The following is a 576,716-nucleotide window of genomic DNA, read 5'->3' as shown; positions in this document are numbered from 1 at the left end:
GGAGAGATCTAAGCGGGGTATATAGTCTACCCTTCCAAGCAGCCATTTTCTCCAGGGGGAGGGATCTCTGTTGTCTGAAGATCAGCTGTAATTCCAGGACACCTTCAGACTCCACTTGGAGGTTGGCAACCGTCCCTGGCACCCTTATTAATCACTGGAAGGGTCTACATTCATGAAAGCCAATGCTGTGGGCCCACGAAATAGCCCCATCTGCTTTGGAGGCTGTGGACAATGGATTAAGCGCCATGGACTTCGTCACCACAAGGGGCTCTCTTGCTCCTTCGTGTTATTACTTTCTTTATTCCGAAAATGTATAGCCCACTTTTCCACTCCCAAAGAGCCCTCAAGGAGGCTTATGAGAAAAATGAAGCAATTGTAAAGCAACAGCATAAAATCCCTTTAAAATGCATATTCTCGGAACCAAATGCAGCTGGTTTTATTCATTGGCTGCATCTTTCCTTATTGGTTGCCTAGTGTTTGTTGGTTTTCAATTTGATGAATTGTATTACGCTTTTAACTGTTACTATTGGAAGCCACCTCTGAAGTGAATAAGCTAAATGTTTCAGATAAGTAAATAACAGCAACCGTTCAAACCCTCCTCCCTGGTTTTGATGGTGTGTGTGTTTATGTGCTTATATGTTTTATTGAATTATTTTATATATTATTTTAAACGTTGCTTTAATGCTTAAACATTTTAACATTTTTATGTTTGCTGCCTTGGGGACCCTGTTTGGGAGGAAAGGTGGCATTAAAATGTTTTAAATTAAATAAATAAACCAGAAGCACTAAAACCAAAGCAATGATCAAAACCATGGTAGAATTTTTTTTTAAAATCAAGAAAGCAATGTGTTGCTAGAGTGGACAGGTTTTTCCGCAAGCCTAGAGCCACCTCAAAGAAGGCCCTGTCCATAGAACCAGTCTCCTAACATCAGAAGGTAGAGGCACCTGGGAAAGGAACAGATAGGGTCTCCACCAGCCTCCAGGTAGTGACTGGAGATCTCCCAAAATTACAACTGATCTCCAGGCCATAGAGATCTGTTCTGCTGGAGAAAATGGCTGCTTTGAGGGGTAGACCTTATGACATTATACACTACTAGCTTGATATCCGTGCTTCACTATGGTATTTAACTACTTTAAATCCAGTTATAATACTTATGGGTATGTAACATTTTTTGTTAGTTTTTTTTTTAGTTGAATAAAGCCATATCAGGATCATTTGCCATGCCCGAGTGAGCCTTGACCTTCCACAGAAGCGAGCGCCTCTCGACTTGTCTTCCAAGATTGCTTTGCTCATAGAGAGACTCTGCTACTCTGTACACCTCGGGGTGACCTTGCTGGTCCTTGGCCACTGCTGCTCGGTGCACCGCAGGAGCATGATGTGTCTATTTCTTTGCCGCATCTCTAAGTGGCTTCCTCTTTTTAGCGTCAGTGTACTTTGTACAACGTCTGCCGGGAGGCTTCTTGAGGGAAGTAAGAGGTGATGGCTGTGAGAGGTGTGAGGTGGAGTTGGACTGAGTGAGAGCAGTGCGGAGGGCACTTTGGCAGGTTCATGTGAGAGGCTCGCATTGAAGTGGCCCCTAGAAAGGTCGTGCATCATCTCTCCGTGAACATTTAAAAACTGAGTTGCCCTGCTGACTTTTATATAAAACCCCTATTCAGGACTCAGGAGTCTCGTACTGTCTTTCTTCCACTGTCTGCAGTTTCCTTGACCTGATTTTGACCTCAGAACACAGAGTTCCACAGCTGACCAATCAGAGAGAGGAGCCTGTCATCCACATAGGAAAGCCAGGCCCAACAGGGAGATCGGCAACCCCAGGGAACTTCTAGGGGAAGACTGGGAGGGGCATTTGACCTCAGGACACATTCAGTGACTCCCAATAGCAACTGCAGGCTGTTGTAGAGATAGCGATGGCCGCATGCAAAGTGGCTTTACAAGGGGATTAGGCAGATCCATGGAGAAGAGATCCCTCAATGGCTACTAGTAAGAGTGACTAACAGGAACCTCCTCATCCATAGACAATAAATCTCAGATTCCCAGTGCTGGGAGAGAGCCTGAGGGAGCCTCTATGTTCTTTTTGGCCCTCTTGGAAAACTGATTGACCGTTGTGTGGAACACGTTGCTTAGCTAAATTGATCAGTGGTCTGTTGCAGCTAGGGCCAGCGCCAGGGTTTCTGGTGCCTGAGGCCAGGGGCAGCTTCAAGTCTGCTCTTGCCCGCGCACGTGCACACCCGGACTGCGGGGTGGCAGGCAGCTGGGTGGGAAGGCTCCCGCTCAGACTGCCCCGCACTGCTGTCGCTGGCGTGCGCTCCCGGCCAGGCACAGCGGGTGGCTGGGAAGGCGCGCTTGCATCCTCCCAGCCTGCCTGCTCTGTTGCTCCATGCGCCACCCTGGACGCCTGCTGCGCCTGGCCCATGGCCGCTGCTCCTGGCTGGGGGTGCGTCTTGGTGGCGGTGGCAGCGTGGGAGGGCTGGGAATCTGCAGTAGCTGTGGGCCAGGCGTGGCAGGTGGCCGGGGTGGTGCACGGGTGGCTTCCCATCCCTCCTCCTCAGCCACCTGCGCGCTGCTGCTGCCAGCTCCACAGCATGCGCCCTTGCCCTTGATGCCCCCTCCGGTGCCTCAGTGCTGGAGGCGGTTGCCGGACCTGCCTCAATGGAGGCGCTGGACCTGGTTGCAGCTTGTCTTAAATATGTGCTCCTCTGAACGACTTGTGCTTCATGTGGTCTAATGTCAGCCGTAGAATTCCTTATGTTCTGTTTCAGCATTTCTTCAACTCTGTATTGGATTCTTACTAATGCTATGTCTTTGTAAAATTGTGTTTATTTACCCTGTGGCCTTGTTTATGGAAATGTCCTTGACACTATATGGAAATGTCCATGAAATTGACTGTGCTATTCTTAACACTGTGTAATCCGCCTTGAGTCTCAGTGAGACAGGCAGACTATAAATGACATAAATAAAATAAATAAATAGGAGGTGGTCTCAAAGAGATGCTTCGCTAATGAGTTAGGGACCAGAGACTTCACCACTATGTTGCCTTGCCTACTATCTGTTGCTTTAGGTATGTGCTCCTACGTGCTACCTGAGGTTCAAGTATGACCCTACTGAGTAGTTCTATGTTGTCTAAGTTCAGTCCTAGAATTGCTCATGCTCTTTTCCAGTCTTCAACTCTGTATTGGATTTTTGCTAATGTTATGTCTTTGTAAACTTGCATTAATTTACCGTATTAGATCACAACCCACAACAGTAGGGACTAGCAACTTAACATAGGTGCTGGAAAATACAAGACACAATTACAGTAGAAATTACCAAACACTTTTATGAATAATATTTATCACAAAAGGCCAATAGCCTACTACTGTTCAATTCCAAAAAACATATACATGCATCCCTTGTGTTTTTTGGAACTGAAAAGTAGTAGGCTATTGGCCTTTTGTGATAAATATTATTCATAAAAGTGTTTGGTAATTTCTATCATAATTGTGTCTTGTACTTTCCAGTACCTATGTTAAGTTGCTAGTCCCTACTGTTGTGGGTTGTGATCTATTACCTCTGTTACCCCACAGTGTTCCCTTCTGTAATTAATTCTTAATTTACCGTATGGCATTGTTTATGGAAATGTCCGTGATATTGACTGTGCTGATATCACACTATGTAACCTGCCTCAAATCTCAGTGAGAAAGACGGACTATAAATGGCATAAATACAAATAAAATAACGTTGCCTTAAGTCGTATTTCTGTCTGAATGCTCATTATATCACTTTGCATCCAGGCACAAACTAAACCTTAAATTCAGCTCTGATTGGTGGCAGCCCAGTCAGCAGGCATAGACACTGTCTGGCACCTCCTCCCAGATTTTGTTTCCGTGTTTTTTGCAACATGGTGTAGCAAAAAGCTTTCTGGTGCATTAATTAAAGCAGTCGTTCCATGCACGTGTATGAAGATACTTTCATATCAGCAAGTCCCAGTCAACTGTCCCAGCTTCCAAAGTTTGAAGCAGTTGACGTTTTTTAACTTTAAGCTTTCAAGAGTCAGAGCTTTCATATCTGAAAAAGGGAGTTTTGACTCTCAAAAGCTTATACCCGGAAAAATCTTGTTGGTCTCTAAGGTGCCACTGGACTCAAATCCTACTGTTCTATTGCAGACCAACATGGCTGTCTACTAGAGGCAGGCATGAACCGAAATACGAACCGAAGTTCATCACGAACTGGGCTGGTTCATGGTTTGCAAAGCGGCAGTTCGTGGGAGCTCATTTCTCATGAACTGTGACGAATTTTAACCCGGTTCATTTGGTTCATATTTCATTCACCACTGCAGATAGCCTGGCACCAATCAATCAGTTTTTCTAGGCAATGCGGGGGACGGCTCTCTGCAGACCTTCTGCTTCCCCGAAAGTGACGTTTTCACAAACCGAACGAACCGGTTTGTGAACCAGGGCAAGTTTGTGAAAGTTTGTGGTTCATGAAATGTGACGAACCATGAACTGCACCGTCTCTGCTGCCTACCTTTCCTATACTTGCCTATTTTGTGTCTAGTTTGGGTTGCCCATTCTCAGAGGACATTTGTCCAACATATGCATGTAATAAACTCCAAACAGAAACGGGATCTTTATTGCTGTATCGGCTAAGCTGTGTGTTTTGCATTCCAACTGGCTGCCTTGATAATGAGGGTGTTACCAACACTCCCCACATCAATATAGTCCGAGGGCAGAACATTGGATTCATTTCCAGTCATTGACTGACTCTGAAGCTGCATGGCACTGACTTGCCATTGCTTCCATCTTATGATCCCTGATTGGCTGGAAACATTGCCAAAAGAAGAAAACCTCCTAAGGAAAAATAAAATGGCACCGAAGCAGAGGGAGCTGGAAGACTGTGTGTGTATCATGTGCCATCAAGTCGCCGCTGACCTATGGTGACCCTATGAATGAAAGACCTCCAAAACATCCTATCATTAACAAACTTGCTCAGATCTTGCAAACTGGAATACATGAAAAAGAAGAGGGAAAGGCCATTAAAAGGTCTGGGAAAAACATTTTGTGTCTCTCTAAGCCCTTCCTTTTTAATCCTAAAAATGTTTGTGCATGAAAATTCTGCACAATCTTCATGCTAGAAGCACTATGACTACTCAAAAAGACTAAGGATAGTTAGATAACTTCATGACTCCAGCATAGAGCAAAGGGGAGCCTTCCACGGAAATGAACGTGGGATCTATGGCATGTGGAATAGACGGAGTGGATTAGAGTGACTACATTCAGAGGCAGGGCTCATTTTGAGGGGGAACGCACAGGAACGCAGTTCTGGCAGTTGCCCAAAGAGGTCACATGTCGGGTGGCTCCGCCCACCTGACTCTTGGCTATTTTGGGCCCATTTCAGCCTGGATTGGGGCCTCTGATGGGTGGTGGATCACTCTCCCACTCAACAGCAGCCCGATCTTGACCATTTTGGGCCCCTTTTCAGCCATTTTCAGCCCCTTTTTGCCATTTTGGGCCCAATTTTAGTCCTGAATGGCCAGGATTGGGTCCAAAATGGCCAGGATAGGTGATGTCAGGGGGTGTGGCATATGCAAATAAATTATGCTAATGACACACTTCTGGTGATGTCAAGGGGTGTGGCATAGGCTAATGAGTTCCTCCAGCTCTTTTTCTATGAAATGACCCCTGTTCAGAGGAGTCAGCCATGTTAGTCTGTAGTAGCAAAATAGAAAAGACTCCAGTAGCACCTTTAAAACTAACCAACTTTACTGTAGCATAAGCTTTTGAGAATCACAGTTCTCTTCATCAGATGCATGGAGAGTAAGGAGCTGACGAAGAGAGCTGTGGTTCTCGAAAGCTTATGCTACAGTAAAGTTGGTTAGTCTTAAAGGTGCTTCTAGACTCTTTTCTATCTGGCTACATTGTAAACTTTCATTCTTTGACCCGCTGACCTGACCTGATACCTTTCAGTATTTCCAGCAGACTTTGAGATTTCTGGGACTCAAACACCGAATCTTGCGAGCAGCAACAAATTCCTAGACCCCAAAGCCACCTGCAGAGAAGTTAGCCGTGTTAGTCTGTGGTAGCAAAATCAAAAAGAGTCCAGTAGCACCTTTAAGACTAACCAATTTTATTTTAGCATAAGCTTTCGAGAATCAAGTTCTCTGAGCGCTTTTTCAAAAAGGTGGAGTGCGTCTGCTGTTTGTCATTACAACATTCCCTCCCTCACATAGCAACCACATGCTATGCAGAGAGATCCGTACCTCTTCAAATTGATGGGGAGCAGGAGAAGGTTGGCTTAAGTTCAAGATGGGGGGTGGGTGGGTAAAAGGGGCATGTAATCTCTCCCAGGGCTTTGTAAACTCAGGCCTTAACTGCTCTCATGTGCTGTTGCCTTTGAAGAGAATTTGAGTTTGCAGCTGGTATGAAACACGATGGCCTCTGTCCAAGCAAGAGGGGGTGTTGCAGCGAGCACCACACTGCGGGGGTTTCAGCCGCTTTGATGGCTTTCCAGGCCCAACTGAAGACCCAGCGTTGTACAAAGGGAGAGTGAAAAGTTCTCAGCCTCATTCCAAATCCATCCCCACCTGCCCGACACAGAATCCGGCTGTTTGGAGAGAGCGTCCCCCCTGTGATTTAATCCAGGCGCTTCAAATAAGGTGCACGAGCTGAAATGAAACTGCATTTCATCGAGACGCCCCACTGCGTTCAGTGTTGTTAAACTGGCGCTCTCTCTGGTGCGCTACATTCAAGCCGGGGATTGAACCAAGAGATCTTCTACATGCACAACAGGTACTTGGCTAAGGGCTCAGCAGCAGATCTTGAAGACGAGCAAAATTCATGCATGGTGTCACGGCTGTGGTTTTGGACATTATAAAAGTTGCAGGCAGGCGGCTGGAGTCTGCCCCCGGAGGAATGCCTCATAATGCTGTGCCAGTCTTAAGCTTGCTGTGCCACTGCTCCCCATTTCGGTTGTTTACTTGGCCTTTGCCAGAGGTGCTTCCCTACACAGGGCCACTGACGGTGCCCATGGCAGGGTTGGGGTTAGGACAAAGGTCATCACACAAGACATAATGAATGCATGACAAGAGCCACTAGGTTAGATAGCAAAATATTAAAGAGTCCAGTAGCACCTTTAAGACTAACCAACTTTATTGTAGCATAAGCTTTCAAGAGCCACAGCTCTCTTTGTCAGATGCATGCATCTGGACTCTTTACTATTTTGCTCTTTACTCTACCGGACTCTTTACTATTTTGCTATGACAGACTAACATGGCCAACTCCTCTAGGTTAGATAGCTTTTTTATAAGGATTGGATGTATTCATATACAGGGCCGGTGCCAGCGTTTCTAGTGCCTGAGGCAGTTCCCAGCCTCCCAGCCCTCCCGTTCAGTTGCCCCACGCCACCCTGGCCACCTGCTGCACCTGCCCTGCAGCTGAGTGCCGGTGGCGGCAACAGAGAGCAACTGAGTGGGAGGGCTGGGAGGCTGCCCGCTCAGCTGCCCCATGCTGCTGCCGCCAACACACACCCCTGGCCAAGCGCAGCAGCTGCAGGCCAGGTGCAGCAGGCAGCCGGGGCGGTGTGTGTGCATCCTCCTTCCGGCTCAGTTGCTCCGCATTCCACCCTGGCTGCCTGCTATGCTTGGCCCACAGCTGTGTGCTGCCAGCGGTGGTGGCAGCAGCATGGGGCAACTGAGCTCCGTGGCATGCGGCGTGCACCCCCTCCACCGGCACCCCCTCCAGTGCCCCCTTGGCGCCTTGGCGCTCGAGGCAGCTGCCAGCCCGGCCTCAATGGGTGCACCAGCCCTGTTTATATATCTATCAATGGCTGTAAGCCATGTTAAATGGATCCTCTACATCAGGGGCCCACATCAGGGCACCCATGGGTACTGACCAAGATCTTTCCCTGAAGCTGCCAAGGGCTTCTTTAGAAAGTGGGTGGGGCTGGGTGGGGCCCATGATTGGCCATTGGAGATCTGGTTGACTGTGCATATTTTTAAAAACATTGCTGCAGCAGCATCTGTCACTACAGCACAAGGACCTTTGCTGCATGACTACATGCAAGAAAATACTTTTAAACAATATGTTCATGAGAATATGTACGCTCTTTGGCTGATTCCGCACACGTTGGATAATGCACTTTCAATGCACTTTATCAATCGTTTGAGGTGGATTTTTTGTTCCGCACACAAAAAAATCCGTTCCAAATGATCTATGCAGAGGATTGGAAGAGCATTATCCAACGTGTGCGGAATCTCTTAAACAGAGCATTTGCCTGTAATGTTGACGTGTTTCAGTTAGAATTACGCCTGACCTCATTCCATCAGTTTGTGGTTGGCTCTGCCTCTTATGGTAGACATTTTGTGGTTGCGTCAGCCACCCTATGTCCAAACTTCAGAGATACCCGAAGGTTCAAAAAAAGGTTGGTTCAAAAGGGATACCCGGAGGTTCAAAAAAAGGTTCAAACTTCAGAGATACCCGAAGGTTCAAAAAAAGTGTCTCCACAAAGGCCTTCATCTCAGCATTGGGTTTCTTGAAACAGCGGACCTGTTGTCTCGGTGGAGAGAAGAGACCTATGCAGACAAAATGCTGGAGTAAAAGCTGAAAAGTTTTATTGAGACGCATCTTCTCGTGGGAGATCTCCAGACAACAGAGATCATTTCCCCTGGAGGAAATGGCTGCTTTGGAAGGTGGACTCTACAGCTTTATCTCCTGCCCTGCGACTGATTTCCATCCACACTGAACATTAGTTGGCAGCCCCAATGGCAGAGATTTTTCCTGCGCAACGCTTGGCAGCGCTGTGGAAGGAGGAAAGCTGGGGTCAGAAGAGTTCAACTGCTGGACCTAACAATGTGCTAATGAGAGATGTTTTCTGGTGGTAAAGATCCAGAGGAGTTAGCCGTGTTAGTCTATAGTAGCAAAATAATAAAGAGTCCAGTAGCACCTTTAAGACTAACCAACTTTATTGTAGCATAAGCTTTTGAGAACCACAGCTCTCTTCGTCAGATGCATCGTCAGCTTTCAAGAACCACAGCTTGTCTGACAATGCATCTGATGAAGAGAGCTGTGGCTCTCGAAAGCTTATGCTACAATAAAGTTGGTTAGTCTTAAAGGTGCTACTTGAGTCTTTACTATTCTGGTGGTAAACTTGCTACAAAGACAATTGGCTGGATTTCTTTTAAAAAAAAATTATTTTATTTTTATTGTGAAAAAGGTAAAAGATAGAGCAAAATAAAGAAAGTAAAACATAATAAAAACACAACTACATAGAGCCAACAGTGGCCTACATCGATCTACAAAGTAAAAAAAACAGTAAAAAGCATAATAAGCGTATTATTAACCCATTACGGTTTTTCGCCTACAACCCTCCTTTACAATTGGCTGGATTTCTGAGTATCTCTGCTGACAGCAGGGGCAGAGGGGAGTCAGAGTCAACAGCCAACCACCTGGGATTGTGTGTTAGACTTGCAAATATCTACTACATGGCTGTCGTAATCTGCAGCCACCGTTACATGAACAGCAAGATTCGAGTCCAGTTGCACCTTAAAGATCAACTAGATTTCCAGGCTACGAGCTTCTGAGAGTCAGAGCTCCCTTCGTACCTCCTCATACTGTGAAGGGAGCTCTAAATCTCAAAATTCTATACCCAGGAAATCTAGTTGGTCTCTAAGGTGCTACTGAACCCGAATCTTGCTCTTCTACTACACATCCACACATCAACCCATCAGAAACTATCTTACGGCAACAGTGTCTTGAAGATTCCTAAGGACTAGAAACATGCTTTTTTTAAAACAAGGGAAAGCTGACACTCTGAGAGACTGCATGTGTGCAGTATAATTACAGCCCTGTGTCCCCACCTTGGTGATCTTGAGATTCCATTGAGAAGAGACACATGGTAAGCGATTGCAGTCACAAATGAAACTGAGAAGCCTTCCCAAATGTTTCTTTCTATGTCGTATCATTACAAATGAAAAAGGTGGTGCAAGGAAGACCCAGTTATGCAGAATGCATGTAAATATATTTGATTTGCATAACTGATACAGTCACAGAATTCGTCACTTATTGCACTGAACTAATTTTTTTTTTAACAGCAAAGACTGCATTCACAGCTGTGACTAAACAGTATAGCCACCAGCTACCCAGAGAAGACTTTCTATCGGGGTTCTCCATCTGGGAGCTTCTGACATTCCTCCAGTGGATTGGGAAGGAACCACGAGACATCAGGTCCCACTCTGCAATTGGCCTCTCAGTTTATCTCAGAACGACACTTCAGCAAAAGGGCTCTTCGGGGATAGCCTCGAGTGGGTTCTGACCCAGTTTGGCACGCACGGAAGTACGGCGGGAAATGCTCATCTTCAGCATCGAGCCACGTAGGAGCAGATGGCTCCTCGTGTTCCCAGATTGCAACAGCCAAAACAAATCTCCATGCCCAGCTGAAGGGAAAAGAGCAGAAATAGAACATGTGCGTGACTCAGCGCGTGGTGACTCAGTCGGGGAAGGGAGAGAGGAGCCCTGGAAAGGCTCTGTTGAACCGAAACAAAGCATTGCTCATCTGGGAGCAACAACCACCCATTTCCTAAAAGCTCCCTCTCCAGGTGCAAATATACCAAGAAAAACACGGTTTCTATATAGCTATAAAGTAAGTCAGGGGTATTAGGGCCCCGGGACAGCAACTATTTTTTAACGTGGTCTTGGGTAAGGGTTGCCAACTCTGGGTTGGGAAACTTGGGGGTGGAACCAGGGACGGAATCTTGGTTGGGGGTATAAAGTCATAAAATCTGTCATCCAGAGAAACCCTTTTCTCCAGATCTGATCTCTAACCTGTTGTAATTCCAGGAGGTCAACACCACCGTCCCCTGGAAATTGGCAGCCCGAGTAGAGTTGCCAGCTCCGGGCTTGGAAATTACAGGTGATTTGGGGGCAGAACATGAGGAGGGAGGGACTTTGACAAGGAAGAACGCCATATAGTCCACCCTCCAAAGTTTTTAGGGGAAGTGACGTCAGCAGGCCGGCACTGAGCATGCCGAGCCCTGCCCCCAGTTCCTCCCACGGGTTGCCACTGCAGCATGGCAACTCTGCAGCCCGCCTCCAGCAAGATGGATAAGGAGCTGGGTGAGGTGTCTGGTCAGGTTGCCAGACTGCCCCTCAAGGTCCAGCGTCCGCCTCCTGGCAGCAGGTGCATCACGGTGGCTGGCTGTGCCAATCTGAGCCTGGGAAGGCCCACAGAACAGAGCTGCCAATCTGGAGATCTCCTGGAATGACAACCAGAGGAGTTCGCCATCTTAGTCTGTAGTTGTAAAATAGAGTCTAGTCACACCTTTAAGACTAACCAACTTCATTGTAGCATAAGCTTTTGAGAACCACAGCTCTCTTCATCAGATGCATACGCTTTCAAGAACCACAGCTCTCTTCATCATATGCATAAGCTTTCAACATCAGATGCATAAGCTTTCATGAACCACAGCTCTCTTTGTCAGATGCATAAGCTTTTGAGAACCACAGCTCTCTTTGTCAGATGCATACGCTTTCAAAATCAGATGCATAAGCTTTCAAGAACCACAGCTCTCTTTGTCAGATGCATACACTTTCAACATCAGATACATAAGCTTTCAAGAACCACAGCTCTCTTTGTCAGACGCATAAGCTTTTGAGAACCACAGCTCTCTTTGTCAGATGCATATGCTTTCAACATCAGATGCATAAGCTTTCGAGAACCACAGCTCTCCTTGTCAGATGCATACGCTTTCGAGAACCACAGCTCTCTTAAGCTTTCAAGAACCACAGCTCTCTTCATCAGATGCATAACCTTTTGAGAACCACAGCTCTCTTCATCAGATGCATAAGCTTTTGAGAACCTCTTCATCAGATGCATAAGCTTTTGAGAACCACAGCTCTCTTCATCAGATGCATAAGCTTTCAAGAACCACAGCTCTCTTCATCAGATGCATAAGCTTTCAAGAACCACAGCTCTCTTTGTCAGATGCATAAGCTTTTGAGAACCACAGCTCTCTTTGTCAGATGAAGAGAGCTGTGGTTCTCAAAAGCTTATGAATCTGACGAAGAGAGCTGTGGTTCTTGAAAGCTTATGCTACAATACAGTCGGTTAGTCTTAAAGGTGCTACTGGACCCTTTACTATTTTGGAATTATAACTGATCTCCAGACTAAAAAAATCAGTTCCCCTGGAAGAAATGGCTGCCTTGGAGGGTGGACTCTGTGGCATCAGATTCCTGCAGAAGTCTCTCCTCTCCTTTAACTATGCCCTCCCCAGGCTCCATCCCAAAATCTCCAGGAAATTTCCAACCTGGATTTGGCAACTCTACATTCCACAGATGGCAACAGAGACATGCCTCCCCCCCATATTAAATATTGCTAAACTATCAACTGTAGTCTATTTGCTATATGCCCCATGCTTTGCTTTTTTCTCTGCTCATCGCAGCTGAACTCCCCCCCCCCCTTTGCAGATGAAGCCTCTGGGATTGCCTTATCAAGGGGAAGAGCCACGTGGGGAAAGAGGGAAGTGTTAAATGTTTCCTCCCTTATAATTTTCTTACTGGAAAAAGTGACGCCCAGCTGGTTTTAGTCCTGCTAGGGAAATTCACAAAACCCCATATTTCCCCCTTCCCCATCAAGTAGAGAAGTTTCTTTCCAGTGAGAGAGTGACTGGAAGGAAAGGGCTAAGAATCCCCCTGTCTCTTCTCCATTGTTCTCCTTGCTAAAGCAATCTTGGCAGACTAAATTTTTGCAAAAGAAAACAGTTTGCTTAAAATAAACATCACAATAATGGTCAGATGTACTGTCGCTGAGCTCTCGGTTGTCTTTGTAACAGCCACTGCTTTAAAGCCAAGGGAAAGAGTGTGTTGTTTCGCTTAAAGGTATGGCAGAAAAAAACCCTCATTGTCCTACAGTCTGGTATCAAGAATTCAAAATGTACTTCAGCAAACTACAAATGTGAACTGACATTTATGCACGGATATTTTCATATGAGTGTATGAGAGACGGGATACATCATCCAACCCCATCAGGAAATTTAACTTCTAGAGATTGTGGAGCTAGAGATGGACCCTGAAGAAAGGTAACTTGAGCAATGCACACTAACCGTCTATTAATAAGGCATTTCCAAAACAACAAAATGCAGACAAAACAGAATTGGTGGTTTACCGAGGACAAGGTCAGACTCTAGGGACTGTCCCTGGAAAGGAGCGAGAGCGTTGTCTGAGAATTTAGAGTGCTTTTTGAGTTGAGTTTGATTTTTATTGCTTGACATTTTAAAATTGGAATTTCCAGAGAGGTAGCTGTAATAGTCTTCTGCAGCCCGAATAACAAAACTGTCTTATAGCACAAAAACTACTGTATTTCTTGTGACCGAAGGACTTTAAGCTGCCGCAAAATTTTGTTTGTTTCAAACACCTTTCTGCCCCATGGCACTCCAGGCAGCCTGCAACAAACGTACAGATACATAAAAACAAACCTTAATTTAAAATCAGAATTTAAAACTACGAAGAAGTAAAATCACTTACAAGTAAAGAAGTAAAAAAAAACTACGAATAGGTTTAAAAAACTAATCAAGTGCTGTTCTAAATAAAAGCATCTTTAGCTGCCTCCTAAAGATCAAAAAAGAGGAGGCCAGATGTATTTCCGTGGCACCGTAGAGGCCAAGAAGATTCTCAGGATATAAGCTTTCAAGAGTCAAAGAAGGGGGCTCTGAGTCTCGAAAGGTTGCGCCACGGAAATCTTGTTGGTCTCTAAGGGACCCAAAATAACAGGTAGCTTTAAGAAACAAATGCCTTCAGTGGCCGTTGCTAGGCAACCACAAGTATTGCCAGCCTTCAAGCCTTAGTTTCTGTCAGTAAAAGGCAGGCATAGTTCTAATAACCCTTTGAGGAAGGACTTATCAGGGCCAGGCCCACCAGCAAATTTGGAGCTATTTTCTACCACCTGACTTGCATGACTCACCCTCCCCCAGCTGCTTGCCACTTCCCACAAAGGGCAGTGTGAAATAGTGGTTAGAGTTTCAGACTAGGATCTGGGAGGTTTGAATCACCATTCTGCCATGGAAACTCACCAGTGACCTTGGGTGACGTATTCTCAGTCTAACTTACCTCACAGGAGTGTTGTGAGGATAAAATGGAGGAGAGGAAAATGATGTAAGGAGCTTTGGGTCCCCATTGTGGAGAAAGGCAGGGGATACATGAAGCAAATAAATAAATAAACAAAGCTGAAGATTTGGGGCAGCTCAAAGGTAGGATGGGTTGGTGGTTGAGAAGGAGAGAAGAAAGCAGGAAAGTCTGAGGAAACGGGGGTTGCCAGGAAGAAAGAAAGAAAGAGGAAATAGTGTGGGGAAGGTATACAAAGGGGGAATGAGGTGCCCCTCTAAATTTCTGCCAGTTCCTCACCATGCAAATGGGCTGGCAGCTGGCACTGCACAATTGAGCCGTAGTTTTCCCAAGTAGTGGAAGGGAAGAAGGGAAAGCTGAAAACAGAGGGGCAGATAAAAGTAGGTCAGCTGGTGGGGGGGGAAAGGAGAGAAGGAATCAGGAAAAGGGGAGAGGCTGTGAGGGATTTCAGCAAAGGGAAAGAGGAAATAGAGGGGAGGGGAAATGAGATGCCAGGTTGAGTCTGCCAACCGGCAGGAGGGATGGGAGTGGGGACATAGGAGGGGGCATCGGCACAGGCAATAGAGTTTCCCATGATTCCTAGATCATAGAGTTTCTGGTATGACCTAAATTGTCCTGCCTTCACTTCCAGGTTTCCCCTGGAAATGACGTCGTTCCACTTGCGACACCACTGTTTTTTTTTTAAATCCGCCCCCCCCCCCACTGGCCACAGCTTGGAGCCATAGTGGGGAGCTTGGGGCAGGACTTCCCCTACCCCTCCTGGGAGGTTGGCCAGCCTACTCCCCCAAGTCCTTTCAGGTCGTCCACTTGCACCTTTCTAATTTCATGGTCTCTTCTTAGAGCCAAAGTACCCATTAAGACTTTTCACATGCTGGGTCAGGGGTCTCTGACCTGGCTTAGAACCCATCAGTTAGGCAACAAAATGTGCACAGACCCCCAACAGGGTGAAGAATATGCCCCAGGGCCATTTTAGGACAGAAAAATGGGGAGAGCACAGAAGCACTCCCTTCCCCATGCACCATGGTCCCGATCCAAATCTGAGGCTGCATGCTAGGGAAATGAGTTCCCAGGAAAGAATTCCCAGCTGACATGTGCCTTTTCAAATTTTATAACCTGCCTGGAGTCTCAGTGAGAAAGGCAGACTATGAATTAAGTTAATAATAAAACAACAACAACAATCTGAAGAAGGGAGCTCTGACACTTGAAAGTTCATACCTTGAAAATCTTGGTCTCTAAGAGTCTCTACACGAGATGCCTCAGCATGTGTTCGTCAAGTGTAGAGAGACACAATGTTAGCTGGGAAGGGTAGTTTAAAAAAAACAGCTGATGGAAATCACTTCTCAGAGGGTCTGTTAATTTCATCTTCGCCTCCCGAAAGTCTCTGTCAATTTCACCTGTCTAAAACTGTGTGGGATTGGCAACCAAAGGGCAGCGAGGAATGGAAATGGGCTGCAGCTGCCTTCCAGAGCCGAGCTTGGAGCTGGAGAGGTTCTAATGGGCTGAAGTTTCCCTTCTGGCCTTTCACAGCCCCTTCACACACCTGTTCCTGCAGGTGCTCAGACATAGAACTCAGGGTTGTTTTAAAAAGTGGTCATAAGAAAAGCTCAGAAAAATGAGTGCAAGTATAGGTGCACTCAGTGGAGTTTTCCATTGGCTTGATCTTGTGGTCACAAAGATATTTTTAAACGGTGTTAGAAATGCCTGTGGAAATCTAGAGTGCCTGCTGGATGAGATTTCCACTATTCAGTGGTGGTCCATATTCCTTGTCCTTCTCCGTCACTAATGGAAACAGGAAAAAAATTGTGTCCAATTGAGAAAAAAATTCTGCAAAAACTGAAAAATAGTAGAGTCCAGTAGCACCTTTAAGACTAACCGACTTTGTTGTAGCATAAGCTTTTAAGAACCACAGCTCTCTTCATCAGATGCATCATCAGATACAGAAGAGAGCCGTGGTTCTCAAAAGCTTATGCTACAATAATGTATAGCAAAGCCTTTTCCCTGCTGCCAGCTCTGTCATTTTAAACTACCCTTCCCGGCTAACATGGCATCTCACAACATGTGTACTTCATGTGTCAGATGTCTCATGTAGAGAGACTCTACTGGACTCTCAACAAGACATCTTATGCAGGGACACTCAAGTGACTTACTTTCTGTGTGGTCTTGTATTCAAGTGTCCTCTGTCTCTCTAGCAGAGCGTGTGTATCCACAATTGGAGAACAAGTAGAAGATCCTTCACTTGAGCGTCTCCGTGTAAGATGTCTTGTGTAGAGAGACTCTCAAATTCTGCTGTGCAACAGCAATAATAATGACCAATTAACAGTCGGGGGGGGGGGGAGACTTTAAACATCAAACAATGTAACATGTGGTTTCGCCCTCATTTTATTTTCCTGTTCTTCCCCCACCTTTTTCCTTTTGGTATTTTACCTCCTCCTCTTTCTTTTTTACACCTTTCTTTTTTTCATCTCTCCCCCTTTCCTCACTTACAGTGTAGGCTGTTCATTTTGTTAGTTCAACAGTTTAACATCAACAAAAATTATAATACATTCCTGTTACAAGAGAGAGAGAAAATTTAAAGGGCTGCCCCAAGATCTGAGAAATAAATTGTGGGTAGTCTAGTCTTGCTAAATCCCAGCAATGTTGATACGTGAATTGGTTCTTTTCCATCTAGGCTGGGTATTCTAAGCAGAAATCCCCGTCGTCCCCTCAAGAAAAGTGGATCTGGGTACACAATTAGGTTTCAGGGAATTTCGACTTTCATATTTTTTTAAAGGTAAGTGTCTAGTCCTTAAGATATACATGAGAAAAAACACCAGCACTTTACTGCAAGGAAAAAAAATGAATCTCATGATTTGTACACATTATCTAAGCTATACAAAAATCAACAATGCCTTTAATTTTTGCAAAGGAGTTAGTTGTGTTAGTCCATAGTTGCAAAATAGCAAAGAGCCAAGTAGCACCTTTAAGACTAACCAACTTTATTGTAGCATAAGCTTTTGAGAACCACAGCTCTCTTCGTCGGATGATGCATCTGACAAAGAGAGCTGTGGTTCTTAAAAGCTTATGCTACTGTAAAGTTGGTTAGTCTTAAAGGTGCTACTGGACTCTACTATTTTTCAATTTTTGCAGAATTTTTTTCACAATTGGACACAATCTTTTTCCTGTTTCCATTAGTGACGGAGAAGGACAAGGAATATGGACCACCACTGAATAGTGGAAATCTTATGCAGCAGGCACTCTAGATTTACACAGGCATTTCCAACACCGTTTAAAAGTATCTTTGTAATCACAAGATCAAGCCAATGGAAAACTCCGCTGAGTGCACCTAGACTTGCACTCATTTTTTTGAGCTTTTCTTATGACCACTTTTAAAAACAACCCTGAGTTCTATGTCTGAGCACCTGCAGGGACAGCCAGAACAATAAAGAAGAGGGAGTGTAAACATCTCCCCTGATGTGGTTGCCAACTAGAGGTTGGGAAATTCCTGGAGATTTGGGGGGTGGGGCTTGGGGACAGCAGCGTTTGATGAAAGGAAAATATCTCAGCGAGGTTTAATGCCATTTCTTACAGAGGAATGGATCCCTGTAGTCTGGAGATCAGTTTTAATTCCAGGAGAACTCTAGGCCCCACCTGGAGGTTGGCAACGTTTGAGCTAGAGCTCAGTGGTGCCAGCCCTGGGCTGTGTGAAGTTACGACCAAGAGAAGAATGAGAAGGGAATACAGAGACTAAGTTGGAAAGGACGTCGGCTTATTTATTCACTACTTTATTTTGAGCTTTCCTGCTTTACCACCTGAACAGGTTCACCGGATAGCTTCCAGCATACTTCAAATTTCAAGGACTGTGACTTCCAGGCAGGATTCTACATCAAGACCTCAGCACTACACATGTGCTCAATTGTTCACATGCGCATCACACTAAGGAAAGACTGGGAGTGGTTCTGGGTAGACATGGGCATGATCCAAACAAAATTAATGAACCTGCAGTTTGTGGTTCGGTGCCGCCGATGAACCCGAACCAATGAACCGCAACGAACATTTCCCGCTGATGAAGCAGTCCAAGGTTTGTGGTTCGTGGGTGTCAGAATGGCCCCCATTGCACTTAGAGAGCCCATATTCACAGGAAGCGTTTAGCAGGCTCTCCTCCAGCCAGCTCCCAAGTTTGGTCAAGATTGCAATAGCGATCTTGGAGTTATACCCTCTCCAATCCGAGGCCTCCAGGAAACTCCCACGATACAATTAGAGCCACCAGTTGACGTTGGCTTAGTGTACATCAGAACTGCCTATCAGGGTTTGCAGGGATGAGATTGGAGTGCCCATGGCTATAGAACACCCCCCCCTTCCCCTTCCCTCCCCCCAGGTGTCTTCTCCCTTGTAACCAATTGTAACCAATTCGCAGCTCCATGGTGGGAAGGAAGACCTGCCGATCAAGGTAAGCTGGGCTTCAATTCGGGTTTCCAGGGCGACAGAAGGAGTGCAGACAGGATTCAGGCATTCCCCCAGCTCCGTTTCCAAGGGAATTGATTGATGGTGCCTGACTGTCTGGCTTCACGAACTGTGGAAGAACGCAAAAAACCAGACTTCCAACGAACACTGGTTCATTGGCCATGGACCCTCACGAACCTCCAGTTTGTGAACAGACAATCAGGCGGTTCGTGGGTTTTTTGGTTCGTAATGCAGTTCGTGCCCATGTCTAGTTCTGGGGTCCTGGCATGTACTATCCACCAAGCATCCACGAGGGATGGAAAACTGGTTGGGAGTAGCCCTGAGGAAATGGGAACCCGGGAGAGGGAAAGGGTGCCTACCACCAATTTGAGAAGGCTTGGCCACAGAAGATTTTGGAATGTGTGCATTAATTGCCCGCACTTTCACAATAGCAATGGCTAGCCATGTTTTTCACCCTGTGTCAACCGAGGGGACTCTGCAGACTCCACCCAAGAACTCCCCTGGACTGTGGATTTATGGAGAAGAACTGGTGGTGGCAGGCAGTCACCTCTCAGAGAGGTTTGTCTGCTATTCTAGATACTATGAAGCTCCAGATAAGTTTCCAAGGAACTCCTGAGGTGCTCCATCTATAATACACCTTGGAGTCTAGAGCACTTGAGGGCTGCTGTGTAATAGAAGACCCACCCTCAACAGAGTCAAGAGTTACTCGGGTAACAAGCTGTTTCTTGCCCGCCAGGCACTCTGTGTTCCCCACAGGCAAGCGTTTTATGAGCTTCATTGATATGGAGCTGGAAGGAGGGGTGGCCCTCCCTGCCCAATAGCTCTTCTCTCCCTGGCACGAGGTTTTTACAGCCCTCGCTCGAGGAAAATGGAATCTGGGTCATCAAGGGCATTGGCTGCCTTCCCAGATTTCAGTAGCTGCTCAGAAGTGGCGTCCGAGAGAAACTCAGGACAAGTCCAAGCCGAAGGGCAAATGGGAGGTTGGCATTAAGGGCCCACGAGGGGGGTGAACGGGCCGCACCCGAGCCCTTCCACAGAGAAGCTCAAAGAGTTTTTAAAATGTAATTTACATGAACACAGCAAGGGGGAACTCCCTGAATATTCCAGATGTTTTTCTCACCCCAACAGAGGTGCATGCTGGGACAGGAAGGTGGGTGAGTCACAGGAGGTACAGAATGCATTCTTCTTCAACATGCCAGTGCACCAAGGTGCTTTGTTTTCTAAAGTGCACCTTCCATAGTTCCGAGGACAAGGTGCACAGTCCTGCTTGCCAGCCCTCTTATCTTGTCTGAAAACTTGTCGCAAAAGTCCTTTAGGATTCGTACTGCCAACCCTCCCGTTTGGAGTTTCGAACGGACATCCCTCTTCTTCATTATGAGTGCAGCCCTTTTAAGATGTTGTGTCTGTATGTGTGTTATGTGCCGTCAAGTCACCTCCGGCCTATGGCGACCCTGTGAATGAAATACCTCCAAAACATCCTGTCATTAACACACTTGCTCAGATCTTGCAAATGGGAGGACGTGGCTTCTTTTATTGATTCTACTGTAATTTTATCTGCCTCTCCACCAAGGAGAAAAATCACCAAAAAGGAATACCACTGTAACCTGCTAGCTGCTAAAGTATAAGACACAAACTTATACTAGGTTCAATAAATAATTGTTCTAATGTACAACCTGTACATTAATGTACTGTAATGCAGAGCCCCGCGGCGCAGAGGGGTAAGCGGCAGTACTGCAGCCCAAGCTCTGCTCACGACCTGAGTTCGATCCTGACGGAAGCTGGGTTCAGGTAGCCAGCTCAAGGTTGACTCAGCCTTCCATCCTTCCGAGGTCGGTAAAATGAGTACCCAGTTTCCTGGGGGTAAAGTGTAGATGACTGGGGAAGGCAATGGCAAACCACCCCATAACAAAAAGTCTGCCAAGAAAACGTCATCATAGAATCATAGAATCATAGAGTTGGAAGGGGCCATACAGACCATCTAGTCCAACCCCCTGCCCAGTGCAGGATCAGCCTAAAGCATATCTGACAAGTATTCATCCAGCCTCTTCTTGAAAACTGTCAGTGAAGGGGAGCTCACCACCTCCCTAGGCAGCTGATTCCACCTTGGAACTACTCTGACGGTGAATAAGTTCTTCCTAATATCCAGCTGGTACCTTTCTGCATGTAATGTAAGCCCATTGCTTCGCGTCCTACCCTCTGCTGCCAACTGAAACAGCTCCCTGCCCTCCTCCAAATGACAGCCTTTCAAATATTTCAAGAGAGCAATCATGTCCCCCCTCAACCTCCTCTTCTCCAAACTAAACATTCCCAAGGCCCTCAGCCTTTCCTCGTAGGGCTCAGTCTCCAGACCCCTGATCATCCTCATCGCTCTCCTCTGCACCCTCTCGATTTTGTCCACATCATTTTTGAAGTGGGGCCTCCAGAGCTGCACACAATACTCCAGGTGCGGCCTGACCAAGGCAGTAAAGAGAGGGGCTATGACCTCCTGCGATTTTGACGCTATGGCCCCTTTGATACAACCCAAGATTGAATTGGCCTTTTTTGCCGCCGCATCACACTGACTGCTCATATTTCATTTACAGTCCACTCTTACCCCAAGATCCCTTTCACATATACTACCGCCCAAAGTGTATCCCCCATCCAGTATTTGTGGATCATGATGCAACATCCCCCCATGGGTCAGTAATGACTTGGTGCTTGCACAGGGGACTACCTTTACCTTTTTTAATGTACAACCAAAGAATCTAGAGCAAGTGCCATCCTTGTACCACACGACCAACATTAACAATCCTTTACATCGTTTATAGAGCGATTATATGAACCACAGATATGTTAAATTTCTCCACCGAGGAGGTCAGGGCACTGTATGCGGTTCTCCCCTCCTCCATTTGACCCTCAAAACAGCCCTTTGAGGTAGGACAGGCTGGGAGTCTCACAGTGTGCTTTATCGCAGAGCAGGCGTTTTCAGCCTGGGTTTTCCCCAATCTTAATCTGGACACTGTAACTACTATACCACTCTGGGTCTCTGCTTCTAAGCAGCTATATTGAACATGGGGGAGAGGGGGCTTATATCAGCAAACTCACTTCCACCTTACATGCGTTTGTTGGATCTCACATAGAACAGGGGGGCATGTGTCCTGGATCTCTCTGCACAATGAGAAATTGGTTGGCGGAGGGTTGGCGGTCCCAAACATCAAGTTATACTATGAAGCAGCTGGCTTAGTTTGGATTACAGACCGGATAAGAAACCCTAAGGACAGATTAATAGCACTAGAAGCAGCAGGCCTGCCTGATGTCACCTTTGACATCAACAGAACAACAAGGATCCAAACCTGGGACTCCCAACAGAAGGCCAATCAGAGAATTTGAAGACAAATGGGGAAATTATTTTGCGTATAAAGGATAAAATGTATAAGATGTTTTAGTCTTGTAAATTTGAATAGGATTGTATATATATATTATACAATTTATAAGAGGTCATAGCCTAGAAACACTGAAAATGCTTGAATATACAATTGGTGAAATAGATTGTAGGATATGGCGATACAGACGCTGTGTCCGTCCCTGGCAGTTGGGTCCCTCCAGCCCGCCAGAGTTAACACGCAGGTGTTCCAGTTGAAGCAGCTTTATTGGGATCCATTCAGTACAGGTGCAGAAATTGGCAGAAGTGAGAATTCAAACAAAGGTCTGGCTATTATAGGAAAACTTCCCGCCCTCCCAGGTCCGTTGACATTCTGGTGCGAAACCCCAAAAAGGTTGCATGGGAACAAAGTAGTTTAGACTACGTAAAGTACAAAGGAAATTTGTCTCTGGGAAAGTTACAATGTTTGTGGTTAGCAGCTCCTTCAAGGACACTTGCTGTGAAAGGTGAAAGCACATATTTGCAACAGATAATGGCGGGGGCCCCTGGCTCTCTTGCACTTAACATCAGACGTTAAGACACTCTCAGATGAGTACACAGAATATAGTATATAACTCTGGCAAACAGCCTTGATCAGTACAAAATGCAGAATACAATCATGACAGGTATGATGGCCTACATGACACAAAGGCAAGAGGGCCAGTGTAGGGTTGCCAGCCTCCAGGTAGTGGCTGGAGATCTCCCAGAATTACAACTGGTCTCCAGGCCACAGAGATCAGTTCACCTGGAGAAAATGGCTACTTTTGGGGGTGAATATGGAATTATGCCGTGCCAAGGTCCTTTCTCTTCCCAAACCCCAGTTTCTCCAGGTTTCACCCCCCAGATCTCCAGGAATTTCCCAGCTTGGAGCTGGCAACCCTAGACCAGTGTCAGACTAAGTGCTGGGTCCAGAGGCCTTTTGTTCCAGTATGTCCCAGTATCATGACCATAAACAGGTCACTCTGACTCCGCCCTCCCAAGGCCAGCAATTGCATTAGCTGGAGCTGCATCCCATTTCTAAAAGCTGGTTTTTCTCTCTCCTACAAGTCCCCTCCCCCCACCTCTTCCTATGCTGATTGATCTTGCTCCTCACTTTGTGCTGAGAAGTGCATTTATGAGCACTCATAAACACGCCCATGCAGAGTTGCAACTCGGATCCTGCTCTGGCCTGGCTCAGCTCAGAATGCACGCATACACACACACAGGGCTCATTTCGAGGGGGAATGCACAGCAACGCAGCTCCGGCAGTTCCCCAAAGAGGTCACACGTCAGGTGGCCCCGCCCACCAGACTCGGCCATTTTGGGCCTGTTTCGGCCTGGATTGGGGCCATAACGGCCCAGATTGGGCCTCTGACAGGTGGTGGATCACTCTCCCGCTCAGCAGCGGCCTCATCCTGAGCCCCTTTTCAGCCATTTTCAGCCCCTTTTTGCCATTTTGGGCCCAATCTTGGCCCTGAATGGCCAGGATTGGGTCCAAAACAGCCAGGATAGGTGATGTCAGGGAATGTGGCATATGCAAATCAGTTTTGCTAATGACACACTTCTGGTGATTGCAAGGGGCGTGGTATATGTTAATGAGCTATGCTAATGAGTTCCTCCAGCTCTTTTTCTATGAAATGACCCCTGCACACATACGCAGTGCGTTTTGCTAGAGATTGGGGTAGAGGGAACAGGGAGGGCTAAACCCTCTCTGGGCCTGGGTTCCTGCATGCCTGCACCACTGCTCGCCAGCTCCTTGGTAGGCCTTCGAGGGGCAGCTGCCTTCTGAGCAGACATTGATCTGCCTTGGAAACGAGCACTTTGCTTGCTAATTGAGTCCTTCTCGTTGTTGTTGATAGAGGCAACCGGAGTGCCTGCCCAAATGACGGGCAATAGGGTGACCAGTTGGGATCACCAGCAAAGCAAATTGCTCTGGAGCAAGTCACCTACATCTAGTACATCTGGTAGTGTAACGCTCCCAACCTGTTCTCGCCTTGGCATAGTCCCAACCTGACTTTCCCACCCTCGGTCATCCTTGCGCAGCACTTTGCACATTGCTGGTGCAAAATAAATTAAAGAACGCAGATGCCATAATAATAATATTGGCCATTCATGGACGGTTCCTCTGTCCCCCTACTTCCTGCAATTTGCATCCCTTCACTCTGTTGTGTTATTTATATTTTCATGCATCCTATATTCATATTCTGCATAATGAAGAACATCTTAAGAACTGGGCTGTAGTCTGTGAAAGCTTACAGTGGATCAATATTTGTTTGTCTTTAAGGTGCTAAAGAGTCCCACTTATTTTTGTTGCAGCCCAGTCTGTCCCAACTCCTCTTCCGGAAATTTATGTGGTCCAACTGCTTAGCGCCCACATGCTCAGCACCTGGTTGTTATTGTTAATATTTATAATTTATTCTATATTAATATATATTATATATTAATATATAACAACAATACATTAATATAAAATGATATGTTTATTATATATTGATATAGATATATATATTATATAAATATTATATACAAATATATAAATAATATTATTATATATAATCTATTTATAATTAGAACATTTCTGCCTTTGAAGGACACTCAAGGCAGCTTACAGTAATCAGAAGAAATACAGTCAGATGATAGATAGATAGATAGATAGATAGATAGATAGATAGATAGATAGATAGATAGATAGATAGATAGATAGATAGATAGATAGATAGATAGATAGATAGATAGATAGATAGATAGATACCAAAGATTAATATGTATAATCAATAACAAGCAGATGGCACCAACTAACTTTTCTGGTTGCATGTCTCTTTCTAGACTCAGTTCAAGGTGCTGGCAGTTACCCAAAATGCTCTTCAAGACCTGGGGGCCAATTAGGGTTCCCCGTACCCCATCCCCGGAGATTTGCTTGCAGGTGGCAGGGTTTAGGGAAGGGAAGTAGCTGCGTATAGTGTTATAGAGTCCCCCCTCCAAAGCATTAATTAGAGACAAAACACTCTCTATATTCATGGCAAATTGGAAACCTTTATGCGAGAGAGGAAGAAAAATGAATTAATGATTTGTGCTTTTGATTTTTAAGGATCTGGGATCCCAAGAAGATGAGATACAGAAAAGAGATATTAATGAGACCACAAGCTGATTGATACTACAGAAAGAAGTGTTGTAGATGAAAAACTGTAATGGATTAACAATATGCTTATTATTTTTTTTATTGTTTTTTTACTTTGTAGATTGATGTAGGCCTCTGTTGGCTCTTCGTAGTTGTGTGTCTTTGTTATGTTTTACTTTCTGTCTTTTGCTCTATCTTTTAACTTTTTCCACAGTAAAATAAACATTTTTTAAAAAAGAAATGTTCTTCAAGATCTGGGGGCCAAGTAGGTTTTCCCACTCCCCATTGGGAAATCCCCTGAGATTTGCCTAGGGCCAGCAGGGTTTAGGGAGGGGAAGGACCCCAGCCGGGTATAGCGTTATAGAGTCCCCCCCCTCCAAAGAAGCCATTTTCTACAGGGGAACTGATCTTTGAAGTCAAGAGATTAGGTGTACTCCTGGGCCGTTTCCAGATGGCTTACCTGTACCTGGTACGTCGTGCCACGTTGCGGGGAAAACGCGAAATATCGCATTTTCTCATGCGAGTTTTGCGCAACGTCACGCAAAACTCACGTGAGAAAACGCAATATTTCGCGTTTTCCCCACAACGTGGCGCAACGTACTGGGTGCAGGTAAGCCATCTGGAAACGGCCCTGGAAGATTTTCAAGTCATATACGGTCATTGGATTCTCCATCAATTTGTATGTAATTTTCAATCTTGTGTATATTTATTAGGCGTTCTGATATTTTAACTTTTATCTTTTTATATTTTTAATGGTGTTTGTGTGCACAACTTATTATAATAAATATTGAAAAAAATTTAACACTTGTATATGTTATCTCGACCCTCCTAGTTCATTCTCCATTTTGGGATGAGTTTCTAAAACCCTTTCCCCCTTTGTTTTTAGCCAGATCTTCAGGCCCCACCTGGAGGCTGACTAACCTAGGGCCAACACAGTTGTCTTCTTTTCCTCAAAAGCTGCTTCCATGGGCCAAGCTACACGTGACGAACGACACTTGAACAGCAAGTGTATTTCTCCCTGTTCACTTGCCCTCCACTCAATCCACTTGCCGTTCAAGTGTCATTCATCATGTGTAGCTTGGCCCCATGATTCTGTTCAGTAGGCCCAGGTTTCTGCTCGAGCTCCCACTCTATGGATTGCAGAGAAATCTCTGGAGGCATCTTCTCTGCCGGTTCTTGGAAAAAGAATGTCAGCTAGTCCTTCTTTGGCAGCTCAGGGCCAAGCTACAAGTGACGAATGACACTTGAACGGCAAGTGTATTTCTCCCTGTTCACTTGCCCTCCACTCAATCCACTTGCCATTCAAGTGTCATTCGTCACTTGTAGCTTGGCCCTCATTCTCACCTGAGTCTTTCTGAATGCATGGGACTTAAAAAGCTGCTTTGAATATTTCATTACTAGGTTGAATCTGATTATTGCACTTTATTAAGTTAATATCATTTTTATGGCTACCTTTTTAATCAAGTTGTGTTTGTTTGTTTGGTAAGCTGCCCTTGGGCGATTTTTGGCACTGGGAGAAGAAAAGGTGTTTTAATAAATAAATAAATAAATAAAAGCACGGTGCAGAGACTAAAACCAGGTTTCACGAAGCACCAAAACTATATTTTTAAAGTCAAATATTTTAAATAGTCAAAAGGCTATTAAAGACTTCAGTAGAAGGAATAAAACCGATAAATGTCCTTTTAATGATTGTTAGAAGATAAGAGGGGTCCCTGCAAAGGGGCTGACCTCAGCAGGGAATTCCACAACCTGGGGTCAACAGCTATGTTTTTATTTATTTCTTTTACTTACATTATTTATAGACCTCCTTTCTCGTTGAGATTTGAGGTGGATTACACACTGTGGCTCAGCGCAGTCAATTTCAAACACTAAACTGTGTTCGGTTTGGGGTGGTGCATTTTGAGAAGGATATAGACAAGCTGGAATGTGTCCAAAGGAGGGCAACGAAGATGATGCACCGTTTGGAGATCGAGTCCTGTGAGGAAAGGTTGAAGGAGCTCGGTATGTTTAGCTTGGAGAGGAGACGACTGAGAGATGATACGACAACCATCTTCAAGTACTTGAAGGGCTGTCATATAGATGCCACAGAGTTGTTTTCCACCACCCCAGAAGGTCAGACCAAACTGAAATTAAATCAAAAGAGTTTTTGGCTAAACATTAGGAAGAACTTCCTGACAGTTAGAGCGGTCCCTCAGTGGAACAGGCTTCCTCGGGAGGTGGTGGGCTCTCCTTCTTTGGAGGTTTTTAAGCAGAGGCTACATGGCCATCTGACAGCTATGCTGATTTTGTGAACCTGGGCAGATCATGAGAGGGAAGGCAGGAAGGGTTACATCAGTGCATAATAATCATGGCCTCTTCTTACATGCCCAGGGTAAGGTCGATCACAACCTTTGGGTCAAGTAGCAAATTTCCCCAGGCCAGTTAGGCTAGGGATCCTGATAGAGTTTTGCCATCTTCTGGCCACAGAGTAAGGGTCACTGTGTGTGGGGGGGGGGGGATATTTGGGAATTTCCTGCATTTTGCAGGGAGTTGGACTAGATGACCCTTGAGATCCCTTCCAATCCTGTAATTCTATGATTCTATGATTTCAATCAACAATGTAATAAGGTGTATACGTGCCAAATTTGCAAAGATTTTAAACTAACATGAATCCAATACAATAATAAGAACTGCAAAAACAGAGCAGTTTGACGTATTAAACAACATCGGAACTATCCAGAAGGATCAACAGTGACATGCAACACATAGTAGTAAAGTCTATAGTCCCTATCAGTTTACTAATGCATCTCTCCTGACAGCACTCAAGGTCCAGCCACAATTACCCACCAGTTTGTAACGGATAATGAAAGCTCCTCAGACAGGGCACCGCTGGCAGATTTTCTAGGGCAAGCAGAAGCCAAATAAATTATACAAACAAGAAGACATTGCTTAATTTTCCTTACTTAATATCAGTCTGAGAATTTAGCTTTATTTGGCAGAAAACTTGGGCAGGCTTCGTACAAAGTTTTAGTTGTTTTTTTTAAAGCTCAGAATCATAGAATCATAGGGTTGGAAAGATACAGAGGAGTTAGCCGTGTTACTCTGTAGTCACAAAATAGTAGAGTCCAGTAGCACCTTTAAGACTAACCAAGGTTATTGTAGCATAAGCTTTCGAGAACCACAGCTCTCTTCATCAGATGCATCTGACGAAGAGAGCTGTGGTTCTCAAAAGACTATGCTACAGTAAAGTTGGTTAGTCTTAAATATGCTACTGGACTCTTTCCTAGGGTTAGAAAGGACCTCTAGGGTCATCTAGTCCAACCCCCTGCACAATGTAGGAAATTCACAACTACCTCCCCTCCCCACCCCCAAACACAGCCGGTAGCAACAAAACATATAAACACAGTCCTGCAATAATGGTAATTATCAGTCACATTTAACATAATCTTTGGTGAGAGCTAAATACCCCTCACATATTTTCTTTCAGGAATCCTTAGAAAAGTCCTGAAAGAGAAACTCGCGTTATGTAGTAGAGGGAAAACTAGAGTTGCCAATCTCCAGCTTCGGCCTAAAGTTCTCCCAAAATTACAACAGACTACAGAGATCAGTTCCCCTGACTATTTGGAGCATCTTTGCAGCATCACACCCTTGCTAAGCTCTTTTCCTAGACTCCATCCCAAATCTCCAGGAATTTTCCCATCTGGAGTTGGGATTCTTAAAATTCCCCTTAGGTGGATCCAGCACCAGCTTGGTAAAAATGAGCTTTCTCGGCAAACGTTTGGGAGAACCTTGAGAGTTCTCTCTTGGTGCCTCATGTCAGTGCTGATGGAGCCACCTTGTTATTTTGCTTCCTGGGGAATGTAGTCCCCGTCTCCGGTCCTAACAAAGTGGGGCTTGGAATTTCAAATACTCCCCTCCCTGCATTTTGCAAAATAAGCACAAAACAAGGAAAGGGAGTTTCATACCTAATTGGGACGGCACCCACAATACAATGCTTGTGTTAGAATCGCAAAACTTTGAACTGCCCCCTCTAGTCTCAGGTTACAGAGGGGGACTACATAGAGTCAGAGAGACAGAAGGGTCAGGGCCTGTCCTGCCTTTCTTTCTCACTGGTCTGGCACTATCCCTTTGAGGTGCAGATCGCTCCCCTCAGGGACTTTTCCTTCCCTGCTTCACCTTCTCTCATCCCTTCTTCATTTTGCAACCACGAGGGCAGGGCATGCTTCCTGCCTCTCTCTCCATCCTGGTTTAGACAGACAAATTAGAAGGCCGTCTCTACTTCTTTCCTATCTCGAGCGGAGTTCTTTAAATATAAGCGATTCCTATTTCTTTACTAAAGATAGGCAGGCGCCCTGTGGATATGTGTTTCTCTGCGTGCATCCACGTGCTTTGCATGCGGAGAGTGCCCTCAAGTCAGAGTTGACTTATGGCGACCCCTGGTGGGGGTTTCATGGTAAGAGACGAACACAGGTGGCTTGCCATTGCCTGCCCCTGCAACCCTGGTCTTCACTGGAGGTCCCCCACCCAATTACTGACCAAGGCCGACCCTGCTTAGCTTCCAGTCCACTGTTTTTCAGCATGCACAAAACGAATTGAGTGATGAGGAGCAGACAGGGGAGATACGCCCTGCACAAAAAGCTGCTCTGCCCAGCTAGTTCATAGCCATCAGAGACTTTCTTCAAGAGTGAAAACTTCCTATCAAATTAATTCTGCACATGCCTCTCTGAAGCAGCTGGTTCTAGTTTCTTAAAAATCACAAAAGCTCTCCGGGGAGTTTCCCATTAAAGTACTTCTGACTGTGTGCCTTCCAAGCAACAATACTATTTTGCAGGTGCTGACTCATGAGGTTTATTCCTTTCCAGGGCAGTTGGCATTGCACGTATGTCTTTCCTCTTATACTTGCAGTGGCCTCATTGATGTCTTGATCTTATCTGGCCGTTCCTGCTCCAGGGCCTGTTTTTATTTGTTTCGTTGCTACTGTTGTTCTTAGCTGAATGTGGTTTTGGCACACAGCTTCATGGACTTCGTAATGTAATTGGAAAAGCAGTTTATAAATTTTCTAAGTAAACAATTAATAATGCAGCACAGACGGGCTTTGGATGCCCAGTCTGTGGCGTAGTTAGAAGCAGAAGACTCATTTAACATGCTGAGTTGGAGAAAAAAAAATTACCCAGTTTGGCTGCTAAGACAACTGAGCATTACGCATTGGGCATATTTGTGTTATGACGAACACGGTAACTGCAGGCTCGATGACATCATCCGTACCGTTACTGACATATTTTGCTGTGAGTTGGAAGGCCACTCCCAGTGCCAGGAGAGAAATTTACAGGGGAAGCTGGCATCTACTGAGGCCGACCCTTGGCCCGTCTTGCTGCTCTTGCTTCCTGGAACTGGCAGTGGCTCTTCAGGGTCCTGGGCAGAGAAGGGCTTTGCCCAATGTCTGCTACCCACATTGCGATTGAAAAGAAAGACCCGCAAAGCAAAGAGCTGAATTTGCAAAATAAAGAGTCCAGTGGCACCTTTAAGACTAACCAACTTTATTGCAGCATAAGCTTTCGAGAACCACAGCTCTCTTCGTCAGATGCGCGAAGGACATTTGATAAAACCCCAACAACTTGTCTACGGTGGGGGGGCGGAGTGGGCGGGCTGCAGAGAATCACCTCCAGTCAGATAACAGAGTAGGAAAGCTTTCGTGAACTGAAACGCAACCTTTTATGTTTTCCTTCAGGCCACTAATGTGCCACTCCTGACTAACGTAAGCGTGTGTGGTTGAGTGCACAAATAAATAGCAAAGTTGCTCTACCAGCCATTTCTCACCCCATCCTCATTGTCCATCTTTCACTCCTCAGCTTCTTATTACCTCCCTGTGCTTCTCTTTCTCTTTTGGGCAGTATTCATTTAAAAAATATAGATCTACTTCGTGGGGGGCATAAACAGCCTGGATAGCCGGGCTTAACTCGAGCTTGTCAGCGCTTGATAGCTAAGCTGGTTTGGCCATTGCTACTACTTGGTTGGGAGATCACCAAGGAAGACTGGTGGTAGCTGTGTAGAGAAAGGCAGTGACAAACCACCTCTGCTCCTTTCTTGCTTTGGACACCCCAGTGGACTGGGTTTTAGCTTGGTAGCCGTGTTGGTCTACAGTAGAGCAGCAGGATTTGAGTCCAGTGACACCTTAGAGATCAATAAGATTTTCAGAACATAAGCATTCAAGAGTCAGTGCACCCTTCTTCAGACATCAGTGAACTGGGGTCACCAGGGCTTTTTTTCAGCTGGAACGCAGTGGAACAGAGTTCCGGAACCTCTTGAAAATGGTCACATGGCTGGTGGCCCCGTCCCCTGATCTCCAGACAGAGGGGAGTTTAGATTGGCAATCTCAACTCCCCTCTGTCTGGAGATCAGGGGGCAGGGCCACCAGCCATGTGACCATTTTCTCCAAGGGCAACCCACTGAGTTCCACCACCTCTTTTCCCAGTAAAAAGCCCTGGGGGTCACCATGAGTTTCTTGTTTGAAAAAGCTATCCATGAGTACAGTCTGGATACAGAGCTTCCTTAATCACCTGTTTGAGGTGATCATCATCCCTGAGGAGAAGAGAAAACCAAATGACAATACAGAACGGTGGCCAAATTATGACATGAGTATGCAGGTCCCAGACTACAAAACCCATGATGCAGTGCAACCTAGAACAAGACTGTTTATGTACCCTTAAGCCTGCACACCCTATAATGCATTGTACTGGCAAGCAAAAAATTAAAAAGCTGCATAGAAAAACTTCCAAGGACTTTTGACTGACCCTTTGTCAACCCTGAAAGAATTATGACAGCAAAGAAGCGGCCCAGACTGAAACAACAACAACAACAACATTCGATTTATAGTTTGATGGGTTTTCCTGTGGAAGTGCATTTCTCAGGGCATAGAAAACAGAACTGGAAACAAAATTCCTCCTACACATTGCAGGTTAGTACACTAGAAAATTGGAAGGGAACTAAAAGACATCTGCTCCAAAACCAAAACTGGGGCCAAACTGGAGAACCATCTGTTCACTGGGATTCAGCCTCCTCCACGGATCTCTTTTTCAGCCTGCAGGAGCCACAGCCAGAGAGCAGATGCCCTACAGGAAGAGGGATAAACTGCATTGTAGTTTGCTCTAGCAAGGGAGCCAAACTCTCTTACAAAGGAAGACAAAAAAAAAAGTTGTCTCTCATTTCAGGTGGGTGGGAGAGCAACATTCAGGCCCAATAGCACTTTAAAGACCAACTAGCTTTCAGGAGGCAGCTGGTGACTTGGTAAAAAAATTAGGACAGCATTTTAACTGTATTTTAACTGTATTTTGAATTTTGTTTTTGACTGCTCTTTCTGGTTTTCCATTGTAAGTGGCCGCCCTTGAGCAGCTTTGGAGGAAGGTAACTAATAAATAAATACATCAATCAATCTTCCATGGTATCTGCTAGGGTTGCTAACTCCAGACTGGGAAATTCCTGGAAGTTTGGGGGCAGAGCCTGGGGAAGGACAGAATCTAGGCAGAGGAAGCTCAGCTATTCCATAGAGTTTGGGATTTCCTCCAGAGGAACTGATCTCAGTAGTCTGGAGATCAGTTGTAATTCTGAGAAATATCCAGGCCACACCTGGAGGATGGCAACTCTAGCATGTGGCCTGATTGCTCTGGAATTAACTTCCAGCCTAACCCCAAAGATGGCGATCAGTCCCCTATTCGGCTATAATTAATGGTGAAGAATTGGATCCTGCCATCTTTTCTGCAGGAGAAAGAGGAAGGAGTGGCCCTTATTGATCTCTGAAAAGGCTACGTTGCAGATTGGGGCCAACACCACGTAGATGTGTGAGATAGGGCTTCATTGAGGAGGGCAGTCAGACAAGATGGTCCCTGCACCCTCTTGTGCAGAAGGAAAAGCTGGTATCAAACTCAACGTTCATGTTTGAGAGACAAAGAGAGACAGTTGGCGCTGTGGTTTCAGCCTGCAAGATCCACAACCCATTTAAGCCAGGCATACTGTAACTCTTAAGCCCCTTCTGCTAGTGGCTTAAATGGAACCAGCACAGCTTTAAAAACACAGGCCCTTCAATCTAGCGGAGTTTGGGTTCAGGCTTTTTTGCTTTCATACAAGTCAGTTTTGCCGGCGAGAAAGCTCTCTCTCCACTGTGTGCAGGGGAAAAAACACACACACACATACACAGAGAGACACAGTTTCCTGAGCTGTGTTTGTGTCGAAAGCCTACACACTTGTATTTCCTCTGAGGCAGGTTTGCCGTGCTCTGCACATTTGAAAAGCATCATCGAATGTTTCCTCATTAGATAACATCATCACACCCTGATGACTTTGTTCTTTAAGAGTCATCGTGGTCTCTTTTGAAATTCAAACCAAAACAGGCTTCTCTCTGAAGAGCAAAGAGACTTTGCTGCGCTCAGTGGCTGGAGATAGCGTAGACTTGACACTGGGTAATATTTTGCCTCCAGGGGAATTCAGAGCAGTTTGGGGCGGGGTGTGTGTGTTATGCTCTGACAAAACATCTGAGGAATTTGGAAGAAAAGAATGTAGAAAACTTCCTATTGTAGAATCAGAACAGGGATCTTTCTAGCTCAGTACTCTTTCTGTGTCTCTAAAGAACCCGTTTGGTGTAGTAGTTAAGAGGGCTCTAATCTGGAGAACCAGGTTTGATTCTCCACTCCTCCACTTGAAGCGGACCGTGGGTCTGTCACAGCTCTCTCAGAGCTCTCTCAGCCCCGACAACCTCACAGGGTGATTGTCATGATAATAATGACACACTTTGTAAAGCACTCTGAGGGCCAAGCTACACATGACGAATGACACTTGAACAGCAAGTGGATTGAGTGGAGGGCAAGTGAACAGGGAGAAATACACTTGCCGTTCAAGTGTCATTCGTCATGTGTAGCTTGGCCCTGAGTGGGCGTTAAGTTGTCCTGAAGGGCAGTATATAAATCGAATGTTGGTGGAGAGTGCCCTCAAGTCAGAGTTTACTTATAGAGGTGGTTTACTAACAGAGGTGGTTTGCCATTGCCTACCTCTGCAACCTGGTCTTCGTTGGAGGTCTCCCATCCAATTACTAACCAAGGCTGACCCTGCTTAGCTTCTGAGATCTGATGAGATCAGGCTCACCTGGGCTATCCAGGTCAGGGCAAATTGAATGTTGTTGTTGTTTGATGATGATGATGATGATGATCTTCAGGCTCTCTGGCAGAAAGGGGTCCTTTGCAGCCATGCCACTATGGTTGCCAACTTCACCTTCAGAAATTCCTGGAGGTTTGGGAGCAGAGCCTGGGGAAGGTGGAATTTGGGGAGGGGAAGGAGATCGGGGGTGGGGGGATGTGAAGCCCTAAAGTTCACCCTCTGAAGCAATTTCTTCCAGGGGGACTGATCTCTGTGGCCTGGAGATCTGTTGCAATTCTGGGAGAACTACAGGCCCCACTTGGAAGATCAAAAATAGAGAGGTTCCTACCGCAGATGTATTCTACAAGGGTGAAAATCACAAGTGTAGGATAGCACAAAAGTAAAAAAAAAGTCCAAATATTAGAAGTCGAGTGAAAATATAATCACCATATAAAGAATGTACATTGCTCTTCAACTACCAAGAAAATTACAAAACAGTAAACACACCAATCAATGTATTATTGAGTAACACAAAATAATTTCTATTCGGAAGACATCCAGCAGGTAAGCTTCCACAATTTCAAGCAAGCAGATAAACGATATATGTTCATACTCCTGTCCTTCGCAGTATAATTCTTTTTTACTTTCTTGCAGGCGGTGCCAGTGGTCATGGTACGCTGGAAGGCATTCCCTCGTCGCCCGACATACAGGGCTGGCTATAAACCCGACGTTTCATTGTAACAGCCTCCTCAGGGGTGAGAACTAAATCCACCAGACAAGCATTACACAGTAAACATCTTATAGCACCACCAAATCAAAGAGTCAAGCTCAGCGTCCACGAGCTTTGGTAAGACTGGTAGAGTATCTCTACTATGCATATTGTGCCACTATGACAGCCAAGATTTCTGGTGACGGGCCACTGCGATCTTCATGCCTTGTTGCCGGCTGACTCAAACCACCAGCCGACCAGCTTCATGACTGCACGGTAGACAGCACCCCACTTAGCCCCCTTCCCCTCAAACCCACTTACCTGGCCCTTTAAAGATCCCTTTATCAGCTGGCAGGTGGCAGAAGGGGTTCCCCCCTGCCGCCTGCCAGCTGATAGTTTAAAGGGCCCTGTCCTGGCAAATCAGCAATGTCTGCTAGCAGCTAGTTTGAGGGGTTACAAAAGAGACCTTCCCAATGTCCAATGGCCACCAAATTTGCAGGGGACATAATCCTCACTGTCCTCTGAAGACCCCCCAAGTTTCAGAAGGATTGCACCCCGGGAAAGGCATGATCCACGGGTCTCCCCATTGGCTGTCATTTTCTCTTCACAGTGGCAAAAACGGGACTCCCTGCTGGAATTACTTTGAAGGGTTAAAGCCAGAAGGAAAGCCAGAAGGAGTTCAGACAGAGTTCAGTCCCTCCCAGCCTCCAGTTGCCAAGGGATTACAGCAGGCGCCAGACTGTCTGGCTTGCCAAATGGCTGCCGAAGGCAACGAACGAGGCTTGCAATGACCACCTGTTCGTTCAGAATGCGGCCTCACTAACAGCTTGCTCGGGAACAGCAGATTAGGCTGTTTGTTGGTTTTTTTCTGTTCGTAATGCTGTTCGTGCCCATGTCTACTCCACAGCAGCTGCTGCATTTCCATTTTGTTTCCTTCTGCCTTGCGCAGCAGGTGAAATCGATTCTCCCCAGAGTCATGGATACCTGAGTGAGGCCGTGAATACGACTCCTAGAAGGCTGTGAGAAAATACGCACATACACAAAATGTTTTTGACAATATCATGAACTTAAACAAAACACAAACTGTATGTTTAAAAAAAAATAGAAAAGAGCAAGAGTCCAGTAGCACCTAAAGACTAACAAAATTTGTGGTAGGGTATGAGCTTTCATGAGTCACAGCTCACTTCTTCAGATACTGTGACTCACGAAAAGGCATACCCTACCACAAATTTTGTTAGTCTTATAAGTGCTACTGAACTCTTGGTCTTTTCTACTGCTACAGACAAACTGAAGAAGTGAGCTGTGGCTCACGAAAGCTCCTACCCTACCACAAATTTTGTTAGTCTTATAGGTGCTACTGGACTCTTGCTCTTTTCTACTGCTACAGACTGACTAACACAGCTACCCATTTTTTTTTAAAGACTGTCTTCATTTATAAATAATGAGCAGGCTGATTGGCTAAAGCTTTACTTAAACACAAAGCAATGACAGCAGGTGTCGGGGGAGCTCGGATTCCCATCAGGCATTGTGAGGCTGTGCATGTGTGAAAGACATTTTCTGTGTTGTTTGAGCGTGCAAGAACTCACCAGCCAGACGAGCGGGAGCTGCATACAAACAGCCCAACTGCCCAATGGAAAATCAGCTCCCTGATTGTGACCTACAAGCAGAGCATGAGCCTAACTGGTGATTATCTGAGCATCCCTCGTGCCCTCTGGTCATACCAGGAGCCCATCTATAAAGCAGCCTTCTACCATGGCTCCAGCTGTCCCCTTTTCTCCACGAGGAGTGACTTTCCAGGGTGCCTGGCAAGGGACTTTCCAATGATCGTATTTACTCAAATGCAAAACTAGGAGTTTTTTTTTCCAGGTATGCTATAAAAAGGGGGGGATGTCTTGTTTTCACATACAAGTTACAGGTTTGTCCAGTAACGTAAAAGTTTTTGTGTATAACTTTTTAAAGGGAGACTTCTCTTACATTCAGGGTCATCTTCCTTTTGAGTAAATAAGCGGACGTGCAGAATATGCATTCTATTGCTGAGTCATCAGCCATGCCAAAATTTGTCATTGATAGATCCAGTGTGCTATAGTGGTCAGAAAGTTGGAGCCAAATTCAAATTGAACTTGCCATTTACCAGCTAGGGCAGGAGATATTCCATCCCCCGGTGCCCGCTGCCGTTTCAGTGGCCAATGGGAAGGGAAAACGTTTAAAAAACAACTGTCGGGTGATGTTGTTATATCATTTCCAGGGAAAACACAGAAGCAAGCAGGAATCACCAGCAACACTGTGATTTTACCATAGAGTTTCTGCCAATTCCTAGAGAGGTATGACATCACTACCAGTCCCCCGGAAGTGATGCAACACCATGGCCGTTTCCACACGTTGTTAACATCGTGCAACATCGCGCAACACTCAGAACACTAGCATCTTTATGGTGCGATTTCTGATGTCATCATGCCACGAAAACGGAATCATGATGGGGTGACATCAGAAATCACTTCATGAAGGCACCACTATTCTATGAGTGTTGTGCAAGGTTGCACAACGTTCACAACGTGTGGAAACGGCCCATCGTCTGATGGCACCCCCATGTCTCTGCCCTCCCACGAGTTGCTGGCAACCTTAGTTAAAATTTACACTAGTTTGTGAAGCTCACTGCCTGACTTTAGGCCGGTCACTGTCTTTCTCTGCCCAAACTACCTCTCAGGGTTGTTGTGAGCATACAGTGGAGGAAGGAAAAACCATGCAGTCCATGGAGGGATGCAAACCTGAAAGATCTCAGGGAGGGTTTCACCCACCACATTTCCCCTCATTCATTGAACTCAATTTGAAGGGGTCAGCTAAGGTGAACCCACCGACGATTTCAAGAGAAGTAATGGAAAAAAACAGCAACATTTCGGGAGAAGGGGAAAGGCCATTGAGGTTCCTTATAACAAAGCCATTAACATTGAGCAAACATTTGCTGAGGTCTGTGTAAAATAGAACAGCAGTCCGTAGAAGAAAACAAGGAGAAGGGGTGTGATGGGTGTGAGGCTCCACCACGTGCTTACACAGCCGCTACCCACCCCCACAAAACCCTCTGGGTCATTTTTTTTTTGCAAGGTGGCACAGGTGCAAACAGTACCCACTCACCTGCATAACGCTAAAGGGTTTAAACTGCCCAAGGGAAGGTCCCAGCTGGATATTAGGAAAAACTTCATGTTAAGAGTAGTTCAGCAGTGGAGTCAGCTGCCTAGGAGTGTGGTGGGTTCCCTCTCATTGGCCGTCTTCAAGGAACGGCTAGATGACTCCTTGTCGGGGATGCTTTAGGCTCTTCCTGCATTGGGTGGGGCGTTGAACTAGATGGTCTGAAAAGCCCCTTCCAACTCTAGGATTCTATGATCCAATGCTATCCCGCAAGCAAAATCTTACAGGGTGGTTTTCTTGGAGGGGAGGGCACCACGTCATTCATACCATACGTCTAACCGGTGGTATAAGGATAGCTGGCAGTCTGCTCCGGACCTCCCCCATGCTGCCCCACAGGCTCAACCCTGAGAGATTTCCCAATGTGGTTATGTGGCAACTAGAAATCACAAACACAGGGGAAACGCAGCTGAGGTTGTGTTAGTCACACACAGTTAAGCAAGAGGCTGGCATTTCCCGAGCGCCGTCAAATACTGGCAAAGAGGCCAAGAAAAGCACAGGACCTAATAGTAAGACGGGCTGTCAGTGGTGTAAAAGGACTTCCGGTCCTCTTTCTCTGATGCAGTTGCTTTGCAGCTTCTGCTCCACTATGCCATCTGCATGGTTATATAACAGGTGTTCCCAACAAGCAGGCCTCGTCAGGTGAACACAGAAGGATTGCAACAGCCAGTAACTGTTCGGGCTTGCTTTTCCATGCGGTTTTTGCAGAATGTATTTCTGAGCAAGGGGACAGATCCAGAGGAGTTAGCTGTGTTAGTCTGTAGCAGCAAAATAGTAGAGTCCAGTAGCACCTTTAAGACTGACCAACTTTATTGTAGTGTAAGCTTTCGAGAACCACAGCTCTCTTCGTCAGAAATTTCTTCGGAGGCTTTGTCAGAAACCTCTTTGGAGGTTTTGAAGCAGAGGCTGGATGGCCCTCTGACAGCAATGCTGATTCTGGGAACTTAGGCAGATCATGAGAGGGGAGGGCAGAAGGGGTTGCATCAGTGCTTGGTTCTCACGGCCCTCCTTACATGCCCAGGGTAATGCCCATCGCCACCTTGGGGTCAGGGAGCAATTTTCCCCAGGCCAGTTTTGACTAGGGATCCTGGACATGTTTCGCCATCTTCTGGGCATGGAGCAGGGGTCACTGGGGCAGTTAGGGGGGTAGTTGTGAAGTTCCTGCATTGTACAGGGGTTGGACTAGATGGCCCTAGAGGTCCCTTCTAACCCTATGATTCTATAATTCTCGAAAGCTTACGCTACAATAAAGTTGCATCTGATGAAGAGAGCTGTGGTTCTCGAAAGCTTATGCTACAATAAAGTTGGTTAGTCTTAAAGGTGCTACTGGCCTCTTTACTATTGAAGTTCCCTTCCCTATCTTCTCCTCCAAGGTTTAGAAGGAACCTTCCCAACTGGTTCGGCAGTCTGGCTTCTGTTCTCAGTCAGACAGAATCAGAAGGCAGGCTACTAGCAACCTTCCAGCTATCATAGGCTACGGAACTTGTCAATGGCTCAGGGCACAGAACACACACACTCAAGAGGAGACGGTTTCAGGTGGGGAGACGGTTTCAGCTGCTCTGCAGCAGAAGAGCAAGATTCGAGTGCCGCGTCACTCTTTAAAGACCAACATTAGCTTTCAAGAGTCAAAGCAACCTTTGTTTTCTCTCTCCTCCCAGTTCTTAGATATTCAGTTGAAACCATTTCTCGTTTCTGTGGCATATGCAGTGAGAGCTTCAAATGCCAGGCGAGGTTCTCCCAGTTGGAGACTGCCTCTGATTCTGCCCTCTACTGAGTGCCATCAGAAGTCCGGATTAGAGGGACAAACAAGCCCACGAGACAGGCATCTCAGCGTGTTTCTTTTTCCACAGCGGAGGAATCTCCTTACTGCTCCAGTAACATCTGCAGAAGGGGACCTTATAGGACAGCCAATGGCTCGCTCCATTCTTCCCCATGTCCAGCTTTCCTTGGTGGCCTTCTAGATTCCACCCAGGTATGACCACCACCTGCTCCACCAGACTTTCTAGCCCCCCCCCCACCAGAAAGTAGCAAGTACTAAGAAGAATCACTAAATAAGATCCTAACTAGAACAACACTGCCACTGTCAGGGCTCATTTCAAGGGGGAACACGCAGGAATGCAGTTCCGGTAGTTCCCCAAAGAGGTCACATGTCAGGCGGCCCCGCCCACCTGACTCTTGGCCATTTTGGGCCTGTTTTGGCCTGGATTGGGGCCGAAAAGGCCCAGATCAGGCCTTTGACGGGCAGTGGATCACTCTCCCACTTAGCAGTGGCCCGATCCTGACCATTTTGGGCCCCTTTTCAGTCATTTTCAGCCCCTTTTTGCCATTTTGGGCCCAATTTCAGCCCTGAATGGACAGGATTGGGTCCAAACAGCCAGAATAGGTGATGTCAGGGTGTGTGGCACATGCAAATCAGTTGTGCTAGTGACACATTTCTGGTGATGTCAAGGGGCATGGAATATGCTAATGAGATATGCTAATGAGTTCCTCCAGCTCTTTTTCTACGAAATGACCCCTGGCCATCGTGATTTTCTAACTACACTGGTTAAATCAACCTTCAGCCTTCCAGGAAAGTTCTTGCAGGGCTTCTGCTTTGGGTGGCCATTGGAGGCCAAAATCTAGCTGACCCAAGTAGCCTTTGCAATGCCAGCCACAATGCACAATCTGCATGACTCAGACCCAGGTTATATCACTCTCCCTGTTGCCGCTTCTTTCAGCTTGCTGCAGAACTCCCGCTTTTGCCAGGAACTGAACCAAGGATTGCCAGCATGCTGAGAAACTGTGTACACTCCCCAAATGAAAGGGAAACACAGATGGCTCTAACTCCTGGTTCCTGTTATGGAAAGCAACCCCCAGATCACACAGGCACTGGCCAAATGTTATCATTTCGAAAAATCCAGTGGTAGAGTTAAGGCAGAATATAGCCAATCTGGTGATGGATGAAGGCAGGATCCAGAAGGTCGCTGCTTAAAGTTGGCATGTGTTATATGGCTGGCCCGGATGGTTCCTCTATGTAAAAATTAGCAGCAGAGCATGTGATCGGAACACAAGACCCACCTTATCCTGCTAAGCCATAAACACAGGAAGTTGCCTTCCTCTGAGTCAGTCCGTGGGACCATCTCGCCAGGACTATCTGCCCTTCCCAGCCCTGTCCCCTGAAATGCCATGGAGTGAACCAAGATCCTTCGGCATGAGAAGCTGGTATTTTGGTCTCTTGTTCATAAGATTAAGATCTAAGAGACCCAGGTTCAAACCTCCTCTCTGCCACGGCAGTTTGGTCACATTGGTCTCAGCCTAACCTACCTCACAGGGTTATTGTAAGGATAAAACAGGGGAGAGAAGAATGATGTAAGCCATTTTGGCTTTTCTCATTGGGGGAAAAGGTGGAGTAAGGTTTACCAACCCCAGTTTGGGAAATTCCTGGAGATTTGAGGGAAAAGTTTGAGGAGGGACCTCAGCATGGTATAATGCTTAGACATGGGCACGAAGAGAAAAAAAACCGAACATGGCGTTCGTTGCCATCCACGAACAACGAACAACAAACATTGACGAACATGACCTGTTCAAGAACATGTTCATTGTTCGTTGTTCGTGGGGGCCAGCAGGCCCTCCTCCAGCCATCAAGATCCCTACCGCTCCACTCCCAGAAATGTTACCTGAGCAGGCAGCAGGAAAGGTACCAGTAATAAATAATAGCTTGGCCCAGAGCCTGGCAGCAGCCCTGGAACTTGAAAAGGTAGATCCCTATCCCACCACACACAAAGAAAATCCAAGCTCCAATGCACTCTCCCTGTCTCTCTCTCAAAATGCCAACAGCAGCTGTCTCTCCCTCGCTGTCTGCAAAACCAGAGCTGGGAGCCCCCCTCCCCCCTGCTCTTTGCTTCCTTGTAACAAATTTGGAGCTCCACACTTGAAAGGAAGACCTGCCTGTCAAGTTAAATTGGGCTTAGATTGGGGCTTCCAGGGCAACAGCAGGAGTTCAGACAGAGTTCAGACAATCCCTACCTAAGTTGCCAAGGGAATTGATTGCAGGTGCCAGACTGTCTGGCTTGATGAACAGCAACGAACAGCAATGAACGAGGCTTGCAAGGACCACCTGTTTGTTTAGAATGGGGCCTCACAAACAGCTTGTTCACGAACAGCTGATTGGGCTGTTTGTAGCTTTTTTTAGTTTGTACTGTTCATGCCCATCTCTAATAATGCTCCATCCTCCAAAGACCCATTTTCTCTAATGGAACTGATCTCTGTTGTCTGGAGATCAGTTGTAATTCCAAGAGACCTCCAGGACCCACTTAGGGGCAGCTCTAGTCCTGCTAGATACAGAAAATCCAGTCCTGGAGGATTTCTGAAAAATTGCTTTCCAGCCTTTACTTGAAGATTCCCAGCAAGGGAGAGCTCCCTAGATAAGGGAATGCACTGTTAAACTACTCTTTAGAAAGTTCTCCTAATGCTCAACTGGAATTTCCCTTCCTGGAACTTAAGCCCATTAGATCTCATCTCGCTTTCTGTAGCAGAACAAGCCTCTTCCCTCCCCCATGTGACATCCCTTCAGGTATCTGAACATAGTCAATGCTCTCTTTGCAACCTCTTTTTCTCCATGCCCAGTTCCTTCAGCATTTCCTAGCAGGACTTTTCCCCCCGCAAGCTGCCAGCCGGCTTCATTCCCTTCCTGTGACCCAATTTCAATTTGTATACACATCTTTTTTAAAGTGGACTTTTATTCCTCTTTATGTGAATTTATATCTGCAGTTGACGACAACATCACATTGTACACCTGAGTCTTCAAAAGGAGATGCCATAATAAACCTGTTAACGACTCGTGGGACTTTGGCCGTTTCCACACATCCTTAGAGGTGCGGTTCACCCTTGGAACTGTGGTGGCTTTTCCCCAAGCATGCACACGTTCTCGTTTGCCAGCCGTGTGCAAATTGTTTTTTACTAGGTTTTCTGCATATTTATCAGGACTGCACTTGCTCCGATGTTTTCTTTTGTTGCAGGTTTCTGGTGGTTGGTGGTTTGTTTGTTTTTTTGCATTTTCTGGCATATGAAATTGAAGTGTTTTTGAAGAAACCTCCTACTCCTCTCAATCTCTACCCAGTTCTTCTCCTGAAGCTCTTTCCCTTCCTTCTTCACATTTCTGTTCAGCTGCAGAAGCCTGCTTGCAATGGTAGCATGCGCAAAATAAAGAGGGACAGGTTTTAGGGTATGTTGACTAAAATGTCAGACCTCCCCTCCAAAAGTACTTTTTCGGGGAATTAAGAGACTTTCCTGCAACCTCACAACCAAAGGTTGTGGGTACTGCATGTTGAGGATGAGTTGTTGGGGCAACTCAGCAAAATACAACCCAAGCGAGAAAAAGGCAGGAACACCGGGGTGTGTGGAAACAGCCTTTATTTGTTGGGCTAGTTGATAAGGAGTGGTCAACAACACACTAGTAGCATTGCCAACTGATCTCCTGACTACAAAGATCAGTCGTTGTTTATTTATATTTTGCCCTTCTGACAGAGATCCAAGGTAGATGACATGCTGCAAGTGAATACAATGGCCATTTCCACACAGCTTACCTTGTTCTGGAAAAACAGCGAAATCTCGCACGAAATCGCGCAAGAAGACGCTGTTATCACGAGATTTCATGCGAGATTTCGCTTTTTTCGGAACAAGGTAAGCCGTGTGGAAACGACCAACATAATCAATAGCTAGAACTTTCACAGAACAAAAATACAATATGATCAACAGTTGGGATATTCAATGAAAACAGACCCAGTGGGGTATGGTAGCCACAAATTTGAAAACTAGCAGAAAGCCGAACACACAGATGAAACCATTCTGAATTAAAGTGTAAGTAATTAACACGACATCTTTAGCAACAGTGAACTACCCAGTAGGGGAGTATCTACATCAGCAGACAGTACCCAATAGCCGAGTCTATTGCAGTTCATGGTTCATCGAATTTCATGAACCGGTATCTCTTTGAGCTATCATGATGTGACCATGATAGCCTCCGTTTTGTCATTTTAGTTTCTACGGAGACACCGGCAGGAAAGGTGCCAATTTCCTTTGAACTTGTCCCTTAGTCCCTTCACGTTAATCGCATCTGCAAATCATTAGGCGGCTGTTCTACCCACTTGATTACAGCATCAGTTGTGGATTCTGTCAATCAGATCTGAGAACAGACAAAAAGCACAGCAAAGGAAAGGCGGGCTTTGGAAACCAGCCTTGGAGTCGGCTACAGTTCTAAGGCAGAGGAGGAGTTGCAATTTAAAAACATATGTGAGCACTTGCAGGGGAGAGGAAATCCAGTTCCCCCCGACACACTCAATGTTGTCTCCCCCTTCAGATAGTTGTTTCTCCCCCTGCTCCATTCGGCATCGCTGATTCCTCCAGGCTGTCTCATTGACCTCCAGATACATTGTGATCCCTGCTGGGAACTCATAACATTGGTCAAACACTAGCCAGTTTTTCTCTCCTGTCTGAACATGTGCAGATGACACAGTTAAGGGTTTTTTTAAAAAAATCTCACTCCATTGGAGGGATAATTTGAAATCTTTCTGCAAGCCAGAAGGTTCCCTCCAGCTTTGCAGAACTCTGATTGGTAGAGGGTTCCTGTCCCTATTGTACTGATGTCACAATCTGTCTGGCAATCAGCCCTTGGCTGCTCAGACAAAAAATTCCCCAAAGGCAAAGTTGGCTAAACAGCATGTGTTCCAATTTCTCATTCCCACACTCATACCAAAGTGTCTCAGGCCCCGTTCAAAGTGCTGATCTTGACCATTAAAGCCCTAAACAGTCTGGGACAAGATGCCCAAAGGCCTGCTTTCTCCTATATGAACATGCTGGGTAGTTCGTTGCCCGGTTCGTGATCCGGTTTGTTTGGTTCATGAGTACGTCACTTTCGGGTCAACAGAAGGTCTGCAGAAAGCCCATTCCCCGCCCCCCCCCATTGCCTAGGAAACTGATTGATCAGTGCCAGGCTGTCTAGAATCATGAACTGAAAAACGAACCGAACGAACCAGCCTGAAAATCATAGCGGTTCACTGCAGGTTGTCAGAAATGGACTCTGATGAACCGCCAGTTCGTGAACCAAAAAACGGCCCGGTTTGTGATGAACTTTGGTTCGTATTTTGGTTCAAGCCAATCTCTAGTCTTCATCTAAATCCCCTATCTGCTGATGTTAGGCAGGTGTCTGTCTGCGGTGCCTTCTTTGTAGTGGCACCCTGCTTATGGAACTCCCTCCCAGAGGAGATCTGCTGGGAACTTTTCTTCTTATCCTTTCAGCACCAGGCAAAATTAGCTCTGTCTTAAGTGGTACTTAACTGGTTACAGCAGGAGTTTGTGTGTGTGGCTGTACTCCCTGGTATTAAGTACCAGCACTTTTTTGAGGGCTTTCCCGAGTCCTGGAAATAAGTGCAATGAGTATCAGCACTTTTTTCAGAAAGAAAGAAAGCATTGGGTTACGGTGTAAGCATGATGGGTTTGCTCGTTTTTGTATGTTTATTTCAATTCACGCCACTTGAACTGCTTTTCCTCCTGCCACGTTGTCTTGTCTTTATTCCTGCCGGCTGCTGCGCTTTTGATTTGTTCCTGTGGCTGTCTTGCTGCTTCTATTGTGAATTGCCTCCAACCATCTGTGGAATGGCAGCACAGAAGCATTTTAATCAAATAAATCAATCCCCAGTGGAAAAACTGGGTCTTAAATAGCCTGGTGATTTTTTTTTTAAATCCTGAAAAACTGTGCAAGGGGAAAAGAGTTCACCTGGACTTCTGCTGCACCACGGGCCTGACTCAAACATTTTTCAGGCCAAATAAGACAGCCTAAACGGGGTGACCTTCTATCTTATCACTCTACTAAGTGAAAACAGACAGTACGGCAGTGACCTTCAATCGATGGTTCAAGGCCATCCGGTGGGCTGTGGAGCCCCACATACTGGGTCAGGAAACCCTATAGACCGGCAGTTTTCCCCCAATCTTTGGGAAGAAACTGCTGCTAGCTTGCATGCCCAGACAGCAAATGGTCGGTGCCTCCTCTAGGGTTGCCGGCTTCCAGGGTGTGGCTGGAGATTTCCTGGAATGACAACTGATCGCCAGACTACAGAGATCAAGTTCCCTGGAGAAGATGGCTGCTTTGGCGGGTGGCGCCTATGGCATTATACCCTACTGAGGCCCCTCCCCAAACCCCGCCCTCTCCAGGCTCCTCCCCCCAAATCTCCAAGAACTTCCCAGTCAGGAGCTGGAAGCGCTGCTCCTGTCTCTCTTTGCAGGCATGATGAAAGACGCAGCAGGAGAGGCCCTACAGTGGTGGAAAGGATGCCTCCAGGGCTCTGATCTTCTCTTTGTCACTATGGTCCATCTCCTCAGCTTGTGTTTGGATTGGGGCTTCCTGTCCCTAGCTCCCTTGGTCTGCTGTCCAGGGTTCTGGCCTTGACTCCTGCCCCACTCTTCCAGTGATATGACTCTGTTACACGACATCTTATGACATGCTTGCCATTCAGCAGGTTCCAGGTCTGCAAAAGCTGAAGGCCACTGCCCTAGGGTGACTTCAAGTGCTGGGCAGTTGTTCACCATGCATTCAGCCAGGTATCAGACCCTGTACTAGAGGCTAGTGTTCTTTGCTTGACTGGCTGAAGATCTCCAGGGCCTTCCACAGAGAAAGATCATTCCCACTTCTTGCTTCTTGAGATCCTTGAACTGGAAATGTTGGACAAGCAACCTTTTGCAGGTGTGCAACTATTGAGCAATGATTAATCCTCCAGAAGGTGATGGTGTTGCTCTATACTGAATGTCTGGCGCTGGAGGAGAGTGTTGTGGATACCATGGACAGCCAAAAAGGCTTTTTTACTCAGATAGGAGGGCGGTATTGTAGGGAGGGGGGACTTGAATGTTTCGCCAATGAGTTGGGAACCATGGGCCCCACCATTATGTTGCTTTATATAGTATCTGTTGCTTTGAATATGTACTCGTATATATTGCTTGTGCTTCACGTTGTCTAATGTCAGTCTTAGAATGGATTATGTTCTGTTTCAGCAATCCTTCAACCCTGTATTGGATCCTTGCTAATGCTCTGTCTCTGTAAACTTGTATTCATCTACTCTATGACACTGTTTATGGAAATGTCCTTGACACTGTGTGGAAATGCCTGCCCTTGTCCTTGCTACTGATTGTACTGATCTCACACTATATAATCTGCCTTGAGTCTCAGTGAGAAAGGCGGACTATAAATGACATGCATACATACATACATACATAAAAAGAAAAATAAGTGGGCACTAGATCAAATCAAGCCTGAATTCTCCCTGGAAGCTAAAATGACAAAACTGAGACTATCGTACTTTGGCCACATCATGAGATGACAAGATTCTCTGGAAAAGTCACTCATGCTAGGAAAAGTGGAAGGCAGTAAAATGAGATGGCTTGACTCAGTAAAAGAGTCCAGTTTGCATGATTAATGATAGGACATTTTGAAAGTCTTTTGGAGGTGGTTAAGAGTGCGGGACTCTAATCTGGAGAGCCAGGTTTGATGCCCCACTCCTCCACTTGAAGCCAGCTGGGTGACCTTGGGCTAGTCACAGCTTCTAGGAGCCCTCTCAGCTCCACCCGCCGCACAGGGTGCTTGTTGGAGGGATAATAATAACATACATTGTAAACTGCTCAGAGTGGGCATTAAGTTGTCCTGAAGGGCAGTATATAAATTGAACATTGTTGTTGTTGTTGTTGTTGTTGTTGTTGTTGTGTTGTTGTTATAGGTTGCCATAGGTTGGAAGCGACTTGACAGCACGTAACACACACACACTGAATCAAATCACTACCCTGTTCATCTCAGAACTTTCTACCCTGAATGGAAAATATTCTTCAGGATGTTGGAGTCTGAAATCCAGGCAGCTGAGATTCAGCCGTTACCATCAGCATTACTATCAAGTTAGCACATCTCCTTATGGCCAAGCATGACTTTGGAAGACAATCCAGCAGTCGTGACTGCGGTGCCAACAGCTAGTTCACACGTGCATGTAATCGGTGAAAGTATGAGCTGACATCCTCAAAAAACCTTGCATCCGAACATTCTAGCTCTATCTGTGGTGTTATGATTGTGATAATGCATTCACACATACGAATTCAGGCAACTTATAAGAAATCAGCCCTTTTGCAGTTTACGTATTAACCGTCTCTGGCCTAAATTCTTCTTTTCCTCATATTCTCAGTTATGAATTGATGAACACTACTTAATACTTGTAGCTCTGAGGAAGGGAGGGAGGGAGGGAGGGAGGAAGAAGGAAGGAAGAAAGAGGGAGGGAGGGGGAAGGAAGGAAGGAAGAAAGAAAGAAATGCACAAGGGTAGGAAAGCTCTAAGAGGGGTAAATTGAGTCTTGATCTCCTGCCTGTAATTTTAAAGCACCACTTTACTAGGGGTGTGCAAGCCAAAAATTTTCGGCTATAGCCGAAAGTAGAAAGCCGAAAGAAGATTCTCTATCGTTAAAGCCGAAAGCCGAAACAAGAATCTCTTTCGGCTTTCGGCTTTCGGGATTCTTTCGGCATTATTTCGGCATTCTTTCGGCTTTTTTCTATGGGAAAATGCCTCCGTCTTCCAGGACGCCTGGAGGAGGCATTTTCCCACCGAATAAGCCCAAAATTGGTGGGGACCTTCCTCTAACCCTTCTCTAACAACCACCCAAGTTTCAGACAGATTGGACTTTGGGGGGCCATGTTATGGCCCCCCAAAGCAGGTCCCCCCATCCTCCCATAAGAAAGCGAAGGAGTAGCATATTGTTAGCATGCTGCTGCTGATCTTTCTTCATTATTTCCTATGGGGGAAAAATGAAGAGGCAGGCTTCCTTTGCCAGGGGTGGCATTTTGCATGCAAAATGCCCCCCAGCCCTCAGGGGCCCTTCTCCCACCCCTCCTCCCACCCCCCACCAAGGCTCAGCCTGCTCCCACTTGGGGGGGGGCATTTCATGGCCTCCCCAAGTAGGTGCTCTAATCTCTACCACTGACAGCTGGGGGAGTCTTGTGTTGCCAGGGGTGGCATTTTGCATGCAAAATGCCCCCCAACCCTCTGGGGCCCTTCTCCCACCCTTCCTCCCACCCCCCACCAAGGCTCAGACTGCTCCCACTTGGGGGGGGCCATTTCATGGCATCCCCAAGTAGGTCCTCTCAGCCCCTAAAGTCCACCCCTTACAGCCCCACACAAACCCAATTCCCCCCCAGCTGCCACACACAGACCCAAATCCCCACATTAGCCCCTCACAGACCCAAATCCACCCCCACCTGCCCTACACCCATAACCCCAGGAACAGGCTGGCAAAGGCCAGCCCTCTCCCTTTGTTCCCTATGCTGGGAACTTCTAAACTCTCTTTCCCTGGGCAATTCTGCACAGCCCAGGGGTGCCACAATGGTGGGCACACTTCTGAGTGCCAGCTGGTCCCTGTGAAAGAGCACCTGAACCACAGACACCCTCCCTCAAATTCCCCCACCACCTACAGAGATGGCTGGCCAGCCAGCCCCATTGTTCCCTATGATGGGAACCAACTGCACAACAAAGAATAAAACAAGAACAACACAAAATAAAGTTTTAAAAAAATTATATTCTCCCTTCCAAAGTACAAGTAGGCAAAGCATTATGACACATTACACCAGCAGTCCCCCACACAGAAAAATTAAAACAAAACTCACTTAACATCAGAGAATCACAAAGCATGATTCCTGTCAAAAACACTTTATTTCTTGAACAGCTTTAGGTTACACAGCAGGGGGGGAACACCAAAGGACATGGAAGCAGTATCTTACACAAAAATAACACAACTCACTTCACATTAAAGAATCACCCCAAAAATTTTGTTTCGGCATTCTTTCGGCATTCTGAATGCCGTAACGCACATCCCTACACTTTACCCAAGTGAGATCAAATCTCTCTCTCCCTTTTTGCAGAAAAAAAAACCAAGTAAGAGAAAGATTTGAGTCCAGTAGCACCTTAAAGACCAACAAGATTTCCAGGGTATAAACTTTTGTGAGTCTGATGAGGGGAGTTTTGACTCTCGAAAGCTTCGACGCTGGAAATTTTCTTGGTCTTTAGGGTGCTATTGGTCTCAAATCTTGCTCTTCTACTACCCACTTGAAGCCCTAAGGAAGAAGCCATAAATGATAGCGTTTGGGCATTAAGAACTGAAGAAACTCATAAAAAGGAAGACAAATGCAATGCCCTACACGAAAGAGATGGCTGGACTCAATAAAAGAAGCCACATCCTTCAGTTTGCAAGATCTGAGCAAGTCTGTTAGTGATAGAACATTTTGGAGGTCTTTCATTCATTCATAGGGTTGCCATAGATCAGAGATGACTTGTCAATGCATTCAAAGGATGCCCTTTCTTACAGTAGAATCCCTGAGATTCTACAAAATCAGTTGTATCTCTTAAGATATGACAATAAACCTGAGTTGAGCATGCAACTTGTACTTAAGAATGTTAGGTTTCTCTTGCCACCTAGCCCAGCATATATTGTAAGAATCCCAGCAAACAGCGGGTCTTTGAGGGTCCACCAGCAATCGGCCATCGGGCCGCTACAGCCTGGAGTTAACCTTCACCCTCCTCTGTGCCCTAAACTGATATCCCTTCCAACCTACTTAGTTAGACAATTGTTTCTTTGTCCTGAGGTTTGTGTAAAGGTCACAGCCATACCTCAGAGACTCCCTGAAGAAAGGAAGTTGCTAGCGCACTGCTTCTGTGGGATTCATTTCTTAACCGTGGTTGAAGGTTTCCTTTCCTGGAAACCCAGAGAGAGCCGTGCGTCAGCAATTCTCAGCCCAGTTGCTCAGATGAAGAAACCAAACAGAGCAAAGTGATGTTTACACAGGGTCAGACCAGGAGAAAAAAAACTTGTTTACGCTCATTCTTATTTTTAAAAGAATTCCTGCCGGGGGATATCACAGCTGCTAACCAAGAATGCAAAATGTATCCTACCGTAGAGTGATTACAGGTGTCAGCCTGAGTCTTGGAGACCCAGGCTGAAATCCTTGCTTAGTTATCAAACTGGCAGCCACTCTTTTTTAGTCTAACCAGCCTTACAGGATTGTTGTGAAGATAACACGGGTGAAAGTAGAAAAGCGTGTGCCACCCTAACTTCCTTGGTGGAAGGTCAGTTGAAGTTCTCGCAGTGGAAGGAATAAGGGGTCATATAGAATGGAAACAAATTTGCAAGAGAATTTGGACGTAAAACGTTCCCCAGAAAGTTTTGAAATGTTTGCATATTTATTGACTATTCTCCTGACAGTTAATATCTTCATGGGATATTCAGTGAGTCACTGTGGACAGTGCGAACAGCAAGAGAAATGTTTAAATAAGTAAGAAAGAAAGATAAATATTTGGTTCCTAATAGCTGTCACTGAGGAGTATTCAACAGTTGGCATACAATGGTATTCAGTATTTGACAGCATGCTCTGCAGTGTATATATATGGCAGAGCTATTGATCAGCTTTTAAATATAAACTGATCAATATCAGTTTCTCGGAACTTGCAGCAGCGTCCCCAGGGTCATTCGCAGAAGGAAAGTTGACCTGGATGAGATGGCGGAAGATTTATTTATTTATTTGTTTATTTAATTCAATTTATATTCCGCCCTCCCCACATCAGCAGGCTCAGGGCGGATTACAACCGATACGATAATTTAAAATACAAATAGCTTTAAAACCAATAAAACCACATAAATATTTTAAAAACATACAGCAGCAGACTGCTCCAAAAACCACCACTCACCCACCTCCAAAAGTATTTAACAAGGCTGGGCGGTAAGTGCTTCCAGTAGGGGGGGGCACGTTCTCCTCTAGTCGGCCGGCGGAGAGGCCCAGCCAGCGTCAACCGCACGCCTGGCGGAACAGCTCCGTCTTGCAGGCCTGGTGGAAGGATAGCAAATCCAGCCAGGCCTGGTCTCTTTAGCCAGAGCGTTCCACCAGGTTGGAGCCAGGACCGAAAAGGCCCTGGCTCTGGTCGACGCTAGGTGGGCCTCCCCGGAGCCAGGGACCATTAACAGCTGTTTATTGCTGGATCGCCTGTCCTGCTCCTTCCCTGGCCAAACGCAGTTGGGGAGGGCTCCGCGGGCAGCTCACCCGTCCCACCCCTTCCCCGGGCGATCGTGGCTGGGAAGGGTTGAGGCAGCCTGGCAGGGTTCTGCAGGTAGCTTGCCCGTCTCACCCCCTACCCAGCCAGGGTGGCTCGCCTGTCCTGCCCCCTCCCCAGCCATCGTGGAATAAACTGGCTTTTCCCGATGTAACACTTCCAGAAATATAGGTCCTAAGACCAACGGGAAAACAATTATTTATCAATCATATATTACATATACATAATCATTATTTTAATATAGCATATTACAATGTTGCAGCCAATTTTTATCTTCGTTTACAAGTTTCAGCATATAATTTATATTACATATATCATTCAAGAATCCTCCCCAGGAGGATCAAGGGGTGCAGTGGCAAATTAATGACTTGTACTATATCAAAGTCCTTTCAGGAGCTGGTTAAACAAGTTCATGGTTTGTTCCAAGATGAAAAGTGGAACCTTCAATGGTGCCCGGAACTAAGGCCGGCAATTTCCAACTAGTTCTTCGTCCCCACGGACTTCCTCAGGAGCAACCATTTACAACCATCCAAAGTCATTTAACAGGCACACCGTCAGTTCACCCAATGACATGGAAAACTCCTACGTGATGCAGTTCCTAGCGTTCACATTTTTATACCTCCCCAGCCATGGCAGCTAGCCTGTTCCACTGGATTCATCAAGGAATCTTTTTTATGGTCTATGTCAGGAGTCCCCAACTGTTTTGAGCCTGTGGGCACATTTGGAATTCTGACGCGGTGTGGTGGGTGCAGCAACAAAATGGCTGCCACAAAATGACTGCTGCGGGAGACCGAGCCAGTCACAAAATGGCTGCTACAGCTTATCTTCAGTAAATATTCTTGTGCTGTGGAAGCAGCTTCTGCCAAAGCAATGTTTTAAAAAGTCTGCACAGACAATCCAATCTCCAGTGGCCGGTCAGAAGTCATGCTTGGCAAAAGCCCCACCTGGGCCCACCCACTTTCTAAAAACACTTGGAGGGCACCAGGAAAGGTGTCCATGGGCACAATGGTGCCCATGGCCTCCATGTTGGGGACCCGTGGTCAAAACTGATAAACAGCCATTGCAGGCTCCCAATTTGGGTCAGGGGTGCAGTGCAGAGCAAGGGAGTGTAACCCCCCCACCCAATGCCATTTCCTCAATTCCACCCCTCTCCTTGCTGCCTGCCCCACTGGGAAAAACTTACAAACCCCTGTATGTTTTCCCCAGAAAAGCAACAAGAATGTGGTGGTGGTTTTTGATACATGAAAGAGAAGTGATTAAACCCCTTCTGAATCAGGGCTGACATGGTTGCTATTTATTTATTTGTATAAATGTAAAATGTAAACTAAATATATTTATATAAGTACATTTATGTACATATATATATTTAAATACATATCCTATATAAAAGGTGAGTCGTATTGGCGATGACTCAGCTTGGGCAATCGCTGGAGGAAGGAATGGGACAGGCTAGCTGCCATGGCTGGGGAGGCGGCAGGACAGGCAATTCGCCCTGGTTGGGAAGGGGGTGGGATCGGTGAGCTGCCCTGGTTGGGGAGGGGGTGCGACAGGCAAGCTACATGCAGAGACCTGCCAGGCCGCCTCCACCCTTCCCAGCCACAATCACCCGGGGAAGGGGTGGGACAGGTGAGCTGTCGCGGAGCCCTCCCCAGCTGCATTTGGCCAGGGAAGGGGCAGGATGAGTGAGCCGCCCTGGCTGGCGCGGGGGGGTAGGATGGGCAAGCCACCATGGCTGGGGAAGAGGCAGGACAGGCGAGCTGCCCACGGAGCCCTCCCCAGCTGCAATGGGGTGGGGGGGGGTGGCGGGCATGCCTGGCTCGCCTGCACTGCTGTCCCCAAGCCTCAATGAGGTGAGGTGGTGGCAGCAGGCATGCCCAGCCCACCTGTGTGGCCTTCCTCAAGCCGCGAGCGCACCTGCCAGATTTCCACCCATTTGTGGCCAAATCGGACTAGCGCAAGGCGCAGGAATGTTGTCAGAGCAGTGCGATGAGCCCTGGAATGCTTCTGTGCTCCGCACCAGCCCAATTTCTGCCCGCTTGAGGCCCTGCTAGAGCCAGTTGTATTGTTAAACACAACCGGCTTTGTTGCTAGTATGTATATATGTGTGTGTAAATACATATATGTGTATTGTGTGTGTATATGTATGTATATATGTATATATTGCCCTGGCCTGGATAGCCCAGGCAAGCCCAATCTTGTCAGATCTCAGAAGCTAAGCCGGGTCTGTCTTATTTAGTAATTGGATGGGAGACCTCCAGCGAAGACTAGGGCTGCAGTGGCAAGCAATAGCAAACCACCTCTGATAGTCTCTTGTCAGGGAAACCCCAGTAGGGGTCACCGTAAGTCAGCTATGACGTGAGGGCACTCACCACCATATGTGTGAGAGAGAGACAGTATTTTTTAAAGAAAATGAAATCCATCCACATATCCTTTTGCATCTCATCACACTTTTAAAAAATATTTTACTTCATTTATATCCTTCTTACTCAGAGAGATGATTTTGTAAAGGGACAGGGACCTTAGTCTATGCTATTGAGTACTTCTGGCTGACATAGATATGCTTCTACAGGAGAGTTTCCATGTTGTTTAATTTACCATGTCACATCACATTAAATTATTCATGTTTCGCATCATCTCTGTATTCCTGTATTTGGCTTTTATGCGGCTTTTTCAAACGTCTGCAATTTTGTTTATAGAATATCTTACTTGTTGACCATATTATCTTAAACTCTGTAATCCGCATTGAGTCTCAGTGAGAAAAGTGGACTATAAACAAAACAACGAATGAATGAATGAGCGAACGAACGAATGAGCGAATGAACGAATGAATGAATGAGCGAACAAACGAACAAATGAACGAATATCTTGCCTTTCTCCTCAAAGGGGACCCAAAGCATCTTAAACTGTTCTGCTTGCCTTCATTTGATCCTCCAAACAACCCTGTGAGGTAGGTTATGCTGAGGGTCTGACCTGGTCAGCAAGCTTCCATGGCTGTGTGGAGATATGAATCTGGGTCTTTCAGAATGCAGCCCTCCACTCTCACCACTGTGCATGCTATTGACCCTCAGAAAGCTAGTGAGACACCCTCTGGGATTGTTTTCCATCTTCCTTATAAACAGAAACGTTATGCCACATTCTATTGTAGAAGTTCCCTTCTCGAATTAATTAGCGCACCCCACGAAATACTTGCAACTGGTTGGCTTGAGCCCTTTGCCTCTGGCACATGCTGGAATTCAGCGGCAGCTCCAGGTTTATGGTTTAATTCACACATGCAGCCTGCAAAGGGGCCCTCCTTGTGGGGAAAAGTATGGCTGTGTCCCTACTGGGCTCTTGGAGCTGGCGATGCTATGAAACTGGAACCTGGATTTCTGCATGACTTTTGTATTCAGTTCATCTCACTCTGGTCTGAGACTTCGCTCTCAAGAACATCAAGTCACACCTGTCTGATTTACATGATGAATTAATGGGGAGACTGGAGTATGGAGGGTTGAGGTGGATTCAGCGGTTCAGAGGTCTTATGATCTCCACCACACCCTTGAGTAAAGAATGTAATATTTTAAAAGCCCCGTAAAGTAGCACCCTTCCCATGCCACAAAGAAGGCATCAAGGTGGCCGCTCTGGCCTGTGGATGGTCTCCGGAAGAATAGATACTCAACGGCACACCTTGTGCTTCTGAACATGATCCCATTCAGCAATTGAAAGGCTAATAGCCACTTTCTCTTCCATGAATTTGTTTAATCCCCTGTTAAAGCCATCTAAGCTAGTCATTTTTAGAAGGATATAGACAAACTGGAATGTATTCAGAGGAGGGCAACGAAGATGGGGAAGGGTTTGGAGACCAAGTCCCATGAGGAAAAGTTGAAGGAGCTCAGTATGTTTAGCTTGGAGAGGAGACGACTAGAGATGGGCACGAACCGGGAAAAAAACGACCCATGTGATTCGGGGTTCGTCAAATTTCAAGAACCACAAACTTTCATGAACCTGCCCCTGGTTCGCGAACCAGTTTGTTTGGTTCATGAAAACATCACATCCGGGTCAGAAAATAATCACTTCCGGGTCAGCTGAAGGTTACTTCCAGGCCAGCAGAAGGTCTGTAGGAAGACCATCCCCTCTTGCCTAGGAAACTGATTGATTGGCACCAGGCTGCCTGCAGTGATGAACCAAAAAATGAACCAAACAAACCAGCTTAAAAGTTCATGGCGGTTTGTCAGAAATAATTTTGGTTCATATTTCAGTTCGTGCCCATCTCTAGAGACAACTGAGAGGTGATATGATAACCATCTTCAAGTTCTTGAAGGGCTGCTATATAGAGGGTGGTGCGGAGTTGTTTTCCGCTGTCCCAGAAGGTCAGACCAGAACCAACAGGTAGAAATTACATCAAAATAATTTTTGGCTAAACATTAGGAAGAACTTCCTGACAGTGAGAGCAGAGACAGTGGAACAGGCTTCCTCGGGAGGTGGTAGGGTCTCCTTTGGAGGTTTTTAAGCAGAGACTAGATGGCCACCTGGCAGCAATGCTGATTCTGTGAACTTAGGCAGATCATGAGAGGGAGGGCAGGAAGGGCTAAATCAGTGCTTAGTTCTCATGGCCCCTTTTTTCATGCCCAGGGTAAGGCCAATCGCCACCTTGGGGTCAGGTAGCAATTTTCCTGACAGTGTTTTGCCATCTTCTGGGCATGAAGCAAAGGTTACTGTGTCTGGAGGGGGGAGGTATTTGGGTATTTCCTGCATTTTGCAGGGGGTTGGACTAGATTGCCCTAATGCTCCCTTCCAACCCTATGATTCTATGATTCTAGTCCTGTGGAACTGAGTTCCACAAGGTGCATGAAGAAGTATTTCCTTTTGTCTGTATTGACAGCCCATCAGTATCATTGTGAGACCTAGTATTGTGGGGACTGAAAAGTTATCTATTCATGGAGGAGACGTCTGTCAGTAGCTACTTCACCATGGAGAAAGATTTGGGTTCCAGTCGTACCCTAAAGATCAATGAGATTTCGAGGTTATGAACTGAGGGCCAAGCTACGAGTGATGAATGACTTGTACCAGTTCACTTGCCCTCCACTCGATCCACTTGCCATTCAGTTGTCATTAATCACTTGTAGTTTGGCCCTCTGAGTCAGAAGTCCCTTCGTCAAATATCTGGAGCAACTGGTTGGCTGCTGTTGGCTGTGAAACAGAAGGCTGGACTAGATGTTCCCTGGTCTAATCCACCAGGGGTCTTCTTAAGTTCTTATCTATCTCTCCGGTCTCTCCATCTCATGCATAATCTTACAAACTTCTGCTCTACTCTCATTACTCATCTTTTCTCTAAACACCAAGCCCAAACTGCATGGCTTTTTCTTAAAGGGCAGCTGCTCCAACCCCTTGGTCATTTAGGTTGTCTTCTTCTGCATCTTTTCAGGGACTGAAATATCCATTTTGTGATCTGCCAACCGGTACAGGACCCAATATTCCAAACACTGCCACACTGTTAGGGTTGCCAGCTCCAGGTTGGCAAATTTCTGGAGATTTGGGGGGCTAGATCCTGAAGACGGCAGGGTTTGAGGAGTGGAGAGACCTCCGTGGGGTACATTGCCAAAGAATCCACCCTCCAAAGCAGCCATGTTTCTCCAGGTGAATTGATCTCTCTTGCTTGGAGGTCAGTTGTAATTCCAGGAGCTCCCCAGCCATGACCTGGAGGTTGGGAACCCTATGCACCGTAGACCCATACAATGGCATGTTGATATTGAATGTCTTGTGCTCCATCCCTTTCCTAGGAATTCTTCTCCAAGAGCTGGCCTTTTATGCTCCTCCCACACACTGAGTCAGCATTCTCGCTGAGCTATCAGTTCAGCTCCATCTCCATCTTGCAAAGCTATCTGGCAAAACATTTGCAAAGGAGTCCAACACTGCACACACACACACACACCCAACTGCCCCACTGTTTCTGGATCACCAGGTCAGGACGGATGCAGAGTGGAAAAATACCCTCCTTGTGTTTACTACGGCTGAGAGCAAAGGAGACGGTGGGTGGAGGCTAGAGGGGTGTGCACAGCTGCCTTTGCGGCCAGCTTCCCCCTTCACTGAGTGCCTTGCCCAGGTATTTTCGAGCCACGAAGGTCACTTCTAGTTAATAGTTGGCTAGGAATCAATAGCCGCAGAGCGATGGCTGGTGGCGATAAAAGGTTTTGCACAATCAGATCTGAGTGTGTTTCATCTCGGTGACTGCTGATGGGGCAGCTTTGGTGCCGCTCCGGGCACAGCTGAGCAAATTCCCCTGGAAATACCTCCAAGTCCAGAGAGGCTCGTCCAAAGAGGCTTAAACTGAGTCCCCTTTGACTTTTTGCCAAAATGCATTCAATAAAATTCCTTCTCGATGGCCTATTTCGGCCAGTAAGGTGATTCCACGGTGGGGTTGTTTGCCAGAATAAACTCAAATCAAGCCATTCCTGCTCCAGTATGGAGAATGCATGCAGAATTACCATGGGGGATCCACACATGTGTGGATACTGCACTTTTTGTGGTGCCATCCACAAAGGGAGTTCCATTCCATTGTGATAACAACAACAACGTTTGATAATAACATTCAATGTATATATTGCCCTTCAAGACAACTTAACAGCTACTCAGGGTGGTTTGCAAAGTGTGTTATTATCATCCTCACAACAATCACCCTGTGAGGTGGGTGGGACTGAGAGAGCTCCAAGAAGCTGTGACTGACCCAAGGTCACCCAGCTGGCTTCAAGCGGAGGAGTGGGGAATCAAACCTGGCTCTCCAGATTAGACTCCTGCTGCTCTTAACCACTACGCTAAACTGGCTCTCTGATCAGTTATTGGGTTTTGGAGCCCTTCAGGGCCCCCCTCTCTCATATCTGCAGGTCCATCTCTCTCCCTATGCTCCACCATGGCAGCGTTGCTCATTTGAACAGGGCCTTCTGCACATCTCCCCCTCCAAATGGGCAAAATCAACAACTGTCCATACACGTGCATTCTCTGTAGCAGTCCCCACTTTGTGGAACGGCCTCCCAAGGGTATAAAGAGGTCTCCCACTCCACAAACTGGCTTTCCTACACACATAATAGGGCCGTGTTGTAAGGAAATGGTTTAAAAAGATGCTTTGATAAAGGGATTGGGACTGTAGATTATACTACTGTGCACTTCCTGTTACCGTATGTATGTTCTGCAGGGTAATTTCCCCATCATTTCATATGTCATGTCAAATTGTGGTGCAATACATTTTTGATTAAAATTATTGTACTGTTTACAGAATATCCCAGCTGTTGATAGGATTGAATTACACTGTGTAATCTGCCTTGGGTCTCAGTGAGAAAGGAGGACAATAAATAACAGAGATAAGTAAATAAAGAAAAATGAATCTGCCCCAAATGGTCGAAATAGAAATCCTGCCAATTCATAATGGTGTAACAGCACCAATTTCAGCTCTTAAAAAAAAAAAAAAACTGGTGACAGAGTTTCTGTACGCGAGAAGCCTCGATGTGTGTTTCTCAAGCCAGGAAGCGTAGTTTTAAAAAGATAGAACTAGCAGAGATCACTCCTCAGAGGGTTTGTCAATTTCATCTTTTCCTCCCTGAAGGTTCTGTCAATTTCACCTCTCCCATCTAAAACTGTGGGATGGCAACCAGAGGGCAGCAAGGAATGGAAATGGGCTGCGGCTGCCTTCCAGAGCCAGGCTTGGACCTGGAGAGGCTCTAATGGGCTGAAGTTTCCCTTCTGGCATTTCACAGCCCCTTCACACAGCTCCAGTGAATAGCAAAGCTTTTGCCCTGCTGCTGGCTCTGTCTTTTTAAACTACCCTTCCCGGCTACCATTGCATCTCCTGACACGTCTTCTTCATTTGTCAGATGTGTCATGTAGAGACAGTCTGAGGAAAGCAGTTTGGCGGCTGAGAAGCCCTGGACTATGCTTTCAACATGGCCCAAAGCATATCATCGTGAGACAATAGCAAAATTGTCCTACAGCGACCACCCACACACCGCAGAGAATGGGCTTCTATTCAATCAAAACCCGAAAAATCTCAACCAATCAGGTCCTAGAAAAAAAGCAATCTGTAACACGGGAAGAACAAGAAAATGGAAGTGGGCTATTGATTCTGTCATCCAGAACCACCGATATAAAGAACCTGAAAATGCATCGCCGAAATGCCCATAAAACATAACTGAAAGAAGCCCACACATCTCTAACCACAGACCTAATCGCAATAACAGGACTGCAAAACACGGGCTTGCGAACAAGCTGCTGCACCTCTCGAGGCTGCACAGGGCCTCGGATGGTGACCCGGTACGGATGTTTGTGCACCTGACTCAACTCGAGAGGGGCAGCTCTACCCCCGCACGGAGGCATCCTGCTCTGCCACTCCTGCCTGCGCTTCTTATTTCCTCTCTGCTGTGCCTCTCTAGATTCAGGCCTTGCCTGAAACCCAAGACTTTTTTTTTTCCTGGGCCGATAAATCAAGTAGCAGAATGAGTCAAAGGAGACTGTGTGGCTGTTGATCTTTCACATACTCAAGAGTCTAGGCCATGGCTTGTTCCCAGGTAGAAAGGGTTCCTTTGAATTGGGGCGTGCTCTTGGGGAGGAGGCAGCTGTTTGGATACAGCCAAAAGGTCTTCAGAGTTCGCTGTGAACCGGGCAACAGCAGTCTGTTCTTTGAACATTTCAGCCTTGAGCTGCTTTTACTGTTGTTTCTCCCCCAGGGAACCCTGGGACTGTGTCTCTAGCAGAAATCTCGTACTTTCACCCAGTAAATAAACCCATCAGCCAAAGGCTTGCCAACCTCCAGGTGAGGCCTGGCGTTCACCTGGAATTGCAACTAATCTCCAGACAATAGAGGTCAGTTGCCCTGGAGAAAATGGCAGCTTTGCAGGTATACCATATGGCATCTTTGCAATTCAATTCCCTACACAATTCCCTGCAGCATTCCTTCCCTACACAATGCGGCATTGTTTAATTATTGTGTGCAGGTACAACTGAATTTCTTTAATCAACATAGTATTAACAGGAAAGAAGAGACTTTAAGAATGAATAGAGCATGGTTTCCAGTCCTGAAAAACATCAGGCTAACAAAATAATCTACATCCTACAATAGCCCTGCAGAGAAGATTAGCATATCAAGCACCAATCCATATGCAAAAGAACCTCCTCAGGATACAGTGAAGCATTAGCATTCCATTAGCATTCCACACCCTGGGAAACTCTTACAGGATGACACAACCCAAACCCACCTTCCTGAGTAAATATAAATTACCTGCCAACATCTTCTTCACACTGTGACACTGAGAGATCTCTGTCTTTTGGTGCTATACCTCTGAAGATGCCAGTCACAGCTGCTGGTGAAATGTCAGGAACTACAATGCCAAGACCACGGCAATACAGCCCGGAAAACCCCCAACAACCATCGTTCTCCGGCCGTGAAAGCCTTCAACAAAATATAGTATTAAACTGCATGCACTGAGCCCAGGTAAGATATGCCCACCCCCTTTCTTACTGGGAAGACAGTCAACCTTACCCAGCAGGTAGGTCAGGTTGAGATTCTTGCATTGACTCAAAGTTACCATTGTCATAGATTCAGAGGAATTAGCCGTGTTAGTCTGTAGATGCATCTGACGAAGAGAGCTGTGGTTCTCGAAAGTTTATGCATCTGATGAAGAGAGCTGTGGTTCTTGAAAGCTTATGCATCTGACGAAGAGAGCTGTGGTTCTCGAAAGCTTATGCTACAATAAAGTTGATCTTAAAGGTGCTCCTGGACTCTTTACTAAAATCACCATTGAATCTTTAAGAATATAAGAATGCCTGCTGGACTGGGGAAGAGGTGCATCTAGAGTGTCTTTCTCCCTAGCAGTGGCTTGCTGAATCGGACCAGCAGTTCATCTAGTCCAGCACACTGTTTCACACACCAACTAGAGAAGCTCTGAGAAGCTAAGGCACATGACACATGAGCCTGCCATATACTGAATGAGACCCTTGGTCCATCAAGGCCTGTATTGCCTACCTGGACTGGTAGCAGCTCTCAAGGGTCTCGGGTAGAGGTCTGGCACATCCACTCCTACTTGGTCCTTTTAACTGGAGGTGCTGGGGATTGAAACTGGCACCTTCTGTGTGCCAAGGAAAGGCCACCGAGGAAAGGTTGAAGGGGCTCAGTATGTTTAGCTTACACAGGACGTGACTGAGAGATGATATGATCATCATCTTCACATACTTGAGTGGCTGTCATATAGAGGATGGTGTGGAGTTGTTTTCCACTGCCCCAGAAGATCGCATCAGAACCAATGGGTTGAAAGTAAATCATAAGAGTTTTGGGCTAAGCATTAGGAAGAACTTCCTGACAGTTAGAGCTGTCCCTCGGTGGAACAGGGTTCCTCGGGAGGTGGTGGGCTCCCCTTCTTTGGAGGTTTTTAAGCAGAGGCTAGGTGGCCACCTGACAGCAATGCCAATTCTGTGAACCTGGGCAGATCATGAGGGGGAGGGCAGGAAGGGCTACATCAGTGCTTAGTTCTTGTGGCCCCTTCTTAAATGCCCTGGGTAAGGCCAATCACCGCCTTGGGGTCAGGTAGCAATTTTCCCCAGGCCAGTGCTGCTAGATATCCTTGCCATGTTTTGCCATCTTCTGGGCATGGAGCAGGGGTCACTGGGGGATGTGGGAGGAAGGGGAGGTAGTTGTGAATTTCCTGCATTGTGCAGGGGGTTGGACTAGATGACTCTGGAGGTCCCTTCCAACCCTATGATTCTATGAGCTATGACCTCTCCCTGAACTGATGGCCAGGGTACCCATTGCATCTGTATACAGATGTTATATGGTTTTCATGTGGTGAGCAGGTGTTTTATTAGAAAGGTGTGTTAATTTATTGTGATTTTATCTTGTATATTTTATCTTCTGTTGTGACCCGCCCTGAACCCGCTTGCGGGGAGGGCAGGATATTAATAATAATAATAATAATAATAATAATAATAATAATAATAATAATAATAATAATAATAATAATAATAATAATATACAGAGGTTCCATGAAACTACCCACACCCATCCTCCATGCATTTATTTAATCTTTTGCTGAAGCCTTCTTCGTGTATAGCCATCCAGGCTTCTTCCAGGAGTGACTCCCATGACATAATCACAAAAGGACCTTGGCCGTGAATATGTTGCCAGGAAAAACCAGCATAATTCTTAGCAAGTGCTTGGATGTGGGAGTGGAAGTGCAGGGAGGACACATGGCTAAGTTGACGCCTTCTGAGATGGTCTGTGATGGATCAGGTTCAAAGGACGGGCAGGTGAGTGAGTTGCGGAGTCCATGATGCCATTTCGGAAGACCTCGGTGTTCGTGTGCCTCCAGTTCATCTCCCGAGAGCAAAATCTACACTATTGGACCATGACTATTGGAAGAGAGAGTAAACCTAATTAGGTGTAAAAGGAGAGATCAACTGCTCCCCCCCCTTCTTCCCCTTTCCCATCACATTCTGATTAGGTTGCTCTTGCTAGTAGAGAGGAGCCACAAGAACGTGATTTAAAGTCTCGGCTCATTAAGCGAACATGGTACATGAAGCAGTAGGATAATTGGAGGCCATATTTAGCAGTGTGTCGTTAACCAGCTACTCTGATAGACCAAGGACAAATGGGGGCTGTGGATCAGAACTCTGCTGCCAGGCAGGGCAGAGATAAAGTTTCACCTATGGGGGAGGTTGGGTTGCCAACCTCCAGGTGGGGCATGGAGACCCTGTGGAATTACAGCTTATTTCCAGACTACATGGGAGAAAGCAGCTGCTTTGGAGGGGGCATCTAAGGCACTTTACCCCACTAAGGTTCCTGCCCCCCTCAAACTTCTCCCTTCTGGGGTTTCACCTCCAAATCTCAAGGAATTTCCCATCCTGAAGTTGGCAACCCGAGTGGGAGGCTATAGGAGCAGAATTCAGGATATTTCAGGAAAGACAGGGCTACTCAGAACAATACAGGGAATTAGAAACATAGACACATAGAGCTGGAAGGGACCACAAAGGTCATCTAGTCCAACACTGCGGACAATGCTGGAAATTCACAACTACCTCCCCTCCCCACACCCCCAGTGACCCCTGCTCTATGCCCAGATGATGGCAAAACACCCTCAGGATCCCTGGCCAAACTGGCTGGGAGAAAATTGCTTCCTGACCCCAAAGGGGTGATCAGCCTTACCCTGGGCATGTAAGAAGGAGCCACAAGAACTAAGCACTGATGTAGCCCTCCCTGCCCTTTGTCTTTTCCATGCCTCTTCACAGGTCACCTTGAACTGATTTGGACTAGATGAGTCTAGAGGTCCCTTCCAACCCTATGAGTCTATGATTCTATGATGTGCCTGTTCTGCAGCGCACCTGCACTCTCAAAAAGAGTCCAGTAGCACCTTTAAGACTAACCTGCACTCTGCGTTGCCTCTTTACGCAAGCTCAGAGTCACTTTTTCCTCTTGGTGTCAGGAAGGTACAGCCCCCTGTGCAATGACACGCACAGTCAATTCATTCCTGCCGTCACAATTCTGTTGCTTTTGATCCTCCAAATCCATTTAAAACAACCCGAAAATCAGCCCCACACCATGCCATGAAACCTGCAAGACGCGCTTCAGAGAGCCAACTCCAATTACAAATGAATCCAGTTTTTATTTGCAATGTCCGTTTAGGTCCTCAATACGCCACTATCGCTGCTCTGCAAGCCACAAATTGTACTCCTGCTTCATGTGGAGGGTTACTCGGTACATTGGAGCACGCTGGGATATTGGAACACTGCGCTTGATTTATGCTGTATCCTGCAGTACCCCTCTAGGTTTGCCCGGGAGGAAAGGAAACGAAGAACTGGTGATACAGATGGCTTGATGCCAAGATCAAAATGCCGGGCTAATGTGTGCCTTTGAGAAGTCTGCAGTTTCCAATCTGTCATTGGGATTAGGGCAAGAGAGTTACACAAAGATGCCTATGCCCCCCTCCCACCCCCGGGTCATGACATACTGCAGAAGATTAAAAGAAATAGATGACAGATTCATTCTTTTATATATATAATATTTGATTTATAACCTGGCATTCACAGATGATCAGGGTGTGTCAGAGCCTCATGAAAACAACAGGACACGTACCCGGATCTGATTTTCAAACCACCCTCAATATGAATGTTAAGTCCGCATCGATGCATGTGTGACCTCCCAAACATTTGTAGTTTTGCCAGCTCACCAAAGCAGAAGCGCACAGAATCTTGAGAAAGGAAAAGTCATTGGTTAAGATGCTGTGATGTCACAGAAGCCTAAGTGTCAGAGCTGCGAAAGCATCGGCTTCAATTGATTGAAAGGAACTCCACCCACTTACGGGGCCATTGACTGGGTTAATATGTATTCGGCTCATGAGAGAGATTTCTAGATACCATAAATGATTTGGTCATTGAAGTGGAGATAACTCTGAACTTAGTTCTTAGTGGCGTTCAGGCATAATGCAAGATGTACGTTTTGTTGAACCAGATGGGAACCGTGAACTCAGTGCGATTAAGTTCAGCATTTATTAAACAGAAAGTTGCTCGGCAAGCCAACTTGACCACAGTCAAGTTCAGAAAAGGAAACGTCTCAAAAATGAGGGGATTACTCAAAAGGAAGTTGAAAGGAAGAGAATAAAGACGGTCAAATCCCTTAAGGCTGGGTAGAAGCTCGGATAGAATGTTTATTCCAGATTAGGACAGGTGCCACCAAAGCGAAGATACCAGTGTGGTTAACCAGAAAAAGTCAAGAAAGCCGTAAAGAGCAAAACATCTTTTAAAAAGTGGGATGGGCTCTAGCAAAGTGAGGCTGGTGAGAAGCGAATGCCAGAAGGCTATTGCTAGAAAATTTAAAACAGTAAGGATTTCTTTAAATGTATCAGAAGCAGGAAACTAGCCAGGGAGGAGGTAGAGACCTTTTATAACAAAGCAGTAAAGGGACTGCAAGTGGAAGGGTGGGAGAAGCTGAACAAATTCTTCGTGTTGATTTTCAGTGTGGAAAACATGGGGCACTTACTCACACCAGAGTAGCTATTTTGGGGGAGGGTGACAGGAAAAGAGTCAATTAAAGGCAACGAGGCCTGATGGACAAATTTAAAACCAGCACATCTCTGGTTCCAGAAGGCATGCACAATGAGGGCTCTAAAGAAACTCAAATGCAAAACCGTCCATCTCCTAACAAAAATATGCAACTTGTCTCTAGAATTTGGCTTCTCTTGAAGAGGATTATAAGGTAAAGAATAATGCCAACATTTTTTTTCAAAAGGAGATCTAAAGGAGACCTAGGAAATACAATCTAGTAAACCAAAAATTTATTCTGGATCAGTTGGTGAAAAGCTCATAGAGAAACAAGCCCTACTGAGTAAAAATCATCAGGTCTTCCATGGACATTATATACTCAGGGCCAAGCTACAAGTGACAAATGACACTTGAATGGCAAGTGTATTTCTCCCTGTTCACTTGCCCTCCACTCAATCCACTTGCCAGGCAAGTGTCTTTCGTCATGTGTAGCTTGGCCCTAAGTTTCCTAAAAACTGTTGACAAAGTCCCTCACCAAAGGCTCCTAAGTAAATTTAGCAGTCATAGGAAAAGAGGAGAAATCCCCCCATGAATTAGAAACTGGTTTGTGAGAAGAGAGCAGCAGTCCAAAGAGCCCAGACTAGCCCAGACTCATAAGCACTTGAAAGCTAAGCAGGGTCAACCATAGTCAGTACTTGGATGGTAGATCACCAAGGTTGCTATGCAGAGGAAAGCATTGGAGAACCACCTCTGTTCATCTCTTGCCTGGCTGGAACACCCATGAATGGGATCACCAAGAGTTGGTTGCAACTTGACAGTATGTTCTTCTAGTGACAGGAAGCAAAATGGACAGTTCTTCCTATTCAATTTGTTCACAAATGATCTGCAGAACCAACTTAATTCGGTTTGTAAAAAACCAAGTTGGATTATGAAGAACTCCAAGAGGATCTTTCCAAATTGGCAAGTGACGTTGATGGAATCGCAAAGCAAAGCACAGCGGGATAAAAAATACCCTAAACAAAGTTCATCGATAGGATCTGCGATGGCAGCGACTGCGCAAGAACAAGACCTTGGGGTTGTGGTGGGTAAATCAGTCTAAATGTCAGTTCAGGCAGTCATTATGCTAGGAATTATTTGAAAAAGGATTTGAAACAAAGCAGCCAATATCGTAATGGTCTTTTAATGACCTCTGCTGCAGCTGAGTTTCGAATACTCAGTACAGCTTGGATGGCTTTAAAAGGGGATTCGATTCAGAGAGGAAAAGTCCGTCCAGGGCTATCAACCATGATGGCTGAATGGACCTCCAGGGTCAGAGGCAGTAACAGGAGGGGGCTTTTGACTTTATGCTCCTGCTGCGGGCCTTCTGAATTATCTGGGCAGCGGTGATGGAAAACAGCAAGGCAGACCAGCCCGGCTGTTGGTCTGATCCAACTGGGATCTTCTTCTGACATCCATATCATTCTGTGCTGTACCTCAAAACAAGGACTTTCCACTCCAAAAAACTCACACACTCCTCCACAAAAATGCAGGCATGTGGTTCTGTGTAGAGGAAATACACAAATGGATGCTTTATCAGCCTTGGGGATGAGCGCACTCATAGCCTAAATGAGAAAAGACACACAACGCATAACCATCTCATGGAATTCACTGCCAGAAGACACGTTAGGTTCTTTCAAAAGCAGTAAATGTGCTCGTGCGGGTATAGCAACAGGCAACAGCCACGGCAGTCACATGAAACCTCCAAATTAGTATACCTTGGAATATCACAAGCGGGGACATTATCACCTCCCACACACACACACACACACACCACATACTTGTCAGGAGTATCCCAAAAGTGCTTTGTTGGATGAAGCTCCCCATAAAGGGCAAGAGTCTAACACAGGATCTTGCTGAATCTGGGCTGCCCGCCGTGCAAAGCAGCAACACATTCCAGTGTCTATGCATGCACTGATAGATTCCAGGGGGGAAGAGGGCTTTTAAAAAATAATAATTGTTTTTCTGAAACATGGTCGTCGTTCCCCCCCCCCAATTTTGCAGAAGCCAGTATTATAGCTGTTCAATAAACATTAAATTATAATATTCAGCACATGACCAGGGTGTCAGGCATCAGCATGGGCGCAGTTGTGCAGGGCGCCGGCAGGCCTGAACTCCAGCTCCTGGGCCCAGGCAGGGACAACACAGGCTCCAGTTCTGTGGAAGGAGGGGGGTATACATCACCCTTGCTCCCTCTCTACCACTTGCCGGCCTCCTCAACCTGTCGAGCTCCCTTCCGCCCCTGCTTCTTGCTTCCAACCCTCATCCTCTTCTCCTCTCTCCCTCTCATATTCTCCTGAACTCGCCACTCCCTCTCTACCACTACTCCTTCACAACCCCCCCCCCCCCATCCTCCCCTTATATCCCTTCACCCATTCCTGGCTCCACCTGCCAGCCGTGCCCCCCAGCACTCTAGCCACAGCCCAGGCTGTCCTAGGCAGCCACACCTGGTATTGTTCTGCTGGCTGCTCTGGCCAGCCACACCTGTGCCTCCTTTGCTGGCTGTCAGGCTCCCTTGGCTGATAGCCTCAGGCAGTTCCACCTGAGGCTGCCTTACTCCCAGCCTCACCTGGCCCTTGATATTCCATTTTACCCTGCTTGCAGGTTGGGGCATGGTCCTGTGCTGCTTCTGCTGCCTTTCTTCCCCTGCCAGTAAGGTTGCTGGCTGGCTGGCTGATGGCTGGCTGTCCCTATCTCCTGTGCCCTCTCCCTTTGGTCTGGTCTTCTCCTGGCTGTCCCCACTCCCCCTGCCTGGGCTCTTAGCCTCCCACCAGAGGGTGGAGCTAGCTGGCTTCCACCTGCCCCTTCTGACCCTCTGCGGCTTGGGTGCTTCTTTTCCCTCCTCTGTTGCCGGCCTTTGCAGGGCCTGGGTGACTGTCAGGGTGGCTAGGTAGCTGTCTCCCAGCTGCCCCCCCCATCCCCTCCTCCCGGTAAATCTGGGGGCTGAGCCTCAGACCCTGGACACGGGGTGGATTGGTCATTTATTTACCAGGGAAAATTCTGTTGGGCTGCTATGTAGAGCTATGGCCATCTTCGTGGTGGGGTCAGGAGGGAGATGCATGGCACTGGCCTGCCCGGATGTTGTGTGTGGGTTGTCAACTTCCAGGTGGGGGCTGAAGTTCTAGAATTGCCACTGGCCTGCAGAAGCCAAAAGATCAGAAAATAGCAGCTTCAGAGGGCAGACTCTATGGTATACCATAGATTCTAGGTGAAAACCCTCTTCTAAATTCCCCTCTCCACAGGCACCACCCCCCAAATCTCCAGGAATTTCCTAGGCTAGAGTGGGCAACCCTAATTGGGTGGCCAGTGAGGAACAACAGAGCAGCCCTCAGCTTGGCCCTGCGCCAACCCAGGCTTAGTGCACCCCCCAAGGAGGAGAAGAGGCATGGGAGTGCCTAGCTTCACCCTAAGAAGAGAAGCATGGCACAGGGGCACCAGATCTTGCTCTGCCAGCCTGAGTGGTGTGGCCTTCTCCCTGGCCTCTCCTTCTGCCCATCCCAGAGCTGGCAACACTACCTTCTAAAGAAAGGTGCCCCTGAATGTGGCTACTAGGCACAGTCAGGCTTCCTGCCAGGAGGGGCCCAGGATAAGGTTGCTGGTGTCCCAGTAGGGCAGGGGATCCCCCACTCCCACCCTCTGCCTATGGTTGCCAGTTCCAGGTTCAGAAATTCCTGGAGATTTGGAGCCATGGGTTTTGGAGAGGGAAGGGGCCTCAGTGGGGTAGAATTCCATAGAGTTCACTCTTCAGAGGAGCCATTTTCTCCAGGGGAACTGATCTCTGTCGACAGGAGATCAGTTGTAATTCCGGGAGATCTCCAGTTACCATGGAGGCTGGCAACCCTACCTCTACCCCCCACCACTGCTCACCTGGCCAGCAGGGGGGAAAGTGTGGGAACGGGCCTCCCAGGGCATGCTCCCAGTGCAGCACAACCGCGTCACTCCAGGAGTGATATCATCACATGGGCCAAGGGAGAGCTCATGGGCTTCATACCAGGCCGATTCTTAAAGAATCGGGGGCCTAAATTGGTGCTGCACGAAGCCTGGGTGCACTCCCGGGACCTGGACGATGACATCACTCCCAGAAATGATACCATTGTGCCAAAGACATCATACAGGTGAGTGCTGGGTCTCCTCTTCCCATCAGGAGAGTTTGGCAACCTGGCAACCCTAAGGGGGCCCAGCAACGCTACCAGTGACTTTGGAAGAAGCTGGAAGGAGTGTCAGCAAGCCACCACTCATCAAAAATTGCAGGTGTTCTACCATCCTGGTAGCCACTCCTTGGGAAAAATCTGGCCCAGTTCCAAATGTCACGGGGGAGCAAGTCACCACCGGGCATTACAGAGGCTGCTGATGGGCCTGGCCGACTTGCGAGGCATCAAGTTGTCCAGTAGCCACCACTGCACCTGGGCGAGTTGCACAAATTACGTAGTAATGTGGACTGGTGATTGCTGCAGGGCCTGGTACTGATGATGAGTCCTGCCTCATCTAATGGAAGGGAACAGCCCCAGCTCCCCACACGCATGCAGCTGTCTGCTACTGAATCAGTCCCTTGGGCCACCAAGGTCAGCACTGTCCCCTTAGACTTGTGGTGGCTCTCAGGTGGAGGTCTTTCATGTCACCTCCCTCTTGGTGCTTTTAACTGGAGATGCTGAGTATTTTTACTATCAGAAACCAAGGTTTGAAGGCCGGCAATATTGCTGTGGTTGCCTAGCAACCTTCACTAAGGCCAATGAGATGATACTAATTTCTTGTTTCGATTATTTGGTGGGGTTTTTAATCATCCAGGGTCTTTTATTTTTAGATTTCAGGTTTTTCTGCAAACCTGGGGCTTTCTCAGGTTGGTAGAAAGGTCTGTCTTGCCTATTCATGTCCCCAGTCTTTCGATTTAAGTTTCGACAGATGGGGCCGCAATGAGGACTAGTTATATCGATGTGATGAGTATATGAGTTTTGAACATTCTAAGAAGAAAAATAATAGTTTCTCTGGGCTGATAAACTCTTATTTGGGTTCATAGCTTGTAATATTTTCACTCTACCAAATCTGGTCTGGCAGGACACTGAATTTTCTCATTGCATGCTGATTCTGTTGTTCTTCCCAGTATGTTTTCTTTTTACTCCCACACTGGAACTGCTGTCTATGTTTTGCATCTTCTTCTGTTCCCCGTTTGGCATTTTTCAAAAGCCACTACCTCCCCTTGCTTTGTGCTACGGCGTGCCAAATTACCACATAATGCAACATTTTGCGATACCGCCAAAGTCTGTAAATTGTCAAGCTCAGAATATATATATCTGGTAGCTTGTAATGGTTATTGGAAATCTGAGCGGGGGGGGGGGGGACTCTTCCCTCTGACTTGGATTGTCTTTTAACTCATTGCCCTTTCTGGTCCCTACCTCTTTTCCACAAACTTATCTGGGGGCCTTTGCCGCTCCCTCCCCAATTCTACTTCATGCCCTCTGATTTTTAGAATATTGTAACAGCAGCAGCCTAATTTGAAGTCCACACCTACAAGTCAATAATCTACTTTATTTGAGTTGCAGTACACAAAACCTCAGCCAGACATCCAACTAGCATTGCTAGCTTCCAGATGGTCACTGGAGATCTTCCAGAATTATAACTGCTCTCCAGGCCACAGATTTCAGTTCCCCTGGAGGAAATGGCTGACTTGGAATGTGGACCCTATGGCATTATATCTACTGAAGTCCCTCCACTTCCCAAATCCCACCCTCTTTATGCTCCCCCTCCCCCTCCCCAAATATCCAGGAATTTCCCAACCTGGAGCTGGCAACCCTACATCCATCTTGGAATCGCACCTGAACTCATCCCACCTTCCACAGGACAGGAGTGTTTCTAGACTGACAATTCAACAAAGAGTGATTCCGCACACGTTGGATAATGCACTTCCAATCCTCTTTATAGATCATTTGGAATGGATTTTTTCATGTGCAGAACAAAAAATCCACCTCAAACGATTGATAATGTGCATTGAAAGTGCATTATCCAACATGTGCAGAATCAGCCAAAAAGTATCTGTCACTTGGCAGTAGTAGTCGAGAAGAGAGTGCCCTCAAGTCATAGCTGACTTATGGTGACCCCCCCCCCTCCAATGGGGTTTTCATGGCAAGAGACTAGCAGCGGTGGTTTGCCATTGCCTGCCTCTGCAACCCTGGTCTATTGCACATAGGTGTAAGGAGTACCGGGGAATGCAATTTTTCAGGGTTCCATAGTATAGATTCAGGAATCACAGAAAACTACAATTTCCAGGGTTTTTGATAACTATCCTGTTGTAAGATAAGATGCCAGAGAGAGGAATGAGACAGAGAAGTACAGTTGGCATCAGAAGGGCAACAAGATGTAAAATTCAGAATTGGGCTCTAATAATAAATAATAATCCAGTAGCACCTATAAGACTAACAAAATTAGTGGTAGTGTATGAGCTTTTGTGAGCCACAGCTCACTTCTTCAGGGTATGAAGTTGTAGGGTATGAAAGCTCACACCCTACCACTAATTTTGTTAGTCTTGTAGGTGCTACTGGACTCTTGCTCTTTTCTATTGCTGCAGACAGACTAACACAGCTACTAGAGAGGGGCACGAACTGGAAAAATTCCGAACCATTCTAAGATTTGAAGTTCAGCATCCCTGGGAGAAACATATAATGGTTATTTCAGTAGTGATTAGAGATGGGCCCAAACCACAAAAAAACCGAACCATGAGGTTCGTGGTTCATGGGTTTTCACGAACCAGGAACCACGAACTGGCACGAACTGGGGTCAGTTTACGAACCACTTCATGCTTTGTGGTTCGTGGGGTTTAAATGCCTCTTTCCAGCCACTTAGCAGCAGCAGGGAAAGGGGAATTTGACAGTTTAAAGGGCCCTTTCCTGCCTTGCAAGGGGCAGGTCCCCTTAAACTATCAGCTGGCAGGCGGCAGAGGGGATCCCCCCTCACCACCTGCCAGCTGATAGTTTAAAGGGAGCTACCACTTGCAAGGGGCAGGGCCCTTTAAACTGCCCAACCTCCAAAATGGCTGCTGCTGCAGTCATTTGAGGGACAGGGAGGCCATTTTCGGCCTCCTCCACCATCCTGCGGGCCCACACGGCAGCAGAAGAGACCAAAAACAGCCTTCCTGCCCCTCACAGGAGGAGGGGGAGGATGCCACGGGCCCACAGGGTGTGGGCTGGAGTTTGGGCAGTTTAAAGGGCCCAGCGGTTTGCAAGTGGCAGGTCCCTTTAAACTATCAGCCAGCAGGCGCCAAGGGTGGGATCCCCACCACCACCTTCCAGCTGATAGTTTAACTGTAGATCAGTTCATGGAAGTTCGTGGAAATGAGCTTCCACGAACCACTGGTTCACGAACCACGAAGCAGCCTGGTTTGTGCATTTTTTGGGTCGTAATTCAATTCGATAGGAGCATTAGGTGCAATTCCCAATGGATTAACTAAACTCCAAGGTGATATCGGCGTAGACAGTATAACAACGGGCTGTTGCAAACAGCCGCGCTACTTGGAGCACCCTACATACTAGGGAACACCTAACTCCTAGATTCTTGGGTAAAATCTGAGCTGGTGACAGACCAAGAAAAATCCAGCCCAAATATCACACAACAACAACAACAACACCAAACAAACAAACAAAGGGAGAATCAAAAAGAGTCCAGTAGCACCTTTAAGACTAACCAATTTTATTGTAGCATAAGCTTTCGAGAATCAAGTTCTCTTCGTCAGATGCCTGATACAGAAACTGGTCAAATATAGAAGAGGAGGGGGGAGGAGGGGAGGAGAGAGAAGATGCAGTTAGGGGGGGAGAGGGAGGGTGCAACCAAAACATTCCTTTGCTAGTAAATGTAAACATCTCCTTTTGGTGTCCTTTTGGGGTCAGTTGGCTTGGGTGAGGCTTCAAGGGAGTTTGCCCTGTTAGTTTGCAGCGGTAAAACAGCTAGACCATCCAATTCCTATGTAGTATAAGCCTTCGATAACCACAGCTCTCCCCGTCAGATGAATCTGACAAAGAGAACTGTGGTCCCCAAAAGCCCACGCCAGGCGCCACTGGGCTCCCCCAGACCCTGCCTCTGTAAAGGAAATCTGTTACCTGTGATAATGTGATAACCATTCATAGTCCCTATTCAGTCCCAGCTTGACAGAGTCAAATTTGCATATGAATTCCAATTCAGCAGCCTCCCGTTGGATTTTGTTTTTGAAAGGTTTCTGTTGAACTACAGCGACCTTTAAGTCTTTGATGGAATGTCCTGGTAGATTGAAGTGTTCTCCCACTGGTTTCTGGATGTTTCCATTTCTAATGTCAGATTTGTGTCCATTTATTCTTTTGCGTAGAGGTTGGTTGGTTTGTCCAATGTACAGAGCAGAAGGACATTGTTGGCACATGAGGGCATATATCAGATTGGAGGATGAGCAGCTGTAAGAGCCAAAGACAGTGTAGTTGATGCCATTGGGTCCTGTAATTGTATTCCCTGGGTAGATATAGGGGCAGAGCTGGCATCTGGGTCTGTTGCAGGGCCTGGTACCTGTGCTGGTGACTCTGCTGGCCGATTCATGATTGTGGGTGAGAAGTTGTTTAAGGTTGGGGGGCTGTCTGTAGGCAAGGAAAGGTCTTCCACCCAGGGCTTCTGAGAGAGAGGTATCGTTTTCCAGGATGGGTTGTAGCTCACTGATGATACGTTGGATGGGTTTGAGCTGGGAGCTATAGGTGACAACCAGTGGTGTTCTGTTGTTAGTTCCTTTAGGTTTGTCCTGGAGCAGACTGTTTCTGGGTAGAAGAAACAAATCAACAGGGCCAGACTGTTTCTTCACTTCATTTGGTGGGTACTGTAGTCTCAAAAATGCTTGTTGTAAATCTCTTAAGTGTGAGTCTCGGTCGAGAGCATTGGAGCAGATACGGTTGTAACGTAAGGCTTGGCTGTAGACAATAGACCAAGTGGTATGTTTAGGGTGGTAGCTGGAGGCATGTAGATATGAGTATCGGTCTGTTGGTTTCCGGTATAAGGTGGTATTTATTCGTCCATTATGTAGTTGTACAGTGGTGTCCAGGAAGTGTACCTGTTGTGTAGAGTGGTCCAGGCTTAGATTGATAGTAGGGTGAAAGTTATTGAAGTCCTGATGAAATCTCTCAAGGGCTTCCTTCCCATGGGTCCAAATGATGAAGATGTCATCCAGGAATCTTAAGTATAGTAGTGGTTCCAGTGGATGGGAGCTGAGGAAGCGTTGCTCCAAGTCCGCCATGAATATGTTAGCATATTGTGGTGCCATGTGTGTGCCCATGGCTGTGCCATTCACCTGTAGATATAAGTTGTCACCAAATTCGAAGTAATTGTGAGTGAGTACGAAGTGACAAAGTTCGGTGGCGAGGTGTGCTGTGGTTTTGTCCGGGATAATATTCCGTATGGCTTGCAGTCCATCTGCATGTGGGATATTGGTGTACAGGGCCTCCACATCCATGGTCGTTAGGATGGTGTCATCTGGTAGGTTGTCAATGGACTGTATTTTCCTGAGGAAGTCAGTGGTGTCCCGTAAGTAGCTGCGTGTTCTGGTGGCATAGGGCCTGAGGATAGAGTCCATGTATCCCGAGACTCCTACTGTGATGGTGCCTATTCCTGAAACAATGGGGCGTCCTGGGTTACCTGGTTTGTGGATTTTGGGTAGTAGGTAGAATCTTCCTGGTCGTGGCAGCCGTGGAGAAAGAGAGGCCATAAACAGCCTCCAAAATAATTCTGGCATCGTAATCAAGGAAGCTGACAAAGGCGGAGCAGTTGTCATCATGGACAAACATAACTACATACAAGAAGCAGAAAGACAACTCTCCAACACAACATTCTATAACATACTACCTTCTGACCCCACGGAGCAATACAAAAGGGAACTCAATAAAATATTAAAAACACTCCCCATGGACATACAAGAATGCATCCATACGGACACACCCCAGGAACCACGACAACTTATATATAATATAATTTTATATTATAAATTATATATATTATAAATTATATATAACATATAATTTATAGAAAAGCCATACAGATGTATTATAATGAAATAAATAGGCATGTAACCTCGCCTGAAAATGAGACTATTTGAGAGCAAAACAATGGGAACTGGGGACCCCTAAAAAAAAAAAAGTCAAGCTTGTTTTAATGTAATGAAAAGTCTGGTTTTCAGAAAACAGGATAAGGAGGACTTTGTCTTCGTCTTCGTCTTCGTCTTCGTCTTCGTCTTCGTCTTCGTCTTCGTCTTCTTCGTCTTCTTCTTGTCTTTCTACACAGGGCACCTTACATGGGGACACTCAAGTGAAAGATCTTATGCTTGTTCTCCTATTGTGAATACATATGCCCCGCTAGGGAGATAGCATACACTTGAATATAAGACCACTCAAAAAGTAAGTCACTTGAGTGATCCCACGTAAGATGTCTTGTGTAGAGAGTCTCTTCTCCCCCTCCCCCTCCTCCGTCATCCAAACCAAGTGAAATTGCAGCACAGCCCTCTTTTCATTTCTCCCATGTCTCCAGCATCAGCACCAACAGTGCCCTGGTGTGCCAGAGGTCAGAGGAGGACAATTCACTCTGCTTGATTTATTTTAATAACTGCTCATTACATCCATTGACTGCAGCCTTCAGGCTGGAAGCCAGTGCAGGCTTTGCAGAGATAAATGCAAATCAAGGCCATCTTTGATTATGTTTTGCATGCTAAGTGCCAATGCAATATGCATTCCCAGCTGCCTTGATTGTGAATCTCCACAAACCTGAACAGCTATTCAAAGGACATCAGGAGAGGCTGCTCAGTCATCCTGGCGGAGCAACAGGGATCAGCCCGGAACAGCCGAGTCACAAGACGCGTCCTCATGCAAATCTCCCTGTTTTTCACCGTGTGTGCATAAAAGCAGAGTTTAGCCTTTCATTTAAACAAAAAAAATGCCAATGGAAAGCACGCATAGCTCTGTGGGTGAGGAAGAGGGCATTGTCTATCTCAGCAACTTCACCAGCTGCCTGGAAAGTCTGTTTCGGGAAAGGGAAGAGAGGGAGGTTTTTAAAAATTATTTTACTATATTTCTAAAAAGATGCATTCCATAAAGTTCAGGGCAGCTGATGCCTCTGCTGACAGCACGTGGATCTTTGGCTGGGATATAAAGGCTCAGGGATCTCCATTTCTACTTGTGTCTGAAGAAGGGAGCTTTGACTCTCAAAAGGTGACACCCTGAAAACCTTGTTGGCCTCTAAGATGCCACTGGACAAAAATCGTGCTGTTGGACCAAGCAGATCTCCTCTGGCAACTGGGTCAACGTAGCTAGTTGCTGATCTGAGCTAAGCTCGGTGTAAACCTACAAGCCTGGGTTTTGCCTTTAGCTGTCCCAGGCTTTTCTCTGATGGTTACTAGAAGCGGGAATGAAACAAAATACGAACCGAAGTTCATCACGAACCGGGCAGGTTTGTGGTTTGTGAACCAGCGGTTCATGGGGGCTCATTTCTCATGAACCATGACGAGTCTTAGCCTGGTTCATTTGGTTTATATTTTGGTTTGTCATTGTAGACAACTTGGCAATGATCAATCAGTTTCCTAGGCAATGGGCGGGCGATGGGCTTTCTACAGACCTTCTGCTGACCTGGAAGTGACGTTTTTACGAACCGAATGAATTGGTTCACAAACCATGCCAAGTTCATGAAAGTTCGTGGTTCGTGAAACGTGATGAACCATGAACCGCACAGTTCAGAATTTTCCCAGTTCGTGCCCATCGCTAATGGTTACCATTGACAACCCATGTTTCACAAGGTAGTATCGTAACTGGGTAATATGTCAGACTCAGGCCTGTGTTCAAATCCCTACTCAGGCATGGTATGAGCTTTTGGTTCGTGGCTCACGAAAGCTCATATCCTACCACTAATGTTGTTGGTCTTATAGGTGCTACTGGACTCGTGCTCTTTTCTACTGCTACAGACAGACTAACACGGCTACCCATCTTGATCTACTCAGACATGATGCTTAGAGGCCAGAAGGTGGCCTTGGGCTAGTTGCTTTGTCTCAGCCTAACCCAATTCGTGGGGGTGTCATGAGGATAAAGCTGAGGTGGGGTGAACCATGTGCTTGAACTCCTCAGAGAAAGAGTGGGATAAAAAGTCAAGACTGCTGGGTAATTTCATGTACCAGCCTATCTCTCAAAAGGATCTCCCTTCCTCCTCTCTTCAGCATAGCAGAAACAACGATAACATTTCCCCATCTTGCTTTCGTATGACCCAGGCAATGATAATCAGATCTGGATATCTCTTCCTGGTACAGAGATAGAGAAGCCGCTCAGTTCCTCTTGCTGTTATCATAATGGAAGTGTCTCCCGCTGATCGAATCAGCCCTTCTGTTATCCTACTGACCTTTTCATCTCTGTGTTCTTCCTCTCAATGAAGAAAAGACGAGACATCAGCAGGAGCCAGGCAATTTCCTAACAGGTGATGGTTAGAGAAAGCTGTCAGCACAGAGGGTGGAAGAGATCATTGTGCGATGACAGGATGTGTCGTGGCCTTCAGAAGTAGCAGGAGAGGCAGCTAATGCCACAACCATCTGGGGGCAGATGTCACCAGGACGGTACCTATATAGACTGAATCACCAAATGTCTGCAATTGGAAGCCGCTGGAAGAAAGAGAATCTGGTGAGATTCTGTGCAGACAGTCCAAAAGTCTGGGGAGAAGCTATAGGCCCAATGAAGGCCTGGTCGGTATAAATATGAAATGGAAATAAGGTGGTACTGGAGTTCCCAGATAGTAAAACGGACTGCATCATTTGGGACTGCAGGATATGAGCAAGTCTGTTAATGACAGGATGTTTTGGAGGGCTTTCATTCATAGGGTCACCATAGATTGGAGGCGACTTGACAGCACATAACACACACATTTGGACACCATATAGAGGACTAAGTTTTGAAAACGCACCATCAAAAACTAAGCTCCCACAAGTAGACAACTAGTTCCTCAGGAGGCAATCTGGCTGGAATTTGGCTTCACTGACGTGATTGGTTTTTTTTAATTGCAGGGAGCTTTTTGACAGGTTTGCCAACTCCAGTTCAGGAAATACCTGGAGATTTGGAAGTAGATGCCAGAGTGGGTGCAGTTTGAGAAGAGGGGACCTCAGCAGGGTATAATGCCATAGAGTCCACCCTCCAAAGCCGCCATTTTCTCCTGAGCCAGTTTGGTGTATTGGTTAAAAGCATCAGGACTCTAAACCTGGAGAACCAGATTTGATTCCCCACTCCTCTGCCTGAAGCCAGCTGGGTGACCTTGGGTCAGTTACAGCTCTTTCAGAGCTCTCCCAGCCCCACCCACCTCACAAGGTGATTGTCGTGAGGATAATAATAACACACTTTGTAAAGCACTCTGAGTGGGCATTAAGTTGTCCTGAAGGGGAGTATGTAAATCATATGTTGTTGTTGTTGTTGTTGTTGTTGTTGTTGTTCCTGCAGAACTGATCTCTGTAGTCTGGAAATCTGTGGTAATTTTGGGAGATTGCCAGTACCCGCCTGGAGGTTGGCAAGTGGCAACTGTAGTATACTAGAAAATGGCGCACTTTCTCCTGCAGCTGTCCAGCCATCAAAATGCCTCCCCCAGGTGTCTCCATCAAGTGAGAGTGACCCAGCCAGGCAATATCAACCACAAGGTTGCAGTTTTCAAAAACTTCATAGCTATGTTGGATCAGACAATAGCAGCTCTCCCATAGCTTGTTGGGCACATTTATGTGTAAATATTATTTTTATGTCTTCTTCCTATAAACTCAGGTCTCCTGTCCTTTCCTCAATGTTTATCCTCACAACAACCTTGTGAGGTAGGTTGAGACAGTGCCTTGCATCCACAGGAGCTCAAATGAAAACATAAACTGATTTGGTGCAATTCACTTGCGCTAGTGCGCTAGAATGTCTGATTCTGCAACAGGATTTCGCTTTATACCCAGGGCTTTTTTTCAGGGGGAATGCAGGGGAACGGAGTTCCGGAACCTCTTGAAAATGGTCACATGTCTGGTGGCCCCACCCCCTGATCTCCAGACAGAGGGTTGTTGAGATTGCCCTCCATGCCGCTCGCAAGCTAAACTCCCCTCTGTCTGGAGATCAGGGGGCGGGGCCACCAGCCATGTGACCATTTTCTCTGAGGGCAACCCACTGAGTTCCACCACCTCTTTCCCCAGAAAAAAAGCCCTGCTTATACCTGTTGCTTCTGTAGATCTTAAGCTGTAACTTATTCAGCAAAAAAATTATGTTTAGGATATATTGGACACCAAAAGGGCTTTTTTGTAAGAGATTAAGCACAAGTGGGTGCTGCGTTGGTCTACTGGACCCAGACCAATTTCTGTGTCCAGTTGCTGGCATTGTAACTTGCAAGATGGCTCTCTTGAGCATATGCTTTGGACATGTCTAGTTATTCAGTCCCATTGAGAAGCAGTCATTACTTATTAATTTTGTATTAGAATGCTCATTTAATTTTAAGGATGTTTATGTACATTATTTGCCTGTCTCATGGAACCTAACTGACCTTCGGTGCCTTTACAGTTGCTAAAGGACTTATACCACACCACTGGAAAGACAAAAGCCCACTTCCTGTAACTCTTTGAAGACTATAAACTCAGCAACATTTGAATGACAATTAAAGGCAAAGCCCAACAATTATGTACGGACTTAATTTTAGAAATTTGGAGACATTTTATATAAATTTATGTACAGATTTGCCAACATTTTTTGTTTTTGTCTTTTTGTTTCTCTTTTTTCACTTTGCATAAATAAATAATTTTTTAAAAAAAGATTTTGCACAACACCTAACGCTTTTCTCCCAATTATATTATTTCAGTTTCAGTTTACAGTTTATTGTTGTAGCCGTAGGCCATAACATCCCAGCATATACACCAAAATATAACAATATACCACAACAAAAGGGTTAAAACATTATTACATTATTACATTTTTACATGAGAGGGTAGAAGTTAGAAGTTTAAAACTAAGCGAACAAACTCCATGCAACGAAAATAAAGTTACAATTTGGCTAAAATTCTTACAGGATTAACGGATACTAATTTCTTTCTTATATTTATTTTATTTTTTTAATTTTAATTTTAATAAAAAGAAAAGAGAGAGTGGACAGTATTGTAGTAACCTTTAGAATAATAAACTGTGTACGATTTTACATTATTATGAATGATAAACAACAAGAGAGTAATAAACAGTGCAAAGAGTAGTACAAACGAATGAAAGAGCAAAGGATATAATATGTGACTATTTATTGATAAAAAGATAAAAGTTGCCACTTTGAGGGTAACAAGAGGGATAGCATCAGCCAATAAAAAATTAATTCATTCCTCATTCGAGCCAGAAAAATTTACAAAAAATCAATTCCGCAGTTTATTTCGAATGGACCCATAGAAGGAGCAATGTAGAATGTAGTGTACAATATCGTCCACCTGACTAAAACCACAGGGGCAGAGACGTTGTTCCACAGGTATTTTTTTGCAATCTACGCTGTAAGTACTCAAGCGGCCTCAGGGCCGGATCGAGGGGGGGCAGGGGGGGTAGTCTGCCCCCGGCGCCACCAAAGAGGGGGCGCTGGGTGCAGCTGCCAGCCGCCGGGAGTGTGCCAGTGGCAGCACGAGCAGCTGAGCGGCCACCCACACCATGCAAGTGAGTGGCACGGATGGCTGGGAGGCTGCCCGTGCCATTCGCCTGCCCCGCGGGACAGGGAGCATGCGGCAAGCTGGCTGCCCCTTCAGCGGGGCAGGCGAGTGACGCGGGCGGCCTCCCAGCTGCACGCGCAGCCAGACTTGGGTTGTCCCAGGTGCCAGGAACCCTAGATCTGGCCCTGAGCAGCCTACTTTGAAAAGTATTATAGTTCCCCAGAAGTGGCTGCACAAGACCATGAGGAATTGGGAGAAAGACCCTGCCAGGGCAAGGGAATCTAGCAGAGAGGTGGAAGTAGCGAGGAGGAGACGTGAGCTTGCAGGGCCACAGCACGGCCTTTGGAACTGACAATGTCAAGAGACCAAACCATTAAAGTGCAAGCTTTGCAGTTCTGATGTGCTGCTTCAACTGTGACAATGTGGGCAAATGATGTCTCCCCCACCGCCTTTCAAGGATGCGGCCTCCGCTCCGGCAGCTTCACATGCTCTCTGTGATGTTTTTATCCCACTCTTCCTCTGAGAAGTTCTGGTTCTCCATTCTGTTCACAAGGGCAGAGGAAGGGAGCACTTTGGACCCGAGTCTTGCCCGGCCAAGTCTGGCATTCTGAGGTTTGAAAACCACCACACTGCCTTTCAAACCTCAGGAGGAGATTTGAAGGTGTGGTTATGGTTATGGTTACCTGGTGGGAAGGGCAAGAACCTGCCATTAAAGTCAGGTTGAAGCTCTGGTGAAATTAAGCATGTCTGGAAGAGGCTCTTCCAGGTGGATGTTTAGTTAGGTAGGTAGCTGTGTTGGTCTGCAGTAGAACAGCAGGATTTGAGTCCAGGGGCACCTTAGGGCCAAGCTACACGTGACGAATGACACTTGAATGGCAAGTGGATTGAGTGGAGGGCAAGTGAACAGGGAGAAATACACTTGCCGTTCAAGTGTCATTCGTCATGTGTAGCTTGGCCCTTAGAGAGCAGCAAGATTTTCAGGGAATGCAATTTCAAGAGAGCTTCAGATAGTTTCAAGGAGGAAGCCGTATTGGTAGAACAGCAGAATTTGAGTCCGGTGGCACCTTAGAGATTTTCAAGGTATGAGCTTTCGAGAGTCAAAGCTCCCTTCTTCAGATAGTTTCAGGTAGGCAGCCATATCGGTAGAAGAGCAGGGTTTGAGTCCGGCGGCAACTTAGAGAGAGAGCAGCAAGATTTTCAGGGAACGAGCTTTTGAGAGTCAAAGCTCTCTTCTTCAGATAGTTTCAGGTAGGCAGCCATATTGGTAGAAGAGCAGGATTTGAGTCCTGTGGCAACTTAGAGAGAGAGCAGCAAGATTTTGAGGGAACGAGCTTTTGAGAGTCAAAGCTCTCTTCTTCAGATAGTTTCAGGTAGGCAGCCATATTGGTAGAAGAGCAGGATTTGAGTCCTGTGGCAACTTAGAGAGAGAGCAGCAAGATTTTCAGGGAACGAGCTTTTGAGAGTCAAAGCTCTCTTCTTCAGATAGTTTCAGGTAGGCAGCCATATTGGTAAAAGAGCAGGATTTGAGTCCAGTGGCAACTTAGAGAGAGAGCAGCAAGATTTTCAGGGAACGAGCTTTTGAGAGTCAAAGCTCTCTTCTTCAGATAGTTTCAGGTAGGCAGCCATATTGGTAGAAGAGCAGGATTTGAGTCCAGTGGCAACTTAGAGAGAGAGCAGCAAGATTTTCAGGGAACGAGCTTTTGAGAGTCAAAGCTCTCTTCTTCAGATAGTTTCAGGTAGGCAGCTATATTGGTAGAAGAGCAGGGTTTGAGTCCAGTGGCAACTTAGAGAGAGAGCAGCAAGATTTTCAGGGAACGAGCTTTTGAGAGTCAAAGCTCTCTTCTTCAGATAGTTTCAGGTAGACAGCCATATTGGTAGAAGAGCAGGATTTGAGTCCAGTGGCAACTTAGAGAGAGAGCAGCAAGATTTTCAGGGAACGAGCTTTTGAGAGTCAAAGCTCTCTTCTTCAGATAGTTTCAGGTAGGCAGCCATATTGGTAGAAGAGCAGGGTTTGAGTCCAGTGGCAACTTAGAGAGAGAGCAGCAAGATTTTCAGGGAACGAGCTTTTGAGAGTCAAAGCTCTCTTCTTCAGATAGTTTCAGGTAGGCAGCCATATCGGTAGAAGAGCAGGGTTTGAGTCCGGCGGCAACTTAGAGAGAGAGCAGCAAGATTTTCAGGGAACGAGCTTTTGAGAGTCAAAGCTCTCTTCTTCAGATAGTTTCAGGTAGGCAGCCATATTGGTAGAAGAGCAGGATTTGAGTCCTGTGGCAACTTAGAGAGAGAGCAGCAAGATTTTCAGGGAACGAGCTTTTGAGAGTCAAAGCTCTCTTCTTCAGATAGTTTCAGGTAGGCAGCCATATTGGTAGAAGAGCAGGATTTGAGTCCAGTGGCAACTTAGAGAGAGAGCAGCAAGATTTTCAGGGAACGAGCTTTTGAGAGTCAAAGCTCTCTTCTTCAGATAGTTTCAGGTAGACAGCCATATTGGTAGAAGAGCAGGATTTGAGTCCAGTGGCAACTTAGAGAGAGAGCAGCAAGATTTTCAGGGAACGAGCTTTTGAGAGTCAAAGCTCTCTTCTTCAGATAGTTTCAGGTAGACAGCCATATTGGTAGAAGAGCAGGATTTGAGTCCAGTGGCAACTTAGAGAGAGAGCAGCAAGATTTTCAGGGAACGAGCTTTTGAGAGTCAAAGCTCTCTTCTTCAGATAGTTTCAGGTAGACAGCCATATTGGTAGAAGAGCAGGGTTTGAGTCCAGTGGCAACTTAGAGAGAGAGCAGCAAGATTTTCAGGGAACGAGCTTTTGAGAGTCAAAGCTCTCTTCTTCAGATAGTTTCAGGTAGACAGCCATATTGGTAGAAGAGCAGGGTTTGAGTCCGGCGGCAACTTAGAGAGAGAGCAGCAAATTTTTCAGGGAACGAGCTTTTGAGAGTCAAAGCTCTCTTCTCCAGATAGTTTCAGGTAGGCAACCGTATTAGTAGAACAGCAGGATTTGAGTCCGGTGGCATCCTAGAGATGTTCAGGGTATGAGCTTTCGAGAGTCAGAGCTCCCTTCTTCAGACATGAGTGGGCACCAGAGGGATTTGAGCGAGCCGGAGCCCTACTCAAGGCAGCTTTGGGCTTTGTCTGTTCGCCTCTCTTCCTGTTCCCATCTGCTCATAGCTACCTAGGGAGACAGGAGGAGGGAGATGCCAGTTGCGCTGCAAGCTGGCAAGTGGAGAGAGAGGAACTGGAGCGTCATAAACTCCTTCTGTTGCCTCCCCAATGACATCTTCCAGTGGAGATAAAGCGCCCACCTCCTTGATTCTGACTGGCTGCTCCAGCAATTTCCACTGTTGAGAATCCCTTTAGGAACAGGGTCATGATTAGATTTTAAATGGGTGGTGGGTGGGACACTTCCTCCGTGTGCAGCTCGTTCGTTCCCAAATGGTTTTTTCTCAGGCTATTTTGCCTCACGGTTCTCTTCCTGGGAAGCCTCTCAACACTTTTGAGGCTTCAATTTAGTAGCGGTTGCGATGCTTCTGAAACACATTTTACTGATAGAACCGTTTGTTCCCTTCTTTTTTTGTCCGCTGTTTCTGTTATCCTTCTGGTGCCTAATAGCATCCCTCTTGGAGCATTATTTGCCTTTTAAAAACATTTAGAAACAAAAACGGGGACAAAGAGGAAGGACAAAGCTGTTGTGGTGATACTCAAAACCTCCCCGCCGCCAAGGGGACCAAAGAACAGCAGAAGTTTCAAAGAGATCCCTCTCTTGGTGATAGATCCAGAGGAGTTACCTGTGTTACTCTGCAGTAGCAAAATAGCAAACAGTCCGGTAGCATCTTTAAGAATAAGCAATTTTATTGTAGCATAAGCTTTCGAGAACCACAGCTCTCTTTGTCAGATGCATCGTAATCAACTTTATTGTAGCATAAGCTTTCGAGAACCACAGCTCTCTTTGTCAGATGCATCGTAATCAACTTTATTGTAGCATAAGCTTTTGAGAAGCGCAACAATCTCATCTGATGAAGAGAGCTGTGGTTCTCGAAAGCTTATGCTACAATAAAGTTGGTTAGTCTCAGGGCTCATTTCGAGGGGGAACGCACAGGAACGCAGTTCCGGCAGTTACCCAAAGAGGTCACATGTCAGGTGGCCCTGCCCACCTGACTATCAGCAATTTTGGGCCCGTTTCAGCCTGGATTGAGATCAGGCCTCTGACAGGTGGTGGGTCACTTTCGTGCTCATCAGCAGCCTGATCCTGACCATTTGGGGCCCCTTTCAGCCATTTTCCGCCCCTTTTTGCCATTTTGGGCCCAATTTCAGCCCTGAATGGCCAGGATTGCTACTGGACTCTACTCTCTTGGTGAGAGACCATTATCATCAGCCAAACCAATCTGGCCTACCTACAGAGTCCAGACACCTGGAGAATGAGGAAGCTCTGTCCTTCCATGGTGCCATCCTGGTGCGGCCGTAGTACAATGGTAAAGCAAAAATGGATTATCCCAGGTTCATTTTGGGAGACCAATAGGACAAGGAGACCCATGTTCGAATCCATCCTTGACATGAAGTTTCTTGGGTGACCTCGGACCAGACATTCTCATCTTAACCTACCTTGCAATGTTGTTGTGAGGATAAAATGGAGAAGGGGAGATGGTAGTCTCATATGGAACGGCCTGCCTGAGGACATCAGGAGAGCCCCCATTCTCCTGGCTTTCCACAAACAAAGCAAAGTCAAATTATTCGAAAAGGCTTTTTACTCGGATAGGAGGGCTGTATTGTAGGGAGGGAGTCCCAGATCCTTCGCTAATGAGTTAGGGACCAGAGACGTCGCCACTGTGTTGCCTTAAGTACTATCTCTTGCTTTAAATATGTACTCTTATGAGCTACCTGTGCTTCAGGTTGTCTAATGTCAGTCCTAGAATTGTTTGTGCTCTGTTTCAGCATTTCTTCAACTCTGTATTGGATTCTTGCTGATGTTTTTTTAAAATTGCATTTATTTACCATATGGCATTGTTTATGGAAACGTCCTTGACATTGATGGTTGTTGTGGGTTTTCCGGGCTGTATTGCCGTGTCTTGGCATTGTAGTTCCTGATGTTTCGCCAGCAGCTGTGGCTGGCATCTTCAGAGGTGTAGCACCAAAAGACAGAGATCTCTCAGTGTCACAGTGTGGAAAAGGTGTAGGTCATTTGTATCTACTCAGGAGGGGTGGGGTTGAGCTGAGTCATCCTGTAAGAGTTTCCCAGGGTGTGGAATGCTAATGGCGGGAGGCTTCACTGTATCCTGAGGAGGTTCTTTTGCATATGGATTGGTGCTTGATGTGCTAATCTTCTCTGCAGGGCTATTGTCGGGTGTACAGTGTTTTGTTAGCCTGGTGTTTTTCAGAACTGGAAACCATGCTCTGTTCATTCTTAAGGTTTCTTCTTTCCTGTTGAAGTTTTGCTTATGCTTGTGAATTTCAATGGCTTCCCTGTGCAGTCTGACAAAGTAGTTGGAAGTAGTTGGAAGTAGACGACACTTCCAACTACTTTGTCAGACTGCACAGGGAAGCCATTGAAATTCCCTTGGAAACGGAGCTGAAGGAATGCCTGAACTCTGTCTGCACGCCTTCTGTCGCCCTGGAAACCCGAATCGAAGCCCAGCTTACCTTGATCGGCAGGTCTTCCTTCCCACCGTGGAGCTGCAAATTGGTTACAATTGGTTACATGGGAGAAGACACCCGGGGAGAGGGAGGGGGAAGGGGGTGTTCTGTAGCCATGGGCACTCCAATCTCATCCCTGCAAACCCTGATAGGCAGTTCTGATGGCCAACCCCTTGTACACTGGGCCAACGTCAACTGTTGGCTCTAATTGTATTGAATGGGAGTTTCCTGGGGGCCTCAGATTGGTGAGGGTATAACTCCAAGATCCCTTTTGCAATCTTGGCCAAACTTGGGTGCTGGCTGGAGGAGAGCCTGCTAAACACTCCCTGGGAATATGGGCTCTCTAAGTCCAACGGGGGCCGTTCTGACACCCACGAACCACAAACCTTGAACCAGTTCGTCAGCAGGAAAAGTTCGTTGCAGTTCGCTGGTTCAGGTTCATCGTCTGCACCGAACCACGAACTGCTGGTTCATTAATTTTTTTTGGTTCATGCCCATGTCTAATCCCGAGTGATTATGCCCCAGGTTAATCAGGGTATGCCATTTAGATTTGCTGTGTCGGGCACCAAAATGCCAGCCACCCCTATACGCACACACCCAGTCCCAGCGCTGCAGCTCACCCAGACTGTATCAGCCCACTGCCGTTCCGATTTTCCATTTCTCAAGCTGGACCGGCAGCAGAAATACGGTTCTGGTACCCAGAGCAGAGAATGCTTGCATTATTTTGCAAAACTGCCAAACACATTTTTGTATCAAGTTAATTTTAGAGTAAGGCTGTGTTGCCGATATTTACACTTCTTATTTATAAAAAAAAATCCCTTTCGTCTGATGCGGCGGTGTTCTTTTGCAAAGCAGGCTGGAGTCGAATAAGCATCTTGCTATTATCACCTTCTGTAATTTTTCTGGTCACAGGAGAGGCAAACGATGACCTGCTTCTCTGGCAAAAAATCCAAAACGAGCCACAGACTAAAACTGACTTCTCTCCGTGTTTATTTTTAACTAGCTGAGAACTTCTCTGGCGCGCAGGCTGCTGCGTGCTGTGCCGCTCACCAGCGCTCTGAATAGCTCTGATGATGGGCTGCTGTTAGTAGGTGAATTTATGGAGCTGGCATCGCACGCTTTGCTAGAGACATTTGCCTGTATGAAGCAGGCTCCTCCATCCCGTACCAGCTTGTACGTCCTCGGAACAAGGACTTTCCAAGAATACCAAAGGTGGCAGCTGTGTGTTCTCTTTCCCCATGTAATGTCTAGTTCAACTGACTCCTTGTCCCTAATATGTATGTACCTTTTAATGTAGTTTAGTTGCTTGAAATCACTGCCTTTCTGCCCAGTAAGGCACCCCAGGCAGCCCATAGCAGAGATGAATACCTGAATGTAGCCAATGAAGCTGAGGGATTCTCCAGTTGAAGGAAAGTTGCCTAGGATGTCCCCCCTACACACATGAGGTCACATAATCAAATCTGGCTTCCGTTGACTCTCTACCTAGTGCACCACATAAAATTAATCTGCAGTATTGTTACTGCACTGACGACTACCACACTTCCCTTTGCTCCCTGCCTGTTAAGGCGCCTGTGTGTTCCATCTGGTGTAAGTGGAGATGCCAACTCCAGACAATTCCTGGAGATTTGGGAGGGCAGAGTTTAGGGAGGGACCTCAGCAGAGTAAAATGTCACATAGTCCACTCTCCAAAGCAGCCATTTTTCCTGGGGGAATTGATTTGTAGTCTGGAGATCAGTTGAAATTTCGGGAGATCCTCAGCCCCCACCTTCGGGTTGCCAGGCACCCTCCTGGTGGGAGGAGGGACTTGGCACTTACTTTGGGCGAACCACTTTGCGAAGCATGCACAAGTCCCTGGCGGGTATGATGATTTCACTTCCAGAAGTGACATCATGGCGCCCGGCAGACATGCTTCCACCCTTGACGGTGGCAAATTTGAGCACCTGTAAAGCACAGGAGCATGCCCTCTGCCGGGCACAATGACATGACTTATGATGACGATGACGATAACAATGATAAAGATAACAATAATAACATTTGATTTATGTACCACTCTTCAAGACAACTTAACACCAACTCAGGGCCAAGCTACAAGTGACGAACGACACTTGAACGGCAAGTGCATTTCTCCCTGTTCACTTGCCCTCCACTCGATCCACTTGCCATTCAAGCATCATTCATCACTTGTAGCTTGGCCCTCAGAGCAGTTTACAAAGTATGTTATTATTATCCCCACAACAATAATCACCCTGTGAGGTTGGAGGGGCTGAGAGAGCTCTGAGAGAGCTGTGACTGACCCAAGTCACCCAGCTGGCTTCAAGTGGAGGAGTGGGGAATCAAACCTGGCTCTCCAGATTAGAGTCCTGCCGCTCTTAATCACTACACTCTCTGGCAAAAAAAATCCAAAATGAGCCACAGTCTAAAAGTGACTTTTCTCTGTATTTTTAACTAGCTGAGAATTTCTCTGGTGCAGAGGCTGCTGTGCGCTGAAGAGACTGGAAGAGACAAACTGGAAGAGACTGGAAGAAACTGTAGAGACTGGAAGAGACAAACTGGAAGAGACATCATTGCGCCTGCTGGGAGTGTGCTGTCCCATAAGGTTTTTTTGCCTCCTAGACCCTTTCCCCAGGCTCCCCACCCCCCGCCAGCCAGGTGAGTGACAGCAGGGGGCAGAGGCTGGAAGCAGGTGATCCCCCACCCCCACCAGGGGACCAGGCAGCCCTACTCCACCAGGTGGTTGGCAACTCTATTGGCTCAACCTGTGGGCTTCATATTTACCAGTGGAGGCTGCAATTGCCCCACCCCTCTTCTCAGAACAGAGGCCAGAATTGCAACTTGACACCTGCCCCCGTTTCTCTACAGACAAGGGGCTTCACATTCAGGGCCTGAGAAGTCTTTCTTTCCTCTCTCGACTTTTGTTTTATTTTTTAACACCCAACCTGATGGAGAGTTCTAAAGAACTCAAATGCCTGGTGCTTTGCATATTTGGGATTGATCACAAGAAATGAATTACTTTTTCTTCTGTTTCTTTTTTAAAAGTCCCTTATTCCATATCTCTGTGCCCCTCTGTTTCCACATCCAGCAACAGACACTGTAATAACATGGACAGATACTAAACTGAGTTGATTCCATGGGGGGAGAGGCTCATAGCTGCTGCTTTGGTCTTTGCAGCCTGCACTTCTGTCCTGCTCAGCACTCAAACTCTCTTCATTTGTATAGATCCAGAGGACTTAGCTGTGTTAGTCTGTAGTTGCAAAACAGTAAAGAGTCCAGTAGCACCTTTAAGACTAACCAACTTTATTGTAGCATAAGCTGTCTAGAATCACAGCTCTCTTCGTCAGATGCATCATCAGCTTTCGAGAAGCACAGCTCTCTTCATCAGATGCATCAGTGCATCTGATGAAGAGAGTTGTGGTTCTCGAAAACTGACAACACATCTGATGAAGAGAGCAGTGGTTCTCGAAAGCTTATGCTACAATAAAGTTGGTTAGTCTTAAAGGTGCTACTGGATTCTTCATTTGTATAGGTTCAGGTGGGTAGCCATGTTGATCTGTAGTAGAAAAGCGAGATTCAGGTCCAGTAGCACCTTAAAGACCAATGAGATTTCCAGGATATGAGCTTTACAGTCAGAGCTCCCTTTGTTTATCAGCTGGCAGGTAAGTGAAGCCCCCCCTCCCCCAGGTGCCGGATCCTCACCGCCAGCTCCCTGGAGAAAAACTGCCTTGCCAATGTAAGGTGGAAAAATCAACAAATGAAAAAGTGTTGTTGAGATCAACATTTCAAGGTTTTTAAAGTTTGTCTTTTCTTTTTTTCTTTGCTCCATGTGATTCTGTTATGTCACCTGTTTTTATTCTCTTAAGAGACAGATTTCAAAGCTGTTGTTCGTAACCCAGATCCTTGGGAATGAGTGGGATAAAAATAACTTTCCCTGGCGTCTGTTGGGGAACGCACCAGGCACATTGGATCCTGTTTCAGGGCCAGAGGTTGGGCACAGTTTTCCCCAGGGCCCCATCTTGTGCTCTGCCATTCAGGTGGACGCCACGCATCTCAAATCCACGGCCAGCTCTCAGCTCAAGATGCAAAACAGCAATTGGGACACAGGCTATAATTTCCTTCACAAGCACCAAGTAATGGAAGAGGGTGGGCAAGAAGTCCCTCTTTCTGTCAACGCCGTTCATTCTGCTTTGACAATAAAATTACACATCTCAGTAGCAAATGCTCTGGCATTAAAGGCCCAGCGAGAAGAGAATCTGTGTACTTACCTGATTCCAGAGTAGGATCCGCCTTGCCATTCTCTCCATGGGAGGTTAAATACTCAGGATTTTCTGCTTCCATAAGAGGGTGTTCGGCATCTCTTGTAATGAGTCATATTAAGCTGGGGGAATGAGAGAAGAGAAGAAAGAGCGAGTGCAGATGAGTTCTGGACAGGTTGTTCTTTTTTTTTCCTTTCAAATTTGCTATCATGGAAAATTAAATCTCTGCGGGACTTTTTTTTTGTCAAGAAGCAATTATTTTAAGTACTTAGAATAAACAAGGAGAGCCTGACAAACACTCATTATTTTCCCCATCTTGTGCTTGCCGATTATCATGAAACCCTTTATAGGACTGAGCGAGCTCCCTTGGCAATACAAAAATAAGAGTCACAGTGGAATAACAATAATAATAATAACAGCAATAACACAGAGCCATGCAGAGTTTAGTAGGTAAGGACAGACAGGTATTTTATAACGTATTTTCAAAGAGAATGTGTCACGCCTGGGGGTGGGGGAATGGGTCCTTATGGGCTTCCACAACGTACCGCCCAATGTTTATGTATGCATGTACGTATGATTAGATTTGTAGTCTTCTCTCCCTGCAAGCAGGCTCATAGTGGATCACATCAATTTAAAGAGCCAGTTTGGTATAGTGGTTAAGAGCGGCAGGACTTTAATCTGAAGAGCCAGGTTTGATTCCCCACTCCTCCGCTTGAAGCCAGCTGGGTGACTTTGGGTCAGTCACAGCTTCTCAGAGTTCCCTCAGCCCCACCCACCTCACAGGGTGATTGTTGTTGTGGGGATAATAATAACAGGCTTTGTAAAATAGCAAAGAGTCCAGTAGCACCTTTAAGACTAACCAACTTAATTGTAGCATAAGCTTTCGAGAGCCACAGCTCTCTTTGTCAGATGCATCTGATGAAGAGAGCTGTGGCTCTTGAAAGCTTATGCTACAATAAAGTTGGTTAGTCTTAAAGGTTCTACTGGACTCTTTGCTATTTTGCTACTGCAGATTAACATGGCTAACTCCTCTGGACACTTTATAAACCACTCTGAGTGGACATTAAGTTGTCCTGAAGGACGGCATATAAATCGAATGTTATTATTATTACTAGCAACAGAGGCAGTTGTAAAAACAAATGCAATGGGCTCTAGCAGCGGGACTTTGGGATGGCCGCATCAGCGCAGCCCTCCCACGGCCCTGGAGGCAGTGGGAAGGCCACAAGGGGAGGGAGCCCCCTGTGCTGCGCCTCCCCACCAGCTCTGCAGGCAGGCCTCTGAGGACCACAGAGCCAGTAGGGAGGCGTAGCACAGCCCCGTCGATGACGGAGGCCACGAGAAGGCCGTGCAGGGAGAGAGCCTGCCTTCTCCCTGCCCAGCTGAGCGGTGGGCAGGCGAGCTCCACCACCACCCCCTCTTACCCGCAGATCAGCTGAGCAGGGAGAAAGCCTGTCCCGGAATTACAACTGAACTGCAGGCCATAAAGATCAGTCTCCCTGGAGAAAATGGCTGCTTTGTTGGGTGGACTCTATGGCATTACCCCACACATCCTTCCCCTCCTCAAGTTCCACCTTCCCCAGGCCCCACCCCCAAATCTCCAGGAATGTCCTGACTTGAAGCTGGCACCTCTATTAAAAGGCCTGTTCAGCCCTCAGTGCTGCGCCCTTCTGGGATAGCCAAGGGCATTTTCCCTCAGCTCTGGAGTCCGTCACCTCCACTGACCCTTTCTTTTCATTCACCTCCAGTGAAACTGTGAGCCAATTCCACTTAGCGTCACGAGCAGCACAAAGCAGCGGAAAGTCACAGGGGTGGCGGCGGCACACAGCTGCAAACAGGGAATGACAAGGCCGAGTTCCCCCTGTGCAAAGCGGGCCTTGCAGGTCAGACACAAAGTGACCCACAGCTGGCTTTGGCCCTCCTTCTCCAGCCCTCCGTTCCCCCAGGTAGTGGGTTTTAAGTGCCTCTCTTTGGAAGGGGAAGCTTTCTAATCAGTCCGGACAAACGGCACTTTCACCCCCCCAGCAATGACATTTTTAGCAGGAACTCTGGACTCGCAAAACGAGTTTCTCTCAACAAGCTTCTTGCCTCTCAGCCTCTGCTGTTTCTTTGCCTGATCTTTACTTTCACTTTCTCGCACTCTGTTATTCTCCACCTCCCCTCTCTGCTCTCAAGAGCTGCTCCAGTAAATCCCAACAGTTTTTCATGTACAGCTTTGTACTGGACTAAACACACAACCACAGTAAAAAAGAAATAGAGGATGTTACGTGGGTTATGTGACTAATACTGAAGGATAGGAGGGGACCCTCTGTTCAGGAACATATGCACCCTGTGCTCCTGGTACACAATCAGTCATGCAAGCATCCATGCCATTATCGTGTTCTGCATCTTACACTGAGAGTGCCTTAATGCCTATGTCATTTGCATTATACCTTATGCCTGTTCCTTATGCAGAGGCGGTGCCAGGGTTTTCGGCGCTCGCAACAGGCCAGCCGGGCGCTGCCCCCCCCCCTGCACGCGCACACCAGCCTACATGATGATGTTACATGTGACGTCATCGCGCACATGCACGTGCACACACACGCCGCCAGCCCGATCGCTGCAGCAGGTGGCTGGGATGGTGCTTGGGTGGCCTCCGAGCTCTCCCGCTTGGTTGCCTGTGCCACCGCAGACGCTTGCCTGCGGCTGCTGTGCCCAGCCGGGGGTGTGTGATTGTGGTGGTGGCGCGGGGCGGGAGGGATAGGAGGCTGTAGCTCTGTGGCGCGCGCTCCCGCCCCCCGCGCCTCCTCTGGCGCTCCCTCCGGCACCCCGCGCCTGAGGCCACTGCCTACCTGGCCTCAATGGGCGCGCCAGCCCTGACCTTATGCATTTTATAGAAGTCATCTGAGGGTGTCTAAACTGCTAACACTAATTCCAGAAAAGTCAGTGGCTTCTTTATCTCTAAGAAACAGGGCTTTTCTTCAGCAGGAACGCAGTGCAACGGAGTTCCGGAACCTCTTGAAAACGGTCACATGGCTGGTGGCCCCGCCCCCTGATCTCCAGACAGAGGGGAGTTGAGATGACCCTCCGCGCCTCTCAGTGGAGATCAGGGGGCGGGGCCACCAGCCATGCGACCATTTTCTCCGAGGGCAACCCTCTGAGTTCCACCACCTCTTTTCCCAGAAAAAAAGCCCTGCTAAGAAATATGTGCTTTCAGTTCTGAGTGTCCTTGGACAGGAATTGCAGCAGGGTGCAGAATTGTATCTTTCTCACAGGAAGGGACGGTTCCACTCTGTAATTCATCTAGACTAAACTAAACTGTTCTCATGTAACTTCTTGGAGTTTTGTGCCTGAATGCTATCAGCCCAGAGGGCGGGAGAATACCTCGTGTAATTAGTAGTGCTATTGTTTGAATAATCACTTCTGCCAACTTCTACTTTTGAGTGCATACCTGAACTGTATAGATCTCTGAATAAAGTTTCTTCAACCAATGCACCTGAGTGCTTGCTGTGAGGGGCTTGGGGATCTCACTGACAGGGACTGCCACCCTAGGACTGACAGCCATTTTCACACGGTTTACCGGCCACGGAACATCGCGCCAAGCTTCCGGAACAACAGCATCTTCCTGGCACAATTTTGCGCAAGAACTGTAGTTCTCAACGCGAAATCGCACCAGGAAGACGCTGTTGTTCCGGAAGCTTGGCACGATGTTCCGTGGCCAGTAAGCTGTGTGAAAACAGCCCAGGACTCCAAGAAGTGCCCTGTTATTAGATATTCTCCCTCAAAGTATTATAGTATGAATATGTGTTTATGGCTAAATTAACTTCTTTTCTGTATAACAGATTAATCCTAAAATTTTAGAAAACAAAGACTTTATTTAATAAGTAGCAGAAAATTAAGAAAACCCAAGAATGGCTATTGTTGAGGTAGATCAACTGTAAAGTTAATTTTTTAAAATGTTGACTATAAAATGCTATTAAATTGGATGAATATGCCTCTATGGCTAAATTAACCTCTTATATGCATAACAGACCAACACAGGAATTTCAGGAAAAATTGAGAATTTCTTTGTATATACAGCTGAAAATTGAAAAATATGAAGAATAGTTAATCTAGATTAGATCAATCTTAAAACTAAGATTTTAAAAATGTTGAATATAAAATGTGATGTATAGGATCGGCTATAGAATGTTGAGTACAAAACTTTGGGTGTAAATAATTGAGGAGAGGGAGGGGAACGATACTGTGAAAGTTAGCTGTGTTGTTATATATCTTGTTTATATTTTTATTGTAGCTTAAATCTATTATTCTGTACTTTGTTCAAGATACTTTATGCACTGTCAAATGTCTCTTTTTTTCTTTTAAATAAAGTTTATAAAAATTAGAGAGAGAGAGAGAGAGAGAGAGAGCAGTGCCCTGTTGGATTGGGCTAATGTTCATCTCATCTGACGTCCTGTCTCTAATAGCGGGCAGGGAAAATCAAAATCCAGAAGCTGGGCTTCTCCCACTGCTGCCTACCAGTAACCAGCGGTACACGGAGTGTCCTTTTAGCGATCACATTGAATAGCCTTAATAGGTTCCATTTAGCTAACATGATAGACCTTCCATCTCCATAAATTTGAGTAATCCTTTTTAAAAGCTCTGCCGCATCAAACCGAAGGCCAGCCTATTGCCTCGGTTCCCACAACAACAAGATGCAGAGCAGGTTGAACGAGGGCATGTAAGGGAAGAGCTTCCAAAAAAAAATTGCATTTGTTTTTTAAGAGATTTATAACCTGCTTTTCAACAAAACTGCTCACGGGAGACAAGAGAGCTGAGCTTTGCACCAGCAGTTCTAAGGGGTACTCTAAACATTACTTCCTTAACCGGTTCTCCATGGACCCAACCCAGTCTTGCGCAGGCACACAACAGCTTTGAGGAATGGCTTGAATAAAAAAGGAGAGCCCAAAAGGGCTCAGAAAGCTGCTGCCGGGGGAGGGAGAGTTCCTACCTTTCTCCCAAGCTTTTTTTCCCCGTGCAAAAAGAGTGGGGAGTGTTCCCCCCTTTCATCTGCTCCACATGGAGGTGTTTTGTGCAGCAGAAATGTTTTTGCATGGGGGGGGGAGCTTGGGAGAAAACAAGCACTCTCCCTCATCCAGCGGCAGCTTTCTGAGCCCATTTGGGGTCTCCTTTTTTTTGCAAGCCGTTCCTCAAAGTTGCCGTGTGTCTGCACAAGTCCAGGTTGTCTCCGTGGAGAACTCGTGAAGGAAGTAACGTTTAGAGTGACCCTAAGGGCCAAGCTACAAGTGACAAATGACACTTGAATGGCAAGTGTATTTCTCCCCGTCCACTTGCGCTCCACTCAATCCACTTGCCGTTCAAGTGTCATTCGTCACTTGTAGCTTGGCCCTAAGACAGCTTGTCTCAGGAGTTGACGGGCCCCAACCTGCTGTTAAGGACTTTATCTCTGGTTGGACTTCATCCTGTTCTAGCCTTTGTCTGAATCCCTCTCTCTGCCAGCAGCAGAATCCTGGGGAACTAACTACTTTCCAAGCAGCCATTCTATTTCTAAAGGATAGTCCCAGGACCAGTTCAAGGAATTTCCTCAATCCAAACAAGAAGTGAGAATATTAATACATACAACTTTCAAATAACATCTCAATATCGTTTCCCTCCCCCCCCCCTTTTTTTTCAGGACTTCCAACAGCTTTCCAACCCTATATCTTAATCTATTCCTAATCTATCCCTTTTTTCTGTAACTCATTATATCATGTTTACATTCTGTTTTGTTAAACTAAACCCTATCTGTTAGCTTCAAATCTATTATTATTAGCTTAAAATCTATTATCTATTGCTATCTGTTAACTTCAAATATATTTAAATTTAAACTAACAATTAAGTAAAATATCTACTTTATTAATTTTACCAATATCTATTAACTCCAAGTCCGCTTAAATTGAGGCTAACAATTAGCTAATACTTCACTTCATATGGTAAAGGTTCTGTCTCTTCCAATAAAAAAGCCATTCTAATAATTTTCAAATTGCCATAATTCCCCTTTCACGTCCCACTTCTTTTCTAAACATGTTTTCAATCTTCCCCAATTAGTAAAAAATTCTGCTAAGTTCTGATCTCTCAGCTTTCTTGTCATTTTGTCCATTTCCGCCATGTACTGCAATTTATATATCCGGTCTTCAATAGTTGGTATTTCTTGCACCTTCCATTTCTGCACGTATAAAAGTCTTGCTGCCATCGTCATGTAAAATAGTAATGTTCTGTATTGCATAGGGACATCTTCCATACTTAAATTCAGTAGCAATAGCTCTGGGTTCTTCTTTATTTGGGCAGCCCAGGTTCAATGCAACGGTGGACAAGTGCAAAATCCCTCCGGGATATTTTTGCTTTGGCCAGTATCATGTTTAAATCACACTTAAACAAGGTGAGTCAAGGTTGTATAATGATTAGAACAGCAAGCTTTGCTTGGTGAGTCCGCAGTTCAAATCCTCCTCGTCTACGAACACACTGGGAGGCTGGTTGTTTTCTTTGAGCCTAAGGTTCCCCACAGGGAAATGAGGGAAATCTCTTGCATGTCGCTGGGAGCTCCTTGGAGAAAGGTCAAATATAAATGACAGCAGTGATTATTTACAATTTAATAAAGAAAAGCCACGACTCATAATTCAAAGTTCCTCTACAAAATGTCATTACTACAGAAACATGCTGGAGCCAAAATGGATTCCCAAAAGAAAAGAGCAAAGAGAGAGCCGGTGCTGGGTCACAGTTCTTGTGTTGGAGTCAAACCAGAGAGAGCTGGGTTCAAATTCCGCCTTGGTAATGAAGCTCACTGGATAACCTTGAGCCAATTACTGTTTCAGAGCCTAACCTTCTCACAAGGTTGTTGTGAGACCAAAATGGAGGGGGGGGCATTTTGTGCTCTTTGGAGCGATAAAAGAATGTGACAAGTAAGATGCTGCCCTTCATCCTCAGCCAGGGACGGACCAAAGATTTTTGGGGCAGCCTAGATGAATTATAACTTTATCCTCACCCCCATTCAACAGAAAGAGAAGTATTTTACTGAAAGGGCATTCAAAATGAACAGGTAAGTGCTTCAAAAGCTCTCCAGCCCATCATGGCCGTCATAGGACCAAAGCTGGTAAATACAAAGATTCCAGAAGCCAGTTAATGCCGAAGTTCTCGAGTCAGCAGAAGAGCTTCCTCCTGGCTTTTTAACACCCTTCAAAACCTGGTGCCCTGGGCAACCACCTGGGTTTGGCTAAATGGCCAGTCCAGCTCTGCTCTCGCCAGCTAAAGATTTTCCCCCTCCCAATTGTTTGAAGTCATTGGGACATCATCAAAAGGAGATCAACACCAAAGGATCCCCAGGCGCCCCTACGGAGTTAAGTCCAACACTGGCTCCGGAGGAGACCTTTATTCTTCGTTTCATTTTTATTAACTTGAAATTTACAATGTGTCAACTATGGTGGGTAAAAGAAAACTTTTACATTGAACTTTAAACAAGATTAGTATCTATCCATTTAATAACTGAAGACAAAATATGTTAAGATCTTTGACATTTCTAAATTTTTATAATGGGGTTGATTTAACAACAACAACAATAATAATAATAATATATTCATGCCCACTCTGAGTGGTTTACAAAGTGTGTTATTATTATCCTCACAACAATCACCCTGTGAAGTGGGTGGGGCTGAGAGAGCTCTGAGAGAGCTGTGACTGCCCCAAGGTCACCCAGCTGGCTTCAAGTGGAGGAGTGGGGAATCCAACCCGGCTCTCCAGATTAGAGTCCTGCTGATCTTACCACTACACCAAACTGGCTCTCATCAAAAATAGGTCTTTAACAGGGCAATCCTAAGCAGAGTTACTCCAGTCTAAGCCCATTGATTTTACTCTGCCTAGGACTGCACTGTAATTTTCTCCACCTATAATTGTAAAATTGTATATACTTCCTGTCTCCAAAATCTGACAAAGACAAGACATGCCACAGGAATTAAATTTAAAAGAATCACTCGAAGAAACATCTGGGAGAAAATCTACTACTAGATAAAAGGTGAGCCGTATTGGTGACGACTCTCCTTTTATCTTGGCACAGGCACAGCCTCTGCGGCCTCAGAAGGGCCCACAGCAGCCCTCCCCAGCTCCAATATGGCCAGGACCAGTAGCAGGAAAGACAAGCATACCTTTGCAGCCGTTCCTAGCCATGCTTGGGGTAGCGCCAGGGCAGGCAGTCCTGGCTCACCTGCACCACCTCCCCAACCTTGATCTGCGGGGGTGGCGGGCATGCCTGGTTCTCCTGCACTGCCCTCCCAGCCTCGATCAGAGGGGGTGCCAGTGGGCATGCCCAGCTTGCCTGTGTTGCCCGTCCAGCCTCAAATGCACCAGCCCAATTTTTGCCAATTTGAGGCCGAATTGGGCCGGTGCGTGGGACAGGAATGCTGCCAAGGTGGCACGACAGGCTCTGGAGTGCTCCTGCGCTCTGCACTAGTCCGATTTCTGCCTGTTTGAGGCCGAATCAGGCCAGTGTGGAGCACAGGAACACTGCTGGGACAGTGTATGCCCTCACGAGGCCCCACTAGAGCCTGTTGTATTGTTAAACACAATGGGCTTTGTTGCTAGTTTAATAAAAAGGTTTCGATCTGAAGGGTAAATCAAAGCCAAGGCCCCAGTTTGTAATATTTGCAATTTGTTTCCACTGCTTCATTGCTCGTAGGCATTTACACCCACATATGAATATAAACTGCATTAGAACTCTTGCAAAACCAAGACTGACCCGAACCCGATTCGTAATTTTTGCTGTCTTCGAGTTAAATTCCATAGATTAATCATCTTCGTCATGTTCACCTTAACTAAAGAGACTTTTTTGCATTCATGGGCACAACAAAGCCTCCTAGGAAAAAAGGAAAAGATGCTTAGATATTGTCCTAACCAAGATAAAGAGTAATGAAAGAAAAATAGTAGCTCTTGTTATCAAGAAGATTAGTTCTAGGCAGTAAATACAGGTGGCCCTTCAATGAGAACCGTGGTGATTTACTGGCAACTCAATAATATCTTCACTTTGCAAAATCCTCGTGTCCAATTAGAGTTAATTTGCCCTTAAATTATAGTGTGCCTCCCATACGGGTAATCCAAGAGCAAACCACCCAGGAGAACAGAGAAAGGTGTGGAGTTGTCCCTGAGGGAGTATGGAAAAGTGAAGGGCAAATGATAGGTGCAAAGAGGTGAACAGGTGAAAGAATCTCTAGCAAGGCAAAGAAGGGCCAAGCTACGCATGACGAATGACACTTGAACGGCAAGTGGATTGAGTGGAGGGCAAGTGAACAGGGAGAAATACACTTGCCATTCAAGTGTCATTCGTCATGTGTAGCTTGGCCCCCAGAAGAACAAGGCCACTGTGGGAAATTGGAGGACCATATGACTGGCTGGTCAATGAGAGGAGCTAGGAGACAGGGAAGGAAATTAGGAATGCAAACATAGGGTTTGAAGAGGGAAGGAAAAAAGGGAGAAATTAGGTCATACGTTGCCTGTCCTGAAAAAGAGATCTTGCTGCCTTGTATTGGTGGTGGAAGAAGGTTTGGGGATGAAAACCAACTCAAAATGGTGGGACTCCGGATGCAACATTTTATCATATGTGTTGGTCGTGCAAGAAAGGGAGGAAACATGGAATAAAAATACACGAAGAGATGCAAAAGATACTAAAGTTTTGCTTTGTATTGAATGCTGAAAACATGCTATTAAATATTTTACCAAGTAATATCACAAAAATGCACAGCGAACTTTTAAAATATATGGTGACAGTGGCAGGAGTAATATATGCAACAAAGCGGAAGGCAAAATCTTGTCCAGTTTTGACAGAATAGATGAATAAACTATGGCCGTTTACACGTCTTAAACATCACGGCAAATTGCTCAAAACTCGAGGAACGAGGCATCTTCATGGTGCAATTTCTAACATCATCATGCCACAAAGACAGAATCGTGATGGGGTGTTGTCAGATAAAGGTGCCTCGTTCTGTGAGTTTTGTGCGATTTGCCCTGATGTTTAAGATGTATGTAAACGGCCTATATGAATATGTCTAAATGGCAAAATTAACATCTTATATCCATAATAGGTCAATCCTAGAATTTCAGGGAAAAAATTGAAAGCCTTTTTTGATTATGTAGCTGAACATTAAGAAAAACTAAGAACAACTCTCAGTAATGTCGAAGGCTTTCACGGCCGGAGAACGATGGTTGTTGTGGGTTTTCCGGGCTGTATTGCCGTGGTGCCAAGACCACGGCAATACAGCCCGGAAAATCCACAACAACCAACTCTCAGTAAAATGCATTAACTATCAAATATGTAATTTAAGAAGTTGAACATAAAATGCTGAATATAACATTTTAATATAGGGATGGAGGGGAGAATATTCTATAATTTGTGTTTTGCTATATTTAGTTATATTTAGTTATTTAGTTATCTTCAATTTATATAACTACGTTAAATAATTTTCCTTTTTTTCCCTTTCTGTATTTTTTATATTGTTTTTCAAATAAAATATATATTTTTTAAAATGATGGAACCCTTTTTATACTTTTTAGCTGGACTAGTGGCAGGTGATTGCATTGGAGGGATACCTGTAAGCCCCTTGACGTTGTGGGGCAGCCCAGGTAACCAGACGATGTACAATGTTGCGGCTATTGTGGGGCAATCCGGGTGACTATTGTCTAGCCTGTGGGAATACTGCCTTGTCAGGAGATGAGGCTATCTTGCCTGATTCTGTGTGCCAGAGAAGCTTAAAAGCTGATGGATAGTTTTTAGTTGGCTGGATAGCCAGGTTGCTTCTTTACTGTCATGGACCAACCTTGACATGGCCACTTAGCCCCTGCCGACGAGTCTTCCTCAGAAGACAAGGGGCTGGAAGAGCCAGCAGACCTGGAAGCAGAGCTGGCTGCAGCACCAGAGGAGCTCTTGATGGAGCGGCAGGCAGCGCAGCCAGGGACCTCTGGAGAAGCTGTTGGGGGTTGTGCAGAGAGGAGGAGAAACAGGCACGCAGGAGACCCGAGCCTCCCAAGCCAACCTCAAGGTGGAAGAACCGGGTGAGGGAGGCTGTTTGGGAAAGGCACAGGAGCACGTGCTTACAGGCTCAGCACCGGACAGAGCTGATCTCAGAATCAGACGAAGAGGAAACAGCTGTCCGTTGCTCTCTTACCCCGACCTGAGCAGCATGGAAGCAACTTTGTTCACCTCTCCCTGTGACCAGCAGCTCTACGCCTGGAAGCGTGGCCCCCCACCTTGTACCTTGCCCTACTCTGGACTGAACTTTTGAACTCTGACACCAGCTAGCCTTTGGTCTCTCGTTTGCATGCCCCATTGCTGAACTGACTCCTCGGCTCCTGACTTCAGTGTGGCTTTTTGGACTCTCGCTTGCTGACTCCTCCTATTAGACTGACTTCCTGGCTTCTGACCTCAGCTTAGCTGTGGGGCTGCTTGACCCACCGGTGACCCACCTTGGTGCCCCAGTGCCCGGGTCGGGTGCCCCTGGCCCTGAACACAACATTTACATTAATTAATTAATTTGTTAAAGCATTTATGCCCTGCCTTTCCAAATAGCTGTCCTGCAAACATTGGTCAATAATCTTGGGCCAAGGGGCGAGGGTCCTCAGAGGGTCACAGAAAAGAGTCTTGATTAGAGACCCGGAGACTTAGGCCATTTCCACACATCCTTAAAAGGACAGCCCACTCACTGAACGCTGGCAGCTTTTCCCCTTGACTCTCGACATCTCCGTTTTCAAAATGGCTGCAGGCTATTTGGCTTCCGTTTTTTTTTCGGCGTCTTTTTTGGGCCCACACCCTCCCTGGTCTTTTCTTTTGCCACGGGCTGATTGAGCACTTCTTAGGTATGTGAACAGGACGCAATAGAAATCTTCGATCACTGCCTGACAGCTGTGGTAAAATGGCTGAAAAACAACAAATTGGAATTGAACCCAGACAAGACCAAAGTGATGATTGTTGAGAAGGCAGAGATCTTGAAGGACATTGTACTCCCCACTTTCGATTGAGTTTGTCTGACCCTTGCAGACTGAGGGCCAAGCTACAAGTGACGAATGACACTTGAACGCCAAGTGGATTGAGTGGAGTGCAAGTGAACAGGGAGAAATACACTTGCCGTTCAAGTGTCATTCGTCACTTGTAGCTTGGCCCTCAGTTAAGAGCCTAGGAGTTATACTGGATCCAGCACTACTACTAGAAGAACAAGTCAAGGTAGCCGCAAAAACTGCTTTCTACAACCTCACTCTAGCCTGGAAAATGGCTTCTTCTCTCGACATGGCTGACCTGGCCACCTGGATCCATGCTATGATAACATCAAGGCTTGACTATTGTAATGCCCTATACATAGGTCTGCCATCTAAGTTAACTAGGAGGCTCCAATTGGTGCAAAATGCTGCAGCTCGACTATTATCAGGAGCAAGAAGGAGCTTGAACTTGAAGGAGCTCCCATCCTACAGTAACTCCATTGGCTACCTATCAGGTACCGTGCTCAGTTCCAAGTATTGCTTATTACATACAAAGTTCTTCACGGCCTTTGCCCACCTACCTATGGGACCACTTCCCTCCCTATGTTCCTCCACGGCAGCTTCGCTCATCTGAACAGGGTCTCCTGCAGGTGCCAGCCTGCACATGGGCAAAATCAACAGTAGCCCGTACACCAGGTTTCTCTGTGGTGGCCCCTACCCTGTGGAACGGCCTGTCTGAGGAATTCAGGAAAGCCCCCACTCTCCTATCTTTTCGCAAACGATGCAAAACCGAATTATTCAAAAAGGCTTTTTACTCAGATAGGAGGGCTGTATTGTAAGAGCGGGGTCTCAGATGCTTCGCTAATGAGTTAGGGACCATAGACCTCACCATTATGTTGCCTTACAAATTATCTGTTGCTTTAAATATGTACTCCTATGTGCTACCTGGGCTTCATGTTGTTTAATGTCAGTCCTAGAATTATGTTCTGTTTCAGCATTTCTTCAACTCTGTATTGGATCCTTGCTAAGACTATGTCTTTGTAAAATCCTATTACATTGTTTAGGGAAATGTCCTTGACACTGTATGGAAATGTACTTGATACTGAGTGTACTAATCTCATACTGCGTAATCCGCCTTGAGTCTCAGTGAGAAAGGCAGACTATAAATAAATAAATAAATAAATAAATAAATAAATAAATAAATATGGCAGGCAGGCAGGCAGGCAGGCAGGCAGGCAGGCAGAACGAACGAACGAACGAACGAACGAAAGAACGAAAGAACGAAAGAACGAAAGAACGAAAGAACGAACGAAAGAAAGAAAGAAAGAAAGAAAGAAAGAAAGAAAGAAAGAAAGAAAGAAAGAAAGATTCCTCCAATCACCATCCAGCTCCTCTCTCGAAGCTCTCAGTATGTGATCGCACATGTGCAGAGCAAAAAACCCGAAAAAACTCACATTTGAAAGGGAGGCGGGTGACGATGATGAAAGTGCCCGACCTCCCCTCCCAAACTGCAAGGTAAGCACTTTGGGGGAGTGTGTGTGGAAGCTTCATTTTTCATGCAACTCAGCAAAACAAAGAGTGGGAACAACCAACCGTGTGGAAATGACCTGACTTTTGCAACCCTATGCTATAGCTTGTAGCTGGGTCACAATTCTCTGGTTTGATGGATGGATGGATTCTCTGTGCACCTCTGGCTGCCCACAGCTTAAGGATCAAGGTGATTCCTGGTGAAGGTGGGGGACCTCGGGGAAACAAATGTTCTTTCTAATTTAAATGCGCAGCAAAAATAAAGGCCGTGTTTACTGGATATTATCCTGACTCAAAGATGCCCATCAAACCTCATGTGGTGAGTTTCCAGTCATCCTGCCTGCTGGATTTAGCTCCTGATGCGGCTTTAATTTATGGTGCTGATTCAATGTAATCTGATATCTCTGGCTGCTGAACTTGGTGTGGATTGTGCAAGGAGCCAGGACTCGGAGAACTGGCATCACAAGCAGGGGCTGGCCTTTTATCAGGAGGGAGGGGTGCCCCTGATAATCCCTGGCTGGGTACGGGTGTGGATAAAAGAGGGTTCTTTGGCATCATGCTGGAGGGAATTTCTCGGCTTGAAGAAACATGCCCCAGCTTGGGTTCACATCTCCACGAAGTTCCCTCAGCAGCTTTCCACAAGCGACTTTCTCTCAGCCCAACCTAGTTCCTGAGGTAACTAAGGATAAATGTAGGCGCCCTGGTTTTACAGCTTGGCTCTCCATTACAGCTGCAAGACCAGGACGCCTACCTTTCCCATCAAAACTTGAGGGAAGCTGACAAGTGTCCAACCTGGGTCAGGCGTCACTTGTAGTTTGGCTCTCAGATGAACGCTTACGATGGCCAAAGTGAGTGTGATGGAGAGTAATGAGCTGTGAGATTTATTTGTGTGCTTTCCAGATCCTGCCCTGACTTCCTGCCCTCCTCTGGAATTACACTTCTGTTATGAGCTCATGGGATGGCCTCTCGTGGGGTGGGACTCTCACTGGAAAAAGACAAAAGGGGAAGGGAAAAAAACCCAACCTGAAAATCAAGTCAGGAACCAAAGGTTGAGCAACAAGAAAATAAAATGCAACTATTTATTGCACAATGCACAGGATTAAAAACAACATATATAAGGTACCATTAGAAACTCAGATCCTAATATACAGCAACAAGATGAAAGCCATTTCCCCACGTCTTAAAAATAGTGCCCCGCTCACAGAACGCTGGTGGCTCCTTTCACGCAATTTCTGGTGGCTCTTTTTGCCCCCAAATGGAGGCAAGCAGTTATGATCTTGTTTTCATGGTGCCACAAAAATGGAATCAGAACTGCTTGCCTCTGTTTTGGAAATGGTGACGTCAGAAACCATGCGAAAGAAGCTGCCAGCGTTCCGTGAGTGGGGCGCTATTTTAAAGACATGGGGAAGTGGCCGAAGTTACATGTCCAATGACAAAGAATCACAGTAACGGTTATACATGTATATTAATAGGGTTCCCAGGTGCCAGGCAAACTCCCGGGGGTTTGCCCCCTTGCACGCCTATCCGCCAGCAAACATCCCAGGAACACACACAGTGCACGCACTCCCAGAGGGCACAGCGATATCCCTTCCGGAAGTGATGTCATCGTGCCGGCCACAGGAGTGCTCCCACGCTTCGGTTGGGGCTGATTTTGGCCCACAACAGGTGAATCAGCCCTGTACGGGAGCACTGAAGCACTCCCGTGGGTGGCATGAAATGACGTCATCACACCGGTGCCAGATTGTGCACATGCAAAGAAATACCCTGCCACCAGCATGAGGTAAGTGCCAGATTACCATAGGTACCTGGCAACCCTATATATTAATCAAAAGACCCAATGCGTCTCTGCATAAACTGAGGAGCCTTCACTCTTCAGAGATGGTAACAAGGGACTATCTTTCTGTCCTGGGCCATAGTTGAATTCCTTTTGGTCTCTGGTTTGCACATGAACACACACTGGGAATTCAACTATGTGCAGAACAGAATGGTTGTCCTTTGTTACCATCTCTGATGAGTGAGGGCTCCTCACTTTATGCAGAACCTATTTACAACTATTTACTGTAGCTTTACTTTTTTAGGGACTCATATACAACCTGCCTGGCCCCAAAAAGAAATATTTTTATCCTGAAATTCTTAGTTTTATGTGTGTTTTAATCAGGGCTTTTTTTCAGGGGGAATGCGGGGGAATGGAGTTCCGGAACCTCTTGAAAATGGTCACATGGCTGGTGGCCCCGCCCCCTGATCTCCAGACAGAGGGGAGTTTAGAGGGCAATCTCAACTCCCCCCTGTCTGGAGATCAGGGGGCGGGGCCACCAGCCATGTGACCATTTTCTCTGAGGGCAACCCACTGAGTTCCACCCCCTCTTTTCCCAGAAATAAAGCTCTGGTTTTAATAGAATTTTGACCACTAAAGAAGACCTTTAGGACCGAAACAAGTTGGATCTTTAGATTAAAGTAAATGTGTAACCATTGTCATGATTCTTTGTCATTGGACATGTAACTTCATCTTGTAACTGTATATTATGATCTGAGTTTTTAATGGTACCTTATGTATGGTGTTTTTAATCCTAAAATTCTGTGCACTGTGTGATAAATAGGGATGTGCACAGTTTCCCTCTTCGGCATGCTCCATAAAGCTTTGGAGCATACTGAACTGAAAAAGCCGGGGGAAGCTGGGCCCAATTCGGAAATCCCAAATCTTTACAAATCGGGTCTGATTCGAGTATTTATCCCAAATCAGAAACCCAAATTGCACACCCCTAGTGATAAATAGTTGCATTTAAGGACTCTCACTGGCCCAGTTTTATCCAGTCCTACCCCTGAGGAGGTCAGAATGGCTTAGAACCATAGGGTTGGAAAGGACCTTTGGGGTCATCTAGTCCAATCCCCAGAGCTTAGATGAATCTCTTTACCACTTATCTTGTATTTAAGACATTTCGACCCCACATTTACACACAAGGCCTCTGAGATCCTAATCTCCACAACATCCAGAGTTCCAACGTGGTGTAGTTGTTTGAATGAAAGCCTGAGAAGATGCAGGTGCAATGTCTCACTCTACTACAGGATGATCTTGAGCCAGACGCACTGTTATCTTGGCCTATCTCATAGAGGTGCTATGGAGACAAAATAGAGGAAGGGAGAAGCGCACATTCTGCCCTGCACTCTTGAGAGGGATAAAAATGTGATAGACAGAGCTCTGTGAGATAGAACATGCTGAGAAACAATGAATGGCTATTTTTTTTCCTGCAAAATGGCGAATGCAGGTCCACCCTCCTGTAAAAGGGCCCTCTTTCCCTCACTCTGTAGATATTCCCACTACCCTTTTTATCTTTTTTCATTTAGGGATGCTCAAAGACCTGCCAGTTCAGCTCACGTTCACCATTTGCAAACAGGGAGCTGGCTTTGTGATGGACTCTATACGTTCATCGACTATTTTGTCCTTGTCTGGCGGGTCGTTTGCTTCAACTATTCCTTCATAATAATACAGTCTAGCACTGTCATCTTTTTGTGTATGTGCACTGAGTTCTGTTTCCTGGGGCGGCGCAACATCACTCCCAGGAGTGACTTCCTCATGGGACTGTACTCTGGAGGCCTGATCTCCCATCTTTCCCCGCTACCAGCCAGGTGAGTGCTGGTGGGGGTGCGAAGAGTGAGAGTGAGGGATCACCCGCCCCCACCAGGGGACCTGAGATCCCTATGTTAGACCCTGCTGAGGTTCCTCCCTTCCTCAAATCCTGCCTTTAGGCTGTACCCCTAAGTCTCCTGGAATCTCCTAGGGTTCCCAGTTGCCCACCATTGGCAATCTCCCGGAAGTTTGCCTCGCCCATTGATCGCTTGCAATCAGCGGGAAGGGGCAAACCCCTTGGTGATTGCCTGCCACCGACAGTCAACCCAAAGAAGCTCTCACTGGGTGCACTCCCAGCGGGGTGGGATGATGTCACTTCCTGAAGTGACGTCACTGCACCAGCCCCAGGCATGCTCCTGTGCTTTGCTGTGGCCAATTTTGGGCCCAAATGGGCTGAATTAACCCTGCACGAAGCACAGGAGCACACCATGGCCTGCATGATGATGTCACGCCCAGGAAGTGATGTCATTGTGGGAGAGTGCATGCTCTTTGTGCGCTAGTGAAGAAAACACTCCCAGTAAGTGCCAGGTTCCTCCCTCCCACTGGGAACCCTACTCCCAAAGCAGAGTCGGCAGGCCTAGATGTCATACAACTGACTCTCCAAAGCTGCCTTTTTCCCCAGGGAAACTGATCTTCGTAGTCTGGAGATCAGCTGTAATTCTGAGAGAGCTTCAGTCCCCCATCAGGAGGCTGGACGCCCGGTGCAGTGGGTCAAAAATGCCTCTTTTATGGTAACTGCATTAGCTCCTAGCATGTCTCCAGGAGCAATGCAAAGCTGGACCAGAACCAATGGGTTGAAATGAAATCAAAAGAGAGGGGCAGCAAAGATGCGAGAAATGTTCTCCAGCACATATGTGGGGGATATATGGTCACTGACAGTGGTCTTTCTGAGTTGAAATTAAATCAAAAGAGATTTCAGCTAAACGTTAGGAAGAACTTCCTGACAGTTAGAGTGGAACAGGCTTCCTCGGGAGGTGGTGGGCTCTCCTTCTTTGGAGGTTTTAAAGCAGAGGCTAGATGGCCCTCTGACAGCAATGCTGATTCTGTGAACCTGGGAAGAGCATGAGAGGAAAGGCAGGAAGGGTCACATCAGTGCTTAGTTCTTGTGGCCCCTTCTTACATGCCCAGGGTAATGCCGATCACCCAGTTTTCCCCAGGCCAGTTTGGCTACGGATCCTAATCATGTTTGCCATCTTCTGGTTGTGGAGTCGGGGCCACTGAGTGTGTGTGGAGGAGAATTCCCTGCATTGTGTAGGGGGTTGGACTAGATGACCCTGGAGGTCCCTTCCAACCTTACGATTCTATGATTCTATGGAAGTGCTCGCCTTGACCTCCAAAGCCCCAGACAGCTTGGACCCACTTTTACTTTGGAGAGCCTCTTAACAGCAATTGCTATTCTGCCTTTTAAATTGCAGATCTATTGTTATTCATTTTTAACCCTTTGTCTTTAATTCTTCGGTTGTAATTATATTGTACGGAGTGTCAGTCATCTTGGGCAGTTCTCAAACTGGAAAGGCTGTCTATAAATAACCTATATTATAATAATACTGGCTCCAGAGGAAAACTGCAGGCAAATCCAGAGAGGAGACTCGCATAACAGCCCATAATCATCCTTGCCTAGGAAATCAGGTGACGTTGGAAAGCCAGTCTGGTTGGTGCCACAGGAAAGCATAAACATCAGTTTCCTGACATACGCATGCCCATCACTCAGGTGGAGAGTGGAGATTTCCTGGGATTAAAGCTTATCTCCAGACTACAGAGTTCAGTTCCCCTGGAGAAAACTGGTGCTTTGGAGGGGGGGCATTATAACCCACTGAGGTCCGTCCCCTCGCCAAACCCTGCTCTGCCAGGATCTACCACCAAATCTCCAGGAATTTCCCAGTCCAGAGTTGGTAACCCTACTTAAAGGCCACAAAACCTGCTGCCTCCTATTTGCAAACTATTCAGTGTGGAGGTGAAAGAAAACAGAGTTCCCTAAAGTTTTCGCAGGCAATTAAAATGTCAAGACTATTAACTTTATTGGGGAGGGGGGAATCGAGCTTCCTTTCTGCCCTCTGACTGGTGCACGAGCCAGGAGCCACAGAACAAAGGTGTAGAAGTGTCTTTACAACAGACTTGAAGAAATATTTACCCTCTGGAAGGCCACCCCAAGGGATTTTCTGCTTACCCCAAACTGTAGAAATGGGGAGGGAATAAATTGGTTTTAAAGGGGAGTTAGTGGATGGATTTAACCTGTCTTATCCCCTTTTAAACCATCACTACGTCCTCTAGTAGAGAATTCCACTCACTGCTACTCATTGAGTGAAAAAGTATCTCCTTTTGTCCATCCTGAATCTAAGGCCCTGTCAACTTTTGAGCGCCCTCAAGTTCTAGTATTTTGGGAGAAGATGAAAACGTTATCACTGTCCACTCACCCTCTCCATGTATAATTTTATTTACATAGGATCATAGACTCTTACAACTGGAATGACCCAAAGGGTCATCTAATCCAACCCCCTGCACAATGTAGGAAATTCAGAATTACCCTTACTCCCCCCTTTTTCTTTGTAGGTAAAATGCTCCAGCCCCTTGATCATCTTGCTTTTCTTGTGCACTCTGTAATGTCCTTTTCGAGATACGGCAGCCAGAATTATCCTCCAAATGATGCTATGCACAATGTTTCTATACCAGGACATTACAATACTGGCTATTGTATTCTCAATCGCTTTCCTAATATTCTCCAGCATGGAATTTGTCTTTTCTGCTGCAGCCGCACACCAAGCTGGCATTCACACTGAACTTTCTATCACATCCCCAAGATCTCTTTCTGTCTCAGTCTTGGCCTGATCAGAACCCTTCAGTACATATTTACAGTACATATTTAAAGAATTTTTTCTTTCACTGTGCTTCATTCACTGACACTGAATTCATTTGCCATGTCCTTTGGCTTCACAATAGATGCCATTCGCCCAAAGGGAAATAGAAATGCTCCCCTTAGTGGTTTCCTTCTGGAGCTCTGAGCCTTGGCCAGTGCTCCATACTGCTTGACACAGCTCTTACTGGCTGTGAGTGCCCACGGAAAGGAGCAAACTGGATCACAGCTCAACAATATCCCTCAGTGGAACGGGCTTCCTCGGGAGGTGGTGGGCTCTCCTTCTTTGGAGGAGAGTCTAGATGGCCACCTGACAGCAATGCTGATTCTGTGAACTTAGGCAGCTCATGAGATGGAGGGCAGGAAGGGTTACATCAGGGCTTAGTTCTCGTGGCCCCATCTTACAGCGGCTGGACCTTTTGAGGTGTTGACCTTCCCACCAAAGAGTCTCATGGTGGTGTTTTGCTTTTCAAGTGTAACTGTTATCACGAGTCGACTCCTGAGGAAGAAAGATCGAAACAAACTAATTGCTAGTGTCTGAGTCGGGGGGGGGGTGGTCTCTGTGCCCCTTTCCTTGCTTGTTTGCACCTGTGATCATAAGAAACAAATAAGAAAGTTCAGAAATATTTTTGTATATAAGTACCAGACACTGTACCACCCTTGGGTCGAATTGTTGAGCCCTTGTGTGGTTTTCTTGACTGTATTCCTCTCTTTGTGCCTTGTGGTTGCCGCTGTTCCTGTTATATTGCCTGTTGAATAATTTTTGGGTAGCAACATTGCCCCTTTATGCACTTTATTGCTTCATTATTCTGGACTGATATATACTTCTATTTTTTCATTGGATTATCCCTCTTATTTGTTTTTTCAGTTTCAACTTCTGGGCATAGAGCAGGGGTCACTGGGGGTGTGGGGAGGGGAAGTAGTTGTGAATTTCCTGCATTGTGCAGGGGGTTGGACTAGATGACTCTGGAGGTCCTTTCCAACCCTGTGATTCTATGATTCTATAAATATCATTCCGGTGTTGTGGTTCATTGTGGGGGAAGCAAGCCAGGAAAGGCCACTGAACTGTTCGTTTTGAGGACTGGGATTGTCTTCATCTGTCCTCCCTCCTGCACGGGGCTCAGAGAGCAGGCTGGGAAAATGAAAACCTCAAGTGCTCACAGGCGCTCTGCTTTTATAAAAGACAAACAGCCTATATCTGCAGCTGCAAAAAGGCAAATTCTTTGGGTGACGCTGACATGCAACGGGATACCTTAATGTGGATTTGATCTCCAGGAAGCAAAGTTTTTTTCAGAAAGTCCAGCCTAGAAGACCTTCTCCAGGTGACTCACTTTGATAACTGCTGGCCCGGGAACACCTTGCGATTACATTCAAAGAAATAATAATAGACCTGCTCGCTATATCATTAAAGTCACTTGAAAGCCTTCTTCGAGGCTATGCTCGTGTGCATTCCATTCTCTGCTGAACAAGGTGAAAAGAATCTTGTAGCCGGAAAGGGGCAGCAAGAGGACTTCCCTGATGGAGAAGCATCTGCAGATTAGTCAGGAGGTGAGAATGACAATAAGCAACTTATGACAGAGACGCATGGGTGCATGTTCATCAAGTGTAGGGAGACTCAATGTTAACCGGGAAGCATAATTTAAAAAGACAGAGGTGGCAGAGATCGCTCCTCAGAGGGTTTGTTAATTTCACCTTTGCCTCCCCAAAGGCTTTGTCAATTTCACCTCTCCTGTCTAAAACTGTGCCGGATCACAACTAGAAATGGGCACAAACCTAAATACGACCCCAAAAAACCCACGAACCAGGCCGGTTCGGGGTTGGCGAACCAGGGTTCGTGGAAGCTCCTTTTCACGGAACTTCCATGAACGGTATACTGGTTCGTTGGGTCATATTTACAGGGGCAGTTTAAATGGCCATTTCCCCAGGGAAATGGCCATTTAAAGTGCCCCTTTAAGGGACTTGCAAGGGCAGGTCCCTTTAAACTGCCCAAACCCTGCCACCAGAAGGTCCCTTTAAACTATCAGCTGGCAGGCGGTGAGGGGAGGATCCCCCCTGCTACCTGCCAGCTGATAGTTTAAAGGGACCTACAGCTTGCAAGGCAGGAAAGGGCCCTTTAAACTGTTAAGTGCCCCTTTCCCTGCCACTGTTAAGGCCGGAAAGGGGCATTTAAACCCCACGAACCACGAACTGGTTCGCAACTGGTCCAGTTCCGTGGTTCATGGTTCATGAAACCTACGAACCACAAACCCCCGGGTTCAGGTTTTTTTTGTTCCCTGCCCATCTCTAATTGCAACCAGAGGGCCGTGAGGAATGGAAATGGGCTGGAGCTGCCTTCCAGAGCCGGGCTTGGACCTGGAGAGGTTCTAATGGGCAGATGTTTCCCTTCTGGCATTTCACAGCCCCTTCACACAGCTCCAGTGTATAGCAAAGCCTTTGCCCTGTCACTGGCTCTGTCTTTTTAAACATGTGTTGGATGTCTCATATAGTGAGACTCAGAGCCTAAATGACGATCTGGGACTGTGTGTGGAAGGACAAAAGGGTGCACAACAACCACTTCAGAGACTGGTGGACAGCAGGAGGCCTCTTTTTATTTTTTATTTTTAAATCTAAATTATTTGTAGTTCACCTTACTTAATGAGACTCAAGGCAGATTGCACAGTGTAAGTCAATATGATCAGGGGCTGGGAAATTCAGTAAACAATACGATAGAAATCAGAAAACAAGCAAAAATCCGGTACAGAGCTGAAACAAAACAGAAGCAAGTGGGCATGGCCTACAGTACACAGTAGTACAGCGAACAGTCCCTACCCCTTCACCAAAGCATTTGTGGAAACGATTTCTCGTGTAAAAAGCCCTTCCGAAAAATTCAGTTTTGTATAGTTTGTGGAAAGCCAGGAGACTGGGAGCTTTCCTGACCTCTCCAGGCAGGCCACTCCATAAAGTGGGGGCCACCACAGAGAAGGCACGTGTATGGGCAGCTGTTGGTTTTGCTCATTTTTAGGGTGCCGTCTGCACAAGTCCCTGTTTAGATTAACGAAGCTGCCATGGTTGGCACAGGCAGAGAGACATTCCCATAGATATGATGGTCCAAGGCCGTGAAGGGATTTGTATGTGATGGTCAAAACATTGAATTGAGCCTAGTAACTGATGGGAAGCCAATGGGGTGACTTTAGAATGGGAGTAAAATGCATGCTCCGTCCAGCTCCCGATAATAATGGATCTGCGGTGTTCTGTGCCAACTGGAGTCTCTGAGTTGACTTTGAGGGGAGACCAACATAGAGTGCATTAGAGTCTTGAGGTCACCGTGGCATGGATCCCAGTGGCCAGATCAGCCACGTTAAGGAAGGGAGCCATCTTCTGGGCTAAACTGAGTTTGAAGAAAGCATTTTTTTTTTTGCAGCTGTATTTTTTTGTTTCTCTAGTAGCAATGCAGAATCCACTGTACCCAGTTTAGGTGGTTTCTACAAGGCTGAAGTAGCCAATATGGGCAAAAATCCTCTGGACTGGTATTATTTATTTAGACAATTCATTACCTCCCTTGCAACACAGTAATACTCAAGATGGGGTACACAACCATTCAGAGTGCCAATCCAAAACACCAATAAACCCCTCAAAAATGCAATGTCCAGAAGATTAGAGGGCAGTTAGAAAAACCAAAGTAAGCTTTTCTAACTCCCTTCATTGTCAAAGGAACTACTCCCATGGCACTCGGTTTCTCTGATTTGAGGCAACGTGCACAAAACCGCATAGAATTAGACCGAGTGGAAAAATTCCCCATCGGGCTGGGTAATAACTATTTCAGCTACTTCATCAAGAAACTTCATATGCCCAAGAGTTTTAGGTCCTGCAGCCTTCTAGCAGGGCTGTATTATTCATAAGCCTGACTAGGAGTGATTCCGCACACGTTGGATAATGCACTTTCAATGCACTTTATCAATCATTTGAGGTGGATTTTTTGTTCCGCACAAAAAAAATCCGTTCCAAATGATCTATAAAGAGGATTGGAAGTGCATTATCCAACGTGTGCGGAATCAATCTAGGTTGAGACCTAGGGGCCCCGCAGGGCCGACGGGCCCATCAATTTTTTTTTTTTTTTGCTGAGATACTGTTACCTGCACCCTAGGGCTCCAATGGTTAAAGGCACTTTGAACTTTGCACCGTAGCAATATGTGTACATATGTATTTATCCATATATATACTCTCAAGTATACTATATATATATATATGCATTACTTTAATGCTATATTGCTTACCGGTGCCAGAGGGGGCCTGAAATACCTGAAAGCCTAGGGGCCCAGCCACGGGTTAATACAGCCCTGCCTTCTGGGTTTTCTCTCTTACAGTTACTGGACTCGTCTATGCCGCTAGGAAGAAGATTCACCTAGGTGATGTGAAAGACCGCTGTCTGAGACCCTGGAGAGATGCCGTCAGTTGGAATAGACAATACTTTTTTTACCGGTTATAAATTTTAAATTTTATGTATTTAAGCTATAAACAATAAAGATAAAACATAGGGGGGAAAACCACAACAATCTAAAAAAACCACACTAACAATACATATAAACAAGAAATAGCAAAGAAAACAAGCAGCTAATAATAATAAAAAGAAAATACAGTTTAGAAAGATAAGAAAAAGGCAAAAACTAAACTACTAATTGAGTTCTGATTTTCTCTGCAACAATATCTCGTTTTCCAAGTCTCGCTTATTCTATGTTAAACATGAGAGCCCTCTTTTTTCTATTGTTCATAATCCATAAATCCAGGTATCAAATCATTATCTACTTCATGTAAAAATCTATAAATGGTTTGGTTTCCATTCAGCCAAAAATGTTGATAATGTCTTTTCTCTAATCAGTGAAGTAAGTTTTGCCATTGACGCAAACTGACCTTGATGGACCAAGGGCCTGATTCAGTATAAGTCAGTTTCATATATGTTCACATATGAGGAGATTCCAGTCATTTGTTCATTTCTGGGAGTGAGTTATTCTCTCGTTGTCCTCGATCCCCTCTTTATTGTGCTGCCCCAAGCTGTCCCTTGTGTGGCTTGGCTGGAGGTCTGGCCTTGAAAGAGAGAGACAGTGTGTGTTAGAAGTACCTAAGTACTGCATTCCAGGGTGTTTATTTTCAGGGCAGAAAACACAAGTGTTTGCATCTGCTCTCAGTCAGCACCCCTCGAATTTCAGGTCTGCCTTTGACATTCCTTAAAAAACAAACATCCACGAGAACATTGCAGCAAACTGTCGCTGGGTGTTGACATTCTGCCATGTGGATCACTCATCACTTCCTAGCCACTTTCTCCCAAGGGCAGTGGGAAGCTGCAGGGAGAAAACTTTGCCAAGGAAACGTGTTAGCTAATCGGCAGAGAACCAGAGCACAGGAGAGAGAGCGCTGCAGGAGGATGTCGCAACAGTTGTTGATGCCTGCCGTCTTCAGGTGACATTGTGGAAAAGGGCCAAGAACAAGGAGCGAAGAATGGGTGCGGCTAGAAAGGGTGCTCATTTCAGAACGCATTGCCCAATGCGCTGGTAGCATCAGCAAAGCTTTGGTGCTTCCCATATTGTCTCTTGTTTAACTATGATTTACTGTCCAAGCAGTGTCATGTGCCAAGCTCAAGGTTGTGCCTGTTGGCAGGGACAGGCCCCTACTAGTTTATGTATCTTGAGACAAATCCCCCAAGACAGCTGAGCAGAATTTGTCATTGGAATAGGACAAACCGCCGGGCTGGAGATCCACCACACTGAAGATACAGGCCCTGTACACATTAAGGAAAAGAGGAGGAGGGTTTGGGTCCAGTGGCACCTTAGAGACCAACAGGATTTTCAGCATGGAAGGTTTCGAGAGTCAGAGCTCCCTTCTTCAGATACAGGGCTCTAATTCTCAAAGGGAGCTCTGACACTCAAAAGCTTACGCTCTGAAAATCTTATGGGTCTCTAAGGTGCCACTGGACCCAAATCATGCTGTTCTCTTGTAGACCAAACCAGCTATCCACCTATAACTATCTTCATACAGAGGCTTTCCAATTCTTGCTTCACAAATGTGAATGTGAAGAAGAACCTGGTGAGAAGAGGTGTGGAGAGAAGATGCCCGGCCTAGCTCATGGCCCTTGGATGTATCCAATAGCAATTCTGCTGGATTTGTCTTCTTCAACCCTGCTCCACCTTTGCTTCTTCCCTGGTCTCCTACAGAACCTAAATTTAGACCCCATTATGGGACTTGGTTTTAGGTAGGTAGGTAGCTGTGTTGGTCTGCGCAAGAAGAGCAAGGTTTGAGTCCAGTGGCACCTTAGAGACCAACAAGATTTTCAGGGGATAAGCTTTTGAGAGTCAAAGGTCCCTTCTTCAGATAGTTTCAGGTAGGTAGCTGTGCTGGTCTGCAGTAGGAGAGCAAGCTTTGAGTCCAGTGGCACTTTAGAGACCAACAAGATTTCCAAGGTATGAGCTCTCAGGAGCTTTGGCTCTCGGGAGCTCATACCTTGGAAATCTAGTTGGACTCTAAGATGTCACTAGACTTGAACTATGGGACTTATTTCTCCTTGAACAAACTACAGTTTGGTTCCACCAGAGCATCTCCATGGAGGGAAGTAGCAGCATCTCAGGGGGGTCTTTTGAGTTGCAACAAGAGGGGAGAAGTGAGAAAGTCACTCTTGGTGGGCAGAAATCCTTCCCTCTGTGGAAAAGCTCTGGTGGTTACACACTGAAGTGTGGAGGCCTGATCTCCTGCGGCTGCAGCTTTCTGCTTGCGCCAACTCTTTCTACACACCAGTTAGGAGCACAGACCCATGGCCTCGCCAGGAGAACATCAAATGACAGAAAGGCTTGGTGGCCAACTCTAGCAACAAAATACCCAGACTGAGAGAAGGCAGCCACATGGTTTAGTGACACTGAATTGCTCCTCCAGCGTCACCAGGGGCGGCGGGCCTATTGAGGCCAGGTAGGCGGTGGCCGCAGGCGCGGGGTGCTGGAGGGAGCACCAGAGGAGGCTCGGTGGGTGGGAGCGCGCGCCACAAAGCACCAGCCTCCTATCCCTCCCACCCCGCGCCGCTGCCGCCGCCAGCACAAGCCCCTGGCCAGGCGCAGCCACAGCGGGCAGGCATCTGCGGCGGCTCAGGCAACCGAGCGGGAGAGCTTGGAGGCCACCTGCCGCAGCAATCGGGCCGGCGGTGGCGCATGGGCTCCCGTGATAACGTCACGCATGACATCATCACGCAGGCCGGTGCGCGCGCTCATTCGTGCGGGCGCCTGGCCAGCCGGCCGCCAGCGAGGTAAACCCTTGCTCCGCCCCTGAGTGTCACTGATGCTAAGGGAATCTTCCTGGGCCAAGAGGATTATAAATAGATGTAAGTTGCCCCATCTTGACTAGCTTATAGTTGGAGTCCCCTCCTCTGAGCAGCAGCCTTAGGGCCAAGCTAGAAGCAATGAATTACACTCGAATGGCAAGTGAATAGACTCACGTGTACGCCTCCCTGTTCACTTGTGCTCCACTCAATCAGTGATCGAGTGGAGTGCAAATGGAGCGCAAGTGAACAGGGAGGAATATACGTGAGTGTGTTCGCTTGCCATTCAAGTGTAATTCGTCACTTGTAGCTTGGCCCTTAGTGGCTCAGGAAACGGAGGCAGCATCTGAGCCTGTGGTAGCCCAGAAACCACTGGCACCACGCTGGGATAGAGGACGCTGAAACCTGAAGTGTTCTTCCAGAAGGATGCCTCTCTAAGGAACTGGGTCAGTTCATCTTTGGCCTCCAGATCGGTTCCCAGGGAAAGCACAATACAAAATTGCAGTGAAAAGCCAAGATGCATTTCTTTTGCAAAGCCATGTTATGCAACAAGCCTTCTAAATGAGGCGCCTTTTGTTCTTGGGACAAAACGCCAACATTAAGGATGAGGAAATTTCAGAGGATAATCTCTAAAGAAAACAATGGGGGATAACAGCCAGCCAATCCCTTGCCATTCCGGAGCAGTGGATCCCCCCCTCCCTTCCCACCAAACCTAACACCCTTTCTGGGTTTCATAACCAAACTTAAGAGCAAACAAACAAGCAAGCAGTGGGTCCCGTCCAGGAGGAACACAGAGTGAGCGGCGTCGTAAAAATAACTTTGACAAAACTCTCCAAGCCTGGAGCCCTGTTTTGTGTGCCCAAAAGCACTCAAATGGCGGCAGAAAGTTCTCAATAATGCCTAAATTTTTCTGCCATGACATAATTACTTTTAAAGTTACCACAGCATTATCTCTGACCACAGGGCACGCTTCCCTGGAGAGATGCCACTAAACCTGATCATATGCTCTGAACTTGGGAACAGGATGCTTGATAGACGGGCCATTGATTGGAGGGCCCCCCGCCTCGGGCGGCTTCTGTATTCTTATGGCCGGAGCACCTTGGCCGATTCCAGACGGCCCCCCGCCTCGCGAAACGTCGCGCGTCGTCGCGCAGAAAACGCGAAATAACGCGTTTTCTCGCATGAGTTTTGCGCGATGTCACGCAAAACTCGCGTGAGAAAATGCGATATTTCACATTTTCTGCACGACGACGCGCGACGTTTGGCGAGGCGGGGGGCCGTCTGGAATCGGCCCTTCTTTAGCAGTGCAATCCCTATGGACAGTTACTCCAGTCTAAGCCTATTGAAATCAATGGAATTAGATTGGAGTAACTCTCCATAGGATTGCACTGTAAGAGGGAAGGCTCCAGATCTCGAGCTTCTAATCTTGCTAAGAGCCAAGCTACAAGTGACACCTGACACAGGTTGGACACTTGCCAGCTTCTCTCAAGTTTTGATGGGAAATGTAGGCATCCTGGTCTTGCAGCTGTAATGGAGAGCCAAGCTGTAAAACCAGGACGCCTACATTTCCCATCAAAACTTGAGGGAAGCCAACTAGTGTCCAACCTGTGTAAGGCATCACTTGTAGCTTGGCTCTAAAGCTATGGGATGAGGCCTTAAACCACATTCCTGTTGCTACTACGGATCTTAAACTGTGACTTATTCAGCGAAAATTTATGTTAAGGGTATATTGGACGCCACAACATCTTTTTACTAAAAGTTTAAGCACAGTGTCTAATTGTTGATGGTGGAATTCACAAAATGCATCTCTCAAGCCTGACAACTGGGCATGGACTTCTTTTTAGATACTTGGAAATATTTGATAGATACCTACGTACAGATTTGCTAATAGTATTTTTGTAGCCAGCACCATTTTTCTTTTCTCACTTGTTCACTTTTAAAAATTTTGCATGTTATAGTGCATGTTTTTGCACTATAAAAACGAAAAAAAAATTAAAAAGCGAAAAGGCTAAAGTGTTTGTGACTTTTTACTTTAAGACAGGAAAAAAACCTGGGAGGAGAGAATAAGACAGAGTCTGAACTGTTTTTATTGATATGTTATTGTCATTGTTTTGATTGGTTTTAATTGTTTTAAAATGTGATTTTATGATGTATTTGTTAGCTGCTTTGGTGGTCCTTAAGAGGGCAGAAAGGCCAGATATGGATTCTGTTCAATAAATGGGAGGGCTTTATTGTATGGATGGGGTCTCAGATGCTTAGCTAATGAGTTAAGGACCGTAGAATTCACTACGGTTGCCTTACATATTATCTGTTGCTTTAAAATATATACTCCTGTGTACCACTTGTACTCCATGTCGTCTGATGTCAGTCCTAAAATTGATTATGCTCTATTTCAGTATTTTTTCTGCTCTGTATTGGATTCTTGCTAATGCTGTGTCTTTTAAACTTGTATCTATTTACTCAATGGCATTGTTTATGGAAATGTCCTTGATACTGTATGGAATTATACATGATAATGATTGTACTGATCTCATACTGTGTAATCCGCCTTGAGTCTCAGTGAGAAAGGCGGACTATAAATAGCATAGATAAACAAATAATAAATAAATAATCAATAAAATAAATATTACCATTTTCCCAAGTGGATCTGGAGAGCATTTATTCCTTCTCCTGTAATACTCAGAATGGGCATAGATTTAAGATGTACAAGAGAAAGTAGTTCACACAGTGCAGAATTCACTGCCACAAAATATAGTGATGGTTGCAATACCAGATGTCGAATAGGGAATTGGGCCAACTCACAGAGGAGAAGAGATCCTTCAGTGCTCATTAGCCATGATGGTAGATCTAACCTCCAAGCACAGATACAATATGCCTCTGAACCCCATGTGCTGAAGAGCAACAGCAAACAGCTGCGACCTGCATGCTCTATTTGTGGGCTTCCCAGAGGTATCTGGTAATGTCGGCCTCTGTGGGAGACAGAGTGCTGAACTAGGTGGGCCCGTCGTCTGATCTGTTGGAAGGAGCAACGTCTGGTGAACAAGAGAAGGAAAAGAAGACCCAAATGGGGGCAGCAAGGATTAGTGAGATAGGGGTGTCATTTCCTTGTCTTGTCTCTAGATTGGTATTCTCAGGGCAATATCCTGCTTCTCCTTGGATGCTCTCACTCTCTCTTCTAGCTAGCTAGCCAGGCAGATGCCTGTCTCTATCTCTCCTCTTTACTATGTAGTTCCTGAATAAACTTTCCTTACTCTTTAAAGAGTACTACGTGACAATCACTGTATTTGACACTCCACCAATAGGGTTATGGGCCCAGAGCATGCATTCCGATTTAAAGGTGGCAAACCTCCTGAGGCTCTCTCGAGTGCCGGCAGGGCTAGTGAGCATGGTGGAGAACAAAGGAACAAAGGTGGTGATCCCCCAATGGTGCACAGTATGGCTTCTACATAAACAGGCTGATGGATGACAATTATCAGATGTAGAGTGAACATGATCCAGCAGGGCTCACCTTATGTTCAGAATGCAGCATGATTCATGATATCGCATGTGGGCCCATGGAGGACGCTTCCTTTGAAAACAGCACTGCATTATATGCAGTGCAATCCTAAGGATACTTTCCTAGGAGTAAGCCCCATTGAATAGACCCGAGTAAGATTCTGAGTAGACCTGCTTAGGATTGCTCTCTAAGGGCCAAGCTACAAGTGACGAATGACACTTGAACGGCAAGTGGATTGAGTGGAGGGCAAGTGAACAGGGAGAAATACACTTGCTGTTCAAGTGTCATTCGTCACTTGTAGCTTGGCCTTTAGTTAGTTATGTATACCCTGCTTATCTCCCCAGTGGGCACCCAAAGTATCTTACAACACCATTCCGCCCTCTACCATGTTATCCTCACAACAATCTAGCAGGGCAGGTTAGGCAGAGAGTTTGACTGGCCTGAGATGATTCAGCAAGCTCCATGGCAGAGTGGAGATTTGAATCTCAGACTCCCAGACCGTAGTCTGGTATTCTAACCACTGCACATCGCTGCCCATTTTTTCTGCCCAGAAGGATGGAGTCAAGTCACAGGATCCTCACATTCTCTTTTCCACCCTTATCTTGGAATCAGAAGTAAATTACTGCTGCATCTTCTGGAAGCAATTTAAAACCGACTCTTGCAGGTCGATGTAACGGGTGGAACGGGCGCATGATGACACGACATCCAGTTTGCTAAAGGAGGAGCACTATGGAAAAGGGGACTCTCGTTACTAGTCCCTATTAACTGTGAGTGGAAACAAACCATTATTGTCATAGAAGGCGGTTAAATGGCCAGCTAATTTTCTGCTTGCTGTAGATTCGTTTGCTAAAAGCTACCGGTTTCAACAGCGTTTGTCTGTTCCTTGGCTTCTCAAGTAGGCAATTTTCTTCCTTTGACAGATTGTCCAACATTTTCTGGTGCCAAAAAAGGAGGAATCCTGGCTCTCTCTGCCAACGTCACTGCTGTTCCAACAAGCTGCCACTTTTGTTCATCTCCCTGCCACCAGGAGAAGATGGCTGCTTCACGCTTCCAAGACTGTCTTTTCAGTTTTTCACCAGTCTTCCCCACCTCCTCGATTAAGAAGGAAATGCAATATGCTTAATGCGAGGTTCTTCTCGCCTTTCCTACCCTCACCAAAGAAAGGAAAACAGGGTTTATGAAACAACTGGTCACATAAGTATTCGTCCCTGAAAGTGGACAGTCACACATTTCTAAGACTTTTCATTCAAAGCCCAGGCCTGAATCATTTGTAGCTAGAGGTGCCAACTTCCAGGTTGGGGCTGGAGATCTCCCCATTTGGTTTAGTGGTTGAGAGCGGCAGGACTCTAATCTGGAGATCCACGTTTGATTCCCCACTCCTCTGCTTGAAGTCAGCTGGGTGACTTTGGGTCAGCCACAGCTTCTAGCTCTCTCAGCCCCACCCATCTGTGACTTGCATTGTGAAAGGCTTTACAGGGAAAACCTGGCACCTTGGACTGAGCCCATAAATGGATAGGTTTATTACTGATGTCACATGCTTTCAGCAATCCACAACTGTCAGCAGATGTGCAGCCCACAGTATTTTGCAACAGCTGAACCACTTCTTGGATAGCTTCAAGGGCACCCCACCTAAAGTGTGTCACCTAAATCTAGCATTAGAGAGACAAAATCATGGACCTATGTGGCCAGATCAGCCAAGTATAGGAGGAAGAATAACACAAATCTGCTAGTGTGGGTCCAAGGGGCTCATAGCCCCTAAGCCAACTGGATAGTCTCACGACAAGGAGCACCTCCTATTTCTCAGCCAGATCACCCCTTTCTTGTCTGGATTCAGTTTCAGCTTCTTCTTCCTCATCTCCCTGATTGTAGCCTCCAAACACAGAGCAGAGACAGCTGCACCTAGTGGCTTAGCTAAAGCAAGATCCAGTTTGGTGTAGTGGTTAAGAGCAGCAGGACTCTAATCTGGAGAGCCAGGTTTGATTCCCCACTCTTCCACTTGAAGCCAGCTGGGTGACCTTGGGCTAGTCACAGCTCTCTCAGAGCTCTCTCAGCCCCACCCACCTCACAGGGTGTTTTGTTGTGGGGATAATAATGACACACTTTGTAGACCGCTCTGAATGGGTGTTAAGTTGCCCTGAAGGGTGGTATAGAAATCGAAAGTTTGAATAACACCTGTCTAAAGATGACCATGATCAGTTCCTCTGGAGGAAGTGGCAGCTTCAGATGGAGAACTCTACGGCATTGTACCCTGCTGATGCCCCTCCCCAAGCTCCACCCCCAAATCTCCAGGAATTTCCCAACATGCTCTTCAGCTTTCCTTCCCCACTTCCCCCGGTTCTTGCAACCCCGGGTCAGTTTAGTAAGCAAACTCTTGAAGGCTTAAAGGAGTTTTTCACAGACTACTGGGCCCCTTGGTGGGCTGCATTCATCTTGGTGGGGCATCTTATGTGCAAATCAGCTGTAGCCACAGGTGCGGACAATTACAAAAAGCAACACAGAGAGACGTAGTCGGGGGCTCAGCAGGGGTGTGATATTTCAGAGTCTGCCCTCAGAAACTGTCGTTTGGGCTGGATGAGGGGGAACAAACTGAACCTTGATCCTGAAAAGACAGAGGTCTTGGATGGGGACTTGACATCTCTCCTGCCTTGGATTTATTTTTCAGCTTATATTTCCAGTTTATACCCTGCCCTTCCTGTAAGCCAGCTCAGGGCAGCTTCCAACAAAGATATAAAATTAAAAAAATACAATAAAAGCATCATAACATGAACCAAGTAGCATGGAAAAATCCAGGCATCTCTAAGCACCTGGACGGGGTTATGACACAATGGGTTTAAACTACAGGAGGGAAAATACCAGCTGGACATTAGGAAAAACTTCTTCATCCTACTATATAAAAGGCTAAGCGTATTCAAGACAACTCACTTCCTACCCTGATGTGCCTCCAGAGGGCGCTGCTGTGGAGGGAAGCCCAGATGAGGCAGCCAGACCTCCAGAGAGCATGCTGCAGTGGGAAGCCCAGGCCGGGATCAGGAGCAGAGCAGGTGGCAATGCTTGCCCCCTGCCTTCAGCCAGCTAGGATCCAGAGCAGAGCAGGTGGCAGTGCCTGCCCCCTGCCTTCACCCAGCTGGAATCAGGAAAGGAGAAGGTGGCAATGCCCATTCCCCACCTTCACCCACCTGGGATTAGGAGTGGAGCAGGAGGCAATGCCCACCTGCCCTTCACTCAGTTGGGATCAGGAGGGGAGCAGGTGGCAATGCCCGTTCCTTGCCTTCACCCAGCTGGGATCAGGAGTGGAGCAGGTGGCAATGCCCACCCCCCGCCTTCACCCAGCTGGTATCAGGAGCGGAGCAGGTGGCAATACTTGCCCCCTTTCACCCGGCTGGGATCAGCCGCAGAGCAGAAGGAAATGCCCGTCCCACCTTCACTCAGCCAGGATCAGAAGTGGAGCAGGTGGCAATCCACACCCTCCTTCACCTGGCTGGGATCAGGTGTGGATCAGGAGACGATGTCCTCCCCCCATTCAGTTTGCTGGAATCAGGCACAGGGCAGGCAGCGATCCCACTTCACCCAGCCAGAGTCTGGCGCAGAGTAGGAGGTCATGCCCGTCCCTGCTTCATCCAGCTGGGATCAGGAGCGGAGCATGAGGGAATGCCCACCCACCCCCATTCACCTGGCTGGGATCAGGGGCAGAGGAGGTGTCCATTCCCTCCCTCCCCTTCCTTCATCTGGCTGGTATCAGTGATGGAGGAGGAGTGAATGTCCACCTGCTCACCCTCCCCTTTCTAGAGCTTGTTGTATTGTTCCCCAGAACGGGCTAAATTGCTAGTGTTAAGAATAATTCAGCAGCGGAATCGGCTGCCTTGGGATGTGGTGAGTTCTCCTTCCTTGGCAGTCTTCAAGGAGTGGATGGATGAGTACTTGTCAGGGATGCTTTAGACTGTTTGTGCATTGGGCAGGGGGTTAGGCTAGATGGTCTGTAAGGCCCCTTCCAACTCTAGGAGCCTATGATCCCCTTCAAAAACCAGGTTTGCAGTTTGGGAGTTCTGCTCAACACATCAGTCACCTTAGAAAGTCAGGTCGCTTTGTTGGTTTGGCATGCTTTTTCCCAGCTTCAGCTATTGCATCAGTTGTGCCCATTCCCGGCTGTCAGAGGTAGCCACAACGACCTAAGTCTTAGTTACATCTCAGCTGGACTACTGCAATGCATTCTACCTGGAGCCACCCTTGAAGAGTATTTGGAAGCTGCAGTTATTGCAAAATGCTATGGCTAGATTTCTGACTGGGGCCAGCTGCCAGGAACATGCGTACCCGATATTACAGCAATTAGTGGCCACCGATCCATTCCTGAGCCCAATTCAGGGTGCTGATTTGTCCTGTGAAGCACTACGTGGCTTGGGACCAGGGTAGCTGTATCTGAAGGGCAGTCTTCTCCCATATGTTCCTGCCTGGGAGTTAAATAGAAAAGAGTCCAGGAGCACCTTTAAGACTAACCAACTTTACTGTAGCATAAGCTTTCGAGAATCACAACTCTCTTCGTCAGATGCAATTGAACTGTGATTCTCCAAAGGTTATGCTACAGTAAAGTTGGTTAGTCTTAAAGGTGCTACTGGACTCTTTTCTATTTTGCTACTACAGACTAACACGGCTAACTCCTCTGGATCTATGCCTGGGAGTTAAAGTCACAGACAGAGGCCTTCCTGACCATCCCCTCAACCAAATAAGCTCATCTGGTAGGTACATGAGAGAGGGCCTTTTGGGTGGCAGCCCCACAATTATTGAAGACAGAGCCTCTCCAGGGAGAGGTGCCCGGCCTCCTCACTTTCGATCTTCAGGAGTTGGTTGCAGACAGCTTTATTTAGAACTGCATTTGATTGACAGCTCTAGATTTTGATTTTAAATTGAGTGCTTAACTGTCTTTTTATGTCTGTTGTAAGCCGCCCTGAGTGCCATAAGGTAGAAAGGCAGCCAATGAATGTTTTAGGTAAATACATTTAAAGAAATAAAACAAATTTCCTCCAGCGATCTCTGTATTCTGGAGATAATTTGTAGAGCCTAACAATAAATAAACCACCAGAGACCCAAAATCTGGACCCCTCTAACAACAACAACAACAACATTTGATTTATATACCGCCCTTCAGGACAACTTAACACCCACTCAGAGCAGTTAACAAAGTATGTTATTACTAGTAACAAAGCCCATCAAGGAGAAAAAATACAATAGGCTCTAGAAAGGGCAAGGAAGGCAAGAGCGGGCATTGCCGTCTCTGCCATCTCAATCTGGGGGGGGCAAGGTGGCAGGGCCTGTCATTGCCCCCTGTCCAGCACCCCAATGTGGGGGAGGCACTCGAGCACGCTCCTGCACCTGGCAGCCACCCATTTCGGCCCCATTTGGGCCAGACTGGGCAGCTGGCACGACGGGGAGCCCTGCTGGAGGGAGGGGAGCAGGCAGCCTGGCGTGCTCCTGCGCCTGCCAGCCACCCAGTTTGACTCCTTTCGGTCTGGACCGGGTGCCTGGAGGTGCAGGGAGCATGGCAAGAGGAGGGGAGCAGGCAGGCTGATGCGCTCCTGCGCCTGCCAGCCATCTCCGGAAGATGGCAAAACATTATGGAAATGTCCTTGATATTGACTGTACTAATCTCACACTGTGTAACCTGCCTTAAGTCTCAGTGAGAAAAGGCGGACTATAAATGGCATGAATAAACTATACAAAATAAATAACCTATGCAAAACTGAATTATTCATGATAGTATTTTTATAAAGGAAACAAGACTGTGGATTATACCATTATGTACCTGAGGGCCAAGCTACACGTGACGAATGACACTTGAACGGCAAGTGGATTGAGTGGAGTGCAAGTGAACAGGGAGAAATACACTTGCCGTTCAAGTGTCATTCGTCACTTGTAGCTTGGCCCTGAGTTCGATCCTGGCGGAAGCCGTGTTCAGGTAAGTGTTCAGGTAACCAACTCAACGTCGACTCAGCCTTCCATCTTTCCAAGGTTGGTAAAATGAGTACTCAGTTTCCTGGGGGTAAAGTGTAGATGACTGAGGAAGGCCACGGCAAACTTCCTCGTAAAAAGTCTGCCAAGAAAACGTCGTGATGTGATGTCCCCCCATGGGTCAGTAATGACTCGGTGCTTGCACAGGGGGGCTACCTTGACCTTTATGTGTTGCTGTTATGTATTATCCTGTTTTTACTGCAGTGTTTTCTACTTGTGTAATTCCGCATTCCTAGACAAATCAGGTTTAATATTTCTTGCTTTTCGTGTTGTTTCAGGTTTCTGTAATTCTAGTCCTCCAAGTATGTTGTTTATTAGATTTCTCATCCTACTAGTTGAATTGATTTACACGGTGTAATCCGCTGAGTCTCAATGAGAAAAGTATCCTGTAAATAAAATAAAGGCATTCCCCAATTTTGCGCTCAAATATCTATCTATCTATCTATCTATCTATCTATCTATCTATCTATCTATCTATCTATCTATCTATCTATCTATCTATCTATCTATCTATCTATCTATCTATCTATCTATCTATCTATCTATCTATCTATCTATCTAGGACTGCTCATACAGCTGTCGCCTTAAGCAGAAACTAAAATAGGAAGAACCTTACTTAATATCATTTCTCTGGTATTTAATTATTGCCCCTATATATTTTGCCACAGGAAGAGTAACAGAATCATTTCTATCCGATAGTAACCATGTCACCTGCGTTCTCATATTAGGTAGTTCCAGGGCTTTTTTTCTGGGAAAAGAGGTGGTGGAACTCAGTGGTGGAACTCAGGACCGCACAGTGACATCACTTTGGGCAGCTGGAACAAGGGGGGAGTTTTTAAAAGTTTAAATCGCCCTTGGTGAAAATGGTCACATGGCCGGTGGCCCCGCCCCCTGAGCTCCAGACAGAGGGGAGTTTAGATTGCCCTCTGCGCCATGCGATGCGGAGGGCAATCTCAACTCCCTTCTGTCTGGAGATCAGGGGGCGGGGCCACTGGCCATGTGATCATTTTCAAGAGGTGCCGGAACTCCGTTTCACCGCATTCCTGCTGAAAAAATGCCCTGGGTAGTTCCATATTTTTAAGTAGAGGGCTATTTAAGCTAGCCCTCAGTTCATTAAATATGGGACACTGTATAATCATATCTTCAGTGGTTTCAATTTTATCATACGGGCACCTGCATGTTCTGTTAGCATATGATACTTTCTTGTATCTACCCTATATCTACATTTGAATATTTCTCTTTCTCGTGGATATTAGGCGTTCAGAGATGTATTCACCATAACTTTATACTTGAGAATTTTTTAGGAGGTGTTTGCATTTGACTGCATGCGTTTTGCATTTATTTCCAATAAGCTGCATGTGTTTTCTAAGGGAGGGGTTTAATGGGGTTTTATTGTGCTTCGTACATTTTTAATCTTGCAGTTGTAAGCCACCTTGAGCCACAAGAGAAAGGCAGGGTATAAATATTTTGAGAAACAAATGAGTAAATAAATTAAGCTAGAGGCCACAACCACATCTTATGCGACTGATTTTTGCACGTTACTTCCATATTGTATGAAGATGATCCTTCCAAGAGAAAATTCGGTGGGACTCCACGTCAGCCAAAACCTTCTGTCTGTGGGATTCCCTGGTGTGCCTGGATTGTGCTGGACAAAGCCTAGGAAAACTGCTTGTCTCTGGCTGCACCCCAGCACTGCACCTCCTCCTCTGGCCGAGGGTTTCTGGCATCTTCTCCATCTGTTTCCTGAAGCCATGTTCATCTGCCATCCCCCAGGCCTTACATGGTCAAAAGTGCCTTCAGGGAAACAGAGGAATTTGGGGATCTGACGTCAGCCTGCAGCCAAGTGCTCTGGGCAAAATCCAGGGGGAGGCTCAAAGGGGGTGGGGGTGGGAAAGGAGGGGGGAGAGACATCAGCTCAGGAGCAAGGAGCTCAGGACAAGTTTCATTTTTGCTTTGGGGGCTGCTCTGGAAGGCCCCTTCCCCATTGTTCTGGATTCGGCTGATGTGTGAAACAGGCCAGGTAAGTTGTGAATAGGGCATGAGATGGTCTGGGTGGGTGGGGGTGGGGGAGTAACACAGAAGACCAAAGGGCTGGAAGATGAAGGACAGGGGAGAAAACTGGAAGGGCGGGGGTGAGAGGGCAGATCAAAAGGTAAAAAGTTGAGGTAAAGGACGGATAGAGACTGTGTTGTGCAGTGGTTAGAGCATTAAAACTAGGATCCGGGAGATCTGGATTCGAATTCCCACATTGCTAGGAAGCTTGACCTTATGCCGATTACATGCTCTAAGCCTAGCCTACCTCCCAGGGCTCTTGTAGGAAGGGGGCAGCCGCGCATGCCACTCTGAGCTCCTTGCAGATGAGGTGGGATAAAAATGTATTAGAATGAATGGGAAGCCTTAAAGGCCAGGCAGAAACGCTCTTATCATTGACCAAGACGGGATTAACTCTGCTTTTCAGCACCAAGGTTCCCTCCAGCAACCTCCTAGAGCTGAAAACACCCCCGGGAAAAAGCCTGAAGGGAGAAATGCAGCCCTGGAGCCACTGTCACTCCTAACAGTTACCGTACAGAGACACACAGCATTGCTTTATAAAGCTTCAGGTCTCTGCCCCAAGGAGCTTGCATTCTGGAGAGCTGAAAGGTGTCAGGTTGCCATCTTTCCAACAGATATTAAAGCTGTCCCGTTTGATGACAGTTTCAGCCATGGACTGGACCAGGGCAGCAAGATTCGAGTCCAGTTGCACCCTAGAGACTAACTAGATTTCCAGGGTAGGAGCTCTCAAAAGTCAAAGTTGCTAGATAGAACCAGTAGCACCTTTAAGACTAACCAACTTTACTGTAGCATAAGCTTTCGAGAATCACAGCTCTCTTCGTCAGATGCATGGAGGGTAAGAAGAAACTGGCCAGATATATAGGAAGAGACCTCTGGATCTATGACCAAAGTTGCTAGAACATTTGACGAAGGGAGGTCCTCTAAAATGCTTCTGGACTTGCATTTTGCCCCGTTTGAAGTTCTCCATGTCATGAAAAGCTTCGCTTGTCCGTTTCCACCCAATACATCTCTATTAAAGGGCGATCAGAAATCACTCCACTCACCAAGATATAAGAACAGATGGACGCACATTCTAGTATCTGAAGAAGTGAGCTGTGACTCAGGAAAGCTCCTACCCTACCACGAATTTTGGTACTCTTAATAGTGCTACTGGCCTCTTGCTCTTTTCTACCATTAAAGGGGCAGGTTACTCCCCTCCCGGAAATGTTGGCAACCGTGCGGCCAAAGTGGCTTAGGGAGGGGGGGATTTATTGGCTTATTAAGGAAATGCACTCGCTGCAGCTCCGAGGTGCACCTGGAGGAAGGGGCGCGTCAAGGGCTCCGCTCGGGCAGTTGCGCGGCTTTGCCCTCCCCGGACTGCATCGGTTGGTTTTCCGCCTGCCCAGCCGAGGAGAGAAAGGCGGCCTCGGGGAGGGGCGAGGGCTTGCAGCCACGCGGGACGCGCCCCGTTGCCCCAACGCAGAAGCGCCCCGCGCCGCAGCGGGCGTCACGTCTGAACGCCGCGGCCGGTGCAGCAGGAAGCGGCGCCGGCGGCCCGCCCAGCGGGGGCGGAGCGAGGGGAGGCGGGGCGGAGGGCGCCGGCTGGCCCGCCCGCCCCGTCCGGGCTGGCCCGGGCCCCGGCTCCTCCTCCTCCGCCCGCGCCGCCGTCCCGCCGCTGCCTCCGCCGCCGCCTCCGGCTCCCTCGGGCCCTGCCCGGCGCAGGTAGGGGTGGCTGCCCGCCTCGCCTCGCCTCCCTCCGGGCGCGGCTCCTCCCTCCGCCCCCCTCCCGGGGCCTTTCCGCCAAGGGAGGGGCGCCGGGCGGGGAGGGCAGGGGGAGGCCCCCTCGCGGGTCCAAGCGGTGCCAACTCCGTGCCAAGGGTCTGCAGGGCGCGCTGTTGCGCGGCGGGCATGCGGCTCATCCCGCTTGGGGAGATTTGGCCGGGGGGGGGATGTGTTGGGGGCGCCCTCCTGCGCCGTTGCCCCGCGGCTCTTCGAGGGGGGAGGCCGATGCGGGCCAAGCGTTGCACACGAGGCAGGGGGGTCGTTCTTGCGTCACCGTGTTGCAAAATGCCTGCTTTTACGCACGGTCCTGCCCGAAGAGGAAGTACACGTGTGTGTGTGTGTGCAGTGACGACAGATTCCCGCTCCTAGCCCCCTCTCTCCCTCCCCCTTAATTCCGGCCTCCTTGACTTCTTACCCAGAAGAGCATACCTCTGAGCCTCCTCCCGGTACCCCAGTTGGCATCCCACCCGACCTGTCTGACTGCTGGAGGCAAAGGCAGAATTAGTTACATGACAGGGTCACATCAGTGCTTAGTTCCACAACGGTTTCAGGTGGGCGGCTGTGCTGGTCTGTAGAAGAGCCAGAGTCGGGTCCAGTAGCCCCTTAGAAAGCAGCTAGGTTTCCAGGGTATAAACCCTCAAGAGTCAAAGCTCCCTTACCTATAAACTACTTCCAAAGACTCAGGGCCAAGCTACACATGACGAATGACACTTGAATGGCAAGTGGATTGAGTGGAGGGCAAGTGAACAGGGAGAAATACACTTGCCGTTCAAGTGTCATTCGTCATGTGTAGCTTGGCCCTGAGTCCAAATCTTGCCCTTCTACTACACAGCCAGCCGCCTGAAGTTTTTTCTGCTCCTTGTATCTGAGGAAGGGAGCTTTGACTCTTGCAAGCTTTTATCCTGGAAATCTAGTGGGTCTGTAAGATGCTGCAGAATTTGAATCCTGCTCTTATGCATGGCAGTGGTGGGCCCAGATAGTCTCGAGCTGGGAAAGGCGCGATCAGAGTAAGGGGCTGGCAAACTTTTCCTAGGAGAAAAAGACTGGCAAGTGGGAGGGCTTTCTAGTTCAGAAGTAAGGCGGCCGATGGGCCACACAGGTCTCTGCATCTCAAGAAGGCTGTTGAAGCATTGGAGAAAGTGCAGAGAGTCATGCCAAAGATCACCGGATCAGAACATGTGCCCCATTAGGCAGTGGTCTGGGGCCATTATTTTAGGACTATTTTCTCCCTCCCTCATAACAGCAGAACTTGGAATCATCCCAGCAAACCAGTTGGCTGCAGATTTAAGACGATTGAGGAGAGTATGGTTTCACGCAAGAAGTTGATGTGCGGAACTCCCTGCCACAAGCTGTGGTGATGCCCCCCCCCCCCGGCTTCGATGGATTTCAAAGAGGGTTGAGCATATTTATAGAGGGAGAGGTTCGGGTTGGCCCGGAGAGCTGAATGGGAGGGGACTCCAGGTTCAGAGGCAGAAGGGGAGGTGGGAAGAGCAGCGATAGCTTTTGACGTTGGGTCCTGCTTGCAGGCTTCCCTCTGGCATCTGAGAGGGCTCTTTTGGAAATGGAATGCTGAGCTAGAGGGGCCTTAAGTTACGACACAGAGCTTTATAAAATCATCCATGGTAGATAGAACTTTTTCTTCCTCTGCTGTAATGCATAAATTTGGGGTTCTCCAGTAACATATGTGAGCAGTACGTGCAGGTCAGCCGCATATAATTACTTTGTGGAACTCACTGCCACAAGAGACAGTTCCCTATACCCTCCCAGTGGGAGAGGTGGGGGGACCCTGGACTTACTTTTTTCCATTTCCTTGTGTGCACATGCTCCCAGAAAGGCGTGCTGATGTTACTTCTGGGAAGTGATGTCATCACACCAGCCACAGCGTGCTCCTGCACTTCACACGGGGCTAATTCTGGTCCATTTGGGTCCACAGTTGGCCCCAGTGAAAGGTGGGAACATACCTGTGTCTGGTGTGACAACATCACTTCAAGAAGTGATGTTGTTGCGCCTTGCTAGGAGAGCGCCTGATGCGCGCTCTCTCTGGTTGCCTGCTGGTGGTGGGCAGTTTCCAGGGTGGTGGTGGTTGCCACTTCCTGCCAATCACCAGTGATTGGTGGGCAATGGAGCAAACCCCAGGAGATTGCTTGCAACCGATGGACAACTGGGAAGCTTATGTATCTGAGGGCCAAGCTACAAGTGACAAATGACACTTGAATGGCAAGTGTATTTCTCCCTGTTCACTTGTCCTCCACTCAATCCACTTGCCGTTCAAGTGTCATTCGTCACTTGTAGCTTGGCCCTTAGAGAGCCAGTTTGGTGTAGTGGTTGAGAGCAGCAGGACTCTGGAGAGCCAGGTTTGATTCCCCACTCCTCCACTTGAAGCCAGCTGGGCGACCTTGGGCTAGTCACAGCTCTCTCAGAGCTCTCTCAGCCCCACCCACCTCAAAGGGTGTTTTGTTATGAGGATAATAAGAACATACTTGTAAACCGCTCTGAGTGGGCATTAAGTTGTCCTGAAGGGCGGTATATAAATCGAATGTTGTTGTTGTTATAGCTAAGCTACAAGAGATGAATTACATGAGAAGGAGCATGGGAAGGGAGTCACAATGTTAGCTGGGAAGCTGAGTTTTAAAAGAGATCGGAAGGCTTTGTCAATTTCCCTTCTCTACAGGGCCAGCAAAGATCCCTGCTCAGAGGGTTTGTTAATTTCCTCTTAGCCTCCTAGAAGGGGAGGTGAAACTGACAGAGCCTTCAGGTGGCAAAGAGGAAATTGACAAACCCTCTGAGGAGTGATCTTAGCTGGCTCTATAGAGAGGGGAAATTGACATAGCCTTCCGATCTCTTTTAAAACTCAGCTTCCCAGCTAACATTGCGACTCCTTTCACATGTGCGTCCTCGTGTAATCCGTCTCTTGCAGCTTGGCGTGAGAAGGGACTGGGGCAGTTTCTGGAAGGAGAGGTCCAGGAAGTGCGTTTAACTATGATGGCAAGACTCTTCCTACTGTTCTTACAACTGGTGGGCTGATTCGTTTCTTGAGTCAAATGGTTTTAAGTGTGTGGTTGTGTCAAAGAACTTTAGGAATGGGGTTGCCAACCTCCAGGTAGTGCCTGGGGTTCACCTGGAACTGCAATTGCTCTCCAGACAATAGAGATCAGTTCCCCTGGAGGAAATGGCAGCTTTGCAGGGTATACCATACCTTGTAGGTTAAATCCGTCCCCCAATTCCCGCCTCTGTAGGCTCTGTCCCCAAGTCTCCAGATATTTCCCAGGCTGGAGTTGTCAACCCTATCTAGGCATGTGTTGTGATTCAAGGAGGTGGACAGAGTGAAGGCCTGCCTACTTTCCAACTGGGACATAACTGGAGACACACAGATATTTCTGAAGAGAGCAGGTGAGCTCGATCTGTCAGATCTCGGAAGCTAAACAGGGTCAGCCTTGGTTGGTAATTGGACAGGGAGACCTCCAAAGTAGAGATCAGGCAGAGACAGGCAATGGAAAACCACCTCTGTTAGTCTCCTGCCATGAAAACCCTGCTGGGGCCACCATAAGTCAGCTGTAATTTGAGGGCACTCTACACTCCAACTATAGTGTATGTACTCGCTTCTTTTTGTGTTGCTGTTATCTTTGGCCAGTCAAAAGTTTGCTAGCATAAAAAAGCCTGCAACGCCTGTTTCCTGGAGGGTCCAGAGCTCAGCAACAAAGCTCGTGCCAAAGGCCCCAGATCTGTTCCCAGCCCCGCTTCCTGGGCACCATTAGATACATCTCACCAAGCAGAGGACCTTGTCTGGGAAAACCAGCTTGCTCAACTGGGGCAGTCTTCAAACACCAGCCTTTTTATTTCACCAAGTGTTTAACTGGGCTTTAATGCCTCTGTTAATTGATTCTTCTCCCCCATCCCAATTCTGGTGCCTTATTTGGCCCCGCCCCCTCTGGGTCTCTACTGATGCTGCTGTTCTTACATTTGGGTGTCAATCTTGGCTTTCTTTGGAGTCAATCTTGGCTTATTTAAGTGCTTGACAGGCGTGCATTGACTTCATGATGTGAACGGCCTCAGGTGAAAGAGAAGAGGTGGCATTTAAGTTTCTTAAGTCAGGGAAGAAGCAGGCGAGTGCCTAGGCCCGAGTTACCCAGTTTGGCTTGGCTTGTTCCTGGCCGCTCGTCAGTGTGGTCCGGTGCACATGCACAGTGCGCTTGCGCATGGGCCACATTGATGCTTTTTTCCAGGATGATTTTGACTTCCCAGCCTGCCCTCAGCCGCTTCATATGCACTGGGGTGAGAGTGGGAGAAATGCCCCATTAAAGAGTTTTCTCTCGAGCCCTTTTCTCTGAAGACAACCAGCCATCCCCCAAGCCCTGAACCAAAAAGTGGGCAATCGACAATCGGAGGACTAAGCGTACCGGAGATCCCAATCAAGGACAATAAAAAAAGAATCTGCGTATGAATTTATAGGGGGACCACACTCGTTGCTCTTGAAGAAGTTTATTTATGAAACATGAGGCGTTAATAGCCGGCCCCTTGTTGGGCTGGGAGATAGCGGCATATTCTGTGTGTCTCGTGTTTTTGGTCCTACTTGCAGAGGGGAAGATAACAGGGTTGCAGACTGCATGGTCATCATTACAGACTTACCTTGAGTACGGATGTTCTCTTCGGAGCATCTTTTATCAGCGCTCCTAAAAGAGAAGAAAAGATCAAGTTATCTTTAAAACTATGCAAGTGTTAAGCAACCATCATGTATATATAGCTGTTATTTAACAGATACTGCTTATGAATTTGTTACGTATGTGTTTTTGACTGCTATACAGTTGATTTTGTGTTTTCGAATGTTCATGTATCTTTGTATGAATTTTCGGAGTATTTATGAATATGTCAGAGAGTCCCTTTGCACATTTGGATGTTAGTACCTATTAATTCATGCTTGAATTCTTTTTTATTGTCCTTGATTGGGGTCTCTGGTACCCTTAGTCCTCCGATTGTGAATTGCTCGCTCTTTGGTTTTGTGCCTTGCTACCAGAGGAGCCTCCTTGTTGTTTCATCCCCCCAAGCTCTGCCTATTTCCAAGCTGCGTCACTGGTGTGGATTGCATTTATACATCAAATACTAGACCTTCTCTGCTAGATTCATGTTTATCACCGTTTTACTTGTACCAATTTGGAAACTGGAATTCGTCAGTTAGCCAGCTTGAAAATGTGTCTATTTAAGTCACTTGGTAGTGATATCTTATGTGTAAATGTGACAAAAACAGTGTAACTTTGTGATGCATGAATGTGAAAATGTTGGGGAGGGGGGAATGCCTGTTTTGAAATGCTGCTCTCCAGAGTGGAGGTGGGGGACCAGTGGGCAGGCGAGTTTGTCTTTTGTGTGTGTGTGTGTGTTTCTGTTATGTGCCATCAAGTCGCTTCCAACTTATGGGGACCCTATGAATGAAAGACCTCCAAAACATCCTATCATTAACGGACTTGCTCAGAACTTGCAAACTGGAGGACCTCGCTTCTTTTATTGAGTGAAGCCATCTCATTTAAGAGTGAGTTTGTCTTGCCAGTTTGGTGTAGTGGATAAGAGCGTGGGACTCTAATCTGGAGAGCCGGGTTCGAGTCCCCACTCCTCTGCTTGAAGCCAGCTGGGTGACCTTGGGTCAGTCACAGCTTCTCGGAGCTCTCTCAGCCCCACCCACCTCACAGAGTGTTTTGTTGTGGGGATAATAGTAACATTCTTCGTAAACTGCTCTGAGTGGGCATTAAGTTGTCCTGAAGGACGGTATATAAATCGAATGTTGTTGTTGTTGTTGTTGTTGTTGTTGTTGTTGTTGTTATTGCTCCGTCCTTTGTGTAGGAACCCTCCTGCATGAAGCACATGGGGTTAGGGGAGCCTTGGAAGTTTTCCCTTGCAGAAGGCTGAGGTACACTCAGGGTCAGTATTGTGTAGTGGTTAGAGTATTGAATCACGGTCCGGGTTCAAATTTCCAGTCTGACATAAAACTTGTTGACTGGTTAGAGGTCGTACAACCTTTAATCAGTCACTCTCTCTCTCAGACTAGCCTACTTTATAAGGCTGTTGTGAGGAGAAAATATATGCTACCCCAAGCACCTTTGCAAGAGAGGGCAGGATAAAAATTCCCCAGATAGAGGGGTGAAAAGAGAAACAGTCGCGGGTACAGAGAATCTCTCACCAAGGCAGGTGTGCCTGGTTCATAGAGGGATATCGTCTGGACAGAACCAGAAGTTTGCAAAATCAAAAAGAGTCCAGTAGCACCTTTAAGACTAACCGGCTATGGCTTTGGCCATGTCTTACCAAACCATGCGGTTGTGCTACATGTAGACTGACCCGGTGCATAGAATCAGTGAGGTGGCCGGAGATGGGCCTGCTCCAGAGGAATAACTGCGCATCGCTGGTGCTTTGCTCCTTGGGGAGCACTGCATGTTTCTGCTTTGGATGTGACACAGGAAACCCACAGAGGAGGGAGATTATCAGTTGCGTTTCACCCTTGCCCACTTCTGGTGCGCAGGAGGGAGTGCTAGACTTCTCCAAACCGTCAAATGTTTTCTTCTGCCAGTCAGACTTTGTTTTCCAAACCTGCTTTGAGGTTACCGAATCCACTTCTCCTTATCACCCAGCAAGCGTCTCCGCATCCCCCGAGGGGCCTTTGCTGGCGAGTGGGAGGGGTTCATGTGCGGCAAACTAAGCTTGAAATTGCTCTTGTTCCTGTGCTGGAACCTGAAAGAAACGGGGTTTGCACCGTTCTGACTGCGAAGGACAGCTGGGGTTATCCTTTGAGGTTGCCGCTGCGCACGAGTCTTACTGGCTCTGTGCTCTCCCGGTCTCCTCTCTGCTCACCCCCACAGTCCCTGCAAGCTTGCAGTAGTCTGGTGGCAACAATCCTCATTCTGTCCATTAAGTGAATTTGTGTGGAATAGTCTTTTGAGTTCAAAGCAGCCATTTGCTTCCACAAATTAATTGCAGAAAGTACCAGAAGTAATCTTAAATCATGAACTCAAGACTTCTCCGTGTGGATTAGTTCTTCCTTAACACTCTTTAACCACGTAGTCCTAATTAGAGATGGGCACGAACAGCAATACAAACTACAAATCTCTCAGTGTCACAGTGTGGAAAAGATGTTGGCAGGTCATTTATATCTACACAGGAAGATGGGTTTGGGCTGAAGATTAGCACATCAAGCACCAATCCATATGCAAAAGAACCTCCTCAGGATACAGTGAAGCCTCCCGCCATCAGCATTCCACACCCTGGGAAACTCTTACAGGAGGACTCAGCTCAACCCCACCCCTCCTGAGTAGATACAAATGACCTGCCAACATCTTTTCCACACTGTGACACTGAGAGATCTCTGTCTTTTGGTGCTACACCTCTGAAGATGCCAGCCACAGCTGCTGGCGAAACGTCAGGAACTACAATGCCAAGACCACGGCAATACAGCCCGGAAAACCCCCAACAACCATCGTTCTCCGGCCGTGAAAGCCTTCGACAATACATCTAACCAATTTTATTGTAGCATAAGCTTTCGAGAATCAAGTTCTCTTCGTCAGATGCCTGGTACAGAAACTGGTCAAATATAGAAGAGGAGGGGAGGAGAGAGAAGAGGCAGTTAGGGGGGGGGGAGGGGAGGGTGCAACCAAAACATTCCTTTGCTAGTAAATGTAAACATCTCCTTTTGGTGTGGGGGTCAGTTGGCTTGGGTGAGGCTTCAAGGGAGTTTGCCCTGTTAGTTTGCAGCAGTAAAACAGCTAGACCATCCAATTCCTATGTAGTATAAGCCTTCGATAACCACAGCTCTCCCCGCCAGATGCATCTGACAAAGAGAACTGCAGTTTCTGTACTATGCATCTGACGAAGAGAACTTGATTCTCGAAAGCGTATGCTACAATAAAATTGGTTAGTCTTAAAGGTGCTACTGGGCTGTTTTTGATTTACAGACTAACACGGCTAACTCCTCTGGATCTATAGAAGTTTGCAAGTAACCCTTTTCACCCGAAAATCAGGTCTTTGTGATTTGGGTATATAAGTTTCCAACCCTCTTGAGTCCCTCACTTATTTTGGCATTTCCTCTGCCGTTCGTGTGGTCCTGGGATGGTGGTTGCATGATATATTTCTGTTGGGTGCTAATTTTTCTCCTCTGCTTTTAAACCGAAGGATGTCTGAATGATGCCAGGAAGCTGCGCCCTCCCCATTTTGACATCTAACATCCTCATTGCCGTGACGCTGAAACCTGGTAAGGGGACCTGCTTCCTGGCATCTCTCGGTTTAAAAATAGAGGGTGAAAGAAAAGAAAGATGCCCTGCAGGAGTGGAAAGGACAATTGCTGTTGCCGATTGTTGGAGCAAACGCTCCGTCTGTGCTCCCAGATCCTCCCTCCATTAAAAAAAAAACGGGGGGACATTTTTGGCTCAGCGCCGGATTCCACGCTGTTGGGTGTCTTTCCTCAAGTGCCCTTTCTTCAAGGTTGCGTCGGCCCGCGTTGCGGTTTTGCACGGTTTTTGCAAGCTTGCATTTACCGCAGTAAATGTGTCAGTTGTGGAGAGCAGAGGAGACATTCCTGAACCTTAGGCATGCAAATCTGTCCTGCATCCTCCATGAATTTGCTTTCTGGTGGAACAGAGGGGTGGCCCAGCAATGTAACTTCCTTGTTAGATGGAGCTGCCTTTACACAGTGCCAAAGCCCAAAGAACCAGAGCAAGGGAGAGTGAAAAGTGTGATCTTAGTTTATGTGACTGAAGGTCAGGAAAGGACAGGTCTGTCAAGAGGGGTAGGTTATAACAGCTGAATAGAACCTCCATGTGGAAAGGCAGTGTATCTCTAAATACCAGATGGTGCAAACAAATGACAGAGGCCTTCGTGCCCTCTTTGTGGGCTTCTGGCTGTCTGCAGCTGCCAGGCTAGGTGGTTCTTTGATCTGATTTAGTAAGGCTTTTCATAGGATCCAGGTAAATCTGATATTTGCAGATGAGATTTCTCAATCACAGTTATTTTAGTTTCAGAGGCTGTGAGCTCAAGGACCAATCTAATTTTTGCTTAAAAAAGTATCCCCGATGGTCCCTGAGTTTAAGCAGTTGAATGACAGAACCATCGTTGTATGAAGCAGCAAAAGGACCAGATCTGGAAGGCTCAAGAGTTCAGGTCTCAGCACTTGGTCAAAGCTGTGGGGATGACCTTGGGCCATTGGTTCCCTTGTGTGTTTGACCTACTTTATTGGGTCACTGTGGAGGTAAAACGTGTCTGTGTTGGGGGACACAGGCAAGTATCCTCCACTGAATTCTTTGGAGGAAGGTACGATATATCTGCGCGTGTGCATGTGTGTGATGTATGGTGCATATATGTATATGGGTATATTCAGGGGTCATTTCGTAGAAAAAGAGCTACAGGAACTCATTAGCATAACTTATTAGCATATGCCGTGCCCCTTGACATCGCTGGAAGTGTGTCGTTGGTATAACTGATTTGCATATGCCACACCACCTGACATCACCTATTCTGGCTGTTTTGGACCCAATCCTGGCCATTCAGGGCTGAAATTTGGCCCCAAATGGCAAAAAGGGGCTGAAAATGGCCGAAAAGGGGCCCAAAATGGTCAGGATCGGGCCACTGATGAGCAGGAGAGTGATCCACCACCCATCAGAGGCCTGATCCGGGCTGTTTCGGTCCCAATCCAGGCTGAAATGGGCCCAAATGTCCGAGAGTCAGGTGGGCAGGGCCACCTGACGTGACCTCTTTGGGGAAGTGCCAGAACTGTGTTCCTGCATGTTCCCCCTCGAAATGAGACCTGGGTATATGCCCTGATCTGATAGCCCAGGTGAGCCTGATCTTGCCAGATCTCAGAAGCTAAGCAGAGTCAGCCTTGGTTGGTAATTGGTTGGGAGACCTCCAACGAAGACCAGGGTTGCAGAGGCAGGCAATGGCAAGCCACCTCTGTTAGTCTTTTGTCCCCACCAGGGGTTGTCCTCTGTTAGTCCTCTGTTAGTCTTTTGTCATTTTGTACCCACCAGGGGTTGCCATAAGTCAGCTATGACTTGAGAGCACTCCCCTCTACCATATGTGGTCAAGTATATATGCGTGTGCATATATGTATGTATAAATCAGAGGGAGATTGCAATTACTGATTATAATCATGGGTTAAGAATGTTTGCTCTAAAGAGAACCGACTTGTGCCCTTGGTGAATGTACCTCGTACTGAGGCCCATTTAATCGCTTATAAAAATATCCAGAGGATGACTTCACAGATAATGCCCGGCTCTGCATTTGTTTTGTATGACTAAGCTTCGATGGTGTGAGCTGCCCTCTCAGGCTCCAATGCAACAACCTCATTCGGCTTTAGTTCAAATTGTCCGGCCTGATGAAGAGTTCTGGATGGCTGGGAAGCTCAGCTTGTTGCCTTTGTCTCTTTTGGGCTGCTCTTAATAAAAGGTACGATACAGTATTTGCTTTTAGATTTTGCTTTTTTTTTTTAAAGATTTTTGTTGGTGAGTACAAAATTAATACACATATTCCCTATCTTACCTATATTATATCAACCCCCACCCTTTCCCTCCCCACTCCTTATAGACTTCCAACAGCTTTCCAACCCTTAACTTATCCTATTACTTATTTTCAACTAAATTCTTCTAAATCATTTATGTATTATGTCTCTTACTCTAAACATTTTCAAATTCTTTTATATATACTTTATCAAATCCACTAATATATCCATTCTCTACATCACTATTTAAACTGTATATTTTTAATAAAATCTCCTTAATAGTAATACTAGTTTAGATTAATCAATAGCTAACTTTTTCATTACTGGTAAAGTTACTTCCCCATTCTGTTTGTAAAGTCACAAATTAATAGTTCTCAAACTGCCACAGTCCTCCTTTCACATCCCATTTTTTTTCTAGGTATTGTTTCAATTTCCCCCAATCTGCAATGTATTCTCCTGGATCCAGATCTTTCAGTTTTCTTGTCATTTTGTCCATTTCTGCCATGTACAACAATTTGTAAATCCAACTTTTTTACAACAATATGTAAATCCAAGCGTTTAGATTTTGCTTGAGATGAGCGTGGCCATGTGCAACCTCTGCAAACCGTGCAGTAGCTTGCAAGAAAGGATTGCACACCAAGGTTCTGTTGGGCAAACGAGACGTTTAATGGGAGCATATAAAGCTGTGTGGTCCCTCTAGCTCCGTGTGACCTACTTTTCTTCTCAATCTCTTTAGTTAGGGGGACTCCAGGGACTGAGTCTGGGCCTTCCTGTATGCAAGCATGGGGGCTACCGCTGAGGCCTGGGCCAAGAGGGAAGGGAAAGTGGGAAAAGAGCAACCGGCTATGGCTTTGGCCATGTCTTACCAAACCATGCGGTTGTGCTACGTGTAGACTGACCCGGTGCATAGAATCAGTGAGGTGGCCGGAGATGGGCCTGCTCCAGAGGAATAACTGCGCATCGCTGGTGCTTTGCTCCTTGAGGAGCACTGCATGTTTCTACTTTGGATGTGACACAGGAAACCCACAGAGGAGGGAGATTATCAGTTGCGTTTCACCCTTGCCCACTTCTGGTGCGCAGGAGGGGGTGCTAGACTTCTCCAAACCGTCAAATGTTTTCTTCTGCCAGTCAGACTTTGTTTTCCAAACCTGCTTTGAGGTTACCGAATCGACTTCTCCTTATCACCCAGCAAGCGTCTCCGCATCCCCCGAGGGGCCTTTGCCGGCGAGTGGGAGGGGTTCATGTGCGGCAAACTAAGCTTGAAATTGCTCTTGTTCCTGTGCTGGAACCTGAAAGAAACGGGCTTTGCACCGTTCTGACTGCGAAGGACAGCTGGGGTTATCCTTTGAGGTTGCCGCTGCGCGTGAGTCTTACTGGCTCTGTGCTCTCCCGGTCTCCTCTCTGCTCACCCCCACAGTCCCTGCAAGCTTGCAGTAGTCTGGTGGCAATAATCTTCGTTTTGTCCATTACGTGAATTTGCATGGAATAGTCTTTTGAGTTCAAAGCAGCTGTTGGCTTCCACAAATTGTTTGCGGAAAGTGCTCTTAAGTTTGTGTACCAGAAGTAATCTTAAGTCATGCACTCAAGACTTCTCCGTGTGGATTAGTTCTTCCTTAACACTCTTTAACCACGTAGTCCTAATTAGAGATGGGCACGAACAGCAATACGAACTAAAAAAAGCCACGAACAGCCCAATCAGCTTTTCGCGAACAAGCTGTTCGTGAGGCCCCTTTCTAAATGAACAGGTGGTCGTTGCAAGCCTCGTTCATTGCTGTTCATCTTGCTGTTCGTCAAGCCAGACAGTCTGGCACCTGCAATCAATTCCCTTGGCAACGTAGGCAGGGATTGTCTGAACTCTGTCTGAACTCCTGCTGTTGCCCTGGAAACCCAATCTAAGCCCAATTTAGCTTGATAGGCAGGTCTTCCTTTCAAGTGTGGAGCTCCAAATTTGTTACAACAAGGCAGCAAAGACCAGGGGGGAGGGGGCTCCCAGCTCTGACTTTGCAGACAGTGGAGAGGGAGAGAGACAGTTGCTGTTGGCATTTTGATAGAGAGAGTGCATTGGAGCTTGAATTTTCTTTGTGTGTGGTGGAATGGAGATCTACCCCTTCAAGTTCCAGGGCTGCTGCCAGGGTCTGGGCCAAGCTATTATTTATTATTGGTACCTTTCCTGCTGCCTGCTCAGGTAAGGTTTCTGGGAGTGGTGCAGAAGGGATCTTGACTTGGATGATGGCTGGAGGAGAGCCTGCTGGGCCCCACGAACAACGAACAGCAAACATGTTCATGAACAGGTCATGTTCATCAATGTTTGTTGTTCGTGGAGAGCAACAAACAACAAACACCATGTTCGGGTTTTTTTCTGTTCGTGCCCATGTCTAGTCCTAGTTACAGCGGAGGTGGCTAAAAACTGGTGGGGTTTTCTAATCCGCATTGCTGGTGATATATAAGGGACGGGGGTATGGTACTTCCTCAAGATCAATGAAATACTGCTTGCTCACATTGAGCACTGGTGTACCATACTTGATGATGAGCTGGGAAGTGCCTCCTTTTGGGTCACAAACCAATGGCCTGTGGCAAGTCACAGTCTCTCAGCGCCCTGTCAGTAATAATTGTCTGCCTTTCGGGGCTATTATGAAGATTATAGAGAAGCTGGCTGCCATCCTATCCTTCCTAAGATTTCAGATCTCTCTGATCTTGAGTGTGCTGCTGAATTTCATGTTCAGTGATCTGTGCAAGATAGCTGCATATGACCCATGGCTGCTTTGCACCATTAGCAGCCCGCTTTAAACAGCATACCGCATGAGTGCATAGTCCCACAAGGGGTGTGCGTGCTTTTTCCTTATCTTGTGTCACATTTCCCCAATGTGGGTTGTGGTGTCTTATTTTGGAGCAGCGGGGGAAGGGGAGGGCCTCTGGCTCAGTGGCATCTCCAGCTAAAAAGGTCAGGTGATGGTGATGTGAAAGACTTCTACCTGCGACCTTGGAGAGCCACTTCCAGTCTGACCTTGATGGACAGAGCGGGTCTGATTCAATAATAAGGCAGCTTAATGTGTGTTCATGTGAGAGGAAAGAATTGAACAGCAGGAGAGCAGCAGACTGGCGGGTTGGTGATCGAAAAAGGGAAAGGCAGCCTTCCCCTCTCACTTTCTCCCTTGCATTTACAAAGTATCTGCATCTGGTCACCTGCAGCTGATTGCAACTCACCTAAGGCGACCAGGGGAAAGGCTGCAGGGGAGGCCTTCAGTCTTGGATAGTTTGTACCATGCAACAAGTGTTTCCTTGTGCTTATGGTTTTAGGTGCAGGGCCGGCCCACCCATTGAGGCAGGCCCAGCAGCCGCCTCGGGCACTAAGGCGCTGGAGGGGGTTCTGGCCCGGGGGCAGGGGCGCACCACAGAGCTCAGTTGCCCTGTGCTGCTGTGCCCGGCCAGGAGTGTGTGCTGGCAGCGGCAGTGTGGGGCCACTGAGCGGGTAGCCTCCCAGCCCTCCTGCCCAGTTGCTCTGTGCTGCCACTGCCGCCAGCACACAACTGCAGGCCAGGTGCGACAGGCGGCCAGAGCAGCGCACAGAGCATCTGAGCCGGAGGGCTGGGAGGATGCACACCACCGTGCGCTGCCCCAACCACCTGCCCCGCCTGGCCCGCAGCTGCTGTGCCCAGCCAGGAGCGCATGCTGGCAGCGGCAGCGTAGGGCAGCTGAGCAGGCAACCTCCCATTCAGTTGCTCTGCGAGCCAGGCGCAGATGTCACATGCAGTCCGGCGCATGTGCATGCGTGCACGCAGCAGCAACCCTTAAGCTGCCTCAGGTGCCAGCGATGCTGGAGCTGGCCCTGTTTAGGTGGGTAGCTGTGTTGGTCTGCAGAACAGCAGCATTTGAGTCCAGTGGCCCCTTAGAAACCAACAAGATTTTTGAGAGTGTAAGCTAAAGAAGGGAGCTGTGTGATTTTCGAAAGCTTATGCACTGGAAATTTTGTGGGATCCTGAAGTTCTTATGCTTGTGCTATGGGATGGTGGCGTACCTGCATTCTCCCATTCTGAAGAGGCGGAGTCCCACAGCCTGTTGAGCTCTTGTGTGTTTTCCTTGGTGCACACTCAGTTGCCTTTGTGAACACCCACACGGCCATTAAGGTTTGCTCTTTATTAGAAGTGTTTTCGCTGGCGGTGCTCTGCCCGTGGCTACTGTGGTAGTTCATGGCACGTAGCCAAAGTAACGAAACAGTGACTTGATAAAATCGGTGCTCTGAAGCTTTCGATTCACAGAACTAGAAGGTAACCTTGAGCTAGTGTTGCGTATTGGTTAGAGTGTCAGACTAAGATCTGCAAGGCCCCAGTTCGAATCTCCACGCTGCCATGGAAGCTTGCTAGGTGACTTTGAGCCAGTCACACTCTCTAAGCCTAACCTACCTCACAAGGTTGTTGTGGGAATAAGATGGAGGAGAGAAACGCCCCATGGGGGCAAAGGAGGGGTATAAATGAATTTTGTTAATAAGTCTGACAGCAGTTTGCACAAATTTATATCCACCATCACAGCAAATGAAAAACGAGGAGGAAATGAAGCAAAATTCACCAAGCAATCATGCCCCCATCCAAAAGTCTTAGGGGGGAAGGAAAGAGAAGCCTTCTCCTGGTGTTAGACAAACATAGCAGCAGGCAAACGCTGGTGTGTGGGATTTGCAAGGCGAGGTGCCATCATCAAAAAGGCCCTGGGGCTGTTTTTCTGCCCGCAAGGTTGAGCACACGGGAATTGCGTATACATGCTCAATCTTGGTCCTCCAAATTAGAAGACTGGCCCTGGAGAAATGAACGGGAATTGCGTATACGTGCTCAATCTTGGTCCTCCAAATTAGAAGACTGGCCCTGGAGAAATGAACGGGAATTGTGTATACGTGCTCAACCTTGGTCCTCCAAATTAGAAGACTGGTCCTGGAGAAATGAACGGGAATTGTGTATACGTGCTCAACCTTGGTCCTCCAAATTAGAAGACTGGCCCTGGAAAAATGAACGGGAACGTGCTCAACCTTGGTCCTCCAAATTAGAAGACTGGCCCTGGAGAAATGAACGGGAATTGTGTATACGTGCTCAACCTTGGTCCTCCAAATTAGAAGACTGGTCCTGGAGAAATGAACGGGAATTGTGTATACGTGCTCAACCTTGGTCCTCCAAATTAGAAGACTGGCCCTGGAAAAATGAACGGGAACGTGCTCAACCTTGGTCCTCCAAATTAGAAGACTGGCCCTGGAGAAATGAACGGGAATTGCGTATACGTGCTCAATCTTGGTCCTCCAAATTAGAAGACTGGCCCTGGAGAAATGAACGGGAATTGCGTATACGTGCTCAACCTTGGTCCTCCAAATTAGAAGACTGGTCCTGGAGAAATGAACGGGAATTGCGTATACGTGCTCAATCTCAGAAGTGCTCCTATTGTGAGATGAATGAGAAAGACTATAGGGGAGAGGTCCCTCATCTGAGCATAGTTGTAGTGGGTTGAAAAAGGTAATCTCCAAGTGGGGCAAAGTCAAGAGCAGTGGTGTGGCGCCTGCACTGACCTCCAGGAGTTTGGGATTGTGTGTATTTCTCCCCACTGTAGCAAAGGCTGCATATATTGGGGGCTTCCTGCATGCAGCCCCAAATCCTGAATCCGCTTCCATACCCCCCCCCCCCAGCCCTGATATGGCTCGTAGGGACATAAGTATGTCCATAAGTATGTCCATGCGGACCGCTAGCTTGAACTGGTTTTGCTGGTTTTCCATCCTTGGGTGTGCCGCAGGGTAGTTGGGCTGTGCATGGGAGAGTCTCTGTAAACTTCCAGCAGTGGCAACTCACCCAACTTCACACCCCTTCCGATAGCCCTGGGCTGTTTACACGCCTTCCCGGGTTGTTTAACTGTTAGTCCGGCTCTGTGAACTTCTTTTAAAACAGCCCTTTGCAGCGGATATTCTTTGCTCCACCACTCAGTCCCTTCTTCTCTGGCTTTTTTAGGGATTTATGGATTTCTTGGGTTAAAACGTGGTGTGTGGATCTGTGTTTTCCTCGAGTGGAGGAGAATATCCCCTACCGTTTCAGGCCTTTCTAGAGAGATGCATCGTCTGAATTCTTCCTCCGGTTGGATTGAGATGGGTAGCTGTGTTCATCTGTCTGTAGCAGTAGAAAAGAGCAAGAGTCCAGTAGCACCTCTAAGACTAACAAAATTTGTGGTCGAGTATGAGCTTTCATGAGTCACAGCTCATTTCTTCAGATCTTCTCCCTCTGCATAAGGAGGCTCCATTATGATCACAGTTCATAGCTCTTAATGGATCGCTCCTCTGTGACTTTGTATAATGAGAGCCAGTTTGGTGTACTGGTTAAGAGCGCGGGACTCTAATCTGGAGAGCCGGGTTTGATTCCCCACTCCTCCGCTTGAAGCCAGGGGTGACCTTGGGCTAGTCACAGCTCTCTCAGAGCTCTCTCAGCCCCACCCACCTCACAGGGTGTTTTGTTGTAGGGATAATAATGACATACTTTGTAAGCTGCTCTGAGTGGGCATTAAGTTGTCCTGAAGGGAGGTATATAAATCAAATGTTGTTGTTGTTATTATTATTATTATTAATCCTTTGAAAAGCTGTCTGAGAGAGTGGACTTATAAATATCTGAGCATTGGGCTTAAAACTCAAATCTTCTGTTCCCCATATTGAGCTGTGTTCATTAAAGAGAGCCTCCATATCCAGGGGCAGCAAATCTCTGACTCTGTGCTAGAAGGCAGTATCAGCGGAAGGCCTTGGCGTCTGTCTGTCTGTCTGTCTGTCTGTCTGTCTATCTGTCTGTCTGTCTGTCTGTCTGTCTATCTATCTATCCCTGTGATTTCTGTGATTTGTCTGTCTCTTATTTCTGTCTGTCTATATCTGTCTATCTCTGTGATTTTTGTCTACCTACCTACCTGCCTGCCAACCTACCTACCTACCTCTCTGTCTGTTTGTCTCTCTGTCTCCAAGTATGTTGCTTATTAGATTTCTTATCCTACCGGTTGCATTGACTAACACTGTGTAATCCACTGAGTCTCAGAAAGGCAGGTTGTGAATAAAAAAATAAATAAAGGCATTCCCTACTTTTGGGCTCAAAATATATACTGCATGTCTGTCTGTCTGTCTGTCTGTCTATTCCACTCTCCCTGCACAGCAGCTTCAAAGTGGATTACATCACAATATAAAATAGGTAGCGTAATAAAACCAAGTTCAGTTTATAAAATCCAGCGGCTCTCACATTGTCCTTCCCTCACTAAAACCTCACTATTGCCCTGTTGTTAGCCCTCTAGAGTAACTGCTTGGCCACCGTGTAAGGCAGGATGCTCGGACTAGATGGACAGCTGGTCTCTTCTTATGTCATGGCGTACGGATGGGCGGAGAAGAGCCGATTTTCAGAAACGGCAAGAGTTTCCCAAATATGGAGACGAATTAGCAGGAGTTGCAAACATTTCACAGTAAAGGAAACCAAGGGTGAAAGTTTTGCGCCGCCCCCGCCCGCCCTGGAGAGCCTTTTGAGTTTTATAAAATCAAAGCCAAGCCAGCAAAAGAGAAAACCAGAATTCATCAACTGAAAACCACAGGCCTGAAAAGCTTTTAGGGTGATAAGTTTTTGGCAACGCGAGTTTGTTCCTGAGAAACTTGCTTTAGGTGGGTGTGAAGTTTCATTGGTATTTGTCTCCTGGGCCTGGAGAAACGGAGAAAGCGGTCAAGTTACTAATCCTGATACGAAGAATATTGCCTGGAATGTTCAGATTAAAGAGCATTTAAAATGAATGTTGGGCACTGGGGCTATAAATCTGCCTTAATCCCAAGAAGAATGCATGTGAGTGGTTTTTTTTTTTTAATGTGTGTGTAGGAATCATAGCAGTTTAGCAATAAAGCACATGTTTTGCATAGAGAAAATCACAATTTCATGGGCTCTTTGGTGTCTGAACTAAATAAATGACAAACAAATAAAGCCAGGACTTTTTTTCTGGGAAAAGAGGTGGTGGAGCTCAGTGGGTTGCCCTTGGAGAAAATGGTCACATGGCTGGTGGCCCCGCCCCCTGATCTCCAGACAGAGGGGAGTTGAGGTTGCCCTCCGCACCGCTCAGCGGCACAGAGGGCAATCTCAACTCCCCTCTGTCTGGAGATCAGGGGGCGGGGCCACCAGCCATGTGACCATTTTCAAGAGGTTCCGGAACACCGTTCCCCCGCGTTACAGCTGAAAAAAAGCCCTGAATAAAACTAATGAACAGCCACTGAACACATTGGAATGGCTGTGAAAGACTGGATTATATGCTTGAATCTGGAGGGAGGGAGGCACTGATTAGTAGCTGGTGTTTTGCTTGTAAAAGTTTCCAGAAAGTTTCAAGGCTCTCTTGTTTCTAGTGAAAAGCATTTCAGGCAACAGGTCTGGGAAAGATGTTCCCGTGTCTGGACACTTTGTGGAGACCAAATGGATATGAATGGACCAGCTTAGATGGGTAGCCATGTTGGTCTGCAGTAGAACAGCAGGATTAGAGTCCTTAGAGACCAAAAAGATTTTCAGAGTGTAAGTTTTCTGACTTGCGAAAGCTTACACTCTGAAAATCTTGTTGGTCTCTAAGATCTAGAGGAGTTAGCTGTGTTAGTCTGTAGTAGCAAAATAGTAGAGTCCAGTAGCACCTTTAAGACTAACCAACTTAAAGCTTTCAAGAACCACAGTTCTCTTTGTCAGAAGAGAGCTGTGGTTCTCGAAAGCTTATGCTACAGTAAACTTGGTTTACCCTCTTTGTCAGAAGAGAGCTGTGGTTCTCGAAAGCTTATGCTACAGTAAAGTTGGTTAGTCTTAAAGGTGCTACTGAACTCTACTATTTTGGTCGCTAAGGACTCCAATCCTGCTTACACTCTAAAAATATTCACTCTGAAAATCTTGTTGGTCTCTAAGGTGTCACTGGACTCCAATCCTGACGAATGGACCAGTGGCCTGACTTCAGTATATGTTGGTTAAGTTGAATCAGTCTCGCTGCTTCTAAGCCTCTATGTTGATCACGGAGCAGGCGATTGTATCAGCAAACTCTCTTCCACCTTACAAGTATTCATTGGATCATGTGCCTAGAACCTGTGCGTGTACAACTGTGCACGTGCAGGGATCCCTTCTGTGCAGTGACAAACGCTGAACCAATAATTCTTGATTAAAAGCGTAAGAAGAGCCCTGCCGGGTCAGACCAGTGTCCGGTTTCACACATCAGCCAGCCAGTTGCCCTGGGAGGCCAAATGGGGAATAGAGGCTCCAAGTGACGCCTGACACAGGTTGGACACTTGTCCGCTTCCCTCAAGTTTTGATGGGAAATGTAGGCATCCTGGTCTTGCAGCTGTAACGGAGAGCCAAGCTGTAAAACCAGGGCGCCTACATTTCCCATCAGAACTTGAGGTAAGCTGACAAGCGTCCAACCTGTGTCAGGCGTCGCTTGTAGCTTGGCTCTGAGGCCCACTCCTGCTGCTACCTCCAAGAACTGGGTTTCAGAGGTTTTCTGCCCTTGGCTGCTGCAGCTGCCTTCAGTCACCGTGGCTAGTAGCCCTCTTCTTCATGAATCTGTCTGACCCCCCCCAACCCACCTTTAAAGCTATCTGTGGTTGCGGCCATCACTACCTCCGCTGGCAGTGAATGCCACAATTTTTAATTAAAGATTTCCTTTTGTCTTTCCTGCTCGTATTGCCTCGAGTTCTAGTATTATGGGGGAAAAGTTCCGGCTACCCACTTTCTCCACCCCATGCATAATTTTATAAACTTGTCATGTCTCCCTATGTTGTCTCTTTTCCGAACAGAAAATTGTTATTGTTCTTTATTTATAGTCTGCCTTTCTCACTGAGATGCAAAGCGGATTACATACTGCAAGTGAATACAATATAATCAATAGCTAGGAGCAAAAATACAACAGTCAGGACATTTGATGAAAACAGATACGGTAACAATAACAACAACAATAATAATAACAACCTTCAATTTATATGACTTAACACCCACTCAGAGCAGTTTACAAAGTATGTTACTATTATCCCGACAACAAAACACCCTGTGAGGTGGGTGGGGCTGAGAGAGCTCTGAGAGAGCCGTGACTAGCCCAAGGTCACCCAGCTGGTTTCAAGTGGAGGAGCGGGGAATCAAACCCGGCTCTCCAGATTAGAGTCCTGCCGTTCTTAAGTGACTGCCCCAAGGTCACCCAGCTGGCTTCAAGTGGAGGAGTGGGGAATCAAACCTGGCTCTCCCGATTAGAGTCCTGCCGTTCTTAAGTGACTGCCCCAAGGTCACCCAGCTGGCTTCAAGTGGAGGAGTGGGGAATCAAACCTGGCTCTCCCGATTAGGGATGTGCGTTTCGGCATTCAGAATGCCGAAAGAATGCCGAAATAAAAGTGTTTCGGCTTCTTTCGGGGAATGCCGAAACGTTTCGGGGAATGCCGAAACGTTTCGGGTAGCCGAAAGAAAAAAGCCGAAACGTTTCGGGATTCTTTCGGCTTTCTTTCGGCTTTTCAATGGGAAAATGCCTCCGTCTTCCAGGACGCCTGGAGGAGGCATTTTCCCACCGAATAAGCCCAAAATTGGTGGGGACCTTCCTCTAACCCTTCTCTAACAACCACCCAAGTTTCAGACAGATTGGACTTTGGGGGGCCATGTTATGGCCCCCCAAATCAGGTCCCCCCATCCTCCCATAAGAAAGCGAAGGAACAGCATATTGTTAGCATGCTGCTGCTAATCTTTCTTCATTATTTCCTATGGGGAAAAAATGAAGAGGCAGGCTTCCTTTGCCAGGGGTGGCATTTTGCATGCAAAATGCCCCCTCACCCTCAGGGGCCCTTCTCCCACCCCTCCTCCCACCCCCCACCAAGGCTCAGCCTGCTCCCACTTGGGGGGGCCATTTCATGGCCTCCCCAAGTAGGTGCTCTAATCTCTACCACTGACAGCTGGGGGAGGCTTGTGTTGCCAGGGGTGGCATTTTGCATGCAAAATGCCCCCAAGCCCTCAGGGGCCCTTCTCCCACCCTTCCCCCCACCCCCCACCCAGGCTCAGACTGCTCCCACTTGGGGGGGCCATTTCATGGCCTCCCCAAGTAGGTGCTCTTTTCTCTACCACTGACAGCTGGGGAAGGCTTGTCTTGCCAGGGGTGGCATTTTGCATACAAAATGCCCCCCAGCCCTCTGGGGCCCTTCTCTCACCCCTCCTCCCACCCCCCACCAAGGCTCAGACTGCTCCTACTTGGGGGGGGCATTTCATGGCCTCCCCAAGTAGGTCCTCTCAGCCCCTAAAGTCCACCCCTTACAGCCCCACACAAACCCAATTCCCCCCCAGCTGCCACACACAGACCCAAATCCCCACATTAGCCCCTCACAGACCCAAATCCACCCCCACCTGCCCCACACCCATAACCCCAGGAACAGGCTGGCAAAGGCCAGCCCTCTCCCTTTGTTCCCTATGCTGGGAACTTCTAAACTCTCTTTCCCTGGGCAATTCTGCACAGCCCAGGGGTGCCACAATGGTGGGCACACTTCTGAGTGCCAGCTGGTCCCTGTGAAAGAGCACCTGAACCACAGACACCCTCCCTCAAATTCCCCCACCACCTACAGAGATGGCTGGCCAGCCAGCCCCATTGTTCCCTATGATGGGAACCAACTGCACAACAAAGAATAAAACAAGAACAACACAAAATAAAGTTTTAAAAAAATTTTCTCCCTTCCAAAGTACAAGTAGGCAAAGCATTATGACACATTACACCAGCAGTCCCCCACACAGAAAAATTAAAACAAAACTCACTTAACATCAGAGAATCACAAAACACGATTCCTGTCAAAAACACTTTATTTCTTGAACAGCTTTAGGTTACACAGCAGGGGGGAACACCAAAGGGCATGGCAGCACTATCTTAGACAAAAATAACACAACTCACTTAACATCAGAGAATCACAAAAACACAATTCCTGGCAAAAACACTTTATTTCTTGAACAGCTTTAGGTTACACAGCAGGGGGGAACACCAAAGGGCATGGCAGCACTATCTTACACAAAAATAACACAACTCACTTAACATCAGAGAATCACAAAAACACAATTCCTGGCAAAAACACTTTATTTCTTGAACAGCTTTAGGTTACACAGTAGGAGGGCACAACAGGGCATGATAGCAATGTACTACAAAAAATGATACAACCCACTTCACTGTTTTTGACAGCAATTGTGTTTGTGTGATTCTCTGATGTAAAGTGAGTTGTGTTATTTTTGTGTAGTACACTGCTTTCCTGCTCTGTGGTGCCTTCCTACTGTGTAACCTAAAGCAGTTACAGAAATAAAGTGCTTTTGACAGCAATTTTTTGGGGTGATTCTTTAATGTGAAGTATGTTGTGTTATTTTTGTGTAAGATACTGCTTCCATGCCCTTTGGTGTTCCCCCCCTGCTGTGTAGCCTAAAGCTGTTCAAGAAATAAAGTGTTTTTGACAGGAATTGTGCTTTTGTGATTCTCTGATGTTAAGTGAGTTGTGTTATTTTTGTGTAAGATAGTGCTGCCATGCCCTTTGGTGTTCCCCCCTGCTGTGTAACCTAAAGCTGTTCAAGAAATAAAGTGTTTTTGACAGGAATCGTGTTTTGTGATTCTCTGATGTTAAGTGAGTTGCGTTATTTTTGTGTAAGATAGTGCTGCCATGCCCTTTGGTGTTCCCCCCTGCTGTGTAACCTAAAGCTGTTCAAGAAATAAAGTGTTTTTGACAGGAATCGTGTTTTGTGATTCTCTGATGTTAAGTGAGTTTTGTTTTAATTTTTCTGTGTGGGGGACTGCTGGTGTAATGTGTCATAATGCTTTGCCTACTTGTACTTTGGAAGGGAGAAAATAATTTTTTTAAAACTTTATTTTGTGTTGTTCTTGTTTTATTCTTTGTTGTGCAGTTGGTTCCCATCATAGGGAACAATGGGGCTGGCTGGCCAGCCATCTCTGTAGGTGGTGGGGGAATTTGAGGGAGGGTGTCTGTGGTTCAGGTGCTCTTTCACAGGGACCAGCTGGCACTCAGAAGTGTGCCCACCATTGTGGCACCCCTGGGCTGTGCAGAATTGCCCAGGGAAAGAGAGTTTAGAAGTTCCCAGCATAGGGAACAAAGGGAGAGGGCTGGCCTTTGCCAGCCTGTTCCTGTGGTTATGGGTGTGGGGCAGGTGGGGGTGGATTTGGGTCTGTGAGGGGCTAATGTGGGGATTTGGGTCTGTGTGTGGCAGCTGGGGGGGAATTGGGTTTGTGTGGGGCTGTAAGGGGTGGACTTTAGGGGCTGAGAGGACCTACTTGGGGAGGCCATGAAATGCCCCCCCCAAGTGGGAGCAGTCTGAGCCTTGGTGGGGGGTGGGAGGAGGGGTGGGAGAAGGGCCCCAGAAGGTTGGGGGGCATTTTGCATGCAAAATGCCACCCCTGGCAGGACAAGCCTCTCCCAGCTGTCAGTGGTAGAGATGAGAGCAGAGCACCTACTTGGGGAGGCCATGAAATGGCCCCCCCAAGTGGCAGCAGGCTGAGCCTTGGTGGGGGGTGGGAGGAGGGGTGGGAGAAGGGCCCCAGAGGGTTGGGGGGCATTTTGCATGCAAAATGCCACCCCTGGCAACACAAGCCTCCCCCAGCTGTCAGTGGTAGAGATTAGAGCACCTACTTGGGGAGGCCATGAAATGCCCCCCCCCCCCCAAGTGGGAGCAGGCTGAGCCTTGGTGGGGGTGGGAGGAGGGGTGGGAGAAGGGCCCCTGAGGGTAAGGGGGCATTTTGCATGCAAAATGCCACCCCTGGCAAAGGAAGCCTGCCTCTTCATTTTTTCCCCATAGGAAATAATGAAGAAAGATTAGCAGCAGCATGCTAACAATATGCTGCTCCTTCGCTTTCTTATGGGAGGATGGGGGGACCTGCTTTGGGGGGCCATAACATGGCCCCCCAAAGTCCAATCTGTCTGAAACTTGGGTGGTTGTTAGAGAAGGGTTAGAGGATGGTCCCCACCAATTTTGGGCTTATTCGGTGGGAAAATGCCTCCTCCAGGCGTCCTGGAAGACGGAGGCATTTTCCCTTAGAAAAAAGCTGAAAGAATGCCGAAATAATGCCGAAAGAATCCCGAAAGCCGAAAGCCGAAAGAGATTCTTGTTTCGGCTTTCGGCTTTAACGATAGAGAATCTTCTTTCGGCTTTCTACTTTCGGCTATAGCCGAAAATTTTTGGCTTGCACACCCCTACTCCCGATTAGAGTCCTGCCGTTCTTAAGTGACTGGCCCAAAGTCACCCAGCTGGCTTTAAGCGGAGGAGTGGGGAATCAAACCTGGCTCTCCCGATTAGAGTCCTGCCGTTCTTAAGTGACTGGCCCAAGGTCACCCAGCTGGTTTCAAGTGGAGGAGTGGGGAATCAAACCTGGCTCTCCCGATTAGAGTCCTGCCGTTCTTAAGTGACTGCCCCAAGGTCACCCAGCTGGCTTCAAGTGGAGGAGTGGGGAATCAAACCTGGCTCTCCCGATTAGAGTCCTGCCGTTCTTAAGTGACTGCCCCAAGGTCACCCAGCTGGCTTCAAGTGGAGGAGTGGGGAATCAAACCTGGCTCTCCCGATTAGAGTCCTGCCGTTCTTAAGTGACTGGCCCAAAGTCACCCAGCTGGCTTTAAGCGGAGGAGTGGGGTATCAAACCTGGCTCTCCCGATTAGAGTCCTGCCGTTCTTAAGTGACTGCCCCAAGGTCACCCAGCTGGTTTCAAGCGGAGGAGTGGGGAATCAGACCCGGCTCTCCCGATTAGAGTCCTGCCGTTCTTAAGTGACTGCCCCAAGGTCACCCAGCTGGCTTCAAGTGGAGGAGTGGGGAATCAAACCTGGCTCTCCCGATTAGAGTCCTGCCGTTCTTAAGTGACTGGCCCAAAGTCACCCAGCTGGCTTTAAGCGGAGGAGTGGGGAATCAAACCTGGCTCTCCCGATTAGAGTCCTGCCGTTCTTAAGTGACTGGCCCAAGGTCACCCAGCTGGTTTCAAGTGGAGGAGTGGGGAATCAAACCTGGCTCTCCCGATTAGAGTCCTGCCGTTCTTAAGTGACTGCCCCAAGGTCACCCAGCTGGCTTCAAGTGGAGGAGTGGGGAATCAAACCTGGCTCTCCCGATTAGAGTCCTGCCGTTCTTAAGTGACTGCCCTAAGGTCACCCAGCTGGCTTCAAGTGGAGGAGTGGGGAATCAAACCTGGCTCTCCCGATTAGAGTCCTGCCGTTCTTAAGTGACTGGCCCAAAGTCACCCAGCTGGCTTTAAGCGGAGGAGTGGGGTATCAAACCTGGCTCTCCCGATTAGAGTCCTGCCGTTCTTAAGTGACTGCCCCAAGGTCACCCAGCTGGCTTCAAGTGGAGGAGTGGGGAATCAAACCTGGCTCTCCCGATTAGAGTCCTGCCGTTCTTAAGTGACTGGCCCAAGGTCACCCAGCTGGTTTCAAGTGGAGGAGTGGGGAATCAGACCCGGCTCTCCAGATTAGAGTCCTGCCGTTCTTAAGTGACTGACCCAAAGTCACCCAGCTGGCTTCAAGTGGAGGAGTGGGGAATCAAACCCGGCTCTCCAGATTAGAGTCCTGCCGTTCTTAAGTGACTGACCCAAAGTCACCCAGCTGGCTTCAAGTGGAGGAGTGGGGAATCAGACCCGGCTCTCCAGATTAGAGTCCTGCCGTTCTTAAGTGACTGCCCCAAGGTCACCCAGCTGGTTTCAAGTGGAGGAGTGGGGAATCAAACCTGGCTCTCCAGATTAGAGTCCTGCCATTCTTAAGTGACTGGCCCAAGGTCACCCAGCTGGCTTCAAGTGGAGGAGTGGGGAATCAAACCCGGCTCTCCAGATTAGAGTCCTGCCGTTCTTAAGTGACTGACCCAAAGTCACCCAGCTGGCTTCAAGTGGAGGAGTGGGGAATCAGACCCGGCTCTCCAGATTAGAGTCCTGCCGTTCTTAAGTGACTGACCCAAAGTCACCCAGCTGACTTCAAGGGGAGGAGTGGGGAATCAAACCCGGCTCTCCAGATTAGAGTCCTGCCGTTCTTAAGTGACTGACCCAAAGTCACCCAGCTGGCTTCAAGTGGAGGAGTGGGGAATCAGACCCGGCTCTCCAGATTAGAGTCCTGCCGTTCTTAAGTGACTGGCCCAAGGTCACCCAGCTGGCTTCAAGTGGAGGAGTGGGGAATCAAACCCGGCTCTCCAGATTAGAGTCCTGCCGTTCTTAAGTGACTGACCCAAAGTCACCCAGCTGGCTTCAAGTGGAGGAGTGGGGAATCAGACCCGGCTCTCCAGATTAGAGTCCTGCCGTTCTTAAGTGACTGGCCCAAGGTCACCCAGCTGGCTTCAAGTGGAGGAGTGGGGAATCAGACCCGGCTCTCCAGATTAGAGTCCTGCCGTTCTTAAGTGACTAACCAAAGGTCACCCAGCTGGCTTCAAGTGGAGGAGTGGGGAATCAGACCCGGCTCTCCAGATTAGAGTCCTGCCGTTCTTAAGTGACTGACCCAAAGTCACCCAGCTGACTTCAAGGGGAGGAGTGGGGAATCAAACCCGGCTCTCCAGATTAGAGTCCTGCCGTTCTTAAGTGACTGACCCAAAGTCACCCAGCTGGCTTCAAGTGGAGGAGTGGGGAATCAGACCCGGCTCTCCAGATTAGAGTCCTGCCGTTCTTAAGTGACTGGCCCAAGGTCACCCAGCTGGCTTCAAGTGGAGGAGTGGGGAATCAAACCCGGCTCTCCAGATTAGAGTCCTGCCGTTCTTAAGTGACTGACCCAAGGTCACCCAGCTGGCTTCAAGGAAAGGAGTGGGGGAATCAAACCTGCCTCTCCAGATGAGAGTCCTGCCACTCTTAAGTGACTGACCCAAGGTCACCCAGCTGGCTTCAAGGAAAGGAGTGGGGGAATCAAACCTGCCTCTCCAGATGAGAGTCCTGCCACTCTTAAGTGACTGACCCAAGGTCACCCAGCTGGCTTCAAGCAAAGGAGTGGGGAATCGAACCCGGCTCTCCAGATTAGAGTCCTGCCGTTCTTAAGTGACTAACCAAAGGTCACCCAGCTGGCTTCAAGCGGAGGAGTGGGGAATCGAACCCGGCTCTCCAGATTAGAGTCCTGCCGCTCTTAAACACTGCACCAGACTGGCTCTAGTCAGTCTAGACTCTCCAGCCTTTCCTCATAGGGAAGGTGCTGCGATTCCTTAATCATCTTAGAATCTCTCTACACGAGTTGCCTCACGTGTGGGGAGATGTAATGTTAGCTGGGAAGCGTAGTTTAAAAACACAGAGACGGTGGAGATCGCTCCTTGGAGGGTGTGTTCATTTCATCTTCGCCTCCCCAAAGGCTCTGTCAATTTCACCTCTCCAGTCTAAAACTGGGTGGGATGGCAACCAGAGGGCAGTGAGGAATGGAAATGGGCTGGAGCTGCCTTCCAGAGCTGAGCTTGGACCTGGAGAGGTTCTAATGGGCTGAAGTTTCCCTTCTGGCATTTCACAGCCCCTTCACACAGCTCCAGTGGATAGCAAAGCCCTTGCTCTGGCTCTGTTTTTTTAAACTACCCTTCCTGGCTAACATTTTTTCTCCTGACATGTGTTCTTCACAAGTCAGATGTCTTGTGTAGAGAGACTCTTAGTCCTCCCTCCTTTGTCTTTTCCTTTTGGAGTGTGTGTGTGTCTATATTGTAGCTCTTATGGGCTTGATTCTGCAGGTCCGTTCTGCCAATGCTGCTGTTTTCCCCGTTGCAAATTGCTTTTTGCTGTACCCGTGAACGCCCCTTGCTGCTAGAAAAAGCCCATTGACTGGTAGCAGAAGGCTTGAGATCGGAGAAGGAAAAGCCACCTTACGTTGTGTTTGCTCAGCTTGCGAGTGCGGGCCGCTTTGGCAGGCAACACCTCTCAGCCCTGCTATCTGTGGTCGTTTGAGATAAAGCTCAAACCGGGGTTTGAGATACGTTCTTTGCTTTGGGGAGGGGGGGGGGCTTGAGAGCAAAGAATAGAGAATCACAAAACCTGTTTGCTAAGCCTGAACCCGTAAGAGTATTTTTACTGTTCAGAGAAAGCATCATCAGCAAGCACATTGAACGAGAAGAGCTGCTTTTCAGCTCAGAAGATTTAACCTATTGATAGTAAACGTCTTCCTGAAATAAGTAAGAGCTGCCGGCAGTTCCCCTGGCCCCTTTTTGGACGGTAATAGAAGCAGAAGGGGATTTTTTCTTTATGGGATCGCTTCATAGCGATCTCGAGGAATCTTGGTGAGGAATCTTGGGTAGTTCAGGCGGGTGGATGCTTGAAGCATTTGCCAGGGAGACCACAAGAACTAGACACGGTTGCTTCTTGTACATAAAAATGATCCTGTTTTGACGACTCTGTCTTTTAAAGGAAGTTGTGGGGCCACACTTGAGGCAAATTAGTATTTCAGAAGGAGGAATGTGTCTGCTGGCTACGGCCCTTCCGGGAACTTTGTACATGTAAAGCACGCACGCACGCACACACACACACACACTGAACTGTGGCTACCTCCTGTATCTCCTGGAGCATTCTAGCTCCAGTGCTAAAACGTTGGGCAGTTCTGCTATCGTGGGTAGAGTCCTGAGCTCTGAGCAGGTAGGCTTTTGGGTTCAGATTCTTGCTCAGCCGTAAGCTTCCTAGGCGTCCTTGGAGAATATTGCCATCTTGCAGCCCAAATGGGAGAGGGGCCTTCTCGGTTGTGGCACCGAAACTTTGGAACTCTCTCCCCAGAGAGACTTGCCTGCCCCCTTCTGCAGCCATTTTTTTTGCCAGTATATGAAGTCTTTTTTGTTTTGTCTGGTGTTCCCTCTGTTGTGCCCTTTGGTTTTAATTGCCCCTTTTATTTTTTTTAATGTGTATTATAGCATTGGTTATAACTGTTTTAATGATGTGTTTTTGTTTGGCTTTAATGCTTTTTAAGATGGGATTTTATGATGTATGTTTTTAATCTGTTGGCTGCTTTGGTGGTCCTGATGAGAGCAGAAAGATGGGGTATGAAGTCTGCCAATAATAACAATAACAATAAACTGTATCGTGGACTTATACTATAGTATAGAAGGCTGAATTGGCAAGGCTGGGCTCCAGTGAGACAGGGCAGATAATTTAGAGTGTTTCATAGGCATGATGTAGGTAAATGCCCAGAGGCTTTCGGGGAGCTAAAATCTTGGTGCCCTTTGCCTATTTGCAATTTTAAGGTTAATGACCCTGCTCCTCTTTGCAGGATTGTTGTCCCGTATTTAAATTGTGATACTTGCTGGGTTGCAACTTGGTTTGTAGGCTCCCCATTAGAGCAGTACTTGGCTTGCAAATCACGACTGGCCGCTTGGCATGCTTTGGAAAACATCTGGGCTGTGGTGAGTAGTGATCTGACAACATGGCAGAGTGGGTAATCGGCAACTCTGCCGTGAGCCTGAAATAGAATCAGTCTGGAGAAGATGGTGCTTTTGGTTTTCCTACCTACATCCAAGTAGCTCCTGGATCTGTGTGCCTCCTCTGTGCTGGAGGTGTCAGCCTGTCAAAAACCTGTTGTCTGATTAATCTTATGAGTTGCAGTGGATTAATCAGTCAACTATATTTTGCAGACATTAGCATATGAGTAAAAATAAAAGTTCTGAAAGAAGTATTGTGCGTTCTTTGTTTTTAGGGGGTGTACGTTTCAGTGCGTAAGAGGAATGTATTAAAAATCTGCTGCTAGATTAATCAGCCGGCACCATTTTAATTGATCCATACGGTTTGAAACACCACAGCTGTTCATGATCTTGAGAAAAGATATTCTGCAACGAAGTACCCCAAAGTCTGTGCCAAGATAGTTTCTGCCTTTCTGATTTGGTGCACAGTTGGAAGCGTGTAGCCAGAATGGGCAATGGATGACAGAGGTGAACGGGTTCCCTCCCTCCCCTCTCCCGAGATTGGCACGGTTGCAAGGGTTTTATAGTCCTTTTTTCTCACTGAGACTTAAGGCAGATCACGTAGCGTGAGACAGTACAATCAATATCACGGCATTTCAATATACACGTAATGGGTATATACATGCAATTGACTTGCTGTCGGCTCTCACTGGGTACTTCTATGTTTAGTAAGGACTGGAGGTGGGCACGGACTGAAATACGGACCAAAGTCTGTCATGAACTGGGCCAGTTTGTGGTTCGTGAACCAGCGGTTCATCGGAGAGAGTTTCTGACAAACTGTGATGATTTTTAGGCTGGTTTGTTTGGTTTGCTTTTCCGGTTTATCACTGCAGACAGCCTGGCACCGATCAATCAGTTTCCTAGGTAATGGGGGGGATGGGCTTTCTGCAGACCTTCTGCTGCCCCGGAAGCGACATATTTACAAACCAAATGAACTAGTTCCCGAACCAGGCAATTTCATGCCAGTTCGTGGTTCGTGGTTCATGAAACGCGACGAACCACAAACTGCAACAAACCACTGTTTTCCCAGTTTGTACCCATCTCTAGTAAGGACTAAAATACATCTTATTCTTTTACGTGTGGTTGCCATGGGGAATTCACAGCTGGCATCTTGCTGCAAGTCCCCATTGGGACTACATGTTAAAATGTAACTAGTAACTTTTCCCTAAGAAGCCAACTGCACCTCTCCTACATGAAACAGTCGGGCTTCCAGAGTTCCTTCTGAAGTGTAGGGGTCCCACAGAACGTAGGCGCTCAGTCCTATGACCATGATGCAGCTGGCCCCAACTTGGATTTTCAAGAGTCCCTATAAAGTGGCAAAATCAAAAAGAGTCCAGTAGCACCTTTAAGACTAACCAACTTTATTGTAGCATAAGCTTTCGAGAATCACAGTTCTCTTCGTCAGATGAATGGAGGGCAAGAAGAAACTGGTGCATGGAGGGCAAGAAGACCAGTTTCTTCTTGCCCTCCATGCATCTGATGAAGAGAGCTGTGATTTTCTAAAGCTTATGCTACAATAAAGTTGGTTAGTCTTAAAGGTGCTACTGGACTCTTTTTGATTTTGCTACTACAGACTAACATGGCTAACTCCTCTGCACCTATAAAGTGGGTGAGGGTTGATTGAAAATGCAGCAGGGGTGGGGCTGTCCCACTGCTTTTTTCTACCTGAAACTTCTTGAAAACAGTTTTGTCTTTCTGGGGATTAATTCCAGGTTTGGAGATGCACAAGGGAGAATCCGGCGAAGAAAGTGTGCATGGGAAAAGTTAGCTTGTGTTGTCGCATAAACGTTCGCTCTCTACCCCACAGCTTCCTAGGGACTCCCAAGTCTCTCTGCATGAGACATCTTACACAAGAATGCTCAAGTGTAGAAAGGTGCAATGTTAGCCAGGAAGCATAGTTTAAAAAGACAAAGGCACTGTCAATTTCACCTCTCTACAGAGCCGGAAAAGATCGCTCCTCAGAGGGTTTGTTAATTTCCTCTTTGCCTCCCAGAAGGGTCCGTCAGGCGAAGAGGAAATGAACAAACACTCTGTGGAGTGATCTTTGCCGGTTTGGGGGAAAATGCAGCATATCTGTGGAAAACCCAGAAGGCCTGCAGTAGTTCAGTAGTGCTATCTGGAAAAAGCTGCTTGGGGGTGGGATGGGGACCGTGGTGTCAGGGCTTGCCGCGGCTGCCGCTGGGCGTGGCACTGGGCGGTCTGCTCCTGACGTCACAGGGGGGCCAGGGACTCTGCAGGACCCTGCTCTGTGGAAGGAGGGGCGGTATACCTCACCCAGACTCCCTCTCAGTCCACTCGCTGGCCTGCTCAACCTGGCCTGCTTACCCTCTGTGTCCTCCATCTCCTCCTTCCAGAACTCTCCTCCAAGCCTCCACCCTTGCATCCTACTGCTCTCATTCCACATCATCACTCCTCACTCACACCCACCACCTCAGAGCTCTTCCCAGCCACCCTTTATAGGGCTTCCTATCTCCACCCCGCCCTCCTTCCAGGCTTGTTCCCTCTCCTGACCGGGCCCAGCTGTGCGTTCCCCCAGGTGTTTCCCTCCAACCACTAATCCCTTCTGGGCTCCTTTGCCTAGCTGGCAGGGTGGGGTTGAGTGTGAGCCATCCCCAGCTGAGGGCTCCTTGGCCTTGCTCACGAGGGGCTGCCCCAGCCAGCCTCTGAGCTACTGAGCTTGCCTGGCCTTGCTCACGAGGAGCTGCTTTAGCCAGCTTCCGTGCTGCCTGCTTGGCAATGCTGGGCGGGGCTACCCATCTCCTCCCGCAGAATGCCGGTGGCAGCCCCCCCTGTAGAGGCTTGGCTTCTAGCAACTCCTGAGCCAGGCTGCTGTCTTCTAGCCCTGGCGTGGCCATGGGCTGTCTCAAGCTGCTGCAGCAGGGGTAGCTGGCTGGGCTGCCGGGATCAGCCACAGCTGCACCCTGTTGGCTGGCTACTGGGCTTCTCTGGTTGAGCTGATTAGGGAAGGTGGGCCCAGCTGCGGCCCCTTGGCTGGCTGCCCAGCTCTTCCCACAGAGTGCCCTCAGCAGCTCTACCCGGAGGGGCTGGCTTCTGAGCACCTCCTGAGTCAGGTTGCCATCTTCAAGCTGGGGTGGATGCTGGGGCATGGCTCTGAGTTGCTGTGGCTGCTTCTCCCCCTTTGCAGGTAAGGGACCTGCTTGGGCTGCTGCTGGGTCCCAATTCTTCCTGCCTCTGCCCTCTCCCTTTGGTGTAGGCAGGTTCTGGCCCTGGCTGCTGGCTGAGGTGGCAGGACTGCTGTCTCCTGGCTGCCTCCCCCTGCTTCCTCTTGTTGAGGCCGGGGGCTGTGCCTCAGACCCCGGACACGTGGATCAAGACCTGTGCAGGGAAGCAACCTATATTGGCCCCGATTCTACAGAAGTCTGCAACCTCTAGAGCTTTACTGAAACATCCTATGCAGCGTTGCTTCAGTCTAAGCCCTTTGACTTCTGTGAGCTTAAAGTGGAGTAACTGCAATGGACTGTGTTTGCTTGTGTACTCCTTGGCAGCAGGTAGAAAGAATCAAATTCCCGTCCACTTTATGGATGCTTCCCTCCTAGTCTTGCTGCAAACACTTCTTGTTTTGCAGCAAGGCTTATTTAGAGAATGGCCTGTGTAGTTTTGTGATTTAGGGCAAGGCAGCCCCTGAAGTTGGGCAGTTTTGGTGGCCATGTTTTGATTTCCAGGCCGTTTCCACACGGCTTACCTTTGCTCGTAATGACCCGAAACATCGTGCAAAAAACATGGAAGATTGTGTTTTCTTGTGCGAGATTTGTGCGATGTTCCGGGTTGTTACAAGCAAAGGTAAGACGTGTGGAAACGGCCCAGGTTATGGCCATCCAGTCCTAGGCAAGGGATCAATCCGGTAGCATCAGGAGAGGGGTGGTCCGGCAATTTCCTTCAGGAAGTAAAAGTGACCAACTTGCCCTAATGATCTTTTTAATGCCAGTTAATGGTCTGGGCATAATTTGCTTCCTGGCTGAAACTGAGCAGAAGTTTTTGGCTATCCCTTTTTTTGAAAAAAGTGGGGCTAAATTTGCTTGTTGCTGTAAGAAAGGAATATTCAGTTAGCCTCCAGTGAACTCCCGAGAGAGGAACAACTTCTTGGTGTACTGATCAATGAGGATAAACAGCCATGAAATGAACAGCATTCATTTCCTCAAACCCAGTTGGGCATAAGAGTTTCTCTTGGAGTCTCCGAAGCTATTAAGAGCCTCCTTGGGGAATGCAGAAGAGATGTTCTTTTGGCTCCTCTTCCAGCGGGTGCTTTTTGTAGCGAGCACCTTTGTATATTAACTCCACTTTACTTCTTCCTTAATTCCAGCTTCTTAACCACACAGATTTCACACTGTTGGCTGACCCTTTGTGGTCCAGGATAAAAGCAAAGGAGAAGAACTTGAGTTAATCTTTCACGTTTTATGGAAACCATACCTAATCTTCCTCTTTTGAATCATAATAATAGCATTCGATTTATATACTGCCCTTCAGGACGACTTAACACCCACTCTGAGCAGTTTACAAAATATATTATTATTATCCCCACAACAAACACCCTGTGTGGTAGGTGGGGCTGAGAGAGCTCTGAGAGAGCTGTGGCTGACCCAAGGTCAACCCGCTGGCTTCAAGTGGAAGAGTGGGGAATCAAACCCGGCTCTCCAGATTAGAGTTTCCTGCTGCTCTTAACCACTACACCAAACTGACTCTCATAACAACAATAATAATCCCTTACTTTTTTTTTTAAGTCAACTTTTGTTTCAAAATAATGGTTAACTAATTTGTTTATGTAAATCTGCATAAAATCCAGACCTGATTAAACTTTCTGTGTTCTAAAAAAGAATGCCTTAAAAATACATGACCCCTATTTACCCAGACTGTTTTGAATGTCCATATGGCCCGTCTTTGTGAAATCTTTCCTTGTGTGCAAAATGCGTATTGCTGCGGTTTGTGCTGTAGAAAGTCAGATGAGCAAAGACAGATCTCTGCCCCAATGAGCATGCAATCTCAGTGGAGGGCAATGAAGGGTTGAGAGAAAAAGAAATGTACAAAGGGAGTTGGAGGAAAGATATGAAGAAAGATTACCCCCAAAGGGGGAATTGTACCCCCTGATTCTGGTGAATGAGCTGTGGCTGGATCAGTATTTGTATAATTGTATCCAGGGCTCATTTCGAGGGGGAACACGCAGGAACGCAGTTCCGGCAGTTCCCCAAAGAGGTCACATGTCAGGTGGCCCTGCCCACCTGACTCTCAGTCATTTTGGGCCTGTTTCAGCCTGGATTGGGGCCGGATTGGGCCTCTGACGGGTGATGGATCACTCTCCCGCTCATCAGTGGCCTGACCATTTGGGGCCCCTTTTTGGCCATTTCAGCCTTTTTTTGCCATTTTGGGCCCAATTTCGGCCCTGAATGGCCAGGATTGGGTCCAAAACAGCCAGGATAGGTGAAGTCAGGGGGCGTGGCGCATGCAAATCAGTTATGCCAATGACACACTTCTGGTGCTGTCAAGGGGTGTGGCATATGCTAATGAGTTATGCTAATGAGTTCCTCCAGCTCTTTTTCTACGAAATGACCCCTGATTGTATCCAATGGCTCACCTCTTCTCAGTCTTCTGTTCCTGACTCCTGGGGATCCTCTAATCCACCCCCCCTTCCCTTGGCCACCAGGCATTCCACTTTGATGTGAGCTACTTCATCTACAGCCTAAGGTGAACATATGAACCTGCCTTATACTAAATCAGGCCGCTGCTTTCTCAAGCACAGTCCTGCTTGCTATGACTGCTGGCGGGTCTTTGGCAGAAATCTTTCACTTCACCTGCTGCCTGATTCTTCAGCTGGAGACGCTGGGGATTGACCCTGTGACCTTCTGCGTGCAAATCAGATGCTCCACCACTGAGGAAAGGGCCCCTCCCACCTTATTTTGCATGCGGTAGCCGGGGCATGCCCTGACCTGGATAGCCCAGGCAAGCCTGATCTCGTCAGAACTCGGAAGCTAAGCAGGATCAACCTTGGTTTGTAATTGGATGGGAGACCTCCGAAGACGACCAGGGTTGCTGTGCAGAGAGACGCAATGGCAAGCCATCTCTGTTAGTCTCTTGCCTTGAAAGTCACAGCAGAGGTCGGCTATGACTTGACAGCACTTTCCACCAGTCAGGGCATGCTTTCCATGATCCCGGAGGGCGCAGTAAGGTGTGAGCACATGTTGAGAAACCTTCTGTCTACCAGTGTCTTAAGTCTGTTGCCAGAATGGCATGGCAAACAGTTTCCCCTGACCTCCACGGGGCTGGGTGTTGTATCTGCTTTCTGACGTAGTTGGCCCGTGGGCATTAAATGCGTCTGCACTGCATATCTTCCTCCGTGGCAGGTGCTCTAAGTCCTCTCCCACGAATGGCAAGATAATGATGTTGCAACTGGCCCCCAGTGTCTGAGGAGCCAGACTGTCATCCTCGAAGGGTTGCGTTCGCCCCAAAGCCACGAACCATTTTAGCGGCTTCTGATAGCTGTTCCGGACCTTGCACAAGGCCAGGCTTGTAGCCGCTTGCTTGTCGATCGTTTCGAGGTTGTCTAGGTTGTGACAGCTCAGTTTAAATGCCATTCAGACTGGGAAAGAGCCAGCCAGGGATTGTTGGAAATGAGTGCGGCATCAGTGAGGGAAGCGGAAAGATGGCTGGCTTGTGGGGGAAATGTCATACTGGCATTGGAAGGAGAAGGTTAGACCAGTGTCTCCTTCCCTGGCAATCCGGGTATTGAAAGAGACAACAGAAGTAAACTGGAGAAGTCTTGATGAGAGTATAAGAAGAGCTGTGCCGCAGCCCGTGGAGTTGTGCTGGAGCCATGGTCCGTGGAGCCCAGCATCCAATCTCACACAGAGGCCAGCTCTGGAGGGCCGACAAACAGGATACAGACAGGCCTCCTGGCATTGGTAGTCAGAGGTTTGCTTCCTTCCATCTAGTCTCCATGGCTAAACAATCTTGACCTCTTCTCTCTGGGCGTTTGCTTTTAAAAACCAATTCCGTAATCAAAATGGCAGGAACTGTGGCAGACCTTCAGCGGTCGAAGTTTAGCCTTGATCTTGACTGCAGGCAGATTGTTTGTTCTTGGGGGGGATAACGCAAGACGTCTGTGTTGGAGATTGGCTTTAGGTTACAAGGTACAACCAGCCATGAGTTATCTTTATTTGTTGTAGGGCATGGGTTTATGATTGCTTTATTTTTTGGTTTTACCAAGCTGCAGTTATTTTAATGTCAATGCACCACTCAAAATTTAGGAATAGACTTTGACACAAAGAAGCCTTTCTCACCTGACGGTTTTACTGCCTTGGCTGTCAACTAAGGTCTGGCTTAAATGTGATACCTGCTAGGCCAAGGGATAATACGCAAATGGTGTCTTGTTGAAACCAAGCTTCCATCCACGCAAAAAAGCTCCGTGTGCCATGTAGCTGCTTTGCAGAGGTGGGAAGCAAGCCCAAGTTTACTGAGATGCCTTGCCAGTCGAGAGTTCCGTAACGGAGTGCTTTTGCCCGACTGGCATAAAGTTTAATCGAGCCTGATTTTGCCAGGAGAGACTTAATGAGTGAGTCAGCCCCTGTGCTCTAGCTTTTAAAAACTTCCATTATTCCCATGCTTCTGATCTGGCAGCTGGCTGAACTCGGAAGCATCTCTTGGGCAGGAAGAAAGATTTGGATGGATATTTGTCAGAGATGCTTTAGGCTGATCCTGCACTGGGCAGGGGGTTGGACTAGATGGTCTGTATGGCCCCTTCCAACTCTATGATTCTATGGTCCAAGGCAGGCTAGTGGCTAACCCCTGTTCTCCGTCTCAGAATAAAGAAATTGGCCTTTGTATTGTTTGGTTGAGGAACTTCATATGCTTGAACGTGTGGATGTGCCTATGCAAAGGTGTGGTGGAATGCTAATAGGGATGCCAGACTCCTGCTGGGGGTGGGGGATCCCCCACCCCCCACCCCTGCCCCTGCTTACCTGGCCAGCGGGGGGGGGAGTGAGCATTCCATACGCACTCCCCTGTGGCGCTGCACGCTCCTATGCACTGCTGCTGCCTGGATCGGGCCCGTTTTGGCCCAGATTGGGGCCACTGCAGAGCACGGGAGCACTCCTGCCCTCTGCAGGGGACCAAAATGCGCCCGTTTTGGCCCAGATCGGGCTCATTTTGGGCCTGTTTTGCTGCGGATCGGGCCCGTTTTGAGCCGCTGAGGAGCGCGGGAGCACTCTGCTCCTCAGTGGCCCAAAACGTGCTCATTTTTGCTAGGATCGGGCCCGTTTTGGGCTGCTGCAGAGAGCAGGAGCGCTCCCATGCTCTGCAACAGTTCAAAACGGGCCCGATCCATGCCAAAATGGGCCCAAAACGAGCCCAAATTGGGCTGAAACGGGCACATTTTGGGCCCCTGTGGAGTGTGGGCATGCCCCCCGCAAGTGTAATGATGTCACTTCTGGGAAGTGATGTCATCACACAGCCTGTGGGCACCCCCACCAAAATAGGTAAGTGCCAGGTTCCAATCGCCTGCCGGCAGGTTGAGACAGCCTGGCAACCCTATCTGCTAGCCTAGATTTTCTTATCATGACTGGTGTTTTCAGGGGTCCCAGTTTGGGGATGATTACACACTGGTGAAATGCTGCACAATTGCCAGCATTCACGCACAAAATTTTAACAGAGGTCTGGAAGGCATTATCTTTAGTCCTTGGCCTTCCCGTTCTTTCCTTATTTTGGCCCTGATCTGTTGTCGTTATTCCCTTCTACTTTTGTGCAGAATGGAAACACAACCTCTGTGGCTGTGCCCAGTCGTTGCGCTGGTTGCTCAGTGTGTCCTCAGGATGTTGTATGCTTTTGTGCACTAACTGGAATTATGCTTCCGATCAGCTTCCTGCTGTGCCAGTGTTTACCTTAAAAAAATATTGGTGCTATTACAACTTTCTGCTATGGAGATTAGATGTCGTTTCAGTTTCTAGTATTAGACAGCGTTCCTGGTGTCATGATGTCATGGTGCTAATTGGATCAAACTTTTTTTAAAAATGGTGTATGCTTCCAGTGATATCAATAAACAGAGAGGGGAGTGGATTCATTATCATTATAGAATTAACCTTAACAAATAACAATAATAACAACAACTGTGCTTTTCTCAGCTAAGAGGGCAGTACTGTAGGAAAGGGATCCCAGATGTTTCGTTAATGAGTTAGAAACCATAGATTTCACCATTATGTTGCCTTATATATTATCAGTTGCTTTAAATATCCTACCTGTGCTTTATGTTGTTCAATGTAAGCCCTAGAATTGATTATATTCTGTTTCAGCTATTCCTCAACCCCATATTGGATCCTTGCTAATACTGTATCTTTGTAAACTTATATTCTTTTACCCCATGACGTTGTTTATGGAAGTGTTCTTGACACTGTATGGAAATGCCTGCCCTTGTCCTTGTACTAATCTCACCCTATGTAATCCGCCTTGAGTCTCAGTGAGAAAGGCGGAATATAAACAGCATTAAATTAAATAAATAAATAAATAAATAAATACTGCTCTTCTAGACAGATTAGTGCCTACTTAGAGCAGTGAACAAAGCAGGGAAGCTGGGCTGAGTGGAGTGGCTGCAGAGCTCATGGCAGGAGTGGAATTAGAACCAGCAGGGTTCTGATTTGCAGCCCAAGCACTTAACCACTATGCTACAGTAGTTCTCCCTTCTCCCTAGATGCTACTTTTTCACAGACAGATCTTAATGTGGGAGTAGGAAGGAGATTTTCTGGGCAACTCCCGGCAAGCCTGATTCGGATATAGGCATGTAGTTAGCTTTCCTATCCCAGACCATTAATCTGGCAAGATGTATATCTCAACAAGGTTTTGTTTTGTTTTTGGGTATAGTACACAGGTAACCAATATTATGAGTGACTCTTGCCTCCATTTTACCTTTTTATTAAAACATTATTATTTACATTTTAAACATTGACTAACTTAAAAGACTATAATACCATACATTGATCTTACATAGATAATTAAAGGACAGCAGTTTCTTCTTCTTTTTTTCATTTTAAAAGCAAGCAAGTTAAGGGCAAGGAGCATCGTCAAAGAAAACATTCCAGATCAGTTCAGACGCCCATATTTTCAATTTTCAAAATAATCTTCCGACACTAGCTAGTTGTCTCGCCTGATAGGGCTCACATTCTTGACTAGCTAATTATAACTTGAAACACCCTACAAAGTAATATCTGATATCTTTTAAAATATATAAGAACTGCTAGTTCATTCTTGTTACTTTTCATCATAACACAGAACATTTTAAAATAATAAAGGCTTGTCATACATCACACACCTGTTGGCCCCTGTGTTTGAACTTTTCTGTATTCAATTGGGCGTTCTTGCCATTCTCGAACACTTCTCGCACCTGGGCCTCAACACATATGATCCGCTGATATGGCTTAGACTGTTTCTGATCTGCTAAAAGTTATTGTTATTCCTTTGATCCTTACTCTGTCCAAGGCTGTTCCATTCTGGGTTTCTGCACTCTTTAATTGTTTTTTTTTAACCGAGAGTCCCAAGCCAACGCCAATCCTGTCTTGCAGAAGCATTCAGAGTCGAAATGTAGAAAAGAGAACTGCACCAATGCAAAATTGTAATGCTGGCTACCTTTGGAGGTCTCCCATCCAATTACGAACCAAGGCCAACCCTTTCTGAGATCTGACAAGATCGGGCCTGCCTGGGCTATCCAAGTCATGGGGTTATCTAATCTGCTTGCTATTTATTTATTTTTTTTACCGTGCCATTCTGCCCCAGTAGGGCCACCAAGGTTTGTTTTAGTTTGTTAAACATGCAGATTAAAATTCCGTCCTAAAAGCTATTAAAACCAGCACACAAATGCATGATTAAAACAATTTAAAAGCAGAGCTTAAAGTAAATACAGAAGATGAGCAAGAGTCCAGTAGCACCTATAGGACTAACAAAATTTGTGGTAGCGTAGGAGCTTTTGTGAGTCACAGCTCACTTCTTCAGCTACAGCTAGCTGTTTCTACCACAAATTTTATTAGTCTTATAGGTGCTACTGGACTCTTGCTCTTTTCTACTACAAAAGATAAAAGAGTTAAAAACATTGGGGAGGAAGGAGGAGTCATTGAGGGAATGTTAAGCATAACAAAAAGGTATTTGCTTGTTCATGGAAGATGGCAACAGAAGGGGACAGGTAAATCACTCTGGGAAGACAGTTATAGAGTTTTGGTGCCGCTGATGAGAAGGCCCTTTCCTGGGTTGCCACCCGCCTATTCTCAGAAGTCAAGGGACTTGAAGCAGAGCCTCTGAAGATAACCACAGAGAGAGGTTTGTGGAGTGTGAGAACCTTGTCGACTGACCCTTGGATGCTGCCTCTGGAATAACTTACCTATCCCTGGACTCAGAACTGACACTAGAACCACTGCTGTTAGAAACCTTGTTGAAGGTGGGCTTTGCCTGCTGCACAGGACATGCCCAGAGCTCTTGGAAGAAGGGTGGGATGATAATGTGCCTGATAGGTAATCTGTGGAACTCCATTCCGTGTGATTTTTCTGCCTGTGAAAGTGGGATCTAAGGAACTGGAGAAACCTTGGAGGACAAAGTGCCAAGTGACACTCAAGATGCCCTAAAAGAGGTAGCTAAACCGAGATTTCCACAAAGAGTATCTCTTGTGGGCAGGGGTCATTTCGTAGAAAAAGAGCTCCAGGAACTCATTAGCATAACTCATTAGCATAACTCATTAGCATATGCCATGCCCCTTGACATCACCAGAAGTGGTTCATTAGTATAACTGATTTGCATATGCCACACCCCCTGACATCACCTATCCTGGCTGTTCTGGACCCAATCCTGGCTGTTCAGGGCCGAAAGTGGGCCCAAAATGGCAAAAAAGGGCTGAAAATGGTCAAAAAGGGGCCCAAAATGGTCAGGATTGGGCCGTTGCTGAGTGGGAGAGTGATCCACCTCCCATCAGAGGCCCGATCCTGACCATTTTGGGACCAATCCTGGCTGTTTTGGGCTCAATCCTGGCCATTTTGAGCCCAAATTGGGCTGTTTCAGCCCTGATCCAGGCCAAAATGGGCCCAAAATGGCCAAAAATCAGGTGGGCGAGGCCACCTGACATGTGACTTCTTTGGAGAACTGCCGGAACTGCATTCCTGTGTGTTCCCTCTCAAAATGAGCCCTGCTTGTGGGGATGCATTATGGGAGAGATGAACAGAGGACATAAATGTCAGCTGAGTGATCTCAGGAGGAGCCCTGGTGAGGATTTCAGAGCAATGCTGCAGCCCCGAAGCAGTGGCAGGAACTGATTGTGCTGTGGGATGCGCTGTGTAGCTGGGAGATGCGCCGTTTTGATGCACAAGAGCTTGAAGCCAATTGGTGAGCTTTGTAAACAACGAAGAACATCTGTTGGTAACGCAGGTGCCAGATGGCAAGATTGGAATGGAGGAGGAGGAGATGACCGGGAAAAACAAAGTGACGAATGTCTCTGTGAAGAGGAAGGCCTTCCAAAATGGCACCTTGGGGCTCTGGGAAGTGTGCCTGGCATGCACAGCTGGGAGAGAGAGAAGAGGAGTGTTGTCAGCCTTTGAATTAATTGTTAGGCGTCTGGATCTGGGAATCCCTTTTCCCCAAAGGCAGGGCTTTTATTCTGGGAAAAGTGGTGGTGGAACTCAGTGGGTTGCCCTCGGAGAAAATGGTCACATGGCTGGTGGCCCCGCCCCCTGATCTCCAGACAGAGGGGAGTTGAGATTGCCCTCTGTTTAGAGGGCAATCTAAGCTCCCCTCTGTCTGGAGATCAGGGGGCGGGGCCACCAGCCGTGTGACCATTTTCAAGAGGTTCCGGAACTCCGTTCCCCCGCGTTCCAGCTGAAAAAAATCCCTGCGCAAAGGTATCTGGCTGGCCACTGTATGGGAAGCAGGTTGCTGGGCTCTTTAGTCACTAATGTATTCCAAGTATTTCTGTCCTTTACTCACCCCGACTTTCTTCTTCTACCAGTGAGGGCCAAGCTACACATGACGAATGACACTTGAACGGCAAGTGGATTGAGTGGAGGGCAAGTGAACAGGGAGAAATACACTTGCCGTTCAAGTGTCATTCGTCATGTGTAGCTTGGCCCTGAGAGGGGTGGGATTATATAGGGCTGTAAAGCCCCGCCCTCTCTCCATTTTGGCCTCTGTAGTAGGAAAGATTGGACCCCATGTATGAATGATTTACCCCACCAAGTGGAATGATTTCAGGTGGACGAGCTAACTCCTCCTGATGGCTGAGCTGGCACTGCACAGTTGTTTATTGCAGATCAATATCTTGAGCCAGTTTTTGAAAGCCTCGTTCTGTCCCTTGTGGGGTTGGCTGGGGGTGGGAGGGAGGCCATGACTCACTGCTGCAACTCTTGCGAAATGGAGCCAGTTGCCCAGCCTCTGCATTTGAGCGGAGCGGATGTGCAACAGCTAGTCGGGGCTTTGAAAATAGAATTGATGGCGTGCCAGTCCTCAACCAGTGCTTTGGGATGCATGCTTGCCTGCCTGCCAGAGTATTCCTGAACATGCAGTTTGGAAGGCCTGGGAAATTTGGAAGGTTCTGCACGGCTCTCTCTGTTTGCCAGCCTCTGGCTGTAATGTTGCAATAAAGTTCATTAACAGTTTGTCAAACTGAAGTCAGTGTCGGTGTGGCCTCTTGTGCGTTTTCAGCTGCATGTTTTGTTGGAAATGTAAAAGTTGTCTCTTGTGGAAGCCATCTTGACAGCAGCTGCGCAGGAATATTCTCGGGTCTATCAACATTTCTGGTGTGCATCATAAATAGATGCTGGCAGGTCTCTACTGGCCTAGATCGGTCTGTTTATTAATGCCTTGTTTCCCAAGCAGTGTCGTAATTGCATGGTTGTAAGGTGAGGCAGGAGTAGGATGGAAGCAGGTTACTAGATCAAAGCCTCCCCTGGGGCATTTCTATTTCAGATCTCTATCAGCCCCCACTATCCGTGAATCTCCAGAGAGGATCCTGGTGGGCGCTGGCGATGCAACCTCCTTGGGGCAGAGAACTTGGCTTCCTTTCTCGAGGAGCATGTGACATTTAACCGACGAGGTGCTACAGTGCCCCAGTGTGGTGGAGCTGGGAAGTTGCAGTTCAACAGAATGGACTGAACTAACAGTTCAGTTCTGTATGGAGTTACTCCTGTCTAATCAATGCACTGAGACTGAAATAACTTTGCACAGAATGGACTGTAAGTCAGTCACCCAGCAAGCAAGGTGTAAGTTACAGCTGATTCCCATGTTAAATGTTTTGAACTTGGAGTCCAGAAATGACCATAATTTCAATGGCAAGAATTACTGGTTATACGGTTAGCTGTGAATGATGATCGTGCATTTAAACGGACAGGTTTATCCCTTGCAATAAACGCTAAGCCAGAGAGGAGAAGCTGGTCTTTTTTCCATGGCTGCTTTTGTCGGAAAACTCCACTGTTTGAACATGCACAGCTCACCATCAGCCTCAGAGCACAGCTTGTTCTGGATTTATGTAAAAATAAACAGTGCCTTTTAAATGTGGAAGTAGGCCCTTGCTAAGCTTGGGCCTGGTTCTGTCCTAATGTGAAACTGCAGCTGAATTAAACTAACCCTAGGTAATTGCAAAATAGTAAAGAGTCCAGTAGCACCTTTAAGACCAACCAACTTTATTGTAGCATAAGCTTTCGAGAAGCACAGCTCTCTTCATCACATGCGTCATCAGACTAACCAACTAAACGTGGAAGTAGGCCCTTGCTAAGCTTGGGCCTGGTTCAGTCCTAATGTGAAACTGCAGCTGAATTAAACTAACCCTAGGTAATTGCAAAATAGTAAAGAGTCCGGTAGCACCTTTAAGACTAACCAATTTTATTGTAGCATAAGCTTTCGAGAATCAAGTTCTCTTCGTCAGATGCATGATACAGAAACTGGTCAAATATAGAAGAGGAGGGGAGGAGAGAGAAGATGCAGTTAGAGGGGGGAGAGGGAGGATGCAACCAAAACATTCCTTTGCTGGTAAATGTAAACATCTCCTTTTGGTGTGGAGATCAGTTGGCTTGTGTGAGGCTTCAAAGGAGTTTGCCGTGTTAGTTTGTAGCAGCAAAACAGCTAGTCCATCCAATTCCTATGTAGTATAAGCCTTTGATAACCACAGCTCTCTTCGTCAGATGCATCATCAGCTTTCAAGAACCACGGCTCTCTTCATCAGATACGTCATCAGAGTAACCAACTTTATTGTAGCAGAAGCTTTCGAGAACCACAGCTCTCTTTGTCAGATGCATCGTTAGATGCATCAGCTACAATAAAGTTGGGTTAGTCTTAAAGGTGCTACTGAACTCTTTACTATTTTGCAACTACAGACTAACATAGCTAACTGCTCTGGATCTATGACCTAGGTAATTGGTTGTCTGAATGCGGGCTACCACAGTTAACTGTGGTCAGAATCTGTGAAACCAAGCTGTGAGGTGGGTTTAATAACCAGAGTTACACTTAATTATGTTTTTACATTATGTGTGACCCTGAGAATTCTGACTGAATCCTGGCTTTTACCTATTAACACTTGGCAGCTGCAGATGTGCCCGGCAGGAACAGCTCAGAACCAAAACAGCTCTTGCTCATGCTTTCTCTTGCTGGCAGTTCTTCCATCCATATTACTCTATTCCTACACTTAAAAGCTCAAGGCCCCCTGCATGGGTCGTCGCTATGTGTGGCATTCAGATCTGGGGGCTGTGCACTGTCCAGCTGGGATCCAAGATGGGGTGCAGAGGAGCTGCGTCTGCAGCCCCGTATGCTGTGGCAATGCAGGATGGAGATGAGTTGCCCTTGTGACCAGTTGTGCCACCACTGGCAGAGCCCCAAGAACACAAGCTCTAGAGACAGCTGCAGTGCCACAGTCAGAGGGCTGGAAGGTGCAGGGCTCTTTCCTGCCAGCTGTGCCCCTGCCCGCTATAGGGCTGCAAGGTTGCCAGCAGTGGGGTGAAACTTGCGGGGGCTGGGAGTGTCTCACTGGAGTATTCGGTGGTACTGTGTGTGTGTGATTCAGTTTAATCGACGTGTCTTCTGGTTCAGTATGCAGAAAGGGTTAAAGTCAGGAAAAGGGGGCCTGGATTTCTCTCCATGGACTAGTGACTGGCAGAAAGGGGTAGGCACAGTGAGCTCTTTCAGTCAAGAGCTTCAAAGCAGGCGGCATTTTCTTAAGTGACTGAAAAAGGTCCGAAGGTAAGGAGTTGCCAAGGGAAGCTTAGGGCCAAGCTACACATGACGAATGACACTTGAACGGCAAGTGGATTGAGTGGAGGGCAAGTGAACAGGGAGAAATACACTTGCCGTTCAAGTGTCATTCGTCATGTGTAGCTTGGCCCTGAGACTAGCGGATCGGAATCCTGGTATTGCAGAATAAGCGTTGGGAAAATAAACCGTTCTTTTGCATTATGTCCGAATTGAGTGATAGATTCAAATCCGTCTCCGCCAACCTCCCCCCGCCCCCTTTAAAAAAAAAAAACAACCACTGCTGGCTACTGCCTTTTGCTGACTGTTCCATCAGCTTGTCCTCCAAAACTAATTTTATTTTTGGTGGGGGAATAGGGAAGAAGATGCTCGTGCGTACCGTCTGGTGGGTTGTTACTTTTCAGGATGTGAAGAAATCCCCTTTCCTGGTTTCAGCCTCTTGCTTCACTTGTGGGCTGCATCCAGATCTGTTGGCTTCTCTTTTTCCTTGCTTCTGGTTCTGGTTGGTCTGTAAGGAGACTGGTGAATGGGCTCAATATTATGGGGTCCAAGTCAATGATATAAACATGCAAGGAGTTCCGAACTAAGCCACCCATTAGTTGCTTGGATAGAGGCCAAATCTACCTGCTGTTGACTAGGGCCTAATTTCCTATAGGTAGACCAGGCCTCCCTGTAGCTCGTAAGAAATAATGAATTGTGTTTTCCAATGGCAGGTACACCTGGCCTCTGTCCAGGCACTGTAGATTGAGCTCTAGTCTTTTTACAATGTAAAGAGTCAGGAGACACTGGCTAACAGCTGTTTGTTGGGTCAGCTTCCTCTCCCTTCTTCCCTCTCTACCTCCCTTCTCCTGCTGCCTTGGGGAAGGGATGGAGGAACTGGAAAAATGGTCCCAAATTTTTGGAACGTGAAGAATATCCTGCAACAGTAATAAAAGTCTAGAAACTTCAGGGTAATAAAAAGCGTGCCTTCCCTGAAATCAACACAAACATATTTTGAAGATCCAGGTCCAATGGTACCTTGAAGACCAGCTAGATTTCCAGGGTATGAGCTTTCCAGAGTCAAAGCTCTCTTCATCAGATACGAGGAGGGGAAAAAGGAAGGAATCTTTATAATCCAGGCCGAATGTGGGAGGGGTATTGCAAGTTAGAGTGTCAGAAAGCAAGCTAAAATACTGTACCCTTAATAGAACCTGGTTGCAAAGTGCAGGAAATTTGTATCTGTAATGCGAGAAAAAAAATCTTACGTCTGATTTAACCTCGGTGGATCCATTGTTCCAAATAAATTCAATTTCAGCAGTCCTGTGCTGTAATTTTCCTTTGCCCTATAAAGTAAGCCTGACTCTGAGCCCTTTGTTTTCCTCTACTTGTTTTATAGTGGATTTTGCACATTGCTGGGTGAGGGGCTGAGATGAGTTTTGGGATTCCCTCTTCTGGACCAGGGTGCGTTCATTCTGTGCAACCTTGCACGTGCAGGCGGGGGCACTCACTGGTAGAGGCAGAAGGGATGTCCATACCCGAAAGCTCACGTTCTTAATCTTGAGCTAATTTGAAGAAGGGCTTCAAGAACCCCTTGGAACTTAAGCAGATGGACGTGGGACTGTTACGGCTTTGTGATGTAGGGGTGACCAGCTGCAACTGGTAACGAAGCTCAAGACAATGCATCCACCTGGACTGAATCAAGACTTAGGCTTCCTGTCTCATTACCAATGCTGATTTCTGCACCCCCACCACCCCTCTGCATACTCCACCCTATCCAATTACGCCTGCTATTGTCATTCACCAGCTATTGTCATTCGCCTTCTGTAATCACTCCACTCTCCAAGATATAAGGACAGATGGACTCACATTCTAGCTGAATCTGAAGAAGTGAGCTGTGACTCATGAAAGCTCATACCTGACCACAGATTTTGTTAGACTTATAGGTGCTACTGGGCTCTTGCTCTTTTCTACAGCTGCCTCGGAACAAAGATTCTTGGCAGGAGCATCTGCCTCAATCACTTTTCTCTTTCCTCCTTTTTCCAACAATGTTTTCAACAGCCAGAATTCATAGCTGGAGCAAAGGGCAGGTACAAATGTGTTTTCCTTCTTCCCCTTGTGCAGCCTTTGCTAATAAGAGACTAGCGTTGATTTGGTTATTGCAGCTAATTGCAAGGCACAAGGAGAGGCGTGCTTTTCCACAGTAATTATCGTGGATAAAAAGAAGAAAATTGCACCTATTACCAATTTGCTTCCTAACTCCTACTGGGCCTTGATCTTTAGAGCCCAGGAGAAGGACATGGTTGCCAGCCGTCTCCATTATAAGCCACACAAATTGAATGAAGCTGTATCCCTCCCTCCCTCTCCTGGTCAATGGGAAGCATATTTTTGCCCGGAGCACCAGTGGGCATGCAGCTTAGCTCTTGAGCACCAGGCCTGGAGCTCTGGTGGGAAGTCAGACTGCTTTCTCTAGCTGGATGTGATTGGCTGTTGTGGGTTTTCCGGGCTGTATTGCCGTGGTCTTGGCATTGTAGTTCCTGACGTTTCGCCAGCAGCTGTGGCTGGCATCTTCACTGTGACACTGAGAGATCTCTGTCTTTTGGTGCTACACCTCTGAAGATGCCAGCCACAGCTGCTGGCGAAACGTCAGGAACTACAATGCCAAGACCACAGCAATACAGCCCGGAAAACCCACAACAGCCATCGTTCTCCGGCCGTGAAAGCCTTCGACAATACATGGATGTGATTGCTTTTTCAAAATGCAAAAAGCCCTGCTTTTTTAGTTTTGAAAAAAACAGACACTTGCACACCTAAAATTTGGAGACTCAGGGCCAAGCTACACATGACGAATGACACTTGAACGGCAAGTGGATTGAGTGGAGGGCAAGTGAACAGGGAGAAATACACTTGCCGTTCAAGTGTCATTCGTCATGTGTAGCTTGGCCTTCAGGACCTATTATTTCCCCTCCAGGGTGGTAAGACATCTGTGGACATTTGCTCCTTTCTGATCTTTAAAGCAATAACATGGAATCCTTTCTGACATGGATCTACTTATTCCCGCCCCCCCCCAACTTCCCGCCTATCAGTAGCCCAGTGAGAAATTCAAAAGGTTGACGCTTCACTTTCCTGCTCCAGTCAGTAATTTCTGCATCTTCTTGACTATGCATATAAAGTTGGATGAGATATAATATATTCTCTGATCCAGAGGAGTTAGCCGTGTTAGTCTGTAGTTGCAAAATAGTAAAGAGTCCAGTAGCACCTTGTAAGACTAACCCACTTTGTTGTAGCATAAGCTTTCGAGAAGCACAGCTCTCTTCGTCAGATGCATCATTGACAAAGAGAGCTGTGGTTCACAAAAACGTATGCTACAATAAAGTGGGTTAGTCTTAAAGGTGTTACTGGACTCTTGAATATATTTTCTTTCTCTCTGTGTGTGGGTATGTGTGTAGGACTTTGTGAGATCGCTGCCATCACAGTTTATGTGCCAAAAGCTTTTCCACCCACCTGCTTGCTTCATCCAAATGTCAATCGAAGGGATCTCCCAAGCCCCATATCTTTCCCCATCATATTGAGAGATGCAGCGGGATTGTAAAGCTCCTATTCGTGATCTTTGGTGGGACGCTGTTGCACAAAAGGCCAATTGTGTTGGGCTGATGCAATATTTTGGCATGGAGTTTGATGTCTGGTGCCGTAATCGTGGAGGGATTTTGGCCCCCTTCCTAGTGCCATCTCAGTACATGCAGATAGCTGAGCCCTCCTTGTTAATACGCTCCAGGATGGAGGGACGGGCCAGCAGGACCAAGGAGAGCTCCCAAGGAAAGCAGAAGTTGACATGTGGGGGCTTCGTCTTTGTGAAACAGCGAGGCACAGGGATATAACTCAGAACACAAAAGATCTAAGAAGGCAACTCCTATGAGAACAGCCTGAAGGAGTTGAGTAAGTTCTAGCTTGGGGGGTAAAGGAGATTAAAGAAGGTGTTGTTGTCAGTTTTCAAGTATTTAAAAGGATGCCAGAAAGGAGGAAGGGACCACGGTTGGCCTGTCAAGTCAAGCTAGGACAAGGAGGAGAGGATTTAAGAATCAATGTTGTGGTTACTCGGGGAGAACAACAGTATCTCCTATAATAAATCACAAGCCAGCCCCTCTCCTCAAATTAATGTGCAGTTGGGCATGCTGGTGTAGTTTTGGTATTCATCTGTTTAAATCTCAGGTGGCTAGAATATGTTTTCTACTAGCACAAAAAAACTGGCAGCTGCCTGGTGAGCACCTCTTTCCATGGAGTTTGCGGAGGAAAGATTATATTTTTCTGGATGTACTATAAGCCAGGCTGGGGTGGAGTGACTAAGGAAGATGCGCTGGAGAATAACATAGAAACATCTAGTCCAGCCCCTTCCACAATGCAGGAAATTCACAGGTACCTCCTCCCCCCTCACCTCCCCCAGTGACCCCTGCTGTACACCCAGAGGTAAATAAAAAACCTCCAGGATCTCTTGCCAATCTGGCCTGGAGGAAAAAAAATTCCTGGTCCAAAGCGGCAATTCGGCATGTAAGAAAAGGCCACGAGAGCCGAGCACCGGCTCCTCCCTTCATGCCCTCCCTCTCTTGATCTGTGTACATTCATATTAAGTTGGAGAATCATCATAGCTGTCAGATGGCTATCGAGCCTCTTCTTAAATATCTGCAAGGAAGGAGAGCCCACCACCTCCTGAGGAAGCCTGTTCCATGGAGGAACTGCTCTGTCAAGAAGTTCTTCCTAATGTTTAGCCGAAAACTCTTTTGATTTATTTTTAACCCATTTAACCTTGAGGGAATGCCATCCATCAGCGGAAAGCGGTTGGGGGGAAATGCAAGGCGTAGGAACGGGACCTGGGAGAGCCTATAGGAATCAGACCAGTGCAAACTACAACTGAGTCCCTACATTCCCAGCAGGAATGGAACGGGGATGCGGTTTGGTGCCGGACACTCTGGGGCCATTGAACGGCCTCAGGTTGGCCCCTCTACCATGCCAAAGCAGTGATCTTTAGGAGAGCAAACAGGTTGGGGGCGGGCCAGTTTAGGCTCCTCTCTCTCTCAGGTAATTTTTTTGGAGTTGCATAGTCTGTGTGTGTGTGTGTGTGTGTGTGTGCATGCTATGTGCCATCAAGTTGCCTCCAACCTACGGCAACCCTATGAATGAAAGACTTCCACAGCGTCCTATCATTAACAGACTTGCTCAGATCCTGCAAACTGGAGGACACGGCTTCTTTGATTGAGTCAAGCCATCTTATTTTGGGTCATCTTCTTTTCCAACTGCCTTCCAAGCATTATTGACTTTTCCAGAGAATCTTGTCTTCTCATGATGTGACCAAAGTACGATAGCCTCAGTTTTGTTATTTGAGCTTCCAGGGAGAGCTTGATTTGATCTAGTACCCACTTATTTGTATTTTTGGCTGTCCGTGGTATTCACAAACTCTCCTCCAGCACCACATTTCAAATGAATCAATTTTCTTCCTGTCAGCTTTCTTTACCGTCCACCTTTCACATCCACACATGGCAATGGGGAATGCCATAGTTTGGATTATCTTGATCTTGGTTCCCAGAGAGACATCTTTATCTTTAAGGATCTTCTCTAGCTCCCTCACAGCTGCTCTTCCAAGTCTCAATCTTCTTCTGATTTCTTCATTGCAGTCCCCCTGTTGGTTGATGACTGAGCCAAGGAATAGAAAATCTTGAACAATATCAATTTCCTCATTGTCAGCTTTGAAATTGTGTAATTCCTCAGTAGTCATTACTTTTGTATTGTCGAAGGCTTTCACGGCCGGAGAATGATGGTTGTGGTGGGTTTTCCGGGCTGTATTGCCGTGGTCCAAGACCATGGCAATACAGCCCGGAAAACCCACAACAACCATAGTCATTACTTTTGTCTTCTTGCTATTCAGCTGTAATCCTGCGTTGACATTTTCTCCTTTAACCTTCATCCGTAGTCATTTTGAGTCTTTGGTACTTTTTGCCAGTAACATGGCACACCCTGTGTTTCTCCCCAAATAGGCCTTTGGGAAAATCCCCCTTCAGGCCTTGTAGATTCTGGGCCTGTGAGACTTTCTGGGTTGAAGGCTGTTATTGAAGGAGCCCTAGACTGACAAGCCGAAAGTTGGGATCTCCTGGGGATTTTAAAATCTGAACTTCAGGGTGTCTCGGGAAGGTCGGGCGAGGAGTCCAGATAGCCCATCAGGTCCTTTCCAACTGAGTTTGTTCAAAGGCAACATCCTAATTTGGACAGCCAAACAGCGGAACAAGCTACTTGACAGATCTTTGGTTTCTTATGGTCCTGCTCTATCAGAATAGGTCTGAAAGAATATCCCTCCACCCCCTACGCCTATATTAGAACCAGTGTCCCAAAAGCAGATATCTAAGAGCCAAGCTACAAGTGATGTCTTACACAGGTTGGACACTTGTCAGCTTCCCTCAAGTTTTGATGGGAAATGTAGGCGTCCTGGTTTTACAGTTTGGCTCTCCATTACAGCTGCAAGACCAGGATGCCTACATTTCCCATCAAAACTTGAGGGAAGCGGACAAGTGTCCAACCTGTGTCAGGCGTCACTTGTAGCTTGGCTCTGAGATAGCAGCTGTCATGCTGATTTGTTGGTGACAGCATGGCAAAGGCAAACTCCTTGAAGCTGTTTGGAGTTCTACACTAGTGTTATCCCAGCTGGGTCTATGTTGAATTCCACAGAGACTTTTGCAGTTGAGAAATCTGGTTGGGGAAAAATCTGATGGGGAAGGGGCTCCTATAGCAGTCTCTTGCAAAAGAGTGTGAGACAGCACAGATTTCGCCCCCAGCGTTTAACGATTTCTCAGTGCCTGGAGGATGGCGGTTGGAAGTGAAAATCTCTATCTCCAGGGAAAGGGCAAAGTTCAACCATGTCGTCATCGAGCATTGCCAGTGCCAGGTGAAGTATTAGCTTTCCTAGAGGGACTCTCTGACCCGGCCGTACTTGGCGCTTGCTGCGTTTTGGATTCTCTTTCACACTTTCACACTTGATTTAATTTTACCTTCTGGAGCCGACTCATCTGAGCTGCCTCTTTAACGTGAGGGATGTCTGGCGGAGCGAAGCAAGGAGTCCCGGTACATCTGACATTGACACAGTTGGAGCTGAGATGGCTGCCGACTTGGAACATAGCAGAATAGTGCCGAGCAATTTAACTCAGAGAATGTACATTTCATCACTAATGAGGACCAATGCCGAATTCTCAGCTGTTTGCAAGGTGGTTCATACTGGACGCTGTCCAATCATAAGTTTGACCCCTGTCCCTGTCCCGTAAGCCTATCTTTATCTCTTAAGTGAGTAGCACTCTTATCTGTTTGGGCCATGTTATAGAAAATGTAGGGTGTGAGGCCATTGGATTAGGCCATCGTCTTGGAAGAGACTATGAGAGCCGTGGGGACAGCTGAGAGGAGTTAGCCGTATTAGTCTATAGTCGCGAAATAGTAAAGAGTCCAGTAGCACCTTGAAGACGAATTGACTTTATTGTAGCATAAGCTTTCGAGAACCACAGCTGACAGCTGTGGTTCTCAAAAGCTTATGCAGTGGTTAGTCTTAAAGGTGCTATTGGACTCTTTACTATTATGGGGACAGCTGGAGTCCTCCCTTTCAGCCGGGGGAGGAGGTTTTCGGACAACTCAGCATCTACATCTGCCTTGATCTTTGCAAAGTGTCTCAGTAAATCAGTTCTGCTAAGTGAACAGTGCACCTTCTAGAAATGAGCAAGAGTCCAGGAGCACCTATAAGACTAACAAAGTTTGTGGTTGGGTATGAGCTTTGGTGAGTCGCAGCTCACATTTTCAGATAGAGAAGCCCAGAGAATGAATGTTTCACAATAGATCATTCCAAGATCTTGGAAGTGTTATATGTTGAACTTTTAAGTAGGCAGTGAATCAGCTGTTTTGTCCAAACCTCAAGGAGCCAGTTTGTAGTGGTTAAGAGCGGCAGGACTCTAATGTGGAGAGCCGAGTTTGATTCCCCACTCCTCCACTTGAAGCCAGCTGAGTGACCTTGGGTCAGTCACTTAAGAACGGCAGGACTCTAATCTGGAGAACCAGGTTTGATTCCCCACTTCTCCACTTGAAGCCAGTTGGGTGACTTTGGGTCAGTCGCAGCTCTCTCAGAGCTCTCTCAGCCCCACCCACCTCACAGGGTGATTATTGTTGTGGGGATAATAATAACATACTTTGTAAATCGCTCTGAGTGGGCGTTAAGTTGTCCTGAAGGGCGGTATATAAATTGAATGTAGTAGTAGTAGTAGTAGTAGTAGTAGTAGTAGTAGTAGTAGTAGTAGTAGTAGTAGTAGTAGTTGTTATTATTATTATTATTAAAAAGCATGTAAGATCTTTGCTCAAGGTGCATTTGGAAATGGTTTCCTTTTCCTTATAAAATAAAATGTAAACATATTTATTTTTTCGCACAGTTGGATTAGAATTTGTCCCCCCCCCCCCGGGCGTCATGACAATCTGTGACTTCCGGAGGCCAGATCTGCCCTTCGGGTTTCCAGTCCTCCATTCTCTGCTGTTTTTGTTCCTTTGTTTCATGGCTTTCCTTGGGCTTGAGTGAAGAGCATGGATGGGGCACAGTGTGAAGGGGGAGGGGCACCTATAACAGAGCCCTGCCCCGTTTTAGACCCTGCTCCACCCCTCTTGCTGGCAAGAAGGGGATTCATGCCACCTCTGGGACCTCCACCCAATGCAGCTTGGATGGGGTGGCCGCCTGCCTGCTGACTGGCTGACTGATTGGCCCCTTTGCAAGGGTATGGTGTCCTGCCATTTCCCATCCTCTCATGCAGAATTGTTTTCTCTTGAGACGTCGGACAGCAATTCTGCTGTGAGGTGCCCGCCTCCGGCTCTTTCTGCTGGCCGGCCTTGTTTGAGCCCCACCACAAAGGCTCTCGGAGAGGCTTTGGCATCATCTTGGAGCCGCTGCCATTTGAGTGGGAGAGTCCAGGCCCCAGACACACCAAATACACTCTGCACATGCACAGATCCCAGGCTTTACCTGACCCTTCTCTTGGATGAGGCTGATGGGATCAGTCTGGGTGAATCTCCCCCCCCCCCATTTTTTTTTTTTTGCAAAGGAGCTCTCCCCCCCCCCCCGATGTGCTTTCACACTCTCTTTCCACTACACTGGTGTGAGCATACTTAGATTTCCTGCAAAAAATGACAAGTTGTCTGGGATGTCATGTCTGGTGCAAAGGGTTATGTCAAACATGGAGGAAATGAAGAGCGGCCATCTGAATCATTTCCTTGTACTCGAATCTTTCGTGATGGACGAATGGGAAACGGGAGAATGAATTGGTGGCCCGAATATTTGTGCAACAAAGAGAGCTCAGCTGTGACTCATCTCTGTCTTCAGATAGGGACCGGGAGTGGTCTGTGCTGCTTTTTGACATTTGTCTACACTTCTGGAAGGGAAGGAAGGCAGGAACTGTTTTGCTAGAGAGAGGGAGAGGGAGAGAGAGGCAATTGCCTTGGGTGATCTTATGAGTTTGGTGCCTCCTTGTAGGTTTCTTTGGCAATGCTGTGTGAATCCTGCTGCACCGTGAAAGGCCGAAAGCTTAGTAGCTGAGAGCATGCGTTGCCAGCCTACGATCCTGGGTTTAGTCCTTGGCAAAGACCTCAGCTGGTGTTGAGAAAAACCTTTCTCTGCCCAAGATCCTAGAGTGCCACCTCCAGCCAGAGCAGCGAATGCTGAACTAAATGCTCCAGTGGTCTGGCATGGAGCAAGGCTACTTTTTTTGTTCATCCAGCATGAATTGCAGAAAATCACGTTTGCCAAACAGGGCCCAATGCGCAGGGAGGTTCTCTTATGCCTATACTGCATAGAGTAGAAAAGTACTTGGTGTGACTTGTGGGAGTTTTAATGTTAAATATACGACTATGACCTAAATTACCAGGGTACCTCTGAGCATGTGGCATTGTCTCTCCCCACCACTGTTAACTTGATCCAGCCTTCCTGTCCCTAGAGTGAGGGGAAGGGCGTTCCTCTCTGCCTTCCCATTTTCTCCTCAGCAGTTCTGGAGAAAGAATGAGGGCCAAGCTACAAGTGACGAATTACACATGAATGGCAAGTGATCAGACTCACGTGTATTCCTCCCTGTTCACTTGCGCTCCACTTGCACTCCACTTGATCACGTAGCACAAGTGAACAGGGAGGAATACACGTGAGTCTGTTCACTTGCCATTCAAGTGTAATTCAAGTGTAGTACATGTGAAAGGGATCTTGGGGTAAGAGTGGACTGTAAACGAAATATGAGCAGTCAGTGTGATGCGGTGGCACAAAAGGCCAATTCAATCATGGGTTGTATCAAAGGGGCCATAGCGTCGAAATCGCAGGAGGTCATAGCTCCTCTCTGTACTGCCTTGGTCAGGCCACACCTGGAGTATTGTGTGCAGTTCTGGAGGCCTCACTTCAAAAAGGATGTGGCCAAAATCGAGAGGGTGCAGAGGAGAGCGACGAGGATGATCAGGGGTCTGGAGGCTGAGCCCTACGAGGAAAGGCTGAGGGCCTTGGGAATGTTGAGTTTGGAGAAGAGGAGGTTGAGGGGGGACATGATTGTTCTCTTTATTTATTTGAAAGGCTGTCATTTGGAGGAGGGCAAGGAGCTGTTCCAGTTGGCAGCAGAGGGTAGGACCCGAAGCAATGGGCTTAAATTACATGCACAAAGGTACCTGCTGGATATTAGGAAGAACGTTTTCATGGTCAGAGTAGTTCAAAAGTGGAATCAGCTGCCTAGGGAGGTGGTGAGCTCCCCTTCACTGGCAATTTTCAAGAAGAGGCTGGATGAATACTTGTCAGGGATGCTTTAGGCTGATCCTGCACTGGGCAGGGGGTTGGACTAGATGGTTTGTATGGCCCCTTCCAGCTCTATGATTCTATGAATTCGTCACTTGTAGCTTGGCCCTATGACTGCAAAAGTGCCTGGAGGAGAAGTTAGGCCATGAAGAAAAGAGATCTCCATGGCCAGCTTGTTCTTCTCCCAGGGCTACTGCCATGGAGGTGGTTTTACTCTATCTGTGGCCAACTCGCTCTCCTTCTGGCAGCCACCTGGATGCTGGAATGGCCGTGAAAAAGCTATGGAGACGGTTGAGGGCTTGTTGGAAAGGACAGGCCTTTTCATCCATCCATGGCATGACACTGGTAGCTCAGGGAGGCTAATAGCTTACCTGTCTTGCAGACTCTCTGGTGGCAGCTGTTTCAAGGTGGGAGCCACCTGGCGACCAGAAGCCCTGGTAGACCAGGATCTGACCCACTTTCTTCAGACATGGGGCTGGTGCCACATTGGGGAACGGTACTTAGAAGAGCCACAGGCAGCTTGTCAAGGTGCCACCTGTGTCTCCCGAGCCACTGAATGAGTATCACGGCTTTGGTGTCTCAGGTCTTTGACATCACCTGAAATTTGATCCTTGTAGCTGGAGATACCGGGGTTGAACCTTTTTCTGACCCTTCTTCAGGCTAAGCAAATGCTCTCCACTGAGCTGTGGCTGATTACATGCTCTCAGTCTAACCTACCTCACAGGATTGTTGTGAAGGCAAAATGGGTGGGAATTATGACCTCGGAGAAAATGTGAGATAAAAATGTTGATAGAAATGTCTAGCTGCTGAATAACGTGGGCAGTACTGAAAGAAGGCGCTTAAAGAATAGAATGTGCAAGGACCCAAAAAACGTACAAAAAACTTGTGAACCAAGGGAGACGATAATGCATATATATAGCCATGAAGCTGCCTTATACTGAACCAGACCTTTGGTCCATCAGGACCAGTATTGCCTGCTCAAACTGGCAGCTGCTCTGGAGGACCTCAGGCGGAGATTTTTCACAGTACTTGGTTCTTTTAATTTGAAATGCTTGGGATTAGAGATGGACATGAACTAGAAAAAAAACGAACCATGTGGTTCGTGGTTCATCACGTTTCGCGAACCACAAACCACGAACTTTCACAAACCTGCCCCGGTTCACCAATCGGTTTGTTTTGGTTCGTGAAAATGTCACTTCCGGGCCAGCGAATCACCACTTCCAGGTCAGAAAAAGGTCACTTCCAGGTCAGCAGAAGGTCTGCAGGAAGTCCATCCCCTGTTACCTAGGAAACTGATTGATCGGCGCCAGGCTGTCTGCAGTGATGTACGGAAAAACGAACCAAATGAACCAGCCTAAAGTTCATGGCGGTTCATCAGAAATGGGATCTGATGAACGGCTGGTTCATGAACCACGAACTGAATTTTGGTTCGTATTTCGGTTCGTGCCCATCTCTACTTGGGATTGAATCTGGGGCCTTTTGCATGCCAAGCAGAGGCTCTTCCACTGAGCAGCTTTGTTGGACTTCTAATGTTGTGACTTCGGGGGCAGCAGGAAGTGCTGTGCAGAAGTACTTTCACTTTCCCCTCCAACTTGTATTGCCCAGAGCAGATGGGGGTTTTAAGCTTCATGAGGGCCTCTTTGTAAGTCTCTTTGCTGGAAGCCAGAAACCTTGTTTGCGTTTTTTCTCCACTCTCCTTGGCTTGCTTTGACACGAAGGTTTTTGCAGCAGAAGGAAGGTCCCAATCTCAGTCCGGGCCAAGACTCTCTCATTGTTCTCCACCCACATATCCAGTGGGGCCATGCAGAATTTCAGAATCGGTGCAGAGAAATGCTAGTGGGAAATTCTTTAAGGAAAGGCCTCTCACCCAAGATGTTTTCCCCCTTTTCACAGGGCTGAAAGACAAATTGCAAGGTCGTGACTCAAGAGAAGGGGGGAAAGCCTGCATTGCTTCCAAGTGCCCCTCTTCATCTGTCTACTTTCTAGAAGGCCGAGCTCTTCAACGAAGCTGCTGGTATGTAGGCCAACTTCTTCCGTGCGCAAGAAAAACACGTTCAGTCTCTGCTTTCAGGACTCTCAGTTCTCTGATTTCTCTCTATTCCTTGCTGGGAATTATGTAGAGGGTCAAATGTCAGGATTTGTAGCTACTGTGGTTGCTCGTTTGCAGTTTTAAAGATACCATGAGGTGGGTCCGTTTCCAGAGCTCGGGTCAGGTTTCAGTTAGTCAGAAGTGGATCCTGGAAGATTTATTGGGTGTACCAAAGGGGGAAAGTTGATGGGGTTTGGTGAGCCAAGATCAAGTCATTAGCGTTATCTGCCAACTCAGAATTCCCGCTGTATGGGATATTTGATGCAAAGCCAGAAACACAAATGCTAAACAGTCAGATAAAATACCTGTCGGTAGGCAACCACAGTGACATCTTGAGGCTTAGCTAGGTTAATGAAAGGGGTTGTTTTCTTTTGTGAACGGAAAATGCTTCGTAATCCTTCCGGACCCCCACCCTAAACCCACTGTTGTGAGAGCAAAAGGGATATTTTAAATCTCACAATAAAGTGGGATAGGTAAGAAGGTGGAAGTGAATTTGAGAGATGATTGTTTTCCAGGAGTTGTTCAGGATTTTCCATTTGGGTTGGACGGGAATATTATTTATTTACTTATTTTATTTGTAGACTGTCTTTCTTGCTGAGGCTTGTGGTAGATTACAAAATTTAGCAATGCGACAGGAACACTATAAAACCTATAATAAACACTGTAATAAGACTGCAAAATAATAAAGGGTCCAGTAGCACCTTTAAGACTAACCAACTTTATTGTAACATAAATAATAACATAATAATAACTGCGCTTGTATACCATTCTTCTAGATAGATTAGTGCCTCACCCAGAGTGGTGAACAAGTCAGTGTTGTTATTTGGGGGGCGGGGGGCACCACTTGTGCCCGTACCATCGGTCAGAAGTTTGGGCGTGATCTTGGATTCTTCCTTATCTATGGAGGCCCAGATCGCGACGGTTGCCCGGGCTGCTTTTTTCCATCTTCGGCACACCAGGCAGCTAGTCCCCTATCTCTCAGCCCAGGACCTAACGACAGTGATCCATGCAACGGTCACCTCCAGGTTGGATTACTGTAACTCGCTCTACGCAGGGCTGCCCTTGGGTTTGATCCGGAGACTACAGCGGGTCCAGAATGCTGCTGCATGTGTTTTGACGGGTGTCCCTTACAGGACACATATTACACCAATTCTGCAGCAGCTCCACTGGCTCTCCATGGAATTCCGGATTCAGTTCAAGGTGCTGGTTTTGACCTATAAAGCCCTAAACAGACTGGGACCAGCATACCTGAGGGACCGCCTCTCCCTGTATGTACCCCAGAGAATGCTCCAATCAGCTGGAAAACATCTGCTGGTGGTCCGTGGCCCCAAGGAGGCTCGGTTGGCCTCGACCAGGGCCAGGGCCTTTTCGGTCCTGGCCCCAACCTGGTGGAACTCTCTCTCTGAGGACACCCGGGCCCGTCAGGATCTTGTATCATTTCAGTGAGCCTGTAAGACGGAGATGTTCCACCAGGCGTATGGTTGAGGCCAGCATGAGATCCTTCCTGAGCCTCCCACCGGTCTCCCACTAAGTGTGGGGCTATACAGTGTCCACTGTGCCCTTCGTTAGCTGACCCACGAATGGGTTGCAGTATGCTATCTGTCCGCTTCCCTCTCCCTGTATGTTGATGGGCAGGAACGTGGAATTGACCCTGTCTTGGGACAGTTATTATCTGTAGATTTTATTATATGAACTGTTGTTTTTATGAACTGTTGTTTAATATTTGTATTGTATTTTATAACTGCTGTACCTCGGCCTGAGCCTGCTCATGGGAAGGGCGGGTTAGAAATGTAATAAATAATTATTATTATTATGCTCACAATACAGCTGGGGGGCTGGGCTGAGAGGAGTAGCTGACCCAAGGCCACCTACTGAGCTCATGGCAGGAGTGGGATTTGAACCAGTAGAGGGCTGATTTGCAGCTGAACCATTTGCTACAGCAGCTTTTGAGAACCACAGCTATCTTCATCAGGGCTGGCAGGCAGAGGAGGCATGGAAGGGCTGGCGGGCAGAGGGGGCAAGGGACGGCTGACAGGCAGGGGGCATGGAAGGGCTGGCTGGCAGGAGGGCAGGGAAGGGCTGGCGGGCAGGGGGGCATGGGAGGGTTGGCAGGGAGATGGGGTATAGAAGGGCTGGCAGGCAGAGGGGGCTTGGAAGGGCTGTCAGGCAGGGGGCATGGAAGGGCTGGCAGGCAGAGGGGGCATGGGAGGGCTGGCAGGCAGGGGGCATGGAATGGCTGGCTGGCAGAAGGGGCATGGAAGGGCTGGCAGGGCTTGGGGGGGCAGCGGGCGGTTCTCTCTTCCCTCTTCGCACCCAACTCGAGTGGGGCTTGAGGGGGCAGCAGGCAGCTCACCCTTCCCTCTCCGTGCCCAGCTCAAGCGGGGCTTGGGGGGCGGCAGGCAGCTCACCCCTCCCTCTCCGTGCCCAGCTCGAGCGGGGCTTCGGGGGGTGGCGGGTGGCTTGCCCTTCTGCGGCTCAGTTCTGGCCACGGATCAGCTGGCAGGGAGAAAGCCTTCTCTCTGCCCACCTACAGGGGACGGGGGACAGGCGGGTGCTCCGCCGCAGCCCCCCTTGCCCGCCGGCCAGCTGATCCATGGGCAAGGGAGGGGGGCAGCGGCCTTCTTCTGCCTCTCCTCTGCCGAGCCTCCCCGCAACGGGCCTGGCAGCCCTGCATTACAGCGAGCTGCCAGGCCGGGTTGTGCTGCAATGGGCTGGGCCATGCCACCTGGCGCCACAATGGGCCAGGCAGCGCCGGCTTGCAGCGCACTACTAGGCTGGGCCGTGCTGCAATGGTTAGGACAGCCTGATGGTGCAGCATGCCGCCAGGCCGAGCAGCCCCACGCCTCAGCGGAAGGCGCCTTCAGGCCACCTCACAGCGCTTCTCCATTGGCCTTCCAGCCCCTGAGTGGGTACCCACTCGGCAGCTCTCCATTTCAGCCCTGGGTAGGCTGGATCGGCTGTGGAAGGCAGTGAGCACTGCCAGAGGTGACTCTCCCTTTTCCCCACTAGGGGCTCACTAACGCTTCTGCACCTTGGGATCCCAGTGGGTCGTTGGAAACCCGTTTACAGTATTATATAGTAGGACAAGCTTTCGAGAACCACAGCTCTCTTCATCAGATGCATGATGAAGAGAGCTGTGGTTCTCAAAAGCCTTTGCTACAATAAAGTTGATTAGTCTTAAAGGTGCTACTGGACTCTTTATTATTTACAACTACAGACGAACATGGCTATCTTCTCTGGATCTGTGCTTCTGTTGTGGAATCAATTTGTTCCCCCGGCCCGAGAGAGAGGATGGAGGAAGGGCTTATGTTGCAAGTGGAACTTTTATATTGGAAAGAGGTAAAGATTTTTGCCTGTGTTTGTGTCCCCCTCGCCCATCAATCCTTGAAACCAGGAGTACATGGTGGGGGAGACCAGATTTTTGTAGAAGGTGAAATGCTTTCCAAAAAAGGAAGCCCCTATTTTGGCGTGGCCTGAATTCTAGTTCGTAATTGAATGAAGTGACCTCTCTGAGGGTGAGTGGCGGGTTGTGTAAAGTTCAGTTTTGCAAGAATCCTAGGTGGTGCGTGCCGCTGGTGGGTCGTCATCCCCCTGCGCTCCGTAGGGATCATTTGTACTGACTGATAACATCCCAGACCAACACAGCTCTCTTGCTTCCAGCCTCTCCCTTCTGTGGAACAGCAGCCACTGTGTGCCTGTACCGTGGATGTCCCAATCTTGGCTGCCTCCCGCCCCCGGATTCTCTGCAGCGTTGGGCTAAGCCACAAGCCCTGAAGTACATCGTGAGGTCACTTTCTGAGCAGATCCTGGCCATATATGGCCAAAGCCAGCGTCTTCTGTCCAAGCCTACAGAACTGATAACTTGCTTGTTTAAACGAATGGCATGCCTCCACCCCCCAGTCTCTGCAGCTTCAGACAGGACTGGCTAGATTGTGCATTCCGTGGATTTTACGGGCTCAGATCTTGGAGCAGTCTGTTTGCATAGGGAGGATTATCTGGCCTCCCCCAGCAAAAAAAGGGGGCTGTAAAGATTACAGTCCCACTGAGAGATATCCCACAGGGCATAAGGATGGGAAAAGTCAAAGCTTTCCCTTCTGCTGCATTGAAGGAAGATTCAGTTGGGAGAGGGCAGCATTTGAGCCAAAGTTCGGGCGGAAAGAAGAGGGTGTTGCAGGAGCTTCTTGCTTTCAAATCCAGTTATTTCATGCAAGAGACTGACCCACAGAGGCACAGCCTTAGAGAATTAGGGCCCAGGCTCAAATCTTTGCTCCGTTATCAGCCCTCTGGGGATAGCGCTTGGGTGAGCCATTGTCACAGTTAGAGCAATCCCTCAGTGGAACAGGCTTCCTCTGGAGGTGGTGGGCTCTCTTTCTTTGGAGGTTTTTAAGCAGATGGCCACCTGACAGCAATGCTGATTCTGTGAACCTGGGCAGAGCATGAGAGGGGAGGGCAGGGAGGGTTGCATCAGTGCTTAGTTCACGTGACCCCTTCTTATATGCCCAGGGTAATGCCAATCGCCGTCTTGGGTCAGGTAGCAATTTTCCCCAGGCCAGTTTGGCCAGGGATCCTGACGGTGTTTTGCCATCTTTTCGGCATGGAGCAGGGGGTCAGTGTGTGTGTGTGTGTGTGTGTGTGTGTGAGAGAGAGAGAGAGAGAGAGAGAGAGAGAGTCCCAGCTGAGCTCTGTGGGGTTCTTAACCAGTAATGGTCTGCAAGATGCAGTGCGGGCAACTCAACGGTCTGTCTGCTAGCAACCTTTTCCTGTGGTTAGTGCTGGTTGGCGGACTGTTGGGCACATTCTAGGTGGCCAGATGTTTGTGGAGGGCAACATCTGGCTCCAGCAAGCCAGACCAGAGGCCATCTTCGAACGTGTCTCAGAATCCTTTGCCGTGCACAGAGGACCCTGTATAGGATCGCTTAGCAAATACAAATGAGATGGAAACGAGTCCTCTGAACGTAGAGAGTTTTCAAAGCATGGACTCAGGAGACACTGCTGGGTAGGTTTAGACAGGGAATAAAGGGCAGGAAGATGGAGGGATGGCGTTCTAATTGCTGCTTTTCACCAAATGCATCAACAACCCATTCTGGGAAGCAGAAGAAATTCTGGAGAACTGCCGGCTCCACTCCTGCCAAAGTTTCACTCCATCAGGCTGAGGATTTTTTAAATTGCAGTATTTATAGACCTCATAGCTGTGGAGCTGCATTTCAGAGGCCTTGTACTGTGGTCTGAAACTCTTTGGAGAAATGTGTCCCAAGCTCTGTGCCCCTCGAGTCCCAGAGGCAGGGCTCCCTCATTGACTGGAAAAACCTTTTGTGCTTTTCCTCTTGTAAAGATCGCCGGCTGGCTTCCAGATGTTCTCAGGCTTGTGTGTTTTGCTTGTGGTCACAGCACAGGGTGGAATTTGTATTGTTTACGATGTGGGAAGGCAGAATTGCAGGGTGTCGCTTGTGATCGGCCTGTAGCTAAGTGGACTGGCAAATCATTGCCAGGTCGTAAAGTCCCTGGTTCGAACTGTGACACTTCCCCTTTTTTGGTTTTTAAGCCCTCAGGTAGCAGAACCAGGAGAATCCCTGCCAGTCAGTGTTGACGGGAGAGGGGCTAGATGGACAGTGGTATAATTCGTGACTTGCACCTTCCTATGTTATGCATAGGAGTTCGATCGCCTTCACACTGCAGCATGGGAATGGTAGTGTTTCTGTGGGGAAAGAGAAGCTTTGCTGTAAAGGACAGAGTTGAATCTGCAGGGGTGAATGGATTCTGGGGTGCGAGGAAGGACATTTCAGTGGGTCTGATAGAACTTGAACAGGCTTGTTTTCAGCCTGAGCTTTTATTTGCAAAAATCGCTTTTGCTGGATTCATCTAGTCTAGTGTTCAGTCTCCAGCGGTGGACAGTCATATGCAACTGGCCACTCACAAGGGGTAGGGGCATCATAGCAACAACCTCCCTTGCTGTCTGTCCTGGTACTCAGAGATATACTGCCCCTGGTTTTGGAGGTTCCATGTAGCAATCTTATTTAATAGCTCCTGTTAAACTTCAAAGATTCATCTACTCCTTTATAAGGTCATGCGTGCGAATTCCTTTCCTGGCCCTCTCTGTGAACTCAGTGTCAGGGAAGTGTTGTCTGTGGGGAACCCCTTTGAAAGAGACTGAAATGGAGATGGTGCTCATTTCTTCAGGAAGCTTTCAGCTTTTCAGAGGGCTGTCATGCTACTCCAGCGTAATGCAGCTGGGAGTTAAATATTGACCCGGAACGGGGAATTCTATCTCCAGCCTGCCAGAGGAAGGGTGATTTTCCTGACATCCTTTTGTACTGATCTCCATATTTGGAAATGTTTACCCGTGCTCTGATCTATTGGAAAGGGAGGGGAGGTGGTGACTCAGGGCCTGGTGGACGCAAGAATTGAATTCCTGCAGTGGGGAAGGCTTCAGCCCCCCCCTCTCGTTCCCTCTTCCACGTTCCCTCTGGCTGTGGTCAGTTTTGGACTTTCCCTGCTTCTGGAGCCGGTTCCAAATTTGTTCTGCTCTGCAACGGAGTGTCCCCGGGGAGAGCGAGGCGCTGGACTTGAGTAAGTAGGCGCGCATTGGCGTAGCAGACGGGTTGCTTCCAGCCATGTGTGTTTGGTTAAGGAGGAGGCAAATCAGGCCAGGCTCAGCAATGGAAGGGGAAGCAGGAGCGGTGCTTGGCAATCCTGGCGGAGGCGGTGCTCTCGGCCACCCCAGACTCCTCCTGCGACGGAAGACCCTCTCGGTGGGCATCGGCCATGTTGGGAAGCCTGCCTGCAGGGGCGTGCGGGGTGTGTTTTGCTTGGGGTTCTGGGTGAACCCAAGCAGGGCTTCAAACACACTTTATGGCTTCTGACCCACTTTCTCTTTGAAAGAGCCGTGTGCCCGTTTACGGGGCAGCTTCGCCTGGCAGTTTGTTTATCCGCCTAGGTTAATATTTGTCTCAGATTCATTGGAGAACTGAGGAAATTGAGATGTCGACGGGGCAATCTCTTCTTCTCCCGTGTTTGCCTTTCCAGAGTCATTGCACTTCCTGGTCCTTTATTTCAGTCCTTTCTGTTGGGTGCTTTCATAGAGGAGATCTTTGAGGCTGCCTTTCCCGCCCCTTCCTTTCTTCCTGACAAAAGGATATGGCAGGGCTGGAGCCGGCGGAATCGGCATTGCAAGTCCGAGATCCTTCGGGCATGCCTGGGAAGTTGCGGCCACCAGATTCTGTCTGTCCGGACTGCCGTGGCTTCAGTAGGGTTGCTACAGACAAAAGAAGGTTGTGTAATTCATTGGTGGAATTTGCTGTCCCGTGAAGTAGCAGCGGGCTGAGATAGCTTTGAACAGGGAGGAGGAGAATTCTGCCAGTGGAACCTCCAGATTCAGATGCAGTATACCTCTTTCTGGCATCCTCCTGTTTCATTCAGGCACCGCCTTTTGGGCCTCCCCAGGGCTGACCAATGCTGGACCCCAGACCCTGGATGAACTCTTGGGTTTGATTTGGCAGGGTCCGTTCTTATATTCTTTGAGTTCTGTTGGCAGCACAACTGAAAAGGTAACGCAGGCGGGACGAATCGCTGTCACAATAAGTCATGTTGCCTGATTGACTCATGTGTCCCCTGACAAATCCCTCCTGGAAGAATTGCTCCCCAGCAATGAGAACAAAGGGGGGTTGAACTCTGCTGGGGGAGCAGGGAAGCTTTGGGGGAGATCTTTTCCGACAGAGTTAGAAACATAGAGCTGGAAGGGATCCTCAAAGGTCATCTAGTCCAGCCCCCTGCATATTGCAGGAAATTCACAGCTACCTCCCACCTCACTTTCCTCACTGACCCCTGCTCTATGCCCAGAGGAATACAGAAGACCTCCAGGATCCTGAGCCAATCTGGCCTGGAGGAAAATTTCTTCCTGACTCCAAAGTGACGATCAACATTACCCTGGGCATGTAAGAAAAGACCACGAGAGCCGAGCACCGGCTCCTCCTTTCATGCCCTCCCTCTCTTGATCTGTGTACATTCATACTAAGTCAGAGAATCATCATAGCTGTCAGATGGCCATCCAGCCTCTTCTTAAATACCTCCAAGGAAGGAGAGCCCACCACCTCCCGAGGAAGCCTGTTCCTCTAAGGCAGGGGTGGGCAATTGTTTTGGCTCAGGGGCCACTTTGTGGGAGCGGAGGTTAGCGGAGGGCCGCACCTTTTAAAATGATTGCATTCATTAGTTAACTTTGCATTTCAGAAAAGGTATAAATTGTATCATAAAAATCAATAAATATAAATTAAATAAAACAGTGGTAGTTTTATTCAATTTATTTATTGTGCTAATTTCATATCATCTACAGCTGCAAGCACATTTAATTTTAGAATCAGTTTAATGAGACAAATGTACCCTATCACACTTTTCTACAATTTTTTTGAAATCAGGAGTGAGATTTTTTGAAATCAGGAGTGAGCGAATCTTCGGTCGCGCACGGGAAGGAAATCTCGGTTCAAGGTGGATTTTTCTGACTGTCTTGGCGGGCCACAAAAAACTCTGTAGCGGGCCGCATGTGGCCCGCGGGCCGCAATTTGCCCACCCCTGCTCTAAGGAACCACTCCAACTGTCATGTAGCTCTTCTTAACATTTAGCCCAAAACTCTTTTGCTTTCATTTTAACCCATTGTTTCTGGACCAACCCTATGGGGTTCTTTGCCCCAAGGAACCCTGGGAATCATAGTTCTGGGAGGAATAGGTTGTTCTAACTGCATCTTGGCGAAGCTACTTCCCAAGGTTCAGCTGGTTTATAATTGACAGAGCCGGGCTAATTCTTTCCCCCTTCTGTCTGGGCCTTTGCATTGTCTTGGGACCACTGCTCAGTTGCTGACCTCCAGCGCCGCTGACTGACTCTGCAGCTTGTCTCTGTGGCAGAGGAAAAATGTCCGGTAGGCGCTTTTGGCTGGCTAACTTTGGCTTTCAAAACTTCAGCTGCTTTGGCCTGGAGGCTTCTGAAAACGTGCAGAGTCCTTTTCAAAGGGGAGCAAGATTTGAAGAGTTTCAAGTGGATAGCCGTGTTGGTCTGTTGTAGGAGAGCAGGACTCGAGTCCAGTAGCACCTTAGAGACGAACTAGGTTTCCAGGGTGTGAGCTTTCGAGAGTCAGAACTCCCTTAGTCAGATTTGTTATCTGATGCAGGGAATTTTGACTCTCAAAAGCTTCCACCCTGGAAATCTTGAGGTGCCAGTGGACTCAAATCTTGCTCTTCTGCTGCAAACCAACATGGCTATCCCCCCGAAACTTTTCAAGGAAGGTTTTCCCCCTGTATCAAAAAAAGGAAAAACTAGTTTGTGCATTTTTATCTTATCCTTCTTCCAAGAATTAAAGGTGGACTATAAGGATCTCCTCTTCTGTGTCCTCACAACAGCCCTGTAAGGTATGTTAGGCTGAGATAATGGCTGGTCACCCATCGAGTTTCGTGGCGATTGGAAGATTTGAGCTGCTCTTACAAAATGACATCATACTGATTCTTGCAAGTATCTCGGCACAGACAGGGACTCTCTTTCTATTGTGGGCTAGCTTCCATTTTATTTTAAAAAGATGGAACAGAGACTGTAAGCATGAACAGAGGATCTTTCCTTCTGTGAAAGGAACCTGCTTTGAATGAGATCATCAGTGTAAGGACTTGAGTGCTTCTGAGCATGCACGAAGAGCTCCTCTCCTGAAAGGCATCTTCTTGCCAGTTTGGAAGTAGTAGCGCAGAATCTGAACAAAAGCCCATCTTGTTCACGCCTTGCAGATGGTCAGGGGTATTGCGTGGCTTGAATGCCCCGTGTCCTTCTCTGGTACCTGTTTGCTTCAGGGGTATATGCACAGCAGTTGGGACAATACATGCAGAAAGTCTCTCGGCATTGCTTGCACCGTCACTGGGATATATTTCTAAGCATCCAAGCACTCCATTTTCTGGTTGCTCTTCCCCTGCCATGGGGACATGCATCTTCCATGCTGTACTTCTGCTTTGGCTCTTCGGCTGACCACTTCCCCAGGCCTGGAGGAGCGGCGTTAAGGAAGCACGTTGTTCAATTAAAGAGACAGACATCAAATGTAAGGAGCTGCCTTGGGCATAGTGAGAGAGTCTTTTCCCAGCTAGCTTAACAGACTCTGCTCTGACTTGAGGATTTTTTAAAGACAGTGTTGGAATTGCACACTGATATGGGACAGGAATTGGCGCACGTCACCGTATTGTCGGAGGGGTTTTGCTGGAAGCCCCACACACCTGATGTAAAACCAGCAGTTGGTGCCCTGTTCTGCATGGCCATGTTAAGAGAAGTGAGATGGGTAGGAACAAGGGCCAGCGCCTTTGACGCTCTGGTGCCCAGACTGTGAAATCCTCTGCTTCAGCAGGCCATGAGGCCAAAACCTTCTGGAGATACGTGAATATTACTCAGTTCCGGCAGATATTTGAAATTTTCGTTCACTGCCACTGTCAGGGCCATATTAACCTATGGCCAGGCGGCCCCTAGGCTTTCAGGTATTTCGGGCCCCCTCCAGCACTTCAGTCTTTCACCCCACTACAGCTGACAGCCTGGCCCTGGTATGGAAGGCGCTAGACCGCAGTACATAGCCCTATATCCATTTTGAGGGTCTCCGGAAGAATTCTATTTAAAATTATTTTTATTGCGCAAGTAGAACTCTTCAGGAAAACACATTTTGGAGGTATAATTGTTCAATCCTGTAATATTTTGAAGTGAATAAAGTGTTTATTATTAATTAAAAATATATATATAATTTATGGATAATTGTTTTAATATAAGAGACAATTTGTTTCACTTCAATAAGGAAGCAGTTAATTATCTTATAAATAGAGGTTATATAAAAGAATCAATTAACTGCAATTTATGTGGGGAGTTAGGGTTGCCGAGTCCCTCTGTCCTCTCACCAGGAGGAGTGGGACCTAGCACTTACCTTGAACTGGCTCCCCGTCTGTCCTTGCACGCACGCTCTGGAGTGGGTGTGATGACGTCAGTTCCAGAAGTGACGTCAGCACGTTGGGCGCACGGCAATGTCACTTCCATACGTCACGTCGTTGCTCCACCCGCAAGAATTCTCCTGCACTCTGTACGGAGCTGATTTGGCCTGTTCGGGGCCCAAATTGGCCCCAAACGAAGCGTGGGAATGCTCCTGCAGCTGGCGTGATGACATCACTTATGGAAGTGACCTCATTGCGCTGGTTGGGAGCGCGCATGCGGTGGGCGCTCCACAGGTGCCTGCTGATGGGGGGCAAGCTCCAGGAGTTTTCCCCCTCCCACTGATTGGCAGATGAGGGGGCAAATCCCTGGGTTTTTTCCCCGCCTTTGGAGGGCACCTGGGAAACCTAGTGGGGGGGTGCCTCAGCAAAGAAATTGACAGTCCCCCAGTCCCTGCAAGGCCCCTAGGCTTTCACCCAGTCAGCCTTTGGAATAATACGGTCCTGGCCATTGTAGCTGAACAAATGAAACAACCTTCTTCTGAGATGGCCTAAATGGCTAATCAAGCAGGGCTTTTTTTCCAGCTGGAACGCGGTGGGACGGAGTTCTGGCACCTCTTGAAAATGGTCACAAGGCCGGTGGCCCTGCCCCCTGATCTCCAGACAGAGGGGAATTTAGATTGCCCTCCACGATGCTCCAGCGCCACGGAGGGGGATCTAAACTCCCCTCTGTCTGGAGATCAGGGGGCGGGGCCACCGGCCATGTGACCATTTTCTCCGAGGGCGATTTAAACTTTTAAGAACTCCCCTCTTGTTCCAGCTGACCCAAAGTGACATCATTGGTCCTGGGAGCATGCACGCACTTTGCGTGGTCACATGTGGTACCAGGGCCACCACCTCCCACCAAGAGTTGCCCCCTGTGCTGGCAACCCACTGAGTCCCACCACCTCCTTTCCCAGGAAAAAGGCCCTGCCCTGGTCAGACTTGCCTTCTTTGACTGGCAGTGGCTCTCCAAGGTCTCAGGTGGAGAACGTTCCTGTTACTTGCTGCCCGGTCCTTTTAACTAGAGATGTTGGGTATCAAAGCTGGGACTTTAAATAATAATAATAATAATAATAATAATAATAATAATAATAATAATGCCCTTCAGGGAAACTTTATTCCCACTCAGAGCGGTTTACAAAATGTGCTATTATTATCCCCACAACAATAATCACCCTGTGAGGTGGGTGGGGCTGAGAGAGCTCTGAGAGAGCTGTGATTGACCCAAGGTCACCCAGCTGGCTTCAAGTGGAGGAGTGGGGACTCAAACCCGGCTCTCCGGATTAGAGTCCTGCCGCTCTTAAACACTACACCAAACTGGCTCAGCAGATGCTCTGCTGCCTGTGGTTTTAATTGATGGACTTTGCTGTTGATTGCTGATTGCTGTTAGTAATGCTTTGATGAATGTAATGTTTTTATTTATTTTTAATTTTTAAAAACATTATCAAACGCAGCAAAAGACCCCACCATCTACACTGCATACTTAAAATACGATATTACATAAAAGAATAAAGAAAGGAGTATATAATACAACAAAGAAAGGATTAAACAAGAAGGAAGAAAAAGGAGAAAGAAAAAAGATAAAAAAGAAAACAGGCAATGTTGTATTGTTGAAGGCTTTCACGGCCAGAGAATGATGGTTGTTGTGGGTTTTCCAGGCTGTATTGCCGTGGTCTTGGCATTGTAGTTCCTGACGTTTCGCCAGCAGCTGTGACTGGCATCTTCAGAGGTGTAGCACCAAAAGACAGAGATCGTGACACTGAGAGATCTCTGTCTTTTGGTGCTACACCTCTGAAGATGCCAGCCACAGCTGCTGGCGAAACGTCAGGAACTACAATGCCAAGACCACGGCTATACAGCCCGGAAAATCCACAACAACCAGGCAATGTTGAATCAAACTGTTAATGGGGGACTTTTAAAATGTATCTTGCACAGTATAAAACATAGGAAATTTTTAATGGCATATGGGCGTTTCCCCCCCAAAAATATTTCTTTATATACTATGAATCTAATCTCTTTTCCATAACTTGAGGAGGGGTTCAGATACATGTTGGTATTGGGCACTGTTCTGATTAGTATATGAAATCTTGCCATGTTTCATAAAAAAATGACTTTCTGGCATTACCTTTAACAACTCTTAAGTTGATGTGTCAATTTTTCTGCCAAAGTTATTTGCCATAACTCAGAATGCTACTCATGTAGTGATAATGATTCTCCAGATTTCCAGCGCTGCTATTACCTTACACGCTGCCATCAACATGAGCGCTATTAATCCCTTGGGTGACACTTTTCTATTTTGTTCCCCCCATATTTTTAGCAGGGCCACTGCTGATGTGGCATAGATAACTTGATGTGTGATATTTCCCATTTCTATAAATATGTTCCCTCCAAATTTTGATACTACAGAGCATTGTAAATGTATTGTAATGGTTTTAATGCTCTGTTTTTTTTCCCTGCCCTGCTGGGATGGTTTCTGTTCTGGAGGATAGGTCTGTCCTGGGATCTTGATGGTGTTTTGCCATCTTCTGGGCATAGAGCAGGGGTCACTGGAGGGGCGGTGGTAGTTGTGAATTTCCTGCATTGTGCAGGGGGTTGGACTAGATGACTCTGGAGGTCCCTTCCAACCCTAGGATTCGATGATTCTGTCAGTGGCTATGAGCAATGGTGATCCCCGGTCATTTAATTACAAATAAAGCAAGGCTATGCTGGTTTTTATCTGATAATAATGCCATGATCACATGTCAAATTGCTAAATTCTGTGCTTTAATTCTTAAACTACAGGAGTTGCATTTTAAAAGCTCCTAAACTGAATTTTCTTAGCCTTCTAATGGTATTTTCTCTTTGTATAATTTGTATGCTGGTCTTATGACTATAATAACAATGATGACTATGATGATGACTAAAGGGGACCTTCACATACGGAGGCTCGTAGACAGCACTGGAGAAGGCCTCAGCTTTCGTTCCCTATTTATTTGACCTGCAGCCAGCGATATGGTCATTGTCTGAAACAAGATGTTGAACCAGATTGGACACCCCCCTCCCAGTTGAATCTATCAGGGCTCCTCTTATGATCTGCTCTTGGCTGCTTTTTAGGCTTTTGATTTTCCTTTTTAGTTTATAACAATAATTCTGTTTTGTTTTAATTGTTTAATACAGTCTGACTTTATTTTCGTGTTGTGTTCTGCCCCGTGCTTCGTTATTTTGAGAGAGTGAAACGGGGTATGCATCTTCTAAATGCATAAAATTGCAAATTGTCTCCGGAAAATTTTCCAGGGGACTTTGGCGCACCTGTAACTGTGACACTCTTTGCGTAGCACCGGACCGGCTTTATCTGCAGACTACTTGTGTATTAAAAATACCGCCATCTTAAAAGTGAATGATACCGCATTATAAAGCAGCGCCTAATGAGATGGCTGGTTTTATATAGCATATAAAAGTGGTTATGTGTTCTGTTAAAAGAGCTGCATAGGATAATGAGGGTGATATATTAGAATAGTGCAGTGTGGTTTGGCTGTGCTGGGGAAGAGCTGCTTTGTACCTCCACCCCTTCTTGTTAATTTATTTATTTTGATCTTAACCTTGAAAGCCCTTAGTGGATTGGGACCAACATACCTGTGGGACTGTCTCTCACCCTATGTCCCCTGGAGAATGCTCTGGTCAGCGGGCAAACAGCCGCTGGTGGTCCCTAGCCCCAAGGAGATTAGCTTTGCCTTGACCAGGGCCAGGGCTTTTTCTGCCTTGGCGCCCACCGAGTGGAACTCTTTGGAGACCTGAACCCAGCAGGCCCTATTGTCGTTCTGCCAGGCTGGTAAGACAGAGGTGTTCCGCCAGGCTTATGGGGGTTGAGGCAGGCGGTTTCTCCAACTGGTCTCCCACCTGTGGGGGACGGACGGATATGTTACCCTCCTGATTTAGGTTGTCAGCAGGTGCGTGGCCACCCTGCCCCACGGGCCCTGATACTTAGAAAAATGGGACTGCGCTGAATGCTCTGTATTATTATGACGTTAATATAATTGTAACTGCTGCCACTGTTTTTATCTTTATGTTTACTCTCATGTCGTGCTCCGCTCTGAGCTTGCTTGTGGGGAGAGCGGACAAAAAGTCTAATAAATCAATATTTGACAAAAAGTCTAATAAAGAATAAATATTTATTTATTTATCATCTGCTTTTCTCACTGAGACTCAAGGTGGATTACGCAGTGAGAGTCAGTACAGTCAGTTTCAAGGACATTTCAATAAACAAGGGAACAGGATATATAAATGCAAAGAGTGAAAACCAATACAGAGTTGACAGAATGCCGAAACAGACCAGTGAGGATTGTACCCAAAGCAATCGATAGCACACCGTAGCACAGAGAAGTAAAGTCTATGGTTCCTGTCCCTCTACGGGTGCATCCCTTTGAGACCACTTCCTTACAGTACAGCCCTCCTAGCTGAGTAAAAAAACAGTTTTGTCTAGTTTACAGGAAGCCAAAAGAGTGGGAGCTTTCCTGACCTCTTCAGGTAGGCCGTTCCATAAAGTTGGTGCTACCACAGAGAATGTATGTCTACGGGCAGCTATCATTGGCACCTACCGAAGGCTCCCTTCAGACATGTGAAACTGCCATGGTGGGACATACAGAGGGATGTGGTCCCCTTTGATATGCTGGACATTGTGGAGGAATCAGGGAAACACCTACCTAGTAGGAATGCTAAGCAACATGCAACTGTCCCCAGTAATATCTCCTGTGGAACAGGTCCAGGGCTTTTTTCCAGCTGGAATGTGGTGGAACGGAGTTCCGGCACCTCTTCAAAATGGTCACATGGCTGGTGGCCCCGCCCCCTGATCTCCAGACAGAGGGGAGTTTAGATTGCCCTCTGTGCCAGTGGTGCGGAGGGCAATCTAAACTCCCCTCTGTCTGGAGATCAGGGGGCAGGGTCACCGGCCATGTGACCATTTTTGCCAAGGGTGATTTAAACTTTAAAAAACTCGCTCCTTATTTCAGCTGACCCAAAGTGACGTCATTGTGTGGTCCTGAGTTCCACCACCTCTTTTCCCAGAGAAAAAGCCCTGGACAAGTCTATTCACACCATGCCATAGCTGAGGGCATGCACCTTGGTCAGATTTTTAAACGCCGAGGCAGACCAGGGTGTCTTCCTTCTTGCCTGTTCTCATTGCCATCTTCCACGTACTCCTGCCCTTCCAAAAGGTGGAACAATGGTTGTAACTGTGGTTTGTCAATTCATATGTCACTGTTAACTGCAGTTGGCACAAATCGTCATTTGCCAGCCCCCTTTAGGTCCTGGTTTCTGATTCCCGTTTTCCAGCTTAAGCCACAGTTGTCAGTTCAGACGGGATGCCAGACCACAGTTAAGCCTCCTAGTTATGGCTTGGTGCGATGGCTGCCTCGTTCTTCGCTCTTGCCTGCTGGGTGCAGATTTGATGTCTTGTGGAAGCCACCTGGAGTTTATTTGCTTTGCAAAATACCTCCTCCATGCAAGAGGGTTTTTGCATGTGTCAGATTGGGAAATGAATTATAGAGATTCTTTGTTTTCATGAATGTACTGGAATAGGAATATTTTATACACACAACCAAGATTTGGATTTACTTTTAGAATTTTACAGTTCACTTAAAAAAAAAAATTGGTATGGAACTGAAATAAGGATTGGGGGGAAGGATGCTTACAGGGGGAAGGTGGGGGGATCACTGGAGTTGGGATTTGTGCTCACACACACACACACAGACACACAGACACACACACAGCTTCCATGGGCTTTCTTTGCTTGCTAGCATCCAGTGAAATTCATTCATGCATACAGAAGAATAGGCTGCAGGAACTTGTCATGGATTCGTTGTCCATGTTTATTTCAATAGTTTGTTATTTTAAAAAGTTGGTTTTCTGCATCCATGAAGTCATTTGAATCTTAAAATGAAATTTAGAAATTCTTCAACATTGTTAACCAAATCTTGCATATTGTGCGATTTCTGGCAGGCTTCTGCCAGCCCAGAGATGCTTCACTGACCAGCTGCCAAAAGAACTCCGCTCCTAACCTGTGATGTCCTGGTATCTTGGGAGGAGGGAACCAGAATGTGATTCTTACGTACTCCCATAGGCCGTGGCATGGCCAGAAAGGGTGCAAAAGATTTGCCCTTCACTCTTTCCTCCAAGCCCTGGAGTCTGCTCTGTTTTGAGGGTTGAAGCCCTTCCAAATAGCTTGCTCTCCCATTCGGGAATTGGTTCTCTTGATTTGAGCCAGTTTGGTGTAGTGGTTAAGAGTACGTGATTTGAGCCAGTTTGGTGTAGTGGTTAAGAGCCGGGTTTGATTCCCCCCTCCTCCACTTGAAGCCAGATAGGTGACCTTGTGCTAGTCACAGCTCTCTCAGAGCTCTCTCAGCCTAGGGTTGCCAGCTCCAAGTTGGGAAATTCCTGGAGATCTGGGGGGTGAAACCTGGAGAAAGTGGGGTTTAGGGAGGGAAAGGACCTTCGCATGGCATAATTCCATAGAGTCCACCCCCCAAAGTAGCCATTTTCTCCAGGTGAACTGATCTCTGTGGCCTGGAGACCAGCTGTAATTCCAGGAGATCTCCAGCCACTACCTGGAGGCTGGCAACCCTATCTCAGCCCCCCCCCCCACCTCACAGGGTGTTTTGTTGTTGGGATAATAATGGCATACTTTGTAAACCACTCTGAGTGGGCATGAAGTTGTCCTGAAGGGCGGTATATAAATCAAATGTTATTATATAAATCAAATGTTATTTTGCTTTAACCTTTGTTCACTTTCACCTTCTTCAGAGTTCCCTAGTAAAAGTTGTTAACAATTAAGATAAACCTTAATTTTGCAAGACAGTCTCAAGACTCGCTTTGCGATTCCGATTGACGCTCTTGATAAGACTTGGTTCTTTTGCAAGTTAATTCAGGTAAACGTCCTTAAACCCGAACACTGTTTATTCAGATGAGCTTGCTTCCCAACCAACAGTGCAGCAGAGGCCACGATAAAAATTTTGGGGGGGGGGCCTGCAAATGTCTGCATCTTCCCTATCTCCTCTCCATCTACACTGGCATATGCGAGAACTTGGGGAAGAGCGGAGCTCGGCCTTTGGTTTAGTGCTGAACTCAAAAAGGTGGATTCTTCCCTGAGATAAGATGCTTGGAAGCTCCCAGGATGTAGACATTATTCACCATTTTCATAGCTGAGCACCCTGACCTGGATATCCCAGGTGAGCCTGATCTCATCACATCTCAGAAGCTAAGCAGGGTTGGCCTTGGTTAGAGATTGGATGGGAGACCCCCTAAGACCAGGTTTGCATAGGCAGGCAATGGGAAATCACCTCTGTTAGTCTCTTGCCATAAAAACCCCACCAGGGGGCGCCATAAGTCAAATCTGACTTGATGGCACTTTCTTTCCCCCCTTTCTTATTTTTTTATAACTTTATTTAAAAGAAAAAAACTTGAAAGTGCATAAAGAATCTTAAACAGAGTACAGAATAATAGATTCAAGCGACAACAAAGAATATAAGCAAAATATATAACAACACAGCTACAATTTGTAATATTACTCCTCTCCCTCTCCTTAGTTATTTATACCCAAAATTTTATACTCAACATTCTATATTCAGTCATATACATCACATTTTATGTTCAACATTTTTGAGATCTTAATTTTATTATTGATCTATGTCCATATTGACTATTCTTGGTTTAACTTAATTTCCAGGTAAGTAATCAATGAAATCTCTCCACTTTTCCTAGTATTCCTATGTTGGTCTGTTGTGCATATAAGAAGTTAATTTAACCATAGACACATAGTCATACAGTTTATTCATCCATTCAATCACATCTGGACATAATTTTGTCTTCCATTTTTCTGCATATACAACTCTCGCAGCTCTCACCATATACTTAAAAAGTTTGCCATGTGTTTTTTGATATTAGTAGGGGTCATTTCGAGGAGGAACACGCTGGAACGCAGTTCCGACAGTTCCCCAAAGAAGTCACATGTCAGGTGGCCCTGCCCACCTGACAGCCATTTTAGGCCCGTTTCAGCCTGGATTGGGGCTGAAACGGTCCAGATCGGGCCTCGGACGGGTGGTGGATCGTTCTCCCACTCAGCAGTGGCCCGATCCTGACCATTTTGGGCCCCTTTTCGGCCACTTTCAGCCCCTTTTTGCCATTTTGGGCTCAATTTAGACCCTGAATGGGCAGGATTGGGTCCAAAACAGCCAGGATAGGTGATGTCAGGGGGTGTGGCATATGCAAATCAGTTATGCTAATGACACACTTCTGGTGGTGGCAAGGGGACATGGCATATGCTAATGAATTATGCTAATGAGTTATGCTAATGAGTTCCTCCAGCTCTTTTTCTACAAAATGACCCCTGGATATTGGTAAGATATTCAATAACATAGTTTTAGGATTCAGCTCAAATGCAAAATTGAATCTTTTTTTAATTTCTTCATGTATTTTTATCCAATATCTTCTCGCCTTGATGGGACTTTCCACCACCATTACTGACACAGTGCAGCCAGGTCCCCAGAGACCGGGACACTGTTGTGGGAGTGTACCGTGTCTTGCTGTACAAACACGCACAACGTCTCCAAAGGTACAACCTCTCCACTCCCTGAAGACATACAGTCACACCTTGTGCTAGTTTTTAATAGTCTCTGGAGTCGTTTCACACCAGTGCTAGGAATGGCAGGCGTTATCACAAGACCCTGTGACATTCCAGAGGAAGAAAACAGAGACGCGTTGCATCTGGTTGGTCTATCAGAGTGCTCTTTTGCAAGGAACATATTTCATATCTTTGGGCCGTGGGGTTCTCTGTTGGGAACAGTTTGGCACAGTTCCTCTACTGTCTCCGAGTCCAGATGCGTGGCTGATGGAGGCCTGGCCAGCTATTTCTGTGCATTGCGGAAGGATGAACAAAACCGGGTCAAGACAGTGAGCTTTTCCACTTGTTCAGACCTGATCTTTTATTTATTGCCACTTTGTGGTGAGTGAGTTTGTGCAGGGCATAGCATTTCACAGCCAGCTTCACAGATCATGTTAATCTTTTATATCAAGCTTTCCACCCAGGCAATCCGAACAAGAGGTTAATTTTGCAATCTGTAGCACAGGTAATGCCTAGCCCAGCATTCTCTCACTTCCAGCCGTGTCCAGTCAGATGTTTTTGGGATCAGCACCCCCCCCCCCAAATTTGCAGCACTTGGCATTTAGAGGTACACTGCCTCTGGCAATGGAGGCTCCATTATCACGACTAGACCTCTCCTCCTTGAATTTATCCACACACACCCCTTAAAAAACCATCTCAGAGAGAGAAAAATCATCAAAAGAATGTGAAATCCCCCCTGGAAGTAAAACTTCTGAGTAACAGAAGCCCCAGTGAGAAAATCCCCCAAATTCTGTGTATTGAACTAGGCAATGAGAGATGATGAAACCCCCAGCGACTAACAGAAGGAAAGGCAAATGTTTGTCACCGTTTCCAAAGTTCTCTCTCTGAACTGTATATTTTTAACTGTCTTAGACTGTATTATTACTTTTGTAATTTAATTTTTTTAAAGCCTGTATCTGCCAAATCTTTGATTTACTTTAAAGATTCAAAAAGGAAAAAAAAAATCTTAGGGCAGTGACCTGGAGTGAATTCCATTTGCTATTTACACATGTCAATCCTAGGGTGTCAGTCCCTTGCAGTTCGATCCCCAAGCCCCTACAGCAAGCAGGCAGGTGCATTGGTTGAAGAAACTTTATTTAGAGATCTATTCAGTTCAGGTATGCACTCATAGGTAGGCAGAAGTATTTAGTCAAACAATAGGACTACTGATATAGGGGGATGTTCTCCCACCCCGTTGCATTCAGGCGCGAAAACCTAAAAAGTTACATTGGAACAAAGCAGTTTAGTCTAGACAAAGTACAGAGTGGACTCATTCCCTCCTGTGAAAAGAAACATTTTAGTACACAGCTGCAGCTTCGGCCCAAGGCCACTCAGAAGTGAAAATGCATATTTCTAGAGATAACAAAGAGGCTGCTGGCTTCTCTTGAAATTAGTAATAGCAGTCTGGACACCTTCAGATGAATTATATAAAATGCATAAGATACAGTACTGAACTTTGGCATTATCTCAGTAGTTTAAGATGTAGTGTAAGATGATGGCATGGATGCTTATATCACTCTCAGCATAAAATGTAGAATACCATAATGTCATGGATGCTTGCAGAACACAACAATGGCATATAACACAACAATGGCAACACAACAATGGCATGGATGCTGGCAGTCATATAACACCATAATGGCATGGATGCTGGCAGACATGACAACACGTTGTGCGAAGCTAGTGAGCTGTGACACATGAAAGCTCATACCCTACCACAAATTTTGTTCGTCTTATAGGTGCTACTGGACTTTTGCTCTTTTCTGCATTGTGCAAAGAAATTTTTCCTCCTTTTTGGGCCTAAATCTACTATCCAATCAATTTCTTGGTGACTCCAAATTCTAGTATTCTCACGGAAGGCTAGGAATATTTCTTTGTTCAGGTTCTCTACGTAGCATATAATTTTACACCCCTCCAAAGTGCAGCAATTTCCTCAGATCTCTTTCCTGGAAAACACACATTTTCTGGGCTAGCTGAACTAGGTGGTGGCCTCCAGGTAGCTCAGAGTGTTTGAGACGCACTCCAACCTTGTGAAGTTTTCAGGAGTTATTTGAAGCTGTGCACTGGACTCTACTGCCAAGTGAGAATTCGGTCCTGGACTTCCAAGGTATGAGCTGCATCTTTTGTATCTTAATTACCTTCTGGCCATAATTAGCAACACGATGATGCGCTTCAAGTGCAGTGGGTGCCGCCGAGGAGTTTGTGGATGTGTGTGATTCTTTTCATCTTTTGGATGATTGATCTTTGCTACAAGTGCCCGAGACCGATTTCTAGCGCCGCAATAATCAGCCGGCCTGCAATTACCTCCTCTCTTGATTGCAGCCCTGAAAGTGGCATTTAGCCATTTATGCTTTTGGACGTTGGTGCTCTTTAATCCCCTTTGTGCGATCTGAAGCAAGCTGCTCCCAAGGTTGCAAGATGATGGCCTTTGCTAGACAATAGACATTTTATCACTCTCCCTCCACGCATCTGCTGTCGGTGCAAATGCCTTCTAAAGAATTTACCGGGCGAGAGCCATGAATAGCAAACTTCGGGAAACTTGTGGGGCAGTTGGCAAGAAGACAAATCTTCCCTTTGGTCTGTTGTGTGTGAAGTGAGCTTCCCGCTTCCAGCCAGCCTCCTTCCTAGGGCTGCAGTCCATGTGTTTATGCCCACGCACTGCAAGATAGACTAGATAAATGAATTCTGCGCAGAGGAAGATTAACACATGGAATGCATTGCCTCAAGGTGTAGCGGTGGCCAATGGCTTCAGAGAAAAAGGAGCTGAGACTAATTCATGGAGGGGAAGCTTATCTACAGCTATGAGGCAGGAGCCAAACGTGGAGCCGCTGTGTTAGAGTGTTGGACTGGAATTAGGAGTCCCGAGTTCAAATCTCCACTCGGCTGTGGAAGCTCACTGGATGACCTCTGGCCAGCCACTCTCTGTTCATAGAATCGTAGGGTTGGAAGGGACCTCCAGGGTCATCTAGTCCAACCCCCTGCATCATGCAGGAAATTCACAGCTATTAGCCTAACCCCCTGCACCCTGCAGGAAATTCGCCATTATTAGCCGAACCCATTTCATAGGATTGTTGTGGCTGATTGCAACTGGAAGGGTGAGCTATGAGCACTACTCTGAGCTTGGAGGATAAAAACGTGCTGGCTAGCTAGCTAGCTTGTTCGACTGATTTTGGCGGTATACCTCTGATGTCCAGTTGCTGTTTCGTGCCTCCTTTTGATGCCTCCCTAAAAAGATCTAGCTCGACTTGTTTGGAAACGGGGTCCTGAGCTCGGTGACTCTCAGCTTCAGTCTAATTCAGCGTTGCTCTTGTGTGCAGGGAGCAGCACAGATTTCCGTTCCCTTTTTCCCTGCCCCACCTGGCTGAAACAGATCGGCATGCGGAGTCTTTAGAGAACGCGTGCAAAGCACTTGCAGATGTTTTATTTTGTCTGTTGCATGTCTGTGAGAGTTACCATGGATTAGAGATTAGAGGGCTCTGGCACATAGGGCAGCGTTCCAGCATCTTTGGACGTTGGGCTGTCCTTGTGTTCCCTACCGGGGACGTTACTGCAACTCCAGGGGGTTGGAAGGAGACAAGCTAATGAGAGTGAAAGGGAGGACTCCAGCTGTCCCCATAAGAGTAAAGAGTCCGGTAGCACCTTTAAGACTAACCAACTTTATTGTAGCATAAGCTTTTGAGAACCACAGCTCTCTTCATCAGGTGCATCGTCAGCTTTCGAGCACCACAGCTCTCTTCATCAGATGCATCCGATGCTAACTCCTTTGAAGCTAATGAGAGCAGCAATCAGAGCATTTCAAGGCCTGGAGGGCAGTGGTTGTCTGAATTACAAGGACTGGCACGATAAAGATGCACAAAGTTGTTGTTTTTGATCATTTTGTGTGTATATGATCATTGTGGGTGGTGTTTCAACCTGTCTCCCCCCCCCCCTTTGCAAGTGTTCTCATTTTGTGTATTTCGGATGGGTGGCCATGTTGGTCTGTAGTGGAAGAGCAAGATTTGTGTCTAGGAGTGCCTTCAAGACCAACTAGAGGTTCTAGGTTAGGAGCTTTCGCCAGTCAGAGCTCCCTCCGTCAGATATGATGGTTACAACATTTTCACACCTTATGTGCGTCCTGCACCCTTTCTCTGCCAAATCAGATTGTCAACTTTATTACGTTATCAGTTTGATTATCGAGTTTCACTATCTAAAATTTTGATCATCCCCAGGGCCAAGAAAAAAATGCAAGAAACTTTTGAATCGAACCAAAGCAGTCATTTAATTTGCCAGTACCTGAATTTTTTTTTTTAGTCTATTTCCAATGCTGTAGGAAAAGGCGGACTCCAGAGGTCTGGAGGAATAATCACCTTAACTCAGCTCTTTTATTTTGGTCTAAGCTAAATATTATTTTTAAGACAGTTTTTTAAAAAAAATGTTTGGTTCCCCACAAATTCGGATGCAGGATGGAAGTCTGAGACCGCGTGACTTAATGTTATAGGTTAAGGACTGGGGCTCTGGTAAGCAAGGTTGCCTGGTTATCTTGGTGCCCAGGCATAGGTGATAAGAGGGGCCTCGTAGACTGATAGCAAGCAGAAAGTGGGCTTAAAGGTTGCTCAGAATAACTCTGGAATGCTGGGATTATTTGTTTTTCACTTTACTGCTAAAAGCCCCATAAATATATATGGCATTGCACAAACAAAAGAAGGCTCGCAGTCACAAAACACAGAATGGGGAGATTAACAACCACCCTAAGCACTATTTCTGCTCTCCACCCGACCTGTCTGAACTATGATAACAGAGATTCTGAGAACCAGCAGTTTGGAAGCGGGGCAGAGGTGAGGTCCAAGGTCCAGATTCAGGGGAGATGGGAGGCCCGTTCTCCTTAAAGCGGCTGCATCCTGTGAGTCGGGGGCTTACATGAATGAGTGCTCTTCCAACAAAACAAAACAAAACCCTAACCCTGCACATAGTAAGCTAGCTTCTCAAGGTTGTAGCACTACTTTCTCCCTTGACACGCTAGTTTGCTTTGTGCTGTGGAAATTATTTGTGTAGCCTTCGATGATACGGCTTTAGCACTGGAACATTTTTAAAAGGTTGTGCTTGTTCGTTTTGTGTCTGAACGTGCTGTTTTAACTGCTGGCTGTTTTGCTAACGAGTGTGTGCACACACAGAGAGACATTTTGGGTGTTCATTAAAAAAGTGCCTGTGCAAAATAGCAGCTTCACCACGTCCCATCAGACAAGCTGTTGGGGGTGCAGCAGGCATTCTTTCATAGCACTACCAATGAGATTTTCAAAAAATAATTTTACAATCTTATTTGTTTGTGTCCTGGGACAAAGGAAAAGTGGTGAAGCGATACTTCTTCAGTTTGTTCTGCTGAGATCTTTTTCTTTACTTTTCTTTACTCTTCCCATCTCTCACATTCACTGAACAAGAACAGTGAACAGTAATCCAGCAGGGGAATCGGCCTCACTGGCAGTCTTCAGGGAGCAGCTGGAGCAATACTTGCATCCAATGAAGAGAGCTGTGGTTCTCGAAAGCTTATGCTACAATAAAGTTGCACCTGATGAAGAGAGCTATGGTTCTCGAAAGCTTATGCCACAATAAAGTTGTACCTGATGAAGGGAGCTGTGGTTCTCGAAAGCTTATGACACAATAAAGTTGTACCTGATGAAGGGAGCTGTGGTTCTCGAAAGCTTACACTACAATAAAGTTGTACCTGATGAAAGGAGCTGTAGTTCTTGAAAGCTTATGCTACAGTAAAGTTGGTTAGTCTTAAAGGTGCTACTGGACTCTTTACTATTTTGCGTCTACAGACTAACACGGCTAACTCCTCTGGATGGATGAATACTTGTCAAGGATGCTTTAGGCGGTTCCCGCATTGGGCAGGGGGCTGGACTGCATGGTCAGTAAGACTCCTTCCAACTTTAGGATTCCATGATTACCTGTTTTGCAATCTAGAAACGTAGAAAGAAACATAGAGCTGGAAGGTACCCCCAGGTTCATGTAGCCTAACTTTCTGCACAGTGCAGGAAATTCACATCTGGATGTCGATGCTTCCTAATCTTGCAAGTCATCCAGTTTGCATTTTATACCCAAATGTTTTGAAAATTTATATCTTTTTCTTACCCATTTGATGATGTTTTGCCAGTCACTTTGCTAGCATTGGAATACAGTTTCCAGCAACCAGGCAATGCATATTTAAGTTTATCAAAGCACTGTGCTTTATGTAAGCTTCGTATTTAGGGCATGCAAGCCGCTAATCTTTTTCTTGTTGGCAAAAATTCTGCTTCTTTGGTTGTCATGGAGTAGTATTGGTACCGCTTAGTTTGTGGTTTCTTTTTGACATTTTGTGTAGTGATGGCCAGTGTATTCTTTGCCATGGCTGTTTTCACATCAGTTGCGCACATGAGCTATTATTACAGCATTGACCATGGAAGAAAATTATACCACCGACTTTCACTGGGCCCCCCAGCTCCTGTTTCTGACCCCTCCGCTGTTGAATTTCTGGACAGATACCTTCCTTGGTTTAATCTAAATGTACCCTGAAATTTTAAATACATGATAGATATGTCTCTGCATATGTGCTGGAGATAATGATAATAGTAATAATAACAACATTCAATTTATATATCGCCCTTCAGGACAATTTAATGCCCGCTCAGAGCAGTTTACAAAGTATGTTATTATTATCCCCACAAAAATCCCCCTGTGAGGTGGGTGGGGCTGAGAGAGCTCTGAAAGAGCTGTGACTGACCCAAGGTTGCCCAGCTGGCTTCAAGCGGAGGAGCGGGGAATCAAACCCTGTTCTCCAGATTAGAGGTCTGCCGCTCTTAACCACTACACCAAACTGTCTCTGATGTGCCCATAGATGACATTTACATGAAGTTTTGCACCTTAACTTATACTCTTTCATGAATAAACAGTGCTAAAATGAACAGGGTATGTCTTTGCATGACCAAATTTACATCTTTTTTCCTTACTGGGATTGATTTATAACTTACTAGTTGGTTTGTCCATGGTTTTAGTTTAGTTTAGTTTATTCAGTGTTTAACCCGGCCTTCCCACAAGGATAGTGTACAACAGTCATAAAATACAATAAAATACATAAAATACATAGCAGATTCTACAAGAAAATCCAGCAATTAAAATTATGTATATACAAAAACCTGATATAGTTGGCTACACACTCCTGCCCCCAGCATACAAAGAGCTGCACTCGAATACCGGAGACCGAATACATGACATACACGAATACATGAAAACGCTCACCCTTTTCAAAACACCGCTCCCTCCCTGTCTGAATTGTTGGACAGAAACCTTCCTCGTTGTAAACGGCAAATTAGATTAAGAATCCTCTTTCTTGATCTTAATTTTAAGCATACAAATATATCCTTTTATTGTTTGGCGTGGCTTAAGTAATCCCTAGAGTGGGAGTGGCGATTTGTCGTCTTTGGTTTTAGATTCTCTTAGTTTTTTACCTGAAAACTAGTAAAGGACGGGGCATGTTGGCTTCCAGAAGTGGAAAATCTCTCAGGGTTTCTCCTCCTACCCCCTACCCGCCGCAGCTACCCCAGCTATGATTGTTTTTTCTAGGTATTCCCTTCTGCTGATGGGACGTTTCGTGCTTATCGGTGGTTCTGCTGTTTTGTTTTGTTTTTAATTTGTAGCTTGTGATTTTTTTAATACCTGGAAGTAGCTTTGCAGATCTATTTTTTCAAAAAGCAGATTATGCATGACATAAATAGATTACTGCAGTGCATGTATACATAATTGCGCAGAATTCGGTTTTTCTTTGTGTGCAGTTTGATTAGAATTTGAATACTTTTCAGGAGGGAGTATCTCTCTGGTCCAGAAGATATGTGCACTTATATTTATAATCTCTATAGCTTTAGATATAGAGATTACTATGTTTTATGCTGAAAGGCTTTCTTTGTCTCACTACTGGCGAACGACTGGCCCCCATGTAGGTAATGAAATGTGTTCAAAAGCCAGCTGTGCCTACCATATAAGGTTCTGCAAACTTGGTGGAAATCCTGGCTTGCTGAAAAAGGAAGGGGGAGTGACTCCCCCAAGCTACCCACTATGTCTGCACATGCTCAAATGTCTTAAACAGGAAATGTCTCACCTAGGGTTGCCAGATCCAAGTTGGGAAATTCCTGGAGATCTGGGGGGTGAAACCTGGAGAAACCTGGATAAAGTGGGGTTTGGGGAGGGGAAGACTTTGGCATGGCATAATTCCATAGAGTCCACCCCCTAAATAGCCATTTTCTCCAGGTGAACTGATCTCTGTGGCCTGGAGACCAGTTGAAATTCCGGGAGATCTCCAGCTACCACCTGGAGGCTGGCAACCCTAGTCTCACCTTTGAGGGCCGTTTTGGGTTCCATTAAGCTCAAGGACTGTGTGGTGGCAAGGAGCAGAGCTAATGATAAGAATGAAGCGCAGGTCGCAGTGAGAGTGAGACGGAGGGATCACGGGAGCTCTGGTGTTGAAGTTCATGCAGGAACCAGCCTCAGCTAAGTTTAGGTTTATTTTATTTTACTTTATTTATGTTATTTATAGTCTGCTTTTCTCATTTGGGACTCAAGGCTGATTTCACTCAGCGAGTCAATACAATGGATTTGGATTTTAGAAAATCTGGAACCAACCAAAAAAAATCTGAAAATAGAACGGAAACAAAAGCAGAAATATTAACACAACATATTTTAAAAAATGCCTAGTAGGATCCTATTTATAGCTAGACATGGGCACGAACAGGGGGAAAAAACCAACATGATGTTCGTTGTTCATTGCCATCCACGAACAATGAACATTGACGAACATGACCTGTTCACGAACATGTTTGTGGTTCGTGGGGGCCAGCAGGCCCTACTCCAGCCATCAAGATCCCTACCGCACCACTCCCAGAAACCTTACCTGAGCAAGCAGCAGGAAAGGTACCAGTAATATATAATAGCTTGGCCTCAAAGCCTGGCAGCAGCCCTGGAACTTGAAGGGGTAGATCCCTATCCCACCACACACAAAGAAAATTCAAGCTCCCTGTCTCTCTCTCAAAATGCCAACTGCAACTGTCTCTCCCTCACTGTCTGCAAAACCAGAGCTGGGAGCCCTCCCCCCCCCCTGCTCTTTACTTCCTTGTAACAAATTTGGAGCTCCACACTTGAAAGGAAGACCTGCCTATCAAGCTAAATTGGGCTTAGGTTGGGGTTTCCAGGGCAACAGCAGGAGTTCAGACAGAGTTCAGACAATCCCTGCCTAAGTTGCCAAGGGAATTGATTGCAGGTGCCAGATTGGCTTGACGAACAGCAACGAATGAGGCTTGCAACGACCACCTGTTCGTTTAGAATGGGGCCTCAGGAACAGCTTGTTTGTGAACAGCAGATTGGGCTGTTCGTGGCTTTTTTTAGGTCGTATTGCTGTTCATGCCCATTTCTACTTACAGCAACTGGCAGTGTGAACTATTCATATGGTTAGGCTGAAAATGTGTGGCTGGGCCAAGGTCACCCAATAAGCTTCCATGGCAGAATGCAGATTCGAACTTTGGTCTCCCAGTTCCTAGTCTGGCACTCTAACCACTAAACAGCACAGGCTGTGGTACTCAGAGGTATACTTCGTCTTCCCATGGAGGTTCCATTTAGCTATGATGATGACTAATAGGTATTGCTAGAAGTATCCTACTATTCTATTCCTTTTTGCAAACCATCTGAGCCAGTGGCCTTCGCCACATGTTCTGGAAATGAGGGGCTTTCCCCATAATGAAAATTGGGCCCGTACTTCTGCATCTGATACTTTTGCTTGGGGAAACATATTAATTTCCAGGGCAGTAAACAGCAGCAGGGGCAAATTTTCTGTTACCCTCCCAATAATTCAGCAACGGAAAGCTTGGGCTTCCCTGGTTTGTATCTGCTGAATGTTTTTAGTTCCTCAAAAACCGCGACTCGCTTCTACCCAAAAGCTTGCTGGGTTTCCTCGAGTGAACATTTCCATGTCTGACAAAATAAGACAGCTAATCCGTTGCAGGGACTGGAGCGCGTGGGCTGGCACGCTGCCAGCCGGAGACAGCGAGAGCCCGGGTATGCAGATTTTCTTTCCTGGGGGTGGTTATTCGATAGATAACTGATGCAGGAATCAGCGTGTCAACCTGCCTCCCTAGACTGCAGTTCTTCCTGTCTGAAATGCTGATAAGGTCTTTGATGCTTCTCTGACAAAAAAGAACAGGGCGTCGGAGGGGGCGGGAATTGCACACTGTTGTTCTTTCTCAAAATAAATCCATCTCCGAGGGAACACGACATTCGCAGAGCTACCTGGGGGGAAGTTGTGCTGTTGAGAACCACCGGCGGTGCTGAGTTTGCCGGAGAGTTACTGTGTGACCCATTTATTTTCCATCTTTCGAATAAATAAGAGGGTGGGGGGAATCAGAATGTTCCTTTGTGCATTACTAGGCTGCGGCTTTATCTGAGAGTGTGTTGGGAGGGTGATGGTGGTGGATATAAGCCAGGATTACTTTCAGCTTGGCTCGTAATTGTACCACAGCACGTACGTTGTGGAGATTGTCATTTTTTCCCGAAGAGTCATTTTTCTATTCCTCGTGAACCGCTTGAAATTACGTGCACACAGTTATGATCCTAAAGAATGGACCAAGGATGTGTCCTTTGTTTTCATCTTAAATATTATGTTTTGAAGACCAGGCACAAGACAACTAATCATAGCGGGGTGGGGTGCGGGAGATAACATAAGAACATGTTGTTACGGAACTAGGCAGATAGGTGAGAGGGTCTGCTTAGGGATTTGGTTGCTGTGCTGTGTAGATTTGCAGATGGGAGTTTGGCATGACGTCTCAGCTGAAAAAACACACTTGGGTCTCTTTCTCTGCCCTAATCCCGACCTGGTTTGGAGATTGAAATTGCCTTGACGAGACTATTTTTGCCACCAAATTGATGGCTGCAGTTTGTCCTTGTGGATTCTTCAGGTCCTCTTGGTGGCTTTCACGACTGTTGTGCATGATATCCGTATTTTGTTGGCTGAACCTCCTGTTTGGGAGGCACTGACACAAATGATTGACCGGTTCTGGGTCATGGTACTGGGGGATTATTTTGCCTTGACGAGACTATTTCTGCCAGCAAAAATAGCCTTTGAGTGGTTGCTTGCAGATTTTGGGGGAATTTGCAAGTGTCTGATGACACTCCACCGTCCTTCTCCTTCTCTTCCGAGTCAGTGGAGGTCCTTAGTGAGTGTTTGGAGTCATAGAGGGCCAGTCGACTGAAGTTCAGGCCAGATGAGACTGACAGGGGAGTGAGGAGTTGACTTGTTATTGGCTGGGGCTGCATGCCCACTGAAGGAGTTGGTCCGCAGCTTGTGGGTGCTGCTGGATGAAACAGAAGCACGTATCTCCCCTGTGGCATGCTGGGCCTTTGGCCAGCTTCGGTTGGTATGCTACCTGTGGGCTGTTCCCTGAAAAGTATGATTTAGCCCTCCTAATTCACCCTCTACTCACATCCAAGTTAGACTACTGCAGTGCACTTCTCCATGGGCCGCCCTTGAAGACTGTCTGAAAGTTTCAGGTAGTGTGGAATTGCAGCAGGATTGTACCATGTAACAGCACCATTGTACCAGAGTCACCTGTAGGGTACAGAGCTTGCTGAACTGAAAAGACATATGCTGATGGCCAATTTGTTTCCAGACATGATTCAAAGTGCTGGTTATTAGCTACCCCCTTCCCTGGCCCAAACGAATGTTTGCTTTAATGCAAAGCTTGGGGTGGTGGACATTCTCCGTTCACCATGTTATCCTCACAACAGCTTTGTGCGGTAAGCTAGGTTGTGTGTGCGTTCCTGTCCCAGGGTTGCCCAGCCAGCTTTCGTGCTAGAGTGGTTACTTAAACCCGGGTTTCCTGGAATCTTCTCTGGCCACTACTGCACACCGGCTTTCTTCGTATATTCCTAGCTGCCAGACGTGATAGTGGAAAGCGAGGCTCTGTATTTAAATAGGGCACATCTCTGGGGGACGGGTCAACAACGAGGGACAGAGGGTGCCTGTGAGCCCTCTTGCCAACTGCTCAGAGGCTCCTGGCCAGCCACTAACAGACGGTGGACTGCTGAGCAGGATTGGGCCAGTGGGCCTGACCCCACAGGAAAGGGCTCGCTCCACTTCTACTGCTTGCTCACAAGATTATCTGCGTTGTCTGCATGCTGTACATCTTATCTGCGTTCCCTGGCTGTGCACAGATCTATATATAACCCCCCTCAGTGGGAGGTATTTTGGCTGCTGCTCTCGTAGTTGTGAGCTTTGGTGGGAGAGTTAAAAATACCTTGCTGAGAGCCCAGGGTGACAGAAGCCGGCGGGAGAGGGGGTGCGGTGGAGCCCACGGAAAAGGGGCATGCGGAGAAGGAGGCTCCGTCATCGCTGCCCCCGAGCGTGGGCCTTTAGCACTTTTCTCAGATTGCCCGTCGCAAGATGTGCGCAAGCCATGTTTGTTCTTGCTGCGAGGAAAGTTGCGCTTCCGCTTGGGGAGGCGGCTGTGTTCTACGCTCTCCTGAGCCCCAGCTGACCAGTTTTGACCTCAGGGGAACTAAGCAAAGACGCCTGTAGGAGAGAAAGGCTTAGGTGTCCTGTGGGCTTAGCTGATGATGCTGAGTGAGACATGATTTTGACAATTTCTGCCACCGGCCTGTGTGCCTGTCCGGCGTCTTGTCCAGACTTTGCTGCCTCTCACACCAAGCAGCACATTCGACCCTGGCCTCTATGGCAAGGGCACAGCCCAGCGTCAACTAGAGGCTGGTGGACATGACGCTGGACAGTGCCACGTTGTCGTCCCAGGCTTATTTGTGTCCCGAGGAGAAGCAACCTGTTCCTCAAAAGGTGGCTTGCTGTAAATCACCACGTCCCAGGAGCACGTCGGGCCTCGATGAGGCAGTGCTCAGTTGACTCTTAAAGAATTTCTACCAGAAGGCCTGACGAGTGTAATCGAGCCTTTTCATTACAGCCCTGGAGATCTCATGGTGTTTGTAGACAACTTTGAGGTCTTGTCTGTCTTTAGGGTGTTGTGTCATCGATACTTGAGGCCGGTGCATTTTTAAAATGTGGACTGAGGCCAAGTGTGCAGGCTTGTACATATGCTGCTGGCCTGGTTGCCTTCAGATAACTAATTACCAAAGTTTCTGTAAACTAGAAGAGAGGTGGCTCTCCGTCTCCGTTGCTGTCAGACGGCCATCTAGCCTCTGCTTAAAACCTCCAAAGAAGGAGAGCTCACCTGATACTAACTCTAACCCTGCTGAGCTTCTAAGATCAGCCTGTACCACGCTGCCTTCCCTCCTGTGTAGTGTATACATCTATACCTGCCTTGTATTTTGGTTATGGTACGCAAAAAAGGATACTGAGTTTATACAGAACTCTCTGGATATTCCCATTCAGCTCTTCACGTTCGTCAACTGTTGTTTCCCAAGCTTCAGTTACAAATTCTCCACTTGCAGGTGAATTTTATTTTTACTTAACATTTCTTGCTGACATTATGGGTGGATTACAAAATTTAGGAGCATCAGAGCAATAGAACTAACAATAGAAAATGGTGCAGTAAAAACAAGATAATACTTAACTAAATTAAACAATGCGGTAAAAACGGCCTCACTTTTCCCCACAGATGTCAGACCTACCACCCTATTCCTTTGATCGAAATTCTCTTCCATTTTCGATGTCCCTATTCTCTAAGCGCATCATTCCTTAAAAAGATTCATGTACTCATGGTCATAGATCCAGAGGAGTTAGCTGTGTTAGTCTGTAGTTGCAAAATAGTAAAGAGTCCAGTAGTACCTTTAAGACTACCCAAACTTATTGTAGCATAAGCTTTTGAGAACCACAGTTCTCTTTGTCAGATGCATCGTCAGCTTTCGAGAACCACAGCTCTTTTTGTCAGATGCATGGTTCTTGAAAACTGACGATGCATGCGATGAAGAGAGCTTTGCATCTCGAAAGCTGACAATGCATCTGACGAAGATGGTTGTGGTTCTTGAAAGCTTATGCTACAATAAAGTTGGTTAATGGTTAGTCTTAAAGGTGCTACTGGACTCTTTACCGTTATGTACTCCTGGGGCACCCTTGATTTAAGAGCTCAAGTAATGCAGCTTTAAAGAGAACAGTATCATACTTTGGCTTATTATCCTATTTGTTTTGTCTAATCCACATGCATCTATCACGAGGCACATACACCACAGATGAAGAACACAGATGTTCATAAAGGCTGCCCTGCCCAGCTGATGTGCTGTAACACACGTGTTTTTTTGCCAGCCCTCCATGTCCGCCTGGAACATGTGAGGCTGTTTTTCACGGGGTCAAGAACACTGATCCATCTAGCCCAGCGTTCTCTGCTCCGGTGAGCAGCAGTTTCTTCAGGATTTGGGGCTGGGGTCCTTTTTTGGACCTTGCTGCCAAGGATCCCTTTGAACCTGGGAGCTTTTGCTTGCAAGATGGAAATTCCATCAGTGATCTGTTGGATCCCCTTGCTCACAATAAATAACATCTGTTCATGCAGAAGAGCCACTGTCCCCAATTCTGTTATAGCCGTGCGGGATCAGCAGCAACGAGCCTCGAAAGGGCTATTTAGCAACATGCAAAATGCTTCTTAACACACCCCCACGGTGGCTTCCAGAAAGGCCAGCAATGTGTTTACTAGCGGCCGGCATGTGGAAACCAGATCCTGTTTTCCATGAACTGCACAACCCGGCTCAAGGCGTTCCCACGTCGCAGGCCTCATCGAGAGCGAGCCGAGAAATGCCTTTGTGATCAGGGAGATGTTTGTATTATCCCTGCCGCAGATGAAAAGGCTGAGCTTGTGACCAGCCATCACTTTCTGTTTAACGCAGCGTAAGACAGCCCTCAGCCATGCTGGACATCCCTGTACCTTGTGCGGAAATAGCCCGAGAGACGGCAGCCCCAAATAGTTCCAACTTACACGACAAGGAAGTTCAGCAAAACTAAGGATCGAGTTCCTTCGTACCTCTCCAACATCTCCTGTTTAGGCTGTAGGTTGGTCTAAAAATATGAGAAGCGGCATTATGTAGCCAGCCCTCAGCAGTGGGGCTTGCACAGGAGTTGATGTATTCTAGCCACCTCTATGATTAAATGAGGGATAAAACCCAGGTTGGGTGTCCAAGCAAGTCCAATGTCATCAAATCTCAGCAGCTAAGCAGGGCCAGCCCTGGTTAGTAGCTGGACAGGAGTCCAGGGTTGCTATGCAGAGACAGGCATCATCATCATCATCATCATCAACGTCATCATCAATGTCATTCATAGTCCACCTCTCTCACTGAAACTCAAGGCGAATTACACAGTGTGAGATTAGTACAGTCAATATAAAGGACATTTTCGGTCCTGGCTCCAACCTGGTGGAACTCTCTATCTGTAGATTCTTGGACCTTCCAAGATCTCTTTTCCTTTCGGCAAGCCTGTAAGACTGAGATGTTTCGCCGGGCATATGGTTGAGGCCAGTCTTGTATTCATCTTGCTGAGACTCCCTACCAATCTCTAGTTGTGTGTGTGGGGGGGTGCTGTATAGTCATCTCAGCCCCCCACATGAGTCATAGCGTGGACAGTAACTGTATTTTACAATAACTATGATGTGGTTTTATTGTGTTTTTAAAATGTATTTATACTTTGCTGTGACCCACTCTGAGCCTGCTTGCAGGGAGGTCGGGCTAGAAGCCTAGTAGATAAATACATAAAATAAACAATACCATAGGATAAATAATCACAATATTACAAAGACATAGCATTAGCAAGAATCCAATACAGAGCAGGAGAAATGCTGAAACAGTACATAAGCAATTCTAGGGCTGATATTTGAAAACATGAAGCACAGGTAACTCATAGGAGCAGGTATTCCAATGCATTCAAGCAAACAGAACTTCCCTACATGGGGATATTTTTTTTCGTGCATTTCTACCACATGTGTCCCCTGCCTCTGCCACCTCTTTTTATCCTTAAGAATTGGAGGAGGAAGGGACTGAGAATTGGTTTTCTCTTTGGCTCCCTGCCAGTTTCTATTTTCCATAAACAATGCCATAGGATTTTACGAAAATATAGCATTAGTATGGATCCAATATAGAGCTGAAGAATTGTTGAAACAGAACATAATCAATTCTAGGACTGACATAGATAACATATAATACATATAATACAAATAACAAATAATATGCAAGGCAACATAGGAGTGAAGTCTATGGTCCCTAACTCATTAGCGAAGTATCTGAGACCCCGTCCCTACAATACTTCCCTCCTATCTGAGTAAAAAGCCTTTTTGAATTGTTCGGTTTTGCATCATTTATGGAAAGCCAGGAGAGCGGGGGCTCTTCGGACTTCCTCAGGCAGGTCATTCCACAGGATAGGGGCCACCACAGAGAAAGCCCGTGTACGAGCTGCTGTTGATTTCGCCCATGGGCAGCCTGCAAGAGACCCTGTTTGGATGAGTAAAGCTGCCGTGGAGGGACATAGGGAGGGAGGCGGTCCTGTAGGCATGCTGAGCCAAGGCCATGAAGAGCTGTGTATGTAATAAACAATACCTTGAATTGAGCACGGTAACTTTTCCATTTGCTAGACTTCAACGTCCAAAACTTGGAGCTGTTTGCTGCATCGTAAATGGAAGTTGCAGAAAGTCATCCTAGCTTTTAATGTGAATTTATGATCCTGGGGAAAGCCAACCAACACGGAGACAACACAAGTCGTCTTGGTGTTTGCTAAGTTAGTGTGCGCCCCGATAATCCTTTGACAGTGTGGGGGATTTTGCTCAGGCGACTGGTGAATTTATTACACTCTCTGGATCCCTACACTCGCTCATTCTCTCCTGCTTTCACCCCAGTTTCGCCTCCTAGGCCACGCAGTTCCAAAGGCTGAATGTAGGACTGGAAACAGCAGTTGCTTGGGACAGATGCTGGCCGCTGGGGCAGGGGAGAGAGAGGTTGGCCCATCCCAGAATTCAACTGAACACAGGGCAATGAGGAAACTGCTCAGAGCAGCAGATTCTGCTCTGCAAAACTGCAGAATTTTTCACATGGAAGAACCCCAGATATGCATACCTGAGAGACAATATGGTGGAGCTGGATAAGGAGCTTCAAAATCAGACCACACTCCGCCATGAAGTGGGTGGATGACTTTGGGCCAGTCCTTCCTTCTCTGTCGACGTAGCCTTGGAGGGCTGTTGCAAGGACAACATGGAGGGTGCAGAACCATTTGGGCTGTCCTGATCTTGCTGGGAGGGTGGGGTAAAAATGGATAGCTAGCCCAGACAGTATTTCTGTAGAATGTTCCAGCCCTGTCCAAGCTGTCTGCCAGGCTTTGGAAGAAAACAACGACAACAACAACAACAACATTTGATTAATATACCGCCCTTCAGGACAACTTAACACCTGCTTAGAGTGGTTTACAAAATGTGTTCTTATTATCCTCACGACAATCACCCTGTGAGGTAGGTGGGGCTGAGAGAGCTCTGAGAGAGCTGTGAGCAACCCAAGGTCACCCAGCTGGCTTCAGACGGAGGAGTGGGGAATCAAACCTGGCTCTCCAGATTAGAGTCCCGCTGCTCTTAACCACTACACCATCTTGTCCTCAAGTCATAGCTGACTTATGGCAACCCCTGGTGGGTTTTTTGTGACAAGAGACTAACAGAGGCGGTTTACCATTGCCTGCCTCCACAACTCTGATCTTTGCTGGAGGTCTCCCATCCAAGTTCTAACCAAGGTCGACTCTGCTTAGCTTCCGAGATCTAAGGAGGGACGGGCCATTTTTTCCTGCCACTCTTAACCACTACACCAAACTGGCTCCAATCGTGAATATAAGAAGCGGCGGAATACTGAGTTGGACTTTTGCTCGGTCAGTCTGGTACTTTCAAGTCCAGTCACTGCTGGGCCTACAAGGTGATTGCCGGCCTTACTGCCAAAGATCCTTCAACTGGAGAGCTGAGGGACTGGTCATGGGACCTCGCATGTGCCAAGCTGGCACCCTACCGCTGAACGATATCTGCTCACCAACCATGAAAGCTTCAGCTGCTTCCTGAATTGTTAGGGCTTCAACACCCCCCCCCCCAAAAAACAACCCAATGGCTGCTGCTCGTCCTGCTCTTTCTAAGCTCAGCTCCTCGATTTTTTTAAACCACTGGACGTGACATGTAAGCAAGTCGTTTTTAAATGGGATTATTTTTAGTGCTAAAAAATTGCTTTGCCAAGTTTGCTAGAATATGGGAGCTATTTTTAAAATCCCACATGCCCAATAAGAACAGCTTCTGGTAGTGGAGATCTGGCAGGGAAAGAGCACCACTGGCAGATGTGGGGGGGGGGCAAGCTAATTTGATACATTCAAATTGCTAGAATAGTATTTTTGTTCTGCTTTTGTGAATTGCACACTGCGTTGAGCATCCTTGGGGTAGAATGGCCGCACAAAAATGTATCCCTCTGAGAGGGAAGCAGAAGAGAGCTGTGGTTCTCAAAAGCTGACGATGCATCTGACAAAGAGAGCTGTGGTTCTCAAAAGCTGACAATGCATCTGATGAAGAGAGCTGTGGTTCTTGAAAGCTTATGCTACAAATAAGTTTGTTAGTCTTTTTTCATTTTAAGTGATCTGTTTCCTTTTTTAAAAATAAATTTTATTGCATGATTATCATCAATACAAGGAAAGTAGAATAGTAACCATAATAACAAGAACATTCAACTGTAATACAGATAAAACATGACAAAAACAATAGAACAGCTATATATATATATATACGTTGAATTGTAGATATACACAAATAAAAAGATCGCATATTCAATTAAGTTTCTTTCTCAGTAAGTTGTGGTTCAATAGTAACAAATATAAAGTTGACAATAAGAGTTTAACTATACGATTCCTTCCTTCTTATAAAATGAGGTTATGTATCAAATATAGATTGATATATTTGGCTAGGGGCTTGTAATTCTTTTTCTGTGATATAATTGTAAAAGGGGAGCCGTTTTTCATAAAACTGTGAGCTATTGGAAATTTTATTTAAGTTATGTAGATTCTTAGTTATCTTTTCTATGATGACATAATCCCAAATTTTTAGATACCATTGCTTAATTGATGGTTGTGTTGGTTTGTCCCAATTTAGTGTATTAAGTTCTTTGCTGCAATTAGGAGTGTTGTTAACTCTCGCATAAGCATAGGAATTTCAATACCTCAGGGCCAAGCTACACGTGACGAATGACACGTGAACGGCAAGTGTATTTCTCCCTGTTCACTTGCCCTCCACTCGATCCACTTGCCGTTCAAGTGTCATTCGTCATGCGTAGCTTGGCCCTAAGGGCCTAAGGGCCCTAAGGGCCAAGCTACACGTGACGAATGACACGTGAACGGCAAGTGTATTTCTCCCTGTTCACTTGCCCTCCACTCGATCCACTTGCCGTTCAAGTGTCGTTCGTCACTTGTAGCTTGGCCCTAAGGGCCTAAGGGCCCTAAGGGCCAAGCTACACGTGACGAATGACACGTGAACGGCAAGTGTATTTCTCCCTGTTCACTTGCCCTCCACTCGATCCACTTGCCGTTCAAGTGTCGTTCGTCATGTGTAGCTTGGCCCTAAGGGCGTAAGGGCCCTAAGGGCCAAGCTACACATGACGAATGACACGTGAAGGGCAAGTGTATTTCTCCCTGTTCACTTGCCCTCCACTCAATCCACTTGCCGTTCAAGTGTCGTTCGTCATGTGTAGCTTGGCCCTAAGGGCCTAAGGGCCCTAAGGGCCAAGCTACACATGACGAATGACACGTGAAGGGCAAGTGTATTTCTCCCTGTTCACTTGCCCTCCACTCAATCCACTTGCCGTTCAAGTGTCGTTCGTCATGTGTAGCTTGGCCCTAAGGGCGTAAGGGCCCTAAGGGCCAAGCTACACATGACGAATGACACGTGAAGGGCAAGTGTATTTCTCCCTGTTCACTTGCCCTCCACTCAATCCACTTGCCGTTCAAGTGTCGTTCGTCATGTGTAGCTTGGCCCTAAGGGCCTAAGGGCCCTAAGGGCCAAGCTACACATGACGAATGACACGTGAAGGGCAAGTGTATTTCTCCCTGTTCACTTGCCCTCCACTCGATCCACTTGCCGTTCAAGTGTCATTCGTCATGTGTAGCTTGGCCCTAAGGGCCTAAGGGCCCTAAGGGCCAAGCTACACATGACGAATGACACGTGAAGGGCAAGTGTATTTCTCCCTGTTCACTTGCCCTCCACTCAATCCACTTGCCGTTCAAGTGTCATTCGTCATGTGTAGCTTGGCCCTAAGGGCCTAAGGGCCCTAAGGGCCAAGCTACACATGACGAATGACACGTGAACGGCAAGTGTATTTCTCCCTGTTCACTTGCCCTCCACTCGATCCACTTGCCGTTCAAGTGTCATTCGTCATGTGTAGCTTGGCCCTAAGGGCCTAAGGGCCCTAAGGGCCAAGCTACACGTGACGAATGACACGTGAAGGGCAAGTGTATTTCTCCCTGTTCACTTGCCCTCCACTCAATCCACTTGCCGTTCAAGTGTCGTTCGTCATGTGTAGCTTGGCCCTAAGGGCCTAAGGGCCCTAAGGGCCAAGCTACACATGACGAATGACACGTGAAGGGCAAGTGTATTTCTCCCTGTTCACTTGCCCTCCACTCAATCCACTTGCCGTTCAAGTGTCATTCGTCATGTGTAGCTTGGCCCTAAGGGCCTAAGGGCCCTAAGGGCCAAGCTACACATGACGAATGACACGTGAAGGGCAAGTGTATTTCTCCCTGTTCACTTGCCCTCCACTCAATCCACTTGCCGTTCAAGTGTCATTCGTCATGTGTAGCTTGGCCCTAAGGGCCTAAGGGCCCTAAGGGCCAAGCTACACATGACGAATGACACGTGAAGGGCAAGTGTATTTCTCCCTGTTCACTTGCCCTCCACTCAATCCACTTGCCGTTCAAGTGTCATTCGTCATGTGTAGCTTGGCCCTAAGGGCCTAAGGGCCCTAAGGGCCAAGCTACACATGACGAATGACACGTGAAGGGCAAGTGTATTTCTCCCTGTTCACTTGCCCTCCACTCAATCCACTTGCCGTTCAAGTGTCATTCGTCATGTGTAGCTTGGCCCTAAGGGCCTAAGGGCCCTAAGGGCCAAGCTACACATGACGAATGACACGTGAAGGGCAAGTGTATTTCTCCCTGTTCACTTGCCCTCCACTCAATCCACTTGCCGTTCAAGTGTCGTTCGTCATGTGTAGCTTGGCCCTAAGGGCCTAAGGGCCCTAAGGGCCAAGCTACACATGACGAATGACACGTGAAGGGCAAGTGTATTTCTCCCTGTTCACTTGCCCTCCACTCGATCCACTTGCCGTTCAAGTGTCGTTCGTCATGTGTAGCTTGGCCCTAAGGGCCTAAGGGCCCTAAGGGCCAAGCTACACATGACGAATGACACGTGAAGGGCAAGTGTATTTCTCCCTGTTCACTTGCCCTCCACTCAATCCACTTGCCGTTCAAGTGTCATTCGTCATGTGTAGCTTGGCCCTAAGGGCCTAAGGGCCCTAAGGGCCAAGCTACACATGACGAATGACACGTGAAGGGCAAGTGTATTTCTCCCTGTTCACTTGCCCTCCACTCAATCCACTTGCCGTTCAAGTGTCGTTCGTCATGTGTAGCTTGGCCCTAAGGGCCTAAGGGCCCTAAGGGCCAAGCTACACATGACGAATGACACGTGAAGGGCAAGTGTATTTCTCCCTGTTCACTTGCCCTCCACTCGATCCACTTGCCGTTCAAGTGTCGTTCGTCATGTGTAGCTTGGCCCTAAGGGCCTAAGGGCCCTAAGGGCCAAGCTACACATGACGAATGACACGTGAAGGGCAAGTGTATTTCTCCCTGTTCACTTGCCCTCCACTCAATCCACTTGCCGTTCAAGTGTCATTCGTCATGTGTAGCTTGGCCCTAAGGGCCTAAGGGCCCTAAGGGCCAAGCTACACATGACGAATGACACGTGAACGGCAAGTGTATTTCTCCCTGTTCACTTGCCCTCCACTCGATCCACTTGCCGTTCAAGTGTCATTCGTCACTTGTAGCTTGGCCCTAAGGGCCTAAGGGCCCTAAGGGCCAAGCTACACGTGACGAATGACACGTGAACGGCAAGTGTATTTCTCCCTGTTCACTTGCCCTCCACTCAATCCACTTGCCGTTCAAGTGTCATTCGTCACTTGTAGCTTGGCCCTAAGGGCCTAAGGGCCCTAAGGGCCAAGCTACACGTGACGAATGACACGTGAACGGCAAGTGTATTTCTCCCTGTTCACTTGCCCTCCACTCGATCCACTTGCCGTTCAAGTGTCGTTCGTCATGTGTAGCTTGGCCCTAAGGGCCTAAGGGCCCTAAGGGCCAAGCTACACATGACGAATGACACGTGAAGGGCAAGTGTATTTCTCCCTGTTCACTTGCCCTCCACTCAATCCACTTGCCGTTCAAGTGTCGTTCGTCATGTGTAGCTTGGCCCTAAGGGCCTAAGGGCCCTAAGGGCCAAGCTACACATGACGAATGACACGTGAAGGGCAAGTGTATTTCTCCCTGTTCACTTGCCCTCCACTCAATCCACTTGCCGTTCAAGTGTCGTTCGTCATGTGTAGCTTGGCCCTAAGGGCGTAAGGGCCCTAAGGGCCAAGCTACACATGACGAATGACACGTGAAGGGCAAGTGTATTTCTCCCTGTTCACTTGCCCTCCACTCAATCCACTTGCCGTTCAAGTGTCGTTCGTCATGTGTAGCTTGGCCCTAAGGGCCTAAGGGCCCTAAGGGCCAAGCTACACATGACGAATGACACGTGAAGGGCAAGTGTATTTCTCCCTGTTCACTTGCCCTCCACTCAATCCACTTGCCGTTCAAGTGTCGTTCGTCATGTGTAGCTTGGCCCTAAGGGCGTAAGGGCCCTAAGGGCCAAGCTACACATGACGAATGACACGTGAAGGGCAAGTGTATTTCTCCCTGTTCACTTGCCCTCCACTCAATCCACTTGCCGTTCAAGTGTCGTTCGTCATGTGTAGCTTGGCCCTAAGGGCCTAAGGGCCCTAAGGGCCAAGCTACACATGACGAATGACACGTGAAGGGCAAGTGTATTTCTCCCTGTTCACTTGCCCTCCACTCAATCCACTTGCCGTTCAAGTGTCGTTCGTCATGTGTAGCTTGGCCCTAAGGGCGTAAGGGCCCTAAGGGCCAAGCTACACATGACGAATGACACGTGAAGGGCAAGTGTATTTCTCCCTGTTCACTTGCCCTCCACTCAATCCACTTGCCGTTCAAGTGTCGTTCGTCATGTGTAGCTTGGCCCTAAGGGCCTAAGGGCCCTAAGGGCCAAGCTACACATGACGAATGACACGTGAAGGGCAAGTGTATTTCTCCCTGTTCACTTGCCCTCCACTCAATCCACTTGCCGTTCAAGTGTCGTTCGTCATGTGTAGCTTGGCCCTAAGGGCGTAAGGGCCCTAAGGGCCAAGCTACACATGACGAATGACACGTGAAGGGCAAGTGTATTTCTCCCTGTTCACTTGCCCTCCACTCAATCCACTTGCCGTTCAAGTGTCGTTCGTCATGTGTAGCTTGGCCCTAAGGGCCTAAGGGCCCTAAGGGCCAAGCTACACATGACGAATGACACGTGAAGGGCAAGTGTATTTCTCCCTGTTCACTTGCCCTCCACTCAATCCACTTGCCGTTCAAGTGTCGTTCGTCATGTGTAGCTTGGCCCTAAGGGCCTAAGGGCCCTAAGGGCCAAGCTACACATGACGAATGACACGTGAAGGGCAAGTGTATTTCTCCCTGTTCACTTGCCCTCCACTCGATCCACTTGCCGTTCAAGTGTCGTTCGTCATGTGTAGCTTGGCCCTAAGGGCCTAAGGGCCCTAAGGGCCAAGCTACACATGACGAATGACACGTGAAGGGCAAGTGTATTTCTCCCTGTTCACTTGCCCTCCACTCGATCCACTTGCCGTTCAAGTGTCATTCGTCATGTGTAGCTTGGCCCTAAGGGCCTAAGGGCCCTAAGGGCCAAGCTACACATGACGAATGACACGTGAAGGGCAAGTGTATTTCTCCCTGTTCATTTGCCCTCCACTCGATCCACTTGCCGTTCAAGTGTCATTCGTCATGTGTAGCTTGGCCCTAAGGGCCTAAGGGCCCTAAGGGCCAAGCTACACGTGACGAATGACACGTGAACGGCAAGTGTATTTCTCCCTGTTCACTTGCCCTCCACTCGATCCACTTGCCGTTCAAGTGTCGTTCGTCATGTGTAGCTTGGCCCTAAGGGCCTAAGGGCCCTAAGGGCCAAGCTACACGTGACGAATGACACGTGAAGGGCAAGTGTATTTCTCCCTGTTCACTTGCCCTCCACTCAATCCACTTGCCGTTCAAGTGTCGTTCGTCATGTGTAGCTTGGCCCTAAGGGCCTAAGGGCCCTAAGGGCCAAGCTACACATGACGAATGACACGTGAAGGGCAAGTGTATTTCTCCCTGTTCACTTGCCCTCCACTCAATCCACTTGCCGTTCAAGTGTCATTCGTCATGTGTAGCTTGGCCCTAAGGGCCTAAGGGCCCTAAGGGCCAAGCTACACATGACGAATGACACGTGAAGGGCAAGTGTATTTCTCCCTGTTCACTTGCCCTCCACTCAATCCACTTGCCGTTCAAGTGTCATTCGTCATGTGTAGCTTGGCCCTAAGGGCCTAAGGGCCCTAAGGGCCAAGCTACACATGACGAATGACACGTGAAGGGCAAGTGTATTTCTCCCTGTTCACTTGCCCTCCACTCAATCCACTTGCCGTTCAAGTGTCATTCGTCATGTGTAGCTTGGCCCTAAGGGCCTAAGGGCCCTAAGGGCCAAGCTACACATGACGAATGACACGTGAAGGGCAAGTGTATTTCTCCCTGTTCACTTGCCCTCCACTCAATCCACTTGCCGTTCAAGTGTCATTCGTCATGTGTAGCTTGGCCCTAAGGGCCTAAGGGCCCTAAGGGCCAAGCTACACATGACGAATGACACGTGAAGGGCAAGTGTATTTCTCCCTGTTCACTTGCCCTCCACTCAATCCACTTGCCGTTCAAGTGTCATTCGTCATGTGTAGCTTGGCCCTAAGGGCCTAAGGGCCCTAAGGGCCAAGCTACACATGACGAATGACACGTGAAGGGCAAGTGTATTTCTCCCTGTTCACTTGCCCTCCACTCAATCCACTTGCCGTTCAAGTGTCGTTCGTCATGTGTAGCTTGGCCCTAAGGGCCTAAGGGCCCTAAGGGCCAAGCTACACATGACGAATGACACGTGAAGGGCAAGTGTATTTCTCCCTGTTCACTTGCCCTCCACTCGATCCACTTGCCGTTCAAGTGTCGTTCGTCATGTGTAGCTTGGCCCTAAGGGCCTAAGGGCCCTAAGGGCCAAGCTACACATGACGAATGACACGTGAAGGGCAAGTGTATTTCTCCCTGTTCACTTGCCCTCCACTCAATCCACTTGCCGTTCAAGTGTCATTCGTCATGTGTAGCTTGGCCCTAAGGGCCTAAGGGCCCTAAGGGCCAAGCTACACATGACGAATGACACGTGAAGGGCAAGTGTATTTCTCCCTGTTCACTTGCCCTCCACTCAATCCACTTGCCGTTCAAGTGTCGTTCGTCATGTGTAGCTTGGCCCTAAGGGCCTAAGGGCCCTAAGGGCCAAGCTACACATGACGAATGACACGTGAAGGGCAAGTGTATTTCTCCCTGTTCACTTGCCCTCCACTCGATCCACTTGCCGTTCAAGTGTCGTTCGTCATGTGTAGCTTGGCCCTAAGGGCCTAAGGGCCCTAAGGGCCAAGCTACACATGACGAATGACACGTGAAGGGCAAGTGTATTTCTCCCTGTTCACTTGCCCTCCACTCAATCCACTTGCCGTTCAAGTGTCATTCGTCATGTGTAGCTTGGCCCTAAGGGCCTAAGGGCCCTAAGGGCCAAGCTACACATGACGAATGACACGTGAACGGCAAGTGTATTTCTCCCTGTTCACTTGCCCTCCACTCAATCCACTTGCCGTTCAAGTGTCATTCGTCATGTGTAGCTTGGCCCTAAGGGCCTAAGGGCCCTAAGGGCCAAGCTACACATGACGAATGACACGTGAAGGGCAAGTGTATTTCTCCCTGTTCACTTGCCCTCCACTCAATCCACTTGCCGTTCAAGTGTCATTCGTCATGTGTAGCTTGGCCCTAAGGGCCTAAGGGCCCTAAGGGCCAAGCTACACATGACGAATGACACGTGAAGGGCAAGTGTATTTCTCCCTGTTCACTTGCCCTCCACTCAATCCACTTGCCGTTCAAGTGTCATTCGTCATGTGTAGCTTGGCCCTAAGGGCCTAAGGGCCCTAAGGGCCAAGCTACACATGACGAATGACACGTGAAGGGCAAGTGTATTTCTCCCTGTTCACTTGCCCTCCACTCAATCCACTTGCCGTTCAAGTGTCATTCGTCATGTGTAGCTTGGCCCTAAGGGCCTAAGGGCCCTAAGGGCCAAGCTACACATGACGAATGACACGTGAAGGGCAAGTGTATTTCTCCCTGTTCACTTGCCCTCCACTCAATCCACTTGCCGTTCAAGTGTCATTCGTCATGTGTAGCTTGGCCCTAAGGGCCTAAGGGCCCTAAGGGCCAAGCTACACATGACGAATGACACGTGAAGGGCAAGTGTATTTCTCCCTGTTCACTTGCCCTCCACTCAATCCACTTGCCGTTCAAGTGTCATTCGTCATGTGTAGCTTGGCCCTAAGGGCCTAAGGGCCCTAAGGGCCAAGCTACACATGACGAATGACACGTGAAGGGCAAGTGTATTTCTCCCTGTTCACTTGCCCTCCACTCAATCCACTTGCCGTTCAAGTGTCATTCGTCATGTGTAGCTTGGCCCTAAGGGCCTAAGGGCCCTAAGGGCCAAGCTACACATGACGAATGACACGTGAAGGGCAAGTGTATTTCTCCCTGTTCACTTGCCCTCCACTCAATCCACTTGCCGTTCAAGTGTCATTCGTCATGTGTAGCTTGGCCCTAAGGGCCTAAGGGCCCTAAGGGCCAAGCTACACATGACGAATGACACGTGAAGGGCAAGTGTATTTCTCCCTGTTCACTTGCCCTCCACTCAATCCACTTGCCGTTCAAGTGTCATTCGTCATGTGTAGCTTGGCCCTAAGGGCCTAAGGGCCCTAAGGGCCAAGCTACACATGACGAATGACACGTGAAGGGCAAGTGTATTTCTCCCTGTTCACTTGCCCTCCACTCAATCCACTTGCCGTTCAAGTGTCATTCGTCATGTGTAGCTTGGCCCTAAGGGCCTAAGGGCCCTAAGGGCCAAGCTACACATGACGAATGACACGTGAAGGGCAAGTGTATTTCTCCCTGTTCACTTGCCCTCCACTCAATCCACTTGCCGTTCAAGTGTCATTCGTCATGTGTAGCTTGGCCCTCAGTTGGTTAGTCTTAAAGGTGCTACTGGACTCTTTACTATTTTGCAACTACAGACCAACACGGCTAACTCCTCTGGGTCTGTGACCCTGGAAACCAGCCTGCAATTTCCATTGCAGAGCATGGACCGGCATGCCAGTTAGGAGCCCAGCCCCCATGCCACAGCATGAACAAGGTCACCAGCATCCCTGGAGATGAGCTCACGCAAAACACATGAGATAAATTATTTCTGAGTGCCAGCTCTCCTTGGGAAGAGGGGGGGGGTCTAAGGTTACATTTCAAAAGCTAAGCGGAAACCCCAGAGCCCATCCTGTTTACAGGTCGTGCTGCCCGGCTGGGTAAACAAGCCCAGCGTCTTGCTCGGAGGAATGAGAAACTGAGCAGCGGAGCAGGTGTCATCGTAATTAAGTCTTGGTTACGTTATATGCCTGAGAGTGGAACATAAAACTGCCATCGCCACTCTTGTTTCCCCGCTTGACTCGTGCCCTCCTACAACATCCAGTGGATGGGTTACTTACATCATGGCCTCCGAGAAGGCGAGGGAATGTACAATATGTGCTGTAGGTCTCCCAGCTGCCGCCAGCCTTCGAAGCAGCCACAGACAAAAGGGAGAAAGGGCACTGTGACATGGCAGGGGGCTGTTATTTAGGAGTTCTTGCTGTCTCTCTGACCTTATGCATCCTGGCACTGCCACTCCGGTGCTCTGAGGATGTGGCCGAGTAATGTTCTCCACCCACCTCGGTTTTTATTCCACCTCCTGCCTTGATTTATATTCACACCCCAAACCCTGGGAACATCCTTTGTATGTTTACAGCTAAGCAGATTGGAGTCAGTCATTGGGGCAAGGCGAAGCTAAGATTCAAGCCCTCTACCCTTTAGAAATGTCCTCAACTGCCTCCGCTAATGGGGCAAGTGGCAAAGACGGAAGACAAACCAGGGAGTCCCTGTGGCCAGATATATTTGCAAATACCGTGAATGTTATGATTACAGGACCTGAGAAACTGGCTTTCAACTCAAGCAGGCATCGTGGAGTAAATTGCACGCCACTCGTAGAACTTTGCAACTGTTGAGCTCAAGCTGGGATAATTTTACTTAATTTGGTACTCTCTTGGCCCACCCCAGTTTCATCTTGAAAGGACATTGCTACATTTTGGAGCTGAGAATGGGGGAGCACCCGCTTTGCATGTGCAGAGTCCCAGGTTTGTTCCTTGGCATTGCCAGAGAAAGGATCCTAAGAGCAGGCGTAGGGATTGGGGATGCAAGCCAAAGTGTACAGTACACGGCTAGGTAGGCCAGCTGTCCACCTTAGCATAAGGAAGCTGCTGATAGAACAATGTGTTTGCGGATTACAATTCACCTCGTTTCCCAACTACAAAGCAATAATGTTGAGCCCAACATTGGAACTTTCTAGGGCACAACAGACACTGCAAATACAACATGGCTTATGAACTGTACATTACTATGTATGGATATGAAAGTTGGACAGCTGGCAGAAAGAAAAGCTGACAGGAAGAGAAATGATTCATTTGAAATGTGGTGCTGGAGGAGAGTTCTGCAGATACCGTGGACGGCCAAAAAGACAAAGAAGTGGGTACTCGATCAGATCAAGCCTGAATTCTCCCTAGAAGCTCAAATGACAAAACTGAGGCTATTGTACTTCAGTTACATCGTGAGAAGACATTCTCTGGAAATGTCAACAATGCTAGGAAAAGAGGAAGTCCCAAAATGAGATGGCTGGACACAATAAAAGAAGCTACATCCTCCCGTTTGAGCAAGTCTGTTAATGATAGGATATTTTGAAGATCTTCCATTCACAGGTCAGAGGAGACTTGACGGCACACAAAACACACATCAGTGTTAGAAACTGGTTCATCTGCTGTAATACATGTCGATACAGATATGATTCTCATTCCTGAATCTCCATTCCCTACCGGGTAACGGTTGTCCATCTTGCGGCAGCCGAGCCGTAGAGTTGGAAGGGGCCTCTCAGCCCGTCTATTCCAACCCCCTGTGCAACGCAGGAAATCCAAAGCTTGAGCATTCCTGACGGGCAGCTCTCCAGCTGCCACGGAAGACTAGGAACATCCCACGACCCCCAAAGGTCATTGGATCCGTTATCTCACTGCTCCGGCTGTCGGGAAGTCTTGCACTTTATAACAGCATCATAAGAACACACCAAGCCAAGGACTTCTTGTGATGTTGCCTGCTCGGACTGGGATTCAGAGATTTGCTGGCTCGTATGGATAGTTTCAAGCGGGTAGCTCTGTTGGTCTGCAGTAGAGGCTCCCTTCAGGCATCATGGCTAGCAGCCATTGACAAATCTCTCCTCCAGGAATCTGTCTCATTCTCTTTTAAAGCCATCCATGACGGTGGTGGAGAGAGCCCTCAAGTCAGAGTTGACTTATGGCGACCCCTGGTGGTGTTTTCATGGCAAGAGATTAACATTGCCATTGCCTGTCTCTGCAGCCCTGGTCTACGTTGGAGGTCTCCCATCCAATTACTAACCAAGGCGGACCCTGCTTAGCTTCTGAGATCTGACGAGATCAGGCTCGCCTGGCCTACCCAGGTCAGGGCATCCATGTTCGTAGTCATCCTCCGGCAGTGAATTCTACAATTTATATTTGTGGAGCAAAGAAGTATTTCCTTTTGTCTTTCCTGAACCTATTGCCCATCAGTTTCATTGGGTGCCCTGAGTTTTAGTATTATCGGAGAGGAAGAAAAAGCTCCCCCTATCCACTTTCTCCACCCTACGCATAATTTTGTAAACCTCGATCACGTCTTCCCTTAGCCATTTTTTTTCTAAACTGAAAGTCCCAGACACTCTAGCATTTCCTCATAGGACAGATGCTCCCAATCGACACCAGTTTGGTGTCATGGTTAAGAGCGGCAGGATTCTAATCTGGAGAGCTGGGTTTGATTCCCCACTCCTCCACTTGAAGGCAGCTGGGTGACCTTGGGTCAGTCACAGCTTTTCCAGAGCTCTCTCAGCCCCCCCCCCACCTCACAGGGTGATTGTCGTGAGGATAACCATAGCACACTTTATAAACCGCTCTGCGTGGGCGTTATGTTGTCCTGAAGGGCGGTATATAAATCAAGTGTTATAATTATTATTATAATCATCTTAGTTGCTTTCTTCTGTATTTTTTCCAGCTCTGCAATATCCTTTTTGAGGTACAGCAACCAGAACTACGCATGGTATTCCAAATGAGGCTATGCCGTTGATTTATACAGGGGCATTACAATATTGTCCATTTTATTTTCAATTCCTGTTTTAGTAATTCCTAGCTTGGAGTTTGCCTTTTTCACCGCTGCCACACTCTGGATTAACATTTTCGTTGACGTTCCTGTGACAGCCCCTTCCAATTTTGGTCTTGGTCAGTTCAGACTCCATCAGCATTGATTTAAAATTAGGATTTTTTTTTTGTTCTGGTGTTACGTTATTTGCCACATGGTTGCCCAGTCACCCAGTCTGTGAAGATCCTCCCAGCGCTCTTCGCAGTCGGCCTTGGTTTTCACCATCCCGAATAATTTTTCGTCATCTGCAGCCTTGGCCACGACACTGTTCACCCCCAGTTCCAGATCATTTACGAATGAAACATAGCACCTGTTCCAATACTGATCCTTGGGGGGGCCCAATGTTTACTTCCCTCTATTGTGAGAACTATTTATTCCTACTCTCCACTTCCTATCATTTCATTGATTTTTAATCCAAAAGAGGACCTGTCTTCTTATCCCATGACTCCTAAGTTTACTTCAGGAGTCTTTGGTGAGATACCTTGTCAAAAGCGTTGTGAAAGTCCAAGCACTGGATAATAGCTGTCCTCTTAACCTGCCCAAAAAACTTGAAAAGGTTGAAGACCCAGGGCTTCTCTTTTCAGAAGCCATTCTGATTTCTCCGTCAGCAGCCGATGTGCTTAATGATTTAGGGCCAAGCTACACATGACGAATGACACTTGAACAGCAAGTGTATTCCTCCCTGTTCACTTGCCCTCCACTCAATCCACTTGCCGTTCAAGTGTCATTCGTCATGTGTAGCTTGGCCCTTAGTCTCTAGTAACTGTAGTTCTGTTCACAAGTTACTCTGCATGCATGTACAGCCCATGTACAGTATGCCCTTGACTGTTCTTTATATGAGCAGTGAGCTGCTTATTTTACATTCCATGCATGTATGTGGGTTACAAACCCCAAATTTGTCCAGGTACTAGTCCCCAGTTTCATTTCTAAAATGGAGATAGATAAAGATGGGTAGCCTTGTTAGTCTGCCTGTAGCTGTAGAAAAGAGCAAGAGAACAGGAGCACCTAGAAGACTAACAAAATTTGTAAAACAGAAAAGAGTCCAGTAGCACCTTTAAGGCTAACCAACTTTACTGTAGCATAAGCTTTTGAGAACCACAGTTCTTTGTCAGATGCATGGAGGGCAAGAAGAAACCGGCCATATATATGTAGGTGGTGAGGGGAGGGGGGAGTAGATGCAAATCGGTTAAGACTAACAAAATTTGTGGAAGGGTATCTGAAAAAATGTGCTGTGACTCATGAAAGCTCATGCCCTACCACAAATTTTGTTCATCTTATAGGTTCTACTGGACTCTTTCTCCTTTCTATTTCTGAAGTGAACACACATTCAGGGCTGGATATACAGTTGCCGGCACCCAGAGCAACTGAAGACCGGCCGCTTGTGTGTCTGTCACCACTTCCGTGATGTCAACACTCAGGGCAGCGCGTGCTGCTGCGTGGCAAGCTGGCTGTCCTGGCGGTCCGTGGACCTGGCGGCAGCAGCACGGGTGGCTGGGAGGCTGCCTGCACCATTCGCCTGCCCCGCAGGACAGGGAGTGGCCGGCTTGCCATGTGCCCCCCATCCTGCGGGGCAGGTGAATAGCGCGGGTGGCCTCCCAGCCACCCGCACTGCCTTCCGCCTGCCCCGCAGGGCAGGGGGCACGCGGTAAGTACGCCCCCATCCTGCTGCCTCCATGCTCCCGGGGCTGGCAGCTGCGCCCAGTGCCCCCTCTTTGTCGGCGCTGGGTGCAGACTACCAGCCCCCCCCCCCGGTCGATCTAGCCCTGCACACATTGGCTCTTTCTTACAAACATTTCTGTGCAAATTCAGGCAGGATGTACGTGCGTTTACTGCAACATGTGAACAGGGCTAGTTTCTACTAATTTACTTGGGACGGATGTTAGGCTAACTGGCTTGTAATTTCCTGGATTTCCTTTTTAAAGATCTGTGTGACATTTGCTGCTTTACAGAACGTGATTTGAGTGACCGGTTATGTCCACTGGTTAGTACATCAACAGTATTTGCATATGAGCTCTTTAAGAACCCTTGGTTATAAGCCAGCTGGACCTGGAGACTTGTTAGTAGCCGGTTTGCCTAGTCACCTCTCTCGTCACCTTGTTCTGACTCTGTTCTACGGACGACCTCTGCGGCCCCACTCTGAAAACAGATGCTAAGAATCCATTCCGTTTATCTGCCATCTCCCCATCTTCTTTAAGCAATCTTTCTATTCCTTTGCCGTCCAAAGGCCCGGCTCCCTCCCTGGCTGGTTTCCTGCTTCTGATATATTTGAAGAAATGCGTATTGTTTGTCTTCATGTTCTTAGCAGTCTGCTGCTCAAATTCTCTTCTTGCTCAGCTTGTTGTCAGCTTACATTTGCGTTGCCAGAACCTGTGCGCCGTTCCACGTGCATCATTTGGGAAAACATTCCACTTTTTAAAGGAAAACTTTTTGCCTTTTATGGCTTCCTCGTCTTGTGTTAACCACGCAGACATCCCTTTAGACTTGCTGGTACCATTCCTGATTTTAGGTATGTGTTCTATCGGGGCTCCTGTTAGTGTTGTTTTAAATAGTTTCCACATATCCAGGAGGGACTTGGCTGTCTTAATTAGCTCTTTTAACTTCCATCTGACTAGTCCCCTCATTTTAATAATGTTCCCTCTTGAAATTCAAAGGTTCAAAGGTGGTTCTTCTGGACGTCGGGTGCAACTTTCTGTTTGCATGAATAACATTGTGGTTACTATTCCCAACCAGTGCAGATATCTGCATCTCACATCGGGTCTCAGGCCCCACCCCAAACCAAGTCCAAAGTTGCTACACCTCTAGTCGGTTCCGCGACCAACTGCTCCAATGCAAACCCATTGATGATATCTAGACACCTTATTTCTACTGCATGACTTGAGTACACCTTTGTCTAGTCAATGATAGCAAAGTTAGAGTTACCCACTATTACAACATTGTCCACTTTAGTCCTTCATTTGTTTCCCTCTTTATTTTGAGATCTGCCTTATGGTTTTGATGAGTGCGCTTCTACTTTTAGGGAACCCTTAAGGCTTAGAGCCAGTTTGGTGTCGTGGTTAAGAGCGGCAGGACTCTAATCTGGAGAGCCAGGTTCGATTCCCCACTCCTCCGCTTGAAGCCAGCTGGGTGACCTTGGATCAGTCACAGCTCTCTCAGAGCTCTCTCAGCCCCACCCACCTCACAGAGTGATTGTCATGAGGATAATAACAACACACTTTGTAAACTGCTCTGAGTGAGTGTTAAGTTGTCCTGAAGGTCGGTATATAAATTGAATGTTATTGTTGTTATTATTGGTATTTCAACCTGTAGCAATTCAGTGGGAGAGTTTATTCCTTGTCCTACCATCATGGGTTCCGTCTTTGAATCCCTGGGATAATAATAACATAATAATAACATTCAATTTATGTACCACCCTTCAGAAACTTCTCTCCTTCAGCATTTTACCCTTCATACCACCTTGTGAGATAGAGTAGGACGGGAGAGAGCACTTAGATATCGGAACCCGGGTCCCCCCCCCAACCCCCAACCCCCCAGTCATCGTCTGGCATTCTAGCAGCTTCCCCCACTGGTTCTGTTCGTTGATCCCGAATATCTATTAAATATTACAACTTTTCTCACTGAGGAGATAAACCTGGGTTTGTGCCAGGACAGGTATGGCCTCGTCACATGTTTCTGAAGCATTTCGTTTTTCCTTTTGAGTGCAAGATGGCACTTTAGGGAACAGTTGTGTTCTTGGATAAGAGACCCTTCAGAGAGAGAAAGAGAAAGAAAGAAAGAAAGAGAGAAAGAAAGAAAGAAAGAAAGAAAGAAAAAGAAAACCATTCCACAAGGATCCAGAGGAGTTAGCCGTGTTAGTCTGTAGTAGCAAAATCAAAAAGAGTCCAGTAGCACCTTTAAGACTAACCAATTTTATTGTAGCATAAGCTTTCGAGAATCAAGTTCTCTTCGTTTGGATCATGCATCTGACGAAGAGAACTTGATTCTCGAAAGCTTATGCTACAATAAAATTGGTTAGTCTTAAAGGTGCTACTAGACTCTTTTTGATTTCATTCCACAAGGCTCATCTTGAATGGAGCTGTCTTAACTTGTCAAAGTGTCTCCCTCGGGAGTACTGCTCCCTACCTTCCTTAGGTTTCCATGGCCTGTGTGCATATTACTCTGCTCTTTAAGAAGGTAAATAATGCCTGTAGGATGCAAATGGGAGCTGAAATTTTAGAAGAAGGGATGAATTGCATGTTTTGCTGATCTGGCCCTCTGATTACAAGCAGCACATCCCCGGAGGAGGAAATGACTTCTAGTTTTTTATGAAAATGCATGGGTTATTTTTGGGTCATTTAGCTGCTGCTGCTGTCTGTGTGTAAGGGGGAGAGGAGGAGGGAGGATTCCTTGGAAGCAAAGGGACAGCTTGCGGGCATCTCTTTGACTCTTGGATGCTTAAAGCCAGTAGCCTCCCTTGATCTTTCACTGCTGATCATGCAAAGACAACAGAAAAGTCTCAGGCGTGTGCTCCTCTCTCTCACCCACTGACAATGAGACTTACGAGGGGTAATTTAGACACTAGATGCTTGCAGTCGAGTTGCAGATGAGGCCTGCCCTCCTAGTGTGGATTTCCAGGACTCGGTGGTATGAGGCAATGAGTGTTTAGGTCACAACTCCTCATTGACCCGGCGCAAAGTGCAGGATTGCAGCAGACTATGCAGTATGAACGGAATTGCTCCCAGGGCATGGTGGCCTTTCGCCCTCTCCCCCTTCCCCTTGTTCCGTTTGCACGGATAGAGAGAGGGGACTGCCCTTATGGCTATGCTGGAGGAAGAATTAAATGCATTTCTCTCCCCATACAAAGCCCAGTCTACACACACACAACGGTGTAGGGTTGCCAGCCTCCTGGTAGTGGCTGGAGATCTCCCAGAATTACAGCTGGTCTCCAGGCCACAGAGATCAGTTCACCTGGAGAAAATGGCTACTGTGGGGGTTGGACTCTATGGCATTATGCCATGCTAAGGTCCTTTCCCTCTCAAACCCCACTTTCTCCAGGTTTCACCTCCCAGATCTCCAGGAATTTCCCAACTTGGAGCTGGCAACTCTACAACAATGTGGATTGTACAACTTCAGATATCAAGCAGGAGATGCCACTTGTTGTTCTTTCTCCGTGCAAATAAACACCCTGCAAGTTAAAAACAAACACATGAGCACATGTTATGTTTGCATGCTAATGTTTTCTTAAACACGAGGGATCTTTCAAACCTGGCATATTTCAGCTAAAGTAGTACAATCTGCCCCCCCTCTCCCCGTCCAAGCCCATCGCTGTCTTGCTGCATGGACTGACCCAAGGCCAAAATACTGGGTGGGGGGGAGCAACCTACTTTTGTCTAGGGTAGGAGAAACAGGTAGCAATTTTCCCCAGGCCAGTTTGGCTAGAGATCCTCACGGTGTTTTGGCATCTTCTGGGCATGGAGCAGGGGTCACTGGGGGTGTGAGGGGAGGAGATAGTTGTGAATTTCCTGCTTTGTGCAGGGGGTTGGACTAGATGACCCTGGAGGTCCCTCCCAGTCTTATGATTCTGTAATTCACAGGCATGGGGAACTGAAGCCTACTGGAGATGTTGACAGCATTCCAGTGATCTGTTGGGTTGGTCCATCTCTATGGTTGGGGCCTGCTGGGTTTGCTCAGGATCGGAACAAATGAGATCCTCGGAGATCCACCTTGGAATTTCTTTGGTAGGCTTCCAGTTCAGATTGGATCCCCATGAAGACAGTGTGTTGGGGGGGGGGGACCTTCCAATCTTCATCATTCTGCCAAAGAAAACTGACCCTTCCTGGTAGTCCCCCAAACATCTGCAATATGTGAAGAAGACAATTCGCCTGCCTTGTGGAATTCTTATACTCTTTGAGCCAAGATACTTTCCCTGGATTTTTAAAATGCAGCTAAGGGGGTTCAATGCCGCAGGTGGTGAGAGTGCATTGTGGGGAAGCCCTCTGAATTTTTCCCTACCTGGGGATGTTTTAATAAAAAATACCCTTTCCCATACTGCTTTCCTCCTATTTAAGAAGCTCAACGTCCCCTTCTGGGTCTCCTATTGCTGCTGGCAGCCTCTATGGCTGAATTTTGTAGTAGTAGTAGTAGTAGTAGTAGTAGTAGTAGTAGTAGTAGTAGTAGTATGGCTGAATTTTGTAGTAGTAGTAATAGTAGTAGTAGTAGTAGTAGTAGTAATATGTAAAAGGACAAACTCTAGGCCCTGTAGTATTCCCTAAGCTATGTTGTGGCTTAAGCCTGTTGTTTTTGGCTACCGGCTCCCTGCTGCTCAACAACAGCAGCAGCAGCAACAACAACATTCAATTTATATACTGCCCTTCAGGACGACTTAACACTAGACATGAGCACGAACCAAAAAATCCCCGAACCATGAGGTTCATAGTTCGTGGGTTTTCACGAACCACGAACTCCCACGAACTGGTGCAAGTTCACGATCACAAACCAGCTTGTGGTTCGGGGGGATGTTAAATGCCCCTTTCCTACTGCTTAGCAGCAGGGAAAGGGACATTTAATCGTTTAAAGAGACCTTGGGGCAGGTCCCTTTAAACTATTAGCTGGCAGGGGGAGGAATCCGCCCTTTAAACAGCCCCAGCCCCTGCCCCACATTTACCTTGCTGCTAGGGTGGTGGAGGCCATGGCCCAGCTGCCCTGCGGGCCCACGGCCTCCTCCTGCGAGGGGCAGGAAGGCTGTTTTCGGCCTCCTCTGCTGCCCTGCGGGCCTGCAGAGTGGCGGCTGAGAAGGCCTCCCGCCCCTCAAATGTCCGTGCAGGCCCGCAGTTAAACAGCCTTCCTGCCCCTTCCAGGAGGAGGCCGCGGGTCCATAGGGCGGCTCCACCACCCCAGCAGCAAGGTAAGTATGGGGCTGGGGCTGGGGCTGAGGTGTGTGGGGGCTGGGCTGGGGGCTGGGGGGACTCGGGCTGTTGAAAAGGCCCTGCCACTTGCAAGCAGCAGGTCCCTTTAAACTATCAGCTGATAGTTTAAAGGGCCCTGCCGTTTGCAAGGGGCAGGAAAAGTTTAAATGGCCATTTCCCTGGGGAAATGGCCATTTAAATGGCCCCTTTAATATGAACCAAATGAACCAGTAGACTAGTTCGTGGAAGTTCGTGGAAACGAGCTTCCACGAACCACTGTTTCGCGAACCACAAAACGGCCTGGTTCGTTCATTTTCTTGGTTCGTATTTAGGTTCGTGCCCATCTCTACTTAACACCCACTCAGAGCAGTTTACAAAGTATGCCATTGTCATCCCCACAACAACACACACCCTGTGAGGTGAGTGGGGCTGAAAGAGCTCTGAGAGAGCTGTGACTAGCCCAAGGTCACCCAGTTGGCTTTAAGTGGAGGAGTGGGGAATCAAACCCGGTTCTCCAGATTAGAGTCCTGCCCCTCTTGTGGGTAATGCATGTGGAGGATGAGTTGTCAGGGCAACTCAGCAAAACACAGACCTAAACTGAGGGAAAGACTCTCATCTTCAGATGAGAGTCCTGCGCTCTTAACCTGTACATCAAACTGGCTCTCAACCTTTTGCCAGGGTTCTTGAGGTCCAGAAGCTTGACTGTTGGGAAACAGGAGATGGTCACAAGGGGAAGTTTTGAGCCGGATCCCAGATTCTTTGCTTGCAGGGAAAATGGTCTAGTCTTGTTGGTAGTTTTATACTCCTGGAAACTTAAAACGGCAAAAAGTTAAAATGGCCAGATGTTATCTAATCCCACTTACTTAAAAAAAAATTTAAAAAATCAATTAAAGCTCTTCAGGGTCGGTCGCCTGGATACCTCCAGCTTTGCAAACTTTCCCTGGACAGAGGCAGAAATCGGTTGTGCGTGGTACACAGAGATGGCTGCTGAAGTAGCGTTGGGGTAGGAGGAGAGAATGGTAGAATTTTATGAAGTGGTGGCTGCTGTGGGGAGAATGAATGGAGGCAAATTAGTCCTTCTCCCACTTGTCAAATCACTTCAATTGTCCACTGATTGGCAGTGGGTTCAGGACAAACAAAAGGGAAAATGTCTTCATGGAATCCTTGGGAATTAATTGCCGAAAGGGTGTTGCTATGGTCACCGTAATAAGTGACTTAAAAAGGACTAGAGAAGCTCATGAGCGTCTTCTAACTGTGCTAGGTGGGAAGGGAGCCTCCCTTTATGCATTTACCCTTTAATGGCAGGGTATTTGGGACAAACGGCAGGGGTGGAGCCTCCGTGTTCAGAAGCAGTTTACCTTCAATTGCCACACATTTGCCGCAAACTGAAGGCAATTGGGAGGACCTAAGGCAGTCTAGGAAATTTCACCAGTCTGAGTGAAGCTGTTTGTTTGTTTGTTTGTTTATGTCATTTATAGTCCGCCTTTCTCACTGAGACTCAAGGCAGATTACAGAGTGTGAGATTAGTACGATCAGGATCAAGGACATTTCCATTAAAAACGTCATAGGATTTTACAAAGAAATAATATTAGCAAGGATTCAACACAGGGCTGAAGAATGGCTGAAACAGAACAGAATAAATTCTAGGACTGACATAGATAACATGAAGCACAGGTAGTACATAGGAGTACATATTCAGAGCAACAGATAATATGCAAGGCAACATAGGGGTGAAGTCTATGGTTCCTAACTCCTTAGCGAAGCACCTAATAGCCCCTCCCTACAATACTTCCCTCCTATCTGAGTAAAAAGCCTTTTTGAATAATTCAGTTTTGCATCGTTTGTGGAAAGCCAGGAGAGTGGGGGCTCTCCTGACCTCGGGGAGGCCGTTCCACAGGGTAGGGGCCACCACCGAGAAATCCCATGTGGTTTTTGCTTCCCTTGAGTTCCTTAGGGATTTCACTTGAGCAGCAGTCTGCAGTTTTACCTTGAGAATTTGCTTTGGGTGAAATGTGGTTTGGCACCAAGGGAGCATGGCTGTATCTTCTTCTGTTTACGAGTCGTCTGGAGGCACATACCTGACCGCTGTTGGAGACATTTAGTTTGGTGAAATATCCCTTTGCCTCGACCCCCTGGAGATTCTTGAAGGTCACTTCAGCCCTTCTGCCTTGGCAGGTCTTTTCCTTCCCTGCGACCTTACAGATCTGGCCTGTTCCTAGAGGGAGCTGTTGGATTTTCAGGAAAGACAAACCAGGGCTGGAAATCCAGCTGCCTTCTTTGCCATTTGGTGACCCGTCCTGGCTGTGCTGAGCTCCATATACGGCCAGGAACAAGGCCTGTGGAGGAGAGAGATCAAGGCGACGTGAATACCAGACATGCCCCGAATTCTTCCGAGCTTGCTTCCCTCTGTAGGCAGCCACTCTCCTTCCCCATTAATTCCGAACATGTGCTGGGCGTCGCGTACAGAGAGAATCCAATGTTCTGAGTGTCACCTCTAGGGAACACTTATGCTTGCACATCAATTTTTTCCCCCTTTTAAAAAAAATACACCCCATTGTTCCTTACATCAGTGGGCCAGATTGTCCCCAAATGTGCTTCAGGTTCTTGGCAAGCGGTAGGCAGGTAGTCTCGCGGGAAGTTTAATCTCTCCGTCTTTGCTTCCTTGACATTCATTCCCGTTCTGCTCCTCTTGCTGCCTTTCAGATTCTTCCTTTTGTTGGCAACTGCCATGAGTGTGTGTGTGTGTGAGAGAGAGAGAGATAGAGAGAGAGAGAGAGAGAGAGAGAGAGACCTTCACTCGGAAAACTCAGTGGGTGTCAGTGGAAGGTCCTGAGTGAAGCTAGGATATCTCCCCTCCGCAAAGGTTAATTCTTAAACTACAGAATCAGTACTGACCAAGGAGGGCACAGCACCTGGGGGGCACTTCCACCACCCCAAAGAGAGGGCTTTGCCCCTCTTTTGAGAGCATCTGATGCACCTTTCCTCTTGATTCTCAAGGTATCCTTTAGGACGGTGTGCCAAGCTCTTGTGGGAGCTGGGAAAGCACCATTGAGCATGTGCGGCTTGAAGCTTTGTCCTTAATGCTGTCTGGTGGTGAGGGGAGCATTCTCTGGTGGCTCGGACGATGATGGTCAGATGTCCAGCCCTAGTTCAGCTGGCACTATAATAATAATTGTTACCTAAATAGGGGGTCTCCTTAATTAGTTGGGAGAATTAGGAATTAAGGAGACAAGCAAGAAGGGATAACTAGGATTCTCTACCTATGTCTACGAGGATTATTCAGGAAGCAAGGTTGGGTGTTGACGGGATGAGTTAGGATCTTCTGTGGAGCCTCATTGTCTTAAGTTATGCATCTCTCTGGGGCAAGGAGGGTGGCATTGGTCAGCTAGATAGTGAAGAGTCCAGTAGCACCTTTAAGACTAACCAACTTATTTGTAGCATAAGCTTTCAAGAATCACAGCTCTCTGTGTCAGATGCATCTGATGAAGAGAGCTGTGGTTCTCGAAAGCTTATGCTACAAATAAGTTAGTTAGTCTTAAAGGTGCTACTGGACTCTTTACTGTTTCGCAGCTACAGACTAACATGGCTAACTCCTCTGTATTATTGGTTAGTTAGCCTCTCTGAATCACCTCCTGGTAATTTTCCAGGCTCTTGTCCGGTTGGCATCCGTTCTGCCTTGGGCCAAGCAGTGCCTTTTGCTTATGGAATATGAGGAAGGGGGTTTATGATGTTTCATGTGTAAACTACCCCTCAGAATGAGGAGGGGTCTGACTGGTAACATAACAACAACAACAACAATAACAACAGTCTGCTTACATACAGCCCTTTTGGACAGATTAGTTCCCACTCAGAATGGTGAACAAAGTGTTTCTATTATCCCCACAATATAGCTGGAAGCTGGGCTGAGAGGAGTGGCTCACCCAAGGTCACCAAGTGCTGAGCTCATGGCAGGAGTGGGATTTGAACTGGCGGAGTGCTGGTTCACAGCCCATCCGCTATGCAAAAGCAGCTCTCTGTAATATTAACTGTGCTTATATACCGCTCTTCTAGATAGATGAGTGCCCCCTCAGAACAGTGAACAGAGTCATTGTTGTTATTATCCCCACAATACAGCTGGGGATCTGAACTGAGAGGAGTGGCTGACCCAAGGCCACCTGCTGAGCCCTTGGCAGTCATGGGATTCCAACCAGCAGGGTGCTGATTCACAGCCCAACCACTGTGCTAAAGCAGCTCTCTGTAATAATAACTTTGCTTATATATCACTCTTCTAGACAGATGAGTGCCCCGCTCAGAGCAGTGAACAAGGTCAATATTATTATTATCTCCACAATACAGCTAGGGAGCTGGGCTGAGAGGAGTGGCTGACCCAAGGCCACCTGCTGAGCCCTTGGCAGTCATGGGATTCCAACCAGCAGGGTGCTGATTCGCAGCCCAACCACTTAACCACTCTGCTACAGCAGCTCTCAACTGCTCTTTTCTCTGGGGTTTCACATTCACACAGCATGCCCTTTTCACTTGTGCACAGCAGTCCTGTGTGCCACGTAGCCTCCTTTCCTGGGTAGCAGCCCCGTGCGACAGAGACACCGAGAGAGTGCCAAGCTTCGCACCTGGGTGCTTGGCTTCTCCAATGCCACATTTAAAGCAGGCCTGCACAGGTGTTCAAAAGCACGTGTGTGTATGGGGGGGGGGCTCCTGTTTGTCTTAGAACTTGAGCAGCCTCCAAGTCCCCCGATTGCCGCCTGAGCGAGCGGATGGGAGCACAGGTTAGCCAGAAACCCCTGCTCCGCTCGAAATCAATCGAGGCAAAGGCAGACCTCTCATTACCGTCTCATCCCGCCTGCAGCATCGATGGGTGGTGAAACGGTGCGAGGAAATTAATCACAGAGCCAAACCTTATAACCGGAACTGTGGAAGGTAATTAGCAGGTTTGATGCTCTCCCGGGTTCAATACGAGATTAGGTGTGTGACGTAAATGGGCTTTGTTTCTTTGGGGGGGGGGGGCTGTGTGTGTGTTCGCATGTCCTTCGACGGGGTATATCTGAAGGAACAGTTTGCTCTGAGATTCAACAGTGTGGGTTCTGATTTAGCCTTGCAGGGAGAAAAGAATACATATCCGATTTTGTCTGTGGCAGTCCAAAATTGAATTCTCTCCCCCCACTTGCCTTGTGAAACCTTGTTTTCTCATGAGTCACTCCTTTAATTTAATACGGTGAACTTGAGGACCTTGTCTAGCGAGAGAAGAAAAACAAAACTTTTTAAGGAGAGAAAGCCTGAACCCAAAGTTACTTCTGCCAGGCTGGTCTTACAGATACCGACAGGCGTTGCAATGCTGGGAAGAGAACTGCGTGTCTGCCTGCCATGTTTTATCCCACCCTTCCTCCAACAACAACAACAACATTCAATTTATATACTGCCCTTCAGGACAACTTAACACCCACTCAGTGCGATTTACAAAGTCTGTTATTATTATCCCCACAACAACAAACACCCTGTGAGGTGGGTGGGGCTGAGAGAGCTCCGAAGGAGCTGTGACTGACCCACGGTCACCCAGCTGGCTTCAAGTGGAGGAGTGGGGATTCAAACCCAGTTCTCCAGATTAGAGTCCTGCCTCTCTTAACCACTACATCAAACTGGCTCTCCAAGAAGTTCAGAGCAGCTTAAAGGCTTCCTTCTTCCCAATTTTATTTTCACAACAATCCTGTGAGGGAGGCCAGGCTGAGAGAAATTGAATGGCCCAGCGTCAGACTGTGAGCTTTGTGGCTGAGTATGCACTCGAACTCATCTCGCATTGTTCTTAGTCCGGCACTCTAACCACTAGGCTGTGCTGCCTCTGGCGCAATAGTTTGACTGTATCCCTGGGCATGCTGTTTTCAACTAAGTACAGCTTTGAGCTGACAGGACAGAAAGGAGAGAGATTGCAAGGGGGCAGAAGCTCAGTGTATGCGTCCCTGGTCGGTGGGTCTGTGCAGGCTCAGCCTTTGAGAATGGGTTTATTTATTTATCTATTTATTTTTACTTTTGCTGCATTTATACCCCACCTTTCTTTCCAGTGGGGACCCAAAGGGGCTTGCATTGTTCTCCTCTGCATTTTACCCTTTCAACAACCCTGGGTAGATCCTATGTTGTGCCAGTCTTAGAATTACTTGTGCTCTGTTTCATAGACTAGAATCATAGAATCATAGAATCAAAGGGTTGGAAGGCACCTCCAGGGTCATCTAGTCCAACCCCCTGCACAATGCAGGAAATTCACACTTCCTCCCCCCCCCACAGTGACCCCTGCTCCATGCCCAGAAGATGGCAAAACACCCTCAGGATCCCTGGCCAAACTGGCCTGGAGAAATTTGCTACCTGACCCCAAGGTGGCGATCGGCCTTGCCCTGGGCATGTAAGAAGGAGCCACAAGAACTAGGCACTGATGCAGCCCTTCCTGCCCTCCCTCTCATGGTCTGCCCAGGTTCACAGAATCAGCATTGCTGTCAGGTGGCCGTCTAGCTTCTGCTTGAAAACCTCCAAAGAGGGAGAGCCCACCACCTCCCGAGGAAGTCTGTTCCACTGAGGGACTGCTCTAACTGTCAGAAAGTTTCTCCTAATGTTTAGCCAAAAACGCTTTTTGATTTAATTTCAAGCCGTTGATTCTGGTCCGACCTTCTGGGCAGTGGAAAACAACTCCACACCGTCCTCTATATGACAGCCTGTCAAGTACTTGAAGATGGTGATCATATCACCTCTCTGTCATCTCCTCTCCAGGCTAAACATTCTGAGCTCCTTCAACTTTTCCTCATAGGACTTGGTCTCCAGACCTCTCACCGTCTTCCTTGCCCTCCTCTGGGCTCGCTCTGTTTCGGCATTTTTTCAACTCCGTTGGATTTCTGCTAGTTTTGAATCCTTGCAAAGTTGCATGCATATATCATATTACATGTGTGTTGAGGTGTCTTTGAAATGGACTGTACTTACCCATGTTGTGTAGTCCACCTTGAGTCTCAGTGAGAAAGGTGGACTATAAATAATGTAAACAAATAAAGTGTGTGTGATTGGTCCAGGGCATCTTGGAGCTTTCCGTGGCAGAGCTGGGATTCGAACCTGAGTCTCCCAGATCCAGTCTGACACTCTAAACATTACACCAGACTAGGTTGCTTGTAGCATCCGGGATGATTGGAAGGGAACGGAGACTGATTCTGTTATCTTTGAGTGCACTTAACTGGGGAAGCGAGGTGTGGAGCAATGCATTTTACTTTGGGGTCTTGGGCTCTTCCAAAAACTTCAACCTGTTCTTTTCAAAGGTTTTTCCCTTTCTTAGCTGAGAACCGTCAGACAGGGAAGTCAGGTCAGTTGCTCTTAAAGCTGCACCCCGCCTGGCCTATAGACTTGCAGATGGCCTGCCTGCACAGGGCCAATGTAGTGGTCATAGGCACATAGCGAGACAGAGAGATTTGGGAGGTGTAGAATGCAAGGAAGCCTCCAGGAAAAGCTTCTTTGGCCGTCCCACTCCCAAGGGAGGTGCAGAGATATTAAAATCCCTTGGTGCAGAGGGGAAGGTCTCTTTTTGACTGATTTCATAAAGCTAGGAGGATCTCTCGCCTGGCTCCTGCATGTGGCCACTGACGGCAATGGTGGACTGCAGGCCTAAACTGGGACTACAAGGTAAATGGGAGGTTTCTAGAAAGCTGTGCCTTTTAAGGTAAGGAGCCTGCCTTAGAATAGCGTAAGCTAGGGCATGAACAAAGTCAGGGGCAGAGGAATTGCATGTTTACAGCTTTCTTTTGGGATCCCTTGCTCAGTCTGTGATTGTGCTAGAGAGTATGCATGTTAACACTTTTCTTTTAAATAGTTTTAGGTGGGTAGCCACGTCGATCTGTAGTAGAACAGTGGGATTTGAGTCTAGCGGTACCTGAGAGACCAACAAGGTTTTCAGGGTGTAAAACACATTCGTGTCTGACGAAGGGAGCTCTGACTCTCAAAAGTTATACCCTGGAAATCTTGTTGGTGTTTAAGGTGCCCCCAGACTTGAATCCTTCATGTTCTTTTTAATAAATGCTTTTTCATTCTTTAACATTGGTAGCTGTTCTCTGTACCACGTGGACTTCCACCACTCAAACATGCTACTTAAAATGGGCGCCAAGGGAAGGGGGTAGTCTTTTGGCAAACTGCTGATCCCCGAGCCACGCGCAAGGGCAGCAAGCAGTCTCTGCTGTAACCAGGTGCTGAGTAGCAAAAGACTCAGGGCCAAACTACAAGTGACGCCTGACACTAGTTGGACCCTTGTCAGCTTCCCTCAAGTTTTGATGGGAAATGTAGGCAGCTTGGCGAAATGAGTGACAGCTGGAAAGTCCATTGGACAGCAGTCGGAGAGCCAAGCTGCAAGACCAGGACGCCTACATTTCCCATTAAAACTTGAGGGAAGCTGACCAGTGTCCAACTAGAGTCAGACGTCACTTGTAGTTTGTCCCTCAGGAATGATGTGGGGGCTTAGAATGACAAGCTGATGTGGGGCAGCTGGGAGTCTTGGCCCTCTCAGGAGGTAATTCCTACAAGGAGCAGTGTTGGCATTGGTGTACCAAAAGGGAGAGAGAAAAGCCCCTGTGTGGGTTTGGAAGCCAGGTGGGTGGCACGTTTCAGGCAGAGACCTGTACAGCTACTGATGCTTAGACACCTAAGAGGACAAGTGCCTACACGTCATTTGATGCTCTCTTTCTGGTGTGCCCATAAAGAAGTTTTTTTTCCGGGATAAGGCAGCTGTGTTACGGAGCAGGAACAGCTGTTCCCCCAATGATGCTTTCCTCTGTGCCGAGGACTTCCAGAAAACCCAACACATTTGGAATGCAGCTTTTTGGTTATATGAATGGATAGTTGGGTAATTCTACCCTTGGCTTGGGTTTTCTCTGAGCGCAATAATGCCTATTTTTTGTTTCAAAATCTAGAGCAGGATTCTCTGACATTACATAACTCTAATAAAAAAGACCTTAAGCTCCCGGGAGGGAAGTCTAGGCACAACAGACAGCAGTAGGAGAAAAGATAGAGCCATTTGGGAAAGTCAGAGTGTCAGTGGACAGCCCAGGCTGGTAGAAATGGGAAGAGTGAAAGTGTAAGCGGTGTGGCTGATGGGAAACATCAAGCAAGTCAGAGAAAGGGAATAGTCACCTTGAATTGTAAAATCAAGGCCTGTGCAAATTACTTAAGACATATTGATTCTCTATATATTCGCCTGTTAAGCAGGATGCTTAAAATGCCATATCCATAAATACGAATGGAGCTCTCTGCTTCCAATTTTCAGGTAAGATTAGCTTATCACTGCTCCATCTGTTATGTGCATTTAGATCCGCACAGAGTTATTAACATAATTGGGCTTCTTAAGAAACAATATATATATATATATATATGTATATATGTATGTATGTATGTATATATGTATATATGTATATATGTGTGTGTGTTCATTTGCTTCTCAAACAGCATCTTTCTTTGGCAGTTTATCATTGCATGCTTTTACTTAAAGATGTCCCAAGAGCGTTGTTTATGATCTTACTAAAATTAGGATTATAAATTATCGGTTTTGTGTGGGATAGGACAGGTGCCAAAATAAAAGCCAGCCTGCAAAATGCTTGGAGAAGTTTAATCCTTTTAAAATACCCAAATTAAATTTTTTAAGGGGGAGAAAGGAGGAAGGCGCAGCTTTGAAAAAGAGTTACTTTCTTGTGCCATTTTTTTTAAAGGAAAGGAGGCCAAGGTTGTTTTAGGGCAGGAAATTGGCTTCTGGGTTTGCCCTGTGTGCAAGAACTTTGGGTTTGGGTTGAAATCTAACCCCCCAGCCCCCACAAGAGAACTGGGGAAATACTAGGTAGAAGAAGCAGCCCTGGTGGAGAAATGCTCAGCCAACCAGATCTTGGGTTTCACCAAAGCAGCAGGTGTCTGGTGCGTTGCGGTCCTGATCCAGCATCCGTTGGGGTGCGCTTTAGGGTTTCTCAAGTGTCTTATATCTGGGCTTTTTTGGAATTAAACTTGGAGTCTTGTTCAACTCCCCCCCCCCAAGCTTGATTTTCGTAGTGTGTAAGAGTACCGCTAGTCTGCAAGGAGCTCCCCTCTCCAATGGTTTCGCTTCAGTCAGTCCGCAGGGTGTGCCTCCCACCTGATATCGATGGGTAGCTCCAGGAGGACCCAGTGAAGATTTTCTCCGTGGCTGGCCTTGTGGTGTTGCCTTTGAAGATGGAGCCTCCAGTTATCATTGGTAGACCCCATGAACTTACGTGCTCTTGATCTATCGACAATGGATGGCTCCTGTCTCTTCCTATCTCTTACATTCCAAGGCCACCCAGAGCAGAACCACAAGTGACAAAAGGCACAGATTGGACACTTGTCAGCTTCCCTCAAGTTTTGATGGGACATGTAGGCGTCCTGGTCTGGCAGCTTGGCTCTCCGACTGCTGTCCAATGGACTTTTCAACTGTCACTTGTCCCACATTCTGCCAAGCTGCCGACATTTCCCATCAAAACTGGTTCTGCTCCCTGTCCCCAAGAATCTCAGAGCTGCCTCCTTGCTTCCTCCTTCCATTTCATCCTCAGAACCTTTGGGCTGAGAGAGACAGCTGAGTTGCTTGGGTTCCAGCGACAGAGCCTTCTCTGCGATGGCACCTTGCCTCCACCGTGGCCTATTTTACCCACTAGGTTGAGGCCTTTTCATTCTCCCGGGCATTGGGTTGGTTTTGGTTGTCTGTTCTCTGTGTGTGTGTGGAGGGAGGGATATGTGTGTTTGTACTGTTCGTAATAATGATTTCTTTTCGCTGCTGCAGTTTGTGTAGCTGGCAATTCGTTGCATTGTTTTAATGGCTGTTTTTCGGTAGAAGTTTGATGCAGTTGATTGTTTTTGTTATGACAAATGGAGGTGAGCAGCTATGAATCCGGGATGAAGAGGAAAGAACCAGTGGGTTCTCTGTTGCTGTTGAAATGGGATGTGTAAATGCTTTGTGTGGACTCGGGAAGGAAGCTCATTATAGTAGGGGAGGGGGAGCAATGCAGAAAGCGGGAAGGCGGATCTGCCCCTTGAGTTAAACTCGAAAGTGCCTGCCAAATCTCTCCAGTTTCTTTTGCACATGCACAAATTTCCTGTATCAACCAGAGTCCTGTCTTGTTGGTTTCTTTAGAGATTCAAACCGAGTATATATAACTTACTGTACATTCAATATATATATATATATATATATATATATATATATATATATATATATATATATATATATATATATATATATATACACACACATACACATACACATATACACACACGCATATGAAACTGCCTGATTTGTTTAGCTAGACTTTCATATCCGCTGAGAGCAGGTGGGAAAGCCCTCCTGCCATGGGGACCTTCTGCTGAGAGCTTTGCTCATGGATGAAGTTTCGCACACACCTGGGTGCTTTTTGCAAACCTTCACATTGTTATAACATGACATGTATTTCACCAAATGGATTAGAAGGGTGGTTTGCTGTGGTTTGTCTGCCTCTAAGGCAAGAGATATCCCAGGTGGGAAAGCATGACAACGGCGTCTACAAGGCCCTTCACTTTTTGATCTCCTAAAGGCTGATGCCTCTTTTGGAGCACATTCTCAGCATCTCTCTACACGAGACGCAAGAAGAACATGTGTCGGGAGATGCAATGGAAGCCAAGAAGGGTAGTTTAAAAAGATGGAGCCGGCGGCAGGGCAAAGGCTTTGCTATACACTGGAGCTGTGTGAAAGGGCTGTGCAATGCCAGTGGGGGAAACTTCAGCCTGTTAGAACTTCTCCAGGTCCAAGCCTGATTCTGGAAGGCAGCTCCAGCCCATTTCCATTCCTTGCTGCCTTCTGTTTGCCATCCCACCCAGTTTTAGACTGGAGAGGTGAAATTGACAGAGCCTTTGGGGAGGCGAAGATGAAATTAACAAACTCACTAAGGAGCGATCTCTGCCAACTCTGCCTTTTTATACTATGCTTCCCGGCTAACATGCCGTCTCCCTACACTTGACCGACATGCACCGAGGCGTCTTGTGTAGAGAGACTCTCAGAATTAGTCACTGTGGATTGGTTCACCTTTAAGAGCTCATCTTTCGATGTAACATTTAGATTCTCAGACCAGGATTGGGGAGGCGTGGGTTTAAATCCTCAGTTAGCCATGACTTTCACTGGGTGGCCTTGGGCCAGTCGCTCTTGGTCTCACCCTAATCTACTTCACAGGGTTTATTTATTTATTTATTTATTTATTTATTTATTTATTTATTTATTTATTTATTTATTTATTTATTTATTTATTTATTTATTTATTTATTTATTTATTTTCGATTTATATTCCACCCTCCCCACATTTCCAGCAGGCTCAGGGTGGATTACAGATACATAGAGGTTATAATATATATAAAACAATGATTATAAATTAGCAACCATAAACACATTCAGATTTACACAATTTAAGATACATATTGTTGTGAGGATAAAATGAGAGGGGAGAACCACGTACTCTGCGTTGTGCTCCTTGCTCCATACTCACCATGATGAACTTTTCTTTCTCTTCCAATATTTTTAATATATGTTTGATAAGGCTTCATAGTCTCTTTCTCTCTCTTTCAACGCGCGCGCACACATACAATTCCCCTTGCATAAATAACAATATGTACATTTAATTAAAAAGGAGTAGCCAGAACAAAACAAGATGGGAAGAAATAAAGGCTGTCAAGAGCTTAAAGAATTTTAATTCTCTAAAGTTCTGTATTACTAGAGGGTTTTTTTAATGCTATATAAAAGCTGAAGGGGGGGTGGAAGGGGCGTTAGAACGATGGTGTCCTCAAACTCTTGGTGGCTGTTGACAGGCAGCATTATTCGGAATAGGTTCTCCTGAATTATGGCCTCCTTATTCTGAGTCAGACCATTGAAAATGTTCCTTCTTCCAACTGCCTTTCCAATGTGTTTGAAACGTGGACTTTTTCCAGGCAAGGTAGGCAGGCTACCCCCATGCAGGGCCAGTTCTGTGGCCAAGCTGCCCCATCGATGGCTTTGGGGTGGCACAGCTGTGTGGGCACCAATGCTTCATAGAGGCTTTGCTTCTTCCCGGCAATGAACGGCACAGGAGGTGGCTAGCATCTCCCCCTGTGCCTGCACTGGCCAGGTCCACGCCAGACCCCTTATATCTCCACAATGGAAAATCAGGGAGAATTTTTTTAAAAAAAATAAACAAGCAGAGCTGGGAATTAGAGAAACTAATAGATTGTTGCAATAAATGATTATAATGCGATAGCAATCTAGCAAGGCTTAGCTTGGCCCCTGATTGGTGGTGATTGTGCTGTAGCTTGATACCTTGCTTGGGGTGACAGAATGCCTTGAACTGGCTGTGCCCTTCAGCCTTCCCTGAGCAAAGCCTCTGTTGGAAATATTTCAGCCGATAGCTGGGACAGCGAACTTAAAAAAACACCAAGCATCACTTGAAAACATCCAAAGAATCTGGGACAGTCTCCGGCAGCAGAAAGAAAACAAATTCCAATGAAAACAGACTTCCATTTTCAGGAATTCCTACGGCAGGGAGGAAGATTTGGCTTCGAAGAGTTTATTTAGTCTTCGGGGAGAGGTCAGACGGTTCCCAGATTGCTCGACAACAGTGCTTTCCCCCTACACTGAATCTCAATGTTGCTTTGCGTTTGGGCTGAGGAGTACAGTTTTCCCCTTGTCTCCCTGAATGGGGGCATGAGGGGAATTGTCCTGCAATTTCAAAGCTATCTTTTTAAAGGAGATTCTTACCCAGAAATTCTCCTCTACGGGTGGGAATGGCAATATTGTAGTGTTGGAAAAACTGCTGAAAAGGGCATTAAAAACGATCCAGAAATCGGAGGAAAGGATTTGTGCAGCTTTTCACTTGTGTGGAAAGGTGACTGAGGGTGGGTGCGACAGAGGCCTGTAGGATTATGCATATTAGGAAGTCAGTGGATAGAACTTTTCCACCCTAAGTACTAGTTTTGGAGGCACCCTATGAAATTGATGGGTAGTAGACTCAAGACAGGCCAAAGGAAGTATGTATGTATGTATGTATGTATGTATGTATGTATGTATGTATGTATGTATGTATGTATGTATGCCATTTATAGTCTACCTTTCTCACTGAGACTCAAGATGGATTACACAATGCGAGAATTAGGACAGTCAATATCAAGGACATTTCCATAAAGAAGATACTCATGAAGAGCCCCATGGCGCAGAGTGGTAAGCGGCAGTACTGCAGCACAAGCTCTGCTCACGACCTGAGTTCGATCCTGGCGGAAGCCGAGTTCAAATAGCCGGCTCAAGCTTGACTCAGCCTTCCATCCTTCCGAGGACGGCAAAATGAGTACCCAGTTTCCTGGGGGTAAAGTGTAGATGACTGGGGAAGGCAATGGCAAACCACCCCGTAACAAAAGTCTGCCAAGAAAACGTCATGATGCTACGTCCACTCATGGGTCAGTAATGACTTGGTGCTTGCACAGGGGACTACCTTTACCTTACCTTCCATAAACAATGCCATAGGGCAAATAAATACAAGTTTACAAAGTCATAGCATGAGCAAGAATCCAATACAGAGTTGAAGAAATGCTGAAACAGAACATAAGCGATTCTAGGACTGACATTAGACAACACAGAACTGCCCTGTAGGGTCATACCTGAAGCACAGGTAGCACATAGGTGCAGCACATACTTAAAGCAACAGACATAAGGCAACATGGTGGTGAAGTCTATGGTCCCTAGCTCATTAGCGAAGCATCTGAGATCCCCTCCCTGCAATACAACCCTCCTATCTGAATAAAAAAGCCTTTTTGAATAATTCGGTTGTGCATTGTTTACGGAAAGCCAGGAGAATGGGGGCTCTCCTGACCTCCTCAGGCAAGCCCTTCTACAGGGTAGGGGCCACCACAGAGAAAGCCCGTGTACGGGCTGCTCTTGATTTCACCCATGTGCAGCCTGGCACCTGCAGGAGACCTGGTTCAGATGAGCGAAGCTGCCGTAGAGGGACATGGGGAGGGAGGCAGTCCCATAGATATGCCAGACCAAGGCTGTGAAGAGCTTTGTATGTGATAACCAATACCTTGAACTGAGCATGGTAATTGATAGGTAGCTAACTGAGTGACTGTAGGATGGGAGTGATGTTCAAGCTCCTGCTCGCTCCTGATAACAGTCGAGCTGCAGTGTTTTGCACCAATTGGAGTCTCCTGGTTAACTTAGTGAAGCTAGTTAACTTCAGGCAATGAGGATATAATTTCTGGAACTCGTTGCTGCGGGATGAGATGATGGACACTCGCTTAGGTGATTTTTGAAAAAGGTTTAGCCAGATGCATGGAGAGGAAGTTGCTTATGTTCAGAGACAAGTTTCTCTGGCGCCTTCAGTGGGGGACATGCAGGGCTTCTTAGAAGCGTAAATGACTGGTATTAATTCCATTCTATACGTAAGATTCTGAAATATTGTAATTTACATTAATATGGATGGGGGGAAAGTGACCCAACCTCTGAGCGAGACAATCTGGGCCATATTTTATTTTTACAGGGGCAATAAACTTGCCAAGAAGTTGTGACTAGGGATGTGCGTTTCGGCATTCAGAATGCCGAAAGAATGCCGAAACAAAAGTGTTTCGGCTTCTTTCAGGGAATGCCGAAACGTTTCGGGGAATCCCGAAACGTTTCGGGTAGCCGAAAGAAAAAAGCCGAAACGTTTCGGGATTCTTTCGTCTTTCATTCGGCTTTTCAATGGGAAAATGCCTCCGTCTTCCCGGACGTCTGGGGGAGGCATCTTCCCACCGAATAAGCCCAAAATTGGTGGGGACCTTCCTCTAACCCTTCTCTAACAACCACCCAAGTTTCAGACAGATTGGACTTTGGGGGGCCATGTTATGGCCCCCCAAAGCAGGTCTCCCCATCCTCCCATAAAGGAGCATCTTCTTCATTATTTCCTATGGGGAAAAAATGAAGAAGCAGGCTTCCTTTGCCAGGGGTGGCATTTTGCATGCAAAATGCCCCCTTACCCTCAGGGGCCCTTCTCCCACCCCTCCTCCCACCCCCCACCAAGGCTCAGCCTGCTCCCACTTGGGGGGGCCATTTCATGGCCTCCCCAAGTAGGTGCTCTAATCTCTACCACTGACAGCTGGGGGAGGCTTGTGTTGCCAGGGGTGGCATTTTGCATGCAAAATGCCCCCCAACCCTCTGGGGCCCTTCTCCCACCCCTCCTCCCACCCCCCACCAAGGCTCAGCCTGCTCCCACTTGGGGGGGCCATTTCATGGCCTCCCCAAGTAGGTCCTCTCAGCCCCTAAATTCCACCCCTTACAGCTCCACACAAACCCAATTCCCCCCAGCTGCCACACACAGACCCAAATCCCCACATTAGCCCCTCACAGACCCAAATCCACCCCCACCTGCCCCACACCCATAACCCCAGGAACAGGCTGGCAAAGGCCAGCCCTCTCCCTTTGTTCCCTATGCTGGGAACTTCTAAACTCTCTTTCCCTGGGCAATTCTGCACAGCCCAGGGGTGCCACAATGGTGGGCACACTTCTGAGTGCCAGCTGGTCCCTGTGAAAGAGCACCTGAACCACAGACACCCTCCCTCAAATTCCCCCACCACCTACAGAGATGGCTGGCCAGCCAGCCCCATTGTTCCCTATGATGGGAACCAACTGCACAACAAAGAATAAAACAAGAACAACACAAAATAAAGTTTTTTAAAAATTATTTTCTCCCTTCCAAAGTACAAGTAGGCAAAGCATTATGACACATAACACCAGCAGTCCCCCACACAGAAAAATAACACAACTCACTTAACATCAGAGAATCACAAAGCACGATTCCTGTCAAAAACACTTTATTTCTTGAACAGCTTTAGGCTACACAGCAGGGGGGGAACACCAAAGGGCATGGAAGCAGTATCTTACACAAAAATAACACAACTCACTTAACATCAGAGAATCACAAAAGCACAATTCCTGTCAAAAACACTTTATTTCTTGAACAGCTTTAGGCTACACAGCAGGGGGGGAACACCAAAGGGCATGGAAGCAGTATCTTACACAAAAATAACACAACTCACTTAACATCAGAGAATCACAAAAGCACAATTCCTGTCAAAAACACTTTATTTCTTGAACAGCTTTAGGCTACACAGCAGGGGGGGAACACCAAAGGGCATGGAAGCAGTATCTTACACAAAAATAACACAACTCACTTAACATCAGAGAATCACAAAAACACAATTCCTGGCAAAAACACTTTATTTCTTGAACAGCTTTAGGTTACACAGTAGGAGGGCACAAAAGGGCATGATAGCAATGTACTACAAAAAATAATACAACCCACTTCACCGTTTTTGACAGCAATTGTGTTTGTGTGATTCTCTGATGTGAAGTGAGTTGTGTTATTTTTGTGTAGTACACTGCTTTCCTGCTCTGTGGTGCCTTCCTACTGTGTAACCTAAAGCAGTTACAGAAATAAAGTGCTTTTGACAGCAATTTTTTGGGGTGATTCTTTAATGTGAAGTGAGTTGTGTTATTTTTGTGTAAGATACTGCTTCCATGCCCTTTGGTGTCCCCCCCCTGCTGTGTAGCCTAAAGCTGTTCAAGAAATAAAGTGTTTTTGACAGGAATTGTGCTTTTGTGATTCTCTGATGTTAAGTGAGTTGTGTTATTTTTGTGTAAGATACTGCTGCCAAGCCCTTTGGTGTTCCCCCCTGCTGTGTAACCTAAAGCTGTTCAAGAAATAAAGTGTTTTTGACAGGAATCGTGCTTTGTGATTCTCTGATGTTAAGTGAGTTGTGTTATTTTTCTGTGTGGGGGACTGCTGGTGTAATGTGTCATAATGCTTTGCCTACTTGTACTTTGGAAGGGAGAAAATAATTTTTTAAAAACTTTATTTTGTGTTGTTCTTGTTTTATTCTTTGTTGTGCAGTTGGTTCCCATCATAGGGAACAATGGGGCTGGCTGGCCAGCTATCTCTGTAGGTGGTGGGGGAATTTGAGGGAGGGTGTCTGTGGTTCAGGTGTTCTTTCACAGGGACCAGCTGGCACTCAGAAGTGTGCCCACCATTGTGGCACCCCTGGGCTGTGCAGAATTGCCCAGGGAAAGAGAGTTTAGAAGTTCCCAGCATAGGGAACAAAGGGAGAGGGCTGGCCTTTGCCAGCCTGTTCCTGGGGTTATGGGTGTGGGGCAGGTGGGGGTGGATTTGGGTCTGTGAGGGGCTAATGTGGGGATTTGGGTCTGTGTGCGGCAGCTGGGGGGGAATTGGGTTTGTGTGGGGCTGTAAGGGGTGGACTTTAGGGGCTGAGAGGACCTACTTGGGGAGGCCATGAAATGGCCCCCCCAAGTGGGAGCAGTCTGAGCCTTGGTGTGGGGTGGGAGGAAGGGTGGGAGAAGGGCCCCAGAGGGCTGGGGGGCATTTTGCATGCAAAATGCCACCCCTGGCAACACAAGCCTCCCCCAGCTGTCAGTGGTAGAGATTAGAGCACCTACTTGGGGAAGCCATGAAATGGCCCCCCCAAGTGGGAGCAGGCTGAGCCTTGGTGGGGGGTGGGAGGAGGGGTGGGAGAAGGTCCCCAGAGGGTTGGGGGGCATTTTGCATGCAAAATGCCACCCCTGGCAACACAAGCCTCCCCCAGCTGTCAGTGGTAGAGATTAGAGCACCTACTTGGGGAGGCCATGAAATGGCCCCCCCAAGTGGGAGCAGGCTGAGCCTTGGTGGGGGGTGGGAGGAGGGGTGGGAGAAGGGCCCCTGAGGGTAAGGGGGCATTTTGCATGCAAAATGCCACCCCTGGCAAAGGAAGCCTGCTTCTTCATTTTTTCCCCATAGGAAATAATGAAGAAGATGCTCCTTTATGGGAGGATGGGGGGACCTGCTTTGGGGGGCCATAACATGGCCCCCCAAAGTCCAATCTGTCTGAAACTTGGGTGGTTGTTAGAGAAGGGTTAGAGGAAGGTCCCCACCAATTTTGGGCTTATTCGGTGGGAAAATGCCTCCTCCAGGCGTCCTGGAAGACGGAGGCATTTTCCCATAGAAAAAAGCCGAAAGAATGCCGAAATAATGCCGAAAGAATCCCGAATCCCGAATCCCGAAAGAGATTCTTGTTTCGGCTTTCAGCTTTAACGATAGAGAATTTTCTTTCGGCTTTCTACTTTCGGCTATAGCCGAAAATTTTTGGCTTGCACACCCCTAGTTGTGACCCTGTGGCTTTTTTTTTAATGTCCCCTTCTTAGCTTCTGCCCTGCCCTGGATAAACTGCTTTTTGAGAAACCATTATCTAGTCCCAAGAAGAAAAAGAAGAAGGAAGCAAAGTAGTCATAGAGCAGATGTGTTGATGACTCAGCAGGCAATTTATGATTCTGGCCTATTTCTGTCCCATTTTAAAAATACAGCCGTTTTCTTCTCTTTAATATTAGGTCACTGCCGTGTAATGTGCGACTCCAAGCTGCACAAATCGAGGATGCTCTTTATTCCTTTGAAAAGCCATCTTTGCGCAAGACTGCTGGGGGCCAGTCACCCCTCTGCGTGGGCTTGCGTTGTCATGCATTAATTTGAGCTTCGCTTCGGAATAACTTGATCCCGGGAGCCTTTGTCACTTATCAGACGGTGCTTTGAATCCGGGGTCCCTGTTTTCTTAAGCGGGAGGTTGGAGTCGGATAAGTGCAGCAGTTTAGCAGACACAATAGTCCGTGGAAGGAACAGACCCGGGGCCCGTTCGCAGCGTGTGCAAATGAACGTTGAAGTCGATGAGTTGAAAGGAAGGGCAGACTTGAGAACAAGTAAGCACACAGGCTCTGGAACTGATCAGATTGGCAAGGCTCGCTGAGGAGCGAGCCGAGTTCGCCAGGGAAGAAGCAGCTCCGTTTGAGAGGGGAAGAAGCAGAGTAGGTGATACAGATCTGGAAGAGGACTTCTAGACCATCTGCTCAAGGGAGGAAATGCAAAGCTAGCACATGCCCGATAGAGGGTTGTCCAGTTCTGCCTACTCGCCTCCTCCTCAGGGTCACTGGCTCCACTCTCACTGCTAGAATGTCTTTCTGAATATACAACCCTTTTATGACTTCATGCCATCTAGACCTAGTCCAGCCCTCTGAAAAGCTGAGAGCAAAGCTCCCCTGCGATCGTTGAAGCCCGCTGCAGTTGTCTCTCCCCTCAGTCTTCTCTTCTGCAAGCTAAACACAGAGAACTGCTGTAGCATAGTGGTTGGGCTGTGAACCAGCACTTTGCTGGTTCGACTCCCACAGCTGCCATGAGCTGAGCAGGTGGCCTTGGGTCAGCTGCTCCTCTCCGCCTGGCTCCCCAGCTGCATTGTGGGAATAATAATAAGACTTTGTTCACCACTCTAAGTGGGGCATTAATCTGTCTAGAAGAGCTGTATATAAGTACATTGTTATTATTTTTATTAGTATAATCTTATTATTAGTTTAGTATTATTATTAAGCAATGTTTTCTAGAGCTACCACCAACCACGTTTGCCACCCTCCTCTAAACTTGCTCCAATTAGAGCCAAGCTGCAAGTGAGGAATTACACTCGCCTGGCAAGTGAACAGAGGGCCAAGCTACAAGTGACAAATGACACTTGAATGGCAAGTGTATTTCTCCCTGTTCACTTGCCCTCCACTCAATCCACTTGCCATTCAAGTGTCATTCGTCACTTGTAGCTTGGCCATGACTCACGTGTATTCCTCCCTGTTCACTTGCCATTCACATAGTGATCAAGTGGAGAGCAAGCGAATGGCAAGTGAACAGGGAGGAATACACGTGAGTCTGTTCACTTGCCAGGCAAGTGCAATTCCTCACTTGTAGCTTGGCTCTTAGTTTATGTTCCCAGTGAGATCTGACCAGAGCAAAAAAAAAAAAGTGGAGCTATCACTTCGGGTGTCCCAAATCCTCCAAGCAAGCCTAAAATCACATTTGCCTTTTTTGCAGCTGCGTCACACTGCCAACGTGCGTTTGCTCAAATCCTTTTCACGTGATCATCAGAAGAGCCCTGCTGAGTCAGAAAAGTGACCCTTCTCATCCAGCGTTCTGTTTCACACAGCGGCCAGCCCATTCCTCTGGAAGGTCAATAGGCCCTTCCCTGATACTTCCCAGGGTCTCGGAGAGAGAGCCTCAACACCCGCTCTCTCCTTTCCTTTAACTGGTGATACTGGCAATTAACCGTGTCACCGTCTGCCTGTCAACTCCTTGAACATATGTGGGAACATATGAAGCTGCCTAGAACTGATTTCAGAGCCTTGGTGCATCAAGGTCGGTGTTGTCTTCTCAGACTGGCTTCTGTGAGAGTACAGAGGGTGGAAGGCGAGGCCGTTTGCTCCTTCTGTCCAGAGACTTCACCAGACCCCATAGATAATTCTCTGCTTGCATTCAGATTGAGGGGCAGGTTGAGGTTTCCTTGATCTTTTTGTAGAGACAAATCCAGCCCCTTCTGGACACAGTTGGCAATATGGGAGCCACCTGTGTTTCCAAAATACCAGGTGCCGAGGCAGAGAGTGTCACACTTTGCCGCTGAGCCATGCCCCCTCTCCGTGCTTTAGTGTGGGCAGTCCCCAGGAGCAAGGGGCAGCAAACGGCTGGGATGAGGTTGCACAGGTAGGCTGTGTGGCAAATGGGGGGCTGAGCAAAAGAGACATCTGGGCCGGAGAAGCAAAGGAGCCAGGGCAGACAAATAAACCAAATCTGACGATGGGAAGGGCTCGGTGCAAAGTCCAGAAATTCTGAGCCAGAGTTCTTGGCTAGCATCCAACGGCCTGGACCTGCCCGCCCCAGTGATGAGCAAACAGTACCCAAGTTGGACCCAGCTATTCAGGTTCAGCCGGGTCAGGTTGAGCAGGGGCTCTTGATAGCAATCGTAGCTGTCTGCCCGACTGCTGATAAGATTTGGGAGCAAGAGGGTACAGTGCGGGGAGGCTGTGTTTGTTTACAGTCTGAAATTGCACATGCTGGAGCCAGCTGAGACACTTAGGTCACATTTCCACTCAAGCCTTCTTCCCTTTGACGTGGACGTTCTTTAATGTTCTCCCATCTAGAAGGGGGCATTTTGACAAGCAGAAAGCCATCATGTCTGCCAGGGGGAAAGTTAGGTTTAGAACTCTGGTGACCTCTGTTTCTGGGAGCAGGGAATATACTCCATGAGAGGAAATGCACTCCTGCCATTTCAGCCACCGGAAGCCAGAAATAGCGCAGTCCGGGAACCTGTTTTGCATTTGATTCTCATGTTCTGCAGCTGCGAATATGCTCATGGAGGCATCCCTGAGGCACAGCCAGCGAAAACACGGTCTTGTGCAGTCCGCTCACCCTGAAGAGCGGCCAGTGCTTGGCTTAACCAACTGACACAATATCCCTCAGGTCGCCTGGAGCTTGATTTTCCAAAGCAGCAGCTGGAAGGAATGTAGAGTTCTGTAAGCTAGCCTGGCCAGATGGGTGCTGGGGCCCGAGTATCCGCAGGGGTCTGCTGCAGCTGGAATCCCATGCTACTCCTCGTCATCAATGGTAATAGAAAGTCTCTTGTGTTTTCCCTTTGGAGATTTGCAGGTGTCTTGGAATGGCTGTAATGGAGAGAAGCTTGACAGCCTCTGGGGTCCTGGGAAGAATGGAACGCGACCTTTCTTTAGACAAAAGCCCCCACCCCATTGCAGATGGACCAGGAGGCATGTGGGAGTACTCAACCCGCCTGTCTGCATTATATCTGGTGAACACTGTAACCACTCAGGTGGGTTGGTGGAGTGGGAAGTTGGATGCATCTTTGCCACCATTTCAGGAAGGAGAGAAAGCTGCATCTGCCTGTCCACCCCCCGCCCCTCCCATGGTTGCATTTGCATAGGTACCAGAGCGGCTTGGTGTAGCCTCGAGTGTGAGTAAAGGGATGTAACAACCACAAGGAATACAGAGATCTAGTAACAGTGTAATTATCCCAGACAGGCCAGTGGAAGTGGAGAAAGAAGGAGATAGTTGTCAAACAGAGTACATATTTGGCATGTGGAAGGCCCCAGGTGCATTACAGTCTGTCATAGAGTTGGAAAGAGCCTTCTATGTCATGCCATTCAATCCCATTTGTGTGTTACGTGCCGTCAAGTCACCTCCGACCTATGGTGACCCTATGAACAAAAGACTTCCAAAATGTCCTATCATTAACAGACTTGCTCAGATCCTGCAGACTGGAGGACGTGGCTTCTTTTATTGAGTCAAGCCATCTCGTTTTAGATGTTCCTCTTTTCCTGCTGCCTTCCACTTTTCCCAGCATTATTGACTTTTCCAGAGAATCTTGTCTTCTCATGATGTCACCAAAGTACGATAGCCTCAGGGCCAAGCTAGAAGTGACGAATGACACTTGAATGGCAAGTGGATTGAGTGGAGGGCAAGTGAACAGGGAGAAATACACTTGCCGTTCAAGTGTCATTCGTCATGTGTAGCTTGGCCCTCAGTCTTGTCATTTTAGCTTCTAGAGAGTATTCAGGCTTGATGTGAGCTGGTACCCACTTATTGGCCTTTTTGGCCATCCATAGTATCTGTAAAACTCTCCTCCAGCACCACATTTCAAATAAATCAGTTTTCTTCCTGTCAACTTCCTTCACCATCCAACTTTCATATCCATACAAAGTAATGAGGAGTGCCATAATTTGGATTATCTTGATCTTGGTTCCCAAAGAGACATCTTTATCTTTAAGGACCTTCTCTACTCCTTCACAGCTGCTCTTCCAAGTCTCAATCTTCTTCTGATTTCCTCATTGCAGTTTCCCTTTTGGTTGATGATTGAGCCAAGGAATAGAAAATCTTGAACCATTGCAATATCCTCATTGTCAACTTTAAAATTGCGTAATTCCTCAGTAGTCATTATTTTTGTCTTCTTGAAGTTCAACTCCATACTCCATGCATTAAATGCAATGCTAGAACACCCCCAAAGATGGCTGCTTGGCCTCTGCTTTGCGATCTCTACTTGGAAAGAGACAACCACCCCATTACAGTAAACAATCTCATTGCTGTCATAATCGGGAAGTTTCTTCTAACATCCAACTGAAATGTCTTCTCCTGGAACTCAAGCACATGAGATCTCGTTGCCTTGCCTTTCTGGAGCAGCAGAGACAAGTTTTGGCTGTCTTTCATGTAACAACCCTTCAAGTATTTTAAGACTGCCACCAGGTCGCCCCTCTTATCCAGGCAAAGTATACCCCAATCCTTCAACTTTTCCTCACAGGTCTTGTTCTCCAGAACATTTTTGTTGCCTTCTTCTGAGCCCAGCTCGATCCAAAAGGTGGCGTGGCAAAGGCCCTGCAGAAGTTTTCTTGAGAGAATAACACTAGGTTCAATGGACCCGTGGTCTCGCTCCATGATACAGAAAACTTTGTACATGCATAGGGTTCGTTTGCGCATGGCGTTTCTCCTGTTCTCGCCTTTTGTTTCCTGGGCCCTTCTTCCCAACCAGGTCTCTCAAAGCTTTCACTTGTCAACAAGTGAATCTAACACTTGCAGCAGCGATGTTCTTTGTTGAATTTCCTTTTTTCTGTTCCTTTTTTTGGCATATATTTTATTAATTTTTCAGAAAGTCATAACGGGGTGGGGGAATGAGAGTAGAGAGAGGCAGTAGGAAAAAAAGGATAGAGAAATATGCTTTATACTCTGCTTACAACATTACTCTACATATCATTTAGTACTCCAAATGGGTAGACTGTGCTGACTGAAGCACCTCACATTAAAACCTTTATATCTTTAATATATTTGAGTTTTTATACTTATTTTTGGCCCAAGCATAGAATAGAGTCCAAGGTCCAACAAAGTCTTCTTCCATTTGTCCTTTCAATATCGAAGTCAATTTGTCCATTTCTGCATTTTCCAGTATCTTCACCACTAGTTCTTCTTGCATAGGTAGGGTTGCCAGCTCCAAGTTGGGAAATTCCTGGAGATTTGGAGAGTGAGACCTGGAGAAACCTGGAGAAAGTGAGGTTTGGGGAGGGAAAGGACCTCGGCATGGCATAATTCCATAGAGTCCACCCCCCCCAAAGTAGGCATTTTCTCTAGGTAAACTGATCTCTGTGGCCTGGAGACCAGTTGTAATTCCGGGAGATCTCCAGCCACTACTTGGAGACTGGCAACCCTATGCATAGGTGTTGTTTGACGTTTCCAATAGTATGCTAGTAAGATTCTAGCCACCATTACTGCATGTATTATAACATATTTCTGATCCTTACCGAATTCGTCTGGAATACAGTTCAACAAAAATAGCTCTGGTTTAAAAGGTATTGGCGCCTGTAGGATTGCTTGAATTAGCGTATGCGCCATGACCTTTTTTGCTGAATTTCTAAAGTCCTCCCCGTGAACATTTAAAGAGAGACAGTGTGGAGCAGTGAGCAGACTGTCTAGCAAGAACCGGCAAGACCTGAGTTTACATCCTGTCAGCCACAAAACTCACTTGGTGATCTTGGAAAAGTTCCAGAGGAGTTAGCCGTGTTAGTCTTTGACCAGTTTGTATCATGCATCTGACGAAGAGAACGTGATTCTCGAAAGCTTATGCTACAATAAAATTGGTTAGTCTTAAAGGTGCTACTGGACTCTTTTTGATCTTGGAAACGTTGTCGTGCTGCTGTCCTCATCCTGTTATATGTCACCAAGTTGTGAGGATAAAATAAGCGAGAGGAAACCTTGACACAGGCCACGCTGAGGTCCCTGGTGGGACAGAGATGCAATTAGGACACATGGCTGCTTTGATAGTTTCAGGTTGGCAGCCATGTTGGTTTTCGGTAGAAGGGCGAAATTTTGAGTCCAGCAGTTCCTTGAAGACCTACAAGGTCTCCAGGGAATAAGCTTTCAAGAGTCAAAGCTCCCTTCATCAGCCATCTGCTGAGTCTCAAAGGTGGAGGCGGTTGCCACCATAATGACAGTCAGGTGAGGTGTTATTGAGGCAGCCAGAATTGGTCTGGACGTCGTCAGTAACTGGTGACTCCAACACTGTCCCAGCCTGTCTTGATGACGGCTGAATTGGAAACAGGCCTTACTTCTGGTAAAGCTCTGGGATTTGGGGAGATGGCCACCTTTCTGAGAGACTACTGAATGGTCAGGGTGGGCGCCTTTCTCATTGTGAGTCCCTTCTGGGCACCAGCAGAGGTGAACCTCATTGGAGGTCCCAGTCCTGGTCATTGCACTTGAGTCAGCATAGCATAGAGTCACTCCCTCTGTTCCATGAATAGTTCTAGGTAGTTGATGCCTTCATAGTCTGTTGTGGGCTTGAAGGTCAGTGTTGTCCTTTTATCTGCTGTGACGGTCTCTCCGGAGGGGACAGACTCCCGTCTCGGTCCAGATCTCTCTTAGTAAGGCTTTTTGATGTGTGGCTGATGACTGGTGGCGGATCTTTTTCTGCCCATAACCTTTCTGCGTGTGCGGTTTGTTTTCATGCAGACTTTATTTTTCATCTCGCTGATGATTTCTCCCAAATGTTTTTCTTTTTTTAGAAGATGGAGTGCTGTCTCTTTGAGACCTTTGTTCGCAGCTTTTCTGCTCGCTAAATGTCATCTCATTGCTTTGAAAGGAAAAGAAAAGAATTAGAAGAAAGAAAAGAATTAGAATGGAAAGGTGTGTGCCGTACTGAAGGAGGGGGGCACTTGCGGATTCTGTGGGCTGGCCTTTCAAAGTCCCAAGTGCAGAAACTAATTTTTCCAAATTGTATGAGATTTTAGTGACCACTGAGCTGGGCAGGGGGGTAGACTGCATTTCTCAGGGAGAGCCCCCAGGGAAATGTAATGTGAGTGGTTTTAGTGATTAATTCGCCTCTCTGGGTATCTTGTAATTGCCATGATTTGCATACCATTTTAATAAATTTGGCTTCCAGCCCTCTGGTCTCAGAAGTTTAGAGCCAGTAACAGCACCACCAAGAGTCTCTTAATGCATTACGATGTTAGGTGCAAATCTAAAAATGTAACTAGTGAATCGCAAGAAAACTTGTCTCATACAAGAAGGAAGGCCAGGACAGGCCACCGCTTTGTGGTGTAAAACCCAGGCCACGGATGCTTGATGTGCTAAAGCGTTGCATGTGGGTGACAGGAAATCCAGTGTGGATGTGAAGCAGGACATTTGGAATGCTGCAGGAGTAAGTTTATTTTTAACCCTGTCCAGTGTCAAATTTAAACCACCACCCCCAAAGGCGGACGCCAGCAACCCCGCCCCAACATACAATTTTTTCCTGCTTTTTGATTTTCATGCCCACCATCAAGTGGCTCAGGGCCCTTCTGAACAACTGTGTCAAAATACGACCTCCCTTCTTGTCCTTCAAAATAATAGCAATAATGAGGCAGATGAGGGAAATCTATGGCATGCAGTTGGCTAAGGGTGAAACATGATTTCAGGGTGGGGTTCATGGGAACCGGGCCAAAGGTGATTCTTTTGAAAGTGACTTTGGTTTGTTGTGGGTCCCTGCTGCAGATAAAGCATCAATCCAGGATTAAAAGCAGCCATTCCCTTTGTCAAGAGAGGGTGGAGGGATCATGTCTGCAATATATAACCCGATATATAACCCGCCTTCTCGCTGGCAGATGCAATAACCGATGTGGTATGTGGAGGACTTCATTGTTAAAACTGACTTCTTGTGTCTGTTGGATTAGATGGGGCAGTCGGAGAATTTCTTTTGCAAATAATATTTTTAATATATTTTAATTATTTGAGCAATAAACAATACGTAAAAGATAAAAACAAAATCGTCTAACAAACAAACCAAACTAACAATACATATAAACATTAAAAAGGAAAAAAAAAGGAAAGGGAGAATAACAACAACAAAAAAGAAGACGACATAGAGAAAGAAAATAAAGGAAAAACTAAATAAACTACAAGCGGGGTTCTAATTTCCTCTGTGACTAATATATATCATTTCCAAATTTTGCCGTTGACGCAAATTCCAACACCTTTATCAACCATTCCTCCATTGTACGCACAAAACTGGAGTTTTCCAGTTTTGTGCGTACAATAGCCTTGCTGCCGTAATCATATATAAAAATAGAGTTCCAAAATTTCTTTCCAATTGACTGTCCATCATTCCTAACAAGAAAGTCTCTCGTTTCAAATAATATTTCTGAAGGTTGCAGCCCCTCCTTCCCCCAGTTTGCCTGTTCGAGAATCCTAGTGATATTTTCACAAAAGTTAATTTTTTTTCTGCTTGTATTTTCGACTTGGGGAAAGGCTGTGGCTGAGTGGTGCAGTATCTGCTTAGCATGCAGAAGTTCTGCAGTTAAAAGGATCAGGTGGTAGACATTGTAAAAGATCTCCTAAGCCACTGGAGGGATGCTACTAGTCTGAGTAGAAGATACTGACCTTGGCCGTTTTCACACGGCTTGCCTTATTCTGCAAAATAGCAAAATCTCGTGCGAAATCTCGCGAGAAGACGCTGTTATTGTGCAAGAAGATGCAATAACAGTGTCTTCTCGTGAGATTTCGCGCGAGATTTCGCTATTTTGCAGAATAAGGTAAGCCGTGTGGAAACGGCCCTTGCTGAACCAATAGCCCGATAGAGTATAAAGCAGTTAAATTTCCTTGGAGAGGACAACATGATCGAATGCTTTCACCATTGGTAGTTTGAAACTAACTGGAACATCTTACACCTGCCTGGTCCCAAAATTCGCTATAGTAAGATAGGACAGGCAGTGTGCTTTACAGCCATGCGGATCGTGGCCAGGTGAGTTCCGCTTCTACTCACAGCTATGACTCGTATGTTTCCAAAGACAGGGGGAAGCAGAGCATGTTCAAGGACCCATTAGAAGCTCAGTCACCAGTGTCCAGCGATGGGTCTACCAGCATGGTGGTGGTGAAGCTAAACATTTGTGATCGCCCAACAGTGACAGATCCCACTACTGCAACAGCCCCTCCCCCCCAATTTTCATATTGGTCCGCAGGGCCTGTAAAACGGAGATGTTCCGCCAGGCCTTTGGTTGAGGACCAGCAGGTGTCCCCCCAAGATTGCAGCCTCTTCTATGACTGCCCTCCGCTATGCGTTCTACCCACAGCAATGTCTTATGTAGGCCTTTCATTAGTATCCAAAGTAGCCTATGTATAATGGTGGTGGAGTATTTTAATATAAGTTTTCAAGTGGTTTTTTGTTGTTGTTGTTATTATTATGATTTACATTTCTAACCCGCCCTTCCCGCAAGCGGGCTCAGGGCAAGGTACAGCAGTTGTAAAAATATAATACAAATATTAAAAGCAATTCATAAAACAACAGTTCATCATAAAAGCAACAAAGAGATTGGTACCCCCTTTCCATCCAGACTGCTCATATGGATGGCCCAAAACTGTCTCTTGCTGAAAATGCTGGGGGAAAACAGGTTTGGGAAAGAGCATAACATGGACAGAGAAAGGACAATTGAAACATGATTAGAAACCATGCCTCATGAATGCTTCTGTCAATTTATTTAGTGGCTTCTTATTCTATCTTTCCTCTGGAGCTCAGGGAGGCATACGTGGGTTCTTCCCACCTCTGTTTTTATCTTTCCAACAACCCAGTGAGGTAGATTAGGCTGAGGGTGGGTGGCTGCCTCAGATTACCCAGAAAATGTTGTGACGAGAAGATATATAAACCCAAGTCTCCCCTTGATGGGAGCTCTGGCTCTCGAAAGCTCACCCCCTGGAAATCTAGTTGGTCTTTAAGGTGCTACTGGAGGCAGATCTTGCTCTTCTACTACAGACCAACACATCTGCCCACCTAAAACTACTATAACACAGTGTCTCTCAGTGTATTGTCTCTCAGTATTATTAGATCAACATGGGTAGCTGTGTTAGTCTGTCCGTAGCAGTGGAAAAGAGCAAGAGTCCAGTCGTACCTTTAAGACTAACAAAATTTGTGGTAGGGTATGAGCTTTCGTGAGTCACAGGTCGCTTCTTCAAATACAGCTAGAATGTACGTCCATCTGTCCTGGACTCACATTCTAGCTGTATCTGAAGAAGTGAGCTGTGACTCACGAAAGCTCATACCCTACCACAAATTTTCTCAGTAGTATTATAGTAGTATTGTATCTCCAAGTGCCTGAAGCACCAAGTTCCCTGAGAGTCAGTACTACTATTCTTATCCATCTTCTAACTTCTCTACTTCCCCACACCTGTTTTCCATGAACTGGACTCTTGACATTAATTCTCTGTGGATTTTGGTGGCAGCTTATTCGTCCCCTAGCAGCGAAGGACAGAACTGAGCACAGAGTTCTCAGCAACTTGTGTCATGTCAAAAACTTCCTTCCCCGGACCATAGCCTCAAGAAACCATAGCTTTGTACACAGAAGGTTCTCAGTTCAGTCCTCAATGTCTCCGATGAAAAGATCTGATGGCAGGAAGGAGCTTTCTTCTCCTGAGACCTTGAAGAAGACCATTCTGAGCTGGAGAGACCAGTGGTCGAACTCGATATATGGCTGCTTCATTCATTTGTACGATGCAGATGCATCTGACGAAGAGAGCTGTGGTTCTCGAAAGTTTATGCCACAAGAAAGTTGGTTAGTCCTAAAGGTGCTACTGGACTCTTTGTTATTTTTCAACTACAAACGCTGCTAACTCCCCTGGACCTCATACATTTGTGTTTGCATAACACGGTGTCATTTTCTCCCCATAATGAAAACAAAACACTCTCCACCCCGACCACTGGTTTCATTTTGAGAACTACGGGACGGATGAGAAAGTGAGGGGCTTTACTGTAAGTCTCGGCTTGTCGGTGACAGAAACTTGGAGCTCAGAAGTCTCTGCATCTTGCCCAAACCACCCACTTTCAGATCACAAAAGGAAAAGTTGAAGTTGTCTCAGAAACCACAGAAAGTAAAAGGGAGCTGTTCCCCCGCCCCGTTCTGTTCTTTTTTGATGTGTGTGTTATGCACCATCAAGTCGCCTGCAACCCAATGAAGAAAAGACCTCCAAAACTTCCTATCTCGAACAGACCTACTCAGATCCTGCAAACTGGAGGATGTGGCTTCTTTTACTGAGTCCAGCCATCTCGTTTTCGGTCTTCCTCTTTCCCTACTGCCTTCCACTTTTTCCAGCATTATTGACTTTTCCAGAGAATCTTGTCTTCTCATGATGTGACCAAAGTACGATAGCTTTAGTTTTGTCATTTCAGCTTCTAGGGAGAATTCAGGCTTGATTTGATCTAGTCCCCACTTATTTGTCTTTTTGGCCGTCTATGGTATCCACAAAACTCTTCTCCAGCACCACATTTCAAATGAATCAATTTTTTTCCTGTCAGCTTTCTTTACCGTCCAACTTTCACATCCATACATGGCAATGGGGAATACCATCGTTTGGATTATCTTGATCTTGGTCCCCAGAGAGACATCTTTATCTTCAAGGATCTTCTCTAGCTCCTCACAGCTGCTCTTCCAAGTCTCAATCTTTTTCTGATTTCTTCATTGCAGTCTCCCTGTCGGTTGATGATTGAGCCGATATAAGGACACTAAAATGCCCAGAATATTGAAAGGTTGTTGTGGGGATAATAATGACATACTTTGTAAACAGCTCTGAGTGGGCATCAAGTTATCCTGAAGGGCGGTATATAGATCGAATTATTATTATTATGATAAGGTTGTCACCTAGAATTACTTTTGAATTCCACCCTGTTCTAAGTGCTTTTGCTGTCTCCATAAAGGATTAGAGCAACACTTCAAGACTTTTGAGAGGAAAAGGCTGCGTAGAAGAGCCCCTCTGTAGTTTGCAAAAAGCCTTGGGTTCAGTGCCTGGTGTCTCCAATTGAAAGGGTTTCCAGTACCACCTGCTTTTAAATTGGCATGGGGCTGTTGGGACTTGGACCAAGGGCCTGACTCTGCTTTGCATGTTCTGGGAATAGCTCAGTGGCAGAGAACATGATTTGCAGGTAGAAAGTCCCCTGGTTTGGTCCCCAAAGGGTCTCAAGTAGCAACAATTAGAAGTTTTTTAGACTAGAGGTTTTTTCTTTGGATGTTTTGAAGCAGAGGCTAGATAGGCATCTGACAGCAATGCTGATTCTGTGAACCTATGCAGAGCATGAGACAGGAAGGGTCACATCGGTGCTTAGTTCTCATGGCCCCTTCTTACATGTCCAGGGTAAGGCCAATCACCACCTTGGGGTCAGGAAGCAATTTTCCACAGGCCAGTTTGGCTAGGGATCCTGACAGTGTTTTGCCATCTTCTGGGCATGGAGCAGGGGTCCCTGGGTGTGAGTGGGGGAAGGGGAGGTAGTTGTGAATTCCCTGCATTGTGCAGGAGGTTGGACTAGATGACCCTGGAGGTCCCTTCCAACCCTAGGATTCTATGATTCTAGACCACTGATTCAAGCCGCTGCTGGTCACAGAAGATAATGTGGAGGTTTAAGGTGGCTTACAGTTACAGTGAAATTTTTCAGGTGGTTTCCTCCCATGGCATGCTTCGCGTCCCATACAGAATATGGCTTCTGAATTAAACCAAGTTTGGGAATTCTCCTAACTGAGCCTTTGAAATTAGGCCATTTAAAGATGCATCTTGCTTTGAAAGATGCATAAGGGCTGGTGCTGACATTTAAATCTCTCTAAAGTTTGAGACGAACTGTAGTTTGAGACCAACTCACCTGGTTAAAAAAAATAGTGGTATATTTATGTGTTGGTTTTAGTGGCTATTAAGATGGAATTTTAATTTGTATGTTTTACTTTGTTAGCTGTCTTGGTCACCCTGTGAGGGCAGAAAGGTGGGGTAAAAAATCTTAATAATAATAACAATAATAGTAACAATAATATACAAATGCAAGAGTTTCTCTAGAATAACGTGTACTTTTTTATGGATTTTCTTTTTAAAATCCTCATTAATTCTTTTATTTCATTAAAAAAATTTTTTTAAAGATTTTATCTAAAAGGAGAAATAGTGAATGTACAGTATTACAGTAATGATAAGAATAGTAAACCGTGCACAATTTAACATTGTTATGAATAGTAAATAACAAAAGGGTGATAAACAGCGCATAGAATAATGCAAACAAAATAAAGATCAGCTGCAAGAAAATAAAGAGCAAAAGGTATAACACACGACTGCAGGCTATTTCTTTTCTCCATGTCATTACTTGCATATATTCAGCAAGTATATTGTATTTCATTTTTTCATATACACAAGTCTCTTAATGTTTGGTAAATTGCCGGGTGTAATGTAGCAGCTGAGGTGCAAAGGGGTTGCCAACCCCCAAGAGGTGGCTGGAAATCTTCTAGAATTACAACTAATCTCCAGGCATATCTCCAGGAATTTCCCAACCTGGAGGCTGGCAATCCTAGCTACAGAAAAGGATGTCACTAATAGAGATGGGCACGAACCAGGAAAAAACCGAACCATGTGGTTTGTGGTTCATCAAATTTCACGAACCATGAACCATAAACTTCCACAAACCTGCCCCTGGTTCACGAACTGGTTCGTTTGGTTCATGGAAATGTCACATCCAGGTCAGAAAATTATCACTTCTGGGCCAGCAGAGGGTCACTTCTGGGTCAGCAGAAGGTCTGCAGAAAGTCCATCCCCTGTTGCCTAGGAAACTGATTGATTGGCACCAGGCTGTCTGCAGTGACGAACTAAAAATGAACCAAACGAACCAGTCTAAATGTTTGTGGCGGTTCGTCAGAAATGGGATCTGATGAACTGTGGCTCACGAACCAGCCTGGTTCATGCTTAATTTTCGTTCGTATTTCGGTTTGTGCCCATTTCTAGTCACTAGTTCTAATCGTCCTCAGCCTCAACCACCTTTTTTTTTGCAATATGAGGAAAATAATAGTAGCCTACCATACTGACCTCTTACACAGGCTGATTTGTTTTCTTGTTGCTCTTGAGAACCAGAAGTATTAAGGACGCTTTCTCAAGTGCAATTTACCATTCTTTGCTTCAGTGATTCCTTGCCTCCTTTGACATCCCTAGGCAAAGGGTTATATTTTTTTCCACCTTGAGAGAGTCACTAAAAAGCCCCAGAGAGGGACAATATGGTGCATGCTGCTTTTAGGAAAGTGATTTTAAAACAATCCTTTTTTTTCTTCCCAGGTGACTTTGTGCATTGTTTGATGACTGAGAGAGCTCCAAAGAATTAGAGATTTCAAGAAAGGTCAATGAGAATTAGGAGGGGGGAGTGTGCGTGTGTCTGGATGGTTTTTTTTATCTGCATGGCTGTAGAGATTTCCCCTGTGACACCAACTGGGTCTGGAGAGAGTTATAAACACTCCCTGTTAATCACTGCATGCCATGATTAAGTCACTTGAAAAGACTGACACGGGCGTTCTTTGAGCTAGAATGGCAGGAGAATCATGGGGGTATAAAATGTCTCACTAACTGGGGTGCGAGAGCCGCTTCTAGAAGGGGGATGGCACAACAGTGGCTTTCGGGCCAGAAAGAGCTTTTCTCCTGGTATCTCCATGTGTTCCCAGGATACCAAAATCATAACGTGGAATTGAATGGACCACTAAGCACCCACCAGGCACCTGCTGTCTGCAGCTTTCTCCCTCCCCAGCTGCCTGTCACCAAGAAAGTGATTGGCATTTCCAGGATGTGAAGTACAAGACAGCAAATTTGGGTGGTGCTTTAACCAAGGAATTCTTAGAGGTAGAAACAGTTGCTTTGAGGGTTTCTGGAAACAGCTTAGGTGAGAATTCATTGGAAAATTACAAGTCTATATATTTAAATGCATATGTTGTTAATTGTTCTCCAGATAAGACAAAAATGAACCCAAAATGGAACATCAGTTTCTTAGAAAGAAAACTATGCACAGAGATCAGTAAGTAAGAGTATTAAAAGTGCTGATAAGTAAACCATGTAAAACATAGCGTATGATAATCCAAATTTAAAACAAGAAGAGAAAAACCTTTCCAAAGTTCTTGATGGTTCTAGTTAACTAGCAACTAGCAATTATCCCCAAAGAATTCACTTTTGAGAGAGGTCTTAACAACTTTCATTACTACAGAATAAGAACTTTGATGATTTGTCAGTGAATTGATCAGACTGCGAGTGTCCATCTATGCACTGCACATGTTTCATAGAATCATAGGGCTGGAAGGGACCTTCAGGGTTATCTAGTCCAACCTCCTGCACAATGCAGGAAATTCACAATTACCTCCCCCCCCCCACACACACACCTCCAGTGGCCCATGCTCCATGCCCAGAAACATTATATTTGCCTTGCACCCATGGAAGAGTTCAGAACATCACAGCATCAGAACCCCAAAGTTCCATCCATAGAAGTTTTGCTCTTTGCTTGCAAGCTTGGGCTGTTTCCTTGCTAGGCTGCCCCACCAGTCCTTTTCAGAGCAAGCTGTGTGTTCTCATTTCATCCTTCTCTCCACCAGTTGCGATTGGGGGAGAATAAGAGCTAAGCTACACGAGACAAATTACACGAGGAGGAGCACGTGAAGGGAGTTGCAACGTTAGCCGGGAAGCTGAGTTTTAACAGAGATCGGAAGGTTTGGTCAATTCCCCCTCTCTACAGAGCCAGGGAGATCTGAGCTCAGAAGGTTTGTTTATTTCCTCTTTGCCCCTTAAAAGGGGAAGTGAAACTGACAGAGCCTTCCGGAGGCGAAGAGGAAATTAGCAAACCTTCTGAGCAGCGATCTCCCTGGCTCTGTAGAGAGAGGGAATGAACAAAGCCGATCTCTTTTAAAACGCAGCTTCCTGGCTAACACTGCGAGTCCCTTCACATGCTCCTGCTTGTGTAATTCATCTCTTGTAGCTTGGCTCTAAGACAGACCCACATTACAAGGTTATTGTTCATATTTACATGAAGGTTATGTTCATGTGAAGTGCTTGCAGCGTTGTATAAATGCTATGGCTTTCCATTATTAATCTGTTGTAGATGCAGAGCTATATATTTTTTAAAAGCATCACAAAAGACATACTGTCTTTCAGTGTAACCTCCCAGGTTTGTTGGGAAGGATAAAATAGGAGGGGGCTTATCTTTTGAGAAAGGGCAAAATAGAAATGCGATAGATCGTTCTTAGCCTTGGCCATCAAAAGCCACACCAAGTTTTCCCTACTGTCGTGTGATGGACCCGTGTGGTGTGCAATGCATCTGGATCCATTTTTATCTGGGGAGAAGGCAGTCAGAATTCCCCTGTTGTGCCAAAGGAAAAGTGTGAAGAGATGTTTCAAACCTGCACTGCCTTTTGCAGGGCTCCTAAAAGAGAAAGCACTGAATGTCCTTTGTGATTTTTTTCAGCAGTGCCCCAGTTTTTACGCTCACCAGGCCTTAATGTGGGGATGTCGGTGTGAGCCCCTCTCCTCCGTCACAAACTTACTGGCACCCTCACCCTGATCTCTGACCATGTGGATGCCCAGACTGCACAGTCTCTCCACCTCTGGGAAGAATTGTGCAATTGTGTTGCCCATATTGTATGTTGTGTTTTTTGCTTGGGAGGGGGGGGGAGGAAATGTTGCTCATTCACCTGTCAAAAGACTTTTTGAGTGCACCAACTGAGCACTCGGGGCATGCTCATCTTTACAGTTAACCAGTTTAAAAGAGGGGGCTTGTCCCGTGAATCCCCCCTGGGTTCGAAAAAACTCATCCCAATTCTAGTTGAACCCAGGCACCTTTGAATTCAGGTCTGTTTGAAATGTGTTTTTCTAGTTGCCCCTCCTTCCAAGATGCAACCCTCTGCTCCTTTCAGCACCCATCTCCTCAATTTAACTTTGAGACATGGAGGGCTCCCTAGGTGCATATCCTGTGTTGCCCACCTTTGAAATAATGCTTTGCTGGGAGCTTGGGAGCTGTTCGTTTGTTTATTAAAACTTTTTTACTCTGTCTTTCCTTGTGGTTCAAGGTGGCTTACAATAACAGCTTAAAAATGTTTATGCCCAATCTCTCCCCCGGCCCCCCATTAGTTCCTGGATTTATAACCTTTCCGCCCCCTCGATGGCCTTGGGAATTAAAGAAAACTAAAATCCCATCTTTCCACGTTGTTGCTATTCTGTTTCTTCTCCATCCTCTTCTCTTACTCCTTCTGTTTTGACTCTCTCATGGAAAAGATACACAAGGCCTTCACTCTCCCAGCAACTTTCACCCGTAAAGGAGTTTCATCCCGGGATGGCTGCTGGATTGCAGTGGGCTGGGCAAATTTACGTCCTTCTGAATTGAGTGAGACAAAAAGCAATAGAAAGGAAGCAGTACAGATATTCTACTACAAAGGGGGAGGAGCATGGTTAGGCTTTAGCTGTTCCTATAGAGAAACAGGAAAGAATAGGAATACGGTCAATGGAGTTAATCCCGGGGGGCTGCAGTCTGTTTGGGGGCCTTGTGTTTTGCATGGCGGGTTTAGGAGAATGGCACAGATTATATAAGTGCCAAGGTATAAAAGAACAGCAACAACGCCCCCCCCCACGTCCACCCTGAAACATTTGTAGAACTGTAATTAACACAGCTAACCTGTGATTTGAGAAAGTTTGCCGAAAATGAGAATTTCGCTTTGCTTTGATGAATATGATTCAGAAAGTCATTACACAGACGGGAGGTATGGAGACTAAATATAAATACGCAGAGCGGTGTTTCAAGTCTGCCTGCGAGTGAAAAGGAGTGAAAATTGCATCTCGTTTTTTTTTTCTTAATCATCAAAGGGCAGCTCATAATGAAGCCAAAATTTGGCCCTGAAAAGTTCCCGAGAGGCAGGAAACAGCAGCCTTGACAAGAAGCGTGGCAGTCCCTGAGCCTCCTGCTCCTGGCTTTATTGCGTGTTCTTTTGTAAATCAGATACTCGAGTTGTGAGGCCGAATTATTATTGATTATTATTAATAACAACTGCACTTATATACCACTCTTCTTGACAGATTAGTGCCTGCGCAGAGCAGTGAACAAAGTCAGTGTTGTTATTATTATCCCCAAAATGCAGCTGGGAAGCTGGGGCTGAGGGGAGTGACTGACCCAAGGCCACCTACTGATCTTGTGGTAGAAGTGGGATTTCAACCAGTTGAGTGCTGATCCATAGCCAAGTTAAGCACTGGGCTACCGCGGCTCTGCGTTACAGAGCTTGAATAAGTGGGCTCAGAGTGGGTAACATCAATTAATAAAAAATCACATTAAAATACATTAAAGTATAAGAATCAGTACAGATGAATGCAGCTGTACACAGTGGTCCCTACCCAAACCCAGTGCACCCCATGGAGTGGGAGATGATACAGGCATTAGGCAAGTCAGCAGACAATCGGGAGGAGGGGGTTCATTCCCCCCTCAACAAGAGACCGGCAAAAAGGAGCTCATCCATGCCCCAACCTCAGCCATATGCCTGGCGGAACATCTCTGTCTTACGGGCCCCATGGAAGGATAGTCAATCCTGCTGGGCCCTGGTTTTCACAGTCAGAGAGTTCCACCAGGTGGGTGCCAGGACCGAAAAGGCCCTGGCCCTGGTTGAGGCCGGGCGAGCATCCTTGGATCCAGGGACCACCAACAGTTATTTATCAGTTGCAGTCCGGGGAACACATGGTGAGGGGCGGTCCTGCAGATACGCTGGTCTCAGACCACTAAGGGCTTGATGGGTTAAAACCAACACTTTGAAGCTAATATGGAACTCCACTGGGCTTCCTCTCCCCAATCCATGAATGGAAGGAGATGAACCGGCGAAGCTGGCTGCACCCCCTCGTGTGGCTTTCTTTCCTTTCTATCTCCTCCAAACTGATCCTGAGCTCAAATTCTAACCAGGTGTCAGAAGAGAGGAGAAGGAAGGAGCCTGTCGAGGGAGCTGGCTCGCTTTGAAATGTAGCCACCCATGTCACTCCCAGCCGAAGCTAGTCTGGTCTTCCAACCCCGGGCTTAGCAGCTAAAAATCCTGCCTACCTGTTGGTTGCCGTTTAGCACCCCCACCCAATGCAAATATCTGCCTCCTGGAGCGGGGAGAAGACAGCCCACCTCTGCTGCCCTTTGGGGAGGGGCCGTGGCCGAAAGGCAGAGCGTCTGCTTGCCACACAGAAAGTCTCAGGTTCAATTCCCAGCTCAGCCTGAGACCCTGGTGAGCTGCTGCTTGCTGGAGCAGACAATGCTGATGGGCCAAGGGTTTGATTCAGTGTTGGGGTTGGACGTCTGGGGCAGAGACGTCGCCTGGCCGCAGTCCGAAGAGTGTTAGGGGAACGGAATCGTGGCTTGGTCCCTGGAGACTTGCCTCCTCTCCCCACCTGAGTTAGATCTGCGTCTCAGCCGTTGGCCACTTTGCCTTCCTGAGTTTTGACTCCCAAGCTGTCCCCAGCTCTTAGTTGGATAGCCGAGCAGCTGCCCACCCCTTAGCGTTTTCCTGAGCAAACCCATCTTTAAGATCATTCATTGTTTCAGCGGCATCTGTAGGACGCGGGAGAGCAGCTTGCACAGAATTGTGCTTTTTCCGTGAGGAAGGAGGCGAAAGAAATGACATTCTGCCGTGTTACTTTATTTCTTTATTTCCTTTGTTTATACCCCTTCTTTCTCTCCAGTGGGGAGCCCAAAACAGCTTACGTCATTCCCCTGTCCTCCATTTTTATCCTCACAACAACCTTATGTGATAGGTTAGGCTGTGGATACGTGACTGGCCCAAAGTCGGCCACCGTGCTTCCATATTAGAGCGAGGATTTGAACATGAGTCTCCGAGACCCTAACCCTACACTCTAACCATTACACCATGCTGTCTCTGTACGGAGCCTTTAAATCCCCCTCCCCTCCAATAAGCAGAAAGCTCAGTTATAATTTCTGAGACGTAACCCACAAGGAACTGCCCTCGGTACTTGCTTTGTATTGCTGGTCGGTCTTGTGGGTCTCCGAATTTCTAAAATGAAAAGGGGTCTTGTGTGTCCCAGACCTATGGGTATACCATAGTGGCTGTCTTCACGCAACGATGTTTGTCTTAAGCTCAGGCACGTGGAGGCTGTCTGTGATTACTCTGCACATGGTCAGAGATGGTCATGTCAAATTGCAAGCCCGAGGCTTCACAGTGAAAAACAAAAAAGTCCCACGGCTAAGATCTGGTGAGCGGGACCTTATTTTAATGCGACTTGAATGAATCTCACTTTCTGTTTTAGGGAAGTGAAGTGGTATGGTTTTTGAGAAGGTGTATGGATTTTGAAAGAAACGATATGAAACAAAAACTAATCATTCCCAGCTGTTTAAAAAAAACTGCTTTGATTTTCTTTTATTTTTCTTTCTGAGTTCCCCCCAAAAGGCACATATTCGAGAAATATCTTGTGCAGGGCTGAATTCATCATGAGAAGACGATAATACTAGGAAGAGGTGAAGGCAGTAGGAAAAGAGCCTGAGACCGATTGACTCAATAAAGTAAGCCACGGCCTCCAGTTTGCAAGACCTGAGCAAGGCTATCAATGATAGGATGTTTTGGAGGGCATTCATTCGTAGAGTTCCCATAAGATAGAAGTTACTTGATGGCACATAACACACAGGGTTTAGTTTCTAAATGAGAGGCGGAGGTGCTCAGATTTGTCTAGAAGTCTTTTCCCCGCCCTCTTCTATGAACCACATTACCCATATCTGTGGGTGTGTAGACCGTATTTGATGCTTTTCACAGAGAAGGCTGTGTGGCATTCTGCACCTCCTTTCAGGCATTCTTTTATTAGCGTTGTATACATCCTGATGAAAAATTGCACCCCACCCATTCCAAAATGCTGTATGCTACACACATGGCAGTCTCCGGTTCATCCTGAGCTTGTGTCAGAGAGGCCTTCAGCATACCTGCCATGCCTCAGGTGTGTTGTGTGATTGTGAAAGTATTGTGTCTGAGTACATGCAGATTAAAACAAGCATTCTGTTGCTTTGTTGCTAACTGCTTATCTTCCAAGCAAGGTGTTTTGGTTACCAGTTCCTGCTGAAGCCTGGGAAACTGACCTTGGACTTAACACAGAGACTGAGCAGAGCTCCTCTATCCCCCCTTCCCTTTTCCCCAGGCAATGCACGCCAAAACCTCCAACAGCCTCTCCTTCCCGTTGGGTGGGGTGGGGTGGATACAGTGTCCTATAATTGATCCTGCTTTACTACCTTTAGGCATTCCAGTCAATTCCATTGTTACAATTTCTTGAACTGATATCTTTTCTTAATAAAATCATCTTTAACTCATACAACAGAGTGATGCAGTGAAGTAATTGGGGAAGTACTTGGCAAGACCTGACAGCTTAGCTTCTTTTGACTTCTTTAGAAATTAACCGCTGCGGCCAGGTTCTTTGTTGCACGAAGTTGGGTGCACACAGATCGTTTTAGGTGGGTAGCTGTACTGGTCTGCAGGAGAACAGCAAGATTTGGGTCCAGTGGTGCCTTAGAGACCACCAACAAGATTTTCAGGGTATGAGCTTTCGAGAGTCAGAACTAGGGTTGCCAGCCTCCAGGGAGTGGCTGGAGATCTCCCGGAATTACAACTGATCTCCAGGCCACAGAGATCAGTTCATCGGAGAAAATGGCTACTTTGGGGGGTGGACTCTATGGAATTATGCCATGCCAAGGTCCCTTCCCTCCCCAAACCCCACTTTCTCCAGGTTTCACCCCCCCCCCCCAGATCTCCAGGAGTTTCCCAACTTGGAGCTGGCAACCCTAGTCAGAACTCCCCTTTTCAGATAGTTTCAGATAGGGAGCCTTGTTGGTCTGCAGTAGAACAGCAGGATTTGAGTCCAGTGGCCCCTTAGAGACCAGCAAGATTTTCTGAGTGTAAGCTTTTGAGAGTCAGAGCTCCCCGGTGTGTGAAGATGGGAGCTCTGATGCTCAAAAGTTTATACTTTGCAAATTTTGTTGGTCTCTAAGGGGCCACTGGACTCCAATCCTGCTGTACACACAAAGTTTTAAATGCGTTGTTTAGATTCCATGTGTGGTTTTGACTCTTCGATTTCTAGCCTTCAGTGTTCCAGAGATGTTTGAAATATTTTCAGTAGAGTATGCCCAGGGGTGTCTGTGTCCTCCATGAATGTTCGTTGTGTCTTTTTCTCTCCCACGTACGTTTGCTCTCTTTCTGTCATGTAGAAGCCTAATTTGTGTTTAAAAATGTGTTTTGAAACGAACAAATGATGCAAGCGTCCAGTGCTTGATGCCTTTTGACGCCCAGGGATTGGGGCCTTCTGGTGTCTCCATTAGCAAGGTAGCATGAAGTGCTGGCCACAGATTTGTGGTGTGCTGATGTTTCGTCTAAACGTGACACTGAAGGTGCACATCCTTGAATGGGTCAGCTTTATCTGCTTTGCATCAGGTTTAAACTAGCTAATATCTTACCAGCCCCAGGAATGATAGGGCAAATCTAAACATCTTTTCTAAAGCACTTAACGGGGCTCAAATGAGAAGGGGGGAGGAGAGAGTAGGGCAGAGAACACTTATGCAAAGTGTTCTGTCTTCATTTCTGAATATGCACCGAGGGATCTATGAAATTGATAGCATTAGGAAGAGAAAAGTGGGCAGCAAGAAAAAAGGATTCGAGAGCTGCTTGGGCAAGATTGCGGCAGAGACAAGACTGTTGAGAAAATGACAGGCGATTAGACAGGTTTATAAACTTGAAAAACTGCTGCTAGCCTGTTCGCAAATGGTGTCATTTTCACGAGAGAAAGCCTGGCTACAGACCCGACCAGTAAGCAATTTATGAGAGAGAAAAATGTGTATCTAATAAAGCAATAGAGGAACGTCAGCCAGGCAGGAGGATAAAAGAAGCGCGCATGCACTCAGAATGAATGTAGGAAACAAAAAGCGTACAGGCGATCGCTGTTGAACCTGCAGCACAGCTGAAAGGGAGGGACAGAAATAAGCGTCAGACAGCTAGAATACCATATATAATGTGTCGGATGTAGGACAGCAGCAATTAATAATAGTGAGAAAGTAAATGGAAGGCACTTAAATAGGGAGAAATGAAAGAACTTAATGTGATTGCCAAAAAATAAACTTTGGCAAGGGGGGAAAAATGTCGACAGCCGTGCCTGAACCACGCCAGAGAGAAAGAGGCAGCTGCAGGAACCAAAGCCAACGATAAGTTTAAAAAGAAGCAAAAAACGTTCCATTCGAATTAAATTACTTACAAGGAAAGGAACAGCTCGGAAGTTTACAGAATAAGTAAAAAAAAATGAAGGCTTATCTCAGAAAGCTGAGGAATGTACATGATAGAAGGGGCTGTAGAGAGGATCAGGGCCAGATGCAGCTCCAGATGTAAACGGAAGGAGGCACCGATTCACTTGCACGAGCTCTCCTCTCTTCACACGCTGCACAAGAACTGGGCAGTTCCTCCACTGGAACTGGCAAATTTGTGTTTATGAACCAGGGCTGTAAAGTATGACCAACCCTGGTTTGCAGGCCTCGTTCGTTGAGGAAGCACAGATCGTAGGCTGCAGATTCTGAAGTCATGGCAGAAATTACAGGTTGCGTGACGTCTGTCTGAAGCCAGAGCCAGAGAGGCAGGAGCAGAAATCAAAGCCATTTTTTTTTAAAAAAATTAATCAATTCAGATTAGATCACCAGTAACTAAATTCCAAAATAGGGTGACAAGAGGAGCGTGGGGGAAAGATAACTTTAAGGAAAAGAAAGAGGAATACTTTCAGAACAGAGTGTAATTCAGGAGAGGGGAGAAGGGTTGCCAATTCCGGGTTGGGAAATTCCTGAGGATTTGGAGGTGGAGCCTGGGAAAGGCAGGGTTTTGGAGGAGAGGAACTTCAGCAGGGTATAATGCCCTAGAGTCCACCCTCTGAAGCAGCCATTTCCTCCAGGGGAACTGACCGCTATCATCTGGAGATCACTTGTGATTCCAGGGTATTGCCAGGCCGCACCTGGAGGTTGGCAAGCATAAGAGGGAGGTGACCTGGCTTTGAGGAAGGGTAGTAAACTTTCTTTGATTATAAACATCTCCTCTGGCACATTTAACTTTGGAAAAGAAAAAAAATCTTAATAGAAATTGGTGAGGGTATAGAGGTCACTCATTGGGGAATGGCACCGGTGACGTTAAACCCCCTTTATCCAGAACCCCTCCATTGCTGCTTTTTAAGGATGTCTGATCGTGGATCCCACTGCAACATGGAGCAGAAAGCCTCGTGGTCCCTTAAAAGAGTAACACATTCATTGTGGCACGAAAGCGTCTATTGCGAGACATTTGTCGGTTTTCGGGATTTCCCAAGACTGTTTGCTATCTTGGCTGCATCAGGCTAACCTGGCTGCCCGCTGGCCTTTAGCCGCAGGACGAAGTCTCGTGGTTGTACCACTGAAAAATGTACACCTGTCTTGTACAGAATCAGTTCTCTGGCCCATCAACCCCAGAGGAGGTCTTTCTGTAGTCCTGCCCCATGGAGTGCTCCTCTTACAGGTAATGGCAGGAAAACTGCTCCTCTCACCGAAGCACATGGGCGGCTATTGATTCCAGGAACGCATTACGTAACGTTTCCCCCCACTTCACAATGATCATTGGTGTATTTATTGAGTCCAGGTAGATAGCTGCTTATCTCTCTGTCTCTCTTGGCTCCAGCTTCAAAGCCACAGACAAAACTGGGGCCGGACGGGTCAGGCTTCTCTGGTACCTTTCCTTTCTTATTACGTGAAGAAAGAGCTCGCCTTCCTATATCTGTGCTTCGCTTTATGTTATTTTAGGCCCCGTCAAAGCCATAGCAACATGCAGTTTGTAGTGCAGCAAATCGCTGTTGTTGATACTGCTCTAAAAAAAGTTGCAAATAAACAACCCATTCATCTCTGCAAAATTAATCTCTTGGAGCCTGCATGCCCAATGCAGCTGTTCTCCAAAGAGCATGGGGGCCTCTTGTTAGCAAATCTAACTTAGACACCTCCTAGAATGGACTATTTTTCTTTCTCGGCTCATTAGGATCTTTAGACGCGGATGGTGGACCCCTCAGTTCTGGAAAGAGATGACGGCCGACTCAGGGCCAAGCTACAAGTGACGAATGACACTTGAACGGCAAGTGGATTGATTGGAGGGCAAGTGAACAGGGAGAAATACACTTGCTGTTCAAGTGTCATTCGTCATGTGTAGCTTGGCCCACAGATAGCGGAGAGCAGATACAGCTTTTCCGTTACGGACATCCTGCGGGCGTTTGGTTTTTCTCTTGATGTATATGTGCCCCAGTGGACAGTTGCAGAGGGCAAATCCTCTCCTAGGTCCTCCCGACCCATAGCATGAATACTTTCTAGCGCCACATATGATCCTAACAGATACCTGCCTCCGCCAGTGGGTTTTTATGTTCAGAGAAGTGCTTCCTATGGACACAGTGTGGTGTTCGGCTTGCATAGCTTTTTCCTGAGACCATCCAAACAAAAACAATGATTTAGTATACCTTTGACCTGGACCTGTTCCTCACAGAGATGATAAACCTATGTCTGGGCTGAACACCTTTAGATTGCACATGGGGAGTTAAGGGACTGCATATTTTTTTAATAGCAAAGAGTCCAGTAGCACCTTTAAGACTAACCAACTTTATTGTAGCATAAGCTTTCGAGGGCCACAGCTCTCTTCGTCAGATGCAAGGAGAGAGCAAGAAGAGAGCTGCAGTTCTCGAAAGCTTATGCTACAATAAAGTTGGTTAGTCTTAAAGGTGCTACTGGACTCTTTGCTGTTTTGCTACTGCAGACTAACAGGGCTAACTCCACTGGATCATATATTTTTTAAAAAACTCCTTGCACACAGAAAACTAGCATACCAGAAATTGTAATATGAAAAACTATTAGGTTTGTACTTCTTTGAAGGAGGTGTCAGTGTCCTCACCTCCTGCCATGGCTACCCCTGGTGATGGCTGTGACGTTCAGGGTGGGGTTTGGATGCAATATGTGGGAATGTGCATGTGTGTATGTGTTATGTGCCATCAAGTCACCTCCGACCTATGGCGACCCTATGAAGGAAAGACCTTCAAAATGTCCTATCATTAACAGTCTTGCTCAGATCCTGCAAACTGGAGGACGTGGCTTCTTTTAGCGAGTCAAGCCATCTATTTTCCAGAGAGTTTTGTCTTCTCATAATGTGACCAAAGTATGATAGCCTTAATTTTGTCATTTTAGCTTCTAGGGAGGATTCAGGGAGAGGGACCGCGAGCCACAGTGTACAGTACAGGGCTAGGTAAGCCAGCTGTCCACCTTAGCATAAGGAACCTGCTGATAGAACAATGTGTCTGGGGATTACAAATTGCCTTATTTCCAAACTACAAAACAATAAAGTTGAGCCCGACATTCGGATCTTTCTGGACCACAACAGTCACCGCAAATAGAACATGGCTTATAAAGTGTACATTACTATGGATGGATGTGAAAGTTGGACAGTGAAGAAAGCTGACAGGAAGAAAATTGATTCATTTGAAATGTGGTGCTGGAGGAGAGTTTTGCGGATACCATGGATGACCAAAAAGGCCAATAAGTGGGTACTAGTTCAAATCAAGCCTGAATTCTCCCTAGAATTCTCCATAAACATATGGAGCAGAGATCCATCAGTGGCTATTAGCCACAAGGTATAGATGGGACTCTTTGTCTAGGGCAGTGAGGCTCTGTATTCTTGTTGTTTGGAGGGGCAATCAGTGGGAGGGTTTCTAGTGTCCCTTTCCCACTGGCAGACCTCCTGATGACACCTGGTTTTTGGCCACTGTGTGACTCAAGAGTGTTGGACTGGAGGGGCCATTGGCCTGATCCAACATGGCTTCTCTTACATTCTTAAGCTAAAATGACAAAACTGAGGCTATCGTACTTTGGTCTCATCATGAGAAGACAAGATTCTCTGGAAAAGACAATAATGCTAGGAAAAGTGGAAGGCAGTAGGAAAAGAGGAAGACCTAAAACGAGATGGCTTGACTCAATAAAAGAAGTCACATCCTCCCATTTGCAAGATCTGAGCAAGTTTGTTAATGATAGGACGTTTTGGAGGTCTTTCATTCATAGGGTCGCCATAGGTTGGAGGCATCTTGATGGCACATAACACACACTCACACATATGCACATTTCCACACTTTGCATCCGAACCTCAATCCGAGCATCACAGCCATTTCTCACTGGTGGTAGTATAGAGCATTATGCCCCTCTCCTCCACCCTGTTTTCCATTGGATTTGGGAACTCCTCTGGTATCTGCTGCTCTGATTTGATTGCTGGATGGGGCAGGCCCCTGCTCCTAGCCGTGAGAAAAAAAAGCCAGCAGGTGCTACAGTTGGATAGGCGGGGCCAGCTGCCACGGGGGCTATAAGCTTGGTGGCACAAGGACACTGCTGTGCGTTGTTGATGCGCCAGTGCTCAGCACAGACTGCCCACAGTTGAGCCTCGGATGTGATTCCAAGGGGAATGTCCAAGAAGAGAAGATGTGCGACAACTTTTCCTGGAAACATCTAGTACTGAATTTTGGGGGCGGGGTGCAGATTCTTCACCACGTTGTGTTCTGCAAGGTGAGATGGGAATGCCCCTGCTCTCCACAGTATCTCTACAGAGCCGAGCTACCGAGGCACAGAGACAAGAGCTTCTTGTGGCCCTCCCTGCTGGCTGTTGCATCCCCGTCCTTGAGCTGGAGCATATCGCAGAGGAAGGAGCCCCATGGCCAGTGTTGATAAGGGACCATTTCTCCCGGTTCCCTGAGACCTCCATTTGGCAGAGCCTGTTGACTTCAACCCATTTGGCAATTTTAAAAAAAAAACAAAAAAACACCTGTAGCTTATGCCAGTGGTAACCATAGCGATAGGACATCTCTTGCAGCATTTTCTTCTGAGTCAGTCTTGAAATACTGACAATTAAATGGATCCAGGAGGCGCGCGAGACCCGTCAGTCTCCCCTCTGTTGTCTTGACAACCAGGGTATATTTAGAAATGTAACGAGGGGTTCAATCGCACATTTGCTCAGGCGGAGTTCTGTGGTTCGAGAATTGACTTTGGTGCATTGAGAAAGGAGCTGATGTCGGGAGGGCACCACGTGTTCTGCTCTTGCCCCCCCCTTTCTCATGGTGTTTCAGGAGGAGCTTCACCCAGGAGAGAGAGAGAGATCGGAGCATTAGAAAATGACATTCTTTTCCTCTGGAACAACAACCTCCACCTGCCTGCACCCGTCTGTTCATTTTCAGTTCCCCACTATTTATTTAATTTATTTTATTAATGGTATTTTTAAATGGATTTCCAGCAGCATTCTCGTAGACTTAAGGGGACTTACAGAAGTTTTGCGTACAACTATGCGTCTCCTGTAGTGATGTTCTTCATACCTGTGATCTATTCGTGGATCTTCTTTGGGACCCGTCAGAGGGATGCCATCACAAAGCTGAATGGCAGGTGTCTTCTCCAGCAGAGTTTTCATTGATCCAGAGGAGTTAGCCGTGTTAGTCTGTAGTAGCAAAATAGTAAAGAGTCCAGTAGAACCTTTAAGACGAAGCAACTTTATTGTAGTATAAGCTTTCAAGAGCCACAGCTTTCTTCGTCAGATGCTGCATAAGCTTTCGAGAACCACAGCTCTCTTTGTCAGATGCATCGTCAGCTTTTGAGAACCACAGCTCTCTTTGTCAGATGCATTGTCAGCTTTCATGAACTACAGCTCTGTTCGTCAGATGCATCGTCAGCTTTCGAGAACCACAGCTCTCTTCGTCAAATGCATCTGATGACGAGAACTGTGGTTCTCAAAAGGTGACGATGCATCTGATGAACAGAGCTGTGGTTCTCAAAAGCTTATGCTACAATACAGTTGGTTAGTCTTAAAGGTACTACTGGCTTCTTTAGTGTTTTCATTGTATTTGGTTTCTACCAGGGAGATGGAACCACTCATTGATCCAGCCCACAGGAAAAGGCAGTACAGGCTGAATTTGGTAGCCAGCCCCAAAATTTTGCTTGCCACCGACCTTGCTCCTGCCTCTGTCCCTGGCTTTTTCATCTATAGGATCTCAGGTCCGCAGCCCCAGAGTGCCACTCTAAATCAGATCAGAACTCTACTAAGCTAGATGGTCCTCTGGCCTGACTTATTTATTATTAAATTTATATACTGCTCTCCCTGCAAGCGAATTCAGAGCGGATTACATTGCATATCATATATCACAATAAAATCGCATGTGAGAAGCATAAAATTCAGTGAACACAGAACTCTAGGTGGCAGCCCATGGCCGTTTCCACACAGCTTACCTTATTCTGCAAAACAGCGAAATCTCGCGAGAAGACATGATAACAGCGTCTTCTCATGAGATTTCGCGTGAGATTTCGCTATTTTGCAGAATAAGTTAAGCTGTGTGGAAATGGCCCATATTGCGTTAACCAAACCAAATTATCCCATGACATGGGAACTGGCAGACAGTATCAAACGTATCAGTGGGAAGCTGGGGTGAGGGGGTTCAATCCCTGCTCAACAGGAGAGCCCACCGCTGCCCCAACCTCAGCCACGTGCCTGGCGGAACATCTTTGTCTTACAGGCCTGGCAGAAGGATAGCAAATTTCTCTGGGTCTAAATTTCAGCAGAGAGTTCCACCAGGTTGGCGCCAGGACCGAAAAGGCCCTGGCCTAGGTCGAGGCCAGCAGACCTGCTTGGGGCCGTGGAACACTAGCAGTTGTTTTTCGGCTGAACAGAGTGCCCTCCGGGGAATATATAGTAAGACTTGGTAGGAAGGCAACGACACACACTTGGTAGCCAGCAAGATGGAGTTTCAGAGGCGAGTTGGTAATTTTCTAGGCCCAGTGAAAGACTGGCAATGTGTATATGTACTTTAGTGGATGGGCTGTAGCATAGTGGAAAGGTCTCTGCCTTACATGCAGCTGTAGCACTATGGTTAAGTGGTTCGGCTGCGAATCAGCACTCTCCTGGTTCGAATCCCACCACTGTGATGAGCTCAGCAGGTGGCCTTGGGTAAACCACCCCTCTCAGCCCCAGCTCCCCAGCTGTATTGTGGAGATAATTATAACACTGACCTTGCTCACTGCTCTGAGTGGGGCACTAATCTGTCTAGAAGAACAGTATATAAGTGCAGTTATTATTACAGAGAGCTCCCTTAGCATAATGGTTGGGCAGTGAATCATCACTCTGGTGGTTTGACTCCCTCTCCTGCCCTGAGCTCAGCAGGGGGCCTTGGGTCAGCCACTCCTTTCAGCCCCAGCTCTCCAGCTGTATTGCGGAGATAATAATAACACTAACTTGTCCACCGCTCTGGGTGAGGCACTCATCTGTCTAGAAGAGCAGTATATAAGCACAATTGTTGTTGTTATTATTGTTATTGTGGCCAACTGGTTTCTTGCTGTTGCTAGCTGCTCCTCCACCCAGCTGGCTCGGCTAGATCAGGCAGTGTCCGTTATGGAGCACTACATACAGCCTGCCGTTGGCCATGTCAAATGTTGTCTTCTTGGCATTACATATTGTCTGCTGCAATCTGACTTTAGCTTCTTCATAAGCTGCCTTTGGGTTCTTTCTGGGCTGTGCAAGAAAGAGAAGGGAGGATCTCCTTTGTCGGTTAGAAGGAACTTGCACACCTCTGTTGAGGGAAGAACTGCAAAAATGCTTTACATACTGAAAACACTGTACAAGTCCAATTGATAAATATAATGCGTAGTTATGGTGAGAATCCAAAATGCTCATTGTATCGACATGGCCGGGCTCCTCACAGAACTATAGACAGGCCTGGCAGATGCTATCCATGTTGATCCATGGATAATTCCTTGTGCTTTAATGAGATATTCCAAAGTCTGCAGGCGCCGGGAAATTCTACATCTTGTTCCTTTCAGTGCAAGAGGATTGAGCCCCATGTTAGCTAGTAGGTGCCATTTAGCTTTCCCGCAGTAGGCATCCTGCTGCCTTGGCCCAGGGCATCTGTCCTCTAAGCACATATCTCTCACCCCCCTTTTTTTCCTAGTCTGCAGATCATGAAGCACAACAGATGGTTTTTTTTCGGCATCCTGTTTCCAACAGTTGTGGACATTAATAAAGAGTGAGATGGAGAGGCAGGCAGGGGATTAATAATAGTGCGTCAGAATTTGGTTCAAGTCCTGTTCTTCCTAGTTGCTGGGAGACAGAAGTTTAATAGCTCCGTTGCTCCTGCTAATTTTGCTCTCTTGCTGCTGGCTCTAGAGAGAGCAGGGAATGATGTCGCGAAGGCCTGCGCCATTTGGTTTTGTTTTTTGTAACATGGATGAGCATGCGGGTTTTGAGGCTGTGTTCAGAGAACGGAAGTTGAAAACTATGCTCGGAATTCTTGCTGGCCTTACTGCAACACTTCTGGCTTTCCTTGAAATCCCTTGGACGTTTCCTGCCTCCGCAGCTGGAACTTCGAAATTCAAGGCAGAATTCTTCTTTCCGTGAAATTTAGTGACAGTTGCAATCTTGGCTGGTGGTCATGTGGTGTGTGTTTGTGTGTGTGTGTGTGGAGGGGGTTCTGTGTTATCCCAGAACTTCCATCCGGAGCTTGTAAGAGGCCAGCAACACCCACAACACAGCAGGGGCAACAACCAGACATGATCCTGAATCTCTCACGCCAGCTGTTTGACTTTAAAATTCTTAGTCCCAGTTTTGCTTCTCCCTTGTGTATGTCAAATTCGTGCTATTTTTTTTTTAATTACACCATTTTGCTTCCTTGCTATGAATAAGTCCTGTAAAATGCAATGTTATTTCGGGCTCAGTAAATCAGTGTTATACACGATATTCATATTATATGTATAAATACCATAAAAATTCTGACAGTGCGTGGGCACAATGCAAACAAATCTTCAAGGCCAACAATGAAAAAGGAAGAACTAAAATCATGGAGAGAAGTACAACCAAACAGAAAAAGCTGCAAAGCAGAGATTTTGCAGGTACCTAGTGGCAATTGGCATTTTTGGGTAGACTTTATAGGCTTTGTAAACTCCCCCTCCTGATATTCAAAACCGAATGTCCTTGAGAACGGTATTCCTCATTCCGGGTACCACCACCGAGAAGGCCCTGTTCCTAATCATCACCCATCAGACTTCTGAAATAGATCTTGGACAGATTCACAAATTGGAGCCACTGTGGCTCACATGGAGGCTTATCAGATAATGACCTATTCCTTGAATTGGTGTTCATTTGCAGTCAGTGCAGAAGTACAGAGGTTGGGCCAAATGTGCTGCCTACAAGCAGTCCAAGATCAGTGCCCAAAATTCAGTGGATGAGCACCTAGTGCTTTAAATGCAGAAGATTCTAGGTTTAGATTTAAAACCTGTGTCTCCCAGGCCTCCTGCGCTAACCTCTACCCCACACTAGTTCATGCACAAGGCAGTGAGGGATATTTATTATGCGGGGAGTAGCCAAGCTGCAGTGGGACTCAGGTTCGGTCTCCACTGGAAAAGATCTTGAACGGTGCTTATAGACTGCTTTTTCTAGATAGATTTACCACTCATAGTGGTAAATAAAATCAGTGGTATTATCCTCACAATACAGCTGGGGGGCTGGGGCTGAGAGGAGTGACTTCCCCAAGGCCACCTGCTGAGCTCATGGGAGTGGTGGGATTCGAACAGCAGAGTGCTGATTCATAGCCCAACCACTATGCTAAAGCAGCTCTCTGTAATAATAACTGCACTTATATACCGCTCTTCTACACAGATGAGTGCCCCACTCAGAGTGATGAACAAAGTCAGTGTTATTATTATCCCCACAATGCAGCTGGGGAGCTGGGCTGAGAGGAGTGGCTCACCCAAGGCCACCTGCTGAGCTCATAGCAGTAATGGGATTCGAACTAGCAGAGTGCTGATTCGCAGCCCAACCACTTAACCATTAGTCAGTCTGAATCTTTGCGAAGCTGTCCTCTGCCAGAGTAGATGAGAATGGTTCAGGATGATTTGTGCCACTTCAGACTGTCTAGTTGACTCTGGCTGGATGTCCAAGGCCTCAAGTAGGAAAGATCTTTCGCAACTCTTGCAACCTGAGATGCTCTCTAAGTGGAGATGCTGCCAGGGGCTGAACCGAGACCTGCTTCTACAGCGGGTTTGGGCCAGAGCTAGACTTGCTGTCATGGTGGATTAAAAAGCTTGGACAGCCCAATCCAAGCTAAGGCAGCTGCAAAAAAATGCTTACTACAAACTCACTCTAGCCTGGAAGATGGCTTCTTATCTTGACCTGGCCAACCTGGCCACCTGGATCCATGCTATGGTAACATCAAACTTGACTATTGTAATGCATTATGCATTGGTCTCCCATCTAAATTAACTAGGAGGCTCCAATTGGTACAAAATGCTGCGACTCGACTATTATCAGGAGCGAGCAGGAGCATCACTCCCATGCTACAGTCACTCCATCGGCTACCTATCAGTTACCCTGCTGAGTTCAAGGTATTGGTTATTACATACAAAGCCCTTCACGGATGGGACCGCCTCTCTCCCTATGTCCCTCCACGGCAGCTTCGCTCATCTGAACAGGGTCTCTTGCAGGTGCTGGCCTGTACATGGGCGAAATCAACAGCAGCCTGTACACAGGCTTTCTCTGTGGTGGCCCCTACCCCTGTGGAACGACCTGCCTGAGGAGGTCAGGAGAACCCCCACCCTCTTGGCTTTCCGCAAACAATGCAAAACCGAATTATTCAAAAAGGCCTTTTTCTCAGCTAAGAGGGCAGTACTGTAGGAAAGGGATCCCAGATGTTTCGCTAGTAAGTTAGAAACCATAGATTTCACCTTTATGTTGCCGTACATATTATCTGTTGCTTTAAATATGTACTCCTATATCCTACTTGTGCTTTATGTTGTTTAATGTAAGTCCTAGAATTGATTATGTTCTGTTTCAGCTGTTCTTCAGCCCCATACTGGATCCTTGCTAATACTATATCTTTTGTAAACTTGTATTCTTTTACCCCATGACATTGGAAATGCCTGCCCTTGTCCTTGCCACTAATTGTACTAATCTCACACTATGTAATCCGCCTTGAGTCTCAGTGAGAAAGGCAGACTGTAAATAACATAAATAAAATAAATAAAGCCAGTACCAGGGTGATCAGGGAACCAGGTTGAGCTTGCCAAGATAACCTCGGTTAGACTGTCCCCTGGCGTTTCTCCACCGCCAACAAGGAAATCGTCATAAATGCTGCAAATATGAACAGCTCAGTTGGGATCTGACTGTGATTCTCCACCCCCCCTTCCAAAAATACGTCTTGCTCAGTCACTCGTGACTAACAAAATATTTTTGTTTCCTTTCCCTGAAAGCATATGGGGAGCTCCGAGGAAGCATATGGCCCTTTTCAGGAAAACATATTGGTGAATGGACAAATTAGAGTGTTTGCCAATCTGCTTTGGATGTCTGGCTAGACCACCACGGCGACTCCGCTTGCTGGCACGCGGATCTCCTGCAAGACTTCCTGAGGTGGCAGGCGGGCTGAAGAGAGCTCGGTGTAGCTACCAGGGAAGCAGCGGCACGTTCGAGCTGCGTCGAAACATGCAGTGCTTTGGGGGCATGCTTCCAACTGCACAATTTTGGTGGCACAGTAACGGGCAGCCGACGGGCTGCAGGGTCAGGTTGGAAGCTTAGGAAAGATCAGGGTCTTAAGTAGAGGTGGGCACAAACTGGGAAAATGGCAATTCATTGCGGTTCGTGGTTCGTTGCGTTTCATGAACCATGAACCGCCGTGAATTTGAACGGTTTACAAACCAGTTTGTTTGGTTCATTGGTTCATCACTTCCATGGCTGCAGAAGGTCTGCGGAAAGCCCATCCCTCTCGTTGCCTAGGTAACAGATTGATCGGTGCCAGGCTATCTGCAGTGACGAACCAAAAAACGAACCATACAAACCACTCTAAAAATCATAGCGGTTTGTTGCGGTGTGTCAGAAATGAGCGCCGATGAACCGCAGGTTCATGAACTCAAAACCCACCCGGTTTGTGATGAACTTTGGTTCGTATTTCGGTTCATGCCCATCTGTAGTCTTAAGCGATAGCAAGGGATTAGCCAGAGGCAGTGCCGAAGTGAAGGCCCACCTGTCTGGAAGCAGTGGGGTGAATGGGTGTAGCTGGTGCAGCAGAGAAGGGGAGAAGACTGAACTTAGGCAACAATGGGTTCATTGCTTTTTAAATTTTTTTAAAGATTTTATTAAAAAAAATACGTGGAAGTGAAAAATAGAAAGTGCGTAATAAAAGATTATTCAAATACTAGGTTGACAATTAAATTGAGACTTACATATTCTATATAAACAATACATATAGAGTTGCTTTGAGACTTATACAAGCTCTGCATTTTAACGTGCATTGAACTGATACAGGGATACATTCAAAATTTACCATAGCTAAACACAGTTACATAACAGTTCCCCTTCCGCCTCCTTCCCTCCTTCCCTCTCCTTGGTTAATTTTGCCTATACAAACTACCATGTCGGCTTGTTTGTTTTAGTTCTTGTCTTCTTGCTAAACTGGTTCATTGTGAACACATACTGCGGGCAGCGGCAGCATAGATGATTGTGTATGTAGACATCACCAGGTGGCCAATATAGGAACCAAATGCATTACATAATTGGAAGCAGAAGTCCCTAGTTCAAATCATGCGTTATGCACAGTGGAGAGTCCTCAGCAGCCCACTCTGTGTCCTGTTTGCAAATAGCTGTCATAGCAAGATGATGTATGTGAAGCCGATTGAACCTAGGAAGAAGAATCCTGGTGCAAAGATCTTTCCTTGGGTACAGCAGCTGGATTAGAGTCCAGTGTAAGCTTTTGGGAGTCCCTTTTTCAGACATGAGTAGGAATGGAGATCTTCATTCCTAGTGGTGTCTGAACAAGGGAGCACTGACTCTTGAAAGCTTACACTCTGAACATCTTTTTGGTGTCTAAGAGTCTCTCTACACGAGACATCTGACACGTGACGAACATGTTTTGGGAGATGCAATGTTAGCCTGGGAAGATAGTTTAAAAAGACTTAGGGCCAAGCTACACATGACGAATGACACTTGAACGGCAAGTGGATTGAGTGGAGGGCAAGTGAACAGGGAGAAATACACTTGCTGTTCAAGTGTCATTCGTCAGGTGTAGCTTGGCCCACAGTTACTTATAGACGCTACTGGATTCTTGCTCGTTTCTGCTGCTATAGACAAACTGAAGAAGTGAGCTGTGACTCACGAAAGCTCATACCCTTCCACACATTTTGTTAGTCTTATCGGTGCTACTGGACTCTTGCTCGTTTCTGCTGCTCCCGACGGCAATCCATCTTGATCTGAGCAAGGCTGATAATGATAGGAAGTTCTGGAGGTTGTTAATTCATAGAGTCTCCATAAGTTGGAAGTGAATCACCGGCACATCACACACACACACACACACACAAAACAGCATAATATAAATGTCAGGTTTGGAGGCAAAGTTCCTGCTCGTGGGTAATGAGGCAAGAATGTGGCTGTTGTGGGCTTCTTAAGCAATTAAGCAAGTCTGTTAACCATAGGATGTTTTGGAGGTCCTTCATTCATAGGGTCGCCATAGGTCGGAGGCAATTTGACAGCACATAGACACACACACACTGGGAGAGATGGTCATTCACCTCTGATTCCCAGGCCACAACAGCATGCATCTCTGAATGACAAGACACAGCTTGAAAGGCGGACTCATTTTGATGGCATTTGATGCCCAGCACCTGCTGCTTATGATGTGTGAAGTTGTGGACAGATCGCGACACGTATCAACAGAGAAGCTGTTTTCCTTTGGAGGGTTGAGTGTGACTCGCTGGTGGTGGTGTGTCTGTGGCTTCTGGTAAACGAGGTTTTTGTGTTGTTTCCAAAACCTGCTGAATTGGTTTGAGGTGACCGTGGGTGAAAAGCAATGTGTGGGTATGTCACAAAGCAGTCATGCTCCACTCCAGCCACTTTCAGCCCTCTTAAAAATAATACCTGCTTGCCTCTGGCCCCTAAGAACAGCAAAACGTGTCATAAACGCCGTGCATTTAAATGTCTTCTTGAGCAGCTAATATTCTGCACAGCTGGGAACCCCGTGGAAGAAATCTGCCGCTTTCAAGACGAAAAAAATCATCTAGTAAAATCCTCCCCCACGTTCTCCTTTAAGAAACCAGCCCCAGCCCCCCCAGAAGGAAAATATGTATAAAGAGGAACAAAATCTGGTAAATCCTAAATGTTAACAGAACATGAAAAAAAAAATCCACTCTGTTCTTTGTCACAATATTGAACATGAGTTGCTATTTACAGTAATGAATCAAAATGTCAGTTTTAAAAATATGGAGTGTCGGAATGTTCCCACATTGCTGAAAAAGTTTGATATGACAGTTTGTTAATCATATGACTATTACATCAAATGTGTCTCTTGGCAGCTCTGCTCCTCTAGGTGCTAGAATCTTTCTTTCTTTCTTTCTTTCTTTCTTTCTTTCTTTCTTTCTTTCTTTCTTTCTTTCTTTCTTTCTTTCTTTCTGTCTGTCTGTCTGTCTGTCTGTCTGTCTGTCTGTCTGTCTGTCTGTCTCTTTCCTTCCCTCCCTCCCTCCTTCTTTCCTTCTTTCCTTCCTTCCTTCCTACTGAGGCTAAGATCTTTGCCACACATAACCCTCCCACGCCTCAGCCCCTAGACAGGCAAGCCCTGTAGCTTCCTCTCTTGCATGGAGACCGAGTGTGGTATAGTGGTTAGAGTGCCAGGCTAAGATCTGGGAGATTCCACCTTCAAATCTCCACTCTGTTGTGGGTGGAAGCTTTCTGGGGCAATCACATATACTCAACATAGTCAACCTCACAGTTTCATTCTGAGGATAAAATTGGGGAGAAATAGTAAAGAGTCCAGTAGCACCTTTAAGACTAACCAACTTTATTGTAGCATAAGCTTTTTGAGAGCCACAGCTTTCTTCGCCAGATGCATTCGTCATGCATCTGACGAAGAGAGCTGTGGTTCTCGAAAACTTATGCTACAATAAAGTTGGTTAGTCTTAAAGGTGCTACTGGACCCTTTACTTTTATTTTTAACAGCTGTTGTATATCTTCAAGGAATTCACATTGGGTCTAGGGAACCCAGACCCAGCTCTTTAAAAACCTGCATGTCTAGCTTGACCTTTTACAAAGCTACAGGCACGTGTCTGATTCAAAATCCTCGTGGTGGGCCCATTTCGTCCGCGTGGACTTCATAACATACGAATCAGCCCTTAGGTGTGGAACTCTTTCAGGTATTCACTTGACTTCCTCTTCCTGGTATAGACTTCCAGTTTGGTGTAGTGGTTAAGAGCACAGGACTCTAATCTGGAGAGCCGGGTTTGATTCCCCACTCCTCCACTTGAAGCCAGCTGGGTGACCTTGGGTCAGTCACAGCTCTCTCAGAGCTCTCTCAGCCCCACCCACCTCACAGGGTGTTTTGTTGTGGGGATACTAATAACATAGTTTGTAAACTGCTCTGAGTGCGTGTTAAGTCATCCTGAAGGGCGGTATATAAATCAAATGTTGTTGTTATTATTTGTCCCATTTTAAGCACTTCTGTAAAACTCCTTTTTCTTTCTTCCTCTGTCTTCTTAATGATGGTGTACTTTTACTTCCTTCCTGCCTTAGAAGAAGAGCACAGTGCCCCATCTCAACCAACTCATGATAACCCCAATTCTGCGGCATTCCACGCAGGAGAGGAGCAGAGGTGGTTCTTCTTCAATGCTAGCGTAAACCACCTAATACGAATCTCTTTTTTCCCCTCCTCGTTGCATGTAGTTTAGCATGTGACCCTACTGGAGTTTATCCCTGTTAAGGACATAAGCGTGTAAAACAGATGCTAATGGTTATGGCTGGGGCTACTTCGGAGTGGGGTGTGTGTGAAGTCCAGAGCTTCCTGTTTTCGTGGCCTTTGCATCTGTCCAAGGAAGGCCCTGGCTTCCTCCTCTTCTGGGTTACTTCTCTTTAACTGAAGTGGCCACTGTTGAGCAAGAAACGTGAAGGAGATCAGCAGGTTGCGGTCCCCCTGCGGCCTGAGAACAATCCAGGCTGAAAATTGCTTCTAGAATTCATTTGCGGCAAGTTTCCCTCCCCTTTGAGAGCAATCAGACTGTAATTCTCAGCGCCTGTGAAATATGTCCAGAACTGCTAACAAGGGGAAATCTCTCTCGATACGAATTATGATTCCAGGCCGGGGAGAATGGAGTTGGTGACTTCTCATCCTTTGGATTGATTTTACCTTCTGATTCTGGTTGGGCTCAGAGAAACTTACCCGAAGTTTTGAAAATCTGTTGATGGAGGCTTGGATGCTGGAGCACTTAGCATCTTGAGAATCAATGATCAGAAGATAACTCGTAAAGTTCACAACCAATAAATCTAACCTTCAGTATGCATTACATGTCTGTACTACTAACCTTCGAGCACTTGATAGAGGTCCCTGAGTTATGCTAGTGGTACATTTTTCTCCCCTGCTAGATTTTTTTGTTATAATAAGTTACCTTTTACTCAGACTTTGGCTTACATTTCTTTCTATTCCAGCACAGTTTAGGCTGACTGTGCTCATTTTAGTCAGTGGAACATCTGTTATCTGTAATTTAAATGATAAGTTTGTGGCCGAGATGTGCAGCAACTAGAGATGGGCATGAGCCAGAAAAAAACCAAACCATGTGGTTCGTGGTTCGTCAAATTTCACGAATCACGAACTTTCACGAACCTGCCCTCGGTTCACGAACCGATTTGTTTGGTTTGTGAAAATGTAACATCCAGGTCAGAAAATCGTCACCGCCGGGTCAGCAGAAGGTCATTTCCAGGCCAGCAGAATGTCTGCAGGAAGTCCATCCCCTGTTGCCTAGGAAACTGATTGATTGGCACCAGGCTGTCTGCAGTGACGAACCAAAAAACGAACCAAACGAACCAGCCTAAAGTTCGTGGCGGTTCATCAGAAATGGGATCTGACAAACCACTGGTTCGCAAACCATGAACTGGCTTGATTCATCACGAATTTTGGTTCATCATGAATTTTGGTTCGTATTTTGGTCCATGCCCATCTCTAGCACCAACTAACCTCTGAGTAGAGGAAAGGAGAAGCGCCCTCTAGAGGTGTTTTGGGTCCCTGCTGCTGAGAAAAGTGGGATAGAAGTATCTAAATAAATAATCCCACTGATCAAACCATAGATGCACTTCAGCTATGCTGAATTTTCCTGTGTTTGCTTTTTGTACCAAAAGGTGACGTTTCAGGAACCTTTTACTTTTTGTCCAAAAAAGACAACCCTCCCATGTAGGTGGGAGCAGGGTGTGTGTGCCTTTTTCTTTTGAAATTGTGGCCCCCTTTCCTACTCCTGGCAAAAGAGAAAGCGAGAATGTTCTGGACATTTCGCTGCGAATTACCTCCTGCTTCTGCTGTTTTAGAGAAGCCATTTCTCTCTGTGCAGGGAAGTTTTCCTATCAAGAGAGGTAGAAGGTGGTGTTGTGCTTGTCGTTTTTTGCAGTGGCAGATGCTGCACCCCAGGATTGTATGAAGGGGTGGATTCCTTACAAAAGTTGCAATTCTTTCTACTCAGATTATAGGACTGTGTCAGAAGAAATAGCTCTGAGAGACACCTTGGTAAGGAACTGGGACTATAGACTAGGCTACTGGGTATTGTCTGCTGATGAAGATATGTACCTACTAGCTAGTTCAGCATTGCTAAAGACGTCATGTTGATTACATACACTTTAAATTCAGAAAAGTTCTGCCTACATCTTCAGCTTTTTGCTAGTTTTTCAAATTTCCTGCTACTGTACCCTGTTGTGTCTGTTTTCGTTGAATGTCCCAGCTGTTGATCATGTTGTATTTTTGCTCTCTGAATGTCCTAGCTATTGATTATATTGTACTCATTTGCAGTATGTAATCCGTCTGGAATCTCAGTGAGAAAGGTGGACTATAAACAAAAAGAACAATAATCATAATTTAAAGGCTTGGAGGGTTGAGTGAGGCGCGTCAATCTATCTTCTGTGACTTACTCAGAACACACCTTAAAATTATTTCGGCATAATTGATGTGGTTCCAGCCCATCAGTTCTCCATTGTGTTTTTAGTCTGATCCCAAACCCTCACCATTGCAGGAGTAGTAGCACAGAATGTCATATTAAAATGAAACGAAGTTTCTCATAAGCATGAAAATTCCCAAATAAGATGCAGAAATTCTTTTTGGCTCATGTCCAGAATTCCTTCTTTCTAAAGGAGCTTTGTGGCAGGACCTCTGGCAGTTTTCTTGTATTCCTGTCCATTTGGGGTTTGGGTTTGTGTGGTTCTTGTCATTAATAGTTATTGTTTGTCTCATATGGTGGTACTAATGCTGTAAAATATTTTTCTTTTTTAAAGCCAGCCTTCACCAATGGCTTCCAGGTTTTGTCTGCTCATTTTTCACTAACATAAAAGAGTAGGAGGGACAGGGCTCATTTCGAGGGGGAATGCACAGGAACACAGTTCCAGCCGTTCCCCAAAGAGGTCACATGTCAGGTGGCCCTGCCCACCTGACTCTCGGCCATTTTGGGCCCATTTCGTCCTGGATTGGGGCCGAAATGGCCCGGATCAGACCTCTGACGGGTGGTGGATCACTCTCCTGTTCAGCAGCGGCCCAATCCTGACCATTTTGGGCCCCTTTTCAGCCATTTTCAGCCCCCTTTTGCCATTTTGGGACCAATTTTGGCCCTGAATGGCCAGGATTGGGTACAAAGCAGCCAGGACAGGTGATGTCGGTGGGTGTGGCATATGCAAATCAGTTATGCCAATGACACATTGCCAGTGATGCCAAGGGGCGTGGCATATGCTAATGAGTTATGCTAATGAGTTGTGCTGATGAGTTCCTCCAGCTCTCTTTCTACGAAATGACCCCTGAGGAGGGGAGAAGGCGAACTTGAAAGCACAATTCTTCAGCAAGTGAAAAACTTTGATTTCAGTGGGTTATGACAGGCTGTGGTTACTGTCTGTTCAGTGTACACTTCAAGAGCATATTTTGTAACCGTGACCCTACCAGTGCAATCCTAAGAAGAGTTACTCTGGCCTGAGCCCATTGATTTTAGTGGGCTTAGACTGGAGTAACTTTTCTTAGGATTGCACCGTTCCTTATGCAGAATTCCACCTCCCTCATTTTTTTTTTAGTAGGGCCTGGCATGGATGCTGAACAATCCTGATTAATGGCTTTGGGAGAGAGAGTAGCAGGGCTTTTTTTCTGGGAAAAGAGGTGGTGGAACTCAGTGGGTTGCCCTCAGAGAAAATGGTCACATGGCTGGTGGCCCCGCCCCCTGATCTCCAGGCAGAGGGGAGTTGAGATTGCCCTTCGTGCCACTGTCTGGAGATCAGGGGGCGGGGCCACCAGCCATGTGACCATTTTCAAGAGGTTCCGGAACTCCGTTCCCCCGTGTTCCCCCTGAAAAAAGCCCTGAAGAGTGGTATCCTAGATACTGGAACATGTGCTTTGCTTTCGTGTGGACTGAAAGAAGGTGCTTTTGTAGTCTGGATGTGAGCAACAAAAAGGGGAAAAAACAGGGTCTGAGCTCTTGTAATAGAGAGATTGCAGGTAGCCATGGTGTTGTTCCGAAGGGAAGACTGAGTTCAAAACAAAAAAATCCAGATGTTGAATGCATATTATTAAGACTGGTCAAAAAAGCACCAGCGTGGGAGCGTTTCAGTTCTCCAGAACATTTCATCAGGTGAAATGTTTCTTTCTTTCTTTTTCTCTCTCAGAAAAAGCAAATGGAGGGGGTGGGGGAGTGATGTTTAAGGCCTTGAAGAGAAGCCCTCTTGTACCTTATATAAGATGTGCTGCAAATTTTATTAGGTTAAGTGGCGGTGTCTGGAGCTAATACTGTTGCCCTGGGAGCCGTTGGGGAAGAAGGAGGAAAAAGCTGAAAATCAATCCATCAGAGTTAGCTCGAATCAGCTGCAAGGTCTTTAAAAAGCTGAGAGCAGAGGAAAGTAGTCTTGAATTGCCTTCTCACAAGGAGGGTCATTTGTTGACCTTGTGTATGTGTTCTTTCCGTGTGCCTGGGGGAGAGGGGGCATTTGCAACAGCCAGAATTCGAGGCAAGGAAATCCCCTTCCGTTGCTTACTTTATTGGTCACGTATTGCCAATCGGAGAAGTGGAAGATCCAGGCGGCCGTAAGGGTCCTAAAGTGGTGCAACCTGGAAGGAGTTAGCAGGATTTGTGCTTGTCATTCTGCTTGGCTCTTTGCGCAGAGCTTCCCAGTTCATGTGCTGCGTGTGCGCAGCGTGAAACCAGAGAGGTAGCTTGGGCTCCAAACCTTCGGCAAGCTCATCTCTTCATACTGGCGAGTTCTGTTATGCACACCAAGGCGCGGGATCCCTGCTTGTGGAGACTCCGTTTGTACTTCTTTACTATCTGTACATTTTTTTTCCCAAACAGGTTCTGGGGCTGCGCTGTGAGACAAATTAGGCCTTGTCTCAGCGAGGCATCCCTGTTAGGACCTGAACCCAGAGCCACCTTCAGTAGTGGGCCCAAAGGCCGCCTGCCCCAGAACTGCACAACTGAGGTGGAAGGAATTGCCTTGCCCTTCTAAACAACCCACATGTTCCTCCTTCCTTCCCTCTACAGCCTGCCAGGCTAAGCCACACCTGCATCTTTGCCGAGGCAACAGCTGGAACAGCTGGCCCTGCTTGAGTCGCTCCTGAACCCATTCATGGGTTCTCTGCCTTTTAACCTGCCTGCCTTTCCTTCCGCTTGTTTGTTCCTCTTTGGGCCTGCCAGCTTCTCTACTTGCCTGTCGGACTTCTCGGTTCAAACTCCAGCCTGTAACTGATTCAGTCTTCAATAATGGTTAAGTGGTTGGGCTGCAAATCAGCACTCTGCTGGTTCGAATCCCACTGCTGCCATGAGCTCAGCAGGTGGTCTTGGGTCAGCCACTCCTCTCAGCCCAGCTCTCCAGCTGTATTGTGGGGATAACAACACTGACTTTGTTCACTGCTCTGTGTGGGTCACTAATCTGTCTAGAAGAGCTGTATATAAGTGCATAGTGGTTGGGCTGCTTTAGCATAGTGGTTGGGTTGTGAATCAGCACTCTGCTAGTTTGACTCCCACTCTTGCCGTGAGCTCAGCAGGTGGCTGGTGGGTAAGCCCTCTCCTCTCAGCCCAGCTCCCCAGCTGTATTGTGGGAAGAATAACAACCCTGACCTTGTTCAGCAGAGTGTGGCCCGATCTGTCTGTTGTTGCTGTTGTTATTGTTCAGATAGACCCTCCTGTATGGACTTGTCTCAGCGTTTCATTCTGCTTCTTATGCTGGGAGGTGCTCTTTGGGTACTGAGTTTCCTATAGCCCAGCAGTATCTATAGAACTTGGGCGAAGGGAGAAAAATTTGTAATTGTATTTGCTACTCTAACAGCAGTAGCAGATGGCAAAAAAAAAAAAATAGGATTTTTTTAAAAACTTCCTTCAACAACTCATCTTGCTGTTTGGCAATGCATATACTTTTTCTGGCAGTGTGTGGCTGTGTGCTTCTTTTTTATCCCTATTAGGAGAGGCGATTTTGCCGTTTGATTTGATTTCCCTCCCCAAACAATTTGTGGTGATTTAGTAGCAACCGAGAATCCTTGCAGGGAACCTTCAAAAGCTTGTGTTTCTTTGAAAGCCGGGCTGAGCGGAGCCGTTAGCTTCACAAACGACCCTCGATTTAAGCCTCTGCTTTGAAATCTATTCATCCTGTTGCTGCCTTTGGCTGGCAGGCACTTTTGGCAAGGAAGGAGAATACCTCCCCCCACCCCCCATCACTGCAATGTAGAAGAGGTTAGTATAACAAAAGCCTCTATTGCAAATTGGGAAGGAATGGAACTTCTCTCATCTGAAGCACCGAGTCCAGTTCTGAGCAGTTGAGTTCAGGGGGGGGGGGGACTTAAACAAGCTGGAGAGCTCCCAAGATGATAAAAAAGGAGGGTCTGCACGACAGATGTAATCCTTTTAGAACATTCGGAGTTGCCTGCACTGCACCTTCACTGCTGTTTAACCCCAAGGTACCTCTTTCTTTCCGTGGACGAGCACAAGCGAGCAAGTCTGTAATATTAAGGCACAGGGCTGATTGGCTAGCATCTGGGTTGCCACCAAGGAAGCCACCGAGTAAAACCTAGAAAGGTGGGCTTATAAATAAGCTAAAGAAGGTCCAGTCAAGTAAAACTAAGAAATGGGGGGAAAGGTGATGGCGGAACCAACTTTTTGGTAACTTTGAAGCTGGGAGGGAGCTGAACTCTGCTGTTGAGCTGAATACAAGTCCTTTGCAATGAGAGGATGAGGCTGGGAGAGGTCAAAGTCCCGCTTGGTGGTTAAGAGCGGCAGGACTCTAATCTGGAGAGCCAGGTTTGATTCTCCACTCCTCCGCTTGAAGCCAGCTGAGTGACCTTGGGTCAGTCACTTAAGAGCAGCAGGACTCTAATCTGGAGAGCCAGGTTTGATTCCCCACTCCTCCGCTTGAAGCCAGCTGGGTGACCTTGGGTCAGTCACTTAAGAGTGGCAGGACTCTAATCTGGAGAGCCAGGTTTGATTCCCCACTCCTCCACTTGAAGCCAGCTGGGTGACTTTGGGGCAGTCACTTTAGAATGGCAGGACTCTAATCTGGAGAGCCGGGTTTGATTCCCCACTCCTCCGCTTGAAGCCAGCTGGGTGACCTTGGGGCAGTCACTTTAGAACGGCAGGACTCTAATCTGGAGAGCCGGGATTGATTCCCCACTCCTCCACTTGAAGCCAGCTGGGTGACCTTGGGGCAGTCACTTTAGAACGGCAGGACTCTAATCTGGAGAGCCGGGTTTGCTTCCCCACTTCTCTACTTGAAGCCAGCTGGGTGACCTTGGGGCAGTCACTTAAGAACGGCAGGACTCTAATCTGGAGAGCCGGGTTTGCTTCCCCACTTCTCTACTTGAAGCCAGCTGGGTGACCTTGGGGCAGTCACTTAAGAACGGCAGGACTCTAATCTGGAGAGCCGGGTTTGATTCCCCACTCCTCCACTTGAAGCCAGCTGGGTGATCTTCGGTCAGTCACAGCTCTCTCAGAGCTCTCTCAGCCCCACCCACCTCACAGGATGATCGTTATGACAATAATAATAACTCTGAGTAGACGTTAAGTTGTCCTGACGGGCAGCATATAAATCAAATGTTGTTATTATTATTACTCCTCTTGAGCATGATTAACTACAGACTTTCAGACCAGACAGGTGGTTGCAAATATCTTTCTTTCCAAAGCCAGATTTTGGTGGTGTTTTAGGGTTGTAAAGAGCTGAGTGGAGTGCCAAGTGAAAGATTTTGAAGTTTCCATGCAACAACAGAGACAGGTTTTTTTTTTTTTAATCCTGTGCTCAAATGCAGGCTGCATCATTAAAAAACCTTTGTTGTTAGGGCTTGTAAGAGCTCTGGCTTGCGTTGATTGGAATGAGCTTTCCCAAGCTGTCAGTTCCGTCGAGAGCGGTTATGGAATGCAGACGAACATTCCAGCTGCCCAGAAGCAAAGAATAAAATGCTAGTTCAGGAGAGGCAGAGACAGGTGGGGCGGTGTGCCTTTGATGGGCAGGGGTTGAACGGAAGAGGCAACACTGTTATGGTTTGGGTCGGCTGTTAGAGCTCATGTGAGAAAGTTAAGTGTGGGAATGGTAGGTGTGAACACTTGCGAAGCCTTGAGGTTAGCTTGCAGTTTTAAAAAGTGGCCAGTTGGCTTTCCCACCCCCCTTGAATTGAGTGCACAGTATAGTTTTTATTAAGTAGGGGACCTATGAAGACTTGGGGGAAAGGGGAATGCCTCTTAACCCTCACTGCCCCTGCCTCCACATGTTGGCTTCGTGCCCTTACTTCCTATTTTCAGTGCCCCTTGGTTTCCCTTCCTGGTTCTCCTCCTTCCCAGCCCCCCACCCCACCCCGTGCCCTCTGCCCCTCCTTGGCCTCATGTTACTTTCCTAATTCTCCATGCTGTTACCTCTGGCTGACTTCTCATAAGGGTGAGGGGCCTCTGTTGATGTTCAGGCAAAAGAACAATTCACCCAGTGCTTCACAAAAGCCTCTAAGCTCTTCAACAAATGGCACAGAAGTATTTGGCCATTTCCGCACAGCCCTGCCTTTTCCCCAGTTTAGGTCTGTGTTTTGCTGAGTTGCCCTGACAACTCATCCTCCACATGCATTACCCACAAGAGTGGCAGGACTCTAATCTGGAGAGCCGGGTCTGATTCCCCACTCCTCCACTTGAAGCCAGCTGGGTGACCTTGGGTCAGTCACTTAAGAACGGCAGGACTCTAATCTGGAGAGCCAGGTCTGATTCCCCACTCCTCCACTTGAAGCCAGCTGGGTGACCTTGGGTCAGTCACTTAAGAACGGCAGGACTCTAATCTGGAGAGCCAGGTCTGATTCCCCACTCCTCCACTTGAAGCCAGCTGGGTGACCTTGGGTCAGTCACTTAAGAACGGCAGGACTCTAATCTGGAGAGCCGGGTCTGATTCCCCACTCCTCCACTTGAAGCCAGCTGGGTGACCTTGGGTCAGTCACTTAAGAACGGCAGGACTCTAATCTGGAGAGCTGGGTCTGATTCCCCACTCCTCCACTTGAAGCCAGCTGGGTGACCTTGGGTCAGTCACTTAAGAACGGCAGGACTCTAATCTGGAGAGTCGGGCTTGATTCCCCACTCCTCCCCTTGAAGTCAGCTGGGTGACCTTGGGTCAGTCACTTAAGAACGGCAGGACTCTAATCTGGAGAGCCGGGTCTGATTCCCCACTCCTCCACTTGAAGCCAGCTGGGTGACCTTGGGTCAGTCACTTAAGAACGGCAGGACTCTAATCTGGAGAGCCGGGTCTGATTCCCCACTCCTCCACTTGAAGCCAGCTGGGTGACCTTGGGTCAGTCACTTAAGAATGGCAGGACTCTAATCTGGGGAGACGGGTTTGATTCCCCACTCCTCCACTTGAAGCCAGCTGGGTGACCTTGGGGGTCAGTCACAGCTCTTTCAGAGCTCTCTCAGCCCCACCCACCTCACAGGGTGATTGTTGTTGTGGGGATAATAATAACTTACTTTGTAAACCGTTCTGAGTGGGCGTTAAGTTGTCCGGAAGGGTGGTCGATAAATTGAATGTTATTGTAATTGTAGTAGTAGTAGTAGTAATAATAGTTTTGGTTGTGAGGTCACAGGAAAGCCTCCTGACAGTCACCCCCCCCCCAAAAAAAGCGGTTTTGGAGGGGAGGTCAGGCACTGTCATCATCATAGACTAAAAGCACCTGTCCCCCTTTTATTTATTTATTTATTTTTACTTTGCACATGCGTGATTGCATGTGGCAACTAATGCAAGCAGGCTTCGGCGACTGAATGGAAATTTGAAAGAAGGAAGGGAACGAGGTTCAGGGAAAGAGCTGGGTGGAGATTGAGAGGAGTGGGAAGTTTCTTCAGGAACGCTTCAAATTTGTATGCCAGAAAATGCAAAAGAAACCCAAAAAACAAAAACAAAAAAACCACCCACCGGAAACCTGCTACAAAAGAAATAATCGAAGCAGGTGCGGTCCCGGTAAAGATGCAGAAACCTGGTAACAAAACAATATGCACATGGTTGGCAAGCGATGCCGTGTGCATGCTTGGGGAAAAGCTGCCGCAGTTCCAAGGGCGAACCGGCCTTTGTCCGTGACATAGGGTCCTTGCCAGTGTGGTATGCGGTTGCCTACCAACCCGCAATCGGAGGCCACGATGTTGTGACTTGGTCTTGTGATTTCTTATTCAGCATGTGTGTTAAAATCGTGAGCTCTGTGCTTGTGCAGACATCACTTCTATAATTTTAGGAGTTTTTAAACCACATTTTTTGTTGTTGTTTTCAGATTTCCCCCTTGCAAATCTGGAGTTACCCCGGATTTGCAGCAATATCTGCCCATTCTTGCAGTAGCCCCATTATATCTTTAATAACAGCAGCAGCAACAACAGTGTGCTTATATACTGCCAGTCTGGACAGATTATTGAATGGCCTGCCCAAGGTGACTTACTTATTTGTTTGTTTGTTTTCAATTTTTATTCTGCCCACCCCGCACAGGCACGCTCAAGGCAGATTACGCTCAAATAAAACATTACAATATAATTTATGCTTTAAAATAATTTAAAATGACAATAACAATAACTTGCAGCATACATGGCAGGAGTGGGAGTCAAACCAGCAGAATGCTGATTTGCAGGCCAACCACTTAACCACTATGCTACAGCAGCTCTCTAGTCTTATGGTGGGGCCACAGTGGTAGATAATTTGATAATGCTCTCAACTTTCAGAACTCTGTTGAATTGATTGGGGATTATAAACTCTCAAATAAATAAATAAACAAACAAATAAATAAATAAATAAATGGATTAAAGTTAGTTCAATGACATTTCAACAATCTGCCTTCTTGGAGAGGAAAAGTATTCACTTTCGTTGAGTTTTTGACATGCCGCTGCTGGTGAAATATAAGGATATTGAGGCTTCCAGTTATTGGATGTGTCGGATAAAATGGTCCCAGACTCTGTAAGCCTTCTTCCCCAAACTGAGTTTCATGTCCAAATCTCCATTTGATATTTCTGCATTAAGCAAACGTTCACAGCGCTGCCCTGGACCTACTTCCCCAAGTGTAAGGACTTTTGAAACCACAATGACTTTTCCAACCCAAGGAAAGTGTTCCGCACCCAGGGTTTTGCTTCCCAATCGTCATTGTCTTCTTCCTAAAACACAACTTTCATTTCTGCATCGTCTTGCCCTTCTAGAAAATGAATCCATCTGCTCCGACATCGTAAGATGGAAAGTAGAGAGAAACGAGTCCAGGAATTGGTGCCCTGACATGCCGGGTGCTGCGTATTGGAGGGAAGACGCCTCAAGGCACTTGCTCTCATTGAGAGTGAGAAGTGTGTTAATCCTTTAATGGTAGGGTTGGCATGAAGGTTAGCAGGTGTTTTGTGAATCCAGCAAGCGACCAATGCCTATTCCTTGCACACCCAAGAAGAAGAAGAAGGAAGAGGAAGAAGAGTTGGTTTTATACCTCACTGTTCACTCGGAGTGCCTTACAATCACCGTCTTTTCCTCTCCGCACAATAGATACCCTGTGAGGTAGGTACTGAGAGCTCTCTGAAAGAGCTGTGACTGACCCAAGCTTGCCCAGCTGGCTTCAAGTGGAGGAGTGGGGAATCAAACCTGATTCTCCAGATTAGAGTCTTGCCGCTCTTAACCACTACACCAAACAAGGTTGATTTCTGCGATTAAAATGGTTTCTGTGCCACTTTTTCAAGTAAAAGTTGCCTAAAGCGTCTGTCAGTCCAAACTTCTCAATAAAGAACAACCTGCTGTGTGAGCTGAAACAACAAGAAATCCAACATATCCAAACAACCAAAACAGCAGAGGAGAGCAAATATAGATCAATGGAAGGCCTAAGGAAATTTGTTTTTAGCTTATTTATTTTATTCATTTATACCCACCTTTCTCCACAATGAGACCCAAAGTGGCATACACCATCCTCTTTTCCTGTATTGTCACAACAACCCCGTGAGGAAGGTTAGGCTGAGTGTGTGACTTGCTCAACATCATCTGGCAAATGTCCATAGCAGAGAGGTGCAGGGTCTTATAGATCCTAGTCCAGCACTCTGACCATTGCCCCATGCAGGCTGTACCTGATGCCTAAACATCAAGAAAGATACCTGTGGGACATCTCCTGGAGAAAAGAATGTTTCTTTGGCCAGGTGCCATGGCCAAGAAGTTCTTGTCTCAGATCAGATTTCAGTGTTGAAGGAACCCAGTAAAGGGCCTGCAAGGCAGAACTTAGTGCACGGAAGGGTTTGTTTGGGATCAGACAGTCTTTCTAATATTCTTAGTCTTGTGACCCTCGGAGCTTTACAACCAGAATTCTGAACTGTGTCCAAAAGCACAGTGTTTGCCAGACAGAAGTAATACCTTAACCGTAGTCTGTCCTTGCCTGCAATCCTGTTGCAGCATTTTGGACCGCTTGACATTTCCAGAAGGTCCAGAGGGAAGTCTGCATAGAGTGGATTGTAATATTGTGGGCTTGAGCATGCCGGTGGACAGCTGCAGCAAGGACATCCCGTTCCAAGCAAGCACATGGGGGCTATGCTAGCTGTTGTTGGTCAAAAGTGTTATGGGCCCAGGAATTAACTGCGCTTCCTTTTAATGATAGTGGATTACTAGAACCACCGAATAAATTGAGAGATCACTCTCCTTTGATATGAGGGACGTCCAGCAAAAAGCCCTCTTCATGTGCCAACACACACACACACCAACACAAAATCTCTGGTAAAAATAGGAGGCTGCAGGGAAACCTGCCAACAAAGCCTCTGATCCCCATGGAAACATCTAGGTCAGTCTACTATCTGGAACAATTAGGAAAGTTCTAGGGTTTTTGTTTTTGTTGTTTTGGTCTGCAGACCACTGGATTTTTCTCTCTCTCTCTCTCACACACACACACACATGCGCGCGCACGCACGCACACACACACACACATGCACACTTGGCTTTCTTGCCTGTTCAGTATTGGATAGCAACTGCAAAGGAGCACCACCGAGAAAAACAAAATAACGCTGCATTTGAACTAGCGCCAGGGATATGCAAGTTGCAGCTGTCTTGTTTGATCTGTGATAGCTCATGCACGCTTGTATGTCGTCCCTTGATGTTGCAGTCAGGCAGGGGATGAATGTGCATGCTTAGTTTAGCCCTGATGAGCCAGATATGTGCTTGATCTGCAACTGCATGTAACACTCTGGAATTAGTAGAGGACCTTGTGGCTTCCTTGGCCATCCTAACTTTCAAGGGGGCTGTGCTCTAGCAAAGTTGCTCTCCAGCAGCTGATCTCCTGCAAAGTTTATCTTGGTCACATTCATTATCGAAGAGGGACACTTCTGTCGTGTTTTGCCTACATCTGGCTGCGACAAAGGATCCTTCCCCTCTAGTTGAGGAGGCCGGCCCTCCTTTGCTTGCTCCTTGTTCCCTTTTCATGTGGTATTTTCTAGAACGCCTTCAGGGAGGATTTGATCATTAGATGAACATTGCCTACTTGAAGAAGAAAAGAGCCACCATCTGTCTGAGCCAAGAGACGGCATAACGAGACAGATCTGTAACTAAATAAGCTCACATCTGTTTAGCAGAACCATCAAAAGGCAACTGAAGGACCTAATGAGAGGCACATGCTGATAAAACCAAAGAAATATGGAGAGAGATCGGCTGCCAGCGATTTTGCCGTGCTGGGCCAACCCAGGGATCCTGCTGCAGCTGCTGCTCTCTTTGCTGATTTTCAGCCTTCCGGCGGGGTTTCTCTTTTGCAAGCACCAAAAAGAGGCCAGCCAGTGTGGATTTATGGTTACAGTGTGCAGCTAGGAATCTTTGAGAACCGGGTTCAAATCCCCACTGTGCCCTGGCCCAAGGGTGACCTTCAGCCAGTCATGCACAACCTACCCCTACAGAGCTGCTGTGAGGATAAACTGGAGGAGAGGAGGGTGTAAGTCATTTTGAGTCCCAGTGAGGAGAAAGACATAAATGAAAATAAAATAAATGAAAATAAAATAATAAAAGGTGGAGGAGATCTAGATGAACAAAGAGAATCACCTATTTTGGAGCCTACATACTACAATTGGACTGGTAGGATAGAAACATGTGAGGCAGTGCGGGGCTCAGACAGGGATCCCTGATGAACTAGGAAGTGGCTGACTATAACAGATAAAATACAGAGCCTGGCGTAAGGCCCTGTGTTTTTAATTTTACTATTGTGTACACCACGTAATAAACATTTATTTTGATTATATATTATCTGTTGTAGCTTGACCCTTGCAGCTTCTTCAGCATATTTCGGGCTGAGTTTTGGTCCCCCCCCCCTTTGTGTGTGTGTGTTTCTTTGTTAGCTATGCCTCCAGGTCAGCAGGTCACAGAAGAACAGCAGGCATACTCAGCCCTCTAGCCAGTGGAACCAGTCGTCTCCCATGTCTAAGCTAGCTTTTGGGCACCACAATTTAAGAAGGATATAGACAAGCTGAAACGTGTCCAGAAGAGGGCAACGAAGATGGTGAGGGGTCTGGAGACCAAGTCCTATGAGGAAAGGTTGAAGGAGCTCAGTATGTTTAGCCTGGAGAGGAGGCGACTGAGAGGAGATAGGATAACCATCTTCAAGCACTTGAAGGGCTGTCATATAGAGGATGATGCAGAGTTGTTTTCCACTGCCCTAGAAGGTCAGACCAGAACCAATGGGTTGAAATAACATTAGGAAGAACTTACCCACCCCCACTTAAATGCCATTCTGGAGACTCTTGATTGAGCGGAGTGGTTTGTGTTGCTTAGCTCTTTCCCCGCTGGTCATTTTGCTCCTCACTCAAATTCGTTTTGTCCATGTTACATTCTTCCCCACAGGGTCAATGTTTTGTGGATCCCACAGGTGAGAAAGCGGCATAGAGTGACCCTTCTTAAGTCCCTTAAGCGCCAGCCCTTGGGGCCACAGCTCAGTTCAAATCTGGAGACTCCCCTCTCCCCAAGTGGGTGCATTTCAGAGAAAAAAAAACCTCCAGAGAGGCGCTTTGTGGTTCTCCTCCACCATATCATCCAGTTGGGCCCTGAGCTTCATGGTCAAGTGGAGATTAGAACTTGGGTTTTCTCACTTCCAAACCCTAAACCTAATTTTTCCCCCACCATGTGGAGGGAAAGCCTTTCTCCAGCAATACAAAAACAGCAACTTCCTGTCATGTCTGTCCCCCATCCATGCCATTACTTGATGCTGAACCAATGTTTCATGCTATAACTTGATGCTATATTGCCAATGCCGTAACTGTTTTGCTTTCACGGGCTTATTGAAGCTGCAGGTGTCTTATCTAACGGACTGTAGAAGCTCTCAGAGCTTTTGACCTTGTACACTGCTCACTCCCATGCGCTTCTGTGTTTCAACTTTGATCTCCTGCTTTCTCAGTGTCTAGACTTGATAGTGCAAATATGTGAGACGTTCTCAGGGCGAGTTCCCACCAACAGTCCTGTGTTGCTGATGGGAGGGGGAAGGAATGAATGTGTGAGTTAAGAGGAAGAGTTTTCCCACGTGTTGCCATTCCTGTCAACCTGTTCTCACTGCTTAGTTGCTTACTTTGCTTCTGAGTAACTCTATGGACGTATCTGTGGAAATGAGCTGATTCCTGAATGAAACCTTCTAACCAAGAACCTGGATTCTTACTGTGATGGTACAGGGGTCTCTCTGCCACAGCCTGTCATCCATAGCCTGACACTTCCTTAACCTTGTTGAAAAGCTTGTCTTTATGCTTCAAGAGGAACCTACAATTGTGTAGTGTGTGTGTTTTGTGCCATCAAGTCGCCTCTGACCGATGGCGACCCTATGAAGGAAAGACCTCCAAAACCTCCTATCATTACCAGAATTGCTCAGATCCTGCAAACTGGAGGGCATGGCTCCTTTCATTGAGTCCAGCCATCTCGTTTTAGGTCTTCCTCTTTTCCTACTGCCTTCCACTTTTCCCAGCATTATTGACTTTTCCATAGAATCTTGTCTTCTCATGATGTGACCAAAGTACGATTGCTTTAGTCTTGTCATTTTAGCTTCTGGGGAGAATTCAGGCTTGATTTGATCTAGTACCCACTTATTTGTCTTTTTGGCCATCCACGGTATCCGCAAAACGCTCCTCCAGCACCGCATTTCAAATGAATCAATTTTATGCATGTGAGCTTTCTTCACCATCCAACTTTCACATCCATACATGGCAATGGGGAATACCAGAATTTGGATCATGTTGATCTCGGTTCCCAGAGAGACATCTTTATCTTTAAGTATATTCTCTAGCTCCCTCACAGCTGCTCACCTACAATTACATTAATAAATTATCAAAAATTATCTCTTGGCTTTTCAGTGTGGAAATGAAATCCGTGTTCTCAGTGAATGCCTAGATAGAAATTCGGACTGAAAGGGGTAATACTGTCATTGGTTTCTCAGCCATGAACTTCAGTAGTTTGTTATTCAGTATGTTTGTTTCAAACCATGAACAGTCTTCAGCGAATGGGAGGAAATTTCCACGCGGCCTTCTTGGATCTGAGAGGAGATTTGGATTCTGTTGGTAGGGATTGCCTGTGGTCAAAACTGCCATCAGTTGTGGACTGTTAAATGCAGGGCGGGTGCCATTTGGACAGGCAGCCAAGAGCTTCTCTTCCAGGGGCAGCAAAGGCCTGCCAAGGTTTCCTGTATGCACCATTTTTTTTTATAGTGACAAATATGACTGAGAGACAAGATTGCATCTCTGCGGCGTTAGGTCCAATGTCCCTCTATTTCTTCCCATGGCCTACCAGATGCCCACAGATTAACTCAAGATCCAGTATTCCATAAAAAGTGGTTTGCACAGATATACTGCCTCTGAACAGGGCGGTTCCCTGTCTATCACGGCAGCCTCGTCATTTATTTATTAAAATATTTACATCCTGACTTTTTCTGGCAACCACCGTGGCTCAAGGCAGACCTGATCGGCAGGCAAGAGGCAATTCGGGTTGAGATTAGGATTTGGATCACAGTGTTTTCATTCTATCCCCCCTCCCACACAATGTTACACACTTCTCCTTGTATGTATATATGAATGAATAATAACAATAGTAGTAGTAGGAATAATAATAATAGCGACGACAATGATGAGGATGATAATGCAATGAATAATGAAAGTTAGCGACCAAGCAGCTTCCATCCCTTGTTGTTATATTTAATTGCAGGCACATAACATTTATTCTCCAGTTAATTCCAGTTAAACAGATATTCTTCATGGATTATAAGTAACATTGCCCTCCTCTGATGGGAATGCCCCCTCCCAAATGATTCTGAAAATCTTTGGGGGTACGTTTCATCTTCTTCATTGTCCCGAAAGAAACTTTTTATCAAAATACATTTTTGCCTCTTTCTGCTTCTGCACGATGTAAAGTGTTCATCTTGGGCATTCGTATAGCATAAATAATATAAGAAAAACATCAATAATCTTTTGAAAGAAAAAGTCTTATGTAGCATGTCTGGAGTTCACAGAATTGAAATCAATAAACCTTCCGCACAGATTGAAAAGAAAGACTGTAATCAATAAACCAGGTAACATTTCTACATTTCATTAAATTAATCTTGGCAAATGTTTCCCCTAAGTTTGGAGCATGACTGCAGATCTTGCTGGCTGCTTTTACATTTGAGAAATGTTCCTTTTTACTGAAGTATAAGGATGCGATTTTGGCTAGATCGTTTGTATCAGACATTTCCTACCCTTGGTTCAGAATGTAAAGGACAAGGGAGTAAAGAAAACATGAGCTCCTACGGTGGAGGCACCAGAAATGCATGTTCTCTGGGTTGGATTGTGTGGATCTGTTCTGCTTATGGTGGCGCTGTCTTTCTGATGTGAGAGGGATAGCGCACAGATGTATGAGCCGAAGGCTCCTTGGGCCAGAGGAAATGGCCACTGATAGTGGAACAGACCCTTATGAATTAATCTGTTAAAATATTTCTATACTTCCCTCCCTATGTTCCTCCACAGCAACTTCGCTAATCTGAACAGGGTCTCCTGCAGGTGCCACCGTGCACGTGGGCAAAATCGACAGCCGCTCGTACACGGGCTTTCCCTGTGGTGGCTCCTACCCTGTGGAACGGCCTGCCTGAGGAGGTCGGGAGAGCCCCCACGCTCCTAGCTTTCCGCAAACGATGTAAAACTGAATTATTTAAAAAACTGTTGTATTGTAGGGAGGGGGCTCACAGATGATCCACTGATAAATTATGAACGATAGACCTCACTGTTACATGGCCTTACGTGCTATCTGTTGTTTTTAATATGTGCTCCTATGAGCTACCTATGCTTCATGTTGTCTAATATCAGTCCTAGAATTGCTTATGTTCTGTTTCAGCACTTTGTATTGGATCACTTCTAATGCTATATCAAAAAGAGTCCAGTAGCACCTTTAAGACTAACCAATTTTATTGTAGCATAAGCTTTCGAGAATCAAGTTCTCTTCATCAGATGCATGATCCAAATCTGATGAAGAGAACTTGATTCTCAAAAGCTTATGCTACAATAAAATTGGTTAGTCTTAAAGGTGCTACTGGACTCTTTTTGATTTTGCTACTACAGACTAACACGGCTAACTCCTCTGATTCTAATGCTATGTCTTTGTAAACTTGGGTTTATTTACCCTATGGCATTGTTTATGGAAATGTCCTTGACTGTACTAATCTCACACTGTGTAATGCACCTTGAGTCTCAGTGAGAAAGATCCAGAGGAGTTAGCCGTGTTAGTCTGTAGTAGCAAAATCGAAAAGAGTCCAGGAGCACCTTCAAGACTAACCAACTTTACTGTAGCATAAGCTTTCGAGAATCACAGTTCTCTTCATCAGATGCAGTGAGAAAGGTGGACTATAAATGACATAAATAAGAAATAATAACCTGGTTTCCCCCCCGAAAGGTGGAGAGAAGCAGTTTCCAGAGTTGTGTGGTTTGGCCCTCTAAATTTTCACTTGCACTGGGCAATCTACCTTGGATCTCAGTGAGAAAAGAGGATCTTCTAACCTTGGTATCTCTCTTCCTTTCCCTTTCTGTGTTTGCACTTTCCATTCCTCCAAGTGCCCTGTCATGAGAACATGTATATGTTTTACAGATCTCTTTTCGTAGACCTGAGTGATGTCTCACCCATCATGGCTACCGCCCAAGAACTCCAGCGAGCCTGTTGGACATGTGACGGCACGGATGGAGACCACCCACGCCTTTGGGACTCCCAGCATCTCTGTTTCTACTCAGCAGACACCAAAGAAGTTTGCTCCGGTGGTGGCCCCCAAACCCAAGTACAATCCCTACAGACAGGCCGAAGGGGATGGTAAGAAGAGCAGCTTTTATATGCATTTTTTTGGTGTTGGAAGGAAGTATGTTTCTGTGAGTCTGCATTTTCTTCCAAGAAAGATCAATGCTCTCTACCCTGGTAAAGCCAGTTGCAATGTCCAGAATAGATAGAATATGCTTGCAAAATCTTCTCGCTTTGTTTCATGTTTCCTGCTACTAGTAACGAGGAAGGGTTGCTGAGAGACGCTGGGCTTGGAAAGTCCTGCTGAGCCTTCCACGGCTGGTTTGTGAGATTCTAGGGACTAGCCACACATTTTCAAACTCAGCCACGAGGTTAAGAAACCCAAGGGGAACAACAAGAAAGCGGAGCTAGACAATGCCAAATTGCATACTTGCAAGGTGTGTGGTTGTACAAGTAGATCTATGCAAGAAGTGGAAAGGAAAGGGAAAGGAAAGTTGGATTTGTTTTATGGACCTGGGATTCTACGCTCTTTTTTTAGCCCATAGCAGGTGCTATCTCCCTTTTCTGTCGATATAATTAGTTTCATGATATAATAATATTTTACTCAGTAACTCTGCTAGAAGCCATCTGGTTTCTTTTAAAAAAATGTATCCAAAGAAACGGAAGATTTTCCCCTCCTTCCCGTGTCAGTGTTTGTGAGTGTATCGGTTTTCAGAATTCAGGTTGCTGGAAGAAAAAAAATCGGCGTCTTTCTGTGGTTCCTGGGCTTTCACTGGTCCTGCCAAGACCATTCCTGTAACAGAGTGGAGATCGCGCTCCGGAGGCCACACAGGAACTTTGGTTGAGCTGCTCTCTCAAAGTGGCATCCGAAACATGCTTGCTCAGGTTTTGCAGCCATATTTGAAGATACACTTTTCTGTCATTGGACATTACTGAATATAAGTTAATGTTTTTTTAAAAGAAACATTAAATCTCTGAGGTCCACGATTTGTTATAAATATATAATGCAAAAGTGCAGGTTGAAAGTTTCTGAACAGTAATCTGTATTAATTTATTTTATCCTGCCTTTCTCCCCAATGGGGACACAGTGCCGCTTACATCGTGCTCTTCTTCTCCCTTTTATCCTCACAACAACCTTGTGAGGTAAGTTAGGCTGAGAGTGTGTGATTGGTAGGGGTGTGCACCCGAAAAATATTCGGGTTTCCCGCTTCGGGTTTACTGAAGCAGGAAAAAGCTTTGGAATAAACCCTGAAATCCGAAGTGGTGTGCTGCTTCAGATTCGGGTTTCTAAGTCGCTTCGGTATGCTTCGTAAAGATTCGGAGCATACTGAAATGATGGGAGAGGGGGGAGGCCATCCCACCCTTAAACTCCCACCCCCACCCCACTTACCTGGTCAGGCTCCAGCTGGCCTTCCCTGCCGCCGCCGCCGCCACCGGTGTGGCTGTCCAGCAGACAGGGCCTTCCCTGCCGCCAGCACTGTGCTGGTGCAGCTGGCCAGCAGAGAGGGCTGCCACCACCGGAAGCCAGAGGGGAGGCAGTAGGGCCTCCTCCTCCAGCAGGTGCCAAGTAATTGGCGTAGGGAAGAAAGAGTGGGAATGGTAAAGTTTAAAGGGCCCTGCCGCTTGTGAAAGGGCCCTTTAAACTTAACTCCCGGGACCCCTGTAGCTTCCCGAAGTATTACAAATGCTTCAGGAAGCTTTGCTTCAGGATTTCTGAATCTGGCCCCGATTCGGAAATAGCAAAGCTTTCCGAATCGAGCCCGATTCGGGTATTTTACCTGAATTGGATACCCGAAGCGCACACCCCTAGTGATTGGCCCGAGATCACCCAGCAAGCTTCCAAGGCAGAGTGGGGATGTGAACCTGGAAATCCCAGATCCGAGTCTGACAATCTAACCGCTACACCATTCTGGCTCTCTATGGGCTATATTAACTGATTGTGGCTGCAATCCTAAGAACACTTTTCTGAGAGTAAAGACCATTGAATAAAACAGGAGTTTCTTCTAAGTAGTCAGGTTTAGCATTCCTCCCTATGAGTCTAAGAAAAAGGATGTTCTTGCTGTGGCAGAGTACAGTCCACCTAGTTCAATACCTTTTGCCGAATTGCCTGCAGCCATGATAGAGTCCATAAGAATACAGCAGTCCGCTAGGGCGCTGGGTTCTTGCCTCTTACCCATCATGTCTGGGTCAAAGAGTCTCTCTACGCGAGACATCGGACACATGAAGAACACTTGTCGGGAGATGCAATGTTAACCGGGAAGGATATTTTAAAAAGAGAGCTGGCAGCAGGGCAAAGGCTTTGTTATATACTGGAGCTGTGTGAAGAGGCTGTGAAATGCCTGAAGGGAAACTTCAGCTCATTATGACCTCTCCAGGTCAAAGCCCGGCTCTGGAAGGCAGATCCAGCCCATTTCCATTCCTTGCTGCCCTCTGGTTGCCATCCCACCCAGTTTTATACCGGAGATGTGAAATTGATGGAGCTTTAGGGGAGGCAAAGATGAAATAAACAAACTGTCTGAGGAGTGATCCTCGCCTGCTCTGTCTTTTAAAACTATGCCTCCCAGCTAACATTACGTCTACCTACACTTGACGAATACACACTGAGGTGTCTCATGTGGAGAAACTCAAAGTGATGCCTGGCTGCATAGAACTGGATCTTTTATTAAAAAGTCAGAGAGAGAGAGAAAGAGAGAGACAGAGAGAGAGAGAGAGAGAGAGAGAGAGAGAGAGAGAGAGAGAGAGATTGAAGATAGAAAAACATGCAAAGATGTTCAATTTGTGTAATTAATCCATATTACAGGATTTAGAGTTTCCCCCCTCCTAAACGGTGGGTGGTTTTGATCCTGCTTTCTGAAGTCACTCGCTGCTTAAATCTGGTTCGGGATAAGGCTGTCCTCTCCAACCTCAAACAAGGTTAATTAGGCCTCGGAAGCAGCTGACTTAGGTTATATTGTGGAGTCTTGAAAAGGGAAAAATCTAAATTACGTGGCTCCAACAAATCTCATCTGTGTAATTTTTCTTTTCCGAGTCTGAGAATGGATTTGGGTCAAGGCAGGTTCCAAAGCACCACCTCCTGGCCACACTAGCGGTCCAGTTTGGACCCCTTCTGGGTCACGGGATGTCTCCCACCCTTGCTACTTGTCTTTCCAGCACCAGTGTGAGGGTTAAGAACTTGTGTATTAAGAAAGCTGAGTCATTGCTTGCTGTATACTCGTGAACTGCATACTCATGTTTTCTTTTTTGAAAAGAATGAACAGTTGCTTAAAAGGGAAGTGAAAGTGAGAGGGAGGAGGAAAGAGAAATTTGCAAGACTCTGTAGCACCATGTCTTCACTTTTACGAAGGAGATGAATGTGTCTCTGACTGGTTTCATGCCCTTTTAGCAATATGGGGCCAACATGTATCTTTTTTTCTTTTGTCCTGCTTGATGTTTTTCAGATGGGTAATTTTTCACTCAAACATAATACAAAATTTAGCTGGAGCGGCAAGGAGCGAAGCTTTAGAACATTCTACGTTGCACAAGCAGCAGGTCAGCAGCTCAGAGCTAAACTACTCGAGATGCCTGACACGTGTTGTGTTTCCACAAGTTTATCTGGGAAGTGTAGTTGGGCCCTGCCCATGAGCTCCTGGAGGAAAACCCGAGCAGAGCGGAATTTTGCAAGAGTGTCTCTTGCAAAAATCCACTCAGGTTTTCCTCTGGGAGCTTGGGGCTGGCGGAGGGGGGGGTCATGTCAGAGCAGCAGCAGGGCCAGAAGGACGGGAGCGAAAGAGTCAGCAAGGAGAGCCCAAAGCTGACAGATGGCTAGCAGCGGCAGAAAGAACTGCTGAGGCTGCTGCCACCGCATCTGCTAGATTCAACCATCCCTTCTCATAGACATGGCAACATGGATCCAGGGTTGGGAAAGTTTTTAAACATGGTGGTAACAACAACAACAACAACAACAACAACAACAACATTCAGTTTATATACCGCTCTTCAGGACAACTGAACGCTCACTCAGAGCGATTTACAAAGTATGTCATTATTATTCCCACAAGAATAATCACCCTGTGAGGTGGGTGGGGCTGAAAGAGCTCTGAGAGAGCTGTGACTGACCCAAGGTCACCCAGCTGGCTTCAAGCGGAGGAGTGGGGAATCGAACCCAGCTCTCCAGATTAGAGTCTTGCACTATTAACCACGACACCAAACTGGTACTGCTTGATCCTTTTGAAATCTCCTAGTATGTGGTCTGGCTAGATATGAAGGTGACTCACAGTACAATCCTAAAAAGAGTTACTCCGATCTAAGCCCATTGATTTCAGTGGGCTTAGACTGGAGTAGCTCTTCTTAGGACTGCACTGTAAGAATGTGGTTTGTAAACACAGAGGTATGATGATCCCCCCACCGTGGTTTGGCAAATCCTGGACATGCCAAGTCCATAGAGTTGTTCCTGTCTGAAGTGTTTGCCACTGCTCCAACTGGATTATTCTTATTCTGTAGCCAGAATTGTGACTACTAGAGTTTACAGTAATTGGCTGCTGGAGGACAGATTGCCCTAAAAGTGGGGTAGACACAAAGATCATTTATTTATTTATTTATTTATTTATTTATTTATTTATTTATTTATTTATTTATTTATTTATTTTATTAGATTTTTAGTCCACCCTCCCCGACAGGTGGGCTCAGGGTGGAGTACAGCATTTCAATTTACATAAATACAGTTAAAAACAGATAAAATAAAACAGTGTACAAAAAAACATTAAAACAGTATACAAATAACATTAAATACAAAAAACATTTTGTATCCCCCACCCTGGTTTGGGTTTACATGAGCCACCCTGGACTTAGGGTAAAATAAGATGGTTGTCTTCTTCCTTCCACCGACTGGTATCAATGTGCAGTGGCATAGTGTGGGGGGTGAGGGCAGAGGGGTGGCCGCCCCGGGCGCATAATATTTAGGGGGCTCTGCACACAGGAGAGCCTGCGCTGCCTGCAGTGTCCTGGCTGTCTGCTGCAACGACGGGGCGGCCGGCTCACTGGGCTCTGAGCTGGCCAGGCTATCCTGCAGCTGAGGAGCGTGCTGAGCTGGTGGCAGCGGCACAGGCGGCTGCCGTGGAGGGCTGCCTGGTAAGGGGTGGGGAGGTGAGCAGCCAGAATTGTGGGAGAGCTCCCAAGGGGGTGGCCACGCCCTGTGTGATGAAGTGACATCACCACGCAGTCCTGGGAGCGCATGTGTGGTGCCAGGGGCACCACCTCCTGCCGGGTTTTTCCCTGGGTGCTGCCAACCTATGCTATGCCGTTGTCAGTGTGGGAAGGTGCTTTGCTGTATCAGTCATTCAAAGGGAAAACACTAGGGGATATCCCTATTAACCAAGGTAGACTAAAGAACAGCAAGGATATAAAGTGCAGTCAAAAACTATTCAATTAATATATTTAGAGTTTGTTAAAGTGCAAAAATGCAATACAATACACTCAATAAATACAATAGATATATCAATAAATATTGCTATCAGTAAATATTGCTATGCAAAATCAATTCATGTTTGTCTGTCCAATAGATTTCAAAAGTTCTGAAATGTTTTGTAATCACAAGAGAGCACCAGGACGTAAGGGGGGTGGAATTCTGACTCGCTGGTCTCCACTAGGTGAATATAATGCCAAGAGGCGGAATTGCCATTCAACCAATCAAAAACTAGTTCACACTTTTTGAAGCTTCTTTTTAAAAAAGAAAAGCATTGTTTTGTTTAGCCCAAAGCACATGTGGGATTCTGGCTGGAATTTTACCTTGTAGTGTTCCCCCTGTTGTCCGTCCGCTCAGCCCTGGGTACTTTGGCCTCCACAGCAAGCCGGCAAGAAGCAGGTCCTACCGGAGAGTTCACCACCATCCTCTTTCCCATCCAGCCCTGGAACGGGAAAGCAGGAGGGTTGAGCTGCTGCCCCATTCAGGACCCACAAGGACTCTGGGATCAAAAGCAGAACTTCTCTGATGGCCAGACGCCCGAGAACAATTGGCAGGTGAGGGTGGGTGGGACTAGAAGTTCTGCTCCCAGGGGCAGGGCCAGATCTACGGTTGCCAGCGCCCAGGGCAACCGTAGTCAGGCTAGTTGTGCGTGCTCATAGGGTGCGCGTACTCCTGGCGCTGCGTGATGACGTCACTCCCGGCGCGCCACGAAGCTGGCGGCGGCAGCAGCGCGAGTGGCTCGGAAGCTGCCTGTGCCATTCACCTGCCCCGCAGGACAAGGGGTGGCTAGCTTGCTACGTGCCCCTTGTCCTGAGGAAAGGCGAACAGCGCAGGCGGCCTCCAAGCTGCCGCCGCCAGCTCCGTGGCGTGCCGGGACAGCCAGCTTGCCGCGGGGGCGGGGGGAAAGGCGAATGGTGCAGGCGGCCACCCAGCCTCCCGAGGCAGGCAAAAAGCAGTGCGGGTGGCTGGGAGGCCGCCCACGCTGTTCGCCTTTCCCGGGGCTGGCAGCGCGCTCCCGGGGCTGGCAGCTGCGCCCGGCGCCCCCTCTTTGGCAGTGCCAGGGGCAGACTACCCCCCTACCCCTCCCCCCCGGTCGATCCAGCCCTGCCCAGGGGGTTATATTTATAGTAGAGGGTGTCCTTTTTGTTCTTCTAGTTCCTGACCTAGACCAGTGTTAGGGTCGTTGAAAAAAGTAGAAGGTTTACATGAGCCACCCTGGACTTAGGACCAGTCTTGGAGACTTGTGCTAGCCAAGTCTTTGGACTGGCGTTTCTCCTTGCCTTGGAAGAGTGTGGCAATTGCAGTGTGCAGTGTACAGGTTAAAAGTGATGCACAGCATGAGCAATTAGAATCATAGAATCACAGGGTTGGAAGGAAGCTCGAGGGTCACCAATCCAACCCCCTGCACAATGCAGGGAATTCTCAACTACCAGTGACCCCCCTGCTCCATGCCTATTATTTCCTCCCCTTTTCTGAAAGTATCACCCTTTGAAGCTAAATTCGCCCTGCAGTACAAATTCTGTCCCCTGCCAACCCCCCTTTGCCGGCCCGGCCACATCGGTAAATTGGCATGGAAAGCGTATGTGAGAGATTTCTTTTTGGTCAGAATCGTTTGGCTCCTCTGTGGAGCCTTTTTGATCTTTGCAACTCTGCTTGGTGGCCCTCCTCTAACAGGAGCGAAATGGGTTTGGAAAAGAGAACTGACTCGTTCTCTAGGCTCCGTTATGTGGGAGATCTTGGAAAACGAAGCCGGCACACTTTAATGGCGCACGAAGCCCTGGTTTTCTTCCTGGTGTCTTTGCCACCAGCTAACTTGGCTGTTGCAGACAGAAGGCTGAACAATCGGGAAGGGCGGAGATTCCTTGTAAGGGTTTTGTGGACTTGGAGGTCTGATTCCAAGAAACCATTTGGGAGCCTTCATTGATTTCTGCCTAATGATATCCCCTGCTGGTGCAGTGGAATGTAAAGGCGGCTGGTGATTAAAGCTGGTTGGAGTGACAGAGTGCCAGACTCTAGCAAGGGTGAGCCTGTCCTCTGACACACGCGGGTTGCACCCCTGCGCTGCCGATTACTTTTGCACCCTGAGCCTATAAAAACCCGTGTCTCCAATGGTAGAGAGCAGTATGCAGAATCTTAAGGGGGGAAACCAAGCAAGCGAGCAAGCAGGAATATGCTCTGTTCTTGTTGGATTTGGGGCAAAGGGTTAACAAATGGCTACACCTGTCGTTATCCTGCCTGGTAACTCTCCTGACAAATGTTAAGCAGCTTGAATGGCATGCAAGGGGTAGAGAGGGTGGACCGAGAGAACTTTTTCTCCAACTCCCATAATACTAGAACAGAAGGACATACAAGGAAGCTGGAGGAAAGTAGATTCAGGAAAGACAAAAGGAAGTACTTCTTTACACAACTTGTGGGTCAAATGTGGAATTCACTGCCTGAGGATGTAACAATGGCCACAGATCCAGAGGAGTCAGCCGTGTTAGTCTGTAGTAGCAAAATAGAAAAGAGTCCAGTAGCACCTTTAAGACTAACTTTACTGTAGCGTAAGCTTTCGAGAATCACATTTCTCTTCGTCAGATGCACTGTGGTTCTTGAAAGCTTATGCTATAGTAAAGTTGGCTAGTCTTAAAGGTGCCACTGGACTCTTTTCTGTGATGGCCACAGGCATCATTCAACTTTAAAAGGGAATTCGACAGTCATTGAAGATAGGTCTGTCAGTGGCTACTAGCCATGGTGATGGAAGAGATTCTCCATATTCAGAGGCAGTCAAACTTTGAATAGCAGTGCCAGGAAGTGACTTCAGGAGGAGGCCTTGGACACTGCTGGGGTAACTAGTTGGCCCCTGTGTGAGACAAGATGCTGAAGTTGTGGGGTCACTGGTCTAATCCAGCAGGGCTCCTCTTACATTCTTATAATGGGCCCTTTCCACCAGTGGACTACAGTCAAGCTCTCTCACTCGCTTTCTCTCTCTCACACACACACCTCTCCAGAGACGAGCTCAGGACACTTTACAATAGAGATGGGCACGATCTGCATTACGATCGGAAAAAAAAACCACGATAAAGGTGATCGCGCGATCGTGACCCGGCGGATCGTGATCATCCACGGCCAACGATCCAGCGATCGGGAGAGGCCTGGATCGTTGCATTCGGGCTCGGATCGGGGATCCAGATAGACAGGCGCCAGCAATCTATTCCCTGGCAACGGAGCCAGGGGAATGCCTGAGCTCTGTTTGCCCTCCTTCTGTCCTTCTGTCACCCTGGAAACCCGAATGGAAGCCCAGCTTTCCTTGATCAGCAGGGCTTTCTTCCAACCACAGAGCAGCAAAGCAGTCACAAGTTGGGAGAAGACACCCAGGGGAGGGAGGGGGAAAGGGGTGTTCTGTAGCCATGGGACATTCCAGAGATGAGGTGCCATTACTGAAAAACAACCTCTTTGGTCACCATCTGCTTCACCTCTGAAAGCAGAAGCTCGGAGCTTCAGAAGACCATCTTAATTGGCAGGCCGGACAATACAGGCGGAGGTGCGCCTTCAAGTCCACTGGTTCAAACCCATTTAGAACTTTTACGTAAGAACCAGCACTTTGTCTTGTGCCTGGAACCAGATGGGCAGCCACAGCAGATCCTTCGGCATGGAGAGGGTATGACCTCTGTATCCTGCCCCTGACAGTAGCGTGGCTGGTGCGTTTTGGATCAACTGGGCAATTTCCAAAAGCAGCACAACACAAACCACATTTAATGGTCATTCTCCTCAGATAGGGTCTAGACCAGGGGTCCCCGGCCTTTTTGAACCTTTAGGATTCTGATACAGGCTGGTGCGCAGCACCACAAAATGGCTGCCGCAGGATGTGGAGCCAACCACAAAATGTAGGGAGAGAGGTGACACATAACTCTTACCAGTAGCACTTCAACATTTCAGACAGAGGCTTTGTTTTAAAAGATGCATTCTAAAATGCACGCATTGTTAAAGAATATTTTATTGCTTACACTCTGCTTACACAGAGCTTACCTTCAGTCACACAGTAAAGATCCTTGTGCTGTGGTGGCACCTACTGCCAAATGCAGTGTCTTGTTTTTTTAATCAGCTCTGCCAATTCGATCTCCAGCGGCAAATACGGAGCCCTGCTGGGCAAAAGCTCCACTTCGCCCTGCATACTTTCTAAAAACACTTGATGGATGCCATAGTGCCCATGGGCGCCATGTTGGAGACCCTTGGTCTAGAAGTTCTGACAGTCAGGTTAGGAGTAGCTCTGTGTTATAGTCTATCTTCTGAAAGAAGCAAACTGGGTTTGGTGGGGTGATCCACTGGTTTGTAAGCTCTCAAACTTAGTATTCCTGGATGGTGGGAAGGTATGGGGCAAATTGAGGTATATATAGTAAAAGGTCCAGAATAGGTTGGAAAACTTGAGAGAAAACTCTGTTTTACCCTTAAATGATAGACTAGCAGTATCTGGTTGACTCTGTTTCTGTAACAACTTACCGTACGGTAAAATTCTTTAAGTCTCCCCCACAGATACAGTTTATTCTTTAACACTAAAACCTTTCCTTTTCTCCTACAGGGATATAAATTTCTTCCTGGACTCTTCCTTGGGATATATAAACAGACAAAGTTATAGTGGGTTAAATATGAGGGCAAGAGTGTCTCCACAGCATGTAGGAGGCAGTTGTCATGAGCATCAGTTTTTACCTCACCAGTGGCCAACATCCAGTGAATTACATAACATTAATAGGCCAGTTCATGATAAAATCTTTGGCCTCTCACGTTATTTAAGTGTGACATGACGAGGCAGAGCGATGTGGGCGTTAACTTTGCGACATTCACAAACAAACACGCTAGTGACTAGCGCATGATGGTGTTTTATTAAGCGTGGGCTCTTCCCGCCAAAATAGAAAAGAAGCCCCTGAGGGGCTGCATTCACAGACACCCCTATAATTATCACAGAGAAATAACATGGTCCCATCAAGGCATGCCAAAGGAGCGTTACAAAGTGCTGGCAGGGGGGTGGGATATTACAAGAGCCACAGACCTGACAGAAAAGCTTCTTAAGATTAGAAGGATCTAGTGGTGACGAGAAAGAAAGTTCCAACCAGTTTGCAAGTAAACTGTGAGGTGAGATTTTATCCAAAAATTGCCGAAGGAAGGTCACAAAGTGCTGGCAGGGGGGTGGGATATTACTACAAGAACTATAGACTTGCCAGAAAAGCTTCTTGCAACAGACCCAGATGCCAGCTCTGCCCTTATATCTACCCAGGAAATACAATTACAGGACCCGATGGCGTCAACTACACTGTCTCTGGTTTTTACAACTGCTCATCCTCCAATCTGATATATGCCCTCATGTGCCAACAATGTCCATATGCTCTGTACATTGGACAAACCAGCCAACCTCTGCGCAAAAGAATAAATGGACACAAATCTGATATTAAAAATGGCAACTTCCAGAAACCAGTGGGAGAACACTTCAATCTACCAGGACATTCCATCAAGGACTTAAAGGTCACTGTAGTTCAACAGAAACCTTTCAAAAACAAAATCCAACGGGAAGCTGCTGAATTGGAATTCATGTGTAAATTTGACTCAGTCAAGCTGGGATTGAATAGAGACTATGAATGGTTATCTCATCAGAAGTAACTGACTTCCTTAACAGAAGCAAAGTGATCTCCATATCAGAAGCTACTGTTTGCATCTACTCCGCCCTACCCTCTCCACCTACCCTCTCCACGAAGAGAACTGTGATTCTCGAAAGCTTATGCTACAATAAAGTTGGTTAGTCTTAAAGGTGCTACTGGACTCTTTTTGATTTTGCTACTACAGACTAACATGGCTAACTCCTCTGCATTTGTGGTTAGAAGGATCTGGTGGTGATTAGAAAGAATGTACTGACCAGTTTTCAAGTAAATTGTGAGGTGAAATGTTATCCAAAAATTGCCAAAGGAAGGTCACAAAGTGATGTCTGGGTGGTGGGATATTACAATAAGAACTACAGACTTGACAGAAAAGTTTCTTGTGATTAGAAAGATCTGGTGGTGATTAAAAAGAAAGTCCCAACTAATTTTCAAGTAAACTATGACATGACATTTTATCCAAAAATTGCCAAAAGAAGGTCACAAAGTGCTAGCAGGGGGGTGGAATGCTACAAGAGCTACAGACCTGACAGAAAAGCTTCTTGTGATTAGAAAGGTCTAGTGATGACTAAGGGGAATATGGCGAACTATGATGAATATGGTTTCCAATTGGCAAGGGTGTCAGACAAGGATGCATATTATCTCCCTATGTGTTCAATCTCTATGCAGAGTATAACACAAGGAAAACTGGATTAGATCTAGAAGAAGGTGGAGTGAAAATTGGTGGGAGAAACATTAACAATCTGAGATACGCAGATGACACCACGCTCCTGGCAGAAAATAGCGAAGACTTGAAACGACTACAGATGAAGGTTAAAGGAGAAAGCGCCAAAGCAGGACTACAGCTGAACATCAAGAAGACAAAAGTAATGACTACTGAGGAATTACTCAATTTTAAAGTTGACAATGAAGAAATTGAAGTTGTTCAAGATTTTCTATTCCTTGGCTCAATCATCAACAAACAGGGAGACTGCAACGAAGAAATCAGAAGATTGAGACTTGGAAGAGCCGCTTTGAGGGAGCTAGATAAGATCCTTAAAGATAAAGATAAAACTATAGTATTCCCCAGTGCCATGTATGGATGTGAAAGTTGGACGGTAAAGAAAGCTGACAGGAAAAGAATTGATTCATTTGAAATGTGGTGCTGGAGGAGAGTTTTGCGGATACCATGGACAGCCAAAAAGGCCAATAAGTGGGTACCAGATCAAATCAAGCGTGAATCTTCCCTAGAAGCTAAAATGACAAGACTAAAGCTATCATACTTTGGTCACATCATGAGGAGACAAGATTCTCTGGAAAAGTCAATAATGCTAAGAAAATTGGAAGGCAGCAAGAAAAGAGGAAGACCTAAAATGAGATGGCTGGACTCAATAAAAGAAGCCACATCCTCCAGTTTGCAGGATCTGAGCAGGTCTGTTCGAGATAGAAAGTTTTGGAGGTCATTCATAGGGTCGCCATAGGTCAGAGACGACTTGACGGCACATAACACACACAGTGATGACTAGAAAGAAAGTCCCAACTAGTTAATAATAACGTACTTTGTAAACTGCTCTGAGTGGGTGTTAAGTTGTCCTGAAGGGCAGTATATAAATTGAACATTATTGTTGTTTTTGCTGCTGCTACTGTTGTTGTTGTTATTATTATTTTCAAGTAAATTGTGAGGTGAAATTTTATCCAGATAACAAACAAACATCATGGGCCATAACTGGCACATCATCCAAAGGTGGTCAAAGGTGCTATATACCACGGAGGAAACATGAGCCTCCAACAGTAGGTAGGATCTAGCATTATCCCTATTCTACAAACCTACACCATCAGTAGGCTTAGCAGTCTCCTGGAGTTTGCCTGGTTGCTCACCAATTGCTGGCAATTGGCAGAAGGCGGCAAACTTCCCACCGAAAAGCATGCACTGCCCCCTCTCCCATATTAGAGATGCCAAGGCCCGGAAGAATACTGAGGAAATAAGGGGTCCCATTTCCCCCCCTTAGAGTTTTTTAACAATAAAATTTCCAAAGGAAAAAAATCAGAAAAGATTTAACATTTATTCATTAAAAAATTCCAGTTAAAACAGATCTTCATGAATTATAATATTGCCCAAAGTTGGGGGATAATACCTTCCTATTAAATATTTTCTCACTTATAATTTGAGAAATGCTTTCTAAGGCAAGATTTTACTCAAAATATATAATACAAAGCTTTTTATACCACCTTTCTTGTCCCGCCTTGCAAAGGGACAAAAATCAACAACTGCCCATACACATACAAAAATCAACAACTGTGTCCATACACACACATTGTCTGTTGGTGTTGCTATAAAGGTGTTGCTGTATAATTTTGGCACTGTTTAACACATTGTATTCATGCTAGTTTCAGCTCAGTTTAGATTTCTGCAATTCAAATCCTATGCACTGTTTATTGGATGCCCCGTCCTTTTGATTGTATTGACTTACCCTGTGTAATCGGTCTTGAATTTTACTGAGAAAGATGGATTATAAATAATCTAAACAAATTATCAGGGGGGGGGTGGGCGCAGTAACTGATTTAGGAATATGAATAATATCCTTTGTTTCCCTGAAGAGGGTATTCTTTATTTTTAATGGATTTTGTATTCATTATTTTGATATTTCTGTGTAGATTAGCTCCTACAGTATTGCAAAAACCATGGGAGGTAGGCTGTGCTGTGTGAGAGAGCATGTCCTAGGGTTGCCAGTCCAGGCTGGGAAATTCCTGGAGATTTGGGGAGTGGAGCCTGGAAAAAGTGGGATTTGGGGAGGGGGGGGACTCATGGTATAATGCCATAGAGTCCACCTTTCAAAGCAGCCATTTTCTCCAGGGAAACTGATCTTTGTTGCCTGGAGATCAGTCGTAATTCCAGGAGATCTCCAGCCACCACCTGGAGGCTGGCAACCCTACTGTCCCAAGGTTATCCAGAAAGTTTATAGCTGAGTGGTAGGGTTGCCAACCTTCAGCTGGGGCCAGGAGATCTCCCCCTATTACAACATCTCCAGACTACAGAGATCAATCCCCCTGGAAGAAATGGCTGCTTTAGAGGATGGGTTTTATGGCTGAGGTCCCTCCCCTCCCCAACCCCCACCCTCCCTAGGCTTTACTCCCAAATCTCCAGGAATTCCCTGACCCAAAGTTGGCAACCCTTACTTTATGGGGATTTGGTGGTAGGTCATCTCAGAACTAGACAGGAACTCTAAACACTGTAGCACGCTGATGATGTGCTTGCATGGAGGGGTCTGTCTCAATATAGTAAGCACCACAAATAACGTCAGCTGAAGGCATATCAAAACAACATGCTTAAAAACATGTCCCCATCGTGATCCATTAATAACTGGGCATCAGTAAGAATATAAGAGCAGCCATGAAGGAGGAGGAGGAGGATGATGATGATAACTGCACTTATATACTACTCTTCTAGACAGATTAGTGCCCCACCCAGAGTGGTGAACAAGTTAGTGTTATTATTATCCCCACAATTCAGCTGGGGAGCTGGGGCTGAGAGGAGTGACTCACCCAAGGCCACCGGCTGAGCTCATGGCAGTAGTGGGATTTGAACCAGTAGAGTCCTGGTTCACAACTGAACCACTTAACCGCTGTGCTACAGCAGACTACTAGGTCGATCTAGTCCAGCTGTCACATAATTGCCCGGTCTGGCATCCACCTTTCCAGTTCTTTGCACATGTGTGCTCCCGGGCTCTGCGATGACATCACTTCTGGACAGTGATGTCATCACGCAGGGCCTCGTGCTGCCTCGGGAGCACTCCTACGTTCCACAGTGGGCCGAGTTGGGCCCATTTGGGGCCTCAATGGGCCTGCTGTGAAGCACAGGAGCACTCCAGGCCCTCCTGACCGTGCTCCCGCACTCCACAGCAGGCCAAATCGGGTCTATTTGGGGCTGAAATTGGCCCGCTGTGGAGCACAAGCGTGCTGCTGGGATGGCGGGATGGGCCCTGGAGTGCTTCTCTTTTGCCTATATTTTGCTTTTTCTTCACCTCTTTGCCCTTTCATCTTTAAATGCCCTGCTTCATTGGACTAAAGTTCCCAATACAAAGAGTTAGGAAGGCAGCAACCTCACCTGGCTATTTCTTTCTGGTATTTGGTGCTTGGAGGTAGACTGCGCCCAAATGTGGGTGCTCGAGTTAGCTACCATACTTAGCAGCTATTGATAAACTTAGCCTCTACAACTGGTGAGTTAAGCCTCCAGTAGTTTCATGAAGTCCAGAAACCACATAGTGGGTTTTTTTTTGCATTTAGTTTAATCCCTTTTTAAGATCCACCTCAGTTACTGGCCTTTACCACATTAAGATGCTATATATAATGTTTCCACTGCAGACTCTTGCCCAGTGATTCATCTGTGCAGTGTCCTGTTTGTAAACCACAGGAGATTGGGCAGGAAAAAAAAAGAATATTAAAGGGGGTGGGAAGGGAAAATTAAAAAGCCTGACATACTTGATAATGGAATGAAATCATGTGTTTGAACAGCTATTGCCAGAACATCCCTCATCTGCTATATTAAACCTGTTTTGCAAAAGATAAAGGTTACTATATCTATATTTACTTGTGGTGTTTGTGCTTAATGAAGGTACAGCACTCGAGCAAAAAAAAAATAATGCTTTTAATGTCAGAAAGCAGCCGCTCAATCTAAGCTTCGGAGGTGCACAAATACATTCTGCTTTTCTCTTCTCTGACTCCCACTTTTAAAGAGAAATTGGATCCACATACGGTCCTGCTGTGAATGTGCTAGGCAGGTAACAGAGATTTCGAAACTCAAAGTATAAAATGAAAGCGCAAATGGTAAAAACCTAAACAGGGCGAGAGATATACATGGGACTGTCTGAGTGTTGCAATTCTCTCCCCTGGGTGCACAGAATTCAGTGCTTTGAGAATTTCAACCATTATTTGCTGAGTGAACTGGTTTCTAGGCCCTGCCATTTGGGAGTTTTGTTTATAAGTACCTGTGCATCGCTGGGGAAGACGCGTTGAAGGCCTCCAGGAGCGAGAGTGTGGGGTCTGGTACCGTAAATAGTTCCCTGATCCTCTCTCGGACTAGAGATACTAGAATAAATTGTGCAAATGGGTACGCTTTTCTAGGAGAAGCAGGTTGGCGCTCTAAAATACTTGGGGACGGCCACGCCTGTGCCTCATTGGTCAACCTCATTGAGTGGAGGGGGATAAGAGATGAACGGGTGAGAGCTGCTGAACGTTCCCATGAGTAGGATTTCAAACAAAGCGGGAGAAAATGCCAGAAGTTGTGTGTGTAGTGGCAGGGTAAGACATAATTACTTTGCAACTTCTGAAATGTCTGACCTCACACAGCGTAGTCCTTGGAGGCATACTTTTCTTAAAGAACTGGACTTTACTTTTATTATTTTGGGGTTTTTCTAACCGCCAATTTTATTTTTACGGGAAAAAATTAAAAATTCCTCCGGTCGATCCCTGGCTCCCTTGTGTGGAGTTTTTGATTCACACTGTGGTCAAGCTCAGAATTAGATATAATGTTGCATGGGTGGAAAAAAACCAGTTCCCTAAACTCTAGAATATTGGGGCAGAAAATTCAGGACAGGCAAAAATAACACTTCTTAGCTCGAAGGGTAATTAACTTGTAGAAATCATTGCCCGGGATGTAAAGAGGGCCTCTAGCTTAGATGGCTAAATGGGATCTCCAGCTAATTGCTCGGATACCTCTGAATATCAAGAGGCAACTTTGGTCTCTTTGTTTCTATCTGAAAGTATTACAGGACATGAGATTGGACATTGTAGGAAGCTGAATGGTGAATGAGATATTGCAAATGTCAGATCTTTTGTTCTGAGGGAGTCTGGGCTTTTAAATCCAGACGGATTCTTCAATTGCCTTGGTCTAGCTCTTTAATATATTTTTATCAGCGTAACATAAAGTGTTTTTTCCTTCAGTGTAGCAACCTGGTGAGTTAGATGAGGCGAAGAGTAGGGATGTGCGTTTCGGCATTCAGAATGCCGAAAGAATGCCGAAACAAAAGTGTTTCGGCTTCTTTCGGGGAATGCCGAAACGTTTCGGGTAGCCGAAAGAAAAAAGCCGAAACGTTTCGGGATTCTTTCGGCTTTCTTTCGGCTTTTCAATGGGAAAATGCCTCCGTCTTCCCGGACGTCTGGGGGAAGCATTTTCCCACCGAATAAGCCCAAAATTGGTGGGGACCTTCCTCGAACCCTTCTCTAACAACCACCCAAGTTTCAGACAGATTGGACTTTGGGGGGCCATGTTATGGCCCCCCAAAGCAGGTCCCCCCATCCTCCCATAAGAAATCAATGGAGCAGCATATTGTTAGCATGCTGCTGCTCATCTTTCTTCATTATTTCCTAAGGGGAAAAAATGAAGAGGCAGGCTTCCTTTGCCAGGGGTGGCATTTTGCATGCAAAATGCCCCCCAACCCTCTGGGGCCCTTCTCCCACCCTTCCTCCCACCCCCCACCAAGGCTCAGCCTGCTCCCACTTGGGGGGGGGGCATTTCATGGCCTCCCCAAGTAGGTCCACTCAGCCCCTAAAGTCCACCCCTTACAGCCCCACACAAACCCAATTCCCCCCCAGCTGCCACACACAGACCCAAATCCCCACATTAGCCCCTCACAGACCCAAATCCACCCCCACCTGCCCCACACCCATAACCCCAGGAACAGGCTGGCAAAGGCCAGCCCTCTCCCTTTGTTCCCTCTGCTGGGAACTTCTAAACTCTCTTTCCCTGGGCAATTCTGCACAGCCCAGGGGTGCCACAATGGTGGGCACACTTCTGAGTGCCAGCTGGTCCCTGTGAAAGAGCACCTGAACCACAGACACCCTCCCTCAAATTCCCCCACCACCTACAGAGATGGCTGGCCAGCCAGCCCCATTGTTCCCTATGATGGGAACCAACTGCACAACAAAGAATAAAACAAGAACAACACAAAATAAAGTTTTATTTTTTTTCTCCCTTCCAAAGTACAAGTAGCCAAAGCATTATGACACATTACACCAGCAGTCTCCCACACAGAAAAATAACACAACTCACTTAACATCAGAGAATCACAAAGCATGATTCCTGTCAAAAACACTTTATTTCTTGAACAGCTTTAGGTTACACAGCAGGGGGGAACACCAAAGGGCATGGCAGCACTACCTTACACAAAAATAACACAACTCACTTAACATCAGAGAATCACAAAGCATGATTCCTGTCAAAAACACTTTATTTCTTGAACAGCTTTAGGTTACACAGCAGGGGGGAACACCAAAGGGCATGGCAGCACTATCGTACACAAAAATAACACAACTCACTTAACATCAGAGAATCACAAAAACACAATTCCTGGCAAAAACACTTTATTTCTTGAACAGCTTTAGGTTACACAGTAGGAGGGCACAACAGGGCATGATAGCAATGTACTACAAAAAATAATACAACCCACTTCACCGTTTTTGACAGCAATTGTGTTTGTCTGATTCTCTGATGTGAAGTGAGTTGTGTTATTTTTGTGTAGTACACTGCTTTCCTGCTCTGTGGTGCCTTCCTACTGTGTAACCTAAAGCAGTTACAGAAATAAAGTGCTTTTGACAGCAATTTTTTGGGGTGATTCTTTAATGTGAAGTGAGTTGTGTTATTTTTGTGTAAGATACTGCTTCCATGCCCTTTGGTGTCCCCCCCCCCCTGCTGTGTAGCCTAAAGCTGTTCAAGAAATAAAGTGTTTTTGACAGGAATCGTGTTTTGTGATTCTCTGATGTTAAGTGAGTTTTGTTTTAATTTTTCTGTGTGGGGGACTGCTGGTGTAATGTGTCATAATGCTTTTCCTACTTGTACTTTGGAAGGGAGAAAATAATTTTTTTTAAACTTTATTTTGTGTTGTTCTTGTTTTATTCTTTGTTGTGCAGTTGGTTCCCATCATAGGGAACAATGGGGCTGGCTGGCCAGCCATCTCTGTAGGTGGGGGGGGGGGGGAATTTGAGGGAGGGTGTCTGTGGTTCAGGTGCTCTTTCACAGGGACCAGCTGGCACTCAGAAGTGTGCCCACCATTGTGGCACCCCTGGGCTGTGCAGAATTGCCCAGGGAAAGAGAGTTTAGAAGTTCCCAGCATAGGGAACAAAGGGAGAGGGCTGGCCTTTGCCAGCCTGTTCCTGGGGTTATGGGTGTGGGGCAGGTGGGGGTGGATTTGGGTCTGTGAGGGGCTAATGTGGGGATTTGGGTCTGTGTGTGGCAGCTGGGGGGGAATTGGGTTTGTGTGGGGCTGTAAGGGGTGGACTTTAGGGGATGAGAGGACCTACTTGGGGAGGCCATGAAATGCCCCCCCCAAGTGGGAGCAGGCTGAGCCTTGGTGGGGGGTGGGAGGAAGGGTGGGAGAAGGGCCCCAGAGGGCTGGGGGGCATTTTGCATGCAAAATGCCACCCCTGGCAAGACAAGCCTTCCCCAGCTGTCAGTGGTAGAGAAAAGAGCACCTACTTGGGGAGGCCATGAAATGGCCCCCCCAAGTGGGAGCAGTCTGAGCCTGGGTGGGGGGTGGGGGGAAGGGTGGGAGAAGGGCCCCTGAGGGCTTGGGGGCATTTTGCATGCAAAATGCCACCCCTGGCAACACAAGCCTCCCCCAGCTGTCAGTGGTAGAGATTAGAGCACCTACTTGGGGAGGCCATGAAATGGCCCCCCCAAGTGGGAGCAGGCTGAGCCTTGGTGGGGAGTGGGAGGAGGGGTGGGAGAAGGGCCCCTGAGGGTTGGGGGGCATTTTGCATGCAAAATGCCACCCCTGGCAAAGGAAGCCTGTCTCTTCATTTTTTCCCTTAGGAAATAATGAAGAAAGATGAGCAGCAGCATGCTAACAATATGCTGCTCCATTGCTTTCTTATGGGAGGATGGGGGGACCTGCTTTGGGGGGCCATAACATGGCCCCCCAAAGTTCAATCGGTCTGAAACTTGGGTGGTTGTTAGAGAAGGGTTAGAGGAAGGTTCCCACCAATTTTGGGCTTATTCGGTGGGAAAATGCCTCCTCCAGGCGTCCTGGAAGACGGAGGCATTTTCCCATAGAAAAAAGCCGAAAGAATGCCGAAATAATGCCGAAAGAATCCCGAAAGCCGAAAGAGATTCTTGTTTCGGCTTTCGGCTTTAACGATAGAGAATCTTCTTTCGGCTTTCTACTTTCGGCTATAGCCGAAAATTTTTGGCTTGCACACCCCTAGCGAAGAGTGATTGACTGGCCCAATGTCACCCAGCGAGCACCCTACGTGGGACGCCTCAGCACGTGCTTGTCAAGTGTAGGGAGAAGTAATGTTAACCCGGAAGCGTAGTTTTAAAAGGCAGAGCCAATGGAGATCGCTCCTCAGGGGGTTGGTTAATTTCATCTTTGCCTCCCCAAAAGTTCCGTCAATTTCACCTCTCCAGCCTAAAACTGTGTGAGATCACAACCAGAGGGCAGCGAGGAATGGAAATGGGCTGGAGCTGCCTTCCAGAACCAGGCTTGGAGCTGGAGAAGTTCTAATGGGCTGAAGTTTCCCTTCTGGCATTTCATAGCCCCTTCACACAGCTCCAGTATACAGCAAAGCCTTTGCCTTGCCACGGTCTCTGTCTCTTTAAACTGCCCTTCCTGGCTACCACTGCATCTCCCAATATGTGTCAGATATCTCTTGTAGAGAGACTCTGAGTTGGGATTTGAACTTGGGTCTTCCAGATTCACTAAGATCACCACTCCATTCCCATTTCTTAACAGAAATCAAGGGAAGACCTAACTCCTTGTTATAGAATCCCTTAAGACAATAGGTTTGGGGAATCACTGAAGGAATGGAATCAAGAAATCTATACCCATGGAGTGTAATAATTCTCACATGAAAAATCTAATGTTTAAAACTGGGCTGAAGCAGTTACTAGAGGTCCATTCACTTAGAAGGAAAGGCTGACAGACGAAGCTCCATGACCTGCCACAGATCAGATGTTGAAATAACCTTCACAGAACTTACCAAGAGAAGGTTTGTGGTTCAATGTAGAGCACATGCTTTGCAATCTCTACGGGCTGGGCCAGGAAAAGGCTTCTCCAGAGTAGATGGAATTGGGCTAACTAGATTGGTGGTCGGCCTCTGTAGAAAAGCAGCTTTATACGTACGCAATTTGTTCTCTGTAGAAAAAAAATCTCAGAAACAACAGTATCATGATGTCTTTTTAATCAGATCCTCTGAAATACCAGCTGCATAGCAAGTGCCAGGTTTTTTGAGTTTCTGGATCTCTTGATCAGAAGGCGTGTTAAGCCCCCCCCCCGCCCAAATGTTAACTGTGGGGGAGAAAATAGATGCTTCTAGGCATGATGGAAGAGCCCAAAGACACTTGCTTGTATTTTTATTAAAAATGGAAACCAGGATATATTACGTATTTCAAGACTCATTGGTGTCTCCTAGGATGCAGAAGCCAAAAATGGCCTTTCCGTTCTGCGAACACATGAACGATGTTTTGTTCTTCTTGGTTCACAGGATTTTGTAGTCCTTAGAAAAACTGCAAAGCCTGTTTTACAAAACATTTATTTGTTGAGATAGCTTTACCCGACTTCTCCACATTGGGCTCAAAGAGGCTTAAATCATTTCAAACACAACTACGACAAACACTGCTACAAAATATCCTGAAAGTTTCCACTGCCTTAAACACCCCGGTGAACATTTCTGCCTTACAGTACAGAGTCCAGTAGCACCTTTTAGACTAACCAACTTTATTGTAGCATAAGCTTTTGAGAGCCACAGCTCTCTTCGTCAGATGCATCATCAGCTTTCGAGAACCACAGCTCTCTTTGTCAGATGCATCGTCAGCTTTCGAGAATCATAGCTGTCTTCGTCAGATGCATCGTCAGCTTTCGAGAACCACAGCTCTCTTTGTCAGATGCATCGTCAGCTTTCAAGAATCACAGCTCTCTTTGTCAGATGCATTGTTAGCTTTCGAGAACCACAGCTCTCTTTGTCAGATGCATCGTCAGCTTTCAAGAACCACAGCACTGTTTGTCAGATGCATCATCAGCTTTCAAGAACCACAGCTCTCTTTGTCAGATGCATTGTTAGCTTTCGAGAACCACAGCTCTCTTTGTCAGATGCATTGTTAGCTTTCAAGAACCACAGCTCTCTTTGTCAGGTGCATCGTCAGCTTTCAAGAACCACAGCTCTCTTTGTCAGATGCATTGTTAGCTTTCAAGAACCACAGCTCTCTTTGTCAGATGCATTGTTAGCTTTCAAGAACCACAGCTCTCTTTGTCAGGTGCGTCGTCAGCTTTCAAGAACCACAGCTCTCTTTGTCAGATGCATTGTTAGCTTTCGAGAACCACAGCTCTCTTTGTCAGATGCATTGTTAGCTTTCAAGAACCACAGCTCTCTTTGTCAGGTGCATCGTCAGCTTTCAAGAACCACAGCTCTCTTTGTCAGATGCATTGTTAGCTTTCAAGAACCACAGCTCTCTTTGTCAGGTGCATCGTCAGCTTTCAAGAACCACAGCTCTCTTTGTCAGATGCATTGTTAGCTTTCAAGAACCACAGCTCTCTTTGTCAGGTGCATCGTCAGCTTTCAAGAACCACAGCTGTCTTCGTCAGATGCATCATCAGCTTTCGAGAACCACAGCTCTCTTCGTCAGATGCATCGTCAGCTTTCGAGAATCACAGCTGTCTTCGTCAGATGCATCGTCAGCTTTCGAGAACCACAGCTCTCTTTGTCAGATGCATCGTCAGCTTTCAAGAACCACAGCACTGTTTGTCAGATGCATCATCAGCTTTCAAGAACCACAGCTCTCTTTGTCAGATGCATTGTTAGCTTTCAAGAACCACAGCTCTCTTTGTCAGATGCATTGTTAGCTTTCAAGAACCACAGCTCTCTTTGTCAGGTGCGTCGTCAGCTTTCAAGAACCACAGCTCTCTTTGTCAGATGCATTGTTAGCTTTCGAGAACCACAGCTCTCTTTGTCAGGTGCATCGTCAGCTTTCAAGAACCACAGCTCTCTTCGTCAGATGCATCATCAGCTTCTGAGAATTGCATCTGACGATGCATCTGACGAAGAGAGCTGCGATTCTCAAAAGCTTGTGCTATAATAAAGTTGGTTAATCTTAAAGGTGCTACTGGACTCTATTATTTTGCTACTACAGACTAACATGACTAACTCATCTGGTTCTATGCCTTAGAGTTTTTTCCGAAGTCACCTTAAATCGATGGTTGTTGTTGGTTTTCCGGGCTGTATTGCCATGGTCTTGGCATTGGAGTTCCTGACGGCAATACAATACGGGCAATACAGCCCGGAAAACCCACAACAACCATCGTTCTCTGGCCGTGAAAGCCTTCGACAATGCATCACCTTAAATCCTTTGAGCATCTATTCCACAAAGTAGAACCCAACACCAAAAAGTAACAAAACAAGCTCTGATAGATGTCAGGACGGCAACCCTGAGTGGAGGAATGGGTAGTTGGCCTGATAAATGCAGTTGGTGCAAAAGAACATACGTAGAAAGGTGACAGTGGAAGAGAAAGATACTGGTATCTGTGCATGCCACTGTGAGTGTGTTTACATCTTGGGAGATGATGCCTCGGTGATGCCACCTTCCACTTTCAAAGGGTGTGATTGTGTTACAGTGAACCAAGGACTCCTCTCAAAAATCACCTCCGTTCATTTCTCTGTGCTTATTCAGACTATTATGAGCCCCGTGGCGCAGAGTGATAAGCTGCAGTATTGCAGCCCGAGCTCTGCTCACGACCTGAGTTCGATCCCGGCAAAAGGCAGGTTCAGGTAGCCGACTCAAGGTTGACTCAGCCTTCCATCCTTCCGAGCACCCAGTTTCCTGGGGATAAAGCGTAGATGACTGGGGAAGGCAACGGCAAACCACCCCGTAAGAAAAAGCCTGCCAAGAAAACGTCGTGATGCTACGTCCACCCATGGGTCAGTAATGACTTGGTGCTTGCACAGGGGACTACCTTTGCCTTTTACCTTTTATTCAGACTCTCAAAAACGCTTGTGTTTCTCTGCCTTTGCTGCACATTGTTGGCTGCTTTCAGCAGGGGCAGAGAAGCACACGCGGTGACGCATATAAGTTTGGACTACACATTATGTAGGTGGAGGCAGATGTTTTTGGTGGTAACTAAATGTTTCGAGTGGTGTCGTTGCTGTTCCTCCATTAAAAAAAAAAACAGTCTCCTGCCTAAAACTTGGGCAGGCTCACAGATAATAGTTGTCGTTTATCGATGTGATTAAGAAGCCAGTATTTTAATCTCTCCCAGCCGCAGTTTTGAGACGTTCGAAGCACACACTTGTGCTTTACGGGGAGGTGGAACCGTCAGTGCTGAACTTGTGCTCGGAGACCTCCACAAAGGCAGCTACCAGTTGGCAGAGACAGCATAGAGCTTAACGCAGTTCATCACTGCGAACTGAGGCCGGGTGAGACCGTCTTCAAACTGTCCTTGCTGTTCACGCTAATCTGGTCAAAAAATAAAGCAAAGTAATGTTGTGTTCCTTAGCAACCAACCCCAGGAGGAAAGAAGGGTGGGGGGAGAAAAAGAACTACTCAGTTACAAAAGACTACCTGGTGGCAGTGTGGAAATATACCATTTTTCTAAATCTCTCCCGAGAACGGTGGTCGCTGACATTCTTCTTCCACCTGGGAGAGTAAATCAGGCATTTGTCAACAGATAAGTATACCAGTCTGCCTATCCTACTTACTGGCACAATGAAATATCAACACATACCCAGTGGCACAGAGTGGTAAGCGGCAGTACTGCAGCCCAAGCTCTGCTCACAACCTGAGTTCGATCCTGGCAGAAGCTGGGTTCAGGTACCAGCTCAAGGGTGACTCAGCCTTCCATCCTTCCGAGGTCGGTAAAATGAGTACCCAGTTTCCTGGGAGTAAAGTGTAGATGACTGGGGAACACAATGGCAAACCACCCCGTAACAAAAAGTCTGCCAAGAAAACGTCCTGGTGCGACATCCCCCCATGGGTCAGTAATGACTCGGTGCTTGCACAGGGGACTACCTTCACCTTTACCTACCCAGACTTGTCTGATACGGTCTCAGACCCTTGGTCTGGCTTGCTTAGTCTCTGAGATCCTTTAACTGGAAGGGCTGGAGATTGGGCCGGGAGTCTTTCGCTTGTAATCAGCGCACTGCCATTGAACCACAGCCGATCCCCCAAGTTTGCCATAGGAAGAGCCCTCGCCAGGCTTCGTCCTGCATGCAGTTTAAGAGTTGCATCCACGTGCTCTCTGATGGTGTGTGTGACCCTAGGATGGACCGCTTCAAGAGGTCGTGGAGGGGGGAGGTATGCATAATGCTTTTGTACTGTTTTTTCAAACCACGGAAGTTTTCAAATGAGAAATTTAAAAGAGTGGACCAATGTTTTGAGCTTGCCACAATTTCACCTATGAACACTTGAGTCAACATGGGTGCACATTAGTGTTGCCTAATGTGGACGTCATGTGGCACGTGTCCCTCATGCTACTTGTAACGTCTTCAGGGATTTGTGACAAGACTTGAACTATTCAGCTGCCTAGGGAGGTGGTGAGCTCCCCCTCACTGGCAGTTTTCAAGAAGAGGCGGGATGACTATTGGTCAGGGATGCTTTAGGCTCATCCTGCCTTGGGCAGGGGGTTGGACTAGAAGGTCTGCATGGCCCCATCCAACTCTGTGATTCATGTTGTGGGCCTGTATGTTCCTCCAGTTTCTTCCGTGAGTGTGGAAGGGGGAATGCAGGAGCACGATGGAGGCAAGTGTCAGCAAACTTTAGGGCTACAGTGGAGTTACGGCATCGGTAGCTTTTGCACTTGTCACAGCCCTAATTTGAGGCCGTGGATGTTTATATCCACCTATGCATGAAGCCGCCTTATCCTGAGTCAGAACACGGGTCCGGCAAGGACAGAGAGCTAGTTTGGTGTAGTGGTTAAGAGCAGCAGGACTCTAATCTGGAGAGCCGGGTTTGATTCCCCACTCCTCCACTTGAAGCCAGCTGGGTGACCTTGGGTCGGTCACTTAAGAACGGCAGGACTCTAATCTGGAGAGCCGGGTTTCATTCCTTACTCCTCCACTTGCAGCCAGCTGGGGGACCTTGGGTCAGTCACAGCTCTCTCAGACCTCTCTCAGCCCCACCCACCTCACTGGGTGATTATTGTTGTGGGAATAATAATGACATACGTTGTAAACCGCTCTTGAGTGGGCATTAAGTTGTCCTGAAGGGCGGTATATAAATCGAATGTTGTTGTTGTTGTTGTTGTTGTTGTTATAGTACTGTCTGTTCAGACGGGCAGTGTCTCTCCAAAGTCTCAGCTCTTTCACATCACCTGTTACCTGATTCTTCTATGCCAGGGATTTAACTTGGGACCTTCTGCCTGCCAGGCAGATGTTCTACCACTCAGCTGTGGCCCCGGCACAAGTAATAATCTGCAAGATCATTAGGAGCTTTATTTCATTTGTATGCCACCTCTTCTCCAGGGTGCTCTGGGTGGTGTACGCACCCTTCTCAGCACAACATCCTTGACCTTCGCACAACTTCCATACGAAGGAGGCTAGGCTGTGTGGCTGAGTTAGGAGGACCAAGGTCACCAGACATCTCCATGGCAGAGCAAGGATATGAAGCCAGGTTTCATTGATCATAGCCTGACACTCTAACCGTCACTGCTCTGAAATGGCTTCCGTCAACGACATTAAGACCGTGAGAGCGGTCCCTCAGTGGAACAGGCTTCCTCGGGAGGTGGTGGGCTCTCCTTCTTGGTTGGTTCTTAAGCAGAGGCTAGATGGCCATCGGACAGCAATGCTTGTTCTGTGAACTTGGGCCGATCATGAGAGGGAGGGCAGGAAGGGTTGCATCAGGGCTTGGTTCTCTTGGCCCCTTCTCACATGCCCAGGGTTATGCTGACCACCACCTTGGGAGTCAAGTAGCAGTTTCCCCCAGGTCAGTTTGACTAGGGATTCTGATGGTGTTTTGCCATCTTCTGGGAAGGGGTCACTGTGTGTGTGGGGGGGGGGAGGTAGTTGTGAATTTCCTGCATTGTGCAGGGGGTTGGGCTAGATGGCCCTGAAGGTCCCTTCCAATTCTACGATTCTATGAATACCATCCTGACTGAACAAAAGAAGAGTCCTGTAGCATCTTGAAGAGTATCAGATATATTACTGCATAAGTTTCCAAGGGCTAAAGCACCTTTCCGCTTTGTTGATGATCTGGCCTCAATCTCAAGGAAGTTTTTGGCTCAGCAGCTCTTTCGGGAGCTGCCTCGAGACTCGTCTTCTGTTTGGGTCAGGCACTAGGGGTTCTGCCCACCTGCCTTCCCCTGCTTTGACAGAGGTCTCCAAAGCAGCAGCCCCCCCCCCCCCAAGTAGGTGGCCCAAGATGCACCGTGGAGGCCCCAGGCTCACACATGATGTGACTGGAGGCGCAGCTTCAAAGCCAGAAGGCGGCCAGTTCTGCGACTTGGGCACATTGTCTTGACAGCCAGCCAAGATGCCCGCCACCAACAAAGTGCAAGAGCATTGGCCTAGTTGCCAGAAGTGTTGGTGGCAGGGCTGGAAGTTGCTCGTTGTACTTAAGAGCAGGAAAGGGGTGGAGGTGTGGTGACTGAAGGGGACGATTTAAAACCTCGCAGCGCCAAGTCGAGGAGAATCCCTTTGCCATTCATGCCATGACCAGGCTGTGAGAACAGCCGAGTGCAGAGGAGCTGGAGGAAATGGGTGTGCACGTTTCCCCTCTCCTCCTGAGCTAAGGCCCTGGGGCAAGCCAAGTGGGCTATTTGAGGACTCACATTTTAGTGCCCTCAACCAGTCACACCACAGTAGACTCATGCTGCTATTCTGCTAAAATCTTGATTATGTAAGAGCGGGTGAGTCTGTGACAGTTTACTTCGTGCATTGCAGTGCAGGGATCTTGTGGACAAATGTCTTTTTTAAAATAAAAAGTGAACCACAGTTGAACACCATTTTCTTTAATGAGCCAGTTTGGTGTAGTGGTTAAGAGTGGTTAAGTGGGACTCTAATCTGGAGAACTGGGTTTGATTCCCCCCTCCTCCACTTGAAGCCAGCTGGGCGACCTTGGGTCAGTCACAGCTCTCTTAGAGCTCTCTCAGCCTCACCCACCTCACAGGGTGTTTGTTGTGGAGATAATAATGACATACTTTGTAAACCGCTCTGAGTGGGTGTTAAGTCATCCTGAAGGGCGGTATATAAATCGAATGTTATTATTATTGTTATTAACGTGTTGGGGTAGAATGTCTGGTTTCTCTATGTGTGCACGGATGCACATGTGCATAGGTGCATTTGTACATATGTGTGTGTGAGAGAGATCTGTCCTCTCCCAAATAAGAAAGGGGCACGCACAGCATTTCTAAGAGCAGAAAATGTTACTGTTCAGATCAATTTGATAGGAGTTGGTGTGACATCATTGCAGCAAAATAGGAGATGCAAAGTCTGATTTCAGGGGTCTGCGAAGCAGCAGCCCCCCCCCCCCTCAAGTAGGTGGCCCAAGATGCACCGTGGAGGCCGTGGGCTCACACATGATGTGACGGGAGGTGCAGCATCAAAGCCAGAAGGCAGCCAGTTCTGTGATATTAAAATAGGCCCAGGGTATTCACGGGGTGCTGAATCGCCTTCCTTTCCTCCGTTTCTACAATACAACTTTGAAGGGCCGCTATGTAGGCAGGTGTGAGGAGCAAGGTGAAAATGTGAAATCCTGAACTTTCGCTCTTGGCACAACACCTCGCCCACATAGGTTTAAGGCAGCCTAGTTGTGGTGAGCTGACAGCTAATTACGAGTATTTTGAGAATTTGACAGTTGCATCTCTGAAGTACGCAGAGGAGGCCATGTTAGAACAAGGTCAAACCAGAATCTATGCGGGAGTATCCATGACATTTTTATTAGGAAATAGTGGCTTGGATTCAGCCAGCTTTTTTGCCCTAAATGGCCTTTGTACATCTGTGATTCTTAGCGCAGCTTTTTGCACGGTCAAAGGCAATCCCTCCTTCTGTTTCTAAAAGTTGGTTTGCTCCAACCCAGCAGCTTCAGGGCCCAATATGGGACTACGGTGTGCTAGAGGAAGGGCATTGAACTCTTTCCCTGTGCTTTGTTATCCTCCTGACCTGTCCCAATGTTGCCACTTCCCTACTGGCAAAAACATACAGGCCACTTACTTGAAAGCAGGGCTTTTTTTCTGGGAAAACAGGTGGTGGAACTCAGTGATGGAACTCAGGACCGCTCAATGATGTCACTTTGGGTCAGCTGGAACAAGGGAGGAGTTTTTAAAAGTTCAAATCGCCCTTGGTGAAAATGGTCACGTGGCCGGTGGCCCCGCCCCTGATCTCCAGACAGAGGGGAGTTTAGATTGTTCTCCGTGCCGTGGCATGGAGGGCAATCTCAACTCCCCTCTGTCTGGAGATCAGGGGGCGGGGCCACCGGCCATGTGACCATTTTCAGGAGGTGCCGGAACTCCATTCCACCACGTTCCTGCTGAAAAAAAGCCCCGCTTGAAAGCAATTCAGAAACAGTCCCAAATATCTTACTGATATCAGGGCACTGAGGGCCAAGCTACAAGTGACGAATGACACTTGAACGGCAAGTGGATTCAGTGGAGCGCAAGTGAACAGGGAGAAATACACTTGCCGTTCAAGTGTCATTCGTCACTTGTAGCTTCACCCTGAGAGAGAGAGATTCGGCCTCTTGGTGAAATCTGCAGGAAAAATTGAAGGAGCTTGGTATATTTTGCCTGGAGAGGAGATGACTGAGAGGTGATAGGATAACCATCTTCAGGTACTTGAAGGGCTGTCACATAGAGGATGGTGTGGAGTTGTTTTCCCTTGCCCCAGAAGGTTGGAATAGAACCAATGGGTTGAAATTAAATCAAAAGCATTTTCAGCTAAACATTAGGAAGAACTTCCTGACAGTTAGAGCAGTCCCTTCTTATATCCTTTTCACTCTGTGTTGTCGTTTGGAGATACAGACGCTGTGTCCGTCCCTGGCAGTTGGGTCCCTCAAGCCCTCCACAGTTAACATGCAGGTGTTCCAGTTGAAGCAGCTTTATTGAGATCCATTCAGTAAAGGTGTTCACCCGAAGGTGCAGAAATTGGTACAAGTGACAATTCAAAGGTCTGGCTATTATAGGAAAACTCCCCGCCCTCCCAGGTCCGTTTGCATTCTGGCGCGAAACCCCAAAGAGGTTGCATGGGAACAAAGTAGTTTAGACTACGTGAAGTACACAGGAAATCTGTCTCTGGGAAAGTGACAATGTCAGCTGCTAGCAGCTCTTCCCAAGGACACTTGCTAGAAAAAGTGAAAGTGCATATTTGCAACAGATAACGGAGGGGCCCCCTGGCTCTCCTGCACTTAACATCAGAAGTTAAGACACCCTCAGATGATCTGTACAGAATACAGTATATAACTTTGGCAAACAGAATATAACTCTGGTAAACAGCATCGATCAATACAAAATACAGAATACAATCATGACAGGTACGCCGGCATACATGACATGCTGTCTGCTTGTAGAAAGCTGAGTTGGTTAAGATGTTGTTTGATTACTTCCAAGAGTATCTCGTATCCAGAGATGCTCCCGTGGAACTCAGCATGAAATGCATGGAAAGGCTGTTGGGGGTGTATGAGCTCTGTGCTCACGTCGCCTCTCCATACCGGGTCCACTTGCTGGATCAGGGTCTACAAATCTCCATGTTTAATTCGTTACGAGTGGGGCTGCCACCCGGTTAAATGAAATCGCACTTTCTTTAGTTCTGTGGGTTTTAATCAAATGATGGATGGACTAAATGTTGATGTACTCTCTTAGCCGAGATGTTCATCCCTGCTTGAGTGTGAAGGGTAGAGGGTAGGGCTATCTCTCGGAAAACAGCCCTGGAAATTTACAAATATAGAATCATAGCATCATAGGGTTGGAAGGGACCTCTAGGGTCATCTAGTCCAACCCCCTGCACAATGCAGGGGATTCACAAATACCTCCTCACCATCATCCCCAGTGACCCCCCCCCCACTCCATGCCCAGAAGATGGCAAAACACCATCAGGATCCCTGGCCAAACTGGCCTGGGGAAAATGGCTACCTGGACCCCAAGGTTGTGATTGGCCCTACCTTGGGCGTATAAGAAGGGGCCACGAGAACTAAGCACTGATGTAACCCTTCCTGCCCTCCCTCTTCATGCTCTGCCCAGGTTCACAGAATCAGCATTGCTGTCAGATGGCCATCTAGCCTCTGCTTATAAACCTCCAAAGAAGGAGATCCCACCACCTCCCGAGGAAGCCAGTACTTATATTATAAATATTTAGTGTTTTTTTTTAAAATGCTACCAGGCTAATCAGAAGTTGACTGACAGGTTTTCCTTCCATCAGTCTAACCTTCGGAATAATTAACCATTGCAAGTTGCAACCCTACTTTAGAAGTTCATAAGCCGAGGCACGCTGCAGTCAATGGGCAGCCACGATGCAGACGCCGGCTTGCTTGGAAGTGCCGTCTCTCTGGCACGTTGTCAAGAATGAAGCAAAACAAGAAAGCCCCCCTCCTCCCCCAGCCTTCAGCAAGTGAAGAGTTTCCCTTGCTATTTTTGAGATTACCAGTAAGAGAAACTTCCGGATGCTTTCCCTTCAGTGCTGTGCAAGGGCTGCCCAAGAGGCTTACGGCAGAGGCTCAGTCCGGGAAGTCGGAGGCGATTCACTTCCTCATGGGTGCCAAGCAGCGCAGCTTGGGCAGAATGATGAACTTCTGCAAAACAAAATTTGCTTTGTGCCCCCCCCATCATGCCTGCTTTAATCAGAAGTTGTAAAGCAATCAATAAACAAATCTTTCTGTTCTGCTGTTAGCGATAAATGGATGTTCTGCCGTTAGGGTTAAATGGATTTTTCCTGCTGCACATTTTTAAAAATGTGAAACCTGCATTACTGTTGTTATAACATCTGCTGTGCCCGTATACGGACTCCCAATAATTGTCTAAATAGCCTGCCCCTGGACTATTTTAATGATTTTTAAAAAATTATTGTTGATTTTATGTTTTTGTGATTTTAATGTATTTTTAAATGTTGTTTGCAGCCCTGAGCCCATTGGTGGGGACTATTTCAAAAGGGTTTATTGTCTATAGACACAGGCCGTCACAATTCACGAAACATTGACTAAGAAACAATTAAATCCATTATAACAGTTTGTCTAGGTTACTAAAATGAATTAAAACAATACAGTATGCCAAACTATCCCAGGAGTCACGAAACAGCCTCATTCAGTACCACCTCCGATCTTATTTTTTTGGCTGCGAGTGCAAACTGAGAGACTCTATAGGGCAGAGGGAAGGACAGGGTATAAATGGAATAAAATTGAATTAAATAAATAAATAAATCCCTCTTACAGTGATCACGCAAAGTCAGCCACTAGAATTTGTATTTTGCAAACAGAGGATCAGGCAGGCTTGTTCATCCAGGCCTCGTTTTTGCTACACTGGATTATCGTATGACTGGAAGCCCGGCAGAACTGAAAAGCAGACCCCCCCCCCCGATGGAAACAACACAGAAGTTCTGGTTTGGGCCTTGCCTCTGCGATGGCCTGTTCTACCAGGCAGGTCCTCCCTTGGGGATGCAAACTTGACATGGTGAACATGAATGTGAATGTGTGAACCAGGGCTTACTTAGAGCTTGGCCTTGCTTTAGTGGGGGTCTTGGGCAGGGAATCGTTCTTGGGCCCCACTAATTCTACCTGTCCTCTTTTCAGCCGCCTTTGTCCACTTCCTTCCCAGACCACCAAGAGTGTGAAGACACCAACTGAGCTTTTTTGCTCCTGGCCCTAGCCCCCGGGCCAGAACACCAAGATGGTATAGACAGAGGGGAGCTGGTTCCTGCGCATAAAAAGAGCCACAGGAGGGCTTGTTGCTCAAGCACATAAGTGCAGCCTCATGCCTTACAGGCAGAAGAATCCAGTGTCCAGCTTTGCAGGTCAAATGCATCTCAGGCTGCCCATTAGGAAGGGCTCTTTGGGACATGTTGAGCATGCAGGTGGCTCCTTTGCTCAGGGGCTTGACTCAGTATCCATGCCTCCCTATGAACAGAGGAAGAATTGAAACTCTTATAAGCTGGGTGACGGGGAAGAGCCAGTTTGGTGTAGTGGTTAAGAGCGGCAGGACTCTAATCTGGAGGGCCAGGTTTGATTCCCCGCTCCTCCACTTGAAGCCAGCTGAGTGACCTTGGGTCAGTCACTTAAGAGCGGCAGGACTCTAATCTGGAGAGCCAGGTTTGATTCCCCACTCCTCCACTTGAAGCCAGCTGGGTGACCTTGGGCTAGTCACAGCTCTCTCAGAGCTCTTTCAGCCTCACCCACCTCACAAGGTGGATTGTTGTGACGATAATAATAGCAGAATTTGCAAACTACTGTGAGTAGCTGCTAAGTTGTCCTGAAGGGTGGTATATAAATCAAATGTTATTAATGTTACTCTTCCTTCCTTCCTTCCTTCCTTCCTTCCTTCCTTCCTTCCTTCCTTCCTTCCTTCCTTCCTTCCTTCCTTCCTTCCTTCCTTCCTTCCTTCCTTCCTTCCTTCCTTCCTTCCTTCCTTCCTTCTTTTTGTGTAGTGGTTAAGAGTGGCAGAACTCTAATCTGTAGAACCAGGTTTGATTCCCCACTCCTCTGCTTGAAGCCAGCTTGCGTCAGTCTCTCTCAGAGCTCTCTCAGCCCCACCCACCTCACAGGGTGATAGGGTTGCCAGCCCCCAGGTAGTGACTGGAGATCTCCTGGAATTACAATTCCATCTCCAGGCCACAGAGATCAGTTCACCTGGAGAAAATGGCTACTTTGGGAGGTGGACTCTGTGGAATTATACCATGCCAAGGTCCTTTCCCTCCCCAAATCCCACTTTCTCCAGGTTTCACCTTCCAGATCTCCAGGAATTTGAGGGTGATTGTCATGAGGATAATAATAACACACTTTGTAAACCACTCTTAGCAGGCATTAAGTTGTCCTGGAAGGCGGTATATAAATCAAATGTTGTTGTTATTGGGTATGTGAGCCCCAAGCCTCTGAGGTTCTCTCTCCCAGCCCCCTTTCTGGAGGTACTCTTGATGCCTTCTTCTGCTTTATGACATTTCCATTACTCTGATCCCAGGCCCTCTCTTTGGTTTTGTGTGGGGTGCTTGTGTGCCAGTCACATGTGCCAGTCTTGAGACAAGCCCTGTTTCTTGGTTTGAGTTTGGTCTTGGGTCTGCGCCAGGACTGGATATTTTTGCAGGCCAGTGAGTTACAGTCCATCCTCGGCCAGGCACGACACCTTTCCCCGTCTTCCCTCCCCACTCAAGGCCTACAATTAAATGCATAGATTCAATTGTCTTGAGAGTGTTGCATTCATCACTCTTTCTGATTAGGCCCTTGTTCCTATGGAGATGGATAGATGCTTACACATTTTCTTGTCCGTTCTGGAGAGGGCAGCTGGACAGGTGGGTGGATGTGGCCCTCATATCATTAACCTAGCCATGCTGAGAACACTGTTAAAAACGGGCGATTGGCTGGGGAAGAATAGTCGAGGTCGAGAGGTGAAGAGCACTGCTATGGCAACCTCAAGGGCACAAATTAGTGGGCTCATTTTTCTGAACTCTTCTGCCCCTTGCAACAGAGAAAAATGAACCCAGACAATTGCAGCATCTTGGTTTGGGTCTATTCAAAAGTCTTTGTTCTAAAATCAATCTCTTTCTCTTAAAAATAATCCTAAAAGTGTGTTGCCGCCTGTCTACCAGTACAGTTCCTCAGTACTAGCTAAATTGCTGTGATGTCAAAGAACATTCATAAACAGTCTAACTTCTGGGGGGCCAATCTTGGCTTGCTGAAATTAGAGTGACTTTTCTAGGAGGAGTGAAAGGTTCAAATGGATGAAAGGAGAATGGCTCTCATGGGGATGAATGCCAAGTGCTGCGGTAAAGTAGAGAGAGGTTAGACAGAAAGGAGAATTGGAGAGAGCAAGAAAATAAAAAGAAGATGGAGAGGAGGGAACTCCGCCATGTTTGCAAGATGCAGGGCTTGTGTAATTTTGATGGGAAGGAGGCTCAAGTCAATATTATGATCAAAACAAGAGTAGAATCGCTGACTTTCTCCTCTCTGTGCGTGGTGCACTTTAGTGAAATGGATCAGTAGATCATCTTTTTAAAAATATTATAAATTTTATTTGAGAGGAAGTAAACATTAAAGACATTAAACAATGCAAAAAATAGCATAAGCAAAATATATAACAGTACACAAAGACAATAGAAACAGAATATATAACAACATATTATACTACATGCTATTTCTGCTCTATATCCCCTTATCTACTTTAGTGACAGCTATTCGTAGTTTTTCTTAATTTTCAGCTACATAGTCAAAAAAAGTCTTTCCATTCCGCCCCCCCCCCCCCGAAATTCTAAGATTGGTCTATTATGTATGTAAGAGGTTAATTTGGCCATAGATGCAGATCCATCCACTCAGTCACATCTGGGCAGGATTCTATCTTCCATTTTGCTGAATATACTAGTCTCGCTGCCGTCACCGTATATTTAAAAAAGTTCACTGTGTACTTTTGTAATATCAGTAGGTAAAATATTTAATGACATGTTTTTAGGGTTCAGCTCAAAGCAAAACTTTAATACCTTTTGCTTTTCATCATGTATTTTTGTCTGATGTCTTCTTGCCTTCTTACAAGTCCGCCACATATGATAAAATGTTGCATCATACAATGACATTTCCAGTACCTTCTGGTATAGTCTTCGTTAGCTTTTGCAATGTCCTTAGGGGTAATATATGATCCAGATCACCTTTCAGGTGCTACAAGATTCCATTTCCCTTCCAAGAAATCTGTTCTTAATCTTCAAACTATTCAGGGCAAAGGGTTTCCAATTTTGAGGACATAAAAACACAGCGGATTCATGTTAAGTTGAAATTTTGGGCATTTCCACAATTACCTTGTTCCGGAAAACAGCGAAATCTCATGCAAAATCGCGTAAGAAGACGCTCTTATTGCACGAAATTGTGCGAGAAGACGTGATATCAGCGTCGTCTTGCATGATTTCTCTGTTTTCCGGAACAAGGTAAGCCGTGTGGAAACGGCCTTTCTCCCCCCTGAATGAAAGATTCATCAAAAAGAGAATTCTTGAAACAATGCCTTCCATTTGTGTGGAAAGTTTGCATTTTGAGGAGATCCAAGCTCTTCTCTGAGAATCATGTTCAGTCAGGTTTGAAAAACAAACAAAACAAACCTAACAAACTTCATAAAAATATTTAAAAGCAAGCCGCTGGGATGATATGGGGGACTTAAGAATCTCTTTTGAATTTTCAGTAATAATAATAATAAAAAAAATTCTCCCTCTCTTTTAATATTCTAAGCTCTCTATGTATGTACATGTGGTCAATAATCTTGCATCCTCTTTTTTCAAACAGTGTTTGAGGGAAGTGTGTACTTCCTTTGAAGATGATCAGGGTTTCTCATAAATCAACTTGCTTTGCTGTGCCATGAGATAACATTCGGTGGGTTTTATTATCCACAGAGCAATAGTGAGACCCTAAAAGGTTAATTTATCTGGTACATTTTTATTCCTGCCTTGCTCCAAGGAATTTAAGGCAGCATGATAGCTTCTCCCTTCCCCTTTTTTCCCCCCACAATAACCTTGTGAGGTAGGAGAGGCTGGGGGAGGTTGACTGGACTAAGTGAGGATTTGAATTACAGTCTTGCAAGTAGTAGTTACACTCTCTAACTGTTGCTTATCAAAATCAAAAAGAGTCCAGTAGCACCTTTAAGACTAACCAATTTTATTGTAGCATAAGCTTTCGAGAATCAAGTTCTCTTCGTCAGATGCCTGATACAGAGACTGGTCAAATACAGAAGAGGAGGAGAGAGAAGAGGAAATTAGGGGGGGAAAGGGGAGGGTGCAACCAAAACATTCCTTTGCTAGTATATGTAAACATCTCCTTTTGGTGTGTGGATCAGTTGGCTTCAAAGGATTTTGCCCTGTTAGTTTGTAGCAGCCAAACAGCTAGACTATCCAATTCCAATGCAGTATGGGCCTTCGATAACCCCAGCTCTCCCTGCCAGATGCATCTGACAAAGAGATCTGTGGTTCCCGAAAGCCCACGCCAGGCACCACTGAGCTCCCCCAGACCCCACCTCTGTAAAGGAAATCTGTTACCTGTGGTAATGTGATAACCATTCATAGTCCCTATTCAGTCCCAGCTTGACAGAGTCAAATTTGCATATGAATTCCAGTTCAGCAGCCTCCCCTTGGATTTTGTTTTTGAAGGGTTTCTGTTGAACTACAGCGACCTTTAAGTCTTTGATGGAATGTCCTGGTAGATTGAAGTGTTCTCCCACTGGTTTCTGGACGTTGCCATTTCTAATGTCAGATTTGTGTCCATTTATTCTTTTGCGTAGAGGTTGGCTGGTTTGTCCAATGTACAGAGCATTATCAGTTACCATGCTCAGTTCAAGGTATTGGTTATTACATACAAAGCTCTTCATGGTCTTGGTCTGGCATACCTGTGGGACCGCCTCCCTCCCTATGTCCCTCCACGGCAGCTTTGCTCATCTGAACAGGGCCTCTTGCAGGTAGGGATGGGGGTCTCAGATGCTTTGCTAATGAGTTAAGGACCATAGACTTCACCACCATGTTGCCTTACATACTATCTGTTGCCTTATGCATGTGCTCCAACGGGATACCTGTGCTTCAAGTATAATCCTACTGGGTAGTTCTATGTTGTCAGTCCTACAATTGTTCATGCTCTGTTCAGCATTTCTTCAACTCTGTATCAGATTCCTGCTAATGCTATATAGTAAAGAGTCCAGTAGCTCCTTTAAGAGTAACCAACTTTATAATAGCATCAGCTTTCGAGTACCACACTCTCCGGGCCTTCCGTAAACGATGCAAAACTGAATTGTTCAAGAGGGCTTTTTGCTCAGATGGGAGCGCTATACTGTAAGAAACTTGGCCTTAAGAGATCCATCAGTAAAGGGGTAAGGAAGGATGAAAGACTTCACTACTATTTTGTACTATTTCTGAGCCAGTTTGGTGTAGTGGTTAAGATAGCGGGTCTGTAATCTGGAGGACTGGGTTTGATTCCCCACTCCTCTGCTTGAAGCCAGCTGGGTGATCTTGGGTCAGTCACAGCTTCTAGGAGCTCTCTCAGCCCCAATCACCTTACAGGGTGTTTGTTGTTGTGGGAATAATAGTATATTTTGTAAACCGCTCTGAGTGGGCATTAAGTGGTCCTGAAGGGCAGTATATAAATCTATTATCATTATCATTATCATTATCATTATCATTATCATTATCATTATAAACAATGAAGAACCATCGAGTTCACTTCTATAGCTGTAAGTATGATCGTACTGGGTAGTTCCTATGTTGTTTAATATACCAATCATGGAATTTGCCTATGTTCTGTTTCAAACTGCTAAATCTTTAAATCTTTCTTTTCATTCTTTCTTTTGTTTTCTTTAAAATTGCATGTACATTACACGTATATTGAGATGTCGTGATATTGATTGTCCTGACTCACACTGTGTAATCCGCCTTGAGTCTCAGTGAGAAAGGCGGACTATAAATGACATAAAATATGTAAATAAATATGTGGACAGTTGCTAGCCAGTGTTAGTAGAATGCTGAATTTTAGCCTGTTCCAATTCCCAGGCTGAAATTTGCTTTGAGTGGATATGAGATAGATGTTGAAATATTTCTGGGGGAGGGGGGGGTGGATATGATAGTTTTTTGGATGCTGTTCCCTGCCGTTGTTTCTTCTATCTGCTATTGCTTTGGCCCATTTTATTTTTATTGGCTACTTTTCATTTCTCCTTCCTAGAGTGGTCCCAGCCAGTTAGGGATCGTTCAATGAACTGATAATGTCATGATGTTGTACAGCCAGTTAAATTTCCTATATCATGACATCCATTAAAATTCAGTTATCTCCCATCTCCGGAGATGGCTAAACTTACAGCTCTGATCAGAGATAAAACATTGTCTATTTTTATGATTAACTGGAAACCCCTTATGAGGAAAAATGAACTGATGATTTGTGGTTTTGATTTTTAAGAAGAGAAATTTGGGAAAATAAATAGAAGAGGGGCAGTATTGGAAAAGGAAAATTTTGGAGATATCAAAACAAAAGTATAAAGTTTGTTAAAATATGAGAGGTGTTATAGAGAAAAATGGAAAATGAAACATGTATTATTATTTTTTTGTTTTTTAAATCTAATTTATGTCTCCTTTTTTTGTACTCTCTTTACTTTCTTTTATTTTCTCGCCCTTTTTACTGGGCTTTTAATTCTATTAATAAAACAAAAATTTGGTGGTGGTTGTGGGTTTTCTGGGCTGTATTGCCGTGGTCTTGGCATTGTAGTTCCTGACGTTTCGCCAGCAGCTGTGGCTGGCATCTTCAGAGGTGTAGCACCTCTGAAGATGCCAGCCACAGCTGCTGGCGAAACGTCAGGAACTACAATGCCAAGACCACGGCAATACAGCCCGGAAAACCCACAACAACCATCGTTCTCCGGCTGTGAAAGCCTTCGACAAAACAAAAATTTATTGGGAAAAAAAATTAAAATTCAGTTAAACGTCAAAGTTCTGCCAGTACGCCTGAAGAGAAAGAAACTGACAGCTTTTAAACAAGTGTCCATGAAGAAATCGATCATACACCTAAACAAGATGTGTTGATATGTATGAGTGTGAAAGTTGGGTAATGAAGGATGCTGACAGGAAGAAAATTGATTCATTTGAAATCTGTTGGAGGAAAGTTTTATGAGTACCATAGTGGTGGCAGAAAGTGAATTATGGCCATCCCTGTTGGGGTTTTCAAGGCAAAAGACTAACTGAGGTGGTTTGCCATTGCCTGCCTCTGCAACCCTAGTCTTCTTTGGAAGTCTCCCATCCAATTACTAACCAAGGCCCACCCTGCTTAGCTCCTGAGAGCTGATAAAATTGGGCCTTCCTGGGCTATCCAGGTTAGGGCACAAATGACATGGACTACCAAAAAGAAAAAAAAAAGTGGGGTCTAGGAAAAGTGGAAGGCTGTAGGAAAAGAGGAAGACCTAAAATGAGATGTCTTGACTCAATAAAAGAAGCCACGTCCTCCAGTTTGCAGGATCTGAGCAAAACTGTTAATGATAGGACCTTCTAGAGGTCTTTCATCCAGAGGTCACCATAGCTCAGAAGCAAAAAACCACATCATGCCCGAATTCTTCCTAGAAGCTGACTAAACAGAGGCTACAATACTTCAGTCATGCCATGAGATGGTAAGATTATCTGGAAAGTCAATAATTCTAGGAAAGGTGGAAGACAATAGGAAAAGAGGAAGACCTAAAACGAGATGGCTTGACTCAATAAAAGAGGCCACGTCCTCCAGTTTGCAAGATCTGAGCAAGGCTGTTAACGATAGGACGTTTTGGAGGTCTTTCATTCATAGGGCCACTGTAGATCAGAAGCAACTTGACAGCACATAACACACATACCCTTGTTTCCTAAATAGGCAAACCCTTTCACGCCGTTTTGCCACAGTCCCTAAAAACACTTGCCTAACGGGTCTGTGTGGTGGTAGTGGTGGAGGGGCACTGCTGATACTAACAAAAGAGCCTGCGAGTGTCCACCCCACCTCCTTTCTTCTTCTCGGTGCAGCCACCGTCTGTATTATCCCCCAGACACAATTTGTTAGAATAACCCTGGTTTTAGATAGAGACAAAATGTTAGCGCTCTTTTAATCACGGCCCTTCAGGCTTTTCTTACACGAAACTGTACCCATGGCAACTGCAGCTCAGCCTTGACTGGATTGTTTGTTGCTAATATATTACTAATTCATATTTTCAAAAGCTTCTTCTGCTCTTCCACTTTTAAGGTACAGTTTACTTCACCCTTTGCTGAGCCAACTTACTGCTCACCGCTTCATACCGCCATTATTTTCCAGACCACAAATTCAGCATCCCAAGCGCTCTCCTGGTTTTCATCTCTTTCCCATGCAAAAGAAGAAATCCCATCAAGTAGCTTCCTTAGAGCTTCTCTGCGAGCTGCGGCCTTCGATCTGTGGGCAGGGGGTTGCAGAGCCCACCAGCTGAGTCATCACGAGTCCCTATCAGGCGACCTACTTTTATTTATTTGTTTGCTTATTTATTTTCTGCTTTTGGAAGGACCTGCTTTGAGACCACAGATGCATGGAGGGTGGGGGATCTTTGATTTCTACCTCTCTTTGCACATGCACACACACACACATGCAGGAGAAACAGGGCGTGAAGGTGATAGCACTCCACGGTGGAGAAGAGTCCTCCATGTCTCTGGCTCTTCACTGGTTCCGCACTATGGTGCCCTTCCTAGTGCTTGGCTTCTGACTTTGTGTCCTTAGATTCATAGAATCATATGATTGGAAGGTACCTCCAGAGTCATCTAGTCCAACCCCCTGCACAGTACCGGGAATTCACACATACCTCCCCCCCACACACACACACCCAATGACTCTTACTCCATGCCCAGAAGATGGCAAAACACCGTCAGGATCCCTAGCCAGACTGGCCTACGGAAAACTGCTACCTGACCCCAAGGTGGCGATTGGCATTACCATGGGCATATAAGAAGGGGCCACGATAACTAAGCACGGATGCAACCCTTCCTGCCCTCCCTCTCATGATCTGCCCAGGTTCACAGAATCAGCATTGCTGTCAGATGGCCATCTAGCCTCTGCTTAAAAAGCTCCAAAGACGGAGATTCTGCCACCTCCCAAGGAAGCCTGTCCCACTGAGGAACTGCTCTAACTTGACTCGCTTGCTCTACTTCTCGAGATCCTCAGCTTGTCACCTGTGAGGTCATAATTCTGGCTTCCCACCTTCCTGTTGTATAGTTCTAATGTCATGCGTATCCCTATCGCATCCTTGTGGCTTTTTGGGTCTTGAGTCTGAGAGGGTCAAAGACACTGCCTTGGAAACGCTGCTCAATCCCAGTGAAATCTCCTTTTCAACCAGCATTATGTTTTTTTTGCAGTGGCAGCCCCCACCTAGGGCATGGGGTCTCTTGTTAGAAACCTAAACATTTGTCATAGGACTATACATCTTGTGTCTACTGATGGACATTCTTAGCAAGACATATGAAACAAAAAGTCTGTCCTTCTGACTCAAAGGAATACTCTATGGGAACCAGTCATTAACGACAACGACAGTGACAACGACAATGACAATACCTGGCTGATACTTAGGTCTCTAGTGGAAACTTGTATCAGCTGAGCAAGGCCAATCAATGATAGCATGTGATCTTTATTTATTATTGATTGTTGTGTGAAATTTGAATAATAATAATAACAACAACATTCAGCAACTCTTACAGGATGACTCAGCTCAACCCCACCCCTCCTGAGTAGATACAAATGACCTGCCAACATCTTTTCCACACTGTGACACTGAGAGATCTCTGTCTTTTGGTGCTACACCTCTGAAGATGCCAGCCACAGCTGCTGGCGAAACGTCAGGAACTACAATGCCAAGACCACGGCAATACAGCCCGGAAAACCCACAACAACCAACAACATTCAATTTATATACTGCCCTTCAGGATGACTTAACTTCCACTCAGAGTGGTTTATAAAATATACTATCATTATCCCCACAACAACAATCACCCTGTGAAGTGGGTGGAGCTGAGAGCCAAGCTACAAGTGACGCCTGACACTAGTTGGACACTTGTCAGCTTCCCTCAAGTTTTGGCGGGAAATGTAGGCAGCTTGGCGGAATGTTGGACAAGTGACAGTTGAAAAGTCCATTGGACAGCAGTCGGAGAGCCAAGCTGCAAGACCAGGATGCCTACATTTCCCATCAAAACTTGAGGGAAGCAGACAAGTGTCCAACCTGTGGCAGGCGTCACTTGTAGCTTGGCTCTGAGAGAGCTGTGACTGACCCAGGGTCGGCTGGCTTCAAGTGGAGGAGTGGGGAATCAAACCCGGTTCTCCAGATTAGAGTCCCGCGCTCTTAACCACTACACCAAACTGGCTCTCACCAAATTCTAGCAGACCGATCAGGCATTCCTGTTCAGTGATCCACCCAGGATATGTAGAGGAAGGAAAACAGGACCTCTGAGCATGTGCACCCTGTTCTTCCTTTAACATCAAGTAACTGTAAAACCAGCTCCTTTGTATCTGAGATTCGGTGTTGGAGCAGCTTGGGTCATTTCCAGATGGCACTGAATTCTGTCGCTTCTGATTTTTAGGCAAAGCCCTGTTTTCAAGATTAGCAGAAAAGGAAGAATTGCAAAGTGTGCAAGGCTCAGTCCTCCCCAAAGCAGTTTATGGGAATGCGGCATCTGGACTCAACATTCTGTTGAGTCCAGAATGAAAACCTGAAAACTTTTCCAGTTTCCATGAGTGTTTGTTTGTTTGTTTGTTTGTTTGTTTGTTTGTTTGTTTGTTTCTTTGTTTAAGGCCAGTCTAATCCAAAACCATTGCTACTGGGGGTTTTGCTAGAAGATCTTTGACATTACAATTCTTTTTTTATGTGAGAGTAAAGAAAATAAATGGTAAAGACAATAAACAATGGATAAAATAAGCAAGATTTATAACAATACAGAAAAACAATAAAAATAGAAGATATAACAGCCTATTATACTATAGAACTATTTCTCCTCTCCACCCCTCCTCTCCACACCCTTACTTACATACACTCAGCGTTTATAATCAAAATTTTAAAATGTTAATTTTACTGTTGGTCTACTTTAATAGTAGCCAATTTTAGTTTTTTCTTAATTTTCAGCTATGTAGTTAAAAAGATTTTCCATTTTTTCAGAAATTGGTCTGTTACGCATATAAGAAGTTAATTTGGCCATAGACGCATATTCATACATTACAATTCTTGTGTTCTGAGGTGAAGGGGGTGGGGTGGGTTAAGGGTGTGTGTCCATAAAATTTCACAAGTGTCTTCTTATTTCTCTTAAAATAGAAAAGAGTCCAGTAGCACCTTTAACCAACTTTACTGTAGTATAAGCTTCCGAGAATCACAGTTCTCTTCGTCAGATGCATCTGACGAAGAGAACTGTGATTCTTGAAAGCTTATGCTACAGTAAACTTGGTTAGTCTTAAAGGTGCTACTGGACTCTTTTCTATTCTGCTACTACAGACTAACATGGCTAACTGCTCTGGATTTATTTCTCTTGAAATTCTTTGGCCTTGAGGCTTCTGAAGAATGGAGTTGTCTGTAGGTTTTTTTCAAGGAAATGCAGCTCTCGAGCCCCAAAGAAGCTATTCTCCTGTTGTGCAAATACTCCAGTGTTCGGGTACTTTTAAAGCCAGACCTTTTTCTAGAGACGGGGAATTCTGGGCACATTCACCCTTTGGCATTTTTAATGCTAAACATTCCATCTGGTTTTTGAACGCAAAGCTGCCGCTCGGATTATTTCACATCCTAATTAATTTACCCTGTGAAAATTAAATCTGTTGGGTGCTCTGGACAGAGTCAGTAGTTAGAAAGTGTTCTCCCCGTGCCATTGTGATGGTTATATTCGGAGAAGCAGGATCGGGGTCCAGTGGCACCTTAGTGACCAGCAAGATTTTCAGAGTGTAAGCTTTTGAGAGCCAAAGCTCCCTTCTTCAGACATGGACCCTTTTCATACTGCCTACAGGGACTCGCAACGATGCGGAGGGACTTTAAACATCCTTAGTAGGTTGGCCCAATCCCTGCTAAGGTTACCAACCTCTTGCAGGGGCCTGGAGATCTCTGGAGTTGCAAATGATCTCCAGATTTCAGAGATGTGTTCCCCTGGAGAAAATCAGGATTTGAGTCTAGCGGCACTTTAGAGACCAACAAGATTTATAGGGTATAAGCTTTGGAGCATCAAAGCTCCCTTCTTCAGCCGCTTGTGAAAGGAGCTCTGACTCTCGAAAGTTCATACCCTGAAAATCTTTTGGCCTCTAAGGAGCCACTGGACTCAAATCCTGCTGTTCCACTGCAGACCAACATGGCTTCCTACCTGAAACTATCTAAAGAAGGGGGCTTTGACTCTCAAATAGGGTTGCCAGATTTCTGCTGGTTTTCAAATCATATATATATATATATATATATATATATATATATATATATATATATATATATATATATATATATGCACATTATATGTTTATTGAGATTCCTTTGATATGAACTGTACTGACTCACACTATGTAATCCACCTTGAGTCTCAGTGAGAAAGGCAGACTATAAATAATGTTAATAAAATAAATAGAAAGATAAAGATGACATCAGCCGACAGATGTATAATCTGGTGCCAGGTGACACGTCTAGCTCGGCCCATAGTTCCAGGCCTATTGCAGCCATGTGAAACCTTGCTTTCCTTTACTGTAAAAAAGTGAAAGCATCTAACCAGATATTGTTGAAGAACCGTTGAGGCATTGTCTTAGGGCAGAGACTCTGGACCCTCCACACGCCCTCAGATGGCATGTTTCACAGCATATCTGACTGCCCTGCCATGTGCTCAGTGTGCGTGTGTTCTGGACCCTCCACACGCCCTCAGATGGCATGTCTGAGCCCATCTCCCTCTTACCATGAAGTACTGCTCACTGAAGCTCCTCTCCCTTAGAGCGGAACTACAAGCGACGAATGACACAGATTGGACACTTGCCAGCTTCCCTCAAGTCTTGATGGGAAATGTAGGCAGCTTGGCGGAATGTTGGACAAGTGACAGTTGAAAAGTCCGTTGGACAGCAGTCGGAGAGCCAAGCTGCAAGACAAGGACGCCTACATTTCCCATCAACACTTGAGGGAAGCTGACAAGTGTCCAACCTGTGCCTTTTGTCACTTGTAATACCGCTCTCAGACACCCCCAATCTTCTGAACCTGGTAACTATAAACCCAACTCTACAACTCTCGCCAACTTTCTTCCCTGTTTTTTCTAGTTAGCTCTGTGTGTGCTGTGTGTTTTGTGTGCGATTGGTCTATAGTATTTTAAATAAAAAACTCTTTTTGATTGAACATCTGCCTGCTTTATTGAAAGGGTTCTCTAGAGGAAGGGATCCTCGTATGCAAAGGCGCAAAAGATCCCAGTTACCCCCTCTCGCAAGCTACTCATTGCTAATTCCCCTCCCTACTCACAAGAAGACATGATCTTTGCATAACAGATTAATTTTGCGCCTGATAGCACTTTCTATACCTTCCTGGTGCATTTACTCATCTGTGGTTATCCCATGGGCATTTGCAGAAAGTAGGAGGCAGAAGAAATAAGGTTTCACAGATATAACTAAGAGAAGGCTGATTTTTCCCTCACGCGGAGACATTCTGAAACTCATTAACAGCAGTCAAACGAGAGGCCATTTTAGCGATCCTGGCAACTGCACACAAACAGGAATCCTTTTCGAGCTATAAAAGCAGATAATTGAAAGGGGGGGGAGATTTTATAATGGTGAAATTATATATAGGCATGAAAAATTCATCAGGGAATTTAAGCTATTTCCAAACTACATGAAACATTAAACATTTTAGTCAAGAATAGGTTGGCGCTGAGTGTGCCCGTTCCGACTTGAAGCTCTCGCTTTCCCCTCTCTCCGGATCATTAAAATATACCGCATGGTGACCATCGAAGACGGCTCAGGTGATGCGACATTCCAGTACGTGGCCATGCCTCACAGCACGCTGTGGTACATCTTTTTGAGAAGAGAAACGATTCCGTGATATGCACAAATCTCACATGCCCACCCTGGTTCAGTTCAGACATAACAATAACAACAACACAACAATAATAGAGTTTTATGACCGAATTGTATGCCTGTTTATGTTTTTAATTTAAAATGTGAATGCAAATTTTAATACTGCTGTTACCTGCTCTGAGCTCATTCGCAGGGAGAGCGAACTATAAGTCAAATCCAGCCATCCATCCACCCACCACCCACCCACCCACCCACCCACCCGTCAATCAATCAATCAATCAATCAATCAATCAATCAATCAATCAATCAATCAATCAATCAATCAATCAATCAATCAATCAATCAATAGTCTGCTCCTGGACTATTTTAATGACTTTAAAAAAATTATTATTGATTTTATGGTTTTGTGACTTTTAATGTCTTTTTTAATGTTGTTAGCCACCCTGAGCCCATCTGTGGGGAGGGCGGGGTATAAATCAAATAAAATCAATCAATCAATCTAACTGTTGTTAGTGTGACTGTATGCAGGGCTTTTTTTCAGCCGGAATGTGGTGGAACAGAGTTCCAGAACCTCTTGAAAATGGTCACATGGTCGGTGGCCCCGCCCCCTGATCGCCATGTGGTGTGGAGGGCAACTGTAGGATGGGAGTGATATACATGCTCCTGCTCACTTCTGATAACAGTCGAGCTTGCACAAGGTTCTAAAGGGCCGCTGCAGCTAGGGGAAGGCGGGAATCTTCCCTAGTCCTTCCACCAATGGATTGCAGGATGCAACCCGCAAGTTATATAAATCAAATGCTGTGATTGTTGTAATTTCCCCCTGTGAATGAAAACATGGGCAAAGCAGTAAGTGTGGGTTTATATGAAAACCCAGGCGGCACTGAGCATGTTCTCTGGATCCTCTCTCCGTCCTTTTCCTGTTATTTCGACAGTGGCTCAGCCCAGACATCATGTGAGACCGAAGGTCATTTTAACTCTGCTTCATTTTTCAAAGCAGAGTTCAGCTCACAGACGATCGCTCAGAGGCCACTTTGCCTCACAAAAAGCTGGCTTCACTGCTTTCTCTCCATAGCCTGGGAGAGGATTGCCCCAGAACCACCAAGGGTTACACCGGGGTGTCCACATTCATACATTGCACAAGACCATAGTTAAGACTAAGTTTGTGTAATCCACCACCTCCAGATACTGGTTTGATAGACTTCAACTAACTGCGGTGAAATGGCCCTCATCCATACAAGCAGGGCTTTTTTTCTGGGGAAAGAGGTGGTGGAACTCAGTGGGTTGCCCTTGGAGAAAATGGTCACATGGCTGGTGGCCCCGCCCCCTGATCGCCAGACAGAGGGGAGTTGAGATTGCCCTCCGTGCCACATGGCGATCAGGGGGGCGGGGCCAGCCCCAACTCCTTAATCATTTTGCATAGAACATAAAAGCAACTGTGGTAGTGTAGACCAATGGTCGCTCTAGTCCAGCATCATGTTTAACCTGGAACCAAGCAGATGTCTCTGGGGGACCTACCTACTACTCCTATTCAGAAATTCTCTTCTTATGTATGTCATTTCTGGTCTGCCTTTCTCACTGAGACTCAAAGCAGATTACATAGTGTGAGATTAATACAACTAGTATCAATGACGTTTCCATACAGTGTCAAGAACATTTCCATAATGCCATAGGGTAAATAAATACAGGTTTACAAAGTTGTAGCATTAGCAAGAATCCAATGCAGAGTTGAAGAAATGCTGAAACAACATAAGCAATTCTAGGGCTGACATTAGACAATCTGAAGCACAGGTAGCTCATAGGAGCGCATACTTAAAACAACAGATAGTATGTAAGGCAGCATAGTGGTGAAGTCTATGGTCCCTAACTCATTAGCGAAGCATCTGAGACCCCCTTCCTACTATATAGGGGCAGGCCGTTCCACAAGGTAGGGGCCACCACAGAGAAAGCCTGTCTGTGGGCTGCTGTGGATTTCACCCATGTGTAGGTGCATGGTGGTTCCGTTTTAGTCATTGTAGCTAACAGGCACTGAAGAAGCATAAATTTGACTAATGCCCTTTTGATCAGCATTATACCTTGTGGCAGTGAATTCCGCAAGTTAATTTTGCCTGGTGTGAAAGAAGTGCTTGATTTTATCTGTCCTGAATCTGTTGCTTCACTGGGTACCTCCCCAATCCAGTTTTTTTGGAGAAAATGCTTTCTTTGTAACATGCATAATTTTTAAACTTCTATAATGTCCCTGCTTAGCCATCTTTCCTCTAAACTAAAAAGTCCATAACTCCTCATCTTTCCTGCCTAGAGAAATACTCCAATACATTGATCATTCTTGTTGCCCACTACCAGCTCTTACAGTATCCTTTCGGACATGTGACCAGAACTGGGTAAAAGCCAGTTGAATCACACCCCCTTTGCCAAGAGGTAGTGAGACTTCCACAACAGTGGTATTTCAGATGGGGCTGAATAAAATAAGGAGGAGGGGGTAAATTTGAGAAGGGATTTGGAAGGAGGACGGAGAGAATTGCCGGGTGCCCTATGCATCAGTTTCAAATGCAATCCTCTTTATCTGAAGTAGGCAAACACACCTTGTCTAAAAGCTTCTGTGATCTTCAAGAGAAGGAACGTGGCATGCTTGTACCATGGGAAAGAGAGAGGGAGAAAGCTCTCATAGGGATGTCAAGAGAAAGAAAGGGAACGTTTTTTAGCTTCTGTAGTGGCGGGGGCACGGATGTTGAGTGGGAACATTGAAATGGGGATCAATACCCTACCACATGGAAGATGATCTGTCTGTGTGTCCATTGATTGTGGTGCTTAAAATACAATGGAAGTAGAGATGATTATCATAGACTCCTAGAGTTGGAAGGGTCCTTACAGACCATCTAGTCTGACCCCCTGGCCCAATTCTAAATGCATTCCCTGACAAGCATGTGTCCAGCCACTCCTTGAAGACTGCCAATGGGGGGAACCCACCACACCCCTAGGCAGCCAATTCCACTGCTGGATTCCTCTTAATGTGAAGAAGTTTTTCCTAATGTCCAGCTGGTACCTTCACTCCTGTAGATTAAACCCATTGTTTCAAGTCCTGTATTCTGTTGCCAATAGGAACAGCTCCCTTCCTCTAAGCAACAGTCTTTTAATAGATCCAGAGGAGTTAGCCGTGTTAGTTTGTAGTTGCAAAATAGTAAAGAGTCCAGTAGCACCTTTAAGAGTAACCAACTTATTTGTAGCATAAGCTTTCGAGAACCACAGCTCTCTTCATCATGCATCTGGCAAAGAGCTGTGGTTCTTGAAAGCTTATGCTACAAATACTTTTAATATTTAAAGAGATCAATCCTGTCTCCCCTCAACCTCCTCTTCGCCAAACTGAACATTCCCAGGTCCCTCAGTCCTTCCTCGCAGAGCTTGGTCTCCAGGCCCCTGAGCATCCTGCTTGCTCTCCTCCGTGCGTGTGCCAATTTGTCCACATCCCTTTTGAAGTGAGGCCTCCAGAACTGCACACAGAACTCTAGGTGAGGGCTGACCAACACAATATATAGCGGGACAATCACATCCTGTGATTTGGATGTTATGCCTTTGTGGATACACCCCAAGAATCAACAGGGATGCATGCCCGCTGTCCACCTCCAGGCAGAGATCGTCAGTTGGGGCAAACAAGACTGTTTCTGTCCCAAACCCAGCCCTGAATCTGGATTGAAATGGGTTTAGAGACAATCCATTTCCTCCAAGACTGCTTGAAACTGTATAGCCCCAGTCTGCTGTAGCATCCTGCCCAAACAATTGATTGCTGTTTTTATGCTGTGATTATTGTTTTTACTTTGTATTTTAATCAATGTTGTACCTTGCCCTGAGCCCGCTTGCGGGGAGGGCGGGTTAAAAATATAATTAATTAATAAACAAACAAACAAACAGACAGACAGTGGTTGTTGTGGGTTTTCCAGGCTGTATTGCCGTGGTCTTGGCATTGTAGACCACGGCAATACAGCCCGGAAAACCCACAACAACCGTCGTTCTCCGGCCGTGAAAGCCTTCGACAAAACAGACAGACAGATGACAACAACAACAACAACAACAACAACAATTGGAATGTTGGCCACTGGGTGGTAGCTGTTTAGGACAGCTGGGTCCCGGGGTGCCTCTTCTCCACAGCATCTTTCAAAAAAATCTATACCCCACAAAGAGGCATTCAGTATCTCCTAGACCTGCTTGACCAACTCGGCCCAGCTTGATACCACCAGCGATGAAGGATAGGAGTCAAACCTAGTCACTGCACACTTCTAATTAGCTTGTCCACTTCATCAAGTCTCACCAACTAAAATTCATCCATACAAACAGAACCAGCCTGCATGCTAAATAACATACTGAAATTTAACTAAACCAACTGTGGCATTTGAGTTGTGGCAGATGCAAGCAATTTTATCTGAAAACACATTGCAAAAGAGTCACAAGACCAGTGAAATTTGTAGGGTCTGAGCTTTAAATTTTCAGGATCTGAGCTTTCAAAACGCAATGTTTTGAGAGCTTTAACTCTCAAAAGCTTATACCCTGGAAATCTAGTTGGTCATTAAGATGCTACTGGACTCGGATCTTACTGTTCTAGTGCAGACCTGTATGACTACACACCTGAAACAATCTTCTTGGTGGTTGTTGGGGGTTTTCCGGGCTGTCTTGCCGTGGTCTTGGCATTGTAGTTCCTGACGTTTCGCCAGCAGCTGTGGCTGGCATCTTCAGAGGTGTAGCACCAAAAGACAGAGATCTCTCAGTGTCACAGTGTGGAAAAGATGTAGGTCATTTGTATCTACTCAGGAGGGGTGGGGTTGAGCTGAGTCATTCTGTAAGAGTTTCCCAGGGTGTGGAATGCTAATGGCGGGAGGCTTCACTGTATCCTGAGGCGGTTCTTTTGCATATGGAACCGCCTCAGGATACAGTGAAGCCTCCCGCCATTAGCATTCCACACCCTGGGAAACTCTTACAGAATGACTCAGCTCAACCCCACCCCTCCTGAGTAGATACAAATGACCTACATCTTTTCCACACTGTGACACTGAGAGATCTCTGTCTTTTGGTGCTACACCTCTGAAGATGCCAGCCACAGCTGCTGGCGAAACGTCAGGAACTACAATGCCAAGACCACGGCAAGACAGCCCGGAAAACCCCCAACAACCATCGTTCTCCGGCCGTGAAAGCCTTCGACAATCTTCTTGGTCCTAAGAAGTTCTCAGTTTGGAGATTCCCATGAAGGAGTAGGGGCAGACAGGAAGCCAGGCAGTGCAACTGCTCTAAATAATACCCAGATCAGGTGATCAAGAGGAAACGCTGGTGAGCTTGCATCCCAAATGGCTGAACTCTCTAGATCCCTGGAAGGCCCCAAAGAGTCCAAATACTTTTTTGTGGGGATGCATTAGTATCTGATAACCAGAACTGGGTTCCTTTCCATCCCCTTTTTTGTAAATCTGTGCACAAGAAAGAAGCAAGGAACTCCCTGTCTTCAGAACCTAATCCTTCTAGTCAAACCCTGGCTGATTCCGCACACATTGGGTAATGCACTTTCAATGCACTTTATCAATCGTTTGAGGTGGATTTTTTGTTCCACACACAAAAAATCTGTTCCAAATGATCTATAAAGAGGATTGGAAGTGCATTATCCAACGTGTGCGGAATCACTCCCTATCTCTCCATAGTCCCCAGAGGTCCTCTTCTGCTCCAGCACTGGCAGTTCTACCAGGATTGCCACTCATCCACAGAACAGCTCGTGTGGGTGGGGTGGCACAGTGCAGGCAGTCAGGTTCCACAAGAAGAACCACATTTGCATGTGTTACATCATGGTCACATCATGAGAAGACAAGTCTCTCTGGAAAAGACAATAATGCTAGGAAAAGTGGAAGGCAGTAGGAAAAGAGGAAGACCGAAAACGAGATGGCTGGACTCGATAAAAGAAGCCACATCCTCCCATTTGCAAGATCTGAGCAAATAAGTGGGTACTAAATCAAATCAAGCCTGAATTCTCCTTAGAATCTAAAACGGCAAGACTAAAGCTATTGTACTTTGGTCACATCATGAGAAGACAAGGTTCTCTGGAAAAGTCAATAATGCTAGGAAAAGTGGAAGGCAGCAGGAAAAGAGGAAGGCCTGAAACGAGATGGCTTGACTCAATGAAAGAAGCCACGTCCTCCAGTTTGCAGGATCTGAGCAAGTCTGTTAATGATAGGACGGTTTGGAGGTCTTTCATTCATAGGTTCACCCTAGGTTGGAGGCGACTTGACGGCACATAACACACATACACACCTTTTGAAGAGGCCTGCCATGTCAGTATTTTGGTATCGAGGGTGCCAGACTGTTGTGGGTTTTCAGGGCCTAATTGCAGAGAAATATTGTGTTTGAGCGAATTTTTTTTACAGCAAGATCCATCGTTCGCCACCTGGAACCGCGGGGGGCTAACACGGCCACCTACCAGCTGGGCGTGCTTAATTCAGCCTCCCTTGGCCTCGCTGATTACGCCTCTTGATGGGCCTGAAATCACTCAGCTGACTAATTGCAATTCTTTGTGTGTCACGCAGCGTGTCTTGGGGATAATTAGCCCAAAATAAAATTAGGCAAACTGGCCCTTTTAATGAGTTTCCTCCCGTCCCCCTGAATGGCTCTTGCTTCGAAGTTTCCACTCATTGCTGCTGGATAGGCTTTGGAAAGGATGAGGAGTGGCTATCTTTTATCATGGTAAAAATGCAAGATTTCTATTAACAGGTGGTCATGTTGGTGGAAAAAATCCCTTTAAGTGTTAATATTTGGCACTGTTTAGATCTTGAAATATTGTATTGCATTGGTAGGTCCGTGAGAGAGGTCCACATGGATGAGAGCAAAGGTATCTCTCTCCCAGTTTCCTGTTTCCAGCAGTGGCCAGCATTTTCCTAGGGAGGTACATTGGTAGAGCACCACTTTTCATGCCATGGATTCCCAGGTGTTTGTCTGCCACATACAGATCAAGAATCTCTGATACACTGCTTACCGGCCACGCAACATCTTGCCAAGCTCCCGGAATGACAGCATCTTCCTGGCGCGATTTTGCGCGAGAACTCTAGTTCTTGTGCGAAATCGTGCCAGGAAGACGCTGTCGTTCCATGAGCTTGGCACAATGTTCCGTGGCCGGTAAGGAGTGTGGAAATGGCCCAGATGTTGGAAAAGGCCTTTGCTTCTGCTTGAGTGAGTCTATGGAAAGCATCTGCCAGTCAGAGGAGATGATACTGAGCTAGTGGGACTAGTGGTTTGACTTGGAAGTTCACAGGCAGCACGTCACGCAGGCGGCGAGGAGTCTGGCCATGACCTTAGATGCCTCCTTGTCAGGGGAGACCCAAGTCGCGGCAGTCGCCAGATCTGTGATTTTCCACCTCCGTCGGATCAGGCAACTTGCCCCTGACCTTGCTACGGTGATCCATGTGACGGTCACCTCGAGATTAGATTACTGCAACTCGCTCTGCGCTGGGCTGCCTTTGGGCATGCTCCGGAAGCTGCAACCGGTCCAGAATGCAGCGACGCACGTCTTGACCAGGACTCACTGCGCCGGCTGCACTGGCTCCCAGTGGAATTCCAGATTAGGTTCAGGGTTTTGGTTTGACCTTTAATGCCCTTTACGGACTGGGACCGGCATACCTGCGGGACGACCTCTCACCATGTGTTCGCTGGAGGGCCCTTCATTCGGCAGAGCAACATCTGCTGGTGGTTCCCGGCCCCAGGGAAATTCATCTCTCTTCAGCCAGGGCCTTCTTGGCCCTGGCACTGACCTGGTGGAACTCTTTGATGGGCCTGGCAAGATTTATTATCTTTTCACGGGGCCAGTACGATGGAAGTGTTCCACCAGGCATATGGCGGTTGAGATGAGCAGACCCCCCTTTTAACTGGCCTCCTGCCAGGAGGGGAACATTGCCCCCTTTTCTGTATAACATCTAATCGCTCGCCACCCACCCCATGGGTTTTGGTTGTTGAGGGACTGTGCAATATGAATGTCGCCGAGTTTTATAAGCTGGAATTGTTTTATTTATCTTGCTATCTGTTTTTATATTCTGATGTGATCCACTCTAAATCTGCTTGCAGGGTGAGCGGAATATAAGTGCAATAATCAAATAATTAAATAAATTCCTTTCTGTTACTTGTTCCCCAGCATCTGGTATACTACCTCTGAACATGGAGGCTCCATTTAGCTATCATGGGCCTTTCCTCCATGAACCTATCTGGTTCCCGTCCCTGAATCTTACAACAGTGAATTCTGTAACTTAGTTCTGCGTGGTATGAAGAAGTATGCGTGTTGTCTTTTAGCTTACTCTTGACAAGATGAGACTTTTATATGTCATTATCATTTCGGTATACTTATTGTACATTTATTAAATTATACTTTTATATTTTAGAATATATTGGAGCTACAGTCATTCAGCTTTTCATGGATACTGCAGGTTGTCTTGTTTTCTGGCTTTTCCACTCACAGCCACATCCGCCCTGAGCCTGCTTGCGGGGAGGGCGGAATATAAATACGATAAAATAAAATAAATAAATAAATAAATAAATAAATAAATGGAAAGGATTGTGTCAAATAATATGAAGAGCCCCGTGGCGCAGAGTGGTAAACTGCAGTACTGCAGCCCAAGCTCTGCTCATGACCTGAGTTCAATCCCGGCGGAAGCTGGGTTCAGGTAGCCGGCTCAAGGTTGACTCAGCCTTCCATCCTTCCGAGGTCGGTAAAATGAGTACCCAGTTTCCTGGGGGTAAAGTGTAGATGACTGGGGAAGGGCAATGGCAAACCATCCCATAACAAAAAGTCTGCCAAGAAGACGTCATGATGCGACGTCCCTCAATGGGTCAGTAATGACTCACTACTTGCACAGGGGACTACTTTGACTTTTTAATCACCCACTCAGATTTTCAGGGCAAAATGAATGGGGGAGAGGATTCCCCAGGATGCTTAGTATTTTTTTCTCAACAAAAAACTCCTCTCTATCACTTTTGCATTTTCCCATTGCTTGTAACAGCTTCTGCGCCCCTCACGTTCTGCTCCTTGGCCGTTGATCGCTCAGAAATCCGGGATCACTTAATCAGCAACGTGGCATCATGATACAACACAGCTAATCAGATTTGGCTGTGTGACAATGTCACAGCAACAGTGTCACCATGGAGTGCAGTAGTACCTTTGCGGCAAACATTTTTTTGTCTCTGCAGCCTTTCTGAAAAATTGTTGAAATGGGAGAGGGCTGTGACATGCATGTTTGCCCACACACTCACTGTCACATACACACACACACACCATTTGGGCTCAGCTCTAATCATAATATTTTTAAGTCATTACTGTTTTGCAAACATTACTCTGTTAATGCATCCTTATTTTTGATATGAGCTGATAGAAAATAAATCAAGATGGGTAGCGGATAAGATCACAGATCAACTTTCCCAGCGTGAAAATCCTCAGTATAAATTCCCAATTGTCAGAACAATGGTTCATCTTCGTTCTTCTGTGCCTCCACACATGGGGACTGCGCAGGCGCAGGCCAGCCGCCGGAGAATTTTCTAGAGCTTCCATGGCTCCGAAGGGGCCGTTTGTCGCGCGCCTCAGCGACCGTTTTCCCGCCCAAACGGTCACGTGATCCTCCAGCGACCAACGGCCCCTTCCCTCAGTTCTCTTCTTGCCGCCGCTTGGAGAGAACGTGAGCTTCGTTGCTCTGTGCTTTTTTGTGCTTCGTGCTTTATTCTGACTGATTGCTTGGCTTTTGACTTCGGACTTCGTGACCTCGACTATTCTTCGGATCTCGTTTTGGACATTGTTGTGGACTCGGTAATTTGACTCGGACTGTTTTTGACCTTCCTTTCGCGTGCCCCTGAAGATGGCCTCAAAGGCTCTCTTCAAGCATTGCCTCCAATGCCACACGAAAATGGCCAAAACCGATGGCCATGAACTGTGCCTGTTCTGTTTGGGAGAGACCCATAATGTGACGGCCTGTAAAATTTGCCAGGGCTTCACCAGCAAGGCCCGGCAGGAGCGCAAGGCCCGATTGAATTCCTCCCTGTGGCAGAAGGTCATGTCCGGAGGCGCTCCGTTGCCCTCCTCCAAGGCCGGCCCAAGCCCCTCTGCCGAACGGCATTCCAGAGCTGGCTCAGTGGCCTCCGCGAGGTCGGGGTCGAAACCGCGTCCCCCGAGTACCTCGGCGTCGAGAGCGGCCTCTCCAGCGCAGGGACCGGTGCGGCCGCCCCGTAGCGCTTCATCTACCAGGTCGGATCCGAGACCAGCTTCGGAACCGAGGATCCTGGTACCGAGTCCCCGGTCGGAACCGACGGCCGGATCGGTTCCGACGAAGCCTAAGAGGTCGAAGCCGAGGTCCCCTTCGAAGGCGAGGAGCGCGTCGGTTCCGAGTTCTTCTTCGGAACCACCGAAGAAGAAGAAAAAGACCAAGCACCATCGGTCGCCGCGTCCCGCTCCTCAGGAGGAGGTCATCGTGCTTCCTCACACGCCTTCCCCTCACCTGGGCTCCCCGGAGCCAGAGGACATCTCCGTGCAGGTGCCGGATCCGATGGCCTTCGAGACGGTGCCCGCGGAATTCTCGTCGGGGCCGGAGCCGAGCCCGCACCGTCGGAGCCGACCATCGCTTGCCCTTCGGTCGCCGAGGCTGGAACAGAGCCCATCTCCTCGTCGGAGCCGTCCGTCGCCTGTCCGTCCGTCTCCACCTCTGGTCGGTCGTGAGCGGCATGGTTCCGGGGACAGTGTCCGATCAGTCCGGTCCACTGCGTCCCGGCATCGGCAGGCTTCCTACCTCCCCTCGCCATACCGTTGCCAATGGGAGGGGGCACCTGCGGGCTTCTCCGTGTCGGAACCGAGGCCTTCGACGTCGAGGTCGGCGTGGGCTCCCCCTCCGCTCCAGGTTCCGGAATCCCAGCTCGGTTCCGATGAGGAGGATGTGGAGAGCTTTGGCGGCTACCAGTCGGAGTCCTGGTCCGAACCATCGCCGGCTGAGGAGCTAGTGCCATCTGCGGACTCGCCATTCGAGGACCTCCGCATCTACGCCGATCAGATGGCAAGGATGGCCAAGGCTCTCGAGATGGACATCTCTTCGGCACTTCCCCAGACCAAGGACAAGCTCCTCAAACGTATCTATGGAGATAATCCGGCGTACGTAGGCTTCCCCATGCTCGAGGGTATTGAGGAGATTGTGGAGAAGGTGTGGCAGGTGCCCTGTGATCAACCTCCAACGTCCAAGCGCATCGAGCAGCTTTACAAGATCAAGCAGGGCACCTGGCCGGCGTTGGTGAAACACCCTCCACCTTCCTCCTTGGTCACAGAGGAGTTCAACCCCCGACGATCGGGTCACTCCTCGGTGCCTGCCGATAAAGAGGGCAAGAAGCTTGATGCCATGGGCAGGCGCCAATACATCGTCGCTTCGCTGGGTCTGAGGATTGCCAACTACCAGACCATCATGGCAGGGTACCAGCTGTACCTCTGGGAGAAGTTGGCATCCTATACCCGGGACCTCCCTCCTGAGCAGAAGGCTGTGGTGTCCCTGCTACAGACGGAGGCTGTGAGGCTGTCTAAGCAGCAGATGAACGCTGGGAGCCACGCTGCTGACACTGCTGCTAGAGGGATGGCGTCGGCGGTGGTCCTCAGGCGCCACTCCTGGTTGCGGTCTACGGCCCTGTCCCAGGAGGTGCGTTCCAGGGTGGAGAGCATGCCCTTTGAAGGGGACTCGCTGTTCTCCAAATCGACCGACGAGACCCTGAAAAAGAAAAAAGAGGACAGGCAGACGGCGCGGTCCTTGGGTCTGGCTCCAGCGGACAAGCCCTCCTCCAGGTCACGGTACGCTCCCCGGTCCGGCCCTTACCACTACCAGGGCAGATACCAACAGCAGCGGCCGGGCTATCATCAGTATCCTGCCTACCAGCAGCGGCCCTACCCTCCCGCACAACAGCAGAGGAGGCGTCGGCCCTTCAAACCTCGTCAGGCACAGCAACCGGCCCTGCAGAAAGAACAGCAGGGCGCCGGGAGGCAGTACTGACAGGTCACGCCAGCCGTATCCCTGAACTTTTCGGACAGACTTAGTCCACTCCTCTCTGAGTGGGAGTCAATAACATCTGACTCATGGGTCTTAACTATTGTTGAACTGGGGTACGGGCTGGAGTTTGTTGAGCTGCCTAGATGCAGTTCACCCCTGACAGCTGTCAATAACACTATGGCCGAGCTGGATGCGGAGATCGTGTCGCTCTTGGCCAAGGGTGCTGTGGAGGAATTGCCCTATGACGACTCTGTAAAGGGTTTCTTCTCTAGGTTCTTCCTGGTCCCTAAGAAGGATGGGGGCTTACGTCCCATCTTAGATCTGAGGGGCCTTAATGCCTTCCTCAAGGTGACCAAATTCAAAATGGTAACGTTGGCGGCTGTGATCGCCTTGCTGAAACAGGGGGATTGGTTTGCGGTTCTTGACTTAAAAGACGCATACTTTCACGTGGGCATACGGAAGGAGCACAGGAAATACCTGAGCTTTGTTTACCGGCAAAGGGTTTTCCGGTATAAGGTGCTCCCCTTTGGCCTGTCCACTGCCCCACGAGTGTTCACTAAATGTGTGGCCCCTGTGGTTTCCTTCCTACGGGAAGAAGGTTGTACTATCTTTCCGTACCTCGATGACTGGCTCATCGTGGCTGACTCAGAGTCTAGGCTGGTGCAGGACATTGGCTTGGTACTTAGCACGTGCCAACGCCTGGGGCTCCTGGTGAACTTGGAGAAATCCAAACTGGTGCCCAACTGCAAGGTGTCCTACATTGGTGCACTTTTGGACTCTGTGGAGGGTAAGGCCCTGCTCCCCTTGGAGAGGGCTCGGTCCCTAAGGGGTCTAGTGTCCATGTTTAAAAGGAACCGGTTCCAGTCTGTGCGCGCTATCCAGTGCTTACTAGGGCATATGGCAGCGGCCACCTCTGTGGTGCCTTTCGCTAGGCTGCGTATGCGCCCTCTCCAGAACTGGTTTGTGCGGAGGTACGATGCTCTACTGCACCCTCCGTCCCTCAAATTCTCTATCCCGAGGGTCATCCTCTCCTCCTTGGACTGGTGGCTGTCTGATGACAACTTGTTTAGAGGGACCCCTTTTGGGTATCAACACCATGACATCACGGTTACCACTGATGCCTCTCTGATGGGATGGGGTGCTTACTGTGGTGATGTGGCTGTGCAAGATGTCTGGTCTGACAGGGAAAAGACCCTCCATATCAATGTGCTTGAACTAAGGGCCATTCGTTTCGCACTTGTGTCTCTTACAGCACTGCTGAGAAATCGTCATGTCTTGGTGCAGACGGACAACACGACTGCCATGTACTACGTGAATCAGCAGGGGGGCACAGTGTCCATGGCCCTGTGCCGGGAAGCCACACTCACTTGGCAGTGGGCTATCAAGAACGGCGTGTCGCTCCGTGCTATACACGTGGCTGGGTCAGACAATGCCCGGGCAGATGCCCTCAGCAGGGTCCCTTTACTGGAACACGAGTGGGAACTGAACGTAGAGTGCGTTGGGCCGATCTTCCAGATGTGGGGTCATCCAGTGATAGATGTGTTCGCCACTGCGGCGACCACCAAGGCCCACACGTTCTGTTCCAGGGCAGGGAGCGACCCCCTCTCTATTGGGGATGCCTTCCAGTTTACGTGGACGCAGGGCTTGCACTACATGTTTCCTCCGTTCCCCTTGATTCCCAGGGTCCTGTGCAAGATAGAGGAGGACGGGACGGACTGCATCCTAGTGGCCCCCTTCTGGCCACGGCAGGTTTGGTTCCCGAAGCTCCTGCGGATGTCCAAACGGACGTATGTGAGTCTGCCTCCTCGGCAAGACCTTCTCCTAAACGGGAGCCTAGTCCACCACGATCCCAAGCAGCTGCACCTAACGGCTTGGCGGATCGTTCCTCCCCGATAGGCTTTACTGACGAGGTACAGAGGGTCCTCCTGAATGCTCGTCGGCCATCCACTAGGCGCGCTTATGCGGCCAAGTGGCGCAGGTTTGAGCTCTGGGCACTTGCCAGAGGGGTGGTGCCTGACAGCAGTCCCTTGGGGGTTGTATTCGAGTATTTGTGCCACTTGCGTGGTATGGGCTTGAAGGTTTCCTCCCTCAAGGTCCACCTGGCAGCGATATCAGCTGCTCACACCCGAATTGAGGGTGCTACGGTGTTTTCTCACCCACAATCCCGCCAGTTCCTTAAGGGCATGTACAATCTTTACCCACCTGTGTCTGCGCCAGTGCCTCGGTGGTCACTGTCCTTGGTGCTCTCACAGCTCATGTTGCCTCCATTTGAACCTATGGCTACATGCCCCTTGGATATGCTATCCTACAAGGTAGCATTCTTGGTGGCCGTCACGTCGGCCAGAAGGGTCAGTGAGCTGTCTGCACTGCGGTCTGACCCTCCCTTTCTTGTGTTTCATCCCAACAAGGTGGTCCTGCGTCCCTGCCTTGAGTTCCTGCCCAAGGTGGTGTCCGCCTTCCACCTCTCGCAGGATATCTCACTGCCTGCATTCTTTCCTCAACCCTCCTCTAAGGGGGAAAAGGCCCTCCATACCCTAGACTTGAAGAGGGCCCTAGCCTATTACCTGGATAGGACGAAGGGATTCCGCTCCAGTCCTCACCTGTTTGTATGTTTTGGGGCCAAGGACAAGGGTAACAGGGCTTCCTCACAGACCCTGTCTAGGTGGATTGTGACGGCCATTAGCAAGGCCTATTCCCTGGCAGGGGTGGCTTGCCCGCTTCATGTCAGAGCCCACTCCACGCGGTCCCAAGCATCCTCTTCGGCACTCCTCAGGGGGGTGCCCCTGGTTAACATTTGTAAAGCAGCCACATGGTCCTCTGCAGACACCTTTGTCAGGCATTACGCCGTTGATGTCAATGCGGAGCAGGATGTATCTGTGGCCAAGGCTGTCTTACACTCCCTTTTTTCCTGAAGGAGTTTTGGTATGACTTTCTTGGCGTACCTGCTGGGTACCCTTGAGTGAAAGTGTGTATATATGTACCTGGGGGTGTGTATATATGTAAATATTGAGTATTTATGTGTCCTTTCACATTATTTTTACATAGATGTATATATGCATATCTATTTGTTGTTGATCTTGTTTGCTTAATAAAATTGTGTTGGACTTCACCCCCGCCTTCCTTATTGTGTGAAGCTTGGTGCACTCCCATGTGTGGAGGCACAGAAGAACGAAGATGAAAACAGGGTTAACATACCTGTAACTTATGTTCATCGAGTTCTTCTGTGCTGACACACAACCCTCCCTCCTACCCCGCTGTGAACTCCAATGCACAATACTGTGTTGGCTGTAACGGAAATTGGTGTTTTTAAGGTGTTATGGCTGAAGTGTGTTGGTCAAGCGGCGGCAAGGGAGAACTGAGGGAAGGGGCCGTTGGTCGCTGGAGGATCACGTGACCGTTTGGGCGGGAAAACGGTCGCTGAGGCGCGCGACAAACGGCCCCTTCGGAGCCATGGAAGCTCTAGAAAATTCTCCGGCGGCTGGCCTGCGCCTGCGCAGTCCCCATGTGTGTCAGCACAGAAGAACTCGATGAACATAAGTTACAGGTATGTTAACCCTGTTTTTCCGATATTGGATTATTTATTGAATAATAATGTGGAAATTAATGATAAAGTGAAATAATTGTGTTATTCTTTAGCTTATTTGTAAAGCTATGCTCCTTAGCATGTCAAACGTTTGACTAATTCATTGGAGCAACAATTGGTTATCATTCTTTTTCTATCATACGATATGTATTTTGAGATAGTTCATGTTTTGTGGATCATAACTCTCTCCTATTATGTGTTTACTGTTCTTGTTATGGTTTGTTTGTTATTGTTCATAATTTTTTATGAAAAAAATAATATAGAATTTAATTTAAAAAAAAAAGATGGGTAGCCGTGTTAGTCTGTCTGTAGCAGTAGAAAAGAGCAAGAGTCCAGTAGCACCTGTAAGACTAACAACATTTGTGGTAGGGTAGGAGCTTTCATCACACCTCACTTCTTCAGATACCTTTTTGTGTCACACACACTCACCATAGTTAGTGGGTAAATAGATTGCAGAGGGCTTTTCATTCTGAAGAAGTGAGCTGTGACGCACAAAAGCTCATACCTTGCTACAAATGTTGTTAGTTTGATAGGTGCTACTGGACTCTTTCTCTTTTCTACTGCTAGAAATAAGCTTGGCTTTTTCTGCATGCCTGCATACCCCCCCCCCTTTCCACAGCAGAGACCCTCCCCTACATACGCGCACTCTCTTTCCAGTTCCTGTTCAGCAGGGGATTGCCACAGGGGTCTCTTATCTCGGCCCTGGCCTGGATAGCCCAGGCAAGCCAGATCTCATCAGATCTCGGAAAATTAGCATTGTCGACTTTGCTTAATAATTGGATGGGAGACCTCCAACGAAGACCAGGGTTGCAGAGGCAGGCAATGGCAAACCACCTCTGTTAGTCTCTTGCCCTGAAAACCTCATCAGGGGTTGCCATAAGTCAGCTATGACTTGACAGCACTTCCCACTACCACTCTTACCTGGAGACAAAAAAAAAATCAGAGCCCACAAGGTTTGAGTTCCCCAGTGATGGAAATCAACCTGTTTTGACATAATCTACATCTTTAACCATCTGGCGGCCACTAGTCTTCCTAAACCCAGCTTTGGCTGTTTGTTCCAAACATTTATTTATGCATTTAATCAAATCCCAATAAAAATCAGCCACATGTGCTCCAGAGGGTGCAGATGCACACCTCTGCATGAGTTCTGGGCTCGGAGCATGGAACAGGATGGAATGGCGTGAAACAACCTCTTGCTTTGTGCTTTCCTGGAAATTCTACCAGGAATGTTGCTTTTGGTAAGAAGTTCACAGTGTTGGCTTGTTAAATTTAACCAACATGGTGGTGAATTATTGTATTGCGTGGGAGCTCTAAATGTTGTTATATTGATGCCTATGGAGAAGTTTATACAAAACGGGTTTGGATTTTTTAAAAAATATGCTGGCAAAGCCCATTGGCTATCGGATACATCGTCGTTTGGGTGTTCTCTTTGGCTTTCATCAAAGAGATTCGTAACCGCTTTGCTTTGGATTCCACGCGAGTTATAACAACCTGAAAAATAAATAATAACATACTTTGTAAACTGCTCTAAGTGGGTGTTGAGTTGTCCTGAAGGGTGGTATATAAATCGAATGTTGTTGTTGTTATTCTAAATCCGCACCGTCTCTTCTGCCGTTTGTTCTCCCAAGTCTCAGCATGAATGGCGCGTGACATTTCTCCGCCTTGAGCCTTCTTCTTTTTCCCTCTCTGTGTCTGCAGGTGATTTCCCTCCACCGCCACCCCCTCCGTCAGAAGACTCTGGGAACCTCCCGCCACCGTCTAGCTCCTTCCCTCCTCCACCTCCTCCCGATCAAGCCCTTTTCACCGTTGAGGTAAGAAGACGTGGTTTCTGGTGGGCGTCAAGAGAGGCTGTGGGACCTTTGAAGAAGACAGCTAGTTGTTCATGCATATTAAGTTTCAGTGGTGTGCTTGTTGCTGTACAAAGCTCAGGTCCCTGCATAGATTGTGTAACAATGCAACTCTCAGAAGGGTTACTCCAGTCTAAGCCCATTGATTTCAATGAGCTTAGACTGGAGGAACTCTTCTCAGGATTGCACTGTAAGTCAAGTTTGGGGCAGGAAATGGTTAGGGGCTTGCAAAGGAGTAGTAAAAACTGGTATAGCACAGTGGTTAAGTGGTTCGGCTGTGAATCAGCACTGTACTGGTTCAAATCCCACTACTGCCATGAGCTCGGTAGGTGGTCTTGGGTAAGTGGTTGGGTTGCGAATCAGCACTCTGCTGGTTCAAATTCCTCTACTGCCATGAACTCAGTAGGTGGCCTTGATTAAGTGGTTGGGATGCGAAGCACTCTGCTGGTTTGCTACTGCCGTGAGCCTTGGGTAAGCCATTCCTCTCAGTGCCAACTCCCCAGCTGTATTGTAGGGATAATAATAACACTAACTTGTTTGCCGCTCTGGGTGGGGCACTAATCTGTCTAGAAAAGTGGTATATAAGCACTGTTGTTATTAGTATTAAAAACACAGGTCCAGTTTGATGCATTTTTCTCAATAATGATTGCTGTAGCGCTTGAATAAGAATAGTTTAGGTTGGTAGCTGTCTTTGTTTGCAGTAGAACAGCAGGATTTGGGACCAGTTGCACCTGAGATAAATCTTGTTGGTCTCTAAGGTGCCACTGGCCTCAAATCCTGTCTCAGTGTGAGATTGCATAATTTGCACACGGGGGTCCTCGAATCAATCTTGTTTATTTATATATTTTGTTTCAAATTTATTTTCCGCCCTCCCCGCGAGCAGGCTCAGGGCAGATAACAACATATTAAAAAAACAATTAAAAATTCATGTTCATTAAAAACAACACATTTAAAACAGGATGGTTTAAAAATCTTCAACAGCTCCCGTTAAATAAGTTCATAAAGCAGGTGCCAAGAGAGACGTTTTTCTGCCTGAGAACTTGAGGAAAGTATGGTCTGTAACACGCATCTCCAAGATCTCATGACGTGAGGCTTCAAAATTTCTCCCCATCCAAATTTTCCTTGTAATAAAAAAAATTGTGTTTAAGAACCGAATACAGTAGTATCAAACAAAAATAAAATAATAGTCTTAGGGAAATTAAGTAGTAATTACAAAGAAAACCTACAAATGGGAAACCAAAGGGAAAATAGGGGGCGGGGGGGCGGAATAAAGGGCATGAGGTCACAGTTTTGAAAGGATAACATCAACTAGTTGCTTACATTATAAATCTGCAATATAATAAGACTTCTTATCAGTTTGGAGCTCTTTGATGAATTAGGTTTGTGCTTGGGATAAAGCAGGAAGGGGAGTCATCTTATGATAAAACTGTATGTAAAGTGTCTTTGACCTGGATAGCCCAGGTGAGCCTGATCTTGTCAGATCTCAGAAGCTAAGCAGGGTCGACCTTGTTTGGTAATTGGATGGGAGACCTCCAACGAAGACCAGGGTTGCAGAGGCAGGCAATGGCAAACCACCTCTGTTAGTCTCTTGCCATGGAAACCCCACCAGGGGTCGCCCTAAGTCAGCTATGACTTGAGGGCACTCTCCACCACAAAGTATGTAAGGCAAAATATACCTTAAGGACCAGTTATCCCCTTACGGACCTACCAGCCATTACAATAATCTTCAGTGGCCCTTTTTTGGGTGCTCCCATCCTCTTAACTGAGATGGCCTTCATGGCCATAGCAGCCAAATTATGGAGTTCCCCTACCAGGGAGATTTGTCTGTTGTCACCTTCTGCCATTTTTTCCAGCAGGTGCTCACCTTTACATGGCATTCTCTCACTGACCTTGACCGGTTCCAGATGGCTTACCTGAAGCCACTCCATGCCGCAATGTTGTGGATCGTCCCGGGGAAAACGCGAAATATCGTGTTTTCTTGCGCGAGTTTTGCGCAACGTCGCGCAAAACTCGCATGAGAAAACGCGATATTTCGCGTTTTCCCCGGGACGATCTAAAACATTGCGGCATGGAGTGGCTTCAGGTAAGCCATCTGGAAACGGCCCTTCTTGTTTATGTGTTTTGTTTAATAGTCTATGTATTTTGTTATTTTTTATTATTTTTATATTTTGTATTTTTTTTTATTCTTTTAATTGTTTTGCTTATTCACCACCTTGGGAACCCTGAGTTGGGTGGAAAGGTGGCACTAAAATGTTTTAAATAAATAACAGCAATTGGTTGGGCCAGCTTAAGTAACCGTATCTAATGTTCTGTTACCCCAAATATCCCAAATGCAGGGAGTCCGTGCATTCCCATCCATATAGCTGATCTCCAAGGGCTATGTCCTGATTGTGTAGTGCCTTGAATATGGTAATGATCCTTCCAAACTTTGTTCAGATTGCTTTGTTGAGAGCCAGTTTGGTGTAGTGGTTAAGAGTGCGGGACTCTAATATGGAGAGCTGGGTTTGATTCCCCACTCCTCTGCTTGAAGCCAGCTAGGTAACCTTGGGCTGGTCATGGCTCTCTGGAGCTCTCTCACCCCACCCCTCACAGGGTGTTTTGTTGTGGGGATAATGATGGCATACTTTGTAAACTGCTCTGAGTGGGCATTAAGTTGTCCTGAAGGGTGGTATATATATATATATATCAAATGTTATTATTCCCTGGAGGACACTCCGATCAGGAGATAAACAGCTGTTGGTGGTCCCTGGCCCCAAGGAGGCCCACTTAGCCTCGACCAGAGCCAGGGCCTTTTCAGTCCTGGCTCCCACCTGGTGGAACACTCTGTCTAAAGAGATCAGGGCCCAGCTCTGAGACCAGGACCCGGCAAGACCTACTATCTTTTCACCAGGCCTGTAGGACAGAGATGTTCTGCCAGGCACATGACTGAGCTCTGAAACAACAAGGGGTGTATAAAATCTAACCCTCCCTGCGAAGGCTGTCTGTCCACCATCCTGTTTTAGTTTGTAAGACTGACTGTATAACTAGAAATACGTTTTTATTTTAATGATGTTTTTAAATGTTTTATGGACATGGAATTTTATTGTATTTTAATGGGTTGTGATCCGCGGTGAGCCCAGTCACGGGAAGGGCGGAATAGAAATGTGAAATAAAATAAAACAAAACAAACAAATAAATAAAGCTACAGGAATCCATTCATCCCCTCAAAGGGGAAAAGCAAGGAAGTCCAGGCTGTTACAATCTTATTCCTCACCACGGCTGCCCCCATATTTGCCTTCTGAAATTCGGAACTGAGTTTGGGCAAATTTGCAGGGAATGTGGTCTTGCACTCTTACCTGAACTGTGCACGAGAGCACAGTTTTGCCTTGCAACATGAGAAAATCCTTCTCCTTTGTAAAGGCACAGCGGGCTCCAGCAGTAATCCACTTGGAAAAACAGCCCTCTTTTAAGCAGGTAGGTAAGTTCTGTTCAGCGGACAAAACTGTTTCTTGGAGGTTTTAGAAAACATAATGAGAAAGATTAAGAGAGAAATTGGGATGATTGGGAACCCCCGAGTTAGGTTTAATGTACTTCTAGCCCATTTTACTCACCCAGCACTGTTTCAAGGGCATGGCGGATGGACTTTGACAAATAAAACGAGGGCCTGAATGAAAATCTCCTCTGCTTTCTTGGCTTGAGTTCAGTTCAAAGGCTTAGAGAAACGAGACCCCAAATGGATCTGGTAGATGCCAAAAGAGAAAAAGAGTGGTCAGGGAAAGTCTTTTTCTTACTGAGGTTTAATTTTGGGGGGAGGGGGGGCACCAGCATTTTAATCCGAGCCAAGAATTCACACTCCAGAACACGTTTTTTTGCAGGGGAGCTGCTCGTTGGCTTTGCTCTCGCTGAGATTTTAAAGGCACCCCACTTTGGGTGGGGACTGAATTGCCTTGGTAGAACGTGAACCTTGCTGCAGAGGGAGTTTTCCATCTTCTACCGATGGCCCTGTGTGGCCGGGTATATGGCCAGGAGGCCAAACTGTGTAGTACAAAGCCCTGGGTCCAAATTTCTTTTGGCCGCAGTCTCTGTGTTTAGGCAAGTTCCTTTCCCTTTGCCCTCCAACGGCAGATTCCAGAGAGTAATACTGGCCTACCTTGCAGGGGTTTTGTGAGGATTTGGGTAAGATGGCGAGTGTGAAACATTTTGAACGATTGGAAGTGCTACAAACATTCTCCGCATTGCTGCCAGAGATCTGAGATCTGCTAATGGGGCCTTTCTCCAAGTGTTTTCACCCACTGGTGTGGAGTGTGTGGCTAGTGTGGAAAAGGTTTTGTCTGTTGTGGTTCCTCGCTTTGGAACTCCTCCTTAGAGAGAGTGAGCAGGAATAATTTCTGTTGGCAGTTAGACATCCAGATAAATCCATCCTTTTTTATCTCGGCTGTCATTAGTTTATTGTCTGTACCGCACTGTTAGATGTTTTACACTGCTCTTGTAAAGATTTTATGCCACTGCTGAATAGTTTACTGCAGTGGGTCTTTCTTTCTTTCTTTCTTTCTTTCTTTCTTTCTTTCTTTCTTTCTTTCTTTCTTTCTTTCTTTCTTTCTTTCTTTCTTTCTTTCTTTCTTTCTTTCTAAAGACGGAGGTCCTGCACTTGAGCCGTGGGTGTGTAGGTTCAGGACTACGACTCCCAACCCTCAATGGGTCGCTGCTTGGGCCAGTTCCGAAGGTTAGGAGCCTGGGGGTGATCCTGAATGCCTCCCTGAAAAAGGAGGCGCAGGTCGCAGCGCTTGCTAGGTCCTCTTTTTTTTCACCTATGACGGACCAGGCAGATTGTCCCCTTCCTCTCAACCCGCGACTTAACTGCAGTGATCCAGGCAACGGTCACCTCTAGACTGCTGTCACTCGCCCTACGTGGGGCTTCCCTTGAGTCTGATCTGGAGATTGCAGCTGGTTCAAACTGCAGCAGTGTGTGTTATTGTGGGAGTGTCAAGTGGAACACATATGACACCTATACTGTGCCAGCTGCATTGGCTGCCAGTGGAGTACCGAATCAGATTCAAGGTTTTGGTACTAACCTATAAAGCCGTATGCGGACTGGGACCAGCGTATCTGCAAGGCCGCCTCTCCCCATATGTACCCCAGAGGATGCTTCAATCAGGAGATAAACAACTATTGACAGTCCCTGGCCCCAGGGAGGCCCACCTGGCCTCGACCAAAGCCAGGGCTTTTTCAGTCCTGGCTCCAACCTAGTGGAACTCTCTATCTGTTGAGACCAGGGCCTGGCAGGAAGTACTATCCACTGGGCCTATAAGACAGAGATGTTCCACCAGGCACATGGTTGAGGCTGGGCTAGGCCTCCACTGGCCTGGAAAGAGTAGAAGATCTGAGCCCTCCCCATCAGAGTCGTCCACCACCTGGCTGCTGTCTGACGTATTAGCCATTACATTGAAATTTTAAAACTGTTTTATTGCTTTTATGATGTAAATTGTATGAAATGTTTTTATTTGATGTAATCCACCCTGAGCCCTTCCTTCCTTCCTTCCTTCCTTCCTTCCTTCCTTCCTTCCTTCCTTCCTTCCTTCCTTCCTTCCTTCCTTTCTTTCTTTCTTTTTCTTTCTTTCTTTCTTTCTTTCTTTCTTTCTTTCTTTCTTTCTTTCTTTCTTTCTTTCTTTCTTTCTTTCTTTCTTTCTTTCTTTTCTTTTCTTTTCTTTTCTTTTCTTTCTTTCTAGCAGGGCCCTCTTCATTACATGCTAAACGGTTCAAGGCTTCCCTGCAAAGAAACTCCACACAGAATTCTAACACCTCGACATACATTAGGACACTCACATCTGTTAGCACTGAACAAGCCTACATTCCTATTTCCATGTGCCTGAATAGAAGCACCAGGCTACATTTCATGGCCTTTGTAAACATTATGTGCAGAGACAGCCTCAAATTTGCTGTCAGGTCTCTCCCTTCCTGCTGGCTTCACAATATTAATTATGTTGTTTATAGTCCATCTTTGTCACTGAGACTCAAGGCGGATTACGGTAGGGCTCCCAGGATGCCTGCTACGGTAAAACCATAGATTTTCAGGCAATTCCTAGAGCCACCCACATCACTTCTGGGTTTTCTTAAAAATGACATTGTGACATTGCTGGAGTTTCACACCCCTCATGTCCCACCCTTAACTTTCCCACTGGTTAAACCTTGCTTTTAGGAGACCTGCAGCTCGTTTTTGAGTCCCACCGTTTGAAAAACACTTCTTTATTGTTATTGCAAAGCATAGCATCCAGACAAGAATAAAAGAACATGAAAGACACTGCAGACTTGGACAACCTGAAAAATCAGCAGTGGCTGAACATAGCCTAGCGCAAACAGGGCACAGTATCTTATTCCAGGACACCAAAATACTGGACAACACTTCCAACTACTTTGTCAGACTGCACAGGGAAGCCATTGAAATTCACAAGCATAAGCAAAACTTCAACAGGAAAGAAGAAACCTTAAGAATGAACAGAACATGGTTTCCAGTTCTGAAAAACACCAGGCTAACAAAACACTCTATACTCAACAATAGCCCTGCAGAGAAGATTAACACATCAAGCCCCAATCCATATGCAAAAGAACCTCCTCAGGATACAGTGAAGCCTCCCGCCATTAGCATTCCACACCCTGGGAAACTCTTACAGGATGACTCAGCTCAACCCCACCCCTCCTGAGTAGATACAAATGACCTGCCAACATCTTTTCCACCCTGTGACACTGAGAGATCTCTGTCTTTTGGTGCTACACCTCTGAAGATGCCAGCCACAGCTGCTGGCAAAACGTCAGGAACCACAATGCCAAGACCACGGCAATACAGCCCGGAAAACCCACAACAACCATCACTATACATATATACATATATACATATATACATATATACATATATATATATATATATATATACACACAATATATTGTGTATGTGTGTGTGTGTGTGTATATATATATTAAAAAGCCATGAAAAATATGTGATCAGATATAAGCCACATACAACTATCCATAAAATGGAAACAGACTGTTAAGAAGCTGGTAAGATAACACCCCTCATTAAAAGCTTGGGTACACAGATGTGTTTTGGCCTGGGGCCTAAGAGAAAGTAAAGTAGGCGCATGGCAGGTCTAAAGGGGGAGGGTGTTCCAAAGATGAGGTGCCACCGCAGAAAATGCCCTGTCTCTAGTTGCCCACCCACTTCACCTCTGAAGGCAGGGGCACAGCAAGCAGAGTCTGGGAGGCAGATCTTACCTGGAGGGCTGGATAGTATAGGAGGAGACGTGTAAATGTACATAGAAGGTTGTTTTAATTCCTATACATCACTGTGAGACCTTTCAAAAGTGAGAACAGATATTCTAACAAAAGAATTCTCAGGCAGCATTCATATAGCAAGTTCTTTTCCAACAAGGCTACTGAGATGGGGGGAGGAATTTACCCACAAGAAATGCCAGTCCCCACATGAGGGTCGCCAGTGTTTAGTTCACAGCTTAGTGTTTAGTGCTTAGTTCTCATGGCCACTTCTTGTGGCCAGGGTAATGTCGATCGCCACCTTGGGGCCAGGTAACAATTTTCCCCAGGCCAGTTTGGCTAGGGAACTTGTTGGTGTTCTGCCATCTTCTGGGCATGGAGCAGGGGTCATCATGTGGGGGAGCTAGTTGTGAATTTTCTGCATTTGGGGGGTTGGACTAGATGATCCTGGAGGTCCCGTCCAATGATTCTGTGATTCTGTCTTGGCTGGCTCATCATTAGACCTATGGGTGGAAATTTGTCGAACAGGTATTCTGGCTTGCTGGCCACGTCCAGCTGCCTCCCAGGCCCGGAACCTCCCCGCTCCTTTCTCCTCCGATTGTTCAGCATGCCACAATGCCATCCGGGACTGTTAATTCTATTTAATGGCTAATTAAACGTTAATTCGTGCTGCATTTGGGAGAGAATTAAGGTCGGCGGGGGTGGGAGCAAGCATAGAAACGGGAAGCTCAAACAGTGGCCAGAATTATCAATAATGAGCTCAGAGCTGTAATTTTATTAATTAAGAGGGGGAGAGAAGAGGCTTCTCTGAAGTTACACTCGATCAGCAAGAGTGTTTATTGCCTTGGAGAGATTTAATGGCTCTCTCGATAGGCTTTTATCTCTTTCTTGCTCCCCAAAGAGACTGCAGGGCCCTCTTCACGTGGAGCGGGGGGGGGGGGGGGAGATAGTGACTTGCTCCATTTTCTATTGTATATTCAGCTGAAAACATAGCAAAAAAGAGTTTTGATAGCTCATTTTAATTCCTACGGATGTGGAGCTGCAATTGCAGTCCGGCAGTAACAAGTCGGCTTCACAGAAGCAGCGAAGGGAGAGAACTTTTACAAGGCCTTGTTGGTCTTTCCAAGTAAGCAAGGGGTCATTTTGTGGCTCCTGGTTTATTATAACAACAACAACAACAACAACAACATTTGATTTATATACCTCCCTTCAGGACGACTTAACACGCACTCAGAGCGGTTTACAAAGTATGCTATTATTATCCCTACAACAATAAACACCCTGAAAGATGGGTGGGACTGAAAGAGCTCCTAGAAGCTGTGACTGATCCAAGGTCACCTACCTGGCTTCAAGTGGAGGAGGGGGGAATCAAACCCGGTTCTCCAGATTAGAGTCCCGTGCTCTTAACCACTACGCCAAACTTGTTTAGCCCTACTTGTTCCACACCAGCAAAAGGAAGCCTTGGTTTCTGTCGCCCAACTGGTGGCTCCGTTTGGGGGATGAAGCCATTGGAACACAATAACACCACTGAACATGGAGTTATCAGAATAAAAGTTGGGTGATACTGCTATTAAACCTCCTCAACTCCAACTTTTGTTTAATGGAGTTATCATGCTACAAAAGAATATCTAACATCTAACAGTTACCCGATTTGTTAGTTAGCAGTTTGCTAACATCTAGCAGTTAGCTATCCGGGGTAATCAAAAAGAGTCCAGTAGCAGCTTCAAGACTAACCAACTTTATTGTAGCATAAGCTTTCGAGAATCACAGTTCTCTTCATCAGATGCATGCATCTGACAAAGAGATCTGTGATTCTCGAAAGCTTATGCTGCAATAAAGTTGGTTAGTTTTGAAGCTGCTACTGGACTCTTTTTGATTTTGCTACTACAGACTAACACGGCTAACTTCTCTGCATCTATCTGGGATAGAAGCTTGAGAGCTGTCAGGATGATCACAGCTACAGGAAGATTCAAACCTGGGACTTGGCAGCTTCTATTAATGTCATGGCTGACCAACCAATCCTGGCCTGGAGTGACAGTGGTAGAGGAAGGGTACTATCCTGCCTACTCCTAACTGCCTCAAATGCTGGCAGAGAAACAGCCAGAGGCTTTATTAGGGTTTCCAGCTCCCCCAACCCCCCAGGTGGGAGGTCAGAGGACTGGTACCTACCTGATAGCCTTTGCCGTTGAGCGCACACAAAGTGTGCACAATGACATCACTTCCAGGAAGTGATGTCATCACACTGGTCATGTGCCACCCTGGGAGCACATCCCCCTCCCTTACCAGCCAGGTAAGGGGAGGTGAGGATTTGAGGGCGGGAGCGGGAGCGGGGACTAACATCCCTAGGCTTTAATGGGGTGTTTCTATCCAAACCATGGTGCTTCTTGTTTATTGGGATGTGCACAAACTGGAGGTCACAGGAGTGGCCGTTGCTGCCGAGTGCTGGAACCCTCATGCAAATGTCGGCACAGAGACCAGTATTTTAGGGCCTGTTTGTGTGATGTAGCACCCTTTAGGTTGTTAGAGGTGGGTGCCTCCTTAAGCCCTTAACTGCAACTTGAGTTTTATTCTTTCTTTTTTGTTAAATCACAAATCTCTTTTTCTTATCTCCTTTTCGCCCTATTCTCTCTTTCTCTCTCTGTTTCTCAACCTCTAAAAAAGGGGGGAAAGGAACAGTGTCCCCCGGGGCAACCAATTTTAGGCTGGAGCAGTGACCCAGTACTAAATCCCAGGCCACCTGCAGAAGAACAATAAACACATATTCTGCATTTTCATGCGCTGAGAAGGAAGACAGGGAGAGGAAGCGAGTGCTCTTTAAACTGGGGACATGCGCTCTGCTGAGACCTTTCCAAACCATGTCCAAGTCTATCAGATGCGACAGCTCAGGTCTCAGCTAACTGCTGTTGAATGGGATCTAATGGGAATGGATGCCGATCCTGTCGGTTGCTTTGGGCTAGCGTTCGGTCTGAAACATCCCTGAATGAGAAGCAGAGGAGGAGAGCACTTTCTGTTTCTTTCACTTCTTCTTCTTCTTTTAAATAATGGATAGGATTACATAACCCATCACTGGCACGGCCATTTTGAATACTGTTGGAAGTAGACATCCCAATCAACTGTGGAGGAGGGGCTGGCTTGCAAGTCGGGGGCGCGGGGTTGTCTACATCATCCCCGTAAGCCAGCACGCGAAATAAGTATAGGGCATCAGGGTTGCCAGCTTCAGTCTGGGAAATTCCTGGAGATTGGGAAGGGGGCGAACCTGGGGAGAGTGTGGGGTTTAGGGAGTGGCGGGACCTCCGCAGGGTGTAATGCCACTGAGAGCTAAAACTGCAAGAGACGAATCACACAAGGAGGCACACATGAAGGGAGTCGCAGTGTTAGCCGGGAAGCTGAGTTTTAAAAGAAATCGGAAGGCTTTGTCAATTTCCCCTCTCTGCAGAGCCAGGGAGATGGAAGCTCAGAGGGGTTGTTAGTTTCCTCTTCCCTTCCAAGAAGAGCAACGAGGATGACCAGGGGTCTGGAGACTGAGCCCTACGAGGAAAGGCTGAGGGCCTTGGGAATGTTTAGTCTGGAGAAGAGGAGATTGAGGGGGGAACATGATTGCTCTCTTTAAATATTTGAAAGGCTGTCATTTGGAGGAGGGCAAGGAGCTGTTCCAGTTGGCAGCAGAGGGTAGGACACGAAGCAATGGGCTTAAATGACATGTACAAAGGTACCGGCTGTATATTAGGAAGAACTTTTTCACGGTCAGAGTAGTTCAAAAGTGGAATCAGCTGCCTAGGGAGGTGGTGAGCTCCCCCTCACTGGCAGTTTTCAAGAAGAGGCTGGATGGATATTTGTCAGGGATGCTTTAGGCTGATCCTGCACTGGGCAGGGGGTTGGACTAGATGGTCTGTATGGACCCTTCCAACTCTATGATTCTATGAAGGGGAAGTGAAACTGACAAAGTCTTTAGGAGGTGAAGAGGAAATAAACCCTCTGAGGAAGGATCTTTCCTGGCTCTGTAGGGAGAGGAAATTGACAAAGCCTTCCGCTCTGTCTTTTAAAACTCGGCTTCCCGGCAAACATGGCAACTCCCTTCACATGAGCGTCTTTGTGTAATTCGTCTCTTGTAGTTTAGCTCTCAGTTCACCCTCCAAAACTGCCATTTTCTCCAAGGGAACTGATCTCTGTGGTCTGAAGATCAGTTCTAATTCTGGGAGATCTCCAGCCACGACCTGGAGGCTCCAGCCACAGCCTGACAACCCTTTTAGGATCCTTCAGGAAGAGCCTCAGGCACAGAGTAAAGTGATGCACTTGGGAAAGCGGGTGGTGCCAGCTCCCGCGCGGAAGACTTCACACACTTCCAAAAGTACTGAAATCCCATACGTAGAGGAGTCAGATCAAGATGGGTAGCATTGTAGCATTGGAAAAGAGCAAGATTCCAGTAGCACCTCTAAGACTAACAAAATTGGTGGTAGGGTACAAGCTTTCATGAGCCACAGATACCAAAGCTCCTACCCTACCACAAATTGTGTTAGTTTTATAGGTGCTGCTGGACTCTTGCTCTTTTCTACTGCTACAAACTAAGAGGAAATTATACTGTCGAAGGCTTTCACGGCCAGAGAACCGTTGATGTGGATTCTTGGTTGTTGTGGATTTTCTGGGATGGTTGTTGTGGATTATCCGGGATTTGCCAGCCACAGCTGCTGGCGAAACATCAGGAACTACAATGCCAGGATCACGGCGATACAGCCTGGAAAATCCACAGCAACCATAAGAGAGAATTCTCCAGCCTTTTCCCATATGGACGAAAAACTCTCTTCTAAAGAATGAAAACCATCCACAGGTAGCCTGGATAGTGGTTGAGATTGCAGCTGAAATAGGCCTAGATGTCTTTCTGATGTGGTGCCGTGTGTCTTTAAGAGTAATAATGGTAAGGGGCTTGGTCCTCGGCTAGTCGGTGGAAGGACTGGTGGTTGGTGGTGCCTTTGAGGTGTTGGATTTTAGTAGACCAGTATTGTGCTGCTGTCCTATTGAATACATATCTATCCGTCCCCTCCCCACCCACCACTGTTATCTCTGGAGATTCGGAAACCACAGCCAGCTATGTGTGACTTCCTCTCCATACATAGCATGGGTTTTGTGCAAGCTTTTATGCTGGATCAAATCTTGGAATTTTTTTTCCTAAGAAGAAGTTCATCTCATTCCTCTCTTAGGTCAACCCAGGGACCAAGACGCTGGAAGAGAGACGGTCCAGTCTGGATGCAGAAATTGACTCCTTGACCAGTATCCTGGCTGATTTGGAGAGCAGTTCGCCTTATAAGCCACGGACTCAACAGGTAAGAGGGAGAAACTGTGTCTAGTGGGCACTGCGCACAATCCCCTAGCTGTTGTGTTTGCTCTACTACCGAGGGGCATCCTCAGGAGAGCATTTTGGGTGGTCGGGAGGTGTCGAATTAAAAACAGACAAATTGTGCGAGAGGAACGAAGAACATAAGAGAAGCCGTGTTGGATCAGGCCAATGGCCCATCCAGTCCAACACTCTGTGGCACACAGTGGCCAAAAACCAGGTGTCCTCAGGAGGTCTGCCAGTGGGGATGGGACACCAGAAGCCCTCCCACTGATTGCCCCCCCCCCAAACACCAAGAATACAGAGCATCACTGCCCTAGACAGAGAGTGCCATCTATACCTTGTGGCTAATAGCCACTGATGGACCTCTGCTCCATATGTTGATCCAGTCCCCTCTTGAAGCTGTCTGTGCTTGAAACTGCCACCACTTCTGAGGCAGTGAATTCATAGAATCATAGAATCATAGAGTTGGAAGGGGCCATACAGACCGTCTAGTCCAACCCCCTGCCCAGTGCAGGATCGGCCTAAAGCATATCTGACAAGTATTCATCCAGCCTCTTCTTGAAAACTGCCAGTGAGGGGGAGCTCACCACCTCCCTAGGCAGCTGGTTCCACCTTTGAACTACTCTGACCGTGAAAAAGTTTTTCCTAATATCCAGCTGGTACCTTCCTTTTATCCGCAGTGAGACCTGTCCTTATGGAAAATGGGCTTTATGCCCCCCCACATAAACAGCTGCCAAGTTCACCTGCCTATTCTCCCCTGTAGCAGATGTTTGGCTCTGCAGCCACTCCTGTTGTCTATTAAAAGCGAAATCCGTTTGATAAGATCTTAATGCAAATAACACACATGACAAAAATCAACTTCTTACAGAGTTGCTGGAGTGCAAGCAACCTGCAGCATGTTGCGATGCCTCTTGTGTGGTCTTATTGTTATTGTTATTGTTGTGTTTATTTATTGTATTTATTTATTGCATTTATTTGTATGCTGTAATCCACCCTGAGCCCGCTTGTTGTTGTTGTTGTTGTTGTTGTTGTTGTTGCTGCTGCTGTTGTTGTTGCTGTTGTTGTTGTTGTTGTTGTTGTTGTTGTTAAGGGCCTCAGAAAGAGGGGAGGGGATTGTTCCTGTCCCTCAAGTCCAGGTTTGGTTTAGGACACATGAAGCTTCCTTATACTAAAACTAATTGTTGTCTGTCAAGGCTATTGAAGATCTCAGCCAGAGGCCTACCACTACCTCATCCTTTTTAACTGGAGATACTGGGATTTGAACCCAGAACTTTCTGCACCCAAAGGTGATGTGCCACTAAACCATAGCCCCAGCCCCAAGCTAGGAGCTCAGGAGATCTTCTTCCTTGATGCCTCTTATCGGTGATGTGGTTTTAGGGTTGCCAGCCTCCAGGTAGTAGCTGGAGATCTCCCGGAATTACAACTGATCTCCAGGCCACAGAGATCAATTCACTTGGAGAAAAATGGCTACTTTGGGGGGTGGACTCTATGGAATTATGCCATGCCAAGGTCTTTTCCCTCCCCAAGCCCCACTTTCTCCAGGTTTCACCCCCCAGATCTCCAGGAATTTCCCAACTTGGAGCTGGCAACCCTATGTGGTTTCCAGGCAATCACAAGGCCAGAGGAGAGGAGGCTCGGGGGACGCTTCTCCAAATGAGGACTAGGAAAGATGCTGATGTGGGACAGTGCCCAGAGAATTCTGGGAAATTCCCTCTTAAAAGATGCTAGGAAGGATTGCATGGCAGCTAGGAACCATGATCTGGGAGAGCCACTCTACAACAAGGAGAAAAGGGTGGATTTGTTGCTTTGACAGAATGTGGGGCCTGGCTGTTGCTCATTCTAAAAAGGCTCAAACAAGTGGTTCTCAGGCCAGCCCTGAAACCTATATCCTTTGGTATCCATTTCCTCCCCATCATCAATATGCATGAGTTAGTTTAGTCGGTTACTCCACAATGCAATGTAAAACGAACTCTGCATATGCTCAGAGACCCTACCTTCAGATGTTGTGGAAATTGTGGCCTGTATCTGAAAATAAGTGTCAGTCCATGGCAAGTAAATCTCCAAGTTCTCCACAGCAACCACACAGGTGAATTGGTTGAAGTAACTTTTATTAGAGATCTATCAGGTTCAAGGTGCTCAGACAGTGGAATTGGCAGAAGTGACGTATTGACGGAAAGCCTGGTTAGTTATAGATTAATGTCCTGCCCCGAGGTTAGTAGCCCGTTGGAATTCTGGTACAAATGCCAGAGACAAAGAGTATCAGAGTTTAGACTACAACAAGCAACAATAGCAAATTGGGAATGAAATCATCCCTGTTCTCAGAGAAGATGCATTTCTGACTGGCTGCATCTGGCCTCAAGGCCGTTGGCCGCAGAAGTGAAAGTGTTTAACTTCAAAGCCGAGATAACACACTGAACTTCCAAATAACAGGCATTGAAAGGTACTCAGAACTCTGCCTAGTGTCAGAGGACCAACAGGTTGCATATACACATGGCAATAGGTTGCATATAACATACACATGGCATGTAGTGCAGGCAGGCAAGATTTGGTCGAGCACTGCTTTTCTCTTAAGGGACTCACAATCAGATGCCAGCCCTTGTGGCTTTGTGTAAGATGTACACATTCCATAGAAGAAAAAGGAGGGATTCAGTCAACAGGGTGCTGTTTATCCGCCAGGCCCAACTCCCCCCGGGCGGGTTAATGCGCGATGCGCTTTTGACGCTCCAGGCAGCCTCAGAACCATTGCAAGATGTTCTCAGAACAGAACAGTTTCGGTGTGGGTGGAGGATGCTGCTCTCAGACAGTTTTTAAGGGATACCATCTGCAGTTCTTCCCTGCCTCCTTTTTTTTCCTTCTCATTTTTCGGGGGTTATTGATTGCCTTTTGCGGTGCTGGCGGAGAAACGACTGCAGATGCCAGGCCACGTCTGTGCTTTGTGACTACGCAAGAGTAGCAGCAGTGACTTAAGCAGAGGAAACTAAAGCCCATTTGTCTCTCTGTGTCTCTCCCTGTGTGTCTCTCTCTGAGATTGTACAAGACGTCTCCACGCAAGGTTCTGCGTGCGGGGGAGGAATAACACTTCTAATAATTGCCCATAGACTTCTGACTGCTTGTATTTGATTGTGCTATCGGCGAAAAGGAAGGAATGAAGTTTGCCGGCTGAAATGAATTTTGCAGTGGAAACACCACATGTCGCTTTTCCTTTCCTCTCTTCTTTACTACATTTTTGCTTCTCTCTGCTTCAGCGCCCCACCCCCCGCCCCCGTTCGCCTTTTTGTAAGCGAGTGCGAAAAATCCTTCGTAGCACTTCGCAACTCAGTTCCCTTTGTGAATATTGGAAACTTGTGCAGGTTCTATGATGGGAACCAGCCTTTTTAGTGGTGGCCCCTTCCATGTGTGAACCCCCCTTACCAGAGCTCTCCGGAGCAATCTTCTTGGCATCTAATCCGTTTTTTCTGTACTGGGTGAAAAATCTTTTTATTTGCCCAGGCAGTACTCTTAATAGCTATGCAACTCTGTTCTGCATAACTTTTAGAGAAGTGGTCCCTAAGCTTTTTGAAGTGGGAGGGGAGGCATTTCTAAGTTTACCTTTTGAGACCCATCGTTCTAGTGTGGCAGGCGGAGGCTTGCTGTATGCCTGCAGCAGGTTGCGAGGATAGGCTACTGGAAGTGAGAGTTTGGAATGAAGTAGACATGAACTGTTATCAGAACCTCCAAAACCACCTACCACTCAGGGCAAACCAAGCACCTGGGAATAAATGGGCCTGCAGGGAGTGGGGGTAGGTGGGTAACAAAAGCAAACTGCATCGTAATCGCTGCCTGCAGCAATTTTGATAGTATCTCCTACCAGACGGAGTTGCACATCTAGCACTCTGGATCCACACTGGACAAGTGTTGTCCAGGGGTAGAACCTGGTTAGAGAGGAGGCGGAGCCAGTAGCAGAAGCCAAACTCTGCCATTATTCACAAACAAGTCCTTTCTGTGAAGTGTATCTCATTGTTTGTTTTCCAGAAGGTCAGACCAGAACCAATGGGTTGAAATTAAATTAAAAGAATTTTCAGCTAAACACTAGGAAGAACTTCCTGACAGTTGGAGCAGCCCCTCAGTGGAACAGGCTTCCTCGGGAGGTGGTGGGCTGTCCTTCTCGGTTGGTTCTTAAGCAGAGGCTAGATGGCCCTCTGACAGCAATGCTGATTCTGTGAACCTGGGCAGATCATGAGATGGAGGCAGGAAGGGTTACATCAGTGCTTAGTTCTCATGGCCATTCTTACGTGCCCATCTTGGGATCAGATAACAATTTTCCCCAGGCCAGTTTGGCTAGAGATCCTGAGGGTGTTTTGCCATCTTCTGGGCATGGAGCAGGGGTCACTGGGGGTGTGTGTGTGGGGGGGAGGTAGTTGTGAATTTCCTGCATTGTGCAGGGGGTTGGGCTAGATGGCCCTAGAGGCCCCTTCTAACTCTATGATTCAATGATTTTATGATTTAGAATTATGATGCAGTATACGGATGAGTCTGGCGGAAAATCACATTTCTCCCCCTTCCTCTGGGCATTTTCCTTGATTGCCTGGAAATTTTTGCAAAATCCTGAAACCCTGAAACTTTAAGCCAATCCTCTCTCTGGTTCTCTCAGCGAAATGAATGAACAAACAAGATACTCCTGACAGATGGTGCCCTATACTTTGCACAGCCGGAGGGCGGGGGGAAGCAGGGACTGACAAAACTACAATTCCCTGCCAGTTTTGCTACAAGCAGTGAAAGGTTCTACTAGAAGCCTTCATCCACTGATCTTAATAAAGCTAGGAGAAGGTGCTTCTTCAGGTGCTTTGGATCTAAACTCTTTAGGATTTTAAAAGTCAAAGCACCTTGAATTCTGCTCAGTATTAAACCGGAAGGCAGTGATGTTGAAACAATCCCAGTTTACTGCATTCCTCGTATCAGGGATCTCACGATTGCATTTTAAACCCGCTGAAGCTTCCAGTCATCTTCTGAGACAGTCACAGGAAAGTATATGAGAGTCGTCTGCTCGAAATGTTCCTAAGGCACATGAGACTCTTTCCAGATTTGTTTTTTCCTACAGGAATAACTGCACCTTGCAAAGCAACCTGTGTGTTGTGTGTGTGTTATGTGCCGTCAAGTCGCCTCCAACCTATGGTAACCCTATGAATGAAAGATCTCCAAAATGCCCTATCATTAAGAGATTTGCTCAGATGCTGCAAACTGGAGGATTTCTTTTATTGAGTCAAGCCATTTCATTTCAGGTCTTCCTCTGCCTTCCACTTTCCTAGCATTACTGACTTTTCCAGGGAATCTTGTCTTCTCATGATCCGACCAAAGTATGACAGCCTCAGTTTTGTCCTTTTAGCTTCTAGGGAGAATTCAGGCTTGATTTGACCTAGAACCCACTTATTTGTCTTTTTGGCTGCCCATGGTATCTGCAAAACTCTCCTCCAGCGCCACATTTCAAATGAATCATTTTTCTTCCTGCCAGCTTTTTTCATTGTCCAACTTTCACATCCAGACATAGGAATGGGGAATACCATCGTTTGGATTATCTTGATCTTGGCCCCCAGAGAGACATCTTTATCTTTAAGGATAAGCTGCAAAAATACCCTCCAAGCAACGTCTATCACCAGCCACTCCCAAGGACAACAGTGTATCCAAGAGTATACCCAAAGGAATGACTGCTCTTTCAAGGGAAGGGTCACTTCATGCAGAAGAGGTCAAACCCCTAATTCCTGAATCAGCTTTATTCTCAAACGGGAGCCCTCCTATCTTATCCGGGTTTAGATTTAGTTTGTTTGCCCTCACCCAGTCCATCTCTGTCTCCAAACCCTACATTTAGTATTTCTTTCAGCTGTAGAGAGATCAGCCGTTTTGTCTTAGGGACCCCACTATAAAAGATCTCTTCCTACCCTAAATGATAGGGGTCGATAGTGCTGTGCAGACACACACAACTTGAGGAGAAACCCTGTTCCTTCACTGCCAGAGCGTACACTCTAAAGCAGAGTTTCCCAACCTGTGGGTCAGGAGGACCCAAAACTGGGTCACAAAGGCTCTGAAAGTGGGTCGCAGGCCAACCCTCCCTAATGGCTGCCCCTGCCCTTTGCATTGCTCCCTTTCTCTCCACTTCCTCTTCACATTTTCACCTCCCTCTCCCTTTGCAACAATAAGGGAGGGGGGGGGGAAATTCGGCAACTAGTATACCCATTTTCCTACGTACAATAATATTTATTTATGTCATTTATAGTCCTCCTTTCTTGCTGAGACTCAAAGCAGACTTCATAGAGAGTACAGTCAATTTCAAAGACATTTCAATGCACACATAATGGGGTATGTACAGGCAATTTGCAAGATTTAAAGAAAAAGAATGAAAATGAAGGTTTAAAGATTTAACAGTGTTAAAACAGAGCATAAGCAAATTCCATGACTGATGTATTAAACAACATAGGGACTACCCAGTAGGAACATACTTACTGCAGTGATAGTGGAGTCTTTGGTCCTCTCCTTATCTGTTTATCCCTATACATTTACTGATGGATTTCTTGAGACCATTTCCTTTCAGAACAGCCCTGTCATTGGAGCAAAAGGCCCTCTTGAATAATTCAGTTTTGCATCATTTATGGAAGGCCAGGAGAATGGGAGCATCATATGTGAAGTGGCTCCTATAAGAACCAACTTCAGTGTGTCAGTCCTTGGCAAGTAAATCCCCAAGTTCTCCACAGCAATCACACAGGTGCTTTGGTTGAAGTAACTTTTATTAGACATCTATCAGGTTCAAGGTGCTCAGACGGTAGAATTGGCAGAAGTGACGTGTTGAGGGAAAGCCTGGTTAGTTATAGGTTAATGTCCCTCCCCAGGTTAGTAGCCTGTTGAAATTCTGGCACAAACACCAGAGACAAAAAGTATCAGAGTTGAGACTACGATAGGCAACATTAGCAAATTAGGAATGAAATCATCCCTGTTCTCAGGGAAGACACAATTCAGACTGGCTGCATCTGGCCTCAAGGCCGTTGGCTGCAGAAGTGAAAGTGTTTAACTTCAGAGCAGAGATAGCGCACTGAATTTCCACATAACAGGCATTGAACAGTACTCTGAACTCTCCATAGAGTCAGAGGATCAATAGGTTGCACATAACATACTCATGGCATGTACTGCAGGCAGACATACACGACACAGTGCTTAATTTGAGGCAATGTTTTGGCTTGTATTTTGGAAACTAAGATTTGACCCTGGAGACAGAATCTTCCATGTCTCACATTAGGTGGTATATATTTTTTTCTTCACTGCTTGTGCATGTTGATTGATAGAGAATCGAGTACAACGTGTCCTAGAGAGTGAGTTTCTTAGAATCTTGAAGGGGATCAGAGGGGGCAATGATGAAGAGGGTGGTGACAGGCTAGAGTGCAGCCCTCATATGCAAAGGCTGTGTACTTCAGAACGCCCTTTGCTTGTGGTTCATAGCGGTATGTGATGTTTGTTGTCTTCTCAAAAACATCTAGTTGGCCACAGTAGAAAATGGAAGGCTGGACTAGATGGGTGCCAAGGTCATACTTCGCCTAGGGCACCAGAAAACCTTGTGCTGTCTTTGGATGGGTCACTGTTCCAAGTAAATTTGGATTTGGGGGTCACCATACACAAAAGATAGGGAACCACATCTCTGAAGGAAGTTCTGACCCTGTGCTTCCTCATCCTGTGTGTGAATCTTCCCTCCGCCGCTGCTCTAACCAGTCTCCATACTGCTTTGATTCCTCTGTTCTTCAAAGGACCAAAGGCCGGCATGAGAAGCAGACCGCAGGAGAGCATGCTTAGGAGCCATTGTGTCTTTGCAAGAGGGGCATGAGGAAGGAAGCTCTTTTCCCTTTTCCTTGTCCCAGCCATCCTGTACTTAGAGGGATACGTCCTCTGTACGTGGAGATTCCATCGGATTCTGATGGCAGTTTTCCAGGAATAGGCTTAGCCGTTCATGGGTCTGCCTCAGTCTTTGATGCAACACATTGCAGTTCTGTTTCATTTCAGCAAGTCTTATCACTTCCCACTGGACTGAGCTCTGCGCCCCCCCCCCCCCCAGGACACATGCAGCCGCCTTATACTAAAACAGATGGTTGGTCTATCAAGGCAGTGGCTCTCGAACATCTTGGCCGGAGGCCTGCCTCTTCCTTTTTAACTGGAGATGCCGGGATTTGAACCCAGAACTTTCTGCACCCAAAGCAGTTGATGTGCCACTGAACCATAGCCCCAGCCCTGAGCTATGAGCAACTTTGAGGGAAAGACAAGTTGCTATTTGGACTTTCCATCTCAAATACCCAAAAGCCTTGGATTGGACTGGGCCAGTATCTGCTCCCTTTGGCTGAGCAGAGACTGACTGCATAAGAATAGCCAGGGTAGATCAGACCAGCCAGCCATCTAGTCTGGGTTAGCAGATGCCCTGAGGCAACCTACAAGCATGCAGATGGTTACTTAGAATCATAGAATCCATAGAGTTGGAAGGGACCTCCAGGGTCATCTAGTCCAACCCCCTGCACAATGCAGGACATTCACAACTACCGCCCCCACACACATCCCGTGACCCCTGCTCCATGCCCAGAAGATGGCAAAACACTGTCAGGATCCTTAGCCGAAGTGGCCAGGGGGAAATTGCTTCCTGATCCCAAAGTGGTGATTAGCATTACTCTGGGCCTGTAAGAAGGGGCCACGAGAACTAAGCACTGATGCAACCCTGAACATAGAGGTGCCACTTATCCTGGCCAATAGCCACTAATAGACCTGTCCTTTCTGAATGGGTCTAATCCCCTTTGAAAGCCAGCTAAACTGGCAGGCATCAACACTTCCTGCCTTGTGCACTGAAAACCTAAAGTTAATTGCTGTCGGTGTGAAGAACTGCTTCCTTTTGTCCATCCCCAATCAATTTGATCAAGGTCACACAGGTGAAGCGCAGGCAGAGGCGAGGTTCGAACTCGCGTCAGTGGCTCTCTTGTGCATGCTGTTCACACACAGAATCCTCGCCATCTCTCCCCCTTTCGGCTTGCCCCATGCCGCCACTCCACTCCGCCCGCCCCTCAACCTTCTGTCTGTCTGATTTATCTCTCCACCTGCCCACGCAACGTACACACAGTACAAGGAGTTTTACATCGCGGGTACAAAGCTGAAATGAAGGGACTGACAGGCCGGCTTGGCATTATGCCTGACCTGACAATTAGGCAGACTTATTACGGTGTCAGCCTGCCAGATGGATTGTCTCCTCGGCGGGCAGCTTGTGTGTGTGTGTGTGTGTGTGTGTGTGTGGCTCACAAATGCTCTGGAGCGCGCTGCCTCTCCTTTTATGTTTCTCAAGCTGATGGTGGGGGAGATAGAGGAAGGGGAGCAATCTTATTTCAACTAAGCCCCCTCCCCCTGCACTTTTAAAGCCTGCAAAGTGACAGCGATAGGTGGCAGATAGAGATGAAAACTCCCCAATCCTAGACAGGGGTGATTTTCCTTTCAAATCGTGGAAGAAGAAAAGTGGGGGGGGGGCATTAAAAGAAGAGTTTTGTTTTTTTTAATAAAAGGAAAGATGGCTTCCAACTGCAGCTATTCAGACAAAAACATGTCAACTCCACAATCACATAGATGGGGATTTGGGCCTGTGCAATAAAAAGGAGAATTAAGTTTTGTCATCTGCATCGCTGCACGTAAAGTTTCGCTCTGGAATTGCTTTGCAGGAGTGATAAGGCAGAATTTATTTGGATTTAAAGGACAGTTTGCCCAACTTCACGTGAAGGAATAAGCCAAACCTGTCGTGCTCTTCCAGACTCTTTTCTTAGATCCTCATACATAAGAAGGAAATAATCGTCCTGGGCTTGAGCCCAGGATTCATCTACCAGCCTGTGGCTGAGATTTGGCCTAAGGCAGTTGGGTGAGTTCAGCTTCAGACCACAGGAAGGAACAGACAGAAGGAACCCCACGTTCAAAAACCCTTAGATTAACAAAGCTGGTAGATAATTTTACATGATGCATTAGGAAGTGAGTCTTTAGGTGCCAAATGAGGTAGCATTACCTAGAGGATATAGATATCTTCTGGAAGGGAAGGCGGCATGGTATAGCCCGATCTCGCCAGATCTCAGAAGCAAAGCAGAGTCAGTACTTCGATGGGCGACCACCAAGGAAGACCCTCCTAAGGAAGGCAATGGCAAATCGCCTCTGCTTCTCACTTGCCTTGAAAGCCCTTTGCTGGGATCACAAGTTGTGACGTAACGACACTTCATACACAAACAGATATCATACTTTGCATTCCAGATGTATCCAGCAAGATCCCCTGAATTAGTCCCCAGTCACATTTCTGGATTTCTTTGCATGCTTGTAGTGTCTGGAAACTTTTTTTTAATAGAAATTTTATTTTAAAAGAAAAGATAGAACAGTAGAAAGTGCATAGAAACTTATGCAAGCACTACATTTAAAATTAGATTAATAATAATAATAACAATAACAACAACAACATTCGATTTATATACCGCCCTTCAGGACAACTTAATGCCCACTCAGAGTGGTTTACAAAGTATGTCATTATTATCCCCACAACAAAACACCCCTGTGAGGTGGGTGGGGCTGAGAGAGCTCTGAGAGAGCTGTGACTGACCCAAGGTCACCCAGCTGGCTTCAAGTGGAGGAGTGGGGAATCAAACCCGGCTCTCCAGATTAGAGTCCCGCTGCTCTTAACCACTACACCAAACTGGCTCTCTAAACTAATAGAAAGATACAATCAGAATATACAACAACACAACTTAATTATATGATAGCTCTCCTTCCCTCTCCTTAGTTCCTTATACCCAAACTTTAATATCAGCTATTAAAGTGTCTGGAAACTCTTGATTCTGTCTACATTTATGCCATCATGTTCTTACCTGCAAAAGCAGGCACACCGTTTTTGCGACACAGTTTTGAACCATCCTCTGTGTTATATACACATTATTACCAACAATTGTCTTGATGGAACATCATGTACCCTTTTCAAAGAAGAAGGAGGAGGCATCTCGGCATATATTTTCCAAACTAGAAAAGCAGATTGTGAAATGCCATAAGCCCCCTAAGGGAGATGAAGAATATGTACTAGCCTAGGTAATAAGGCTGTGCTATAAGGAAATGGTTCAGAAAGATGCTTCAGTAAAGGGCTAGGGACTGAAGACTATACTACTGTGTACTGTCCGTTGCTGTAAGTATAGTCCTACTGAGTAGTTCCTGTTTCATTTAATATGTCGTGCCAAATGGCTCATGTTTTGTTTTGGCTTTGTATTCCGATTTATGCGTGTTTTCAGATTTCTGCAATCTATACCCTATTGTATTGTTTATTGAATGCCCCAGCCCTTGATTTATTGACTTAAATTGAGCGCTCCACCTTGAGTCACTGAGGACAGTAAAGCATGAAACAAATATATAAATAGCTGTCAATTTCGCTGTTAAAAAGGTGTGGAATTGAAAATGACAAACTTTCCTTTTTTGCTCTGAAGTGAGTTGTGCACAGCAGCTGTGGGCAAGGAGGTCATGATTAGGGAATGATCAGTCCAACCCCCTGCACAATGCAGGGAATTCACAACTCACAACTGTCTCTCACCCCCACCCCGGGTCATCTAGTCCAACCCCCTGCACAATGCAGGGAATTCACAACTCACAACTGCCTCTCACCCCCACCCCGGGTCATCTAGTCCAACCCCCTGCACAATGCAGGAAATTCACAACTCACAACTGTCTCTCACCCCCACCCCGGGTCATCTAGTCCAACCCCCTGCACAATGCAGGAAATTCACAACTCACAACTGTCTCTCACCCCCACCCCGGGTCATCTAGTCCAACCCCCTGCACAATGCAGGAAATTCACAACTCACAACTGTCTCTCACCCCCACCCCGGGTCATCTAGTCCAACCCCCTGCACAATGCAGGGAATTCACAACTCACAACTACCTCCCCCTCATTGTTCTCCTCCATTCACAACAATCTCGTGATGTAGGCTGAGAGAGTCCGACCGGCCCAGAGTCACCCAGCAACTTTCCACAGCAGAGTGGGGTGCTAACTTGGTACTTCCAGATCCTAATTGGACACTCAAACCACTCTACAACACTGCCTCTGCATTTTCCCCCTAACCCCTAATTCTCTGCATCCAGTTGCATCCTATTCTCTGAGATTTGTTGTTGTTGGTTGGTTGGTTGGTTGGTTGGTTGGTTGGTTGGTTGGTTGGTTGGTTGGTTGGTTGGTTGGTTGTTGTTGTTGTTAAAACTCACAAAAAATGAGCTACCATTAGCGGAGTTTGTTCACCAAATTACCTCTGAAAAAGATTACCACTTTGCCTTAATTGGAGTGCCCACCATATCGGGAGCTTAATAGGAAGACAAAAACAAAGCGCACACCATCTTTTCTCACTGGGAAATTACCAGATTGGCCATTTCCTCATGCCAAGACCCTCCTTTCAGCTGACACTGTACTATGCAGTGTTTAATACCCCAGTTAATTTAGGCTTTCTCTCCTTTATAGGTTTTCTTTTCCACGTTCACATCTTCCTGTCTCTCTCATTCTGATAAACAGCATTCTGTGTTTCATCTATTATTGCACAATATTGTGACGGCATGAGACGAACAACTCGGGAGACAGCAAGAAAGGAGACGCCACACATGGAAGGCGTTGTGCAGTGACGGATGGAATCCAGCAAAGTTAATAATACGGCTGAGCTCCGCGCTCCGACCCGTGCATGAAACTGAGCCCAACATTCGGTGCTTGAGCTAATTAGCCAGCCGTTCTCCTTTGGTGCAAGAATCTTATACAGGGAAATGAAATAGCTGCAGTCTGTAATCAGAGAGGAAGGAGTGGACCAAATCACTGTGTTTACCCATTTGGCTCGGCTCAGTCGCAGCTACCGGAGACCTTTCTGCAAATCTAGTTAGTAATTGTGCAGAGACGCTGGAGGGGCGTCTTATTAGAGAGGCAAATTAAACGCAGCATTAGGCTGGGTGTCTGTGTAGGTGTGTGAGTGCTGTGCATCCATCTGGCTGTCTATGTCTGCAATGTTTGCGTATCAGAGATGTCTCTGAGCAAATATGTTGCTGGCAGGTCCCACACTTGGTGTGCTCATATGTTCAGACACACAGAAACAAATGGGTTGGGACTTCCGGTTTGGGATTCATGGAGGTCTAACGCAGCTCCATTTGTGGAGCTGACCGGATTGCCGTTTTAACCGGCCGGAGGGGTGAAAATAACCCGCGGCCGACTGCTCTCAGGCGGGGAGCAGGCAAAGAACGCTCAAGACCCTAGGGTGAGTTAGATCTCGGACGAGGGGGGGCTCTACACAAGGAGTCTCCCCCCCGATCCTTGAGGTCCCACCTTGCGACGGGTCGGCTATAATCTCTGCGGCAATTTTGGGGCCAATTCGGCTGGCATAAGACCTACATACCCAAGCTTCGATCGGGGAGGGAAGTCGAGAGGAGAATTTAAGATCGAAACAGCGATTACAACCCGAGAAAGCTGGAGAGAAGGTAAAGATCGCTATCTCTTGAAACGGGACAGATTGACAAAAACAGAGAGGAAAGAAAGTAGACTTTTAAACTGCAACAGACTAGCGAAAAGGAGGTGAAGACTCGGCAGGAGTTGTATTTTAAAAGAGACTAAGTTTAAAGAAGTTATTACAAAAATCGGACTATTGTTTTGAATACCTGTGGTTTTGGAGCTGTGGGAAAAAGACACCATCGCGAGACCTGCTGTGGGAAGACGGGAGACAGGAAGTGCGTAACAACAATAGAGTGGCTGGAGGGAAGCGGCCCTTGCCAAAGGACAGGAAGTGGGGAATCGCCATCTTTGAAAGTGGAAGGGTCGTGGCTTCAGCGGAAGAGGAAGTAGGCCATCTTGGATTATAATAACATAGAGAAACCATAGAGAAAAGACGCCCGACATTTTGGATATAAAAAATTAATTTTGGCAAAGATTGGGACATTTAAAAAAAAGGAAAACGTTTAATTATACGCCACGGAGCTGAGGAAGAGAGCAGATTCGTGGGAGCGAGCTAAAGCAAGCCCCACGATGTCGAAAAAAGAGTGGCAATCGGCAATAGAAAACTTGGACAAAAAACTTATAGACATGATGAAAGAACTTAAGGACACGAAATTGGAGCTTATTAAAGAGGTCAAGGAAGTTACACAGACAGTAAAGTCGGAGCTGTCAGAAGTGAAAAAAGGTGTGGAAACGATTAGCAGTGAATTACAAGGAACGCAGCAGAGAGTTAAAACAGTAGAAGACGCGATGGAGAATTTAATAGACACGCAACAAACAGAGATGAGGCTGGTGAAGGGGAGGATGTCAGTTGCAGAATCTAAACACATGGAGAAGCAGCTTCGTTTTCGTGGTCTGCCAGAAGTGGAAGGGAAGTCAGCGCAAGAACAGATGACTGAGGTGTTGGCTGATTACCTGGGGAAGGAGGAGGAGGAAATTGTGGCTATCCTAGATGTGGCGTATCGTGTGAACTCGAGAATTGCAACCCAGAGGAAACTACCAAGGGATGTGATTGTGCAGTTTACAACTAGAAATATGAAAGAGAGGATTGTGACCAAACAATTTCAAGATCCATTGGAGATTGATGGCAAGACGATTACTATAATGAAGGAACTGCCCAGATCAGTGTTATTGGACAGGAAAAAATATAGAGTGCTAATTCAGACTTTGAAGGACATGAATATCAGATACAGATGGGAGTTACCGGAAGGAGTGTCCTTTGAGTTTGGAGGGGCAAAAAAACGCATCAGATCTGAGCGGGAGATGGAGAGATTTATCAAGGACAATGAAAAAGACTTACCAACAAAACCATGAATATGGAGTGTAAAGTATTATCTTGGAATGTAAATGGACTAAACTCACCGAATAAGAGAAAAAATATTTTTCATTGGCTACTAAAACAAAAATGTGATATTGTTTGTTTGCAGGAGACCCACATTAGAAAACAGGATGTAAAATATTTAAAATCTGGAAAATTGGGCAAAGAATTTGTAGCGGCTTCCAACAAGAAAAAAAGAGGAGTGGTGTTGTATATAAAAGAGGAGCTGCAGCCAAAATTTGTTATGAGAGATGTGGAAGATAGATTTGTAGCAGTGGAATGTAATTGGAACTTAAAGAGAGTGTTGGTAGTCGGACTTTATGCACCTAACGGTGCAAAGGAAAGCTTCTTTGAGGACTTAAGGAAGCACCTAGACGATCTTGTATATGACCAGATAATTCTTGCTGGAGATTTCAATGGAGTGACAGATTTGGAATTAGACAAAAAGACTACAAAAGCACAAAAGAAAAGAGGACTATTGCCAAAGCTTTTTTTTGAGTTGATTCAACAAGAAACTCTCGAAGACGTATGGAGGAGAGAATATCCTAAAACCAAACAGTTTACTTTTTATTCTGCAAGGCATCTTACATTATCAAGAATTGATATGATCTGGGCCTCAAAGGACTTAGCGCTATGGACTAAGGAGGTAGAAATAATGCCGATGGTAGGCTCAGATCACAACCCAATTATGTGGAAATTTGGAAAAAGGAGAAAAAGGAAAGCCTGGAGAATAAATGAGGACCTGTTACAGGAAAGTGAGAATATGGAAACACTGAGAAGAGAGACTAAGTTTTTTATACAATACAACGTGAATAAAGAAGTACCAACCAGTAAAGTTTGGGACGCGTACAAGGCGGTTGTAAGGGGCATACTAATGGACTTAAATGGTAGAGCAAGGAAAAAGAAAGAGGAGAAAAGACAAGAGATTGAGGAGAAAATAAAGGCCAAAGAAGTACAGTTAAAAAAGAGACCAGGGAAAAAGAAAATACATCAGGAAATCAAAATTCTTCAAGAACAGTTAACAGCAATGAGTAACAAAGAATTGGAGTGGAACCTTAAAAGACTGAATCAAAAAGCTTTTGAGGGTGCTAATAAACCTGGGAAATATTTGGCATGGCAATTAAAGAAGAAAAGGGAAAAGAAAATAATAAATAAAATTTGTGAAGAAAACAAAACGTATTTGGAGCAGACTACCATTAGCAGAGCCTTTTATAAATTTTACGCTAAGCTGTATAATAAAAAAGAAGTAAACAAAGAATCAATAGCATCATATTTGGAGAAAACCAAACTTCCAGAGATCTCGGAAGCTTGGAGAAATAAGCTGAACAGTGAAGTAACTGATGAGGAAATAAATATGGCAATACAATCCGCAAATCTAGGAAAGGCGCCAGGGCCAGATGGACTTACGGCTAACTTTTATAAGACAATGGCCAATGAACTGGCACCATTCCTAAAAGAGGTGATGAACGGAGTTTTTAGGGATCAAAGAATTCCAGACACTTGGAGCGAAGCGAATATATCATTGATCCCAAAAGAGGGCCAAGATCTGACTAGCGTGAAAAATTATAGGCCTATATCACTACTTAATAATGATTATAAAATTTTTGCGAAGATATTGGCGGAGAGATTGAAGGGGTGGCTCTCGGAAGTCATAGAGGAGGAACAAGCAGGCTTTTTGCCAGACAGACAAATAAGAGACAACTTAAGGACAGTGATCAATGCTATTGAATACTACGACAAGCGTTGTGACAAAGAGGTTGGTTTCTTCTTTGTAGACGCTGAAAAAGCGTTTGACAATTTAAACTGGGACTGTATGTTTGCCACTATGGAAAAGCTACAACTGGGAGAAAGATTCGTCAGAGCAATCAAGGAAATCTATAGAGACCAGACTGCAGCAATTGTAGTGAATGATGAATTGACCAAAAAATTGACGATTAGTAAAGGAACAAGACAAGGTTGCCCGTTATCTCCATTGTTGTTCATTTTAGTATTGGAGATTCTGATGATACAAATTCGACAAGATGAGGAAATACGAGGAATAAAAATAAAGGACTATTCATATAAGGTCAGAGCATTTGCAGACGACATAATGTTAATTGTAGAAGACCCACTGGAGAACATGCCAAAAGTGATAAACAAGATCAAGGAGTTTGGAGATTTGGCAGGTTTCTTCATTAACAAAAAGAAGTCAAAGATATTATGCAAAAACATGACTAAGCAGAAACAACAATTGTTAATGGAAACAACGGATTGTGAAGTAACTAGTAAGGTGAAATACTTGGGAGTTGAGCTGACTGCAAAAAATATAGATTTGTTCAAGAATAATTATGAAAAATTATGGACTCAGATAGAGAGAGACTTGATCAAATGGAATAGATTGAACCTGTCATGGTTGGGCAGGATTGCAGCAGTTAAGATGAATGTGTTACCAAGAGTAATGTTTTTGTTACAGACAATACCAATCATCAGAGACTCTAAACAATTTGAAAAATGGCAGAGGAAAATATCAGATTTTGTTTGGGCAGGCAAGAAGCCTCGAGTGAAAGTAAAAGTTTTACAAGATGCAAAGGAGAGAGGCGGAATGCAACTGCCCAATCTGAGACTTTACCATGATGCAATCTGCCTAGTTTGGCTAAAAGAGTGGATGACATTAAAGAATAAGAAACTATTAGCCCTAGAGGGATATAAAAAATTTTTTGGATGGCACGCATACCTATGGCATGACAAAGTAAAGGTCAACTCGATGTTCCTGCATCATTTTGTAAGGAGAAGTCTATTTACAATCTGGAAGAAGTATAGAACTTACCTACAAGAAGGAACCCCCTTGTGGGTGGTTCCATATGAGGTGATAGATCCGAGAGCTGTGGATAATGAACAACAATGTTTAACGTACAAAGAAATAACTAAGATTGAAGTATCTAAACTTAGAATAAAGACGCAAGAGGAACTATCACCTAACTATGATTGGTTTCAGTATAGACAGATTAGAGACTTATACAACTCAGACTTTGCAAAAGGGGGCATACGAACAGAGAACTCGGAACTAGAGCAGACCCTTCTTAAAGAAGACAAGAAAAGAATATCCAAGGTATACCAAGTATTGCTGAAATGGTATACTGAGGATGAGATAGTTAAAACACAGATGGTGAAATGGGCTATAAATTTCAATAAAGAAATAACAATGGAGGCATGGGAATACTTGTGGAAAACTACAATGAAGACAACGACATGTATCAATATTAAAGAGAACATTTTCAAAATGATCTATCGTTGGTACATGACACCAAAGAAGATTGCGCTAGGGAATTTGAATACTTCTAATAAATGCTGGAAATGTAAGAAACATGAGGGCTCCCTCTATCATATGTGGTGGTCGTGTGAGGTAGCTAGGCAGTTCTGGGGGGAAATAATAAGAGAAATGAGTGAAATTTTACAGTTTCAAATAAATAAGAACCCAGAACTCCTGCTGCTAAACTTGGGAATGGAGGGAATTCCAGCCCATCATAGGACGTTGATTTTTTATATGACTGCAGCAGCTAGACTTTTGTATGCGCAGAAATGGAAAGTACAAGAAGTACCAACTATTGAAGATTGGATCTACAAATTGCTGTATATGGCTGAAATGGACAAGATGACAAGAAAACTGAGAGATCTGGACTCAGGGCAGTTCAACACAGACTGGGAGAAGCTGAAACAATACCTGGAGAAGAAATGGGAGGTGGGAGGAAAACTGTGGCAGTTTGAGAACTACTGAAATATAATAAAAGTATAAAAGAGAGGGGTGACTTTACCGGGGGAGGAAGAGAAATGTGAATTTATAAGCAGTTAGATTAATTGATTGAGATATATATAGATATGTATAGGTCAACTGATAGAGAATAATTAATGATAAGGTTTAAACATGAGGATTGACTAACTAACAATATTTTCTTTCTTTGACAAGATTTATATGCACCAAACTGAATGTATAGAAGAGTTAAATTGATTGAGTATCTGAGGAGTTATATAGAATTACCATAAAAAGTTGAAATGAGTAATATATAGAGAATAAATCAAATTGTTTGATTTAAATGTGGGAAATTTTTATGGTTTATGATATATAGGTTTATATAGAATTATTCAAAACTGGAAAATGGGATAAATTGTTTATCTAAAGACGTATAGTTTGGGTGTATAATAATTAAAGGAGTTAATGATGCACTGCTTAATATAATGGAGAATGTATATCTGTTTTAGACAGAGGAATTTAATAGAAGTAAGGGAAAAGGGACAGAGGGTGGGAAAGCTGTTGGAAGTCAACAAAAGGGGGGGAAAGGGAGGGGGTTAGAAACGAAAAATTAGGGGAAAATTGATTGTAATGTAAAAATAAAAATGTTCTAACCCAATAAAAAATTTTTCAAAAAAAAAAAAAAAGAAAAGAAACAAATGGGTTGGTTCCAGACTTAATTTTCCAGTGGCAGAATGGAACGTTCTTTCTTCCCCTCTTGCTGCGGAGAGAGGGGACCCGGAAGAATGACATGAGTGGGGTGTAGAGCAGAACGGGAGAACTGGTAGGCATTGCCTGTTTAGTCTAGATCCAACCCCAGGTTTAAGCATGAGCAAGGAAGAAGGTGGCTGTTGCAGTTGATTGACAAAGGACTGAACTGTGTGCTTCGTTGTGCACAACTTCCCGATCCCAGAGGTGTCCGGAAAGGTTCTAGATGTTGGCCAGGAAGATTCAGTTTAATTAGCCAATTGGGACAAAACTTACTAGTAAGTCAGTGCAATGGAGAAGCTCACGTTGGACCGGGGAGACATGCTTTGAAATCTCCACTAAATTCACCGGGTGATCCTTGCATCTGTCATTCTCTCTCTTGGGGACAATCTTATGTGCTTTCAGTGGAGGCTCAGGTCATGCTCGTTGCGCAGTCTGCATTTTCCCACCTTCAGCAGGTCAGGTAGCTGCTGCCCTATCTCTCATCTCAAGATTTGACTTCGGTAACCCATGCAACAGTCCTCTCCATTGCAACTCACTCTACGCTGGGCTGGCCTTGGGCCTGACCTGGAAGTTACAGCTGGCCCAGAATGCAGCGGCACGGGTCCTACTGTGACTCCGTTCAGGGCACATACTCACCCTGTACTGTGCCAGCTGCACTAGCTCCCAGTTGAGTTCCAGATCCAGTTCAGGGCGTTAGTTTTGATGTTCAAAGCCCTTAACGGACTAGGGCCAACCTACCTACAGGACCACCTTTCCCAGTATGTCCCTCGCAGGGCCTTGCGCTCTGTGGATAAACAATTACTGGTGATCCTTGGCCCGAGGGACACTCGACTGGCCTCAACTAGGGTCAGGGCCTTCTCGGCTCTGGCCCCAGCCCGGTAGAATGTACTCCCATTGGAGATCTAGGCCCTGCAGAATCTGTTCCAGTTCTTCAGGACCTTTAAGATGGAGTTGTCCCACCAGGCTTTTGGTTGAAAGCTGCTGTTCTGTCCCCTTTTTGATCGCTGCACCCCGCTCTGTCCTGCCCTGCACGCTCTACCATGGCTGCAATCTAGGGTTGCCAGCTCCTAGTTGGGAAATTCCTGGAGATCTGGGGGGTGAAACCTGGAGAAAGTGGGATTTGGGGAGGAAAGGGACCTTGGCATGGCATAATTCCATAGAGTCCACCCCCCAAAATAGCCATTTTCTCCAGGTGAACTGATCTCTGTGGCCTGCAGACCAGTTGTAATTCCGGGAGATCTCCAGCCACTCCCTGGAGGCTGGCAACCCTACTCCAATCTCTAGCTTTATCCTTTTTGTAGTGGCTGGGGTCATCGTTGACACCACCAAAACTGGAATTGGATTATAGTGATTCCGTTTCCTTTTTATATTTTTACGTGTTTTAACGGAATTTGTTATTATTGATTGTTGTTGTTAGCCGCCCTGAGCCCATTCACAGGAGGGTGGGATATAAATCTAATAAAACACAATAAAAATAAATGTACTGACCCAAGGCTGGGATTTCATACCATCCGCAGTAGCTTTATCTTTTGATAAAATGCATCCTTATGTTGAATCTTTGCGCCAAGAAGACCACTGCAAAGGTATAATATTTATGATAAAAGGCCTTTCTCTCCCAGACTTCACCCTAATGTTGTGTTCACACCATTGATTTGTGACTTATCTTGCTATATTAAACCTGAGCCTAAATTTCAGGGACTCACTGAAAAAATTTCTGTTAACTATGAAACTGATTTCTTAAAAAAGACTGGGCTATGCTAAAACTCCAAGCAGATTGGAAACTCTCTCCTATTTACTTCCATTTATCTTATCAGAAAATGTTTGCATTGTCTTTTCTTTAACAGTTCTAATATATTAACAAGGACTATCGTATATACCAGGGGATATTTCATTACTCGAAAGTAGCCCTTCTTAGAGAAAAGGCTGGTTTCCAACATTCTGTCACGGTCCCGTGAGACCAAAAATGGTACTTTGTCGTGGTTATGCCAGTAAAGGTCCATGTGGAGCAACACAACTTGGGGTTAAGATCTGAGGACAGATCGTTGGTCCTCATACCTCCTATAAATGAATGGCTGTTTTTCATTCGCCTAGAGAGGGCAAATCCTGCCCACTGCCTCTTGAGACAGGATGGCTTGGGCCTCCTGTCATGTCTGAGCCCCATCCATGCCAATGCTAACACTGAACCAATGTTTTATACTGTAACTTGATGTCATATTGCCAATGCCATAACTGTTTCTTTCACAGGCTGCTTGCAGGTGCTTATCTAACGGACTGTAGAAACTTTCAGTGTTCATGACCTTGTAGACTACTCACTCCCAGGCATTGCTATGTCTCGACTTTGATCTCTTGCTTTCTCAGTGTCTCGAGGCGATAGTACAAGTATGCCCGCCAAAAGTCCTGTTTACTGTTGGGAGGGGGGAAAGAGCAGCCGTGTATGTTAAGAGGAGGAATCTTCCCACAGGTTACTATTCCTGTCAATCTTGCTCTCACTACTTAGACGCTTACCTTACTTTTGAGTAATCCTATGGACATATATAGGGAAATGATTTGATTTCTGAATAAAACCGTTTAACCAAGAGCCTGGACTTCTTGTTGCAATGGGACAGCGATCTGTCTGCCATATCCTGTCATCCATAGCCTGACCCCTCCCTGGCTAGGATCCTGCAACAGTCTGAGGTGGTGCCATGCTGTGGCTGGTTCGGACCCCAACTCTGCCCTGAATGGCTTTGGTAACCTCAGGAAAGCCTCTCTCTCTTTTTCTCAAGCCCCAGTGACAGCAGGGGGTATAATAATACCTGCCTTCCTCTCAAGTTGATGTCGGGGCCCTTTCCCTCTCAAGTTGATGTTGATGGCCCTTTCCCTCTCCAGCACTCACATCTGCACCCTCCATCTCTCATACCGATTCATGCTTATTAGGCAAAAAGGGAGTTTGGCTGTTGTGCCTCTCAGTGAGTTCTTGACATCCTCTACAGATGTTGTGTGAAGGATATTGCTTTAGCGGGTATATGCCCAAATGGCATGGCACAACACGGGTGGCATGTCCAGATGTTGCAACCTGGTGGCCTTGATGGTTGTGCCAACATTACGCAAATTCTGGTCACTGTAATTGGGAGATTGGTGGTGGAGAGTGCCCTCAAGTCATAGCTGACTTATGGCGGCCCCTGGTGGGGTTTTCAGGACAAGAGACTAAAAGAGGTGGTTTGCCATTGCCTAACTCTGCAGCCCTCGTCTTGGTTGGAGGTCTCCCATCCAATTACTAACCAAGGCCAACTCTGCTTAGCTTCAGAGATCTGATGAGATCAGGCTTGCCTGGGCTATCCAGGTGGGAGATTAGAGGGCTGTTAAATAAAACCGTTCAATACGATTGCAGTCCCCCATCCCAGCGTGTGTTAAGCTTTGAGTCTCTTTGTTGACACTGAAGGGGGGGGTGTTACTTGTTCCTGGGGAAGAGGGGAGCCTCTAGGCCCCCCTCTCTTTTCAAGGGGCTTATGGATCTCTCTTGTCTCTGCTGCAGCTGCCTAAGCAATGGTGACGGCATTTGAAGCCCGCCTGTATTAATTATTTCCGCAGGGTCTATTGACTCTCTTGGCCCTCGGGGGAAATGTTGCATGTACAGATCAGGGCACAAGCGGCGAGTGGCAAAGGGAGGATCACTGACGCGTCAGCTCTTCCCAGCAATTCCCTTCTGTTTCCCTTCATGCTGAGTTTTTTATTTTTTTTAATTCTCATTAAGCCGATTGTATCCGTGGCAGGGAGGGACCAGGTTACCATGGTAACCACGCTTCCTGGCAAGCTAAGCCGTGCGAACATCGCGGCTCAGGTCTGATGAAATTAGCATGCCGGTGACGTCTGTTCCAGATAAGGTGATGGTGACGCGACGACCCGTGCGGGAACCCGTGCCTGCAACATTTAGGCTGGTTTCCTTGGCAGAACCCCTGTGAGAGAAGTGCGGAGAGCGAAAGCCTCACATGGTTGGCGCTTGGCGTTCGGAACAAGTTGTACCGATGGCACCAGACAGCGGGCTTAATGTGAGCACCGCTGGCAGCTTGAGCGCTCTGCGCCGAATCCCCCGTGAGCCCAAATGAATTAGAACTCTCATCTCGAGCTGTTTTTTGCCATCTGTTGTAGACACAGCTACTCTGGAGGGGAACAGAGGCCCAGCCTCAGGGTTCTTTTCCAGGCCGCTGAAGAGAAGATTTTTTCAAAAGATTGATTTGCCACCAGCATGTACAACTTCTCATAGGAACACTGCGGTGGCGCTGAATTTTCACAGTGCCATTTGGGGGGAGAGTTTGCAAAGGACCCCTGCTTTTCATTCTTGCATGTGTTTTTGTGCCCATTTGCAGCTGTTGCCCCTCCTGTCCGGGCTGCTTTGGCAGCGTTTTATTTCTCTCAGCTTGAATGGGTGTTTTCAGCACATGATCCCAGCCAATCAGGGATCACATAACTATGATGACTTTGTGACAGCATGTGCCCAATTAGGCTTGGCTGCATGATGACATTACTGAGAGCAAGCCAGTGGAGGGGGAATTGGAATAAGTCCCCTCCAGGTGCTGAAAATGATATTCCCCGTTTTGCCTCATGTACTTATGCTTCCGTGCCGCGCAGCCAGATTTTTGCCATGGTCCAGATTTTTTGGCATGCAACGCGTTGACTAGAAGCAATAGAAAGTAGTAAGGAATGTGCGTTCCTCTGCACATTTGGATGCATATTCTGTCGACAGCAGCGCATTGTATCCAGATGTGTGCTCCGATTCATATCCAGATTCACACTTGTCAAATTTACACGGAGCACAGAAGAGTCAACTTAGTTGCTTCCGCATTGGAGGTGTCATTCTTCGTTGTTCCTAATAACCACCTCCCTTTGATGCAGTATTTCTTAACCCCACCCTCCCCCAAAATCACTGAAAACAAGGACATGTTTTATAGCGGCAGGAGGCATTCCCCAAACACGCTCTTTAGCTTTGGCACAGCATGAATAACAGAGATTTTCTTGTTGCTCCGTAGGCAGGTGAGGCCTAATGTTCCTTTTCCCTGCATGTTGCCCAAGTGTGGGAACTTGCAATACGTATAATTGCAAATACTATAATACTTAGCCATTGCAAAGTACCGGAGATTATTCAGAGCACTTCATGTGGTCAACCTGCCCGCTCCTTGAACCTCACCTTGGAATTTGGCTCATTGGGTGACAGAAGGAGAGAGACAGCAGAGAGGAGAAAGAGAAAAGCCTGAGTCCCTGCTTAGATGAGTGAAGTTGCCAAGGTGGAGGATAGGGGGAGAGGTGGTCCCACAGATATGAGGGTCCAAAGCCAGGAAGGGCTTTGTATGGTAACTAGTCAAGCAACTGCAGGATGGGGTACTATGTGTGCTCTGCACCAGGCTGACTTGGAGGGGAGACCTATGTAGATTGCATCACAGCAGTCTAGCCTTGATATTACAGTAGAATGGATCCAAGAGGCCAGATCGGCTGGGTCAAGATAGGGGTCGCCTTCCAGCCAGGGCCAGATCTAGGGTTGCCGGCGCCCAGGGCAACCCTTGTCCAGCTTTTCCCACGTGTACACGCAGCATGCGTGCACTCCCGGTGCTGCGTGATGACCTCACTTTCGTGACATCATCACGCCGGGCAGGCACATGCCGCCTGTGTGGCAAGCTGGCCGCCCCAGCGCACAGTGCACCACGGAGATGGCAGCAGCAGTGTGGGCATGTGCTGGGGCGGCACAGGGCTGGGAGGGCCTCTGTACGGTTCGCCTGCCCCGCTGATGGGGCGGCTGGCTTGCCACACAGCAAGCCAGCTGCCCCATCGGCAGGGCAGGCAGAGGGCCTCCCAACCCTACGCTCAGCCACCCGCGCTGCCACTGCCAGCTCTGGCGCGCTCCCGGCAGCTGGCAGCTGCAACTGGCGCCCCCTGTTTGGCAGTGCCAGGGTACCCCCCTGCCCCCCTCGATCCGGCCCTGTTTCCAGGCTAAACTAAGTTAGTAGAAAGTGTTCTTTGCAGCTGCATTAACTTACTCCTTCAGCAGTAAAGTTGGATCCAGTATAACTGCTAAGTTCTTGACCCAAGTCAGCAATGTCATCTGAACCCCATCGAAGGTGTAGAAGGTGCCAAAGCCTGCATTCTTTCCAAAACAGAGTCTTTGACTTTTTCAACAGACCGAGAAGCTCAGTTACGATTCTTACCCTCCAAAGCATGTTAGTATATGCAAGTAGGGAGATGTAATACTGAATCTGCCCTATATCTCCCCATTGCCGCCGCATTCCTGCAAAATGTAGGCATCCTTTTTTCACAGATGGGAGAGGGTGAGTTTCCATGCCCCTCCACCCCCCCCCTCCCAAACTTGACCAGGAAGCTCTGTCTGTGATGTTTCCCGGATGCTCCGTCAAGCTTCCGTAGCTGTTTGTGTACCGAATGCTGGGTTCAAGATTGCGCTTCTAAATTAAGTGATTGCACGCACTTCACTGCATGGGTTATACTTGATCATTTTGCCTGGGAACAGGACTGTAGCTTTATGTAAGGGCAGGGATGGGAGGTACCAGGAAAAATGGCTTGGATCCAGTAGTCCCGCCAAGTTGGATCCAATGACTCTCTTCCACTAAATCTTCCGTCTGCAGAAAAAGACTTCCTCCATTGGAGAAATGCTTCCGCTGTTGGAGGCATCTTTTTTCTGTCGGAGGAAGTCTTTTTGCTGCTTAGCAGAAAGGAATTATTGAGTCCAGCTTGGCAGTACAGACACTGGCTCCGGCCCAAAGCGTCAGAGCTCAAATGGTGGGGAAGTCTCTCCTTCTCCCTCCTTCGGTCGCAACGTTACACATCATCAAACCGTACCTGTTAAATTACTAAAACGCTGCTCCTAACTAAAGATTAAAATCACACGCAAACTCCTTTAATGATTTTTCCCTTGAGGAGCAATATATTAGCAATTTAATTTGCAACGTGAGATTATGTACGATGGCTTTAAAAGATCAACGTACTTTTTTGGTGGTTTTGTTTTTAAACCTCTAGTTTTGTTTCCCCCAGTGGTTTCATACCTGAAAAGCACGGGGTTTGCCCCTGCAAACTGTTCTCCAGGTATACATGAAGGTTCCTTTTTCATTCATTTGAGGGCGCTGTCTCCCATTTTTTCTCCTGAGACCCTCATGGATGGAGGGTGAAGCTGCAAATTCAGACGCATGCAGCCTTCCAGACCCCCCTCCCCATGTGCTCCTAGTGCTGCCCTTAATTTCTTTGTCTAAGTGATCACAGCCAAAAACGTATGAATAATAAAGTCAGTGCCTGGAGAGGCGACGACTGAGAGGTGATATGATAACCATCTTCAAGCACTTGAAGGGCTGTCATATAGACAATGGAGTGGTTTTCTGCTGCCCCAGAAGGTCAGACCAGAACCAACAGGTTGAAATTAAATCAAAAGAGTTTTCGGCTAAACATTAGGAAGAACTTCCTGACAGTTGGAGCGGTCCCTCAGTGGAACAGGCTTCCTCGGGAGGTGGTGGGCTCTCCTTCTTTGGAGGTTTTTAAGCAGAGGCTACACGGCCATCTGACAGCAATGCTGATTCTGTGAACTTGGGCAGATCATGAAGGGGAGTGCAGAAAGGGTTACATCAGTTCCCGTGGCCCCTTCTTATATGCCCAGGGTAAGGCCGATCGCCCCCTTGGTGTCAGGTAGCAATTTCCCCCGGGTCAGTTTGGCTAGGCATCCTGATGGTTCTTTGCCATCTTGTGGGCATGGAACAGGGACCACTGGGGGATATGGGGTGTGTGTGTGTTGTGAATTTCCTGCATTGTGCAGGGGGTTGGACTAGATGACCCTGGAGGTCCCTTCCAGCCCTATGATTCTATTATTCTAATTAATGCATATCTTAGGATTCATCTTTCTGGCCCTAGACATTGGCCAAAGGACTAGCAGCTGGAATGCCATCCCATCCCAAAGAGACTCCGCTCTGTTTCTTCAGCACCTGTTGAAAGCACTTGGCCACTGGGGACTCTCACTCGCATCTCACTCTCCTCCAAAAAGCTTGGTATGGCCAGCATGGTTTCTCCTATCATGTATGCCCGCCTGAATACCTGCCATTAATGTGTTTTGCATTTTGTACTGATCATCTGAGAGTGTGTAAACTGCTAACATGAAATGTACTGAGCCAGTGGGGGTTGTCTGTTATTTGTTGAAGGCAGGGCTTTTTTTCAGCAGGAACGCAGGGGAACGGAGTTCCGGAACCTCTTGAAAGTGGTCACATGGCCGGTGGCCCCGCCCCCTGATCTCCAGACAGAGGGGAGTTGAGATTGACCTCCACGCTGCTCAGTGGCACGGAGGGCAATCTCAACTCCCCTCGGTCTGGAGATCAGGGGGCGGGGCCACTGGCCATGTGACCATTTTCTCTGAGGGCAACCCACTGAGTTCCACCACCTCTTTTCCCAGAAAAAAAGCCTTGGTTGAAGGTATTTACTTTCATTTCTGCAGTAAGTATCCTTGGAAGCAAGCTGCGGGCAGCGAGCGATGTATCTTTTCTCAGAGACTGGGATGATTTCATTCTGTACTCTGTCTAGCCTAAACTGATCAGTTCCCATGTAACTCTTTGGGGTTCCGCACCAGAATGTCAACGGACCTAAAGGGCGGGAAGTTTCCCTATAATTAACAGTGCCCTCTTTTGAATAGTCACTTCTGCCAATGCATTTGTATGGATCACCTGGACTGTATAGATCTCTAATAAAAGTTACTTCAACCAATGCACCTGAATGCTTGCTGTGAGGGACTTGAGGATCTACCTGCCAAGGACTGACATCTCCTCTCCTCTGTTTTACCTTCACAACCACCCTGTGAGGTAGGTTGGGCTGAGAGAGAGGGACTGGCCCAAGGTCACCCCAGGAGCTTCGTTGGCAGAGTAGGGATTCGAACCTGGGCCTTCCACGTTCAGAGGCAGTGAATCCCAGCGCCGGCCTCTATTCCTTGTTGCTGGCCCTCCAGAGTAACTGGTTGGCCCCTGTAAGAGGAAAGATGCTGGACAAGATCGACCACTGCTTTGATCCAACTGGGCTATTCTTATTCTAGTCTGGTGCTCTAACCATTACTCCGCACTGCCTCCTCCAATCAGCAGCAGCTCCTTGAGGTTTCGAACAGTGAAAGATGTTTCCCAGACCTAGCTGAGGTCATTTTGGAGCAGATACTTAGCCCATCATAACCCCCTTCCCTCTTGGTCTCTGCACCCCAGTCAGGGCCTGTACATGGGGCCAGGTCTTGGAGTTCTGTATCCTGCCACACCTTAATCTTTGGATACCAAAGTTAATCATCCTTGGGGGTGAAGTTAATGACCTGCTCGGTGTTAATGCTTCTGATAAAAGGCAGCCAGTGCTTTAATTGAAGTCCATTCCCTTGCGGTTTCTGGCGTGAAAGGGATAAAATCAGCGGAATGGTCTGTAAGCCTCCCATTACCTGAATGGACTGTTCTACGGGCAGGCTTTTAGGGAAAAGAGAGGGGCTATTTTTAGCATGCATTTATATTTGGGTGCACATCTATTCTTTTAGTATAATACATAAATAATGCTACGGTTGTGAGGAGGTAGGGCAAGCGGACAGAACATTTCCTGGTCTCTTCTAAGCTCTGGTTAAGAGACCAGGAACATTCTTAGTCTTTCAAGATATTTCCCTTCTGATCGAATCACTCCTTCCCCTTTTTCAGCATTAACCATGGTGTAGAGCTGTTGCAGTGTAGTGGTTAAGTGGTTGGGTTGTGAATCAGCACTCTGCTGGTTCGACTCCCACTCTTGCCGTGAGCTCAGCAGGTGGCCTTGAGTGAGCCACTCCTCTCAGCCTCAGCTCCCCAGCTGTGTTGTGGGGATAACAACAACACTGGCTTTGTTCACCACTCTGAATGGGGCACTAATCTGTCTAGGAAAGTGGTGCATAAGTGGAGTTATTATTATAAAGGAGCTTCTGTAGCATAGTGGTTAAGTGGTTGGGCTGTGAATCAGCACTCTGCTGGTTCGATTCCCACTCCTTCCATGAGCTCAGCAGTGGCCTTGGGTAAGCCACTCTTCTCAGCCCCAGATCTCCCTATTGTGGGGATAGTAAGAACACTGACTTTGTTCACCACCCTGAACGGGGCACTAATCTGTCTAGGAGAGTGGCACATGTGGAGTTGTTATTATAAGGGAGCTGCTGTAGCATAGTGGTTAAGTGGTTGGGCTGTGAATCAGCACTATGATGTTTCGACTCTCACTCCTGCCATGAGCTCAGCAGGTGGCCTTGGGTAAGCCACTTCTCTCAGTCCCAGCTCCGCAGCTGTATATAAGCATTCTTTCTGGATGACGTGGGGTGGGGGAGCACATACCTTCCACTCAAAAAGCCCCAGACTCTTTCCTGGAGCTCACAGCATTTCTCAGAAGCATTGACTGTCAGTATTGTCTGGACAATTAACAAAACCCCACAGGGCTCCTAACCTCCAGTGGAAAGTTGGCTAGGTGGCAGAATCAAAAGTCCCAATTCCAATTATTAGTTTTTTGCTTAACTTTTCTCCCTGGTAGAGACCCAAAGTGGCTTACATCGTTCTCCTCCCTTCCATTTATCTTCACAACAACCCTGTGAGGTAGGTTAGGCTGAGAGTCTGTGACTAGCCCAAGGTCACCCAACAAGCTTCCATGGCAAAGCAGAGATTCAAACTCAGGTATCCCAGATTCTGGTCCAGCTGTAACCATTATACCACACTGGCTTTTGCTTTCCAGCTTTCCCTACCTTTGGTCCAAAACGGGTGCAGTAGAGATCTTAGGTCACTGTTTGACACCTGTGGTCAAATGTCTGAAAACAAACAAACTGAAACTGAATCCAGACAAGATGGAAGTGATGCTGGTTGGGAAGGCAGAGATCTTGAAGGACATTGTGCGTCCCAATTTCAATGGAGTTTGTCTGTCCCTTGCAGATTCAGTGAAGAGCCTAGGGGTTATAATCATATTGATTGATTGATTGATTGATTGATTGATTGATTGATTGATTGATTGATTGATTGATTGATTGATTGATTGATTGATTGATTGATTGATTGATTGATTGATTGATTGATTGCATTTCGAGACCGCCCTCCCCATCAGACGGGTTCAGGGCGGTGTAACAGCATACAATTTGTAACATGCAGTTTAAAAACAATAAAAACATCATAAATAAACATTAAAACACTATTCCATATACAGTAAAATTTCTCAATTGGTGGATATAAATATTAAAATACATCATTTTAGACGCAGGGCTGGGCTCTTGCATCATGCCCTGCGTCACACTTACGAGCTCCTGCAAGGGTGGTGGACGGTCTTCAGTGGTATGGCTGGCGAGAGGACAGCCTAGCCCCCACCAAATGCCCGGCGGAACATCTCTGTCTTGCAGGCCCGGCAGAAAGATAACAAATCCCGCCAAGCCCTAGTTTCCTCAGACAGAGAGTTCCACCAGGTCAGATCCAGTGCGACCGCTAGAAAAGCAAATTAAGGGGGCTGCAAAAAAATGCTTTCTACAAACTCAGCCTAGCCTGAAAGATGGCCCCTTACCTTGACACAAGATCCTTGCCATGGTAAAATCGAGACTTGACTACTGCAATGCATTGTACATTGGTCTGCCCTCTAAGCTAACTCGGAGACTCCAGTTGGTGCAGAACGCTGCAGCTTGTCTATTATTGAGAGCTATTATTCCCATTCTACAGTCACTCCATTGGCTTCCTATCAGTTACTGATCCCAATTCAAGGTATTGGCTGTCACCTACAAAGCTCTCCATTCCACCATGGCAACTTCACTCATCTGAACTGGGCCTTCTGCATGTACCGCCCTTCACAAGGACAAAATCAACAGCTTTGGTGGTCCTCAGTTTATGGAATGGCCTACCTGAAGAAGTTAGGAAAGCTCCCACTCTCCTGGCTTTCTGTAAATGATTCAAAACCTAAATCACAGAAAAATCACAGAGTTGGAAGGGTCCATACAGAGACCATCTAGTCCAACCCCCTGCCCAGTGCAGGATCGGCCTAAAGCATCCCTGACAAATATCCATCCAGCCTCTTCTTGAAAACTGCCAGGGAAGGGGAGCTCACCACCTCCCTGGGCAGCTGATTCCACTTTTGAACTACTCTGACTGTGAAAAAGTTCTTCCTAATATCCAGCCGGTACCTTTGTGCATGTAATTTAAGCCCATTGCTTCGTGTCCTACCCTCTGCTGCCAACTGGAACAGCTCCTTGCCCTCCTCCAAATAACAGCCTTTCAAATATTTAAAGAGAGCAATCATGTCCCCCCTCAACCTCCTCTTCTCCAAACGAAACATTCCCAAGGCCTTCAGCCTTTCCTAAATGTTCAGGAGGGCTTTTTGCTTAGAAGGGAGAGCTGTAAGGAAGTGGTCTCAAAGAGATCCGTCAGTAAAGGAATAAGGAGGGACCAAACACTACTATTTCTGTAAACAATGAGGGACCATGGACTTCACTACTATTGCTATAAGTATGATCCTCCTGGGATATGTTGTTTTAACATATCAGTTATGGAATTTTCGTGTAGTGGTTAAGAGCGGCAGGACTCTAATCTGGAGAACCGAGTTTGATTCCCCAGTCCTCCACTTGAAGACAGCTGGGTGGCCTTGGGTCAGTCACTTAAGAACAGCAGGACTTTAATCTGGAGAGGCGGGTTTGATTCCCCGCTCCTCCGCTTGAAGGCAGCTGGGTGACCTTGGGTCACTCACAGCTCTCTCAGAGCTCTCTCAGCCCCACCCACCTCACAGGGTGATTGCCATGAGGATAATAATAACATATTTTGTAAACCACTCTGAGTGGGCGTTAAGTTGTCCTAAAAGGCGGTATATAAATCAAATGTTGTTGTTGTTGTTCATTTGCCTGTGCTCCGTTTCAACATTGTTGAATCTTTACACTTTTCCTTTTTTCTTCCTTTCTCTAAATTTTGCAGATTGTGTGTATATACCCATTACGTGTATATTGAAATATCGTGATGTTGATTGTACTGACTCACACCACGTAATCTGCCTTGAGTCTCAGTGAGAAAGGTGGACTATAAATGATGTAAATAACAACAGCAGCAGCAGCAACAACACAACTTTCACATCTTTGTTCTGTCTTCTGTCTAAGCATGAGCAGAGCTGAGCATCATTAGAGGGGCCCTTCGTCTCTGTGAACAGTTGTGACCTGTATATATTATTAATCCCTTTTCCTTGAAGAACAAAGGTGGATTTCTGTGGAAAGCCACATGTGTGGTTTTAATGCCTTATGCTGAGAAAGGACTGGGAATGCTTACTCATTTCTTTCGGCCTCCTTGTGCTGTTGAGTCAGAGAACTGAAGGCATCAGAGTACCTTTTACATTTACAGAAACTTTACGCTTTCCAGAAAACTTCTCTCTCGCTCGCAAAAGCGACAAATCTGTCCATTTCATACAGTGTTGAAATTTTCTGCTGACAAAATCTACCTGATTCTAAGAACAAAATTAATGAAACGTCTTTTGTCAGTATCAAATAAAGCGGGTTTCCTTTTTTTCATTCTTCCTGAAAAGATATATCTATCTATCTCATTTTTAAAGCAAGAGAGACTGTCAGCTGATTATGCATGTATTCAGGGGGGGGGGAATCGTCATCTATCCCAGAACCTACCAAAGCAGCTTCCAAAACAAAAATAATAAAAACAAAATATATTGTTTAATTTATCAGATTTCTTGCCCACTCTCCCCACAAGCGGGCTCAGGGTGGGTTACAACATTATTTAGTGGTACAGTAAATTAAAACAACAATTCACAAACCTACTATATAAAAGGCAAGCCATATTGACGACGACTCACTTTTTATCCTCGAGGAGGCACATTGCCAACGACTCCAGCCTCGAGGCTACTGCAAAGCACCCACTTGCTGCCAGGAGGGGCCCACCAAATTGACGGTTTAAGCACTCCTCCCCTCAGTGCCCTCCCGCTCTGGCCTCCAGGCCACTGCAAAGTGCCCGCTTGCCACTGTGAGGGGGCCCACCAAATCAGTTTTCTAGAGCCTGTTGTATTTTTTCACACAACAGGTGTTGTTTCTAGTAAAAGATAAAATTCACAATTTCATCATTCCAATACAAAAGTTTAAAATGCAGTACGAGATGGTTCACCGTAATACAGCCCACACACCAGTATCATGGAGGTAGGACGGACAGGTCACCAGAATGTAAAATGAGCGGGCCAAAGGCCGGAGCAGAGAGGCCGACCTGACATTTCACCCACACTTCAACCACTACCATAAGCCTGGCGGAACATCTCCGTCTTACAGGCCCGGCGGAACTGTAACAAGTCCCACAGGGCCCTAGATGGAAAGAGAGTTCCACCAGGCTGCAGCCAGGCCCTGGCCCTGGCCAGGTGAATGTCCTTGAGACCAGGGTGTTTATCAGCAGAACAAAGTGCCCTCTGGGGAATAATATATGGTGTGAGGTGGTCCTGCAGGCATGTTGATCCCAGTCCGTTCAGGGCTTTAGAATCCAGCATTTAAAAAACGAGCCCAGCATACAAACATACAAGCATACAAAGCATACAACTAGCCAGTTCTTAGCAGGGCCAGTGAAAGGACCCCATGTCAGGAGGGTGCTTCTCTACCATGAAAGCTTGACTGAGGAGACGGTGCTGTGCCATGCGGGGCAAGGGGTCTGGGTGGATATGAAAACAAAGAACAGCAGCAACAACAAAAGAGCTGACAGTGCCGTGGGAAAGAAAGTAGCTTCGTAATCATATGGCGACCCGCCTGCACGTTTAGCATTTCACTGCTTTGGTGAGCCAATTGCATTCATGCAGGGAATGCACCCAAGAGCCTTTCAGGGGCACCCCCAAAGTGGCTTTGCAACCAGGAAGTAAGTCCCAGCTTCAGCGCCTGGCATCTTCAGCGAAAGCGTCTTGGATATGGGGAAGATTTCTGGAGCCGTGCTGCCAATCAAAGCAGGCAGTGCTGAGTACGGTTGCCAACTGGGCTTGGGAAATTCCTAGAGATTTGGGGTTGGTGCCCAGAGAGGGTCATGTTTAAGAAGAGGAGACTCAGAGGGGTATGATGCCTTGGAGTTAGGCTTGCCAGCCTCCAGGTAGTGGCTGGAGATCTCCCGGAATTACAACTGGTCTCCAGGCCACAGAGATCAGTTCACCTGGAGAAAATGGCTACTTTCGGCGGGGGGTGGTGGTGGTGGACTCTATGGAATTATGCCATGCCAAGGTCCTTTCCCTCCCCAAACCTCACTTTCTCCAGGTTTCTCCAGGTTTCACCCCCTCCCCCCAGATCTCCAGGAATTTCCCAGCGTGGATCTGGCAACCCTACTTGGGAGCCCCCTTTCCGAAGCTGCCTTTTTCTCCAGGGGAACTGATCCCTGTCAGCTGGAGATCCACTGTAATTCTGGGAGAACTCCAGGCGGCATCTTGGAGGCTGGTAACCATCGTACTGAGAGAGGTGGCCAATTGCTTAACTTGGTGTAAGATCGCTTCATAGATATGAAAGAGCAATAGCCAGAGGGCCAAGTTTGGAGCAGTTTTCACCCTGCTGGCTAAATGGATCTTCCAGGTTCGGACACACGTCCCATTGTAACTAGTTGCCGGGGAGGGAGGGGGGAGACGATGCACTGTTACCTGGTTGGCTGCTCTTTGAAAGAGGATGTTGAACTAGGTGGACCTTTGGCCTGGTGCGCCTGACTTCCTTACGCTCTTAAGAAACCCTGTTGCCGATTCGAAACCTATGATGGATGTGTTCTGGTGAGTGATTTAAATGTTGCTTACCCCCATCTTTCCTGTGGTACATACAGGAAAAGCATCAACCCCTCCTGCCCCTGGAAAGCTTACTGTGTATGTAGCAGTGGCACTCCAGAATATCGGTGTCGCCACCTGTAAGGCCCTGCAGGTGACACATCCTCCCTTAGTTGGTCTGACGGTGTCTGAGGATGTGTGTGGGGCTTGAACGTTCTTCCATTACCACCACCACCCGAAACATCTTCCAGATCAAGAATCCGCATCGCAAGGGGAAAGACTAGGCGAGAAAACTGCTCTTAGTGTCTAGCTTTCTGCATGCGGGGGACTGTGTTTGTCCGAGTAATCTTCAGGTGAGCCCACTTCTCAAATGGGTGGACCACCTCAGCCCAAACATCCGTCACTTTGGAATGCCAAAACCATAGGACACACCTTCTCCCAAAGTCTGCTGTACTTTCTGTTCCAGCTGCTCCTTAGTTCCCTGCCTGTACTTGGATGCCTGAAATTCTTCTCCCCGTTCCTTCCCCCCATTTTTAAATCCCCTTCCACGGTGCCCCCCCCCCACGAGCTTGCAGCCTTAATCCTTCTGCCTTAATGATTTGGCTCTTCGACAGAAGTTGCTTTGTCCTGCTTTAGCAAGATATCGATTTTCCTTTTCAACATTAGAAGCCTGTGTTCTACTTTTTTAAAAAAACGACCTCCTTTAATGTGGCTTTATCGCTCGCTTTTAGGCAAAGGTGATCCACGCTTTCCTCTCCCTCTGCTCCCTCCTTCGGAGGCGAGTAGATCCGTGCTCCGCAGTTTGATCTCTCCCCTGACCCCCCTTTTGGCAAGTCACATTTTGCAAATTGTACTTGTAAATTAAAGGAGGGAGAGAAATTAACCCGGCTTAACCTAAGGTTTTTACAGTCCCCTAGAGAGTCCGGAATAAAGACGCAGCAACCAGTAGAATAGCATTTCATGCCAGGGCAGTACAACGTAGTTAATCCTGGAGTTTTACTGTCTGGGGCGAGTGGTGAATTTTGAAGGAAGGCAATGAAGTGCTGCCCCCCCCCCCCAACTCTGTATTTTCTTTTTCTTTCATTAACTGGTTTCTTTACTTGCAAGAAAGGTATATAATAGTAAAGAGTCCAGTAGCGCCTTTAAGACTAGCCAACTTTATTGTCGCATAAGCTTTCGAGACCCACAGCTCTCTTCGTCGGATGCATCTGATGAAGAGAGCTGTGGTTCTCAAAAGCCTATGCTACAATAAAGCTGGTTAGTCTTAAAGGTGCTACTGGACTCTTTGCTATTATGCAACTACAGACTAAAATGGCTAATTCTTCTGGATCTAAGAAAGGTATAAAATCCAGACGAGCGAGAAGTATGAATCTAGTATTTCTGCCGCAGACAAGCAACGTTTCTTCTGAGAGTTGCAAGTGGTTTGAAGAAGCATGACTTCCGTTGTGTATGCACCACATTTTTGTCCTCCCGCTGTGCCACTGGTCAACTGGGTTTTTCACATTCTGAAATCAGTTCCCAACCTAGCCAAAGAGATGCCCCCCAGGCAAAAGTGAGTTATGTGTACATACCAACCGCCTTTCAACTCACAACTAGAAAAAAACACACAACTATTTTGTTATCTTCCTCTGGTCTTTAGAGTACTAGAATTGATTCCAGAAAACCTCCGCTCAAAATAGCAAGTCCCCCCCCTTTGCAGAGCTCCTCTCCCTTTAACAGTTGTATTCAGGCAGAAATTGAACAGGCAAAGCTTTCCTCTCAGCATCTCTCTGCCAGCAGGTTGGTTTTCTGTCTTTTTAGCAGCTAATAAAGATGCAGAAGCTCTGCCAGAATAAGAAAAAGGCTGGCTTTTATTTAAATCCCAGCTTTGCCATCATTTTGGGATTGATTTGCTTGCTTGCATAAGTGCTGGAAAAGATTGCTTTCCCCTTCTATTTTGCATACGAAAATTCATACCAAAACGTACCATGATTCTGTTTTCCTCTATTTCTATCTCCGAAGACCACCAAAGCATATAGCATCCATACAACATGCTAGAGCAGTAGTTTTAAAGTAGTGTTTGGAAGGACTCTGCGCTTCCTCGGTGTGAACATAGGCATTTCATTTGTGTTCTGCTTTTCTTCCATCAACGAAGTTAATGGAGCAGACTAGGGTACCTCATTGAGGTGGGATGCTTCGAGACTCCCACCCAGGCATTGACTGGGCTCAAACCTGCCATCTCCAGTGCCCTCCAACCGCATGGCCACAAGGGAGCCTTGAGTGTACCTGGACCCGTCTCTCAGGTCATCTGGGGAGAGAATGAAGCTATGATGCATCCTGGAAAAACTCGCTTTGGGATGCTTTGCAAGATGCAACCATTTCCCTCCTAAGATGGGCCTTGGTCATAAAGTTTGCTTAAAATAGTAAGTTTGAATAGTAAGCTTGAATTGAAGGGCTCTTGTTCTTCGGAGCTTTTTAAGCAGAGGCTAGATGGCCATTTGACAGCAATGCTGATTCTGTGAACCTAGGCAGACCGTGAGAGGGAGGGCAGGAAGGGTTGCATCAGGGCTTACTTCTCGTGGCCCCTTCTTACGTGCCCAGGGTAATGCCGATCGCCTCCTTGGGGTCAGGAAGAAATTTTCTCCAGGCCGGTTTGGCCAGGGATCCTGGAGGTGTTTTGCTATCTTCTGGGCATAGAGCAGAGGTCACTGGGTTTGTGTGGGGGAAGGGGAGGTAGTTGTGAATTCCCTGCATTGTGCAGGGGGTTGGACTAGATGGAGGTCCAACTCTATGATTCTAAGGGGAGAAAAAGCTCTCTCTCATCCATTTTTACAGATTCATACACCTCCTGAGTCCTCCCTTAGCCATCTTTCCCATGAAGCTAAAAATCCCCAAATGCTTCGTTCAGCCTTTTCTTATGAAAAAGGTGCTCCAACCTTTGGATCATGTGTAGGAAATCCATATTTGGCTGCGAAGCTAACTGACAGTGCAGTCGTATTGCACACTTACTCCAGGTCCGCTGAAATCACTGGTCACTGAAAGGATTGAAGAAATTAGAATAGAGCAAGGGTCCAGTAGCACCTATAAGACTAACAACATTTATGGTAGGGAAGGAGCTTCTGTGAGTCACAGCTCCTTCAGTTACCGTGAAGAGGGAGGGCAAGAAGGGTTACATCAGTGCTTAGTTCTTGTGACCCCTTCTTACATGCCCAGGGTAAGGTCGATCACCACCTTGGGGTGAGGTAGCAATTTTCTCCAGCCCAGTTTGGCTGGGGATCCTGGAGGTGTTTTGCCATCTTCTGGGCATGAAGCGGGAGTCCCTGAGGGTGTGTGCGTGTGGGGGGGGGGAGGTAGTTGTGAATTTCCTGCATTATGCAGGGGGTTGGACTAGATGGCCCTAGAGGTCCCTTCCAACCCTATGATTCTATGAAAGTTGTGGGTCTGGATCGAGGCTGTGCTAAAAGGTGGCCTTCTGGTCCACTGCAGCTCAAGTTATTCCTGATGGCCCTCTTGCCCAGTCAAAGGCTTTCTGCTAGTGCTAAGAACTATCTTTTTCTTGATTTTTCACATGCACAGGGCTCTGTGGCTTCAGGTGGATCTCCGGTGGCCACCCCTCCAGCGTCCACACCAGTTACTGGCCACAAGCGCATGGTTATTCCCAACCAGCCTCCTCTGACCGCCACCAAGAAATCAGCTTCCAAGCCGGCTTCTCAGCTGTCTCCGATCCCCGTGACTCCCGTTGGCACCCTGAGACCTCAGCCGGTTCCAGCTTCTTATGCCACGGCCTCCACCCCAACCCGACCAACTTTCAACGTGCAGGTGAAATCGGCTCAGCCCGCCCCGCACTTCCAGCCACCGGCTCCCCAGTACAGCAGTTTAGTCCCGCACCAAGCTCCTCCGCCTCCACCTCTGCCGCCAGCACCCTACGCTCCGTCTCAGCCTCGGGCGCCTGATTACGGCTACGCGCCCCAACCTGTGCATTATCCTGAGCCGAATTATGGCTATGCGCCCCCACCAGGTCGCTACCAAGAGTCCAGCTACCCTGGCGGGCCAAGCTATGGAGGGCGAAATGGTACGGAGCCATCCTATGTGCCGCAAAACACCTGGAGGCCTGAACCCGTGCCTCCGTTTGGGCAGCACCCCCCATCAAATGCTAAAAAAGCTTTTGCCACGGAACCAGGCCCAGCACTTCAGCCATCTTCCTTGCAACCAAAGGTAAGACAAGGTAGAAACTTTTTAAAGATGCTTGAAAGTTTGTTTACTTATTTACCTCCATTATGCCCCGCTTTTCGCCCTATTGGGGACCTAAAGTCGCTTACAGCATTCTCCCCTTTTCTGTTTTATCCTCACAGCAACCCTGTGAGGTAGGTAACGCTGAGAGCGTATGGCTGATCCAAAGCAATCTCCCGTGTCAGAATGGGATCTCTGAGACCTCAGCCCGTCACTAACCACAACACTGTCCCATTGCGGCTTCCTTGCCTTGTGGGTCTGTCGGAACATGCCTGTTTCCCTGCCAAACTGTTGGCCATTAAAGCAAGACCGCCACTGCAGCCTAGTTCCTCCATTCCTGTTTTGCAAAGCTGCTGAACGCTGTCCGAAGAAATGGCAAACTCAGGGAGCTGACGTGTTTAGAACGAGAGAGGACGCGTGTGAGACCTCATCCTTTTCCATAGCCACTAGGTCCTCCATGCGAATGAAAGAGGGGCATGCTTCTCTACATGTCAGCATATGTGAATGGCGCGTTGCGTGTCCCCAACCCCCCGAGGCTGAACCGAGGACATGGTGATTCTCTGTGCTCGCCCATCCGAGGATCTGCTCTGTTATGCTTGCCCAACACGGGGCCGCTCTGTGCCTAGGGACGGACCATCCCTCCTTTGTTTCTAGTGTGTTCACAAGGGAAATTCTGGTGGAATCAGCACCTCAAGTGCCTACTTGCTGGAGTAGGAGGAGATTTTGAGCCTGGATTTGCAAGAGACGTGGTTTGGGGAGGTTATATTGCAACCCTCCTCTGTGGAAAGCAAACCACCAAAAGGCACAGGCCTTCCCGTTTAATTTAAGAAGTGGGGCGGGGTGGATCACCAACATTTTTGCCTTCCTCTGTGCGTCGAACATAGATCACTGGGGCGGGGCGGGGGGGGAGCAGTGAATTTCCTGCATTGTGCAGGAGGCTGGACTAGATGACCCTTGGGGACTCTTCCAGCTCTGTCTTTCTGTCTTTCTTTCATTCCTGATGCTACTTTAGCCTTTCTGGCAAATCTGATATTTCCATGCCCATTGCAGCATGCCGAAACCACGCACGCCTGCCCTCATTTCACCTGCAGAGCTTCAGTGTGCAAATCAGAATTTCCATTTCCATCTCGATGTCCTCAAACGGCTCCGTTGTTTTAATGCCACCTGAAATGTATTGCACGTGTGCAAGCGCATGGAAGGAAAACAATTCCTTACAAGCCGCAGGCAGCCTCCTCTAGCTCCGTGGAGCTCCCGCTGTCTTGCCGAGCGCCCCACTGAATGCCAAGACCACCCAAATATACCTGCTGCTACCTGGAAAGGAAAGTCCTTGTGTACCTCCACTGTGACATCTCTGCTCTTCATAGGAGCAGAAGGTGGGTCTTTGCATGGAGCAAGATGGCAGCATTGCACAGTGGAAGGGGCTCATGGCCCTTGCATTCCAAGAAACACTCTCTGCATTTCAATTTAGTTCTCTATACAACCAACTAAGGGCCAGCTGGGGAGGTGGAAGGATCTCCCTTAAGGATCGTGCCCTGGTTTGTGGTGGATCGAGGGCCAGGCTTTGCCAATGATCTTCCCGAGCCAGCGTCCCCTAAAAGCGTTCTAAGCTGGGTCTGATTGACAGCTTTTCCTTCTCACATTTTGTCTCGATGAATGTTGACGTTGACGGGCAGGACAGATGCCTTCTCTGTTTTCATATGTTGCAGGATGGAGAGGGAGGGGAGGTCTGTATTTCTCTTGTGATGGAGTTGTGGCTGTCTTGCCTCCAAAGCTGATAATGAAACTAATCCGCTAGATGTGTTTGAGGAGTGGAAGAAGTCAGGGCATGTCAGAGAACAGTAACACCCACTCCCATAAAAACAGCTTAAACCTGCCATTTTGTCACTGGTTGGAAATGAGAGAATTATGGAGGGCGACCGGTGTGCATGCAGAATTGTTCGAGAGGCATTCATAATGTAATGCCTGGCAGTTCAGTTCTTCTTCTTATGTGGCATGATCTTGGGGTTTGATGTCTCTGTGGGTCTGAAGACGGAGTGAACGGAGGGCTCTCGTTTGATCCACTCAGCTCCACAAGAAGTTTCCAAGGATCCGTCAATAGTGTCTCCTTGGTGCAATTTTCTATCACCCTTTTTTGTCGCTTAAAAAAAAAACATGAATTGTTGGGGGGGGGAGTCTTGGTTTTGTTTTTCACAGCAATTCCAAGTAGCTCACAGTTAAGAACTGCTTTGTTATCTTTCCGCCGGGCCTGTAAGACAGAGATGTTCCACCAGGCATATGGTGGAGGCTAGGTTGGGCCCCCACTGTCCACACTAAAGATCTGTCCACCACCCCACATATGAGCCAGGGCTTGAAAAGCACTATTTTATCATCGCCACCTGAAGGGAAGCTGTATTGTATAAAGTTGTTTTAATGTTATTTGTATACTGTTTTATCTGTTTTTAACTGTATTTATGTAAATTGAAATGATGTACTCCGCCCAGAGCCCGCCTGGCGGGGAGGGCGGACTAAAAAAAAATCTAATATAATAAATAGTTCTCAAAAGCTTATGCTACCATCAAGTTGGTTAGTCTTAAAGGTGCTACTGGCCTCTTTACCAGGGGTTTTTTTTCAGCTGGAATGCGGTGGAACGGAGTTCTGGCACCTCTTGAAAATGGTCACATGGCCGGCGGTGTGGAGGGCAATCTAGTCTCCCCTCTGACTGGAGATCAAGGGGCCGGGCCACCGGCCATGTGACTATTTTTGCCAAAGGCGATTTAAACTTTAAAAAACTCCCCCCTTGTTCCAGCTGTCCCAAAGTGACGTAATTGTGCGGTCCTGAGTTCCACCACCTCTTTTCCCAGAAAAAAGCCCTGCTCTTTACTATTTTGTTAATTCTGCCAGGTTACATTTAAAATCTCCCTGGTCTTCATTCTTGACATCCTAGATTTTTCCTCCCTTGGCTTGCCCGAACCCAACCCTAAACCCATTCCTCCGCTCCGTATCTTTCAGAGAAAAATCTGGCATTCTTGTCTCTTCCCATGTTGTTTTCTTTCCGTCTCTGCCTTAATGCATATGTCGAGGAACAAGGAGGAAAAACCTGCGCAGACTTCAGATTTGGTCTGGTGTGTGTTTTCGTTCTTTTCAGCCCTAATGGTATAGAAATCCCTGCCGAGGTTGGCACTTGCGGTAGCTAAGTAACAGCTTCCCGGTATTATTAATCTTACTTAGACTCCTACGTAATTTAGCTACCTGGAGAGATTTACCTCCAGACCACTACAGTGTGTATCAGTACATTAAATGAAATGCTGGCCTTAACCTGGAGAAAAATATCCACCACTAGACAAGGAAAACCCTCCCAGTGATGTTGACCATTCCCCCCCTTCTGTACGCACGCCCAACAAATATCAGTGAATTATGTACACGAAGAAATTGGTTTGAAATAATGTTTTATCAGCCCCCCATTATGTCCCCAAGTACCTGTCTGCCTCCAAAGCAAGGGATCATAATACAATTCCGAGGGCTTCGGAGGGGGGAGTTCTGTCTGGGGAGGTAATTTGTAAGAGCTTCTGACTTTGGAGACACATTTTTTTGTTCAGTCCCCAACATGATTTCTTCTCTTTTCTGCTGGGGAAAAAAATCAATTAAGTCATAGCAAGCTTGATGTGTATGTGATGTGCCATCAAGTCACTTCTGACTTATGGCAACCCTATAAATTAATACTCCCCCCTCCCAAAATGTCCTGTCGTTAACAGCCTTGCTCGGATCCTGCAAACGGGAGGACGTGGCTTCTTTTATTGAGTCAAGACATCGCATTTTGGGTCTTCAATTTTTTCTGCTGCCTCCCACCTTTCCTAGATAGAATTATTGACTTTTCCAGAGGGCCTTCTCTTCTTGTGATGTGGCCAAAGAACGATAGCCTCAGTTTTGTCATTTGGGGTTCTAAAGAGAATTCAGCTCAATTTGTAGAACACACTTATTTGTCTTTCCATGGTATCCGTGAAGCTCTCCTCTGACACCACATTTCGGATGAATCGATTTTCTCCTGATCAGTGGGGAATACCGTAGTATGAATTATCTTGATCTTGGAGCCCAGCAACATTTCCTTAGCCTTCAGGATCTTCCCTGGTTCCTTCATGGCTGCCATTCCAAGTCTCAATCTCCTTCTGATTTCTTGGTTGCAGTCCCCCGTTTGGTTGAGGGTTTGCAATTTCTTCAATGGAGATAGATCAAGATAGGTCGCTGCCCCTGAACATGGAGGCTCCTTTTACTCACCGTGGCCCCTGATGAACCTGTCCTCCATGAAGGGATCCAACTTGGGTTCCAGTGAGAAGGGCAAACTACCAGCCTCTCTACACAAGACATCTTACACAGGGGCGCTCGAGTGAAAGATCTTCCCTTGCGGATACACATGCACTGCTAGGGAGACAGAGCACACTTGAATATAAGACCACACCGAAAGGAAGTCACTTGAGAGTCCCTGTGTAAGATGTCCTGAGTAGTGAGACTCTATAAATTATTTCCATTGTGTACAGTTAAATGTGGTGCCTTCCATGGAGACAGATCAAGAAGGGTAGCTGTGGTAGCCGTGTTAGTCTGTCTGTAGCAGTAGAAAAGAGCAAGGGACCAGTGCCACCTATAAAACTAACAAAATGTGTAGTAGGGAGTAAGCTCTCGTGAGTCACAGCTCACTTCAATGGTATCTGAAGGAGAGAGCTGTGACTCACGGAAGCTCCTTCCCTACCTTAAATGTTGTTAGTTTTATAGGTGCTACTGGACCCTTGCTCTATTCTAATTTCTTCAATCCTTTCAGTGACCAGTGATTTCAGCGGACCTGGAGTAAGTGTGCAATACGACTGCACTGACTGTTAGCTTCACAGCCAAATATGGATTTCCTACACATGATCCAAAGGCTGGAGCACCTTTTCCATAAGCAAAGGCTGAACGAAACATTTGAGGATTTTTCGCTTCATGGGAAAGATGACTAAGGGAGGACTCGGGAGGTGTACGAAACAACAAAATTGGATGAGAGCTTTTTCTCCCTTTAGAATCATAGAGTTGGACCTCCGTCTAGCCCAACCCCCTGCACAATGCAGGAAATTCACAACTACCTCCCCTTTCCCCACACACATCCAGTGCCCCCTGCTCCATGCCCAGAAGATGGCAAAACACCGTCAGGATCCCGGGCCAAACTGGCCTGGGGAAAATTGCTACCTGACCCCAAGGTGGCGATCGGTCTTACCTGGGCATGTAAGAAGGGGCCACGAGAACTAAGCACTGATGCAGCCCTCCCTGCCCTCCCCTTCATGATCTGTCCAGGTTCACAGAATCAGCATTGCTGTCAGATGGCCATCTAACCTCTGCTTAAAAACCTCCAAAGAAAGAGAGCCCACCACCTCCCAAGGAAGCCTGTTCCACTGAGGGACCGCTCTGACTGTCTTCCTAATATTTAGCTGAAAACTCTTTCAATTTAATTTCAACCTGTTGGTTCTGGCCCAACCTTCTGGGCAGCAGAAAACAACTCCAAACTATCCTCTATATGGCAGCCCTTCAAGTACTTGAAGATGGTTATCCTATCACCTCTCAGTCGTCGCCTCTCCAGGCTAAACATTCCAAGCTCCTTCAACCTTTCCTCATAGGACTTGGTCTCCAGACCCCGCACCATCTTCGTTGCCCTCCTCTGGACCCGCCCCTTCCCATAGTGCTGGTACTTGGGTGCACCCAGAGATGGGCAGTGGATTCACTGAGACAGACAAAAAGCAACTCTTCCACTCACAGAGTGTCTGGCTTGTGGAATTCACTGCTACAAGATATAGTGATGGCCAGCTGTTCGGTTGGTTTCAAAACAGAATTAGACAAATTCCTGGTGGCTGTTAGCCTTGATAACGGAATGGGGATTCTCCGTCTTGGGAGGCACTGTACCTCTGAATGCCGGTGCTGGAGGGCAGCACCAAGGAACGGCTTTCACCTCCCTGCTGTGCTTGTTAGTCTTCCTTGGCAACTGTGTGAAACAAGGGCCGGTTCCCCATGGCTTACCTGAAGCCAGGACATTGCGGAACGTTGCGGATCATGCCAGAAAAAACGCGGAAGATTGCGTTTTCTCACGCGAGTTTTGCATGACGTCGTGCAAAACTCGCACGAGAAAACGCGATCTTCCGCATTTTTCCCGGCATGATCGGCAACGTTCCGCAACGGCCCAGCTTCAGGTAAGCCGTGTGGAATCGGCCAAGGTGTTGGACTAGACGGGCACCTGGTCTGATCCGGCACAGCTGCTCTTGGATCTAATGAACCCTGGACTGGTTCCCTCGTCGCCCTCCCATGCTGGCTCACCAAACACAGGCACCATTTGAAATGTTTGCAGAAAAGCAAGAAGTAGCATCCCCTCGTCCTCCTCCATCATTTATTCATTTTTGGTAACAAAACAAAACACTCAAAGTGATGTACAAAATAAACAGAATGACAGGATGAAATCCATTAAAAACGAGAGTTCGCCTTCCTCGTGTTCTGTGCTAAAAACAGCAGCAATCTCGACGCGTAGCCCTTCACTCGGGCAGCCAGGAAGTGCTTTCGGCCTGACGGGCCCAGTTGGGGGCTGGAATTCAGCAACGAGGGGGGAGCACTTTCATAGTCAGTCTGGGGGTTTGTACAAGATGTGGGTCTCTAGCTGAGATGTTTTCCTTTGGAAGGGAGCAAAGATAGGGCTGGCCCACCCACCGCTCCCGTTTCTGTTCTCTACTGAGTAAGGTAAAAAGAGTCAGCATATACTTGTATATTTAAGTATAATATACTTTTCATATAACATAGTTTTTATATGCAGGTTGCATTGACGTTAACTTTAGCAGATCTTGAAATATTTCTGGTCTTGTTCAAATGTAACACCGACTCACAGCTGGCTACTATGGGATGGGGACCCAAACTAAATGTAACAAATTTCATCAGTTTCTGACGGGGGCTGGCAGATGCTGCGAGGCTATGGAAAGTGCTGCAAGGGCCAGATTTGGATCAGGACCACAGCAGGGGAAGGAGTTCTCCACCTTCCTCTCTTGCCATTTTTCACAGCCAAAATGACCTGGGAGGGAGTAGTAATAGCAGCAGCAGCAGCAATAGTAATAGTAATAGTACTAACTGTGCTTATATGCCATTCTGAGCTCATGGCAGTGGTGGGAATTGAACCGGCAGAGTGCTGATTTGCAATCCAACCACCTCACCACTATACTACGGCTGCTCACATAACAGTATTCTTATGTGCCACTCTTCTAGACAGATTAGAGCCTCACTCAGAGCAGCGAACAGAACTCATGGCAGTGGTGGGATTCGAACCAGCAGAATGCCAATTCACAGCCCAACCACTATGCTAAAGCAGCGCTCTGTAATAATAACTGCACAATTATACCATTCTTCTAGACAGATTAGAGCCCCACTCAGAGCAGCAAACAAAGTCAGTGTTGTTATGACCCCCACAATATGGCTAGGATGCTGGGGCTGAAGGGGGGGCTTACCCAAGGCTGAGCTCATGGCAGTAGTGGGATTTAAATCAACAGAGTGCTGATTTGCGGCCCAAACAGTTAACCACGATGTTATTTGCCCTGTTCGGTGATTACACGTGCAACAATTTGCATCTAATTTTGCCCTGGATCTTTATAGAGCTGTTGTTAGATGCAGTAAAGAGGACTGCTCCGGCAGGAAACAGGTCCATAGGGTTTTGCTCCTGTAGGACTTGAACCCACTCCCAGTCCTGACTTGTTCAGCAGTGCTGCCTCCAGGGCACAGAACGGGAGGTGCAGAACAAAAGCAAAATCCTCGCCTCTTTCTCTGCAGTCACCTCTTTCTGTCAGGGCAGGGGGCGGGGGAGTAGAGTTTCCCAGCAGACTTGAGTTAGTTTTGATTGCCTGCTGTGCTAAACCATGGTTAATTTAATTTAATTCACTTTAATTTTTTACCCGCCCTCCCCACAAGTGGGCTCAAGGCTGGTTAAAACACTATAATAACAATAAAACATTTTAAAATACAACCGATCTGATCCAAGCCACACAGTCGCGTCCGACCCTCGGCTACTCCGTAGATTGTCCCCCTCCAGGCCTTTCTGTCCTATAGCGCGTCGAGAGAGATCCGCAGAGTCTCCCAGTGAAGTTTTTACAGGGTAGTTCACCATTGCTTTCCCCAACCCAACACACTTAGCCGTACGACAGCCACGGATGGTAAGTCATACGTTGCCACCCCCTTGGCACTTGGAGCCGGTGCAGGATAAGGGGGTTAAAATACAACACATAGAAGTAAAACAATCACATTATTAAGTTAAAACCAGGTTACCCAAGATGGCTCACAGGGCCAAGCTACACATGGCGAATGACACTTGAACAGCAAGTGGATTGAGTAGAGCGCAAGTGGAGAGGGAGAAATACACTTGCCGTTCAAGTGTCACTTGTCACTTGTAGCTTGGCCCTCAGTTAATTCAATAAACCCTGGTTGAAACTAATGGTACTTTGTTGTGAGAATTGAATGTGCTCTAAGGGTTAGGAGATGGAATATTGCTTCCTTTTAATCTGTGCTGTTGTTCAAGGGTTGCATTTAATGAAGCGAAGTGGCTTTCGAACCTGGTGCTCCAGCAGCAGAACAGGGAAAGGAGAGATTACTTGGAGCCAAGCTACAAGTGACGCCTGACACAGGTTGGACACTTGTCAGCTTCCCTCAAATTTTGATGGGAAATGTAGGCATCCTGGTCTTGCAGCTTTAATGGAGAGCCAAGCTGTAAAACCAGGATGCCTACATTTCCAATCAAAACTTGAGGGAAGCTGACAAGTGTCCAGCCTGTGTCAGGCGTCACTTGTAGCTTGGCTCTAAGAAGTGACAAGCAGCAGAGGGGGCTGTGGGTCCAACTGCTGTCCTGTGAACAAAATACGACATCTGGAATGTCTATGAGACAGGCCTGCCCACGTTTTTTGTGAACGCCTTCAGGAAAAGGCCTGCCATTAGCTAGGCAGGTGGAGTTTCGGCTGCTTTGCATGGCCTCCATTCAATGCAACCGCTAGCTCGGTTTGGCCAGCAGCCTCCATGTGATTTCTCACAGCCCCGCACCAGTGGCCTTATGACCCACTGAAGATTGCAGAGAGGGAATCGACTGACCAGTACCTTTACAGGGGGCCTTTTTTGCATTCCTTTCTTTTTGCAAGCCACGGATCTTGGAGCATGGAGTCTCTGGCACCATCCAGTCACATTGCATTCTTAGCGAGTGGTACAGTATGTTAGTTTTGTGTGTGCCGTGCTCAATACTCTTGGGCTCTTTTGTGTTGTGATTAGAGATGAGCACAAACCAAAATACAAACCAACGTTTGTCACAAAGTGAGCCGTTTTTTGGTTCATAAACTGGCAGTTTGTTGGAGGGCAATTCTGACGAACCGTGACAAACCGCTATGATTTCTAGGCCGGTTTGTTTGGTTCGTTTTTTGGTTTATCACTGCAGACAGCCTGGCGCGAATCAATCGGTTTCCTAGGCAACGGGGGGCGGTTTCTGCAGACCTACTGCTGCCCTGGAAGTGATGTATTCACGAACCAAACAAACTGGTTCATGAACTGGGCAATTCCATGCCGGTTTGTGGTTCGTAGTTCGTGAAACGTGACTAACCACGAACCGCAATGAACCGCCATTTTCCCAGTTCATGTCCATCTCTAGTTGTGATTCTTGGCATTCTGTATTTGGGGTTCTCAATATTAATATTGTCGTCGTTGTCATCATCATCATCGTCATCATCGTCATCATTACATTGCTTACAATGTTGAACTTAAGCAAGGTTATCTGAGAAGGTTTTCTTGCTTCCAACCCAGATTGCCCTCCATCTACCCTCTTAGGGCTGGCTGTTGGACCCAAAACTGTTTAGCCAGTTGTCTGATTAAATACCATCAAATAACTGTCAAGCAGTTGCGCTCCACTCAATCCACTTGCCGTTCAAGTGTCATTCGTCACTTGTAGCTTGGCCCCCATTAAGCAGAAATGTTCCAAAGATATGCATGCAAGTTCCAGAAAACTAGCTTCATGAGCAGTTGATATGAAATCTATACCATTGTTTATCCCACCATTTTCCAAAGAGCTCCAAGCGCCCGCTCCCAAACTCCCGTTCAATTTTGTCCTCACATCAACCCTGTGAAGCTGGTTAGATTAAGTGGGCAACAGTCCCAAGGTTATCATCCGGCAAGCTTCCAAGGCAAAGCGGGGTCCGAACTCAGATCTCCAAGGTCCTTCATGTACTAAACACATCAGTATTCTGACACTCCAAGCACTATACTACGTCAACTGTACTTTGGCACTTGCCCATTCCGTTCCCTGGACTGAAACAGTAAAATAAACTTATAAAGTGTTGCACTCGGCCATGATGTATTACTAGCAAGATTACTCAAGATGAAAACGGTTTTTTTCCCTCTTTGGCTTTTTTATTATGGAACTCGAAGGATAGTGAAAGCAGTTGCAGTTTTTTATTGTTTAAAATTAATTCAGTCAAATACAGCACACATAAAGGCAGGATCAGGCCACAGCTTCTTCTAGTCCTGCAGAATTTGCAGAAGCCTTTGAAGAGCACAAACAGGCCATGGCAGCCACGTTCTTCTCACGTTGATACCCCCACCTGGTATTCGAGAGCGACAAAACATGGAAGTTAATAACAACAACATTTGATTTATATACCGCCCTTCAGGACAATGTAACACCCACTCAGAGCAGTTTATGAAGTATGTTTTTTTTATTTCCACAACAATCACCCTGTGAGGTGGGTGGGGCTGAGAGAGCTCTGAGAGAGCTGTGACTGATCCAAGGTCACCTAGCTGGCTTCAAGGGGAATCAAACCCGGCTCTTCGGATTAGAATCCTGCTGCTCTTAATCACGACACCAAACTGGCTCTCCCCAGTTCCATTTCGATTTCTAATAATCGTTGATAGACCTACACTCCTCTGTTCATTGGCATTTATTTAATTTTTATACCCTGCTTTTCTTCCCAAAGCAGGTTACATCATTCTCACCTCCATTTTATCCCCACAACAGTCTTATCAGGAAGGCCAACACATACGCTCTGGAAGTTCCTATTCGCCTGGGGCAGTCCCTTGTTCTTCTTCCTGGCTGATAACTAACCTTATTTTTTAACATGGAGAGGCTTCATTAAAATGCCTGTGGTCTGGGCTTCTGAATACAGCAGGCAGAAAGCTGAGTAGAATCCTTGGGAAGTGATCCTGGATTGGGGAGGGGAGTGTTTAGGAGCAATTCCCTTTTTGCATCTGAGAAATGTGGGAGCATCAGCTGAGTTTTGTAGTCTTGTAGATCTTTGTAGATCCTCGATGAAATCTATCAAAGCCTTTATCCCTGCACGACAGACCACGGAATTGGTCTCTTCAGTCAAAGCCACTGTAAAAAAGTGAAATCCTCTCCTGTACGTATGTACGTACGCATGTACACATGTACATATGTATGTATGTATGTATGTATGTATGTATGTATGTATGTATGTATGTATGTATGTATGTATTATGTCATTCATAGGCTGCATTTCTCACTGATGCTCAAGGTGGACTACACAGCATGAGATTAGGACAATCAGTATCAAGGACATTTCCATAAACAATGTCATAGGGTAAATGAATGCAAGTTTACAAAGACATTGCATTAGCAAGAATCGAGTACAGAGTTGAAGAAATGCTGAAACGAGCATAAGCAATTCTAGGGCTGTCATTAGACAACATGAGGCACAGGTAACTCATTGGAGCACATATTTTAAACAACAGATAGTACATAAGGCAACATGGTGAAGTCTCTGGTCCCTAACTCATTAGCAAAGCATCTGAGAGCCACCCCCCTACAATACAAAAACCTTTCTGAATAATTTGGTTTCACAACGTTTGCAGAAAGCTGGGAGAGTGGGGGCTCTCCTGACCTCCTCAAGCAGGCCGTTCCACAGGACAGGGGCCACCACAGAGAAAGCCCATGTACGGGCTGCTGTTGATTTCACCCATATACAGGCTGGCACCTGCAGGAGACCCTGTTCAGATGAGTGAAGCTGCTGCGGAGGAATGTAGGGAGGGAGACGATCCCATAGGTATGCCGGGCCAAGGCTGTGAAGAGCTTTGTATGTGATAACCAATACCTTGAACTGAGCACTAAACATGGGCACCAATTGAAATACGAATCAAATTTCATGACGAATTGGGCTGATTCATTTATTGCGAAACCGCGTTTCGTGAGGCCACATTTTTCACGAAATCCACAACTTTGGGGGCTGATTTGTTTGATTCATTAATGCTTTGTGATGCCAGACAGGCTGGCACTGATCCATTGATTCCCTAGGCAACATTGGCCCGAAATATCTGCAGACCTTTTGTTGTCGTGGAAACTCCAATCTTAGCCCACATAACCTTGATAGGCAGCTCTCCCTGCCAACCTGAGAGCTGAGCAATGTGGGTCTGCGCAAGTTTATCTGGGAACTGTAGTTGGAGACTCCCTCCCCTCTCTGTTTCCCTTCTCCATTTTTAAGAACGGGGTGGTGGAGTAACAGCCTCAGCACTTCCTCCTGCCGCTGTTTGCAGCTTGCCAGCTTCAGGAACCCTTCCCTGACTCTTTACCTCCCATCCTCCTGCTGCTCTGATGTCCCTTCCCACCCCCAAGCTCCCTAGAGTGGATCTTGAGTGGATCCGCTCTGCTCAGCTTTTCCTTTGAGAACTGGGGGGCGGGGGGGGGGACGGCATGTCAGAGCAGCAGGAGGACGGGAGGAAGGGAAGGAAAAATCAGCAAAGAGAACCTGAAGAGAGGAAAACCCAAGCAGATCTGCTCTGCTTGACTGTTCTTCCAGCAGTGGCAGAAAGCAGGAGGCCAGGAGGATGGGAGGGAAAAGTCAGCAAAGAGGTGCTACATGGAGAGTGGCTGGAGGAGACCCTGCTGAAGTCTCCCTGTGAGTTTGGCATCTCTGGGTATGAAGGGGGCTGTTGAAGTGCCCCAGGTTCTGACGAATCACCAAACTAACAAATCATATTGCGAAACAGGACAATTTCGTGGAAGTTCATGATTCGTGATTCGTGGAACGCAACAAAAAGCAAAACTCTCATTTTGTTTTTCCCCCGTTTCATGCCCATCTCTACTGTGCACGGTAGTTGATAGGTAGCCAATGGAGTGACTGTAGGATGGGAGTGATGTTCATGATATGAAAAACCTCTGCCTGAGACCCTGGAGAGCAGCTGCTACTCTGAGTAGACAATTCTGACCTACGTGGACCAAATCTCTGATTCAGTATAAGGCAACTTCATGAAGCAAGGCCGTGAAGTATGGGGGAAGGGGGGAGGCTACCGTTTCCTGATTGCAATTGGGGTCAAAGGGAAGTTCATTCTGCTCGCCACCTGCTACTATAAAAATGAGATTCTCCCTTGTGGATTGTGCAAGTTTAACAGCCATTTAAAAATAAACTCAGCAATTTAAGTATATAATGGGGAGGCTTGCCAAAAAATGCATCTTGAAGCCGAAATAAAAGGGAATGTTTATTCTGCGAGTCCCATTAGGTCTTTTCCATTCGATATGTACCAGTAATGATTTGTTTTCCCACTTTTCCATCAGAAGCCCTATTACTGGCCTGCGCAAAGCATACCTTGTCTCATTTTTCTAGCAGTGCCGGCACCTCTCACCGAAGTCTGCAATTAGATGTTTTATGAAATAATAGAAAAAAGAACATGGCAACGTCTTGTCTGAGGCCTCCGAGCCAACCCCATTTATATAAAATTATAAGCGAACACAAAAGATTAAATGTTCACTTTGGTGCACAGATCTGTCCTTTTTGACCAGCCGCTGCGAACGGTCTTTTTTTGGTAACAGAACACTTTGTACTTTAAAGATAATTGACTGTGGAATATGCTGTTGTTTATTCAAAAGCAGGTCACGCAGAAGAGAGACGCGAGTCATCGCCGTGCTTTTTACCTATCGGCGATGCCTCTGCATATCTCTGATCATGTGGGGGGGTCTCTTACATACATTTTGATTTACATCTGGCGTGTGATTTATTTTCAGATCAGGTTGGGCTTGCAAGAATTTGATACTGGGGCTAAGATAGCCTGCAGGGGATCAAAAGCAAGAGAGGTTGGGTGGCCTTTGAGGGTGACTTCTTCCAGAGCTGAGTTTCGGTGACGGAACTGTATGCTGATTGATTAATTTCTTGAGCCCATATCAGCAACGATGTAATGCAACCTCAGGTATCCAGGATCCATGCATGCTGAGGTTGCATGCATGGCAAAATGTTTGGAGGTGGTTCCCGAACTGGACAGCCAAAAAGACAAATAAGCAGGTACTAGATCAAATCAAACCTGAATTCTCCTTAGAAGCTAAAATGACAAGACTAAAGCTGTCGTACTTTGGTCACATCATGAGAAGACAAGATTCTCTGGAAAAGTCAATAACACTAGGAAAAGTGGAAGGCAGTAAGAAAAGAGGAAGACCTAAAATGAGATGGCTGGACTCAATCAAAGAAGCCACGTCCTCCAGTTTGCAGGATCTGAGCAAGGCTGTTAATGATAGGACATTTTGGAGGTCTTTCATTCATAGGGTCTCCATAGGTCGGAGACGACTTGATGGCACATCACACACACACACACACACACACACACACACACCAACTCTAGGAAGCCTCCTTTGCATTATATTCATTATGCATTAATGTATTCACTGTCTACCTGTGTCTCCTCCTGGAAACCACTACAAAACACGCGGAAAGATGAGGCGAAGCAGCTTTTGCTCTGCCTGACAATAGCAGAATTCACTGAGACGGCAGACGAGATTCTCTGGGAGGAATGTAGGAAGTGTATCTGTCATTGGCTCAAGCAATGGAAGGTGGGGGGAAGCTTTGATATTTTGGTGAATTCTTTCAGTATACTTGGCCTTGAGTGTCTGGTTTTCTAAAGAATGAAGATGTTATTATTATTATTTAAAGAAAGCTGGAAATTTGGGGCAGATCATAGCTCCAGAATCCAGACAAACCTTGAATAAATAGGCACTGTGACAGCCCTCATCTTTTCGAGCTCCGTCAAGACAAAGCTGCAAGGACTGGACACTTAATTCAAAAATAGCCACGGACAATCGTGTTGTAAACAATCAGGTGCTAACAAAGCAAAGAATGTGAAAGGGTTTCATTAGCACCAAACTTTAATGGATCGCTTTTGTTCCAAACTTCCCCTTCATCGAGCCCAAGAAACGTTTTTGCTTGGGAATGGTGGTGTTCAGCTTCTCTTGAACCCAGGTCTGCATACTACCCCCTTCACTGTGGCCACCTTATGAAGAACACACCCCTTGAGAGTTGCCGGGAGCTGCTGCCGACACGGTTGTGTGGTTGCAGGCAGATTTCTGGTCTGGAAAAAGTGGCTCACATCAGCAGCAGTAGCTGCTCAGGCCCTCCCGGAGTGTGGAAGTCCAGAGGAAAATTCTCTCTCCAAGCTGGCCTAGGATGTTGACGGTTCTCCTCCAGGAAGGCAACAACTGGGGATATCTGCTCCAGCCTTGTTTCCCATACGTTATCTCAGTATTCTTTAGCCCAGGCATGCATGGTGGACCCTGTGTGTGTGTGTATGTGCCGTCAAGTTGCAATCGACTTACGGTGAACCCAGCAAGGGGCTTCCAAGGAAAGTGTGAAGCAGAGGTGGTTTGTTATTGCCTTCCTCTGCAGAGTCTTCCTTGGTGGTCTCCCATCCAAGTACTGACCCTGCTTAGCGTCTGAGATCTGGCAAGATCCGGCTACACCATGCTGCCTTCCTTCCTGCATGGTAGGCCTTACTATCCCCATATTGCAGACAAGGGGAATGGAGGATTGCAGCACTGAAGGCCAACTCATCACTTGCTTGGGGAGGGGATGTTTGACACTGGGGCCCCCTTCCTGTCCTGCTGCTCAGTCTCTGGGCCTGATTTAAGGGCAGCGTTCTCTCCCATGGGGCTCCTCTGTCCAGTTGCAATGCGATGATACAGGGATACAAAAAAAAAGGTAAAGGTGCAAGCGCCGAGTCATTACTGACCCATGGGGGGACGCCGCATCACGATGTTTCGGGGTGGTTTGCCATTGCCTTCCCCCAGTCATCTACACTTCCCCCCCCACCCCCCGGAAACTGGGTACTCATTTTACCAACCTCGGAAGGATGGAAGGCTGAGTCAACCTTGAGCTGGCTACCTGAACCCAGCTTCCCCCAGGATCGAACTCAGGTCATGAGCAGAGCTTGGGCTGCAGTACTGCCGCTTACCACTCTGCGCCACGGGGCTACTTCACAAAATCCCATGGAAAAGTGCTCTTCCTTCCTCCCAGCCATGACATGATGCTAATTCTGTTGTGATTCGGTTCTTGTGGTACCAGCACTGCTACACCTGTGGGCCCAGTAATTAAAGAGAAACACAGGGACTGCTTTTTCATTCTGTTTCTAGCGCTTTCTTCATCCTTTTTTAATTTTGCACCCGACACTTGCCATCGCTTGATTTGCAGCTTCGTCAGTCGGAAAGATAAAGATCCTTTTAAGAGAAATGGGATGAAGGAGGAAGATTTTTTGGAGAAGCCTGAGGTTTCTTTTCCCCGCTTTGCCTCCTGCAGCGACGACAGCCCTGGCAAAATTATTTACTTCCCGTTTTAGACGTTAGACAGTGACTCATTATGCCCTGCAAATATGATTGCTGTAATGTTTTTATTTTATTTTATTTTTCATGCGGTAGCTCAGCACCGTGTTAGAGGAACGGGCACTTACGAGCCCAGACGCCTGTAAAAGTCAGCGCTGGGCTCTAAAAATACAGTATTTGCTTTTCCCTTTTTGCTGTCAACAACTTTGGGTCCAGCCTTTCTCTGTCACGCACGCACGCAAATAACAAGCGGAGGCAAGAGCAACGCCAGAAAGTGGACGAAAGAAGCAGCTCCACAGGAAAGCTTGCTGGTCCAAGGGCTTTGTCCACAGCAACACGGGAGGACATGGCAGTGTTTGCAAGGAGGCCCCAAACGTACTCCTGATCATCCGCTTCCAAACCAGGAAGTACACATCAACTATTACGGATAAGCGCCTCGAATGAGCAACAGGTCTCCGAATTGTGGATTAGTGCATGCATGTGATGCGCATCAGTGATTTGGAACACTGCAGTGCCTAGAGGGATTTTGTGCTTCTGAGTGAGGCCGCATGATGGGGTATTAAGCTAATTGCTTCATGGCTTCCATTTTCCCTGTTGTCCTCTTAAGAAGTTTGTTTCCTCCCCTCCTCCAGCTTACGACCTCATACTTCTCTTTGTTCTTGACATGCCCCTGTCTCCAACCCTGCAGTCGATCCAGTCTATACATCCCTTTAGATGAGAGGGGCCTCAGCTCAATGGCGGAACATGTGCTTCACATACAGATGGCCCCAAGTTCAATCCCTGGGGTCTCCAGTTAAAAGAAGCAGATAGGAGGAGATGTGGAAGACCTCCACCGGAGACCCTGAAGAGTCACCGCCAGTTTGAGTAGGCCAAACTGACCTTGATGGACCAAGAATCCAATTCCGTATAAGACAGCTTCATGTATTCACCAAAGGTCTATTTGCTTTAGCATCTTGTTGCCCACACTAGCCAACTAGATGCCCTTGGAGCTATCCTTAGCAACTGTTATTCAGAGGTACAGTTTCTCTGAACATGGAGGTCCCATTAACCACCATGGTCCTAGATCTCTGTAGTTGCAAAAAAGTAAGGAGTCCAGTAGCACCTTTAAGACTAACCAGCTTTATTGTGGCATAAGCTTTCGAGAACCACAGCTCTCTTCATCAGATGCATCTGACAAAGAGAGCTGTGGTTCTCGAAAGCTTATGCTACAATAAAGTTGGTTAGTCTTAAAGGTGCTCCTGGACTCTTTACTGTTAACCACCATGACTCACATGGGTTGATAGACAGTTTCAGTTGGGTAACCATGTTGGTCTGTAGGAGTGCAAGATGCAGGTTCAGTAGCACCTTAAAGGCCAACGAGATTTCCAGAATATGTGCTTTTGAGAGGCAAAGCTCTTTTTGTCAGATAGACTTTAACATTGTATGAATGCACCCAGTTCTGCTTCAAAGCGATCCAAGGCAGCAGCCACCACTATATCTCGTAAGCATTTAATCCCACAAGTCAGTAAAGTGTCTTCTGGATAAGAATGCTTTCTTCTGCTCTGAATCCACGGCCAGTCAACTTTGTTGGGTGTCCCCAGGTTCAGGCAGCAGATGGCAAAGGGTTCGATCTCTCTGGGCCAAGCTAGAAGTGATGAGTTACACTTGAATGGCAAGTGAACAGACTCACATGTATTCCTCCCTGTTCACTTGCGCTCCGCTTGCACTCCACTCGATCATGACTCACATGTATTCCTCCCTGTTCACTTGAGCTCCACTTGCACGCCACTCGATCATGATTCACATGTATTCCTCCCTGTTCACTTGTGCTCCACTTGCACTCCACTTGATCACAACTCACATGTATTCCTCCCTGTTCACTTGCGCTCCACTTGCACACCACTCGATCACAACTCACATGTATTCCTCCTGGTTCACTTGCACTCCACTTGCACTCCACTCGATCACGACTCACATGTATTCCTCCCTGTTCACTTGTGCTCCACTTGCACTCCACTCGATCACAACTTACATGTATTCCTCCTGGTTCACTTGCGCTCCACTTGCACTCCACTCGATCACAACTCACATGTATTCCTCCCTGTTCACTTGCGCCTCACTTGCACTCCACTTGATCACGACTCACATGTATTCCTCCCTGTTCACTTGCACTGCACTTGCACTACATGATCGAGTGGAGTGCAAGTGGAGTGTAAGTGAACACGGAGGAATACATGAGTCTGTTCACTGGCCATTCAAGTGTAACCCGTCACTTCTAGCTTGGCCCTCTGCCTCCAACCTCAGCAGTCACGTTTTCCCCTCTTCCATTCCACCTTCTCCCCCAGCTGCCTCTCAGGGGCTGTTCTTTCACACACACACTCCAGCCTCCTGGTAAGTCTCCTCTTTTTGTCGTTTGGGAAAATGCATGTCCCATCGTCCTCTGAATCAGCCCGTAAGACCCAAGTACACAAACAATTCAAACAATAAAATCACATCTAGCATAATAATATAGAACAGCAGATTGGCTTGTTGTTCAACTGTAAACAGCAGTAACATCAAGCAGTAAAACTATCAAACCGTAAAAGCCACATAGTAAAATCAGCAGAGCCTAAAAACCAAGAGTCAAGCAATATAATATCAAAGGCTCTCTGGTTTTATTTTATTTTAAATGAGCATCTTCTGGAGGGGGGGGGTGATCTCCACATTGCATGAAGACCCTATATCTATAAATAGATGCAGACAGGTAGATTGTTTTCGGACAAACAGCAGTCTCAGCAGGCTGCCAGCCCAAGTGGAAGAAGAGCATGCCAAGCCGGGAGGGTGAATCCTTTCACCCTGTTTTTGACTTAAAATTTCATCCACCTGCCGGAGGTAAAAGATAGGGAATATCTATATCTGCTGCTATATCTGTGCTGCTGTAGCACAGTGGTTAAGTGGTTTGGCTGTGAATCAGCACTCTACTGGTTCGAATCCCATTCCTGCCATGAGCTCAGTAGGTGGCTTTGGGTCAGCCCCTCCTCTCAACCCCAGCTCTGCAGCTGTATTGAGGGGATAATAATAACACCGACTTTGTTCTCCACTCTGAGCGAAGCCATAATCTGTCTAGAAGAGTGGTATATAAGTGTCGTTATTATTATAAGGGAGCTGCTGTAGCAGAGTAGTTAGGTGGTTTGGCTGTGAATCAGCACTCTGCTGGTTCGACTCCCACTCCTGCCACATGCTCAGCAAGTGACCTTGGGTCAGCCACCCCTCTCAGCCCAGCTCCCCAGCTGTATTGGGGGGATAATAATAACACTAACTTATTCACCGTTCTGGGAGAGGCACTATTCTGTCTGTATGTAAGCGCAATTATTATTATTATCTTTTCATGGGTGGGGATGGGGGTGTGCAATTCTAGGCTGAGAGAGGCAGGTTGGTGTAGTGGTTATGAGCGCAAGACCCTAATGTGGAGAGCAGGGTTTGTTTCCCCACGCCTCCGCTTGAAGCCAGCTGGGTGACCTTGGGTCAGTCACTTAAGAGCGGCAGGACTGTAATCTGGAGACCCAGGTTTGATTCCCCACGCCTCCGCTTGAAGCCAGCTGGGTGACCTTGGGTCAGTCACAGCTCTCTGGAGCTCTCTCAGCCTCACCCACCTCACAGGGTGTTTTGTTGTGGGGATAATAACGACATAATTTGTAAACTGCTCTGAGTGGGCATTAAGTTGTCCTGAAGGGCGGTATATAAATTGAATGTTATTATTATTATTATGTTATTAAAGAAGGCTGGGAGGAAAGGGGTAAGCACCCTCTCCTTTCCTCAGAATGGCAGCCTGCTGAAACTGCCCCCCTCATTTAGCCCTGAGTTCCACAGGCTACAACTGCATTGTGTGTCTGGAACAGGAAGGAGGGTATTATTTGCTTCTGCTGCAAATATATTTGTGGCTCTCAGTGCTGGTTTGAAGATGCAGGGAGGTAAATGAAGGTGAAGCAACAGAGGGAAAAGAACTTCCCAGGGAGGATGTGGGATCCCTGGCCACGTAGTTTTTTTTTCTTTCTTCTTATTTTTCATGGAAAGATCGGTCAGGAACTCGTTGTGGATGTTCCCCACCCTGTTTACACACGGCAGGTTGGACCAGATCAGCAGACCTCTCCTTCCAGTTCTAAAAATGTAGTGGGTTTTGCCGGGGGCTGATTCTGTATTTGTTTTGCCACAGTGCCTGTCTTGGTGTGAAGTGCTAACCGGAGATTAACAAGGAGGATTAGTATCCAGAAAGGGGTGTAAAGTCTAAATTAGATGATGGGGGGGGGGCAGAATGTGAGCAAGTACAGGGAATGTGAAGGAAGGGGAGAAGTCCAAGACCGGGTGGAAAAGGTGGTTGAGAAGGGAAGAGGGCGTGACGGAGGGGACCTCATGCCTCAAGGCTAGCTTGGGACAGGGTGGCATCATGTTATTATCATCATCATCACCATTATTTATTATTTATTATTTATTATTTATTATTTATTATTTATTATTTATTATTTATTATTTATTATTTATTATTTATTATTTATATCCCACCCTCCCCGCAAGCGGGCTCAGGGTGGGTTACGACAGAAGATAAAATATGCAAGATAAAATCACAATACATTAACACAGCTTTCTAATAAAACACCTGCTCACCATATAAAAACCATATAACATCTAATATGGATAACATCTAATATCTAGTAATATTAGATAAGATGGTGGCCATGAAGGAGCAAAGGATAGCGTATGGAGGCTACAGAATGTGTGTGGCAAAGGGGTGAGGAGCTTTTGCGAGAGGGGAAACCGGCAATAATCAGGACGACAGTGTGCTTATATACCGCCCTTCTAGACAGATTAGTGCCCCACTCAGAGCAGTGAACAAAGTGTTATTATTATCTCCAAAATGCAGCTGAAGAGCTGGGCTGAGAGGAGTGGCAGACCCAAGGCCACCTTCTGAACTCATGGCAGGTGTAGGAGTCAAACCAGCAGAAGGTTGATTCACAGCCCAACCACTATGCTAAAGCAGCTCTCTGCATCAATACCTATGCTTGTATTCTGCTCTTCTGCCTCACTCAGAGCAGTGAAAAAGTTCGGTGTTATTATTATCCCCACAATCCCGCTGGGGAGCTGAGAGAAGTGGCTCACCCAAGGCCTGGGGACGGATGCCTGAGCAGAGGCAGGAAGCGATTAGAGCAGTAATGGGGACAGCTCTCCCCTCACAGTTTTACGAGCTTCCCTGCCAATCTTTTGAAAATGTTCAGTTATTTGAAAGCATTGATGTCGTGCTCTCAAAATATTGGCTTCTGCACTCCGAGAGAAAGTTCCCTGCTCCCACCTGTCTCTTCCATCCACAAGTGTTACCTTTCTGGAAGGGGGGTGAGGTTACCTGCTGCAAATGGTTGGGGGGTTCAGTCTTTAAGCAGAAGACATGTGGCAAGTGGAGGCTCTCTACCCTTCCAATTACTCTACCCAGCCTTCCCCAGTAGGACTTCCTGCCAGAGCTGAAGGGAACTGCAGTGTCTGCCTCCTCCCTAGTAGAATCACAAGATCAAGAGTACTATGCAGATCACCAGCCAGGGCTCATTTTGAGTGGGAACGTGCAGGAACACAGTTCCGGCAGTTCCCCAAAGAGGTCACATGTCAGGTGGCCCCGCCCACCTGACTCTCGGCCATTTTGGGCCCGTTTCAGCCTGGACAGGGGCTGAAATGGCATGGATCGGGCCTCTAATGGGTGGTGGATCACTTTCCCACTCAGCAGTGGCTTGATCCTGACCATTCTGGGCCCCTTTTCGGCCATTTTCAGCCCCTTTTTGCCATTTTGGGCCCAATTTCGGCCCCGAATGGCCAGGATTGGGCCCAAAACAGCCAGGCTAGGTGATGTCAGGGGGTGTGGCATATGCAAATCAGTTATGCTAAGGACACACTTGCGGTGGTGGCAAGGGGCGTGTCATATGCTAATGAGTTATGCTGATGAGTTCCTCCAGCTCTTTTTCTATGAAATGACCCCTGCCATCAGGTTCTAAGCATTAGGTTCTAAGCATGCACCGAGTGGCTACGAGCCAGCTGGCTGTGTGTTGAAGAATGCCTCCAGTTCTACAGGCACAAATACCCTCAAAACCTTCTTGTGATCAGCGTTAAATGGCTCATTGATGCAAGCCCTCAAAGTGCTCAACTCAAGAGAACACAAGTAGGGTAAGGGAACATCCTTTGCAAAGGTCGCCACCTTGCTATTCCTACTCATGTCTGAAGAAGGGAGCTGTGACTCTCAAAAGCTTACACCTTGAATATCTTGTTGGTCTCTCGCGTGCTGCTAGACCGAAATCCTGCTGTTCTACTACAGAATAACACCGCTACCCACCTAAAACTATCCACATTGCTAAGCCAGAATATGAGCTTCCAGCTAAAAAGGTGGAAAGGAATGGGACCCAAAGCAGCTTTTCACATCGTGCCCCCACCCCCTCCACTTCATCTTCACAACTGACTTGTGAGGGTAGGTTAGGCTGAGAGGTTGTGAAGGGCCCGTGGTCACCTGGTGGGCTTCCATGGTTGAGTGAGGAATTCATCCCAGGTTCAGTGCTCTAACCAATATGCCACCACACCAAATGATTGAACAAGAGGTGCAAAGGAGGTCGAGAAGAATTGGCAAAGGCAAGGCTGGTGGGCAGTGAAGCTGTTGCTAGAGATAGAGAGATGGCTTCAGAAAATGAAGACTTTGGAGGAAAGGTGAGGGAACCATTTGGGCACGTGATGGGTCTGCGGTGCAATGAACTGATTTTTTATTCTTTATTTTATTTATTTACATTATTGATAGTCCACTTTTCTTACTGAGATTCAAGGTAGATTTTACCGTGTGAGTCAGTGCATGTCAGTCTATGGAGTTCAAGTTACTCTGTTTTCATCTCCCACCCCTTGCAGCAAGAAATCCAAGGTCTCTTGAGTCAAAGGTTACTTATTGAAAGATTATATTCAAAGTACAGGTGTCCATAGATATTCCAAAGGCTATAAAACTTCTGGCTGAACACAAAGCTTTGTTGAGAATGGCATGCTGGTTACATGTTGCAGTATATCAAACCCTCCTTTCCATTCCCCACCCCCCTATGCCTAGCCACTGTAAAGGTTTGGGAATGTGAAAGTAACTCCTCCAAGGTCTGTGGCTAGCCATGTTAGATAAGGCTGTCCTGGGAGCCACAGCTGTCTTCTGAAACCTGCAGACAAACAACACTGGGAAGTTACAGTAGTGAAATGCATACTGAGGAAAACAATATAGCAGTGCTGTGGGTAGCAGACCTGACAGTGCAGTCAATATCAAAGATATTTCAATAAACATGTAGTGGATATATGCATGCACATTTGCAAAGATTTAAAAACTTCCACAAATGATGCAAAACGGAATTATTCAAGAGGGCTTTCTACTCAGATAGGAGAGCCCTGCTGTAAGGAAAAGGCCTCAAAGAGATCCATCAATAAAGGAATAAAGAGGGACCAAAGAGATTATTCCTGTTGCTGTAAATATTGAGGGACCGTAGACTCCACTGCTATTCCTATAATTACGTTCCTACTAGATGTAGCATAGTTTGCTAAGAGTGTGATCGGAGCAGCCCTCCAGCCGCCGTGCACCCATGGACTTACTAGGTGGCCCCTAGTATAATAGAAGAATTATACTTCTGACTTATCTGCCCGGCTTGCTGAGTTGGGGAGACCGTGAATGCAAACGCTTCGAAGCGGCGCGTAATTCAAACGGGCCAATGATTAGGACTGCTCTTCGCCCTCCCCCTTTCCCCAGATCATGGAAGATCCCGTTGTTCCTCAAGCCGTTTCGCTTTGCTCACGTGTAATCCCTGCTCAAAACTGGATTAAAAGGAGACAGGCTTGCAAACGGCGACGTGGAAAAATACGGCAAAATAAACCCACAACTCTTTCGGAAACTTTAGCAATGTTTCTATTGCTGTGGCTTTCCCTTCCCGCCAGCCATTATTCAACGCAGTGGCTAAAACCCGCCACCAAGAATAGCTGGCCCGGTTTCTAAATGAACACCTTTAATTTGTTGTGGGCCTCCAGGAGGAAGGAGGAATCAAATGAGAATAGCAAGAAGGGTTGGGCGAGCCGATCAGAGAGAAGGGAATGGTATTTTTCTCCCCCGTCCTGCCACCCACCGACCCACCCCACATCCTTTTAACCTTATATCCTCATACAGCTGCAAAGGGGGCTGTTAAGGGCACCCTCCTCGTGTCTTATTGTGCCTGATCAAGTACACTGTTGTGGCCAAAGGGGAGTGTTTTGCATGTATGTATAGAAAAGGGTACTCATGGACAACCTCACAATCATGTGACTCCTTTCTCCAAGGAACCAACTGAACCCCCAAAACCACTTGGTGGAAGCATCAGTGAAGAGTTAGTGTGGTGTGTATGGGCAGTGGTGGTGGTGGAGAGTGCCCACAAGTCATAGCTGATGTACAGCGACCCCTGGTGGGGTTTTCATGACAAGAGACTAACAGAGGTGGCTTGCCATTGCCTGGTCTTCGTTGGAGGTCTCCCATCCAATTACTAACCAAGGCTGACCCTGCTTAGCTTCTGAGATCTGATGAGGTCAGGCTCACCTGGGCTATCCAGGTCAGGGTGCATATAAGCAGACCCAGACTTAAATCCCCTCTTTGCCAGGAAGCTTGTTTGGTAACCTTGGGCCATCACTCTCCCTTAGCCTAACCCACCTTACAGGGCTGTTGTGAGCTTCTCATGTGGAGAGTCGGATAAAAAATTAATAGACTGAGTAGTTACATTTCATTTAAAAAACAGTGACTCCTTTTCAATTTGCTGGCTGGTTGATATTTTCCAGTTGAAGCCGGTACATTATCCTGGGCCCGCAGCTGGGGTTGGGGGCTTCTGGAGATGTTGGGATGGAGGAGCAGGGACAGAGCTTTGCTTAATCTGTTCTGTAATGCACAGTTAACAGTGCTAGACTTTTAAAAAATTTAAATGATGTGGCACTTTCAAGCCACTTTGAGCCCCTGTGTTGAGTGGGAAAGGTTAGGCCTAGGTATACAAATGTTTTAATCAATAAATGGGAGTGCATAAACACCATGCATGCATTATCTGGCTATAATCTGTACAGCAGCCCTGCAGTGTGGGTCAGTGGAGATATGAGCATGTGTCGTGCCTATGGTGGGTGGCAAAACAAGATTCCAACCAGCAATTTAGAGATTTGTAGCTCTCTCTGTTGCTTTTTTTACTAGTTTTGCTATAGTAATGCTACAAGGTTTAGGTATGGGTGAGTGATTTGCTGGGGAGGGAAGGCAGCATGGTATAGCCCGATCTCAGAAGCTAAGCAGGGTCGAAAGGGGAACCGCAAGAGAAGACTGTGCAGAGGAAGACCGTGGCCAACCATCTCTGCTTCTCACTTGCCTTGGACGTCTCTTGCTGGTGTTGCCGTAAATCAGTTGCGACTTGTTGACATGTATGTTTCTACAAATGATTTGCTGACCCCCCCCCTCCCAAGCTAGTTCTCCAGGCTCTTTGTCTGCAAAAGGAGAGATTCCGCGGACTGCAGATCTGCTGCAATATGGAGAGAGAAGACAGCCTGCAAAATGAGAAACATGGAAAGGATAGGTATTACTGTAGGGAAGGAGTCTTGCTGGAGATCTGATTTGTGGTTGCACATATGTGTCAGGCTATGGATGACAGGCTATGGCAGATAGACCCCTGTACCATCACAGCAAGAATCCAGGCTCTTGGTTAAAGGTTTTATTCAGGAATCAGGTCATTTCCACAGATATGTCCATAGAATTACTCAGAAGCAAGGTAAGCAACTAAGCAGTAAGAACAGGTTGACAGGAATGGCAACATTTGGGAAAACCCTTTCTCTTAACACACACATTTACTCCTTCTCCCTCCCATCAGTAAAACAGGACTTTTGGTGCAAACCCGTCCTGAGAACATCTCACATATTTGTACTATCAAGTCTAGATACTGAGAAAGCAGGAGATCAAAGTTGAAACATAGCAGCACATAGGAGTGAGCAGTATACAAGATCAGAAGCACTGAGAGCTTCTATGGTCCGTTAGATAAGATACCTGCAGCTTCAGTAAGCCTGTGAATGCAAATCAGTTATGGCATTGGCAATATGACATCAAGTTATAGCATGAAACATTGGTTCAGCATCAAGTAATGGCATGGATGGGGCACAGACATGACAATATGTGTGCATGTTGTGCGTCCAGTTGTTGAAGTGGCGGAACAGCCACGTACAGCATCTTAACACTCCAGTTTTGAAGGCTAAAAAATTAGGCACTCCAAAACTACATATAGTAGACTGTATGCACATGCGCCCATTCCAGAAATACATAAAGAAGAAGACCATTGACTGGACTCGAGACACAGAATCCAGGGACATTGGCGGGTGAGCATCATAATCCCTTTCTCACCTTGCAAGTAGTTTACACACCTGGAACCATCCCACAGCCTTAAAGTCGTAGATTAAACACCAAAAATGTTTCAGCCAGCAGCTGAATTAAGCGGACCAGATGTGACGTGGCAATGTAATTTTGTCTCATGCGGTTAAATTTATAAGCCTGTTCCTTTAACAGGGTCAGACAGTGAGGAATTAAAATAAATAAGAGTGTTAATTTAAAAAGCCCCGTGGTGAGCTTCGGCCGCAAGATCTGCGTTCTTTCCCGGGCCTGTCTGAGTCTTTCAGGGAACCTCTCCGTCTTCTCGGATGCTGCATGCCTCATTAATAAACATTAGGCTGGAAGCAAAAAGGCGAGATCTAAATTTAATGAACTCCTGAATGGACTGGGAGACACAATCCATTGATAAGGTGTCACCAGCCCTGATGCTGGACAGACTCCTTCTGCCTTGCCAATGCCGGCCCGAAACGAGCAAGGGATGCTAGACAGCTGCCGTCTTGGACGCTTCCATACAGGGCTGTCTGGGGAAAGGCGCCCCGTTAGCAGCGAAGGCACAGAATAGCAGCGGATGATTAAAAAGTTCCCACTGCAAGCCTTTTTGTGTTTCCTATAACTGCCATCTAAGCTAGAGGCAGGAACGCATAGGAAAAACAAATTATCTAACCAAAAATTATAGATTTCAAGCTGTTAGGTAAATGATATTTTTCGGGTGGTTCTGGGTAAGTCCCCCCCCTTTACATAGGAGTGAAGTTCTGTGAAAGGGAATAGAATCGCTTTTTTTTTTCTTTTTCGGACTTCTAGGCTGCCAAATCCCTGCAGCTCAGAATGGGCCATAAGATGGCAAAGCTTCGTCCACACATTGCCGGGAATTGCTCTTTCCCTGTGCCGTAACGGCTGTTTGCAAACGGGTTGTCTTGTCCGTACAGGAAAATTCCAGGGGAAAGGATGGTAATAGTGCAGTATCTAGTGATCTGTGGATGAAACACACGCACAAGCCAAATAAAGTTTTTATTCCTCCATCAGCCCTAGCGCTGAAACACTGATCAGAAGAGTGCAAATAGCTTGAAAGATTTCAGACCTTTAATTGGCTACCAGAATCCAGAGAAAGGAGGAGGGGTCGCCTGGTCAGTGGTGAACGGACAGAATGGGATGGATCCAACCACATTAAGAAAACTTAAATATCTTTAATCAAAGATCCAGAGGAGTTAGCCGTGTTAGTCTGTAGTAGCAAAATCAAAAAGAGTCCAGTAGCACCCTTAAGACTAACCAATTTTATTGTAGCATAAGCTTTCAAGAATCAAGTTCTCTTCATCAGATGCATGATACAAATGCATCTGATGCATCTGTATCATGCATCTGATGAAGAGAACTTGATTCTCGAAAGCTTATGCTACAATAAAATTGGTTAGTCTTAAGGGTGCTACTGGACTCTTTTTAAATATCTTTAAGTTTTCTTAAGCAGGGGGTGGCAATTTTTGCTAATTCACATCATTGCAGACCACCCCCCATGTTGTTCCTGAAGATCTGCTAGCCCCCACCCCCAAGTCAAAAATTAAGGGATGGGATGGGATGGAGGAAGCAGAGAAATTTGCCACCCCCTGTTAAAAAAAACTTCAGGACAACTTAAGATTTCTTAACTGCATGGTCGGATCCACCCCATAGACTACCACCACTCTGCATGCATCTGATCCTTAAAAGATACCCCAAAAGGATTAATTAAGGAGATACCTGTTGATTATCCCTTTGTTTCCTAGATTAAAGATCTCCACTGCATCCAGAATCCTCTTCTGGAGCAACCTGGACCCTCTTTCTCATTGACTGCCCTCTTGCATGTAATGAGAAGCAGGCCTTGTTGAGAAATCGTATTTGGAGGGGCACAGGATAATCTCGCATGCCCCGGTGCCTCCTGGCGCATATCAGAGCAGAGGCCACAGGCCTTCGAGCTTCCCAGTAGTTGTGCAGTTGGTGGCCTTAGCTGAAGAGACATCAAGAATGAAACACAGTTAGCGGCACAGGAAGTGCTGTATAATGGTCTGCGTTCAAATCTCCCAGTCAGTTGGGGTCACTGTATACGTTACTTCTTTTACAAGTTGTCCACGGAGCCAACCCATGCTCCGGGCAGTCACACGGCAGCTCTGGGGAATGGCTTCTATAAAAAAGGATCCAGAGGAGTTAGCCGTGTTAGCCTGTCACTGCAAAAAACTGACGAAGAGAGCTGTGGTTCTCAAAAGCTTATGCTACAATAAAGTGGGTTAGTCTTAAAGGTGCTACTGGACTCTTTACTATTATAAAAAAGGAGAGTGCAAAGGGGCTCGCAAAGCTGCCGCTGGAGGAGGGAGATGCCCTGCCTTTCTCCCGAGCTTTTCCCCCCATGCAAAAACAGTGCTGGAGGGGGGAGTTTTTCCGTTTCTGCTGCCGCACATGCACACAGCACCTCCACGTGGAGCAGCAGAAATGGAGAAATGTCTCCCCTCCACACTGTTTTTGCATGGGGAAAAAAGGCTAGGGAGAAAGGTTCTCCTTCCCCTGGCGGCAGCTTTCCAAGCCCATTTGCGCTCTCCTTTTTTAATAGAAGCCATTCCCTGAAGCTACCCTGTGACTATGCAGAGCACGGGTTGGCTCCGTGGCAAAGAAGTAACGTGTAGAGGGACCCTTCGTTTCTCTTATCCTGACCAACCTCACAGGGTTGTTTTGAGAGTAAAATGGAACAAGGGAGACCCGTGCTTGTTGTCCTAATCTCAGCAGAAGAATGGCAGGATTAAAAATATGAGAAATAAATAAGGACGTTTCTTTTACATTGTCTCTTCGGAGAGCTTCATAGCTTTAAAGCAGTTGTAGAAAGAAGTTATCAAGGGAAGATCGGAAATCGCTGTTCCCGGAAGGTTTTAGGCAAAGAAGCGGCATCCTTGGAGGACGCTTCAGGTGGAGTGGTGGCTGGACCAGCTGATGGGCTGAACTTTTCCCACCGTTGTGATCCTCTGAGCTTGACCAATCAGATCAGTGGGGAAGAGAAGCTTTGTCACTTCCTTCAAATCCAAGCCCCTGTTTTCCAGGAGGCCTTTGGCACCACAGCCCCTGAAAGGCAGCCTAGCCATACACATAACTGGAGTAAACCCGGAGGCGTCTCCAGTTTCCTCCTCCCTCCATTCTTGTCTTGTTTTATGTCAATTATATCTTGTAAGCTCCTTGGGACAGAGACCTGTTGTGTACATTGTTAAGGGCTATGCATACTGATGTCTTTATAATATTACTTTATTTCTCTGGTGCTGGAAAGAGAGCTACTTTGCCATAGGGATAATCGTGCGCTGGGGGGAAGGCCTGAAGGGAGAGGATGTATCTTTTAAAGATAAATGAAAAGATACTTGAAATGAGTGAGGCCATATTCCTGAGGGGGGCAGAGACGAAATGTTTGTTTTCAAGAGCTCTACAAACACCGTGAATTAGTGGAGTATACGGGGCAATAGACCGCAGGGATCTTGACAGGCAAGGCAGTAGGCAGACCTGTGAGGAGTACGTTGGCAGTCGCAAAGGATGCCAGAAGGCGAGCGGCACCAGGGCACAAAAAGGTGCTTGCTGGAGAGGCAGCAGCCCTGAGCAGGGCCCCAGCGGCCCTGCCAGGGTCACTCTGCATTAGGGTTGCCAACCTCCAGGCGGTGGCTGGAGATGTGCTGCAAATGCAACTCATTGTCAGGCCATGGAAGTCAGATCCTCTGGAGATGATTGGTGCTTTGGAGGGTGGACTGTATGGCATTATACCCCACTGAGGTCCGTCCTCTCTCCAAATTCCTCCCTCTCCAGGTTCTACCACCCCAGATCTCCAGGAATTTCCCAGTCTGGAACTGGCAGCCCTACCTTGATTGCCCCACTCCTCCTCCACCTGCGGAGGACAAAGTGAGAGCATGCTGGGCTCTGCTCTCTCCCTCCAACCTCGTTGCAGGCGGGGCATCTTGGGGTTCAGTGGCTCACTTAGCATGCCTTCCCCCACCCTGCCCCATGAAGGAAAGACGGAATTAGGTTTGCCAGATGGCTCCCCCCCTCCCCCCGCAATGGACAGGGGTCCTGGTACTTACAGCTTTTTTCTCCTTCATGCACGAAGCACGCATGTGCTCCCGTCCCTAGCGTGATGATGTCACTTCCTTGCTGAAGCGCAAGAGGCAGGTGGGCTGGCTGGCCAGCTGCTCCCCAGGCATGCTCTGAACTGCAAGCTGGGCAGGCCGGGCAGTCAGGCAAGCAGGGGCACACATTGTGCGGCTGACCAGGTAGGGAAATGGGACAGCCACTCCTTGGTGCGTGGCAGGCCAGCCCACTTGCCTGCCCAGCCACACACGTGCATGTCCAGTACATCAACTTTGTTTTCCCTACACAGTCTGGCAAAAAAAAACCCAGACTGTCCGGGGGAAAACCAGACTCCTGGCAGCCCTAGGGGGAATAAGAGCAGGTGGCTTCCTGCTCCACCACACCACTGGCAGCTGGCCTAGGGTGGCCTTGGGCTCGCCCTGCTGACAGGGGGAGGATCAGGCACCCTGTTTGCTGTGCCTCTTGAACATTTCTTAGAGGGAGAGGCTGGCTTGCTCGCTGCTCTGCTTCAGCGCAGCCACGGTGCATGGCTGGATTGCAGCTCTTTGCTCAGCAGGGTGCCTTCCTCAAGCTTCTCCCTATGCCCTGGCTCTGCAGTGTCTCTCTTGGACTGTAGTGCACACCCACGGAGGGTAAAGTGGCTGCCACTGAGGGTACACTTCATGCGTCTGACCCTTGCGCTCCAGTCCACGAAGGTTGTGGTGCAATGCCTCCATTGGTCTTTCTGGGGCTCCAAGATCCCTAAATGTTTTGTCTCAAGTTGATTTCTAATCCAAAGTGTGCCTGTCAGACTCCTTTGGTCAAAATCTCTCCCTTCTTCTGAACATTTTCTACTTGATGGTTGCATATACCATTGTGTCAATGCAACTTGCTGTGGTGTGCTAGATTTGTGTGTGTTTGTTTGTTTCATTATTAATGACAATGATTATGAAAATGTCGGGATTCCTAATTATCATAATTAATATGTAAACAAAACAAATTCCCCATCTAAGCAGCCTTCGATGGGAAAAAGAAATAATGATTTTCTTTCATTTGGTTTCGGTTCCTTTCGTTATCGCAGACCCTGCTTCTCTCGGTTCTACTTTTACAAGGCGGCTAGCATTTCCCTAATAAAGGCTTAGAGGGAGCCCAGCATTCCCTAGAGGTAGAGAGGCGAGAGAAGCTCTGGGTGTTATTTTTGGGGGGAAGGGGGTAGAAATTTTATTTTAAAAGAAGATATATAGCAATAGAAAGTGCATAAAAATAAACTTATACAAACACTACAATTGAGATTGTTGAGATTTATACAAACTTCATTTGAAATTAGTTTGAAACTTATACAAGCACTGCATTTGGAATTAAATTAAATTAATAGAGACAGGGCTCATTTTGAGGGGGAATGCGCAGGAACGCAGTTCCGGCAGTGCCCCAAAGAGGTCACATGACAGGTGGCCCTGCCCATCTGACAGCCATTTTGTGCCCGTTTCGGCCTGGATTGGGGCAAAAACGGCCCAGATCAGGCCTCTGACGGGTGGTGGATCACTCTCCCGCTCAGCAGCGGCCTGATCCTGACCATTATGGATCCCTTTTTGGCCATTTTCAGCCTCTTTTTGCCATTTCGGGCCTAATTTCGGCCCTGAATGGCCAGGATTGGGTCCAAAACAGCCAGGATGGTTGGTGTCAGGGGGTGTGGCATATGCAAATCAGTCATGGTAATGACACACTTCCGGTGCTGGCAAGGGGCGTGGCATATGCTGATGAGTTATGCTAATGGGTTGTACTAATAAGTTCCTCTAGCTCTTTTTCTACAAAATAACCCTTGAACAGAGAAATACATTCAAAATTTGTCGTAACTGAACTTAATTGTGTAATGGCTCTCCTTCCCTCTTCTTGGTTGCTTATACTTATCCAAACCATAATATCAACGTTTTTGGTTAGTCATTTCCCTGTATTTTATCTTCTTATCTTTATACTAAGTTACCTTAATTTTACCTAAGTAGTCAAAGAAATCCTTCCATTTCCCCCAAAATGCAGCTATTGGTCTACATAACTACATAAGTAGTTAGTTTGGCCATTGATGTGTGTTATGTGCCGTCAAGTCATCTCTAGGGATGTGCGTTTCGGCATTCAGAATGCCGAAAGAATGCCGAAACAAAAGTGTTTCGGCTTCTTTCAGGGAATGCCGAAACGTTTCGGGGAATCCCGAAACGTTTCGGGTAGCCGAAAGAAAAAAGCCGAAACGTTTCGGGATTCTTTCGTCTTTCATTCGGCTTTTCAATGGGAAAATGCCTCCGTCTTCCCGGACGTCTGGGGGAGGCATCTTCCCACCGAATAAGCCCAAAATTGGTGGGGACCTTCCTCTAACCCTTCTCTAACAACCACCCAAGTTTCAGACAGATTGGACTTTGGGGGGCCATGTTATGGCCCCCCAAAGCAGGTCCCCCCATCCTCCCATAAAGGAGCATCTTCTTCATTATTTCCTATGGGGAAAAAATGAAGAAGCAGGCTTCCTTTGCCAGGGGTGGCATTTTGCATGCAAAATGCCCCCTTACCCTCAGGGGCCCTTCTCCCACCCCTCCTCCCACCCCCCACCAAGGCTCAGCCTGCTCCCACTTGGGGGGGCCATTTCATGGCCTCCCCAAGTAGGTGCTCTAATCTCTACCACTGACAGCTGGGGGAGGCTTGTGTTGCCAGGGGTGGCATTTTGCATGCAAAATGCCCCCCAACCCTCTGGGGCCCTTCTCCCACCCCTCCTCCCACCCCCCACCAAGGCTCAGCCTGCTCCCACTTGGGGGGGCCATTTCATGGCCTCCCCAAGTAGGTCCTCTCAGCCCCTAAATTCCACCCCTTACAGCTCCACACAAACCCAATTCCCCCCAGCTGCCACACACAGACCCAAATCCCCACATTAGCCCCTCACAGACCCAAATCCACCCCCACCTGCCCCACACCCATAACCCCAGGAACAGGCTGGCAAAGGCCAGCCCTCTCCCTTTGTTCCCTATGCTGGGAACTTCTAAACTCTCTTTCCCTGGGCAATTCTGCACAGCCCAGGGGTGCCACAATGGTGGGCACACTTCTGAGTGCCAGCTGGTCCCTGTGAAAGAGCACCTGAACCACAGACACCCTCCCTCAAATTCCCCCACCACCTACAGAGATGGCTGGCCAGCCAGCCCCATTGTTCCCTATGATGGGAACCAACTGCACAACAAAGAATAAAACAAGAACAACACAAAATAAAGTTTTTAAAAAATTATTTTCTCCCTTCCAAAGTACAAGTAGGCAAAGCATTATGACACATAACACCAGCAGTCCCCCACACAGAAAAATAACACAACTCACTTAACATCAGAGAATCACAAAGCACGATTCCTGTCAAAAACACTTTATTTCTTGAACAGCTTTAGGCTACACAGCAGGGGGGGAACACCAAAGGGCATGGCAGCAGTATCTTACACAAAAATAACACAACTCACTTAACATCAGAGAATCACAAAAGCACAATTCCTGTCAAAAACACTTTATTTCTTGAACAGCTTTAGGCTACACAGCAGGGGGGGGGGGGGACACCAAAGGGCATGGAAGCAGTATCTTACACAAAAATAACACAACTCACTTCACATTAAAGAATCACCCCAAAAAATTGCTGTCAAAAGCACTTTATTTATGTAACTGCTTTAGGTTACACAGTAGGAAGGCACCACAGAGCAGGAAAGCAGTGTACTACACAAAAATAACACAACTCACTTCACATCAGAGAATCACACAAACACAATTGCTGTCAAAAACGGTGAAGTGGGTTGTATTATTTTTTGTAGTACATTGCTATCATGCCCTTTTGTGCCCTCCTACTGTGTAACCTAAAGCTGTTCAAGAAATAAAGTGTTTTTGCCAGGAATTGTGTTTTTGTGATTCTCTGATGTTAAGTGAGTTGTGTTATTTTTGTGTAAGATACTGCTTCCATGCCCTTTGGTGTTCCCCCCCTGCTGTGTAACCTAAAGCTGTTCAAGAAATAAAGTGTTTTTGCCAGGAATTGTGTTTTTGTGATTCTCTGATGTTAAGTGAGTTGTGTTATTTTTGTGTAAGATACTGCTTCCATGCCCTTTGGTGTCCCCCCCCTGCTGTGTAGCCTAAAGCTGTTCAAGAAATAAAGTGTTTTTGTCAGGAATTGTGCTTTTGTGATTCTCTGATGTTAAGTGAGTTGTGTTATTTTTGTGTAAGATACTGCTGCCAAGCCCTTTGGTGTTCCCCCCTGCTGTGTAACCTAAAGCTGTTCAAGAAATAAAGTGTTTTTGACAGGAATCGTGCTTTGTGATTCTCTGATGTTAAGTGAGTTGTGTTATTTTTCTGTGTGGGGGACTGCTGGTGTAATGTGTCATAATGCTTTGCCTACTTGTACTTTGGAAGGGAGAAAATAATTTTTTAAAAACTTTATTTTGTGTTGTTCTTGTTTTATTCTTTGTTGTGCAGTTGGTTCCCATCATAGGGAACAATGGGGCTGGCTGGCCAGCTATCTCTGTAGGTGGTGGGGGAATTTGAGGGAGGGTGTCTGTGGTTCAGGTGTTCTTTCACAGGGACCAGCTGGCACTCAGAAGTGTGCCCACCATTGTGGCACCCCTGGGCTGTGCAGAATTGCCCAGGGAAAGAGAGTTTAGAAGTTCCCAGCATAGGGAACAAAGGGAGAGGGCTGGCCTTTGCCAGCCTGTTCCTGGGGTTATGGGTGTGGGGCAGGTGGGGGTGGATTTGGGTCTGTGAGGGGCTAATGTGGGGATTTGGGTCTGTGTGCGGCAGCTGGGGGGGAATTGGGTTTGTGTGGGGCTGTAAGGGGTGGACTTTAGGGGCTGAGAGGACCTACTTGGGGAGGCCATGAAATGGCCCCCCCAAGTGGGAGCAGTCTGAGCCTTGGTGTGGGGTGGGAGGAAGGGTGGGAGAAGGGCCCCAGAGGGCTGGGGGGCATTTTGCATGCAAAATGCCACCCCTGGCAACACAAGCCTCCCCCAGCTGTCAGTGGTAGAGATTAGAGCACCTACTTGGGGAGGCCATGAAATGGCCCCCCCAAGTGGGAGCAGGCTGAGCCTTGGTGGGGGGTGGGAGGAGGGGTGGGAGAAGGGCCCCAGAGGGTTGGGGGGCATTTTGCATGCAAAATGCCACCCCTGGCAACACAAGCCTCCCCCAGCTGTCAGTGGTAGAGATTAGAGCACCTACTTGGGGAGGCCATGAAATGGCCCCCCCAAGTGGGAGCAGGCTGAGCCTTGGTGGGGGGTGGGAGGAGGGGTGGGAGAAGGGCCCCTGAGGGTAAGGGGGCATTTTGCATGCAAAATGCCACCCCTGGCAAAGGAAGCCTGCTTCTTCATTTTTTCCCCATAGGAAATAATGAAGAAGATGCTCCTTTATGGGAGGATGGGGGGACCTGCTTTGGGGGGCCATAACATGGCCCCCCAAAGTCCAATCTGTCTGAAACTTGGGTGGTTGTTAGAGAAGGGTTAGAGGAAGGTCCCCACCAATTTTGGGCTTATTCGGTGGGAAAATGCCTCCTCCAGGCGTCCTGGAAGACGGAGGCATTTTCCCATAGAAAAAAGCCGAAAGAATGCCGAAATAATGCCGAAAGAATCCCGAATCCCGAATCCCGAAAGAGATTCTTGTTTCGGCTTTCAGCTTTAACGATAGAGAATTTTCTTTCGGCTTTCTACTTTCGGCTATAGCCGAAAATTTTTGGCTTGCACACCCCTAGTCATCTCCGACCTATGGCGATCCTATGAATAAAAGACCTCCAAAATATTCTATCTCTAACAACCCTACTCACATCCTGCAAAATGGAGGACGTGGCTTCTTTGATTGAGTCAAACCGTCTCATTTTAGGTCTTCCTCTTTTCCTGCTGCCTTCCACTTTTCCTAGCATTATTGACTTTTCCAGAGAATCTTCATGATGTGACCAAAGTACGATAGCCTGAGGGCCAAGCTACACATGACAAATGACACTTGAACGGCAAGTGGATTGAGTGGAGGGCAAGTGAACAGGGAGAAATACACTTGCCATTCAAGTGTCATTCGTCATGTGTAGCTTGGCCCTTAGTCTTGTCATTTTTGCTTCTAAGGAGAATTCAGGCTTGATTTGATCTGGTACCCACTTATTTGTCTTTTTGGCTGTCCATCGTATCTGCAAAACTCCTCTAGCACCACATTTCAAATGAACCCATTTTCTTCCTGTCAGCTTTCTTTACCATCCAACTTTCACATCCATGCATGGCAATGGGGAATGCCATAGTTTGGATGATCTTGATCTTGGTTCCCAGAGAGACATCTTTATCTTTAAGGATCTTCTCTAGCTCCCTCACAGCTGCTCTTCCAAGTCTCAACCTTCTTCTGATTTCTTCATTGCAGTCTCCCTGTTGGTTGATGATTGAGCCAAGGAATAGAAAATCTTGGACAACTTCAATTTCCTCATTGTCAACTTTAAAATTGAGTAATTCCTCGGTAGTCGTTACTTTTGTCTTCTTGATGTTCCGTTGTTCAGTTGGCCATTGATGCATATTCATAAATCTTATCCATCCACTCTGACACATCAGGGCATAGATCTGTTTTCCATTTTGCTGCATTTAGCACTCTTGCTGCTGTCACCATGTAAAGGAGAAGGTCTCCCTGTTCTTTTCTAACGTGAATTGGTTAATGAATGTGATGGCCCTTCTTGATTGACTGTAAGCTGTAGCCACTAGAATGACATACACGTGTGAGCTATGCCAGTCCTGAAAGACTTTGCCTTCCACTTTCCTCTCAATGCCCGCCTGGCTGTGCCAGGTTTTCCCGTGCAGTCTGTATTCCCAGGCTTGCCTGCTTCTCTCCAAACCTTATCCCCCCCACCCCACCCAAGCAGATCTCCCTCGTGGTCTGGCTGCTTCTGGCGGATCAGAACAGCAGTCCGTACGTCTGGCATTCTCCTCGACTAAGGCCACGTGTCTCTGCAGAGGCTAAAATGTGGTGCCCTCTGTTTCCTTCTGAAGCTATCGGGGCTCATAACGGTAGTCAATGCCCATCTTCTCCATGAATTTCTTGTGTTGTTGTTGTTCTTATTTATTATATTTATATCCTGCCCTCCCCGCAAGTGGGCCAAGGGCGGGTCACAACAGAAGATAAATTATACAAGATAAAACCACAATCAATTAACACAGCTTTCTAATAAAACACCTGCTCACCATTTTAAAACCATATAACATTTGATGGAGGTGGAGGTGCGGCTTAACCTTGTGTGGTCACTCATAGATGGGGGGTAGATGGTCAATACCCCCTACAGACATAGAGGAGACTGGGAGAGAGGCTCATTTGGTGGAAACCCTGATGGCCTCAACCATACGCCTGGTGGAACATCTCCGTCTTACAGGCCCGCCTGAAGGAGATAAGATCTTGGCGGGCCCAGGTGTCCTCAGACAGAGAGTTCCACCAGGTTGGGGCCAGGACCGAGAAGGCCCTGGCCCTGGTTGAGGCCAATCGAGCCCCCTTGGGGCCAGGGACCACCAATAGGTGCTTACTGGCTGATCTCAGCACCCTCCAGGGAGTATATGGGAAGAGACAGTCCCTCCCTATGTCCTTATGTCCCTCCCTATCTCAGAGGCTCAGCTCGAGTTGCAAACCTTTATTTGTTTATTGAAACATTTATATTCTGCCTTTCTGTGTGGTCCAAGGCATCTACACCTGTCGGTCTCCGTCCTTGTCCTGAAATAGCTCATGAGCATACAGACCGGAGTGCCAAGAACAGCTGTGGAAATAAAAAAGGAGGAACGCCAATGTTTGCCCCCTTCCTGGACTTTTGGTCACTTCTGTCCTTTAGCAGAGTACGTACAAAATGGTACGTACAAAATGGGATATTGATGATCTCAGGACAGCTTCGAAGCAAACGATCTGTTTCAAAAAGGAAAAAAAACAGGTGGTGGAGGAGGAGGGATTCTTGCCTGTATGACTTTCGAGGGTTGTGTTTCTTCCACCCCTCCTCCCTTTCCCTGCCATTCACCCTCCTGAGGTTGCATTTGTATTTAGCCATCTAACTGGATTAGCGAGGGGTTAGTCCCATTTGTGCCAAGGCCGGCGCGTCAGCTTAGAGGAATGGCTGAAACAAGCCACTGGTGTAACATAAGGACACATTCCTTCCTGTCCAGATTGGCATGCGTGCCGGGGGCAGCATTGTAAGCGTAATATTGACTAATTATTTAACCGTGAGTGACAGCTGCGAACATTGTGTTCCTTGCGCATGGCTTCTCATGTTTACTGTGAGCCTAATTATGAAGGGGGTGGGGCGGAGGGGAGTGCTGCGTGCTTTCCCAGGCCTTTGGAGGAGCCCGAGATCTGCCTTTGCATCGTATGCAGAGCCTGAGATTCAAAGAGGGTGCTTAAATTATTGAGCATAAGCTGGTGCTTCTGCGCATGGAGTCCTCAAGCAATGGTGAGGGAAGGCGGAAAGTATATCCTTTGGCTGAGGAAGGCAGCAAGCATTATAAAAGGAGATCCTGAAAACCAAAAGTTTCGAGAGTCTTGCAAGAAAATGTAGTGGGGATTTGGAAATTGTTGCAGGCAGATGGGCTCCCTCTATGGGTTCAAAGTTCTGCCTTTGCCACAGACTCTCCCTGAGGCCTCAAACAACGTCCCCATCTCTCAGCCTCCGTTCCCCATTTATAAATTGAGAGCAATTACTCGACTACCCTACCGGTTCCTAATGAAAGCAAAGTTTACATAGCATTGTGCTGAACTGGGAGTTGGTGTCAGTAACAATTAGTAAGAACAAGTGGGGATGTCCCTGGAAAGAACATAAACATGCGCATAGATGCATATGGTTTTCAACAACATGCGCATGTGCCACACATCCAGAGGCTGCAAACTTCTGAATAACTTCACACAACTTCACACAACACAACTTCCCGGTGTGGAGGATGTCTAAGTCTTCCAAAACAAAGTGAAAGAGATTTTTTTTTAAAGAACCCTGTTTTTAAAAGTCCACGGATTTGGCTAGCAGATATTCCGGGGCATAGTGAAGAACCCATAGATACAAAACCTTTGGGAGAACTGAGGAGAAGCGACCTCTGCACAAGAGTCGCGTTTAGCTGCCCAAACATTTCCAGCCGCTGACAGATGCATCTAAGCATGAATGCTTATCTGTCTCTGGCACCAGGCATGGAGGGGTTCAGAATAGGAAGAGAGCTGCTAAAGAACGTATCTTGATAATTGGTCAGGAAATCGTGGTTGCAGAAGAGACATATGCTGAGGGAGAGGTGGGGAGGGAGGATTGCAGCGTTTGAGCAGATGGAGCTGAGGGGTCATGATAATAATAATAACAACAATAACAACATTTGATTTGTACACTGCTCTTCAGGACAACTTAACCCCCACTCAAGGTGGGGGTTGAAGTATATTAATATTATCCCCACAACAATCACCCTGTGAGGTGGGTGAGGCTGAGAGAGCTCTGAGAGAGCCGTGACTAACCCAAGGTCACCCAGCTGGCTTCTAGGAGAGGAGTGGGGAATCAAACCTGGCTCTCCAGATTAGAGTCCTGCTGCTCTTAACCACTACACCAAACTGGTGGGTTTTGAATGGCTTTTGCAGTCAGCTGTCCCTTTCAAGCTGAACTTTGCCCACCTCAGGATCAGGAAAACAAAGCCCTCAGATAATTGAATGGCTCCGTGTTCATTCCTGGGACCTAGGTCACAGTGTTGACAAACTGGGAGGGATTCTGAGGGGAATCTTCAAGGATGAAGAAGACCTGAAATAATGAAGAGCCAACTCATGTAAAGGCAGGCTGAAGGAATGCAGCAGTTTTGCCTCATGGAAAGAGCAAGGGAGACGTTCATGTCTTGAAAAGCCGTCAAGGAGGATAGTGATGGACTAGTCCTTCTAGGGGTCTTTAGCAAAAATCAGTAGGTTTTGCAATGGGGTAGATCTGGGCTCCGTGGCACAGAGTGGTAAGCGGCAGTACTGCAGCCCAAGCTCTGCTCACGACCTGAGTTCGATCCCGGCGGAAGCCGGGTTCAGGTAGCTGTCTCAAGGGTAACTGAGCCTTCCATCCTTCCGAGGTTGGTAAAATGAGTACCCAGTTTCCTGGGGGTAAAGTGTAGATGACTGGGGAAGGCAATGGCAAACCACCCCGTAAAAAGTTTGCCAAGAAAACGTCATGGTGCCACATCCCCCCATGGGTCAGTAATGACTCGGTGCTTGCACAGGGGACTACCTTTACCTTTAGATCTGAGTTAAACTCTAAGGTAATTATCCTAAGAGCATCAGAAGGGCCCTGTTGGATCAGACCAATCCAGCATCAGGTTTCATGGAGGGGTAGCCTAGATGCCCTGCGGGGCCAACACACATAGCGTAGGGACCGAGGCCATCCCCTGATGTTGTCTTCTAGCACTGTGTTTCAGAGGTTTACTGCCCCTAGACGTGGAGGTTCCCTTTATTCATCATGGCTAGGAAACCAGTCGGGTGCCTGGGCTGGCTGGCTGTTCCTGGGCGGTGCCACAATGCTGCGGGAGACTGATTGGGTGCCCAGGCGGGCAGGCCACTTGCCTGGTCTGGTAGCAGTGCCGCACAGCTTCAGGAGGCTGGACAGCCGGGCCAAGCAACTGACTAGGGGGATGGATGACATAGGCTAGGTGCCAGTATTTGGAGGACTTTTTTTTCCTGGACAGCCCCCCCCAAATACTGGACTGTCCAGGCCAAAACCGGACACCTGACCACCCTAATTAGGAGTCCAGAATTAATGGATTTGATTGCAATGGGGTAGATCTCAGTTAAACTTCACGGTAAAGGTCTTTGCCTAGTCGGCATCCAAATGGCGTCTGCTTCCTGCATTCTTTATTTTTCATCTCAAGATACTGTTTTCCAGGAACTTTTGTTGCAGAATGTAAACCCAATTTTGATTTAAGGGGAAATACCTCTCACTGGCCTGGTAATAACAACAACAACAAGAAGAATAGCAATAACAATAACAATGACATTCGATTTATATACCGCCCTTCAGGATGACTTAACACACACTCAGAGTGGTTTACAAAGTATGTTGTTATTATCCCCACAACAAAACACCCTATGATGTGGGCAGGGCTGAGAGAGCTCTAGAAGAGCTGTGACTGACCCAAGGTCACCCTGCAGGCTTCAAGTGGAGGAGTGGGGAATCAAACCCAGCTCTCCAGATTAGAGTCCTGCCGCTCTTAACCACTACATCAAACTTGCTCTCTGATAAAGTCTCTTCCCATTATGGTAATACCATTTATGAAGCTTCACGCCAGAATGAACCATCTAGAAAGTCTTTTTTTTTTTTAAACTTCCTTAAATAGACTGTAAGTTAGCTAATTTGCAAAATCTGGGGAAAAGTGCTTCTAGAAATTTTGAAGTCTGAAACTGACCTCAAAGCAAGGAGGTTAGTCTTTCAAGTTTAAGATGAGAGTTTTCCCAAATCTTATCCCGGAGCTGACTAAAGAGCCTGCTTGCTCTCAGTCCATGTACCATCTTCCTGTTTATTTATTTAGTTATTTTTAATACAGGCGTTTCTCTCCACTGAGAGGTCAAACCCAGAAATAACACTACATATGTTTTAACCATGAACAGTGTCCGGACTAAAAAATTTGGCATTAGTTGCCAGCTTGGTAGTGTGGGCAAGTCAGATTTTTTTTCTGTAGTGTGTGGAGATAAATGTTTTGGGCACACGAATCCAGTGCGTTAGCACTAGTGCTTTATTCTAGCCTAAGGAACCTGCTGTTCACAGAAGTCTCTTTGAGGAAGTGTCCTTGAGGCAGAGCAAAGTACCGCAGGTAACAGAACATATATACAGGATCCAACGCAATGCAGAGGGGAGAGGGGCGTGCCGTGTGTCTGTAGCAGAGCTGGGGTTTGAATGCCAGATCTTGGAAACCTCACACTTTATTCATGGTACCGTCTTATTTCTCAAGCAACAGCACCTGGGTTGGGTAACCAGAGCGCTGAGACCTTGCCAAGAAGTTTCTAAGGATGCTGGCCAAATGGGAAATCATTTTCATAAGTACTTGGAAGAGATAAATGGGAAGACGTCTGACACCTTCTTGGCTTCGACTTCTTTCGCCTGCGTGGAGTGCGGGACTTGGCTCAGCGGCGGCCTGCAAATGTTCTTGCTGGTTGTCCCCTGGATTATTGGCAGCAAGACATGTGAGAATGTGCGACCGAGAGGTTCCAGCAGAGAGACTTAGATGGTGTCTGTGAGGCTGTGTTACCGTAAGGCTAAGCAAGCTCTAGTGAGAGGCCCAGGCAAAGGAAGAGCTTTTGGAAGAGGAGAATGAGATCATCTTGTTACCCTCCGTTCCTCTTGACAGAGGGAGAGGCAAAGAGGAAATTAACAAAAACCCCTGAGCAGTGATCTTTGCCGGCTCTGTAGAGAGAGGTGAAATTAAGGCTACGCCTCCCGGCTAACATTGTGTCTCCCTTCACTTGAACGTCCTCGTGTAATTTGTCTCGTGTAGTTTAGCTCTTAGAGAGATTGGATGGCAAGGAACTGATGACGGCCAACTGCAAAGCAATGGACAATCTCGTTTAATGGCATAATGTAAATAATCCAGTAGCACCTTTAAGACTAACCAACTTTATTGTAGCATAAGCTTTCGAGAATCACAGTTCTCTTCGTCAGATGCATCTGACGAAGAGAACTGTGATTCTCGAAAGCTTATGTTACAATAAAGTTGGTTAGTCTTAAAGGTGCTACTGGACTCTTTTTGATTTTGCTACTACAGACAAACACGGCTAACTCCTGCACTAATGTAAATAATGTAAATCCTCAAAGTGAGAGATTGTACAGGCTAGGTGTCCTATCAGTGATTTTTTTTTACTACTATGGAAACTTTCTGAACTCCGTACAACAAAAAAGAACGAAGCCAACAGACTGCTGCGCCTTCAACTCCCACCATGTTTTCTAAATTTCAGTTAGATGGCACCGTCGACAGTATCAAAAGCAGCTAGGAATTCCAAAAGGTTTGGCAAAGATGAAATTCCCCAATTCAGCTGATGTTGGAGATCAACCACCTGAAATACTTAAGCGGGTTTAGATAGGTTTGGTCAGATCTCTGCTTGTGACGCCAATCCAGGCATTCTTGAAAAGGGTCAGAAATGATCTTGGATGAATTTCCTTTGGCTGTATTCTCAAGAGGGACCTGCCTTATAGTTGCTCAACCCTTTCCTTTAATTGGATGCTTACTGTCCAGGTTATATATGAAGCACTTCCTTCCAAGCTACCCTCCTTGCTTCCATGAGGCCACAGATTGTTTCTTCTTTTTCCAAAACTTTAAAATGCTCTTAATTTTAATCCAGTGGATGCAAAGGAAACCAGAATGATACAATTATAGCAGAAGATATTGAAGATCCAGCCAGTGTCCCCACAGCAAAACATCAGGGACTGAAGAGCTTAGCTGAATCCTTTAAAAAAAATGATTATTTTTTTAATTTGTGCACACAAAAAAACAGCCTCAAAAAAACAATGCTTGCAAATTTATATATAGGGGTCTATAAAAAGTCTCCAAATACCTAAAAATAAGTCCATGCAGAGTTGCCATCTACGTGCAATACGTTCAAATGATGGTAAGTTTATAAGGTCCTCAATCCAGTGAGTTATGGGAAATGGGGCTTTTGTCTCTCCAGCAGTGTAGTAGAAGTCTTTCAGCAGCTGTAAGGGCACGGAGAGTCCATTTCCGTTGACCATCGGTTAGTTTCCAAGAGACAGTCAAAAAGCTTAAAAGTACATAAACATCCTCTAAAATAAATGAGTATTCAAATACAAAATTAATACGAGTAATGACTTCCTCCCAATGGGACCGAGTAACTGGATATGTCGAAAGCATATGCTTAAGAGATGCATATTGTAAGTTACACGGCCAACAACTGGATGCTAATTAATCTTTTACGAAAAAGGCGCTATGGTGTCAACTGGAGGGCGCCATTCATACCATCTTGCTCTGCTTATGCGAGTCACGTTTGCCGTGCTAAAAATCCTTTCTACAATGTTCTTTGTGTTGATCAGGGATTGCATATGACCAGAAAATTATGCTGGGACAAGAGGCTGTCTAACCTCACAAACCTAATGCTGTGGCCATGCCATGTAAAGTAACTGTTTTGCTAGTATCGGGATCCAGATAATAACTATACTCAAAAGCCAACCTGAAGGTTCCTTAACAGTGAAATCCTATGCAGTTACTCCAGTCTAAGCCCATTGAAACCAATGAGCTTAGACTGGAGTAACTCTGGCTAGGACAGAAACCTTTCAAAAACAAAATCCAACGGGAAGCTGCTGAATTGGAATTCATATGTAAATTTGACTCGGTCAAGCTGGGACTGAATAGGGACTATGAATGGTTATCTCATTATCACAGGTAACTGATTTCCTTTACAGAGGCGGGGTCAGGGGGAGTCCAGTGGCATCTGGCGTGGGCTTCCGAGGACCACAGTTCTCTTTGTCAGATGCATCTGGTGGGGAGGACTGTGGTTATCGAGGGCTTGTGCTACAGTGGAATTGGATGGTCTTGGTGGTGGTGCTGGACTCTTTTTGATTTTGCTACTACAGACTAACACGGCAGACTCCTTTGAACCTTTACACAAGCAAACTGATCCCCACATCAAAAGGAGCTGTTTGCATCTCCATATCAAAGGAGTTGTTTACATCCCTCCTCTCCTCCTCCCCTCCCCTCCCCTCCTCTATATTTGACCAGTTTCTGTTGGCCCTCCATGCATCTGACGAAGAGAACTGTGGTTCTCGAAAGCTTATGCTACAATAAAATTGGTTAGTCTTAAAGGTGCTACTGGACTCTTTTTGATTTTGCTACTACAGACTAACACGGCTAACTCCTCTAGGATTTCACTGTGAGTCAGCTGATGGAGGTGGAGGCTTGGCCAGCCCATGGGTGGGGCCTTGAGGGGCTTCATGATTGGTGGGCAGAAGGTACCAGGCAATGGACTAGCCAATCTGGAGGCTTCATACTGCTTGGCCAATTGCAGGGGATACTGTATTTGCAGGGGATAATGTTGCACCCGTTATTATTACATAACAGAGAGCTGCTTTAGCATAGTGGTTGGGCTGTGAATCAGCACTCTGCTGGTTCGAATCCCACTATAGCCATGAACTCTGCAGGTGGCCTTGGGCAAGCCACTCCTCTCAGCCCAGCTCTCCAGTAGCATTGTGGGGATAATAATAACACTAACTTGCTCACTGCTCTGAGTAGGGCGCTTATCTCTCTAGAAGAGCAGTATATAAGTGCAGTTGTTGTTGTTGTTGTTGTTGTTAATCACACCTGTTCTGGATTCCAGCCTAATTACTCTGACAGCAGTATCATTCATAAGCACCGCACTGTTAGAAAAAAGCTTTAGCGGAGGCCAGTATGCCGTGATGGCAGCAGGTGTGAGACAGAGAACTTTACAGAGCTTGGAGAAGAACCATTTGGGGCCTCTGTCTCGGGCACGCTAATATCTAGAGCCATATTGCTCAAAAATAATCCTGTAAATGTGATACATATCTGAACAAGTTGGAGAAAAATAAAAAAAGTAAATATCAGCAAGGGATGTTTTTTGGCAGCTTTTCAGTTCTAAATTGGGCTAATTCTACCTTCTGAAAAGAAGATAATTTCCATGTTTCTTTGGTTGAGAACACATAATTGAAGTTATTTCCTTTCCAAGAAAGGAACCTCTGGTACATCGCTTACAAATGGCCAGGAAAAAATGAACGTATATTGTGCCGCCTGAGTGATAGAGCATTCATTACTGCCCAACGCTCAAATATCATTTTTGTAAGGTGTTTATCACTCACTCAAGCGGCTTTTTCTGAAGGGTGGGCCAAAACCGAGTGCTGGTAGACCTGACATCCCCTTCAGTGAGCCGTGGCTAAAGTGAAGGCTAATTGTTACTGACAGGCTTTGGAATGGAAATAAAGAGAACACCGCAGAAAACCTGGAATTAAGAAGGGGAGAAAGAATTTACTTCCTGGCCCCTTGCTTTCCCACAACTGGGCTTCTCAGGCCAATGTTTTCAAACAACCCCTAAATATTAGTAAGGGTGGAAATCAGAGATTCGTTTTAATTCAGTGTTTGGTTTTCATTTAGAATCATAGATTCGTAAGGTTGGAAGGGACCTCCAGGGTCATCTAGTCCAACCCCCTGCACAATGCAGGAAATTCACAACGACACCCCCCCCACACACACACACACAGAGTGATCCTTGCTCCATTCCCAGAAGATGGCAAAACACCATCAGGATCCCTAGCCAAACTAGGGGGAAATTGCTCTCTGACCCCAAAGAGGCGATCGGCATTTCCCTTGGCATATAAGAAGAGCCACGAGAACTAAGCACTGATGTAACCCTTCCTGCCCTGCCCTCTCATGATCTGCCCAAGTTCACAGAATCAGCATTGCTGTCAAGTAGCCATCTAGCCTCTGCTTAAAAACCTCCAAAGAAGGAGAGCCCACCACCTCCCGAGAAAGCCTGTTCCACTGAGGGACTGCTCTAACTGTCAGGAAGTTCTTTCTAATGTTTAGCCGATTTTTGTTTAGTTTCAGCCTGTTGGTTCTGGTCCGACCTTCTGGGGCAATGGATTGTTTTAGCTGCTGTAACCAACTCTGAATTCTGTAAAATAGTGCAATGGAAACAGAGAGATAAAGATCCTCGTATGCAGAAGAGGTCCATCAATAGCTACCAGCCATGGTAACTACGGAGAACCTCCACATTCAGTTGTCCATGACTCTTCAGGGTTCCAGCCACGGGTATTTTTTTAAAAAATTCCTGAGACCCTGTTTTAACTGGAGACACCAGGGCTTGAACCTGGGACTTCAGGCATGCAAAGCGGGTGTACGATTATGCATCTGTTTCATTATGCCAGACTCGGAGTTTGTGTGGAAGTTATTTAAGGTCTCAAAAATACAGTTTTTTTTCTGGAAACCTGCAAATGAGGTGGGGCAGCTGCTGAGTACAAAAATTAAAAGAGGGATTCAGAAGCTGGACTTTGAGCTCCTCCTTTGGGGCAGATTGAATATTGGGAGGACAAGCAAAGGAGAAACCTGTGATTGTCCACCTGAGGGCTGCGGAAAGGCACACGTCTTGCCACTCCTCCAAGATAAGGAATCATGTTGATATTCAGGGCTTTTTTTCAGTGGGAACACGGTGGAACGGAGTTCCGGCACCTCTTTAAAATGGTCACATGGCCGGTGGCCCCGCCCCCTGATCTCCAGACAGAGGGGAGTTTAGATTCCGCTCCACGCCACCAAGCAGTGCGGAGGGCAATCTAAACTCCCCTCTGCCTGGAGATAAGGGAGTGGGGCCATCGGCCATGTGACCATTTTCACTGAGGGCAATTTAAACTTTAAAAACCTCCCCCCCCTTGTCCCAGCTGACCCAATGTGACGTCATTGTGCAGTCTTGAGTTCCACCACTGAGTTCCACCACCTCTTTTCCCAGAAAAAAAGCCCTGTTGATATTCAATCTGCCCCAAAGACCTAGAGATGTCCCAGGAACAAGAGAGGTTATGAGCTCTTGGTGCAGAGAGACTGTAAATGCAAGAGATACATTTGAACCATCTTCTTCTGGGACCTTCTTTTAAAAAAGGAGAACGTAATTTTGGTGTCAATACAAAAGCTTGTTTTTGTCATTGATGAAACCTGCCCAGAGCAGGAATGCCGCAATTGCAATGAAACCTAAAGAAATAAATTGTCTCCAGTCCTCTCTCACAGTGCTGGATCAAGCTGTGCTAAAAAGCCACATTATGCGCAATAAAGAGAGATTGGTGCCATTTTGTTTCTAGCTGGGCACTCTTTAAAGATTGCTGACGCCTTTGGTGGGGGGAACATGCAAATCGGATGGTTTGACTATTAAATTGCCCTTAAGGTATGGAGATCATTCACCATCAGACACAGCATGGCTCTGACCAGAGGAGCTGTGGCATGTCCATTTCTTCTTGTTTTAACATCATCCAAGCCAAGGAACATAGGTGCCAAGGAAGGCCAAATGCCTCCAGGAAATTCATATTTCACTCTCAGAATAAAATCACTATTATGCAAGGGGTCCATGAGCCTCTTTGAAGATGTCTGCACACCTGTCGGTACAGGTGAGCAGAACGGCTGTGAGGAGGCTGTTGTGAAACTTTTATCTTCTTTGACAAAAGTGGCCGTGTCCCGTCTCTTGTGCCCTGACTTGGATAGCCCAGGTGAGCCCGATCTCGACAGATCTCAGAAGCTAAGCCGGGTCAGCCTTAGTTAGTAATTGGATGAGAGACCTCCCATGCATAGGCAGGCAACAGCAAACCACCTCTGTTAGTCTCTTGCCATGAAAACCCCAGCAGGGGTCACCACAAGACAGCTATGACTTGAGGGTCCTCTCTTCCACCACCACTCCACTCTTGTAGGCAGTTTGGTCAGGGGTCTCTAAAGAGAACACAAATGCAGAAGGTGTTGTCCAGACTGAGAGTTGGCTTTGTGCCATTGTCACGTAGCCAGATCTGATTTGCTGCATAGCATCATGGCATGTTTACCGTGTGGTCACTGATTGGTTAGGATATCTCTTCCAAGTAAGAAGACAACCAGGTTTTAACAGAAGTAGTGCTGAAGGAACAGCAGATTAGAGGGAACAATGAACAACGAGGCATTCTCTGTGGTGGCCCCCATTTTATGGAACGGTCTACCTGAGGAGCTTAGGAAAGCTCTCACTTTCCTGGCCTTCTGCAAACAATGCAAAACTGAATTATTCAAGAAGGCTTTTTACTCATATAGGAGGGCTGTACTGTAAAGAAATGGTCTCAAGAAACCCATCAGTAAAGGAATAAAGAGGGAGCACAGACTTTACTACTATTTTTTGTAAATATTGAGGGACCGTGGACTTCACTACTATTGCTATAAGTGTGATCCTATGCTGTTTAATATGCCAATCTTAGAATTGCTACTTATGCTTTGTTTCAGCATTTCTTCAACTTTGTATTGGATTTCTCCTGGTTTTTTAAATCTTTGCAAATGTGCATGTATATAGCTATTACATGTTTAATGAAATGACTTTAATAGAGATACGCATGAACCGGGAAAATGGTGGTTCGTTGTGGTTCGTGGTTAGTTGCATTTCACGAACCACAAAATGCCCCAGTTGACGAACCAGTTCATTTGGTTCATGAATATGTCACTTCCAGGGCAGCAGAAGGTCTGCAGAAAGCCCATTCCCCCCTCTGTTGCCTAGGAAACTGATTGATCAGCGCCAGGCTGTCTCCAGTGACAAACCAAAAAATGAACCAAACAAACCGGCCTAAAAATCGTCATGGTTCGTCAAAAATTCTCTCCGACAAACTGAACCAAAAAACAGCCCGGTTCATGCCAAACTTTGGTTCGTAGTTGGGTTCGTGCCCACCTCCAGTGTTTAATATTAACTGTACTAACTCCCACTGTGTAATCCACCTTGAGTCTCAGTGAGAAAGGCAGACTATAAATAACACGAATAAATAAACAAGGGGATAGAGGAGAAGAAACATTAGTGCCCCAATAGGGAATATTGGCTATTGGGCCTTTTTAAAACAAATGTTTCATTATACTCATTTCCATAACCATCCATTCCTAGTTTTCACTGGAGGCTTAGCCGATCTCTGTTGGATTTATTTATTTATCTGCATTATTTTTAGTCCACTTTCCTCACTGAGACTCAAAGCGGATTTACACAATGTGAGGCAATACGATCAATGGCTCGAACATGCAATAACAACCCCCAAATCTGCTAGAGAGCTGAAACAACGCTGAAGCAAAGCATAAGCAATTAACAAAGCATAAGCAATTAGACATGGCCTGTTACTACTTCATCGGAACAGAGTATAGTCCACAGCCTGTGCCCGTTAACCAAAGCATCTCTTTGAACCATTTCCTTACAATACCTCCTCTTACCTGTGTAACAAGGGCCTCCTGAATAATTCAGATTTGCAAGGTTTATGGAAAGCCAGGAGAATAATGGGATACTTCCTCCACAAGTTAGGGGCTGCCACAGGGAATGCAGATATGTGCAGGCAGCTGTGGGTTTTGCCCCTTGACAGGGTGGCGCCTGCAGAAGGCCTTGTTCCGATGAGCGAAGCTGCAACGGCAGAGCATAGGGAGACAGGCAGTCCTGCAGACATGAGGGACCAAGGCCATGAAGGGCTTCGTATGTGATAGCCACTAATTCGAATTGAACGTGGTAACTGTTCGGTGGCCAATAGAGTGACTGCAGAATGGGAATAAGATCCGTGGTCCACTTAGCTCCTGCTGAGAATTAAGCTGCAGTGTTCTGCACCAACTGGAGTATCCCACTTGACTTTGAAGAGAGACCTATGTAGTAATAATAATAACAACAACAACATTTGATTTATATACCGCCCTTCAGGACAACTTAATGCCCACTCAGAGCGGTTTACAAAGTATGCTTTTATTATCCCCACAACAAAACACCCTGTGAGGTGGGTGGGGCTGAGAGACTCTGAGAGCTGTGACTGACCCAAGGTCACCCAGCTGGCTTCGAGTGGAGGAGCGGGGAATCAAACCTGGCTCTCCAGATTAGAGTCCTGCCGTTCTTAAGTGACTGACCCAAGGTCACCCAGCTGGCTTCGAGTGGAGGAGCGGGGAATCAAACCTGGCTCTCCAGATTAGAGTCCTGCCGTTCTTAAGTGACTGACCCAAGGTCACCCAGCTGGCTTCAAGTGGAGGAGTGGGGAATCAAACCCGGCTCTCCAGATTAGAGTCCTGCCGTTCTTAAGTGACTGACCCAAGGTCAACCAGCTGGCTTCAAGTAGAGAAGTGGGAAATCAAACCCGGTTCTCCAGATTAGAGTCCTGCCGTTCTAAAGTGACTGCCCCAAGGTCACCTAGCTGGCTTCAAGTGGAGGAGTGGGGAATCAAACCCGGCAATCTAGATTAGAGTCCCGCGCTCTTAACCACTACACCAAACTGTAGTGCCCCAAATGGATGAGAAACATATCTGTGCCTGCTTCCATACTTTGTCACGTTGTGGTAGGCTAGTCTTGGAATTACCGGCGTATAGATCCAGGCAGCTAGCTCAGTTAGAGAGAGGGTCTTTTTTCCAGCCTAGACTACGTTGTGAGGTGGCCTTTTTTGCAGTTGCCTTTACTTGCTTCTCTAGTAACTGTGTTGGATCCAATATAACTCCGAGGTCTCAACCGAGTCTGCAAGGCCGTTTCCAGACGGCTTACCTGGCTCTGGAACGTCGCGCCATGTTGTGGGGGAAATGCAAAATATCCCGTTTTCTCGTGCTAGTTTTGTGCGACGTCATGCGATGTCGCGCAAAACTCGTGTGAGAAAACGCGATATTTCGCGTTTTCCCCACATCATGGCGCGACGTTCCAGAGCCAGGTAAGCCGTCTGGAAATGGCCCAAGACTTAAAATTACCATCATATGAGGCAAATTAGTCTGCCTCTCTCTCTCTCAACCTAACCTACCTCACAGGGCTGTTGCAATGATAAAAAAGGAGGAAGATAATTGAGGTTTCCTCTTCCGTTCTTATCCTGCTCGTCTCTGGCACGCCTGTCATTTTTTTGGTCCTTATTCTGGGCTTCTGCTTTTAGGAAGTCTCTGGCCGTGTGTGCAAGGAGGAAGGTAGGAATGCTATGCCTCCCTGTCTTGGGACGCTGAGCTGCTGCTTGGATTCCTCTTGAGTAAGCAGCCCCGCCTCCACCCAGGAAAGGTCCACAATCAGTTAGCATGCTGGGGTGGCTCCTTTTCCACACGTGGATCTACGGTTAGACCATTGCCCGGGCTTGCCTTGGCCTCTGCACCGCATGTCCGCTGTCCTGCTTTCCAATGCTCAGCTTGGGGACTTCATAGGTTCTTTTCTTCTCCAGGGTGGACAGGCTGGCCCCAATCCCCCACCGAATGCTCCTTTATTCAGACCAGAGGATGAGCTGGAGCACCTGACCAAGAAGATGCTGTACGACATGGAGAACCCGCCTTCGGATGAATACTTTGGTAAGTACAATGATATTCTTTATCCTGCTGTGTCCTCTGGTGGCAGAGAGTTCCACAGATAGCTCATGTATCATGAAAAGCCGGGACGGGGTGGGGGCATCGTTTAGTTAAATTTATAAAATGTTCATCGAGTGGACTACTGTGAGTATCCATTGGTACAGTTTTGATGCAGTTTCCTGAATAAGGATATAAGAGCTGCTGTAGCATAGTGGTTAAGTGATTCAGCTGTGAATCAGCACTCGACTGGTTCAAATCCCACTCCTGCCATGAGTAGGTGACCCAAGGCCACCTACTGAGCTCAAGCTGGCCCAGGAGTGGGATCCTTTCAGCCCCAGAACCCCAGCTGTATTGGAGGATAATAATAACACTAACTTTTTCACTGCTCTGGGTGAGGCACTCATCTGTCTAGAAGAGCGGTATATAAGCGCAGTTGTTGTTTTTGTTGTTGTTGTTATTAAGAGAAGCCATGCTGGGCCAGAGTCAGGGTCTAGTTAGTTCCACCTTCCGTTTACAGCAAAAGGCAGACAGATTCCCTGGGTAAACCTCTGAGTAGGGCATGGACGGTGAAATCGCTCCCCTTTTGAAAGTCCCCAGCATCTAGAATTCAGAGACGCGCTGCTTCTGAATATGGAAGCTCTACTTTAACTTTTGTTCCTGATAATCCCCTTTTAAAGCAATCAAAGTCAGTGGACATTTCCTCCAACGATGACAGTGAACTCCAGAATTAAACTGTTTTGAAGGAAAGAATAATACAGTGTCTCCCTAAGCCCAAAGGAACGTAGTTTACATGAATTAAAAGGGCCGGCAAAATTCAGAAAAGATTGAAATATGCTTTTAGTTGAATAATTAATTAGTTAATTTAGCCAAGTATGACTATAAAAAACATTTCGCCTCCTTCACACATTCCTTATGCAAAGCAGCCTTTGACATGAATTGTCAATCCTTGCCAACATATTCTGCCCTCTGATCAAGAAAGTGGCATGCTCAACGACCCTTCCTACGCTCTGCTTTGTTGTTTTTATGCGTATTTAACTTCATTTTAATTACTTTAAGCATGTGTTTTTGTTTGGTTTTAATGGTTTTTAGGACATGATTTTATTATGCATGTTTTTAATCTATTAGCCGCCTTGATGGCCCCGGTGAGGGCAGAAGAACAGGGGTATAAATTCTGTAAATACCTAAATAAAGGATTTGCTCTGCCCTCACCCTGACTCCCAGCAGAGCCAGTTCACTTCCATAGAAGCTGCTCGGGTGCCAGATTGGTGGGGCAGCCTCGAGGTTGCCTTGGACCCAGCCATGGCAGCACAGGGAGGGGGCAACGGAAGTGCTCAGATGCCTGGAACTGCCCCGACACCTGGTTGGTGGGCCAGTTCAGTGGGTGCAGGGTGAATAGCCCTGGAAGGAAACAGAGATGGCATCAGGCAGGGCTGTTCCTCACTCAGCCTCCACCACACAAGAAGGCCTCAACATGGTGGTTGTCAGGCCACGGGTGACAGGATGGGGCAGGCAGATCCCTGTACCGTTGCAACAAGAAGTCCAAGCCCTTGGTTAAATGGTTTTATTCAGAAATCAAATCATTTCCTTATATACGTTCATAGGATTACTCAGAAGCAAGAAAGCATCTAAGCAGTACATGTTCCTTGGCAGGAATAAGAACTTGAGGAAAGTACATCTCTAAATACCCAATCACTCCCCGCTCCCAACAAAACCACAGGTTTATGCGGGAAACGTTCTGGGAACTTCTCCCGGGGTTTATACATCAGCCTAGACAGGACAAAAGGCATAATATTAAACTGCAACATTTCAGACAGTGCAAGGTCACTCCTGGGAGCTTCAAAGGGGAAGATGGGAGGAAGGAGATAAGCCATCTGCGTTCTCAGGATGCCTGTGAAACAAAAGTGAGGGTTATGGCATTTGCAAAATGACATTAAGGTACAGCATTAGCAATGGTTCATAGCAACAATACAGAATGAAACAATGGTTCAGTATTAGCATTGGCATGGATGGGGCTCAGACATGACAGTGGTCCCCCTGTCTTGGCATCGGTGTCTCCACGTAGGAACTGCTCTCCCGCAGGGCTTCTCCTGCACTTCCTTTTCCAGATTATTTCTCTTGGATCCTAAAGCCTGTTCACTTCCCAGTGATTACAGGTAATTTTTCTGGCCGTCTCCCCTCCATACTTAGCATTGCAGCTGGATCCCAAAAGAACAAAAAAAAAATACCTTTGGTAGCTCACCATTCCAGGCAGTACGCTGATTCATGTATCTGCAACGGTTTTGTTCTGAGCAAGACTGCAGACCAGACAAGTCACCAATTCCTGTGATCAGCCAGGAAACGGAGGGGAAATGGGCACAGGACATTGAGTCTGATTGCCATTAAACATTTGCTGCCAGGGGGATTCAGTGCCGTGGTAATCACGGCAGGGCAGATAGCCGCGCTCTAATCATATCATTAGGTCAAATTGAGAAAGCTGCATCACGGCATATTAAAAGTCAGTTGAGAGCAGATAGGTTTTGAACGGAGGCATCTAATTAACCTTGCTGGAAAGCTTCGAGGCATTGTATTAAGTCATGAAAATGATTTTGTCCAAATAATTACATTTGCAGAGCCAAGCTGGCTCAGGAAAGGTTGCTTGACCGGGGTTCATTAACTAGCTTTGCTGGAACGGCACGCTTCCTGGTTCCGGGGCTTTGCTTTCACACAGCTGCCGGGTTTTTGTCTCTGTGCCCCGCCCTCAACGATCAGAGCAATATATTTTGTCTGTGAAATGGAAGGAAGGTAATCACGAACTAAGGAATGCATCTTTAGGGTAGATTTGCATGGTACAGTTGCAACAGGAAAATACAAACCAGAGTTGCCGGCATTCCCTACAGGAAAAACATTACATTCAGATGCCATACACATCTGTACCCCTGTCCAGGAATCCTGATAGGGCTAGATGTCCCCAAGACAAATGCATGAACGAAGGAAGGACACGTGTACTATGCGTTTCCACAGCAATTGAAATATTTATTTGGGTTCTCAAGGGAAGGGGGTCAGACATGCATGTGGTTCGGTCCTGCACAAGCCTACCTCCTCAGCAATACACACAATGACTATTGCTTACTTGAAAGTACCCCACACATCAAAATCTCTCTGCACATTAGGGAGAGTTTGTCTCCTCCCTCCTCATTGGCTAGCTTTGCTGAATAAATTGGGAGATTTTATCAAGAGGCATGAGTGGTGGAACGGCATGATATAGTCCAGTCTCAACAGATCTCGGAAGCTAAGCAGGGTCAGAACTTGGATGGGAAATCACCAAGGAAGATTCTGCAGAGGAAGGCAACGGCAAACCACCTCTGCTTCTCACTTGCCTTGAAAGCCTCTTGATGGGGTCGCCATCAGTCAGTTGTGACTTGACACACACACACACAATGAAAGGCATTATCAAACTTGGACACTCTCATGTGCATTCTAAGAGCCGAAAAAGACGTGACGAGATACTAGAGTTCAACTCGTGTTTCCTTACCTAGAGGTTTGTCAGGAAATGTAGGCATCCTTGCAGCTTAAAATTTAACATTTACAGAGTGGCAGGGAGGGAAGTGCAGGCGTGGGGCGCCTTTCCTCCCGGTCTCCAGGTACATCGCTGCATTTCCCCTTCCCCCACTCGCACGGAGCATTGCTTCATCTTCCTCCCCCTCGCCCAGCCTGGCCCCCACAGAGTGATGCCAGGTTGCACTGGGAAAGTGGGAGGAAAGGTGCCCAGAACATCACTGCATCTCCCTCCCCTCGTTCGCCTGGCCCCCGCCCGAAGCTGCGCAGCCTGGCATCACTCTGCGGGGGCTGAGCAAGCGGGCTATGTAGCTCCGGGCTGTGCGAGCTAAACATTAGGAAGGACTTCCTGACAGAGTGGTTCCTCGAGAGGTGGTGGGCTCTCCTTCTTTGGAGGATTTTAAGAAGAATCTGGTTGGTCACCTGACAGCAGAGATGATTCTATGGCTCAATAGGAACGTATGCAGATCAGGAGAGGGGGGGCAGGAAGGGAGGAGCCGGTGCTCGGCTCTTGTGGTCATTTCCTATTCGCCCAGGGTAATACCGATGGCCACTTTGGGATCAGAAAGGGATTTTCCTCCAGGCCAGGTTGGCCGGGGATCCTGGAGGTGTTTTGCCTTTCTCTGGGCATAGAGCAGGGGTCACTGAGGGAGGCAATGGGTGGAGATAGCTGTGCATTTCCTGTGTTGCGCAGAGGTTGGATTAGATGACCCTTAGCATCCCTTGCAGCTCTAGAATCCTAAACGCCGTTGACTGCATGTGTACAAAAGCACGTCCTGCAGTCTAGCCATGTCACTTATTTAAAGGACGCCTCAGACTACGTTTCTCCAAAGAGGGGACTGAGAGCAATCAGTCCTACTTCTCCCAGGTCGGTCAGTTTAATGCCCAGAAGAGCCATGGACATGAAGAAAGATATCCGGTAAATGAGATGACTTAGATCTTGGCCTTGGCAAAAGCAGCTCCAAGATGCCGCAGTGATTAAGCAGACGCTGCCCGGGTGCAAAGCTGGCTGGCACAGGACTGCACCTGAGAGTGAGTTTTTCAGGGAAGGGCAAACAAGACCTCACCATCATGGGAGTTTCAGCAAGGTATGTTCACCTGATGAGCAACTTGGCAGCAAACCTAGCAATGGGCCCCATATACTACTTCCTGTTCTCTTCTGACCTGTTGCCTTCATGCAGGCAACCCCTCTTTACCCAAACATGACTTTAACGCTGGCCAGCAAATAGTCCCTGCCACCGTGAGATAATCCCATTCCCTCCCACACGGTTAACTCCAAACTTTGCAAGAAACACCCGCACACGTGCACGCGCGCAGTTCTGCCACCCCCGGAGGCTTGGTGGATGAGTTCAGAACAAGGACACATCCCGTGTAACTTTGCCTCCGCCAGCCCTTGTCTACTCCACTTTGCTTGATGGGAATTAGCAGCAATGCACTCGCAATCCCGGGAACTAGAGTCCACGCCAGTCAACACTGGAAAGGGAAATTGCAGAAACACGCAGAATTGTCAGCAAAAGGCAATGGGGGGCGGGGGGGGGGGGGCGGGGGGGGCTGGAGGTGAGCAAATGGCCAGGGAATTGAGGGGCAAAATCAAAGCAGGAAGTCCGATTGCCAGATTTCCAAAGGTTTGTTCTGCTCTAGAAGGGGCTGCTGCTAGGAAAATATTTTGCGTGCCAGTCAAGGAAGGGGCGTTGCAGCAGCTAACTTTCCGAACCTGTTATATTAATGACATCTTTTTCAGGTTGATTTTCATCCAGTGGAAACTTAGAGAACAAGATTTCCAGAGTGTAAGCTTTCGAGAGTCAGAGCTGAAAAACAAAATCTTCAGACTGAAGATAAAAATCTTTGTTGGTCTTTGAGGTACCACTGGATGAAAACCCTGCTGTTCTACTGCCGACTCACGTGGCTACCCGCTTAACTTACTCAGGTTAATTCATGGTCGTTTATTCATAGAATCATAGGGTTGGAAGGAACCTCTGGGGTCATCTAGTCCAACCCCCTGCACAATGCAGGAAATTCACAAATACCCCCCTACATACACAGTGCCCCCTGCTCCATGCCCAGAAGATGGCAAAACTCTTCCAGGATCCCTGGCCAAACTAGCCTGGAGAAAATTGCCTCCTGACTCCAAGTAGTGATCGGCCTTATCCTGAGGCTCCCTTTGACAGATAAATGGACATAAATCTGACATTGTTTATTTATTTTATTTATTTTATTACTTTTGATTTTTATTCCGCCCTCCCTGCACAGGGAGGCTATGGATTTATCCGCTGCTCCCTGTATCTAAAGAAGGGAGCTCTGATTTTCGAAAGCTCATACCGTGCCAGTCTGGCTGGTCTCTCAGGTGCCCCTGGACTCGAATCCTGCTGTTCTCCTGCAGACCAACAGGGCTGCCTGCCTAAAACGTGCCAGATAGGAGTAGGAATGGAGATCTGAGTCTCTTTATATCTCAGTCAGAAGGTGGGAGGGAAGTTGTAAGGAAATAAGCTAGGATGTGGAGGTAGGATGTGAAATGTAATTAGCTTTATTAGAGAGGGGGAGGGAATGCCAAAAATTAGCATCTGTAATGAGAGAAGAATCCTATCTGCATAAGGGAGCCACCAGGCAAGAAGACACACCTGGAAGAAACCAGGCAAGCTAGTGGGAAAGCTGGGGTGGGGCCAGACGGGGGTCAGCATCTCCAGAGAACAAAGTGGGACTTTATTGGCCCCTAGAGAGATGTGGCTTTTGTAGCTCATAGCTGTATTACCACTCCCTTACCATGGGCAGTAGAGCAGAGACGACCTGACAGCACAAAACACACACGCAATTAAACTACTTTTCTCCTTTTTAAAAAAGGCTTAGAGCACCTTAAAAGAAGATGAATTAGAGCCACAGTTCCAATTACAGAAACGGTAAAATACGAGCAACAGTAATAGGAGAGCACCATTCTCCACATCAATTATCTACCCTCAAATGTCCCCTTAAACAGTTGACTTTAGCATCTCTTTCTAACACACCATGAAAGAAAGTGCCTTAGTCAATGATGGACTAGGTTTGCCAGGTCCCCTTACCCTTCTGGTGGGGAGTGGGCAGCACTCACCTGTTTAAGCGTGCACGCATGCCCAGGCCTGCACAATGACGTCACTTCTGGGAACTGACATCGTTGTGCAGGCCCAGAAGTGTGCATGCTTTGCAGCAGGCTGATTGGGCCCCCAATGGACCTGATTTGGCCCATTTGGGAACCAACCTGGCCCGGTGCTAATCACGGGAGAGCTTCCAGGGTAGCACAGTAATGTTACTCCTGGAACTGACATCGTGGCGCGTCCCCGGGAGCACGCCCAGACAACCTGGTCCATTGCTTTCCTCCCCCCACCCCCACTGGCCACATGACTGGTGGGGGGGCAGAGGGTGGGAGTGGGAGAACTCCCACCCCCGAAAGGAGAACAGCAGCCCTTTCCTATTACAAGCCAGTAAGATGGAGAACCAAGATGGACCAAGTCAAATACTTCCTGCAGGTGACCAAACGGTCCAGAATGGGGTGCCTTGCCTGAGTTACTCTAGAGGAGAACAGGCTTTAATTGCCATCAGCCCTTCTGTTTTATTCCTTTCCTTCCACACGTATCCATAGAGAAATTTATTGATTTACTTCATTTATACTCCACTTTTTCCCCAATGGGGACCCAAAGTGGCTTACAGCATTCTTCTCTTCTCCGTTTTATCCTCACAACAACCTTGAGGGGTAGCTTAGGCTAAGAGTGTGCGACCAGCCCAAAGTCCCTCAGCAAGGAGTAGAGATTCGAACCTGTGATTCTCAGACCCTCGTCTAACCACTACACTGCACTGTCCATATACAGATATGCAATTTATCTGCAAAACTGTTGTTTTTCTGTATGGCACAATTCTTAGTATCCAACTTGACAAACACTAGGGGATATTAATCTAATGTAGCTACTGTCTAAATTCTAGATAATACATGGTTATTATGAAAACCGGTATGTCAGCCTAGCAAATTATTGCTTTTCAGCCGTAGATCCAGCTTTGAGACGTGGGAAGGAGAGAGGGGAGTTTTCTTTTGTTGTCCGTAGCGCTTTTGTTTTGGAAGGAGAGGATGCCTTGTTGTGGGCTAATTTTGAAATGGCACAGGGAACTGAGGATGAGTGATGTGAAAGCCATCACGGGGGGGGGGGGGGGTGAGCCGCCAAAAGACGCTCGCAATCTGATGTACTTCTCATTTGTTGCATGCTCGGCTCAAGTGCTTGTTTGCTCAAAGGAAAAATTGCTCCAGTTAAAATATTCAGAGATGAATCATAGGCAAACCTGCTTTGTCTGAAAGAAAATCTGCAAGTGCTGTTGATCCTTCCCGTCCCGACACAGAGGACAGTCGAGACGGGGGCTCGTAAGACTGAAGGCTCTCTCCACCGGCGGGGAGAGGACTTGGCATGCAAGAAATGGTTTGTCAGGGCAAAGATTCCTCATTTGGCCCTCATGATAAGCCAGCACTTTCTGTGTACAGGAAATGTGCGGAGGGGAACGCAACCTTCTGAGCCTACCCAAGTGTTCTGCAGGGGTACAAGTCAAATGCTGCTTCGAGGACCCCAATCCGTGGGTTGGCACAGTGGCCAGTGGATTCCATGGAGGGAGAGAAGTCGTTCCCAGGACTGGGACTGGCTGGACGGATACAGGCTGTTCCTACATTGAGCAGGGTTTGGACTAGATGGTCTGTAAGGCCCCTTCCAACTCTTGATTCTCTGTGTGTGTATTATGTGCCATCAAGTTGTCTCCAACTTATGGTGACCCTCTGAATGAAAGACCTCCAAAACGTCCTACCATTAACAGACCTGCTCAGTTCCTGCAAACTGGAGGACGTGGCTTCTTTGATTGAGTCAAGCCATCTCGTTTCAGGCCTTCCTCTTTTCCTGCTGCCTTCCACTTTTCCTAGCATTGTTGACTTTTCCAGAGAATCTTGTCTCCTCATGATGTGACCAAAGTACGATAGCCTCAGTTTTGTCATTTTAGCTTCTAGGGAGAATTCAAGCTTGATTATATGATCCTATGACTGACCCCCATTTGCAGCGGCAGAGAGATAAAATTTAATCTGCCTTCAAGCTGGTTTGTTTGAGAGAAGTAGGGATAAGGTCACCTACCCCATTTCATGTCATTTGTGATCCATGACATCTGAGCTGTAAAAGGGAGCAACTTCTGCATAACTCTCGGCCACAGTAAAGCTCCCCAACACGTGCCTTTGGCAGTTCTTCGGCAGTTTCTTTCCCTCCATGGAATCCACTGGTGACTGTGCCAACCCACGGATTGGGGTCCTTGAAGGAGCATTTGACTTGTACCACTGCAGATCACACAAAGTGATGGTATTGCTTGACTCTGCTCCGCTTAGACCTCACCTAGAGTATTGTGTTCAGTTTGGGGCACCTCGTTTTCAGAAGGATATACACAAGCTAGAACGTGTGCAGAGGAGGGCAAGGAAGATGGTGAAGAGTCTGGAGACCAAGTCCTGTGAGGAAACCTTGAAGGAGCTCAGTATGTTTAGCCTGGAGAGGAGACAACTGAGAGGTGATATGATCACCATCTTTAAGTAACCGAGGGGCTGTCATATAGAGGATGGCATGGAGCTGTTTTCCGCTGCCCCAGAAGGTCGGACCAGAACCAACAGGTTGAAATTAAATCAAAAGAGTTTTTGGCTAAACATTAGGAAGAACTTCCTGACAGTTAGAGCGGTCCCTCAGTGGTACAGACTTCCTCGGGAGGTGGTGGGCTCTCCTTCTTTGGCAGTTTTTAAGCAGAGGCTAGATGGCCACCTGACAGCAATGCTGATTCTGTGAACCTGGGCAGAGCATGAGAGGGAGGGCAGGAAGGGCTGCATCAGTGCTTAGTTCTCGTGGCCCCTTCTTACATGCCCAGGGTAATGCTGATCGCCATTTTGGAAGCAATTTTCCCCAGGCCAGTTTGGCCAGCAATCCTGATGGTGTTTTGTCATCTTCTGGACATGGAGCAGGGTTCACGGGGGGGGGGGGTAATTGTGAATTTCCTGCATTTTGCAGGGGGTTGGACTAGATGACCCTGGACGTCCCTTCCAACCCTATGATTCTATAATTCTATGATCATCATGTCCTTTAACTGGGTTGTCAGAATATCCATATGTTCATTACGTGAACTCCCCATTGGCTTGGGATGATATTCCCAGGAAGAGGAAGACGACACCATAAAAAAAAAAAGATGCAGTGGTTGTAAATCCAGGCAGCGAAAGCAAAAGACAGCGAACGGGTTGTTCAGTAGAGCCCTCTGTGGCATCTGCATCTCTTGCCGACCCTGGACATCAAGTGCCTGTTTTCCTAAACCATGAAATGATTGGATTTGTTCAGGTGAGCTTGCCAAAGTTACCAATCCCGTTGCTTTGAGAAGGGAGGTGGGAGTGACTGCTCTGGGTCACTGTCCCTTATATCTAATTATCTCTATTAGCTAAAATCTGTATTAGCCAGAGAAACAGTCACAGCAAACGCCCTTGGATGCATAGCTGTGTTTCTCAATGTGGCCTTCCATGTCGATAAGCGTGGGGCTTTGCACCTCGCTGAGTCATACTTCTATGCACCAAGAGCTGAGAATTGTTGCCACTCTCGTGGGAGGGCATACTTTCAAGTGAAATGAGCCTCGACGCGTAAAAGAAAGGGGAAAGCCAGGTGCTTTTTTTTCAGACTTCTTCATCCCAGATATTCGTGTCCCTGGCTGTCAAAGGACTGCCTGAATAGAAAAGTATTAAAAGGCGACTCTTCGAACTCTGATCAGTCTGGCCCGGATAGGAAATCCATAACTGGAAAGGACGCATGTGCGTCTGAGAGCGAGACAAGGGCTGAGGATGGAAATCTTGTCCGGCTGTTGACTTAACGTTCGGCGCTGTCCTAGAAATGTTGTTTTGTCATCAATATTTTTTCATTAGAAATAATGATTTTTCCGCATTCCCTGCCAGTCGGCTCCCAAACCGTCCAAAAGCCGAATGTGTCATGAATCTCTAAAGCACACTTATCGGAGGGACTCCTGACGCGGAGACTATTAGAAAAAATAGCAACTGGAGGAGAGGAGGGGTGTAGCGGGAGCCGTGGTTATTGATGGCACCTGCGGGAGCTCTTGGGTGGATATTTCATTCCAAAGTATTTACATAAGGAAGACGTTGCGGCACAATCTGCAAAGACGGTGTGTTCTCTCTCTTGAGCTCTTCATCATGCATCACTTTGCGGCAACGGCGGAGGGTCGGGGAGGCGACGGGAGGCACGCAACCTTCTCCAGGATGCCTCAGGGCAGTCATAGATCCAGAGGAGTTAACCATGTTAGTCTGCAGTTGCAAAATAGCATGACAAGCATCTGACGAAGAGAGCTGTCGTCCTCGAAAGCTGATGCTACAATAAAGTTGGTTAGTCTTCAGAGTGCTACTGGACTCTCTTCTCATGGCAGTCAAGAGCTGGAGTGCTCTGGTGACTCTGTTTATTTATTTATTTATTCATTCATTCATTCATTCGCTTTTTAGCCCACCCTCCCCGCAAGCGGACTCAGGGCGGGTTACTGCAATATAAATCATGCAAAAATAAAAGCTATTAAATACATTAAAACCAGAACCAACAATACAAATACATTCAGAGTCTCAGATGGCAGCCCCCTCCACTTTTCCCAACCATAATATAAGCAAGAGTGGGGGAGGGGTGCAAGTTGGTATCACTTTGACTTCGCATGTAAGGGGGGAAGATGGTTATACAGCGCCCCTGGCGGGAGACGGGAAGGGAAGCATTTCTAGAAAACCTAATACTGGCTTCAGCCATATGCCTTGTGGAACATCTCTGTCTTACAGGGCGGGCCCAGATGTCCTCCAACAGAGATTTCCACCAGGTTGGGGCCAGGACTGAAAAGGCCCTGGCCCTGGTCAAGGCCAGCTGAGCCTCCCTGGGCCCAGGGACTACCAGTAGATGTTTATTCACTGATCTAAGCACTCTCCAGGGTACATACAGGGAGGTACATATTTGGGAACATACCTTCATTCACAGAGCCAACTCCAGCCTAGCCCTTAGGCTTCAGGAGCATGTTGGTATATGACAGGAGTGGGAGCTTTTTGGAAACCCTCCTAGGGAGGCAGTATAAGTGGCCGCTGTCTGGCGGGATCCCCTTTGCCAAGTCCCAGTTGCCTTTGCTTGAAGATTGTCTCACTTCTTTGATGCCCCTCCTTCAGGCTGCTAAAGCACTCTATCTCTAATGCAGAAAGAGTGCTGGCCTGTTACCTGTTTCAAGCCAAGTTGTTTCCCATTACCTGTGTGTTTGTGTGTGTGTGTGTGCGCTTTTTTGAAGAATCCTAAATCCATATGCAAAAACGGGCCTTGACTCGCTGCACCGTGCTTTGAAGATTACAAGCAGGTCCGTTTCTGGAAGAGCTGGCAGTCTAGATTGCAGCTGGAGGAAGATGAGAAGGAGGGGGTTAGAAAATAGCGAGAGTGAGAATGCAACTTGGTAAAACACAGCCTTCTATCAACTCTGGTGGCTGGCTCCATCTGACTTTTGTCTTGGGAACTCGACACCCTTGTCCGTATGAAACAGGTAGAGCATGAAGTAAGTGTCGTGCACCACTGCGCAGTATCCGAATGGAACAGAGGGACATAACAGCTCTTTGGCTGGATCAGCCCCAGGTCTTTCTTGTCCAAGGTTGGCTCTCCACCCATGAGCAACCAGAGTCCTTTGAGAAGCTCTGTGGCAGAGAGCCTACTTTTCATTTAGAAGACCCCAAGTTCAGTCTCTGGGACGTCCTGTTAGGGAAACACAGCGAGTAGTCATTACGTAAGACCCTCCTCAATCTGATGCCTTGGAGAGCAACTCCCAATTAAAGTAGATGTTGGAAGACAAAACACATGGAATATTCAAGCTTATGTCGTTATTAATATCGTAGCAAGTGGATTGATTCAGAAGTTAACATAATCACTTCTGCATACCTACTTCTTGTTGTATCATATTTCAGTACTCTAATAAACTGTTAACCATTAATAAACTGTTAAACTGTCAACCGTCTCTGTCAAGTACTGTCTTTTAGCAGAAAAATCCTTCTCTCCCTAACTCCCTAGATTTCATAAATCTATGCTCTTCAGTCCTAACCAAAATAGTAAAGAGTCCAGTAGCACTTTTAAGACTCAGAGGAGTTAGCTGTGTTAGTCTGTAGTAGCAACATCGAAAAGAGTCCAGTAGCACCTTTAAGACTAACCAACTTTACTGTAGCATAAGCTTTCAAGAACCACTGCTCTCTTCGTCAGATGCGCATCTGACGAAGATGCACATTGGACGAAGAGAACTGTGGTTCTCGAAAGCTTATGCTACAGTGAAGCTGGTTAGTCTTAAAGGTGCTACTGGACTCTTCTCAACTTTTAAGACTAACCAGCTTTTTTGTAGCATAAGCTTTTGAGAACTACAGCTCTCTTCGTCAGATGCATGCATACGAAGAGAGCAGTGGTTCTCGAAAGCTGATGCTACAATAAAGTTGGTTAGTCTTAAAGGTGCTACTGGACTCTTTACTATTTTCCAACTACAGACTAACACAGCTCACTCCTAACTAGTACCTGGACTCTCTTTCCCTCAATGGCCTCCTTCCCCAGGATCCTAAAAGCATTCTGCCCAAACTGGGGGTTAGGGCTGCTCCTTTAATCAATCACACAAACCAGTTCTTTTCTAACCCATGAGACTCCTGCATGACAACTTCCGTTCACAAAACTTGATATGCATTCTAAATATACATATTCTAATTATACATATACATCACCACATTTTCAAGGAACATTAACACAGAAAGCACCAAGTGGGTTGGGAGGGCACTCTGATACCACGACGTGCGTTCATGCTTTAAATTCCCAAGGTTGTCCACAGGCTGTGTGGGCTGCAAGCAATTTTGAGAGGAAGAAAATAATAATACTAATAATTGAGCTTATATACTGCTCTTCTGGGCAGATGAGTGCCCCACTCAGAGGGAAGAGCAAAGTCATTGTTATTATCCCCACAATACAGCTGGGGAGTTGGGGCTGAGAGGAGGGGCTTCCTCAAGGCCACCTGCTAAGCTCATGGCAGAAGTGGGAGTCAAACCAGCAGAGTGCTGATCCGCAGCCCAACCACTTACCCAAGGCCACCTGATGAGCTCGTGGCAGTAATGGGATTCAAGCCACCAGAGGGCTGACTTGCAGCTCAACCACTATGCTAAAGCAGATCGCTGGTAATAATAACTGTGCTTATATACAGCTGTTCTCAACAGATTAGTGCCCCATTCAGAGTGGTGAACAAATTCAGTGCTATTATTATCCCCACAATGCAGCTGGGGAGCTGGGGCTGAAAGGAGTGGCTTCATGGCAGTAGTGAAGTTTGAACCAGTAGAGTGCTGGTTTGCAACTCAACCACTATGCTGTAGCAGATCTCAAAGTGTATTATTACCTTCACAATACACCTGAGGAGCTGGGACTGAGAGGAGCAGGCTGCCCAAGGCCACCTGCAGGGCTCACGGCAGGAGTGGTATTCAAACCAGCAGAGTGGCGATTCACAGCCCAACCACTTAACCACTACTCTATAGGGTGTGATAGTGACATCAGGACACTATTGCAGAAATGCAAAACTTCTAAGCAGGTTGTGAATATGTGAACATGTATGACTGACACAACTAAATTCTTAAATTCAAATAATAATAATAATAATAATAATAACATTTGATTTATATACTGCCTTTCAGAACAACTTAATGCCCACTCAGAGTGGTTTACAAAGTGTGCTATTATTATCCTCACAACAATCACCCTGTGAGGTGGGTGGGGCTGAGAGAGCTCTGAGAGAGCTGTGGCTGACCCAAGGTCACCCAGCTGGCTTCAAGCGGAGGAGTGGGGAATCAAACCTGGCTCTCCAGATAAGAGTCCTGCTGTTCTTAAGTGACTAACCAAAGGTCACCCAGCTGGCTTCAAGCGGAGGAGTGGGGAATCAAACCTGGTTCTCCAGATTAGAGTCCTGCTGCTCTTAACCACTACGCTAAACTGGTTCTCAAAAGCCCCCCCATCAGAAACTTTTTGAGTGAGGGGGGGGTGTCTTTCCATGCCCTTCCCACTTTATCACGTTAGTGTTGCTGTATTACGTTGGATTAAATGAGGCCTCCGTTCTGATGCCATAAGATTTATGACGGTTGGGAAACCTGTGCAAGAAATGGTGCGGACAGCCAGACCCCTCTAAGTGGCCTGGAGCTGGCTGTTCAAAGTTCCTTCTCACTCCCCTCGTTCTCTTGGCCTTGTCCAGGTCGGTGTGCACGTTGTGGCGAGAATGTCGTGGGGGAAGGAACCGGCTGCACGGCGATGGACCAGGTGTTCCATGTGGAGTGTTTCACCTGCATGACCTGCGGCAACAAGCTTCGGGGCCAGCCCTTCTACGCGGTGGAGAAGAAAGCCTACTGCGAGCCCTGCTACATCGTAAGTGGCCTGGCGGTGAGATGGGAGAGCTGGGCTGGCGCCCCCTTGGATGGGGTCCTTCTACACAGTTTTTTGGTTCCGCCTTGATAATCCCTGCACCAGACCCCCTGTTGCTTGTACGTCTCATGCTCTCATTTGTGAAACAAAACTTAAAAGTTCACTTAACCCATCAACAGCAAAGTCCCTGTGGGCCAAGCTACAAGTGACGAATGACACTTGAACAGCAAGTGGATTGAGTGGAGCGCAAGTGAACAGGGAGAAATACACTTGCCGTTCAAGTGTCATTCGTCACTTGTAGCTTCGTCCTGTGACTCCCAAACTTAACTAGTTACAGGCACATTCCAGCTCTCTGTTTCTAAAGCTCTCTGTATCTGAAGAAGGAAGCTTTGACTCTCAAAAGCTTCCAGCCTGAAAATCTTGTTAGTTTCTAAGGTGCCACTGGACTCCAATCCCGCTGTTCTACTGCAGATCAACATGGCTATGTACTGAAACTACGTTCATAAAAGCCATAATCAACAGCAAAGTCCCTGTGGGCCAAGCTACAAGTGACGAATGACACTTGAACAGCAAGTGGATTGAGTGGAGCGCAAGTGAACAGGGAGAAATACACTTGCCGTTCAAGTGTCATTCGTCACTTGTAGCTTCGCCCTGTGACTCCCAAACTTAACTAGTTACAGTCATGAACAGCCTTTTTGCCACAGTTTAGAATATCTTTACACACACACACACACACGGAGCAAAACATAAACATTCTTGTAATCAGACTTGAAAATGGAACAGAAGGTAAGAGTAAGTGGGAGCGACGCCTGGCCCATCAGTTCGTGCCATCTTTTCCCATTTTTCTGGTGATTATGGCTTTTATGAACGTAGTTTCAGTACGTAGCCATGTTGATCTGCAGTAGAACAGCGGGATTGGAGTCCAGTGGCACCTTAGAAACTAACAAGATTTTCAGGCTGGAAGCTTTTGAGAGTCAAAGCTTCCTTCTTCAGATACAGAGAGCTTTAGAAACAGAGAGCTGGAATGTGCCCAAAGGTCATATAGTCCAACCTCCTGCACAACCCAGGAAATTCACAGCTATCTCCCCCACCCCCACCTTCAGTGACCCATGCTCAGTGCCCAGAGGAAGGCAAAAAAAACCCTCCAGAATCCCCGGGCAATCTGGCCTGGAGGAAAATTCCTTCATGACCCCAAAGCGGCGACCAGCATGTAAGAAAGGGTCATCCCTTTATGCCCTTACTCTCTCGATCTGCGTAGATTGTCCCTCAAAAACATACCTTGAAAATCTTGTTGAGCCCTAAGGTGCCATTGGACTTCAGTCTCTTTTATGAACTGTTTCAAAATCCTAGGCATTTATTTTTTTCCTTTTTTTAATTATTTTTTTTATAACGATTAACTATTAAACTATATACAATCATGAATTTGCAGTCATACAAGAAGTTAATACTAAAATCCATTAATAAATACCTACATCAAAATTAATAAACACATAACATGTCATAATAAGTAACAATTGAGTGCATATTAAAGCAGGTTAGAGGGTTATATCTGAGCATATATCTGAACAAATATAAGGAGAAAGTACTTGTAAATTCTAACATATTAAATTGACAGATTACTTACATATTTGCATATGTATGAAAGCGTTTAAGACCAGGTAAGGAACTATTATTTTCGAGGTATTCAAAGAAAGGAAACCATTTCTCAATAAAGTTGGTTGTTCTTGGAAAATTTTCTGCATGGTAGATTTTATCATATAACTTTTCTGATATATAATGGTCCCAGATTTTTTTGTGCCAGTTATCAGTTGAGGGTGTAGACTTAGATTTCCAAAAGGTAGCTATTGCGCGCTTTGCAGCTATGAGTAGGGTGGTTATTAGGTGGCTAGGCGTTTATAATGAGGTTATATTCCAAACCAGAGTCCAGGGCTGCTGACTGGGCGTAATTGACTGGGAACATGTCCTACGTATAGACCTTTCCGAAGCCAAAAGGACCGTGCTGTGCCTTGCTCTGTTGGTTAGATTTCCTTTTGCAGGCACTGGCCAACCATGTGCCCCGCAGAGCCGGAAGATCAAAACCTTCTTTTTGTACAGCTGTCAGTAGCAGTAAACTGAGAATCTTCAAACAGGCTTCAAACTCCTGCTTGAAGGCAAAACCACGCAGCCTCAGCTTCTTCTGCCTTTCGCTTTTAAAGCAGCACAACACAAATTTTTCAAAGCTGACCTTGTTGCACTGATGATACATACTGGGCAGGAAGAGTAAGGCTTGTTGGAAAACATTGATTTCACAGGGGTGGGAAGGAATATTTATGAGTAGGGATGTGCGTTTCGGCATTCAGAATGCCGAAAGAATGCCGAAACAAAAGTGTTTCGGCTTCTTTCGGGGAATGCCGAAACGTTTCGGGTAGCCGAAAGAAAAAAGCCGAAACGTTTCGGGATTCTTTCGGCTTTCTTTCGGCTTTTCAATGGGAAAATGCCTCCGTCTTCCCGGACGTCTGGGGGAGGCATTTTCCCACCGAATAAGCCCAAAATTGGTGGGGACCTTCCTCTAACCCTTCTCTAACAGCCACCCAAGTTTCAGACAGATTGGACTTTGGGGGGCCATGTTATGGCCCCCCAAAGCAGGTCCCCCCATCCTCCCATAAGAAAGCGAAGGAGCAGCATATTGTTAGCATGCTGCTACTCATCTTCTTCATTATTTCCTATGGGGAAAAAATGAAGAGGCAGGCTTCCTTTGCCAGGGGTGGCATTTTGCATGCAAAATGCCCCCTCACCCTCAGGGGCCCTTCTCCCACCCCTCCTCCCACCCCCCACCAAGGCTCAGCCTGCTCCCACTTGGGGGGCCATTTCATGGCCTCCCCAAGTAGGTGCTCTTTTCTCTACCACTGACAGCTGGGGAAGGCTTGTCTTGCCAGGGGTGGCATTTTGCATGCAAAATGCCCCCCAGCCCTCTGGGGCCCTTCTCCCACCCTTCCTCCCACCCCCCACCAAGGCTCAGACTGCTCCCACTTGGGGCGGGGCATTTCATGGCCTCCCCAAGTAGGTCCTCTCAGCCCCTAAAGTCCACCCCTTACAGCCCCACACAAACCCAATTCCCCCCCAGCTGCCACACACAGACCCAAATCCCCACATTAGCCCCTCACAGACCCAAATCCACCCCCACCTGCCCCACACCCATAACCCCAGGAACAGGCTGGCAAAGGCCAGCCCTCTCCCTTTGTTCCCTATGCTGGGAACTTCTAAACTCTCTTTCCCTGGGCAATTCTGCACAGCCCAGGGGTGCCACAATGGTGGGCACACTTCTGAGTGCCAGCTGGTCCCTGTGAAAGAGCACCTGAACCACAGACACCCTCCCTCAAATTCCCCCACCACCTACAGAGATGGCTGGCCAGCCAGCCCCATTGTTCCCTATGATGGGAACCAACTGCACAACAAAGAATAAAACAAGAACAACACAAAATAATGTTTTAAATTTTTTTTTCTCCCTTCCAAAGTACAAGTAGGCAAAGCATTATGACACATTACACCAGCAGTCCCCCACACAGAAAAATAACACAACTCACTTAACATCAGAGAATCACAAAGCATGATTCCTGTCAAAAACACTTTATTTCTTGAACAGCTTTAGGTTACACAGCAGGGGGGAACACCAAAGGGCATGGCAGCACTATCTTACACAAAAATAACACAACTCACTTAACATCAGAGAATCACAAAGCACAATTCCTGTCAAAAACACTTTATTTCTTGAACAGCTTTAGGTTACACAGCAGGGGGGAACACCAAAGGGCATGGCAGCACTATCTTACGCAAAAATAACACAACTCACTTAACATCAGAGAATCACAAAAACACAATTCCTGGCAAAAGCACTTTATTTCTTGAACAGCTTTAGGTTACACAGTAGGAGGGAACAATGTACTACAAAAAATAATACAACCCACTTCACCGTTTTTGACAGCAATTGTGTTTGTGTGATTCTCTGATGTGAAGTGAGTTGTGTTATTTTTGTGTAGTACACTGCTTTCCTGCTCTGTGGTGCCTTCCTACTGTGTAACCTAAAGCAGTTACAGAAATAAAGTGCTTTTGACAGCAATTTTTTGGGGTGATTCTTTAATGTGAAGTGAGTTGTGTTATTTTTGTGTAAGATACTGCTTCCATGCCCTTTGGTGTTCCCCCCCTGCTGTGTAGCCTAAAGCTGTTCAAGAAATAAAGTGTTTTTGACAGGAATTGTGCTTTTGTGATTCTCTGATGTTAAGTGAGTTGTGTTATTTTTGTGTAAGATAGTGCTGCCATGCCCTTTGGTGTTCCCCCCTGCTGTGTAACCTAAAGCTGTTCAAGAAATAAAGTGTTTTTGACAGGAATCGTGTTTTGTGATTCTCTGATGTTAAGTGAGTTTTGTTTTAATTTTTCTGTGTGGGGGACTGCTGGTGTAATGTGTCATAATGCTTTGCCTACTTGTACTTTGGAAGGGAGAAAAAAAAATTTAAAACTTTATTTTGTGTTGTTCTTGTTTTATTCTTTGTTGTGCAGTTGGTTCCCATCATAGGGAACAATGGGGCTGGCTGGCCAGCCATCTCTGTAGGTGGTGGGGGAATTTGAGGGAGGGTGTCTGTGGTTCAGGTGCTCTTTCACAGGGACCAGCTGGCACTCAGAAGGGTGCCCACCATTGTGGCACCCCTGGGCTGTGCAGAATTGCCCAGGGAAAGAGAGTTTAGAAGTTCCCAGCATAGGGAACAAAGGGAGAGGGCTGGCCTTTGCCAGCCTGTTCCTGGGGTTATGGGTGTGGGGCAGGTGGGGGTGGATTTGGGTCTGTGAGGGGCTAATGTGGGGATTTGGGTCTGTGTGTGGCAGCTGGGGGGGAATTGGGTTTGTGTGGGGCTGTAAGGGGTGGACTTTAGGGGCTGAGAGGACCTACTTGGGGAGGCCATGAAATGCCCCCCCCAAGTGGGAGCAGTCTGAGCCTTGGTGGGGGGTGGGAGGAAGGGTGGGAGAAGGGCCCCAGAGGGCTGGGGGGCATTTTGCATGCAAAATGCCACCCCTGGCAAGACAAGCCTTCCCCAGCTGTCAGTGGTAGAGAAAAGAGCACCTACTTGGGGAGGCCACCTACTTGGGGAGTCCAATCTGTCTGAAACTTGGGTGGTTGTTAGAGAAGGGTTAGAGGAAGGTCCCCACCAATTTTGGGCTTATTCGGTGGGAAAATGCCTCCTCCAGGCGTCCTGGAAGACGGAGGCATTTTCCCATAGAAAAAAGCCGAAAGAATGCCGAAAGAATGCCGAAAGAATCCCGAAAGCCGAAAGCCGAAAGAGATTCTTGTTTCGGCTTTCGGCTTTAACGATAGAGAATCTTCTTTCGGCTTTCTACTTTCGGCTATAGCCGAAAATTTTTGGCTTGCACACCCCTATTTATGAGTTCCATGTACAAGGAGGACTCGTAACTCAATGGTAGGGTCCATGCTTTGCACACAGAGGGACCCAGTTTTAGACTCCAGCATCTACACTTAAAAAGGTGTTGGAAAACAGTTGCTGCCACTCAGAGCGGGTGGTAGAGAACTAGAGCCAGTTTGGTGTAGTAGTTAAGAGCGGCAGGACTCTAATCTGGAGAACCGGGTGTGATTCCCCACTTCTCCGCTTGAAGCCAGCAGGGTGACTTTGGGTCAGTCACAGCTTCTAGGAGCTCTCTCAGCCCCACCCACCTCACAGGGTGTTTTGTTGTGGAGGATAATATTGGCATACTTTGTAAACAGCTCTGAGTGGGCATTAAGTTGTCCTGAAGGGCGGTATATAAATCCAATGTTTTTATTATTATTATTAAGTGGATCAAAGGAGAAGACAGCGGCAAGATTCTGGATGTCCAAAGAGGCAAAGAGGTCAGGAGGGCTTTTATCTCTGGAAATAGGCCTGTCGTGTATGAAACGTATCAGACAGATGTCTTGGTAAACTATATTTCTGGGTATGATTTATAGATGTAGAATCATAGAATTATAGTCCAACCCCCTGCAAAATGCAGGAAATTCACAACTAGACATGGGCACGAATGGAAAAAAACCCCGAACACCCTGTTCGTCATTTGGTGCTATCCATGAACAAAAAACATGGACGAACATGGACTGTTCCCGGGCATGTTCATTGTTTGTTGTTCGTGGGGGCCAGAACCACCCTGGCCCTTTAAACATCCCTTTAAACTATCAGCTGGAAGGCGGGGGGGATTCCCCCCTGCCACCTGCCAGCTGATAGTTTAAAGGGCCCTTTCTTGCCACATGCAAGGGGCAGGGCCCTTTAAACACCCCACAAACTGATCTCCCCAATGTCCAATACCCACCAAATTTGCAGGGGACATAGTCCTCACTATCCTCTGAAGACCCCCCAAGTTTCAGAGAGATTGCACCCCGAGAAAGGCATGATCCATGGGTCTTCCCGTTGGCTGTCATTTTCTCTGCACAGTGGCAAAAACAGGACTTTGAAGGGTTAAAGCCAGAAGGAGTTCAGACAGAGTTCAGTCCCTCCCTGCCTCTGGTTTCCAAGAGGATTGATTGTAGCAGGCGCCAGACTGTCTGGCTTGCCGAATGGCTGCTGAAGGCAATGAACAAGGCTTTTAACGACCACCTGTTCGTTTAGGATGGGGCCTCACGAACAGCTTGCTCACGAACAGCAGTTTGGGCTGTTCGTGGGTTTTTTCTGTCCGTAATGCTGTTTGTGCCCATGTCTATTCTCAACTACCTCCCCTTCCCCCCCACACACCCAGTGACCCCTCCACCTCCAGGATACCTACCTAAACTGGCCTGGGGAAAATTGCTACCTGACCCCAAGGTAGTGATCGGCCTTACCCTGGGCATGTAAGAAGGGGCCACGAGAACTAAGCACTGATGTAACCCTTCCTGCACTCCTGCATAATTTAATATTTAATTTTTTCATGTCACATTCTTTTTGTTTTGTTTCTGCAATATTCCATGTATGCATGTTGGTGGAAGGCTGGGGGGGAGAGCAGGCAAGCTATGCTGCCTCCCTACCCACCCCCCACCGCAGATGGAGTCTTGGGGTTTCCCCGCCACAGAGGCTTGGGAGGGAAGGCTTGGGAGGTGGAGCGCAGGCCAGCCAGGCATGTCCCTCTCCGTCCCCAGCCCAATCGGGGCTGGGGAGGGCAGAGCCCACCTGCGGGCCCTTTAGAGGCTGCAGAGGCTCACCCTGACTGCGCCTGCACCAGGATAAACTGGTGAGTTGTCTCGAACACGATTACCCTTTTATGTATTAAGATAAGCCAGGGTTTAGCCCTGGAAACTACTTCATACCATGTGCAACAATTGTAACAAGAATGCCTCTGAGTACATGCAGAAAGGCTGTTTTACAACCACATCTGTGGTTTGTCTGACTTAGATACGAGCTCAGCCAGGAAAGCTTTATCCCCAGCATTGTGGAAATTGGCGGGGGGCATCCGATCCATCAGTGGGTATCAACTGGCCAAGGGGAGACTCTTCCAGAGTGGTGCATGAACGCTCCCCCTCCTCTGCGAATCCGCAGGAGTTTGGAGGGGCATCTGCATGAAGCGCCGTAATAATGGCTTGCGATTATTTAATCTCGTTACTTACGCACTTCATTAGCCTGAGTGAATCCTTGGCGAAGGTTCAGTAAACTTCCTCCGTGAGAAGATAAAGAGGATGAGCAAGAAAACACAGGAGGATGCTTGTCCTCTCGTCCTCGTTCAGATTTATCATCTTATCTTTGTTAAGGCATAAAAGAACAGTAATTGGCTGGCTGTGCAAGCGCAACCATCGTGTAGGTTTGAGCGGGGCAGGAGGGAGGGAGAGAACCAGGAATGCTGACTGCCCCTCTTGCTTCTTAGGTCATCCAAACAGGCTGGCAGAGCCTGCAAAAATGCCGCCTGTAAGCACCCACACATCCCGGAGGATAGTTTTAGGCGGGTAGCCATGTTGGTCTCCAAAGAACAGTAGGATTGGAGTCCAGTGGCACCTTGGAGGCCAAGAAATGTTCAGGGTGCAAGTTTTCGAGAGTCAGAGCTCCCTTCTTCAGACACCAGACAGTTAAGATGAATAACAATTTGTTATTCTGACCAAAATGTAAATATAAAGCATATATTTTTTTTAAAAAAACACTGTGAAAAGAGTCTGTGCTTACATCGCATATAGCAGGCCACCTTTTTCGACGTACACCTAATATTTTGAAGGTACACTTGAAAATTTAAGAGCAAGATTTGGGTCCAGTTGCATCTTAAAGCCCAACTAGATTTCCTGGGTGTTTGCTTTTGAGCTCTGACTTGAAATCGAGTCGGCCTTTAAGGTACTAGGGAACCGAATCTTTGCTCTTCTTCTGCAGGCCAACACAGCTGCCCACCTGAAAATCGAAGTATGTGCATGATTTGAGCTTGCAAAACGCAAGTCTCAGACCTCGATCCTCATTAACATGGCAATGAGTCTACACTGAGTAGGACCTACAAAAAGGGACAGGGGTGGATTTCAGTGGGGCAAAAGGATTCCTGACTGCCCCTTGGAAATGCTGTCCTTTCCAAGCTGGCTCACAGTTATCAGCCACCCTGATTGGCTTCCGAATTTCTTAAAAATAAATGGGCTTTCCTAATTGATGATGTCATTGGGTGGCGTGCAGAGAGCAGAGATATTGACAGGGGGGGAGCTTCCTTTGCCCTGAGGGATTATGATGTCATTCAACGAAAGCACTCACTAGCAAGAGGCTGGGGCTACTTTTTTTTTTTAAGTGGCAGCGTTGTAGCTTTGTAGTCTTTACACATTCTGAAAAAGATATCAGGGGGGGCAGCATTGTAAGAGTCACGGGGTGGAAGGGACAAAAACATGTGGTTTTCTGTCCAAAAATAAGCAAAATCCCAGTGGGGGTTGGATTCTGCAGAGAGAGAAAATGTTCATGAAGCAATTGGCTCAGCTAGAGGGAGCCTGAATTGACGGTGGCTCCCAGTTGGGGCATCTTTTGGGCAGCAACTTAAGGTTTGCTACTGGATGCCATGTGACTCCATCCTCCATCACAGGGCTCAGAGGAAGGAGACAGAGAGCCAAGCTACAAGTGACTTTTTTGACGTGTAGATCACTTGATCGTTTTCGCAAGTTTTCCTGGGAACTGAAGTCCCGGTGTCCTTCTAACAGAATCGCTGCCTGAAGAGCCAGAGAAAGCCGGCGGCAGCAGCAGCTTTTGCAAATCCAGAGCAGCTCCTCGGGAGCAAGACGCCCAGGGAGAAAGCTGCAGCTGCCCACCCCCAAAGATCGTTGAGAGCAGGCTTGTGACTGGAGGAACAATTTGCAAAAGCTGATGCTGTGTTCTACGCATGAAAAAAGTCACTTGTAGCTTGACTCAGGGCCAAGCTACACATGACGAATGACACTTGAACGGCAAGTGGATTGAGTGGAGGGCAAGCGAACAGGGAGAAATACACTTGCTGTTCAAGTGTCATTCGTCATGTGTAGCTTGGCCCTCAGAGACCTCTCGTCTCAGGGCCAAGCTACACATGACGAATGACACTTGAACGGCAAGTGGATTGAGTGGAGGGCAAGTGAACAGGGAGAAATACACTTGCCGTTCAAGTGTCATTCGTCACTTGTAGCTTGGCCCACAGCCACCCTTCAAATGCAGCCTTGCTTGGCCTGGGGGTCATGCGTGAGCTGGCAATTTATATTATATAGAGGGATGGAGATACGTGGTCTGGGAGCCCTCTCCTTAAGCCCTCTGGCTTTGCTAGACTTCTGTTGGAAGGAAGTTCCACGGTTTGGCGAGTGGCCTCCCAGAATGCCTTTCTCTGTGCCTACAACATTCAAATGTTGCAAAGGGAATGCTAAGATACCTTTGACTGGCTATAAAAACGATATGCAGAGGAAGAGAAGCTCTTTGAGAGTAGCAAGGAGAATATAACACGCTCTCTGTCAGGTAGGTAGCCGTGTTGGTCCGCTGTAGAAGAACAAGATCTGAGTCCAGAAGCACCGTAGAGACCAACCCGTTTTCCAGACTCTTGAAAGTTCACACCTTGGAAGTCTAGTTGGTCACAAAGGACTCAAATCGTACTCCATATCGTTACTCTTGTTATTTTCTGTCCAGAGAACTCAGTTTATAGTCTGTCAGGTAGGACCGTAGGGGTGGGGGAATACTGTGAGATGGAGATGCGTAGCTACTTCTCGTCTGGGTCTGGGGCATCCGAGTTCCAGCTCTGCCCTTTGCGTGGCCCTTTTTTGCTCAAACATGGGTCTGCAGTGGATTTTACCTTCAGAACAGACTCTCCTGTGGATATGCCAGCTTGCAAATGAGGTCCGCTTGGGTTTGTCGTCCAGAGGCCCGGCTCTTATGCCCACCCTCAGACCTTACGACAGGGCTTGAGCAAACCCAAATCCACAGAGTGTGCTTTCTCCCAGACCTCCTCATGTGCTAGGTGCAGAATTAGTTGCTTAGCATGGAAAGCAGGGGAGACGCAGCGGTAGCCCAGGCCTGCGTGGTTTGCATTGCAAATGCTCCATCTCGTAATTGTGCTTCCAATTATCTGCTCGGCACATTCGCTCTCTCTTGCTCGTCATTCGCCATAATTCATTTTGTCTCCAGCGCTTCATCAGCCACCCCTCTGCCCGAGATGCTAAAATTGCTTCTCGGTAAACCCCTGTGAATCTAAGGGTGCAGCCGCATTTAAGTACGCAGCTGTGTGGAACCCTCTCCAGTGCTGTGCTGGTCGGGTTGGAGCCACTACGGCATGGCTCCCTTACTGCTTTTCCACCCCCATCAGGGAGACTCAGAGCGGAACTACAAGTGACGAAAGGCACAGATTGGACACTTGCCAGCTTCCCTCAAGTTTTGATGGGGAATGTAGGCAGCTTGGCGGAATGTTGGACAAGTGACAGTTGAAAAGTCCACTGGACAGCAGTCGGAGAGCCAAGCGGCAAGACCAGGACGCCTACATTTCCCATCCAAACTTGAGGGAAGCTGACAAGTGTCCAACCTGTGTCAGGCATCACTTGTAGTTCCACTCTCAGTTCCAGGAGCTGCCAACATGTCCGTGTCCCATGCGAGTGCCCTGCGTTGTGCCCCATACCAGTGCTGCCCCTACCCAGCTGCTCTCCCTACATGAATCAAGGCTTCCAGCATGACCTGTGGGCACAGCCACTACCCAGTGGCTACGAAACCTCTGGAATAACATTGCAAGAGGACCTTCCATGGCTTATCATAGTGTTTACAAAGCACGAATCTTACATTTTGTCCCATCCCGTCTACTTTCTGTTTAATTAAGCAATTCCTGTTCAAAGCAAGAGGGGCCTCGTTGCTTTTCTGTTTGCAGTTAAAGAGCTCATGCTCACTTTTTATTACCGTCACTTTGAAATTACGCTATCCCTTCAATTAAAAATAAAATAACAAGCAATAGCTTTGACTGCAAAGAGGAAAGCAACACAGTTGTTATTCCGGTACTCCTTACGATAACAATGTATGGGAGACTTGTCCTATCATCGGCAAGTTGGAGAACTGGGTAGGGCTCAGAGAACAGGATATTACCGAAGGCTGCCCACAACTGAGCTATGGTTTGAACCAGGGGCTTCCGGTATCATTGATCACGCTGATAACTATTGTCCTCACCCACACAATTCCCACTGGCTCGGGGCGGCTAACAACATGTATTACACAATTAAAACCGTATTTAAAAAAACCAAAAACACAGTACAAACAACTGGCGCCATGATCAACTTAGGCTATAATAAATATCTACAAAACCATGTACATAGCTGCAGCACAGCCCAGGGCAGCCGCCAGTGGAGCAAGGGGTGTGGCATACAGGAAGGGAACACTTCACTGGCTCTCAACCCAAGGCCCATCAGAACGTCTCCGTTTGGCAAGCGGAGTCCCTGCGGAACTGTAACAGGTCCTGCAGGGCCCATATCTCAAGTGGTTTCCCTCAAGTGGTTTCATGTTTCCATGAGGTTTCTAACCAGTCTTTGCCCCCACCCCACTGTTTCTCTGCCACTCATTGCTACCTCTGGAAGTGACTTTTTCCTGACCTAAATGAGCTTGTGTGTGACATGGACGGACCTTAGTCCCCAGGCAAACCTCCCTGTCTTTGCTGAAATACGTCTTCCAGATGCATTGTAAAGACGGCTTCAAGATAACATTTGCAGCCCTCTTCAGACATTCCAAAACACGATAGGGAGGGGCCAGAGCTCAGTGATGGAGCCTCTGCATGGTGAAGGTCACAGATTCAACCCCCAGCACCTCTAGCTAAAAAATGACCGGGTAGTAAGTGACGGAAAAAAAACCCTCTACCTTAGATTCTAGAGTGCCTCTACCAGTCTAAGTAGGCAATACTAACCTCAGTGGAACCAACAGTGATTCTGTATACGGCCACTTCGTGTGTTCGTAACTGAACTTTCAAAATAAAAACAAAGTAATGCTATTACCGGCGGATGGACAGGCAATGCCAAGTTCATTAACTTGGACTCTGCGTTCCGCAGGACTGTCCAGTGTCTAATTACCTCCTAAATGATCATCCCACTTGGCATTTAGAGAACTCTTTATCTCCTAAATGCTCTCTGGGTCACTGTGTCCTTCAGAATAGAACAGAAAAAAAAAGGCCTGGATTGGATGGTAGGGCTTCCTTTTTACATTTGCTTAGCGTGAAGTCATCAGGCCCTCCTGTGTCCCCCTAAGGAGCTGCTTGAAGGCAGTTCAAAGTATGCAAGACATCTGCAATACCACGGGAAAAGGCATCCAGTGTAGGCTGTCGATGAGTGATTCCGCACATGTTGGATAATGCACTTCCAATCCAGATCATTTGGAACGTATTTTTTTGTGTGCGGAACAAAAAATCCACCTCAAACGATTGATAAAGTGCATTGAAAGCGCATTTTCCAACGTGTGCGGAATCAGCCTTTGATTATTAAATAGATCATGCAAGAAGTAAACAAATATCAAGCATGCTCCAGAGTTCGCGATCTTCCTCGAGAGGTGATGGGCTCTCCTTCTTTGGAGGTTTTTAAGCAGAGGTTGATCCTGTGAACCTGGGCAGATCATGAGAGGGAGGGCAGGAAGGGCTACATCAGTGCTTAGTTCTCGTGGCCCTTCTTACATGCCCAGGGTAATGACGATTGCCACTTATACTAATAATAACAGCAATAACAATAACAACAACATTCAATTTATATACAACTTAACGCCCCCTCAGAGAAGTTTACAAAGTATTTTATTTTTATCCCCACAACAACAAACACCCTGTGAGGAGGGTGGGGCTAAGAGAGCTCCTAGAAGCTGTGACTGACCCAAGGTCACCCAGCTGGCTTCAAGTGGAGGAGTGGGGAATCAAACCCAGTTCTCCAGATTAGAGTCCCGTGCTTTTAACCACTACACTGAACTGGCTCTGGCTTTGGGGTCAGGAAGCAATTTTTCCCAGGCCAATTTGGCTAGGGATCTTGATGGTGCTTTGCCATCTTCTGGGCATGGAGCAGGGGTCACTGGGGGTTTGGGAGGAGATAGTTGTGAATTTCCTGCATTGTGCAGGAGGTTGGACTAGATGACCCTGAAGGTCCCTTCCAACCCTAGGATTCTATGAATGTGATTGCCAAGTGAGCTTACCTCAATCAGCTGTCTGGTGGTTATTAAATAAATCATGCAGGAAATAAATATTAGGCAAGCTACAAAGTTCACCATGAATGTGGTCACCAGGTGAGCTTACCTCGATCGACTCCCTCGATCAGCCCCGTAAACAAACTCCCAATTCAATTGTCTCAAGAGTCATTATGAAGGTTTATGTTGAGCACCTGTGCAGTAGCCCTTGCAATATGTCACCCACCTTGGATCTCAGTGAGAAAGGTGGACTATAAACAAACAATAATAATAGTCAACAGTTTGGTGTAATGGTTAAGAAGCAGTTTGGTGTAGTGGTTAAGAGCGTGGGACTCTAATCTGGGCATTCTTGATTCCCCACTCCTCCATTTGAAGCCAGCTGGGTGACCTTGGGTTAGTCACGGCTCTCTCGGAGCTTTCTCAGCCCCACCCAAGTCACAGGGTGTTTTGTTGTGGGGATAATAATGACATACTTTGTAAACCGCTCTGAGTGGGCATTGTTGTCCTGAAGGGCGGTATATACATTGAATATTATTATTATTACTAGCAAGAAAGTCTGCTGTGAGAAAAAATACAACGGGCTCTAGAAACCTGGGGCTGAGGAGGGCTGTCAGATGGGGGGGGGCATGGGAAGGCTGCCAGGCAGGGGGGCTGGGGAAGGCTGGCAGGAGGGCTCACCTTCCTTCCCCTTTCCCTGGCTCAAACAGGGCTTCAGAGGGCAGAAGGTGGCTTGCCCTTCCCTCTCAGCGCCCTGCTCGAACAGGGCTTGGGAGGGCAGCGGGCATCTCGCTCTCCGTCCCCAGCTCGAGTGAGGCTTGGGAGGGCAGTGGGCAGCTCGCCCTTCCCTCTCCATCCCCAGCTTGAGTGAGGCTTGAGAGGGCGGCGGGAGGCTTGCCTTTGCCTCTCCATCCCCAGCTCGAGTGGGGCTTCGGAAGGTGGCGGGAGCGACTCTCCCTTATCCCCGCTAGGGGCGCAATCATGCACCTGCGCTTTGGGATACCTGTGAGTCATCGAAAACCCGCTTAGGGAATTATATAGTAGGATTATTATAACAGGGCCAGGTTTTTGGAGTTTTGCTTCTTGTGGTTCCAGTTTTCAGCCTCTGGACTGCTTCATGCAGTTTCCATTTTGGAAAAAACAAATTGGAATTGATACTAATATACCATCACACTGTTTCTACCATTAAGATAATATTCACCAAAGTCTTGACATAATAGTGCTAATGGCTTGAACTTAAAAAAAAAAGATATCAATAAACGGGAGAAGTAGATTAATGTTCACCAAAGGCACACAGAGAAACCTAAATTCAAATAGTTTTCTTTTTCCCCCCATTTAGTTGTATGCCTTTTAAAATTGGAAGTGGCAGGCTGCAGCAGGCAAGTGGAGGGGGAGTTCTCTGAAAAAGCATTGTGATCATGTGAGAAAGTGACAAAATCAAGTGAAATTGACACAACACGAAAGCCATGCCAAATAATCTCTGCCAGACTAGTGCCGGGAGCCTATTCTGAAACACCAGGGCCGTCTCCACACTACTCACCTTCATCCAGAACGCTGTGGAACGTCGTGAAAAAACCACAGAAGACAGCGTCTTCTCATGCGAGTTTTGCGCGATGTCGCGCAAAACTCGCACGAGAAGGCGCTATCTTCCACGTTTTTTTCACGGCGTTCCCCAGCATTCCGGATAAAGGTGAGTAGTGTGGAAACGGCCCAGATTTTGTCTACAAAACTAACCCTGTGCCTTTTCCCTAGCTGTGCGTATAAATTTGTTCAATTTATGTCTTGTGTTCTGGTATGGACAAGTCCCCAAGGAAAGTGCCCAAACTGATCGGGACTGTGTGTAGAGTTGCCTAAAACTGTTGATGAAGATCTCCGCAGCTGAGGCGAGATAGTCACTATTGGATCCTTGTGATTAAGCATCATGCCCACCTTCTTCCATCTCTCCTGCATTAAAAGTTTCCTTCCTTTGATTTGCTTCCCTCGAATATTTCAAATGACCGGGCATGGGGGTGCATCAGTTCAGTCGAGGATAGAGGGGAAAGGGTAGGCACAATATCCTTACCCGTACTCTTATAAAAGATTGACGAGAGCAATGTGCGGCTGTTGCCAGCTGTCAGCTTTCCAACAACAAAATTATCAGAAGGACAGAGCCCAAGGACAGATAGCTTTTGCAGGGGACATAGCTGTGCTTTGCCGGTGCGGCATTTGGAGTTGTCCCGGTGACATTCTCCAAAACCGCGCCAGTTGTTCTCCATACGTCATCTCTGCATCCCGGGATTCGCTTGTGCCTCTCCCTCAGATCAGCAATTCATCTCGGTCTCGCTGTAAGTCAAGAGCTGTGCAGCGGCCAGCGCTTCCTGGACAACTTCTGTTTGGACATGAAACCGTTGCAGGCCGAAGTGAACAGGAACACCCCCCCCCAATACCCCCACAACCCTATCTGCATAAAGCAGTTGAGAGTTAGCCAACATTAAAGTTCGGGGCAACCTAGCATGTGGTCTATCCAACCAATCTCGTACACTAAATGAGAATTTATGGTTGCCATCACAGGCCAAAATGACTTATTTGGCATCTAAGAATTTCAGCTTGCTTTCCTGTATCAGAAGGATGGGGGGTACAAAGTGGAGCAGAACCTCTCCTTCTTTGGAAGCTCTCCTTCTTTGGAGGTTTTTAAGCAGACACTAGATGGCCATCTGACAGCCATGCTGATTCTGTGAACCTAGGCAGACCATGAGAGGGAGGGCAGGGAGGGTTACATCAGTTCCCGTAGCCCCTTCTTACATGCCCAGGGTAAGGCCGAACGCCACCTTGGTGTCAGGTAGCAATTTTCCCCGGGTCAGTTTGGCTAGGGATCCTGATGGTTCTTTGCCATCTTGTGGGCATGGAGCAGGGACCACTGGGGATATGGGGTGTGGTGGGGGGTAGTTGTGAATTTCCTGCATTGTGAAGGGGGTTGGACTAGATGACCCTAGAGGTCCCTTCCAACCCTATGATTCTAATCTAGCCCCTGATAAATTAGATTAGAAAGCAAGTTAACCTCATCTGTGCTTGAGAGCATCTTTTTGCTAGCACATCAAAAGGGCGATTAAACTTACTGTTCCCAGGCTCAGAATGGTGGCGGACTGGTAGCCGGTCTTACCAGCCTGCACGCCTGCTGGGTGATTCAGAGAGATATTGTGGAGGAAGGGAAAGAGAAGGGGAAGACCCTCACTTAGGCAGTCCACTTGGACGAACTTCATTTTGATGAAGGGGGAATGTGTTAAGGAGAAAAGAAGCACCTTGGGCCAAGGGGGAGATCTTCTGGACTCTTTCAGCACGGGTACATTGTAGAGGTAAAGGATAAGGACACTTCCCAGTACTCTCTTCACCACCCAACCAAGACCTCACAATAAAATGCCTCGAACAACTTCTGCAATGATACAAAACGGCTGTGCTCCGTTGGCTTATGGCGAATGCATTTTTTGCTCTTTCTGATGTGTTTTGTGCATTTAACTGCATAGCGGGAGGCAGGGCTTTTTTTCCTGGGAAAAGAGGTGGTGAAACTCAGTGGTAGAGCTCAGGACCGCACAATGACGTCACTTTGGGTCAGCTGGAACAAGGGGGGAGTTTTTTAAAGTTTAAATCGCCCTCGGCAAAAATGGTCACATGGCTGGTGGCCCCGCCCCCAGATCTCCAGACAGAGGGGAGTTTCGATTGTCCTCTGTGCCGCTGGAGGGCAATCTAAACTCCCCTCTGTCTGGATATCAGGGGGTGGGGCCACTGGCCATGTGACCATTTTCAAGAGATGCCGGAACTCCATTCCACCGCGTTCCAGCTGGAAAAAAAGCCCTGGTGGGAGGCCGAAATTCAGCAGGTGCATCTCCATTCCTTCCCCTCTGGCAATCCACATCGAGATGAAGATCTATGACTGTGGCTAAGGGTTCGAGTCCCACTTTCTCCAGTTCGGTACACAGATGTGTGAATGTGGACAGGTTCCATTGCTGTCAGTTGGCTTCCACAGACAAGCTTCTTAGTGGATTGTGCCGAATGTATAGGAAAGAAAACAGATGCTTTTTCCATACTGTGAAAGAACATTAAAGTTTAAATCGCCCTTGGTGAAAATGGTCACATGGCTGGTGGCCCCACCCCCTGATCTCCAGACAGAGGGGAGTTTCGATTGTCCTCTATGCCGCTGGAGGGCAATCTAAACTCCCTTCTGTCTGGAGATCAGGGGGCGGGGCCACCAGCCATGTGACCATTTTCAAGAGATGCCGGAACTCCATTCCACCGCGTTCCAGCTGGAAAAAAAGCCCTGGTGGGAGGCAGAAATTCAGCAGGTGCATCTCCATTCCTTCCCCTCTGGCAATCCACATCGAGATGAAGATCTATGACTGTGGCTAAGGGTTCGAGTCCCACTTTCTCCAGTTCGGTACACAAAATGTGTGAATGTGTACAGGTTCCGTTGCTGTCAGTTGGCTTCCACAGACAAGCTTCTTAGTGGATTGTGCCGAATGTATAGGAAAGAAAACAGATGCTTTTTCCATACTGTGAAAGAACATTTATTTTTTTAAAATATATATATATAATTCATATGGTTTTCTTTTCTCCCCCATGAAAGACATTATGAGGAAAAAATAGCCAAGAAATATGTATGTAAATCAGATGCAAAAAAAGCAACTAGCATTTAGAGTTTTCTTCTCTCTTTTTTAGAAACTAGACATATTTCAAAAAGTCCTTTATTTTTGTTTTTATCATAAACCAAATTGGAGAGTAATTTAGGCGAAGCGGTTGTCGGCATGCCCCTACCAGAGCTCAGCAATTTGAATTTAACTGCTCAGTGGGATCATTAAGACTATTATGTTTGTTTCCCAAAGAGTCTGAAGCATTGTGCGCGAAGCTTGAAAAAACAAGAAATATGAAATTCATTAAAATGCCACATCCTCTTCAAGCTCAGGCCCATCTGAGACGGCCCCGAATTTCATCGAGGGTCACGCCGTTCCCTCCGCAGGGCCACAGCTGGTGCCAAAAGGGTTGGTATAGAATTTTCCAGTGGAGTGTTTTGTTTTGCATTTGACCCGGGAGCGAGGCAAGTGGGTAGAAAGAACGGGGGAGCGTGATGAATGTCGGTGTTGCATGGCCAGAGATAAAGTCGAACCCAGAAGCTCTTATAGGAAAACTGAGGAGGAAGCAACCAGTTGAGCAGGTTTTAGAGCTAGGTTCAGACACCCACACTGCTGTGAGTCTTGCGTGGGTGACCTGGGACCAGTTGCTCTACAGGGGTAGTTGTTGTGAACATAAAACGGAATATGTTCACGAAGCTGCTTTATACTGAACAGACCATCAGTCCATCTGAGCCCGCTTGCAGGGAGAACGGGCTAGAAATCGAATAAATAAATATAATAAAGAACAGCAGAATTTGAGTCCAGTGGCATCTTAGAGAGCAGCAAGATTTTCAGAGTGTAAGCTTCCAAGTGTCAGGGCTCCCTTCTTCAGATAGTTCCAGGTAGACAGCCATGTTGATCTGCAGAAGAACAGCAGGATTTGGGTCCGGTGGCACCTTAGAGACCAGCAAGGTTTTCCAAAGGTATAAAGTTTTGTGAGTCAAGGTTCCCTTCTTCAGATAGGGAAGGAGTGGAGATCCCGAAGCTTAGAGGCGGCATCTGGAAATGGAGATAGTCTTAGGTGGGTAGCTGTGTTGGTCTGCAGTGGAACAACAGGATTTGTATCCAGTTACAACTTAGAGACCAACAAGATTTTTAAAGTATGAACTTTCGAGAGTCAGAGGTCCCTTCTCCAATAGTTTCAAGTGGGTAGCTATGTTGGTCTGCAGTAGAATAGCAGGAATTGAGTCCAGGGGCACCTCAGTCGAAGCCAGCATGTACTGTCAACCGCATTCTGAGGCATAGCACACCATCTAGCTGAGATTCATCCACGCCTTGCCATTCTTTCTAACAAAGTGCTTTGGCGGACTGGCCTGTTCTCCAGCCAAGAGAAATGGAGCCATTAAAGGAAATTGCCTTCGCTGTCTCATAAGATATTTGGTTGGCAGCCCTCCTGGCAAACTATTGTAAGGAAGAGGCACCTTGGAGGAAAACAGACTGGCATTGACTAGGCCTGGAACCAGAAAGAGAATGCAGTCCAAGCAGGTGCCCGTCGATTCCGCACTCTACTTTCAAAAGCTGTTTGATATTTATGGGGCAGCAGCACTGAACCAGGTGCTGTGGAGAACACAGTGCGTCGCTGTGCAGAAGGCGCCCAGTCTGCACCAGATGGACCAAAGAGAGAGGCGGGTTGCCCAGGAATAGTTTTTTGCATGGTTCAGAAACAATACTGTGTTGGCCACGGAAGAAGAGGAGAGCTCTCCAGGCATGGAGAACAACGTGGCCGGAGATGGGGAAGGGAACAAGGAGGGAAAATCAACCCTAAAATGTGAATTGGTGTAGAAGGGAAGGAGGATTTGATCTTCCAGTTCTCAACTTCCTCAAATGGCAGGAGATTCCTGGGAAAGCCATGCTGAGTTCCTTGGCAGGAAGGAGTTTTTGGAAACTTGCATTGTTTTTGTAAATATCTGCATATTTACAGATCAGGAAGTGGAGAGTGGGGGAGGGCAGCAGGCAGAACCAGACTGCTGCTTAGCATCTTTCCCCTGGAAAGCTTATGGCACCACCTGGAGCCCCTCCTTCAATGGGAAATTCAGGTTTCTGTCTTCTTCTTTCAGTGGGAAATTCAGGTGTCTGTCTTCTTCTTTCAGTGGGAAATTTGGGTGTCTGTCTTCGTCCTTCAATGGGAAACTCAGATGTCTGTCTTCTTTCAGTGGGAAATCCAGGTGTCTGTCTTCGTCCTTCAATGGGAAACTCGGGTGTCTGTCTTCATCCTTCAATGGGAAACCCGGGTGTCTGTCTTCTTCCTTCAATGGGAAACTCGGGTGTCTGTCTTCTTTCAGTGGGAAATTTGGGTGTCTGTCTTCGTCCTTCAATGGGAAACTCAGATGTCTGTCTTCTTTCAGTGGGAAATCCAGGTGTCTGTCTTCGTCCTTCAATGGGAAACCCGGGTGTCTGTCTTCTTTCAGTGGGAAATTTGGGTGTCTGTCTTCTTCCTTCAATGGGAAACTCGGGTGTCTGTCTTCTTTCTTCAATGGGAAACTCGGGTGTCTGTCTTCTTCCTTCAATGGGAAACTCGGGTGTCTGTCTTCTTTCTTCAATGGGAAACTCGGATGTCTGTCTTCTTCCCTGGCTTCCTCCAAATCCCAAATGCTTTTACTCTGATGTGAGCCCAAGCCAGTGAGGTTTGTTATAGCCGCTTGCGATCCAGCACTATTGACGGAAAGTCATAGTGCTAGGAGGATCTATGGAGGAAACACCTTTAACTATTAGCTAAACAAAAAGCTAGGTAATAGGTTGCCAGATTTATCACTAAATCCGAAGAGGAGGGAGTACAACCCCACAAAAGAATCCAGTTTGGGAAGCAGGGAATTCAGAGCAGCTACTGGGGCAGTTCTCCTGTGCCAGTCGTAGTTCATTGGTGTTCAGGGCAAACTAATAGGGCAGAGAAGCGGTGGACTGTCAAAATGAAAAATAGATGCTTAACGCTGCTTTGAGTTATGTACAAGAACTTAGGAGGCTATTTCTTCTCAATATATCCAACATTTCCGTTGTCAGTATTCCTTCACACAGGTCATGAAGACAACAACTTTCCCATCTGTTGCCTCCCTCCGCATTCAGTATTCAGAGATATACTGCCTTGGAACATGGATGTTCCATTTTGCTATTGGGACTTTTGTAGTTTTTGCTGGACCAGGTCCTTCATCATTTTTTTCTAAGCCTCTTTCAAATCAGTACATCTTGTGGCAGGGAATTCTATGAGTTAACTTAGTGCTGTGTGAAAAGCATTTCCTTGCCTGGAATTTTCTGCCCATTGGCTTATTTGGATGACACCTGAGTTCTCGTTATTTGGGGAAAGGGAGAAGTTGTTCCCCCTCTCCTCTTTCCCTGCATTTTGCAAAATGACAAACTTTCTACGATGTGAACATTTTGCTAAAAAAGAAAAAAAGCCACATAACACTTCTCAAAGTTATTAATTTACACTCAGAAGAGTTCTGTGACGCACCCACAGTTATCTCCTCCATTGCTCGGCCTCTCTTCCTTTCAGAAGTCTTCTTTCTGTCCTCAGGATCTATATGCTATTTAGATGATCCCTTCTGCAGGGCTGGAAGGGCTCCCTATTCCCCCTCCCCTGCCAGTAGTAAGGGCCAAGTCAGGTTTGCCACAGAGCCTAGACCCAGCTAATGGTGGTTCAGGCCTCAGCAGTGAGCAAGTGGAGCCACTGCCAAACATCAGCCCCTCATCAGTATACTGCCTTGTTAATTTCCTCCTTGCCTCTTACAAGGGGAGGTGAAACTGACAGAGCCTTCAGGTGGCAAAGAGGAAATTGACAAGCCCTCTGAGCAGCCCTTGCTCTGCAGAGAGGGGAAATTGACAAAGCCCTCGGATCTCTTTTAAAACTCAGCTTCCCGGCTAACATTGAGACTCCCTTCACGTGTGCATCCTTGTGTAATTCATCTCTTGTAGCTTAGCTCTGAACAGGGCTTTTTTTCTGGGAAAAGAGGTGGTGGAACTCAGTGGGTTGCCAGCACAGGGGGCAACTCTTGGCGGGAGGTGGTGCCCCTGGTACCACATGTGCGCACACAAAGTACATGCATGCCCCCAGGGCCAATGATGTCACTTTGGGTCAGCTGGAACAAGGGGGGAGTTTTTAAAAGTTTAAATCACCCTCTGCGAAAATGATCACGTGGCTGCTGGCCCCGCCCCCTGATCTCCAGACAGAGGGGAGTTCAGATTGCCCTCTGGCGATCAGGGGGAGGGGCCACCAGCCATGTGACCATTTTCAAGAGGTTCCGGAACTCTGTTCCACCGCCTTCCAGCTGAAAAAAAAAGCCCTGGCTCTGACTCTCAATTTGCTTCTGGGGCCATTTCAGTGCACCTTTGCAGACCTATATGGCTTGGTGCTGACATACTTCGAGAACCCCCTGCTTCCATAAAAACTTGCCCGACCATTACAGTCATCTGTGCAGTCGCTGCTTCAGTGTCCTCGTTGTCTGAGGCTAAACAGGAAGCAACTTGAGACAGGGCCTTCTAAGTCATGGCATCAAAGTTACAGAATTCCCTTTGCTGGGAAGCTGTCACTCATTGTCTTCCACCAGCATATGAAGACTTTTCTGTTTGGTTTGGCATTTCCTTCTTTTAAAAAAAAACAATAAGCAGCTAATAATATGTATAAGATAAAAACAAAATATATAACAGAATAGTGGGACTACGTATTTCTCCTCTCCATCCCCATACATACTTAAGATACTTTACGTAGAACCTTTTATATTTTGGCATTTCCTTCTTGAGTCACCCTATTTATGTGTTTTGTTTCCTTGTTGTTCTTAATGGCCACCTTGGGGACATCCTAAGGGTTGGAAAGGCAACATAAAAGTGTCTTAAATAAATAAATAGTGTCTTTGTTGCCTATCCTGCTGCAGTCAGCAACACTAAAGCACTAGGTTTCATTGGTACAAGCCTGTGATTTGTTTTTTAACAGAGTCTTGGAAGTTTGATGTGTACCCAAAGTATCCCAGTCGCGTTGCATTGCAAACCTCTGCTATTTGGGCAAGAAAATGCAGCTTTTCAGGCCCAGCATGATCGTTCTTTCCTTCTCTGCCCTTAATTGCGTTGTTTGATTTTTAGAGACTGGTCCTGCCGTTGAGAGCACTGATTCAACCGGTAGAAAGGATTTATCCTTACCATTTTCAGAGCCCACCAAAGTCTCCTCCGTCTCTTTCTAGATGCCTCCTGCCTCGCTCAGGCTGTTTGCTTGCAAACCTGCCAAATGGGAAGAGGAGAAAAAGGGGGGTGGGTTATAAAGCCATTCTTTTGAAGAGCGCAAAATCAATTGCTTTCCACGCCGGAGCCCCCAACATCTCGGAAGAACTTGACTTCCATGAGCGTATCAAGCATCACTTTAATGTCCAAGGTTTTACTCATCTTCAATTTCTGCAGGTACTTTGCTGGAGAGAATGAAAACTGACTGGGCTTCATGCTTGCAAAATCTGTGATGGATATTATGGGCTGTTGCTTGAGTAAACAGAAAAAAGTGTTTGTTTGAAGAAGTGATGAGAAGTCAGCACGGTGTCAGGAAGCCGCCATTTTTGTGCTCTCTCTCTCTCTCTCTCTCTCTCTCTCTCTCACACACACACACACACACACACACACACACACACACACACACTTTTTGCAAGAGCCCAGTCCTTTCCCAAGTCTTTTGAGTCAGGAAACAAGTAGCAGTCCACCTGGGCACATTAGCAGAGGAGTGAGCCAGTTGGAGGAGAACTTGGCAGTCAAGGTGTTTCCAGCCACAATGGGTTTGCTCACACTTTTCATCATAGCGAAGAACTTCGTAGCTCTAAGTTAGGAGCCCCAGAGCCATGCTGATTCCAACCAGCTGATTTTTCCAGGGCCACTGACATGGTATTAAAAAAATAGATAAAATATAAAGACTCTCATTGGCGCTCACTGAATTGGAAGCCTCCATTTGCCTGTCCTAATACACAAATGAGGAAGTTTCCATTATTTATTTATTTACTTACATTTATGCCCCACTTTTCTCTCCAACAAGGACCCAAAACAGTGTATGTCATTGTCATCTCTTTCTTTTTGAATAGAAGCAGCACCCCCCAGCCTGAGCCCCCCCCCCCGGGTTTCAAAGTAGGGGAACCCGGCAACCCTGCCTGATAAAAGCTGCCGAAGGAAGACTGGCCAAGTCAGAAAGGGAAGCGGTAAATGCTTCCGGGAGAGCAGGAATTGTGCCACCCATGCTCAAGGAGGCAGCGATTAGACCTGCATTGAAAAAGCCCTCCCTGAGTCCTACAGTGTTGGAGAACGTCCAACCACTCTCCAGTTTTGCTTTGGGGGCAAGGCGCTAGAGCACGCGTTGCTTCCCGGCTGCAGGGGCTCTTCAAAGAGACAGATTTTCTGGACCCATTTCAATCTGGCTTCAGGCCAGAGTTTAGAACAGAGACTGCTTTGGTCAGCAGTGCCCCTCCACCCTGTACATTGGATAAACTGGCCAGTCCCTTCGACAAAGAATCGACATAAGTCTGACATCAGAAACCACACATTCAAAAACCAGTGGGGGAACATTTTAACCTTCCAGGACATTCAGTTGCTGACCTAAAAGTAGCAGTTCTCCTGCAGAGGAATTTCAAAGGGAGATTAGAAAGAGAGATTGCTGAATTGCAACTGATAATGAAGCTCAAGACAATGCATCCACCGGGACTGAATCAAAACCTGGGCTTCCTGTCTCATTTCCAATGCTGATTTCTCCACACCCGCCACCCTTCTGTTACCCCACCCCATTCAATCATGCCTGCCAATGTCATTCGCCGGCTATTATCATTCGATGTATTGTCGAAGGCTTTCACGGCCAGAGAACGATGGTTGTTGTGGGTTTTCCGGGCTGTATTGCCGTGGTCTTGGCATTGTAGTTCCTGACGTTTCGCCAGCAGCTGTGGCTGGCATCTTCAGAGGTGTAGCACCAAAAGACAGAGATCTCTCAGTGTCACAGTGTGGAAAAGATGTTGGCAGGTCATTTGTATCTACTCAGGAGGGGTGCTACACCTCTGAAGATGCCAGCCACAGCTGCTGGCGAAACGTCAGGAACTACAATGCCAAGACCACGGCAATACAGCCCGGAAAACCCACAACAACCATTATTATCATTCGTCTTCTCTCTGTAATCACTCCACTCTCCAAGATGTAAGGACAGATGGACTCACACTCTAGCCGTATATGAAGAAGTGATTTGTGGCCCTGCCACAAATTTTGTTAGTCTTATAGGTGCTACTGGACTCTTGCTCTTTTCTACTGCCTGGTCAGCATGGTTCATGACCTCCACTGGAGAAAGACACTAAACCCACACAGACAGGAGAAAGGCACTACACATACACATACACACAGAGGTCTTATCTTATTGTGTTCGGTTCCTCCAGGAATTTTCTGTCTTTCTGAAAGCAAAAAAATGCCAGAGATACAGGCCAAGGAGCAAAGATTCCACTCCAGTCTCCCAGATGCTCCTTTGCACTTAAAGGCCCATCCATATCTGAGGATGAGTGAAAAGAAAAACACATTTTCCAGCAATGACAATGCCTTGTTTTTAGAATGCTGCATTCTAGAAGGGGTTGCAGATCCAGGGTTTCTCCCGGCTGCAAATTATAAAGCACCTTGATCAGCTTATATCTTCCTGTGATGCATTTATTTCTTTCTGTTTTCTTCCCCCCACCCCCTTTCCACTGACATTTATATTATAATTTTTATGGTGCTATTACTTCTGCCTTCTAAAAGATGCTCAGATCTTCCCCTCTTTGCCACTTAGTCTTTGGGAAAAAAAATCTTTTTTTATGGAGCCCCTTACATCTGTTAATAAAAACTCTTAATTCATTCTGAACATTTTACAGCCGCTCCAGATAAAAATTTAATCAGATGGAATTATTGCCCCTTCTAATATTCTCTTAACCTTTACATTTCAGACCCGCGCTGCATCACTTAAAATTTTAAATCCCTATTTTATGGACTGCCTTTTCCATCTTCCTCTTAGAGGAGATTTTACCTGCCCAAGTGTTTTGGCCCATCCCAGGGTCAGAAGAAACCTTCACAAAACTGTAAACCCAGCTGTTCTTCCCATTCCAACAGGGCTGTTCTTTATGCCCCGTTAATTATTTTAATGCCGACATGCCACTTTAAGAGACACCTTTATTAATCCCCCTAAATCTCACTTTCTTACTGTTGTTTAAACACTTTTTCTTTCCATTATGTAGCTGTATTTAAAGTGCGCTGTCTTTTAAAATCAAGCGCGCTGAGACTTTGCGTTCCACATCCTTCCTTGGAAGTGGGAGGAGAGACCCAGGGGGGGACGTGGTGTTCTTCTGGAGTGTCCTCTCGTGCAAAGCAGGGCCTGCAGGCATTCTCATGTAAGCCGTGGGGGTGGAACAAGGAGCTGGTTTCCCGCTGGAACGCAAATCCGACCCCGTGGCTGCTAATGATATGTTAAATTATGGTAACACAAAAGCATTTTCAAGCTACTCATTTACCCCTTGCTGCAGCGATGTACATTTCTCTTCACTTTGGGTGTTCTGCTCAGTGGAAGTTTTGCTCCCTTACGTTACATTTTTTATTGTGTCGTACTTTCTGGTTGCTGCTAGATTACAAGCCAATATGGAGTGGGCCTGTCTTCTTACAGCACCGTGTGTTTTTGGTGGCCAACAAAAAATAGTAATTTAACTTATTATCGTTGCTAGTGTTGCTGTTAAAATAATGAAATGCCTGGGACAGTCGATCCTGATAAAATGGAATTTTTGTCCTGTACGGACCTTCCCGCATTCTCGGATGTGTTAGAAAACAACCTTGCGCTTGGTCAGTGATACACTCTACTACTCTTATTGCTTCATATCTTCCAGAACTGGTTTCAGGTTGGTAGCTGTGTTGGTCTGAAGTTGAAGAGAAAGATCTGCATCCAAAAGCACCTTAAAGACCAACAAGATTTCCAAGGTATGAGCTTTCAAGAGTAAAGGGGGCCTTGACTCTTGCAAGGTCATACCTTGGACATCTAGTTGGTCTTTAAGGTGCTTTCGGATGCAGATCTTAGAGCCAAGCTACAAGTAATGAATGACACTTGAACGGCAAGTGAACAGACTCACGTGTATTCCTCCCTGTTCACTACGTGATCAAGTGGAGCACAAGTGGAGCGCAAGTGAACAGGGAGGAATACACGTGAGTCTGTTCACTTGCCGTTCAAGTGTCATTCATCACTTGTAGCTTGGCCCTTATTCTTCCAGAACTGGGTTTGCAAAAAGATTTTGAGGGAGAAGATGCTTTTTGTTTCTTTTTCAAATGCAGCCGGAGAGCCAAGCTACAAGTGACAAATGACACTTGAACGGCAAGTGAACAGACTCACGTTTATTCCTCCCTGTTTGCTTGCACTCCACTTGCGCTCCACTCGATCACGTACACTTGCCGTTCAAGTGTCATTCGTCACTTGTAGCCTGGCCCATAGAGAGCAGCAGCCAAGGGTGGAGGTGAAGAGGGTGCCTAACCTTTTTTATGCTCTCCATTCCTGTCCCCACACCCCCTCCCATGCTTTCCCACCCACAGATAAAAAGTTGTTGGTGGGGGGAGTTCAAAGCAAGCTCTTGAGCCCTTGCACAGAGATGGAAAACAGAAGTTGTAATTGCCGTGAAACGAGTCAGATGGGTGTTCTTTGAAGAAAGTAATTTTCAGCTATATTAATGCCTCTGTAATTCTCACATTTTAAAACTGTAAAATAATCAAGGTAGAAGCGCAAAAAAAGCACTCCAATTAATCTGAGTTTGAGGTTCTAAAACCCGCCAGGGGGATGGGGTTGGGGGGGTAGAGCTGCTCGGGTTTTTCTGTCCCTCGGCAACTGTGCTTACGTCTGCGCCATCCCTCGCTTCCGTCTTTCTTCCTTTTTTTTAAATAATCATATTTTCAAAATTAGTGTAAACAGATTGCATAGCGTGCTCTCTCCAGCGGGGCAGATAAATATATTCCTCCTGCTTGGGAACAATTATTAAATAATTCACAAGGCACGGCGAACCCAAGAGTAAGCGCTCCGTTTTCTTGGGTAAATTTCGGCACTCCCAAAGGAGCTCATTACGCTGTCTTTCTTCATAATGTTTAATAATTTTCTACAATCTGGCACTGGCCCCCAGAGTGCCGATTCTCCTGCCATTCTCCTTCCCCTGAACCCACCACAAAATATATTGAGGGGGAACAGAGAATGTTTATATAGTGGTGTTTCTTCCCGGCAGTGAACTTTTACGTTTTGTACTCACCCTTCTATCAAAAACTGTAGGTGAGGTCCAGTGCATACTTCCCTCATTCTGTCCTCCTAGATCCAGAGGAGTTAGCTGTGTTAGTCTTTAGTTGCAAAATAGTAAAGAGCAGGGGTCATTTCGTAGAAAAAGAGCTGCAGGAATTCATTAGCATAACTCATTAGCAAAACTCATTTGCATATGCCACACCCCTTGACATCGCCAGAAGTGTGTCATTAGCATAACTGATTTGCATATGCCACACCCCCTGACATCACCTATCCTGGCTGTTTTGGACCCAATCCTGGCCATTCAAGGCCGAAATTGGGCCCTAAATGGCAAAAAGGGACTTAAAATGGCCAAAAAGGGGCCCAAAATGATCAGGATTGGGCCGCTGCTGAGCGGGAGAGTGATCCACCACCCATCAGAGGCCCGATCTTGGCTGTTTCAGGACCAGTCCTGGCTGTTTGGGCTCTGATCCTGGCCATTTTGGGCCCGAATTGGGCTGTTTTGGCCCCGATCCATTCCGAAATGGGCCCAAAATGGCCAAAAATCAGGTGGGTGGGGCCACCTGACATGTGACCTTTCTGGAGAACTACCGGAACTCCGTTCCTGCTCATTCCCCCTCAAAATGAGCCCTGGTAAAGAGTACAGTAGCGCCTTTAAGACTAACCCAGTTTGTTTAGCATAAGCTTTCAAGAACCACAGCTCTCTTCGTCAGATGCATCTGATGAAGAGAGCTGTGGTTCTCGAAAGCTTATGCTACAATAAAGTTGGTTAGTCTTAAAGATGCTACTGGACTCTTTACTATTCTGTTCTCCTAATAACTTTATTAAGGGCCTAGCTATGTGGTACACACAACGGCAGGCATCTCTTCTCTGGGATATTCCTTGTTAACAATAAAAAGTATTCCCCAGCGCCGTGAGTCTGAGAGAGGGCAGGGGCTGCTGCCTTATCCTTTCTCTTCTGGCCATATCGCCACCCAAATTCATTCATTTCATTCATTTATTAGGCTTCTAGCCAGCCCTCCCCACAAGAGGACTTAGAGTGAGTTACAACAATTACAAAATAGTAAAGAGTCCAGTAACACCTTTAAGACTAACCAACTTTTTTGTAGCATAAGCTTCCAAGAGCCACAGCTCTCTTTATCAGATGCATGAAGGGTATGAAGAAACTAGCCAGAGATATAAGACCTTATATCTCTTATTTCTCTGGCCAGTTTATTTATGCCTTCCATAAGAAGCAGAGAGAAGCAGAATGCCAGCACTCTGTGTGGTGTAGTGTGAATTGGAAAATAAGGGGAGATAGATCAAAGATGGGGAGAAAAGATACACCTTTCCTAGTTTGCATAGAAATCAGGAGAAGGGAAGATCCACTACACTAGAAGTCTGTTTCGCCTTGGGAAGCCCAGAGGTGTCTAAGTGATTTCAGCCAAGATAAACCAGCCGTTGGGCTGGGTTAGCAGGATCCAGAAACCAGCTACAAAAGTTTGGGGGGGTGAGAGGTGGCTTTTATGCACCCCTAGATGCGTTGAGAGGAGGGCATTTTCTCTGCTGTGCTGGGATTGGGCCCAGGTTAGAAACTTAGAATCTGATTGGAAGGTTTGAATTTCAGGGGAGTGGAAGGTAGAGAAATTTCCAAATATGGACAAGACTAGGTTACCCGACAGGTAGCCTACTCAGGCCTGTTGGACAAGGCGGGGTAGCAGCTTGATTGACTGGACAAAGGCCAGGGAATGGCTGAAGTCCTAGACTTCCGTATGATTAATTATAGATCCAGAGGAGTTAGCTGGGTTAGTCTGTAGTTGCCAAATAGTAAAGAGTCCAGTAGCACCTTGAAGGCTAACCAACTTTATTGTAGCATAAGCTTTCAAGAACTACAGCTCTCTTTGTCAGAATCTGATGAAGAGAGCTGTAGTTCTCAAAAGCTTATGCTACAATAAAGTTGGTTAGTCTTAAAGGTGCTACTGGACTCTATGATTAATTAGCTCAGGGAATTCTGCATTGTAAGGCAGATTCTGTGATGATCACAGGAGGTCAATTATTGCCCTGCAAACGCTGATCTTTAAACATGGCCTGAATTGTGATGACCTTTAGGAAGCCAAAGAATACAACTGTTGTCAAGGGAGTGTCCAGGCACTTGCTTTTCTGTTCCTGCAACCTTCCCTTAATGTCTCAGTTTGATATCAAGCATGCTCTTTCCCTCTCTCCTGCCATCTCAGACAGCACACGACCCGAGAAATCATGGAGGTGACCAGAAGAAAACGGCTCCTGCCTAGGGTTCCTTTCAGGGTTACCGTGGAGCACACATACACTTGTTGGGGCCAAAATCAAAAAGAGTCCAGTAGCACCTTTAAGACTAACCAATTTTATTGTAGCATAAGCTTTCGAGAATCACAGTTCTCTTCGTCAGATGCATGGTGTTGGGGCCAGAAGCTGCTGCCTTCAGGCGAATCAGGAGCTTTTGGTTGTGTGGCCTCTGAAAGTCATAGCCAAAAGAGCTAATTGCAGAGTACAATTTTGGATAAACAGGTTTGCAGGAAAATCATCAGAGAGTTGGAGTACTTATTGGGGTGATGGAGAGGTGGCCTTCACTCTTGTTACCAGAGAGAGAGAGAGAGAGAGAGAGAGAGAGAGAGGAGTAAGATTCCTCTCCAAAGCTGGTTAGGCTGTGCTAAACCATTTGTACAACGAAAAAGCTATCAAACTTACTCAACTTATCAAAGAATCATCAAGAGTGCCTGCATGACCAATCATAAATGAACAAGTAATTCTGATGAAAAAGCACACACAAGAAAATCATAGATCCAGAGGAGTTAGCCGTGTTAGTCTGTAGTCTCAAAATGGTAAAGAGTCCAGTTGCACCTTTAAGACTAACAAACTTTATTGTAGCATAAGCTTTTGAGAGCCACAGCTGCTGGCGAAACGTCAGGAACTACAATGCCAAGACCACGGCAATACAGCCCGGAAAACCCACAACAACCAGCCACAGCTCTCTTCGTCACATGCATGGGCATCTGATGAAGAGAGCTGTGGCTCTCGAAAGCTTATGCTACAATAAAGCTGGTTAGTCTTAAAGGTGCTACTGGACTCTTTACTTGAAAATCACAGAGAGAAAATCTTTCACCAAATGTCTGGTTGAGGAAACAAGGGAAACTGAAGGTATGACACTGAATCATTCCTGTGGGACCAATTTGCAAGACTGGGGATCCAAATCACAGAGCACTTAAGAGCCAGATCCCATTAATGGATCAGTGATTGCATCCCATGTGCCGGAGGTGCCTTTGTCTTCCGAACCGTCTGGATTTCATTACTTCTGGTTTGCACCTTGCCCTGCAAAAAGGCTTTTTCTTCAAACGCTGTCAACAAGGACAGACAACAACACCACTGTGTCGACTATGGGCGGAAGCACACTTGTATGAACACCCATCTAAAAACCTCCCAGCACGTGGACATCTGGCATCTCAGGGCCTTCCTACCTACTTTTTATGTCCCCGGAAAGGGATCCTTCGTTTAAAAAAAAAAATGGGGTGGAATCCGAACTTTCGGTCTGAAACGGCACAGTAGAGAAAAAGGTTCACCACAATTTGGCTGACTGCAGGGCTTTTTTTCTGGGAAAAGAGGTGGTGGAACTCAGGACCGCACAATGACGTCACTTTGGGTCAGCTGGAACAAGGGGGGAGTTTTTTAAAGTTTAAATCACCCTCAGCAAAAATGGTCACATGGCCGGTAGCCCCGCTCCTTGATCTCCAGACAAAGGGGAGTTGAGATTGCCCTCCGCACTGCCGAGCGGCGCAGAGGGCAATCTCAACTCCCCTCTGCCTGGAGATCAGGGGGCGGGGCCACCAGCCATGTGACCATTTTCAAGAGGTGCCGGAACTCCGTTCCACCGCGTTCCGGCTGAAAAAAAGCCCTGGCTGACTGTATCTGAGGGAGTCTGCAACTAGAATCGGACGTTGTTCCCTCAGACCTTCTGGATCTTGTGTGAGAGGCCAAAGGAGGTTTTGTTTTAATGCAAGCGGCTGCTTTCTGCTTTGGCCGTTGTAATTTATAACTACCAATTGGCAATTTTATCACTCAGCTAATAATAATAAAAGAGTGGAGCGTAGACTGTATGGGCCTCCACCTTCATGGATTTTTACGATCTTTTAACGAGCTTAATTAATCTGGCTGTCATTGTGAGAGAAGAGAGGGGTTGATTTTACCAGGGAGGGAAGGCCCTCTGCCGTCTGCAACACAAAGAAGACCCCAGAGAAGAAATCCTGACATGGAGAGCACACGCCCCTGGTCAGCTGAAGGGAACTTGTACTGTTGCTTCAGTAAAAAAACTGGGTATAAATGTCAAACTTGCACAGCCAGTGTGGTGTAGTGGTTAGTGCTGGAGCAGCATTTGGGAAACCTGGGTTCGAATCCCCGCTTGTCCAAGAAGCTCATTAGATAACCTCAGCTAGTTATTTTGTCTTAGCCTGGCCTCCCTGAAAGGGTGGATGTGAAGATAAAATAGAGCCGGGAAGAAGTATGCAACCAACGCTAAGCTCCTCCGAGGAAGTTGGGATAAAAGTGCAGGATTCGGGTCTGGTAGCATCTTAGAGACCCACTAGATTTCCAGGGTATGAGCTTTCAAGAGTCAGAGCTCCCTTCGTCAGATACGTGGAGTGTGACTGATAAATGTTCTCTTGGAACTCAGAGGAAGTCCAAGGATTTGGAGGAGCCAGCGCGCACCTCCTCTAAAACTCCCAGGAAAATCTTGTGCAGCAGGCTCAGTGAAAATACCATGGGTTTCACTAAGGCAGCAGATCCAGAGGAGTTAGCCATGTTAGTCTGTAGTTGCAAAATAGTAAAGAGTCCACTAGCAGCTTTAAGACTAACCAACTTTATTGTAGCATAAGCTTTCGAGAGCCATAGCTCTCTTCGTCAGATGCATGGAGGGTATGAAGAAACTGGCTACAGATATATGGGTGGTGAGGGGAGAGGGTGCAGGGAGTGAGGGCCATGTAAACGTAAATCAGTTGCAAAAGTCATGAAAGAGGTGGAGTGTGCAATCCATTCAGATTCAGCAATGGAGGGAAGGGGGTCACACCCGGCCTGGATTGCACACGCCACCTCTTTCACGACTTTTGCAACTGATTTACGTTTACATGGCCCTTACCCCCTGCACCCTCTCCCCCCTCCCCTCACCACCCATATATCTCTGGCCAGTTTCTTCATACCCCTCCATGCATGTGACAAAGAGAGCTGTGGCTCTCGAAAGCTTATGCCACAATAAAGCTGGTTAGTCTTGAAGCTGCTACTGGACTCTTTACTAAGGCAGCAGGAATTTAGGGGCAAGGTGAGGCATCAGAAATTCTGTACGGGTGCCACCGTGTATTCATTTATCAAGAGCATGTCTTAGAGAGCCCGTTGCTGGAAAAATAAAACACGTGGCATTTTTCATAGATGCATCCAACTCTTTTAAAAATGGCGACGCTCTGGGCTAGAACTCCTATCTTACTGATTGTGGATCTGGAAACCACGTAATGCGGGAGCCTGTGAATGAGGCGCTACAGGCCTCCAAGTGACTGCAACAGCTACTGGCTCTCACAGCTGCTACAGAGCCCCATTTCAGTCTTCTCAGGCCATGTGCAACCATCTGTTGCCCCCATCAGCAGGTGAGGCTTTCTCTTGGAGCAAGCAGACAACAATAAGGATGTTGCAACGGAAAGGGAATTGCTTTGTTGTCTCATTCCTCTGTGTTTGCTGTACAAAAATGGTGTGGACTGTTGGAGCATGAGAGGACAGCAGTGCTGCCAGAAAGGGCTGGGAAGTGGCTCTACTTAACTGACTGTAGCAGCTGTCAGAAGCTACAGCTGCTACAGGCACTCAGGGGTTTCTGACCCCTTGGAGGTTGTTTATGGGCTCCTGTGTGGACTGGCCCTTAGCTATTCACTATGAAATATTTTGCAGTCCGTTTGTGTGGAGGGGAGAGCATGAGAAGCGCAGGGTGAAACACACACGTTTGTTGTCGTTAGCTGTGAGTAATGCACAGAAAGGGAAGTGAAGCAAAAAACAACAACAGGGAAACTTCTCCTGCGCGCGCATGGCAACCAACTTGCGCACAATCCCAATTTCTCTTTTGCTCCAGAGAGAAATTGCTCATTCCCAAATGGGCCATGAAAAGAAATAGCACAGAACGGAACGAGGATGTTTCGGCACAAATGGGTCAATTTCCTGTCAATTCCCCTGTAATTGTATGTAGAGCGTATGGCGTACAAAATGCTGGGGAAACAGGCTTTCATTCTTCTTTGCACTGTTATTTTAATTCCTCTATAAAGAGAAGCAAAGAAGGAAAAAACCCCAATGGATTCTGAGCTCATTCGTGTTATCGAGCTTCTCCGAGGGTGCTAATAACCACCTATTTCCAGTTAATGCTTCTAACTGTCAAGCCCGGCTAGAGACGCCACAAGGGGGAAAAGAGACGTTGTGTTTCTTGGCTGGATACCGGATGTAGTTTCAGGGGACTCCATTGCCGAAATTCTAATAGAGTGGACAGGTAATTCTATTGGTTTCCACCTGGCCAGGGCAGGCAAGCTATAAAACCAGTCCACAAAGCAGCAACCACGCTCGTGATCACATTTATTTTATTTTTTATTTATTTATTTTATCAAATGTATACCCCGCCCTCCCCACAAACAGGCTCAGGGCAAATAACAACAAAGGAAAACAGCATACATTGAAACCATATACAAATATCTGAAAACACAAATATTTAGAAGCTAAATGCAGTACAAAAAACGGGTGCCATGAACAATACAGGCTACAATAAATATCTAAGAAACATGGATACAGCTGTGGCAGCCACCAATGGAGCAGAGGACGTGGCGGGCAGGCAAGGACAATTCGCTGGCTCTCAACTGAAGTCCTGGCAGAACATCTCTGTTTTACAAGCCCTGCAGAATTGTAACAAGTCCCACAGGGCCCAGAAGTGCATTCCATCAGACCGGGACCAGGGCTGAAAAGGCCCTGGCCCTGGTTGAGGCCAGACTAATGTCCCGTGGGCTGGGGACCACCAAGAGCTGCTTATCCACAGAGCGCAAGGCCCTGTGGAGGACATAGTGGGAGAAGCGGTCCCGCACATAAAGTGGACACATTCCTGCCATATCCGCATGCATGGAGTTTCATAAGAGGAAGTAGCAGCAGAAGGGCTGGAAGGGGTGAGGCCCTACCATAATGCCAGAGGATGGGTTCAGTCATGGCACACTGACCTGCTTGGGTGGGGGGCAGTAACGTCAGTGTTTTGGAGCATGTTGCTTGGCATTCTTGTGTTTTTCCAAGACCAAAAGTGCACAGTAGTAATACAATGCCCGCTTTTCTAGTGTATGTCAGTCATTCTTCCAACTGGCCGCCTCTACTGCCACCAAGTTGCACAACCACCTCAAAAAATGTATATTATTTATTTATTTATTTATTTATTTATTTATTTATTTATTTATTTATTTATTTATTTGATGTCATTTATAGTCTGCCTTTCTCAACTGAGACTCAAGGTGGATTACACAGTGTGAGATTAGTACAGTCAATATCAGGAGCATTTCCATAAGCAATGCCATAGGGTAAATAGATACAAGTTCACAAAGACATAGCATTAGCAGGAATTCACTACAACATAGTGGTGGAGTCTATGGTTCCTAACTCATTAGCAGATCATCTGAGATCCCCTCCCTACAATACAGCCCTCCTATCTGAGTAAAAAAGCCCTTTTTGAATAATTAGGTTTCGCATCATTTGCGGAAAGCCAGGAGAGTGGGGGCTCTCCTGACCTCCTCAGGCAGGTCATTCCACTGGTTAGGGGCCACCACAGAGAAAGCCCATCTACGAGCTGCTGTTGATTTCTCCAAGATCTGACTGGATGGCACCGACAGTATAGCATCCATTGCCAACTGTGGTAATCAGGATATTTTCAAGGAGCCCATAAGAAAGGCAGGAGGACAGGCGCCATCTCTTACTCCTTGATACCCCTCCACTGGTCTTCAAAGATAGCCTGTATGCCTATGAAGACAGAGGTTCCATTCACCCATTATAGCCACAGGTGGACTTCTCTGTGAAGCTGTCTAATCTCCTTTCAAACACTCTAAGCCTGTGGCCAGCTCCACGTTTTGTGGCTGTTAATTATGCACTATGTGAAGAAAGACTTCTTTTTGTCTGCCCCAAATCTACAAACAATTTAATTGAGTGACTCCCCCTACCCCGGCTGTAACCAAAGAAAGAAGGTAGCTTTGCTGGCTCATAGAAAAAGCCACACAAAAGCCATAAAATGCCTTTTGTTAAGAACAATCAAAAGGACGCTAGGCAGTTTGCAAGATTTCGAGTTCTCCACAAAAAGTTACCACAATAGACATTTTAAAATAAAAAGGAGGAGGGGGGAGGAAACCATTTTTTCAGTCCCTCCTTTGCATCTATATAGGATGCTTTGTGGTTTTACTAGGTGCAGGGCAGACCTAACATCAGGTTGTATCCTCCCTTTTTTGGGAAGAAGCAAAAGTGGAAGCCATCCAACGGAAAACAGAGCAAAAATGTAGTAATTCTTATATTAACAGTACTGGAGATTGACGTTCATTGCTGTACTAGTATTTTGGGAGACGTTCTAGTGTCGTGGGAGAAGAACACACACTTCCTTTGCACCTTGCATAATGTTACAAAGGTCTATCGTGTTCCCCCTTGACCATCTTTCATTTAAAATGCCCCCAAACTCTTCAGTATTCCCTCATAGGTATGGTGCTCCAACCTGTCGAACATTTGGCTTACCTTTTTCTGCAGCTCAACAATCCCATTTTTGGGATATGGTGACCAGATGTGTACAGTTGCTTCACAGAGCCCCATTTTTGATAATCCCACACATAGAATCCGTCTCTTCTTCACTGCAGCCCTACTTGTGGTATAACCTTAAACTGCTTTATCTGCTGCAGAAGGAACTCATAAAGACAAGAGATTCCTCACCCCCCCCCCTTTTTGAAGTTGTTTGCAAATACACAAAAAGGAATTTGTTCCTTTAAAAGAAAATGCCTCGTCCAACATTTCCATTACTGGGATTAGATGTATTTGCATCTCTACCCATTGATGATGTCATAGTGAGACAATGGGCTGTATTTTTTTACAGACGTTACAGATTAATACAATAGTTGAATGCAAAATATTAAACACATGCAATGGAATTTGCTCATTATTCCAATTTGCGCAAATTTCATCCACGTTCAAGAACATTCCTCCCGATATAGTTCCTTTCCAGTAACCCATGCCTTTCCAATACACGGCATTTTCCCCATCTTAGCTACGACTAAAATCTTCCCAAATATTCCTTCAAATTCAGAATCCTTTTATGATTTCCAAAACCTTCCCTAAGTTATTTTTGCAGGAGTTAAGAAGTTCAAAATAACCTGTGTGTTTCTGTTCAATCCAAGAAAGAATTGGCCACTGTTTAAAAAAAAAATCAGATGAATGAACAGTTTCCAATTTATTTAATTTTATTTATTTATAGGCCACCTTTTCTACCGAAACTCAAGACAGGTTACAGAATAAAAGTAAGGTATTCCTACAGCATAAAACATCCAATGAACAGTGCTAGAGTAGAGGGGCCAAGCTACACATGACGAATGACACTTGAAGTGGATTGAGTGGAGGGCAAGTGAACAGGGAGAGATACACTTGCTGTTCAAGTGTCATTCGTCACTTGTAGCTTGGCCCTGAGACTCAGGGCCAAGCTACCAGTGATGAATGACACTTGAACGGCAAGTGGATTGAGTGGAGGGCAAGTGAACAGGGAGAAATACACTTGCCGTTCAAGTGTCATTCGTCACTTGTAGCTTGGCCCACTAATTAAAAGACAATGTGAACAATAAGCTGCCTAAGGCCAAATTTCCTACTATAAACAATGCAGTAAGTGGAAGAAGTAGAAGTTGATGCAGCAGAAGCAACAGCATACATGGGCCGTTTTCACACGTCTTACCGGTCGCACAAAATCACGCAAAACTCCCAGAATGACAGCGTCTTCCTGACGCGATTTCCCATCATGACTCCTGTTTGTGGCACGAATCGCGCCACAAACCAGAGTCATGATGGGAAATCACTCCAGGAAGACACTGTCATTCGGGGAGTTTTGCTCAATTTTGCGTGAACAGTAAGACGTGTGAAAACAACCCTCAAATACATTGCAGTGAACTACAAGTTCATATGAACTGGAGTAGTTTATAAAGATGTGCAATTGTTTAGGGTCGCATCCATGTCTGAACATCAGACGTAGAATTAAGTGCAAAGTTACACACTGGTAAAGAGTCCAGTAGCACCTTTAAGACGAACCACTTTATTGTAGCATAAGCTTTCGAGAACCACTGTGGTTCTCGAAAGCGTATGCTACAATAAAGTTGGTTCATCTTAATGGTGCTACTGGACTCTTACTATTTTGCAGCTACAGACTAACACGGCTAACTCCTCTGGATCTGTGACTATGGAAAGCTACATACCAGGTTTCACTGCAATGAAATTTCTCGTTAGAACTATGTAGTATTCGAGCAACACTGAGTTTGGTTTCCCCTTTGATCTCCAGACATTAATACTTGAATGTGCATGACATGGTTGGGGTAACACCAAATACGGGATTTTTTTTAAGTGCCTCTTGAAACCGGTCTCCAAAAAGAATTTTGACTATAACTAAGAGCGTTTATCTTTTTAGCTGTTTTATGATCTGCTTCAGGCTTGGGGCGCTCCGTGGTGGTTTTATGCTTTTTTTGTACCCCTTGCTTATTTAAATGGCTTTTAAAAATATGAATAATTTATGATACTTTTAATGATTTTATTGCATGGGGTTTTTTTGTGAGCTGCTTTGAGCAGGACTCTTCAGAGGCAGCATCAAAATTTCCTAAACAAATCGTCTTATTGTGCTTTTTCAGCTTCTGAAGCAGCTGCCATGAATCAAAATGCAGCACATGCCGAGGCCCCTGGCCACTCCCTCTTCTCTCTCTAATAGTTTTTTTCTGCCCTCCTTCTGAAATCCCTAGGGATGGCACCTGGCAGCTAAAGGAAGGGGGGCTGACAGCTAGCACGGGGTGCAGGGATGGGGGGAGAGGTACAGGGGGTTGGGCTAGATGACCTAGGAGGTCCCTTCCAACCCTATGATTCTATGTCATAAAAAAGTTCAGTCCATTGTTTGTTCCCCCACAAACACATCCCCCTTTCCCCGACGGCCTTCTGTCTCAGGGTTGCTATCTCAGGTTGTCCCTCCCATTTCCACCCAAATATTCGAGGCGTCATTGCAATCAAATCTACTAAACTGCACAACATTTTACTTGTTTGCCTTCTGAGGCTTGTGAAAGTCAGTAGACATCAAGAACTTATGAGAATTGTAAAAGAAGCAAAGAGAAAAAAGCATCTTCTCTCTTAACAAGACAGGTTCGTTGTCCTGGTGCGCAGGTGGTGGTACCCTTATTGCTATTACTGTTCTAGGCTGTCCCCAGCGACTCCGGTTATCTAAACCAGAAGCTTTTCTCCAGCAAAAGAGGCAAGCCTTCCATACACAATGGCATCTTATAGTCTCTCTCCACGAGACATCTTACACGGGGACGCTCAAGTGTAGGGAGATACAATGTTCGCCGGGAAGTGTAGTTTAAAAGGCTCTTTGCATAGAGCCTGCAGAGATCACTGCTCAGAGGATTTGTTAATTTCATCAATGGACAGAGCCTTCCCGCGGCGAAGATGAAATTAACAAACCCCCTGAGGAGCGATCTCCGCAGGCTCTGTCTTTTCAAACTACGCTTCCCGGCTAACATTTTGTCTCCTGGCACTTGAGTGTCCCCGTGTAAGATGTCTCATGTAGAGAGACTCACAGTACACAGGCAGCTTTCCAGAAGAACAGATACACAAAGACAGGGTCTTTCTAAGCCGCAAAGAGTTTACAGAGACCTGTTTTCGTGTCTCTGCTCTTCTAAAAAGCAACCTGTACAGTGAGACTGCGATGCCATTGTGTATGGAAGGGCTCGCCTCTTTTGCTGGGTGACTGTTGTCCTCGTTTCCGGTGAGGGGCTGCATGGGGAGGAATTGAAAAGTTAATACTGAAAGGATGAGGGCAGCCAGCAGGGTGTTCGCTTATGAAGCTGAGAGAAATGAACCAGCAGGTGGATAAACATGGAGCCCTCTGACACACGTCTCTTCTACAACACATTTCCTTGGGTTCTTCTGTGCCCTTGTTTTCCTCCCGTCACCCTGTAGAGAGATCTGTTCAAAGTCAAAAGTCAGCCTTGCTGTGGAATTTTCTTTGTTTCAGTGAGAATGACAGAGATGGGAAGCGAAGCAGGGCTGGCCAGGGTTAGTACTCGGACAGAGAGACCACCAAGGAAGACCGGGGTTGCTCTGCATAAGAACGCCATGGGAAACCACCTCTGCGTATCGCTTGCCTGGAAAACCCCGGGGGAGCCACCATAAGTCAGTTGCCACTTAAGGCCCACTTAATTATTAGCAATAATTCCTTCAAGATGTAACCTCCTTCTGAGTTGCAAGCTGTGGTATGACATCTTAACAGCCCGTAAAAATTTGGTGCAGGCCAACAGGACTTCGTAGACAGGCTTTGTAAGGTTGCTTCATTTTCGGCTCTCTTCCTTGGCATCTGGTTGCTGTCTCCTTGTGTCTGCTTTTCCCAGAGCTCTTGCCAGATAGCATACTGCCAGCAAATTTCTCATTAAATCCTCCTGCCCTCTTATCCAAGAGGAGTGGGGAGACCAGCTATAGTTACTGGGCAGCGAGGCCAGAGGCGTTCTGCGCATGTTCCAAAGTACTCTTGCATGCTTAAGAAGTAGTTGCAGGGTAAATACTAAACCCCAGTGGCCATTTTTGGAAGGTCTGGACTGGACTGAAAAGAGTTCCCATGAGCCTGCAGCTTGCAGCCACGCATTCCAGATCCTAATTCAAATATTTCTGTTGTTACGGTTTGTTTGGAGAAGTACAAGAAGCCCCTGAAGCCAGAAACAGTCTATAAAACTTGGTGCCGGCTAATTACCAGGCTCCTGGAAACATGTGCGGTTGTTGTACGGTTGAAACTCTGCTTATCCTCACCGCGGGTCGGCTCCAGGAGCACCTCCGGGTAAATGGGGAAGGTTTGACTATTTTTATGCCTCTTTTAGGCTGGAGGAATGCAGCTGCTGAGCCAAATTTCGGCTGGGAAGAGAGAGGTGATTAAAAAGCATCAGCTTATCGTGCCAGCAGCGGGTCTGTTTGAGAGTCTGGCTCAGCCAGTTCCTCACAATCAAAGCAATTCTCTGGAAAAGTCACTGACATCCTAGACTTTTCACTGGCCAGAAGCTGGCTCTCTGCAGAGAGAGGAATTGCACCAACAGAAGTGTGCAGGGACCTGGCGTCAGACCCGGCTTTGTTAAGTTGATGGCAAGGTAGAGGCGTCTTATCGTTTGCAAGAGTTGAGACTCCAAGAGCTGAAGCAAACAAGATTATAGGAGTCCTGTGTACAGAGCTTCCAGAGGACATGGCAGAAGGGAGTGGATCATTTTAGATCAAGAAAACGGTGAACAGAAGGCTTAAAAACCCCACCTTCAACATAGTTCCCATCCAAAGGTCGGACCAGAACCAATGGGTTGAAATGAAATCAAAAGAGTTTTTGGCTAAACATTAGGAAGAACTTCCTGACAGTTAGAGCGGTCCCTCAGTGGGACAGGCTTCCTCGGGAGGTGGTGGGCTCTCCTTCTTTGGAGACTTTTAAGCAGAGGCTAGAGGGCCATCTGACAGCAAAGCTGATTCTGTGAACCTGGGCAGATCAGGAGAGGGAGGTCAGGAAGGGTTTCATCAGGGCTTGGTTCTCGTGGCCCCTTCTTACATGCCCAGGGTAAGGCCGATCGCCTCCTTGGGGTCAGGTAGCAATTTTCCCCAGGCCAGTTCGGCTAGGGAACGTAGGGTTTTTTTTGTCATCTTCTGGGCATGGAGCAGAGATTCACTGGGGGTGCAGGGAGGCAGTTGTGAATTTCCTACACTGTGCAAGGGGTTGGACTAGATGACCCTAGAGGTCCCTTCCCACCCTCTAATTATATGAATCAAATCAGACTTCTGCCCCCCTGATCACTGATTTTTTTTTAAAAGAACTGGGAACTCTAGACCCAGAACATCCTGCGCCTTGCCTGGTTTATCCCGAACCCAGATCTCTTCTAATAGGGGAGGGGCTGTGGCTCAGTGATAAGAGTATTTCCTTGGCTTGCAGAAGGTGACAGGTTCCACCCCTGGCGTTTCCAGATAAAGGGCCAGACAGTAGGTGGCCGGAGAGGCCTCTGCCGGAGACCTTTGGAGAGCCGCTACCTGTCTGAGTAGACAGCACTGACCTTGATGGACCAACAGTCCGATTCAGTAAAAGGCACCTTCCCATGTGTTCCTCTGGAATCTTTTATGGAGCTGTTACGACATCCTGTCTGGCCTGGGCCGATTCCAGACGGCCCTCCCCATCCCGAAACGTCGCGCGTCGTCGCGCGGAAAAACGCGAAATATCGACGCACGACGTTTCGGGATGGGGAGGGCCGTCTGGAATCGGGCCTGACCTCCCTGCATTTCTGCCCTTCGATGGCAGTTGTATGGTGATACAGGAGCTGGATCCACACCCAACATCTATGTTCAGAACTCCGCACAGGCTGGAATCCTGACCTCCAGTGCCAGGAGAAAGATTTCTAGTTTGGTGCTTTGTGGGCTTCTGACTTCACAGAATCATAGAATCCTAGAGTGGGAAGGGGTCTGACAGGCCATCTAGTCCAGCCCCCTGCCCAAGGCAGGAACAGCCTAAAGCATCTACGACAAGGATTCGTCCAGCCGCTCCTTGAAGAGTGCCAAAGGAGCCAGTTTGGTGTAGTGGTTAAGAGCGGCAGGACTCTAATCTGGAGAACCGGGTTTTATTCCCCGCTCCTCCACTTGAAGCCAGCTGGGTGACCTTGGGCTAGTCACTGCTTTCTCAGAGCTCTCTCAGCCCCTCCCACCTGACAGGGTGATTGTTGTGAGGATAATAATGACATACTTTGTAAACCACTCTGAGTGGGTGTTAAGTTGTCCTGAAGGGCGGTATATAAATCGAATGTTGTTGTTGTTAATGAGGGGGAACCCACCACATTCCCAGGCAGCCAATAACACAGTTCTCTGCATGCAAAGAATTTGAACGACCAGTTAGAGTATCTGCGCAGTTTATTGGGTGAAGGGGTGAGACAGACCAAGCCCTTCCCCCCCCCACACACACACGCATTGTGGTCTCACAGTCTGCATTCTTCACCTCCCTTGTGGACTGCTGTCACAGAAATTGTTGTACAATTCAATGAGTGTTGCACTTGGATCTGTATAAAAGTGCCGTGCAAACTAGTAAAATATAACAACTTAACCTACCTCACAGGGTTCTTGTGAGGATAAAAATAGGAAAGGGAGACCTGTGAACCCCACCACCCTGAGCTCTTTGGTAGAGGAGGAGGATGAAATTGTGCGGCAGAGATAGGTTTGCTAGCAATTGGCAAGCGGGAAGCAGTTTACGAGCTACAATGAATGCACAGACAGTCTATGTACAGTGTACGCTTCATTTGTTCTTTGTATGTACGTTGAGTAATTCTCATGATGTAGTCAGTGCACGTACCGCTGAATATGTGATACAAACCCCGCATTTATCCCCAGCTCCATTCATAACACTTGTTGGCTCTTTCGAATGTTGTTGTTATTGTTATTATTTCTGACAGATATACATGTGTACAGACATGGTGTGTGTGTGTGTGTGTGTGTGTGTGTGTGTGTGTGTGTGTGTGTGTGTGTGTGTGTGTGTTCACTGTAACTTGTGAACAGAGCCAGAATGTCCTCCAGTCACAGGACGCAGGGAATGCCCGCTTGTCGCAAGATTCAGATGTCACTGCCGAATGCCTGAGGTGACCGCTAAAATGAAAACTTTACTATCGACCTGTTCATTGTAGTAGTAGTAGTAGAAGTAGTAATAATAATAATAATAATTTCGATTTATATACCGTCCTTCAGGACAACTCAGAGCAGTTTACAAAGTGTGTTATTATTATCCTCAGGACAATCACCCTGTGAGGTGGGTGGGGCTGAGAGAGCTCTGAGAGAGCTGTGACTGACCCAAGGTCACCCAGCTGGCTTCAAGCGGAGGAGTGGGGACTCAAACCCGGCTCTCCAGATTAGAGTCCTGCACTCATCCACTACACCGCACATTCACAAGTTTGGTGTTTGGTTTTTAGACAGGCAAGCCGGATCTTGTCTGATTTCAGAAGCTAGGTATGGTTGGCCTTGGTTAGTAATTGGAGGCCAGGGTTGCTGTGCAGAGGCAGGTGATGGCAAACAACCTCTGTGAGTCTCTTGCCCTGAAAAACGCCGCAGGGGTCACTGTAAGTCAGCTATGACTTGGCGATGCTTTCTACCACCATCAGGAAGAAAGAGGCCTGTTTCTTTTCTAGAATTGCTCGAAAGGTCACCTTCGAATGCTTCGAAAGGTCACCCACCGTGGCTTCTCCCTTCTCCCTCCACAGAATACTTTGGAGCAATGCAGCGTCTGTGCCAAGCCCATCATGGAACGGATCCTGCGAGCCACTGGCAAGGCCTACCACCCCCACTGCTTCACTTGCGTGATGTGCCAGCGTAGCCTGGACGGCATCCCTTTCACCGTGGATGCCGCAGGCAACATCCACTGCATCGAGGATTTCCACAGGTGGGTGCCTTTGTCCGGAGCTTTAGGGTGGCCATTGGTCATGACCGGCCTGTGAGTTAAAGCCTGTGAGCGGAAGGCAGGCCGATTCAGTAAGAACTGAGTAGGTATTAATTGTAACAATAATTATTATTACTTATGAATAAGGCTCAGTGGTAGAATGCCTGCTTGGCACTGAGAGGGCGCCCACTTCAACCCCCTGGCATTGCTCATTCAAAGAATCTCTCTCGAGTAATAGAGCAGGAAAAACTTTCCTCCTCCTGAGGTCCTGGACAGCCGCTCGGAGCAGACAGTAAGAAACGGCAGTGGCCTGACTCCGCGTAAGGCAAATCCTGTCTCTTTTTCCTGCCTATCGAAGCAGGATGTGAATGGACTGGCTCCAGGGATTTCTGGGCCCACGACTTGCAGATCTTTCCTTCGTCCCGCTCCTCTCAGCAATCATTTCATTCCATCGGTTAATGCATCCCAGTGTCTGGGTCTCTGCATGAGTTCCTGTACAAGATTTGCTTTCTTCCAATCAAAGGCTACACCCAAGGCCGGTTCCCTGACCCAGCCACCTCCACAACTGCTTAAAGAAGCACAGCCAGAAGGGGGCCAAAGCCCCCCAGGGGCTTGGCTGGCTCCTGTGATTGGCATCTCCTCCGCTGCTAGCCAAATCAGAGCTGTGGATACATCCGTTGCAGCGTGGGCACGGGAAGAGATGGGTATACCTTGCGTGGGGCAACACCGTACTTTTAATCGGCTCCGGCTACACCCAATCTGTGGCTTATGCAGAAACATGGGGTTACTCTCCTCGGAAGGTGGGGAGCTGTTGCTCTGCCAACAGAAACCTTCTCAGGCGCAAGATCACACCGTGCCTGCCGTTTTTATTCAAGGAAAAAACTGCTTCCCAGTCCTCCAAAACCGGTATTAAAGAATGAGTGTTTTCCAACCAAAGCTAGAAAGGATTTTGAAAAACTCTTTGGCCGCGAAAATATCTTTAGTAAGAGAGGCTGCGTCATTGGCTCGTTTAATGAGAATTGAAAGGTGTGCCTGGAGAGATCTTGTCTTTGCCGTCACTGGTCCACCCCCTCATCACATTCCCTCTGAGGAACACGAATAGGTGGGCGTACTTTTTTAGAGGCGTGTGAAAATGTACACGTTCCTTTTGCTTTAGAGAGAAAAGATACGCATACGTTATCCTCAGCTTATTTTTTTTAAAAGAGGAAACCAGCAGTTACGAATTTGAATCTGCGTTGAAACTCTTTAAACATGACTGTAGTTACCATCTTAGGGTCCCCCTGAGTGTAATTGTGCACAAAGGCATCTGATTCCCAGAAATACGGCAAGGAAAATGTCATCGCAGAGCCTCATTTTCTGCCTTGGACCTCCAGGGAATGCCTGCTTGCCAGCCACCACCTCCAGGGAGACTTTAATGTTTGCTGCAGCTCATCTGGCTGCAAAGAAATTGCACGCCGACACAATTTAAAGTGCTGGTGTTCCCTGCTAGATCTGCTGATCGTGTAGTATTGAAATTGCTGTGCCCCCCACATCTTCTGGGGTCAGCTAAGAGATCTTAACAACAGCCAGTCTGTGCAGACCACATGAGCTCTGTAGGAGAGGCCCCTGCTTAGAATCATAGGGTTGAAAGGGACCTCTAGGGTCATCTAGTCCAACCCCCGACACAATGCAGGAAATTCACAAATACCTCCCCCCCCACACACACACACATATCCAGTGACCCTTACTCCATGCCTAGAAGATGGCTTGGCAGTTCTTCATGGAAGACCCGATGTCCTGACCTTATGCTCTCATATTCTTCTAGATGGCTTCTTAAAAAGGATTGGACTGCTATTAGGGCCAAACTAGATGCAAGGAGTTTTTAAGGGTCGGGTCCAGGGAACTCAGATGTCCTGCAACTCCACAGGAAAAAAGCAAAGGAGAGCCCATGTGTTAGCTTGGAACGCCGCCGGAGGAGGAAAGGCTCCTGCCTCCCCCACCCCGCCGTTTTCTGTGCCGATACAGTGATGAGGGAAGATATTTTCCTGTTTTTGCTGCTCTGAGGGGCACGAGCTCCAACAGGTTCTTATTTATTTTTTTAACAGCCATTCCTCTCGGCTGAATCATTCCCAGTCCTCCGGCCATTGGGCAAGGCCTTTACTTTTGGTTTAATTTACAGAGTCGTAAAGTTTGACATACTTGTGGAGTCCCCTAGCAAAAAGGGTCTCAATCTTTTTGAGCCTGTGGGCACCTTTGGAATGCCGATACACGGTGGCAGGCACAACCGCAAAGTGGCAGCTGCAGGAGGCAGAGCCACACACACAGAGGAAGGCCAAAGTTCAAGGGTAATTTTAAAAATATACACTAGGGCCGTTTCCACACAACTTGCCTGCCTGCGGAACATTGTGTGAAAGACGCAGAAGACTGAGTCTTCTCATGTGAAATCGCTCCAGGAAGACATGATTTCACACAAAACTCCCGGATAACAGCGTCTTCCTTGTGTGATTTCGCGCGAGAAGACACTGTCTTCTGGGTCTTTCACACGATGTTCTGCAGGCAGGTAAGTCGTGTGGAAACAGCCTAGGAAAGACGAGGGAGAGAGAAAATAAAACCAACACGGTGGTGGCAGCTGCTGCCGAACAAAAGTTTCAGCCAGTCAGAAGACTTGCTGGGTAAGAGGCCCACCTGGCTCCACCCACTTCCTAAAAGCACGTGTTGGGCACCCAGAAAGCACCGTGGAGCCCACGGGCACCACTTTGGGGACCCCTTCCCTAGCATGTTGATTCCCCTACCTCTGTCTGTGGAGGGCCTGGTTTTGCTGCTTTCATGGTGGTAACAAGCCACCTACTTCACAGGAAGAAACAACACAACAGCTAAATGGGGAACAACCACGGTGGACCCCCCGCCTTCATCCATAAGCTGGAAGCTTCCCGGAGATACCAGTGGTGCAGGACAGAGCTCTGGCCTTGGCCTGATAGCCATGCAGGCAATTCTCATGCTCTCATTTCGACAGGAAGGGCATGCAAGGAGGCATTCTTAGCAGCAGCTTTACCGCTGTGGCATTCCTTTCCTGGAAGGATTGCAAAACTATCACTTAGCTCTGATTCAATAGAATTACAGAAATAAGGATTATTAGGGTCAGCTCCTGTTAATCCTGATAAATAAATGGAACTTCCATATTTATAGGCAGGCTACCTCTAAATACCAGTTGCTGAGGGGCAAAAATAATCAGAAATGGCTGTTTCCATCACACCTTGCTTGCGGGCTTCCTGGAAGGCATTGCAGAAGGCAGGAAAGGGCAGTGGGAAACTTGAAAGCAGCGCTTTTCTTGCTTTTTGCAAACAGTAAGAAAAGTGCTGTGGCTGCTGCCAGTCTACCCAAAGCTTTCCAAACCATCCCGAAGCGCTTTGGAAAGCTTTGCTTCGCTATATCCGAATCGGCTCAGCAATGCTGGGGCTTATTTGGAAATATCGAATCATTCCGAATCAGGCCCAATTCTAGTTAAAAACCCGAATCGGAAACCCAAAGCGCACACCCATAGTGCGGACACACCAGCTTAATCTTGGTGTATGTCCTGGTGGCACACACCCCTCAGCCACAGAGACACCTGGCTGGAGCCACAATGACAAAACTAGCATTCGTTGAGGCAAACCAAGACTTGAGCGGTCCCCTGCAATCCAACCCCTGATTTCACAAGCAAACCAATAATGAAACTAAACCGTGTTTATGTCTGAACTGAGTGCAGGTCTTGTTACCGTCCCTGCACTTTCAGGCCGGAATGTGTTAGATTTTGAAATATGTAGCAGAATCTCTGAATAGAATTGGGGGCTTTGATAGATGTGAGGCAAGAATCAAAGCAGGTGGGAAGTGGTGGATTCCTTTGCAAAGAACGTGTAGATGGAAACCTTAGGCAGACGTGTCTCTCTCTTAACTTGCGGCCAGCTGGGATGATAGGCGTTCTGACCACAGGTCATTTTCAATCTTTAGGAAATTTGCCCCTCGGTGTTCCGTCTGTAAGGAGCCCATCATGCCCGCCCAGGGCCAGGAAGAGACTGTCCGAATCGTGGCCTTAGACCGAGACTTCCATGTGCAGTGCTACCGGTGTGAGGTCAGTATTACTCTCAGCATAACTCAAAGTACCATATTGCTTCCTCATGGTGTGGGCATTTGCCCTATTCTCTGGATAGTGTTTTTCACTTTTTTATTAGTGGCTGTACAGTTAGCAACAACCTGACGGATAGAAATGAAATACGGGAAGCTTTTATTTTCCTTGTCTATTTTCACCTCCATGCTAGGAAAAAACTACAGCTATGAAAAGAAGCAAGATCGCTTTTTTAAGAAGTGCCAATTTACCACTGCTTGGGTTTGATAGATGACTGTGCATATCAGGCATCAAAAGGGCATGGTTTTTAAAACTGTCCTTGGAACAGAAATGTGTGCAGCCACCTGTAGCTAGAGATGGTACCATCATTGCACTATGACCATCATCTGGAACAGCTTGGCATTTTTTACACACCCAGAAAAGCCAACTGTGACTGAGTGTTAAAGCACACCGGTAGCGCTATATTCAGTAATGTGTGGATGCAGCCTTTGTTTCTCCCCCCCCCTTCCTCTCCCCAAATGTATCCAAAGTGGAGAAGAGATATCGAAGGTCATTGCTTTCTAGCAGAGCCCCAAGATCTGCTCCAGGCCCAGTCTAGGGATTCGACTGATTTTTCATACACCTAAAATGTTAGCCTTGTGTTAATTTTCCATTGCACTAGGGCAGGTTCACCTGTCCTTAATAATCAATCACGTTCCAGTTTGAACCACATTAACATAGTTTTCATTTGTTCTAGTCGATAATTTCAAATGACTCTCACACATCAGACATAAAGAACTTTTTTTGTTTCGTCTAGCTCTCCCCCATTGATTCCCACTTCCTGCCCTATGCTTTAATTGCTATTTTTATGTTTTTGTATGTTTTTTAACTTTGGTTTTAATTGTTTTAATGATGTGTTTTTGTTCGGTATTAATGGTTTTGAAAACATGCTTTTTATGATGTGTGTTTAACTGTTTTAATTGTTTTAATGACATGTTTTTGTTTGGTATTAATGGTTTTGAAAAATGCTTTTTATTATGTGTGTTTTTAAACAGTTTAGCAGCCTCGGTGGCCCTGACAGCGAAAGCTGGGGTATAAATTTTGTGAATAAATAAATGGATTGATCTTTCATAATCTGTTTCCCTGTTTTCTCCCTGGTGCTCTTCTACAGGACTGTGGAGGGCTGTTATCTGAAGGAGACAATCAGGGCTGCTACCCTCTGGATGGCCACATTCTCTGCAAAACCTGCAACTCAGCCCGGATCCAAGCCCTCACGGCTAAGGCAAGCACCGACCTCTGAATGCATTCAACCTCTGGGAAGATCTGCACAATTCTTGCCTCTCACGTGGCTGGAAGGCCTCGGGATGAGAACGGCAGTCCCCTGAGGGTCTAATCCCGAGCAGTGAACCCCACATCACTGTGCCCTCCCATCTACATTACAGACGTCACCTGATTGCAAAGTTTGTTCCTTTCTCTTCAGGGAACCCTGAGGATAAGGGTCTGAAAAGAAAATCCTCAGCAAACTGCAATTCCTAGGATTCTTTGTGGGATGCCGCAAAGGTTAAAATGGTATAAGATGGATAGAAGTTTGTAGTGCAGGTATATCCACGGGGGCACCATTTACTAATTCAGAATTTGCCATCTCCTGGTTTACAGGCTCCAGGGAGGATCCCTCCTTCTGCCTTGCTCATCTCCTTCCACTGCCAATTTAACCACTCCTCAAACAAAAATCCATTTTTCTGCCATATAAATTTTTAATCTGTTAATATTTCCAGTCACCGATATTTAGAACTTTTTTTCCTCACACAAACCATCAAGTTCTGAGTTTGTTTGCACACCAGAAATTACATTTTATATCTATAGCTAGCCCTTATATGAAAATGTATTGTAATATTTTGCTAGTGCCTTAAAGACAGTTATAGCAGCGATAAGGGATAGAAGCAATAACAGAGACTTTTTCTGTGTTAAGAAAAGTCTTGGCACGGCCACGCTAAGCCACACGCAAAATCATATTGATTGCACGCCCGTTGGCCAACGTTGTTGGGATGGAACCCAAGTGATTCCACGTCACTTCTACGTGAACGATCATTCCAACAGTAGACACACCGCACACTACAGCCAAAGCAAACACTCGCGCTAATTCATAACTTGGCATCTCAGATCTGACATTTCACAGCACTCTATATCAATTTTACAATTAGATAATGAGGGATTTTTAATATATATACACACATACATACACATATATTGATTGTAAGATTGGTAGAGAAACTTGTAAAGGTAATATACATTATGGGACTTGTCCAGTTCAATAGTTTACTCATTCCCCCCACCACCACCACCACCAGTGCCTCTTTCTCTTATCCCTGGTTGGGAATATAAAAAAGAGGATGCAATATCATCCAATTCTTAAAAGCAAACTTGAAAGAGAAGCATTTGCTTGGAATTTTTTTCTACAAGTACATTTCAGCCCTCACGCATTCCTCTGATGCTGATAGAAGTCAACCAGCATTTTATGGCCAGCGGAAGTAATATCTGCGATGCTCACCTATTAAGGGGCTCTTCAACTATTTCTGTCTTGGTGCTTTGAGCCCAAACCAGAAGTTGTGAGAAGAGTTAACTGAACAGGAAGGCCCCATCCTGAGAGGTGCTTTGCGCCTGCAATTTTTGTGTGGGCTGCATGCATCCTTCCATGTTGCTGCACCCAACACACACACCCCTTCACTTCCCCTAGTCTGCTATTAATTCAGCCAGGGGATCGTTGAGAGTTGTTCTTACAAGAGTGGCTTCTTTGCTAAAGGTATCCCAAAAAAATTCCTTTTATGCAAAGTGCTGGGCTGCGTACCTGATAGGCACAGGTTGGCATTGCTTCTGCTTAGAAGGTTCTGACTGGCGTTTTCCAGCCATACACATGGCATTCCTCAGAGACTTGTGGTGAGTTTTCCAGTAAGAACATGCCAAGGTGGACAAAGTTCTCCAAAAGACTGTTTTCTCACCCCCTCTGCTGATGTCCTTTGCAACTCTCATCGACAGAAGTCTCTTGTGTTCATTGTCAGGTGAATGCACAGAGGAATGCAGAAGCCCAACAAGCCAGCCCAGATGGCACTGGGAACGAACTCTCTGTGCCCCTAGAATGTGCCCCACAATCAATAGGGGGAAGCCTAGCAGATAAGTTGATACAGGGCTTCTCTTCTGGGGAAAGAGGTGGTGGAACTCAGTGGTGGAACTCAGGACCGCACAATGACGTCACTTTGGGTCAGCTGGAACAAGGGGGGAGTTTTTTAAAGTTTAAATCACCCTTGGCGAAAATGGTCACATGGCCGGTGGCCTCACCCCCTGATCTCCAGACAGAGGGGAGTTTAGATTGCCCTCCACGCTGCTGCGCGGAGGGCAATCTAAACTCCCCTCTGTCTGGAGATCAGGGGGCGGGGCCACCGTCCATGTGATCATTTTCAAGAGGTGCCGGAACTCCATTCCACTGTGTTCCCGCTGAAAAAAAGCCCTGAGTTGATGTAAACACTTTCCCCCAAACAGAGAATGTTCAAAAGCGGTTGCAGTGCAGTTTGACCCATCAGTCCAGTGGAATGTGCAGGCTCCATCATGCTAAGAAAAGTTGTGCCTTTCTAGGCATAGAATGGGCAGAGCCCAAAACTTCAAGGTCCAGATTTCAAAATGGCAGTGGGTGGGCTTTTGCAACACCACAAGAACGTTCTTACGGCCTTTTAACTGGGGGTGCAAATCTCCTTTTGTGTCTGACACTTTTGATACAATCCCATTCAATATAAAGATTTGGATGAGGAGGTAAGACTTGACCGGGCAGTTTTTGAGCACCATAAACTGCTGTCTGTATTGCAAGAAGTGGAATGCAATCGGGGTTCACCCTTAAAGAATTTAGTTAACTGTAGTAGAATATATTTATTGCAAACTTTATTTAACCTATCTAAAAAAAAACACTCCATTTTGCCAAAGATACTGTGGGCCTGCTCCACTGGAAATGTCTTCCATGTGGTACAATAAAGAGGAGTTCCAATTCATTTAATAGTTGGAAACACCGCCCCGCCCCCCCCAGGATACATTCCTGGTGGATCAGGCCCTTGGTTTTTCAAGTATGCATTATTTTTGTGTGCCTAAAACAAAGCTTTCATTATGCAATTCCTCAAATATGTATGATTATTTTAGAAAATATGCATATTGTGGGCAATGGGTTGAGGATAGAAACCAGTGGGAAACTTCTGTTTTACTAGCCCTGTGTGTAGACACAGGAAGTGTGCCACAGCAGTTGTACTCTGGTGCTCCTGGCTGAAATTTTGTGCGCTTAGTTTTAAGACAAACATCTACCAGTGCATGGATGCGGCCTTTCTTAGCCCTATGCACAGAAAGGTTCAAAATCAAATACTCCAGGGGAAAGTTCTGAAGTTTCCATCGACGGGCTACGGTTATCAAGCATTTCTTGGGTGTAAGGACCCGCCCACCCTTGAATTGAAAGGTGAATGGGTGAGAGCCTTGTACATCTATTTTCCCCTCTTCCCTTGTTCCTTTTCTTTGTGCACTAATTTTGAGGACAGGTTGATTTTGCTGTAAGCTTAAGCATCATTTATTACAAGTTCCATGGAAATGAGATTTGGAACCAGGAGTACTTGAAGCAAATGCGTTTGGCTGGATTTCACGAACAACTGTGTTACTAACATGGACCTCGTTGCCAGAGGATGCGGACTGGAGGCTGTTAACTCCGATGTCTCCTCCCTGTACAGAGGCAGTATATCTCTAGGCTGACAACTGGCAAGGCCACAACTGCCGTCTTGATGTGCCCAGAAATGTCTGTCTGACCACTGCTTGAAACGGGGGCCATTTTCACACTGCTTACCGATCGCGCAAAACTCCCAGAACTGGCATTATCGCGGGAAATCGCACCAGGAAGGCGTGTCGTTCTGAGAGTTTTGCGTGATCGAGTAAGCAGTGTGGAAACAGCCAGGGTGTCAGATGAGGTGAAACCTCTATCTGATCCAGCTAGGAAATTTTTAAGTGTGCATGACACAGGTTTTCATAGCATGTCTGATACATATCTTTCGTGCTTCTTTTTAACAAACTAACAGTTTTCTATAAATTCTTTGATCTGAGCTAATATTGCTAATGCTGCTTTGCTATTAAGAAAAAAAATCTTTTTTTTTAACACATGAGATAATCAAGAATTACTTCCTTCCTTTGAATCTGATGCTCTTTAATTTTTGTGAGGATGGGAAATGGGTCAGTTAGTTATCTCATATCGTCCAGCACAAGGCCTTGTTTTAGACTCAACTCCATTAGGTTAATTGTCCACACAAGCACCCGTGGGGCTGCCTTATATGGAGTCTGTCCCTTGTTCCATGGAGCTAAGTAGGCAGATGTTGTCCAGGAGTTCAGGCAGAACCGGATCTTTCCTGGCACCTTAAAGTGGAGATACTTAAGAGATGCTCCATGCCTCACGCTGTCACTGAGCCACAGTCCTCACCCTTGTGTCAGAAATTTCAAGGCTTCTCCATCTGTCCTCACAACCGCCCTGCGAGGTAGGTTAGGCCAAAAGAGGATGGCTGACCCAAGGTCACCCAGCGAGTTTCCATAGTAGAGTGGGGGATTTGAGTTTGGATGTTCCAACAATACTCTAAGCACTGCTCTGCGCCAGTTTACACTACTTTTCCCTCGCCTCCCAAAAGCACCATTTCTGGACTCCTGGCCCACTTGGTTGCCATTCAGAAAGCAGGCTTGACAGGCAGCTGCTTCTTTCTCTATCTTGCCTCTGGGTAAATATTTGCAGTTTAGGCCAAAAGTCAAGTGCAAATGCAACTCTGTGAACAAGCAATGTTTTCCCCCCGTTTGTTTTCAGCATTTAGAAACCCCTGGGCTGAGGACACAAAATATGTCACTTTAGACACTGCTGAGTATCAGATTTGACTGGCTGGGGCGGAGCGGGGGGGCGGGACAGCAGAGACGGAATTCGGCAAGAATGTTCAACTGTGAACCCACAAGACCCAGGGGTTTTATAAACTGCTTCCTATAATTTAACTCATCCATTGCACCAATCCAAAATATAATCTTGCAAACGGTGAGGTTAGAAGATCTTCCCCAGCCCGTGCCAACAAACGGGATGGAAGATAGTGAAGCATTTTTAGCCAGAATGTATATTTAGCTGTTCAGTTGCATAACACGGGTGTCAGGGATTCGCCTCCTCCTTCCCTCGGCGTCCCCTGTGATTCTTTCCCCGGCAGTGACCGAGGCTCTTGCTGTTGAACAAAGTCGGTTGTTGATCTTCTGCCTCCGAGGGGGTTTCGCTGCGTGCTGTGAAACTCTGTCATTGACTGATTTGTCTTGTTTGATGATCGCTCCCATTGCGATAGTTTATAGAAATGATTTTCTTCCCGTCGTTTGCATGCAGAAAAGAGGTTTCTGAATCCAAGTCAGATGACGGGGGCGTGAAAAAGCTAATCTTGGATCATTAGTGTAGATGTGTGCTAAACTTTTTATCAATGTGCATGATTTTTGTCAGCAATGGGATTTCTTTTTGTTTTCAAAAATATTTAACGCTAAGAGACTTGACTGTTTAAGAAGGCCGGGGCAGGGACGAAATGCCAGATTTCCAGTAGTTTAGGCAGACGAGGTTGGAAATCAACGGGTGCTTCGTTCGGCCCAGTTTTTACAGTGGTACAAGGAAAGGGGGTGACTTCCACACAGTGATGATACTGTGAGGTCTCCTCATTCCTGCTGGGCTGTCAATGCCCTGTGGGAGGCATTTTCTGCCTGTGCCACCAGAGGGCAGAGGCCTCAGACATTTTTAAAAAATCAACAATTACTATAATATTATAACAATCCATCAAATTTTCATCCCGGTTTTCATAGTTTAAAAAGTAAGGGCCAAGCTACACATGACGAATGACACTTGAATGGCAAGTGTATTTCTCCCTGTTCACTTGCCCTCCACTCAATCCACTTGCCGTTCAAGTGTCATTCGTCATGTGTAGCTTGGCCCTAAGTCTCAAGCCCATTTCCTTGCAGAGGTATAAAGGGAAAGGAATATCTCTGCAATGAAAAACGGCTAGAGGCTTAACTTTTTAAATCAAAGCTGGGAATTCAGAGGACTTAGATCATGATAATACTTTAACACCTTCTCAGGGCCAAGCTACACATGACGAATGACACTTGAACGGCAAGTGGATTGAGTGGAGGGCAAGTGAACAGGGAGAAATACACTTGCCATTCAAGTGTCATTCGTCATGTGTAGCTTGGCCCTCAATTAGCATTTTACAAAAATGAAAAAACCCTATGGTGGGAGGGGGAACGGCCACTGGGGGGGGGGGGCTCAAACTGAGAAACTGGTGCCAATGTGGGAAGCTCTGAATATCCGCATCCATCCAGCAGTCACCACACCTTTGCTGTGATCATAGTAAAGCAGGATTATACGAAATTGCAGGAAACTCAGGGAGAAGCCAGAAAATACAAGAGATCAGCATAATGCAGAAAAAAAACTTGTCCCCTTCCATCAGCCAAAAAAAACCCCAAACTGAACAGCCATGTGTTGCAGTGACCCAGCTACTAGGGTTTAACCAAGTGATTTATTTAATGTAAGCCCAAATGGTTAGTTATGGGGACTGTCTGAAGGGACAGCTTGTTACTGTCTCCTTTCTTTAATTTTTTCCCTTTAATTCCACTTGCTCACAATATTCCTGAGAGGTTGACTAGACTGAGAATGCAACAGGCCCAAGTTTACCCGGTGAGTTTCATCGCCTGAGCGGGACGGGAAGCTGGGTCTTCCTAGATCTCTTCCTTCCCCACACTACCCTGGTTCTCAGGAAACGGACAGCGGAAGTTCTCAAGCCAAGCAAAAAATAACCTGTCTCCTCGATTAAATTCTGGCCCTTGACACTGGAAGTTTGACTCTTCTTTGGCAAGAGAGACTCAGACTTTGAAACAGCAGATCAAACCGTGTCATGAGTCAGCCAGGGCTCAGCAATGGTGAGGACTCCTCAGGGGAAGAGTCCAGTAGCACCTTTAAGACTAACCAACTTTATAGTACCATAAGCTTTTGAGAACCACAGCTCTCTTCATCAGATGCATGCATCTGACATCAGTGAGACACACGCCATTTTAAAATAAATATTTAAAAGGTACATATTTCAACAAATTGCCACTTTAAGAAATTTGCTTAATAAACCTATCTTTAAATAAAATAAAATAAAATTGATCAGTCCTACAAGCATTATTATTTGGCAACAATGAATAGAGCTGTGGTTCTCGAAAGCTGACGGTGCATCTGACAAAGAGAGCTGTGGTTCTCAAAAACTTATGCTACAATCAAGTTGGTTAGTCTTAAAGGTGCTACTGGACCCAATCTTTCTTGCCTTGCCTGTTTCCCGAAAGCCTGACCTGAACTTGCCTAGCCTGACTGCCAGAACTTTGGATCGAACGACCACGCCTTGCCTAACCTCTGGAGCCCCAGCCTCGGACTGGACTGTGTTTACTCTTTACTGCCTGGTTGTGACTGGCCTTTGCAGTCCAGCCCCTGGCCACTGGGGGACTAGGCCAGTACACCTTGAGTCCTACCAACCCAATTGTCTGTTGCCACTGCTGAAGGGCATGGCTGTAAAGGAGAGTCACAGAGGAGAGGAAAGCAGAGCTGCAGACCTTGAGACCCCCAACCTGCACGATCACTGGGTACAGGGGCATGCCAGGTGTGCTTGGCACCCCCTCCCCAACCCCCATTTCTGCAGTCCCAGGTAGGCAGCAAGAACAGGATGGAGGGCCCTGATTTTCTCAGGACAGCTGTGGCACTATATGTCTGACTAAAATGCATGAAAAATGGACTGGAGCATGGAGGGGAAAAGAAGAGAGGAGAATATTCTGAGCTCTGGGCCATTCCAAACACACCAGGAAGTCTTCTGGTGTGGGGCCTCCCCATCCAATTGTGCCCCAAAGGTGGCTTTTAAAAATTCCATAGCTACAAAGCTGGGACCTGTTGCAAACTGACGGCTCAGAAGCAGGCAGAGCCTTTAGCCTCTGGGAAGTGGCCCCAACTGCTTTGCACTGTGAAACAGCAGTCCGAGCAACAGCAGTCCATTTCAAGTTTTATCTCCAGCATCACATAAAAGCCAAGCTTGAGAAAAATGCTTTCATGTGACCTGCATGTCTCATAACTCCCATGCAAATATCGGGCGTGTTCTTTGGGCTGCAGGTGGGCAGGGCCCTTGCTGGACAGAGCAGGGAAGTTTGCCGTCTGGGTGAAAAGTGGGAAATACCCTCCAAATAACGTATTTCATTTCTTCCTGTGGCTCCATTGCCAAATTGCTAACTTCCATAAATTTCTTGCACTAAAGCTTCAAATAACCCTTAAGCAAACTATTTCTATTTTGAGTTGAGTCTTTCAAAAGGAAGTTTTTTTTTTTTTTGCTTTAACAAGTGGGCATTGGGAGGTGGCTGATATCTATGGGACTATGCAATGATTCACTTTGATGGGGTGGGGCCATTCTTTCCCATTTCTAGTTCTTCCTCTGTGCTTCAAAGAGCTCTCTAGCCGGCAACTTGCTCACACGTTGCACGTTGTAGCCTGGCAGTCTTTTTTTTTTTTTTTGGCAATACATTCAGGCAGTATTACAAGAGCAAAATAATAATATGGCAATTTGTTAAGCTAGCGTTAGCAGCATAAGAAGTGAGATCCTCAGAATTTCATACTTTTGCGGGATTCACTGTTGTAAGTCGAAGATAGCTTCAATCGCTATAAAGGGGAGTTGGTTACGTACGTTCGTTGAGGATCATCAGCGGCAATTAGCCACCAGAACTGAATGAACCTCCATATCCAGAAGCAGCTTACCTTGCAGTAATAGATTGGGGTTGTTCCCCTCTGCCATGCCGTTTTTTGCGCCTTCTGAGTTACATCTTGCTAACTTCTTGGGGAAAAGATCAAGATGGGTAGCTGTGTTAGCCTGCCTGTATCAGTGGGAAAGAGCAAGAGTCCAGTAGCACCTATAAAACTAACAAAATTTGTGTTAGGGTACGAGTTTCGTGAGCCACAGCTCACTTCTTCAGATTCAGCTAGCATGCAAGTCCATCTGTCCTTACATCTTGGAGAGTGGAGTGATTACAGAAGACGAATGATAATAGCTGGTGAATGACAATAGCAGCCATGATTGGATAGGGTGGGGTATGCAGAGGGGTGGTGGGTGTGGAGAAATCAGCATTGGTAATGAGATGGGAAGCCTGGGTCTTGATTCAGTCCAGGTGGATGCATTGTCTTGAGCTTCGTTAGCAGTTGCAATTCAGAAATCTCCCTTTGAAATTCCTCTGCTGGAGAACTGCTACTTTTAGGTCAGCAACTGAATGTCCTGGAAGGTTAAAATGTTCTGAAGAAGCGAGCTGTGGTTCACAAAAGCTCATACCATACCGCTAATTTTGTTAGTCTTATAGGTGCTACTGGACTCTTGCGCTTTGGGGAAATAATATTATGCACAGATGGATGAGGGGAGTTCTTATCCAACCAACCAGGACGTTTTTGTATACTTCTAGAATAGGAATTTGCACATTTTCAGTCTCTAGAATAACTGATAAGCCAGACTGGCAGTGCTCAGGGGGTGGGACTGCCCTTCCAGAATGGCAGCTGCAGCCCTCACCCACCCTGACAGCCGTGGCTGATCCAGTCCCAGAACCCCACACATGTTCTAGAGCATGCACACCGGCAGACTTGCACTGCCCCATTGATTTAACAAAGGGAAGGGATCTTTGCACAAAGGGGCGTGTGCTTGCAGATGCCTCCATTAAAATTAACAAGGATGTGGCATACGTGAAAAGCCTCATGCATGGATAGTCCAAGGCATTGCTGAAGTGGAACATTTGGCTCCAGTTTAACAGGCAGAGAAAGCCCTTCCGGCGAGGCGGGGAGCAGGCTAAACTTCCAGGTAGTGTTGCAAGAGGAGGATCCAGCGCTGTCCCTTTCCTCAGGTTTCAGAGGGGGGCAAACCAAAGAGAAAAATAGAGAGGTCAGGGCACCCTGTTTACTGTTTACTGCTCTGACTGTCCTTTGATATGTAGATTGCTATTCTCAGGATTTCCCTCCTCCTGACTTCCTCCCTCTCACTCCTTCTCATCTTGGCATTGTTCCAGGCAACACCTCTCTCCTTCTCCTCCCTCCATCTTGGAAGCATGAATGCAGGACTTGTCCTGCCATCCATGCCCATCCTTGGACTAGATAGGTAGTTAGGATCTGTCTCTCCTTTCCTAGCCGAGTATGGAGTTCCTACACTAAAGAACTCTCATTTCTTTTCTAAATATAAAGCAAGTGTATGATTTATTATTTTCTCTCCTGCACACACAGCAGCCAGCAGAACCAGCTCACAACCACCTATAATCACGCTTCCTATGCCAAATGATAGACTCCACTAATGGCCCAAACACAGAATCTTTTAATTAGGTTTCTGGGGCCTACATAATGATTTATTTATCAGGTAGCATATTTCTCCATTTCTCACAAGCTTACTCTTTCCAGGCTTAGACTGTTCCGAGTTGTATTAAACGGTACCTGCAAGGAGAAGGCCGTGGCCTTTGGCATACTTGACGCCTTTCAGGCACAGTTAAGGAGGAGGTTGAGTTTTGAAGCAGTTTTAAAACCAGGGTGTCTTCCTGGGACACTGTAGCTAGATCAAACTGGGTAGCTGTGTTAGTCTGTCTGTAGCAGAGAAAAGGGCAAGAGTCCAGTTGCACCTGTAAGACTAACAACATTTGCGGTAGGGTAGGAGCTTTCGTGAGCCACAGCTCACTTCTTCAGATACAGCTAGAACGTGAGTCCATCTCACATTACTCCACTCTCCAAGTTATGACAGATGGACTCACGTTCTAGCTGTATCTGAAGAAGTGAGCTGTGTGACTCAGGAAAGCTCTTACCCTACCACAAATTTTGATAGACTTATAGGTGCTACTGGACTCTTACTCTTTTCTACTGGAACGCTGTAAGTTCAGGACATCATGAAAAGCACCATGGTACCTCCCCCAAACCCCAGACCCTTCCTTTGGTAGATTAGCAGGAGATTCTTAGAACCTGGCACACAGATCCATAGGGCTGAAGATACATCCCCGTGGCCAGGCTTAGATAGCCTGCCGTGGGCTGGAAAGACTTTACGGGTCCAGGAAATTGAGGGGGTTTTCTCTTGTGGAGGACTCCAGCCGAATTGAATGGGATTTGCACAAGGACACGTCTCACAATTGCAGGAATGTTTTTGTAGGGACGCCTGTCCCGTGAGCCGGTGGGCCTGCGGCAATCCCGTGCGAACCTTCCCATGCGCCTCACATGCCATTTGAGGGCAATGGAGGAAGCGTAGGGGAACAGACTAACACGGCTAACTCCTCTGGAAGAATTTGGAACTGAATGCCCTGGCCATCTTCTGGGCATGGAGCAGGGGTCACTGGGGGTGTGGGGGGGAGGTAGTTGTGAATTTCCTGCACTGTCCTGGGGGGTTGGACTAGATGATCCTGGAGGTACCCTGTAGGGCACCCTCTCAGTTCATAAACTGCAACGATGACACTCAACCTAGTCCCTGCACAATATTTACCCACTGTAGAATCCTCAGTGATTTGCAGCATTTCCTTGAGAAACCGTTCTCTGAAGCTAGAAATGTTAAAAGACACTGCGCTCAGCGATCCGTCAATACACTAAGTTTATTCACTTGGAACATATGTGCACAGACTGCAATAAAAGTTACCCTCCTCCCCCAATCCAAGAGCCATTCCAGCATATTTATAATATATAGAAGTTAAATAAAATGCATTAATTTTTTGTATGCTCACTGCCTCTCCAGAATTGCAACATTCTGATTCAACAGCGTATATTTTATATTCCCCAGACAGAAAGTGCCTTATTGTTTAAGAGAATGCAAAGTGTTTTCAACATGTATTTTCCCATATGTTTTATTATTTGCTATGCAATTATACATCAATGTGCCTTTGTGCTTCTTCCCGTTATTATCCTTGTATTGCATCATTATTTTTATCAAATTATACTTTTCGAAATGTTCTTTTCTCTTGGTTTGGAGAAAAATACGCAGCATGGTCTACCACTGCCTGCCCTTCTCTCTTGCAGAAGAATCACAGACCTTTTAAAGAATGTTTTAGCAATCCAATAAACTCTTTATATGTTTCAGTTGTGTTGACTGGTGTGTGAAATTCTTTTCCCCACCTGCAGCTGGTTTCTTGAACTGGTGCCAGATGAGAAGGTCGGGTTTGATGAGGGTCGGAATCACAAATCTGTCAGATCTCAGAAGCTAAGCAGGGCCAACCTTGGTTAGTAATTGGATGGGAGACCTCCAACAAAGACCAGGGTTGCAGATGCAGGCAATGGCAACCCACCTCTGTTAATGTCATGCCATGAAAACCCCAGCAGGGGTCGCCATAACTCAGCTTTGACTTGAGGGCACTCTCCACCACCAACTGTACTTAGGAGGGCACTGATTTACATTCAGCAGATCTGAAAATAAGAACTTGCTTGTGATAATCTGGTTCTCGTGACCATTGCTGAAGCTCCCACACCAACGTATAGAGGGACGAAGGCCACATGCCACAGGACAGAGTTTATTCTGCAGTTGCCTGTCCAGCAATGATTTCATGATTGTTAGAATCATAGGGTTGTAAGGGACCTACAGGGTCATCTAGTCCAACCCCCTGAACAATGCAGGAAATTCAAAACTACCTATCTCCCCCACACACTCAATGACCCCTGCTCCATGCCCAGAAGATGGCAACACACCGTCAGGATCCCTAGCCAAACTGGCCTGGGGAAAATTGCTACCTGACCCCACGGTGGCGATTGGCCTTATCCTGGGCATGTCAGAAGGGGCCACAAGAACTAAGCACTGATGTAACCCTTCCTGTCCTCCCCCTCATGATCTGTCCAGGTTCACAGAATCAGCATTGCTGTCAGGTGGCCGTCTAGCCTCTACTTAAAAACTTCCAAAGAAGGAGAGCCCACCACTAGGGATGGGCACGGTTTCCCGCTTTTGGTTTACCCAAAGCAGGAAAACCATCCGGACTAACCTGAATCCTGAAGCGGCAAGCTGCTGTGTGATTCAGGTACTTAAACTGCTTTGGCATGCTCCGTAAAGATTCGGAGCATACCGAAGTGAAAAAGCTGAGCCCAATTCGGAAATCCCGAATCTTTACAAATCGGTTCCAATTTGGGTATTTATCCCAAATCGGACACCCAAATTGCACGCCCCTACCCACCACCTCCCGAGGAATCCTGCTCCTAACTGTCAGGAAGTTCTTCCTCATGTTTAACTGAGGGGGGGGGAAAGAACAGAAGAGCTGTCTGATCAGTGCGACACACATTTTAATGCATGGTCTCACAGGCTGAGCACTTCTGGGTGGCTTAGAACTCCATGGTGGAAGGTGATAGCTTGGGTGCACTGGCTGAAGCCGGGGCCACAGTGCTTGGAAGAGGGCAAGCTTCAACCTTCCATGTCTGTGGTGGAATTTAGAAGGCCCGCAATAAGGGGACCGATGTCATTCTGGACGAGGAAGTTCCACAGATTAGGGAGGGATACTAGGAGAGTCCCTGAACTGTTCCTCAAACGTACATTTTATGACAAACTTGTACATTTTAAGTCTATCCAAGAAGAAGGCAACCCATAGCAATTACTTAGGACATTCTGGATGTCATCAGTGTGCTCCAAATTCTGCATATATGAAAAAGTATGAAGAAATATATATATAAAGAAAAACCTTGACCAGCGGTCTCGCAAAGCTCCTCCCCTCCAGCACACACCTGCGCCTCTTCTCCTTCAGCGAAAGTTGGTTGGAGGCGGACCTAACCGGATAAATCTTTCTTCTGTCACCTGCAGGATTTTATTGTTACTAAATTTAGGGCACAGATGGAGGTGCAGTTCCAGGCAGCCATCCACACTTTTGTTTGAGAAGGGGAAGGAAATGTGGTCGGGTAGCTCCACGGGAGGGGGGGTGTTTTTCTCTTTCACCCCTTTACTCTCATGTCTGCAGTGATGCCTTTAAAGTTGGGCTGCCAACCTCCAGGCGGGGCTTAGATTTCACCTGGAATTACAACTGGGCCATAGAGACCAGTTCCTCTAGGAGGGCAGGAAGGGTTACATCAGTTCTTCATTCTCACAGCCCCTTCTTACATGCCCAGGGTAATGCCGATCGCCACTTTGGGGTCAGGAAGCGATTTTCCCCAGGCTAGTTTGGCCAGGGATCCTGGCCATGTTTTGTCATCTTCTGGGCATGGAGCAAGGGGTCACTGGGGGTGTGGGGAAGTATTTGTGAATTTCCTGCATTGTGCAGGGGGTTGGACTAGATGACTCTGGAGGTCCAACTTTATGATTCTACGATTCTAAGAAAATGGCTGCTCTCAAGGGTAGACATTATAATATACCATAGACAGTTTAGTGTAGTGATTAAGAGCGGCAGGACTCTATCCTGGAGAGCCAAGTTTGATTCCCCACTCGTCTGATTGAAGCCAGCTGGGTGGGGCTCAGAGAGCTCTGAGGGAGCTGTGATTGACCCAATCACAGCTCTCCCAGAGCTCTCTCAGCTCCGCCCACCTCACAAAGTAATGATAATAACACATTTTGTGGTCATCAAGTTGTCCTGAAGAGCAGTATATAAATCAAATGCTGCTGCTGCTACTGCTGCTGTTGTTGTTGTTGTAGATTCTAGTGAGATCCCCCCCCCCCCACAAATTCTCTCTTCCATAGGTCCACCCCCAAGTTTCAAGGAATTTCCTAGTCTGGAGTTTGCACCCCTACCTTGTCAACTAAAAGTTGCTGCTGTCTTTATGGTTAATTACTGGGTCGCATTTGCAGCATGCAATAGAAGGTTTTCGTGGAAGATTAAACGCTGGCCTGGAAGAAGTTTAATTTACTGCAAATGGCAACTGTCACCAGCAAGCGCTGTGATGGCAGGGATGCTATTCCTGGGCCGTTTCCAGATGGCTTACCTGCCTCCGGAACGTTGCGCCATCTTGCGGGGAAAACGCGAAATATCGCGTTTTCTCGCGCGAGTTTTGCACGACATCGCGCAAAACTCGCGCGAGAAAATGCAATATTTCATGTTTTCCCCGCAAGATGGCGCAACGTTCCGGAGGCAGGTAAGCCATCTGGAAACGGCCCTGGGCTCTGACAGGGCTCAACACAGACATCAGCCCTTACAGTGGAAATTCAGGGCGAGGCGTCGAAAAACCCTGAGGAAGTTTGAGGGAAGGCCTAGAGAGGCTGGAAGTCCGGCATATCATCACCTGGCATGGACAGAGAAAGTTCAGACTGGTTTCCGCCCTAACTGGGCTACGGGAGACAGCCTCTACCTGCCGGGAAGGTTCTCTTAGGAGTTTTGAGGCTCGTAAAGAAACACATCTCATGCAGTCGGAAAATCTTGGGGGGGGGGGGGTAACAGTAACCACAGCCCTTTTCACACTGCTTACCTGCTGCCGGAACGTCACGAAATATTGCACAAAAAATGCAGAAGATAGTGTCTTCTCGCAAGAGTTTTGCACGATGTCGCGCAAAACTCTCGCGAGAAGACGCTATCTTCCATGTTTTTTGCGTGATATTTCGCAATGTTATGGTAGCAGTTAAGCAGTGGGAAAAGGGCTCACATCTCTCCTGGGGCCACATTTTGAGGAGATTCCAGTTTCACCACCCAAGGAATTTCAGGAAGAACAATATATTTGTCAACGAGTCCGGCACACTTCCTATCCTCCCCAGGCTACCTTGGCTGGTGTGAAAAAGAGCAGGTGTCTGATACATTTTAAATTTTCTCTTTTAATGTCGCGGCTTGTAGCGATTTTGCTTTTATATTATTAACCAGTTGAATTTTGCACTGCCTAGCACTTTGGGAGGTAGGGAAGGCAGCATGGTATAGCCTGATCTCGTCAGATCTCGGTCAGTGCTTGGATGGGAGACCACCAGGGACATCTCTGCAGAGGAAGGCAATGGCAAACCCTCTCTGATTCTCACTTGCCCTGAAAGCCCCAGCAGGGGTCGCCATAAGTCAGGTGTGACTTGATGGCACTTCACACACACAGCGCTTTGGGAAAGGTGATGCATGAAATAGATTATAAATAAAGCCCCGGTCCAGCAGTTTCTCGTGTGCAGATGTGACAGCACAGCACATAGCTCTTTAAGATGCATGGAGCACCAAAGAGCATACCCTTTTACTCACATGTAAAGCGGTGTCATTCACGTTTCCATAAAAGCTACAATAAATTAATCACAAAACTATAAAATCAGTAATAATCTTAAAACAGTCATTAAAATAGTCCAGACGCCGTATCCACGGGCTACTTAAATAAACAGTCAGGAGACCGTATATAGGCATACATATGGGCATAGCACATGGCCGAGGGCAGTCCCAGAAAAAGTGGGGGTCTTAGGTGGAAGACGGGGGACACCTGCTGGTCCTCAGCCAAAGGCCCGGCAGAACATCTCCATTTTACAGGCCCTGCGGAATTGTAACAGGTCCTGCATGGCCCGGATCTCCAGTGGGAGAGCGTTCCACCTGGCCCTGGTCGAGGCCAGACGGATGAGCTTCGGGCCGGGGACCACTAGGAGTTGCTTGTCTGCAGAGCGCAACGCCCTGCAGATGTAATGGAAGAGGCGGTCCCACAGGGGTGCAGGTCCCAGTCCACGAAGGGCTTTAAACATCAAGGTTAACACCTTAAACCAGATCCGGAACTCCACTGGGAGCCAGTGCAGCTGGCACAGCACAGGATGAATGTGCGCTCGGATTGGCGTTCCGGTAAGGACGCGTGCTGCTGCATTCTGGACCAGCTATAACTTCTGGGTCAGGCCCAAGGGCAGCCCAGAAGTGGGAAATGCCTCCCGTTTGGCTTCCAGTTTGTTCCAAGGTGTGATAAATCCTCAAATATTCCAATTGTTCCAAAGTTCGAGGGACCCAGAGCAGATGGAAGAGCTTGACAAAGATTCAGCTATTGCTATCTTGAGATGAGCCAAGCAGAAGGTGGAACTTTTCTTCTCAGGCTGCTGACCTCTCTCTTCCTCTCTAATGCTTAGGACCACTTATCCATTCCCTGATGGCATTATATTGGCCAGTTTACTTCACCCCTCCTCCACTTCATTGGGACAGAGCCCATGAGCCGACATGTTATGGGGAAGAATTTGTAAGGGAAACATGTAATTGCACACTGAATAA

At 46.9% G+C, this 576,716-nt stretch overlaps 1 protein-coding gene across 2 annotated transcripts; it reads left to right on the top strand.

The window, feature by feature from the left end:
- Positions 1 to 132,066: 132,066 nt before the first annotated feature.
- LPP (LIM domain containing preferred translocation partner in lipoma) lies at positions 132,067 to 561,791 on the top strand. 2 transcript variants are annotated; one of them, XM_054983496.1, is made up of 11 exons: positions 132,067 to 132,129; positions 190,904 to 191,024; positions 325,492 to 325,707; positions 389,537 to 389,649; positions 402,123 to 402,245; positions 440,813 to 441,451; positions 494,294 to 494,417; positions 509,226 to 509,395; positions 554,316 to 554,494; positions 558,458 to 558,578; positions 559,723 to 561,791. In XM_054983496.1, the coding sequence occupies exons 3-11, from the start codon at positions 325,515 to 325,517 to the stop codon at positions 559,849 to 559,851; spliced, it is 1,791 nt and encodes a 596-aa protein (XP_054839471.1). In that variant the 5' UTR covers positions 132,067 to 132,129; positions 190,904 to 191,024; positions 325,492 to 325,514; the 3' UTR covers positions 559,852 to 561,791. The 2 variants fall into 2 exon arrangements, with proteins under 2 accessions (XP_054839471.1, XP_054839472.1); XM_054983497.1 differs by lacking the exons at positions 132,067 to 132,129; positions 190,904 to 191,024 and adding an exon at positions 197,545 to 197,666.
- Positions 561,792 to 576,716: the final 14,925 nt, after the last annotated feature.

This window comes from Eublepharis macularius, chromosome 6, assembly GCF_028583425.1.
Source record: "Eublepharis macularius isolate TG4126 chromosome 6, MPM_Emac_v1.0, whole genome shotgun sequence".
In the NCBI taxonomy this organism is placed as follows: Eukaryota; Metazoa; Chordata; class Lepidosauria; order Squamata; family Eublepharidae; genus Eublepharis; species Eublepharis macularius.
Note: the sequence above shows the minus strand (reverse complement) of the source record. Positions and strands in the feature narration are given on the sequence as shown.

What these genes read in the sequence shown, in the direction of transcription:
- LPP (XM_054983496.1), top strand. Translation starts at nt 325,515, where the DNA reads ATGTCTCACCCATCATGGCTACCGCCCAAGAACTCCAGCGAGCCTGTT. An exon ending in AAGCCCTTTTCACCGTTGAG is followed by an intron (nt 389,650 to 402,122) that starts GTAAGAAGACGT and finishes TTCCTCTCTTAG; the next exon opens with GTCAACCCAGGGACCAAGAC. An exon ending in TGCAGTGCTACCGGTGTGAG is followed by an intron (nt 558,579 to 559,722) that starts GTCAGTATTACT and finishes GCTCTTCTACAG; the next exon opens with GACTGTGGAGGGCTGTTATC.